The 429764-nt window shown below is 43.2% G+C and overlaps 4 protein-coding genes across 33 annotated transcripts in view; 2 read left to right on the top strand and 2 right to left on the bottom strand.

The window, feature by feature from the left end:
- Positions 1–29582: 29582 nt before the first annotated feature.
- Positions 29583–86846, bottom strand: IKBKE (inhibitor of nuclear factor kappa B kinase subunit epsilon). 26 transcript variants are annotated; one of them, XM_084853312.1, is made up of 22 exons: positions 86727–86846; positions 75631–75904; positions 72606–72746; positions 69567–69699; positions 65418–65599; positions 64989–65149; positions 64345–64455; positions 62379–62558; positions 61152–61348; positions 59595–59659; positions 56480–56571; positions 52447–52548; positions 49325–49390; positions 47628–47703; positions 45644–45756; positions 40543–40619; positions 38194–38233; positions 36949–37050; positions 34449–34545; positions 33165–33265; positions 30824–30895; positions 29583–30649 (listed from the first exon to the last, which is right to left on the bottom strand). In XM_084853312.1, the coding sequence occupies exons 2-22, from the start codon at positions 75715–75717 to the stop codon at positions 30622–30624; spliced, it is 2223 nt and encodes a 740-aa protein (XP_084709438.1). In that variant the 5' UTR covers positions 75718–75904; positions 86727–86846; the 3' UTR covers positions 29583–30621. The 26 variants fall into 26 exon arrangements, 24 of the variants coding, with proteins under 24 accessions (XP_084709438.1, XP_084709440.1, XP_084709439.1 ...); XM_084853314.1 differs by having other exon boundaries at positions 59595–59656; XM_084853313.1 differs by having other exon boundaries at positions 69567–69696.
- A 26658-nt stretch (positions 86847–113504) lies between these two features.
- Positions 113505–344235, bottom strand: SRGAP2 (SLIT-ROBO Rho GTPase activating protein 2). Of its 5 annotated transcripts, none has more exons than XM_084853307.1 (23): positions 344153–344235; positions 341039–341609; positions 267728–267920; positions 244750–244912; positions 211594–211656; positions 202028–202243; positions 200205–200333; positions 189620–189844; positions 183251–183352; positions 174646–174843; positions 163801–163885; positions 160848–160875; positions 157816–157843; positions 153855–153915; positions 147806–147883; positions 144766–144900; positions 141005–141110; positions 137251–137475; positions 131855–131934; positions 128126–128306; positions 127472–127618; positions 125236–125563; positions 113505–120334 (listed from the first exon to the last, which is right to left on the bottom strand). In XM_084853307.1, exons 2-23 carry the CDS (start codon positions 341103–341105, stop codon positions 119951–119953), a joined length of 3222 nt encoding a protein of 1073 aa, XP_084709433.1. In that variant the 5' UTR covers positions 341106–341609; positions 344153–344235; the 3' UTR covers positions 113505–119950. The 5 variants fall into 5 exon arrangements, with proteins under 5 accessions (XP_084709433.1, XP_084709435.1, XP_084709434.1 ...); XM_084853309.1 differs by having other exon boundaries at positions 157816–157840; XM_084853308.1 differs by having other exon boundaries at positions 189620–189841.
- A 409-nt stretch (positions 344236–344644) lies between these two features.
- On the top strand, positions 344645–359776 carry FAM72A (family with sequence similarity 72 member A). Its single transcript, XM_084853306.1, has 4 exons — positions 344645–345482; positions 351439–351516; positions 353627–353751; positions 356518–359776. The coding sequence occupies exons 1-4, from the start codon at positions 345298–345300 to the stop codon at positions 356610–356612; spliced, it is 483 nt and encodes a 160-aa protein (XP_084709432.1). The 5' UTR covers positions 344645–345297; the 3' UTR covers positions 356613–359776.
- A 63807-nt stretch (positions 359777–423583) lies between these two features.
- The window catches only part of AVPR1B (arginine vasopressin receptor 1B), a 7286-nt gene continuing 1105 nt past the window's right edge, over positions 423584–429764 (top strand). The window contains exon 1 of the mRNA XM_084848340.1: positions 423584–424535. Within this exon, the coding sequence (XP_084704466.1) occupies positions 423584–424535 (952 nt within the window). The remainder of the gene's footprint in view (positions 424536–429764) is intronic.

Raw genomic sequence — 429764 nt, 5'->3', positions numbered from 1 at the left:
ACCCACAAGCAGGGCCTGAGTGCAACAGTACCCTCCCACCCACGTTCCCCAGCAACTGGTGTACATAGGCTCACTGCCTCTGATCCTGGAGGTAGCATATAGCCATTGATGCTACCATTGATGCCAATGGCTTTTCTTCCAGGACTTTGTTTAACCCCCTTTTAAAGCCATCCAAACTGGTGTTCATCACCACCTGCTGTGGTAGTGAATTCCATAATTTAACAATGTGCCGTGTGAAGAACTACTTGCTGTTACTTGTCCTGAATCTCCCACCGGTCAGCTTCATGGGATGACCCCAGGTTCTAGTATTATTAGAGAGGGAGAAAAATCTCTGTCCACTTTGTTGTACACCTCTGTCATGTCTCCCCTTATTTGCCTTTTTTCTAAGCTATTGTATATTGTAACTTTTCCTCATAGGGGAGTTGCTCCAGCCCCTTCATCATTTTAGTTGCCCTTTTCTGCACTTTTTCCAGCTCTTTAATATCTTTTTTTAGGTGCCATGACCAGAACCGTTCACAGTGTTCTAAGTGTGGTCGCACCATAGATTTGTATAAGGGCAGCATAATATTGGCAGTTTTATTCTCAATTCCTTTCCTAATTAAGCCTAACATGGAATTTGCCTGTTTCATAGCAGCTACACACTGGGTTGACATTTTCATCAAGGTGTCCACCACAACCCCAAGATCTCTTTCTTGGTTGGTCACCACTAGCTCAGATCCCATATAGTTATACTTGAAGTTGGGATTTTTGGCCCCCACATGCATCACTTTACACTTGCTTACACTGAACCGCCATTTAGATGCCCATTCTCCCAGTTTGGAGAGATCCTTTAGGAGCTCCTTTTAATCCCTTTTTGTTTTATCCACCCTAAATAATTTGATATCATCAGCAAACCTGGCTACTTCACTGCTCATTCGTAATTATATTTGCCCTATGGCTCCCTTTAAAAGCATCTGGGTCCAGGAGCTGCCATTTTAAGTTTATCACAATGCCCTGGTGTGAGGCCACATCAGAGGCATTTCGGGAATTAAAACAGTGGCTTCTGGACTCAGCCACCCTGGAGATGACCCTGTTGGCACTTCTCCTTTGGATCGACTGAACTGTGTTTCTACTAGTTCTTATTTAAAAAAGAAGAACTAGTAGAAAAAAAGGGAAGATAAAGTCTCAAAAGCTTCTGCTTTTAGTTCTCATGATCTGAACTAAGCCATCTCAACATTTAAATGCTGCTTCTGCTCCTGCTCCCTGTCTCGGCTGCCTTCACCAACCTGGTACCCACCAGATGTTTTGGATTACAACTCCCAGTATTCCTGACCATTGGTCATGTGGCTGGGGCCGACGGGAACTGAACTTGTAGCCATAGCTCAGTGGTAGAACACCTGCTTTGCATGTGGAAGGTCCCTGGTTCAATCCCCAGCATCTCCAGGAAGGGCTAGGAAAGAACCCTGCCTCAAACCCTGGAAAGCCACTGCCAGTTAGTGTTGACAGTACTGGGCTAGATGGATCAATAGTTTGACTTTGTATAAAGCAACCTCCTCTGTTCCCGAGTCCAAAACATCTGGAGGGCACCAGGTAGACCAAGTCTGGCATAGGACATTCCAATCCACCACTGTGCACACATTCTAACCTGGGGGGTACGCAAGTTGGGGCCCTCCAGATGTTTGGGACTACAGCTCCCATAATCCCTGACTATTAGCTGGGGCTTATGGGAGTTGTGGCCCCAAACACCTGGAGGGCACCAGATTGCCTACCTGTGTTCCAGCCTTTTGCAGAAGGCACTCACCTGCAGCAGGCAAGCTACGAGCGTATCTATAGATCCCACAGTGCCATCCACCTTTGCTCATACACATTCAGAAAACCACCATTCACACATGCAACTCAAGAGCCAGTATGTCTGATGAGTGCTCAACACTTCTTGGGCAGGGAACTTGCTTAGCCAAACCGTGGTATCCATCCACCCTCCTCCATGATCTAGTTGAGCTGTCTTTGTAAATGTTCCCTGGATCTTATTGCTTACACTGCCCAGCCTATCCTGGGGATCTAGGAGAGCCATTTCGGGGGAATTCCAGGCTATGTGTAAACATGAAGATAAAGTCCCTGCCTTTTAGAGCCAACATTCCAGAACTGCCTTCCCATCCAAAAGTGAAACTTTGCAAAGAGCAAGTAGCCACCATGACCTGAGTATGAGCAAGAAACAGAATCCAGGGCAGGGCTTTGCGATTAGGAGCAGGCTTGATTATTGGGGGGGACGGGGACACCAAGAGCACTTTCCCCACCTAATGGTGTCCCTCAATTACCCTTTTATTTCTCTTTTACAAGTGTTTGACTGCCATTAATTCATAAGGAAAAAAAAGGATAGTGTTGCATTTTGAGACAGAGTAATGGGGAGCCTCACCTCCATTGCTGACACCGCCTGTAGGGACACCCTTCAGAAGAGAGACACTGAAGGCAGCTCCACTGTTATGGGGTGGGGGGACGCCCTACCCTCTGCCCTGTCTATCAAACTTGACAGGCCTTTAGCCGATTATACCCGTCAGATAAATATTGGACTTGGGCCTGCCCACAGGCAAATACATTTCTCTCAAGCTCACTTCCCCATCCATGAAATGGGTATAATAGTAACCTGCTTCACGGGATTGGGTTGTGAGAGCGGAACACTGCAGTCCTAAGCATGCTAACCTGAGCAGATACTTCCAGCAGTCAAGGGGGCTTGCCTCTTCCACAGAGTGTGACTGCATGCTACGAAGGAACACATGTGCATAACACATCCCTATGGCCACGATTGCTCATGCGGGTCTGTCCTGACTGGCATTTTCCTTCCCATTAGGGAAAAATACCAATAGTCCTGAAGGGCCACCCACCCTGTAATGTCCTGCTGCACAACAATGACTGACAATAATGCCACATATTATTATTATTATTATTATTATTATTATTATTATTATTATTGGCTACTGCTGTATCCACCCCCACCCCCATCAGCATGCTATATATAATAGCACAGTCATGGCTGCATAGTTTCCAAAGAAAGAGAAAGAAATGCAATGAACTAACAGGCCACTGCCAAAGCAGAAACTGAGGGGAGAAGAGAACCTGGTTCACGTGGTCCAGGTGCTGTATGTACGTATTCTGCCTTCAAAGAGCTCAAGGCAGCATACACGGATGTCCCCCCCTCCCCACGTTATCCTCACAACATCCCTGTGATATAGGTCAGGCTCAGAGTTAGTGACTAGCCAAAGATCACCCAAAGAGCTTCATGGCAGACTGGGGATTTGAACCTGGGTCTCCCAAGTCCAAGTCTAACACTCCACCCATTACAGTCACAACAGCTGTGCTGCATTAACTGGGTAGGTCAGGGGTCCCTAACACAGCATTTTGGGCATCTCTCCCCACCCAATCTCTAGCCTTTGCATTTTTCTCCACCTAACCCGTTTCTTTGCTGTTTCTCTCTCTTCCCCATCCCTGGTGGTCTTCTTTCTCTCCCTTTCTAGCCCCTAGCCTTGCTCTTTCTCTCCCCTCTACCCCTTTGCCTTGCTATTTCACTCTCCTCTCAGCCTCTAGCCTCACTTTCTCCCCACAACCACCTCTTTTGACTAGCCAGGCCCCCATGGCAGCCATTATGTGACTAGACATATCCTCCTTGGGAGCCATTTTGTGGTGATGGCCACAGCAGTTTCTCAAATTCCTAAAGGTGCCCACGGGTCCAAAAAGGTTGAGGATCCCTGGGGAAGGCGCACAGGCCTTTCCCAATCTGCGCTTGTACATACATCATAGGAAAAGCCAGGAAAACACAGCCTTAGTAAATTAACCCCTTCCTCCCAGGAAAAGTGTCAGTCATAGACCAAGCCACATCACTTCCCAGCAGTGATGTAGTGTAGACTTCATTAATTCTTTCAAGCAACTTGGCAGTCACAGAAGCATCACACTTTCGAGGTTATGCTAATCACGCTTGCACAGCAAGGCTCAACACGGCAGTAGTTAAAACAGGAAAATGTTCAGTTCTTTCAGCAGGTGACTGAAGGAGGTGAATCAGTCACTCCATGGGTAACAGGCCATCCAAAGCCTGCACGGGTAACCAACCCCAACATTGATCCATCTTGCTGTGACAAGTGGCTGCCTGTAACACCAACAGCACACCCATGTTTCCCTCTGTCTATGTGGATTACTAATGGTGCACTGATGCTCATCTTGACCTCACACACCTGAATCTAGCTGGAAGCCGCGAGATTTCAACATGTCAATGTGCGCAGAACTAGGATGTCAGCAGAGAAACAACCACCGCCACCCCTTGTGCACAATTAAAGTAGGATGTATCCAGATGCAAGGGGTTATTATCAGTGGCATAGTGGTAAATTTTGAACAGCAGGTGTAACCCACTGGTATACAGTGGTACACATATACTTATATATGCGACACAGGTACTTAGCCATTCCCCCAAAGAGAGTCTGAAAGTGTAGGCAGCAACGTTGATCTTTCTCTCTCTGTGTGTATTATATTATATACTTTGTGGGTCTTTTGTAAAGCTAACGAGTCTTAATTACCTGTTCAAGACCAAGCTACCCTGAAATACTTTGCATTACTGTAGGGTCCTAGGATAGCTCACAACAACATATTGTTTCTGGGAAAATCCATTTTTCCCAACTACTGTGATCTAAGCTAAGAAGGAACAGGGAAGCCAGATGATGTTTTTATCCCCACTAATCAAAGAGTCCCAGTGCCTCACCCATGTGAGTCCTGGCTCCACTACATCACTGCTTATTATAAAGCTTAGCAAAAGTAAGCAAAAAGTGATTGGGAATGGGAACCCCACAAAAGAGATCAGTAACAGCAACAAGACCCCATTCCAGAGCATACGGGCCAGCAGTGATGCCGTGCTCTCATGCCACTAGATGTGGAACAAACCATCAACATAATATCAGAGCCAGAGAGGATGTGTAGGGGAATCAGAGATGGGCTGTCCTAGCTCAGTGACCACCATCACCATGTGGAGAAGGTCAAATAAGGCAGGCCTTTTGCAGGTCTGTATCAGCTGAATAGTGGCATAGCCCCTGTATAACATGACAGGGATAAATGTGAGACTGTACACTGACCATGATCATCTATAAGGGAGGTTCACACCCACCACCCCTGCAACATGTTAAAGCAATGTGTAATGTGGGGTGTAGAAGCTTGACTTATCCTCTTTGCTGTTGCATGCCATAGCCACTGATGCTCATAAAGGAAATGATTCTCTACCATCCATGTGTTCAGCCGGCATGGGACTGGGAAAGGGCTGTATGTGCTAACTGATGTACAAGCATAGAGCTCCTCCATGCAAGGCAGGGGACCTGATTGATCCCCTCTTGTGTGAAGAACTTGTACACACATACATATGTACACATGCATGTGTCAGCAGTCAAGGTGAGGCTAGCCCGCATGGCCTCACAACCCCCTCTCACATTCTTTCAACATGTGTGCATGGGTTGAACCTCTCTTCTATATCACAGCACCACTGGTAGTGTCTATGCTCACTGGAACACAGTTGTGGCCTTGGAAGACACCCCTATAAGTGGGCTGTGTGGGACCTTGAGGGTCACGATTGAGCATAAGACAGGGTAGAAATTTGAATGGATGGATGGCCCCACAAACAGAAGTGTACCAGAATATCTGCCTGGTGACTGTGGCATTGTTATGATCATAGCGGAGCTAGAAGCATGGCCTGCAGAAAATTAGTGTAAATATAGTTATAGCATTTGGCAGTTGCTATGATGCCTGGAAATCATAATGGCACCAGGCGTTATTGGCTAGTGCTTGCAATTGGCCATTACCTATGCTCCCATGCAATTCGCTTCTCCTCAAATTGTTTTCACGTTCTCAGTAAGCCTTGTTATCAAAAGCACTGCTGCCAGTATTTCAGCATAGCGTGCCATGTTGCCTGCAGAGGAGCAGGTACCAATGCCACATTAGTCCTAGAGGAACACAGTTCTAAGTGCTTTAGCTTAACTGCTTGATGAATGGGGATGATAGGGAGCCCAATCAGCCACTACTTGTGTACATTGTTGTTGTTGTTATTATCATCACCACCATTATTGTTATGGTTATTTATAGCACCATCTATGTACATGGCTATACAGAGTACAAGCGAACAGGTCCCTGCCCTAAGAAGCTTACAATTTAAAATTCCACCCTGGAGAAACACCAGAGGAAGGAGAGTGGGGCAGGGGATAGGCAGGTAGGGAATATGCAAGTGTTTCAGTTACTGATGCTTAGGCTTAGTTACAGGCAAAGTTGCAGCTGGGCGTGGGAACTAGGGGGTTGTGCCAGAGGATTCACAGGAAAGGTGGATTTTGAGGGGGGATTTGAAGGAAGAAAAAGAGGTACCATCACACAGGTGTTCTGGAAGTCAGTTCCAAGCAGCAAGGAAGAAAAGGTAGATTCTTGAGGGACCAAGAGAGCTGCATATCATAGAGGTTATGAAGCTGGAGGAGCGACGACTCTGGGCAGGGATGTATCTGGGTATAAGGCAGAGTGCAGAACCTCTTTCAGTCCCAAGGCCAAATTCCATTTTGGAGAAGCTTGCAGAGGAAGGGAACATTCCAGTGGTGGGCAGGGCTGAAGACAAAAGGGGCAAAATGTCCAAAATACTAGCATTATTACCAGTGACTAAGCCTTAGGAAAGGCATTTCAACCTTTGAGGATGAGAAAAAAAACTGCACAAAAGCCAGGAAACCACCAAAGGATCAGTGTTGGGGCTGAGGGATGAGGACATGGTCTTCTGGGGAACGCCAGAGGGCTGGACTGGGAACTGAGGAAGGCTGGATTTGACCCACAGGCCTGAGGTTCTACACCCCTGCTATAAGGGCAGAGAGATAACAATGAGGGGAGGCAAGGCCATAGAGGCTTCTGAAGTTAAGGACAAAGAGCACCTTGGATAGCTCCTTTAGAGTTCTGACTGAAACCCAGATGATTTACTGCCCCACTGACATTGGAGCCACCAGACTCCACTGGTGTGTCACACAATCAGAGTGATAAGAGAGGTGAATGATGTTTGGGGCCAGGATGAGATGACAGAAGACTAGAGAAGAGAATCATAGAATCATAGAATCATAGAATAGTAGGGTTGGAAGGGGCCTACAAGGCCATCGAGTCCAACCCCCTGCTCAATGCAGGAATCCAAGTCAGAGCATCCCTGACAAATGGCTGTCCAGCCTCGTCTTGAAGGCCTCCAGTGTGGGAGAGCCCACCACCTCCCCAGGTAATTGGTTCCATTGCCGTATTGCTCTGACACTCAGGAAGTTTTTCCTGATGTTCAGTCGGAATCTGGCTTCCTGTAACTTGAGCCCATTATTCCGTGTCCTGCACTCTGGGATGATCAAGAAGAGATCCTGGCCTTCTTCTCTGTGACAACCTTTCAAGTACTTGAAGAGCGCTATCATATCTCCCCTCAGTCTTCTCTTCTCAAGGCTAAACATGCCCAGTTCTTTCAGTCTCTCTTCATAGGGCTTTGTTTCCAGTCCCCTGATCATCTTTGTTGCCCTCCTTTGAACCCTCTCCAGCTTGTCTGCATCCTTCTTAAAGTGTGGTGCCCAGAACTGGACACAGTACTCCAGATGAGGCCTAACCAGTGCTGAGTAGAGGGGAACTAGTACTTCCCGGGATTTGGAAGTGATGCTTCTATGAATGCAGCCCAAAATAGTATTTGCCTTTTTTGCAGCCACATCACATTGTTGGCTCATATTCAGCTTGTGATCGACGACAATTCCAAGATCCTTCTCGCTCGTAGTGTGGTTGAGCCACGTATCCCCCATCTTGTAACTGTGCATTTGGTTTCTTTTTCCTAGGTGCAGAACTTGGCATTTGTCCCTATTAAATGCCATTCTGTTGTTTTCTGCCCAGCACTCCAGTCTATCCAGATCACTTTGAATTTTGTTTCTGTCTTCCAAAGTATTAGCTATCCCTCCCAATTTTGTGTCATCTGCAAATTTGATCAGCATTCCCTGCACCTCCTCCTCCAAGTCATTAATAAAAATATTGAAGAGCACTGGGCCCAGGACTGAGCCCTGCGGTACCCCACTCGTTACCTCTCCCCAGCTTGAGAAGGTCCCATTGATAAGCACTCTTTGGGTCCGATTCTGTAGCCAACTGTGGATCCACATGATCGTTGTTTCATCTAGCCCACTTCGAGCTAGTTTGCTCATCAGGATATCATGGGGCACTCTGTCGAAAGCTTTGCTGAAGTCGAGGTATATGATGTCTACAGCATTCCCACGGTCTACAAGGGAGGTGACTTGATCAAAAAATGAGATCAGATTTGTCTGGCAGGACTTGTTTTTGACAAATCCATGTTGGCTTCGAGTAATCACTGCATTGTTGTCAAGGTGCTTCCAGATGGATTGCTTTATGATCTGCTCCAGAATTTTCCCAGGGATTGATGTCAGACTGACTGGTCTGTAGTTCCCAGGTTCCTCCTTTTTACCCTTTTTGAAGATAGGGACAACGTTAGCCCTCCTCCAGTCATCTGGCACTTCCCCGGTCCTCCATGATTTCTCAAAGAGAATAGACAGCGGTTCTGAGAGCTCTTCTGCCAGTTCCTTTATGACTCTAGGATGCAGTTCATCTGGCCCTGGAGATTTGAACTCATTCAAAGTAATGAGGTGTTCCTTGACCATATGCCTGTCGATCTCAAGCTGCAATCCTGCCCCTTCAGCCTGTACTTCGCCTTTGCCAGGGGGGTCATAGACCCTCTTTTGGGAGAAGACTGAGCCAAAGTAGGAATTGAGCACCTCTGCCTTTTCTTTGTCCTCTGTTATCATTTTGCCATCCTTATTTAATAGCTGAACAACCATTTCTTTCCTCTGCCTTTTACTATGCACGTAGCTGAAGAAAGCCTTTTTGTTGTTTTTAGCATCCCTCGCTAACCTCACCTCGTTCTCCGCTTTAGCCTTCCTGACGCCATCCCTGCAATTCTGTGCTACCTGCCTGTACTCTTCCTTTGTTACTTGGCCTTCTTTCCACTTCCTATATGTGTCCTTCTTTGTTTTCAGGTCATCCCTAAGCTTTTTGTGAAGCCACATTGGCTTCTTCTGTTGTCTTCCACCTTTTCTTCTTGTTGGAATTGTTTGTGATTGTGCCTTGAGAATTTCCTTTTTTAAAAGTTCCCACCCATCTTGGACTCCTTTTCTCGCTAGCATTGCTTGCCATGGGACCTTACTGATCATTGTTCTGAGTTTATTAAAATCAGCTTTCCTAAAATCCAGGGTACGCGTTTGAGTACACTCGGCTTTTGCTTCCCTTAGAACCAAGAACTCAAGTACAACATGGTCGCTTTCCCCCAGAGTTCCTGTAACTGCTACTTTATCCACTAAGTCATCTCTGTTGGTTAGGATCAAGTCAAGGATAGCCGATCCTCTAGTTCCTTCCTCTACTTTCTGTAGGAGGAAGTTATCCGCCACACAAGTCAGGAATTTCCTGGAGGGGCCATGTTTTGCAGAATTTGTCTCCCAACAAATATCGGGGAAATTGAAGTCCCCATTACTACTACATCATGCTTCCTTAGAACATTGGCTATTTGCTTTTCAAAAGTTTCATCCTTGTCTTCTCCTTGATTGGGTGGCCGGTAGTAGACTCCGACCACCAGGTTCCTTTTATTCTTTGCTCCATTTATTTCAACCCAGATGCTCTCGATGGGGCTACCAAGCTCCTCCTCCTGTATTTCTGTGCAGAGATATGTATTTTTCACATACAGTGCAACCCCGCCTCCCTTTCTGTTCCTCCTGTTCTTTTTGAACAAGTTATATCCTTCAACTGCTGTATTCCAGTCATGAGAGTCATCCCACCAAGTCTCAGTTATACCTATCAAGTCATAATTTCCCTCCTGTATTAAGAGTTCAAGTTCGTTCTGTTTGTTTCCCATACTCTGGGCATTAGTATATAGACATCGAAGACCATGTGCTTCATAGTCTGGCTTTCTTCCTACATGTGTCTGAAGATTGCAGTAGTCTAGGCAAGAGATGATCCGGATAGGGACAAATAGTCTTGTGATAGAGAGTATGTAGTACATAGCAAGTATTCACTCCGATAGCTAAGAATTTATCTATAGGGAGGCTACCAAGTGTATGAAATAATGTGAAAAGGAAGACTATACCCTTGCTTTCATCAATAGTGTCTCTCTCCTTCTTCTTGAAATAAGCGCTGCGCCATGCTTCTGTGTAGAGTTTGCCTGAGCATAGACGAGGAAGCATTGAAGCCATGCTGGAGGAGTTACCTTAAGTAAGACACCATTTGAACAGACAGCACATACTTTAATTACTTATGCCAGGCCCTAAAAACATATGGGTGTTTTTAAGGAAAGGTTAGACCATATATTTACCTCCCAGAAACTGCACTTTACATGGTGAACATGTTTTCAACCACCATGGGAGCTGAATGAAGAATGTGACTTCATTGCAATAGCTACAGGCTATAGCGGTTTACCAAACAGAAAGGAAAAACAAAAAGAAAATATAAGCATACATTAAAACAAACATAAAAATAAACTAGAATATCAATCTAAGATTCACAATGTCCATGTCCACATAGGAATAACAACAGGATAATGCCAATTACGTTAGTTAAAGAAATTTAAGAGACACAAAATAGATTAACACAAAAATTAGTCATACAAGATTTGGCTAAATAATAAAAACTAAATACACATACATCAGAGAGGTGAGAGCAATCATTTCCTTTTCTAACACATTACTTAATTTGTATCTGCAACCAGCTTATGTCTGATTTTTGCCATTGTCATTTCACAATTCTTATGCCTCAGCACACAAGACATCATATGTAAATGTTGAGAAGAAAATCAGCTCAAAATTAGATCTAACAACTTAGACCTGATTTCCACACAAATGGGGCAAAGTACAAAATAGTGAGGTAAATCCTCAATTGCACCTGCATCACAGGCACAATAGCACAATTCATAAATGATCTTAAGGGAATAACCTTCCAGAAACAATAAGAGAAAGGACTAAAACCTTTACATAAAGCTTCAGCTATGGGGTGGTATAGAAATGCAAATAATAATAATACACAGTAAGGGTGTAATCCTATGCATGCTTTGACAGAAAAAAGTCCTAGAGCTCCCAGTATTCCCCAGCCAGCATGGCTGACTGGGGAATGCTGGGAGTTGTAGGATGTTTTTCTGTCGAAAGATGCATAGGATTGCACTCTAAATGCCCATCTGAGAGAAGAAGCTAAGACAAATCAGGTGGATACCTTGTCAAGGCATGAATATCATTAAAATGCTTAAATCCATAAGGCAAGCTTGGAAGAATTAATATCTGCCAAATCTGACTGAGACACAATATGATACAATCTGGTTTTAATTAGCAATTTGCCCTTTAGATCTCAATTCTATAGGGAAAAGACCAACAGCTGAGAGAGTAGGTTATTAGTCCTGACAGCCGAATAAGAAAGTCTGATTTATTTGGCTGCTCTGAAAAACAGAGGAAGTGTAGTCCTGCCTTCCCCAACCTGGTACCCTCCAGATGTTTTGGACTACAACTCCCATAATAGTTTATAATTGGGTATGCTGGCTGGGGCTGATGGGCACTGTAGTCCAAATATTAGGAGGGCACCAGGTTGAGGAAGGCTGATGTAGTCTATTCAAATCCATGTGCAGGTGTTCAAATGCTTCAGAACCAATGGGAGAGTGGCAGCGTGCTTACTTTGATTCTCGCCTGAGTGTCATTTTACCCCTAACCACAAATTCACTGTTCCTAAATTAAGTACAGGAAACATTATAAAGAGGATGCCTTCAGCTGACTGTAGCAATTATGACAGAACTTATTCAGACTATGGTCCCTAAGATAAATTGATTTTTAATTACTAATTTTCATTTTCATTTATCAGTAAAAAGTAAAGATCACCAAACACCCATAGGTTCCAGTTCTTTCCATCAGGTCTGACCCTAAGAGAAGTGAGTTTCAGTTGTTCATATCCAGCCATACTTTGCTGCTCCAAGCCCTAACACTACAGATATTCAAAAGGACCACCTTTCCTTCTGGAATATAGGTAAAGCTTAATAAAATCTAGGGTACAAGGGTAATCCGCTGATTGGCTGGGTGCCCTTTCTAAATTTACCATCCCAGCATGCTGATTTCTGTCTTTTCATCTGTGACCTTGAAAAGATGTCTATTTCAAATTGAAAAGAAAACATCCCCTAATTCAATACTATTTTAATAACTTGATTTATTAAATATGATGTTTGAAGCCTTTGTTTCATGCCTGTCCATCTTGCACCTAGGAAGGGGCCCCTATCATTCCACTCTAATACTCCGAGCTTCTTTTGTGATGTAATAATGAGCAAAGAGGCCATTAAAAGCCACCAGATTAAAACAATAGCTTGTCTACAGAAACAGCTGATCTTGGTTTTTATTGATTCTTTATTCAATTTACATTCTTCTTTGATGCTTTTGAAAAAAACTTCCAAATGGTGTACAAGATGACCAACTAACGGAGTAATCCATGGTGGAACAACCACCACATCTGATGTCCTGCCATTTCAGCATGGCCAGGATGAACTGTGGAGGGCAGTTTTTTTCATTTCCCCTTTCCACTGACTGCAATGGGAGGGAATTTACTACACCAGCCACAGGGCTGAGGAACTGTCATGCCCGGGGTGGGTGTGGGTGGGTGTGGGTGGGATATTTCTCTCCCTTCCCCATCCCTGGTGGTCTTCTTTCAACAGACACACATTCTGCACCATTGGCAGAATCCCACAGAAAGACATCTCCATCTCCATGGAGCTTTTCCTCTAGTATACTGGGGAACTCCGGTAGTGTGAGTGTCACCCTGCTGGCAGAGCAGCACATACATTGTATCATAGGGATCAACAGGCTTTCAATTGGAAATAGGAATGCACCCCAAAACATAAAAATAACCAGTACGGAAAAGAAAATAGCAGCAAAATTGAGCAACCAGTCAGCTCAAAGCCGCCTTGGAAATGAAGCATGCCTGAAAAAACAACAGGAGTTAATATAGACCTCTCCCTACCTTGCATTGAAACATGCAACCTCCCACTCTACCTGTAGCCTACCCAGCCTAGGAACAGTTCTACAACATTAGCTGACATCTGTCATCTACTTTCTGAGCCACACTGAACCATGCTTTTCAGATTCAGCCCACAGCAATGAGGGCTGAGTCCTTGCTCTAACAACACCCATCATCATTATCATCAACAACAAATCAGTGCTGAAATTCTTACAATTATTCAATGATACCATGACAAAAAATGCCTCGTGACACATGCAGACTGGATTCTTGATCTACTGCAGTTAAAGCTCTCAGATGGAAAATACAGTGAAGTATAAATCATTAATAGAAATGATACTTCCAAAGATACTTTGGAAATATTGATGAAAGTGCTTTATAGTTTATGGGCTGGATCCACACTTAGTCATACTTAAGAGCAGACCCATTGAAATCAATGGGACTTAAGTTAGTCATGACTGAAGTCAAATCTTTGGAGGACTTTAGAGGACAGTCCAAGAGGCTGGCCAGTCCAAGTCCAGTTTAGAGTTAAAGAACTACAAGAAGGGAGTGGAGAAGGGCACTTGGATAGCAGACTCAGCAAAGTGGCCATCCTAGGTCTTTCCCAGCATACCTGAGTTCCTTTTAACTGAGATCTTTTTATCCCTCAGCATCTCCAGGTAGGCTTGCAAAAAAAAACCCTTCCTGAAACCCTGGAGAGCTGCTACCAGTCCATATTGACAATACTGGGCTAGATGGACCAATGGTTTGATTCAGTATAAGGCAGCTTCCTATGTTCCTATGAGATGCCGAGGATTGAACCTGGAACCTTCTACATGTAAAACTGGTGCTCTAGCATGGAAATACAGCCCCGCCTCATTCCTACAGAAAATTCATCCTAACTGTCTTCTGCGGCTGCTATGCTATGGAGAGCCTCTGGTGCAACCAGCTCAGTCCTATAGTAGATTTAAGCTGCAATAGAACAAGTACTAACTGGCACAGCTACGACTGAAATGGGATATTATTTCTGACCAATGGGCCAATGAAATGCTCAAACCTACTCTCAAGGGCCCTGAGCTACCAAAAGCTATATTCAGCACACGTTTGTGCTGGTTTTCACAGCTCCTATGGACAAAACAACAGGTGGAAGTGACTTTACTCGTGCTCCCCACCCCCCCAGAACTGCATAAGCCCCTTTCATGATGTAGTTGTAATACATGGGCGGGAGGGAGGACCAGTTCAGCTGTCCTGGCTCTTACAAGAGTGGCACAAGGTGCCTTATATTATTAGGACTTATACCATTTCCAGAATATCAGTAAATTTGGCTACTCAGATATCAAGTCAAGCAATGAGTTACAAAACATGGCTCATCCAAAGACAGCATCCTGTCCCTGGCTCTCTGAAAATGATAGATTGGGACTTTTAGCGGAAATACACCGGCAAACTTCAATCACCAGGAGAAATTCCATGAAAACCAATGTTTAGTGCTCTACAGAGCCTACGTATTATGCTATATGTGGGAGTGAGGCATTGTTCAGAGCTTGACTTTAATGTGTAGTGGTGATCTGACATTCAGTAGTAATCGTATCATGATTTGCACATAGAGGCAGCCCATGGGCTGAATTACATACCCAGAATGGAAACCTTTGATGAAGGAGACTACACAAGAGAAGCAACAGTAGTCACTTGGAGGATTTTCACATCAATCTGGCTGCAAAGGTTTAACTGTGTAGTCCTCTGATCTATACCTGCTGAAGTGAAAAACATGTGGGACAGCATCACTGTGCATTTAATAAAAGGACACTCCTCCTTGGGCCACCAAAGTTGCTTGAGCTAATTCAGGGGTGGGCAACTTCTGGCCATTCAGATGTCTTGGCCTACAATGCCCATCAGCCCTAGCAAGCATAGCCAATGGTAAGGGATCATGGGAGTTGTAAGCAAAACATCTAAAAGGCCACAAGTAGCCCATCCCTGTGCTAGTTGCACCTCCTCACTACACTGTTCTTGCCTTGTTCAGGAGAACTAAAATACGTCCATACATACATAAAGGATATTTTAGAATAGCCTTCCCCAAACTGACACTCTCCAGATATGTTGGACTACAACTCCCATCATCCCCAACCAGCATGGCCAAGTGCCAGGTGAGGAAATCTGGCCTAGAAACTTCACCGTGACCTGCTAGTTTTGTAAGTGTGTGGCATACTTTATATGAGGAGCCTCTAAATCAGGGATGGGAAATGTGTGGTCCTCCAGATGTTGGGACTGCAATTCCCATCAGCCCTGCCCAGCATAGCCAATGGGGAGGGCTGATAGGATTTGCAGTTCAACATCTAGAAGGCCACACATTCCCCAATTGTAATGAAAATAATTAAAAGCTCTCTCAGCTAGGAAGAATTTAACCAACAAAAGTAAATAAATAAATAAATACAGTGTTGAGCACCTCTGGGCTTCACTTAAGTCAAATGTGTGTTCTTTCTCCACGTACAATTGTTGCAGTTATGTGCCAGCAAGGAGGATCCAATAAGTAACAGCAGAAGACATTTTTGTTTAAAAATGTCGCTATAGCTGTGAGATCTGAGAATGGAGAAAGATAGAGAGGTCTTCAGGAGCAAAATGTACAAGCCCTGACTGAAGCTAGTAGCCAAACATAATCCTCCAGCTCAGCATTCCCAAGGGGGCAGAGTAGCTATACACAGATTCTAAACCAGGTGTTGAGGAACCTGCAGCTCTCCAGATGTTGCTGAACTTCAACTCCCATCAGCCAGCACCAGCACAACCAGTGGCCATGGAGTGATGGGAGCTGTAGTCCAACAAATTTTGGCAGATGACAGGTTCCCCACCCCATCCTAAATTGTCCTGAACTCTCAGCCAAAAGGATTCCAGGAAAAGAAAACACTACACAGTTGTGTCAGACTCAAGACTTGCAATTTTGAGTCTTTCAGGCTTGTGCCTGGGTGTACATCACCATCTCTAAAAAGTGTGCTCCTCTCTTTCAGTTGATTATTACTTATTCTGGCTGTGGAACTTTGGTTTTTCTGAACTTCTGTAATGTGAGCAGAATAGATGAGCTTTGGGCAAATGACTATGGGAAATAGTTTCATTTTCAAATTTTTCACTACTTCAAGTGAGATTCTAGGAAGTTCCCCAGTTGTGTTCCCCCAACCCCTCCCAAGATTTGTGTTATTGCTTACGCTACCCAGAGGAAGTCCCCTCTGTAGGAAAACCCTTTTCAGTGTTTGAAAGCAGAGTGTTGTACTGAGAAACGTGGGTGTAAGAAGGCTAACTCGGGAACTTTTTCAGACCCAGATTTTTCCACAAGATGCTGCGATACCAGGAAATCCTTTCTGCAACACAATCATGCTGGCTCCTTCTGTCTTTGAACACAGCATTTCAGACAGTTTCTCTGCTATAGTTCAAGCCTTGAACACAAGGTTCAGGAAGGCCAGTAGAAAGTGGGGAAACTAGCTGGTAGCGACACAAAAAGTAAAGCATATGAAAGCACAGGCATCAGGTAGAAATACCATATTGGATGTGGTGATTTCTAAACCAACTAAATTCCAATTTCAGAGGGTGTACTGGATAAACAAGATTTAATAAGAACCATAGACCCAGTTTAATGGAGTTTTCAGGACAATACATTTTTTTAGAGGTTGTCAGCATCAGTAATCCCCAGCATGGTGCCTTTCAGATGTGTTGGACTGCAAGGTGCCAGATTGGAGGAGGCTGGTCTACATAAACAAGAGGGTAGATGGAAACATATTTCTGTTTACACTGTATTATTTATTGTATTTATTACATTTATATCCCACCTTTCTTCCAACAAGTTCAAGGCAGCATAAATAGTTCTTCTTTCCATTGTATTTTATCACAACAACCCTGTGAAGTAGGTTAGGTTGAAAAATAGGGTTGGATACAGACTTAGACAGGGTAGACCAATTGAAATCAGTGGGACTTAAGTTAGTCATGACTAACTTCTCCCATTGATTTCAGTGGGTGTACTCTGGGTCCAAACTATGGCAACTAGCCCAAGGGCACCTAGTGTGTTTCATTGCTGCATAGTAACTTGAAACTGGGTCTCATCAGTCCTTGTCCAACACACTAACTGGTATACTATACTGGTTCTGCAGTTATTAATAAATGGATCAATATATTTGCGTCAGTTCACAATACAAAAAGCTATTTTAGGTGGATTAAGAAATCAATCAATCTTTTCACCTTCCTGTAAGCAATGTTTGAACAGGGGTAGGAGTCCCCCATTTCTATTGACAGTTAACTGTTTAGCTAAGATGTTCCTTCCTGGGACTTAATAGCTTTCTTTTACCTGTAAATAAGCAGTTAGTCTTGCTGTCTTGTTCTTGTTGCCCTAATGGAGCATTTCTGTATTGGGAGGGGGGCAGCCTTAGCCCAAAATATTGCAGTACTGCTGTATCTTGTTATTTTTGTTGTTCTCCTCATGCTGTTATGACTATAGTTAAAATGTGACATGAAGAACAAGATGCATTAACTGCAGGCCACCTTTCTCAAGTTTATGAATAAGAATGGCCTTATTCTTATAGTAACAACATCACTTGTTTTATTCACTAAACCAGGTGCCCAGTCATAGAAGGTAAAATAAGATCAGTTATTAAGGGCACAATCCCATGCATGTTTAGAGAGAAAAGGCCTACAACTCCCAGCATTCCCCAGCCAGCTTTGCACCCTTAGCAAACTAGTCAACTACTAGCAGCTCAGTTTTTCCTCTGGGTGATTGCAGTAAGGTTGCATAAAAAAATTTCAAGCAATTTCTCAGATATCAAAGCAACTTATCTATGGATCATCACCTGATCATTATCTCTCCCCCTCCCCCTCTTTATTTAGGAACTTATCTGCACCTGTGTGTGTGTGTGTGTGTGTATGTGTTTAAGATAATTGCTAAAGACCTAAGCCCTGCTCATTATTTATGTATTTATTTTTGGATCAGAAGACTTCTATATTTGGATTTGGTTTTAGTTTGCATAAAAAGTATGTTTTATTCAGTTAGAAAATGGTTCTATTTCCATGTGTCAGCATATTTGCCCATATGCCAAGAAAAATTGGTTGGAAACTCTGCTTAATTTACTCCAGCAAACCCAGCAGGACTACATGGCACAGTCATCAGATATTTAAAAATTAGGAAGAAGCTTGTGAAAACATCATTTGCAAAATGTGCACGCACGCACGTGCGCACACACACAAAATAGGAATACATAGGTTTTGAACAGACATTCCAACATTTATCTGAGTCAAAGGAGTAATAGATGTTATGAAAGGGTAAACATTAAGAGCAATGAGCCAAATATACTTGGCAAAGAAGACTCCTATTTCCTGGACTTTAAAGGAGTCCCCTCTGTAATTGCTGCTTTATGGCTGTTTAGTGAAGACAGCAGTGAAGTCAACAGAATGCTGAACTAGATAGGCCTTCGGTCTGATCCAGCATGGCTCTTATGTTCCTAAGTGCTTTAGAAAGTTTTTTCCAGGGAGGCCAAGAGAGATTCCAGGCCAGAGAGCTTGCTGGTATAAAGGTGATATTATTCTACTGAGTAACCAACCCACCAAACAGCACAGCTACACAGTCTGTTTCATTTCCATGGAGCAATCATTCAGGAGCAAAGAAGACTAGTATAAGGGGAGAGTTCCAGTCTTACAGGAGTGTCTAGATGCACAAGCATAACATTTAAGCACAACTTTTAAAAAAGGATAAATCTGACACAGATGTGGCCTCTTTTATTTATTTATTGCATTTATATCCCGCCTTTTTTCCTCTTGCAAGGAACCCAAGGCGGCTTACATGATCCTCCTCCTCTCCCTTTTATCCTCACAACAACAACCCTGTGAGGTAGGTTGGGCTGAGAGTCTGTGACTGGCCCAAAGTCACCCAGTGAGCTTCCATGGCTGAGTGGGGACTAGAACCCGGATCTCTGGGCTCCCAGTCCAACACTCTAACCACTACGCCACACTGGCTCTTTTGTTTCATTTTGCAGAAATGGCTTGTGGTGAATAGCCTTTTTGTTATGAAAACAAGCACCAGCCTCTCAGCCTACCTCTGCACCCTCTTGCCAATACAGCAGCTTTAATAACTAGCCAACCCAACAGAAACAGATGTCCAGTTCTGCTCAGTGAACCACCCCATGACAAACCCCTATATACTGATGTAGCTCAACACTACAAACCAGAGCATCTGGTCAATTGGCACCTTTCCAGGTAACCTGAATAGGCTTATCTCATTTACCCCGCTCAAAAGTGCAACCAAAACCTTAAGCTCTTTTAAAGAATAGGCAAACTGGTTCCAACCATCTTGGGCTTTTGAGATGTAAGTTTACAGATGTTAAGAAGGTGGGTCCAGGCACCAGGTAATTTTCAAATTTTCTGGCTAGATCACTGACAACAGAAATAGAGGTTGTCATATTACTAGACAAAGCAACGATCAGTATCTCCTAGGGGTCTGGCTTTTACCGAACTAAGATCCCCTTAAAAGAAGGGTTAACTCACTCCTTTTATATACTAACTGGAGGCCAATGAGCTCTCTTTCAGACCATCCTCTCTGCAATGACCTCTGCATGTGCTCTGGAACCAAAAACTCTACTCAAGTAGTTAACATGTTACTAGGTTAGATTGACTTTATCTGGAACTCTCTCTCTCTCTCTCTCTCTCTCTCTCTCTCAGACAGACAGAGCGAGACTGACGCCTTCCCTTTCTTTTCCCTGCTGTTCCCCTCAAATGAAGTCCTCTTTATATTTGGACATTTGGCTGTGTTGTTTTAAAAGACATTTTGCACTAAACTCTTTCCCATGTGAAAGATTGCATGGTTACATAGCCACTGCTCATGTTTTTAGGATTTTTGAAGAAGAGTTTTGTTAAATTGCTGTGTTTCTGGGCTTTGGGAAAGAAAGTCCAAAGCACCTTTCTTTTTATTTTCCCCTCGGGTTGGGCTGAAGGGAGGGGTCCTTGGCAATAGGTCTCAGAAACTCCCGAAGCAGATGGACGGGCTCAGTGTGTCATGGGGTTCATCTTGAGTGGTGGCACCTGTCAGAAATTATTTTTTCCCTGGGGACCCCTTGTGAAAAAAATAATCCATCAGGAGGAAAAGTCATCCTACCCCCACCTCCCACTCTCGTAACACACCCTTTTGAAGAACAGATAATCAGTCCTTCCAACTCTGAGCACCTTTTTGGGGTGTGTGGGGAAGAGAATGACTGGGCTGAGGAGGGAAGGCTCCACAGCCACCACACATAGAATCATAGAATCGTAGGGTTGGAAGGGGCCTACAAGACCATTGAGTCCAACCCCCTGCTCAATGCAGGAATCCAAGTCAGAGCATCCCAGTAGTATGCCAGGCACAATTGCTAATGTGTTCTTCTGTGCTAATAATGTGTTAATAAAAAACTTGGCCTTTGAACCACACACTATTTTTATTTTCCTGGGCAGGGCCAAATCAGCTGTAATTCAATCTTCTTTGTTCTCAGATGATTCTCAACATGCCTTGACATGTCAGAACTTCCTTCATTGGGGTTTGGTTTTGCTCTAGGACATCTACACATGAAATCCCATGCGCTAGATACAGAGGATTTTCCCGTCACGTTTCTGCAACAGCCTCTTGTGGTTTGGAAGATTTGCATACAGATTCCTTCCTCCAAACACAGCCTGTCTCTTGCCAGATAGGTACAATGAACGAGAGAGAGGAAATAACCAAGGAAGTCTACCACCAGAGTTCAGCATAACGTTAGGGTTTTGTTTTTTAAATAAAGGTTAGCACAGCTGCTGTGTCAGAAAGCGAAAGACCTGCTCGCTCATAGCTCAAGAGTCTGAATTCAAGAAGGGATCATTTAGTCTCTTTAGATCATGATGACAGATCAGCCTGTCAGGTTGCCTCAATGTGAAAAATTTGGTGATTCAGAGATGTAATGGGGTCAGTGTTTCATGCCAAGACTTAGTATTCTGAGGTGTACCATTTGAAAGCCTTGGGATGAGCTCCATTATTTATTAGAATTAAAAGGAGAAAATGGAGGAATCGGGCTACAACCACCACCAAAACCTAATATACATATAAAATTGTACTTACTCAAGAGTTTTAGAACACACATCTAACATATATGTCAATATACTAAGAAACACAATCGCAAACATATATGCCAATATACTATGGAGTACCAGTACAATTCCATTCTGATTGCACAAACTCTTTATGTGTGATGATTCTAAGTTGTTGGGAGAATTCTTTTTGTTAAGCTTTGAATGAGTTGTTGCTAAGCTGAAATCTTCCTGTTGATATGGTGAAAACAAGAACTCTTCCGATCACCAAAGCACCTCCGCTTGAGAAGACCTTTATTGTAGCTCAGATTTGGACCATGACAATCAGACACATGACGGGAGTTATGCCTTTTTTTTTTCAAGTTACTCACTGCATATCTGAGGCTTTCAAACATGGAGCCTCTTCCACTTGGCGAAATTAATCTCGACAGTGCTGGGGAGCATGCCTGGATGAAGCAGCCATGTACGGGGGTGGAATTCTATGGGTGGGTCTTTCTATAAAATCCCCCCCCCCAGAAGAAGGGTGCCAAGTGTGAGGAACAAATATTTACATTTGGCCCTGCTCATGTGGTTGCTTCTTTCATACACACTTCCCAGTGGTATGGGACCACATCACAGGGTAACAACTCCTATGCTACAGTGTAGCTGTAGACACACACACACACACACACACACACCGACACACATAAAGACTTAAATTATGTGAAGTGTTTCATGTACTTGAGTGACTGTCTCTCCATTTCAACTACTCTAGTGTTGGCTTGGTAGTGCAAGTCAACTGAGTAGGCCGCACACCAGTCAGCCAGGTTACAGCTGGGTGGCAGGTGCATGTTCTGAAGATCTATTCAGCCTAGAGGTAGCATCATTAGCACAGCAGGGGAATTAACAGCCCATGGACAGTGATTTATCTCTAAGGGGGGTTGGGGAGAGTAGGGCAGCCAAGGGAAAGCCTTTTCCTTTTAAACCATCACTTTCCCGATTGTAAAATATTTGTTCTCAGAAAGTGGAGCACAACCGTTCAGTTTCTCTGCAGGCTGCATTTATCACTGAAATGATTAGGTCCATCTGCAGCTTGGAGCCCTCGCCTTTTGCTTGCTCTCTTCCATTGGGGTTTGAGCCCATAAATCACCTCCTAAGCAGGCTGAATAGGGTGCAAAGCAGGGATGTTGCAGCTGCTTCTCCAATGGCAAATAGCTTCCTGATACCATCTTAATGCTTTGCACCCCAGAGACCCCTGGGCTTCCTATATCATCATTTGGCACATTGTGGCTGCTGGCACACAGGTGAGTCAGCAGACAAGGCCCAAAGTTAAAAATTGGTTAAAGGTATGGAGCTTGCTGGGGGAAAGGTAGTCATGACTGGGGAAGGCAATGGCAAACCACCCCGCTATAGTCTGCCATGAAAACGCCAGTGTAAGCAGCGTCCCTCTAGGGGTCAGTAATGACCCGGTGCTTGCACAGGAGGAACTTTTCCTTTCCATGGAGCATAACCAGTCCTAGCAGCCAACATGCCTCCCTCCCCAGCTCAAAATACAGTTTTCAGCAAAAACAACAACAAAACCCACCAGCTACTAAATACTCAGTTTGGCTTCCATCTACTTACAGCCTCAGTTATTCCCACAGCACCCCCCTGAGAAAATAGTACTCAACAGCAATTTTAAGAGGAAAAACACCTTCAGGAGGGAATAACTAAGTGCACAGAGGCAGTGGGAAGGGAGAGGGTGCTTAACTATTCTCCTGCCTAGCATTTCTCCACTGCCAATTACCCCCTTCTGAAGCAGCTTTTCCTATAAAAAGAAAATAGGGGGAATCATTTGGGTACCAGTACACATATTTGCATGCAACAGGGACACTTGGCTTTTAGGAATGTGTCTTTGCAGATGGCTAGAATGAGGCAGACACTAGGACCAGGATTTTTTAAAAAACAACAACCTCCTGTCACAACCTTTATTTAATATTTACAGTTACAACAAGCTTAACTGGGATCAGTCAGAATGTGAGGAGATGCTTCTTAGACATGAGGATCTGGGTTCAGGTAGGGCTGTAGCTTAGTGGCAGACCATATGCTTTTCATGCAGAAGGTCCTTGTTTCAATTCCTGACATCTCTAGATAAACTCCTGCCCAAAGCCCTGGAGAGCCGCTGCCAGCCAGTCAACAATACTGGGCTAGATGTAGTACGTGGCAGCTTCCTATGTTCCTATGGCTGTCCATGCCAAGATTGTTCCTTGGATGGTATGCTCATGCTTGAGCTTATACTGAACCCTCAAGCTTTGTCATACCGCTAGGCTGAGAGAGCGGGTCCTCCTATCTCCAGCAGCTGCCCAGGTCAGCTGGCCAGTCAACCAAGGTTGCAAAGTACCTTCCCTCTGTTAAGACTTTGGTGCAAGAGCATAACGTCAAATTTATAGGCCTTACCTGTCCCGCCAGGGCTGGCCCTACCATTAGGCATAGTGAGGTCACTGCCTCAGGTGGCAGAACCTGGGGGGTGAGAAGCAGCAGCAAGGTGTTGGGAGGACAGAGCTGTATGTGCCTTGCACCCTCTAAACTACCCTGCTTCCCTCAGGTGCAATAGAGGCAGCTAACACTGATGTCAGATTCAGCTGCCATCCTGGTCAGCTTCTGTACATGGAAACATAGAATCATAGCATTGGAAGGAAAGAGAGATGACACCAGAGGTACCATCTCATCCTTCACCTCAGGCAGAAAAACATCTTGGAGTGTCTTCTGCCACCCCTTACCGTCCCACCCGCCAAACTGTGATGTTATTAAAGCAAGGTACTATGTAAATTCTAATCTGTTATCAGAAACGTTACCCCCGCAGAATGCAAAAAAAAATGCCTGTCCATGGCCAACCTGGATGGCATGAAGAAATCCCTTCCTGGACTTCTATAGAGCAACCATCTGATGCCTGGGGTAAGTCTGATATGAAGGGCTGGAGGGTGGGATGTGTGGCATGCTGGGTCAAAAAGAGGCCAGGAAGAACGTGGCAAAGACTTCTGAAGCCTTGCCACAAGTCTCATTTCCAGAATCTCACAATAGGTCAAAATCCAGCCCTCATGGTATTTCCCACCCCCTCAGCCTTGCAATGGTCATGACTTCACTGCCCTTCTGAGGCAACCCCCACCCCAGAGAGGCTGGATAATGGTGTGACAGGGAGTTCTTCACCACACATACAGCTTTGATACATCATGATGTATATAAATAACATATGCAAAAGTAGCCACGTTGACCATACAGAAAAAAGGTTGTATCGTCATTCTTCTTCTTTAATTGCTTATGTGTCAGTAGACTGCACTATGGATGTTTTTTCCACAAGGATTATTTCAAATATTTGATGTAACCCACATAGTTGTATCCATTTGTCATAATTTGTTTGCAAGAGCAAAATTGCTAACTTGATCCACATGGCCACACAGCAAACTCTGTTGAACACAGAGGTCTTTCTGCCATCCCCAACAGCAGCCTGGGGGTGCCCCATGCCATATTTAAGGCCACCTCCACACACAAGCCAAGCCACATAAGACTACTTTCCCATGGTACTGTCATGTCATGTATGACTACTGTAACCATGTGGGCTCTGCCAATCGAATGGGAGAGAACCAGGAGTTCAGCTCTCCCCATGTGGTTGCAACATTTACATGCACACTGCATCGCTGCAGGAAAGCATAACAAAGAAGACACTCTCAGGTGGCTCAGTATGTGTATATATACAGTCAGGGCCAGAAATATTGGAACAAGGATAACTGTTTTGGCAGTTGGCCTCTGTACACCACCACATTGAACTTGAAAGGAAGCACACCCAGATGGGAGCGAAGTCAGGACTTTCAGCTGTAATTCAAGGGTGTGACAAAAGTGGGGCACTAACCATTCAGGAAGGACAGCCAGCTGCATACCCCCCCCCCATCATTGGTGGCTCATTAGTAATGAAACGAATGGCAGACAAGCAGCTGCATGGCCAGGTGTGGCCTGTTTCCTGGGTACCCCATGACCAATCAAGCAGATAAAAGGCCTGGAGGTGGTTCTGAGTGTTACATTTGCATTTGGTAGCTGTTCACTGGAACCCCCAACATGAGGTCCAAAGAGGTGTCCATGCGAGTGAAGGAGGCCATCATTAGGCTGAGGAAACAAAATAAACCCATCCAAGAGATAGCAAAAACAGTTGTTGTTGTTCAGTCGTGTCCGACTCTTCGTGACCCCATGGACCATAGCACGCCAGGCCTTCCTGTCCTCCGCTCTCTCCTGGAGCATGCTCAAGTTCATATTCATTGCATCAGTGATGCTATCTAGCCATCTCATCCTCTGCCGTCCCCTTCTCCTTTTGCCTTCAGTCTTTCCCAGCATCAGGGTCTTTTCCAGAGAGTTTTCTCTTCGCATTAGGTGGCCAAAATATTTGAGCTTCAGCTTCAGTATCTGTCCTTCCAATGAGCACTCAGGGTTGATTTCCTTTAGGATGGACTGATTTGACCTCCTTGAAGTCCAGGGGACTCGTAAGAGTCTTCTCCAGCACCACAGTTCGAAAGCATCAATTCTTCGGCGCTCAGCCTTCATTATAGTCCAGCTCTCACAGCCATACATTACTATTGGGAAAACCATAGCTTTGATTAGACGGACCTTTGTCAGCAAGGTGATGTCTCTGCTTCTTACTATGCTATCTAGGTTTGCCATAGCTTTGCTCCCAAGGAGCAAGCGTCTTTTAATTTCATGGCTACAGTCACCGTCTGCGGTGATCTTGGAGCCCAAGAAAATAAAATCTGTTACTGCTTCCATTTCTTCCCCTTCTCTATGCCAGGAAGTGATAGGGCCAGATGCCATGATCTTAGTTTTTTTAATGTTGAGTTTCAAACCAGCTTTTGCACTCTCCTCTTTCACCCTCAACAAGAGGCTCTTTAGATCCTCTTCACTTTCTGCCATTAGGGTGGTATCGTCTGCATATCGGAGGTTGTTGATAATTCTCCCAGCAGTCTTAATTCCGACCTCTGATTCATCCAACCCGGCATTTCTCGATGTACTCTGCATATAAGTTAAATAAGCAGGGTGACAATATGCAGCCTTGTTGTACTCCTTTCCCAATTTTGAACCAATCGGTTGTTCCATGTCTGGTTCTTACTGTTGCTTCTTGACCCTCGTACAGGTTTCTCAGGAGACAGGTAAGGTGGTCTGGTAGTCCCATCACTTTAAGAATTTGCCAGAGTTTGTTGTGATCCACACAATCAAAGGCTTTAGCGTAGTCAATGAAACAGTGGGAGTGGCCAATACAACAGTTGGGAACATCCTGAAAAAGAATTAACTGGCAAGCTCAGCAACAGCAAAAGGCCTGGCAAGCCATGGAAGACAACTAAAGTGGATGACTGCAGAATTCTGCTCATGGTGAAGAGGAACCCTTTCACAACATCTAGCCAGGTCAAGAACGCGCTTGAGGAGGTAGGCATGTCGTTGTCAACATCTACAGTCAAGAGATGGCTTTATGAATGTAAATACAGAGGCTTCACAACAAGGTGCAAACCACTGGTAACGCTCAAGGACAGGCCAGATTAGCCTTTGCCAGCAAACACCTAAAAAAGCCTGCCCAGTTCTGGAATAAGATTCTTTGGACTGATGAAACCAAGATTAACTTGTACCAGAATGATGGGAAAAGTATGGAGAAGGAAAGGCACAGCTCATGATCCAAAGCATACCACATCATCTGTTAAACATGGTGGAGGCAGTGTTATGGCATGGGCATGTATGGCTGCCAATGGAACCGGGTCACTGGTGCTTATTGGTGACCTGACTGCTGATAAAAGCAGCAGGATGAATTCTGAAGTGCATAGGGCTATACTTTCTGCTCAGATTCAGCCGAATGCTGCCAAACTGGTAGGATGCCACTTCATCTTGTAGATGGATAATGACCCAAAACATACAGCAAAAGCTAGCCAAGAGTTTCTCAAGGCAAAGAAGTGGGATGTTCTTCAATGGCCAAGTCAGTCTCCTGATCTCCACCCAATAGAGCATGCTTTTCACTTACTGAAGACGAGACTGAAGGCAGAAAGACCCACAAACAAGCAGCAGCTGAAGGCAGCTGCAGTAAAGGCCTGGCAAAGCATCTCGAGGGAGGAAACGCAGCATTTGGTCATGTCCATGGGTTCCAGACTTCAGGCAGTCATTGACTGCAAAGGATTTTCATCCAGGTATTAAAGGTGATCCTTGAGTTTGAAATGATGTTGGTGTGTTCCATTACTTATGAGCCACCAACGATGGGTGTGTGTGTATGCCACTGGCTGTCCATCCTGAATGGTTAGTGTCCCACTTTTGTCAAACCCCTTGAATTACAGCTGAAAGTCCTGACTTCGCTCCCATCTGGGTGTGTTTCCTTTCAACTTCAATGTGGTGGTGTACAGAGGCCAACTGCCAAAACAGTTATCCTTGTTTCAATATTTCTGGCCCTGAGTGTATATGTGTGAGTGTGTTTATGGGAGCTTGAAACTCAGTGAAAGTTCAAAGCAGTCCTGAGGCAGGTTGAGGAACTGTTGTTGGAGCGGGATGAAGCCCCAGAATGCAGCCACTTGCCCTCGTTGCGCATACCTAACGGGACTCTCCTGGATCGTGGCCCCAGGAAATCTATTTCAACCCTGGCTTCTCTATATTGACATTATACTATACTGCCCTGCTAAACCATCTTTGTGTGTTTTGTAATCAGAAGAAAGCAGAAAACTCTCTCTCTTTACTGAGCTCACTGCCTTGTGGGATGAATGAAAATGTTTATACACATACAAAAGGCCAAGCCTGCATGCTTAAGATAAATCAAAACTGAAAAAAGGAACTTGGAAATGACTGCTCTGCTTTGGGGAGAAAGTGAAACATTTCTAATTAAACATATATGCAGCAACAAGACACCCGCTGTCTCTCTCTCTCATCCACTTATCCCAATCAATCTTGGCTCACTTCCAAAAGCAAGGCTGAAATATATCCCAGCTATTTTCTGTTTCGAAGCAACTTCTAGGACCAGCTAAATTCAGTGAGATCTCTCCAGGCAGAATAAGTTACAGGATTGGAACCAATGTCATGGCTATGAGAAATTTCTAGAGTACTTCTCTAAAGCGTTCAATGCAGCATAGGTAAAAATACAATTAAAATTAAAACTAAACACACACACGACTATTAAAAACAGCCAGTAAAACAGCCAATAAACTCACTAAAGAAATCAGCCAAACATAAAAGCTGAAATAAAAATGGTTTGCAACCTTTGCAGAAAGAGGAAAAGAACTCAGTAGGGAGAGCTTTCCAGAACCTGGAAAGTACACTTCTAAAGGTAAAGGCTCCTGGCTGTTCCTATTCTAATTTGGCATAAAGAAGGTACGCTGAGCAGGACTAGGGTTGGCGGAGAATTTCTCCCCGAAACTTCGGGGGGCCGAGCGCCAACGTGTTCGGCCCCCCGAACAAGTTTCGGGGAGAAATCCTCCGAACCCCCCCGCCCCCCCCCCCCCGGGACGGGACTTATCTTCGCCGAATGTCCCTCCCGGCGGCGGGTCCGGCCGGCGGTTCGGCGGGTGTTCGAGCGGGGCGGGAGCGGCAGCTGGTCTTTTGACCGGCTGCCGCCGCCATTGCAATAAAAGAAAAAAAAAAAAAACGCCCCCTGATAGGCTACGTGACGATTAACGTAGCCTATCACGGCTAGATTTGCAAAGTCAGCCGTGATAGGCTACGTCAATCGTCACGTAGCCTATCACGGGTGACTTAAAAAAAAAAAAAAAGCGCGTACGGATAATGGCGGCCCCCATAGGGAGCCGCCATTCCCGTTCCTTATTTGGTCGCTGTAGTCTACGTAAAGATTTACGTAGACTACGGCGAAAATAAGGGCAACACAAATAGCGTTGCCCTTATTTTCGCCGTAGTCTACGTAAAGATTTACGTAGACTACAGCGACCAAATAAGGAACGCGAATGGCGGCTCCCTATGGGGGCCACCATTAGCGTACGCGCTTTTTTTTTTAAAGTCACCCGTGATAGGCTACGTGACGATTGACGTAGCCTATCACGGCTGACTTTGCAGATCTAGCCGTGATAGGCTACGTTAATCGTCACGTAGCCTATCAGGGGGCGTTTTTTTTTTTTTTTAAACTTTCGCGTTCGCGGCCAGGCGAGGCGGGAAGCCTCCTCCCCGGCCTGAATTTCAGCCGGGGCGAGGCGGGAAGCCTCCCCCCCCGGCCTGAATTTCGGCCGGGGCGAGGCGGGAAGCCTCCCCCCCCGGCCTGAACTTCGCGGGGGGAGCAGCGAAGCGCCTCCCCCCCACCGCGAACGTCCTTCGAGGACAGGTAAGGGACTTTCGTCCACCCCTAAGCAGGACCCAATTTCCTGACTGCAGCAGGTGCATGGGCTTGATAGAGGCCTGTAGTATGTGGATCCCAGGCCATGTAGGATTTTAAGGGTAAAAACCAGCCCATGCAATTACAGCACAATTCACTTAGCACTATGACAATTATGTAAGGGGTAAAGTCCTTGGGTTTTTGCATATCTGATGTTCTCCGTGATTTCATTTTGTATTTATAATGAACACATCAGCCATTTTTTCAGGTGAACAATATTCAATAAGGGATTATTGTACATGAGATCTGATTGTACTAGAACACTCAAGGCCACATCGCATCTTACATCTCCCAACAAGTATACCTGTATAATACACATTTACCTGCATGATGTACATGTTTGTTGCATTCACAATTGCGTATGTTCACACAGTGCTGCTTCATGCTCACACACACACACACACACACACACCGTTCTAAGAGTAAACCTATGTGTTAATTCCAACGGTGTTACTCTGCCAGTGCAAGAGAAAACACTGGAGGAACAGAAACAGTGAGGCCTTGTGGGTGCAGGATATGTTCGTTCCTTGGGGGATTCCAGTTGCCCCTGGCTACAGGGGGCCTCCTTTGGGATCCATATTGAGACCTATACCTGGCTTGCCTGCAGACTGCACTGGAGGTCCATAACATCCCACCCCCACAGTGAACTATCTGGCATGTCTTCTTTGTAGTGTGTGTTTTGCTCAGTGTTCAAAGCCTTTGGTTCTTCGAACATAGGATCCTTTTGAAATGTCTCAGCAATAAGCAAAGCTTGACCAAGGAACAAAACACTGTTGTTTATTATCTTTACCACCGTGATATGTACTTTTCAACAATGAACAGTGCAAGGAAATAAGCTTGCCCCTCCCCACCACCACTATGCCTTTTAAAAGCTGCATGGCAAGCAAAAACCCACGGATGAATCTTTTCCCAGCATACACCTGCTGAGATGCTCCAAAATGCCAAATCTCACAGAATCAAAGAAACAGAACCTCTGTCCCAACTACAGAAATCAACAGGAGTAAGAAAACAATACATATTAAAAAAAAATTCATTCCCTCTAATAACAAAATAAAAACATCAGACAGACTTGGCTATAGGTCAAGGTATGCTGATTGGTGACTGAAAGCCATGCCAAAGTGCTAGAGCAAGGAGGTAGAATTCATTAGCTTCTTTAAGTTTGAATGTTGAAGTTTTCTCAAATCTTAGATGACACCGATTTTCCCACATTATAATATTGTTTCAGGCTCCACAACCTCTCTCCCCTACAGGCCTGGTGCAACACCATTTAACCTACAGAAACAAAATAAAAAAGAGGATTGGATTAGAGGAGGAGAAGGGGTCACATTTCAACTTTTCAATGTGTATATTTTGCAAACTCTAGAGAGCAATATTTTCTGCCATGCTTAGTACTCTCTCTCTTAGGTATAGCTTTACATGGTGCTAAGATGTTTCAGAGTCTCTTACCGCTGGATGATACTGTTGTTGAGCTGGAGGTTGTGAGCTACTATTTTCATCTGGTCTTGAAGCTCTTGCATCCTGTTCAAGACACAAAAGAGCCTTTTACACCCCAATTCTTCTGCAGCTTTCTCCAGACAACAGGGGAAATGCTTCCATGGGTAATAATAAATACACTTCTGTAAGTACTGGCCCCTCTCACGAACTTGCCCACAGGCCATACTCTCATCGACCAAGCGCATCTCATTTGATCTCCAGACCACTGTCTCTTTCACATCTGAGCAACATTGCCCCGACATCACCCTGCTGCCAGTGCCCCATCTTCAGCTGCTGAGTACACAGCTGCTGGGACTGGAGTGGCAGCAGATGTCTCAAGTAGCCAATATCCATGCCGTACCAACGTTTGATTTAATCAACCCTGCACAATGAGCTGATTCTAAGACAGATGTTAAGGTACCTATTTTAGAATCTTTGAAGTTTACCATTTTTTGATCCAGTGTGAAAGATCAGCACCTTGTGTTGCATCATATGTTAATACAGAGCCAGTGTATGTAAGAGGAAGCGGGGGTAGTGTGTGCATGTAAAATAGTGAGTGGTCCATGTGGATTATGGGTAATTAGAGTATTTATATATGTTTTAGAACTATGAAAGCATGTCATCATTTTTTTGTTTGGTAAATAAAATATATTTGATTATACCTCCAACACTATTTCCTACATTTCTTGGCAATTTTATAGTGAACATCACTGCTACATAAAGTAAGGGTGCCACCTAAACAAATTTTCTCCCATTGACAAAGAGTGTTGCTTTTCTTGCAAGAGGAGGAGTGTGGAGAGTGCTGAATAAAAATGAACTGCACAACAACAAATCTTATCAGAGCACAGAACAGTTTTCTATTTTCTCAAGGGCATTCCTCTTTTCAGTTCTCATGGAGTGTTCTGTGCCCTAAGCCATTGATCACATGCTTGTTTCCTTCTTTCATTCACTTCTGTGCAAAATCAAAACAGGTAATACTGCCTTTTCTGTCCAAGGTTTCTCACAAAGATAAAAAATATTGATTGCGTGGCTGGGTAGCAGTGGTGACGAAGAGAGTAATTAATTTTCAAAACCACATTTGATTTTGTCATTTAAAAAAAATGTATATGGTCAGGGTTTGGTCATCAGAATATTCAGAAATCCAAGTTTTCAAATATGTTGTGAAGGACTTGGAAAAATTAAACACAGAGAAACAAAATCCTAGTATTAAATCTTGAAAAACATGGTATTAGATTAAAACCCAGCATGGGATTAGTTAAATGTGTAGATTCCCATGTCAACAAAGTAATCAGTATACAGCTTGTCATTTAACTGCTTAGTCTTTTCTGCCTGTGGCTCCCTTCCTCTGCTAATTCTTAACTGAGATCAGCATCCCTGCAGAGAGCTTTCTGACCTCCACCTGTAATACACATCACAGTGTGTTTTAGGGGCATCACTTAATGACATGAAGCAAAGGACAAGAAAACTCATTAAGCAATGCCCCCAAGTAACTCAGAAAGTGGTGCTTGGAAGTGGGGACTGGAGGCATCAATGCCTGTGGTGAACATAAACAACAGGTAGACTGGACTTACTTGCTGACCTGCTCCATCCACTCTGACAGGATGCTAAATCACTACCTAGGGATGTATGATAATTTGTTTATGTTCTCAAATCATCTGAAAATGTCATGTTCCCAATCCCAAACATGAGCGCAAGCTGTAGATTTTTTTTTTTGAGAAATGCTCACAAATTCATGAGAATTGCGACTATGTAAAAAAAAAAATGCAAATTTTTATGCTTTAAGCAATGTGGGGAGAATGTGCACTTTTGAAAAATACGCACAGAAATGTGTATTTTTCTCATTCAAATGAGCTGAAAAATAGATGAAAATTGGGAGTGAGGCAAAACCAGCCTGAAACTGCATTTTGGTGAATTTTGGCAAGCTTAAAAATTGCTGGTTCTTCCATCCCTATCACTATCAGAAAAGTTTGCCTTTGGAAAACTTTACAAACCTTCCATCACACTAACAAACTAAGTTCTAGAATTTTTTTTTTACACTGTACATTCTAAGACAGATATTAAGGTATAATTAGTATCTACTTTAGAATCTACGAAGTTTACTGTTTTTTCATCCAATGTGAAACACATGATAATACATACGTCAGCTTCCATGATATATGCAATCACCTGGTGGTGGGCATCACAAAATAGCGGTGGGTGTCACAAAATGCTCTACAGAACATTTGCTGCCCAACCTAAATTATTACATTGGTTCAAAGAGGAGAGCACCCTGGCAACATCCAGGCTCTGTATCCCTTGACAGTTGCACACATACCCAAACACCATATCTTGGTGTTTCTGATTTAAGTAAACTTGTTTCGGTGCAGAAGATGTCATTTTGCCTTGAAGGATTCTCTGAGGTAACTCATCCATAGCCTGCCAAGAAAATGAAAAGAACATATACATCACTACAGGCACAGTCTTCTACACTTAGTACTTGAAATTATTAAAAGTGACGTGCCTTCATTCAGGCTTAGTAATTGAAATTATTGAAAACAAAATGCCTTTAAAAATATATAGATGAAAGGCATGGCCACCACTGGCTCATTTTCAGGGAAATCACAATTAAAAAAAAAATGGAGCTAGGTATATAGATGTTATTTTCATATACCAGTCAAAGTGCATCCTACTTGGAATACATGGTCTTCAAAAAGTGCCACACTTATTATTCGTATTCTATTTATTAGGCTGGATGTAGGCAATTATGTTATTCATATAGTAACTACAATTATCCTTCCACTGTTTTGTCATTTTAAGCTTTCATCACATGATGACTATCCAATTGAGAGTATTTTCCTCATGTCATTGGTAGGAACCCCTTGCACACTGTGAGATCATCAAAACACATATAGTTTGCTAGTGAGCTGTCTGAATCCATACTTCAGTAATCTGCTCCTGCCAGTCAGAAAGGTCTCTGTGTTGGTCAAGAGTGCTCCACAGAAGTTAACACAGAAGACCCTGAAAGTTGCTCAGATCTGAGACAGTATCATGAAAAAGACCACTCTCTTCAAGAGCGGTCTACGGATGAGCAGGCTGAATTCAAGACTTAGACCCAGAAAGAACAATCCTCTAATCCCAGACTATGCCCCATGGCTTAGCCTTGTGCAATGTGTTTTACATTTTTGTCCTTATTTCTTACATTTCGAAACCGGCCCCACCAGCCAGCCCTCCAAAGACGGCAGCTCATCCAGAGGCTTGATTAGGCTGAATGTGTGTGAGGAAACCAAATGGTTTTTATAATAGAGTTATATGTGGGGGCTACACTGTCGATTCGAGCAATTGGGGTGTTTTAAATAACTGAGATACAGAACAGTGGAGGCTGGTGGCTTCAATGTGAGTGGGCAGTGAATCTGCTCCAGGTTTCAGTCAGAATCAGTCAGAACTCTAAAGGAGTTATCCAAGGTGGTTCTGACTAAACCTGGAGCAGATTCACTGCCCCGCCCTCAGAGCCACCAGTCTCTACTGGAGCAGAACCATAATGACTGGCAATGATCAAATGTAAGCTGAAGTCGTTGTTGCTTTATGCAATGGCTTGAGCAGGAAAAGAAAGTCAGTGTACTTTATAAAGGCAGTCCCGGCATCCTGACATCTCTGAACTACAGGTAGTTAAAGATCTGTTCAGCTTCTTCAAATTCTTCCTCATCTCAAATGTCTTCCTGAAGGGATAAGACAAGAACTGTAGTCAAATAGTCATCTATTTATTTTCTTCCGTGCAGCATTTTTCATTAAGGTTGTTCTAAAATGGAAATGCTTCAGTGCTCAGCCCCAGGGATTCATCAGGCACATGGGGTTTATAATGGGCAGAATAGCCAAGCTGTCCAACATTAATGGTACTCCACAGAAGTGATACTTTCCCCTTCTCTGGGATGGGGCTTAGATGGAAACATTTCCATATCATCACAGCAGACACATCCAAGTGGTCATTTTTCATCACAAAAAAGGAAAAAATAGGCAAGTTACTGTTCTTAATTTTAAAGATTTATAAACCGCTTTTTGGTGAAAGGCTTCAAAGCAGCATACAATTAAAAATTAAGTATAATAAAACAACAAAACACACAAAATGAAGGGAAAGGTGAATACATTTCATATGATTCTCCTCTGGATTTTGGGGATTGAGAAAGGAGCTAATTCGGAACTTGTTAACCAAAAGCAAGAGTGACAATTCAATAAACACACACACAAAGACTGAAGGTCAAAGCGCTGCCAGGCATCAAGGAATGGTTAATAAAATCATGCAATATGATGTACAGAAATTAGTTAACCATGTGTAAACACACTTGTGAGATCATATGTCTGCCTAGAACCTTTGTTATACCCTTGGATGCAAACTGTTAAAAATTGGAAACCAATATAAAACCTATACAAATGCCAAGAACAAGTGTTAATCACTGTGATAACTCTATAAACTGCAGGTTTATTATGAATTTAATAAAGGTGATAGTTTTAAAATTAAAAACAACAACACAGGGCATGATCTACGCTCTACTGGTTTCAACAGGAAGGTTATGCAAATGCTTAACTTCCATTGAAATCAGCCTGATTTAAAGGTCATATCTTTGGCACAATCACATTTGTACTTATCAGGCAGATCAGAATCTACCTGAATAGGCAGATGGATGCCAATCTTCCACTCGTGCTCTCTGCTAGAGTGCAACCAATCTATCTAGTGGCCATACGCAGCTTGACTATTTATTTATACATTTATATCCTACCTTTCCACTATAATTAGAGCTCAAGGTGGCTAACAAGAAAATACAAATAGAATAGCAATATTATAATTTAAACACTAAAACACATCAAATCAATTAATAAAAATAGATCAATAAGGGGGGGAACTGGACCCCCCCCCCAAGATTGAAACCCACTTCAGGTTAGACACCAAAAGCCTGTCTGAATCAAAATGTCTTTGTTTGATGGTGGAAGGACAACTGAGATGGAACTGTCCTGGCCTGTCTTGGAAAGGAGTTTCAGAGTCTGGGAGCAGCAACCAAGAAGGTCATCTTTTGTTTTCCTGCCAGATGTGCCTCTGGTGGGACAGAAAGAAGGGCCTCTCCTGAGGATCTTAAAACCCAGACAGGCTCATATGAAAACTGCAGTCTTTAAAATTCCTCACCATAACGTAGAAGGCCAGTTATGTTTTGCTTTGGCATTATCTGGAGAAGCAACTGATTCTTGCATCTACTTTCAGCGTCATAGTTTCTTATTTTGATTTTAAACTCCTGGATTTTGACTGAATTCATTCAGGCCTGACAGCATATGTCCCAGCATACAAAGATTAATCATGACGAGTATATCAGAAATCCTCAATGGAAAAAGCTGCTGTGCTTTAAAAGCATCTTGCAATTAAAAAAAAAAAAAAACAGTTGTGGCTGCAGTTACTTCCTTAAGTGACTGCACTTTTCTCCGCTGTAATAAGTCAATGCATGGCTCCCCATCACCACCGGGTAATTTGCTCTTTGCACTAATCCCCAAACACCATTTAACATAAAATCATTCTTTCTAAGTGCTGCTCTTCATCTTAATAATGGCTTCATTCCAATATGAGAAACTTGCTTGATGCTGAAAACGAAGAAGTCCATCAATATTCCAGCTCAGAAGTTTGGGAAGATTTGCAGTGTACAGCCCAGTGAAATTAGTTCCGATGTCAACTGAACAGTATGTCTTTATTTATAATGTCCCAACAAACCTGCTGTGCACCATATCATGAAAGGTAAAATAAACTCTCATGCCTAGCTAATTCCAAGATTTCAGAAATGCACTAGATACTAACGAGAAAAAGGTATGCTACTGAGTCTAATGACCAATCCCAAGTTAGATATGAAGCCTGAAAAGAAACAATGTCTCTACAATAAAAAGGCAATGTTGCCAATGAGCACCATTTCACCTCCATTTTGTCTCCATGCTATCAACTTGGCTCAGAAATCCCCATGTTGTCTAGAAATGTTAGCATGAACCTAATTTGATGACTGTAAATATAGCTTTATTACACCTTTGTAGGAGCATGAAGTACGATATAAACATTAATCACAAAAATTCCTACACAGAAGTCACATAGTTACCTCATTCTAGTTCCATGTCCTGAAAGAGCAGCCTGGTAATGGTGAAAACAGTTATCCTGGAAAACTGAAAGAACCTTTTTGGCTAAATGTCCTAAATTCACCCTAAAAATGAAACAACATAAAATGTGCTTTTGTTATTCTAAGGTAGTCCTCAGAATAAGACAGACAGAGGCTGGATGTTTATTAAAGTGATGACATTTTGTTCAACGCACACATTTTTGACTGAAAGTAATGCCTATTGGTTTTAACAAGATATGTATACCAACAACCAAAGCTTGATCTTGTGGTGCTAAAAATCAGAAGACTAGGGCCACCATGCTGAATATTGCCAAAGGACATGCTAAAGCATCTTCTCACATCTATACAGAAGCCATTCTCCAGTTACTAATGTTTGGAAGACATTTGCTTTCAGTGGACAGGTTTAGGTCACAACTGCATTTAGTATTTCTAACACTTTGTTCTTCCCCACAGGTACTTCCAATCTGCTATCTTTTGAATTACTTCCAATTCATATTACCCAGGTAACCTCACAGCCACCAAAAAACGGCTTCCATGCAGCTGGGCTGCAAATCACAGCAGTAATGCTTGCAGAGTAGTAGCTTGAAGGGTGTGGTTACTTCCTGTGCCAATGGCAGTTCCCCCAGTGGAGAAGTGGTACTAGCGTGGAAAGCACCCATGCAATCTGGGTTACCAGTTCACAGATACATATCTATCACTTGGTTACTGTACACTTGATGCTTGGCTACTGATTGCAAACTAATTGAAAAGCATTACCCTTTGGAAGATGCAAGGTGATATTTTATTTATGTCCATTTCTTATTTATTTATGATACTTAAGTATTATCCATTGTGTTATATCTGCAAAAACCTGTTTTAAACATGCAAGTCATCCCTTGATGTTACAGTCATTGCATCATGAACATTCGTCTGTGAACCGGCCCCAGGTAACTGGATCTTGCATACTTTACCACTGCAACTTGAAGACTTGGCCACACAAAAGTGGTTCCTCAGCAGCTATCAAATTACCACCATAATGTAAGAATCAGTTTAGATTTGAATCTTTAGAGCAATTATATATTTTTATCCTACTTCTCAGACAAAACTGTCTCTCAAAGTGGCTCACAACAATTAAAATTCAATACACAGACACTGTACATCAGCCTTGCCCAACCCAGTACTCTCCAGATGTGGCAGACTACAAATCCCATTAGGGGTGGCCTGTTGCACATGAACTCTTGTACTTACTTATCCAGCTTGTGGATCTGCTGTTCATTGTAGCCCAGGCCTAGAGAGAAAAGGCAACTTATTAGTAGGGTTTACCAGGAGATGATATTGGGACTTGTCATATTCACAAATTAATAATGTACAGAGGGATTCACATCATGTGTATTGTGAAAAGGCCCAAGAGGAAACATGGAGGTGCTGCATATCCAAGAAAAAACAATGGGATTTTCCCAGTTCTATGGGGGGAGGGAAAACTTCTAGAGGGGTAACCGTGCTTGTTGCTTTTGCTGCAACTCAGCAGCAAACACAACACACACCGTAAAGGCTAACAGATATAGGTATGCCACAAGCTTTGGTGGATTAGAATTCATTTAATGAGATGCCATAGAATCTCCTTTAAGAACCCAACCCTCACTTAATTTCCGTTTGGTAATACAAGGCTAACCACAGATTTTTCTGGTGGGTTCTTAGCAAAAGCCTTTCAGTGGGCTCCTAACAATATCCTATGGCATATCAGTGTCCTCCCCCCACAAGAGCTAATTAGAACGGCAAGACTGCTTAGGCTTCAGAGTCCAGCCATTCCTTCCCAAGTTCTTAACTGGTTAGGAATGGGGAACCTGTGACCCTCCAGATGTTGCTGGACAACATTACCATCACCACTAGCTATGCTGGCTGAGGCTGATGGGAGTTGGGAGTCCAACAACATTAGGAGAGCTACTGTTTCCCCAACCCATGTAATACAAGAGTGGAGAATGTGCAGCCCTGCAGATGTTGTTGGACTGCAACTCCCATCAGCCCTAGCCAACATAGCCAATGGGGAGGGATGATAGGAACTGCCAAACATACCCCATCCCTGCTGCAATAGGTAAACCATGCAAGAATGGGAAATGAGGGGAAACTCATGTGCAGTGGGCTTGGGCTCCTTGGAGAAATGGCGGGGGCGGGGAGTAGACAGAGTAGTGCTGTCTGGTTGCGTTTTGGGGTGGGAATGGAGGTTTTAAATTTTAGCCAGTACTTCCTCGAGGAAGTACTGGCTATACAACCCCTGGAAACCAGCCTTCTGGAAACAGAAGCATAGCTGAGAAAAGCATTATCTATACAAGTAATAATTCACTGTACAATTTCTCCCAGGCAGAAATATAATGTCCACCTTGTATCATATACAAAACATTGATCCAGAGCTGGCTCCAGATTTGAAGGCCCCCTCTTCTATCAAAGGAGCTTATCAGGTTGGAGCAATGGGAGGTAATGGGCAGCAGCAGCTACTGAACCAGATAGCTGGGGGCAGCCATTTTAATTTCCCACAATACCCTGGAGTGACAGTATCCTGGGGGTATTGTGGGAAAATTTAAATGGTGTGTCGACCAAGCCTCCTGGTGCTGTGAAAAACTTTTTAAAATGGGGCTTGGGCAAGCATCAGAGATAGGCCCTGCTGGGGCCCTAGCAGCTGCCCGAGCTCACCGGGCACTGATGCCAGCCCTGCATTGATCAAGAACGCAAGCAGTGGGTAAGGTTTGTTAATGCAGAGCATGAGCCAGTGCTCCATCAGCACTGATGGTTTTCCTATATAGGCCCTTTTACTTTGTTTCCAGCCAACATTTGACACATTCTAGGTGTTTACAGATATTTTACCAAGATAGAGACACCAAAAATATATTGGGTTGGGTCCAGACTTAGTCACGGCTCGAGTAGACCCATTGAAATCAATGGGACAAGTTAGTCAAGACTGACCTAAGTCCTATTTAAGGATTAAGTGTGGCACACACATAGACTAATTGTTTTAGTTGTTGATTTCAATGGGTTTACTCTAGGCATGAGTAAGCCTGGATCCAACCCATAATCTTTCTTTGGGTTCTGTCCCTAGTCATAAAGTCCTTCCTCAATTTTGCCCATTTTGGAAGGATCCCAGGTATGGAAACCCCCCCCCAAGGCATACAACTTTCATAGCAAAGTGTAAAAAGAAACATTGCTAGGACTTCTGTCAGAAACACTGCTTCTGTTGTGTCTACGGTAGCATTTAGCAAGTATCAGCCCATGTACACAAAGCAGCCACAAGTCCCCTGCTTTTCAGATTAGGGATAGCAGCCTTGAGATTGGTCATAGCTTTCATAAATTTTATCTTATCTATACAGGTGCTGCTAAATGGCTGGCTAGACTCCCAAAGTAAAGTAATGCTCATATAGCATTTTGCTTGTTTCAAGGTAGTGCTGCTAAGAAGCCTAGTTGGTATTCCTTTAGTATTTCAAGAGTTCCATCTAATCAGACCCTTTTAAGATGCAGCTGTCCTGGTAGCAGTTAACAGATTTCCGGTTTACAAGATACAGGCAGCCTTGATGCTTATAGGAGAGACCAACATCATCAGCAACTCACGCAGGCATTTCCGGACCTTCTTGAACTGGGTGTAGATGAGCTGCATCTTGTCAAGGCAGGCCTCCATCTTCTGGGTGCTGAGGAACCAGGTTAGAGATAGAAATGAACTAAACCATTTAAATCACATCATGGACTAGAGGCTGTGTCTGCTGTAACATGAAACTCCCAGTGAACCTGACTGTGGAATGATCCATCCATGCACATCCCGACATTACTCACATTTGCTGTGCAGGAAAGCAGGAGATTGGTAAAGGCTGTGCATGGTTGACAAAGACAGATACTGGGAATTGAGCGAATGGAATGAACACATCCAAGAACACACACACCATCCATGCTCCTATTCCCTCTCCCCCTGCCACCCCAGTGATGCTTGTCATAGAGATGTAATTGTTTATGAGCCTCACTTCTTTCTTATGCAGCTGTGCAACAAAGGCCTTCAGAATGCAAGCCCAGTTGCTCAGTAGCATCTTCCCCATAGCCTGACCGAAGGCTGAAGCCCAGCAGCCAGGGCTGGAAGATGGTCTTCCATGCAGGGCTTCTAATTTTTTTATATTTTATACCTGATATGATACCTGTCCGCATGATGCTTCCATAGATCAGTTAACCACCTAGCTAGGTCACATGACACTCCTTGTCAGTCAGCTACCCAGTGACTGCATCAGACTTCCAGGAACTCACTGTTAGCAGTCTAAATTATAAATCTGAGTTTGTTGACTGCCTACCAGCAATGCTTCCTTGTTGCAGCTGTGGGAAAGTATTTTAAAACTTATTTGAACCTGGCAGAAAACCCTTGGTAAACCACTGCTAAGCAATAAATGGCTGCCTGAAACATCATAGGATGTTATTTCTTCCCTGGGCTGCATGTATGACTGACACCTCACCTTATCTGCACTGGCCCTTACATCTTTCCATTAATCTGTCTTGCTTGAATGTATCTCCCACAGCAGTCCTACTGACCTTCTGACACTTCATCACAATACTTCTATGACTTAAGCAGTTGCTTTTTTTTTTTTTGCCTACCACTGCTCCATTCACTGAGAATAAATTACTCCTACTTCTCCACTTCAGCTCTTGTCTCTCTAAGTTTCCCTCCCTTACTATATTCTTAATGCTGGATGATACACGGCTTTGCAACACTGACTATGATGAACACACCATAAAAATAAGTGACATGGTAAACACAGCTTTGATTAAACTCCAGCCACTGGGGAAACAAACAGCAAGCTTCCAAATGTAATCTATTCTGGCTCTTCTGTGTGGAAAAGCTCAGTCAGTCCCTGCTTTGTTGATAACCCTAAAGCTGTCCCTAGAGACCCATAATCCAAGGAAATTGCATCTTCCGCTCAAGATGTAGGTAATAACAATCTCTAGACCAGGAGGGAAAGCATCCCTCTGTCTGATTACCCACCCTTCAGCAATAAGTAGCATATCCCTCCTTCAGGTTAAGAAAGAGTGGCAGTCTACACACAGAAAACTACTTCCACATGTATGTCAGCCAGCAACGCCTATTATGAGGAATACCACCTGAACTCATTGGTCTGATGTGGATGAAATAAGCCAGATTCAATAGAACAGGACCAAACAATAGATTTTGCTGTTATCTGCTGCTTATGTTTTGTTTTAAACTGATATTAGACTTTTGGGGCTCGTTATTGTAACAATTCTTTTTGTTGGCTGCTTTGAATACCATTGAATACCATTAGAAGGCAATATACAAATATTTTTAACTAATGAATGGACCCGGCTTCAGATGGGTCTGAATAGCCCTTGGTTTAATACAGCGAAGCCTTCAAGCAAAATTACGCAGCTGTCAGAATTGGACACACTGTGCCCACCCTGTCTGAGTGGAACTACCCCTGCTGGAAGCCCTAGGCATGGCCCCTGCCATGGTGCACCTCTGTAGCCCCCTGACAGATGGACGGATGGACGGACGGACACACATCCTCCTTTATTACTGTAGATTAAAAAAGTAAATCGAGCCAGTCAACCAGTATGCTTTGACTACTTCAAAAACAGCTCAGATGACCCATTTGCAAGTGCCTGGCTAGAAGGTTCCTGCTCATGAGAACCCAAGAAGAGACCTGCTGGGTCAGACCAAAGGCCCATCCAGTCCAGCATCCTGTTCTCAAATCAAAAGATTGTGTAAGCCAGTTCATAAGATTAGAAAGCCAATTTCTGTATTTTTTGCGATATACACAGCTGTAAGAAATGGCTATATTTTTCTTTCTCTGAATGCAAACTTTAAAAAAATAATCTGAAGCCTTTATTGGTATGCTGCTCCTTTTTCCCAGGGAGAAATTCTGGAGGCTGCAAGTCAGCCTGAGCATATCAAAACCATGAGAATAAACTAGCCAGGCCTTGGTACTCCACAATTGCTATCTCTCTCATTAATCTGTGGATTTACTGTAACGACTTATTTTAGAGAAATAAGGTGCTACTGAGATATCCTCCCACCACAACACATTTTCCCCAAACTCAGGCCATTAAATTTTTTCACTGGAAAAATGCTATTCCTCCTCTACTTAACATTTATATTGCAACTCTAAGTGTGGTATGGGAGGGGGTGATTCATGAATCAAAACCCCTACTGGAGAGTGCTCATGGTATCTCTTGAGATAAGCAATGTAACACATCACCCCACTCCTGGGAGGTTTCTCCATGACAACAAAAGGAGAAGCGAATGGAGGATTACCGGGGATTTTTTCAAGGGATCGGCTTTGGTGCACTTGTGTCTGCACAGGGCTCCATCAGTGAGTGCACTGCTCCAGTATAACTTACTTCACAGAAGATACTTCCAGGTGGCGTGGGTTGGGTTGGAGTGAAGGTCATCTGACTGGCAGGGGCTGCTCAACCAATAAGAGAGGCTTCCCCCCATCCAGGCTCCGCGCCACCTTTATCCTTCAATAAAATCCTGGGAGGTTTCCTCCTATGTCTGCACAAAAATCACTCTCCTTCTCCCTGCCCCCCACCCCCCCGTATTCCTTCCTTCCTTAAATGAATAATCATTACAGGACTACAGTGTTCCCCCTGCCCTGCTGCAATCAAGTGACGCTTCGAAGCTTTGACATTACGGCTCTCTAAATGCATTATTTCGATTCATGGCAATCTCAGTAACTTTGGGAGTGTGCATTTCGGGAACAAGTCTCACTGACCACAATGGGAGGTACTTCTGAGTAGACTCACATATGTTTGTTCTGGGAAAGACAGGGAGGGGAAACAAAGGGATGGGGAAGCAGCCCCTCTTCTAACCCAATGCTGTGCAGGAACAAAGGTGTGAATTAGTTACTTCTGAATGGCAATAAACCAAACAACAGAGAATCGCAGCTTTGGGAAAGCACTTTACAGGGATCTCTGTAAATGCTGGTGTGCGCACTCAGGGGACAACCCTCATTGACCACAATGGGAGTTACTTCTGAGTAGACAGTAATTGGTTTGTGCTGGGAAACACAGGGATAGGCAACATCCCTTGACTGGGGTCATGGTGAATGGCACACCCCTGGGCAGGGCTAGCATACCCAAGGTCAATGCGGGGGTTGGGGCACATAGCAACTATACCACAGAGAACCTGACTTAAGGAAAAGAATCGGAGTTTAAGCAGTCGCAGGAAATCTGGTATTTCTATGATAAGCTCCGGGGTGACTGCCGGATGGCCACAACGTCATCTAACCCTAACGACCTCAACACGTGTTGACCTCAACACGTTTGGCAGCCGGCCTGGAGCAAATTGCTGGTGGAGACACACACCCCGTTCTTGGTTCAGCATGTGTTGAGAGGCATCAAACTGGTGGGCTCAGTTCTGTACTGTGTAGAGCAGTGGTGTAGTGTTTTGAAAGGAGAGGCACTCATCATGACAGTCGCTATAGCCACGCCCGCAAGGAGAGTCCAAAAATGCAGGCAGCTGTGTTGATTCATTCATCCATCCCCCCCACTCTCGCGCGTGTGTGTTTAGTAACACAAATGGGTCTTAATTACCCATTCAAGAACTAGCCACCCCAAAACATTTTGAAGTACAACAGGGATAGCTCACAATATATTCTTGCAAGGGGGGATACATTTTCCCACCAGCTGCTGGGAGGATTGCAGCTAACCTCCGAGGGAACATGGATGCCTGAGATGGGTGGCAGGTTGTCCCTGCTAATCAAAATGTCCTGATGCTTTGACCCTGTGAGGTCTAGCTCCACTATATCACTGGTACAGAGCAGCTCAGAGATCCAGGGTTGCCGAGATGGCAACAAGCAGAAGTAGTAAAAGGATCTTCCCATTTCAGATGATTCTATGTCCTATTGTTTAATAGCAGTTCCTCTCCATGTTCTTTCCATGACTGTCACCTCCTCTGTTATATTAACAGCAGATAGTTTTGTAATATCAAAACCCTCTAGATTTTTAGAGTCTGCATATTTAGATCACCACTTTTTTACAGTGCAATCTTATGATGTCTACGAAGGAGTAAGCTCCACTGAGCTCCACTGGACTTTTTTTTATTGAGTTGACTTGATTTAATTGGATTTGTACCTCGCCTTTCTCCCATGAAAAATGGCACTCAAGGTGGCTTACAATCATAAATAAAACTTGATTAAAACAATAATAAAACAAATGCATTAAAACACAATAAAAACACAATAATAGAATAAAAACGGCATCCAACTCAACAGACTCGTTTACATGCCAAAGGCCTGCTTGCATGAAAAGTTCTTTGTCTGCCAACAGAAGGACAGCAGAGAAAGAGCAAATCTAGCCTCCCTCAGCAGGAAGTTCCACAGCCTGGGAGCAGCCACTGAGAAGACCTTCTTTTGCACTGTCACCAGACACACCTCTGAAGGCGGCAGTTTTGGAACAAAGGCCTCTCCCAAAGATCTTAAGACTAAGGCAGGCTCATATGGGAGAAGGCATTCTTTCAGGTAGCCTTGTGCCAAGCCATATAGGGCTTTATAGCTCAAAACTTGCACTGAAAATTCTGCCTGGAAACAAACCGTCGGCCAGTGAAGCTGTTGTAACAAGAGAGTCATGTGCTGCCTGTAACCAGCCCCGGTCAACAGTCTGGCCACAGCATTCTGGACAAGTGCGTTGCAGCCTTTAACACTGAACATTCCACTCTACGAACCTTCTGTCTTCTTTCATCTGGCTCCATTTTTTCCCCACTTCACTTAAAATACACCGTACCAGTGCTTGTTGTTCAGAGATACTGTGGGCATATCTGGAAATCTCTTCACTGACCTGGGCCAGGAAAGACAAAGATAAAGTGGGGGAGGGGTGAGTCCCAAGATTGGCCATCTATTAGTTTGCAGGAGTTTCCCCATTAAATATTTATATTTCAAAAAAGCACACACACACACACAGTCTGCTGAAAACATTTTGATGTCATTATTTAAAATATTTAAAATAAAGTCCATATTGTATATGTATTGTTTTTAAAATCTAATTCTGCAGTAAACAGTAGTTGAGAAGATTAACTTTAAAATGGATTAAAATTAAAATGGGTTAAAGATGGGTTAAAATCACCTAGTTGAAAATTCATTTTAGATTTTAACTCATTATAAAACAACAGGAGTGGGGGAAAAGAAAAAATGCAAATATGGTAGAAAGAAATCCCATCCCTATGTCTGTTTGCTTCAGAGAAGGAAAATTTTTGGCCTGTAGAAAGAAGGCTGTACTGCTGCAGCGAAACAGGTAAGGATCTGTTATAGGCCTGGCAATTATGGTTGCTCTCCTCAAGGACATGACCAGACTCTCCTTTCCATCTATGTTTTTATTGGCTTGCCTTCTGTGAGGCTGCCTCCTATGCAGAGGTAATGTGTGAAATAATCTTCAGCTCCTCTTGCACAGGTTTTTAAGTAGAGGACCTAATCAACATCTCTTGCTGCTCACACACGAACATTATTCCTACATTATAGATGCCTGTGTAAGGGAGTCTTTAGAGCTGGGGTGTTGAACTTCTTTCAGCCTGAGGGCTGAATTCCATTTCAGAGAAGCTATCGGGGGCCACATTCCAGTGGTGAGCAGGGCTGAAGGCAAAAGGGGTGCCCCCCCCAATACCAGCATATTGTAGCTTAAAGCTTTTACTGCCAGTAACAAAGTCTTAGGACAGGCATTTCAACATTTCAGAATGAGGGAAACCCTGTGGAAAAGCCAGGAAACCATCAAACAATTGGCTGTCGGGGGAAACAGTTATCTGGGGAACCCTGGAAGGCCAGATTGGGACCCCAGTGGGCTAAATTTGTCCTGAGCCTTGAGGTTTGACATCTCTACTTTAAGATAAAAGCAGTGTGGTGTACTGCCAGTGTGGTGTAGTGGTTAGAGTGTTGGACTGGGACTCGGGAGACCTGGGTTCTAGTCCCCACTCGGCCATAAAGCTCATTGGGTGACTTTGGACCAATCACCGGCTCTCAGCCTAACCTACTTGTTGTGAGGATAAAATGGAGACGAGAAGACTATATAAGCCACCTTGAGTTCCTTGTGAGAGGAAAAAAGGTGGGCTAGAAATGCAATAATAATAATACAAGTAAATAAAACCAACTTTATCATAAGGATTTAACTCTTATAACAATTCTGCGCATATATGTAAAAGCATCCATCAAAAAATGGCCCACCAGTGCTATTCCCTTACCAACCTTGTGTTAAGCAGTCATTATATGACCCCTCATTTTTCCAAACAGCTCCAGCTCAGATCAGATTCAGGGAGAGCAATCCTATGGCCCCAAGACAGTGTCTGGACAGCCATAGGATTTTTTGGTTTCTGGGAACCAAGCTTGGAGCCAGGGCGAAAAGAGGGCTTTCCTGGGGGTGGGGAGGAGGCCACAGAAGCATCATTATGATACTTCCTACATGCCGTGTGGCGTCCCCCCTGTCCCGCTTCAAAGTCCTCAGCTAGAGAGCCAAAACTGGCTGTCTGGCTGCAAATGCAGGGCGGCTGGAGCACAGAGAAGAGAATCCCCTCCGTGCTCTGCCCGCCTTGCACTGGATAGTTGGCTGCTGCCAATTTCGGCAGCAGCCAACTATCGCGATAGGATTGCGCCATAAGTTTATTTACTACATAGCATTCTCAGCTGTCCAGCTACTATCAACAGGTGCTCACAAGAATAACTCACAACTTGAAGCCTTGTTTTCAGTTCAGCTATATTTTTCATCTCCGGAACCTCACCATCTCCAGCCCCAGTCTCATACCTGTCATGGTAAATGGACAAAAAGGAGCAGCAGTTTTTAATCAAACTGTTTTCAGAGGGGATTCCCTATCTCTAGATGTGTAAAGTAACCTAAACAGAAAAAGTATTCAATTTACACAAGAACTGTTTAAAGAAGTATTCAAAATGGCATGGGAAAAGAGGAGCATTTCACCAATTATGTGATAGGCACAAGCCAATAAGTGCCTGTAACTCTTACCCAACAACAGTCCATACACAGCACTTTTGAGTGCCATGGATGTCTTAGCTGCTGCTTGTGTGTGGTGGTGGTGGTGGTGTGAAATCACTTTTACCCAGCAACAACAAATTGCTGCTTGCAAGCAAAGGGCAGGGCTGGCTCTACCATTAGACAGAATGAGGTCGCTGCCTTAGGTGATAGATTCTTAGGAGTATGGAGTGGTGGCAAGGTGTTTGAAGACAAAGCTGTGTGTGCCAGTCTGCCCTGCACACCCCTAAATTACCCTGCTGCTCTCAGATGAGGTGGAAGACACTGGCTGTGTTCAGACAACACAACAACCAACACTCAAGGGCTGAGTGTAGGTCGTTGTTGAAACATGGGTTATCATGTTGTCTGAATCCAGCTGCAATAACAAATCATGGTTTATTAACCAGAAACAACCCACAGTTCACAACACAACAAAAAACCATGGGTCCTCTCCATGGGTTGTTCGCAGTTAACAAACCATGGGTTCAGACAATATGATAACCCATGATTCAACAACAACTCACGGTTCAATGAGAACCCATACTCAACCCTTGAGTGTGGGTTATCATGTTGTCTGAACCCAATCACTGCCCTGACTCTGGTGTTGAAGTAGGATTGAATTCCTAGTCCGGTCAGCTTCTGTAGATGGAATGGAGATAGGTCCCATCTTGCCCACTGCTTCAGGAAGCAAAATGTCTTGGATTGGCCCTCGCAAACGGGAAAGAAATTTGGATCCACATACAACAGGGGTGTTGAACCGCAGGCCCTTGGGCCAAATCCAGCCCACCTGGATCCCAGTCCAGCCCTTCAGGGTTCCCCAGATGGCCATTTTCCCCAACCACTGATCATTTGGCAGTTTCTAGCTGTTGTGCAGGTTTTTCCCAGTCTAAAAGATTGAAAGGCCTCTCCTAAGGCTTTGTTACTGGCAGGAAGAGCTTTGAGCAAAACTGTGCTAGTACTTTTTGCATTTGGCCTTGTCCCTGTTGCCTTCAGCCTTGCACATCGCTGAAACGCAGCCCCTGAGAACATCTCCAAAACGGAATTCAGCCCTTGGGTTGAAAGAATTCTGACACCCCCAACGTACAAGCTGAGGGAAAGGAAAGCCAAGGCTGAGGAATGTGATATGGAGCACAGGCAAAACAGGGACACAAATGGGCAAAAACAAAGAAGCAGCTGAATTTGGGAAGCAGAACATTTGCAGAACAGTAACGGGAAAGGAAGGGAGAGTTGGGAAATGTGGAAGAGAGGCCAAGGTGTCAAGTGGGCATTTATTAGTCCATTTCCTGGCATATAATGGCATCGGGCAATTATGGTCTTATAAACATTTTCATCTTCCTACTTTGTTGCCTTTTAAAATTTAATAAGCAGTAAGTCCTCCCCCTCCCCCCGCCCGACTTGCCCAAAGCTCAAAATTGCAGTGTTGGTCTGTGACTTCATCTTTGTGGCTTCACTGTCTTGCTGTATCCTATAGTAGAGAACATAAAAAATCTCAGCCAGACACGGCAAATCCTCTAGGCTCTCCTGAAACCAGGGACAGAATATTCAGACGTGCAGCCCCTATGTTATCACCAATGCCCCCAAGAAAAGCAGGTCGCTTATTGCCCCCTTTCACCCAAACTATATCCTGGATCTCTCTGTTGGCATGACACAACTGTAAACAGCAGAGGGTCCTGATGCACTTAATAAGCACTAACAGCTTCCTGGAAAATCTCATCACAGGGCTCCTCCAGATGGCAGTTTTTCCACATAGCTGATTCAGTAATGTACTGTACCAGCGGACAAGTAGGAAGCATTCCAGAAAAGTGCAGGACAACCTCACGGTGAGTATGGGAAGGCCACCAGGTGGATTACAAGCAACACTTGACCTGAACTAGTCTACCTCAGCTGAATGCAGTGGACTGCTGGAGATCAGCATAACCTTTTACATCTGAAGTGTAAGGACTGGATTAATACCCTGAGATGAAAGCTGGCTGGAACAGCCCCCAGTGCAGCCTTCCCCAACATGGCGCTCACCAAATATGTGGACTACAATTCCCATCATTCCCAGCCACTAGTTGGGGTCATGGGAGTTGTAGTCCAACACATTTGGAGGGTGCCAGGTTGGGGAAGGATGAACTAGTGAACCAAAGGCTGCCTTGTGAAGAGGTCTGTTCCCAAAGCTGCCTTCCTTCATTTTTTGCAAAACAGAGGGGATGGTGAAAAGGTCTAGGAACCAGATTGGAGAAAGGGGGAGATGGAGATCTGGGCATTAGAAAGGAGAGGGGGGATCCTGTTCTTGTTGGAACATTCTGGTCTCTTACTGCCTCCATTGTCCTGCTCAGCTGCTTTCCATTCAGATGGTGCTCAACTGAGAGGTGACAGGTGTCAAAGCTACCTGCGAATGATATTCTTGGACTTATGAGCCCTTCTTCTAGCAGTGAGGAAAAGTAATCAGTTGAGGAACTAACTAAGGGCCAAACTAGGCATGACATTAATAGGTGCACATTTTTTGCTATGTAAATAGCAGCCACAGGAAAGACCAGTGGAGGCTGGTGGCTCTGATGTCAGTGGGGTGGTGAATCCGCTCCAGGTTTCAGTCAGAACTCTAAAGGCGCTACCCAAGGTGCAGAGCCTTGGATAGCTCCTTTAGAGTTCTGACTGCAACCTGGAGCAGATTCACCACCCCACTGACATTGGAGCCACCAGCCTCCGCTGGGATAGACCAAGCAGCTTCCGGACCATGGGGTGTATAACTCTTTCTCTCCTTGCCATTGTCCCAAGAAAAAGCACTTCTCTGAAGCTGCTATTTGCATTTCAACAGAAACTCCCCTTGGAACAATTAATGTCATGTCTAGTTTGGCCCTAAGCTGGGAAGCAACGAAGCAGGGGCTAAGCAGAAGAAAAAGAGGTTATCGCCTGGTCCTACAAATAGCAGCACATATGGGAGGAGAAACCTGATCCCTGCCCTCTCCAACAGCCCAGGTGCCAGTTAACAGGTGCATTTCTTTTGTTTTTTTCTAGGTATCAGAGGGTACTGGCGCCTGAATTTCTGCAGCTCTGTGGCAGACGATAAAAAAATATGAGTGACAGAGAGAATGAGTTTGATTGATGCAGAGCACCCCTTCCCAACCTGGTGTTCTCCAGACCTGGTGGACTACAATTCCTACATCCCAAGTCAGCATAACTAATGGCCATGGCTGGGGATGATTGGAGTTGGAGTTCAAAACATCTGGAGGGCACCAGGTTGGGGAAGGCTGAAATAGAGCATCTCACCCTCCTCAGAGGGCCAGGAAACACATTTTTTTAAAGTTAACTTGTGTTTCAGGCAACTGGCATATTTTGCTGACAACACCTTTGATTTACCTGCCCTTGTCAGGGACTTGTGCCAACTGAAACCCATAAGCTGAAGCACAGGAAAGCCAAATTCTGCAACAAACCTCACAGCATTACTAAACTATTTTTTCTTGTACAAATTAGCACATATATCTTATCCACTTATTGATGAAAAGCAATGTATTTTTCTTTAAAATGATCAAGGAATGGTTTGCAAGAATACGAAGTGGCTTGTTGCTTCCCATTCCCAAGATACTGTGTGTGTGTGTGTGCACTTTGGAGGGAGCAATCCTATGGCTACTAGAAGCGGCTAGACGGCCGTAGGATATCTGGTTTTCTGGGAACCGACCTCACAGCCCACTCTCCAAGGCTGGTTCCTGGACAACTGACCTGCCCCCACTTCTGCACTGCCTCAAAGGCAGCGCGGAACTGCCTGCACTCCATGCTCGCAAGAGGAGTGCAGAGCGGCCGAAAAGGGGTGTTCTGGGCGGCATTTCGGGGCGGGGAGGGCGGAAATGCCTGTATGACATATCCAATGTACAGCAGCCTCCTCCCTGCTCAGCCCACCCATGGCTAGACAGGCGCAATTGGCTGTCTAGCCGAAAATGCAGGGCAGGAGAAGCGTGGAGGGGACAATCCCCTCCATGCTTCTCCTGCCCTGCATTGGATAGGCGGTCACCTCTGAGTTCGAAGGCAGTCGCCTATCTCAATAGGATTGCGCCCTAAAAATCTAATCCAAATTGCAGTATGAGAGGGAAGGGATCTTTTCTTTGCAGCTTCCGCTTGGAAAAAGACAGCGCACACACACACAAAACAAAAACAAGTATGAAGCAGAAAGTCTATTGCACTCATGAAAAGAGATGTGGTAATCTAATCTTGGAGAAGACAGTTGCAACCCAAAAGCATTAGTTAGTAGCCTCATTATAATTCCGAGCCCTTCCCTGGATTCAGACATTGGTCATTAGTGTCGCCCTGTGAAAAAGCAGAACCTATCCGTATTGTGTAATGCAGGGCTGAGCATAAAGTAGATCTCTCAATGTTTTGGACTTCAACCCCCAGCATTCCTAACCACTGGCTAGGCTGGCAGGGCCTTTTGGGATTTAAAGTCCAAAACATCTACAGACCTACTTCTGCCCACCCCTGGTGTAATGCATATGGGTTTCTAGGCTGGTGGCAGGATCACATGCACCACTGAAGAGCTACACTTACAGCACCAGGATCTTCATCTGTTCTTGTTGCAAGCAGCCAAGTGTTGCCACCATGGCTTGCTTCTTCTCTAGAATCCGCAGGCACTCCCCTTTCACGGTCTCACTGCAAGAAGACAATACCACCACTTCTGATGTATCTGGCTCTCAGGGCACTTGCACAGTCCTGTGTTTCTGCTGTACAATAAGACGTTTCACATTCCCCCACATATTCCCCCTTAAAATGGAGACTCTCTTCTCTTGAAAATGGAGATGCCAACTGCCACCATCACCCCTCCAAAAAGTAGGGGGAAAGTACTTGGATGTTGTTCCTTTGCACAGTAAATGGTGGCTCGGGTGGAAGAATTAAAAAAAGAAAAGGAAATGGTGCACGGGAAAGGGTTAAGCAATCCTATCCCCTGCTGCTATCTGCCAAAGAATGGCAGCCCCCTTCAGTTGCATTTCAGTTGAAAACAAAGAACGTTGCTTGAGCCAATCACAGATCTCCAACATAATGTGTAGTGTCGCCCTTAGTAATGATAAAAAAGGAATGCAGCAGTCAGGAAGAGTACACAGAGAAAGGGGACAGCTTGGTCTAAGATCACAGATGTACCATTGCTCAGCTTGCCAAGGATGACTGGATGCTTATTTTCTCCCTTAATACCCTAAGGAAGGGATGACCCAACCGATGGCCCATGCATTTGTCCAGCCCTTACAGCTGGTTATCAGTTTCCTATTGGACTCAGAGGATGGCTGGAGAGTGGAAGCGCCGTCCTTGGCTTTCTCTGCTGCACCTGTACAAAAAATTCCGGGCTCAGGGAAGAGTTGGAGGGGGTGCTTCTGCCCTTGCTGAAGCTGGCTCCACGACAAAACCAATGCCCTTCCACCTTGGCAGTGTGCTGCTTTGCAGCTCTCACCTACAATCATGCCATGGCTGGGGACGGGCTGGCCCCCAGCGAACAACTCGGTCAGGAGGGTACAGTTCACACTCCACTTTGGAAAGCTGGCCATGGTGCCTGGAGGAGAGACACTGTGGTAACAGCAGCCTCATTAAGCAAGACCATTACATAATATGAACAGCGATTTTAAGTCTATTGGTCTAGAGTAGGGATGGGCAACTTGTGGCCCTCCAGATGTTTTAGCCTAATACTCCCATCAGCCCTAGCCAGCACAGCCGATGGTGAGGGATTAGGGGAGTTGTAGGCCAAAACACCTGCAGGGCCACAAGCTGCCCACCTCTGGTCTAATGGCCTTTCTGTAATGCAACCTGAGCCCTTTTCTGTACAAGATTAGAAGGGTGCTCCCAGGCAGAGGGCTCCTAGAACTGCCATTAAGAAGGCATGGTGCAGCGCTTCCATCTTTTCTCTCTTAATGGATTATCTGCAATAAGAAAAAAGACAGAAGGAGCAGTGGTAGAACACAAGAGGGTGACGACTTGAAGACAAACTTGTCTGGATCCCCTGTAATATCCCGTGAATAAGGCAGGGCAATGGCACCATAAAAGCCTCGTCCGGAAGCGCCCTTGGAATTTATCAACAGTTAGCTGGATTCTCCATAAAATGTACAAAACAGCCAGCAGCAGAAGTCTTTTCTGGCCTATAAACTGAGTGATGTTTCCTTTAACTCAGCGACTGCTTCCCACATTAGCCGCATGATGGTCTCTGTGCCTCATTTTGACATTCCATATTCAGAAAATAATTCCTGACATGCTGGAAAGCATGACAGTCCAAGCCACTATCCATCTCTGTTCACCCCCAGCCCTCCACCAATCTCCAAGAGTTATTTCGTACACAGCTAGAGGTTTCAAAGCAATATACATTTCTGCACAAACATAATTGTTGCTCCAGTTTCCAGGCTATCTGCCTGTTTATTTCTGTAATGTGAAGCAAATGCACAACATTAAATTGGCTAAACTAGAAACAAGTTATTTTTTAAAAAAGCAAACTTGGGGAAAAGTGAAAACTGATTATCATGTAACATTCATTTTACATAATGTTCTGGATTTTCAAAACTCTTGTCCAAAGCATTTTTATCTGGCAATACTGGTCTTTTGAATAAGTACCAAATGAATACATTCACTTATTGCCTAGTGAGATTATAAATTGGGTATTTACCATTTAAAGTAAAGTCGCAAAAGGGAGAAATAAAACATAAACATGAAATGTAAAGCAAAATAGAAACAGCAACAGAATAAAACCAGTGACAGCAATAAAACCAGCAACAGAATAAAACAATAGCGCCAAAGATCTAAAAAGCACTACACGTTTTGTAAACTAAAAAGCTTCGGAAAACAAAAGGTCTTGTCTAGAAATTGAAAAGACCAGAGTGTAGGCACCAAGTGAGCCTATCTGGGGAAGGGATTCCATAGCTGGGCATCACCACTGAAAAGGCCCTGTCTCTAGCAGCCACCTGCCTCACCTTATTCAGCAGGGGCACCCAGAGAAGGGTCTCTAAAGATTATCTGAGAGTCCAGGCAGAAATACATGGGAGGAAGCAATCCTTCAGGGAGCCTGCCCTGCCCAGCAAAAAATCCAATGGGAGGCATATTCATAAAAAAAAAGAAGCCTAATTTCAGTGCAGGGGGTGACTGGGGGTAAGGGCCAAACCTTCTGGTGTGCTCTGATCCTCTCTGCAGAATTAAGCTTGAAAAATGCTTCGTACTGGAATCAATAAGAGGCTTTTCTTCAGACTAATTATCATACAGGTGGGCGATTGGGGCGGGGGCTGAGGCTGGGGAAGGAAGGGTTCAACTTTTCCTCCCTGTACACGGTGACTCTCCTCCCATGTGGAAATTTGGCTTGAAAAAAATGTCAAGATTAATCAGGGGGGATTTGCTGCATGCAGAAAAAAGAGGGTTAACTTTTCCCAACTATGGCCTCCCCCACAAATCACAGCTTCACACATCAATTAGGCTTGAAAAAAGCCTCCATTGCTTCCAATGGGAGGCTTTTTTGAAGCGTAATTGCTGTATGGGGGTGTGTATCTTCATGTGTATGCATGCGATGTGTATGCACATGAATGCATGTGAATGGGGCGTGTATGGGATGTTGGCCCTGTCCACCAGTGCCACGTGGCCCCCGGAAGGTTACCCATGAGGGAATGCAGCCCTTGGGGTGAAAAAGGTTCAGCATCCCTCCTTTAGGAGGAGTACAACTCCTTCCAAAACAGGTTGAACACTACTCAACTGGGCAGATAAACCAGCTACTAACAGTACTTCCATCTTGTCAGGATTGAGTCTCAATTTATTGGCCCTCATCCAGTCCATTACTTTAAACAGAATGAGCAGCCCAGCTGAACACCTCCACTCTGGGCACTTCAACACTTGGATCGATTCCTCACTATAGCTTTGGGTGAGGTCATTATTAAGAAAGAAAGGCAGTACTTCTGTTCATTACTCTGTAAAAGCATAATGTAAGTCTTCAGGCTCTGGATTGCACAATTCCATCCTACCGTCATTGTTGCCCCCACACCTACATTTACATAAGGACCTCTACATGTAGAGCCCAAGGCATGTAGAACTGATCTGTGTGATCTATACTAAACTTTGATTCTGCAGTTTACATTATGCCATTGAGTCTACACACCCTGGATGTGCATTCAGCTGTACTTGTGTAGGCCCCAGCTCCCGTGCATGTAGAAAGCACTATATGTGGAGGGAAGAATGGGCAACCGCCATCCCTGGGGGTGGGGGGCAGGGAGCAGGGCAGGCCAGCACAATCCTGACCCTCTTCATGTGGGAAGTCTGAACACTGGCTTCAAGCTAGAAAAGCTAGAGATGAAAGGGGAAAAGCAAAGTCAAGACCATTGGGAAAATGTGTCCTGAACCCGGAAGCTATCGCCTAGATTAGGCAAGCAGTGTGAACATTCACCCACTCAGGGTAGAGTAGGCAACATGGCATACGACCTATGGACAGCCAGAGAAATGTATGTGCTGGAAGTTGTTTGGGGAGACAGCAGGAAATTAAAATGACCTGATTCAAGCCCAAGGCAACTTAACCAGCTGTAATTAAATCCTGCTCTCTTGTTTACTAAGCAGCAGCAGGAGACATTTTACTTACCTCACCCAATACAGGCCTCTGAGAATGAGCTCCTGACACTGCAGAAATGATCGAGATATCCTCAGTGTTTGGTGAGTTGCAGTCAGGACGTCCTGAAGCATAAAGAAATTGCAGATATGACGATCCTATATGCTGAGATATTAGTTCAAAAGCAGCCAGATTGCAGGATTGCCACCTTTGGCTGAAATAATATCAGCCATAAACACATACACATTCTCTGTCTCTCTCTCTCTTTATACACACACACAACACACACACAGCGCAAGAGGGAGGGAGGGAGGGACAAAGGTGGATGGAGGCATAATCCATAAAACTACACAGAGGGGAAAGTATGGAAGATGGGACACCAGGAACTAATGTGTGGTTGGGAATGAAAGGAGAATGCTGGAAAGGGATTGGCCAGCCAGCACAGGAAATACTCCTCCTACCTGTTTGAGGTCAGGCCTGCAGATCAATAGCAGAGAGAAGCTGTGTGAGCATGAGGTTTTGGAGGAGAGCTAGCACAGATGAGGAGGGTGGGGATTTCCCGCACCGGAAGAAGAGCTTTTCCGCTTTCACTCTCCACCCCTTTGATCCCAGATTGCTGTCCTCCACATCCATGAGTTCTGTGCCTTCCCCCTCTACATGAGGCAGGGAAGATCGGATCATGCCCCTCATTTTTAATACCCATGAATTATTTTAATAAATAATCATGCAGGTGTCCAATTTCGCACACTACATCCCACAAACATTTTATTTGAATTTAAACATTTATTTATATTTGATTGGTGAAGCTGCCTGAAGTAACTCTGGTTCCTAGCTTACATAGTTATGAAAGTCATCACAAGACATGTCAACATTTATTTTGCACGGATGCAAATGTATTGCTGCAACATGCAAACTATGTCTTTCGCTTCTCCAAATGCTGCCCTTTATGCAGCTATTACTAACGGGATCTGACATTAAAAAACAGCACATGGATATATTACTGGAAACTGTTTTCAAATATTCACCTTCACCTATCTCCACATGCATTTTCACTGGTGACTATGACAGACGTCACTTTAAAAACACACACAAAGAGAAGCTAATCCTCAATGCAATTGTTCCGCTTTCATGATAGCAAAGTGATGACTGGTGCTGTGGGATCAAGGCTTCAGAGTATGACATTCTGAAGTGGAGGCTTTCTTACACCGCAGATCAACTGCAGGGAGGAGGAGTTCTGGTGCTTTCTCTTTGGAGCAGGTGTAAGAAACCAGCTTAGATAGCTTTAAAAAGACTCAGATTCAAAGGTTGATCTATCAGTGGCTATCAGCCATGATAATTAAATTGAACCTACAAAACCAGAGGCAGTATACCTCTAAAAATTAGATGCTGGGAACAGATAACAAATGAAGGTTGCAGCATTCATACCCTGCTTGTTGTCTGACTGCCACTGTTGGAAGCTACTTCGCTAGATGTTATGTATTTATCTGAGATATTTGTATGATGCCTTTAAGGGGAAAACCCTTTCAAGGCAGCTTCCAAAACTTGATAAAAACACAATAGTGAAACAGTTACATGCACAATTAACCATTAATAAAAAACCAGTTAAAATTAAGACTTTTGATAAATCTTTAGATAAGACTTTTGACTTGATCCATCAGGGTACTTATTTTGGCCTTTAAAGCCCCAAATGGCTTGGGGCCTGAGTACCTGAAGCAGCCCTAGCCATCACAGCCAACAGTGAGGGATGATGGGAGTTGTAGGCCAAAACATTTGGAGGGCCATAAGCGGCCCACCTCAACCTAATGGAACATTTCCTCCCATATGTACCTGCCTAGACCCATAGGTCATCTTCAGGAGCTGTCCTCCAGGTGCCCCTGCCAAATAAAATTAGGTTGGTGGCTACAAAGGAGGGGCCGTCTTGGTTGTGGCACTGTGCTTATAGAATGTCTGCCAAGTTCCTTGGTCCTCTCCATTCGCAACCACATACTCCAAGGCACCAGGCTTCAGGCTCACTACTTTGTTAGCTACCAGGTTCCTTACAAATGCAAATCCTCAGAGACTCTCAGGCTACAAAGGAAAACAGCTACTCCACACAATTACGAATATTGATAGAAGAGCCAAGTGGGAATCAGAGGCGTTGCCAGCAGTTTGAACACGAACTTGCCAGCCAGAATAACTTAGGGGGGATGCCCCTCCCTTACAGTTGTGCCCCCCTACGTAGGCTATCACGCATAGCCAACCGGGTGGAATGTCTGAGCTCCACCTCTAACTTTTCCCGCTTTGCTCTGCGCCAGACTCTAGCATCCTTCAGGTCACACTCTCCTCCTCCTCTGAGGCCTAGGTTCTCATGGGGGAGGAAAGGGGGGACTTCAGGTCGAGCCATCTGTGAGCCATGTTCCTGAGAAGCCTCCCTGAGCTCACTAGGGAGTAAACCTCCCCCAGTTCTGGCTGTTCCCATTCTGAGTCTGAGCTGCTAACTATCTCCACACGCTGAGAATCATTCCTGACAATGCCTCTCCTCAAGGAGGCTCACCTGGCACCCATACTTCTATATTTCTGGTGCCAGGCAAAGACATTCCTAGACATTTTAGATTTGCCCATAGAGTGCTGGTATGGCTGCCTTAATATATTTTATATTGTATCCCCATGCCAATTATTGTTTTTATTGTGTACTATTTTTATTCTTTTATCATGTAATCTACCCAGAGAACCTGTTGTTATTGGGAGGAGTAAAAATATAATAAATTAATAAATACATACACAAACAAACAAATAAAATGCCATCAGCTCTGAGTCCTGGAGGAAAGACAGACATAACTGGGGAAGAAACTGGATTGGTTTGGCCAGTCTCTCCTCCTTCCACTCTGCTTTCTTCTCTTGTCTCTTGACTCCCTTGGGGCTCCTGCTACTGGCATGATTCCTCTTTCTCTCTCTGGCAACAGACTTATGCCCCCAAGCAGAGCGGCACGAGCCCAAGCCCTGGGTGAGCCAAGCAGCAGCAGAACTGGGGTGGGCTGAGCAATCAGTTCCCTTTTCCAGCCGCTCCTGGATTTTGAGAATCTGGACCTGGACACCAGCCATACAAAAGACAAGGAGCAACGCTTTCCAAAATGTCGCCCCGGTCTTACAAGCCTGAAGCAAGATATACCTTTGCTGTGCTGCAATCTGCTATGACATCAACTTTGGGAAGGAATTTTGGGAACTCCAGAGCTGCTGGAAAAAAAGAAAACAAAAGAAATTAAAGTACAAACGCAGGGTGATGCCTTTCTCCATCATTCCAAATCCAGGACAGGACAGGACTGCGAAGGAAGCCACAGTGCAGCCTTCCCCAGACTGGCCATGCTGACTGGGGATGATGGGGGTTGTAGTGCAACACATCTGGAGGGCACCAGGTTGGGGAAAGCTGCTATTTGCTCTTTCGGAGAAAGAAGTGATACCACTCTGCAGCTGTGGAGCTACAGTGACATCTAGTGCCCACAATATGCAATTCACAGATACTGCTGTCTATGTAACGGCACTTTCACTGTCGTATCTATCTCCTGGTCATGCCACCTGCTATAAGGTAAATACCATATATAGATATCTATACAATTATACATGTACAGCCATAAATGGCTGCATTTAGGTTAAACTAAGGGCTTTACGGCCGCCATTGGCGTCTACTACGCCATTTGCAGCTGTGTTCTTTCCTGCAATACGGTAATGGCGGCTGCCATTACCGTATCGCCAGCGCTGCAGAGCCGCTGTGTGGCTCAGCGGAATCCTCCTGGAGCACAGCCGCTCAGGAGGATTCTGGGGGGGAGGAACGGATCGCCTCCTCCCTCATCGGAAAACAGAATGGAATGGAAGGTAAGTGTTCCACCCATCCCTAGCTGCTGGCACTGAGGCACCAGCTCCATGGGTTGTAGAGCTCTTGGTGATGGGGGTGCTGGCCCAGTGCTGGAGCTAGGCTCAGGAGCTACCATTGCTGGTTCAGCCTCAAGCATCTTAGAGGTCTTTAGCATCTCAGCCTCGGGGTCTCTGGTTCCGTAGTCATGTTTGGGCCCAGTGCCTCCCCTGCCAGCACCACTGGCTCCTCAGCCCCCGAGCCAGCGCCCAGGTATTGCTGGACTCGGGGGTCATGACATCAGTATATTTAAACCTGTATATCTGCAGTGTACCTACCGTATTTACCCACAGTAATTGGCTCCATCCTCTGAGGCACCATTTTGCATCAGGTCCTGCCTGCCTCCCCCACACCCACCCTGCCATTATTTTGCTCCAGTTGGTGGACCTCAGTCTTCTAGTAAAAAAAACAAAATAGCTCCTGTGAGTCTGAAGTCTTCCCATGCCTGTTCTAAAGAAAAGGGAATGAGAAACTACAGAATAACTACGGATCCATCCCTTGTTGGTCATTCGTTCCCAACTGAGGAGGAAGCATAACATGGCCATCTGGGGCAAGAGTTGTGGGAAAATCTACTTTCCACTCCTGCAAAGATAAAATTGCACATAAAATCCACATGGATGATGACTAACTCCATTCAGCCTGTGGTGGAGCAGGGAACTTCCTGGTCCTATGTCTTGTGCCATCAACACAGGACTCTGTGCCAGACTTTTTCTGGAGCAATGCAAGTATGAATGCATAATTGTAAGCAACTACAACAGGTAGGGAGAAGTGGCAAGAAAGAAGGGTAGATGATGCATGCAACAAATGGACTGTACTCACGATCTCTGTATCTCAGCCCCACTAGGTTCTCTGGTTCAGTGCTCAGCATGATCAGAGGGCAGTTTTCTGTGGTCTTGGGGAAATTATGAGCTTGCAGGTTGGGCTCCAGGTCATACGAGTGTCCCTCAAAGAAGTACTCCTGGTGATGGGGGGCAATATTTGTTTGCCTGAAAACTTCTTCTAAAAATATGGTGGCTCTGCAGAAGACAAAGCAAAGGGATAACAGATCCGTGTTTTCATATACAAGCAATCAGTATCCCTTTTTTATTCAAGCTCAGGCAGGGCCCCCCTCTCTGGAATTCCATCCCCAGGGAAGCTCTCCAGGCCTCTTTGTTCTCACCTTTGGGAAACTAATGAAAATGTTCTGATTTCAGCAGGTATTCAGGGTATGCGGCTGACTGAGTTCTGTTTTTAACTGAGTTTGGTGGTATTCTATCTGCTGCCTTTGTAAAAATGTTTTTTAAGTTGTATTTGTAATTATGGGTTTTAATTCTTGATTTTGTTTAATTTTAAACTTTTGGAACTATTCAAAATGCCACTTTGTACCTTGAGAGCCTGGAGGGCTATATGGCAGGGTATAAATACAATACATTAAAAACATGCTCACCTGAGAGCTTCACAATCTAACTATAAAGTTACTACGTTTTCTCTGCGAAGTGGTAGCACTGGGTACAGAATTTTTCCCCTCACCTCTACAATGCAGACCGCTGTCATACAGTAATTCAGGGATGTTGCCCTCAGGCCTGTTGGCCACGTGTGGCCTGCCTGGGGTCCCAATCCATCCCTCCCAGTTTCCCGAAATTGCCATTCCCCCTTCTCTGGCCCCACCCCCTTTCCTCTGATCACAACTGCTTGGTAGTCTCCTGGCTTCTGTGCAGTTTTCCCCCCATTCTAAAAGGTTGAAATGCCTCTCTTCAGGCTTCGTTCCTGGCAGTATGAGTGTTAAGCTAAAATAAGCTGATTTTTTGGCCCTGCCCCTTTTGCCTTTGGCCCCACCCATCACTGGAATGCAGCCTCTGTGAGCTTCTCTGAAACTGAATTCAGTCCTCAGGCTGAAAATGGTGAGACAGCCCTGCACTAATTCTCAACTCTGGATGCTGTATGCACTTTACGCTTTTTCAACTACTTTAAAGGTACCTTGCCAACCTGTAGTAAAACTCTGGCCTGAGCATTAGAGGAGGACACCCAGATTCTACAGCCCTCTCTGTCCCAGGCAGCAACTCTTACGTGTTATAGGAATGGATGTAGGCCCGGTGCATGGTAGCTTGTGACAGAGAGAAGATGTGGATTATCGTCCTGTGCAAGATGTCATTGGTTTCAGCAAAAAACTGATCAAAGCCCCAGCACTCCTCTTGATCAGCCTCTAGGATGTTAGCAAGGATAGGGACAAGCTGTCTCTTCAGTCCACTGTAGGGAGCAGAGAAGAAAACCCAGATGTTATTCCTCCCTACTCAGCATCTGGAAAAAAGCCAGGTCTAAATCTTGGCTCATTTGCAACGTGTATTGCATGCGATGGCGTGTTGAGTCTCCTACTTTCCACCTCAGAAATCCACCTTAGGAATCCTGTGACGGCTTGGCACACTATCTTGCACACCTGGTGAGTGGAACATTTAGGTTTAACTCATACAGGATACAGTGTTTTGTCTGACAGAGCAGTTTATGAGGTGCCCAGAGCAGCTAATCTTGCGGAGACAATCTACCCCTCTTTTTCTCTATGGTTGTCTGTCCAAGTACTGGCATGAAGTCTGCGCAGGCAGAGTGGCCATATTAGTTAAGGGCAGACACTACAGAAACAGAAACCAAAACTTCTGTGCCTGATGGGTATGTTTCCACAGTAAAAAAGAAAAATCTTTGCAACTGACTAGTGGGGCGGGTGGGTGAAATGTTCTAGATTCATCTAGAGCACACAACACATGTGGCAACCTTACGGCTGGGTTCACCCAGCATGACAAGACAGAGTGTGGGTTGTCATTGAAACATGGATTGTTGCTGAATCATGGGCTGTGTTGTGTGAATGTGGCCGCAATAACAAACCATGGAGGAGGAGCAGATCTATTCGTGGCAATTAGCTAAATGGAATCTTAAGGTTCAGAGGCAAAACCAGCACTACTATCATCTAAATACCAGTTGCTAATGGGCAGTGGCAGGGGGAGCAAATAGTGAGGAAGGGCTAATGCAGCGGCCCCCAACTTGGTAACTTCCAGATGTGCTGGACTGAAATACTCATTGCTCTGAGCCAACATGGCCATGGCCTTCATGCTCTGCACTGCCCTTGCCAGCTGCTTTTGACTTGCCACTGTTGGGAACAGGATACTGGAACAGACTGACCTTTAGTGTCTCCCACCAAGACTAGTCCTATGTTCTTAAAGCCTGCTTCAGTTCCACTGTCTCCCAGATGCAAATAATGTGTGCGCACGCTCACATATGCAACTCCATAAAAAATCAGCAAGCCTTGCCTATGTGAATGTGTCGCCCCAGCCGTGGGCATTGAACTCTTAGGTTAGGAGTGCCAAGATAGTGATAAATCAGTATTGTAAGGTTTACTTACAAGGAGTACTTTATTGGTTAACTTACAGCACACAGGCATTCCCAATGGTTGGATCAGACAGCTTCTCTGAACCCCGAGCCATTGGGTACAATGGGTCTTATACTCTGCAAGTTGGCAATAAGGCAGTATAACAGCAGCAAGCACCCCGAGCGTTCATTCCCGGCATAGGCCAGCGGTGTTTGGTTCTCACCCACAGCCACCTGTAAACAAGCTTCACTTCTCAGGCAGAGCCTGATAAGGCTCTCCAGTCATTAGTAAGGAATGCGCTGAGAAGGCTGTTATCGGCCCTTTGAATCATCTTCACATGCTCAGAGGCTTACTGGCAAGGGAATTGCACTAATAATGAACTTAAGCAAGCATTATGGATCTCTAGGCCCCTCTGACACTAGGCCCGCTCTAATGACTTGGCTATGCTCCTGGGGCCAATACAGTGAGCCAGCCTTGAAAAGAGAAAGAGGTGCAGTGCCACAACCCTATGCATGTTTACTCAGAAGTAGGTCCCACTGTGTTCAGTGTTCTTGGCTGAATGAGTTTAGGATTGCAGTCTAAGTGGCTCAAAGGTGACAAAGAGACTGTGTTGCAGAACAAAGAATGGAACGTTTCAAGCCTTTGATCATTAGCTCATCCAAGTCCCTTTCTACTCACAGAGAAAGCCGGCATGCGATTGGTAGCTCATAGGTCCATGCAATGGGCCCATTCTCTTGCTCTTGGCTGCCTGCTATAGCTCCAGTAGGTTTTTCAGTTGTTATTTTGTACCTGCACAAAATAACACCCCATCTTTAGGACTCAGAAAACAAGAACAACAGGATTCCCACTCAGAATGTTAACTTGGAATGAAGCTAAGTCAGAGACTGGGTTTTGAAATCAGCTTTCTCCATGGTGGCTTCTTTTCCCTGCCCTGTGCCAGCCGCTTGTGTGCCCTCTATTTCCCTAATTACCCTCACTGCAGCGTGGGTTGCCATGCCATCTCAGCCCAGTGAGGTGCACAACTGGGGTGGCTTCCAAGACAGCCTGTAACCCCTACAATAAACCATGGATTGCAGGGTGGTTTGGAAGCCACTACCTGCTGTGCACCTCTCTGGATTCAGACAACACGGCAACCATGCCGAAGTGCAGGTAATTAGGAAAATGGAGGGCAAGTGGCATGTGGAGGGCAGGGAAAAGAAGCCACCGTGGCTTCTTTTCCCCACTGACTGTCTGAACTTGGCCAGAGTCCCTTTACTTTCTGGATGTGTGGGACTAGCAGGTGAAGCAGAGATAAACGTCAAGAAAACATACAATATACATACATGATTTCCTTGTTCCTGCGAGGTCCCCCAAAAGGGATAAATGGGAGGCTGCCTGTGGCTGCATGGTAAAAAGTTACCCCAATACTCCACAGATCTACAGTCACCCCATATGCCTTCTGCTGGGGCTTCTTCAGCACTGCTCGCTTATACATGTCTGGGTGCTGCAAGTAATAAAGTAAAGAAAACCCAAACATTTAATTTTGCTCTTTAGCCATGCCCAGCTTATGTATTAGGGCTAGCTAATAATCATTTTTTAAACTACAAAAATATGGAATAAAATTGTGCTAGAATTGGGCCTCCAACATTTAATCAAGCAGTCATATCCATTGATTAATCAAATGAACAGGAGACCACCGTTATTTGGACAGCAGAACTCTTTCGTGAAGTTATCTTTGTTAATAAAAAGGTCCAGCATTCCACTTTACTCACAAGATATTCTTCTGTTCCATAAACTGATTGAAATTTTTCATCATCATCCAGTTCTCGTGCAGCCCCAAAATCGGTCAGCTTGTAGATACTCTCTCCATCTTCTCCTGTTAGCCGCATGATGTTTCCTGGTTTGATATCTCTGTGGACAACCCCATTCTCACGAAGATGGTTCATGCCAGCCACTAGAAAGGGAGTGAAAGGGAAGAGTGTGTGATTATCCTTTTTCTTTCTTTTCTTTTTTTAAGGCACTAAGGTCAATGAGGCAGCTGGAGCCTCTCCATGGCTTTTTCACTTGATGAAAGCAACGCGAAGATAGTTTGGCTCAGTGACAAACCCCTTCACAGAAATAGAACCCTGAGCATTATCAGGGCCCAATATATTCATGATGAATGCACAATGCTTAGTCCGATACATTCCCTGGAGGGGCTACATAAGCTGGCTGGCTGAGGTGGCCTGGGAGAGCCAGGGCCTGCAGGAGAAGCCACCACCACCACCACTGGGGAAGAGGCGTGCTTGCTGCTGCTGGGCCTGCCGCCGCCGCCGCCACCAGGCCTTCCCTGTGGACTCCTGCCTCGCATTTTTAAGGGGATTTTAATTGTTTTGTTTGTTTGTTTTATTTTGTTGGGGGGGATTTTGTTGTGTTTTTAGGGATGGGTAGCCTGCCTGATAGGCGGGAGCGAGGGGGCATGTGTCCACCTGATGGAGGCAGTGGGGGGAGTGTTGGGGGCCAGAACATATCAAGGCTGGGCGGCAGGCGCTGGCGGAGCGCTAGGGGCAGGCCATGCCAGGTAAGGGGAACAAGGGAGAGATGTGTAGTATCTGTCCCCTGCTCCGGGCCTGTCCAGAGCCAAAGGATGACTGGGGGAGGCATGACCCCATCTTCTCGCCTTCGTTTGCTGCTCTGCAATGCCAGGTCTGTTACCCAGAAAACCTCCCTCATCCATGACATGATCCTGGATGAGGGTGCAGACCTGGCATGTATTACGGAGACCTGGCTGGCCGAGGCTGCTGCTCCAACCCTTGCAGCCATGTGTCCAGCTGGATTTTCGTATGCACAGCAGCCGAGGGCTGGGGATCGGGGAGGGGGAGTGGCTGTTATCTACCGAGAGTCCTTGGTCTTCACCAGCCCCCCTCTCCGGGAGCCCAAGGTTGCTGAGTGCATGTACTGGAGGTTGGGCCCGAAGGGCAGTCTGGGGATTCTGCTCGTGTACTGTCCACCCCGCTGCACGACTGACTCCCTGGCTGAGGTGCTTGAGGTGGTCTCTGATGTGCGTGTACAGTCCCCTAACTTACTGGTGTTGGGGGACTTCAACGTACATTCGGAGGCCATCCTCACAGGAGCACCTCGGGACTTCATGGAGACCATGGCCTCCTGGGAGCTGCAACATATTCTAACTGGGCCCACCCATGTAGCCGGTCATGCACTAGACCTTGTGTTTGTTTCTGGAGAAGCGGGGAGTGATCTGGAAGTCGGGGGTATATCCACCACCCCCTTGTCATGGTCAGATCACTATCTGGTGATGTTGGACTTCTCGGTTCCACAACCCCTCCGCAGGGGTGGAGGACCCATTAAAATGGTCCGCCCCAGGCATCTTATGGATCCAAATGGATTCCTGAACGCGCTTGGGGATTCTCTGGGGAATGCCAACGGCCACTCGGTCGAGACCCTGGTGGGTGGCTGGAATGCTGCAATCACTGGGGCATTAGATCGGGTGGCTCCGAAACGCCCTCTCCCCCTGAACAGGGCTCGGACTGCACCATGGTTCAATCCGCGGTTATGAGCTCTGAAACAGGAGGTGAGACGGCTAGAGCGCCGGTGGCAGAAGTCTCGCTCCAAAGACGATCAGACACGGGCTAGAGCTGTATCTTCAGCCTATCACGTGGCGGTGAAGGCAGCAAAAAAGGAATATTATGCTGCCTCCATCGCGTCTGCAGAGTGCTGTCCCAGGAGGCTGTTCCAAGTGGTCCGGAGCCTGGTCGGTCCTGTGGCTCCGGAACCACTGGAGCATTCTAAGGCCTCCTGTGAGGCTTTGGCAAGGCACTGCAGATAAAATTGATCAGATTAGGTGTGTTACTCTGCACACTGTGGATACAGTTAGTGAGCAAGAGGCGGCCTGTGGCAAACTGGTTTTGTGGGATCGGTTCCAGCTTCTTCCTCCTGATGAAGTGGACAAGGTGCTTTCATCTGTAAGGCCGACCACCTGCTTACTTGATCCTTGCCCATCTTGGCTCATTATGAGCTGCAGAGAGAGACTGGGTGAGGGGATCAAGGCGGTGGTGAACGCCTCCCTTGAGGAGGGAGTGATGCCATCAGCCCTCAAGGAGGCAGTGATAAGACCGCTCTTAAAGAAGCCCTCCTTGGATCCTCAAGTTCTGAACAACTTTCGCCCAGTCTCAAATCTGCCATTTTGGGGCAAGGTGATTGAGCGGGTGGTGGCGGTGCAGTTGAAGGCATACTTGGAAGAAACTGATTATCTAGACCCATTTCAGTCGGGCTTCAGGCCTGGGCATGGGACAGAAACGGCCTTGGTCACCTTGGTGGATGATATGAGGAGGGCTCTGGATAGGGGTGAATGCGCCTTCCTTGTTCTCCTCGACCTCTCAGCGGCTTTTGATACCGTTGACCACGGTATCCTCCTGGACCGCCTGGAGGGGTTGGGCATTGGAGACACTGTATTGCGGTGGTTCCGGTCCTTCCTCTCCGGCAGGTACCAGAGGGTAGCACTGGGAGAGGAGGTTTCGGACCCGTGGCCACTTACTTGTGGGGTGCCACAGGGTTCCATCCTCTCCCCGATGCTATTTAACATCTATGTGAAGCCACTGGGGGCCATCATCAGGAGGTTTGGGGTGCAGTGTCATCAATATGCGGATGACACACAGCTCTACCTCTCATTCAAATCTTCACCAAGGTTGGCCGTAGAATCCCTGTCCAAATGTCTGGAGACGGTGAGTGGCTGGATGGGGAGGAATAAGCTGAAGCTCAACCCTGACAAGACCGAGGTACTTTTGGTGGGAGACAAGAGGAGGCTGGGGGATGTTGACCTGGTGTTGAATGGGGTACGGCTACCCTTGAAAGACCAGGTCCGCAGCCTGGGGATCATTTTGGACTCCCAGCTGTCCATGGAGGCTCAGGTGTCAGCTGTGAGCCGGACAGCGCTGTATCAACTCCATCTGATACGGCGGCTGCGCCCCTTCCTTCCCGACCATCTGCTCCCATCGGTAGTACATGCCCTGGTCTCCTCTCGTTTAGACTACTGTAATGCGCTCTACGTGGGGTTACCCTTGAAGACGGTTCGGAAGCTGCAGCTGGTACAGAACGCGGCGGCTCGCCTGATTAAAGGCAGCCGCCGGCGAGATCACATCACTCCAGTGCTAAAGGAGTTGCACTGGTTACCAGTTGTTTTCCGGGCCAAATTCAAGGTGTTGGTTTTGACCTTTAAAACCCTATATGGTTCCGGCCCAGCCTATCTTAAGGAGCGCCTCCAGCAACACCAGACAGGCCACTTAACAAGATCAGCCTCAGATGGCCTTCTCTCTGTCCCATCAGCCAGGACAGCTAGACTGGTGGGGACGAGGGAGAGGGCCTTCTCTGTGGTGGCCCCCACTCTGTGGAACTCCCTCCCTAGGGAACTCCGTCATGCCCCCTCTTTAATGAGCTTCCGTCATGCATTAAAAACGTGGTTGTTCAGGCAGGCATTTGGGGTGGGTTAGGGTATTTAAAAAAAAAAATATATGGTAAAATTTTATTGTTTTAAATTGTTTTATGGTGGGTTGTACATCGCCCAGAGTGGCTGGGTGACCAGTCAGATGGGCGATTAATAAATTTAATAAATAAATACATAAATAATTCACGATGAATTGAACTTTTCGATTCCTCGCAACATCCCTTGAAATGTCCCACACGACAGCAGCTCCTCACAAGAGGCATCATGTTTGCAACCTGCTTGCCATGCGGAGGATCCCAATCATGGGATGTCAGCAGGACACCCCGAGCAGCCACAGCAATCTCCATGGAAAGCATTTTGTAAAAGACTCTGTGAAGCTGTTTGTGGGGTTCAACATTTGTCTTAGTCCACAGAGGAGCCACATTCTGTGCTTTTGCACAGCAGGCTCTTAGTCCCTACTACCAAGCACAGCTCTGACACTTACCTACACAGCGTAACACAACGAGGAACTCGGATTCTGATAAGCCAAAGGCATTTTCTGGTTCTTCTAAGAGGCTCAGCAGGCTTCCACCTGAGCAGAACTCCATCACCAGTACCTTCTGTTTGTTGCTTTCCTGCTTTTGGATTTGAGGGTGAAAATTAAATCCCATCTGTAGGAGATGAATTGCTTACCCGATGGTGATAACTCAGTTACGGAATGCGCTGTGGTTACAAACATCTCATTCTGCCACATCCCCAGCAAACCTAATCTGAATGTGGAAATGCATGTTTCATATAGGTTTTTTTAAAAAATCCAGTCAGGCCTTTGAAATGTAAGCTGATCTGCTGCTGAATGGGTTTTTAACTGGTCAGATGCTGTCTATTTCTTATTATTAATTAATTAATTACATTTCTATACCTCCCTATATCCAAAGCTCTCTGGGCGGTTTACAAAAGTTAAAACACTAAAATACAATATACAAGGTTTAAAAACCATTCACATAAAAGCATATGGACAATATATACAAACAACATATAATTAAAAACAACTTTGAACTAAAAACATTTCTTTAAAAAAATTCAACAATAAAACACAGCTTAAAACAACAATGCTTAAAACAGTATGCAAAAGTCAGAAGAAGGAGCAAGAGTTCTTAAAAGGGAAGGCCTGCTGGAATAACAGCGTCTTTAATGCCTGCTTAATGCCGCGTCTTCAACGAGGTCAGCAGGCGCATTTCAACCGGCAGGTCGGTCCACAACTGAGGAGCGGCAAAGGACAGGGTCCCCTTGTGTGTGGCTGCCAGTCTCACATCAGGTAGCCACAGCAGAGAGCCCTCAAAGGACCTTAGGTGGCGGACTGGGACGCAGGGGAGAAGGCACTCCCTAAGGTACCTTGGACCTGGACCATGTCAGGCTTTAAAGGTAAAAACCAGCACTTCATATTTTGCTCAGAAACAAATGGCAGCCAGTGTAAAGATTTTAAAACAGGTACAATATGGTCTCCAGGGATGTCCCAGAGACCATCCAGGCTGCCATATTTTGTACCAGTTGAAGTTTCTGAACTAAATATACAGGCAGCCCCAAGTACGGCGCATTACAGAAATCAAGACTAACGGTTACCAGCACGTGCACCACCATTACCAGGACCATTACCATGTTCCAGGAATGGGCGTAGCTGGTGTATCAGCCGAAGTTGATAACAGGCACTTCTCACCGTTGCCTCCACCTAAGGTGCCAGGAGCAGGGTTGGGTGAGGAGGCACCCCCAAGCTACGAAGTTTCTCCTTCAGGGGGAGTGCAGCCCCATCCAGAACTGGTTGACACACCTCAATATCTGAATTCGGACCCTTCACGATGACTACCTCTATCTTGCCTGGATTCAATTTCAGCTTCTTCTCCCTCACCCCGCCCATTACCAACTTCAGGCAGTCATTCAGAGGAGTCATACCTTCCTTGGATAAAGATGTTAAGGAGAAATAGATTTGGGTGTCATCAGCATACTGATAACACTCAGCCCCAAACCTCCTGATGATCTTTCGCAGTGGTTTCATGTAGATATTGAACAGCACTGGAGATAGAATGGAGCCCTGAGGGACTCCACATAATAGTTCCTTTTTCGAGGAACAACTATCCCGAAGCGACACCATCTGGACCTGTCCTCAGACAAAGGAGCGGAACCACTGCAGAGCAGTGCCCCGAACTCCCACCTCCCTCTGGTGATCCAGAAGGAAACCATGGTTGATGGTATCAAATGCCGCTGAGAGATCCAAAAGAATCAACAGGGATGCACTCCCCCTATCAATTCCTAGGTGAAGATCATCCACCAAGGCGACCATGGCAGTCTCAACTCCATATCCCGCTCTGAAGCCAGTTTGAAATGGGCTCAGATAATAGTTTTTAAAGCAGATGATCATCAGGGGGGGGGGAGTGTTCTTAACACTTCCCCCTTGTGCTGTTTTTCTGCTGAAAACTGCCCCCCAAAGCTGCTTTTGCCTTCACCAGGGAAAAGTTGTGGGTACTCTTTTTGCCCCATGTAAAAGCAGCTGGGAGAGTGAGATTTTCAGCAATATATAACATGTAATTCCTGGCTAATGAACTCTTCTACCCAGAAAAGAGCTAACTAAAGAGAAGAGAGCACAAGAAGAGAAATGATGGTCTGTAAGCAATGTTCAGAAACAGTCTAGACACCTTCCATCTGATATGGTTCAGATGGAATATAATATTTCCAAATTATAGGGTAGAAGGGCATGCAGAAGAAAGCGAAGAGAAGGCCATGCATGCATATGGACTCAATACACGCACACAACCCAATAAGAGGAAGTAACCTTTCTGTGGCTGTATGTGGGTGTGAGCCCTATGATCCTGTTGGGTTGATGTCTCAAATTGTATTCTCATCAGAGGGTAAAAAATGGGTCCTCTTGACCATAACAGTGTTCTCAAAACAGCAGAAACTAAGTATCAGTTCGCACAACTTGCACACATACTGATAAAAGAGTAAATGTGCACTGAAAACAGATCCATGACAAAGCAGACACACGGCTGCTTCACTGCCTAGGCTTGCTAATCACTGCACAGCAAGATTAAGGTTTTCCAGTCCCCTCATTGCTCGTTCTATGTGGGCTGGATGAGTGACACATGTTAGCAATCAAAATTATATCTTTGTCATTCATTCCTTATACTGGAGATCGAACCTGGGACCTTCTACATACAAAGCATGTGGTATACCACTGAGCAACTCAGCCCCGCCCACATAGTGGGCTAGTGGGACAGGAAGTATCTAAATGCTGTGCTGAAAAAGGCAATGCTGTGTGACATACTGGTGTGCCATTGCCAAAAGGTTTGTACTAACAAGTGACCAGATAAAGTGCAGTGCTGTTTAGGCAGGGCTAAAACAACTGTGTGCTATACTGGGTGGGAATGGCACATACACACCGTATAACAGTTTTGTATAAAGAGAATGTGGAAATAAGCAGGGTTGTAGATGGGGGAGGGTTTCATTATGCTGCAATTATCACACCTCATTTAAAAGAGAAAACCAGACTTACAATCTCCTCCACAGCAAAGAGTTTGACAATGTTCTGGTGGTTTAACTTCCTCAGCACCTCGAACTCTCTTATTTGTACTTCCTGTGGTCTCAGGTAACTGGCATTATTGAAGACTTTGACAGCAACCAGCTCTCCTGATTTCTGGTGGGGGAAGGGAGGAAGCAGAAATGAGCAGCGGCCCAGGAACTTTTTCACATTTTTACATGACATTGAAGATTGTAAATGTGAAGAAGGAGAGACACACATCTCCAAACATGCAATGGAGAATTCAGTATTTTATTTATTTCCTGCCTTTCTTGAACTAAAGGCAGCCAATAAAAAGAAGAAAAAGACCATAACATCTAAAACAATAAGATTTTTTAAATGAAGAGCAGATAATACCAATCAGCAATAAAACACCATCAGTGGCCACATTAAAATATGTTAAGAAAGCTGTAAACTTAAAATATTTATTGAGTTAGCTCAACAGGCCAAAGGTCTGTCTAAATTAAAAAAAAAAAAAGTATTGCCTAACCGCAGAAAGACATCACAAAGGAGACGAGGCAGGTTTCCCTGGGAAGTGAGTTCCAGAGTTTGAGAAGGCCCCGTCTCATGTTCCTGCCAACTCTGCCTTGGATATCAATGGGACTGAGAGAAGGACCTCTCCAGAAGATCTCAAGGTACAGATAGGCTTATAAAGGAGAAAGGGGTCCTTCAGGTGACCTGGTCCCATGCCATTTAACAGCTGTATTGGTAATAAGCAGCTCTTTAAATATACAAACCATTGGCACGATCTGTCTCCCCACACAGCTGCTGCACTTTCAGCAACATCAGTGCAAATTCCTCCAAAGGCAAAGCTGTGGTGGTACAGTCGAGATCTCTGGAGCAACATGGACAGCCACTTCACATAGGTGGCTTGCCATGCACAGCTGCATCCCTATGATTGTGCTCCAATTGCCACACTCATAGGTAGATGCATGAATGAACTGGGCCCACATCACATTTTTCTCCCAAGGCAACCTGGTCTTCAGGCAAGAACTTCATTGCCTCAGAGTGCAATCCTAAGGAACTGACGTTCAACAGACAGAGGGCTCTGATCTTGAAGACTTCTGTCTATCCAAAGCAGCCCAATACGTTTTGCTGTCTGAAGCAAAGAACAAGATTGCACCCCCTCCCATTCCATGTATGAAAGCCAACTGGCCTGCCAGATGAATCTGTCTTCAACACTGATGATGGTACAGCATCCTCAATTGCACCTGAAGGCAGCAGGCTAACTTACATGGCACAGAGCAGGCTGCACAGCACACAGGTTTTTCCTCCAACACCGTGCTGCCACATCCCGAGATCTGCTGCTTGAGGCGATTGCCTCACTCTGCCTAATGGTAGGGCTGGCCTTGATCCAAAGCCCTGCTGGCAAGAGCTGGGCGGGGCAGGAGAAAGGAGGCTTTTATTGCCTCTCCATCATCCTCTGTTTAAACTCCCCCCCCCCAGCTCAGCTAGATGGACCTCTCAGCCCATCTAGCTTGCTTACCAGGGAGTAGGTGGATGGAGAAGCTCTTGGACCGAGCAGATCCAGGCCTCTTCTCCTCCCTCCCCTCCCCTTTCTCCCTCTCCGATGTCTTTTCTGAGGTTGTAGTTGCCACCTCAGAAGAGAAGCCACTGTGGAGGTTTCCATCGCAGCTGGGGGGCGGGGGGAAGAATCACTATCAGATCTCCTCCCCCACCATCATAGCTCTGTCTATGGCATGGAGGAGGAGACCTCCACCATTTTATGGCTCCTCAGTAGCCTTCAGGGAGCCATAGAATTGCTCTACCCATTTCTCATGACAGCCAGTTATGCCTGAAATAGCTCCAACAATAAAATCATCAGACTTATCTGCTGATAAGAGAAAACCAACAATTTTATAAACAATCCCTCAGCTGCCAGTAGGAGAGAAGATTCTTCAGAAACATCACTGGCATAGGAGAAAGTGCCACACTGGCAACTCAAAGGAGCACCCACGTATATTCCAAAAACAAGTTGGGCTTTTTCTCCTGGGGCACTGAAGCTCCCACTTCCGAACCTGACTGCAGAGCCTGATCTAGCCTTGGCTTTTGGTTCAGAAGTCTGTCTCTCCTTAACTAGTAACCATATAGCCATTTCTGGATTCTTCATCTTAGGGCAGCTTTGGTAATACTCCAATTGCTTTTACACGGCTTGGGACCACAATACCTGACAGAGTGCCTCGCCGGACATGAACCTACCTGTATACTACGTTCATCATCTAAGGCCGTCCTCCAGCTGCCTACACTGGGGGAAACTCAGAAGTCGGCGACAAGAAAGAGGGCCTTTTTGGTGGTGGCCCCCAAATTATGGAATGACCTCCCCGAAGAGGCCTGCCTGGCACTAAGACCTTTCTCTTCTCCCAGGCATTCGGCAGCATGTGATAAGTTTTAATTGATCGTGGAATGTCTTATGGTTATGGAGTTGTTTTTAGATTGTTTGTTTGAAGTTGTTTTAGATATATAGAATCATGGAATCATGGGGTTGGAAGGGGCCTACAAGACCATCGAGTCCAACCCCCTGCTCAGTGCAGGAAGCCTGATTCCCAGGCAGTCTCCCATCCAAGTACTAACCAGGGCTGACCCTGCTTAGCTTCCGAGAACAGACAAGATCAGGCGCATCATGTTTCTTTGGTGTATATTGTCTGTTCATGTGTTTTTTATGTAAATAGTTTTTAGTCTCTGTATAATGTATTTTTAATGTTTTTAGTCTTTGTAAACTGCCCAGAGAGCTCCAGCTATTGGGCGGTATAGAAATGTTAATAATAATAATAATAATAATAATAATAATAATAATAATAATAATAGTAATAATAATTTAAATTCAATATTTCAGAAAATGTATTTATGCCCTTATGACAATCATTTTATACTTCAGCTGCAAAAAACTGCTTTCACCAGTATGCCCCATTTTTATTCTTTTGTAATTCTCTTGTAAATTGACTAACAAACTAAGCTGATCGATCCATTCACAGGGCACGCCAGTTAACACGCCCCTCCTCACCTTGTTGCGGGCTTTGTACACGCTGGCCGTGGCACCTTGACCTAGCACATCATCCATCTTCCAGAGATAGTTCAGTGTGCTTTGCATGGCCAGGAGGAAGACGGTCTGCTTACCAGATGCAAAATAAATGGAAGCAGGCAGCAAATGCCACTCGCAGGAATGAGCCAAGCTTGGTTAGATCTTTCATCAACTGAGATAATTCTCCTTTCACTTATGACTAATGCACACCAAAGCTATGGCAGTTAATCTCCTTATAGCTGAAATGCATCCACACCTGTGGAACAAATAAAGATGGATTTAGAATAGTGGCAATAGCTTTATCTCTCGTGGTTTGGGAGAGGTGCACTGAATAAAATGGTAGTTCTTCCACAAATATATTTTTCATTTCAAATACTCCCAGCTGAGATTTCTGAAAAGACCATTGCTAATGTTATTTGTTCATATTTATTGTAACTGTCCCTGGGTTCTAGTCCCTGCCTGGCCATGAAGCTCACTGGGTGACCTTGGGCCAGACACTGACTCTCAGGCTAATCTACCTCATAGGGTTGTTGTGAGGATAAAATGGAGAGGATCATGTACACGACACCTTGAGCTTCTTGGAGGAAAAGCAGGATATAAATGTATTAAATACATAAATATTTCGCTTTCCTCCCACACAAACACACAAGAACCTCAAAGTGACTTACAGCAAACAAAAAATACATACAATAACACCGAATGCACAGAATGGAATAAAATAACCACTAGAAAACATGAACATCATAAAACCCAAGAAAACAAAGTGAAGATACAAAGAATGCAAAACAGCCTTAACATATTTTTAACTGGCACAAACTGGTAAGTAATTTTATATGGAGAAATATTAAGAAGATTGGCCTTAAGACTCAGCAGGAAAGTGAAACCTGAGTGGGGATCCTGTAGTTCCAAATCTATTTACCACCAAGCAGCTTGGTTTTTGAAGGTATGTAGTAGATGCAAGTGGACAGGCAGAACAAGTATTTGTTGGAACAGACTAAAAGCATTTCACTTGAGCAGAGTAGAGAGATAGATGGTGTTTCCAGATGAGGTGCCATCATCCTGCCTCATTCATTTCTGAAAATGGAAGGTTCCTTATCCCCAGCAATTTCTCTACTTATGCAAAGATCTACGTTTGCAGTGTTGGATAAGAACTGCTGGATAATAGTGGATAAGTTTTACTCTTCATCTAGACTGACACATTTGGTTGTTGATGGATCCTTCTAATCAGTATTATTTTTAAGTGGCATACCAATCCAAGGCAGGAAATCATCTGAGCTCTACCATCTGTGCTCCGTCACTGAGCTACGGTCCCTCCCAGGTTTGGTACTGTATTTGTCAATTCTATTATTTTAGGAAAGGAAAGGAAAGGTTCCTCCTCTGCAAGCACTGAGTCATTGCTGACTCCTAGAGGGACGCCGCTTGCGCTGGCGTTTTCATGGCAGACTATAAAGGGTGGTTTGCCATTGCCTTCCCCAGTCGTGACTACCTTTCCCCCAGCAAGCTGGGTACTCATTTTACCGACCTCTGAAGGATGGAAGGCTGAGTTGACCTGAGCCGGCTACCTGAGACCCAGCTTCTCCTGGGATTGAACTTGGATTCCTGCACTCGATGGCCTTGTAGGCCCCTTCCAACCCTACTATTCTATGATATGATTCTATGATTCAGGTCGTGGGGAGAGTTTCGGTTGCAATACTACCGCCTACCACATCCCTTGTAGATGAAGGGGGGTTGATACATTTTAAAAATAATCAAACACATTTAAAAAAACATTAGATGGCACCAAAAGCATAATTGTCAAGCCTACCAATTCAAAGACACTACAAAATGCTTCCAGAGAGGTGGAAACACCAGAGGCGCCACCCTTTTGCAAATACAGAAAGCAGAAGGATTGCAAAACAGCAGGTTAAAGAGGAAACACTAGGCTTCCTGCATAAAGAAAAGTAAAATTCCCTGAATTGCAGCATCTGATGGCCATGATTAAGATTTCACCTCACCAATTCCTCTTTAGAGCCAGTAGCATCTCAGGACCTCTTTCTGCTTTTTATCTCTAAGTCGACAAGCATCTTAAGTTAACACCCATGCCTTAAAATATCTGCAAATAGTACTGAAGAGTCAATGAAATAATGTCAAATTAACGTTTTCTAAGGTAACTGATACCTGGAGAACTTTCTTGTGACAATGCAGATCTGGATTTAAAATTATACCTGGCACCTGAGGTCCGTCCCCCCCACTATACCAAACAAGCACCTGTTTCAGCCATTTGATACCGTACTGCTATTTGGTAGAATTCTTGAATGATTGGTGGTTTTCATATGTGGCCCTTTAGGGTAGGCTTCAGATGTTTTGGATTATTTTCCATCAGCCCCAGCCAGCCTAGCCAATGGTCAGGAGTTGTAATCCAAAATGTCTGGAGGGCACCAGCCTGTCTACCACTGCTCTAGGGGAAGGGCCATAGCTCAGTGGCAGAGCACATGCTTTGTATGCAGAAAGTCTCAGATTCCATCCCTGGTATCTCCAGGAAGGGCTGGGATTGGGAAAGACTTTTGTCAGAAAGTCTGGAGACCCATATGCATGTGCGCAGACACGCACATGTCTGAGTCCCTAGCCACTGGAATTGGCCTATTATGTTTGGCTGTTGAGACTACTGAGTTCTTAGGGCAAATGAGGACTAATCAGCATTTGGACCCACTTTAAGGTGAGCTCACGGAATGTTCTTTGCTTGAAGCCCAGAAAAAGGGTAGCATCAGGCCTGAGGGAAGTTTCCTATTACAAAGGAAGTTGCTTTGGAAAGCCCCACTCCTCTTAAATCTGTCAGCCTTTAGCACGCTCCTTGGCATGTTTAAGGATAATTAGCAAAAAGAGACAGAAGCAAGTAACCATTCCTGACAGTAGTTTTAGCAGTATGATCTACATGTCTGTTTATATAGTCTGTGGTGTATACTTCTGCTTGGAGTATTTTCATGTAAGTCATGCGATATTACTTTAGCCAGCCTCACTATGTATTCAATTTGCAGCTCAAAGGAGAACATTTCCTTAAACACATAAGGCCCAATATCAATGGTAAATATTTAAACAACTGACAGTAATGCTGTACCATTTCTGACTAATGGTCATAACTCTTGAACAGTTATAACCCTCTTCCCAAGCCTGGCACCTTCAGCTGTGTTGGACTACACGTTCCATAATCTCCAGTCAGCATGGCCTGGCTGGGGATTATGGAGGTTACTAGTCCAACACACCAGGAGGGTGCCAGGTTGGGGAAGGCTGAGTTATCCATGTGGGAACAAATGATATGGCCAAGCGGAGCTACGAAGAAATCACGTCAGACTTTGAAGCTTTGGGAAGGAAACTCAAGAACTCTGGGGCCCAGATAGCTTCTCATCCATCCTTCCAGTAGTTAGAAGAGGTATGGAAAGGGAAAGAAAAATACTCTGGGTGAATGACTGGCTATGAAGCTGGTGCCGATGCAAGAGATTTGGATTCTGGGACCACGGGCTATACTTCCTGGAAGATGGGCTGTTGGCTAGGGATGGGTTGCACCTCACAAAGGCTGGGAAGAATGTGTTTGGCCACAGCATGAAGAACTTCATCAGGAGGGCTTTAAACTGAATCCTACGGGGAAGGGAGATGTAATGTTGGGGGTAACAATGGACGTAGCAGCATGCATTGCAATGGAGAGAACAGCTCTGATAGCGCCCAATAATAGTCTTCAGACACATGTAGGAAGAAAGCCAGACCATGAAGCACATGGTCTTCGATGTCTATACACTAATGCCCAGAGTATGGGAAACAAACAGAACAAACTTGAACTCTTAATACAGGAGGGAAATTATGACTTGATAGGTGTAACTGAAACTTGGTAAGATGACTGTCATGATTGGAATACAGCAGTTGAAGGATATAACTTGTTCAAAAAGAACAGAAGGAACAGAAAGGGAGGTGGAGTTGCACTATATGTTAAAAATACATATATCTGCACAGAAATACAGGAGGATGAGCTTGGTAGCCCCATCGAGAGCATCTGAGTTAAAAGAAATGGAGCAAAGAATAAAAGGAACCTGGTGGTCGGAGTCTACCAATCAAGGAGAAGACGAGGATGAAACTTTTGAAAAGCAAATAGCCAATGTTTCAAGGAAGCATGATGTAGTAGTAATGGGGGACTTCAATTTCCCCAATACTTGTTGGGAGACAAATTCTGCAAAACATGGCCCCTCCAGGAAATTCCTGGCTTCTGTTGCTGATAATTTCCTCCTGTAGAAAGTAGAGGAAGGAACTAGAGGATTGGCTATCCTTGACTTGATCCTAACCGACAGAGATAACTTAGTGGATAAAGTAGCCGTTACAGGAACTCTGGGGGAAAGTGACCATGTTATACTTGAGTTCTTGGCTCTAAAGGAAGCAAAAGACGAGTGCAGCCAAACACGCACCCTGGATTTTAGGAAAGGCAATTTTAATAACTCAGAACAATGATAAGTAAGGTCCCATGGCAAGTGATTCTAATGAGAAAAGAAGTCCAAGATGGATGGGAGTTTTAAAAAAAGGAAATTCTAAAGGCACAATTACAAACCATTCCAATAAGACAAAAAGGTGGAAGACAACGGAAGAAGCCAATGTGGTTTCACAAAAAGCTTAGAGATGACCCGAAAACAAAAAAGGACACATATAGGAAGTGGAAGGAAAGCCACGCTACACAGGAAGAGTTCAGGCAGGTAGCACAGAATTGCAGGGATGGCGTCATGAAGGCTAAAGGTGAGAACGAGCTGAGGTTAGCGAGGGAGGCTAAAAGCCACAAAAAGACTTTCTTCAGATACCTGGTAAAAGACAGAGGAAAGAAATGGTGGTTCAACTATTAAATAAGGGTGGCAAAATGATAACAAAGGACAAAGAAAAGGCAGAAGTGTTCAATTCCTACTTTGGCTTAGTCTTCTCCCAAAAGAGGGTCTATGACCCCCCTGGCAAAGGCGAAGTACAGGCTGAAGGGGCAGGATTGCAGCTTGAGATCGATAGGCATATGGTCAAGGAACACCTAATTACTTTAAATGAGTTCAAATCTCCAGGGCCAGATGAACTGCATCCTAGAGTCATAAAGGAACTGGCAGAAGAACTCTCAGAACCACTGTCTATTCTCTTTGAGAAATCATGGAGGATGGGTGAAGTGCCAGATGACTGGAGGAGGATTAATGTTGTCCCTATCTTCAAAAAGGGCAAAAAGGAGGAACCTGGGAACTACAGATCAGTCAGTCTGACATCAATCCCTGAGAAAATTCTGGAGCAGGTTATCAAGCAATCCATCTATAAGCACCTTGAAAACAATGCAGTGATTACTCAAAGCCAACATGGATTTGTCAAGAACAAATCCTGCTGCCAGACTAATCTGATCTCATTTTTTGATCAGCTAACCTCCCTTGTGGACTGTGGAAATGCTGTGGGCATAATATATCTCGACTTCAGAAAAGCTTTCGACAAAGTGCCCCATGATATCCTGTTTAGCAAACTAGCTCAAAGTGGGCTAGATGAAACAACGATCAGATGGATCCACAGTTGGCTACAGAATCAGACTCAAAGAGTGCTTATCAATGGGACCTTCTCAAACTGGGAAGAGGTAATGAGTGGGGTACCGCAGGGCTCAGTCCTGGGCCCAGTGCTCTTCAACATGTTTATTAATGACTTGGAGGAGGAGGTGCAGGGAATGCAGATGACACAAAATTGGGCGGGATAGCTAATACCCTGCTAGACAGAAACAAAATTCAAAGTGATCTTGATAGACTGGAGCGCTGGGCAGAAAACAACAGAATGACATTTAATAGGGATAAATGCCAAGTTCTACATCTAGGAAAAAGAAACCAAATGCACAGTTAGAAGATGGGGGATATGTGGCTCAACAACACTGCAAGTGAGAAGGATCTTGGAATTGTTGTAGATCACAAGCTGAATATGAGCCAACAGTGTGATGTGGCTGCAAAAAAGGCAAATCCTGTTTTGGGCTGCATTAATAGACGTATCACTTCCAAATCCCTCAGCACTGATTAGGCCTCATCTGGAGTACTGAGTCCAGTTCTTGGCACCACACTTTAAGAAGGATGCAGACAAGCTGGAGAGGGTTCAGAGGAGGGCAACAAAGATGATCAGGGGACTGGAAACAAAGCCCTATGAAGAGAGACTGAAAGAACTGGGTATGTTTAGCCTTGAGAAGAGAAGACTGAGGGGAGATATGATAGTGCTCTTCCAGTTCTTGAAAGGTTGTCACAGACAGGAAGGCTAGAATCTCTTCCCGAGCATCCCAGAACGCAGGACACGGAATAATGGGCTCAAGTTACAGGAAGCCAGATTCCTGCTGAATATCAGGGAAAATGTCCTGACTGTTAGAGCAATACGACAATAGAACCAATTGCCTAGGGAGGTGGTGGGCTCTCCCACACTAGAGGCATTCCAGATGAAGCTGGAGGGCCATCTGTCAGGGATGCTTTGACTTGGATTCCTGCATTGAGCAGGGGGTTGGACTTGATGGCCTTGTAGGCCCCTTCCAACCCTACTATTCTATGATTCTATATCCACCCATGTTAGTAGCAATTACAACTATTTTATCAACCCAGATATGTACCTGCAGTGCTCACTCACTGTACCATTGGTGGCCTCTGGCTGTTTACAACCATTTTGTCTTAGCTCATACTGCTAGCCCAGTAAATGGTAGGAATGCAGACTCCAAAGAAAGTTTCGACTGATGTGAAGAAATCACAAACTTAATAGCCACCTCCACACTGCATGAATGGGCCGAAAGGCAGATTATGACCTGGTTTTTGTGTCGTAACAACCATTACATGTTGTCTCAATAACCATGGGTTTTTGAGAAGGCAAATGGGAGCAAGCGTGAATACTGGTTCCCGCCCACACACTCCCACTGAGCTAAACAACCCAGGGATGCTCCATTGCTGGGTTGTGTATCGTGACATCCAAACCTGGAATTCTGGGCTCTTGGTGGTAGGGTGGACTCACCCCAGTCCACACCGGCCACCCACCCCTACGGACCACACCGCATGAGCCACTGGACTGTCCACAAGTGCTGGCAAGCAGTGTGAGGCCACTCATTCCCTCAGTGAGCCACTTTGTGTAAAAATGGCAGCTCGTTCTTTTATATAAAAGGCCTTTTATACAAATGGCAGTTGTAAAGCAGCCATTTACTCACAATTACATGCCTTATGACTGCCATTTGTGTAAATGGCCCTTTACATAAAAGAACGAGCTGCTATTTTCATGCAAAATGGTGGCTTGGTGGAGTAATGGGGACCAAAATGCTTGCCCGAATTGCTGCTTTCTGAGTCCAGCAAATGTGGTGGCCTGTGCACTGGAGTCTGGGAGGCCAAGCAGGAGCAGTAATCCACCAGACTCAACCTCCCTCTCAGACTCCTGTAAAATCCCTAGTCGGGTTGTTTGGGAGACAACCCAAAGCGTTATATCGGATGATCTGCGTCCTAGAGTAATAAAGGAAATGGCAGAAGAACTCTCAGAACCGCTGTCTATTTTCTTTGAGAAATCATGGAGGACGGGGGAAATGCCAGATGACTGGAGGAGGGCTAACGTTGTTCGGACATTACAATAAATAATGTTTATGGAGCAAGTGGGCAGCCAGGAACTAGGATGCACACTCCTTTCCACTCAACTTTTTAAACCGAACATTTATTAACCGTGCGTTGTTACGATGTGAGAACTGAGTCACACACACAAACCAACATTTGCATTCTCACTACTCCAGGAAGGCAGAATATTCCCACACATGCTGCGTTTATCCAAGTGGTGAGACGTTCTAGGAGTGCAGTGCAATCCCAGGTTTGGTTTCTTTGGGAGGGAGGTTTTGGGGGCTAATTGGTGCTTTGCAATATTATTATTTACAAATTTACAGTTTTAGCATAGGTGGAGGAAAAGCTTTAAGAATTCTCCAACGGTTAGTCAAAATCCATTGCTCCCACATCCGATCTCTAGGGACACAGCCAGCACCCTAAGATGCTTACAGATTCCAAACGCAGCTCTTTGGATGCCTCCAGATGAGGCTTTTATTGTGCAATCACCTTGCTTCATTCACGGAGTTTTACAGGGGCTCCAGACATAGTCCTCTTCCACTTGTAACCCTCCTGTGTTTTCTTACCACAAAAATTCATGAAGGAGGGAAACAGTGGGTTCGTGCGTAACAAGAAGCCACCATGGCTGAGTTTTCCCATGGGGTTTCTCATTGCAGTGGCCACCACCATTTTGAATATTCAAGCTGAAGCAAGGATGTGCCATAGCTTGTTGTTACATGTGAACCTGGCAAGGATGGTGTGGAGATTCCACATGCACAATATGTAAATAGTAAAGGTTTGTATATATGTATGGTGGCTAGTATGTATCTGGAATGATTGACAGGTGAGCATGAGGTGGGGGTTTGGCAGAGTGTGAGCAAGAAGGACAGTTTGGCAAGTGGAAGAAAGGGGGTGAGTGAGAATGGTGAGAATGGTTGGATGAGAGCTTGGGCAGAAAAAGGTGGAGGGATTGCTTCTGAGAGTCAGATAAATCTGGGAGTAAGACAGAATGGGAACAGCTAGATAAGTCTGAGATTAGACTGCGAGATAAGAGTGAGAACATCTAGAGAGATAGTCCACAGGTGAGCGAGTGTGTCAGATAATGTGAGAGAGGGGAAGAGGTTTTGAACATAGAACTAAAAGCAAGAGTTATATTGTGTTGTTTACAGTGTTGCCTTATTTTAATCATCATTCCTGATATCCTTTCCTCATCCCAACCCAATTCTTATTTACAATCCTGTTGTACCAAATAAACCTTATTTGTTTTCGATTTTAAAAGGCAGTTTCCTTTTTAGTTATTAGGAAGGGTTTCATGGAATAACCCCCACATGCTGGCTGCTTGGTCTGTGCTACCAAGAAGAAAGAAAGCAGCTCAAAAAGGGTTATTGGTGGCAGCAATTGAGAGAATGGTGAAGCACCACAATACACCCACAGAGGGTTGTTGGTGAGAGCCTAGAAGTGGCAGTGTGAGGAGAGACACTGACCAAAGCACTTGACTTGGTGACTAGAAGTAGGATTGTGAGGTGGTCAAAAAGTTCTCAGGTCCTCACATATGGGTTGTTGGGGTGGTTGTGAAGTCACCCACAACCCTAAAAAAGGCCATAGTTTCTGGGTAGCTTGTTAACCATCCCAAAAACCTACCCTTGCTGGGTCTGCATGGAATGACAAGCTACAGCACCACCACCACCACCACCCTGCCGTGACTCAAACATTCAAAATGGTGATCCCTGCTGTGATGAAAAGCCCCGCAGGGAAATTCACCCATGGTGGCTTCTCTTTACGATGAACCAGGTCAAAGTCTGAATAATTACACAAAGTGTACTGACTGGTAGTCCTAGTAGTGCTCTGTTGGGAAGCACCTTCAGACTCTGAGCCGATTTGCATGACTGCAGCAAGGGAAATAAGCCACAGCGGTTTATTCCCTCTACTGAACGTGTCGGTCATGTGTTGGCCAGATTTCCCTAATTACTCTCTCTGGCATGGCTTGACGTGACATCTGAACCTGGGTGGAATGGCTTCTTTGGGAGAGGGGGCAGCAACCCTCAAATAATCCAACCCTCAAATAACCCAACAAATAACCCTCAAATGCCCCCTCAAACAAGCCACGCCGCCTGGGTTCAGATGACACAGCAAGCCACGCCAGCAAGGGTAAGTACGGAAATCCAGTAGGGAGCTGAGCCAGCAAGGGTAAGTAGGGAAAGCTGGCATGCAACTGGCACAGAGCCAGTGTGGTGTAGTGGCAAGAGTGTTGGACTGGGAGCTGGGAGATCCGGGTTTTAGTCCCCACTCAGCCATGGAAGCTCACTGGGTGACTTTGGGCCAGTCATACACTCTCAGCCCAACCTACCTCACAGGGTTGTTGTTGTGAGGATAAAATGGAGAAGAGGAGGATAATGTAAGCCGCCTTGGGTTCCTTGCAAGAGGAAAAAAGGCGGGATATAAATGCAATAATAATAATAATAATAATAATAATAATACATGTGGCTAGGTTAACAAGCCTTTCTTAGCCATATTAGGATTGTGTGCCCCAGGTCTTTGACTCAAAACTGGAGCCTTAGTCTATTTCCTTTCAAATACAGATGACCAAAGAAGGGGGGGGGGTCTGCCCTCAGAACATTCTCCAAAAGACCCTGTATCAGGAAGCAATTGCCTAACTATTTAGTTCTCATAGCAACATATAGGCTGTAATTTACCTAACAAAGAATGTGCCCAGCCATACCAAGCCAACTGGTTCCACCAACTTTAGCAGTAGGTCTGGTCCATTTAACCCTCTGTTGTCCATACATTCCCAGACTCACAATTTTACAGATCAACTGTAGGTCTCCTCTGTGGATTTATTCCCCAGACATACAGATTAGAGGAAGGAGGAAGTTCTCAGAACGTTTCCCCATTTCCAAAATAAAAACAGTTTCCAGAATGTATCGATCAAGCAGAACAGATGAATCAACCATCAGAATGATGATGAATGGTATGAATCAACCAGCAAGTATGAATCAACCAGCATTTTTGACACAACGGATATTTTATTCTAACGTGCACAGAAAACAGTGGATCCCAGGACCCATCACTTCAAAAGGGCCATTTCACCGGGGCCAGCCCTGCCATTAGACAAAGTGAGGCAACCGCCCCCGGCAGCCGATGGGGAGCGGCAACAAGGCGTCGGAGGACGGAGTTCTGTGTGCCACACAGCCTGCCCTGCACCCCCACGCTAGCCCTTTGCCCTCAGGGGCAGCGAAGGACGCCGTGCCGTGATCAGCGGCGGAACTGGCCGCGACTACTAAGAAGCGCCCCCCTTTGCAGCTCTGTAGTCCTTGCGCGCGCACGGGCGGACAGCCATGCGTTTCAGAAGCGGTTTGCAGGCAGGAACAGAAACGCCACAACAGGACACGATTTGCTCCCCAGACCCCGGAAGCGTACAAAACCACGCGCCATTCGCCTCGCACGAGTGCCCGGGGCATCCCCGCTGCGAGCCGGCACCCCAGCGGCAGCCCTTCGCGGGCGCGCGGTGCGAGCGAAGGAGCTCACCTGAGATCTGGCGCTTCTCTCAAGCGCCCGCCGCGGGCGCCAGGGGCCAAGCGCGCGGCCCGGCGGGCGCGCGAAGCAAGACAGGCGCCGCCCGCGCGCGCGACCGACCCCGCGAAGTGCGCGGCCGCTCCTCCCGCCGCGCCCGAGAGGCTTCCGGCTTTCTTTTTCCCTTAAAGAGGCATGTCCGCTTTCTCTGCCCGGCAGTTAAAACGGGCAGCCGCTTCGCTTCAGCTGCCTTCGCCTCCCCTCTTCCGCACGAAGTGCTTGCCGAAGCTTCGTCTGAACGTGCCTGTCCGCTTTCTTCAGTTTTTAAAGTTTGCGTTTAAAAGAACGACATGAAAACAACTCTCCGACCATTACGTTCTGTTCCCTGTAGGATCGCCAACTCTTGAAATTAAAAAAAAAATCAAAATTGGTGCCTGGGCGGCGCACAGAGGTGAGTCCCCGGGCAGGCTACATACAAAGGCTGCCCTTTCACCTTTGGCATCTCTCACTGAAAGGTGGTGGGGGGGGAGGCATCTGCAGTGTGGTGGTGATAGTGCCCGTCTTCCTGCCTCCTAGAATCATAGAATAGGAGGGTTGGGAGGGGCCTAAAAGGCCATCCAGTCCAACCCCCTGCTCAATGCAGGTATCCAAGTCAGAGCATCCCTGACAGATGGCTGTCCAGCCTCGTCTTGAAGGCCTCCAGTGTGGGAGAGCCCACCACCTCGCTAGGGAATTGGTTCCATTGTCGTATTGCTCTAACAGTCAGGAAGATTTTCCTGATGTTCAGCCAGAATCCAGCTTCCTGTAACTTCAGCCCATTATTCTGTGTCCTGCACTCTGGGATGACGGAGAAGAGATCCTGGCCTTCCTCTCTGTGACAACCTTTCAAGGACTTGAAGAGCGCTATCATATCTCCCCTCAGTCTTCTCTTCTCAAGGCTAAACATGCCCAGTTCTTTCAGTCTCTCTTCATAGGGCTTTGTTTCCAGTTCCCGGATCATCTTCGTTGCCCTCCTCTGAACCCTCTCCAGTTTGTCTGCATCCTTCTTAAAGTGTGGTGCCCAGAACTGGACACAGTACTCCAGAAGAGGCCTAACCAGTGCTGAGTAGAGGGGAACTAGTACTTCCCGGGATTTGGAAGCGATGCTTCTATTAATGCAGCCCAAAACAGGATTTGCCTTTTTTGCAGCCACATCACATTGTTGGCACATATTCAGCTTGAGATCGACAGCAGTTCCAAGATCCTTCTCGCTTGTAGTGTTGTTGAGCCACGTATCCCCCATCTTGTAACTGTGCATTTGGTTTCTTTTTCCTAGGTGCAGAACTTGGCATTTATCCCTATTAAATGTCATTCTGTTGTTTTCTGCCCAGCACTCCAGTCTATCCAGATCACTTTGAATTTTGTTTCTGTCTTCCAAAGTATTAGCTATCCTGCCCAGTTTTGTGTCATCTGCAAATTTGATCAGCATTCCCTGCACCTACTGGTTAACATCGAGTGTGTATACCTCAGCCTTGGGACTAGAGACAGATCTGTTAGTGTACCGGCCACCCTGCTACCTAACAGAGTCCCTAACCGAGCTCACAGAGTTGGTCTCAGAGCTGGTGTTGGAGTCACCCAGGCTTTTAGTCCTGGGCGACTTCAAGATCCCCCTTAGGTCCAGCTTGCCAGGTGCAGCTCAGGAGTTCATGGCAACCATAACAATCATGGGCCTGTCCCAGGTGGTCAAGAGGCCGACACATGAAACTGGTCACACACTCAGTTTGATCTTGTGCTCCAATCAGGAGAATGAGCAATGGGTGGAGGTTTTATCTGTCTCCACATTGGCATGGACAGATCACTATCTGGTCAGGGCTGGTATCATGGCTACTACCCACCTCCGCAGGGATGGAGAACCAATTAAGATGGTCCGCCCCCAAAGGCTGATGGATCCATTGTGATATTTATTTATTAAATTTCTTGGTCACCCAGCCACTCTGAGCGATATACAACAGTACAATTTAAAACAGTAGAATTACACATTAAAACATTATTTAAAAATACCCTAACCCACCCCAAATGCCTGCCTGAATAACCAAGTTTTCAGTGCGTGGTGGAAGCTCATTAAAGATGGGGCATGGCGGAGTTCCCTAGGGAGGGAGTTCCACAGAGTGGGGGCCACCACAGAGAAGGCCCTCTCCTTCACCAGCCTAGCTGCCCTTGCTGATGGGACAGAGAGAAGGCCATCCGAGGCTGATCTTGTTAAGTGGCCTGTCTGGTGTTGCTGGAGGCGCTTCCAAAATGATTGGTTCCAAAATGCCTGGTGGGTTTCTTGGCTGGTGCCGCCACTGACCTTGTCAAGTCCCTCGCCTCTGTGTGGAATGAAGATCTGACCAGGGTTATTGACACGGTCACTCCTAGATGTCCTCTCCTACCCACTTCCAAACAAGCTACATGGTTTACAGAAGAATTGAGAAAGCTGAAGTGGCAAGGATGACGACTAGAGTGCCAATGGCAGAAAACTCGACTTGAATCCGACAAGACACGTCATAAGGATAATTTGAAAACCTATGTGGTGGCGATACGTGCAGCAAAGAGAGCTTTCTACTCTACACATATCGCGTCTGCAAACTTGCGCTAAGCTGAGCTATTCATGGTGGTTAGGGAGCTGAGTTAGCCCCCCTCCCACACACACTGAACCCGATCTTAGAGCCTTCAGTAGCTCACTTTGAGTTAATGAGTTTTTCGTGGATAAAATTTCTTGGATACGAGTCAACTTGGATGCTGTCATGGGGACAGAAATCAATAGTGGGGTGTCCAGCAACTCTGCTTGCAGAATTAAACTGGATCATTTTCAGCTTGCAATTCCTTTTTAAAAAAAAAAATACTTTTAATTCTATTTTTTAACTTTCTAAATGAAATAAACAATACCAACAACCTAATCAATAACTATAATTTCCCAACAATACAGTATTCTTAAGAGGACACAGCAATAACGGAAAAGAAAGAGAAAACAGAAGAAAGAGGAAGAAAAAAAATATAAAGGATTATTTAAAGAAATTAAATTTAAACTCCATTACACAGAAACTTCAAATCCCATTCTGCTTAAAAATTATACCTATAACACTGGCAATATTACAATTCAGTACAGTATAAATAATCAACCTAACATTTCAATATCATATCATCAGTCTTATAGCAAGGAAGCAGGCCTACAATTCATTTCCAGTAACCATATATTGCCCTTCAGCTAACATATAGTAATAAAGCTTAACAATTTAACCAGCCAAAGATCTTACTAACCAGTAATAATGGTAATAATAATTAAAAAAGGAGATGTGAAAGGATACATAATAATAACAAATCACTAATACAGTCAGTAAAAACAAGACCTGGAGCTGACTGTGGCTCAGATCATGAGCTGCTTCTTGCAAAATTTCGGCTTAATTTGAAGAACGTAGAGAAAACCACGAAACCATTCAGGTATGACCTCAATCATATCCCTTATGAATATACAGTGGAGGTGAGGAATAGATTTAAGGGATTAGACCTGATAGACAGAGTGCCTGAGGAACTATGGACGGAGGTCCGTAACGTTGTTCAGGAGGCAGCAACGAAATCCATCCCAAAGAAAAAGAAATGCAAGAAAGCCAAGTGGCTGTCTGATGAGGCTTTACAAGTAGCTGAGGAAAGAAGGGAAGCGAAAAGCAAGGGAGAAAGGGGGAGATATATCCAACTGAATGCAGAGTTCCAGAGAATAGCAAGGAGAGACAAGAAGGCCTTCTTAAATGAACAATGCAAAGAAATCGAGGAAAACAACAGAATGGGAAAGACTAGAGATCTCTTCAAGAAAATTGGAGATCTCAAGGGAACGTTTTGTGCAAAGACGGGCATGATAAAGGACAAAGAAGGCAGGGACCTAACAGAAGCAGATGAGATTAAGAAGAGGTGGCAAGAATACACAGAAGAACTATACAGGAAAGATCTGAATGTCCCTGATAGCCATGATAGTGCGGTCACTGAACTTGAGCCGGACATCCTAGAGAGTGAAGTCAAGTGGGCCTTAGGAAGCATTAGTAACAACAAAGCTAGCGGAGATGACAGTATTCCAGCTGAGCTATTTAAAATCCTAAAAGATGATGCTGTTAAAGTGCTGCATTCAATATGCCAACACATTTGGAACACTCAACAATGGCCGCAAGTCTGGAAAAGGTCAGTTTACATTCCAATTCCAAAGAAGGGAAACGCCAAAGAGTGTTCAAACTACCGCACAATTGCGCTCATTCATGTGCCAGCAAGGTTATGCTCAAAATCCTACAAGCTAGGCTTCAGCAGCATGCGAACCGAGAACTACCGGAAGTACAAGCTGGGTTTCGAAGAGGCAGAGGAACTAGAGATCAAATCGCCAACATTCGCTGGATCATGGAGAAAGCAAGAGAATTCAGAAAAACGTCTATTTCTGCTTCATTGACTACGCTAAAGCGTTTGATTGTGTGGATCACAACAAACTGTGGCAAATTCTTAAAGTGATGGGACTACCAGACCACCTTACCTGTCTCCTGAGAAACCTGTACGAGGGTCAAGAAGCAACAGTAAGAACCAGACATGGAACAACCGAGTGGTTCAAAATTAGGAAAGGAGCACGACAAGGCTGCATATTGTCACCCTGCTTATTTAACTTATATGCAGAGTACATCATGAGAAACGCCGGGTTGGATGAATCACAGGTCGGAATTAAGATTGCCGAGAGAATTATCAACAACCTCAGATATGCAGACAATACCACCCTAATGGCAGAAAGCGAAGAGGATCTAAAGAGCCTCTTGTTGAAGGTGAAAGAGGAGAGTGCAAAAGCTGGTTTGAAACTCAACATTAAAAAAACGAAGATCATGGCATCTGGCCCCATCACTTCCTGGAATATAGAAGGGGAAGAAATGGAATGGAGTGACAGATTTTACTTTCTTGGGCTCCAAGATCACTGCAGACGGTGACGGAACCCATGAAATTAAAAGATGCATGCTCCTTGGGAGGAAAGCTATGGCAAACCTAGACAGCATAGTAAGAAGCAGAGACATCACCTTGTTGACAAAGGTCCGTCTAATCAAAGCTATGGTTTTCCCAGTAGTAATGTATGGCTGTGAGAGCTGGACTATAAGGAAGGCTGAGCGCCGAAGAATTGATGCTTTCGAACTGTGGTGCTGGAGAAGACTCTTACGAGTCCCCTGGACTGCAAGGAGGTCAAATCAGTGAATCCTACAGGAAATCAACCCTGAGTGCTCATTGGAAGGACAGATACTGAAGCTGAAGCTCAAATATTTTGGCCACCTAATGCGAAAACTCTCTGGAAAAGACCCTGATGCTGGGAAAGACTGAAGGCAAAAGGAGAAGGGGATGGCAGAGGATGAGATGGCTAGATAGCATCACCGATGCAATGAATATGAACTTGAGCACACTGCGGGAGAGAGCGGAGGACAGGAAGGCCTGGCGTGCTATGGTCCATGGGGTCACGAAGAGTCAGACGCGATTTAACGACTGAACAACAACAACAATACATTTTATAATGTTATATAATAATAAAGCTTAAACTAAACCTCACAACAATCACTAATATATTTTGTACTAGATATATAAATGAGTGTATACATTGTACAGTATATCATGAAGGATTTAAAGAAAAGAGAAAAAGAGAGAAAAAAATAAGGAAGGAAAAAACTCTGGCCTAGCCTGTATCTTCCAGACTTAACATAGTCAGTTAGCAAACCATGTTCGGAGATTCCAGTTCATGGTGCTGGAACAGAAATCTCATGCGATTTTCCATTTAGCCACACCTCCACCATTTCATGATTTAGAAACTTCTTCATCTGACCTTCAGAAAAAATGCAAAATGTAGCAGGATATTTTAAGTGATATCCTTGTTTGTTTTGCCTTATTTTTCGCCTTGGTAAATTGCCTTCTTTTATCAGCAATTTCTTTGATGTAATCTGGAAATATCATAACTTTATCTTGTTTCCAAAAAAGGTTTCCAGCCTCTCTTACCAAATGCAGGATATAATTTTTTGTGGAGATTCTTGCAAATTGGACTATAATTGTATAACCAGTCCTTTTGGCATTTGACACACGGAATACCTGCTCATTATCAAATGAATAATCAGATGGCACAGGGAGTATCTCATGCAGGAACATATCTATAAAAGTAGACAGATTTACATCAGTAGGTAAATATTTAATACCAATAATACATACATTTGCCCTGCGCGCTAACACCTCCAGTTAAGAAATTCTGCCAGAAAAATTGTTGAAATAAGCTTGTGATGTAGTTTCATTCCCTGCCAGCCAATCTTGCAACTCGTTAACCTTCGCCTCCATTTTTTGCCAAGAAGTGTTAATTAAATCCACAGTCCCTTGCAGGGCAGTGATGGAATTCTGGATGGTATCCAGTCTCTTAGCCTGTTCTGCAAATTGCAAGGACAAAGTTTTTATCAAAGCAAGTAACTCCTCTGTATTGCCACTGCTCGAAGCTTTTGCCAAGGAAGGGGTGGGGGTGGGGGTGGGGCGGAGATCCTTTTTTTGGCATTAGTGTAGTCATCCTTCTCTTCAAACAAATCTTGCAGGTCCTCAAATATTATTGATATTTCTCAATCCATTCCTCAGATGTTGTTGGCGTTTCTTAATCCAAAAACTACAATGGAGCACATCAGCCTAGTTTCTCCTAATTAATTAGGAGGTTCAAACAGCTTTGAGCAATGATTAAGCTCTGGCAGACTAGCCCCAGAGTACAGCCCCCCTTTTACCACGCCGAGAGAACTGTTCTTCCAAAACCTCATCCAGAGCTGCTCCCGCCTCCCCTTTTAATTCCAGGGGAGAGATAGAAAGGTTTTTCAGCCTTTTAAAAAGCCATTTGAGATAGCATCCCACGGAGACCCTGCAGGAAGCTGCAAGGGCGACATTGGCTCCCTCAGCTTGTGATTCCTGGTGATGTGGACAAAAAGACAACTTGCCCTCTTGATCTTTGCCCATCTGGGCTTGTGGTCCAGGGAGGGGAGATGATAAAGCAATTTTTGCTGAATATTATTAATGCTTCCCTAAGGGATAATATTAATAATATTAATGCTTACCCCTTCATGGATCACTGCCTTGTTGTGGCGAAGGGGCTTGCGTAACTCAGTGAAGCCATAAGCTATGCCGTGCAGGGCCACCCAAGACGGACAGGTCATGGTGGAGAGTTCTGACAAAATGTGATCCACTGGAGAAGGAAATGGCAACCCACTCCAGTATTCTTGCCAAGAAAACCCCATGTAGCGTATCACAAGGCTAAAAGATATGACGCCAGAAGATGAGCCCCTCAGGTCAGAAGGTGTCCAATATACTACTGGGGAAGAGCAGAGGGTATTTCCAAGTAGCGCCAGAAAGGGTGAAGCGGCTGGGTCAAAGCCGAAAGGACACTCAGCTGTGGATGTGTCTGGTGGTGAAAAGAAAGTCCGATGCTGTAAAGAACAATATTGTTTAGGAACCTGGAATGTCAGATCAATGAATCAAGGTAAGCTGGAGGTGGTCAAACATGAGATGGCAAGATTGAACATCGACATCTTGGGAATCAGCGAACTAAAATGGACAGGCATGGGCGAATTTAATTCAGGTGACCATCATATCTACTACTGTGGGCAAGAATCCCTTAGAAGAAATGGAGTAGCACTCATAGTCAACAAAAGGGTGGGAAAAGCAGTACTGGGATACAATCTTAAAAATGATAGAATGATCTCAGTACGAATCCAAGGCAAGCCATTCAACATCACAGTAATTCAAATCTATGCCCCAACCGCTGATGCCGAAGAAGCTGAGGTTGATTGGTTCTGTGAAGACCTACAACACCTTCTAGAACTAACACCAAAAAAAGATGTCCTCTTCATCATAGGGGATTGGAATGCTAAAGTAGGAAGTCAAGAAATCACCGGGATAACAGGCAGGCATGGCCTTGGTGCACAAAATGAAGCAGGACAAAAGCTAATAGAGTTTTGCCAAGAGAACACGCTGATCATAGCAAACACTCTTTTCCAACAGCACAAGAGATGACTCTACACATGGACATCACCAGATGGTCAATATTGAAATCAGATTGATTATGTCCTTTGCAGCCAAAGATGGAGAAGCTCTATACAGTCAGTAAAAACAAGACCTGGAGCTGACTGTGGCTCAGATCATGAGCTGCTTCTTGCAAAATTTTGGCTTAAATTGAAGAACGTAGGGAAAACCATGAAACCATTCAGGTATGACCTCAATCATATCCCTTATGAATATACAGTGGAGGTGAGGAATAGATTTAAGGGATTGGACCTGATAGGCAGAGTGCCTGAGGAACTATGGACGGAGGTCCGTAACATTGTTCAGGAGGCAGCAACGAAATCCATCCCAAAGAAAAAGAAATGCAAGAAAGCCAAGTGGCTGTCTGATGAGGCTTTACAAGTAGCTGAGGAAAGAAGGGAAGCGAAAAGCAAGGGAGAAAGGGGAAGATATATCCAACTGAATGCAGAGTTCCAGAGAATAGCAAGGAGAGACAAGAAGGCCTTCTTAAATGAACAATGCAAAGAAATCGAGGAAAACAACAGAATGGGAAAGACTAGAGATCTCTTCAAGAAAAGGTCTGGAAAAGGTCTGTTTACATTCCAATTCCAAAGAAGGGCAACGCCAAAGAGTGTTCAAACTACCGCACAATTGCGCTCATTCACCTGCCAGCAAGGTTATGCTCAAAATCCTACAAGCTAGGCTTCAGCAGCATGCGAACCGAGAACTACCGGAAGTACAAGCTGGGTTTCGAAGAGGCAGAGGAACTAGAGATCAAATCGCCAACATTCGCTGGATCATGGAGAAAGCAAGAGAATTCAGAAAAACGTCTATTTCTGCTTCATTGACTATGCTAAAGCCTTTGATTGTGTGGATCACAACAAACTGTGGCAAATTCTTAAAATGATGGGAGTACCAGACCACCTTACCTGTCTCCTGAGAAACCTGTACGAGGGTCAAGAAGCAACACGAAGAACCGGACATGGAACAACCGAGTGGTTCAAAATTGGGAAAGGAGTACGACAAGGCTGCATATTGTCACCCTGCTTATTTAACTTATATGCAGAGTACATCATGAGAAACGCCGGGTTGGATGAATCACAGGTCGGAATTAAGATTGCTGGGAGAATTATGTAGTAATGTATGGCTGTGAGAGCTGGACTATAAGGAAGGCTGAGCGCCGAAGAATGGATGCTTTCGAACTGTGGTGCTGGAGAAGACTCTTATGAGTCCCCTGGACTGCAAGGAGGTCAAATCAGTGAATCCTACAGGAAATCAACCCTGAGTGCTCATTGGAAGGACAGATACTGAAGCTGAAGCTCAAATATTTTGGCCACCTAATGCGAAAACTCTCTGGAAAAGACCCTGATGCTGGGAAAGACTGAAGGCAAAAGGAGAAGGGGATGGCAGAGGAAGAGATGGCTCGATAGCATCACCGATGCAATGAATATGAACTTGAGCACACTCTGGGAGAGAGCACAGGACAGGAAGGCCTGGCGTGCTATGGTCCATGGGGTCATGAAGAGTCGGGCACGACTGAACAACAACAACAACAAGGGAAGGTAATTTTCCATTGTGTCTGAAAGAAGCAGTTGTTAGATTGCTTCTGAAGAAGCACCCCCTAGACTTCAATAATTATAAGCCAGTAAGTAACTTACCATTTGGGGCAAGGTAATCGAGAAGGTGGTGTCCATTCAACTCCAAGCAGCCTTGGATGAAACTGATTACCTGGACCCATTTCAAACAGGCTCCAGAGCAGGATACGGAGTTGAGACTGCCATGGTCGCCTTGGTGGATGACCTTTGTCTGGGAATCAATAGGGAGAGTGCATCCCTGTTGATTCTTTTGGATCTCTCACTGGCATTTGATACCATTGACCATGGTATCCTTCTGGATCACCTGAGGGAGGTGGGAGGCTCTGCAGTGGTTCCACTCCTTTCTCTCAGATAGTGTCACTCGGGGATAGTTGTTCCTCGAAAAAGGAACTATTATGTGGAGTCCCTCAGGACTCCATTCTATCTCCAATGCTGTTCAATATCTACATGAAACCACTGTGAAAGAGCATCAGGAGGTTTGGGGCTGAGTGTTATCAGTATGCTGATGACACCCAAATCTGTTTCTCCTTAACATCTTTATCCAAGGAAGGTATCTCCTCTGAATGACTGCCTGAAGTTGGTAATGGGCGGGTGAGGGAGAAGAAGCTGAAGCTGAATCCAGGCAAGACAGAGGTGCTCATCATGAAAGGTTCAAATTCAGATATTGAGGTGTGTCAACCAATTCTGGATGGGGCTGCACTCCCCCTGAAGGAGCAAGTTCATAGCTTGGGGTGCTTCTTCACCCAACCCTGCTCCTGGCACCCCAGGTGGAGGCAACGGTGAGAAGTACCTGTTATCAACTTTTTGATACGCCAGTGATGCCCATTCCTGGAACATGAGGACCTGGTAATGGTGATGCACGTGCTGGTAGCCTCTAGGCTTGATTTCTGTAATGCGCTGTACTTGGGGCTGCCTGTATATTTAGTTCAGAAACATCAACTGGTACAAAATATGGCAGCCATGTTGGTTTCTGGGACATCCTGTGGAGACCATATTACACTAATTTTAAAATCTTTACACTGGCTGCCAATTTGTTTCTGAGCAAAATATAAAGGGCTGGTTCTTACCTTTAAAGCCTGACTTGGTCCAGGTCCAAGGTACCTTAGTGCCTTCTCCCCTACATCCCAGTCTGCCAGCTAAGGTTCTCTGAGGGCTCTCTGCTGCGGCTGCCTAATGTGAGACTGGCAGCCACATGCAAGAGGACCTTTTCCTCTGCCTTCCCTCAGTTGTGGAATGACCTGCCAGTTGAAATGCGCCTGCTGACATCTTTGAAGGTTTTTCAGCAGCATTAAAGAATTCTATTATTCCAGCAGGCCTTCTCTTTTTACAACTCTTGTTCCTTTTGCTGACTTTTGTATACTGCTTTTAAGCTGTGTTGTTTTAAGCTATGTTGTTTTATTATTGGATTTTTTTAAAAAAAATGTTTTTAGTTCAAAGTTTTTAGTTATATGTTGTTTATATATATTGTCCATATGCTTTTATGTGAATGGTTTTTAAACTTTGTATGTTGTATTTTAATGTTTTAACTTTTTTAAACTGCCCAGAGAGCTTCGGCTAACCCATGGTATGGGTTGTTGAATTCTGGATTGTTGTGATGCATGAATGTGGCTGCATTATTAACCATGAAGAACTCAGAAAGAGAACCCATAATTTGTTGTTGGGTTGTGAACTCTGGATTGTTTAAACCACAGGTTATTACATGTGAACCCAGAACCGTGGGTTGTTTCGCCAGGTTACAGAGACAGTGACCATGAGTGGTGTAAAAACAATAACAATTCAGCTACTCTACATACCAGTACTACAGTGATACAAAGGCATTTGGGATTCAAGGAGTGAACAGGCAAAGGAGGGGGGAAACAAACAACCCAGCTGTCAGGGATGAGTCCAAGCCCCTTGAGATGTCTGACAGCTCCGATTCTGAATCAGAGTTGGAACAGCTAGATCAGAGCCCAGGGGGAAGAACCTTCGCTAGAGCCCCAAGACACTGGAGAGATTCCTCTGAAGGCCTTGACAAACAGATGGCCCAGGCTGAGTCACCGCTGCCCCCTCCCTCCACCATAAGAACTCAAATTTCCAAGGAGGAGGAAGAAGAGGAGCATGACCTGAGAGATACTAGGGTGCATTGCAAAGCAAAGCAGGAAAAGTTAGGGACAGGGCTCATACACTCCACCAGGAAAGCCACTCTTAGAAGCCAATGTAGGACGGAGCCACCCTAAGGGAGGGGCAGCACTGCAAAGCAAGTTTGGCCATGAGGTTCATGGGTAAACTGTTGGCAACTTCACTACCCGCTGGTTTGTCTTCTCTGATTAGAGTTCGCAGATTAACTGCTTAGGGTCCGGGGCAGTCTGACAGCTTCCTTGAATCTGTATTTGTAGAAAGGTCTTTAGCAAAATAAAGTTGTAATAGTGTGAAGCTTTGACTCTCTGTGGTGTTGATTGCAAAGGGGGAGGATGATATATTCCCGACACCGGCGATTGAGAAAACAAACATGGTTTGTTCAATTGTCTGCCAGACAAATCCTGGGTAGGGCAACAAACCCTGGGTTAAATAAACTATGGGTTAGTGTTATATGTGAACCAGGTCTTCAACTTGTAGTTTTCCCATGTTTTCTCACCATTTTCCCATCTTTTTTCATACCCAAAAAATCTGTCAAGGGAAAAGACAGACTAGCTGCACAATGCCTTTTGATTAGTAGTGCTAGGAGTCATCCATCTGGAAGCATCCAAAGAGCATAAATTACTGGACTTATTTATTTATTAACTTTATACCCTACCTTCCCATTAAAATAACAATAAAATACAGGAAAAAATGGCAAAGTAATAATTAAAACATCAATACTCAACAATTAAAAACATCCAATAAAAACTTGAAATTGCAGTGCAAAATAAAGATGCCACAAGGTGGCAGCTTAGCTTCAAACATAAAGGCTGGAGGAGAGGAGACATTAGCCAAGCCCTAGCCAACAAAAGCCTGAGAAACTGACGGGGAGAAAAAGGGGTCTCTGGGTGTGGACCTTGATTCATAAACATAATATGATGTAAAACTGGGACTAGGAACAATACCGCAGAATCAACGAAGTGGATCAGCTACACCTACACCAAGAGAAGTTGATCCAATAAGATAGGCCTCCTTCCTTGTTTAGGATTGCACCACCAAGAGAGGCAATCGGCGCCGAACCAAGAAGGGTACCAAAGCCTAGCAACCGCTAATGTCATGCTTAAGCCCTCAGGACAGGTGGTGAGTTGCCCCTTCAACAGTGTGTATTGGAATTTTACTCAGACCGAAGAAACTGAAGTGATGAGAGAACTTAGATTTCAAATGGTCATAATAATCGCTATAGGTATCTAGGAGGCTGCCTTATAACGAGTCAAACCATTGGTCCATCCATCTTGCTCAGTACTGTCGACTGACTGGCAGTGTCTCCACAGGCTTTCAGACAGAGGCCTTTCCCGGCCTCACCTGGACATTCTGGGAATCGAAACTGGAAACGTTTGCATGCAAAGCAAAACTTGTGCTCCACCACTGAGGTTTGACCTTTCCCTAAGGGGAATGTACAGGTTGTATTTAAATTAACGAGGCCAACAGCAAGCCAAATTAATGGTAAATACACTGTTGGCTGATGGGCAACTACTTTGAGTTAGATGCCAGCTGTTAGCTTACTATTGTTTGTGTGGGCAAAGAGTCAATCCATAACTGGGTCAAGGTGCAAGAAATGTTGTTGGCTCACCCAGACCAGTCCTTGAAGCAAGCGAGAAATATGCCTTCTGTGTCATTTCACTGTTGTAGGAGTTAGACTGGACCCTCCCTCTGATGTCACACGATTCTTACGTTTTAGTGACTTAACAGCTCAGGCCATTCTCACAATTCACATGTGCGCATTCAATGCATCCTGGGCTTAATTTGTGCCAGAGCTTACATGTCCACTTTCAAAAGGAGAGAATTAATACTGGAATGTGTAAAGCAGGGGTGTTGAACCTCAGGCTCGAGGGCTAAATGTGGCCCACCTGGGTTTCCCAAGATGGCCATGCCCCCTTCCCCTTGGTGGTTTCCCAGCTTTTGCAGTTTTCCCTCCTTCTAAAAGGTTAAAAGGCCTCTCTTAAGACTTAGTTATGAGTAGTAAGAGCTTTAAGGTAAAATATGATGGCATCCTAGGTTTTTGTTTTGCCTTTTGCCTTCAGCCCTGCCTGTCACTGGAGAGAGGTTCTCCAAAATTGAATTTGGCTCTCAGGCTGAGAGAGGTGCAACACCCTGGTGCAAAACAATGAAGAAAAGGTCCCTCCTGCCCTACCATTGGAGAAGCATAGCCTATCCCTACATAGTTATGATAAAGTTCAAGGCTTCGAGATAGGCTTGAGTCTTGGCTCTTTAGAATTAAGCACCAAGTGCATCCAAAGCTTCCAAGCTGTTCCAAACCACTTGTACTCACTACATCCTGATTTCATCCTCATCAGCAGCATTGCAAATGTAGCATGGCAGATAGCATCCGGGCACTAGAAGCAGGAAATAATAGCTATGAGAGAATGACTAAAAAGTGTGAATGACAGTGAAATCTCCCTTTGGGTCCTGAAATTTCAGCATATGCGTTCAATGAAGGTTAGAGATATGTGCATGTCTTTTAATGAAAATTGAGAGCTGCTTCACAATTTATGCAATAATCATGTTTGCTGCAGCTCCGTTTGTGTTATATGCAGTTAATATATGAAGTAATGCTGTGACAAATCCTGCCCCCTGTTTTAGGGAATTATTTATCTCCCTGCAAGAGAGGCATTGTTTTTTCTGCCTCTTTCTCGGGGAGGGGGGAAAATTTTAAATACATATTGCCTTGGCGAGGGGGACTGGGTTTCTACATACCTTTTTAAGTTTAGTGGCTGAAGGATCTTCTTTCTATTTGGGGCAGGGATTACTTGAAAAATGCCCCCAGCATGAGACTCTTTACAGACAGGCTTCTCCAGCCTGGCAGCACTTCTTGAACTCCTATGAGACTATGCGACCATGCCCTCTCCAATAGGTACGAGGAAGAACTCCTGGCTTGCAGAAGCTTCTTTGCAAAGAGTCCCGTCAAACAAGAGCAAATGGGACTCTTGGAACTTTAGAAAGCCCCATTTACTCTTGCTTTGCCGAGAAGCTTCTCCAGCCTGGGACTGCTTCCTGAATGCCTTCAGGAGAGGGTGAAGTCACGTGGTCTCATGGGAGTTCAGAAAGAGCCACCCGGCTAGAGAAGCTTCTGGGCTGCTCAAAGAAGACTCTTCAGCCACCACCTACACTTAAAAAGGTAAGCAGAAATCCTCCCCTCCTCCCCAAGGAGAAAGTTGTTCAAAATTCTCACTTCCCCAGCCTCATTCATCAGAGTTTTCATTTCACATCCACCCCGAAATGCCAAAAATGGAAGAATCAAAATTTTCAGCACAGCACTAGTATAAAGCATGAAGGGCAGACATCTGTGCACAAGTTTATGCACCTCCCAAGGAGCACTGATTGGCTAGGGCTCCTCAACATGTCTCCACTGTATGGTTAGGGATGCATGTATACCTTTCACATATATATCGAAGAACTGGATGTGGAGATTCACAGGATATCATGGCTTGTACCAGCTCACCTGATTTCATCCTTGAAAAATATAAAGGTGTGTGCATGCACACAGACTTTCAAAGTCATACAAAAGATTTAGGAATCACTGGCTGTGAATCCTTCTGCTCCTAGAACCATCATAAAGAACTAGTCGACACTTATCCAAATACCGTTTTATTTTTCCTTTTACAGTCAAGCTACATACAGGCTGCAGTCCTGGACATACATTCTTGGGAATAAACTATACTGAACACAGTGGGATTTTCTTCTAAGTAAATGCATATAAGATTGCACTGACAATGTCCCCAGCTTTATTATTTCACTTATTCATTTTAGGCATTTATATGCCACCCTATAACCAAGTTTTCAGGGTGGCTTAGACAGCAGGGGGCAATTTGTGGCCCTCCAGAAAGTTTGACCTACAACTCTTGTTATCACAATTGGCTAATTGTAATCAGCAAGGCTGATGACAGCTGTAGGCCAAAACATCTGGAGGACCACAAGAAGGGATGTTGGAGAAATCTGGAACAGATCAGATGAGTTCAACTTTTTCCATGGACTTGCGGACCATTTTTTTTAATGGGGGGGGGATTTATGCAAATGCACATTTACAACTCCAGTTCCATCAATGAGTGGACAACAGAATGAAAGACTCCTGACATTCTGCAAAACACAGAAGGAATGGATTTAACAAAATCTGTACATCCCTAGCCACAAGTTGCTCACTCCTGGCTTAGAATAATTAAAATCTCATTAACAATGAATGCCTCTCTCAAGGAGGGAGTGATGCCATCAGCCCTCAAGGAGGCGATGATAAGACCACTGTTAAAGAAGCCCTCCCTGGATCCCCAAGACTTGAACAACTTTCTCATGATCTCGAATCTGCTGTTTTGGGGCAAGGTGATTGAGTGGGTGATGGCTTTGCAGTTGCAGGCATATTTGGAAGAAGCCAATTATCTGGATCCATTTCAGTCAGGCTTCAGGCCTGGGCATGGGAGAGAAATGGCCTTGGTTGCCTTGGTGGATGATATGAGGAGGGCTCTGGAATGCTCTTTCTTTGTTCTCCTCGATCTCTCAGCGGCTTTTGATACTGTTGACCAAAGTATCCTCCTGGACCACCTGGAGGGGTTGAGCATAGGGGACACCATATTATGATGGTTCCTTTCATTCCTCTCTGGCAGAAACCAGAGGGTAGCTCTGGGGGAGGATACTTCAGACCCTTGGCTGCTCACTTGCGGGGTGCCCCAGGGTTCTATTCTCTCATCAATGTTATTTAACGTCTATGTGAAGCCACTGGGGGCTATCATCAGGAGGTTTGGGGTGCAGTGTCACCAATATGCAGATGACACACAACTTTACCTCTCATTTAAATCCTCACCAAAGGTGGCTGTAGAAACCCTGTCCAAATCTCTGGAGTCGGTGAGTGGCTGGATGGGAAGGAATAACCTGAAACTGAACCCTGACAAAACCAAAGTACTTTTGGTGGGAGACAAGGGGAGGTTGGGGGATGTTGACCTGGTGTTGAATGGGGTGCTGCTGGCCCTGAAGGACCAGGTCTGCAGCCTGGGGGTCATTTTAGACTACCAGCTGTCCATGGAGGCTCAGGTGTCAGCCGTGAGCTGGGCAGCGCTGCACCAACTCCATCTGATATGGCTAAACATCTGCTCCCATCAGTAGTTCATGCCCTGGTCTCCTCTTGCCTAGACTACTGCAATGTGCTTTATGTCGGGTTATCCTTGAAGAAGGTTTGGAAGCTATAGCTGGTGCAGAACGTGGCGGCTCGCCTGATTAGAGGCAGCCGTCAGCAAGATCTCATCACTCCAGTGCTGAAGGAGTTGCACTGGTTACCAGTTGTTTTCTGGGCTCAATTCAAGGTGTTGGCATTGACCTTTAAAACCCTATACGGTTCCGGTGCAGTCTATCTTAAGGAGCATCTCCAGCAACACCAGGGATGCTGCTCAACGAGATCAGCCTCGGAAGGCCTTCTGTCTGTCCCATCAGCCAAGACAGCTAGGCTGGTGAGGACTAGGGAGAGGGCCTTTTCTGTGGTGGCCCCCACTCTGTGGAATTCCCTCCCTAGTGACTTCCGCCATGTCCCTTCTTTGATGAGCCTCTGCCGGGCTTTGAAAACCTGGCTGTTCAGGTGGGCATTTGGGGTGGGTTAGGGTTTTTTAGAGCAATGTTGTTTTGTTTAGTTGATCATGTAAATTTGTTGTATTTTGTATTGTAATTTGTATTGTATGCTGCCTAGAGTGGCCGGGTAGCCAGCCAGATGGGCAGCTAATAAATCTAATGAATAAATAATAAATAAAACAGTCAATACAATAAAGTAGCTTTGAATCACCGCTCCTATCCCAACCCCACTTTTGCCTTTTTAGAGAATTGCACTTTAGTAACTTCATAGGAGTAAGTAACTAAATAACTTCTTTTTGCTTTGTGTCCCCTCCCCATCCCCCAAATGCTTTTTGTTTTTTGTGTAGCAAAAATTTGGGAGATGAGGAGGTGGACTGATGCTGAGGTTCAAATAAATTATCTCATTAAAAGGATTTTAAGGCTTGCCTTACATCATATAAGGGAATGCCACCGCACAGCAACCACTAACAGAATGCTTTTATTAAAAATTGTTATTTGGGACATTGCTGTTAGTTTCCCACTTCCTCTACTGCTGGCTAGAAACAGACCTTGGCAGCCACCTGAGCCCACTGGAAATCAATGGAGGCTCACTGGAGATTCACAACAATAGATGCGGTGTCCTGTGGATGGATTGAAAATGACTTTAAGAAAAACAGCTTGGTTTGGAGCCTACAGATGCAGATTTTGTAGGAATGGTGCTGCTCCAGATGGTGTAGACTCACTGTTCTCAAGTAAGCAAAAGATTTAACATGCACTGGAGGATGGAGAACCATTTCCAAAAATTATCGTTTGCTGAACTAGCTTGCTGAATCAGTTTGGCCCCAAGAGGACTGAAATGCTGATACCTCTGGAAGCTCACAAGCAGGTTATGATGGGGATTGCTCAGGTCATCCAGAGTCTATCAGTGATATACTGCCTCTGGACTTAGAGGATCCATTCTTAGCAGTGGAGGCTGGTGGCTCTGATGTCAGTGGGGCGGTGAATCCACTTCAGGTTCCAGTCAGACCTCTAAAGGAGCTATCCAAGGCTCCACACCTTGGATAGCTCCTTTAGAGTTCTGACTAGAACCCGGAGGGGATTCACTACCCCACTGATCGGAGCTGGCAGCCTTCACTGATTCTTAGCTATTATGGCTCACAAGTGGAGACCTCCAAAAATAATTTGCAGCTTCTGTACTTCATACTATCTTTTTAAGAAATCCACACCCCCTTTTCCCTTTTAACTGTAAGTTAAATATAACATTTTCATTTTAAATACTATTAGTCTGGTGCAGGCTGTTCTTCAGGATACAGGTTGGTCATATTATTACAAATGGTAACCTGAATTCAAAAACAATATACTTCATGTCCAAGTGGAGTTTTAAAATTCAAGCACACATACACAAATGTGCAGTTATACTAGTGAATATTACATAGGAACAAGAGGGGATCCGTAACCAAATGTTGCCTGACTGGAATGTTCTTCTTCAGGGCTCCAAACAGCCTTGAACATGAGACTTGTAGTGGTGTTCAGTGCCCATGTTGTGGGGGGAAAGGGGGTTCAAGAGGGAGTGAAGGGAGAAAGGATACTTCTTTTTCCTTGCCTACCCACTATGTCCTTCCCTCAGTGTGCAAGAAATAGTCTGAGCTGGCTACCTGAGGGCGTTTTTATGTTCACACCCTTTGATACCAGTATGTGTGACTGGTATCAAACAGGGTGAAGCATCATGGGAGTGTGTAGAGAGGTAGAGAAAGGCAGGAATTAGTGAACAAATGGTGCAGCAAAATATTTAAAGGGTTGGCCATAGTGGAGGAAAAGGGGCACCACTTAGGATCTGCTTCATGCAACAAAATGTCTTGGGCCTGCACCGGTTACTGATGATATCATTTTACTACAAGATGGAACATGGATCAAAGTTAGCAAAGGGTAAAGACAACAGATGTAATATAAACAGAGCTTACAGTGAATTCTCAAGCTTCCCAAATGAAATGACAGACATGCTCCGCAGTCAGTCATGCTCCTCTCACATGCTTCAAATGGACTGTCCACTTCTTAATTTTATTTAAAGCACCGCATGGACTTCCACTTGACTATCCATTTAATTCACCATCTTTTAAGGGTTTTTTTTTTAAAGGAAAGTTTTAGTACAAAACTTCTCTGGGGATTGGGACATGTTTCTTGGTGACAACATGGGGAGAGGGAATCAGCACAGTGTTAGTTTAGAAGAAAGATTAATTTGAACTGAATGTGGTGAGGGGTCTTTAAGAGGGGCCTCACTGTTCTCTCCATCTTATGTGTGGCTTCACTCTAAGAGCGTTTTCATACCCCAGACTTTCAAATTAGCTTTGAGCCTCTCTCATGGTAAACACAAACTTGCCAGAGAAATTCTAGTCTTGCTAACCATATTTATTTATTTAAGAATATTTCTGTACCACTTTTCATTTAAATAAATAAATAAATCCCAAAGCGGTTCAGAAGATAAAATCATGATAAAATACCATAAAACAGTAATACAATGACATATCTTATTAAAACAACGAGCTGGTCAGGGAAACGCTGGAGCAAACAAATGTGCCTTAAATCGTTGGCAGAAACACTCCATACTGGGAGCCTGCCTGATCTCAGTGAGATCATTCCACATGGTGGGTGCTACAATAGAAAAGCCCCTGTCCTCCGCACCATGGACAAATGAACATCAGTAGGCCACAGTACGGTAAGCAAGGCCTCCCCCTCAGAACGTAGAGACTGGGGCAGCTTGGGGGAAGACGGTCTCTGATATATCCCACTTTTATACTGAAGTGCTCAAAGTGCTTTACAATATTGAAAAAATACAACAGATTCAGCAAGAAATACATGCCCACAAACTGAACAACACAACCAGCTCTACTTCAGGAGGACCCATCATTTGATGTTCCTTTCCACAGAGTAGTTGATGTCAGTTGGCCGGGGGGGGGGGGCGGTTGGGCAGTCCAACTGGAGCAGGCCCTGCTCTTCCCTTTGCCTGCTCCTGTCTTTCTGTGGGTGGTTGTTACATATATTATGCCTAGAGAGACCTCTGAATGATCTATACCAGCCTTCCCCAAGAGTGGGTGTCCTCCAGATGTGTTGGACTGCAACTCTAGTCATTCCATCTGGAGGACAACAGGTTGGGAAAGGCTGATCTATACAAACATTAGTCTGAGTGAGTTGAGGAAACACTTGCATTACATTGGGGAGGGGGATTCAATCTTCCCTCAGCACTGCCAGAATGAACTCTGGCATTGTTGGTTCCTGTGAAACCAGAGATGGAGAGAAGAACTTGTTGCAACCAGCTGAATTTCAACTCTGGACAGAAAACAGTTTGATTAAACATCAAAAGCCCTTCCTCCTCCCCAAACCAAACCTTACTGTAAATAATTAACTCCCTGGAACGTAAACACAGGGGGCTTTTAGAGTCATAATTGCAAAAATATGATGTGGTTTTCCCGTTGGAAAACAAAATAAGAGGTGAAGAAGAAAAAAGGAAAGGAGGCACCAGCTGAATGAGAACACACTCCCTTTGCTTGCCTCCCTCCAGCTGGGGGTGACTTGGAGGAATGCTAGCCCCCCCCCCTCCATCCCCAGGCTGCCTCTGCAACAGCATTAAGATGAATCCTTCTGTAATCAAGGCATTGCAGGAGGTGGTCATGCTCAGCCACATCCTGTTAGTAACGGGACAGGTGTGTTTAATCTAAAATGGATGAGAGCTGAGAAAGCATGGGAAGCATTAGATGCTTCGGTGTTCATTAGCAACTAACATTCCTTGGTTAGTCAAGGGTTAAGGCCAAAGGGAGGAAGCCCCTGGGGACAGAGGAGTGGAAAGACAGCCTGGATGGTTGGGTTAGCCGGATTTTTGCCTGGTCCTGCCGCCACATTTCCTTATAATACTGTACATGTGGTAGTCTCTGAAGTGCCCAAATTTGGTGAGGGGAAAATTGCATTAAGGCTTTGTCCAGAGGGCAGCCTTCCCCATGGCTGATTTTGTGCTGTAGCACTGAACTCTGTGTGGCATATATTGCAAGAAAGAGGTGCCCACAATATGTTGTGAAATTCTCACATACTGGACTGTGCTCCCTGTCTGGAGACACATACAGAGCCCTGTAGTTCTAGCCACTAATGGAAAGATAACACAGGATGATGACAAGTGGATAGGAGCTGCTCTCTGTGCGCACATGTGCGTGCGCGCGCGCACACACACACACAGGGCAAGTTCACGTTATGAAAGACCATGCTGGAAATAAGCCACGGTCGATTGGTTGTTCGCTCGCCAACTCACGTTACTCCCGACAGACGATCAGGTGCTCTGTGGTTGCCATGGCTTGTCTCCCCTTCAATCCTCCCTTGACATATTCCAGGGTTCTTTGCAGCACAACTCCTTGTATCCTCTTATTCCCAACGACTGACGGCTCCCCCCCCCCCACCGATCACTACATAGCTGTCAAATACACATGTTGCAAAGCACAAAACAAGGTCTCTGGTACAAACACTTTATTGGGTTACATAGCTGAGATCACAAAGATGATAACAAGAAAACCCCAATATGTATAGAAGTAGTCAGGCAAATCTGTGCACTTACCCAAGTCGATGGGAGAAAATGATGATGATGAGGATGATGACGACGAAAATTTGCAAAATTTCCCCTGTGGACTGAATCTGCCCCGCTTCAGTCTATGGAGGAAATGTGCATAACTTTTTAAAATCTGCTTGCTCAAACTTGTGCAAATTGGGCAGGGAAAATTTGCACAAATTTCACTTTCAGTCAAATATATAGAGAGTGGACAGGCAAATGTATGCATTTGCGCACTTGTGAAGGACTAATAATAATAATAATGGAGGAAATGTGCATAACTTTTTAAAATCTGCTTGCTCAAACTTGCGCAAATTGGGCAGGGAAAATTTGCACAAATTTCACTTTCAGTCAAATATATAGGGAGTGGACAGGCAAATGTATGCATTTGCGCACTTGTGAAGGACTAATAATAATAATAATAATAATAATAAAAACCCATTTGTGCACGTCAGAAGGACCAAAAGAAAAAAAGAGAGTTGTGAATACGTTTAGAACATTCCCCAATATTATTTCTGTATCACTGGAGGGTGGACAGCACTGATGACAGAGGAGGGCGGGAGGATGGTGGCACTAGTGAGAGCATGAGGAGTGGCCAGATTTTTCTCTGTTCTTGCCAGGCAGCTCCATAGCCCATTCCGACAACCCACTCACAAGCCACTCTGCCAGGTTCAGATGTCACGACAAGCCACCCTGAACTATCCAACAATAAGCCATGGATTCTCAGGGTGGCTTGTGTATGGTTAAGAAACTACGCCGAGGAAACTGCACCAGGTTCAAACCTTATGACAAACCAGCCTAAACTAAACAAGGGTGAGAACCCATCGTGGCTTATGATGTTGTGCGAACCAGATCATCATCTTTATGGTGCCTTGTCCCATCTTCCTGGCATTGGTTGCCCCATACTTGCTAGCCAGACTAAAGTGCTGAAATCCCACCGAGGTGAGAAGGCAATCCATCCCCAGGGAAGGCAAAAGAATTATGTAACCCTGAACATCCGAGCCTTCATTAAATGTTGTCCTTATTCGCAAGCAGTGATAAGAACTAGAAACATCAGTGTGAAAGCCAACATTCCTTTGACCCAGGTTGGTTCTGTCTATGATGCCCATAGCAGACAGGAGTGCTCTGTAAATGTCCTCCCACCTGCAGGGGACTCACTTATTATGGGTAGCTCTTGCATGGCTGGGAGTACATTTAAATGACTTATCACATGGGGTGTGGAGCTGATTGCATGGGTGTTTCCACTGGAATTGGCCCCTGTGGAAGAGGCCCACACAGTTAGGCTCTGCCCATGTCCTTGGATCATAACAATCCCCAAGAAATGTAGGAGCTCCTCATATAGAAGCAACTCCCACATCAGTGAGCTCCACGAACAATTTATGGATACAGGAGATGGAAGAACACTGACTAAGCTAGCCTTCCTCAAGCTGGCACCCTTCTCCAGATAGTTCCACTGGCCATGCTGGGTGTAGATGATGGGAGTTGTAGTCCAACACATCTGGAGGGCACCAGGTTGAGGAATGCTGGACTAAGCAACCCCTGAAGAATGGGCACAATATGAGTGGAATTTTGTTAATGTGTGTGATTAATTTGTATCTGTTCATGTGAATTCCCTGGTGGTTTCCCATTCAGGTGCAGGTCATGCCAACACCTGCTTAGCTTCAAACACGGAAGCACATCAGTTTCCTTCAGACCATTTCTAAACTCCTTCCTTCCTTCCTTCCTTCCTTCCTTCCTTCCTTCCTTCCTTCCTTCCTATAGCCATTCCACTCTGCTTCAGCATCTCACTGAATTCTTTCTATCCCATCTGTTTTTCCTTTAGGTGAATTATGCTGACAGCATTTCACTGTAGGCTTCTTGTACTGCTATTAACAACCACTCATCGCTCATTTCCCCCACCCCCTGCAAACAAGGCCAGTCGTTTTCTACTTATGGACAGCCTTGTTTCTGTGGCACATGTAGATTCACCCTTCCATTCTCAGAATGCTCATGGCTGACGGAAGCAGATCGCAGTGGGCATCCGCCACGAGGCAGGAGCCCAGCATGGTTGCAAGGCCCATTCCATATTGCTGCTTGCATTAATCTCCCTGTGAATCATCAAAATCTCAGCGGAAATAATAGTAGCAGATTCATGGCCAGTTATTGGAGCATCACCAAGGCTTGAGAAGGGCTATAATTACCCTTTGTAAAAAAGAAAGAAAAAAGATGACAACACGTTATATTTTTAGATATTTTAAAAATGCATATCCAGGATACAAAGGGAATCAAGCTACAGACTCGAATTTCTGAGTTATCTTCCATACAGCTACATGACTGGGCAACTGTTACACATTGGAGATATTGGTTTTCTCCTACACCTTTACAAAAGAGGTAGCTTTCCCTCCATCACCCCTTGACTCTCATCTAGATGTAAGCACATTGAGCAAAAGTAGGATCCAAAATACAGTACGTAGGTTCTTCATTGGGAGTCATGAACAGAAGTCTTGCTTGAGGTTGTAATTAGCATGTGCCCCCAATTCTTAATCTCTCTCCCTGCATCCCCAGAATGCTTCATATGAGCCGTGAGGAACTTGAAGAGCTAAATGTCCTTCCTCCCCCTGCCTTCTATTCTCCTCCAGCTGGCACCCAAACATTCCATGTCTCAACTGCAAAGCAGAGTAATCCTTGTAAGACATCCTTGCTTGGCTGGCACACCCTGGCCATATGAGACCCAGCAGGTGGCTGACCCTTTGTGTAGTAGACCCATTGACCATACATGTCTCAGCAGGAAGTGCCTATGCAGGTCAACTATTTTGCTTGCATTTCTCATCCCCCCCAAATGGTTCTTGTTCTTTGCCTTACTGTAGCTTCCGTAGTTACCACAGTTGCCACCTTCATGGAACATTTTCACATCATTTTGTCTGTGCATTTCTCATCCCCCCCCCCAAATCTTGTCTGTGCATTTCTCATCCCCCCCCCAATTGTTCTTGTTCTGTTTCTTACCAGTTTCCATAGTTACCACAGTTGCCACCTTCATGGAACATTTTCACATCATCTTGTCTGTTCAGGATACTCTGAATATATGTCATGAAACCTCTATGAACTTCAGAGGATTCGAAGGCATATTCTAGGGTGCGCACATCATCATATGGGGTACTGGGCAGGTTGGAAGGCACTTTGGTATTTATTTATTTAGCGTATGGCACACATTACCAGGGAGTCTATAATGTTTTTACATGGTAGATGTTCTGGCGCTGGTAGTTGCTCATCTTTGCTGCACTGATGCATCACAAGGGGGCGAGCTAGCTTTGCATCAGCTGGCCAGCAGCGTTCTTAGGGAAGTCAGCTCATCCGGGCTTTTTCTCCACCGCTCCTCCGCCAATCGCGTCCAGGCAGATCCAGCACTGGTTCCTGCTCCCTGCATAGAGTGCTGCCGGCGTTCCCCCCCACTGCAATGGGGGTACCTATTTATCTACTCGTAGATGGTATGCTTTCGAACTGCTAGGTGGGCAGGAGCTAGGGATGAAATGACGGGAGCTCACTTCCGTCACGCGGAGCTGGGCTCGAACTGCCGGAGTGTCGACCATTTCTGGCCGGCAGACTCCAGCGTCATTAAGCCACCGCGCCACTGCGTACCCAGGCACTTTGGTAATATGGCCCAATGAATTTCATTACAGTGACCAGTGTGTTCCTGCAGAAAATACTTGCAGCCCTAGAATATAACAACTGCAACCTGCAGATCATCAGGTACATTGATCAGGTATGCTTAGGACCTAGTAAGTGAACATTAGCCTGAAATTGTGGAGCAGAACTTCTCATCTGAGAGGGGAAGAGTGCTCAATCACACTTCTGTGCAACATTTTGATGTCTTCTGTTCTGTTACTGTATATCAGAGCAGAGGGACAAGAGTGATAACCTTTTGAATAATGTGGAGTTAGATATCCTGCTTTCAACAGTGCCACATATTTGTTCTGTAAAGGTACACACTTCCAAACAGCACGTGGCCAACTCCCACTTTTGGCATTTACAGCATCTAAGAGATTTGGGGAGGGGGGGGTGTCTGTGCATGTGGCTCACGCTATTGCCTACTTCTGAGTGGACAGGCACTGTATTCAGCTGACGTTCTTCAGTTACATCTGAGTAGGCAGGCATTGTAGTGAGATAACTGAGTGTGAGAGGCGGATGTGTTGGATTTTTAAACTCTTTCACAACGCTTCAGTTTGCTGACACTGTGCTCTGTGGCTGCACAGATTTTGGGAGTTCTTTTGGTGGGAAGGGTTGCCACTTTTGCCTTTGGTGCCATCCATCACTGGAATACAGCCCCTAAGAGCGTCTTCAAAATGGAATTCGGTCCTCAGGCTGAAAAAAGCTTAATTGGGCCCAGGGCCAACCTAAGATATTTTGCAAACAGCAAGAGGGCACCAATCCCCATTCCGCATATAGAAGCAAACTGGCCTGGCAGTTGAATCTTACTTTAGCACTGGCACTGGGAAAGAACCACACCTGAGGGCAGCAGGCTGGTTTACGGGGTGCAGAACAGGCTGTCTGGCACACACAGATCTGGCCTCCAAGAGACAGGAATGCCTAGAGGAGAGCACTCAGGGGGAATGGCTTTGGGAACTGCCACTGCTGCTTCCCAGTATTTACCACCTGAAGCAGTTGCTTCACTCTGCCAAATGGTAGGGCCGGCCCTCATCGGGCCTTCTTCTAGTGGCTTCCCAGTTTAAAGTACCAGAATAATTTATTGTGTTAAAATTCTCAGTTTCTTCTCCTTCGCAGACACTTCCTTCCTTGCATTTCTACTACAGTTTTCCACGCTGTCCAATCTTTCACACCCCTTAAAAAAAGACACATTCCATACAGAAAGTTACACAAACCAGCCATATTCCCATAACATGGACTCTGAATCAGGAATCTTCTGGGCTTACAAAATTTTACTTCCCTTGTTTTCGCAGGAGGTTTGCAGGAATCTGCTTATAATAGGGAGGCAGTTCTCAAAGAGACAAACAACTCACTCTCCATCTCTCCTGCACAGATTAGACATCACACAGTTTTTCTGTAGGTCAGCACTTCCACCATACCCAAACATTTATTTCTCCAAAACTATTGCTAATGACAACAGATATATTCGTTTCCCCTCAGTACGGATTTAACAATTCCAACACATTTACTCCTCTAATACTGTACAATACTGTACCAAAAAGAAAGAAGAGATGTACCTCCAATATTGTACATAGTAGTATATACAAAGTACAATTTTACAGTCTTTTGTTTGTTTTGCTTTGAAAGGAAAATATATACACCATATATATAGGTTGGTGTAGAAGATAAGAAACAATGGAAAATTGCTTTTAAAACAAGAACAATTCATTCCAAACCTATTAAAGCAGCCGCTGTTAATTAAAAAACAACAACCCAAATAATGCACTGAATGGACCCCAACCTGACTTTGCAGAATTAGATTTAAAACACAAAAATTGAAGCCTGCTAGCCTGTGCAATTGAACTGTGTTACATACAGTAGAATCAAGACACTGCTGCCATTCATTTTCTCTCTCTCTCACACACACACACACACACATATATATATATATGCATGCGCTTCAGCATTTCCTGTATTTTGGCTACATGGATTTCGGTCCTTTACATCATACTTCAAATATATTGCTCTAGCAGTTTGGCGCCCACAGAACTCAATCCATGAAGCTCCGTTTAGGCAGATTACAGCCTTCTACTTCCAGAGGGGGAGCGAGCAAGCAAGAGTGAGAAAAGCACACAGACGTCTTCTTAAAAATTATTATAGTGCTACTATAATTGAAGGCTTAATTTCCATCCCATGGAAATTTCACTTGTATGGAAACATGTCATAAAAGATACTGGCTTAAAGATATTGTACTCTGTTTTGTTTTTTAGAAAAATCAAATAAACCTATTTGCTATAGAAATTCTAAAGTTGTAAAAACAAAACAAAACCCCAGACATAATAATACTTCCCCACTCCCATGCTTGCAAGATCAACTAAGATGGAAACATCTTATTAAATTTTGTTTCCTTTGCTTTTAAGCATATGAATAGGAAGAGTTGTTAAAACATTTGAAAAGCAGCTACTGCACGTGCATAATGGTTTGTGCGCTACACAGCAGAGAGGCAAGACTGGGTTTTCCTAAGCTTTGTGCGGTCTGAGCATCATTTATAATTGTCTGAGATGCTGGGTGGGAATTCTGGGAGCTCTCTGCAAAGCTATAAGCAAGGTAGAATTCTCACCATGAATTAACTGTTTTAGGACTCAGCTACCTAGATATGGGAGATATTCAGCACCACATTCACATCAAATTTTTGTGTGTTTAAAAAAGGTTCCCCTTTGAGAAATTGCAGCCTAGGGACATCCATTAAGAGACTTTCTGGGTAACAATATACAACTTGGCAGAAACGGGCAGGCTTGTAACCAACCAGTCGGCTCCAACTAGACTTCAAAAGGGACTGGTTGCATTCATGATGCTCAAGGGCTTTCTTGCATCATGATCAAAGATCAGATGTTGGGAATTGGCACCTTAGGAGTGGAGTCCAGCCTACTGGAAGATGCTGCCCGTCCCCAACTACCACCCCTTTTCCTCTCCTCCTCTTGAAACAGATCAGAAAGTGGGAGAGATGAAGGCAAAGGAGACAGATATGCCAGGGGAAAAGAGGGGGCCTCATTCCTTAGTACACTCCAAAAAAAGGAGAATAATACAAGAGTGGAGGGTTTCTCCTCTCCCTGGTATGCTTCTGTTTTCCCCGCCCCTACTCCCCATTTCAGATAGTTAATTGGGAGTGAGAGGGAAGATATGGGGAGTGCGCTGGTACTTGGGGTGGCAGCTTGGCTTTCTATTCCCACATTCAGATTGGTCTGCAGATGACAACAGTAGTCAACTGAGGCTAGGAAGGTAGTTAAGACTTAGTTGTCCTGGTCTCAAATAAGTGCTCTATACAAGTGAAAATAGCATGAACAGAGTTACAGAGATGACATTTTGTGCTGCAATGAGCAGGCATCAATCTTGGCAAGACTAACACTTGTGGGCAGCAGAGGTGGTCGCAAGGAGAATCTGACCATCAGCCAGCCAGGAGTCTCAGTTTTGGTGAAGGCTCATTAAAAGCGGAGTCCCAAAGCCATTGCCACTGTTGAAGCAAAAGCTAAAACTGAAAGAGCTCCTGCATTCTTGCAGCATTATCTGAATGGATTATTATTCAAATAAACAATCATATAGTAGTATGAGAATTAGGTATTTTTTTTGCCCTACAAAAGCCTTCTAAGACTAAGTATGTAGAGCAGCCTTACCTAACCCGGTGCCCTCCAGATGTGTTAGACTACAACTCCCAGCACCCCCCAGCCAGCAGCATCCCCCAGCCACTGCATCAGAAGTGCTGATGCAGTGGACAGATTCCTTCATGGTCACAGTGTCATTTAATATTGTCCAGTGCTTCTCCAGTCATATTTCAAAGTACTGACATGAGAACTAAGCCTAGAGTTTCATAAGGGCCTTTAGGTTACCAGAAGATGTAAGAAAATGGGATGTTAAGCAATAACGGAAACTTGTTGTTCCAACTGCCGGTTGGAAGAAATGAGACGTTACAGCTGAGTCATAGCTCAGAAGCTCCAAATAATAACAACTAAAGTGCTCTTATTTCCCTCCAAAGTGTCTGCTTAGATCACCCCCATCTATTGGGATCATCTTGCCCAAGACACTGCCAAACAAAACTCCATGATTCCAGTTATCAGCATTTTGCTTTAAGCTTGCTTGACACAGGTCAAGCTGTATTTCTCAGGTCTAAGATAATATCCACCTTGAAAATCAAACATATAAAGAAGTCCCAGCTTTACAACTAGCATTTTGTGGATATATCTAACCTACAATCAAATAGCGCAATCCTACATGTTTACTTGGCAGTAACTCTCTCTGTGTTTAATGGGCCTTACTCCCAAGTAACTGTAAATGGGATTGCAGCTGGGCTTAGCAAACCTGACTGGGGCTGGTGAGTAGCGACGAGGCACATCTACCACCCCATTTCTAGCCCTACCAGCTTGCATGGTGGTGGTGAAGGGGGATTGTAGAAGTGTTTTTACCATTCTCCTCCCCATCCCCATCAAGAAGAATGGGGGAGAAATTAGCTACATCAGCTCCAGGGCAGGTGTAAGTGACAGGCCCAAATTGGGAAAACAGGGCAGCTTTGGATGTAGTGGATCCAAAGCTGGCTCCTCCCCCCCCCCCCCAGATGCCACGTTCTTGGGCTTTCCACTTATGACTTCTGGTGGGAGAACCACCAGTGGCAGCTTTCTGTTCAGGAGCAGTAGGGGCTTCCATCATGGCAGAGCGCCTCCCCCCACCCAGCATTTCTCTCTGCTGGTAGGGGCCAGCGAAGGAGCACAAACCCCATCCAGCCATCAACATCAAAGGTTCTTAATAAGTTTTAAAAACGTCATTCCTTCTTCCCAGAGAACTTGGATGTTTGCCGTGTGTAAGTAAGTGGGGGAGGGACTTCTAAGAGAATTTTCAGTGCCTCCCTAAAATAGAATGATGGGGACGATTTGTGAGAAAGCCATTGAAGTTAAGTGATGTAAATCAATACAGGTTTGTAGTGTAGATACGCTCTAAATGTTCTATTTCTCTCTCTTCAGTAATTTGCCCACCAGAGATGTGCAGAAAGCACTTCCCTTTCCAGTAATTCAGGGGCATGAAAATCTTGGAATAGAAACTGCTCCCAAGTCACCTAGCCTAAAGATTTAAAACTAGGCAATTTAAGTAATGCGTTCTTGCAAATGTGATGCATTTTTAAACTAAATTGCTTAGAGCTTGCCTGTGAAAGGATGTTTATCATATGTAGATTTGCAATATAGGTCACGGTGCACCTTTGAATTCCAGTTGGATAGCACGCAATATGTTGCATATACGCTCACGTTTCTATTTCCTTTGTCAGTAGGTTCTCCCCCCAGTGTTGAAGTTAGGGTGAAAAAAGCAGAGTTAAATATACAAAGATTGGTCATTTAAATCTCAAACTATTAAAAAAATTGTCAATTTTCACCCACATACCAAAAGATGTTGAAGACATGAAAGAACCTTTTTGTTGCAAAGTGCCTTGGGTAGCTGGGTTGCTCTTCACTGGTACAAGACATGGTATAAACCCTAGACAAAAAAAAGGCATTGCTAGTGTGTTTTGAGTATGTTTCCTATAAAGCAATTCTACTAGGGCTGCTAAAGCCTTGTGCTCAGGGTGCTTCATGTGCCTTTAATGATAGGGGTACATTTTAATGATAGGGGTACATTCAACAGGATTTGCCTGTCATAGTGCTGCAGCCCTGATCTGGCTTAGGAGTCAGCAACCCTAGCAGGACCTTACCAAAAAAATGCAGTAGCTTTGCCTGAGTGGAAAACTAATCATAAAAAGAAGAATGGATTAAGAATCCTGGAGAGGAAGTCTGTCCCATCCTGAGACTTAATGATAAAGTTGCAGTGCTCAGGCCTTTCAGCTTGAAAGGTCCAAGATGTAGAAGTAACACGCACACACATACAAGGGGTGGGGTGTCAGGGTCTAAAAAAGGCAACGTCCTGTTAAAACATCGCGGAACAATACTGTCCCCGCAAAATCTTCCACGTGGCTTCCTTTCTACCATAGCGTGTGAGATTGTCAAGTCTTATTTAGACATAATTTTTTTTAAAAAGTAAAAAAAAAAACACCCTTGTATGGAGATTAAAAGAAAATGTCTGCCCAAGTAACAAATTTATATTAATCTGAAATGACTATCGTCAAGTTTGTTCACAGAAGATTAAGTATTTTGCTTCTATTAAAATATCAGTAACTTATTCCATTCATAAAACCACAAGAAAAACAGACTGCAGCTCAGACCTATAGCATGAAAGAAAACACATTTCAGTTCCTTATCTTGCCCTCAGTTGACAATCAAAGAAGTGTGATAGAATCCATTTTAATTCAGAGTTCTTTCGGCTGGCAGTGATAAAAGCAGCAGAGAAATTCCCTGTTGCTTTTGAAGTGTGCATTTTCTTTTTCTTTTTAAAGATGGTTATCATCTTGAAAAATTAATTCCCATTCAATGCAAACAAAAGTCCACATAGTCTGTTGGAACGTGGAACACTTATAATCCATCATGGTAAATACCAGATACTAAGCTGATTCATTTGACTGTCTGTACAGTACTTGAAGACATTGTGATCTATCACAGAAATATGCTGCATACTGGACTACGTCCATGTCCTACAGCAGCTTTTAGTTTATTCGCCTTATGCCGCCATACCACAAGCTCACAGCAGACTGACCCATAAGGAAAAAAAGACACACACACACAGATAGGGTCAAGCTGCTAACTCAGACTATAAGATCTAGAGTTTAGGACTGTTCAGAACTAGAGGGATTGGCTTGAACCCATTTCATCTTACAAAGAAGATTATAGATGTACATATTTGGGAAAATGCCACTCCAGAGGGGAGTGCAGGTGGAGAGAGAGAATGAACAGTAGCTGGTTTTCAAAATGTAACTCATTTTTTTCCCCATCTTGTCTCCTGAATCCCCATTAAAGGACACAGAGACTGTTCTGGAGAAATGGTTTTAAAATCTCATTTCAAGGTATTATGTTACTTTTTGTTCTGGAAGCACCAAAGCAAAGTAGGGAGCGTTGAACCATGCAAGCTCTCACGCTTTTGATTTCCCGTGATAAGAACTGTTTAATTTTAAATGAACACATACTTGTGTGCATGTAGTATGCCTCAATTAAACTGCTCGTGTGGCACTATTCTTGATGTTTTTGAACTTAGGACAGAAAAGTGAGACCATGTATGCCTGAAAAGAGGCAGGCTGTAATGGAAAGTTAACAGACTTTGTGGCACCACTGGGCATTGTAGTAATGCGCAAAAATAGGCCCCAGGCATGCCCAAGTCCATCAAAACTAGCAGGATCAAAATGATCCATGGATGACCAATATTGTAGTGGTTGAAGCACAGAAGTCCTTTCTACCAACCTCCAAAACATGAGGGCACTGAAGGTTTCTCATGGTGACCAGACACTTCAATAAGGCATGGACTAGTTACCAGGAACAGACTATTTAGTTTTGTCCTTTCCTTACTGATTGCATGGTGACCTCCTACAAGACTTTCTATGTCTCAGATTACACAGAGTTGTGGTGCCCTAGTATCACTGATGGAGGTGCAAAGTGAGGTTTAATTAGCTGGAGCTTTCCTGCTGGGAATATCCCTGGCAACAGTAACTTGCAAACTAATCTTCAGCAGAAGTTTGATACTAATTAAACAGAAATGTTAATGTCTCCTTAACAGGATCCCCTCTTCTGAAACAAAAATGCTATATTCACAGTAGGATTTCAAGTTCAGACAGTACAGGACTTGTCAGTAGACTGTTGAGATGCTGAGGTGACTGCAGGGCTTGTGGTGTTTGTTTTGGGGAAAACTGCAGGCTTCGGCCTGGTTGCTGGAGGTTTGACCTGGGCAGCCATTTTGACAGACTTTGCTGGCCTGAAGGCGCAGGGAATGTCGCTTGCTGTGCTGGCACTCCGCTGGAAAGCTGGTTCAGAGTCCTTGAGGATCTGAGTATGCAAAGGGCTGGAAGGCTCTGAGGTGGGTGCCACAACAACAGGGGAGGTTTTCAATGGTTCCAAGGTGTCAAGAACAACGTCTGGCGTGTGTTTCACATTGCTTTGCCTTTCTAGCTCCCGCAGCTCATTCAGAGCAGAGTTCATAGTAGCTTCAATATCCTGCAAAAAGAGAAGTCAGAAGTGATTACAAGTAGCTAGAAACTAGCTCAGCTAATTCTCTGTGGTGACTGGAAAATATTAAGCAAAGGCGGAGAGTAGCTGACTCAAAGTCCAAAGTTGCTTCTGTCAGAGCAGGAATGATATTCTATTGAAGAACCCTGAACCAAAACTGTTCCTCTTGGCAAGACCAGTCCACTGGTCTTGCCAGTAACTCAGACAAGATGGGAAACTACATGGTGTAAGGACCAGCATGCTGCTAACTGAGTGAGGTTGGATACAGATCCAACCAACCAAAAAACCCCTGCCATTAGGGTTCAACTGGTAGAGATTTCAGCTGGATCAAGCATGATCTCATATAATTACATGGGTGGACTGGAGTTAGGTTTTCCTTACTTTATGAACATCGGCAACTGCATCCTCTCTTTTAACCCTTGAAATTAGAGCTCAGCAAATCAATGGCCTCTATGGTTGTATTTTGACGTGATGGGAAACTTTTGCTCAGTTTGGTAGGCTGTATGCTGTATGTGTGTGTATCTCACCTCACTTTTGTTTTTGGTGCCTCCCTTTGTTGGCAAAGTATATGTGTGGTGCAAAGTATATATTGAAGGTAGATTGCTGCAGAATTTCAGTCAGGAGTGAGTGCCAATCCATAACACTTTTCTCAAATCTCTCTCCGTTATCTGATAACTAGCAAAAAAAAAAGGCCATCATTTTCACAGATAATAATCTGTTCTTCTTATCCATCTCTTTGGGATATACTGATGATCCTTGAGGATGTTGTTACTCATCACAAGAATGGAAACATACATAAGCCACTAACTACATAGCTAATGGGCAACCCTAAACCAGGACGACGGCACATATCAGCACCTCTTCAATGAAGCTACTCAGTTATTTTATGGTATTTTAAAAATTCACAGACTCCTTGCAGATGTACGTAAAATTGTTGCTTCTATGACATATTTCTCTCACTTTATATGAATGATGCAGGAAATAGAGCAATATATGAAAAGGAACAAATATCAAGTCAGCATTTTGTTTTTAACCTTGGCTGGATCATGAGCTACAGGTTTACTTAGAATTTCAGCTATGGATGCGGCCTTGACTGGCGTAATCGGGTTCTTGGAGAGCTGAAATGACTTAGCGTTTCCATGACTCACAGTTTGGCTACAACATTTCACTTTCCTCACAGGCATTTTAAGGCACACAGGGAGGTAAATCAGTCAAGGAGGAGGACAAACCAAAGATAGTAACTCAGTGCCTCTTATTGCAGTCTGAAAAGATTTTAAAGCAAAATACAGATCTCAGAGAGATACTGGTGTCAAATGAAAGATGAGTATCTCACAGCATTTGAAACAATACCTGACAGGATGTGAGGGGGGAGCCCTAATTTAATACAACCCATTTTTCTTTTATTGATTGTATTCCCCCATGGAAACAGTGAATTACATTCTGGCAGGAAGAGGAGAGTGGATAAAAGCAGAATTTAATTGAAAAACAAAACAGATTGATAGATGCTATTCAAAGCATTGCAAAAAGATATCAGGAGTATGCGATCCATATGTAACCTTCTCATAAAGACAAGAAATTAAATATAACACCAGGGCAAAACACATCTCTGCAGACAGGGACCACAACAGGCATTACAGACTAAACTATGGAGCAAGAGGTATGGAAGTTGGGTCCTATCCAGGCTCCTCAGTATAGCCAAACACCAGCCCTGGTGCTAGCAGCAGCAGCTGACGTCTACTTACAATACCAAAATGCAATTACATGCCTTTGAAATTGGTAAGATGAGAACACAGGATGGGCATAGGATTGCAGACCAAATGTTATACGAGTATAAGTTTTGATGATATCAGTAACTCAACACAAAGATCTGGACAAGAATAGACACCTGTCAGAGCTTCATGTGTGTGTTTGTTTAGGTCCTGCCCCACTGGGGGTGGTGTAGTGCGGTGCACTTCAAGGGATGTAGAAAACGTGTGTGGGTAACATACGCACAGTTTTGCCTGCTTATTTCAAAGACAGACTTTTGGAAGCTTTGACCTGCCACTAGTTTGGTGCTTTAAAGAATGATCGGTTCGTATTTGGTGGGACTTGATTCTGTTTGATATATTCCCACCCCCACCCCACACAATTTAGAATTAGTAGTTTTTAAAATATATATACTGAAACGTGCCCCCAATCCCACAGGATAAGGCAGGATAAACAATGAAATGAAATAGCTGTACAGAGGATTAAAGGCTATCGCTTGGAAGGGCCTGGGCCAGATAGTAAATATAAACGTTCTTACTACCAGAATACCTTCCTCTCTCTGAGTCTCCACTTGGCATCAAGCAGCCTTGTGATTTCCCCCCTTCCAGTATAACTTGCTTCCTTGGAATGCCTAGCTTTGTAATAGGAGATTCAAGTGTGCCTGAGTTTTTGACAGACCCATCATGTACTAAAAGCAGAAGACCTGGCCAAGCATCCAAGTACAGCACATCTACAGTTGGAGAGGAAACCGATGGAAAAGTCTCCTCCAAGCACATAGTATAGTACTGACAGTCTTAGCTGTACTGCTGTCTCTGGAGAACAGAATGATATTTCAAGCCTCTAGCAATTTTAACAAATGATTTTCGATATGTTCCAGAATTGCTCAATTCTATAGGCTGTCTGAGATGCATTATTTTTGTTTGCCAACATAAAAGAAAACTGTATCAGCTCCTGTTGTTAAAGGATTAAAAGGTGAACAGAGATATGGAGCTGTATCTGAAAAGAGCTTGTCAAGCAAAATTGGGATGCAAGGCTTCCCTGCTGAAGTCAGTAGGATTCTTTAAACACATTTTTGTGGGCCTGCATCCCACTCTGGACCAAGATAATCAAGATGTTGCACTATCAACCTTTTGTGAAAACAGTACTCATGTCAAAAGGTGAAGGGGAGGAAGAGAATCACATGATCATGAACACTTTAAAGCTAGTTTCCTTGCTGAACTGGGGAAAAATATTCAGACAAGAGAGAAGGTTTCTTCACTATGTGGGCTTGGTCTAAAAGTCTCAGCACCCACATCTGGCCACAGCTGTGTATGCATGTGCACGCACACACACGCACACACCAGTGAAACTATCCAATACTCCTGCCAACAGAAACAAAGAGAGCTGCTTAGTTTGAAGGTAGCTCCTTATAACAGATTGAAACTTAGAAGCACAAAAAAGGGGGTTAGGAAAACCCCAGACAAACAAGACAAATTGCTTTTGTTTTGGTGGTGTTCTTTCATGATCCTTCAACCCCTAACCACAGTCAAATAAACTCATAGAACTGGCTGAAGGTTTAAAACATTGACACTGAACATCCTGCTTTTCAAACATCCTGGACTGAGGTACTAACACCATTGGAACAGTAATATTTTCTGTAACAGACACTCGCACTTTTGGAAAGCATACAATATCAATATTGTATGCAGCTTTCTTTCCACAAAATCTTCAAGTGTATTTCTCCCAGATGATTCAGGGGAAGTAAAATTACATGATCAAGCTTTATAAATGATGACAATTAGTGGAAAAGCCACACAACGAAGAAATAAAACAATATTTTAATTCAGATAATTATACTAGAAAAAGCAGGACTGCTGAGAGTAGTTATAATGGTACTATGGGTCCATTCCCTAGCTGTTAGTCTCCTCAAGGAGGTACATTATCAACTGTAGAAAGAGAAAAGGAGGGAAAGGATATAAACATTTAGAGCAAGTGTGTTTACATGCACTACTCACCAAGGTGGAACACCTGGGCAGTAAGAGATGAGTTATTATTATATAGCATGATAATATCCAACAGAAAAGATGTACACTATATAAACAAAGGAGTTCTAGACAGTCTGTGGTCTCTTTCAACTTCCACATTTAGATAACTAGAATTTCAAAGACCCTCAAAGCTCTGAGTGACTTCCTGCTTACCTGGTAGGATTTCTGTTGTTGGCAGCACAGGAATCTGGCCAGATCTCTCAAGTCTACACTGCCTACCATGACAACTGCTTATAAAACTAACAGGAAGCCTACTCTGGCATTTGTATTCTGCCATGACTGGAACTAAGAGCGCTAGGTCATCAGGGCTTTAACTCTTCTCACATAGGCACGCAAAGAGATGAAACAATGAACTTTCAAGGTTTAAAGGAGTAACACATGATCAAAATTTGGTCACGTATCCAAGGTTCTTAATAAAATACATCTGTCAGCATCTGACTGGGATGCTTTAAGACTTAAACAAGCTTGAAAACAAGCTAAATGTGTTCCTTTTAAGCCTCTGTTGCACCACTGAATTTCAGCAGTGTGGCAATGGTCGGATGGTTCTGGGGGTGGAAAACTGCCCCCAGCCCCCACCCCCACCCCATAGTTGCCCACCCCTGCTTTAAGTAGAAGATATGGATCATTTCCAACATCTATGAAACTATGGAAATTGGTCCCATGCTGTCTAAACACAGGAATTGTTTCATGCTTTTTGGATTGACTAGACATGCAGCAATCACAAACTGAGCTGGCATTTTAGAAATGAAAAACAGAAATTCAAAATTTTAAATTTAAAAAATTCAGATTTGAATTTGAAATTCAAAATCAAAGGTTACCTCAGAATTCAAAACTTGACTTGTTTTGATCACCTCTAAGGGGACGTTTCCTGATCTGAAGCAAATACTGAAGCAAAATATAAAATATTGACATCAAATAACATTTGTTGCCAAAATCACAATATTCAAAGAATATCTAGAATATATTTTGAGTATTAGATGAATGACAGTGAATATTCAACATCAAAATCCACAAAGAAGAATTTATAAAAGGTAGGCAGGCATGGGATTGAAAAGTTCATTTGCTACTGTGTGGAAGTTAAGCCCTGTCTTAACTTAGCCTGGCCTAGAATCTTATTACCTGTGCAATGACTTCAGGATCCATGGGTCTGTGGTTATTAAAGCTCTTTGACCTTCCTGCAGTCACATTTTTCCGGATATGGGGGCTATCTATCCTGTTCTTTAAAGAGGCATGTCGGCTGAGAGAATTGAGGCTCCCATGGCCGCTGATGGAACATGCATCTGGTACCTCCTTCGGGAGACTTTGGCTCATAATGGGTTGTGAGGAAGGACGAGAACTGGCCACAGCTCCTGGCAGGGTTGGTTCTCCCAGTGAGCTGGGCAGTCCATGGCTGTCACTTTGACGGAAACCTCTTCGTATACTGCCAGACTCGGGTCTCTTTCTTTGCCTGTCATCATAAAAGTAGCACAGGAGATACATTTTTAAAAAATGGCACAGAATTATTTTATTTATTTATTTATTTCTTCCTTTTTGCAATATATATATTTATTTATTTTATCTTTATAAATGAAATATACAATACCAAACATACCAACAATCTAATCAATACTAGAATTTCCCAACAATACAATATTCTGATGAGGACACCATAATAACAAAAAGAGAAGGAAAAAGAAAGAAAAAAAAGGAAAAAGGCAAAAGGAGGAGGAAAGGAAGTGAAGAAAAAGGAAGAAGATTGTTTCCCCTTCCCCGTCCCCCCTCTCCCTTAAAGAATTAAATTTAAACTCCAATACCGCCCAGCCTCCGATGCCATTCTATTTTACAAACTATATCTATAACCTTAACAATCTTACAGTTTAATAAACAACCTTACATTTCAATATCATATCATCAATCTTATTTATTAATTAAATTATGAATCGCCCATCTGGCTGGTCACCCGGCCACTCTGAGCAATGTACAACAGTACAATTTAAAACAGTAAAATTACACATTAAAACATCGTCTAAAAATACCCTAACCAACCCAAATGCCTGCCTGAACAACCAAGTTTTCAACTTGGAGGAAAGTGGCGGAAGCTCATTAAAAAGGGGGCATGGTGGAGTTCCCTAGGGAGGGAGTTCTACAGAGTGGGAGATGAAATTATCATTTCAATACAGGCAATTCCAAAAAGGAAAGGATACTGCAGTCACCAGTATCTTTATTTTCTGAAATAAAGCAATATTTTCACTCTGCTTGAAAACAACAACAAAACAACAAACCAATGTGGTATAGTGGTTAGAGTGCCAGACTAGGAATGGGAAGGCACAGGCTCAAATCCCCACTTGGCCATGAACCTCAATGGGGTTACCTTGGCTGGTCACCATCTCTCAGCCTAACCTATCTGACAGGATTGTTGTGAAGATGGGGGGCGGGGAGGGAAAGAATCATGTACCAAAAAGAGGGAACTAATCTCAAGATGGTGAAAAGAAAGTTTAATTCTTTAAGAGGACTAACATGTTTCAGCCCGATATGATATTTGTGGCCTTCCTCAAAGAAAATCTTCAAAAGCTTTCAGAGAACTCTGTCAGGACTGGCATACATTTGAAAATAGGCAGGTATATTTCTCCTGGGATAAAGGCTGAATTGGGATGCAATCAAGATCTGAGCTAGATGAACTACTGTCCCAACACATCAGGACAAGTCACGGATTCTTAAGCATTTTTTAAAAATGTTGTATGAATGAGACAGGCTTTCTGTTACAATGAACAGAGGCAGCAATTTAGGAATGGATTACATTGTAAGTAAGTACCTGTTTCTGACAGCAAACCATTATGAATTTAGACTAGATGCCATGTGGTTGGAAACAATGACCAGATAATTCAGTCCTTTTGAGGGTGTGAGTTAGATGGTCATGATTTTGTTATTTCAGGAAGAACGCAACACTATACTATGAAGTAAATTGTGCGGTGGGCTTGTCGTTCCTACTGAAGCCTTAATAGTCAAACGACAAGACTCTTACTTTTATGTATGTTAATGGGAAACATATATAAATAAAGCAAGCGACTGGAACTACTGGGAGTGTCATGATGTAGTAGATACTGAAAATGTGCACATTTGTGAATTCCTTCCATTGAGGCTGAGGGGAGACAATGTGGCTGGAAATCTATCAAGGAAGGTGGTGCATTCTCAGACACTCAAAAAAGATGCCATAATATACAAACTGACCAAGTGCAAAACTAATTGGGCTGATCAGTGAGTAAGTAAAGAACACATCCTGGTTGGATATAGCAATCATAATTATCCCTTACTATATTAATTTTTTAACAATGGACAGCTCTTCATACAAAATAGAAAAGATAATATTGACTCTTACTTATTGATATTTGCAAGATAAATGTCCGCAACGTGGCTTCCACTTGGGCAGTTGGAACCAGCTCTGGCTGTCACTTTTTCTTCAGGTGGCTCGGAATTTACCTCTATTTCAGATTTTGGGCTTGATCTTTCTGATATGCCATCCTCACTAGAAAAGAAGTCACAACCCCAAACCCTATGTTACGTCCTCAAGATGCGCCACAGGAGGTTGCAATAACTACTGCCATGTTATCATCACAATGTTTGCTTTACATTAGAACATCTAATGTTAATGTCTTACTTAAAGGGGCCGTTACAGCAGCCAAAAGGCAGTTTGCAGAACTAGAGTGCTCTATCCAGGGAGATTTTATGGACTACATTCAGAAATCTGATCACATGGAACAACTAAGGTTCACAATACCCTAAGGCAGGGGTGGAGAACCTGTAGCCCTCCAGGTGTTGTTGATCTACAACTCCCATCATCTCCTACTACTGGTCATGCTGGCTGTGGCTGATTGCAGTTGGAATCCAAACACATCTGGAGAGCCACAGGTTCCCCATCCCTGCTTTAATGTGTGGTACATATTTCAAGACATCCCCCCCCCCCGAAATAATATAAACCTGGACCCCGTTCTTCCAAGCACTGTGCCCCAATGGCCCTTAGAGGTTAACATACGTGTCCTGGACAACGATGTACTGATGCGGGATCAGGCCATCAATTCCATTGTGGCGGCCCTCCCACCAGTCGTCAGAGGCCCGGTGGTAAAGCAGGAGGGAGGCCCCTTTCTTAAAAGACAGCTCACGTGCTGTTCGGCCAGCGTAGTCAAATCTGGCTATTGCTTCAATGGGTTCGCATTCTGCAAGAAAAAGAAACGTTTTGATGGATGTTCCTGTTTATAAAAGGCTTGCAAGTTTAATCCACTGGCCTTTTTTATTCTTAAGTTCAAAGATTCATATATGCCTGTCAGTGAAGAAGCAGCAGGTCAAATGGACATTACAGGCCAGTCAAAACACATTATACGTATATCCATCTCCCCACCATCCAAATTTGTACATTTCTAGTGCAACTAACACAGAGATTTACAACTCTTCTTAATCTCACTTATGAAAACAGTCTCTGGGCAAATGAACTGTGAGAGGATGTCCCAGGCATAGATGTATGAAAAACACTTAAATGCCTAATTTATTAAGATGAGAATAAGTGTTGAGCCCACATGTTTCCCACTGATGTGCTGGCCTCAGCACTTTGATCCTTCTCCCTTTAAAACACAATATCCCATTAAGTCCGAAAACAGGGAACTGTGGTTTCATATTTACCGAACAGGTTCTGAAACTATGGTTTAATGCTGAAGATATCCATTTGAAACAGGTAAGAGTTATATGGGTAGATACCCAAAGGATTATCTTTATTGGACCGAGGTTGCTTGCATCTTGCTTAGCCATATCCAGTTGTTCTAGGTTTCCTGGTTCCTGTTGCCTATACAGTAGACAGTCTTCATGGCCATTGCTCACAAGGTCTTGTTCAGTTCTCCTTCCTGAACCAAACCTGCTTTCTTGCTCTCGCTCTTTCCATCTATTTGCAAATAAATGTTTTCCTCTCCCTCTGTAGTTTCAAAACTACACAGTGGTGCACCTCTGTCTCTGCTTAGATCATCTGCCTACAACAGCATTTGAGAATGCACCCTGCAAATTCTACTGGAAACTTGGTGTAACAGACAAATCTATAAGGACTATACAACCCTGGAGTGAATCCACTCCTAAAATGAAACACCCCCCCCCTCCAAAAGAGGTTAGTGGGAATATGGAAGACCAATCACATTTAACCCCAGCCTTAAGCATCCAAGGAGGTCATCACAAACCTTCGCACCTCTGGGATATGTCCCGCTTGTCAAGGTTGGACCTCAGTCGCTTTGTAATCCAGTCCATGGCTCTTACCTTTCATCCTATCATTCTAGGTCACTATTTTGCGATTTGTTATTACTCCACACTACCGTACCACCAATCAAAACCTCTGCCGCTGACAACCCCATATTCATCTTGAGTCCTGTTCTGTCTTCCCTTCCCTATCTTTGACAGCAAATTTTGTTTGGCTCAGATGAACATACTCATTTGAAGTATAGTATTTTCAATTCACGCTCAGTTTGGAAGGATTTTCTCTTGGCTGGCTAAGCCATGGCATTAAAGCTTAATAACAGCATGAATCAGGCTAAAGGAGAAAGTAATTCCTTGGGAACGGTCAACAGTGGTCTGGGCAGCCTCTGAATGTGCTTAGAAGCAAAGAGTCTTCAACACTGCTGCCTGACCCATCAGTCTCAGTCATCTCCTCTTGCCAATCAGTTGAGCTTAACCCCCGAGGCTGCAAAGCACAGGCTGACCAAAGGCTAAGCAAGTGCATCTGCTAGATTGAAAATTCAGTAATGGATTTTTCAGATTTGTCTAAACAATGCATTATAGAGTAGTTTGTAGATAGAAACTTCAATTAATCAGCTCATACAAGTTAATCAAGCTGCTTACCAGGGTGACAAACCTTTCACTTATACTTTTAGCTCAGATTGTGCTCCCCCCCCTGCCCCCAGTACATACACCTTGAGTTGTGTGGTTTAATATTCTGGCTCCTATTTTCCTCTAGGTTGTTTAGTTTCTTGGCACATTTGTTTTCTTTTTTTAGGCATGCCTTCTTTCTGCATTTTATTACAAGCAAAGGAACAGTATATTCATGTAGCAATTGTTTATTGTACCAAAAACAGCAGGACACTCAGGTTTCTTAACTTCCAATATTCCCTTTTGGAATTTAGCCTGGCAAAGGGCATTGACTTCCAATGCCCAGCAGGCCTGCCCTCCTCTCCTCTCTGAAGATGGGAGCAGCCAGTTAGCCTTTGTCCATTGATTACCACTCAATGAACCAAGGAAGGCTCCGACATCACTGCAATTATTGTCCTGGCTGAGTTGTCATTAGCACTTGACAAAGTAAGACACAATGGAATTGTACAGCTGGGGGAGAAAACCATTTAATCCAAGTCTCTGTCCTAAAACAGGACTGTTAAATAAATGTAAACCTCATGCCAGACCCTTCAAGATTACAGTTAGGATGGTTTAACTCCCACAGTACCAAGAACACAAAGCAGGAGCAAATGAAGTGCCCCATGCCAGAGGTGACTGCCTAATTAACGAAACAGTGCAGTTAGATGTCCAGATGGCTCCAGTATAAGTGAGCCACCGTGATGCTACAGGGGAAGTTCAGAGACCACAGCCCTTTTCATGTGGTACATCTCTATCTTTCTGTCTTGTGGGCACTTCACTGGAATCTTGTAGAGATCAGGAAAGTATTAAAAAAGGCATACCAATTTTGTGGTTCTAGGTAACAAATACAGTCAAAAAGCTCAAATCCATCTTGCCTTGCCACTTACTCCAATTCTTCCAGCAAGCTTATATGCAGATATCTTTTACATCTACAGGAATGCTATTAATTGATCTTCATAAATACATTTTGGCTCAAAGTTTTCAAACTAGGACACACTGTTACTCTGTAGAACCAGTTACTAAAGATGATGAGGGACAAAGGCTGCATTTGTTGCTGGTCACTCGCTGATGCCACAGCTAGAAATGGAAGGTTAGGTCACCCTTGCATGCATGCCAAATGGCCATTCTATCTTACCTCAGATACACAAATTCTGCAGTTTGTCAGGACTTAGCCCTGAACAGAAAAGCTCCATCTAGCCCGTGGTTTGATAGCAATATTTAGTTTGAAGATCCCTATTAGTACTTTTTACAGAGAGAGGAACAGATATTTCAGTCAAAGAGGGTTTACCCAATGCTAACACTAAAGCAGTTGGGGAATCAAAGGAACTACAGCAAGTTGAGATATATCTATCTCAATGTGTACCAATATCCAGTGGACATCGTATGTGCCATCAGACAGAATATTTGGAGTCCATGAATATATGCAAGTGACTAATTACCAAAGACCATTGAAATGGAAACATGCCTAGAAGTCCACTATCGCGAAATGGATAGAATAGCATTAGCCTCCAAAGGTTTTCCTTACTGGCTTCTTTCTAGGAATATCCCTTGGAAGCATCGCTTTGCGCTTTCCACCAAGGACATGCTGCATGAGTGTTGTGTGCAGCAAACTTTTGGGAAGTGACATTTCAATATCTCATGCCAAGTGTTGACAGAATGTGGTGGCTGTAGGTGACTGGTGTGCAGGTTGGCATCCAGGAAGGGGAATATCCCCACAGCTGACTGTGGAGTCACAGTGCTGCCAATGTGGAGTTCATGGCTCTTTTCCCAGGCAGCCCCTGCATCCATCCACAGCGTTGGCTGCCCTTTCCCCTTTCAGGGCATCGGTGGAGGTCAGCAATGACTAATTGAGGCAGCACTGAAGTAGCTATGAGACACGGCTTACCATCATCACTTGTATGGTGTTCAGTGGCCATATCCTGAGCTGTATCTTCTGTAGAAGCTGTCTCCCCATGAGGGCTTTCACTGTAATAAGAAGAAATAGAGAGAATTACACTGATGGGATTGTCCTCCTGTTTTCTAGAAGAGGAAAGATAATTGGTAAGTGGCATTGGTAAGTGGCATTTCAGGTATACCTGAAATTCAGTACGGAAATTGTAGCCTTCCCTAACCTGGTACCCTCCATATGTTTTGGACTACAGCTCCCAGGATTCCTGACCTTGCTGGCTGGGGCTGATTAGAGCTGAAGTCCAAAACATCTGGAAGGCACTAGGTTGGGGAAGGTCTAATTCTAGCTGATCTAATTCTTTCTGGAAAGGAATGATTGATGGGGACACGTTCAGACAGTAGTAACATATTGTGGTTTGGGTAAGTACAGTAACTTTTCTCCTTGATCTTACTTTGGCACAGGGGGGAGGGAAGCCCTACATCACACAGAGTGTTAGACATGGGGGCTTGGGAGTGAGTCAGAAGGTGGAAGGAGCATGCCCTACTGTAACAACTTCCATCTACCTTAGCGCTGGAGAACATGTGAAGTTGCCTTATAGTGCACCACAGCATTGGTCCATCTAGCTCAGTGAGGTCTGTTCTGATTGGCAATGGTTCTTCAGGGTTTCCAATAGAGGACTGCTACCTCTTACTTCTAAATGGAAATGCTGGGGATTGAACCAGAGACCAGAAGAGCTATGGCACTTTCCAAAATGTTTTTCTGGTGCAGAAAAATATATGGCAAAGGGTGTGTTGTGTTTGTGGCGTGAATGGCGGTTTCAGGCAAGTGACTTGCATACAATATCGCTTTAGCTGTTGCAACACAAAATGAGGCTTATGTTGCAAAAGCTACAACTGTGAATAGGATATGGCTGAAATGTATGTTGTAAACCACTCATACATAGGCAGGCAGAAAGAGTTCTAAACTAATAAAATACCCCTGTTTATCTCCCGATGGCTTCGCTACAAACACAGCTTTCTTTCTATATGCACTATATACACTATACCCAAAGGCTCTCAGAAAAAAACTGGCATAGGTAGTCAAGTAAATACTTAATTTACGTTGGTTTGAATTTGAAGCCCCTTTTCCAGAATAACACTGATCATCCAGAAAAATGGGGAGCCCCTCACCCCTGCCAGTGCAGAGTTTTCATTTCCTTTTTTTAAATTTCACCAAGCTCTCTTAGATAATTAGGCCCCAGAAGCACTCAGGAATATAGATGCTACTGGGCACAAGTTTTAAAAAGGTATTAGGCTATACAGTGATATGTGCTATGAGTTTCATCCAGTCCACTGCAGGCACAGTGTAGTGCTGCTGAAAGATCCCCACATTGCATAATAGAGCCCTGTTGCCCATGTTCATCAGACGAGGCCATTATGGGGACTGGGAGGCCTGTTGTGCATCTCCCATATTCTGATCCAGCCTTCCTCCTCTCCTTTTGGTCAAGGAAACATGATCTGAGCTCATGTTCCTTGACTCAGTGGTGTATTTGTGTGTAGGGTGGTGAAGTCTGGGCAGGAAGCACACCCAGTCTTCCCCACACACCCCTTTTAAGTACTTGGCCTACATAGTGCCCATACAGTGGGGTGGGAAGGAAAGACAGGGCTCTGATATGCTCAATGGGAAGAATTCTCTGCGTGGACAGTTGTACACACTTGCAGTAGATTGATTAAAGCCTTGAACTGAAAAGGGGGTGGGGAGGAATAGGTATGAGAACTCAGACACTTTCAAAGCTCAGTAATAATTAGGAAACACCATTTTGCCCTATTATGGTAGTACCAGGATCAAATAAAAAGTTGTTTGTGTCAGTCTTTCAACATAAAAACTTGTTTGTGTACAGTCTTTCAACTCGATGGCCTTGTAGGCCCCTTCCAACCCTACTATTCTATGTTTCTATGATACCTGGAGCTGCCAGAGAAACCAAAAAACACAAACAAATACAAAAAACACTGCACAGTGATGTGCTTCATATTCTGTCTCTTTTCTGGTAAAAAAAAACCCACTGTGGTTATATGCAATAAAACTGACTGACTGACTGGCTTCCTATTGTAGGAATAAACCAATAGCCATTTTTAATCAAAGTGGTTGTGTCTAGATGCATATGCATGTTCAACAAAATGGAGCATCTTGTTGCCGTTAATCCACATAAACCCATACCATTCTAGCTGCCCCCAGAATCTGTGCCTTAGTAGGTGTTGGGCAGTCTTTCTATATTTTCAAAGCAGGATAAAGGATTTAAAGCTAACAGCTAGTGTTTCATAAAGATTTTGAGATAATGGAGCATGCAACTAAAGTGTACTGACGAACAATGGGAAAGAGAGGACTACAAGTCATTCCTGCCCCTCTCCCAGCTTAATTCTCACTCATAATTCCTTTCCTTGGTCTAAATAGATATTTTCTTTGTAACTCTTATGGGGCCTCTTATATGCTGTAACAGGTCAATGAACAGGCAGAACTGAAGAATATAAATGCTTGCAATTTAAAAAAGAAAAAATCAAACTAGCTGAGCCACTAGGGGACCCCTGTGCCACATGCAAAGCTCTGAGGCCAAATCCTCCATGCAGTATTACATAATCCTATCATTGCTATGAATCATCACTGGTGATTACCAGTTACTGAAGGTGATGCTTTCCCTAGCTTAATTACTCTCCACACAAGGAAATAATCAGAACTCATTCGTCTTTAAAGGAAGAGAAATGGGACAAGTTCAGAGATTCAATTGTTTTTTCTACAAATATGGCAATTCCATCCCACTCCCGTCACCTTCTGCAGGAGAGCTCTATGCATCCTGGTCTTGTGGACACTACAACACCCATTCAGAGTACAGGCCAATTCATTTTCACATGTTTTCTAAAATCAAAACTTCTCATTACAGTTTGTCCTACAAAAGTTGGACCATGTATAAGACTGCAATGCAGATGGACATTTCTAGTTCTGAACTGACTAGAAAGTTGGCTCACAGTAGGAAAAAAAACCCCACGGCCATGCGAGTCCACCTATATTTGTGAGAAATGGATGTGCTAAAAAAAACAAACAAAACTGAATTGCAATGTATAAGAAGCTTTCCACATTTAGATCTGTCCCAGCAACCAAAGATAAATAAAAAAATGGTCAACTTGGCAAGGCCATGATTATTATTTAATTCAGCAGGCTAAGATCTGTTTGGGCAATACTTCCTCTGTCATCACTGCCGCACTCCTCACCCCCACCAATGGGAAAGATTAGGAACAAGTCTCAGCCTTCCACATTCTTCCTTACTCTCCTTACCACGAAAGGTCAACACTCAAAACAGGGAGATCCCTCCCTTATTTGAATCTGTGATTGCCTCTGAACTTGGAAGATTAAATGCTCTTTAAAGAGGGTTCATTGCTCCACCTCCACCTTGTAGCTTCAATATTTGGGGGGCAGCAATCACATTGTGACAAAAAAGGATGCAGTGAGACTTATTAAATGTTACTTGTTCCATGACTGAAGCATCAGTCTCATGATGTAGGTCAGGACTGTCAGGGGCTGCATGTCAGTAATGCATGGAGTCACAACACAAAGTGAGTGGAGTCAATGCTAGCATGTGCCTGTCCCATTTTCACTCACTCACTCATACACACACACACACACACGCCCCACCTCCTCAGCTGATCAATGCAGATCAATTGTGGGGTGGAGGGAATTTCCCTTCCCAGTACTGAGAGACGCTCCCTTTCTCACCACTGTGCAGGGGAAAGGGCTCACTTCTGATCAGATAAGCTCTTTACCATCTCTCATTGCTGGGGCAGATGAAAGGGACAGGACTTGTGGAAGAAAGCTTGATGAGCCAGATGGGGAACCCTTGTGGACTGTATTCAGAGGTTCCGCTTGTCTGATGTAGGTCATAAAACTGGTCTAAGCTATGGAGAATAATAGAACCAAATTGCTTCTGAAGCAGCCTTTTATAGTTTGCTTGCAAAGATGTACAAAGCCTACAGTATTACGTAGTTTATACTTTTCTCAGATTATATTTCCAAAAGTTTTATTTTATTTTTATATAACAATATTTATTTTCACAAAAAGAAAAAAAAATACAAATAATATCACTCAGGAAAGAAGATTACAACTAGAAAATCTATTATACAATACTTAGTATTTCTTCGCGAATTCCTTCATATGATTCAATTCTATTCCAGTACAACAAGAAGGGTCTTCAACTGTCCATGAGTACAGATAGTCTATTTTCCCAGAGTCTTTTATAACGAATAATTTTTATCACCACCAAAGTTTGCCAGGCACTTTAGAGCCAATTGTCCATAGTAGATAAGTTTGATTTCTTCCATTATTTTCCACAATTTTAGATGCTTCCTTAAAATTTCAGCAGCTGAAATAGCAAGTAACTCAAGTTTCTAGACCCCTTTCCCAGCTGAGAACACCACGGCATGTTGTCCTGCAGGCTCTAAGTAAAGGCACTAACAGAAGACCTTTATTAAGAATCTTGTGATCATGTTGTAACCAGCCTAGGGTCTTTCATCATTAAAAAATAGGAAGGGGCAAACAAAACAAAGATCAGCAGCAAATAAAAAGGCTTCACTTTTTGGAATACAAGAATATACTTTGCAGCCCAGGATTCCATGTCTGCATGGTAGTTCAGAGGGAAAGCAAAAGGATCATTTTGATGGTCTGTCCACTGGTACAACCGACTGGGTCATTTTGATGTTACTCCTTTCAGTAAATAGTGGGGAAGAGCAAACAGCTCCCTTCCCCCACTACAATTGCTGCCCACCCTCTGATGACAGGAGCTCCTGCTCCAGCTGAATTGTTTGCAGATGTTGGCTTCAGACTGAATGCGCAGCCAGGCCCCCTGGGTGCTGGGCTCGAGAGAAATGAAGGTTTCAAGTTTTCCCCCTTGTCGCTGCTACCCTGAAATTAAACCATGCTGCAGCTTTCTAGGTTCAGCTGCTATCGACCTTGTCTCTGAAGTAAGTCGCTCAAGACATGCAGAGAAATGAGAAGAATGTCAGTGATGAATTCAGGCAATGTGTCTGCTGTGCAGCTTTCAACAGCAGATTAAGGCAATTACCATAATATCCTTATAGACGGTTTCATGGACAGGTCTGATTGGATTAGTTTCCTTCAGTATAATGAAGCACCGCCATGGTAAAGACTCTCTAAATACTCAGTGGCTGTATGTTTAGGGTGGGAAAGGCAGTTGTATTTTGGACTCCGAATGGCAGCCATCTTGGCTTTGCAAAATATACAAACAGGATAAATTCTGGGACCAGCACTTGAAACTGGAAAACAGCAGCACTGCTGAAATACGCAATTTAGTAATTACATAATCTAGCATGCTGCCCCCTTCACTTGTTACCCATTACCTCCTACCGTACCAGTAATCCTCAGTGCTTCCACCCCTCGTGTACACAGGGCCCTCCAGCTCTCTTGGTCCTGGGAAGACATTCTCATGTTGTATGATTATAGTTTTGATGAGCTCATTGACATGAGCTTGGCAGGAGACCTGATCATGGCCTTCAGGCACTGACATCAGTGTGGGTCCAAAGCAGATGGCTAAATTGTAGGGGTCCATCATGTTCTCTTCACTGAACTGAGATAAACTGCAGGAGAAGAAATGGAAGAGGGTGAATAAGAGCAACAATACGGACAACTCCCAGTACAGAGCGAATTGTTAAAATGAAGGGAGGATTTAAACTTGATCTAATGTGGTAAGAATGTCTTGAGGCTACTTAAGAAAAATGATCACCACCCTAAGCACTGATGGTATTTACTGAGGGAACAGGGAACTTTCCTGGATATAACACCTTGGATCAAATTCGGTTTTGCTTGCATGGATGGTGTTTCTCTGACACAATTTGCACTGAATGCATATTCAGAGCACTTTCCTGCTGGCTGACACATTGATTTCTTTATTAAACAGCCGGCAGCTTTTCCATTTTCTGAACATCCCTTCAATTAACACATAGAGCATCTGTTAAAAGTGTGTGTGTGTGTGTGTGTGTGTGTGTGCTGGGAAGAGTCATGATCTAGTTCCCTTTTAAGGAGGTTTATTCTCTGTGCAGAATGAATGTTGCTGCCAGAGATTTATTTCTTGGCATTTTGTTCTGTGCACCCTGCCTGGATAGCAGCTGCAGCAGCAACACCTCATATCCAGCCAAGAAGCAGATGAAAGTGTGACTGAGCCTGGTGCCGCATGGTTCACAGCACAAGGCTGTAAAGAACCTAGCAACCAGCACATCCCTCTGACTTTTTTCATTTACACCCTTCCTCACAGACATTTCTCTCTCCTTCAGCTGCCCAAGAACTGCTGAGAACATTAAAACCTCATTGCCAACATTCAGCATGGAATGCCAGTCATGGCCATTTTGAACGTTCCTCGGCATGACGTGGTGAAAACATCTGAAGTTAAACAAGACTCAGAGTGACAACTCTGAAAGTCTGGCGGCCCTGGCCAACCCCACTTTACTACTGCCATTTGGGAAGTTCTGTCTGCAACTGCTATGAGCATAATTAAAAGTGCTATTGTTGAACTCAGAGATCTCCAAAGGGCAAAAGGAGAGTGCTCTATACTGATGCAGCTCTCTTTCCTCAAAGTCTCACCAGAGACTAAGCTCCATTTGGAAGCATTTCATTATTTTTAATGGGCTATTTTATCACATGCTTTACATTGCAACCCCCACCCACCCTACAAGTCCTACAGAGGGGGCAGGCTAGAATTCCAATACCTATGTATTATGTATGAGAAATGAACTTGGCTAGGTAGCAAAATTCAGTATCTAGAACCTATCCTTCATCTTCTTGCATTCGTACGCAGCATTCTCACAACCAAACTACCTCCCTCCACAGTTTGGATGCCCATTACTTTGAACATCTGCAGAATTATTTGTAGAAGGAATTACAGTATGCATTGGGGAAAATGCATTTCCTGCAGAGTAATGCTGTCTTCTTAACCTACAGGTTTGTGTGAATAAAACTTAAACCAAACCTGTCAATTTGGGCCTTTCAAAGCACCAGTTAACGGGTAAGCACAAAGCAGAGTTATTAGATGCCTGGACAATTTCTTTTGAAACATGCACAGTTTTCCAGTCCAGTTCTTTGAATAATGAGACACTATTAAGGGCGGAAGTAAACATTCACTCCAGTGATTTAAGAAGTGGCATCAGAAGAATGGGAATCCCAAGGCATGGAAGAATTTCTTAACGTTGTTATGGAACGTATATATTCCTGAACTGCAGGAAGTGTGGTCTTTCTTATTCAGAACTGTCCAGAGGGATGGCAGGACAATGGCAAACTTTGTGGGGGTATGTTTTTGAATTTCCCAGGCTGCAAACAAGACCCCATTGTTTTCCAATGCAATACCATAGGAAGTCTCAAGATACGACTTATTTTAACTGAGCAAAAATGATCTAGTACTCTTGAATTACAGACATCACAAAACGTAGCTGTTTTCACAATATTTTCATTTAAAAGCAGGTAACAGCAATAATGGTCCAGGTGATTTTTATGAATATAACTCTGCCTGAACAAGAAAAATACTGCATCTTGGCTTTTCATTATATACTACTTTCATACAGAAACAGTATACCAGGGTTGGGCAATACGCAGCCCCACATGTGGTCCCAGTTGCAGCTCCCTGAATTCAGTCCACAGGGGTGGTGGGGCAAAAAATGCCCCCTGGACCTCCTGCAGTTGCCCATCCTTGCAGTATAAGGTACACAGATCCCAACCATAAGGCAACTGCAAACATTTCACACATCAAAAATAAAAGTGATATTTGGAGATGGGCTCAAGCAGGAAACTGAGATAGCACATACCTCTAATAAAAGATATGAACGCTAAATTCTTAAGCAGGCAGGAACTCAGTTCTCTGCACAATTTGAATAACACAGAATCACACACAAATAAAATCCCTTTATCAATAAGAGATTGGCCCATAATCAGAAGTAACAATAACATGAACAGACATTAACACCTGCACACAATGCCTCCTGTCCTTTTCTGTTTCTGAGGTGGCTGATCAAGGAATAATCCAATGCTATAGTCTCACTAAACTACATCAGAGCACACTCTGTTCATGCCATAGAATTTCATAGGGACATTCCCTAATGTTCTTCCTTGTCTTCAGGCCAAGGAAATGATTGAGAAAAAGCCACTCCCCTAGCCCTAAAAACTCTCATTACAAGAAGCAGAGAATATACAACCAATACCAGCATAACCCTTTGCATCCTCATCTAAATCCACAGCACTCCCTTATCCTTTTCATCACTGATTTTACAAAATCAGAAATTTCATTTCTTCAAGTCAATGTCCAGTCAGATGGATATTGTCCCCCAAATTATGACAACATTAGACTGGGAAAAGTGAATGCCAAATCCTCGGTACTTATGAGCCAAACTCACATCAGGAATGATCTTGATGCAAGAGGGGAGAATGGAGAACTTTTTCTCCTCCTCTGTGAGCTTGGCATACTACCACTTCTGTGTTCTTCACACACCCACTGCAGTCTTGAAAGCAGACATTTGTGTAAAGCTATATTACATTACAGCTTTAGTCTCAAGAGTAACTTCTGGGAATGCTCCAGTACTTAAATAAGAAAAGTAAGATGAGAAGTGGCCTTCAGACACCTCTATAGTGCTCTCTCTAAGATTCATACTTTTCATTTCCTGAATCCAATTAAGATTTCTAAAGTTTGGGGTTGTTTTGGACCCAGCAAAGTAGAGAAAAAGGAGAATAAGACATCAAACATTTATTAGCATGCCAGACTGAGTTGCAATTAAGATCAGAAATGGCAAACTGAAAGCCGCACAATTCCAAGTGCCCCCATTTATGATAGTTAGCCAACAGACCCAGAAGAAAGCTCTAGATCTAACAGGCTGAAGTTACAGGAGGGTAGAGTTCAGCTGAAAAATCGGAGAAACTTCTTAATAGAAAAAGCAGCTTGACAATGGAACCAATTTCTGGGGGCAGGGTGCTAGAGATAGAGCCATCTGTGGGAGATGCTTTAGCTCAGCATATCCTGCATCAAACAAGGGTGGGACTAGATGGCCTATATGACCCCCTATGTCCCTACGATTCGTCCCTTGCAAACCAATGCTACTGATTTCTCAATGGCTTTCAAGGAATACTTACTGATTGAGGAAAGCAAAGAGGTATCTCATTACAATCAAAGTGGTTTTAGGCAAAGTCAGTAGGACTTTCCGGATGTGCAGAGCTCTCTCTTGAAGATTATCCATTGCTAAAGGGAAAAAGGAAAAAGAGCACCACAGACTTCTGCTGAAATCACACAGGAGACACTACAGCATCTATGTAATCTTTGCTTTACTACTCTAAGAGTAGCTTCATGCTTACATAGGCATAGGAAAAATCCGCTTTAGAGCTGTCACATGTGAAGGTTGTGCTAAAACCTATTTTATCATATGCACATGCATTAGGAACTCACCAACACTTGCAATATCCCGAGATGCGAGATGAAGTGAAACAGAAGTGTGTGCAATCTTCACATGATGGTATATATGGCTATTTTCTTGTATCTCTATAGTGTGACTATGTAATCTGTGTGAAAGTAGTGTAATCTGTGAACTGGCCTTAAGCCTAAAATGGGTTTGGGGTGAGGGTAGATGGCAGAATAAAATAAATCTGGAAGAGAAGAGGCTGACCAGTTCTTGAAACTTTTTTCTAGAATATAATTGAGGGAAGATTCACAACCTATTCTGAAAAAGGTCCTTCACACCAGAGAATGTGGGGCTGCCTTTAAAGATGGCTCAGAAACTTCAGCTGGTGCAGAATGTGGCCATCCAAGTATTGGTAATGGCTAGGTGGTCAGTTCATGAGACACTTATATGGCACATGATGTGCTGTTGCCTCTGTGTTTCTCAGCTCAGTTTAAAATGTTGGTTTTAACTTTTAAAGCCATAAAGAGAGGCAGTGTGGTGTAGTGGTTAGAATGCTGGACTGGGGCTTGGGAAATCTAGGTTCTAGTCCCCGCTTGGCCACAAAGCTCACTGCGTGACTTTGGGTCAGTCCCTGACTCTCAGCCCAACCTACCCCACAGGGTTGCCGAGAGGATAAAATGGATAGGAGGAGGATCATGTAAATCACTTTGGGTTCCTTGCAAGAGGAAAAAAAGCGGGATAAAAATGTAATAATAAATTGAAAAAAACATTTTAAAATGGCTTGGGACCAAGTTACTTGAATGACCGCCTGCACCCCTATCAGCCTGCCTGCACTTCAAGAACAGCAACAGAGGCCCTTCTGATGTGCCCACCTCTGAGAGCAATTAGACTGGTGGGTATGAGGAAGAGGGTCTTTTCAGCAGTGGCCCCACATCTTTGGAATGTATTGCCAGCTGGGGCACACCAACTCCTCTCCTTATAGGCTTTTAGGAAAGACTTAAAGACCCATTTGTTTGCACTTGATTTCTCTTGAGATAGGTTCTATTGGATTGCCTATTGTTTTAGCTGCAATTATTTATTGGTTTTAGTACTGGCGGGGGGCAGGGACTGGATATTTTTGGTTTTTATTATCATCACTGGTTTTATTAATATTTGAAGTTTACTGTTATTTGTATCTTATTTCTGGAAGCTATCTTGAGAGGATTTATACCTATACATGTTTTTAAACAATCAAAACAATCAAACAAACAAACTTGGTAGATCTACACAGTAGGTAGGATATGCACAAGAGCTTTGTGTAACTGCATGCAGCCCTTTTGTAGCCGCTCCTTTCCTCCCTTCATGCAAGCGGCAAAATAAATGAGGTAGCAGCACTTAACCAGTGTTTCCTGTTACGTCTGAACCAGCAGCTATGGTTAACAGCTTCCAAATAAACCAAGATTCGGAGGGCAACTAGCTGTGTGAGGTTGCATGCAGCCTGTGCATGTCTTGGCTTACAAAGCCAGGATTGGATTGACTAAACTAGGCAGCGTGGAAGGACGGAGTGTTGTCTGTTGCACCAGCCACAACAGAAAAGCCCATTAAAGTTAGCTCAGTAAGGTGGGTGTTTTAAGGGAAATCTTTGGCATGGTGCTCCACAGATAGATTAACATAACTGAAGAGTGAGGTAAAGAGCTCTGTCTATAGCAGCCTAATGGGAAAAAAGTGGGCAGCATAAATCCTTGGCCCTGGAAGTCCAGAATTCTTTGGCAACAGACTGCTCTTTTCATCTAACAGGAGTTAAACTGCATAGACTCATTTGCTGGGAGAATGAAACCACAGATCCTTTTAAAAGGAGCTCTCCTACATGCTACTTCAAAGGCTGCTTCCATCACGGACCTCCTTACGCCCGGACAATGGATTCACTGTTTGCTATTCGAGCGAGTCAGCACTAAAGAGTTCATTGTAAAACTAGAAGTCACAAGAGCAAAAAAATAGATAAAAAAGCATCCCTGAAATGATAAAGTTGTAAGTTCCCAGCTTAACTTGTTGAAAATCATTTTATATGTTCCACACAGAAACATGGGAAGGAATGTCTCTTATGGTTATGGAAGGTAGCCAGTAAAGAAAAAAAAAACACCCCACAGCTGCTGGCTTTCTAAAAATATATATACAGCCTAAGACATATTGTACCTATAGTATCTTCAAACAGTAAAGACAGTCAATCCAATAAAATAAAAAGGGCAACTTAAGTTAACTTAAAAAATAAGTTATTAGGAGGCTTCCTTTACAGTGTAACTTAATCCTGATCAGTTTGTCTTTAACATAGTATCTCCCTGATGTGTTATTAGTTGTTTTAATCTGTTAACCTTGATGGAATTCCCAGATTAACAGCGATAATTTAAAAAAAGAAAGAAAAATAATGAAATAAACAAACATTCAAATTGATGAACTCATTGCAATGGGTCAGGGCTTGTGAGAACCAAACACTGGCCCTTTTTCCTGCTCTGGTCTTGCATTTAATGATGCCATTTCAGAAGAAAACTGGTGCAATCAAATCCTAGGATCCAAGAAGGCCTTACATAATTCAGGTCTCTTGCTTGCTTTCCATGTGAAACTGTCAACGGATTAAGGAATGTTCTGAGAAGCTAGCGGCATGATTTTTAAGAGATAGCTTAAGTTCTACAAGTGCTGGGGGTGAAGAGGGAAGATTTTGTAGACACAGAGGATGGATAAAAAGCTGTAATATGTAAGATGTTCTCATAAACTGTATTTTGAGGGGGAGGTGAACAGGGAGAGAAAAATGTCTTCTACTTTGAAAGATGGAAAAAACTTTATCATAGATGACAGTTTATGCTGATGCAGTTTAAGCCAGAAATGTTCTTCTTGAGGTAGAACTTTTAATACATTATATTCTTATTGATTCATAAGTTGTTGTTGTTCAGTCGTGTCCAACTCTTCATGACCCCATGGACCATAGCACGCCAGGCCTTCCTGTCCTGCACTCTCTGATTCATAAGTACTTTGCATCAATTAATGGTTTTAACAATGGGCTGGATGCAGACGTAGTCATGCTTAGGGCACAATCCTATGCATGTTTAGACAAAGAAAAGGCCTACAAGTCCCAGCATTCCCCAGGTGGGAGTTGTAGGCCTTTTCTCTGTCTAAACATGCATAGGATTGTGCCCTTAGGCTAACTTAAGCCCCATTGATTTCAATGGGTCCGTTCTAAATATGACTAAGTCTGGATCCAACCTATTTTGTTTATTGCTTACATACAAGTTATAAATTGTTGTTTTCACATATTCCCTGAAGAACATTTCTGCTTCAAAACATACTGGGATAAAGTATCTTGTGTGTCATATTTAAGGTTTTTTTTTTTTTTTTTTTTGCACCTTTGTAGTTTGTGATTCATTTTTGCAAGTTGTATAAATGCAGCCGGGGGGAAGGGGGGGGAGGGGACTGCATTTCTTTGCAAGCCTTATTGCCAAACTAATTCATTTCATTCGTGCTACTTACTGACACAGGCAATCAGGTCATGAAAGATTTCCTTGGGGAAGAGGGGATGTTCCAGCCCGCGAAAGTAGAGCTTCAGAACTCCTGCTATTGAGTCCATATCGTGATCATTTTGGTCTCCAGCCAGCGGATCCTCCCCTGGTTACCACAAAACAAGAACAACAACAAGATAGCAAACAGAAAAAGTACATATTAAACAAACGAAATATGGACTGCTGCATTAGAAGAGCAAATCTCAGATGAGAGAATTCATAGGAGTGAAACCAAGTCGTTCACAATGTGTACCATATAATCGGTTGCATCCTCCCCACCAATACCACCAGCATCCAGCATAAGGTTAACATAACTATCCTGGCAGGGCTGGTTACAGAACATCTGGTGCAGGCATATGTGCAACTGAGGACAATCTAATTACCAGCCATGCACAGCCTTGAAGTTAGGTGGTGCTAGACTAGCAAATCTACTGTTGTGCATGGGCATGCAGGTCTCTGGCCTGATTGTTAATCTACTGGACTTTGTCTTTGGCCAAAACCAAACATAAAAATAGCCACTGAAGAAGACAGCCCCCATGAAAAACTTGCTATCAGCCATAATGGCCTGGTTCTCATGATCACCATGGCTTAAGCTGTGGCATATCGCGGGCACCATTTGCCTAATTACCTGCCCGGGTGCGGCTTGTTGTGTCATCCAAACCCGGGCAGCATGGCTTGAGAGGAGAATAACCGTCAAATAACTGAACAACAGCCCATGGATTTAAGCCGTGGTAATCGTTCAAACTGGGTCATTCAGAATTGATGATGGAGGAAGCTGCAAATTCAATTATATTTATCCATTTTATGATAGGTGTCATCAAGGCGTAACTATTATGTTAACACCACACATGATAACAAATGTGCCACTATTAATTAGAAGAGCCTTCAGTGTGGTGGTCCCTGTTCCTATGGAATTCCCTGCCTTTCCAGTTCAGGCAGGTATCAATGTTGTGTTGTTTCAGTGCCTCCCGAAAACACTGTTATTTCAGGAAGCCTTCCTTGAGTGACTGGCCACGGTTTTATCAGAACTCTGTTTCTTCTTTAAAATAGTAATTATTTTAACATGGTGTTTTTATTATTTTATCCTATCTGCTGTTCCCTGCTCCAAAATGTTTGGATGTGGAGCAGTATACAAATATTGTAAATAAATAAATAAGCATAAATAAACACATCGGAGCATTACCCCCAATATTTAATATTACCAAGGGTTCTTGATGAAGTAATAAATTCTCAGACAGTATTGTTAACAAACTTGCCTGGTCACGGAGGTCATCGGAGGGCTTGCTCCTGGTGGTCCCACATGGACCTATTCGAGTCCACCAGGAGAAGAGCCTTCAGTGTAGCGGCCCCCTTTCTTTAGAATTCCCTGCCCCTGGAGGTCAGGCAGGCACCAACACTGTGCTGTTTCTGGCGCCTCCTGAAAACAGCACTATTCCAGGAGGCATTCCTTAACTGAGCAGTCACAGTTTCTATGGGTATTCTGTTGTTTAAAATAGCATCATTTTAATCTGGTGTTTTAATCTTTTATCCTTTTACTGTTTTATCTCTTGTGTTCACCGCTCTGAAATCTGTTCTAGATATGGAGCTGTATATAAATATTGTAAATAAATACATAAACAAACAAACTTCACTGGTTTATTACTTCATCCACTTTGAGAAGGCCATGAGAAATGAAACTGGAAAAACCAATGATATTTATGTGATGTTGCCAGAACTGTTGGCTGTTCTCTCTAAGAAGCTTTTCAACACTCCTCTATAAAGCATGGCCTTTATGTCTGACTTGTTCCCCCTTATTTCTAGGCAAAGGACAAATGCACACTAATCTCAATAACCTCACAGCTAGGTAAAGTTACACATTTAGCCACAAACTAGAAAGGCCCTTCGACATGGAACTCTATTTATACTAGAGAAATACTTCAAATGTAAAGTATTGTATTTTGTTAAGACCAGCCCTGCAATCTGACTACAGAATGCAGTTTCCATGTTCTGACTTCAAAATAGCCTTCTGATTTAGTGGCAATGGATCTAGATTCAAGCATATAGGCGTGGATCCCATGATACATAAATTTAAGTTAATGGAAGGAAAGTTTCCAATTCCCTCCTCCACTGAGAAGCTACTCTGGAGGGTTGGGAACGTCATCCTAAATCAGGGGTGCAGAACTTCAGGCCCAGGGGCCAAATCCAGCCCTCCTGGAATCCCAATCTGGCCCTCTGGGTTCCTAAATGACCCCACCCACTTCCGCATGCCCCACTCCCTTTCTACCGATGACTGATTATTTGGTGGTTTCCCAGCTTTTGTGGAGTTTTTCCCCATTCTGAAAGGGTTTTTCCTAGGGCTTTGCTGCTGGCAGTAAGAGCTTTAAGCTAAAATATGCTGATTGTTTTGGCGCTGCCCCCTTTTGCCTTTGGCCCTGCCTACCACTGGAATGTGGCCCTGGGGAGCTTCTCCAAAATGGAATTTGGCTCTCAGGCTGAAAGACCTTTGTCTGACTTTGCATGACAACACCACCAGCAATTCCTCACACCCCATCTCACATTGTTTAGGATGACCCCTGACCCTGTGAAGAGGCTTTTTGGGGGGGCCAGGTGGCTGCAGTGGGGAGGACAGGATGGGAAACATTCCTTCTGTGAAATTCCTTACGTTCAGAAATTGGTCATAAGTATGTTGTAAATATGTATTTTATGAAAATGTCATAAATAAAATAATTTATGAAGCCTGCCTGGAAATGCAGGCTATTCTGGTACTATCTGGCAGGGCAGAAGCAAAGATCCAAATGAAGTTTATATGATGATGTGACAAGGAGCATAATCCTAAGTGTTTTTAAATACTGAAGGTTATTGAGCACTGGGGAAAAATACTTTGCCTGCAGCCACAATGTGAAAGTGGGAACTATTGAAGACAAATTGCTGTCTTTATTTGTGTCTTATTAAAGTCTCCCAAATACTAACCCTGAAGCATGAAGGCACACTGGCAGAGAGAACTGTGCAATACAAAACACAACTGCTCTTACCTCTCTCAAATGCATTTTTGATATCATTCACCTCAACCTGAGATCCTGACACCCTGAATATCCCTTCATGTTGCAGGCCTGTTAAGAAAATAGGAGAAATCCATGACAACAGAAAGAACTAAGCAAAGGTAATGTTTTACAACATTCCTTTTAAAGAAGAATTTATGATGGTACGTTCATTTAAGTTCAAAATAATGGCACAACTATACTATCATGAATTCCTACTGTCCTAAAGCAAAACAAGAGATTGTATGCAATCTAAGATAAATTTAGGGAACTGCTATGCAGATCTTTCAGAAGTATCTTTAGAGGACAATTGGTCCCCATATCCTAAGGATTTATCTGAGAAATCTGAAACACCAGACTTGTTACAGGTAAAAGATGACAGATTCGTAAGTTCAGCATAAGAGAATCTAATACATAGGAATGTGTATTGAAAATAATTTTCATTCAGTTCTAAACTCTGAAGGGCTCAGAAATACTTATTTGCATAAAGTGAGCAACCAGTGCCTTAACAAATAAAATGAACAAGTAAAGTGTTCTCCAAAATTGATAAAATTAAGTCATTGTTGCAGAAGTGCTGTCCACCACCAGTAACTACGTGTGCCATCACTGCCAGAATAATTTTGGTAGCATCTACCAAGTTTTCAAAAATGATTTACAAAGGAAACCAGATGAATTAGACAATGATGCTTCAGCTGGGGTTCACTCAAACCAGAATTAAGATAAGGATTTGTTGAGTCAATTTGTAGAACCAGGTCAAGATGAAGGGTGGCTAATTCACAAATTATGAGACACTGACCCATTCACATGTCATGACTACCCATGGGTTGTTTAAACCATGGGTAGCTGTGAACAAGTGGGAACAAGCAAGTGTGTTGCTTCTCGCTGCATGATCACTCCTACTGCAGCCAGGTGGAGCTAAACAAGCCTGGGCTGTTGGTTGTGACATCTGAACAGGATATTCTAGGTTTCTGGGGAAGAGAATACTCGAGTTGTAACCCATGATTTGTTCTTGACTTACAACTCTGGTCTCACTCCCAACAAACCACAATTCTGGGTTTAGGGGTCATGAAAAACAACCCAGGGACAGAGCATCCCTGGGTTGTTTAGCTCAGTGGAAACAGATGGATGGGAACCAGGATGCTTACTCCTACGTTTTCACAACTATCTGTGGTTTAAACAACCCATAGGTGGTCATGATGCGCAAACCAGATCATTGATACAATAACAGTAAAAGGAAGTAGGAATGTGGTGCTGAATCACAACCTGAGTTTGTCTATGCAGAGCCTTCCAAAAAGGCTAAGCATAGTATAAAAGGAAAGTATGTCACAGTGGTAGACCTACGGTGTTAGGGAAGGAGTTGGCAACTTGTGGCCCCCGAGATGTTTTGGCCTACAACTACCACGACCCCTCACCATTGGCTATAATGGTTAGGGATGATGGGAGTCGTAGGTTAAAACATCTGGAGGGCTATAAGTTGCCCACCCCTGTGTTAGGGCAAGGAGTCCTCTGCTTGGAAGGGTAAGTCTTCACCTCATATCAGTGAAGATGCCTCTTTGATTTTACGTAATAGTTTAGTATAAAACTAAGGCAATGATAACAGCAGCAAAGGAAATGCATATTATTGCAGATATAGCTGAATTTTATTTTCCTTTGAATACTAGAGGGGCAAAGCTTGGCAGTGGTAGAATTTGGACCCACTATGCCTAAACCACTGCTAAAAAGAGACAACATATGCGGCCAGTAGTTTATTTTCCTACATAGAGATTGTATAGACATATAAGTTCAATTTTACAGCCCAAGGTGTAACCAGCAGATAAATTATCCTAGCATATCAAAATACTGTATGGCATAATATAACCCTCCAAGGAAAAATTCATTTGGCAAGTAGAAAAGGGAAATGAGACCAAGCATACAATCACGTAGACATGGAAACGTGAATGGCTGATTAGAACCACCCAGTAAGGACAGTGTAAGACAGGCATATCTACTTTTCTGAAAGATTTTGGGTTGGATGAATAAAATTGCACTTAAGATTTTTTGCTATTATATTGTCCAGCACCTAATTATTGTTCTACACAAAATTTGATTACAAAAAGGAGAATTATTATAAATAGAGAAGTATTAATGTAAGCATAGACTAGGTTAAAGCATTACAAATGTTTGGGGATCCGATTTAGTTTTGGGGAAACACCTAGAAGCAACAACCAATGCCATTCTAAACCTTGCTCATTCAAAAGGGAGGCAACTTAGTCCCATCTACGTTAAAAACCATTGCAAAGGAAACTGCTCTGCAAATACCCAGTGGAGTCTGGAACATGGTGGGCATTCCTAGGTAAGGAGCTGTTCAAAACTACTTCAAGGTTCTTTTTTTAAACAAATTCCACACTGTATACTCACAGTGATGATAAGAATCAAGGTTACAATCCTATAATCACTTACCCAGGAGTAAGCCTCATTGAAATCAATGGGATTTACTTCTGAATTGACATGTATAGTATTATACTACAAGAAAGAATTTTACACTATAAAGGTCTGGGTTCATGTTGCCATACTCTCATATTGGCTGAAATTGAAACATAAGGAGGAGGCAGCATTATTAAAGATATGCCACTAGGAAAGGAAAGGTTCCTCCTATGCAAGCACCAAGTCACTGCTGACTCCTAGAGGGATGCTGCTCTTGCTGGCGTTTTCATGGCAGACTATAGCAGAATGGTTTGCCATTGCCTTCCCCAGTTGTGACTACTTTTCCCCCAGCAAGCTGGATACTCATTTTACCGACCTCAGAAGGATGGAAGGCTGAGTTGACCCGAGCTGGCTACCTGGGACCCAGCTTCTGCTGGGATCGAACTCAGGTCGTGGGGAGAATTTCGGTTGCAATACTGCCACCTACCACACTGCACCACACGAGGCTCATGTGCCACTAGAACAATGTGTAAAAAGCACTGAGAATAAGTGAAACAAGAAATATGAGATGAACTGAAGATGAAACTGTTACTACAGGAAGGAAGCAGGTCACAAATACAATAAAAACTGGATACTGGATATATTTCTAACTTGCAGATCACAGAACAGCAGAGCTTCTTATAATTAAATTATGTTGAAGCATCTCTTTTGTTTGGATTTAACAATTTATCCCCGATTAAGGCTTTCAGACTACATGCGAAAGGAAGCTATGTCAAGACTCCTATTAATAGTGGCTTGTGTATATGTGGCCAAAAATCTTTGGAGGTTGTGGTGCATTATATGTCACTCTGCCCACTATATATGGTTTGGATCCGAAGTCTTTGCTCTGTGAAAAGACCCTTTGATGAGGGATAGGAAACATCCGTTCACAGAGGGAAGACTTTGGATCCAACCCTATGTCTCCTACGGGTAGATTTCTGTCACAGATTCTTGTCAGAATTGTAGCTTATAGTGTATTTGAGAAAATCTGCTATTTGTTATCTGATAACAAAACTTCTGCTATACATAAAGTTGGTATGTTTGTGTTAGCTGCAAGAAGATTAGACAAAAATTTGTCCAACAAAATGTAGTACTTTGATCTATGGACCATTTATATTAACACTGTATTATCCCTGGATATATTAGATTTCTCTTTTCCTGTATCATTGTTTTTTTTTAAATTTATGCCAGAGGATACCTTATTTCCTGTGGATTAGCATTTGTTCCATGCATCTTTTAACTTGTGACAACCTATGGTTTTAAATAAACAGTCCTTTATTATGTAGATAAATGCATATGTTCCATTTTGGTTGAAGGGAAAGTTCAGCAATGTGCATACAGGGCGTGCTGAAATCTCAAAACTGAAGGGAACCGGGTGCACGTCATCTAGTGCTAAGTGGGCTTCTATGACACAGTAACTTCATATCTACCTCCTAATCACTAGAGAACACTTTACACCATGAGTAGGCAACCTTTTTGGGCTGTGGGCACATTTGCCAATTTGAGAAACTGTCCTGGGCACTACCACAGAATGGCTCCCATGAGACACATGGCAAAGGACAAAGACTAAGCACAAGGCAGAGGTGGGCTCTGAACCTCAACACACTAAGGGCACAATCCTATCTGGGTAGTTGGCAGCCTCCGAACTTGGAGGCTGCTGAATATCCAATGCAGGGCAGGAGGAGAGCAGAGGCGATTGTCGCCTCCGTGCTCCAGCCACCCTGCATTTCTGTGCTCCAGCCGACAGTGCCTCGGGGGGTGGGCAGGGAAGGAGGCTAGGGCAGCCTTAGGATATGTTGGATAGCTGCTGCCTTGGTCTCCTCCCCTTCTTGTCCCCGGGAATGCCCCATTTCCCCCACCTCCGTGCTCCATTTTCCGAGCGCAGAGTGGTAGCAGGCTCAGTTCTCCCCGCGATGGCTACGAGGGGGCGAGGGAGGGAGCACGGTTTTCTGGCTCTGAGGTTGGAGCCCTTTCTCTGACCTCGGAGCCAGGAAACTGAACTATCCTATACTGCCCCTGTAGGATCTCTCTCTAAACAACTCTTTCAAACACACAGTTTTCAGCAACTGTTTCACAGCAATCTCAGCTATTGGTAAAATATGTATTAATGTTAAAAAGTGGGATGGTAGCACACCTTGTTGGGTGCCCGAGGTTGCACTGGTGCCCATAGGTACCATGTTGCGTTCCCCTACTTTACAGTACCGATACAAGTATGATCTTAGTCTTCTTGGTGCAAAAGCGAAGTATTTTGGCAGAATACGTCTTACCACAGTATATTTCTTTTGTTTACTTGTTTATTTGTTTTATACCCTGACTTGCTATACTAGGTATTCAAGGTGGCTAAGAAAATAACAATATAAAAGCAACTATCAAACATCCATAAAAACACTGTATAACAACTAAAAACAGAATGGGTAAAAAAGCAAAGGAGGATAAGAAATGGAAACCAATTTATATGGTAAATAAATGATAAAGATCAGCAGCAACTCAAAAGCCTGCCGAAATGGGAAAGCCTTCACCTGCCAAGAAAAGGCCAGAGAGGGAACTGAGCAAACCACTCTAGGGAAGGAGTGCCAAAACCTAAGCACAGCCACGGAGCCAGTCCTTTCTTGCATTCCTGAACCTCAGATCTTGGTGGGACACAGAAAAGGGCCGTTCCCCAAGGCCTTAAAGCCGGGGCACGTTTGTATAGGAGAATGCAGTGCTTCAGGCATCCTGTCCCAAGGCTGTTTAGGGCTTCAAGGTCATACTGTGCCCGGAAATGCATCAGAAATGTATTTAGAATCTGGTCTATATATAAACTACGTAACAAAGCGATACGATAGACTATGAGCTAAAATCACCGGTTTGGCACCGAAATTTGGTGGCAAACCACTCCACAGTACTACTGAGCACCAACTTGTTTCTAAGCTAAATTTAATCCCTTGGATGTTCCATCTCAGAAAAAAAAAATGTGTCCGTAGCAGTTTCGGAGCGCCCAAAGAGCCAAATTTAGCTTGAAAATAAGCTAAACCTGGCTATCTGGCCAACCCATAACAACTATGGACACAACTTTTTTCCTGGAAAAAAATGTTGAAAAATTGAAGAGTGGGAAATGGAGGGGTGTAGAGGGGGGTGGTGTGGTGGGCTAACAGGGGGCACATGCAGCCCACGAGCCATGTGTTGTCCACTCTGATTTAAAACATTTCTACACTGCCCTTCATTTCAAAATTTCTAAGGTGCCTTACAATGCCAAATAACGCCACAATAAACATACAGAAGGGCGGTGCTAAAAACAATCACAAAACAGATGTACTCTAGTTATATACTTGTGGTCTGTCCTTCCTCAGAGTACCTTCTGAATCAAAGCCCCAGCTTTATTTATTTCACTCCCATCCCTCCTTTTTCCCCATGATGGAATTCAAGGTGATGTATTCGGGGTTCCCAGAAAGTCTCCCATCCAAGCACGGACTAGATCCAGACCTGCTTAGCTGCATTATGAGCCTCCAGACCGCAGCCCTGACTATACCTTAACAGGCTTCTTGAACACCAGCCCAACAAAATACTGTGCAGAACAAAACGTTCAAACACTACTCTTTTGCGTGCTTGTCTCCAAACTCACCATGTCTGCTAATGAATCGTATGCAGCTCTCTACCACCAGGGGAATAGCTTGGCTGGAATCCTGAACAACAAAAGGAGAAAAACGTGATTTGAAGAATAGTTAAATTACTTCACAGCTTTTTAAAATTGTGCAGTTATTAAATCCATACTCAGGCTAAAGAGGGCTGCTTCCCATCACAAGATCCTACACAGTAGGCACTGTGCAATATAAGTTTTTCTGTGTTTACTTGCACTGGGGAACCATAAATAGACAGAAGAATTACATACAATTGAAATGGACAGATCACACACACTAGCACAAACTGAAAAGATGCCTGGGTTAAACCTAAAGTTAGAATTTTAATCATTTTTATTGCGCAGCCTCCCCCAACCTGGTGACTTCCAGATGTACTGGACTACAACTCCCAGCATCTCCCAGCCAATCATGCTGGTTGGGGTGCTGGGAGTTGTAGTCCAAAACATCTGGAGGGCACCAGGTTGGGGAAGGCTGTTCTAGAGAATGGCATAAGGGAAGAAGGTGAGCAATTCTTCAAATCTCAGTGTGGATTAACGTTGGTCTTGGACTATTAATATCGAAAGAAAGAATAGCTTTTCTTTCACACGGTTTCCCCCAATTACAAAAACAAGAAAATCAAAATATCAATTACTAAGTGAAATCAAGACATAAACTATTGACTGCAGGAAACTTTCTGTAACGTTAAACTTTTTAGCTATACGGGATATTTAAATATGTTATTTTTATGTCAAGGTCTATTATGACGGACACAGGGAAGCTGCCACTTTTCATTAATTCTATCCTTGTTGTGCTACATCATTCATCTGTTACACAAGTACTCAAGATAATTAAGGTTTTTATAATTAATATGTAGACTAAAATGGATAACTGGATCAGCTGAAGAGAACTGAAGTGATTTGGAGAAGCTTTAGGCTTTTAAAAATTTATTGCAAGATATTAAGGGTTTAGCATTCATACTTAATGTATATATAAAAGCTAATTAATGGGTTCCATCTTTTTTCCCCCACACACACTAGCATCACATCAGCATGACCAAGAGCAGTCCTATGCCAATGCAGGAGCAAAGTTATGTGGATAGAGGTGGGCTTGATTCTCAATGGATCCCATTACGTTCCATGGGAGAAAGTAAATCGGATTCAGTCCGCAAGACTGCTGCCCCTAAGCAGCTGGTGTTACCAGGAGAGGAGAAGATTTTGCCCTTCCCTGATAGTTTATCTGTATGCTTGGATTTGTTTCCCATTAATTAAGAGGGACGTTATTCACTCTGATAAGGAAAGTTAAAGTGCTGCACTTGGAACAAAACATGTCCCCACCTTGGACATTGGTTGACTCAGCCACCACTCAGCCAAGGGAACTCACAAGAGGATGTGGTGCGTGCCTGAACTCAAAGTACGAACACTGTGCTCCTACAAATCCTTCCACTATATTGCCTTTGTCTCCCCCACTGTCCCTCTCACAAGGATAAGCATTTTTCTAGTTTATTACAAGTCATGCTTTCCTGTTTGAGAGAACCTCTTCTGAGATCACACACCGTTTAAGGATACAACTGCAAGTGATTTCATGAGGATCGGATGAAAGCATTGAACAACAGAATTGCCTGGACACACTTCATTATCTATTTGGTCACAAGGTGTATTTTAAGTCACAGTGTTGAAGTGACAGAAACCAAACGCAGGTGGTATATTATGGAGGGATCTTTGAGGTTCCACAAAGTCCTTTGCAAAAGCATAAGCTGTTTCAGCTCTACAAAGATTCATGTCTCCAAAAGAATACACAGATGGCAGGAAACACATATTCTCTATAAGGGCACTTAGAAAATAAAAGAGCATCTAATTTGTATAGCTTGGAAATGTGAGGCAAATCATAGCAAACCTTTCCGCCACCATTTCCCTAGTGTGTGCGCTGTGTATACAAAAATAAATAAAATCAAAGGCCCTAAAAAACCTTTCATTCCAATCCAAAAGAAAAGTTTCATAGCACACGAGGATTAAAGTAAACATATTTGGATGCAACAAAGAACTCAGTTTTCAAGAAAACAGCATATTGGATTTTCACATGTCTTATCTGAAACATGTTAAGCAAAATATTTTGTCTTCAATTTCATCAATGGGACACAAAGATGTAAAGCAAATTGCCAGCTCTATCATCAGTAACAGACACATGGAGCTGGTTATCCTGATATAGAACTGACTTCAAAATAGAAACAGACTACTTTCTGGCCAAATTAAATTAAGATTTCAGTATGCTTCAAGTTAATAATAAAAAACACACACACCAAAAACAAGTGATTGAAGTGAAGCCTCAAATCAAAACTGATCTTGAGAAAAATCTCAGTTTCTCCTGTCCCATGACAATATGATCTAGCTTCTAATTTACTGTGACAAAAATTACAATTCTGGAAGTCATTTATGCAGTACAAAAAGGATCTTGGAACTTCCTTTATTCCTAGAGCACATGGGCACACTTAGCAAAATCCTATCTAACCAAGTCAGAAAAGGATGTGAGAGGAGCAGCCAATAGTGCTAGAAAACAGAACTACAGGAGACTGAAGCAATAAGTTGAGGAACAGAAATGCTAATATAGGAGTATTAGGATGCATTGCTTATGCAGGTCATAGCCATTAGAGGGCAACAGCTTCCAACTCAGAAATTCCTGCCAGTATGAGAGAGAGAGAGAGCGTGTGAGAGCGCGAACACACACACACACACACACACAAATATGGAAAGGGGTGGATTAGAATTTTTCCATGCTACTGTGAAACTTTTTATACTGCTGTAAAATATCCTGAGTAGACAAATGCTAACACTTCAACAAAGTGCACTAAAACACAACTTTAAAGGAGAATCTATAGATGATCTTGCCCACGGTCCCTAGCCAGCCAAATTCCTCTCCTCCCTCTGTGTCCCTTTAGTTCCAATGTTATGCATAACAGCTAATGATCACAGGATAGCCCTGTTAACTTGCTGTGCACCCAAGCTATCTGAAGGTACCATCTCAAGCAGACCTCCCCACTCTACAACTTTCCCTGTTCAACTTAAAGGTTAACTGATCGTCATGTGTAAACCATATCTCGCCCATCCCTGGCAAACAAATTGATCTGAGCTGCGCCTCTCATTGAGATCTTCCTTGTCCTGGTACTAAGCCCCACAAATCTTAAGGCCACCAGCATGGTTTGGGGGAAAGGAAGGCACAGAGGAAAAGCAAGAGTGGAGACCGTAAGCTATTCTCCATCCAATACAGGCCTGAGATTTGGTGGCACTCCTGTGTGAGACTGAAGTAGCCTGCTATTATATATTAAGGACACGAACTGTTAGGTCAGAGGAGTCTCTAAATCAGGGGTGCTGAACCTCTTTTAGCCCAAGGGCCAAATTCCATTTTGGAGAAGCTCTCGGGATCACTCCAGTATTGGGCGGCAGCCAAAGGCAAAAGAGGCAGGGCAAAAAATACCAGCATATTTTAGCTCAAAGCACTTAGTGTCAGTAACTAAGCCTTAGGAGAGGCATTTCAATCAGTGGGGAGGGGGGACTGCACAAAAGCCAAGAAATCATAAAACCATCAGTGGTCAGGGCAAAGGGGGCATGGCCATCTTGAAAATCCCAGACGGCTGGATTGGGACCCTGGGCCTAAGGTTCTGCATTGCTGCTCTAAATATAAAAGCATTCAGTTGGTTCCTTTGTATCCCTAGTATATTACCGAACACAAAACTAATGTTGTTCAGTTTTGTTCCTGAACTAATACCTCATTATATAGCTTCTTTTGTCTGTCTCTAAAGTGAGTGTGTACCCCTTGCTAGCTGTCTTGATATGATCCAGGCATTTTGGGTTAGTCCCATTATTTTCCCCACTATGAAATACTGGGGGCTGTCAAGGTTTAAGCCCAACAACATCTGGCAATCGTACAAATAACCTCAATTAATTTTTTGTGACTGTATGATGTCTTTATTACCTGCTTCCTTATGGTAGAGCTGCGTCTGCTGTTGATCCAAAAGTCAAGATGAACCATCATTGATGGAGCAGTGAGAAGGAGTAGGAGAAAGCAAAGGCATATGTCAAGATAATCAATTACAATCAAAATACCAGTTTACTTGGTCTATAAATGGTTCTTCCTGGGGGTGAAGGTGGAGAGGAACCAGAGACAGAAAACATTTCCACTGATTTACTCCTGACTTTTAGAAACATTAAGTGATCTAAAATAAATGCACTCTAATGCCCAAATGGGCGGAGCAGAACTTATTGATAACATAAGGCTATACTTAACCTTTTACTTCCAGCTGTAGAGAAACCCATTATAAAGCTGCATCACTCTAGTGTCAGTTAGAGATAATTTACAAGCAGCACCATGTTAAGGTAGGTGTGTTCTGCTTGGTGATTTAGAACCACAAGGGGGGGAAAAAAACTCTCTCCGAGATGAATATGAACCTATTAATGGTCCTTTATTAAAATGTGTGCTCAACAAAAGGAAAGTGAAGGATAAATTAAACCAAACTGAAATAACAAGCTTTTAATTACAAATGGTCTCATGATTACTGTTTGTGTTCTTAGATGTTAGTGCATGACCCAAAGACAGTGGAATGGCTGTTTATGGTTTTGCCAAGCCTTCTCTGCTGGGGGTGGGGAGAGGATTTGATCCATTCATTGATACTAATTTTCTATAGACTAAACCAAAGCTGATGGCACTAAATTAAAGGGCAGATGCGCCTAGGTTCATTGTGAAGGCAAGAAGCTGTACTGTCAAATGGAGCTGGACACAAATGGACTATTAACTTTGCTATCAGTATTATAGGAACAGCCTCAGAAGAGAGTAAAGAAGATGTAGGACAGCCTTCCCCAATAAGGAGCCGTCCAGATGTGCTGGACTGCAGCTCCCATCATTCCCAGTCAAATGATGGGAGTTGCAGTCCAACACATCTAGAGGACACCACATTGGGAAAGGCTGTTGCAGAATATCCAAGCACTCATTCTAATCTGTCTGCCATGTACAAAGTTATGTTATTGTCATACAAAGCCCTAAACAACTTGGGACCAGGGTACCAAGCAGACCACCTTCCCTTATACATACCCAGGCAGCGTTTAAGATCATCAGAGGAGGCCTTGCTGGTAATTTCAAAACTAATGGAATGTCGCCATGCAATACCTCAACAGCGGGTGGAACATCTGAGGCATGATGGCAATAGTCTGATGAAACAGGCTTGACTTTAGACATCAACTCACCATGCAGTTGCCATTCTTGCTCAGTGTTTATTGATCTTATGTCAAATATCTGATTTCAACCACCCGTGTTCAGCTCATCTTAAGCAAAGTTCGCAAAGTGTGAAGTCCACCTGTGATGTGGGAGCACCCCTGTTCACCCTTGCATAGTGCTTCAAATCAGCTCTAATAGCCTTTGGACTGGTTCACCTTCTCTCCACTTTAGCTTCTGACTGAACCATTTCTATTCTGCAAAATGAATTGCAGGAGATAAAAGCGACTGAAGAGTCCCTGGATCATATAACCGAACTCCCTGCCAGGACAGATGGCTGCTGAATTAGACAGGCAATTTTGCTTGTGCTTAAGAATTACAATTACACTTTTAATTTTGTGCTGTTCTTAAAAATAAAAAGAATCAACAAAGAGTAAACTGCAGTGATGAGAAAAAGCAGATCCTGTCACAGGCAATGTAATATATTTAAAATGTTCAGCCTAAATGATACCGCAGTATTTAATGTTACCCCACAATAAATAATGTTTTATTATTATAGATGTCAGGCCCTAATTAGGACCTGTCAACTCTGCTTTACTATGAGGAATGTAAAATGAAGTAATGATTCCAGATATGGAATAATCACCCTGCCTTTGTCAGAAAGGTGTGTGTGCATGTGCGCACATGCATGCAACACCCTCCACCCCATACATGCATATGTCTTGACTTCTAGGCCTATACAGAATGGCAATTTGAGGGTTTGTAACATTTCACTGTAACATTCCAATCCAAAGTCATTTTTTTCTATTACTATCTCCACATATGCGATGACATTTATGATAGCATGATTGATGCCGGGCCCAGTTATAACAAAACGTTTATTCTCTCCAGTGCTGCGATCCAATTCCATGTCAGACCAGATGAGGTCAATGGGGCAAAGTGAAAGAAAACCCCTATCTGTCTGATCTCCCCCCTCCCCCATTAAACAATCAAAAGCAGTTCAAGTATTTGTTTCAGTGCTTTTTATCCCTCAAGACAGGGATAAATACAGCAGAGCACAGTGTGCTTGCCTGGCTTGGAAAAATGAGGAGACGTTACTACACATTAGCTAATTAGCACAGGCTCTATCTCCTAAATGAATTTATTAGGGTGACCCTAGATGTTAACTCCCCATATCATTTAGAGATTTGTACCCATGCCATTTCCCAGCTCCCACCAGCACCAGTCAAGGCTTTGGAGCAGGGCTGGGAAAGTGCATGTCATGATAACCTCACACTAAGTGTACATTGGCCTCAACTGTACGGGGCTGGGAGGATGACATGACATGGGCTTAAACTTTTTGTGGTATTATTTAAGTGTAATATCTAGCTCTACTCTTAGACCACAAGTTGGACAACAGAACCAATGAAATCTCAGTAATCCACAAATTGTGGCCATTTAAAATCCCGATCCATCCACATTCTACCATGTAGATCTGACTGAATCAACTCTGTGTAAACAACATATACCAAACAACGCTTCAGCTTTGCTGTATATAGAAGGCTGTTATATTTTAGTTTGCAAACTGTCATGTTCTTATGTTATGGCTGTGTTGTGGGTTGCTACTTGAAAGGCTTCCAAACGGAAGCTTACTTTCCAGGAGCTGCAACGTTTTAGAAAAGACACCAAACAACATGAAGCGCGCCATCAAAATGGGGAGAGTTGGGAGGTGTATTAGCTAATGCTTTGTTTGTAAGAAAAGGGCTGTTTTGGTTACTGGAAGATACTGAAACAACAATGCTGCTTGCAGCCACACCTACCTGGCAAGAGAGCAGTCAGTCCTTTGACCTGTTAAGAGAAAAACAAATGTTTGAAAAGGAGAGAGAGCGAGAGACTGACTTGCAGCAGGAAAAAGAATGGGGGTGGGGGGAAGAGAAATGGCTCCAACCTCAGTTTGGCAAAAGGGGCTGGGAGAGAGTTTTTTTTTGCGGGGAGAGGGTGAGATGTAACACAGCTGCTGCTTCCCTCCTGCATGACTGTTATTTTGATCAGGACAGCCCATCCCTGCTGGAAAGGCTCCTCAGTGGCTAACCACCAGGACAAGGAAATGCACAAAACAGGTCCTAGCTGCCCAAAGATTCTTTCTCTGGAAATATTTTTTTCTAAGAAATTTGTTTGCTATAGATGCACTAATGGTTGGCTTCTATTGGCAAAGGGAATTATGCCACTTCTCCCTCTGCCTTCTTCCCAGAGAAATCAGTAGGAAAGAGAGATTACAGTTTTATAAAGCCACCTACAGAGACCAGAAACCTTCACAGATTTGCTAGCTTACAGGCACAACTTGCCTGCATCCCATCTATTTCAGGAGTCATAGCTTTAATGACATTTTCTGCAATAATATTTACATTTTTTTAAAAAAATATTCCACTAACTTTCTTTCAGCTTGGAAAGAAAAGGGTTAAACCACTGTGCCTGGTGCCAACACAGGCAATATTTAAAAAGAGCACAGTTAGGAGTAAGAAAGAAGGCACAGAAATTATCTGGCATGTATCAATGCCAAGACCGATTTTAAGTTGGTTTCTCCACTGGAATGCAATTGATTTGTATCAACTAAGGATTTGACCTGAGAGCTCGAGATTAAAAATGAAGTTTGTTTATTTATTTATTTATTGCATTTATATCCCGCCTTTTTTCCTCTTGCAAGGAACCCAAGGCGGCTTACATTATCCTCCTCCTCTCCATTTTATCCTCACAACAACCACCCTGTGAGGTAGGTTGGGCTGAGAGTCTGTGACTGGCCCAAAGTCACCCAGTGAGCTTCCATGGCTGAGTGGGGACTAGAACCTGGATCTCCCGGCTTCCAGCCCAACACTCTAGCCACTACAATGAAGTGATGGGAATGGGGCTAATTGTTGATCATGGAAAATAAATAACACATTTTGAACAGTCACTTTCCCCCTCCCAAAATAAATGCCAGTTACTCAGAATGGTGCATCATTTATAGCAACATTATTCCAAACCAGTGTTTCGTGCCATCTGTCCCATTTCTATCACAGAATATTCATACGTATAAATTACATGGCCTCGGCAACATCAAAGGGCTTTAGCATTACAGGGGCAAATGCAGATGGAAGGTAGGGAAATAATTACTCAGAGGCAGAAAGAACTGCTGGTACTTTTTATTAATGGAACTTGTCACCTTCAGATTAAAATAATTTGCACGAGGAGTCAAATGTTACTTTAAAGGGAAGTGGTGGAGAGGGGGGAACACAAAGCAAATCCAAGTTCCTCTGAAGTTTGACAACCAGTCGTATTTTGCAGTCTGCCAAGCAATCTCTCTCAAGGAAACAGTGCCAAAATTGCAAAAGGATTTCAATCACTCACTCCTTAATTCAACAGCATTTATAAACTGGGGTTAGAATTAACATCTAACATTCCCTCACTTTATAGTGTTCTGACTTAGGGTCAGAGAAAAATACATTTTTCTATCTTCCTTGTCTTTGTAGATAACTGTATCTATGTTGTTTTTTAAATAGCTAAAACTCAGGGACTAAGATCCTTGCAACCCACCTCCAACCCACTCACAAAAGCATTACAAAGTAGGCACAAGGAAAAGGGGCATTCTGACTTTTGAAAGTCAGACAAGAAATACATTCACCTTTCCTCTTCCTCTCTCATCAGGGAATCAGTTAAGGGGGGCAAGCAGGTTAAGAGGAGCTATAAGCTGGAATGCAGAAGTCAGTTTTGACCCAGGAATGTGATTCGTCACAGGGGCAGCTTGCATATTAAATAGAGATACTCAGGAGTGAAATACTCCAAGGAAATGGCTTTTCTGACTTGTTTCACTTATATGATAGCTGAATAATTTCTTTTGTCAGAAAACCTGGAAAATAAGCCTACTGCCTCTTCTGCCTCCTACAGAATAGTCAATTTAAAAATAACCTACAGCTTCATCCAACCACATTTGTGGATCCAGAATACAAAGCACTTTCTAGATCATTCACATTAATGAAAGAATAATTAGAAAGAATCCTCTGATTTAGCTCTTCTCCCCACAGACCTGAATCCTGTAAATGGACAGCAGATCAATACAGAGGGCTACCTCGCAACTAGGAGCTGGTCTTCTCTGTCATATGAACAGAGAAATCCACTGTGCCTAGGCATTTCAGATTATCTAATCTTGCCTTTCCCCAGATGCTGGACAGATGGGTTTTTCCATGAATGCTCAGATACATAATTTCTGATGGCACCTTGGGTTCATCATTGGTGTTAGAGACAACTAATAATTTCAGCTGCAAGTGCTGGTGGTCCATCCAGTTCAGTGAAGTTCCAACATGCTGTGCATTCCAAACTGCAACCCAATTCTACCTGTAAACCCCGTTCTCCTGAAGTGCTCTAAAACACAGAGATAAAAAGCAAACCCAATGATAAAAGCACCCCCCTAAATGAAAGAATATTTGCATGCCAGGAAAAAAATAATTACAAAGATTACCCCAATTTGATTCTGTGGAAATGCTATGATGGGTGGGGGAAGTGGGGCAGAAGAAAATGGGCATATGCTTCACTTAAATAGATGATGCACATTATTGGCTCATTAAGCACTTCCCTTTCACCATTATTTAAGCAGCACTGTAGGGATAGAATAATAAATCCATAAAATATGACTTTGTCCACTTAGCATTGATAATCCAAGACTGTTATGTTCAGCCAGCTGTCTAATTCAGTAATTACAAGGGATGGGCTGACACAATGACAAGTGATCTCCAGACTTACTTTCTCCCAGAGTCTTCTGAAGGAGGTCATGCTTGGCCTGAAGCTTGGTGATGAGGTTCCTCCCTTCCAGATACTCCTTCAACTTCTGTTGGAATTTTAAAAAAACACACACCAAAGGTCAATATTTATTTCTCAAACAAGGGACCAGAATGGACCAAGACAGTCTACATATTCTTGTTTGTTGCCCTAATCCATTTGAAACTTCCTATGTGACAAGGAGTGTAGGGCAACTCAAACCACCATGTCTCCCATGCAATAACTAAAACCTGTATAATCAAGACTATCACACAGAGACACAAAGCTAACACAGGATGGCTTAGTTGTGTGAAGCAGCTTTCATAGATCGTATCAGACACAGAGGTTTTGCATCACAGGAACGCAGAATTGGCCAACAAAGGCAACCTTAATAGAACTCTGACCTCACTGAATAATATCACATCCTTGCTCTCCTCTTTGCCTCATTTTGTGGATTTTAAAATGGAGGTTAATGGCATATTCTGGCTGGCAATCAGGGAGTACTGCAAAGTATGCTGGTTAAGTCTCCATCGCTAAAGTAGTAGAAAAATTTGTACAGGCCTTGGACCACTGATGAGACGCTTTCAAAAAATGAAACAAAATAAAAACCAAGACACAAAAAATCACCAGTTCCCAACCCAATATGGATAAATGAGAGGTATTATGTGTTGATTGCAGAGCATAACTCATAATGCATATCTGAAGCTAAAAAACCCTTCTGGAACAATGAATAACCATCTAGCTTAACATTTTGTTTCCAACAGCAGCCACCAAGGTGCCTTCAGAAGTTCATAAGTAGGGCACAGGGGCCATCCAATACTCAAAGCTATGCTGCCTCTGAACATGGGAATTCTATTTAGCTATCATGGCTAACAGCCATTGGTAGACCTCCCCCCCCCCCCAGTTTGCCTAGTCTTTTTAAAAGTTCATTTTGCTACTATGTTCAGGAGTTGGGTATGTTTAGCTTGGAAAAGAGACAATTAAGAAGCAATGGGATAGTCGTCTTCAAGTATCTGAAGGGCCATCCCATAGACAATGGAGCACATTTGTTTGCTGTTGCTCTGGAGGTAGAGACCCAAACAACAAGTTCAACATTACAAGAAAAAGGGCTTCCACTAAACATTAGGAGCAACTTCTTTATGGTACAACCTGTTCAACAGTGGAACAGACTGCCTCAGAAGGTAGTAGACTTCATTAGAGGTCTTTAAGCAGAGGCCAGATGGCCACCTATCAGGAATGCTGTAATAGTGGTCGTCCTGCATTAGCGGAAGGTTGGACTATTTATTCATTATTTGATTTATACCCTGCCTTGTCACCCCAAAAATAAACAAATGGTGCTAAAGGAAGCTAAAAGTAATAAAAACCAAGATTTAAAATAAACTTAATTAAAACAATCATAAAAAACAGATTAAAAGAATTAAACAACACAATCAAAGAAATAAAAACAGCACCCAACCCAATGGAACTCACCTCTGCAACTGTTTACATGTCAAAGGCCTGCTAGATGACTGCTGAGGTCCCTTCCCATAAGGCTAAGACAATAGCCCAACTCAGCTTCCTCTTGCTCACTATGAATCCACATTAGCAGCAGAACATCTGGCACTTCTGGACATCAGAGTATCCCAAACATAAACACAACTGAATTTCCATGAGACACCAACAAGCTAAACGAATACTCTGTTTTTACCAAAACTGAAAGGCTTCTAATGAACGTTCTCTCCTTCTCCCTTTCTCTCTCTCACATACACTTACGGTGCAGTCCTATGCATGTTTAGACAGAAAAAAGTCCTACAACTCCCAGCGTTCCTCAGCCAGCCAGCTGGGAGTTGTAGGGCCTTTTTCTAAATATGCATACAATTGTGTTCTTAACCTCTTAAACTCCATTTTATTCATCATATCCTATGTCAGCCTCAGCTCTTAGTAACAGATAATAGGAAATGAAATACAGAGCTCATCCATGCTCAGTCACACTGATCCTTAAATGATTAAAGCTTAATCACCATACTGCTATATACAGGCATGTCTTGCATTCAACAGATTCTCCCAGCACAATAGGATTTTTCTACCAATTCTTGACATCACTACGTTCTTAATTTGCATACCACTGACCAATTTACAATGCCATAAAATGAAAAGCAGTCAATGTCTGACAATGTCCTCCCATGTACAGAATGCCTAGAATTTCGCAAGGATAAACATAACATACTGATGCAATTCATGTTCAAATAAAACTTCACATTTCTTACAAAAAGAAATCTGATGTAATTTTTAAAACCTCAACCATGTGCAAGCAATATTTTATATTAATGTCTTCCAAAACCTTGTCTTCATTTTATCCAAACTAGATTGACTCAAAGACATTTTCCCCATACTTCTAGACATCAGAAAAACACAGGTTGCTCACTTGCAAATGAAATTCTTTTGAATGGTTATATTTGTAGTGTCACACATACTGTTCCTGCTCTCCCAAAGAACCAGCAGTAGGAACATTTTAGAGTAGGGTGGCATGAGCGTTCCTCTGAGAGGGATGAGCTTTTGTGGGTCTTCCAACTAAATGCTCAAACTTTTTTTTTTGTCAAACGTTTGATCTGAATACTTGCAAAAAGCTTAAAGGGCACTTGCAAAATGCCTGCCACTCCTCAAACCCTAGCAGAATGTTTTTTCTTGCTGGGACTGGGACCAGAATCCCCACTGGGAAACTGACATTATGTATGTCATTCCTGGCAGGTAGAAGTCTCCCTCCGCCCCCTGTGGAAATGATACTGGAATATCCATTTTTTTCCATTGGGGATTCTGGGACTATTCATCCCAGTCCCACCCCCAGTGAGAAAAGATGCTTCACTAAGGATGGGGAGCAGCCACTGCTTCCCTTCCTGTGGTCCATGGTAGGTTTCTGGGCTTTGGGGCAGGAGGAAGCACTGGCTCACAGGATCAAAGCAAGCACAGCCCTGCACAAAGCACGATGCAGAGCACAGTTATGCTTAAGGTAAAGGTGTCCCCAGCCAGTCGTGTCTGACTCTAGGGGGTGGTGCTCATCTCCATTTCTAAGCCGAAGAGCCAGCGCTGTCCGAAGACGCTTCCGTGGTCATGTGGCCGGCATGACTGAACACCGAGGTGCACGGAACGCTGTTACCTTTCCCGCCGAGGCGGTACCTATTTATCTACTTGCAATTTCTTGCTTTCGAACTGTTAGATTGGCAGGAGCTGGGACTGAAGACGGGAGCTCACTCCGTCACGCGGCACTCAGGTCTCGAACTGCTGTCCTGCCAACCTTCCGGTCTGCAGTTCAGCGTCTTAACCACTAAGCCACCGTGGCCCCTTTATTATGCTTCGCTTGGTGCTATTCCAAGCTTTAAAGTAGGGGCGCTTGCTTCTGGGAATGTCTCTACGTGAATGCTGGTGGCACTCCTATTCTCAAGTTCTAGCCAAGGAAGTGCCACATGTACTCCCTCTGCTTGAGAGTTTTTTAATGTCTGCACATACCTTTCTTCTGCACACAGGGGCAGAGGAAACACCTTCCTCCTTAGTTCTTTTACAATTGCCACCACAATAGAATAATAGAAGAAAAGCATGAGTGGCTTCTGCAAAGGAGGGATGAGGTAATTTAGTAGGGGAGCAATCGTATGCAAGTTTAGGACCCCCCGCCCCCCGCAAAGGTCCTACAACTTCCAGCATTCCCCAGCCAGCCATGCTGGGGAATGCTGGGAGTTGAAGGACTTCTTTCTGTCTAAATATGCATAGGATGAAATGAATTGCGCAACATGCTAGGGTGAAGTCTTTCCCATTGACAGACCACTAAGACATAAAAACTTACAACATGAATGTGACATGTGCATCACATGATGGATATGAGGTTTTATGCCAATCAGGCCCAGCATCAGCACCCAGTATGGTTGGACAAATGCTGGAGCCTATGGGCTCTGCCAGCCTCCCTCTTTTTTTAAATTAAAAAAATGCCCCGATGTTGTGAAGAGAAGCTCAAAGTCAGGCGGCAGAAGCCATTGCCATCATCCCCCAATGCCTCCAAGCCCCACTGCCAACAAATACTACATCAGGGTGCAACCTAGAGGCATCGGGAATAATGAAGCGGGGGGCTGGCTGCCTCACTTGGTGCGTCCCTTCATAGCACCAGGCTGACAGAATACCAGGCAGCTGGAGCTGTATTGCTTTCAGTGTTGCAGCCTGTCCCCTCCATGCCCCGGGTAAGCTTTTGTGGGGTCCACCAAGGTGACAGTGTGTGTGTGTGTGTGTGTGTGTGCGCGCGCGCACCTGAGAGCACCTTGGGTAGGGCCCCCCCAACCCTGGCATAGGCACTGGCTTCTAGCAACAAAGCACGTCAGCTTCTGCCTCGTGGCTTAAAATTGTATCTCATTGAAATTGCACTACTGTATTTCACAGTTACAGCTCTTTGCTTCTTAGTGTACTGATAGAGAATACATGCAGATGTTGTTTGTAAGAAGGTTTAGGTTATATTCAAGCATTACTATTAGAACCTTGAAAACAGTTAACTGGAAATCTCTTAGTCATCCTTTAATCTTATTATTTGGCAAAGTTCATTAAATACCAACGTGTCTAGATTTCTTAGATCACTGACATTATTCCTCACTTAATATTAGCTTCCTATATTGTAGATTTTAGTGTGCCAGCTAATTGCAGCGTTACAGATTATGACTTTGTGCAGTTAAAATAAGCAGCATTAAACTCACCACTTTAAAGGGCAAACTGTCAGAAATCAGAGCAATAAGGGCAAAGGGAGGGAGAAGAGGAATTAATATCAAGTATTATCAATACTGTATTTAAAAAAAAAACACACAAAAAAGTTTATCCATAAGCTCTCAGGAGGCCTTCAAATTAACCACATTGTTTAATGCAAAATTAACACAACTGCCAAGAAATGTAAGATTTAAATGAGCACTGAAATCAACCCACACTACCCTGAGACATGCAGGAAACACAATGCCAAAGCACAGTGATTAGAGAAACCTTTCATCGCTGGCATGTTCACAGTTCAGTGGCTTACTCCCTGCTGTCAGTCAAGGCAGCATTAAAATAAATAACCATCTGATAATAAGACATGACTGCCTGCCTGGAGCCAATTTAAACCTGAAGGTGAGACTCTGAACCCTAAACTATTAGATAGCTATACAAGGATTTGTTTTAAAAAAAACTCTACAGTGTAGCCCAATGATTGGAACAAACAGTTCAATCCTATATAATACACGGGCTTGATGCTGGGTTGTGGGCAAACCATGACTTGAGAAGATCAGAGCTTGCCACTTTAGTTTGCCATTAACTAGAAGTGGAATCTTCTCATCCCCTCCCCTTGCGTGGAGAGGAAAAGGAAGAGGGAATGCGCAAGCCCCAAGCTTGCTGCTGCTCGTTCTCAATTCTCCAAACTGTGATTTTGAGATTGTCTGAATGCACCACCAATTGCAAGCTTGCAGATAAAGCTGTAACCTAGCTTGGGAATTGGTGGAATGAGCCACTTTTGCCCTCTTCAAGTGCCACTCCTACTTGTGAGTTCTTAATAAGTGAAACAGCATGGTCTGTTGCAGCAACTTCCCATTGATTGACCAGGATATGGCATAATGGACAGTAACTGGGGCCCTAAGTCATAGCACTACAGATAAGGATGCCCTTGATCCTAGGCATGGCTGTGCTGGCGCAGGAACTCAGAAACTGGGCTATAAAATCAATTGTTTTAAGTACATCACATACAAGCGCTGATCCCATTTTTTGGAGAATATTTCACTATCAATGACCGGTATTTCCATTTCATATCCTTTGTATGCCTGTGTATGCAAGCAAGTTAACATTTTGAAATACACCTTTTGAGCCCCAAGATTATAGCACTTCTAGTCCAGCTATAGCCCATTCGAAGTCATAAGGAGGCAAAGGCAGCCTGAAATCATAGCGCTGGTTCCCTGCTGCCAAGTTTTCTGATGGAAGAATGTGTTATTTTATACCAGGGGAATCTTATAATGGTCCCTCTCCACAACTGCACAGCTACAAATACCATCCCAAACTTTGGTATTTACCAGTAGAAGCTGCTGTTAGGAGAAACAGATAATAGGTTAGTGTGTAAACCAATGGAGATCTTCCTGCTTTGTTGACAAGGCACAGTGTTATGGTTTTGAGGCTGTATGGAAATACAACCTTCTGTCACATGTGCCATATCCTTGACTCCCACCCACCCCCACTCTGGAATCCAGATAGCTCAGTTCTTTTTTTAAAAAAAGCAACATCAAAGCTGAGGCAGGCATTCAGCTTGAGCAGAGAAATTCCCAGAATGCACTAGGGGGGAAAGCAGGGCATAAGAATGCTGCACTACTGTTGGTGATTAAAAAGGGAGAAAGAATAGCACATTGAAAAAAGGCAGCATGGCACTGATTACAGGCAAGGTTATAAATAATACTTTCAGAAATCTTATGGATCTTATGAAGCTTAACCAAATATTTGGTTAATACTTGAAAGGTTGTCACAGAGAAGAAGGCCAGGATCTCTTCTTGATCAACCCAGAGTGCAGGACACGGAATAATGGGCTCAAGTTACAGGAAGCCAGATTCCGGCTGAACATCAGGAAAAACTTCCTGACTGTAAGAGCAATACAACAATGGAACCAATTACCTAGGGAGGTGGTGGGCTCTCCCACACTGGAGGCCTTTAAGACGAGGCTGGACAGCCATTTGTCAGGGATGCTCTGACTTGGTTTCCTGCATTGAGCAGGGGGTTGGACTCGATGGCCTTGTGGGCCCCTTCCAGCCCTACTATTCTATGATTCTATGATTTCTGCGAAGTACTTTGAGAGGTGAAGGGCTCTGTATGATTAGTAACAACTGATAGCAATTAACTAGAAACTGCAATTATCCATCCTTTCTTCAGATGTCTATTTATTTTTGCTACACGTACACCTTACCCCCCTGCCAGCATCTCAGCGCTTCTATTTCAAGTATCTCAAAACACCACTGTGACGCATGAAATTGCTCTTATTCCTATTTTATAGAAGACACACTGAAGCACAGAAACAGGGCAATAGATTTGCTGTCAGAAGGACGGTTATAGCAGACCAAGGAACAGAACAGGAGATTATCTGGATCCCAATAATGTGAACTACCCACCAACATATCCTCTATCTCTCTTAAGTAATAGTAGTCACTCTCCTCCTAATTTCTGTTATATATGCTGAATCTCTCAGAAAGCTCCTATGTCCATGAAAAAAGTGCTAAAATTCTTTGCAAAAATGATAGCTTGGATCACAGGGTAAAGAAGCAAGTCATTCAGTGTTATTTTGCCTTCACATTTTATATTAGAAGTTAAAAAGAAAAAAAGTATGCATTGCAGGCATTCTATATTCCTTGTTCCGGCCTAAGGATACAACAACAACAGGATTGTCTTACATTGACTTTTTTTTAAGGAACTGATTGGTTAAGCTGGAATTGTTTAACCTATGAACAACCCCAAGTGCCTGGGTTGGGACATCATGGAAACAACCTATAAATGTTGAAGTCAAAGATTATTCCAGGCAACTGGAAGCGGTTTGTGCGCATCCCAACATTTCATGGGTTACTTAATCCATCGGATGCTGCCATTACATCCGAACAGCTTCACTAATTGTGTGAGTGAATCCATTTTCCCTTTTGCACCTTATTCTGTCATGCTCCTCTGAGATGGAGTAGTTTTGTGTGAGAGTACAGCAATAGGTATATAGTATTAGAGCGGTTCGTCCCTGAAGGGAAAAGGTTTTCAAGATATATCTGCAAGCCTAATGGCCCTCTTTCAACCGCACTTTTGCAACAAAGTATGCAATAAGTTAAAGTATGCAATATGCTAAAGCCTTTGATTGTGTGGATCTGGCAAATTCTTAAAGAGATGGGAGTACCAGACTACCTTACCTGTCTCCTGAGAAACCTGTACGAGGGTCAAGAAGCAACAGTAAGAACCAGACATGGAACAACCGACTGGTTCAAAATGGGGAAAGGAGTACGACAAGGCTGCATATTGTCGCCCTGCTTATTTAACTTATATGCAGAGTACATCATGAGAAACGCTGGGTTGGATGAATCACAGGTCGGAATTAAGATTGCTGGGAGAATTATCAACAACCTCAGATACACAGACAATACCACCCTAATGGCAGAAAGCGAAGAGGATCTAAAGAGCCTCTTGTTGAGGGTGAAAAAGGAGAGTGCAAAAGCTGGTTTGAAACTCAACATTAAAAAAACTAAGATCATGGCATCTGGCCCCATCACTTCCTGGCATAGAGAAGGGGAAGAAATGGAAGCAGTGACAGATTTTATTTTCTTGGGCTCCAAGATCACCGCAGACTGTGACTGTAGCCATGAAATTAAAAGACGCTTGCTCCTTGGGAGCAAAGCTATGGCAAACCTAGACAGCATAGTAAGAAGCAGAGACATCACCTTTCCAACAAAGGTCCGTATAATCAAAGCTATGGTTTTCCCAGTAGTAACGTATGGCTGTGAGAGCTGGACTATAAGGAAGGCTGAGCGCCGAAGAATTGATGCCTTCGAACTGTGGTGCTGGAGAAGACTCTTACAAGTCCCCTGGACTGCAAGGAGGTCAAATCAGTGAATCCTAAAGGAAATCAACCCTGACTGCTCATTGGAAGGACAGATACTGAAGCTGAAGCTCAAATATTTTGGCCACCTAATGCGAAGAGAAAAGTCACTGGAAAAGACCCTGATGCTGGGAAAGACTGAAGGCAAAAGGAGAAGGGGACGGCAGAGGAAAAGATGGCTAGATAGCATCACCGATGCAATGAATATGAACTTGAGCACACTCCGGGAGAGAGCGGAGGACAGGAAGGCCTGGTGTGCTATGGTCCATGGGGTCACGAAGAGTCGGACATGACTGAACGACTGAACAACAACAGCAACATGCAATAAGTTTGAAAAAAATAATAATAAAGTGTTTGCCATTTTGAAGACTTCCAGAACTGGAGGAACTCCACTCATAATCAACATTCAAGATGTGATACTGACTACAAGAGCTGGTTCAGGACACACACTGGAAAAAAAGCTATACTTTTACATGGATCCCAATCTCATACACCTCTAAGTAAGTCTCACTGACCTCTAGATAAACTTAAGCCCCACGTACATCTGTTTCGGAGTGCATCCCTAAATTTGGACTCGGCAATACAGACTCATTATAGAAAATGTTGATGCAATAAACAAATAAACATGATAGTAGAAAGAAAGCATCAAATAACACAGTGCCTTTCTAAAGTCAAGGTTCTAAGGTCTAATTCAGACCCACCCTGAAGTGGTGGCAAATGTGTTCAAAGCAGTCCATGTTTTACCTTCTTGCCAAACACATGTCATATTAAAATGCGAAGTTCTATAGATGGCTCATTTTCTTTGTTCCCTGCAATTCTTCCTTCACCACCACCAGTGCTCAGCCACTACCCATTTTTATGCTTAACAAGACATCTGATGTTTTTAAGCAAAAGCCTGAAATTCTTATTAAGGGTATTTATATGCCTCTCGTATGGAAGATCAATCAAGTGTTTGACTGGACTAATAAAAGGGGCTATTCATATAGCAGCCTCTTTCAGTCCCCACTTATTTATCCTGGGTGTATGTATGTGGCGTGATAAATGGCACATTTCTTTCCCAGAGGCAGAAGTCAAGTATTATTGGCACTGGTTGTGGGCAAGCATGGTATTTAAACCAGTGACAGAAAAGTACCCTGCATAGATAAAATTAATACTTGCTCATATGAAAATAGAAAGGTTTTTTCCTACGAAAAAAAACACCTGTAGGTTCAATTAAATAACCATTTACACAGGCAGGGGACATCAACTGCTTCTTAATTGAATCATTTTCCCCACCCACATATTTCTGATAAATTCACTTTCACTTTCCAAGTAGACCTTTTAATTTAATGCTACTTCTGAAGTGTTTTGAGATCCTGTCTAAGAGAATGATATGCTCTCCAATAAACCTATTACTAGACCAGACCCAAAATAAACTGCCTGTGCAAAGTAATGTATACAATATACAGCAATTTCCATAAGTAACATCTGCTTTTTTAAGAGAAGTAAAAATATTTAAATATCACAATATCCATTTTAGAAGGGTCAGTCACAGAGCAATGGGGGGGGAACCCCTTCTGCATACATGCTCTGCTCCAACAGAGTGCACCAATCAGCTGTTCAGGAAGGGAAAAGGAAGCACATCGCACTTATCCTCCTAAACAGCCAATCTGCAGGGTTTTCACTATAAGTATGGCACACCACATCCAACGGCATGTGTGGTTCTTCATCCCGCTAATACATTTGCTGAATACTGCTTCTATGTGTCTTCTGCTCTTAACTGGATTGGGATATTAGGTTTTAGCATTTCCTGTGTGTAATCCTGGAATGCATTGGGCAGCACATAATGTGTTTTTACTCAGGTCCTGGCTTGTCTACGGCTGATTGTTTAAAAATTGTTTTTAGATAGATGTTGTCTGTGTGCATGCTATATGTTTTTATGTAAATGGTTTTTGTACTTAGTAAAATGTATTTTAATGGTTTCTAATTTTTGTGAACCACCCAGACAGCTTTGGCTATGGGGCGGTATAGAAGAAATTAAATGGTGCCTTATACATGTTATTTATTTATTAATAAACAAACAAACAAACGAGAAAGACACAGATAATATAGGCTTTGAAAGGGGTGGGAGATAAAAATCAGACAGATATTGATCCTGTAGGAGGGCCATTCTCATTATTCGCTACAAGAATGATCCTGACAACTCATTAGCCCAGCTTTCTAGCTCCCACGTATTTCCGCTTTGCTGGAAGTGCATAAAAAGTCAGGTGTCTTACTGTGAAGTAGAATTGTTCTGTCTCCTGCTGATTGGCCCGTCTCTTGGCAATGCTCGGCTTGCTCATGAACGTTTCAGAGACTGTAGATTTTACAGACTCCATGGAATTGCTATACTGGAAGCAGTCAGAGACATCAAAATCTTCAATGGTGACAATATCCTGGATAGTCTGCAGTGTGGCTTCCATTGTTTTCTTAACCTGACAAGGAAAACATGAGAAGATAAAAAAAGAAAAAGAAAAAAAGTTCAGAATAAAAGGAGAAAGGCACTGCATCACTGGATTTGATAAATGATGCTGCTGCAACTGCATCTATGGTTTCTAAGCACAACAAGCTCAACTAATTAAGTCCACATAAACAGATGACTGGTGGGAGACAGAGGCTTCAACCCTCTGAACACTTATTTGAGAGTTACGTCCTACTGTATGCAGGGGCAAATTACATATTACACTGCAGCTGCTGCATATAACGAAGTCCTGACAGCCCTTTCTCCGATCCAATGCTTTCTTCAGAGGAGACAACTTGCACTGAATTAAAGGGGAGAGGGGAGTGCCTATATTTCTCTGGGCCAGCTGCTTTCCTCCTGAAACTGCTCTCCACTGTAGCTTTTAGCCCTGCCAGTATTCTGGACCCCTGTTTACCTCACCAATATGAATCCAGAACACTGCCGGGGCAAGGGTACAGGTAGCTGGGAAGGGGTGGGGATGCTAAGCACTCTTTTCTCTCCTATCCATTCTCCGATGCATATCACCCTGCCTGAGAGTGCTTTGCGATGGAGAAGGGGCCACTGGGACTCCCTTATGTGCAGCTGCAGCATAGCATGTGGCTTGCCCCTCAGTGGGACTTATTTCTGAGTGAACATACATATTATCCATGTTGTGCTGCTGAACAAACTCTACAGTAAGAAGGGAGAGCTACTCTGCTGCCCTGGGAGGAATGTAGGAACTAGTCACATGATTGGGGGGGGGGGGCGGGGAGAGAATGGCAACTGTCAGTCATTTTCCATCTCAACAAAATCTCATTTAAGATAGCAGTGGCTAGCCGGAGGGGAGCCACGTACAATTTGGAAGGTTCCTATTGGAAAGAGGAAGCCATACTGGCTCTGTCTTCCTCACACTAAGGCTGCACATACTGAACTGACCGTTTTAACCACAGTACCGTGCAATTAAGTGCACGCGGAAGCTGCTTCACACATTACGTTTTCTTCATTGAAGATCATCTCTAACTAGGAAAAGTCATGTATACCACATACTGTTTCACCACAGAGTAGAACAAATATGATTGTTACTACTTTGCTATTATTATATAACATTTTAAAATCATTTTGACTGTAAGATTTGTATCCCACGTTCCAATTTCATAACAAAGTGCTCAAGTCGATGGAAGCCATTCATTAGTCTATGACAGATCTTGATCCACATATTGCATAGCAGATGCTCATTAATCCAATTTGATACAACAATCAAATTTCCCCTTCTCCTTTCCAAAAGGCACACAAGATGCAGGGTCATGAAAAATCAATCTACGTGTCTTATTAACAAGCGTAGCATGAACCAAGTTGTCAGCAAAGGCTGGGATTGTACCTACATTTTCAAGTATTCTTCAGTCTGTCAAATGAGAAAATATGGCTGCTCAAAAGCCATTGGCCATACACTGTATAATCACTTTATACATGTGTATAGGCCACTTAATGGCCACACAGCAGGACTTTTAAATATCACTCCTGGATTATAGTCCCTATTATGCTACACTGAAAGCAGACTTTTAAACTGAAAGGGAGGGGGCAGCAGTTAAGCCCAGGATCAAGCACTAGGCCCCCAGACCCAGTACAAAGACATCTTGCACTGATGCTGGAAATGAACCCACCCTCTAACTGCACTTCCCAGGTGCCGTGAAAGTGATCCCATCCTCCTGGTACTAGTGCAAGTTTGCTCAAGCATATCACTATAGGAACAGCTGCAAGCTCTGCCCACTTGCTTGGCACAGGATGACAATTCAGCCATTGCAGCGTGAGACTCTGCTTGAGCTGGAGCATCTGATATAGTGGAATCCTGATGTTCATTGACAGAGGAAAATAGTCTATCGTTTTTCTCTCTGAAAAGCTCCCCACAGTATTTTGGACCACTGGAGTTATTTTAGGAAGTGTAACATGTAATATTGTTAATGTAATGTATGGTCAGGCTGCTTACCGATAGCTGTAGTTCTTCAAGCGGTCATCTGTGCATTCACACATATGGGCTCTGCGCCTGCGCAGAGACGTGTTCAGGAAACTTCCAAGCTGAACAGTTTTTGGCGGGAACCCCTCCCCCACTGTCTCTGGTATATATAGCGTGAGTTCCCGCCTTCCCCTCAGTTCCTTGAGACCGCAAAGCAGTCTGGAACCGAGGAGAAAGAACACCTCGGTACCAACAAATCATGTTGACACTGAAGTTGGGATGGTGGGAGGGTTGTGTGAATGCACAGGTGACCACTCGAAGAACTACAGCTACAGGTAAGCAACCTGACCTTTTTCTTCGTGGTCTCTGTGCATCACACATATGGGCGAATAACAAGCTCACTTACTGGAGGTGGGTCGGTGTCTCACTGTAGTACCGAAGAAAGCACAGCCCTGCTAAAGGCATAGTCCGCTCGGGCCTGAACATCTGTAGTGCTTTATAAAAGTAGAAGGCTTAGACCAGGTAGCCGCCTTACACAAGTCCACTAGAGGCACACCTCTTGTAAAAGCCATGGAAGTCGACATTCCCCTTGTCGAATGTGCTCGGATTCGAGGCGGTAAGTCTTTCCCCAAGAGGTGGTATGCCAAGCGAATAGCCTGTACTATCCAGGAGCCTAGTTTTTGAGAGGAGGCTGGAGAGCCTTTATTATGTCCCCCATAGCACAGGAACAATCACTGCGACTTACGGAAAGACTCGGTCTGTGATTTATAAAAAGCCATGGCTCTCCGGACATCTGAAGCGTGCAGTCTCTTCTCCAAATCGGAAGTCGGAGATGGAAAGAAAGCAGGGAGGACAACCGGCTGATTCACATGGAAGTCCATCACCACTTTAGGGAGGAAAGCTAGGTCCGGCCTGAGTACCACCTTTTCCTTGTGAAAAATGGTGTAAGGCGAGTCTATTTGTAAAGCGGAGAGCTCGCTTTCTCTTCCCAAGGTCATAATCGCTACCAAGAAGGTGACATTCCAAGAAAGCAGCCTCAAGTCCACTGTAGCAAGAGGTTCAAATGGCGCAGATGTCAGGCTGTTGAGCACTAGCGACAAGTCCCATTGAGGGATGAGGTCTCTCATGGGGAGAGCCAAATTTCTCAGTCCTCGCAAGAATTGTTTGCATAAGGGGTGGCTAGGGATGTCAGAGAATTCTGCCACAGATCTCGGTGAGGCCGAATGCGAGTGCATTTGGCCCCCCGAAATCTGTGGCGGAACGAAGCCCCCGCCCCCCCACCCCACAAAAGGTGCACAAAATGGAGCACCTACTTGCTGCCGTCGGCACTGACTTGCGAATTCACTTCCTCATCATAGCCGTGATAGGCTATGTAAATAACTACATAGCCTATCATGGCTAACGCAGGGACGCCATTTGCATCCCTGCGGAGGCCGTGATAGGCTACGTAAATATTTACGTGGCCTATCATGGCAAGCAAAACAAAAAACAAAACAGCGGACGCAAATGGCGGTGGCTACAGCGGCCGCCATTTGCGTTCCTTTTTTTCCCACCATAATAGCCTACATAAATATTTACGTAGGCTAAAACGGCAGGGGAAAAAAGGAACACAAATGGCGCCCACTACGCCATTTGCGTTCCCCTTTTTTTCTGCTGTAATAGCCTACGTAAATATTTACGTAGGCTAAAAAGGCGAAAAAAAGGGAACGCAAATGGCGACCGCTGTAGCCGCCGCCATTTGCGTCCCTGCAGGCTGCCCAGCAACCGGATGTCCGGCTGCAGGTGGCCGTGGGCAGCCCTGGCTGGTGGCGCCACAGAATCTCCGCGGAGCAGAGCTGGCCAGATAGAATTTCGGGTGGAGGGACGGAGCGCCTCCCCCCCACCGTGAATATCACCCTTCAAAAAGGTAAGTGACTTTCGTACATCCCTAGCGGTGGCTGAAGATAGAGCACCTGTCTATGTTACCCCTCATCACAGAAATTGCCGAGGCATATACTGTGATGGAGGAATATTTCAGTCCTTTACTGTATAAGTGTTGGAGAAAGCATAAAATATCCGTAAGAGGATAGTCGTTAGGGTTATAGTTGCTGTCAGTCACAAACTTCACAAATGAAGCCCATTTAGCTGAGTACAAGTGGTGCACAGATGGCTTTCTTGCTGCATCGAGTATAGCCTGTACTGTTGCCGGGATCGGAGGGGAGCAATGTCCAGGGGCTGGACCCTCCATGCTGTGAGCTTCAGGGTGTGGAGATCAGGGTGGAGAATTCAACCTCGGTCCTGAGAAATTAAGTTGTCTATTCACAGGAATGGTAGGCAATGTCCCTGCGACAGGTCTCTCAGCGTTTTGAACCAAGGTTGCCTGGGCCACCAAGGGGTGACTAGGATGCAGTTCATGGCTTCCTGTCTGATTTTTGAGATCACCCTTGTGAGGAGTGGGAATGGAGGAAAGAGGTAGAATAGGCGATCCTTCCATTCCAGGAAAAAGGCATCGCCTAGTGATGCTTGACCGACTCTGGAGCAAAATTGTCTGCAGGCCGTGTTTGCTGGAGTCGTGAAGAGATCGATCTCGGGTCGACCCCATTGCCTGAAAATCAGCTGCAGAGTTGTCCTGGTCAGCTGCCATTCATGAGCGCACCGGAGCAGGCAACTGAGAGAGTCTGCCAAGAGACTGTCTTCTCCCACGATATGGAGAGTGGTCAGGCGAATGTCCCTTGTAACTACTCAGTGGTAAATGTCCAGAGTGAGAGAAAGGAGGTGGGGGGAGTGTGTTCCCCCTTGCTTGTTTAGGTACCAAAGAACTGTGGTGTGGTCTGTGAGGATCTGGATGTGCTGATGTCGGAGGCATGGTTCAAAGGCACGGAGGGCTTTCCAAACTGCCATCAACTCCGGGAAATTTATGTGGTACAGTGTTTCTGTGGATGACTAGAGACCCTATGCTCGTAAAGTTCCGCAATGTGCTCCCCAACCTAGTAAGGAAGCGTCTATGGTCAGTACTCTGGATGGAGAAGTGGGGAGAAATGGCATCCCTTGGGTCAGATGTTTGGGGTCCATCCACCACTTCAGACTGAGAGTAGCCTCCTCTGGTGCTGCAAGTGTGATGAGGAGGGGGTTGCCAGTGAAGTCAAAGGTTCAGAAGAACCAGTTTTGCAGGGGTCTCATCCGCAGCCGGGCCCATTCCACAACTGATACTGTCACTGCCATATGACCGAGTAGGCACTGAATGTCGCATGCCTTGGCACAGCGATCGCAGAATATCGAAGTGGCATGTGCAACAAGGTTTTTGACACAATTTGCAGGAAGGTACGCCCGGACAGTTCTGGAGTCGAGGATGGCCCCTATGAATTGAACTGTTTGTGTGGGGGTATGATGGGATTTCTCCCTGTTGATCCTTAGTCCCAGCACCCAAAGAAGGTTCGGAACAACCATAATAGCGCGCGATAGGGCTTCCCGAGAGGAGTCCACTAGCAGCCAATCGTCGAAATATGGGTTGATCTCTATTCCCTTGAGGCAGAGGTAAGCACAAACCACAGCCATACACTTCATGAATACACGTGGAGCTGTTGAGAGACCGAATGGCAGAACGTTGAACTGGAAGGTTCCACTTCGATTGCAAAGTGGAGAAATTTTCTGTGTGAGTGTTCTATTGCTATGTGCAAATACGCATCCTTGAGATCGACCATGGTGAACCATGAACCCTTTCGGAGGAGTGGGAGAATTGTGGCTGTGGTTGTCATTCTGCATCTCTTGGGAGCGACAAATTTGTTTAGGTCCCGAAGGTCTAGAATGGGTCGGAGGCCTCTGTCCCGTTTTGGTACGGTGAAGTACCTGAAGAAAACCCCTCCATACTGAGCTTTGGATGAATGCGCTGGATGGCACTGAGGAATTGGAGGAGGAGTTGGATTGATAGTCCTCACCGGATTCCTGGGAGGGGGCAGGTCGCTGTGCCACATCAGTCGCACCGTGAGGTGGAATTGGAGGCGGAGGGGCTTGACGGTCCCGGCTGGATTGGTGTAGCATTAGAGACGTAGAACGTCTCGGTACCAGAGGAGGAGGACAGAAAGTGTCATGTATTTCGAACCGCAGTCGTTGTCCGGGTTAAAATGGAGTATGTAACGGAGAAGTAGCTCCTCAGTAACGAGAGCGATCCAGGAAAAGGTCGCTATACCTCCTGAGTCTCCAATCTGCATCACGTTGCTGTCCATGAGGAGGACATGACGAGACTGAGAAACGATCCCAATCATGGGATGGAGAGCAGGAGCGATCACAGTTGTATTGTTCCTGCCAATGATCCGTCCAGTATCGATCCGGAGATCGGTATCGAGGAGGCTGCTGGAAAGAGAGTGTCGGCCGATACCGAGGTAATTGAATATTGTAACGGCGTGGTGTTGGAGACCTGGATTTCGGTTCCGGAGCTGTCTGAGCTGGACAGGGTGGTGGGGTTGGCGTGTCCCTCAACTCACCCTCCGAGGCTGTGGAGGCCAGATCCAAAGTCACAACCTGTGTTGGGGGAACCACAACACAGATGGGAGAATCAAGTAGAGGAGGGGGAGGCAGGGCGTCCTGCTCCTTCTCCTGCTGTTTAGAGGTTTTCTTTCTCCTCTTTTTCTCTCGTGTGTCCGCTGCTGGTTTAGGGCGTTTTGCCTTTTTTGAAAGTTTTTTAGCTACCGGGATAGTCAGGTTTCTTCCCAGAGTAGGTGGGTCTACTCAAACCGGCTCTGTGGTTAACAGAGGGGAAGATTGAGCCGCAGGAGCCACTCCCCTTGCACTTGTGGAAGGAGCAATGGCGGGCTGTTCTCGAGGTGTTTGAGCCTTAGGCATATCAACCGCTTGAAGGGCCTGTTGCCAAAGGATCGCCTTTAGTGGATCTGCTCTATTCTTGCGAGCCTGCTTCGATAGAGACTGGCAGTGGCGGCGAGATTAAACTTTATGGGATTCTCCCAAGCAGATTAGGCATAAACAGTAACCATCTGAAGAAGGTACCTTACTGCCACAAGCCGTGCACTTTCTGAACAGAGACTTTTGGGCCATAAGCCAGAGGAGAAAAAACGCGTCGCTGCTGAAACAAACGACGCTCTCCAAACGCTCTCCTTCTCTCTCTCTCTCTCTCTCTCTGTTTTTAGGTAAAGAAGAAAAAGATAAAGGAAGAAAAGAGGCAAGGAAGATAAGATAAAGATAGAAAACACAGCTTGACAGAATGTCGAAGAAGTTCCCCACGAAGTAACGTTAAGGTGGTCGAAAAGGAACTGAGGGGAAGGCGGGAACCCATGCTATATATACCAGAGACAGTGGGGGAGGGGTTCCCGCCAAAAACTGTTCAGCTTGGAAGTTTCCCGGACGAGTCTGCGGGTGCAGAGCCCATATGTGTGACGCACAGAGACCATGAAGAAGAAGCAACACATTACATATTCTGACCTAGTTTGCACATAATAGCTAACTCTGGGTTGCTTAAACCCTAAACAACCCAGAGTTTCCAGGTTCAGATGTAATGATAACAACCCTGGAACAGGGTGTTCCTGGGTTGTTTAGGAAAGCGGAACCAGGCAGCCACCAGCATGCTCATTTGCTCCTGCATGCTTACAAACAACCCATGGTTTGTTAACCCTGGGTTGTCTGATCATGCAAACTGGATCATAGTAATAAAACTGTCAGTAAAATAACTAAAACGCTCCCTACAAATTTTGTCACTGTAGAGTACCATTTAAAAAAGCACCTTCTTCAGATTGTAATCTTGATTCTAATCCACAATTTCTGAAACTTTAGAATGTATCCCAACATTTGAGAATCAAACATACCCCCCGCCCCACACCCCTATTTTTTGAAACACATTACAATAGCTTCTACTTAGGTAGGAAAGAATTAGGACTTGTGTCGTATAATAGAGAATAGTACCACATTTCTGCTATGCAAGAGTCCCAGTATCTGGGGGCTGTTTTACAAGTCAACTTTCATTCCAAATACAAAATATTTCACATTAAGACCATGGCAGTTCTGAAGAACATAGCTTTAGCATATCTTTCAAATCCTCTGCACACAACAAAACTGAACTCAGTTACATCACGTAGAGACTACACAGTTTCAATTAATATTAAAGTCTGAAGTTCAATTAATATTAAAGTCTAAAGTTCTACAAATTCTAGAAATTTAACAATAAGGCTAAATATGTAGACAATGTGATAGCTCATCTAAAAACTTTTGTTATTTGGGTGTAGCTGTCCAAAAGTGTTTGACATCAGGAAACATATAGGATTTCGTTTGCTTCAGAAATTTCTGCCTGAAATGAAGCTTATAGATATAGATTATTATGCTCATGCTCTCAACTGCCCTTCCTTTTCCCAACTTATAGACCAGACCATGGAAAACAGGATCATGGAGAAAGCACAAAGAGGGAGTGAAAGAGGGAGATATTCTCACAAAACTTGCTGTGAGAGGTGTGGAGTTTGCGTTAGCTTACCTCTTCATTTTCAATCTTCAGTGTAGATAGCCTAGACTGCAGCTGCTGACATCTCTGCACCAACTCACTCTGAACTGGCTGTTGGGCACACAGCTGGGAGACCTGGAAAAGAAATGGCACTTCTGAAACATTCTGGACACTTGGCCCCAGCTGTTCAACTTCATATTAAAACTCCAGACCAGGGTGTATGCAGAGCCTGGACCGGGCCACAGAACAATGGCTCAGTGACCAGGTTGGGATACACAATAGCTAAAAAAATATATGAATTTTGCAAACACTTCACAAATTCATAAAACACATTTTATAGCCACAAAATTTAAAAGCAAACAGCTTGACACATCTCTAGGATAAATCCATAAAGATGAAGGGTGAAAACTTGCTCTTCATTTAAACTTGTATGCACAGTATGGTTAACAAAGGCTAGAACTGAAAGGAATGGATTCTTTTTAGGCTTGATGTTTGTTTTTACAAAATGCAGTTGCTGAGGATGCAGCTGGAAGGAGAAGACTAATGTAGGGACAGAGATTTTCTCTTGGACTGTTTTCCCAGTGAAAATTGCTGCTTCTACCCTCATTTGCATACTTGTATCTCTGCACACCCCTCCACAAAGGGAAAAAGCAGCTAGCCAAGGGTGATTTTCAGCAGAAAAACAGCCCAGGGGAAAGGGAAACAAAGCCCCTCTCTCCTTACATCAGTCTCTCCTGTCAAAAAGCAGCCTTAGCAGCTAGATTTTGTAAAAATAAAACCTGACCCTGAAAAGAATCATGGAACTACACAGAACATGTATGTCTGCCCAAAGTCTATGCTGTTTGTTTGAAAGAAGGCTTCTATCCACATTAACAGAGGTGATAAGCTATTTAATATTCTTTAACACATTTTAAGGAAATACATGGGACAAGGACTTCTTCATTCAGACATAACGGCAGAGGGTATGACAAAGTCAATTTCCTTACCAATACATTGGCTGGGTTTGGATGATTGTAGGGACAGATACGAATGAGTTCGCCCATGCACACAGCCCCTTTGTGAGAACCATGCTTAAGCCAGGAAGTCTTTAATTAACCACAGTTTCCCATTTCATCTGAACTGGGAAACTACAGTGACCAGCTGTGGAACAAACCAGAATCTTAAGCCAACTTCAAGTTGTGTCTTAAAATCCTGGCTTGTTCCAAAGCAAGTAACCATAATTTCCTGGTATGGATGAGTAACCATTTGGATGAGTTGCTACTGGAGTAACTAAGCACAGTAGCAGCAACATGCTACTACTACTGCCACAACCACAGCCATGGGTTTTTAGCATCAGCCAAGATTCAAGAAATAATATTACTAATATTCTGATACGACAGGGGACAGTAGCTGTTCTGGCAGAAAGTAAAGCACGCTGTAACTAAAATTGGTTTACGGTGGGATTAGATTCTCAAATAGATACATGGGTATGAAAGAACACATTTAGAAATATTTGGATGTACTTAAGACAAGAACACTTCCACATAACCTAGCTGAGGCTGATTTATATTTAGCGATTTCCTTATACTGATATCACTTTCACAGCACATGACACACATAGATCAGGCATGAAACAGCTCTAAGTTGCGTTGCTTGCAGTGAAACGACGTCACACATAGGTATGATGGATTAACTCGCTGTGAGGATCAGTTTTTACTTAGAGATGTAGAATGTCTGGAAATTTTGAGGCCATGGAAAAAAACTGGTTTTTGTTTTTTTCAGAAAAATTGGAAATTTTGGAAAAATTGAAAAATAAGCAATACCTTTTTTTAGCACTCTTTATAGATCTAACATCACTTTGTTGCTTTAATGCAGGCTTCCCCAACCTGGGACCCTCCAGATACTTGGGACTTCAGCTCCCATCAGCCTCAGGCAGCATGGCCAATGGTCAGGAATGCTGGGCGCTGTAGTCCAAAACATCTGGAGGGCACCAGGTTGTGGAGGGCTGCTTTAGGAACATAAAGCAGCATTTCTGTTCCTAAGGTTATTTTATGTATAACTTAGTTTGCTCATAAAATTATCATTTTATTTTAAAGCTTTTAAAAGTAAACTCAGTAAACTTGCAATTATTGTCTGAATAGATTAGAACTACATTAAATGACTGCTATAGCATCAGAAACACAGGACTCTATAGAACAAAACCCAAGCTGTCAAGAATGCACATTTACTGTCAAGAATGGTGACTTTACTCACATGTTGGAAACTGAGCATAAATGTCTATCAGTAAAATATGCTTTTTAGATCAATAATTTTAATAAGGAATGGAAGAAGTAACTATTCTGGGAATCTTACAGAAAAGATTTTAAAAATTCTCCATAGTTTCATTATTTCCAGACATTTTACATCTCTAGTCTTCCTATAAAAGTGTTCTTATAACGTAGATTTCAGAAATCATTGGGGGGGGGGGAATTAAAGGCTGGGTAACAACATATAAGTGAAAAGGTGAAAGGTGTCCCCAACCAGTCATGTCCGACTCTAGGGTGCGGTGCTCATCCCCGTTTCTAAGCCGAAGAGCCAGCACTGTCCGAAGACGCTTCCGTGGTCATGTGGCCGGCATGATTGAACACCGAGGTGCACGGAACGCTGCTACCGTTCCCGCCGAGGCGATACCTATTTATCTACTCACAATTTCTTGCTTTCGAACTGCTAGGTTGGCAGAAGCTGGGACTGAAGACGGGAGCTCACTCCGTCACACAGCACTCGGGTCTCGAACTGCTGTCCTGCCGACCTTCCAGTCTGCAGTTCAGCGTCTTAACCACTAAGCCGCCATGTCCCTTTAACATATAAGTACTTTATCTTAAATTCTAAAAGAAAATATTCCATAATCTAAAGCTGTTCAATTTTTCCAATATTTTAGAAAAAAACAAAAATGGTCCTTGGGGTTTTCCTGAATTCTTCTAGGTTTTTTTCATGCCTTTACATCTTTATGCTTACTGTTTTTCTTTGGCCTGACTACCTCACAATTTTAACACATAATTACAATGGTAGGGGTATACTATTAACCCTGAGAATACATAAACCACTGAAACACACACTCATTAGTGTGACCTGTCCAAAATGTGAAGGCTGTTGACAATCCCTCACATACTGGGTGAATAGAGATGGAGAAACTGACTGCCTAATAGTCTTTGTCAGAATTCACTAGCACAATTCCATAATTTTGGACATTTATCAGATGTGCTTTGGATTATCCATTATGTTATAACACATCCATTATGTTACCAGAGCTGATAAGGGATAAGAAGGCTTCTATGGTGTAGCACTTTTGAATGGGCCTGTACCACTGAGACATTTTCGTTTCTTCATGCATATACACTGATTGCTAACTACAACAATTTAACTATATATCATGAACAGTGTTCTTTCTGTGAACAGACAGGAAAGAAGCCTAGAAACTGAATTAAGTAATAAAATATTCAAATACTTCCATTCTGAAAACAATTACATTTAATAGTCACACGAATCGAGAGAGAAATCAAGTCCCTTTAAAGAAAGTAATACCAGTCTGCATGGGATCTAATGGCACTTGCTTCTTCAATGACATGAACTCTAATATATAACAGCTGTGTGCAAAAGCAGAGAAAATTCCATGTATAAGAATACTGCAAACAGAACTAATGCAAAGCATCTGTGATACTGTCTATTGGGACTAGATACACTAGACGAAGGAAACATGCAATAAATACCAGAGAATATGCAATAAAATACTAGGCTTCAGGGTTTTTTTGGCTCGCCGTCCAGCAAGCACAATTGTCAGCCTTTACAAGGTATCTTGTTTTATCGGAAGGGTTCATAGTTGAGGGTGGAAAAGCAAGACAAAAAGTGATGAATTCACTATTCCATGTTGGCATCTTAACTCCAGTGATTGGTTATACAGATGGTGCCATTACCTATGGCATGCTCTGGAAAGGCCTTTCAATATCATTAGAGATAGACAGCCAACAGTAGCAGTCTGATATGCAGATATAAGAAAAAAAAAAGTCTTGAGAAACAGAAGACCAATTGAACAGGCTGGGATGTCGCATGCTACTAATCCACGTTTGAACTGGAGAGCTCATGTCTTAGTTCTGATTCACATTTTCCAGCATTTTATGAACAGCAACAACCATGAGTGGACAGAACCACATGATCACCAAAATTGGCCATGCAAATCATGTCTTAGAACATCAAGAAGAGAGTATTCTGTTAAGTAACTGCGTGTGCAAGGAAGGAGACCAACCTACACCATTCCCTTCACCCTGGTATTCTACCTCCAAAGTGTCCATAGCAAATGTTTGGGAGTATCCAGAGCAACCTCTTCTTCTGACTAAATCAACCTATTGGAAACCAGAGAGTATAGCCAGAAAAGCCAACACATGAGACCAACCCCCCCCCCCAAATAAAATAATGCCATATAGGAGAAGAGTTTATAATATTGAGCTTTCCTAAGATAGCAGCCACACAGCCAGATGGACTGCGAGCAATTCCTGTACATTTTGCATAACAGCCAAATTCTTTTAGTTCTGTTTATTTGTCAAGATGTCTGGATAATTCTCTACATATAATAGGTTATTTCCAAAATTTACTTTATCCTCTTTTTTCCTACAGATAAAGCAAATATGTCACTTCTTTTCTAAGAGGTAGCCAAATTTACCATGTGAAGATGGTATAAAACAAATACTTTGACATATGGAGGTTGCTTTCTTCCCAAACTCACCCACTGAGAAATGTAATACTCACACTATAGAGCTGTGATATTCTTCCATACTTGAGATCTGGCCTGAAGGCCAAAAGCATAAGGGGAATACATGCCACTCAGTCCATGCACTGAGTCAATGCTTGGAGGGGGTCACACGGGGTAACCCCACCGTCTTTGCTACACACCACTGCTACATTTCCCCAATGAACATCTGTTTGACATTCATCATATGCATGGAGCGCTCCTCCACAAGCAGGGACCTGGATTGGCCAGGGTCCCTCCTCCTAAGTAGGAGCTCTCTGCAAGTATATCTGTATGCACGGAGCACTCTTTCCAACAAACATCAAATGGACACTGTCAGGTTACTAAATGTTCAAGGGGCTGGAGCATCTTCCCTATGAGAGAAGGTTACAACAGTTGGGATTGTTTTGCTGGACAAAAGGAGGGTAGGAGGAGACATAATAAATGTCTACAAAATTATGATTGGTGTGGAGAATGTGGATACGGCGACATTTTTCTCCCTCTCTCAAAATACTGGAACCTGGGATCATCCCATGAAGCTGATTGGTGGGAGATTCAGGACAGATAAAAGGAAGTACTTCTTCACACAGCACATAGTTAAACTATGGAATTCACTACCACAGGATGTAGTGATGGCCTCCAATTTGGATGCCTTTGAAAGGGGGCTGGACACATTCCTGGAGGAAAAGGTTATCAATGGATACTAGTCTTGATGGCTATTTGCTAACTCCAGTACCAGAGGCAGTGAGCTTATGTACACCAGTTGCTGAGGAACATGGGTGGGAGGGTGCTGTTGTGCTCAAGCCCTGCTTGTGGGTTCCTGGTCGACAGCTGGTTGGCCACTGTGTGTCAGGGTTGGATCGGAGCCCAGAGAGCCCCAAAGCGGTTCTGATTCTGAGGAAGAGATAGAAACCGCGGGAGAGGAACCCGTGCGCTGTTCAGAGGAGCAGCCAGGGGGAGAGCCCCTCCCGGTACACATGCCTGAGAGTGATAGTGACCCTGGCAGGGAGAGGGAGGCGAAACAGCAGTTTCTGGATGCTAGACATCGGTGCAGTGTCAAGTGGGAGATGGCAGGTGCTGAGAGGAGACGCTCAGCCCGCTTGGTGCAACGGCAACAGCGGCGCCCCGATGCCCCACAGGAAGTGAGTGGACTCTCTACTCCTAGCTCATAAGTACAGAGGTTTCCCCCCTTCCCCTCCAAATGGAGATCAACTGATTCCTAAGGTTAGAACCCCCGAGTAGACAGCTTCCTTAAGTCTCACTCGTAGGATCAAGCAATTAGCATCTGTAAGTGTCATCAAGTTGAAAGGGAATAAAGCCTTGGAAAAGAGCCCTATTGTCTGCATGTTGATTCTGGCTACCTGAGGATTTCAGAAGGCGGCAGGGGCAACCTCCTGACACTATGTGAACAGAAATGCTGGACTGGATGGACCCTTGGTCTGATCCAGCATGGCTCTTCTTATGTCCTTAGGCAACAGCTAGGGCTACTCTGCTCACCCTTTCAATCCCTACCACCTGTTCATTCAGTACATAAAAGGGTTGTGTGTACTCCCCTCTAGTCATTGACCAATCAAGACAACAATTTATTTTATTTCCAATACAGTCTTTCTAAATGGAGTGGAAATTCCCATGTATGCATATTCACAGAGAAGAATAAAACTAACCATGTCACCCATGTGAGGCTGAAACTCAAACTTCATAGGCGGGCAGAAGACATTGTTGCACATCTCCATGAGGCGCTGCTTGTCACTATTGGCATCCAGATTCTCCACTGCATTCTCAATGGCATCCAGGCCCTCATGCTTTGATTGTTCTAGGTTCAGCTCTGCTGAGAGGAATGTCCTGAGTGCCCTACCAAGGCTGGCATGATATCCTAGGTCACAGCACTGCTGAAAAAAATAAGCAAAGGAAAATCACCTGAAATTCAAGAAACCCTGTAGAAACAGAAGTTACTACAGATACAGTATATCATTAGTTTTACATTAATTATTTTGCATACATTGATCTTGGCCTCAAAAGGTCTAATACCCTATTGGGCAAGGAACAAGAAACTGATTTCTGGAGTTCAGTTATGTTTATATTATGAACTTAAATTTGGTTAGAAGTCATGACTTTCCAAAGGGGGTTTGTTTGATTTTTTAGACACACCACTTAGCCACTTTGGGATTGCTGTCAAATTGCTCACACAGTTGAGCAAGTCTTGAAATGGCACCATGGGTTTCAGTGGCTGCTTTCAGGAGGAACCACTGAAACACTGTTCAGTTAGAACAACATAATCCTCTGCTTAATATTGATCTGTCCTACCAACCCCAGCACACTCAAAAGTCTTATTCTTGGAGTTGTACACAATATATTTCTGGATTGGTACCATTCTGTGTCCTTCTGCTCTGCTCCTCATCTCTCAGACTCACTCTCTGATGGTCAATCCTGATTCCTACAGAGGGCTCTACTTCTTGATGTCAATCCCAAGAAGACTTGGCTCAGTAGCCCCAGTCTTCACAAGTTGCCCTCCGTGCATAAAGTTAAATGTGTGGATGGAGAACTTGCTTCCTGGCCCAGCATCAACATTGTGCACCCTGCCCATTGGTGGTCCATGTGTTGAGTGTAACTTCTGCAGGTTTCCCAATGATGTGGAAGCTGTGGGTTGTATCCAGTGTTACAGAAGACATACTGAAATGAATGGGACTTAAGTTGGACTAGCATTGGATACAACTCTGTATGTGCGTGGGCTCCCTTTTGCAGACATCACACCATGCAATTCAGGGGGCAAGAGCAAGTGCAGGGCCAGTGGAGTACATAGCCTGCAGGCACAATCGTGTTACCTTCTCTACATGTAGTCTAAACATGTGGAGACTGCATCTCTTGATGGCTTGTCTGTATCTGACAACTGGTTTGTGTAAAAAATTAAACAGGGTTGATGTTGTGGGGTGGAGAGACACACACAGTTGTTTGAAAATAAGCTTTAAATTACTTGGTAATTGCATGCTAAACAGAGACTTTAATAATCTCAGATAAGTTAATTTCCACCACTCAAGGAAGAGATACTTTTCTCAACTACATCATGGTTGTATGGTCCATTTTAAGTTATTACAGCCTAGGGCTGTGGACAGGGTATTGGAAGAAGTTAGGCTTACTACCTGTCACCGTGACCCTTGCCCTTATTGGCTGATTACACCTAGCTGAGAGGGAGTTTCTGGCTGGGTTTGGGAGGCGATAAATGCATCTCTGAAAGAGGGGCTCTTTCAGCTGCCTTAAAGGAGGAGATTATGAAGCCCCTCTTGAAGAAACCATGCTTGGACCCCAACAATTTCCCCACTCATGGGACATGCCAGAGGAGAATGCCAAAAGCACTTGATGAGTGAGGTGGCTGCAGTGTTTCAGGCATTCCTGAATGTTATTAATTTTCTAGACCCATTTCAATCTAGCTTCCAATCTAGGTTTGGGACATAAATGGCTTTGATCAGACTTATGGATAATTATACTGTGAGAGTGATGGAGGGGGTGCACATTGTTGATTCTCCTAAACTTTTTAGTGACTTTCAATATCTTCAGTGGCATTGTTCTTCAGCAGCATTATTCTTCAGGCACTCCCAGTTGAATCCAGGTATATTCCAGAAGATTGTGGAACACCAAGGCACTTAGGCAATGGTGTGCCACAAGGTTCTCTTCTGTCCCACATGCTGTTTAACATCTATGTGAAACTGCTGGGAGGTCAGTCATCTGGGTCTTGAAGTTGGGTGTCATCAGTATGCAGACGACATCCAGCACTTTCTTCTTTTCAACTAATCCAGATGTAGCCACACATGTCCCACATCAGTGCTTAGAGTAAGTAATGGTTGGATGATGGTGAATAAACTGAAGCTCAAGATACAGGTGTTGCAGATTAATGACTTATCAAACCAAGGAAGTGGTATTCAGCCTACTCTGAACAGGACTGGACTCCTCCTTAAGGAGTAAGTACACAGCTTTGAAGCATATTTAGGTATCATTACTAATAGATGAGCAAGTGGCATCAGCAGCATGTAGTGCTTTTTCCCAACTTCAGTTGGTGCATCCTCTACTGTCCTTCTTGGAGAAAGGTAGTCTGGCCACAGTTATCCATGCTCTAGTAATAGCCAGGATTATTGTAATGCATTGTACGTGGGACTGCCTGAAAAGCATCTGGAAGCTTCAGCTAATGCATTAGCCAGACTTAACTGGGACTGACTATCTCAGTCACATTACACTAGTATTAAAAGAGCTTCACTGTTTGCCAGTGCTTCCATGATCAATTCAGAGCTTTTGTTTTTGACCTTTAGAGCCCTAAATGGTCTAAAGCTGGGTAACTAAAGGACTTCTTTCTCCCACATGAACCTGCATGCCAATTAAGATCCTTTTCAAAGGCCTTTCTTCTGGTGCCCCCAACATCTTATGCTATGTAGGTGACTACAAGTGAAGGAATCCTATCAGTGGTGACACGCGTTATTTTGCAACTTCCTTCCCAAACATGTTTGCCTGGCATCATCTTTGTTAACTTAGGTTCCAGATGGAGTCCATCCCGTTTTCCTATGCCTTTAATCTGACTTTTACAGTATATGGAGTTTTATTTATTTATCTTCTCTTGGTTTAAACTGCTGGTTTTAGTGGCTTATTTTTATTGTTTTATCTGCTGCGTTTATATTTTATTTTCCTTCTGTACTTTTTGTTTGTTTGTACATTGCCTTGGGGTCATTGTATGAAAGGCGGGGTAGAAATGCCCTAAATAGAATAAATAAATAATAAAATATTTGGACAAATAACTTTGCTGATAGAGGAAAATAAAATGAAGAAAATATTCACATAGAAATATCACAGTCAAACATTTGTTGAACTTACTGATCTTAGCATATTGTTAGTGAAAGCAAATCTGCTATCCAAGCCAAATCTTTTTACTTAAGGGAAAGAAGCTCCTGTTATTACTACATCAGAAATAGCCCTGGCTTTTTTACTTTAAAAAATAGTAGACCAAAATAAGAGATTGCTTTCACTCCAAAAAAATTAGAGCAAAAACTAAACAAGCTAGGAAACAATCCAAAAGGAAGAAGAGTCCATCTGCTTGATGGATGCCCTACTCCATAAGCTGACATCACTGGAATTTCCTCCTTCTGCACAATCATTTGGGGGCATGATACACAGACAGATGATAGATAGATAGATAGATAGATAGATAGATAGATAGATGAAAAAGTAAAAAGAAAGGAAGTGAAAAGGAAAAGAGATGGAAAGCAGCATAAAACTGGCCACTTTCCTTGCTTTTGAAGAGAGTCCTGCCACTGCCTGCTAAAACATGCCTGGGTACTGTGCCAAAAGGCTGTGGCAGGTGTGGAGTTCTTGTAAAGCAGCAGCAGTTGTTGGCTTCATTGGGAGCAGGCAATGAAAGAACATTAAATTCAATCAAGAATCACAGAGACTAGCGCAAAAAAACAAAAGCTGCTTGATTGAGAATTTGCACATGCAGAGGATATTTCCATTGGTAAACAGCCATTCAAGCAGTTGCAGCTTTGCCACCACATTAAAATTCCATGTTCTACACCGTGGAGTTGGAAGGAAACCAGCTTCAGTGAGAATTATCACCCAATTATGAGGCAGATCAACCGAAACTTAAGGAAAACTAATATCCATCTGTGTTAACACACGGTTTATTCCACTGAAGTCCTAGCCTTATGGATGGCTCCCTCTTGGATGCAGTTGCCTCTTTGACAAAATATGTTCTAAGCATTTGGATTCATCTTCATAAAGGCAGGCCGAGGAAGGAGTGGGAGAGACAGTGCATGTGTTTGCGTGCGAGTGTTGTTTGTCTCCATTCATGGAATTAGAGAGTGAAATGGTCATTAATATTTTATCAGCTACCTCCATAAGAAATCAGGAGGATTAAATTAAGACAGCAGTATTTTCCATCTTTATAGTAACTGTTGGCAGAAAAAAAAATCAGCATTCCTTCTCTGTCCCTAACATTTTAAAATGTCCAAAATATCACATTTATAAGTCAGCCTCACCGGCCTTTTTCTGGGTTATATAAATGTTTGATGGAAATGTTCTCTAAGGAAATCAATTTTTTATAAGAATTTAATGATAGCTCATCCAAATTCACTTCTCAGCATGACAGCTGATTAACCCTTCACCAGCTAAGCGATGTTAAACACAAACCTGGAAGGGCAAGAAAATACTCTGCATTTCAAAATTCATTGCAAATGAATACTCCCCAGCTGGCCACTTTAAGAAATAATTTCAAGGGCAGAAGGCATAAGAAGCCTGTTTGCAGGTCACAGTAGCACACTGTGGCTTTACCTGAGGGAGCTATCGTATCATGCTGGGTACCCACGGGTGCCATTTTTGCATGGCGCCTGGGTTGTCTTGGCTTGTTGTATCTTGTGAACCCAGGCAGCAGGAGCTGCTTGACGGTTAGACAACCCTCAACCCTAAAACAAGCCATGGGTTATTTGAGGGCTGCCTAACCCTTCACCTGGCTTCGCACGACACAACAAGCCATGCAAGCTTGGCACCATGCAAAAATGGCACCCGTGGGAGCCTGGCACAATGCCACACTCCCTCCCCCATGGGCAAATTAAGCCACAGTGGGCTGTCGCATCATGCGAACCAAGTCAATGTGTATATATGTAGCAGTTCAAGACATTATGAATAGCTAAAAAAATAAGTAGTAGGAAGAGCTGGGTAAGTGAACTTTATTGTCTATCAGTGGTTCTCAAGCACTGTTGGTTTCTTCTGGTTTGCTTGCTCTTTGCAGGGCTTTTTTCCCTTTCCTTCTTCACACCCAAAAGGAAAATGCTTTAAAAAGATAAACATTGTAACCAAAGGTCTGTACCAATTGGTGCCTGGACCCCACTAATTCAGCAGGGCATAATCTGGATCTGTGTGGGGTGGGTGGGTGGGGGGCTGGTAGAGCATGAGATAACAATGATCTGGGTGTGGAAAAACTTGCTATAGTTCCACTGCCATAGACAAATCACTACCTGTTGGGGTTTAGACTTACTCGGACTCGGAGCCTCTGCAGAGATGGGGAAACAATTAAGAAAGGAGACGCTGTAGCTCAATGGTAGAGCACATGGCTTAAATACAGAAGGTCCCCAATTTAATCCCCTGCACCTCCAGGTAGGGTTAGGTAAGATAATAACCAGTTAGTGTCGACAGTACTGGACTAGATGGACCAATGATCTAACTCGGTATAAGGCAGCTTCCTACGTTCCTAAGAATGCCCACCCACGGAGACAGATGGATCCAAGTGGTTTCCTGAAAGCTCTTGGGGATTTTCCTGCTACATTTGAACGCTTACTCTGTGGTGGTAATGGAGGTGAAGAAATTATATTTCACCACTATGTTTGCACCTGCATAGAGTTATCCAATGGAGCATTTTCAGATAATCAAAGGCCTATTACATTCTAGCTAATGAGAAGAAAATTTAGATTACACAATAGCCTGTTGTGATGAATTTGTGTCACACTTTGCAAATTAAAACGCTCGTATCTGTGCCGACATGGATGCAACTCTTAGTATGGGTACAGTTGTTGTAGCTTTGGCCCCTGCTTCTCCAGTTATAACAGATATTTTTCAATTTGTACAACCTGAGGGCAGGACCCTTGGAGAAGTCGTATCTATCGTGTGTGCTTGACCCTCTGCCCTTCCTGGCTTACAAAAAATGCCGGTGGGGGACTGGCTGAATGGGTAACGGTAGCCGTGATATAGGCTGTGCCTCCATCATGCCTACAGGAGATGGTGGCCTGTGTTTTAAAAAACCCTAAAATCACACCAGAGGTCACTGGTACTCCCTGAACCCAGGCTTAAAAGCCACTGTTGAATATATTTCAAAATGTGATTACAGCTTTACTCCCAATGCAGGGGATATAAACTCCTTTTCGCTTGAGATATTCAACTTGCTATAGAAATCTCTTTACTCCTGAGGTTACATACGTAGCTCAAAAACAGATTGAAGAATACTATATAGAAGTCCCTTTTCCTGTTGTGGGTTTGTCTAGATAGAGCAACCAAAATTAACTACCTCAGTATCCATCTTAGCAGTTCCCCACTGTAGTCTTCACCTACCTTGATAAAGGTTTGTGATGCCAACTTATTAGCTATTTGGCAGCTGAGCTCTACAGCTGAGCCACTACCACCCCTCCCCTGAACACACGCACTCTTTACCCAGCTAGTCAAACCCATTTTTCCAATACTGCAATATTTATTTAACATAAGGGATTAGCATTGGTCCAAAGAGTTTCAGCAAATTCAAAACCATCGGGGAATGTTTCAGTTGAATGATTGCATTAATACCTCCAGTTGTTCCTATTAACAATGAATCCAACATGCAGTGCTAGAAAAACCCAGTGTCTTTCACTGGTGTGGGTGGGCTTTTGCAATTTATGCCTTTTTAATTCTGAGTGGATGGCTTCTGCAGCAAGAATAACAGCATGGAGTAGTGAGGTCAAGCGAGTCAACTTTTGGTTTTTCACACATTTCAAACACTGCTTGAATACTGGCACCTCTTGGTATTTGGATTTACTTTTCCAAAACATTAGCCCTGAACTCTATATTTACTCTTACAACAGTTTTAAAGTGGGATCCGAATTCAAGGGCTCTAGCTTAGTAGTATAGCACATACCTTGCACCCAGAAGGTCCCAGGTTCAATTCCTGGCATCTCTAAGTAGAGCTGGGGGAAACCCCTGTCTGAAACCCTAGAGAGCACCTGTCAGTGAATGTAGATAATACTGAGCTACATGGACCAATGGTCTATCTATGTTCCTATGACTGGCATTCTTGTCATGGCTTGATTCACCTCAGTTAAATCTCACAACTTCCTCATGCTTCAGGGGCTACTCTTCACATTTAGCGACCACGGGATGATCAAACATTATGACATTAGGGATAATCTTCCGTGACCTTACCTATGAAAAGGTGTCAATACTTTTTGCAAACCCTTCCAAAAAACAGCACAATCCTAAGCATGTTTTTTCAGAAGTCAGTCCCTTGGAGTTCAGTGTGATTTAGCAGAGAGTAAGTCTGTGTAGGATTGAAGCCTAAAAGTGCAAAGTTACAAGCAAGCACAGTGAACCCTTTACATAATTAACTAGGTTCCTTGATTGTGACAATCTAGGAACTTAGAAGGAGGAGGTCTACTCATGTGAGCTTGCACTCTTAGGAACAAGTTATGCACTGCTTAAAAACTAAAGCTTTTGGCCTGGCATCTTTACATCGCAAGACAGCAGTGCCAGCAAAGCAGCCTTAGGACTCATAGGGAGAAGAGTTTTTCTGTAATCTGAATAAATCATGGTGCTTATCTCAGCTCCTTCAGATTACCTTTCTGTGTTTGAAAAAGAGCTAAGGATTTATTAAGGAAATCCAAATGGTCTCCAACAAGATTCCTCACAACATGTGCCTCAGGGAAGCATATTAATGCCAAATGGCACTAAAATGAAGAAGGAGAATAAACATTGGTAGCGATAGCTAGGATTTTTAAAGCACCCATATTTCATGGCATTTTATTATGAACACATCACACTTCTCCTTTGGCTTCCTGGTTTTAATACCCTAGTCCTTTTTTTTTAAACTGTCTGATCAAAAGGAGATATGGGAGGAGATATAAACTCCTCACTCCCTTCTGCACCAAATGTATCTACTGTTGGTTACCTTTGGCTCTATTCCCATTTCCATCTCTGTGCCTTTCGTCATGACTAGAAATAGCCTTCTATTTATTAATCAAGATCCTTCTCTCTCTGCATTCAAGTCCTTCCTCCATATACAGTTGCCTAATCAAGCCTCGCCTAAATAACCCAAGTCACACCTTATTCCTCCTGATGTATAAGTGACTTCAGTCCAGATTCTGGGCTACCAAACCCACTCTTCCCACGTTACTAGTCAAACTAACTGCTCCCTCATCCGTCATACATTTGGTTACTATGAGATCTAAGCCAGGGGTAGGCCTCTTGGTGCTCCCCAGATGTTTGGGACTACACCCCCATCACCCATGACTACTGGCCATGCTGGCTGGGACTGATGGGAGTTGTAGTCCAAAACATATGGAGGGCACCAGGTTGCCTACCCCTGCTCTAAGCCCTACAGATACAGATGTCACTTCTATATTTTGTACAGTGTCTACTATGTTGTGGGCATCATATAAATGTTAAACAGATAAGAATAGCAATAGCAGTACCAGTACCATATACAAGCTGAAAGGTGATTTTTCATAAGCAATCAACTTTGCACTTCCCAGACTAATATGTGGATTGGAACACAGTCCCTCTGGATTACACACTTCTCCAAATTTTGTGATGCAGTTCTCAGCTCAAACACTGGATACAAAGTTGTGTACTAGGGAAAGTTGTGTACAAAAATGCACAACTTTGCATTTAAGGAAAGTTACGTATTAAAATAAATGTGTGTCTGTGATTTGTGACTGAATACATGTGGAACTGACACAATATGTAAATAGACTGATTCATCCATCCCTAATGCTAGCTTTCTATGGACAGGGAGTTTTTCATAGGGTAGCAGTAAAACAGGACATTGCTAATTTGTAAGAGTCCCAGGAAAATTATATCACTTGCTCTCTCTTAACATGTAGACCTATTAGTTACCCAAATAATTACAGTGCAGATCTAATGCATCCCCCTGTAACTTTAAGAAAACTCATTATTCATTATTATTCACCTTATCATGCAACTGTTTGGGATGCCCTCTAGATGATTTAGATAAATGAGGCTATTAGAATCTTACGGACATTTAAGGCAAATTACAGACCAGATTTTTTGTTTAAATGTCATTTGCAACACCTTTGAAATCAATCAGATGCTAAGCCAACACATAAAAGCAAAAGAGCAGCAGAAAATACAAGGTATCAATGCAGCATCACTTTATACTATAATAGCAAAGCCACCTCCAAGACAAAACAGTTTTTCTAGTATTAATAGGCTTGCAGTTTAGAGCAAAACGAACAGTAAAGGCCTCAAATAAATACTAGAACTGTACAGACGTGAGCGTGACCTGTTTGATTTTATGACTGGCTGAATAACAAACAGTGTAGCACAAGCAACGAGGAGGAATGCATTTGCTTGTTTGGAGGCCCCTCTTTTCCCTCTCCCTCAACCAATTGCCCTCAGGGCTCCCCAGTGACTATTTTTAATCTCGATTACAGGATGCTATTACAGCTGCCATGAAGAAACGGAGAACAGCAGTGTCCAGCGGCAATCCCTGACTATGCCCAAGGAAGCAGCTCAATACAGTCAATGCATCAGTCCTGTTGGATGGAGTAGGGAACCCACACAACAGAGGACAACATTTTAGTTAACCGAGCTCTAAAAACGTAGATCTTTTCAGCATTCCAAAATGTAGTTATTTGGTTATTCGAGCATATAAAACAGTTCAATTTGTCCTGATAGGGTTTACGCAGTCACTGAGGTCCACAAGTGTGCTCACCACTTTTGCCATGGCAAGTGTTCTACCTCCACAAGGGCTGAGAAGCCCCATCGCTCCCTCTAGGTTGGAGTTGGGGAGAGGGCAGGAACCGTCCCTGAGATGTGGGCAGTCCAAGGCAACTACATGAAAGATCCCAGTAGGCGCCTTCTCCAGTTCCAAGCTGGAGAGGAAGGTTGAAACTTGCTATTTTGGTACTCAAAGCACTCAGCGCATCTCTGCTACTTCATGCCAAAAAAAAAGCCAAGCCCTTTTTCTGGCTCAGACGGAAAGACTGGAGATGGCATTTCTGGCACTTGCAGAGGCACTTCAAACGGTTCGGTTGCCCAGCACCAAAACAAGCCCTAATAGCTGGAAGACAGCACTGTCCCCGATTTTGCACAGAGGTGCAACATGAGGACCAAAAGTCCAATCCTAGGTGTGTCACCTTTGAAATAAGTCCCAATGAGCACAATGGGACTGACTCCCGGGGAAGTGTGCATGGGATTGCCCCCAACACATGCACGTGATGCTGAGGTGTAGACATGCCCTGGTTGCGCTGAAGAAAGGACAGCGTCCTGGGAACCACACATTTTGGCTCTGTCAGGAAGGCCAGCCCAAATGTTTGGGCCTCTGCTGAATCCGTTCAGTGCTCATACACAACTGTCAGTCTCATATAATTGAGTGAAACACACACTGAACATAGGTAGGAGAGAAACCTGAATTTACATGGATTTATGTCACTATGAAGGGCTAATGGAGGAGAAAGACATAATGGGGTTTGCAGAAGCAACATTCAATACAGGCAGCCCAAAAAACAGTACACTTACATCAATGAGATCAGACAGGTCATGGATATAATACTTGAACACAGATGCATTGGTGGCCTCCAGAGCCAGCAGATATTCATTTCTTGCCTTAATAGCTTTCAGTTTATTTTCTGTGTATTTTGCTTGGCGCTGAAAACAAAACAAAAGGGGTTTATTAAAAAGAGAGAGAAAGCAAGCAAGCAAGCAAGCAAGCAAGCAAGCAAAAGTATGGGTCTAGAAGAAAGAACACATGGCACAGTCAGGGTAATTATTCTACCACTCACAACATTCCTCACCCTTCAACCTGAGCTCTGTGAGACCTTTAATACTTTTAGGCAAATTAAATGCATCATATAGTATGTGAATCATAGAACTATTGGGTCATGGAGGCCCATGAAGATAATCTAGCCCAGAGATAGCAAATGGCAGCCCATCAGAATATCCAGCATATAAAATTAATCTGTCTAGTTGCACAAACCCATTTGCGTGTTGAAAATCCCTGCAGAGTGCTACTTGGCTCAGGTGCTGGCACCAAGGATTGACATAAGCAGCAGGCACCAAGGAGCCACGTGAGAGTCCCTGTTTGGTAGAGAAGGCCTGAGAGGACCAAACCAGCCAGATTCCCTGGAAAGATGTCAACTGGTCTTCCCCAAGAGAAAAAACCTCCCTAATTCAAACACATCACTTTTTAATCAACTGACTAAAGGCCAACTACCACATACATAACCTAATAAAGGGTTGTATCTGTCAGGATTCCCATTTTGCCCAGCTGAGAACTCCAATAGCCAAATCAACACTCAGACCAGTGGCTGCATTTTCAAGGCTTCAATTCCATTTACCCTAATGAGGCATACAGATGCAAATTGCTAGAGACTCACAGACTACAAAAGAAACAGCCTTCAGGGAGTTCAAAGGGAAACTATGAAAGTTGGTCTCCGTTTGGGAAAAAGGTGGCAAGCTCTCTTAACTTAAGGGGTGGGAGGGGAAGATCCCCCCCTCTCCTGTGACACCTCTGGGCGCAGCTGTTGATGCCGAACCAATCAGGCAGAGTGCCGAAGCTCAGCCCCTGTGATTTCCCGCTCGTGCCTGCGTCTGCGTCTTGCGCCTAAGAGTTCAGGTTGTTCTTCCCTCGCCTCCCCGTTTGCTATCCCTCCCAGGGATGGGGGGGGGGGCTCTCCATGCAGCTGTGCCTCTGAAGCCTGGGAAAGTTCCTCCCCCACATGTTGCAGCTCTTCCTCAGAATCTGAGCTACTCTGACACTCTATATGCTCAGAGGCAACCCTGACAGTATCTGATTGGTTGCATCCAGTGTTAGTCTAACTTTAATCCCATTCATTTCAATGCGTGTAACCTAAGTAAGACTAACACTGGATACAACCCAGTGCATCCTACTCTTGCGGTAATGGGAAGTGACTTCCCATCTCCTATCCAGCTTATTAACAGAGAACTTGGAGCTGTATCCATCTGTTCTTGAACCCATGGTTTTCTTTTACTTATACAAGTTGTGTAGATCTGAATATAAAGTGTCAAATCCTCAGCTAATATATAACAACTTTGCTAGAGCCAGAGTTTCAGCACAAAGCCACTATTCTACTGGTTTCCCAGGGGTAAGAAAAAGTGAATGAAATGCCAGTAGCAACTCCGGGAATAGCAAAAGGTAGGTCAAAATTCCAGATCCTGAGCCACTTAATCAGGTCAGTATTTCCACCATTTCCCCACTACTTAACAGCCTCCATAGATACTGCATTGCATGTTAGATCCATGGAGAAAAACTCAGCAGCTGCTGGGAAGGAAGAGAGCTTTGCTATTACCCAGCAATTAATCCCACCAAGCTGCTCACACACCTTCTCTTTCATTTTCTCAATCTTCTTGACTGAGCTCCGTCGGACATGTTTTTCTTCAAACTTGACACTAGAGGCTGAATCAGGGGAGCGTGGGGTTTGCTTATCCTCTTGCTTCACAGACTTGCCAATCTGCTTTTCTTCCTGCTTCTCTGCCTCTTTCAGCTTGCTCTGAGCACTGATACTGTCAGCATTGTACATGTGGTAGGTCTTCATCACCTGCAAAAGACAATCATCAGCAGTCAAGTGCTACCTCATTACTTGCCCAGATGGGAAGGACAGAATTTTACTCACATCTGTAAACATACAAGCTAGACAACCAATGCTCTTACTTTTTAATTGTGACTACAGAAATAGTTCTGCTAATCCATCAACATACTATTTTATCTGATTTGTGGAACTGCACAGACCTCAAAGGATCAGCACTTAGGCAGGTTTCAGAACACGTGAAACAGGTTTAACTTGTATAAAATGAAACAGCCTGCTGCTCAAAGTTAAAAAAAGGCCAAAAGAAAATAGCAAGGTGGGACCAGAAGCAAGAAATATACATATTTCTGTTTCCAGCTGGAATCTAAGAATGCAGTTAACAGTGGAACTAAGAAAATCAAAAGTGTCTATTTGGAAAAAAGTTATTTAAATATTATTCATTTTCCCCAATCCAACAGGAGGTATGCTGCTGCTGCTGCTGCTGAAGAAGTAGAAGAAGAATCTTCTTCTTCTTGAAAGGTGAATAGTTGTCAGGGGAAACACCCATTCTTCCTTGACCAAGTGCTAAATCCATCTGATCTGGGCAGTACAAGTGGCTGTATGTCCCTTGCAGGCTGACTCTGTGTGCAGATAAGAGGGGCAACCTTCCATATTTTTTGTTTTTTAAAGAAAGATTTTTGTTTCCTTGGGTTCCCTCCCACAGGGATGTTCCCTACAGTGCAGGTCCTCCAGCGTTCTGCAGCAACACCAACTGCTTCCTTTTTTCTTTGCAATCTGCTTGGCCACATGTTAAGACAAGTCAACTATAGCAGTTGAACCATCTGCTTTGCTTTCTCTTCATATTTACATTTGGTCGTTCTTTTGATTTTGGAGAGGCCAAGTATAGAATCATAGAATAGTAGGATTGGAAGGGGCCTACAAGGCCATCGAGTCCAACCCCCTGCTCAATGCAGGAATCCAAGTCAGAGCATCCCTGACAAATAGCTGTCCAGCCTTGTCTTGAATGCCTCCAGTGTGGGAGAGCCCACCACCTCCCTAGGGAATTGGGTCCATTGTCGTATTGCTCTAACAGTCAGGAAGTTTCTCCTGATGTTCAGCCGGAATCTGGCTTCCTGTAACTTGAGCCCATTATTCTGTGTCCTGCACTCTGGGATGATCAAGAAGAGATCCTGGCCTTCCTCTCTGTGACAGCCTTTATAGTACTTGAAGAGTGCTATCATATCTCTCCTCTTCTCAAAGCTAAACATGCCCTAAACAAGTATGACAGAGGTTGATAATCTCTAACCAGGGTATCAATCTACTCTGGACCTCTGCCATTGATATGCACATGCACTTCTTAGCCCCTCCTTACATTAACCCCTCCCTTGTATTGAATGTAACTTATGTCCTTGAATGGAGGGAAAGGATTACACCGATGACATATACATTAAGGTTTATTTATTGAAAATCGTTTTTGCCTTGCCTTTCCAAAGATTGTGCTCAAGATAGCTTACACACCAACATTTAAAATGGTAAAAAAAAAAAAAAAGAATGAAGAAGAAGAAGGTTGTGAGGTTCTCAAATATTCTTGTTATGGGCCCCCAAGAAGTACCTTAGATATTCAATACTAACTGGCTTGTAAACACACTCAGCAGAGAGCAGATCTCTGTTCCAGTCTTGAAATTCTGACACAAGCCAAACTCCTGCCTCCAGTCCTTTCAGTTTTCAGGCACAATGCCACTGAGTCTTGTTTCACCTCAGTTTGAACTTGACTATAATTTTTGTTAAGTGGGATATGTGCTCTCTTTCCTCCTCTAGCGATTAAGTAATGCTTCTTGGTTACAGAAAGAAGTGGCAGTTAAAAATGCAAGCCCAGTCAGTATTAAAGTGAGAGTTTCTGAATAATTTACATCCCAACTTGGAGCTATCATGTATGAATAGATTAAAAGGAGGCATTTAGAATAATAGCTTTAAGGAGGGCAGAGGAGTATTCTCTTCTTCAACCCCCACCTCTTGATGGAAGGAGACCTGGCACAAAACAAGGAAAATGATACGATCCTAGTTTTAAATGGCTTTAGACAGTTGAGGACGGTGTACCACAGGTGATTCCTAACTGTCTGCCAGTTTTGGTATCGTGGTCAAGGATAGTTTGAATCACATGAGGACCTGGAAGAGAAACATGGATACTATGAACACCACAAATGGATCCTGTCAGATGAGTGTGCTAATGTCAACATTTTCTTCTCCACTCACAATGCCACCTGGAGCAAGAGGAACACCACCTTGACAGTGGAAACTGATGAAGGACTCCAAGGGCAGAATCCAATGGGGTGCTTATGCCTCTGCCGATTCTCTTACATCCCGCTAATTCCCATCCGTAAGCGGCGCCCACCATTTGTGGAATGAAGATTTAGCACTTCTGGGACAACTGGAGATGAGTGAAAGTGCTCATTTCTGGAATAGGGCAGGTTGGTAGAACTTGCATAAGGGAGCTCTCCAAACCTGTCCCAATTGAGAAGCGAGAGTTTCCACTTGTTTCAGGGCAACGCTAAATCTCTGTTGGGCAAGTGGTGGGTCCCACCTGTGCAACGGAATTGGTGGGACCCACCACTTGCACAACAGAATCTGTGGGGCGCAAGACAATTGGTGGGGGAATAAGCGCCCCACTGAATTCCACCCCAAGAAGTGTGCCTTATTGTTGTAAAACCGAGCACAGGCAGATTAGACTCATGATCCACTTTCTCACACTGGCAATTGTCGAGTTCTCAGTCTGCAGACGCTGCTGCACCATCATCTTTCCGATAACTCCGTATGTTTGTTTTTAATTATTTGCTGCTAAACTATAGTTAAATGAAGAAAGGTAGTGTTCTGTTGGAAATGCCCCCTAAATCCATCGAGTAGGTGATGCACCCCTGCTTGTATATGGGTCCTTGAGCACATGGATGGTGGTGACAACAGCCTGACTGCAGAATCTGGGGATTATGCTGCATCTTTACAGGGAAGTGTCACTAAGCATGAGATAAACAGAGAAAAACCCCTGCCCCTCCAAAGGATGCCTGGGGCACCTTAACAAGGAAGACTGTGATAGAAGCTTTTGCGGGCTAGAACCAACTTTTGTTAGATGGACTCTGAATTTAGAAGGATAGTTAAATGATAAAGCACTTTAAGATACAACCCAGGAACTACTGTAATTGTAGAACCTCATTTCAAAGGGGCTTGCATAGGATGTGAACTATCAGGGGTTAGGTCACGAGTGCACAAACTGTGCCCCCCCTGGATCCCCCCCCCCGCTGCTGAATTTCTCCCCTGCCTGTACGCTCCCTCCTGCAGAGATCCTCATGCAGATTGCTCTTTTCCTGCTGCTGCTGCTAGCAGCAATGAAACAGCAGCACGTATCAGGGTCTCTGGGGTGTGTGTGTGTGTGTGTGTGTGTGTAAGAGAGTGTGCATGTGTGTGCATACATCTGTGCATGTACTCGCAGATCCGTTAGTGTGTACAGCCCCAATCCCCAGGGTAGCATCACATGTGGCCCTCAGTACCAAAAAGGCTGTGCACCCCTGGATTAAGTCGACTGCTCTAGCATACCATCACTGAAACAATATTTAACACAAGAATTCCCGAAAGAAAACAGTCCTGAAGCAGACTGCAAAAAAATACATTCTTCCTATCAGTAACAGAGGATCATTCAGCAGAGAGTTTAAATTTAAATACAAATCACCCCTCTCTCATTCTCTCTCTCTGCCAAGTATCTATATTCAAATTTCCATTGGGTTAAAGCTATTCTTTTATCCACGGAAGTGTGAAATGTGTTCCTTCCCTCCCAACCAAGCTCCCCCACAACCATGCCCCTCCTCAAATTGATTCACTTCCTTTTGAGATCATCTCTTTTCCAAAACAGCAACAGCTGACTAAACCTTTCCATATTGCCAGGGCACATTGCTCTTTCATAGGTAGATGTTTAGATTTCCTGTAACAATGTTAAAAGCTCAAAATTTCATGGGGCGGGGGGAGGAAGACTAGCAGCAAGTGCTTAAAAAAATGAACAATCACAAGATAAAGGGGCATCACTCTTCAAATGGCTGGGTCATGATCCACAAGTGGGTCACAAACTGCTACGATGAGGTACAACAGAGGTGCCCCCACTGTTCCCTTAAGTATTTTCTTCTTCTTTGCTATTGATCACCACAGAAGAAGCTGTATTGCAAAGGGGAAAGACATGCACCATGAGGGTTTAGAAACGTGAAGTGGTTGCCCTTCAGCACATGTATATACATCAACAGCTGATGCAAAAACAGCTGGACTCCATGATGTGATGTGGCTGTGCTGAATGAGGAGGGAACCAGCAGAAAGTCAAAGTGGGGGGGGGGAGAGGGAGAGAGAGAGGGTGGGGAAGGAAGGAAGGTAGGTAGGTAAGCTGGTCCCATGATGAAGGCTGTGGTTAAAGCTAAGTATCTGGCTTGGAAAGATCGTATACTACTGCCCTGGACCGAAAGGAGGTCAGATCAGTCCATCCTAAAGGAAATCAACCCTGACTGCTCATTGGAAGGACAGATACTGAAGCTGAAGCTCAAATATTTTGGCCCCCTAATGCGAAGAGAAAACTCCCTGGAAAAGACCCTGATGCTGGGAAAGATTGAAGGCAAAAGGAGAAGGGGACGGCAGAGGATGAGATGGCTAGATAGCATCACCGATGCAATGAAGATGAACTTCAGCACACTCTGGGAGAGAGCGGAGGACAGGAAGGCCTGGCGTGCTACGGTCCATGGGGTCACGAAGAGTCAGACACGACTTAGCAACAACAAAATATCCCTATTTTGGACTGGTCCAGGCCCAGGTCACAGAACCTTTTCTTAACTTCTAAAAGGTACACTGACATCTCATCACTTTGCTACTAGCGACAGGTCTGTACTATTCCTTTGCTGTTAGATGTTTACAGGGTAAAGGCAGTAAAGCCTCTTTCATCCCCTTGAACTATGAAGCGATTATGTCATAGATTTTAAAGAATGGAATTAAGGTCAACAATTATTTAATCCCTGCCTTGACTTTACGGAATACATACCCTATTTGCAATATGTCTGAAGGCTCAACAATGGAAATAGCAGTTTGTGAACAAATGCAATGGTTTTAAAACAGTTACAATAAAACAACCTTGGATGAACAAAGTCATGTTACAAGACATATGTAGTCAGCTGCAATGTGATATTCCAGTTTACACAAGCTGCCGTTGGCATGATTTTCAGATTCTAGAAAAGCTGCCCAACTTTAAATTTTTGTGAAACTGATTATCTTTAATGTATATTAATATGGCTAGGATTGCAGAGCAATTACAACTAAGACAAGATTCACCCCGGAAAAAGATGCAAGGCACTGCAAAGGATGCAAAGAATGCAGGTAAAAGGCATAAAATCAGCACGCCCACAAAATAGCACAATGTTTTATTATATTTTCTTCTACCATTTGTCAGAACCTGGTATTTAGATGTTGGCCATGGGCAAGAGAAGTGCACACACAACATAAGCACAATGGGCTATTCTCTCTCAGGAGGTGATGAAAACAACACAGTCTTGGTGCCTGCCTGACCTCCAGAGGCAGGGAGTTCCACAGAAAGGGGGCCACCACACTGAAGGCTCTTCTCCAAGTGGGTTCCAATCAGGCCATAGGTCCATGTGGAATCATCAGGAGCATGCAACCGAATAACCTCAGTGACTGGGCAGGTTAATAAGGGAGAAGGCGCTATGTCAAGTATCCTTGTCCCAAGTTGTTTAGGGCTTTATACACTAGTTGTTGGACTACAACTCCCATCAGCCCTAGCCAGCACAGTTAATAGTAAAGGATGATGGGAGGAGCTACAGTACAACAACAGTTGGAGGACCACACATTCCCCATCCCTTATGTACAGAAAACTCCTGTGTCAGAAAAGAATACATCCTGACCATATGTATATAATTCTTGTAGGTAAAAAATCATTGCCTCTTCGGGTAATGGCATACGGTATTCTTTTAAGGCAGGAGTGGGAAACACAAGGCCTGTGGAATACATGGGCCCCTGTGGTCATTTTTGTGCCCCCTGCCCCTGAATTTTCTGTGATGGTGGCCGCAGCAAAAAATGCACACCGTGATCTTGGAAGAAAACAAGGTGTGTGAGGAGCACGTGCTTTGTCTGGAAGCAGGATCGTGCTCCCAGAAGCTTCCCAGGAGCGCAATTCTGCTTGTAAACAAGGCATGCATTCCCAAGTGGCTCCCATGTGCTGCTTATAAACAAAACACGCACCAAATGTTGCTACAGCAAATGCAGCATTGTCAATTCTGTCAGCAGGAAGACAATGCCCCCACCCACCCACAGCAGTTGCTCACCCCTGTTTTAAGAGGACCCTATGTACATTTTCTGGTAAGTAAAATCCCCAAAATATTACCTTATCTAAATTAAGATATTTTATTAGTACTCAATAGAGATAAAATGCAATTCAGCAGGTTTCAACGTGACTGAAAGGACAGCCACTATTTCACTGCGATGGATGCCTTCACCCACATTAATGAGGAGGGAGAATAAAAGGATGCAGCCAGGAGGCATTCCTGCAAGAGACCTAAGGTCAGGTGATACAACCCAATTTCAGGCTATTTTCAATTGTCAATGTAGCTCTATCTAGGAAGTTCATAATTCCCAGTCATTCATACTCAAAATAATGCAAAATATTATATTTAGCAGATACTTGAGATACTCAGCAGCCACTACCCACATTTGAAAACAATCAGTTCTCCTAAACTCCTCACAATCACCCCACGGCTGCTTGGTATTAAAATGACCCAATGGCTTTGCTAAAAACCAGTGTAAGCTCTCTTTCCTACAGGAACATGCTTGTGGATTTAGTAAGGCTAAATATTCCCTTTTTCCAGGAAGCAAGATAAAAACCACAAGCGGGACGCGCCCTCCAGTCTCCTGCAGAGCACTGCTGCTATGTTGCCACACCAGCCTGGTGTTTAAAATGCTAAACATCTGCAGCTGGAATTTAGTTAAGTACTAAAAATTCCACTGCACCACACCAAGCAGTAAAGACTCTACAAGATGCTGCCATTTTAAAAGCCAGTTCCAAACATTTGGCTATAATAAGACATAACCTCTATCCCTGTACAACTTGCTGATTCATATCTGTTCAGCAAAATCACTTTGTACCTAGACGGCAGTGATTAATAACCTCCACTCCATGCCAGGGTCAATATACTTTGGTCCCAAGAGCATTCTTGAAGCATCTTTTCACAGGGGATGTAGAGAAAAGCCTCAGACAGTGCAACAGCCCTTGATGACCAGGCAAAATCCAAGAGCAGCCTGGCATTTTGAGCTGTAGCCCCCAAAGAAAACATTTGCAGGGCTCCATTTCTAAAATAGAAGCAATTTGGTCAGAGCCTCTGAGCAGGCAGATTTAATCAACCCCAAACACAGCCCATTCAGGTGTGCAAAGATAAGTGTCCCAGAGCTCCATGAGAACTTTTCTGAACACATGTTGTCTTCCTTGGTGCTCATGCTAGCTAAATTGCTGAGAAAGAAGACATAATGTAAGAACTGAAAGCTGGTAGCATAACGACTAAGAGTATGAACTGTGAGCCAGAAAACCCTGGCTCCAATCTCATTTTAGCCATAAGCTCACTTAAACCACCTGAGAGAGAGGAGGGTTGCCTAAGTAACCAACAGAAGTTGCTGAAAGATGACAGCGTGAGTTACACTGATTGATGTGCAGATGAATGAAACGTTGATAATATGGCTGATGTTATTTGACCTAGTAACCATGTTGCAGAGTAAATGAAGAGACAGAGCAAGCACTGATGTTTGCTGCAGGCTTCCATTCCTTGATGTGCCTCTCTGCTAGCAAATCTGCAGCTGCTGATGAGCAGTGGTTTCAAGTTAAGGCTCTGTCTGTGAGCAAGAACAAGGTGTCCCTGCATATGTGAAACAGACAACTGCATTGGGAAAGCCGCAGAAGCCACCAGAACCTGCCAAATTTTAATTAGACTTGCCATCAAAACTGAGACCATCTTGAAAGTACCTTAGCACATGTCTGGATAGAAAATCTGACTCTGCCAGAAAAAAAAAACCCTGTCAAAGCAGAATTGAGCGGCCCAGCCTTTCTCTAGAAAATAAGATCCTATGTTGCAGTGTAGACACACAAACACATCCTTGTATATATTGGGCAGGTGTGGGGAGACACCGTCAAGCCTTTCAGACACCGTCTCTTAGTATCTTCCCTCTTGAGCTATGGTTTGGCCTCCAAAGCTCAATTCTGATAACTTTGAAAACAGAACTGAAAGATGCTCTATCTTTGTAAACATCCATTTAGCCAAAGTAGAAAGATGGAGGGGAAGAATCAGTGACAGAATGCACAGAGTACACCCAAGCTGGGAAACATACTTATGGTATCAGACAAATTCTCTTCATATGAAAGTCTCACTATTATGATGGAGAAGGGGAGAACTTTTTTGAACTATGAATCTGTGGAGACAGCTCTAGGTAAAAAATGGTTCAATATTTCCAAGAAATTATATAAATAAAAGCTTACAAAGTACATGTCCAAAATAAATAAAGATCAAAACAGGTGAACCCACAAGCAAGAAGCTGCTTTAGGAAACAAACTAATACCAAAAAAAAAAAAGAGCTCTGCAAACTATAGCACACACTACGGTACAGAATAACACATTTCATATAGTGGCAATATGTTCTATGAGGTATGTACTAGCACGTGTGTGTGTGTGTGTGTGTGTGTATATACACGCACACAGTGTTCGCATTAAACTGATAGCAGACTGCATCTCAGCAGACTCTCTAATTTTCCACCCTGGAGGCCAGGTACAGATTTGTAACTGATGCAGCATGTTAGGATGTTACAAACAGTAGTAATACTGTGATATAATTAGACATCTCAACCTGCTGCCACCCAGCTTTCTAAAAAGTCAAATCTAAAAAATAAGTGATATACAAGCACCTACTCTAAATCATAATTTAGAGGAAATTTATTGCATCATAAAGTTTGTGCAGAGTGCATTCTTTACACGTGGAATGAATGGGACCAATCATGTATAGTCTGCCTGCAACCAAAGTTGATCTCAGAGTTGCTGTTATTGCACAGTGCAGTCCCAATGATGCACCCCAAGACTATCCAGAGCTAATGTGGAAGGTAATCTGATGACAGGAGGAAAGATGCAACTGGAGAATTAAAATGGAGGAAAAATGAAATTTACAGTATATAACAGACTAGCAACTACATACTGCTTCAATACAGACTGTCGCCATTCTTCATTTCCAAAGCTTGATTGCTGCTGCTGTAGCAGTCAGGGGAAAGTCAAACATTTCTTTCCTCCTTTCTGAAAAAGAGCCAAGAAGGCGACTTAATTTACCGTGTAGAGCTCATTCAGAACCTTCATCAAGTCTTCCTGGAGCTGTTGCCCAACCTCTTTGCTCTGCAATACAAAAGAAATGAACAAACAAAAAGGTTAACTGGAAGAAAAGGGAGAAGGGGGGGGTGTTTGATGTAGGCATGCTGCAAGGCTCACAAATATTTAGACACAATTGGCTATTATTCAAACTGGCAAATCCAATCAACAGTCAGCTTACCCCAATCACATTCAAATTAAACAAACAGTTTTAGTAAAATGAAATGGGCTGTGCAAGTAGCCAGCCAAATGCTTGTAGTGTCTGGTCAAAGTAAGCACTCATCTCTGGAGAAAAAACTCTCATCCCTGTCAGAAGCAGTTCATGGCTATACTAGCTTCCACAGCTGTTTCTGAATGCTGAGTCAAAGTTAAGTGAACATTAAAAAAAAATGAAAGAAAGGAATGATGGGAACAATTCAACCAGAAAATGTGGGAACCTTTGCAATCAACAAACTTCAGACCTCAACTCAAATAATCTCAAGTCTCAAGTACTCCAAAAGTATCACTCGTGTTGCTGTAATGCAAAGGCAACATTTCAGCAAATGGCAGCCTCACGTGCTCCTAGCTGAGTGCTGCAGTGCACTACTGGGAGCACAAGAAACGAGTCAGCTCATGCTGGTCTGGTGCTGGTTTTGCTCAGCCACACAGACAACTGAATGGGAGAACACAGAACTGGTCACATAAAGATATCCTCCTGCGCACTGCTCACGTTCATATTCAAGTGAGCAAACAGTTAAGAGAGGAGTCTACATACCTCCTCCTTTCACACTTTAAATCCTCTCATCACTAACATATTTATCACTGCAGAACTGAAGCACCGAGTGATAACTACATGCATGAGTAATCCATAACATAACACCAAAGTTAGAACTTTCATATCCCTTCACACAACTTCAAAAGGAATACTTTGCAATACTGTCAGGTCACACACCCAGCTACCAGTCATCTTGTGTCCACCAAACAAGTTGTGTGTATGTACCTATGAACAATTTACTTTAGGGTGAACAGTACAAGAGTGGAGTGCATTTTTTTTTCTGTTGAGGCCCTCATTACCTTGGTTGAACCATTGTCAGGCTCCACATTCCAGCAGTGGGTGGGGATGGAACCAAAAGTGAGCAGAATTTGCAAAGTGGGGGAGGTCTGCATGAAACTAGGTTGAGGTCTGCACGTGGCCCTTGGGCTGCAGGTTCTCCACCCCTGGTCTGCATGGTTCTACTTATTACTATGGGGACTGGAAGGAAGAGAAGAGAATTTCATTACATGTATGTATTGGGGGGGCGGGAGATAAGAAAATGTTTTCCTTGTTTTTATGTAAATCAATTATTGTCATCCGAAAAATCAACAATCCACCTAGTGGTACATTATTGTTTTTCTATAGACCACCACATACCCATGAATATGTGCTTAGTTATATGTTTCATTGAATATGGCCACCATATCCAATAAAATAAGTTTGTTCTCTCACAATTTTTACAGAGCTGCATACTCTTATTTTAGAATCTAACTTCGGCGCCAAGACAAAACACAAAAGAAACCCCACCCATTGTACTTCATATTCATACAGTCAAGTCTCAGCATGCCTCCCAGGACCCAGATGTGAGACTGTCCGCAGTTGACAATACTGAATTCTATTTTTAACAGCAAAGAACCACAATACAGTTATGCCTGTAATGACACACAGCACTCCAGAGCAAGGGACACTTGGATAACTGAGCTGCCCAGTTAAATCCAATGCAATGTAGCTCATGAATTTGCTCGCTTCAGTAGAATGATAAGCAATAAATAAATAAACAAAGAAAGAAAAGTTACACACAAATGTAATGAGCTGTCAAACTGGGCTGAAGCTGGATCTGCCTGCTATGTATTTTAAAGTGTCTATTTTTTTTTACTTATCTCAGGACGCACTCCTATGTATGTTTAGACAGGAAAAAGTCCTACATCCCCCAGCATTCCCCAGCCAGCAAGTTTCAGTCTAAAGATGCATAGGATTGCACCCTTAATCTAGCACATGGCAACTAAATGCTATTTTTGGTCTTAAGTGGTAAGGTACCAACATTTAAAAAGATGTGCCACCTTGTCAAATGGGTTATAATAGCTAAGCAAAAGAGCTTTCATGGACAGTACTAATGCCTCTTAGCTGTATATCCTCTGTGTTCACTATCCACAACCTACCCAACACAGAACTGAAATCTGTTTTTCACTCCTGAGTTAGTACAAAGATAGCAAATTATGTTGTCCAAATTCTGTGTCAGTTCCCTTCCTCCATCTTTTCACTCTTGGGGGCCCATCTGCAGTCTCATTAGGGTAGGTATCTACAATTGTACTGTTTTAGGCATGTTGGATACATATATTTTAAGCACACTTGAGCATGTTTAAATCCTAAAACAAATTATATTTATATTGTTCTGTTGATTTCCTTGAAGAAGGACTTACAGGAGGTCCAAAACTTGTAGGGACAATAAATGTCTTTGGAACAGAATACATACCCCTTTGCTTTTTGGTGATTTATTTATATAATTTATTAAATGCCTCATAAAATCAATTTCTCTAGCCACTTAATATTGTATTATTTCAGCAATAAAGCCCACTAAAATCCTATTTGGGAAGGGCTAAACATCTGGAGAGGGAAGGGGGCTGCACCCCCTTCCACAAGTTAAGCACAGATGTCTACAAAGGGGCATCTATTCACATTCAGCTGAATATGTTTAGATACGGGACTTCTGTGTGACCAGGGATCTTGACTGTATGGAGTGCGCCTACGTGCATTCAGCTGAAAATGAGTAGGTGCTTCTTTAGAAATGTCTGTGCATGCAAGCTGGGGCTGGGGCCAGGAAGTGTAGTCTCATTCCTCCTCCACATGTTAAGCCCTACAAGGGAGGATAGTTTCTGAATAAAGCTTAGGTGTGTAGCATATTCACTTTATCCCTTGGTGTGTGCTCTGCTGTCTATCATTAGAAGCCTTGGCAACCTGAAAATGACTGGGATCAATTTGTTCACCTTCTGTTGCAGTGGTGTGTGTGTGTATATATATATATACACATAAAGCACACACACACACACACACACACACTTTGCTCAGTACTTCTACTGCTGGACAACGTATTGTCCTTTTCTTTCCTTTTTCTTGCACAGTTGTTTATCCTTCTGAAATAGCATTTTCACTTTCTAACAAAAATACTAGTGGTGTCAGGAGCCAAGAGAAAACTCTTTACGTTCATTGCCCAACAGCATGTAATACTTGCACACTTATGCAATCGCGTGGCCTAAAGCATGATACTGTGAAGACAATGCAACCAATAAAACGACAATTAAACTCAGGCAGATGTTTCCTTTCTTCCCCAACAACAGTTCTGAGAAGGGATGTATCAAACAGTATCGCTGTTTATTTGAACAGGCTGCTGAAAGGATTGTGACTTACTGCTTTAGCCCTGGCTCCCTACGGAGACTGTATTGTGCTTTATAAGCAATGTGAAACGCTACGCTATTTAAAATGAAAGGGGCCTTTGGAAATCTAAAGCATTTCTGACACAGAGGCACAGTTAACAATCATAGTCTTGTAATAGTCATCCAAGATTACTATGCTATGTAAAAGGAGCTGGAACAGTGGCTCTCTGATCTACCGAGTGCCCTACATTACACCCTTTAAAAAATGTAATTAGCTGCCTTAAAGCATGACAGAGAAGGAAACTGGGCATGTCAGGGAGAAATTCCCTGACTGAAAACCTGACTACGAGGACAAAGGGACAATTATTTACCATATGAAACCTGGTAGGACTCTCACCCCTCTTTTCCCTCCCCCAAACAGAAGCTGACTCTTCCCTACAATACCGTAATGGAAAAGAAATTTGGGGCAAGGGGAGGCAAGAGGAGCACTCTATGCAAGAACACTATATGCAAACACAGTGCGTTTCTATGCTTTACACAACAACTTACTAGGAAGCTGATTAATTAATTAATTAATTAATTAATTGCATTTATACCCCGCCTTTCTCCCTCTCGCAAGGAACTCAAGGCGGCTTACATTATCCTCCTCCTCACCGTTGTATCCTCACAACAACAACCCTGTGAGGTAGGTTGGGCTGAGAGTCTGTGACTGGCCCAAAGTCACCCAGTGAGCTTCCATGGCCAAGTGGGGACTAGAACCCGGATCTCCCAGCTCCCAGTCCGTCACTCTCACCACTACACTGATTAACCAAAAAAGAGATCTTGGATCTGTGGTGGGTAGCTCAATGAAAATGTCAACTCAGTGTACGGTGGCTGCTAAAAGGCAAATTCGATGAAAGGGATTATTAGAAAAAGAGACTAAAACATAGTATAATTACTTCATATAAATCTATGGTGCAGCCACATTTGGAATACTGCAGAGAGGTCCCAACTCAAGTAGGATATAATATAGCTGGAAAAGGTGCAGAAATGAACAACCATCATGATCAAGGGGCTGGAGCACCTTCACTATAAGGAAAGGTTAAAGCATTTGGGACTTCTTTGTTTAGAACAAAAAAAAATTAGGGGGAGAGGGAAATGATAGAGGTTTCTAAAATATGTAAAATTATGCACGGTACAAAGACAGAGAGAGTGTGAGAGAGAGATTTCTCCTGATCTCCTAATTCTCAAGCTCATCTAATGAAATTGGAAACAGATTCAGGACAGACAAAATAAATTACTTCTTCACACAATGCAGTTGATTTATGGAATTCACTGTCATAAGATGTACTGATAGTCACTGGCTTAGAATCCCCCCCCCTTTAAAAGGGGGGGATTAGACAAATTGATACAGGTCTATCAACAGCCATGATGGCTACATGGAAGCTTTGTATTCAAAGTCAATAAATGCTGAGAGGCAACAGTGTCGGAGGGCTATTGCCTCCGTGCCCTGATTGTGGGCGTCCCACAGGCATTTGGTTGGCCAGTGTGAACAACAGGATACCGGACCCAGATGAACCTTTAGTCTGACTGAAGACTCTCCATAGTTTTCTGGGTGGGAAATGTATTGCTATGAGCAAAGATTTTGCGCGCACGGGCACACCCCCCTTGTCTTTTTCAGCCTAGAAGAGGTAGAATCAGAGCTTAGTGTCCATGACCCTTGTTAAACAGGAATACACCGAGGAGAAGAGTACAAAATTTTAACCTTGCTTGAGCATTGGTTTTTGTCTTAAGGTAGTATCCAATGTTAGTCCTACTTGGAGTAGACCCATTGAAATGAATGAGACTTGGGTTAGTTAAGATTTAAGACTTAAGTTCCATTCATTTTATTGGGTCTACTCTACCAGGGACTAAGATTGGATACTACCTTTAGGGCACAATTCTATGCATGTTTAGACAGAAATAAGTCCTACAAGCTATGCTGGCTGGGGGATGGTGGGAGTTCTAGGACTTATTTCTGTCTAAACATGCATAGGAATGCACCCTTAGTTGTTAATGTTATTGATTTACTGTCGTTGGTGTGTTGGGCATGATTTGTGGAATGGCAAAATATACATATTTATAGTAATATACATCAAGGTGTGCACACATGAGCACACACACTTTTTGCAACAGAATGCTGATCTATCATTACACCAAGCATTTCATTACACTGAACAAAATCTTCTAGCAATAAAAGAATCCCTCTCATACTATATATATTTATGTCTAAGAGTTGTTGTTGTTCAGTCGTTAAGTCGTGTCCGACTCTTCGTGACCCCATGGACCATAGCACGCCAGGCCTTCCTGTCCTCCGCTCTCTCCTGGACAGTGCGGAGTTTAAGAGTTAGTTTCTTGCAAAGCTAACTTCCCTTAAGTCCACCGCAAACTTTGAACCAAAATATTTCCGCCGATTAGAATTAACATTTTCATGACCATTTTAACTGGAAATTCCAAATTTAGATCGGCCTAGAGACAGTCCATCCTGAACAGCACTGATTGCCTAATTATATCTATACACGCACACCATGCCAAACGATACCAATAAAATATTACCCAGTAGACAACCTCTCAAATATGCAGCTTTACCACTTGAGTCACTTAACATTTTAATTCCTCCAGCTGTAGTTTTATAGCTGAGTTTACTCAGATGCAAATACAAGAGCAAAGCCAAACTGAAACATGCTACTATTATGGGTATAAAAGTTAAGATTAAACAAATAGTTAGGAATATAAAACAGGAGTTGGGAGCAGTTAACCTCCCGAAGTATATATACACATGCATACATGCACGCACACACACTTAACTTTTTAAATTAGTAACTATGAATCAATTTACAAACAAGGGATGTTGGTATTCTTTATTTATAAAGATAAAAAGTAGAATAAAAATTAAGTAAAAAAAATTTTTTTACAAGCAAGGGGATTTTAGCCAGTTTATATATTAAATTCATTTTAATAATGGGAATGGAGTTTTCCATTGTTTTCTATGGGCACCGCTCACTTCTTCCTCAAGGGAGGAAACAGAATGGGAGAGGGGGGATCTAAAGGAAGCAGAAGTTGGGAACATTGTGCAAGTCTATAAAATAAGTCTATGGTTGAGATTAGTTGGTAGAAAAGGGGAGGGGATGGAGGACAGGGGAAGAGGAGGCATTGATCTAGTCATGCCTCTCACAGCCTATCTTAAATATCCTGGGGATACACTGCAACATTTTGTTTTAGCTCCCATTTATCTACAATAGAAAGTTTCCAGAATCCAACATAAAGAAACAACTTATGGCCAGAATGAAAGCCACATATCGGTTTTGCAGCCTTCTAAAAGCAGGCAGTTACGGCAGCCAACAGAGACTCATGGCAGTAGGTTTGTCAGCTGATTGCTCATTTTCAAAGATGCTTCTGATGCATCTTTCAACAAAGATGAAGAGGACTGGAAAAATAAAACTGCACTTATAAACTGATGGGGAGAAACACACAGGTGTATATTTCCATGTATAAAGATGGGAATTAGCAATGTAGGCCATGTTGGAACTTGAGGTCCACTGTACCTGCAAAATCCAGATGGATGTCACTGGAAGTGGGAAGAAGTACTGAGATACGTGCATGGCAGAGGATACCATCTACTTTAATTGTCATTAATGCTGCATTGATTATGGATCCAATGGAGGCTGGGTTCGCTCCCTCTCTGCTGTCCTTCCTCCAGGAGGCAGATTGCTTTATTCAAGAAAGCCTTTGGCCTGTAATTGTGTCTGTTGGGTTGGGTGTTTTTACTTTTTATTCTGTAATTGTTATATTTTTATTGTATTTTTATTTATTTATTTATTTATTTGCTGCAGTTATGCCTGTAAGCCGCCTTGAGTGCCATTTTTTGGAAGAAAGGTGGGATACAAATCAAATCAATCAATGGAGGTGGGCATACAACAAACAGCTTTGTGAAAGTGCAGAAATAGCTTTAACCATGGTCCTTTTTTGCTTTTCCTCCACTGAAACAAGGCTGGTTGGTCTGTCCACCATCAAGGTACATAAATCTGAATCGCTTCAACAGTATGATTCATCTACTTTATATGACCGTTATACAGAGAGTATGAGAAACAAAGCAGAAATGGCAACAAAAAACCAAATCTGGTCTACATTCAAGTCATTTATGCTGACTCCTAACGGAGGACTGCACATAACTGGACTGTGATTGGCAAGTTCACCAAGCCTGCTGTAATGTGCTATTTGATACAACCTGGTTTGCATGTAATGACCAACTATGGGTTAAACAACCAGCAACATACAAGCACGCTGCCTCCCACCCACTCGCCACTTCTGCTTTCTTTCCGGATTGCAAACCAACTCAGAAACACCCCGTTCCTGGATTATTGTTGTGATGTGCAAACCCAGCATTCTCGACTGTTGAGGGAGAAACAATCCAGAGATTTAATCCAACAATAACCCCTGGAAAGAAAGCAGAAGTGGAGAGCAGCTAGGAGGCAGTGCACTCACTTGTTCCAGCATCGCCATGGCTAACTATGGGCTGTTTAACCCATAGATAACAGTTTAATGACAAACAGGTCAGAGTTTGACTGCAACCTATTTCTTGAGAAGGCACATCATCTGCATCTGCGAAATACAGTAGGATTACTGCTCTGTGCATAGCACTGCTTTATAAGTCATACAGTGACACTGACAGACACGTGTAAAAAATGATAGTATAAACATTTGCTATATGGGCATTGGGCTTGTGCTTCTTCTTTAAGTAGAAACACAATAGAGAGAAAGCTATAGGGGCATTGGGCTTGTGCTTCTTCTTTAAGTAGAAACACAATACGGAGAAAGATATTTATTATGCTTTCAGGAATTATAATTAATGGGTGTCACACTTCCTGCAACTTAAAGGCAGGGCCGGGGCAAGACATTGCACTGCTCAGAGAGGGAAGATTTCCTGTCACTTCCTCCTCCTCCATCCCCTCAGTGTTTTCTTTTTTTGCTGCTGCATTTGCAGCAGCAGCAACATTGGTGATCACACCTGCCCCATACCTCACACTGAGGGGGTCCTTCCTCAGAGACATGAAGACCACCTGTGTGGCTGCCACATGGCAAAGTTACTTTAAATAGCATTTGCTGCTGTTGTGGCAAAGTGACAGTGGGCAGTGGCACAGAGGGTCTTTGGGCCACCTTGCCCACAATGCACGCTCTGAGAAAAGACACCTCAGAATGAGCCTGGGGCGGGCACTCCAGAGAGCCCTGTTGACCGCTTTCCTGCTGCAGTGGTGCTCTGAAGTGGGCGGGCAGGTAGCTGAGGAAACACTGTTGCAGTGGTGGTGGTGGACACAATCTGGTGCCCCTCCCAAACCACTGTCTGAGCCATGTGGCTCAGCATGGCTCACAAGAAGGCTAGTCCTGCTTACTGGAAATAGTTCCTTGAAACATACATTTTCTAATACTTAAGTACATGTTGAGTTGAGTTCTTAATAAATAACAAATTACAAAATGTCCTGGAACATCAGGTTTAGCTAACACACACTAGAAACTGCATTACAGTAGTACAGAATTTCTGCAATATATTTACAACTATAGTCATCTACCCAACAATCTCATTCAAATTATATTTGAATTATTTCATTTCATAATAAATGAAACTACACCAATTATTTACAAAACAATAAGCACAACCTATCTATGGCCCTCTGGCCTATAACACATTCCTAGTGTGGCTTACAAGTTCACCATTCCTGCTTATCAAAATGCAAACAGTGCAAACAGAAGTGAAGAAGGATATCTGAATCTGTATATATACTGGCTGGAATCCAATGAGGCGTTTCAGGGTCACTCAAAGGCTGGGGGCATATCTGGAGGGATTTTTTACTATTCTTCCTTGGACAGCAGACCCCTGTGCCATATCAAAAACAACCTTTAAAAGTCTCCTCAGTTTCAGAAGTGTGGCATGGGAAACTGCTATTTGAGAAAAACAAGCCCAAAGCCCTTTTGGGTATGATGAATCAACTGTGCAGATCTTTTGATCCCAGACACTATAACCATCTGCTAATTTTAGCTTCTCAGTGAACCATAGCGATTGCCAAACCATTCTGAAAACTTGGAATTAATTCTTATACAATTCAGAAATTTCAGAATTATGCCTCTGGTGCTATGGCAAAGTTTAACTGGCCTTTTAAGTATTGTAGCTATTTGACTGTAAAACTTCTGAGGATGGATGTTCCATGCCAATTCTGGTGCTGGAGAACACCTAGACTCAGAACCCTGCTGCTCAAATCATTCACTTCTCATAATTCTGACCATGTGACACCCCACTCAAATCCCTGTTCTGACTTCACCTACCTCTTAAAGCAAACCATTGCTTTGTCCTCCCTGCCCTTATATAGTCCTGTACCATCACTGCTCCAACTCTACCTCCCACAAATGCTTGCAACTTTCCTACTCCCTTAAACAGTTTAATCCTTCCTTCCTTGCTGCATCCTAAATGTCTGAAGTCCCCTTGCAGAGCTCCTGTATCAGTGGAAAAGTGATTTGGTGCCCTTCAGATGTTTTGAACTACAGCTCCTATAATCTCTAATTGGCAATGCTGGCTGGGGCTTATTGGAGCTGTTGTCCAAAACATCTGGAGGGCACCAGGTTGCCTATCTCTGCCCTATATGGTGCCACTATGCTTGCACACTGAGATTTGGCATTAACCCGATGGAAAAATTAACAGTGCAGACATAATGTTAATCATGGTTAGTTCCAAAATTGAAAGGAAGAATGGAATGCCCATATAAGAAGAGGGAGGAGGAGAGCCCACAAGGCTTTCCCTGATTGCTAACCATGGTTTGGAGATCAGACAGCATTACATCTGCATCAAGTCATTGAACAGGCTTACATGATCCAACCCCTTGCTCTGGAATCAAAGCATCCCAATTATGAAAAAACACAGGCAGTTGGCTCAGGATTTCCTAAGAACACAATTTAGCTCAGATTACAAAAGACAAAAACATTAACAAGGAACAGCGGGGGAACAAAACACAATCTAATTGTAAATGCTTTTCTGATTGATCACCTCTCTGCAGTACAGGCAGGAGAAAAAGTCTTTGAAATTAGCTATATTCTTTGTTTCAGAAGAATTCCCACAACAGATGAAAGTAGTAATCCATACTGTTCATTAATCTGCATTAAGCCAGTACTTGTTAGACAAAGGAACAAGAAATTTATCAGTGGTCAGTTCTTTAACTTCCATATATGGAATACTACTACTATTATTATTGTCATTATTATTTTGCTTTCATACTGGATGGATGAAGCACCCATCCTGTGTAAAGTTCTTTTATCAACTAGACAATATAGACTAATAATTAACACAAGCACTTGGACACTTGGCTATTTCTTAGTAAATGAACAAAGAATAAATACCCTGGAGAGAAATGAATATTGGAAACAGAAGATGGACATTCACTACATCATATTTGCCTCACTGAATAAGCCTATTAATTATTATGTTGTTCTATGTCTTCAGTTTGACATGTGCAACCTTTTAAAAAGCATACTTAATTTAACATGGGTCCTTTTCTGTGTCTTCATATGATCTTACAGGTTTATTAAATAGCTGAAATTATTCACTGGTGACCCCCAAAACTATTCTTCAGAAAATAAAACATAAAAGTAAGCAACCATGTCAGAATGTTCAAATGGTTAGAATTTTCAAGCTGTAGTTCAACACATGCCCTCAACTCCCACACCAACATCCTTGGGTGGCCAGATGCATTGCTAAGTAAATAAATCGAGGCTGGAAGCCTGACAAAGAAAAGCTTTTATGACTGCTAGGTGGTTGTTGTTTTTTTTTAAAAAAAAGAACCAACAGTCTCCCAGTAACAGGGATTTTGCAGCAATATTCTCCAATTATCTTTCAGCACAAAAAACTTAAGAAAGCTGGAGGTATTTGTTCACTGTCTGAATTGTGAAAATCATCAAGGAGTTTATAACAGTCCTCTTCCTAATAGGGATTAAACAAATGGCACTCAAGGTTCCCCAAGGCCTCAACTTTTCTGACCAAAATTTTCACTGTTGTAATTCTTGGCCAAGTTGTCATCTACTGGCTTTTCAGAATGTGGTTGGTTCCATACCATTTGTTTCTTGCAGAGAACTGTTTGTATGTCATGCAAAAGTACTGAGACAGCAAATGTTTAAGGAACTGTGGAAAGTCATCACACTTCTGGGCTGAAAGTGCAGGGTGAAGAGGAAGGACAAGCAAAAAAGGAAGTCAGGCAAAATGACAGACTATGCTAAGGTGAAATTAGAATAAGCAGAGCGGAAACTCAGGCAGGAGACATCATGGTCACAAAAGCAAAGATCATTTCAGGAACTCCAGATCATTGCAATTACCAAGACAATTAGTGGATGAGGCTCACAGAAAGGGGTTCAAAGGGCTAACTGAAAACTTGTTTGAATTTAGGGAGATATAAAACAACAACCAATAGAAGGGCAAAAAGAAAATGGCCAATGATGTTGGCAGAAATCATTTATTGAGTAAAGCTGAGAGGCCTGGAAAAAAAAGTGCTAGCAGGAGTCTGAGGGTAGTATCAATTGGTGTCATTCCACAAACTCAAACAGCACCACCAGAGCTTTGCCTAATCTTTCAATTGCGCAAATGCTTGCACATTGCACCAGCAGAGCATGCACTAGCAGATCACATGCCCATTCCTGAAAGTAGTTGTGCAGCCTCTTGTGCAAGAGGAACTTTAGTTGGATTCTCCCCTTGAGCATAGTTCGTAATTATGTTGTGCATAGCAACGTAATTTGTGCTAGCTGAATGGCATAGTTGGATACTGCCCTGAATCTGGACTGCTTCAAGTGCTATGGAATCAGAAGCAGCTGATCCCAATCCAAATAAACAACTGGTGAAGGACACCAGCTGAGATGGCTAGAGGGGAGGCTCCTCCAGAGCATCTGCTGAATATGAAGGAATGCTGAGAAAATGACAGGACCCAACATTCTTCCCTTTTAATTACATATTTAAGTTCTACAGGTAACACCTGAAACATATACAATGATTGGTTTCACAAGGGACTACAAGTCTGGCAGACAAATCAAGACCTTTCTTACTGAAGGAGTAATATGCAGTGGCAATTTCAGCTGTATAAATAGATATGCATTACAGATAAGCACTGCTTGGAGATCAAGGAAAAATTACATGCTGGAACAGAAGGAACCATCCTCACTTCTTTTAGCAATGGACTAGCATCATATGCACAGCATTAAAAAAACAGCTGACTGAAGGGCAATTTATTACATGGCATTCTTGACTCAAGATCAGTATCATGCTTTCTTGCTGCCTTAGTGAAATATCCTTTTTTCCTCAGCAAGGCAAAAGGAGCCACAAGCATATGTGTGTAGTACACACACACACGCAAGCACACATACACACACACGTGCGTGCACACACACTCCTCTCTCCATGTATATACTCTCTCTGCCCCCCGCCCCTTGGTCTGAGAATGAATCACACGCAGAGCTGTAGGTCACTGCCACAGTTGACTGGAACATTAACTCTCAAAATACCACACCAGCAACTCAAGGCTCTCTTTGTTTCCCCCCAACTCAGCCTCTATCTAATTTAATCAAGATTTTTGGGATCTGTGGCAATGCTTACTTGGCTGTTCCGCATTCCACTGAAAATTACAGCCGCAGCTTCAAAATATTTAGGGCAATAATAAAAAGGCAAGTTAGATATGCTGTCAACATTTTATGGCCTAAATGTAACACTCTTGAAACATGGTTAGAATCTGGGGGAGAAATAGCAGCTTGTTGATTCAAAATAACCAGTTTAAAAACCAATACAGTCTACCCTGTTGCTAAAGCGGAAATCAAAAGGATATTTTCTCTCCACAGTATTCTTTGGCTGTTAAGGGGGCAATTAGGTAGCCCTTTAGCTATTTTGTCCATGCAGTCAGTAAAGTTAAAGCTCTGACTTTTTCCAGTTTCTAGGCTTTAAAAGCAAGATATTCCAAGCCACCAACTGCAGTAAGTATCTGTGGATTAAATAGAAGGCCAAAATTAGATTTCGATGGTCCATGTAAAACCTGTCATGCATACTTAAACAAGGAGTAAAAATTAAAACAAAATCAATAAATAACCTGGATATGTATTGTCATCCATCATTCAAAATTCCAAGTGTCCTTTTTTTTAGCATTTTCTAATTCAACAAAAGATAAAATGTACGTAAAGTGCTGCTTTGCATGCAATGGTGTTAATGTGCTCAGACAAAACCTGACATTTTATGTGTAAAAACCTAACATATGTGCATGGTCTGAAGGCTTCTTCCTGAATCTAAGTAGGTCTCTGTCTGGTCAATGCCTGGATGGAAAACAGCTTGGAGAACCAATGTATATTGCCTTGAGCTTCATCATGGAAGAAGTGCATGATATCAAATAAATTATCAAAGCATGCATCGTACACATACAGGCCCCCATTAGCCTACTATTGGCGGAGGCTTCCTACCACTTGCACATACGGTGTTAAACATGCGTTTACTATCACACATAGACTGTGATCTGGGAATGATCGTAGCCTCCCCAAGGGCAAGGGGTTCAGAAGCTTCTGTTTCTGATTTCAATTAACCATTGTCAGGGTTCCCCTGTTGCCTACTGAATACTCCACTAGCCAAATCAACACTCAGACAAAAGGGCTGATTTCCAAGGCTTTAATTCCATTTACCCTAATGAGGCATACGGATGCTAATTGCTGGGGACTCAGAGAACTACAAAGCAACAGCCATCTAGGGTTTCAAGGGGAAAGTATGTCAGTTGATCTCCGTTTGGGAAAAGGGCAGCAATTCTCTGAACTTAAGGGGTGGGAGGAGAAGATCTCCCCCTCTCCCATGTTGCTTCTGGGTGCAGCTGTTGACGTCAAGCCAATCGGGCAGAGCGCCAAAGCTTGGCCCCTATGATCTCTCGCTTGTGCCTGAGTCTGCGCCTCGCATCTAAAAGTTCAGGTTGACCTTCCCTTTCCACGCTTTGTCTGCTGTCACTCCCAGGGATGTGAGAAGGGGGGGCTCCCCCTCCAGCTGTGCCTCTGAAGTCTGAGAAAGTTCCTCCCCATGAGTTGCCTCTCTTCCTCAGAATCAGAGCTGCTTTGGGACTCTATGGGCTCAGATACAACCCTGACAACCACTGTTCAGTGTTATGTCAGAATGCTAATCAGTGGTTAAACTTAAGTCTGGTTTCTTAAAAGCAAACCAGCTTTGTAAACCACAGTTTGAAGCTGGCTTGTTTCAACAAACCATAGTTAAGGTTAATGACAGCTTGTCAAGTTCAGATGACATGACAAGCAGACAAGCACATCTCCCTGTACTGTGAGATCCTGTCTCTACTGGCCTCACCTTTTCAGATGCCAACTGGATTGCTTTACCCCCTTGGGGGTAGCAGAGCCGCCCCTGTAGACTAAGTGTCCAGGCTAGAACAGGAACTTGCCAGAGGGCTAAGAACACTTACCTGTGGAGGCCTGTTTATGAAAAACAACCACAACACCATTATGCATGTGCAGGTTATTCTAACTGATGTCATGCTTCACTCTGATATATAAACCCAAGTGCCATTTCTAGCAGCAAGTTCGTTGCAGCCTAAATTTTAATGTTGCACAATAGGAAGGATGACTTATCTTCAATTGTGATAAATTAGTTCACTTCGATGATTGCTCAAACCAACATTAGATCATATTAGCGTTTCTATATAGTTCTTTGGCTCATAAATTCGGCTTACAAATAGCTCCCTTTCTTGCTGTCGTCAATGCTGTGAAATCAGATATCAGATTTTTCTCTGAATGAAATGAAACATGAAGATGGCTTCAAGCAGTGGCAAGCTCCACCACCCCACTGAAAGGCCTGTGAAATATTAGATGTCCTGTAATCCAGCTTGCACAATTTCAGTGCCACTTACAACAGGTTCAAGCACTCTACCTTCACTCGTGCCCTTTTTCAAACTGCTAGGAGGAATCTATCTTGACCTGATTGGCTAGAAGCATCATAGCTGGATGACTGATCTGGCACCCACAGGGTGCTCTGGCCCATCCCTTAGCTGACCTGGATCCAAACCACCGCGGAACAGCCTGGCAAAAGCCAAGCAAAATGCTATAAAAAGGGTCAACATTGACTCTGTGAATAAATATAGGGAAAGTAAATGGATGTGCAGCATGATTATAATGGACAGTTCATTTTCCATGTCAAAAAGAGCTGATTCCAGCAACTCACTCAAACCACAGACAGGAATAATCTTTCCAAACTTATGCCAGAGCTAATGTAGGTTGTTTAACCATATCCTAAAGCTAAAATCTTATCAAAACTGTTATGGAGCATTGTATACTATGTTATAGTCCTGCTTTAATAACTGAACACATACAGAAATGTCTCTTCCCCAGAGAGCATGGGTGGATTCAGACAAGTGGGAGGTATGCTTTAATGCTTGCTGCTGGTTATCTATAACTGCACAGAGGGGAAATTATCACTTATAGCTTTGAACCATACAATTTAGTGTTGCTAGCCTCTGCCTACCTGTAAGTTGCTTGGAATACTGGGGATTGGAGGAATGCAACAATGAGCTTACTTAACCCCATGACCAAGAGGGCTACAGGTTACCACATCCTCATATAGTCATAGGCACCATGATGCAAACTTCAAAATAGCTCAGTGTGACTCTAGGACCTGAGTATCTTTCCATCCCCCAGTTAATTTCCAGACTGCAACAGTCTCTTGTTGGAATAGCAGTCACATGGCTGCTAACCATCAGAATTCTCATTTACTTAGATTAGGGGAATGCTTTTTTTTTTTTTTAAAGCCCAACAACAGAACCAATTAGGTGGGTAATCAGATACAGGGCCATTGCGCACAATCATGATGGTTTAAACTATGGCTTGCTTAAGCCACGGCGCATGCTGGGCACCATTTGCCAATTACCTACCGGGGCATGGCTTGTCATGTCATCCAAACCCAGGCAGCATGGCTTGTTGGAAGGGGAAACAACCCTCAAATAACCCAATAACAGCCCATAGGCTATTTGAGAATAGTTTCCCCTCCAAGCCATGGTGTTAATGCAAACCAGGTCATAGAGTCCATTACCATGATTGTAGATTCTTCAAAACACAGATGTCAGTCAGAAAATTGCTGAATGCCAAAGGTTATGTGACTTGTGTAGAATTGCACCACTTAAGATTCTAAAGGCTCTGAAAGTTTAGAATTCATCTTCCTTCCCTTCAGTTCATGCACTATCTTCCCTTCTGATACGCTAGATTAACGTATTGCCACTTTAGTTGCAATTATTATTTGCATACACAAGGTCTGAAACCAACATTATTTTATGAGAATTTTACCTTTCAGCAAACAAGAATGGCACTTCTTTGATTGCTAGAAAATGCCTCCTTTTTATGGATTTTACTTTACATCAAATACAGCAGAAAACATGATGCGGACCCAGACCCTTTCATGACTAATCCCCTAAGGCTCTACATAGGAAAACTAGGCCAAGGACTCAGTTATGGGATAATGTTTTTTCTACATAGTTCAAATATTTGAACAGAGCTGACGAGAAAGTAAACTTCTTTAAAATTGACAGTAAACTTCAAAAAGAGAATAATAGGCTTAGTAAAAGAGAGTAAGATTTTAAAAATATATTGGCTAAGTCATTTTCAACAGATCAGTTTACAGATTTGCATATTGCAAAAGCTAGATGAAAAAATTCGTAAGGTATTTCCTAGTCTTTATTATGAAATAATGTCAAGAATGTCCTGAAGGTTATTAAGGGGTGCATGTGTGTGGAGGCACAATGTTAGACTAGATATTAGTGGACAAAAGTCCTTATTTGCAAGAACATTTGACCAGTGTTCTCTGGAAGTAACATAAAAGTTACTTCCTTGCCACCAGGAAATCCCTTATCACTACCACTAGCCCCACACACCACTACCAGGGTAAATGAAGGCACGCCCTGTCTGTTACCCTTTGGGATAAAACTAGGAAAAGCAGTAAGTGAAGTATCACGTGACACAAAGGTAGCTTGTGATGTGCTGGTCACGTGCCATCTCATTACCCTTGCCAGGCGCAGCTTCTTGTGTCATCTGAACCCAGCGAGAGTTAACAAACCACCCAGAACTGATGGCCTGTTGTAGCCACCCTCGCTGGGTTCAGATGACATGAGAAGCCATGGTAGGAGGAGCTTGAATTGGCAACCTGGCACCCACGGGTGCTGCAACTTACTGTGGCTGAAATAAGCCACGGTGGGCTGCAGTTATCGTGCAAACCAGGTCTCAGTGTTGGAAATAAGAAATGGCTTGGAACTACAGGGGTTGTTACACGGAGCAGTAAAAGGGAACTGAGAAGTGCCAGTGAAAGCATCCACCCTGTTGTGAACAGAGACCAGTTCATGTTTGTTGCTTGCATAGCAACAGTCCTGCAGAAAGTCCTTGAAGTGTTTCCTTGCTAACACAGACTTGATTATGGAACAGCTGAAGTGGGTGCACGCACTCTAAGGAAACATGCCCTGCATAAGCTGACATGAAAAGGGTCTTGCTCTATTTCTGCCTCTTTCTTTATTCGTTTATTGGATGAAGCAGAGCAGGAAAGGGAGGATCAAGTGGTTCTCCAATGGGAAAGCAGAAAGTGATATCAATCAACGGGCCCAAGAAGATTAATGGCACTCTGAACTACAACTCCAGAACTGTACACAATTCCTTGGCGGCATGGGGGGTTCAGGCAGATGTCTAGGGACAAGACTGTAACAGCCTCCAACTGCAGGAAGAAAAGATGCTTCCAGAACTGCCTTCTCATAATGAAGTCTTATAACACAATTTGAACTTAGCCACTGGATGAGCATATGGAGGAAATGGTGTCATGGGAAGTAAGATTCTTGTGCCCTAGAGGACTCCAGTGAAGGAAATGGATGCAGAGGCAAGCACACTGAAGAGATTAGCTCAGCTTCCTTATAGATAGAGATATTCTTGGCATTCCCTTAACATTTACCTTTCACCTCAGATGATAATGTGCCTTAGGAGTCCATTTGTATGCAAAAATACATCATGACGTAGATCTCAGATTTCTTTTGTTATTGTATGCTGCAATAAAACAGCCAAAGAAACTAGAGAAAATCTGTCTGCTCAGAAACAAGCTAGAGCAGCTCAAAAATAAGAAAAAAGACCTTGCATAGTTAGGTAATATAGATTTGTTGACATCCAGAGACCTTCATTTTTGTTTGGAGGCAGCCAGCCTGTATTTCATACATAATACAAAATTCAATAACGAGCTAAAAAACAATTCTGTAGCTTGTCTCTTTATGCCAAAATCGGGTACCTATGTAAGAGATTCATGAAATGTATTAAAATCTATTTGATTCAAGGGCATCCCTCCCTGATTAAGGGAGATGAAGGGTGCAATTCTATGTATGTTTGGACAGAAAAAAATCCTACAACTCTCAGCATTCCCCAGCCAGCCATGCGTAACCCATATGCATAAACAACATCAGCAGGAGAATATAATAAAATCTTGCTAAAAATATAATGGTGGCACTATGCAAAAAAAAAAAAAATCACAGGTACACATAGAGATGTGAAGGCCAGGGGAGAAACCCCCCCAAAGCGGGACAGCATTAAAAAACAAACAAAAAAAAGTTTTTTTCTGAGGTTTTCCAGGGATTTTTTTGAAAACTTGGGGGAAAATGTTTTTTCTCCATTTGTTCTGGTCCCCCCGGCCCCCATTGGTTCTGTTTTTTCCCCAAGCCTTCACATCTCTAGACTCACATAAAAGCTTAGAGGTAAAAGGAAGGTAGGAAAGTTGGAATGGGAAGGTGGCATAGGGGTGGGGGAAATCCAAGGAGTATGCTGCTCTTTTCTGTAATTCTGTTCTATTTGAAGGTAATAAATTTAATACAGCACAGAGTTAAAAAGGAGCACACAAGAAAGCTGAACTATAGACAAATCAAAGATATACTCTACAAAGGTAAAAGTGAGAAATCAAAAGAAACTTGAAAAAGAAGAATGGAAGCAATATCAAAGGAATATATTCTCTGGAGATCTGCAGGGAGATGATCAGAACCCAACCTGAGCCAACATGTATGGTTCACACCTGAACTTCACTGTACCTCATACAGGGCTCTATAATTAATTAAAAGCAAGACAAAAACAATTTACTTTTTTCCCCAGAGGCACCAACTTGCGTAATATTTAGACCATCTAAGGCTTTGAATCCCTTCGCCTCAGATTAACATTTTCACTTCAGCAGCAGAACGCTCATTATTTTTCTTAAAATAAACTGCATGCTGAATACTTCGAGCCTGATCCTGAAGTATTTTTTTAAAAAATTATGATAAGTCACACTTTATTTCACATTTAAAAGAAAGGTGGAGAGAGGAAACGAGGCTAGGTTTGTGCTGTTGAGAAATAGCCCTCTCTAAATATTTCAGTAATTGTGTGTGGACATTAAAATACTTTGTACTTTCAGTTGTGTTTGTGTTCACTAAAAATGAATCTCAACTTTAAAAAAAAGGGGGTTCTGCAATGCTAAAAGAGCTTCCCTCCCCATCCTCATGTTTCCAACTGATGTGTGAGGGAAAGAGTGCAATGATGGCAGACAACTAAAGAGAACTAGCAGCTCAATGCAGATGTTATATAGTCAGAATGCCGCAGATCTGAGAGCTTCACAGAATTTGGCTACTGTCATGGAATTGAGCAGTTTCCACAGATTTCTGTAGAATCCCATTAAAAGCAAATGTTTGAAACACAAGAAGACTTTGAGCCAGGCTACATGCTTAAGCAAATGGCACTGCCCTCCTAGGTCTTTACCACATCAGAAAGCAAGTGGGTGAATATTTGAATGATCCCCCCACCAAAACCCCTTCCCTTGAACAGCTATGTTGACAGGAAGAGTTGAAGGCTAGCCTTCTCCTTCCAGACATGCTAGTGTTTCTAGGTTTCTTTCTTTCCTTCTTTCAGATTTAGGAACATGCAGTCCCTCTCAGACATTCAGAAATGGTACAGTCCCCAGAAGGCTGTAGTATGTAATACTTCTGAATGTACAGTTCTTAGCAGAGCCACCCAATAATGTCCGTTTCTTTTCGCATGTGTCCCCCATTTAAGTTGAAATATGCATGAGCCTTCTGCCTGCACATGCAGCACCGCCACTCCTCCCTTTGCCAGGAGCAGTGATTAAACCAGGAAGTTTCTAAATAACCATATAGTTTCCTGTTTCAGCCAAACCAGGAAACTATGGTTAATTAGAAGCTTCCTTGTCTAAATATGGCTCGCAGCATAGGGAGGAACAAAAGAGCTCCAGGTATGGTGAAAAGGCTCATATATATCAAGGGTTGTGAGCCTTGTTTGTGTCAGCATGGCTTATTGTGATGTCTGAAGCGGGTATGCAGCTTCAGCATGGTTTGTTAACCATGCACAAGCAACCCGGAGAACCCATAGCTTGTTGTTGGGTTGTTGAGGGTGACTTGTTCTCAAGGTGGCTTGCTGTGACATCCAAAGCCGGCAGTGTGGCTTATCAGTGGCTTCTCAGCACAGGCAAGAGCTGCCTGGAAAAAGCAGCAAAAGCTGGTGCTGCCTCCAGCCTCCCTCATCAGTGATGTCCATCCCTCCACCAATAAAGAAATGACACTTGGAACTGTCCTGAACACATTTGCCAACTTCAAAAAAAAAGAAGTCCAGTACTTTGGAGGTATACAAATGTGTTTGGAATTTTTTTCAATTATCATTATTTTTCCCAGTCTTTTGTGCAAGTGCACAAGTGCGCAGATTCACCTGTCCCCTATGTACAGTCTGCAGTAGTACATTTACTTTGTCAATTTCCTTGTAAATTACCTACTCCACTTCCTGGCTTCCACTGACAGTGAACTTGGAAGGAAACTTCCAAGCCAAGAAGGTAATTTACGAAGAAATTCACAAGGCAAATGTACTACTGCAGATTAAACATAACCGACAGACAAATCTGTGCATTTGCACACTTGCAAAGGAGCAAGGGGTGAAATAATAAAAAGAAAATTATGAACACATTTGCACACTTAGGACACAATCCTATGGGGATAGGCGACCGCCTAACCAATGCAGGCAGGAGAAGCATGGAGGGCATCATTCCCTCCATGCTTCTCCTGCCCTGCGTTTGTGGCTAGACAGCCAATTTCTAGCCACGGGAAGACGGAGCAGGGGAGGAGGCTGCTGGATGACACATAGGAAGTGTCGTACCGGCATTTCTGCCTTCCCCACCCTGGAATGCCCCCCAGAACACTTTGTTTTGGCTGCTCCATGCTCCTCTGCCAAGCACGGAGCACGGGGCCATTCCGCACTGTCTGCACAGCAGTATGGAAGTGGGGGGAAGGTCGGTTCTCTGGGAACCGACCTCGGAGCGCGGGCTCTGAGGTCGGTTCCTGGAAAACCACATATCCTATGGCTGTCTAGCTGCTGACTAGTGGCCATAGGATTGCTTCCTTAAGAAGCACCCAAAAAGAAAAGAAGAAGCTTGCAAACAAAGTAATTGTTTGAAATGTGGCTGTGACTGGGGGCAGGGGAGGTGAGCCAATAAACTCCCACTTGTCAATTGCATCCTCTTATATTATGTCTTGAACTTGACACTTTTCAGCCCCCCCCCCCCCCACACACACACATTTCAGTACTTTCCTTGACTTTGAACTCCAAAAGTGGAGGCTGAACAGGATGGAGCTATTGGGGCAGGCAGGTATGACTACTATGGGAGTATGGGTGTACTTACTTTGGGAATATGGGTGTGTGTACTTACTGTGAAAATGGATTGGATTTTGTTTATTTGTTTGTTCTGTTTGCAAGCGCACAAGTGCACACTTGTGAATGCCAGAAAAATAAAAGAGAAAGAAATCCAACGCATTTTTGCAGTAAGTACATGCACCCATATTCCTGCAGTAATTACACCCCAATAGCTCTGGCCCCTTCAGCTGCCATATTTGGAGTTCAGGGTCAAGGAAAGTGCTGAAGTGGGAAGTGTCAGATACCTTAATTCTCTCCATTGGCAATCACACACTCCAAGGAACCGGGCTTCAGGTTCACTACTTTATTAGTTAGCTACCAGGTTCCTTACAAATGCAAATCCGCAGTTTGAGCAAGAACATTGCTGGCCAGAATAACTTAGGGGGGGATGCCCCTCCCTTACAGTTGTGCCCTCTTACATAAGCTATCACGCATAGCCAACCGGGTAGAACGTCTGAGCTCCGCCTCTAACTTTTCCCGTTTCGCTCTGCGCTGGACTCTAGCATCCCTCAGGTCACACCCCACACTCTCCTCCCCCTCCCCCAAGACCTGGGTTCTCATGGGGAACGAAAGGGGAGGGCCTTCAGGTCGAGCCATCTGCAAGCCAAGTTCTTGAGAAGAACGCCTATCCATATCTGAGCTCACTAGGGAGGAAACCTCCCCCAGTTCTGGCTGTTCCCAATCTGAGCTGCTAACTATCTCCACATGCTCAGAATCATTCCTGACAGGAAGAGAGGCAGTGGAAACTGACAACTGTCAGTTCATGGCATAATACAGTGAAAGGATGACATTGACGTGGGATTTCAACATATACAGAGATGTGGATCTGTACTGCTGAAGAAAGTAAATAGCAGACAGGCAGATGTGTGCAACTGCACACCTGTGAACAGCAGAAAAATAAAAATAAAAATAAACTAAAGCTCATTTCCATGTTTCTGAAGCTCCGAAAAATAAAAATAAAAAAGATTGCGAATGGAAAAATTGGGCTGAAATGGGGTCGCTATTGGAGCGGAAAACCAGATACATGTCCCTCCACAGGGATGAGGATACGAGACAGGTTGTGCCACAAAGGACACTGGGATACATGCAGGTAGCAGGCTGGAGGGAACAAACTACAGCAAGCCTCAGAACACCCAGTCATCTGTCAGGAGTAATGTGGGGAAGCAAGCAACAACCAATTCATTGTGGCTTATTTTCAGGGTGGCTTATCATGATGTACGAACTGGCCCAATATGTCCACAAAACAATTCAAATTCCATTATGAGCAAAGGCAATTTTTGTCAGTAGAATTAAACAAAATTAAGTAGATAGATTTGCATAGAAATCTTAGGACTGCCATCTAACATTCCCAAACCATTTTTTAACTTTGAATCCCTCAAGTTAGATAACATTCTGATTACAGCATTTATATGGGCTTGTATACAACCAGTACACAGTGAGAAACTTCTCCCACCAACCCAAAATAAATGAAAATAAATCTCGCCATTTAAAATCCTCCCCATTTTGTTCTTCACGGGATGTATTTCTCCCTCAAGAGTTTCCAGGACCACCCCCGTCCTTAATAGCCCCCATATTGGTAATTCCTGGTGGTTAAACAAAAATTCTAGGGAGAGGGCAGTAAACACCTCTGAGAGCCAGTGAGAAATGTTAACAACACATTCTGCTTCAGACACCACTGAAATGTTGGCTTTGGCAGTAAACCTGACTTCCTTATCGCCAAAGATACCTTTGAAGTGGTTGGCAGCCTTCCATCTATTGCTCAAACAAATGAGACCCTTCCTCGTATCACAGCCCTGAAAAGGATCTCTTCATCATGCGATATGAAGAGAAAAACTTAATTACATTAGGTCAGACCATATTGCAGGCTACTTGCAACAGCAGCAAAACTTGACAGAGCAGGCTGGGAAACAACAGACATCTGAAAAGCTTCATGAGACCCAAACATAAATCGCTTCTGGAAGTTTGGAAGTTAATCATATTAAAAGAAAAACATGCCAGAGCCTGACGGGCGGCATGCCTGCACCATCCTTGTAACACCTTCCCTTCAAAACAAGAAAAATCTTGCAGTGAGAGTCTAGAGAATTTGTTGCGGCCTGCACATTTCTCACTGGAGGGCTAGGCTACTTACTTACACACACATATGCACACGCTTCCAGAAAATTAACTCTGCTTTTTCCTACTAATTGCAAAAGACTGGATCTTTCCTTGCGGGACCTACTGCTATGCCAGGATTCATGGATAACAATTGTGACAGGATGCATCTTTCCTCTTCTGTGATAAGGGCCAGAGGCTGGTGTGACTGTGTCTCATGCAGACCTTATCACGGTCACACAGGCCTACATCACCACAAGGCTAGATTATAGCAGCAGGCTTGTCTTCGAACTATCCTTAAAAAGGGCTTTGCTCCATCTGGTCAGAATGTAGCAGCTCATCCCTCAAATGATATGAGTCCCTTATAGTTTATCATGACCAAGCTCCAAATCCAGCACTTCCTATCTGGAAATGATCCACGGCGATTTGAATCAGAATGAGCCTTTGGAACCTGGTAAGCCAAACAGAGCAACCAATTTTCTCCCTCCCAGGTTCTGCCATTTCTGTACCTGCCCAGAAACAGAAGCATGCATGTTTATTTGCACATGGATATGAATTTATATGAATGCACATTAAGTAGCCCTTTGTCCAATTCTACAACTCAGCTAGAAGTATAGCTTGCAGTCTGATCCCATAAGTTACTGCACAGAGGGAGTCAGTCAGTTACAAATACAGGTCCCAACAATGGCACAAGGGGAATAGTTATTGACCCGTTTCACACACAACAACCATTTGTTGGGCCTGCATGTGTGCAAGCACACTGCCTCCTGCTGCTTGCCACTTCTGCTTTGCATCTGGTTTAGCAACCTCCCGCTCCTGGGTGGTTCAGCATGACGTCTGAACCTGGCACTCTAGTTTATTGAGGGAGAAACAACCCAGAGATTTAACCCAACTACAAACCATGGGTTAAAACTCTGGGTTGTTTCTCCCTCAACAATCCAGAGTTCCAGGTTCAGACATCATGCCGAACAACCCAGGAAAAGGTATTGTTCAGCAAACAACCCAGCATTCCTGGGTTGTTTGCTAAACCGGATGTGAAACAGAAGCAAGTGGGCAGGAGGCAGCCCATAGATTGTCATTATGTGCGAACTGGGTCATTGTCTTAACTCCAGGTCTAACGTGTGGTGCAGCAACAGCCATAGGCACTCTTATTATGCCCCTTTGAAGTACAGGTGTACAGCTTGTTCAGGACAAAACATGGGTGGTGAGAAAGGATGGGCTGGCAACTATCCCACAAACTTCATTCTGAAAGCCATTCATCAACCTCAGGGACAGGAGCAGAGGCACAACTCTACACAACTGTTTCCTAATAGTAAGGGGTTTGCCATGAAAGACAGGCAGATGATGGTACCGCTAACCCATATGCAAGAGGATAATATGTAGGTTTAGCTTTTACAGCATGAATTCTTATACTACTGTAGTTAAAGTCACTGTTCATAGAACAGGACTGCCCTTCACAAAAAGAAACTGCATTCAGGTACTGTTACAAACAGCATCTCTTCATATAAACCAGATACACACATTCATACCATTGGAACCTCTTCTCCAGTGCATCATGACAACATGATCAGTTCCACAATTCATCCATCAAAGCTGGACATCACAGATTGCCCAGTTGCACACAGTACAACTACTAGTTTAGTTACTGTAGCAGAGTTGCCCATAGAGGAGGAGAAAGGTAGCCAGCAGTGTTTGTCCTCCTTCAAATGCAAGAAGCTAAGCAGGGCAAGGCAAAGTGTGGAGCTGATGGAAGATTGTCTCTGACTGGGATCTACATGTCAACGTTCTGTAGGCTCTTCCCTTTTGTACAAAGTCTGAGACCGCCTGTGCTACAATAATGCACAATTATGTTTTTTTCTGTTAAGCAGGTGTGGGGAACTTGTGGCCCTCCAGATGTTGTTTGACTGCAACTTCTATCATTCTTGACCATTAGGGCAAACTGGTTGGGGCTGATGGAAGTTGGAGTCCAACAGCTGGAGGGCCACAGATTCCCAGAAAACACTGCAGCTAGCTTTAAGGCATATGTGGCAAGGTTTCAATCACACAACACATTCAGGGCTGAAAAAGCAGCCCCACATCTGCACAGATACAGAGTTGCTCTGCCAAGCCTGAATAGGTCAAGTGAATAAGTCCCCAACATATATTTCTGTATGTAACATTTGGACATATTTCCCTAGCTAGGGCACCGATATTTGTGATGTTGAAAGTTGTGATCAACTGATCGGCAGGTGATGTAGCAACCTCCGCAAGCAGGTAAACAACTAAAAGATTTTATTTGAAAAAACTCAGTGGCAATCTCATTGCATCTTCATTGCAGCAGCACGGAACTCTTTTTTAATAGAATTCCACTGGCAGCATTGCTTTCACTCTGCACTTTAAAAACACAAATATTTTTTTAAAATGAAGTTAGAACTATTTGCAATTTTTTAATTCCTAGTCCATTTGTGAAAGAGCTGGAGATCAAATACCCTATTCCACTTGAATAATCACTGGCGAGGTGATTCAAAAATGAGGCAGCTGCTTTAAGACATCCAGGGAGATGTGCTGTGGTAAATACAAGTATATATGCAAAATGCAGCACATAAAAATGGCACGCTATCTACAGTGCTGTACGCTTCATAATTCTGTAGTTCAACAGGCTAGTTATTTGCCAGTTAACAAATCTGCTCCTTAAGCACGCTGATATTTGGCTTTTATCTGTAGTCTTCTGCTAGTTCACACTTGTCAGGTTGATTGCGATGCAGGAAATTGAGGGAGCTTTCCAGCAAACAGGACAATCACCAGTGGCTCTGGGTTCAGTCACATACTATTTCCATTTTGCAGATCACATGTCACTCTAAGAAACATTCCCCAGGAGGGACTGATAAAAAGAATTACGCGCTAGTGACACATAACAAGCATAAAGAGAGTTAACAAAAAAAACCTGCCTTGGCATTTGACCAACTTGGCAAACCTGTTATCTAGATACTAAATCCATGCTGTTTGTTTCCTGACAAGTAACCGCTCCTGTCTATACAAACTTGTGAGGAAAAAAATCACCCTGCTGGTGAAAAACAAGCCAGAAGATATTTATATCTACCATTTTAAATCACATTATCCATATTAAATTTCTATTTCCATGTTAGACTACTCCACTGTTGTACCTTTCCCTAGCAATTTAACTATTCGTTCCCTTCTAGTCTGCTACCGTCTTCTTTTTAAGAGAGGGAATTATCCCATTTTCTCCTGCTGCCAGAACTAAATTGGTGCTTGGAGAAGCCCTAGCCCAGCCTTCCCCAACCTGCTGCCCTCCAGATGATTTGGACTTCAACTCCCATCAGCCCCAGCCAACATGGCCAATGGTCAGGAATGCTCGGAGTTGTAGTCCAAAATATGTGGTGGACACCAGGTTGAGTAAGGTTTCCCTAGACGGTGCACTGCAGGTGCTGCCATGTTGCGCCTATACAAAACAAGCATAAACTGGTATCACTGTTACTTTCTGAAGACCAGCTCTGTTCCCCCCCCCCCCAACCTCCTAATACTCTGGCTGTCCTACTTGGAGGCAGCAGAGCACTGAAGAGAACACTGGAACACAGTCTGCTACCTTCCAGGAGGATTCATAGATCCTCATGAAGATTTTAAACAGAGAGGATAAAAAAAGCACACACCTCCAGTTGGTTACTGCATATTTCCTTACAAGTACTCCCCACTGATTTCAAGGGCACTTACTCCCAAGTAAACATGCATAGGATTGCAGCCCCAGTCAGACTCATTTCTCAACACAATACACATAAGAATGCAGCCAAAGTGGGAGAATTTAGAATGAGAGTTACAGAAACTAAAGGGTCCCTGTCACTCAATAATCCTTTCTAAGTACTTAATCAACTGCTAGTGTAAGGAAAAGTTTTAAAAGCAAAAGTTTTAAAAGGTCAAATAAAAGGTTTTACTTTCACATTACTTGGAAACAAATGGTGATGCCATCTCTGCTTCAGACGCACCATATAAAACATGGGCATCTTTGAAAGGTCAGTTAGAATGTAAGCCTGAAGGATGTCAGTCATATCCATCAATATTCTGGAAAGGATTGCACAGCCCACAGTTCAGAGCACGGCAGTGCCATTAATGAACTTCCACTGCTTGTTTCTTTTTAATAGTTTAATGCATTTTAAATACAGTTGTAACTTTTTTTTGTATTTTTCCTTTTTTGTTAGCCCCTTCAACTTTTTAGGAAGGTGGCACATACCTGTTTTTTTATTAATTAATTAATTAGGTTATGCACCCAGAGATATTCAGTGACATAGTAAACACTCACTGCTACTTTAAGCATATCCACAGAGTATCAGAATGAGCTGCAAGAACCTAGTAAGATGGAGCTCACTGGGACTGCATGAAGCTTGGCAAACTGACATGAGGGAGACACTGATCTAGCCCTGATGTCAGGCTGTAAATAAAATTCAGACCTATTGGATTATTTTTCTAATATTTGCTGGGCACCTTGAAAGCCAAAGTTATTGCAACCCAGAACAGAACAGTGGAGTTTGTTTGTTGTTTGTTTATTTACTTACAATATTTATATACCGCTCCACATCAAAAGATTTTGGAGCGGTGAACAGCAAGATAAAATAATAAAACATCAGGTTTAAAACAGTTAAAACATTAAAAAAAAACAAATTCCAATAAGACGAATTTAATAAACCCATAGCAAAACAACAAGAAATGAGAAAGAATCCTAAAAGGGAAAAAAGGTCTTTGCTTATATTTCTGAAGGCATTTAGCCCTGAACAATACTTAAAATTTGTTGACTGATCACTTAGAAAACACTTCTACCGAAGGCTGCATTATTTAGTAGACTAACTGATTTGTTTAATCAATTACAAATCATTTGGTCATATACAGGGGGGAATGTCTCCTCTGCACTGCAGTGACATCTGCTAAGATACATCTTGTATCTTAGCAGACAAGAAATGTTTTTTTCCCTCAGAGCTATAGGCAGACTCATATGATTCAGATCTCTTTAAATCATGTGACAGAACTATTTCTAACTGAGAAAATACTCAACATTTTCTATAAAGCTCCAATACAACCTGTGCAACAGAGATTTTTCAGTTTCCAGAGGAGTAGTCATGTTAGCCCACTGCAGCAAAAACAACAAAGAGTCTTGTACCACCTTAAAGATCAAAAAGTTATTATGCAGTAAGCCTTTGTGGATGGCTGTCCACTTCATCAGACATTTAGTAGCCATCTTGATGTCAAAATAGCTACCTGGGATGTGAAACTGATGTAAGTCAAAACATTGCCTCTTTCAAAGTAAGGGCCTCTTACTTTGAAATGTGCGCATGTAACATTGGATTTAGCCTATAAGAACCTTTTTTTGCCTAGGTATAAAGAAAGAGTTAGATAATAGCAGCTGCTACAAATTTGGCATCAGTGCAGAATCTGATTTTCTGTATTTATTTATTCATTATTTATCCACCATTTTTATCATACAATAGTCAGATTGGCTAACAATAGAAAATAAATTAATTATCTCATACAAACTCAAATTGTTAAAACGAAAGTCACAAAACTCAAATAGACAAAGACCATTAAGAGTCTCAGAACAATGTTTAGCACCTCAGCCATCTCAGGAACAACCAAAACCTATCCCCCAAAGCTTCTTAGAACAAATGTGTCTTCACCGCACGCTGAAAGCTGAACAAAGACAGAGACGGATGGACCTTCCTTAGGAGGTCATTCTGCAATCTTGGTGTCACCACAGAAAAGGCTCTGTCCCTTGTGTCCACCAACTGCACCTCTTACAGCAAGGGGAGAAAAGGACAGAGCAGGGTCTCTGATGGGAGGCAGCAGCTCTTAAATATCTCAGCCCTAGGCCATTTAAGACTTCTGAAAGGTCAAAACTACAACTTGGAATTGTGCCCAGAAGCAAACTGGCAGCAAAAGGAAGATAACGTAATATCAGAGCGACGTGTTCCAACCAGTATGCTCCAGTCAACAACCTGGAAGCTGCCTTTTGAACCTTTAGATGCAGCTCTACATATAACATGTTGTTGTTGTTCAGTCGTTAAGTCATGTCCGACTCTTCGTGACCCCATGGACCATAGCACGCCAGGCCTTTCTGTCCTCTGCTCTCTCCCGGAGTGTGCTCAAGTTCATATTCATTGCATCGGTGATGCTATCTAGCCATCTCATCCTCTGCTGTCTCCTCCTCCTTTTGCCTTCAATCTTTATCAGGGTCTTTTCCAGTGACTTTTCCCTTTGCATTAGGTGGCCAAAATATTTGAGCTTCACCTTCAGTATCTGTCCTTCCAATGAGCAGTCAGAGTTGATTTCCTTTAGGATGGACTGATTTGACCTCCTTGCAGTCCAGGGGACTCGTAAGAGTCTTCTCCAGCACCACAGTTCGAAAGCATCAATTCTTCGGCGCTCAGCCTTCCTTATAGTCCAGCTCTCACAGCCATACATTGCTACTGGGAAAACCATAGCTTTGATGATACGGACATTTGTTGGCAAGGTGTTGTCTCTGCTTCTTACTATGCTGTCTAGGTTTGCCATAGCTTTCCTCCCAAGGAGCAAGCATCTTTTAATTTCATGGCTACAGTCACCGTCTGCGGTGATCTTGGAGCCCAAGAAAATAAAATCTGTCACTGCTTCCATTTCTTCCCCTTCTATATGCCAGGAAGCAATGGGGTCAGATGCCATGATCTTACTTTTTTTAATGTTGAGTTTCAAACCAGCTTTTGCACTCTCCACTTTCACCCTCAACAAGAGGCTCTTGAGATCCTCTTCGCTTTCTGCCATTAGGGTGGTATTGTCTGCGTATCTGAGGTTGCTGATAATTCTCCCGGCAATCTTAATTCCGACCTGTGATTCATCCAACCCAGCATTTCTCATGATGTACTCTGCATATAAATTAAATAAGCAGGGCGACAATATGCAGCCTTGTCATACTCCTTTCCCAATTTTGAACCAATCAATTGTTCCATGTCTGGTTCTTACTGTTGCTTCTTGACCCTCGTACAGGTTTCTCAGGGAACAGGTAAGGTGGTCTGGTACTCCCATCACTTTAAGAATTTGCCACAGTTTGTTGTGATCTACACGATCAAAGGCTTTAGTGTAGTCAATGAAGCAGAAATAGACGTTTTTCTGGAATTCTCTTGCTTTCTCCATGATCCAGCAAATGTTGGCGATTTGATCTCTAGTTCCTCTGCCTCTTCGAAACCCAGCTTGTACTTCTGGTAGTTCTCGGTTCACATATTGCTGAAGCCTAGCTTGTAGGATTTTGAGCATCACCTTGCTGGCATGTGAAATGAGCGCAACTGTACAATAGTTTGAACACTCTTTGGCGTTGCCCTTCTTTGGAACTGGAATGTAAACTGACCTGTTCCAGTCTTGTGGCCACTGTTGAGTGTCCCAAATTTGTTGGCATATTGAGTGCAGCACTTTAACAGCATCATCTTTTAGGATTTTAAACAGCTCAGCTGGAAGACTGTCATCTCCACTAGCTTTGTTGTTAGTAATGCTTCCTAAGGCCCACTTGACTTCACTCTCTAGGATGTCCGGCTCAAGTTCAGTGACTGCACTATCATGGCTATCAAGGACATTCAGATATTTCCTGTATAGTTCTTCTGTGTATTCTTTCCACCTCTTCTTAATGTCATCTGCTTCTGTTAGGTTCCTGCCTTCTTTGTCATTTATCATGCCCGTCTTTGCACAAAATGTTCCCTTCATATCTCCGATTTTCTTGAAAAGATCTCTAGTCTTTCCCATTCTATTGTTTTCTTCGATTTCTTTGCATTGTTCATTTAAAAAGGCCTTCTTGTCTCTCCTTGCTCTTCTCTGGAACTCTGCATTTAGTTGGATATATCTTCCCCTTTCTCCCTTGCTTTTTGCTTCCCTTCTTTCCTCAGCTACTTGTAAAGCCTCATCAGACAGCCACTTTGCTTTCTTGCATTTCTTTTTCTTTGGAATGGATTCAGTTGCTGCCTCCTGAACAACGTTACGGACCTCCGTCCATAGTTCCTCAGGCACTCTTGTCTATCAGGTCTAATCCCTTAAATCTATTCCTCACCTCCACTGTATGTTCATAAGGGATATGATTGAGGTCATACCTGAATGGTTGAGTGGTTTTCCCTACATTCTTCAATTTAAGCCGAAATTTTGCAAGAAGCAGCTCATGATCTGAGCCACAGTCAGCTCCAGGTCTTGTTTTTACTGACTCTGTAGAGCTTCTCCATCTTTGGTTGCAAAGGACATAATCAATCTGATTTCGATATTGACCATCTGGTGATGTCCATGTGTAGAGTCGCCTCTTGTGCTGTTGGAAAAGAGGGTTTGCTATGATCAGCGTGTTCTCTTGGCAAAACTCTATTAGCCTTTGTCCTGCTTCATTTTGTACACGAAGGCCACGCGTGCCTGTTATCCTGGTGATTTTTTGACTTCCTACTTTAGCATTCCAGTCCCCTATGATGAAGAGGACATCTTTTTTTGGTGTTAGTTCTAGAAGGTGTTGTAGGTCTTCATAGAACCGATCAACCTCAGCTTCTTCAGCAACAGTGGTTGGGGCATAGACTTGAATTACTGTGATGTTGAATGGTTTGCCTCACTACTGATCATACTGAGATCATTCTGTCGTTTTTGAGATTGTACCCCAGTACTGCTTTTCCCACCCTTTTATTGACTATGAGTGCTACTCCATTTCTTCTAAGGGATTCTTGCCCACAGTAGTAGATATGATGGTCACCTGAATTAAATTCACCCATGCTTGTCCATTTTAATTCGCTGATACAGAAAACTAATTCAAATGTGTCTAGGGGACAAATGGCAGTGGCCAGCTCCCCATTCTCTTGTGTGTTACATCACCAAAGATGTAGGTTGCCTACAGCAGTCTCTGGAGCTACACAAAGGTGCATGCTGCAATAAAATCATTACCTTTTTGAAAAGTCGTCCAGAGTCTTCACTGACTTGAACAAACCGAGGGATGATGTTGTTCAGGTAGATGTCACTCAAGGTGGTGTGGTCCCTGCTTTCCCGCTTCACCTGATTTAAGAGGAGATTCCAGCAATTGACAGGTGAAAGAACGTTCTGATCCTTCCTGCAGGGAAAGCAGAGTCACAATATGATTTTTCTCCTCACATTAGATGTTACATGAGTGGATTTCTACTGCCTTTTAGTCCCCCAACCCTCTGGAGCAAATTCTATGGATGTGGGTGAGTGGAATCACCCCTTCCACATTCCACTGACAAAAGGCATTCTGTTGACCGGAAGGGCTAAGTGGATACAACCCATAGTTTTGATAATATAAGCAAAGGAGACATAGTACCTTCAATAATATATTGTTTTGCAACACTGAATTTTTCAAAGACAAAAATTAAGGCAGGTATCAGATGAGGCAGAGGAAAACCAGGTAACATGTTCTCTGTAAGTATCACAGTACTAATACTCTAACAACCTACAAGACTTTTTAAAAGTCAATCATCTTTTCATATTCATACATTGTCTTTCACTAAAAATCTTCCAACATAAAGGATAACAAAATTAATGTGTTTTTTTTTTTTAATGTAGGCCCCTCAGCTTTGGAAAATAAAGGAGTAAAAATATAGTGCAATAAATAAAACATATTATTATTGGTAGCTATTGCAGAATAATAATCTCCAGAAAGAGGTATCATTGGAGCTCTTGCTGCTTTTGCCAATAATTGTGGCATTACGATGACCTTGAAAAGCTCCACTAGGGCAGCAGATATTCAACAGAGGCAGCAAGATGTTGTTTCTTTGCCACCCGCACTGCCCTTGAACATACATGACCATAGGCACTCACCAGTGTTCGACTGTATCCACTAGGAGTTTTTCTCCATATGCGCTCAAGCTGTCTCCTATTTTGCTCCGTTGCTCTCAGCTCTGGAGCATACCATGGAGCAGTATGAGCTCTACTCTGGAGAGAGCATTCAGGAGCAATTGTGTCAACCACCTGGGTCATTTCTGCATTCCACAGATCAACCAGGGTTTCAACAGGAGAACCAGCTGTATTAGACAGAAACCTCCCCAGAGCCATCTGGATCCATAAGTCTCTGGGGTGGACCATCTAAATAGGTTCCCCACCCTTGCAGAGGGGAAAAGCTGCCTTAAGTCTAAACCTTAGCAGGCGATGATCTGACCATGATAAAGGGACTGATTCAAAGTCCCCCACCTTCAGATCACCATCTCCATGTCCAGTTGAGAAAAACAAGTCTAGTGTATGCCCTGCAACATGTGTTGGGCTGATGACATGTTAGGACAGTACCATGGTTATCATGGAGACCATGAAATCCTAAGCCACCCTGGACAAGGTGCCCTCAGCATGAACGTTGACATCCCCCAGAACCAACAATCTGGGGGACCTCAACAGCATACCTGAAACCACCACTGTCAGCTCAGGTAGGCAGTGCTGGGCAGCACGGTGGGTGGTACACCAACAGAATCCCTAATCTGTCCCACTGGCCCAACACAAGGTGCAAACACTCCAGACCAGTAGTCAGATGGATAAGGATCCTGCAGAGGGAGATGGAATTCCTATACACCACAGTAACACCCCCTCCCTGGCCTTCATGTGTACCCTGATGCTGAACCAAGTACCCCGGTGGGCACAGCTGAGAGAGACTCACTCCTCCCTGTTCACCCACCCAGGTCTTGGTTATACATGCCAGATTGGCCACCTCATCCACTATTATGTCATGAATGAGGGAGGTCTTGCTTTGAACTGAACTGGCATTTAAGAGCTGTATCTGGAGACCCAAGGGCAGGCTGATAGAGCAACCACCAAATTTTTTTGGGGGGGAATGGGATAGCCAGTAACTGTCTGGGCCATGTTCCACTAACCTGGCTAGCCCTACTCCCAATGCATATCTCCCTCTACCCATAACCATACTAACTAGATCCCCCTCAGCCCCTTCCCCACTTGGCCCCATATCCTCTCCCAAGCACATAATCAGATTTTAAGAGAAAACCCAGCCCCCACACGCACAAGAACAGCAAACGCCAATTAACCCAATGTTAGGGGTGTAGCCCTTGCCCTTGCATCCCTCCTGAAGCGGTTCCCCCCAAAGGTGTGACCCCTTTTGATGTCTCCCCCTTTGGCGTTACCACCACCACCCCACATCGGGTTCTGGCAGATAACAGCTGTCACAGGAGACAGATACAGCTGGCTCAGGTTGACAATAAGCCTGGGGGAGTTTTTTTCTTCTTTCTTTCATTGGCTCTGCTATCGATCGTGATGCAAGCTGTTTTATCTCGGATGTAAATATGGTCATGATATAAATAGGACAAAGAAAATAATTGCAAGACAGTGATTTTGACAGACATTAATTTACTTGCTTTTTGAGAACATTCTTCATGCAATTATATTGTAGACCTGATGGTACGTCTGCCTTAGCAAAGCAGAAGTTTAGAAATAGCCAATGACTTTATAAATCATTTGCTTTATATTCTTTTTTGGTACCTTTAGCTCTGTATTATATCTTGGAACCTAACACTCCACTGTGGTTTAGGGACTTGAAGGATTTTATGCTTTCTCTTTCCCCTTGCCCCTTCCTTGCACACATACCACCAATGAGGAAAAAAGCTCTTCTCCTCCCTCCACCCTCTGGTTCAGCACTGTAACTGTTGCTAAAGCTGGTAAATTCCTGTAGAGAATCTTGGAAAATCCTGCAGTCCACCCCCAATTCCTCAACCACGGTTAAAGTCAGGGGTCTACAATTTTTGGCTGGCCTTGCTAAAAACTGTAGCCCCACCCCCTCATCCCAGGTCAGGTCCCCCTGGCCTTTCCCAATGGAAAGAGTGTGCTGTTGGATGCTGCAAGCCAATTTGGCCCTGCATGGCCAAGGCTCTTCAGGCACCTTGACCATGCAGCTGCCAAACAACTCCCGGACTGCCCCCCAACTTTGGTGTTGGAGATTGGCAACAGATGATCTCTGCCAACCTCTGAAGCTTCAAAGTCGGGATGAAAGGTGGCCACTTGTCACACTTGCTGGAGGAGAGCACCAGACTCACTAGGGCAAACAGATTTGTTGAGGCCTGGTTAAAGACCAGTTTCTCCTCGATAAGGTGCTGTGACCTTATCTGCTATAGTCACCATCTTTGTTATTTGGGGTGTGTGTGTTAAATCTGTGCTAAGAGAGGATATACACAGGGGGGGGGGTGTTCAGGGCTGCTCCCAGCTGCAGAACTCCTTGGTTCCATATAGTAGCCTTAGGCTGAGCATTTTGTGTAAATCTTTACAGGGCTTGGTGGCCTTGGTCAAACTGGCATGGTATCACTTTAATTTGGTCTGGTATTTTTAAGTGGATATATTACTCTGTTGGTTTAACTGTTGCTGCTTTTACCGTAACCTGCCCTGAGCCTTCAGTACTGGTTTGGTTAAAAGTCTGAAAACCCCCAAACAAACCAAAACGAATATACGAGGTGTAAGGGTGCTAGAAAGATATGCCATATGCTGCCCAACTTACCTCAAGGGCAGCAATTTTGACAGCAGCAGAGGGACCATACTAGTAGAATGTGGTATTCCTAAACCCTTAGGATTAAAACCCAATGATGCACTAGTGGAAGCCCGCTAGCGTGATGGGACTTTCTCCCTCTCTATTCCCCCCTGCAGCCATGTGCGCTGTCCGAAAATCTACTTCAAAGGGTTCTTCAGCCCTGCAGAGTATATTTTGATGGTGCACAGGGGACTGCCCAGGGTATAAGGGGGATCACCTCCATCCTGGTTCTACTGATGGAACTGCTTCAGTCAGTGGAATAAAACTACTGGATTCAAACTTTAACGCACAATCCATTGGCAAGGTCACCTGTAAGCTCCAATGAACTGAATGGAATAGTGCAATAGTAGAGTTCTTCTACAGCTCCCATTAATTTAAAAGAGGCTTTCACCAGAAACCTTCCCCAGGGGATTGTGCCTCTGATTTATTAACTTGGCTGGATTACTTTGTTTCCTTTTATCATTTGTTTACATGTGCTCTTTTTTTTCCACTGTATTGTATAATACTTGGAAGGCACAATAATAAAAATATTTTTAAAGCCAGGCTATGGCAGGAATGTATCCAACAGCTGTAGAATTCACTTTAAAGCTCATCTGGAATTAAACAAAGGACGTCTCTCTCTCTCTCTCTCTCTCTTTTTCTTCCCTAAAGAAAGCCACATGAAATCGTTCCTTTAAAAGTGCAGGGGCAGGAAGAGTTGAGCATCAACACTGGAAGATGTGATTATTTATTTATTGTTACATTTCTATACCACCCCTTAGCCGAAGCTCTCTGGGCAGTTTACAAAAGTTAAAATATTAAAATACAATATATAAAGTTTAAAAGATTATCAAGTAGACTGATTCATGCTAAAGAGCCATGCTGATAGTTGACAAAACACACTATCCCTGGCTTACTGCCGTGTTCCTTCTGGAAATCTGAAGTTTGAAACTCATTTGTCAGGTTGCCTCCTGACATGGAGAAGTCTCTGTCTCAAGAGAAAAATCCTTCCAGTTTTGTATTCCAAAACTCCAGAAAGAAAGAACACCCTAGTGACTCCTCTCCTGACAGGGAGCTGGCTACTGCCAATACAACACTAAGTATAACTTTCTTGATTTGGGATCACACGTGCACCAATTACCTCTTGGTCTTCTAATTTAGCAGTTTGATATGGTGCAGCCTTCCCCAACCTGATGCCCTCAAGACGTTTTGCGCCACAACTCTCTACATTCTGACCATTGGCCATGCTGGCTAAGGCTGATGGGAATCAAAGTCCAGAACATCTGGAAGGCCCCAGGTTGGGGAAGGTTGTTTATGATGGGTCTGAACTCATCTGGAACACATGGGAACCTAGAAGGTAGACATCAGTGAGTGGAGAAGGCCTGCACATGTTATATTTCCAGGCCAATCACAGGCAGGACAGCCACTGCCAGTCAGTGTCAACAGCAGTGGGCTTAGATGGACCAAGGGTATGACTCTGTATAAGGCAGCATCCTATTATCCTATACGCTAGTAATACACACAATAGGAGAGCAGGAGCAAATCTCAAGCCTGCAGTATCTCCAGGTGAACTAGAACTGGCATGGCATAGGAGTTACAGTGTTGGACTAAGACCTGGAAGTCCTGGGTCAAGTCCCCACTTAGGCAGTTCACTAGGTGACCTTGGGTCAGTCACTGTCTTTCAACCTCACCTACCTTGCAGGGCTTTTGTGAAGATAAAATGAGGAAGGGGGAAGAGAACTATATATATTCCCCGGAACCTTTTGAAAGGTGGGGCAAGAATGTGAATGTCAAAGTGAATGAACAACTACAAGCTTGAACCCCTGCCCTTCCCAAACCAGCACTAACTGTTTACATACATACAAACACACACCCTGAGTCACCAGTCCTTCTTCTACCTCCACAGAATAACCAGCAGTTGAGACAAGAAGTATTATTAACCTGAATATTTTACTTCACATTTCAGTTTCTATAATAGATATTTTCCACTGTGGTGCAGATGCAACTCCATCCTCCTGAGCAAGGAGGATGCAGTCCCAATAAATAAATGCTTTGTTCTGTTGTCAGTAGATAACAGAAGTTTCCTACCACAAATGCTGCTAACCTTCCTAGAAATGTTAGGAATACAGATTACTGTTGACTTTTATTGTTCTTCTCATAGCAGGGAGAGAGAGAGAGAGAGAGAGAGAGAGAGAGAGAGAGAGAGAAAGACTAGATCTGTAGTAAGAAGCAGATTAGCTTAAGTTAAACAAAAGAGCTGAACTCAAGAATGCCACTTTCAAAGCAGCTGATCTGGCAGAGTTTCTTGCCCTATGAAAAATACCACAGGAAATGACTGATGTTTGCAGTCTGGATTGTTTCAGGTCTTCATGTGTAAAGGGAAGTGAGAGAGCTGGGGTGATTCAAAGCTACTACTAGCTTTGATTGCCAAAAATAAGCAGCACGTACAAGAGGGAAGGGGGGGGCATTCTTATTCCCTGGACTACTACAGAAAAAAAGCCAACAAAAAGATCAAAAGGCAACATGGTCTGAACTTGACAATAAGCTGGCCAGGCTGGGGAACAAACATACTCTCTCCCTTACGTACATGTATAAAAATAGCAAAGGGGCTGCCAGACTGTATTTGTGCTCTTCTATAACATGTACAGGCCACCTGGCTGTGGGTTTTCAAATGACACTATGCTAGTGGCAAAAGGACTTGTGGGGGTCCTTTTACAGCACATGGCTGATCTGCTGCAATACAAGCAATGGTCAGGATCTATTTTAGCTGTTCCAACATCACAGGTTTAGGCAGCCTAGGGCTACACAACCAAGTATTAAGGAACACCATGGAGACCTCAGAAACTGCTGATACTATGGGCTGTCAGTACTATCCCTCCTTAGTGCAAATTAGAAGGAAGGGCTGTTGGCCTCAGACAGGCATCTGCTTGCTCTTTGTGTACACATTTTATTTATATATTTTAATTTTTGTTTAGGCTGCTCAGAAGGGTGGAACCCCCCACTCCAACCAAGCAGTGCACATAATTTAAAAAAACACACACACAAAACCGTAAAATTCAATGGAAACAAATAAAACCAGCAGCCCAAAACTTAAGAAAAGGTCAGCAAAACAAGTGGGTCTTCAGAGCTTTTCTGAAGACCTGCAAAGAAGGGGCTTGACAAACCCCAATGGAAGCTTATTCCAGAGGTGCAGGGCCAATGCTAAAAAGGCCCTCTTCCTTGTACTCACCAACCTAACCGCCCTTGATTGTGAACAAATGAGAAGAGCCTCTGTTGATGACCTTAGAGTGCAGGCAGGCTGGTATGGGTGAAGGCAGTTGTTCAAGTAAGCCGGGCCCAAACTGTTTAAGTCTTTAAAGTTTAACAGTTAATATTTTCAACAGCCCAAATATCATAATTAAAATGGTACAGAGAGAGTGAACAGAGATCCTAAGGTAAGTTAAAGAAGTTCACGGAAGGAGAGTGGTGCAGAGGGAAAGAGAGCAGGGGAAACTTTCCTTTGGCAAACATCCTTAGGTTATCTTGGTATCCAAGCCTATAAAATTAACGTCTGGAAATCATTTCTATAGAACAATATTATTATAACATTATTATGGGCACTAACATAAGTAACTTTTTAAAGATTAAAATATATTCATGGACAATGGGGCTAGGCCAGGGTTCCTTAAATTGGTGACCTCCAGATATTTTGGACTTGAACTTCCATCAGCAGCCCCAGCCAGCATGGCCAACGTTGGGGAAGGCTGGGCTAGGCTATCTGGCCACTGAAGCCAATACAGTAATAAATAAATAGTTGGACTTAGAAACAACAGTCCTGAATTCAAATCACCAGTTCAGCCCTGGCACAGTTCATTAACACTCTGCCAAATCTAACAGGGATATTAATCTAACAGGAATGAAATGGGATACTGTATAACTAGTACAGCAGCAGCAAGAAAGGTTGGGAAAGGCTTTTACATTCATGTCACCCATCCCTCTAACTTACATCTGTTGCTGAGGGAGGAGATGCCAACAAAGCACTGCCAAACCTAGGAACTGGAAAAACTAAGCGTCTGTTGCTGCATGGTTAGGAACCAGTGCAGCGCTTCCCAGGGACGTATTTCCCTCCTGGCTGGTCATATCTGAAAGGGCACAGCCAAAGAGGCTCCTTTTGGGTTTGCATCTTCACGGGTTGGGACAAAGGCAGTATACAAATAGAAGAGACTATGATTGTTGTCAGGGCATGTATGCTGCCACCCTGAGTGCCTGGGAGAAGTAATGGGATACAAACACAATAAATTAAATGAATACTACCCATGATAGCCTGAAATGCAACCTGTGTGCTCAGAGATGGTATATTTCTGACTATCAGATGTCAACGGACAAAGGATGGATGCGATGCACTGATCAGGCTTCCGAACTTCTCAGGAGCACCTGACAGAGAGGATGCTGAGCTACTACATGGTCTACTCAACCTTCCCCCCCCCGATGTGCTGGACTGCAACTCCCATAATTCTCAGCCAGCATAGCCAATTATGGGAATTGTAGTCCAACTCCCATCATTGCACTCCAACATCTGGAGGATGCCAGGTTGGAGAAGGCTGGTCTACTGAGTCAGCATGGTAATTTTTTCTTCTTATGTTCTTTAAACTTTCTTTGGCAGATTCATTAATATCCCCAAAGTTACCGGACAGCAGAATGTTTTTGTCCATAAAAAGAGTTTAACTCATCTAGTATTTACAGAGCGGCAACCTTTCCTTCTGAAACATATAAAGAGCAGTTCTGTATCCCCACTGCGCCCTCAGATAAGATTTTTTTTCTTCGTAAAACAAGCTTCACATTTTCATAGCTTTAAAAAACCATACACTGCAGCTGAGAGAACACAATATATCCCCAACCAAGAATGCGGACAGCAGACGTTTCATTCAGATTTCACAAAGCAAGAGATACAACATCGGAGTGATTTTTATAGCTCTTCTCCCATTTGGGAAACAAAACAAGGAGGAGATTGTTTGGAAAAAAATCTCCAAGAACCCACGCAGCACTCACTGGCTCTTTTTTGGCCAGAGGTTTTAGGACAGCGTACTGGGGCACTCAGAGCTGATCTCATTCGGAACATCTTACCTCATGTACCTTAAGGGACTTAAAACTGTAAGTTTTTTGATGATCTAATCAAAGAAAGGGTTAGCACAAACAATTTTAACACTAGCCTCAGTACCAGATGTTCTGTGAATACAATCTGTTAATAAAATCACGATAGTTTTGCATATAGCCAAACAGCACTATGAAGATTTGGAATGTCAGCATTACAGATAAGGGAAACTGTGTCGTTTCTTTGAGTCAAGGACATTACAGGCGAAATCCAATGCCTGCTTTCTACGCAGTAAATCCCACTGAACCTTATGGAACTCATTTCAGAGGAAACATGCATAGATCATGCAGTGTGTGTGTGTGTCTCTCTCTCTCTCTCTCTCTCTCTCTCCGAGTGTATGTGTGTGCACATGCAAGCATGTATAAAAGAAAAACGCTTAAAACATGATTCTGCCTTAAAGATGCCAAAACAGAAACAATTTTTTTTCAGCCTGTAGCAAAAGCCGCATACAACATTTTTCTGCTCCACTTGTAGTATAGTACATGGGGTTGTTTACCTGTGGGCTATTTTAGCCCCCCACACACACTTCCCCATTCAGTCAGTAACTCTAGCTTTACTCTTCTGAAAAGATGGTTGCCACCGAGTTTCCCACCCCTCCTCTTCCTCATCCTAGTTCCCATCTTCAATATACAGCCTGGTTCTCCCACCTTGCAATTGTCACCATGTGCCCATTTCCTTCTTAGGTATGGGTGGGACAGGAAGAAGCATGGAGTGAGAAGCATTGCCAGCAGGATAACCGGACTGGAGAGCAAAGGCGCCTCACTGTTGTATGGTTGGTACCTCCCACTGTTCCAGCTGTTCCTCAGGCCATGGAATATGAACATATGTGTAGATAGTATGCGTGCACTACGTCAGGGTTCAGGAAAAGCAGCATATGTGGCTAGTGGCAGGGCACATGCTTTGCACACAGAAGGACCCGAGCTCAATCCTTGAAGTCTCTGGTTTGAGAGAAAGAGAGAGATTTCAATGGTAAGGCTGGGAAAGACCTCTGGCTTGAGATCCTGATAAGCTGCTGTTAGTCAGAGCAGGCAGTACCTAGCTAGATGGACCAACTGTGTCACTTCGCATAAAAGACAGCATGTGCTCTGTGTGCTTGGAATGTCTTCACAAGAACTGTCATCCCAGAAGAAATTCCAGGGATATTATTTGTTTACAAGGAAACCAAACCTTCCAAACACTCATCTGTGAATGTTCCCAAAACCAAAGGACCTGCATGCTCCAATTAGGGCTGGAGACAGATGACTACAGATTCTAGATGCTGTATGTCATGACCCAGGGTTAAGGTTCCTCCTCCACAAGAGGAGAAACCGCTAAGACAGACCTCTCAGATGCCAAAGAGAACGTGTCCCTGGAAGCGCTCATCACCTCTCACCTCAGGGCCCTCAGCCTTGGAAGAGCCCCTGGGACCAGCCCGCCTGCTTCCGGAGGAGGTCTCATTGCCATCCTCAGATTCTGGTTCTGAAGCCACCACTACACCCAGTTGCCTCCATGCTGTCACAGCCTCAGTCTAATTTAAGGCTCACTCTGAGTTTGCCTCAATTGGAACAACATACAAGCTGAGCTTGTCTCGCTTCCAGCCGAGGACCACTTGGAGGTCTCCACTCCTTGATTTCTCTAACTGGTATCTTGAGTCTGGGGTCTCCCCTGTGTTGACCATCCTGAAATGTGACCCTTGCTGTGCCCGATCTTGCTTATTGGAGCAGAACCCTATTTGTTGATTGTATCCCTGAGGAACTGGGTGCAGCAGTACCCTCAACTGGGGTAACTCCCATAGTCAGGAGGACCTACAGCCTGGAATGGTACACTGTTATTTTATTTGTTTTAATTGGGAATCAGCCACTTTTGTTTCTGTGCCCTAACAGCCCTCATTGTAACCTGAGAAACTGTTAAGTGCCTAATCAAGCACCTTGAAAACAATGCAGTGATTACTCAAAGCCAACATGGATTTGTCAAGAACAAATCCTGCTGCCAGACGAATCTGATCTCATTTTTTGATCAGGTAACTTCCCTTGTGGACTGTGGGAATGCTGTGGACATAATATACCTCGACTTCAGCAAAGCTTTCGACAAAGTGCTCCATGATATCCTGATGAGCAAACTAGCTAAAAGTGGGCTAGATGAAACACAGTGGATCCACAGTCCGGTGGATCCACAGTTGGCTACAGAATCGAACTCAAAGAGTGCTTATCAGTGGGATCTTCTCAAACTGGGGAGAGGTAACGAGTGGGGTACCGCAGGGCTCAGTCCTGGGCCCAGGGCTCTTCAACATTTGTATTAATGACTTGGCTGAGGAGGTGCAGGGAATGCTGATCAAATTTGCAGATGACACAAAATTGAATGGGATAGCTAATACCCTGGAAGACAGAAACAAAATTCAAAGTGATCTTGATAGACTGGAGCGCTGGGCAGAAAATAACAGAATGAAATGTAATAGGGATAAATGCCAAGTTCTGCACCTAGGAAAAAGAAACCAAATGCACAGTTACAAGATGGGGGATTCGTGGCTCAACAACACTACAAGTGAGAAGGATCTTGGAATTGTTGTTGATCACAAGCTGAATATGGGCCAACAATGTGATGTGGCTGCAGAAAAGGCCAATGCTCTTTTGGGCTCCATTCATAGAAGCATAGCTTCCAAATCCCGGGAAGTACTAGTTCCCCTCTACTCAGCATTGAATAGGCCTCATCTGGGGTACTGTGTCCAGTTCTGGGCACCACACTTTAAGAAGGATGCAGACAAACTGGAGAGGGTTCAGAGGAAGGCCACAAAGATGATCAGAGGACTGGAAACAAAACCCTATGAAGAGAGACTGAAAGAACTGGACATGTTTAGCCTTGAGAAGGGAAGACTTAGGGGAGATCTGACAGTGCTCTTCAAATACTTGAAAAGTTGTCACAGAGAGGAAGGCCAGGATCTCTTCTCAATCATCCCAGAGTGCAGGACATAGAATAATGGGCTCAAGTTACAGGAAGCCAGATTCCGGCTGAACATCAGGAAAAACATCCTGACTGTTAGAGCAATACAACAATGGAACCAATTACCCAGGGAGGTGCTTGGCTCTCCCACACTGGAGGCATTCAAGACGAGGCCGGACAGCCACTTGTCAGCAATGCTTTGACTTGGATTCCTGGACTCGATGGTCTATAGGCCCCTTCCAACCCTAGTATTCTATGATTCTATGATTCTAATCTAAGCCTGTGATCCTATTCATACTTACCTGGGAATACGTTTCACTGAAAACAGTGAGTCCTCCTTCTATGTAGGCATGTATAGGATTGCACTGTCAGTCTGCACAAATCCTAGAATATTAAGACTGTTCCAATCTGCAGCTGTCATGGCTTTATCATAGCAGCTATTTCTCCTGCCTCCATTTTGCTTAACATCCAGCCTAATGAAGATGTCTAGAGAACATGAAAATTTGTTCACTATTGTGACATTTTGCTTGGTCCTTATAAAGCTATTGTCCTACTGCGGATTTTGGATCTTTTTCTCCAATGGATCAAAATCTATGTTTTTCCCCAAACATTAGGAAGGGAACGACTACTTCAGTAGACACTCCCACAGATTCCTGTAGAAAAGTAATGTTTTGCCCAAGAATGAGTTACCCACTCGGAACTAGCCTTCATTTATCTGAGCTGAAAATACAGTAGAAAAACAAGTAGAGGAGTTTATTCATGGTCAGCAGCAACTTGCCATCATGGAAAGCTGCTAAGGCAAGATGCTTTTACTTAAACATGCACGCGCGCGTGCACACACACACACACACACACACACCTTAGTAGCAAAAACTACCTACACACTGCAGTTGTTGTTTATTTAAAAAATGTTTACCCTGCCTTTCTACTTACAACACCTATGTTGTTTCAGAAACATAACAATATTAAAACAAAGTAAAACAAGACAAAACAAATAAAAACAGTTACAGCAAAGAATGTAAGCGCTACTAAAAGCTCAGGCAAATGTCTTAGCTTAGTGCCTAAAAGTTAACACATCTAGGAAGACTTGCCCAGTGACAACCTTTTTATGGAGGTTAAAGGTTTCTTTTCACAGAGATATCTTATTTTTAATTAGTTCCCCTTTTGCTTCTTCTAAACATTTGCCAGAAAGCAGGAGATGCTTCCTAGTCCAACTGAAATGTCATACCAAGGCTTTACTTACATACATGCTCTTTAAAGAAAAAACAAACAAAACTAAAATCTTGTTTTCTGCTTCCATATTTGCCATAATCCCAGCTTCCCATATTCCACTACTGAATTCATAAAACCACCAAGAATTAATATGCTAAAAGTCAAACAGTAAACCAGATCCTAGACATGCCACCACCAATATCTAAAAGTGTCAAACACCAAAGCAGAAGGACTGAGATTCCCAGTCTCTTCTTCTTCAAGACTGGCTACTTAAATCCCATGCCATCTCTGTTTAGACTGGGCATCCTGGTATGGACTGAGAGCCTCCTCACAAAATATGGAAACAGCCCCCCACCCCCCTAAAAGCGCTACAGCAGCACAGCATGAAAATGCGTTTTCTCCCTTCGTATATAACTAAAGCAAAAAGGTATAGACATTAAAGAGTTAAAGAAACAATTCTCAGCTGTCCAAATGACTGCACCACAATTCATGAAGCTATTCCAAGGCGGTGCATAGCAGAAATACCAAGGGCCCACAGAAATATGGCAAATAGAACCGCTGGTGTCTAATGGCGCCGGTTTGCGTGTTGACACACTACATGCGGCTACACATGAAAGGCCGGGGTGGGAGAGGGGCGGGGAGAGAGATGATCAAGCACAACAGGATTCTGATTTCTATCTCGGCCTGCTACCTCCATCAGTCCACACCCAAATCTCAGCCTCATGCAGCCAGGATAAAAGTCTTGGTAACCCACTTTAGTTTTTACATTATACCATGGGGGCTCTACTCAACTTCTATACAATTTGGTTACATTAAGCTACCCTCTTATGTTTTTACACTTTTCGTCCCAAAGAGATTTACAAAATACACTGGTTATTTACATAATATCTATTTAGCACAGACAGGTGAGCACTGAGAAATATTTGCAGATATACGGGCTACTCCTGTGGTAGTGATCACAGTCTAAAAAAGGTAGACAGGAAAGACAGGAACTGCTGGAAAAAACAGAGGTGGAGGCAAAAGGGATTTTGCTTAAAAACATTTAAGAATGCGCTCATAATAATATCCATACATATACCAGAACTGTCAGTCTTAACTGGAGGATAACTACCTCTGATGGAAATGTCATATGGGGGTGGGGGTGGGGGGAGAGCTAACAGCATTTCCAGCTGAAACTACAAAAGAGTTTAAGCACCACTAAATACAACTACTGTACCATGCAAGCTAACTTTTGCTGTAAAAAATGGTAAACTTTCTGTTTTAGATTTAAGACCACCCAAGGAGAAAGTTTAAAAAATGCAGTGCTCAAAAGGGATCCCTCCTTTGATGTAGATCAAAGATCAGCTCCAATTCATTACTTCTGGTTGGAAAGTATTGCTCCAATAACTTAGCCTTTAAGGAATTAACAGATGAGATTTCCTCAAAACCTGGAATTGGTTCAACTACACTGCAGTCTTTGCACTGAAACACAAATGCAAAAGTCTGCATGTGCTCATGAAACTTGGGACTGGAGCCCATTTGTACTGGTTTTAAAATATTGCTGATAGCTGTTGATTAATGGTGCTGATTAAGATCTGTTTCCCAAGCAACTATATCACTGAAGCAAAAACGGAGGTACCCCCCCCAAAAGGCTCTAGATATCACCTCCTTTTTGACCTACCATTTCTCGTTTGCACAATAGTTGCTGTATTCATGTTAGATAGCTTACTAGTTGAAGTCTCAATAAGAGTAATGGGAAGACCTACAATGTAGACAAAGTTGCCTGTCAAGATTTAGGCATGTTATTAGAACACAAAAGTCTTGGATGTCTTATTACTAACTGAATCATTTCAAAGTCAGTCAGTTCTCAGACCTAGCTTTGATTATTAAAAACCCAAGTACGAGCTGAAGTGAGAGCTTCTGTTAGTTTTCCACTAAACAACTGTATAAATATGCCTTCCCCAACCTGGTGTCCTCCAGATGTGTTGGACGACAACTCACATTATCCCCAGCTATCATGGCCAACAGGCTGGCATAAAGGTTACAAACAGGGAGAACAAAGGAAGTTACCACAACAAATAATAAGCAGGATTGGTCATGCTAGCTGGGGTTACAACACCTGGAGGGCAGCTGGTTGGGGACGACTGACCTAGAAAATGCGACAACCCAGCCAACACAAATGCTTGATGAACTATACAGGTTTGAAGTTATGAGGTAGAACTTCAGAAATATAGGCACACAGAATCACCCTTGTGAACTTTCCACCGCATGTCCACATCAGGACTTGCCTCGTCCTATAAAGGCTTTTCAAACTTGTGTTGAAATGAGATGTATCAGGGTTTTCATAAAGCCAACCAATTCAATAAGGCAAAAGCAAACTATACACACAATTTGTAGGTTACTGGTTTTTTTAAGAAGTGAACCTGCCTTAGAACATAGCTCTGACTGGTATAATAAGCCTATCACATACAAAGATCTGAAAATACTGTCATTTCATTTTACAAAACAGGTTCAGTGAGCCATTGTTGATTACTTGGGGAACTCAAGCATAGGTATCAAGCAATTCTCACAGCTACCTATGCTAAATTCACTCCTGGGAACATCATAAAAAAAGATTTCAGAAGGATACTTTAACAAGCCCAATTACTGTATTTATGCTGTTCTGCTAAGATAGCTCCTGAAGACTGGATGTATGTCAGAACCTGACAATGTGGTTTTTGAAATCCAGACTGGGCTTTAGAGGTTTAGCTCTCAGCAATTTTCAGTGAGGTTTAGATGCCAAAACACAGTGGCCGTGTTGGGATGTCACAATAACCCATGATGGGTTAATAAGCTACGCACAGCAGCTTATTTTTAAAATAGTCCATGATCCCCGACCACACCAATGGGCTAAAGGCTACTGTGAGTAGCTTATTAAACTACTGTGTGTAATTTCACTCACTCCCCACCCCCGTCCTGCTGCAGTCCTCCCACCCGAGCAGTGGTGCTGTTTCACCTCTAAAGCGCGGGAAGCGCTGGAGGCACCCAATCCAACATCAAACCCCCACACGACTACTTACCAAGGAGCAAAAATCCTGAGTGCACCAAAAAGGGGATGGTGGTAATGAAACTGTGGGAGGTTGCAAGATCGGGACAAAACTTATTTATTTATTTATTGCATTTATATCCTGCCTTTTTTCCTCTTGCAAAGGAACCCAAGGCAGCTTATATTATCCTCCTCCTCTCCATTTTATCCTCATAACAACAACCCTGTGAAGTAGGTTGGGCTGAGAGTCTGTGACTGGCCCAAAGTCACCCAGTGAGCTTCCATGGCTGAGTGGGGACTAGAACCCAGAGCTCCCAGTTCCCAGTCCAACACTCTAGCCACTACACCACACTGGTGAAAACTTCATACACAGCCTCCCCTAGTCAGGAGGCACCCGATGCACCATCAAAAACCTGCATGCAAACTGTGAAAGGAGCAAAAATCCTGGGTGCACAAAATAGACATTGGTGCCTTAGTTGTTTTAACTTGTTCCCAATAGAGAAGTGGCTCATCCCTCCCCCACTTTGACACTGTGGGCATGGTCACTTTAATTCGCTCCTAATACCAGTAAAGTGCTATAGCGCATTTCCGCAAAAGCGAAAATGCACATTTCCCCCATTGTCACTGCTGGCAAAGTTGGTTTTACTTGTTCCCCGTGCTGGTATACCACTATTATTGCTTTTGTGCAAAAGTGGAAATAGGCATTTGCCCCCATTGCTAGCTTACTTGCTTTAACTTGCTCCAATAGGGAAATTGTGCATTTCCCCCCGCCCCCTTGACACTGTGGGCTTGGTCACTATAAAGCACTAAAGCTGGAAAGGAGTAGAGCAGCAGCAGTTTTGAACACTCTTGCTGCACAACTCTGTAGGCGACCAAAATAACCCACAGTGACCACCAGATGACACAATAACCAATGATGGTTTAAATAAACCCTACTGTAGACCGTGGGTTATCTGCATGGGTTATTTTGGCCAAATAAGTCATCATAGGTTAAAAAATCCTCGATGATGTGATAACCCATGATGGGTTAAATAAGCCATCGTGGCTTATTTAACCCATCGTGGGTTATCGCAACATCCAAACCCAGTCAAATAAATCAGGTTTTCCATTTCCTGTTTCTATAACCTGAGCATAAAAACCAACACTGGTTACTATGTCCCTTTTTTTAACATAGCTTTCTTTCTAACATCCAAAAGCAATGCACACCATAGTTCAAGGTGCTCTTAGATCATGTGTGAAAATGCCCAAAGTGTGATAGATTTTAAAGGTTTAATATTGTTTTAATACATACAGCGTTTACTTTTTCAAAACACTTGAATGTCCTAACACACTGTTTATTCTGATGATATATTTTAAGAAATTCAAGCAGTGATGATATTCGGGTTCCTGCCCCGTCCCCCAAGTCCTTCAAAGTTATGAACAGCTGTTGTTTACAAGTGCTCAGCCTGATGACTGCCAGGCTTTTTCTGCATCCTCTTACTTCACACAGGCAGCCAAATAGCTGCCTGAATTTCATGCTGGGATGTCCTGGCTATTCTGCTATTCCAAAATTTACAATTGTTGCTTAGCATCTTACTTCCAAAGATTATCCTTGTTTTCTAAAGCCATTTTATAATCCTGTCTTAAAATATGCGAGAGTATTACATTTGTTTAGCCGTTTTGTGAGATATGGCAGAGACCATGTTTGCATGTAGATGATCCAAAGTTCAATCCCTGGCAGCTCCATTTAAAGGAACTAGGATTGAAAGGCTTAGAAAAGCCTCTTGCCAAGAGTATGGAGAACTGCTACCCATCAAAGTAGATAAGATGGTCCATTGGTCTGGGCAAATGGTCCATTGGCCTGTTGCTATATAAGGCAGCTAGCTACTTACACTCATGTACAAGAGAATGGTCTGAAGGTACATGATGCAGTTCTGTTATTGAAGGTACGCGAGTCTGACCATGGACAGTGCGAGAAAAAGTTTGTGAACCCTAATGATAATTATGGAAATTCCATAGTTTTACCACAGTAGCCTTTGTGAATCAAAACCAGTCCTTTTCTAAATATCCAGTAGAGTTTACATAATCAATTCCGTGTTATGTGAAAGAAAACAATGTATACATTAAGCAAACAATTAGTACTTAAGAGTCAGGGTATGTGCAAAAGTAAGTGAATTCCTGCTTGCATCAGCTCAATTAAAGGAAATGATTAGAATCTAGTGTTGAAGTAATTAGGTAGATCTTTAAAGGTGAGTTTGGGAAGCCCCCCCCCCCATAAAAGGATAAGAAACTTTGTGAGTTTGGCCTTCACCATGCGGTCATGTGGAAACACGTCATGCCATGATCAAAACACATCTTTGAGGACCTCAGAAAAGCAGTTATCGCTGCTCGTCAGTCTAGAAAGGGTTACAAAACAATTTCTAAGGATTTGAGGCTCCACCTATCCACTGTCAAACAGATAGCCTACAAATGGAGAAGGTTCAAGACCACAGTCACTCTACCTAGGAGCGGTTGTCCTACCAAAATCTCTCCAAGAACAAACTGGCGTATCATCCAGGAAGTCAAAAAGAACCCCAGAGTAACATCCAAGGATCTGCAAGGCACTCTCGCCTTGGCTAATGTGAGTATTCATGACTCAACAATCAGAAAAAGACTGAAGAAGAATGCTGTTCATGGGAAGATAGCCAGGAGGAAACCATTTCTCTCTAAAAATAATATTGCTTTCTGTCTGAAGTTCGCTAAAGATCACATAGATGATCCCCAAGACTTCTGGAACAATGTTCTCTGGACAGACAAGTCAAAGGTAAAACTTTTTGGCCTCAATCAGAAATGTTATGTTTGGTGAAAAACAAACACTGAGTTCGAACAGAAGAACCTCACCCCAACCATCAAGTATGGTGGTGGGAATGTGATGGTTTGGGCCTCCTTTGCTGCCTCAGGACCTGGAAGCTTGCCATCATTGACACAACCATTAATTCTGCAGTGTATCAGAAGATTCTAGAAAATGTCAGACCATCCATCCATGAGCTGAATCTGAATTGAAAGTGGGTCATGCAATAAGACAATGATCCTAAACATACAAGCAGATCTACAAAAGAATGGCTGTGGAAGAAATTCTGTGTTTTAGAATGGACTAGTCAAAGTCTGGACCTAAACCCCATCAAAATGTTGTGGCAGAACCTGAAGTAAGCTGTTCATGCAAGGAAGTCCTCAAATGTCACTGAGTTGAAGCAGTTCTGTAATGGGCCAAAATTCCTCAAAACCAATGTGAGAGATGAACCAACGGTTACAGGAAACACTTCCTTGAAATTGTTGCTGCTCAAGGAGGTGCCACCACATACTGAATGTAAAGGTTCACATAGTTTTTCACACATGGATATTGAATACTGAATCAGTTGTAGACAAAATGTTGAAAAAGCATCACGTCTGTGTGTCATTTGTTTAATCAGGTTATCTATTGTTCTTTATCTAGGACTATGGGGTCAGATTAAGATCTAATAACATTTGAGGATAGAAATATGTGACAATCCTAAAGGGTTTACAAACTTTTTCTCGACACTGTACATTGCCAGGATAGGAGACCACATGGGAGCCAAAGGGAAGCCGCTAAGCATTTTGTAAGAAGAGCGGGGTACAACTGTAAAAGAAAAAGAATCTTAAAAGGAAATGACTGAAATTTTCCAAAATAACATACAGGTAGAGTTCATGTCATGTGGCAGTTATGAATGACAGAATACATAAAGCTGGTTCACACATCATGATAAGCTACCCTGAAAATAAGCTATGATGAATTGGTTGTTCGCTCTTTAACCCATGTTAACCTGCTAGATGATTTCGTGCTCAGTGGCTTGCCATGGTTTGTTTCCCCCTTAGTCCTCCCAACAACTTCCAACACATATCCCATGGGGCTTTGTGGCACAACTCAGTACCCTACTCTGCTAATAAGCGCAAATGCACTCATTAGTGGGGTAGAGTTTATTTTGTAGAATTTCTTTTTCACCTTTGGGGAGTTTTCCCCATATTTAACTTTTAAAAAAAAACACCTATCAGGGAGATTTGCACAAATTCACTAAGTGCAATGCGTATTTCCGCAAATCTCCCCAAAAGTTTTTTGAACTGTTAAATTTGCACAAATCTCTGCAAGGGTGGGGAAAGTACTGTTAAATACGTGCAAATCTCCCCAAAGGTGAAAAAAAATGATGTTATATATATGCAAATCCCACCTAAGGGGGCAGGGGGAGAAAAGTATCGTTGTCTAGAGAGGTGACAAAGTGGAGGAGTAAATTGGCAGGTGTCATTTCAAGATGTAACAGAGAGGGGATATCGTTAGCAAAATTGCGAAGAGCAAAATGTTTTTCACCAGGCAGCTCTGTAGCCTTTTCCAACAAGTCACACAAAAACCATCATGCTGTATTCTCATGTCACAACAAGCCACTCTGAAAACAAGCCACCCTGAAGAACCCAACACCACGCCACAGGTTCTCAGGGTGGCTTGTGCATGGTTAACAAACCATGCTGAGGAAACCGTGCTGGGTTCGGATGTCATGACAAGCCATCCTGAAATAGAAGAAGGGTGAATTCTGGGTTGTCTCTCACCCAACAAGCCAAAGTTCCTGATGCGTGCACACAGTGACGGAGCATCCGCGATTTGTTTACACATTCCTGCATGCAACAGGAGTGAGCAGACAGCATGCACTAGCATGTTTACTCACAAGATCCCAGTGTTTGGGGGGGGGGAATTTCGAGGTGCAGGCGCTCGTCATGACATTCCTCATAGCCACTCCCTCAAGGAGAGTCCAAAAATGCAGGTAGCTGCTGATCTGTATCAACAAACCAGTTCTAGCAGTTTTATCTCCACCAGGAGCAAGTCTTTTGTAAAGCTAATGGATCTTAGTTGCTCTTTCAAGACAAAGCCAATGTAAAATACTTTGCACTACAACTGTTAATAATATACTGTTGTTGGGACAATTCATTTCCTCCCAGCTACTATGAAAATTGCTGCTAAGCTAGGAGAAAAGAGGAAATTCTGAGTGGGGTGGCAGATGACATCAGTGTCTGGGCTAATAAAAACTGTTGGCCTGCGAGCCCAGGCTCCACTACACCACTGGAGTTGTCGTGACATGTGAACCAGCCATAGTGCCTGCTTTAGTGATAAGAGAGAAAGCAGTAGTATTAGATACTTCCTGTGCAAATAAGGCCTTTCAGTGTATACACCATCCTTGTTTTTAATCCACTGAGGAGCTTTCGGGACTTGGAGGCAGAAGTCATATGTTATAGTATAAGTTATATACCATGGAATAGTCCTGGTACACAGCAATTTATATCACGGCTTCCAAGTATCCAATTCTAAGCTTCAGTTTGAGACATCACATTGCATTTGTTCTCCTGTATCCTTAGCAGCACCATGACTAATACAAGATTTTTCTCCCTACAATGACCAGGAAAAGAAGCTAGGACACAAAGACCAAAGCTCTTGCTTTCTGCAGTTCTTGCATCTCATTACATATTTGGCTATATCGTGGCTATGTGTGTTGTATGGCTAATCTATTCTAATGGCATAGTGGACTTGTGTGATGGATGGAGGGTAATGTTTCTGGATGCCATTGCTACGGAAGCTCAGCAGACTGGGGAACTTGAGTTCCTGAAGCAACTTTAGGCAATTCTTACATGGCTTAGTTCACCCAGACACCATGGGGCTTTCTTGTTTCAAACTGATTTAGCAATGTTAGAGACTTTTTATGGAAAACGACTAGCAACAGACAGATGGCAGGTGACACAAACAGCTGAGACTGAAAGGAGAGACTTTTGAAAGGTGATAGACTTCTCTTAAGATGAAAGAGTGATGCCTGAGTATGGTACAAGAAAAGATGAGGTCATTCTTTATATATTAGGTTTGATATAAGGGATGCCCTATTGAGACAAATAAAAAAAGGCAGAGCTGGTATGTTTGGTCCATACTGCAATTTTGAAGCAGTTCCCTTTAAACGGACCATCTTTGAGTACATAGGCAGCTCCTGAAATAAATGCAGCTGACAGGACACACAAAATGAATCATGTTCCGAGGATCTCTTTTGGCTAAAAGTCAAAAATATATTTTCTCTGTACTTTAAACAGACTGATGATCAGACTGTTGTTCTAATACAGGGGTGTACAACTTTTTTTGCCCCGAAGGGCAACAAGTGCACAGCCATGCACAGGCACAAACACACACATGCACACACACATCCAATGATCCTGATCCAAATCACCCTTTTCTTGCTGCTAGCAGCAGATATCCTGTGCATGAGGATCTCTGGAGGAGGGAGTAGAGAGTAAGACAGGGGGAATTTAGTGGCAGGGTCAGTGCACCCATGGGGGACCACAGCTTGTGCACCCTGTTCTAATACACAGAGGCCAGAACTGTGCAATACTGAGTACCCTCCACTCAGCATTGACGCTACCCAGCCTTCCATTCATTTTTCAGAGGATTCACAATACATAACCATTCTCATAACCACCATAGGCAGCACTAATTTCCACTTCTTTTGCAACAAAGGAAACCCAAGCACATCCCATCACTGATGCCAGTGCATATCATAACAGAGGGAGGAAGGAGCCCCTGTGAGCAACCCATGATGTTGTTGGTGTGAAATCTCTCTCAGGCATCAAAGCTGAAATGCATCAAACAAACATACAGCTCCTTACAACTCCTAATGATCAGCAGCAAGCTATAGTTGCACAGCTTTAGGAAGACTATTTCACCACATTTTATATAGGATGATATAAGAGCTATGCATGGGGACTTTCTCTACACTTAAGTCACCTCCTTTAATGCACAAACAGGAGTGTGGGAAGCAGTCCCAGATTACATTCAAGTACCAAATTTCGCAGGAGTTCATGTACCTTTCCACTGTGCAAGCCACCAGGCGACAAACACAAGTCCTATGTGATTACAGAGAGCACATATGGTGACTCAACACGTATGAGTTCTGCCACCAGCTATCACGGGGGGGCGGGGGGCAGAATGGGACTACGCTATATTTGCACTGATGATAAAAGCCAGAAAACACACACACACAAATCCCAAGTACTTCGTTATGTCATTCGTAATGCAAAGGGTTTGCATGTCATTAGCCCAGCACCATCCCATTTTTTACTGCTAGCCTCCCCTTCCCTTGCCCAAGGAAGAACACTTTACTTGAATTGCTGATCTTTGGTGCTCCTTGTTTTCGCCAGAAATCGTTCAGCCAGCTTCTCCAAGTTCCTGGAGTAATCCATCTCAATCTCAGCCTTTTTGCGGAAAAAATCTTGCAGGTCCTGGAGCAGCTGGACTCTAAGCTCACATTGCTGATCAAGACATTTCAGTTGTTCAATAAGCTGGGCTCGAATCTCTGCAAACCAAGGGCAAAAAGAAAAGCCACACATACACACGGTTAAAACAGAGGGAAAAATATATGAATTGCCTAATTGTACATGGTGCTAGTAAATTGTTAAAGCTAAATAGGCCTCAGCACCTGGATAAGCAGCTGCCTGGGAGGCTCATGTCGACCACTCTGAAGGATGCACAGAATTTTGTAAAAAGTGAACAGTATAGTGGACAGTGTGATGGACTTAACACTGGAAGACTTGGGTTTAAAATCCATTCAGTCACAGCACACACTGGATGCCCCCCCCCGGGGGGGGCCCAGCAGCATTCTCTGACCTGGTTTGCACATCACAGCAGGAATTCCTGGGTCATTTAATCCAGGAACTGCTGGGGACAAGTGATTGACAATTTCCAATTTCAGTTAACAACCCAGGAATGCCCATTCCTGGGTTGTTTCATGACGTCCAAAACTGCAAAGTCTGTGTTGTTTATGAGTTAGCCCAGTAACAAACTCTGGGCAATTGTTTTCGTTAACTCTGGCTTCATTACCCATAAACAACCCAGACTTTCCAGGTTCAGACATAAACAACAAAAATACCAAGGAATGGGAAATTACTGGATTGTTAATTGAAACTGGAAATGGCTCACTCGCTTGTCCCTGGCAACTCCTGGGTTAAATAACCCAGGAACTGCTGCTGTGACATGCGGACCAGGTTTCTCTAACCTACTTCACAAGGCTATTGAGGATAAAACGGGATGACCCCATGGATGCTGCCCTCAGCAATTTGGAAGAAGAGCAGGATACAAATGCTATTATGTAAATAGCAGTTAGTAAAATCAAGGTCAGAATTGCTCCCCATGCCTCTCCCTTCCCCTCTGGCCTCTAGCCAAGCACAATAGCAGCCAAACCTCTCCACGATTAACTGGGCCCACAGATATCAAAATAACTATGACTGTGCTTTGGACACAGCGGCCAAGGGATAAGAAAAGCAACCTGGAGTCCAATACAATTCACTTACAAGGAAGGCTTTTACTGCTGAAGATTCTATCAGTCAGCAGTGTCAAGGGCACATTTGGCATCCCGACGAAGTGGTCATTGTCCAAAAATGTACTGAATCTCTGCCTAGATAAGGGCCGCAGAGCTGGCGAACACTGCAATTCCCTGTTGTTAGCTCAAGTTCCCTCCAGAGACTCTCCATCAAATTCCTTTGCAGGCTATTCCTAGGGCAAAACCAAAGCACTGATCATGCTGGGCATTCCCAGAAGACACCAATTTGGGATTATTCAATTAGTTGCTGGGTCTCCAGCTGCGCCACTGCAATTAAATGCAGTGCATCAAATTGAGATACTTGGCCCCTGGAAGGTCCAACAGACTTGCATTTCCAACTGGGAAAGGTCACAGGAAAGACAGTTTCATTTTTCTTAAAAAGAATGCCTTTGAGCAAAATTTGCAAGCAGATTCCTTTTGTCTGCACAGAGGGTGTTTTTAGCACTGATGCAGCTGCTGTTAATATAGCATTTTTTATTTTGTATTGACAAATGTGTTAAGACCACCCAATGCTTGAGTATACAGTTATGTATTCTTGACTCATGGAAGAGCTCAACTAGCTGACTGAGTGGTATCAGATCTGGCAACTGATGGCACCATTCCTGGTTGCTACAGTCAAAACCCACCGTCTTATCATGTTTGGCTACCAAGTTGCTAAATAAATTGGTTCCAGATTCAATAATAATGCCCCCACCTCAAAAGTGCAACAAAATGATCTAAGCATTTTCCTCAATAACTGCCTGGACACTCAAAATGCTAACTGGAGCGGTCTGTATTGCTGGAATTTTGGTGCAGCCTCCTCAAGCTTGTTTATAAAATAACCTTGTTCCAAGACTGAATTTATATTAAACAATTTAAATAAGCAAATACAACACTTAGCATTCAGTGCACTCCTGTCTTTGTTTACGGCTGTGGATTATCTGCATACAAAAGTCAATGGAAACTGTTCCATTTAAGGCAAGGGGATTTTTTTCTGTGTATTTTATTGCTAAAATGGCGCATTTGAAAAACATACACACAGGTGTAAAACTATGTCTAAATGAGGAAAAAAAAACACTGAGTGAAAGAGAGCCTACTGGACAGTGTCAGCCAGCTTAGGCTCAGTTACAGAACTCATGTAGTGCACAAATGTCTAAATTACAACTTCGCTTGGAAGGACAAACTGAAAGGATTAAGTTGTCTTAACTTTCAAACAGCACAGAGAACTGGGCCAACAATCAGGCAATAAAGGAAGATGGCTATTAGAGAAAAACACACACTCCATAAATTGCTTGCTTTTAAGATCCATCAGAGCAGATACATTTAGCTTCTTAAAAGTTTCCATGTTGTAGATGCAACTTCACAGCTACATTATCCAAAACCGTTCAGGAGCCACAAAGCGATCAGTATACAACTACATGAAATCTTCATGTGTCCTACCCATAATGTATATTTGCAGACCTAAGACCCATAAGTTAAACCCAAACTTTAAGATGGTACCCATTCTATGTATTTATTTCTTACATTTCTATACCGCCCAATAGCCAAAGTTCTTGGGTGGTTCACAACAATTATCTAAACATTTTACCATATATATATCCTCCTTCTCCCCCTCTTCTTTTTAATATTGTTTTTAAAATGTCAAAATTCCAGTAGGGCAACTTAAATCTGTATGTGACACAGTTTAGGGTCACATCACAACCCATTAGTTCAAGACCAATGATACACACAATCCAATTAGTTCTTAGTGCTCCAATTAATCCCAGTGGAGTTTTTAGATCCAGTAACAGCTCCTCTAGTAAGTGTAGAGTAACACTTGGGGCTTGAAAACTTTTAATATAAAAGTTGGCAGAAAAGGGTAAAAAGTAGTATACATGAGTGCAGTTGTACATAAGAATACAACTCTATCAGGAGTGAGAAAGAAGTATTGGGGGGGGTGAAGACATCTGGAAAGATAAGGACATTACATGCCTTTTGCTCAACACAGCTTCCCATTCTTACTTGCTTTTCATTGATTCCTTAGGAAAGTGGGGAGTACATAAAGCTCAATAATTTCTACAACAATAATGACATTTACACCTGCTGAGGAAGTCCCATTTGTAGCTTTGGGGGCAGGTAGTAATGCTGGCATACAGACCTAGTTCTGAGACAGCTTAATCCCATGGAGGACGATAAGGTGCTGAAATAGTTCAGTTTTACTGCCAGCATTAGAAGAAAAATCAGAATATTGGTCTTCTGGGGCCTGTGCGAAGAAGCAAGGCCTTAAAAAGCCCAAGAAACAAATTGCTTAATATTTGCCTCCAAATTCATTTTGCCTAGAATTATTTTTCTCTGTTAAAAATAATAAACTAGCTTAGTCATTTCAGTTGCTATTTGTAGGAAGAATTCACTATGACCCAATTCTCGAGGACCATCCCCTGAACACCCCTCTACCCCCCCCCATAGTGGATTGCTTCTTGAGATGACAAACACCTCAAAACAAAATTATATCATATTCTGTGCTTCTACTTCAATTATCTTGTGATACAAATCACCAATCAGGAATAGGTGAAACATAGGAGGGGGGGAATCAAGGGGTGTGTGTGTGTGTGTGTGTGTGTGTGTTAAACCTCTCAAAACAGCATGCTTTGAAAATGTCACTCCAGAACAGTAAGCAGCAGCAAAAGGGCCATTTCAAAACTCCACTCCCTAGCACCCCCACCCCACAAAAAAAACACTTACCCCAAATTATTAAAAAGTCATTAGGCTGAACCAATATGCTCACGTAAAAGTCTGAATATGCAAACAATCTAACTCCATAGGCTCACATGCTGCATGCCAGATAAAACTGCTAAATCAAGTTGGCAACCCCTTTTCCTTCTCCAGATATCTGCTACATCAGGACTAGTACTTTGCAGTAAATCAAACAATGTGCTTCTATAAGAGGGAAAGTAACAGCTGATTGGGTTGCCAGCAGTGGGGAACAATAGTTCATTGAAGACCCAAGTACCCCATCTGGAAGGTTGAGCTATGGAAGAGCAGTGTTACCCACAGATAATTTTTGCAGTGTTGTGTTCTGGTTGCAAATAAAATAAAGCCAAGAATGCTGGAATTTCCTGAAGCTCAGAGAGTATTCTATGGGTATACAATGTCTTCTTGTTATCCCAAAGCTTGTACAAGCAGGAAGGGTTTTCAGCCTACTATCAGAACATACTACTGCACAGTGGGTGACTGTATTACAGTACAACTCACAGAAGAATTAAAAAATGTAGATACAATACGTAAACTCATGGGATTGGTAACTCGTAAACTACACACCCTGAATTAGAGGTCATGATTGGAGGACACACCCACATAGTTCTCAGAAGGTAACCATGTTAGTCTATTACAGCAAAAATAACAAGTAGTCTTGGCACCTTAAAGACTAATCCCTGTAATCCAAGCCACCAAAAAACGAACCTATTTTTGTTTTAAGGTCTTGCATTGCTTCCAGAGTTGCCCAAGGCTTTGGGATATGGTTAGGGATGGTGGAGAATTTCTCCACGAATCTTCGGGAGGCCGAGCGCCGAGGCATTCGGCCCCCCGAAAGTGTTGGGGAAATTCTCCGCCAGCCCCCCGCTCCCCCCGGGATGGGACTTACCGTGGCCGAATGTCCCTCTCGGCGGCGAGTCCCGGCGGCGGTTCAGCGGGGGCGGGGCCCGGTCTCCCGACCGGCTGCTGCCGCCATTACAAAATTAAAAAGTAAAAAAAAACAAAAACACACACCCGTGATAGGCTACGTGACAATTTACGTAGCCTATCACAGCTAGATTTCCAAAGTCAGCCGTGATAGGCTACGTAAATCGTCACGTAGCCTATCACGGGTGACTTTGGGGGGAAAAAAAAGCGCGTCTGCAAATGGCGGCGGCCCATGGGCGCCGCCATTTGCGTTCCTTATTTTGGCACGTCTAGTCTACATAAAGATTTACGTAGACTACGGCAAAAATAAGGGCAACGCAAAAAGCGTTCCCTTATTTTCGCCGTAGTCTACGTAAATAAAAAATAAATAAATAAATAAAATTAAATAAAAGGGCACACACATCATACCACATTAACAAAGGGTCCAGATTATTAAGGTAAAATGATGGTTGAACATTCCAAACCTAAGATGAATGCAGTTTCAGTAAAAATTTAAAAAGTTGGTCTTAGCCTCTGGGGAAACTTCCAGTACTTTTACCCATAGTTAGGCTTTTTCTTCCTATTCCTTCTTACTGAGCTGGATCTTGCTTTTCCCCTGCCAGTGGGAGCACTGCCTGAGCAGAATTCTTCTCAGAACACTCCAGCTGATGGGAACAGGAGGAGATCTTCACTGATTCCTCCTCTCTCTGCAGTACCACCTTCCACACTGTTCCAGAGGGTCCCCCAATCCTCTAGAACAGATGTTTGGGTGGAACGGGAAGGGGAGAATCAAAGATTGCCACGTCATCCATTCTGCCAGCAGAAAAGTTCCACTGGATCAAAAGCTTTCCGTGGACAAAAGGAGCCCATGGAAGGACAACTCTGGATCCAAGTCATTGTGTATATTTTCTACCCCAGGTTTTCTACTTTTCAATTTAATTTTAATTTGTGTATATATTTTTTTAAAGAAAGACATACATTTAGCTTTTTTAAGTTCCCTTCAAATGAAGACACATCTCATACTAGCTAAAAAGAATAAGAGGTCATTGTCTGTGGCTGAAGTCAGCTGTCATGATAAACTATGGTTCATCGTGATAGGAGTGAGCCTAGGGGAGCCTCAGGCCCACTCTCGTTTTCTTCTCTGTACAGCTGCAAGGAGATCACAAGCTTTTGCTTCAGATTTCAATTCACCATAGCTGACTGAGAGTTACATCGGAACTGTAAACTGTGGTTAACCTAAAGTATGGTTTGTTAACTCATGATTTGAAGATGTCTTGTTTCAAACAAACCATGGTAAAATTTAATACAATTTGTTGTGTCCAAACACAACCAGCTGTGATTACCAACAATCAGAAGGAAAGGCTTCCAAACTCCTCCTTGTAGCTCCACCAGAAGAGGATTGCGGAAGGATAGCGGACAACCCCAAAGCTCGCCTAGGTGCATTTCCACCAAGATATACCATGGTTTATCATGACATCTAAAAGCAGCCTGCTGTCACACCCAGCAAAAGGTAGATTCAAGAAGGTGTTTTACTTCACACTCATGGAAAAGGAAGAGACAAAACAGATGTTGTAAAAATACTTGTCAATAATTACTAAACAACTGAATAATAAACAGATGTTATCTTGTTAAGCAATAATCCTTATAATTCATAGTAAATTCTGAGATTATAAACTGAAACATCTCTTTGTCTATATTCTCTCTCTCCCTTTCGTCACAGGCTGACTTTCCTTCACACTAACTGATGCTACATCCCACCCTAAATGGGATTCCTAAATGGATTGGGATGCTCCTGTCAATCACAAGCAGCTCTGCTTTAATGTTCTAAGAGAGCTAAGGTTTTACAGTTGTGTAAGTAAAGTCACAAAACCCTAATTCTTTAATCCAATACTTAGTTCAGAATGGATTCGACTAGGACTTGTTATCTGGGGAGGCAGGGGGAAGAGAGACACACCCTTTCAAGCAGAGTTGAAACAGCGGCATCAAATTACTAACCTGGTACCTGCACAAATTTAAGCAGACATAACGCCAAGTCCTAGATATACTAGTGCTTTGGTACTGCTAATTATAATTCAGTAACTCCAACTGGCATGCAGTACAAAAGAAGAGAACATTAATTCTGAACAGCAATTCCAAGACTAGATCAAACACACACTACATTTCCCTTTGTGCTACAATTCATAAAAATACTGGCTTGCCTACAATTTATATCCTTAGCAATACTGATGCAGACAGCAGGGAAGAAAGCCTGAAATCCCTCTGAACAGTCCTTAATTTGCAACATGTACATGGAAGGTTAAGCTCTGTTGTTCATATGTATAAAAGCCCCCATGCAGGCACCTGACAGAATGCATGAGGCTGCTGGTAGACTCATGGGCCAGTGGGAACCTGGATGAGGCTTCAAACATGTGAACTGTCATCTCTATATGAGGGCTCTCAATGCAGGCTGTACCACTGATCCAATCATGACTGCTCAAAGGAGAGATGCACTGAAGTGGGCAGCAGGGGCTACATGGGGAACCCCCATGTGGTGGCACCAGTTCATACAGCTGATGCCTCCACCTGATTCTCAATAGGCTACTAGCCTACCAGACTGCTGCGGCTTTTGAACAAAGGAAGTAGGGCAAGGATACGCTGTCTCAGGAGTGTATTTTAAAAGGGCTGTTACTCACTTGTCAGGTGAGTAACATCCTGCCCATAACAGCCACTAACAAACATTTGAAAATAGCAAGACCACGTGTAATATTCATGTTTTAGCATGACTGATACCATTTCTCCTTAGTACACCTCTTTTCTGAATTAGATTCCCCCCCTCCCTTTCTTACTGAATTTTAATTAACACATGAATCTTCTTGGAAGCTCTACTGTTTAAACAATTTACATATTTTATCAGAGTTTAATTTACATCAAGGAAACTTGTGAGAAGGAGATACACAAATAACACTTTCATGCCAAATACAGTGTTGGTATCTAGTGGTTGCAAAACCCTAAAATCCTTGCTGAGGCTATATCAAGTAGGAGTTACCAACTAGCAATTTTACATAAGCTTCAACAAAAGCAGGCCAGTTGTATTTTCATATGTATGCATTACATATGTATTAATTGTTATGGATATATACAAATGCATGTATGTATATAAAAAAAGAAAGAAAAGGAGGACTTACTAAACGCTGCTTCACTAACATGACAGAAAATGGTGCAGCATCTTAATGACTATGAAACCTTATGCGTCAGTAAACCAACAACCTACTTCCATCTGATAAACAACCTTTAACTAGAAGCGACTACAGAAACATTTAAACTGACCTGTGGACTAGACCTTGATCATCACACACAAACTACTGTTTTATCCTACAAACATCTCATACATCCAGACATTTAACTCTTGAACTTTCTCCCTCAGCTATTTAAATATAAAGACCCCCTGCTACCAGCCAGCTGTACTTATTCCTTTGCCTTTAAAGAAAAAGGCTGCCACTATGTTTTTACCCAGCCATGAGAATGCTAACAATAATCTCAGGAATCCAAGGGGAAATGAAATACCTTTGCACTGTCTGTTGTAGAGGAATACAATTGCCTGAGTCCTCATGAGTTGACTTTTCATCTCTTCTTTTTCATACCTCTTATCTCCAGTTTAATCTGCTTAACTCTGCTCAAACAACTTGGCATCTGGTTTAATCATTCTTATAAAGAGACAGGATGTTGTACTACTTCACATTTAGGTTTCTATTTTACATGGATTTAGATCATCTGCTTCCCCATTGCTGCATTCACTGGAAACCAATTGGACAGAAGTTTAAAAAGATGTATTATTAGTATGCACTTTTATTTACAGAATGGGAAGTTAACTGAATTTGCTTTCACATGCTTATCAAGAGTGCAAAATTCCCCAACAGATCAGCTGATTTGAGGAACTTTGCTGCCGCAAAAGAAATTCTCATAAAATTCTACAGTGGCATTTCAAAAAGTGACAAACTTCACGGGGAATTCAGCTGTTGAGAAAGCATGAACAGAGCACAGCTCTGAAAAGAAGAGGACAACAAGAATTTGCTTGCTTTAAAAAAAAAATGACATTAGGGATTCAAATCTGTTACACACCCTAGCCCCATGAGTCCCCCCACCACCGCCACTCTTTATCTGGCTGCTACATCAGGGACACACACACACTTTCCTTAGCACTTCTGACACTGCAGTAGCAGCATCTCAACCATCGAAAGTGCATCCAGGGTCCTTGATGCAGTGCCATATCAGTGTTCCATGCACCAGGGACAAGAGAAAGACTTCCTTCTCTACTGAAACAGCCATGTAAGGAAAAGGGAGTTCCTCCCCAGCTCAGACTGCAGTCTGAGCCAGAGAAGAACTACTGGGAGGGGGACCTATTTCAAAATACAAGAGTGTAGCAATCCATATTTCAAACCAAGTAAATTACAAAATTCAATGATATCACCAGAGCATAGCAAGTATGTACTCCTGTGTGGCGATGCCACTACTATTTAACATGTGCAAGAGCCAATCCTATACTGTATTTTTGTTAGTTTGGCAAATTACAAATACATATTGCATTTTATTATGAGCAACCAAAAGGGAGCCCTAGCCTATATTGTCCTAAATGGAAAGTGTTTAAACAAAGTTCTGGGAGGAAAGCCAAGATTTCCTTGGCACCCATCTACCTTATCACAGCACAGGACCTCTAAGATGTTTTTATCCTAATCCCAAACACCAAGCAATGAAAAATTATAAGAGACTGAGGGAAGAAATAAAAATCTAGGTTCTCCTCTCAATACCAAAAAAGAAATACAGCTGTTTCTCCTACCCACATGTATGAAGTTAATCAGCAAAGATACAACATTGGATTCTGACAAATGGTGGCAAGGATAAACAAGATTCAGGATGACCTAACACAAGAAATGATCTCAGCTTTCATCCTGGTAACTTAGAGATCCAAACCACTTTTCCAGAGACACTCCTCAAAGCATACAATACCAGCTCCCACAGGTGATACTGGCTCTTTTTCAATGGCCGCCTGCTATTTTACCTCAGCCGAAGACATCCCATGACACACACAAGTCAAAACACTAGGAAAAGGCAGACAAGGTCAAGGGCAGACAGAAAGTAGATCAGGATCTTCTGGTAGATCTCCAGGTGATTTTCAGTAGATAGCAAGAGTTTTCATCTCCCAACCTTTTAAGAAGGAGCAACAAAGAACCTTTTTTCTTCCTAAATTAGGCTGCTGAAATCAAGAAATTGAGAGGGGGGAGGTGGAATAGGAATAGATTTGTGGGCCTGTTTGCATGATCACAGAGGGGAAAATAAGCTGCAGGGGCTTATTTCCCTTGCCATGTGTGCCGGTCACGTGTTGGGGGGATTTGCATACCTACCCTCACTGATGTGGTTTGCCATGCTGTGCGAATCCAGTGAGGGTGCTTCTTGCTGTATTTAGCAAGCCATCCCAGAACCCTAAAACAGCCCATGGATTCTGGGTGGCTTGTTAACCATGGCAACAAGCCACCCTTGTCAGGTTCCCATGATACAGCAAGCCGTGCTGGCGAGAGTAATTATGCTAATCGCCTCAGCATGTGCAGCAGGGGAAATAAGCCAAATAATAACATTTTCCCCTCTATGATCATGCGAACCTGGTCAATGTGTGTGCAAGCATCACTTATTTTTGAAAACAAATTCCTCAGCTGGCCATGTGCTCAGAGGCACTTTGCTTTGCAATTCTATGTCCACCTTCTGAAGCCACTATTTTGCATCTGGCTCCGGTTGGCGTACCTTGGGGCTCTAGTAAAAAAAACAAAGCAATCCTATAAGCTTGAAGTCTGCCCCTACTGGGCTGGCTGTGGAAGGACGGAAGGTCACCAGACTTCAAATTTCAGTTGTCACTAAATTGTCATCAAATTTTAAAGCCCTCAAGGGAATTCATGCAAAGATAACTATATGAAGCTACCTAAACAAAACAGAAACCCAATCTTTAATCAGTGGTGTGACTGCACTAGTATCTTTTCTTTTTCAAGTGACTCAACAGGTCAAAAACAAAATGCTCCAGAATGAACACAGGGCCACATTTATACAGTTGGTTGAAGCAGTAATTTTAGATCCTAGACCTCATCTGCAATCAGCCTCTAAACTAAACCAGAAACTCCTGTCTTATAAAGCTATAATTAACTTCTGCTTGGAATGTTATTCAAGTAGAGCATACAATAATGCAACATTTCGCTGGCTACTTCCTGAAACTGGCTAAAGGATGTCATGCTTTAAAATGAATCTCAACATCAAGTTATGAACAAACTCAAACAAAAAAATACCAATATTAAATTAAAGAAGTAAAACAGTAGCTCTGGAAAAGATGGTTTGGATTTCCAAGTTCGCAGGATAAAAGTTCAGACCACATCGCATCTCACAGTACTCAGCCTTTGATCATAACAGAGGATGGAGAACACAGCACTACTCCTAACAGTAAATTGAAGCTGGTGAGTGCAGATATGTCTGTAGCCCAAAATGGGGCCACTGAGAAGCAAGAGGGTTTGCAGCAGTACAAAACAATATTTAGGGAGGAGAAACTAAGGGGGCAGTCCCCTCCAAAAATAACAACCCAATGACTAGCCACAGAACATTGAGTGTCTATTGCAGAAAAAACAGAAAACTAGAGAATGGAGGGAGAATGGAATCAAGTGTCCTGACTAGCACACAAACAGAAGCACTCCACACTGCAAGATCTTGTTCGAAGTCCCACTACAAAATCTGAACCACCTTTCAGGAATTGAGCTTGTTATTTCAAATGCAAATGACCCATTTAGGAGTCATTGTCAATTCAGACAATCAAACTGATGTGTCAAGATGTGCTTGTTGGGGGCCGTGTTTGCGTGCATTTCCCTCAACACTCAACAGATGACTGCCTCCACTGAAAGCATTCTTGTTGTGTTGGCATGTGGTACTATGCAAGCTTTATTTGCGGTGGTTCATTAACACATGAAAGTCATCACTTGATGCAACAGTTAAGATGAGTAAACCAGCCATGGATTTCCAGTACAACTATCCAAGGACCCCAGTGTCTACATTACAGAGAAATCAGAAGCAACCCCCGCCCTTCCCTCTTTTAGCACTCAACATGAGCAGACTGAATACCAACATAAGACTAGTGATGGGACTACTTCCATCGTAATTTAATACTGAAGAGCAGGAAAACTTACATTGAATATCAAACTACAGCTGGTTTCTGTAATGGTGCTTTCCAATATTAAATATACAAAACCTAATTATTTTCTACAGACAATACAGAATTGTAAACACAAATCCTGAGCACAAAAGGAGTTTGTACATTACTATTTTCTATTGCATGAAATGATACTAGCAGTGCAACCAAACAGATTTATAAATCTCTCTCCTCACTGTTTCAATAGTTTAGACAGTTATATTGCACAATTCTCCTGGATCTTTTAGCAATGATGGAAGTATGGGGGTAAACATTAACTACCCATATTTGGTTCTATACAGTAGACACATTTTTGAGGTCATAATATGGCAGACTAATGCTTAAAGACTAAAGCAAAATTAATGAAGGCTTCTGGCATATTATGCACACACACCTTCTCACAGAAGCAGCAATGCCAAAGGGAAATGAGTTGGTCACCAGCTCACAGCAGAGGGAAACATACATCTTGTCTGGACAGCGTATCGCAGATTGCACTTCTAAAACAACTGAGCTCTCTAAAAGGCAGTGTATTGCATATATTATGCTCTTTAATGTTGCTGTCTGTAGTTTAGTGTTTTGTTCCAAGCACAACTTTTAAACACCTACTTGAACTGCTGCCTAGCTATCAGCCAATGTCATTGAGCAAATTGCTAATACTGAGCAGCAAAGGAGCACCACATTTTAGATGTAGAAAAATCCTTTTGCTGCTATGCTGGAATTGTAAATATTAGCCTGATTCCCACATAACACTAACCTATGGTTTATGATGATCAAACAAACCATGATTTCTTTTCTCAATCCTTGTTTGTTTCCCTCCTCCTTTGCCCGCTCCCTCCCTGAATCCCAAATGTGTTTGTGGTACTGTAGTAATGTTATGAAGAGCAGCTGGGGGTTTTTGTTTTTGTTTTTTAACTGTTCTTGCTGCCTCTGTAGTCTGGCGAAACAACCCATGAACAACCTATGGTTGTGGGTTTGCATCTAATGACAACCCATGGTTTAAACAACCCAATGTTCACAACTAAACAAACCATGGGTTCCCGTTCTGGGTTGTCCATGGTTAACAAACAATGGTTTGTTAATGTGGCTCCGTTCACACATCACAGCAACTCAGACTTCAACAACCCATACCATGGGTTACCATCATGTACCATCATCATGTTACCACCACTGGTTCAATGCTCAATGAAGCAAACACAGGATTACTTTTTATTCCATTATATATCCATCCATCTCACCCCTTTCCCTACCTCTAAGAGCTGATAAGTATGTTACCAATAGGGCTAGCAGTGAGATTAGCTTACATTTTGAGAGACCATGTTTCCCTAAGAACTACCATGTCAAATTTAAATCACACCCAAATAAATACCACATCCATGCTCTTTGAGGATCACATCCCTATTGGCTTGCTTTTGCACTATGCTGAATTACACTTCCATTCTATAACATCCTACGTGAATACCAGGGACCTTGCCTGTTAGAAAAACATCATCCATACTTAATATAACTTCCATTTTTAATTAGTTGTGCCAGTCAGGTAAGACTCTATAGGGCAATAGACAAATCTACAATACACAGAAATGCAGTTGATTCCAAGTATAGCCTGCATATTTCCCCCTTCACATTAAGTGATGAAGTGGTGACTGCAGAAACAATCCATCAAGAGCTCTTGCTGGATCACCTTCATTCACTTCAATGGGGATTCCCCAGGGCTCCCATGCAAGACACTGTGGTGAATACAGGTAGAATAGCATCAGCTTAATGAACAGTTCTCTATATAAAGTATGTATGTGCATGCATGGGTGCTCAAAATGTCCTGTTCCAAGGCCCTGCTTGATCAGCCCAAATGGCTGCCATATTTTTCATTTGTATCTTAAAATTATTGCAGTTACCTGATTATGCCAGCTCATTTAGGTGAAACTAAATATAAGTATGCATCTTTAAGATCCAGCACTGTGTTATACAATTGTTTCTGAAGGCATATTATTACTGTATTTACACAAGGCATCAGTAAAAGGACAAGAATTCGCATATGGCTAGGGATGTACTGTTGTGTAAAATCCGTTACGTCTGTTACGTTTTGCCAATTGTCAGGCGCCTTTCATTCTGTCGTCTGCCCATCACCAGAACCAGATTATTTTTTGTTTCCAAATTTGAACACACACACCCCCATGCACATTTTCACACTTTAGCCTATGGGGGAAATGCGCATTTTGGGTCACCTTTTTTTTAATTTTGTGAATTTTTCTATGATGAAATTTGCACAAAATTCAGGAAAGTTAGAATCCAGTCCACAAGTCCATGGAATCCACCCTACAGGGGTCCACTGCAGAATCTGCGGGTCAGATTCATGAAAATCCGAACTCATTTGTTTCCATTGCTGATTTCTCCAACATCCCTATATACGGCTTTGTAACCTACCACTTATGCATCAACATTCTACTAACATGCTTTCTGAGCACTGATTTAATATCTTTACTTTGCAAACTACGCACACTGGGAAGTTCCCCCAGAAAAATCCATGCTCAGCAACAATCTTGTGAACGCCCTGGAGGATTTGGTTCTCAAATTTCATCACAATAAACTTCCTTAACTTAAGAAAACAAAATGCAGAACAAAGCTTGTGGAATCAGTTGAAGACTAATTGGATCTGTTCAAAGAGGAAAATGAATGGTTTCAACCTTGCATCTGTTTCAATTCACACTGAAAATGAAGGGTGTTCTGCTTGTTTACTAATGAAGAATTCTTCAGCATGAACATCTTTATACTCACTATTTTAGTTTAAGAACAAAGCTATTTCTGAGAAATATATCAACATACACACACAGTTGGGTGTGCTTTTTAAAAACTGATACAGTATTTGTATCAATACAAGACAAAAGAGACCAGCTAAGTAGGCTTTTTTGCCGTTTCCAGACCAGTATTTCAGATGTATTTCTGAATCAAATGCATCCTTCGTAGTGAATGGCATTATACAAGAAGATTCCATCCTGCGATGTCAACTGCTCTTGTCATCCTTCCTGGCAGAATTCCATAAAAGAAAGAATGGAGTGACACGAGGAATGAACTTTCCCCTCGCCATTCTAATATAGGGTTAAGGACACAATGGCAGGGAAGGTTGCACTCCTGCCAGCTGAACTATATCTTTTTTCTTTGATAAAAGGCTTCACTGTTAAAAAATGTCTATCTGGCATCCTTCACTTGGATTCTTGTCCCTTAAAAGGCATATAAATAAAAGGTTACACAGGGATTGATGTCAGGTGTAAGAGGCAGAAAGAAATTCTCACTGAGACAGCTCCCACAGTTTACGTTTCATTGATTAAGCAACAAAGGATTCTTGAATATTTGATCCTCTCTCTTTAGTTGTCTTGCTGTAGTCTGCTCAGATAACACACACAGTTCCACTAAGATTCTATTAAGTGGCAAAAGATTTCTTTCTATGGGTGTCTGATTAATAAACTGCATGGGGGGAAAGGAGAGAAGACTTTGTGCCAAAAATAATACTTCTCTCTCTCTCTCTCTCTCTCTCTCTCTCTCTCTCTCTCTCTCACACACACACACACACACACACACACACACACTTTTTCATTCTCCTACCCTAATATTCAAGTTTTAATTAAACGCTGCAAGACAGACAGGCAGACAGACAGAGGGAGGAGTCCACAAATTTTGGGTTGAGAGTAACAAGTAGTCCAGCTTAGGTCCCATTCATTTCAATGGGTCTATTCTAAGAAGGACTAAGCTTGGATACAACCCTTTGTAGCCAGCCAAAATTTGAGGGTCTTGTCTCTGACATCAGTCTGAACTTCAGCGAGCCTCAAAATCTGAATGCAACTGCAGGGATAAACCTTGTCCTTTTCCCAAGTTCTATTTATTTATTTACTTACTTTCTGTAGTTATATAGCCACCCCAAAACACAAGTTCTCTGTGTGATTTACAAAACAAACACAACATTAAAATACAACATAAAACAATAAAAGGTATTAAAACTAAAACACAATTAAAACACATATTTTAAGCCGAGATCCACAGACTATAATTCGTAAAATATTTTAAAGGCCTGGATTAATTTTTAAAAGTCTTCATCTGATGCCGGAAAACCCATAAAGATGGTAACAAGTGAGCTTCTCTGGGGAAGCTGTTCCATAACTGAGATGCCACTACAAAAAACGCCATTTTCCTAATGGTTACCTTCCTCTCTCCATTTTGCTGAGGCATTCAGAGCAGGGCCTCTGTAGAAGATCTTAATGTTCAGGTAGGTACAACATGGGAGGTGATGGTCTCTCAGGTAACCTGATCCCAAGCCACTTTGGATTTTAAAGATTAAAATTAGCACTTTAAATTGGGCCTGGAAATGGTCTAGAAGCCGGTGCGGCTGATAAAGCACAATTATAATGCAGTCAAAACTCCCAGTCCCAGTTAATAGTCTTGCAGCCCTATTCTGGACCAACTGCAGTTTCCAAATTGATTTTAAAGGTAGCCCCAGATACAATGTATTGCAGTAGTCTAAATGGGTGGTTACCGCAGCATTGGTTATTCTGGCCAAGGTATCTCCATCCAGGTAAGGTCACAGCTGGAATATCAGCTGAAGCTGATAAAAGGCACTTCAAGCAACAAAGATTGCTTGAGATGGTAATGATAACAGAGGATCAGTAGGTGCTATCAGACTGCAAATCTGATGGCGGGGGGCAGCATTGACCTCATCTAGAACAGACTGAACACCATTCATCTGGGTGCATGAAACACTTACCAACAGCACTCCATCTTGTTTGGACAGAGTCAGTTTGTTCTCATCCAATCCATTGCCATACTGAAGGAGTATGCTCCTGCTCACATGAGGGCTAAAAGTGTGTAAACCATCCCTGTGCACTTGGTTCCTCTAAAGATCTTCACACACTTACAAACACCCTTCAGATCTCATCCCCAGATGCACAAAGGTCTTTAAAGGAGCCTGTATGCCTGGAGATGTTGAGTGGGGCTTGCATGTGCTCTCCTACAGTTTTAGTCTTTGTATGTGCAGGCAAACACCTGCATAGGGCTACCATCTCATCTGCATCAGATGAAAGAGAGAGAGAGAGAGAGAGCGCTGGGTGTCATCAGTCCCTCAGACCAAATCTTTAGGACAGCCTTTCTCAACCTGGTGTTTTCCAGATGTGTTAGACTACAACTCCCATCATTTCCCATCCAGCTTGGCCATGCTCTCTAGGGATGTTGGGACTTGCATACCAATACATCTAGAGTGCACCAGGTTAGGGAAGGCTACTCTAGGATCGGGAGACAGACAGCGAGTCTTCCAAAATGCTCTGAGCATTGGAAGCGCTCTGAAGCTCATCCTAAAGTCACAGACAAGGCCCTGGCCTTCACCCAGGTTCCAAGCTTGGAAGAAAGGCAGGGGCTTTTCTCTGTAGTCATGCTGAGCTTTGAAGGCACTTGCAAGTAGTGAGACAGAATGCTGTTTCCATGGGCTTCCAAAGCCCAGCCTGCTAATCAGTGGCAATTTAGGTCACTGTTAACATATTGCTGGACCCAGGAGCCAATACCTCCCCACTGTGCCCAAATGTTCAGGTTCTATAGATTATCCTCATCTCATTTGTTCTGTATGAACTAATACACTGATGTTCATGTTCTTGGCCATAGCCTAGAAACTGCTATGCTCATTTCTCAGCTTGAACAGAAATTATTCCAAAGTCAATTCCCAACATGAGAACTGTAAGCTTTTCCTGCCTTTTCCCAGCACAGCCTGTGCTGTATGCAGAATCATATGCAAAATGCTCAGTATGCACAGAGAGCAGTCTGCAGCCATTTGGTCACTTCTGTAGTTGCAAAAAGTTTTTTTTCCCTTAAAAAACACTGTAAAGTATGTGGGGAATTACAGGTACTAGGATATTCCATGTTCCTGATCTGCCGCTAATGTTTTGGGCAAGCTTGATAAGCACTTTTTAATCTAACTCCCCCTTCCTGAGTAATATAATGGGCTGGGCATAAAGGTATTATGAATCTATTTAGGGCAAACTTTGTATTAGAAGTAGCAGAGAAATGGTTACCACATTTTCATTGCAGTGCCATTGCTCAACTTGCTGCAGAAACGTTTGTGTTTTTTTTACACCAAGGCTGGGTGCTGCAGTAAGTTGATTCCTTTACATGAAAACAGGATAACATGAGAAACCCCACCCTACTCAGTAGGAGCCCATACTGTGGCTTTTCTCCACACCACTGTCAGCCCTCAAAAACCCTCTATTATCCTTTCTTCACTCCAAACATGTATTGCTTAGCTAGCACAGTATTTTTTCTTTCCTTTTAGGGACTACTCAAAAGTTTGGCATGTTTAGTTGAGTACTGTCTTTTATTGATTGTTTTATTGGCAGTAACTGATGTATCTACCATAAAAAAACAGCATGTAGTTTTGTTGAGGAGTTACATCTGGAAACCACTAATCATGATGTTTACTGCCTATTTGGTACCAATTTGTTTTTTGGCCATGGTTTGTCTCATTAAGATTTAAATAAATAAATATTAATTAATCAATTCGTTAATAAATTAAAATGTGGGCAAGTAGTGACCTTCCCGCTGCCGCCCCCCCCCCCACACAAATAAATCGTGCCAGAAAGCCAGCATTTCACCAAAAACTCTATTAATTCATACCAGAATGACTGGCGTTTAAAACTGCTCTAAAGGTCTTTGGAATAAATTCTGCTCTTCTCTCATTCTCTAGCCAGCCCTTGGAGAAATCATTCTTCTTTATCTGAAGGAAAGATAATCCCCCTGCCTCAGGAATCTTCAGCAAAATCAAGGTTCAAATTGTCTTGGGAAATGATAAACACGCTGCATTATTGCGTATTGAACTATTTTGTCTGCTAGTCAGAAATTCAATATCTTGACTCTCTACATGAAAGCCTGTCTTTTATAATGGTGAAAATGGCCTTTGCATTTGAGGGTGGGGGGAGAGGAAAGAATCTCCGTAGTATTATGGAGAATCTCCATAATACACCTAGGCAAATCACCCTAGGCAGTACATAAAGTGGCAAAAGTCACTTCATAAACCAATCCAGTAGTCAGTAGCAAGAAAGGTCTTCTGTCCGTATCACTTATTACTATCAAGTTAGGTAAACAACATCCAAGGGGTAAAATGCACTCTTTATGAATTGTTGATGTTCAGCTTCCGCTCTCCCTTCCTACCCACTTGTGTGATTACACTTTTGAACAGCAAATCAAGATTACAAGCAGCTTAAACCTATTTCACTTCTTGTTCCAATCTAGCCCCTCAAAGTGTGCATGCTGAAGGGCTGCTCCTTACACATTTTTAAGACTGCATCCTTCATCACTACTAGGAAAACACATTACACCCGATATTTACTATACCTTTAAGCAAAAGACAAAAAATAATTTTGAGCCCACTCCACCAGCAAAGTGAATGGGATTAACATACTCAAAAGGGGACTTGCCGCTGGTGGATTGTACTTTCACATAGCAATCAATGATAATAGAACAGCGGTCCCTAACTTGGTGCTCTCCAGATGTGTTGGACTACAACTGCCATCATCCTTAGGCAGCATGGCCACTGCCACATCTGGAGGGCACTAAGTTGGGAGAGGCTGAAGAAGTTTCAGGGATGGGTTTAACCGGGTTTGAAAGTCTTTAGTCTGAAGTCAAACCATTCTTTAGATTCAAATCTCTAAAGCTATTGGAAAAGATCAATAAGCTCAAGGATTCTCCACCCATGCACTATTACTAAATAAACAAATGGCAGTTTTCTAGCTTTCAATCAAATCCAGAAAAGAGCACAGTCTAATATTTTGCTTCCCAGCCCTGCAACTTCCTCTCTCAAGAGATTTGCTAAATAAAGGTCATGGAAGACTTTTAAAATAAACATAAGACTTCTAATATTTTAACAGAGTTTTAGTAGCAGTAGAGAGATCCAAGTGTTTTGGTCGCATGTTTTTATCTGTATTTCTTAGTCAGAGCCATTTTTATCTATAAGTTCTATTTTTTAGTTTGTATAACAAGACAGAGGTTTAGGAACATATGAAATAATTACACATTCTTTCCCTGCTTACATGCCTGCATTTCCCCCTTTCTCTCTTGTTTCCCTGTGTCTATTTTACATTGTAAGCATCTTGGGGTACAGACCTGTCATACTTGTTCTTTGTAAAGAACTACATGTAGGTAGTTGACAGTGTTTTAATTTGTATAGAAACCCTAATATCTAAAACATGGGTGTTAGACCTCTTTCAGCTTGAAGTTGAATTCCATTTCAGAGAAGATCTCATGGGGCTACATTTCAGTGGTAGGCGTGGCCAAAGGCAAAGGGGGAGGGGTCAAAACACCAGCATATTTTAACTTAAAGCTCTTACTCCCAGTAAATAAGCTTTAGGAGAGGCATGTCAACCTTTTAGAATGGGGCAAAAACTGCACAAAATCTGGGAAACCATCAAAATGATCGGCAGTTGCGGGAAAGGAGGTGGGGCCAGACTGGGACCCCAGCAAACATGGTTTCTTCTGGGGAGCCCATCATCCAAGCCTATATACAACAAGCAGTCCAATGTGGCTACAGGCAACAGGTTGGAGAAGAATATCCTCTGCTTGCTCCCTCTTCCTTTCTATCTCATCTCAGATTCTCTATGCCCAGCACTGTGCAATAAAATGCCAACTCCTTCCCCCATACAAGCCTAGCATAGGCACAGGTCATTACAGGACCTCTCAATTGAAAACCGTACTTATTTAAATGTAAGGGGTTTTCCATGACTTGGAAAAACTATATTACATAATGAATATATCTTTAAATTTTATTCTATTTTAAAACCGTGCAATAACAAAGGTTCTCTGGGCAGAGTACAACGCTAAAAGAATAAAAACACAATACACACACAAACCAAACAATAAACAGCATTAAACAAGCAATGTAAAATATATAAAAGCAGCCATTAAATCTAAGATTTTAGATTTTAAATCTAAACTGAAGTTAAACTGAACAATAAGCAACATTGATCTAGGCAGGAAGTATATCTCCAAATGTTTGGACTTTAACTCCCAGAAGCCCCTGTCAGAATGGCCAATGGTCAGGAATGCTGGGAGTTGTAGTCCCAAAATCTGGAGATCTACTTTCTGTCTACCCCTGATCTAAGTAGGCTTCATCCTTTTTAGCTGTTATTAAAGCACAGGAAAGTTTTCAAATTTGTAATCTGGCAACTCCACCAGTACAATGGCCACTATGTGATTCTAAATAAGTCACTTACTCTCAGCTTCAGTTCCCCTTTACTGTGTGTTAAATTCTAGAACACTGGTGAATCTTTCGAAACTTTTTCTATTCATATTCAGAGAGTGCTTTTAAAAAATCCAAAGATCCTTCATGCTGCATTCTATCTCATCATATTAGAAAGCAACCACCAGTCAAAATATGACAGGTAATCACAGCAAGACAACAGAAAGCTCATTATTTAGGGAGGGGCCCAGCTCATGGTAGATTACATGTTTTGCATTCAGAAAGCCCCAGGTTCAGTGCCCAGCATCTCAGAGTTGGAAAACCTCCTGTCTGAAACTCTGGTGAGCCACTGCCATTTAGTGTCGACAATAATGGGCTAGATGGACCCACGGTCAGACTAAGTATAAGGCAGCTTTTTATGTTCCTATTGTACTCCATTCCACTTCAATGACTAGGCCAATCCAGCAGCATGGTTCTTATGATCTCAACTGGGCACAGAAAATTGCCAGCATCTTCAAGAGAAAAAAAAAGTGCATACAAACCTAATATAAAATAGCAAGAACTACACTGAATAACATTACTGGAATGGCTCATTTTTCAGAATATTCTAGTGAAGTTTATGTCATAATTCCTCAATGAAAGGAAAATCCCTTGGTATCATGCCACTGAGATACAAATGCCATGATGATTTTTAGTTTGTGATCTAATATCACCTCAGGATCTCTCTTTTTTTGGTAACTACCACATTAAACATGCATAAATTATTTTTTTTAAGTGCATGAACTGAGGTAGAACGCTGAAATTTTAAAAGCTTCTACTGAAAAGCATGACATGAAGGGACATTAACAATCAATTCTAATAAGACTCCCAAGTACTTTGGTTACCGGGGGTGGGTGGGCGGGCGGGGGAGTGTACTGAGCATATTGCCTCTCACCCCATCAGCAATTTTTAAAGTTTGCCCCTTATTTGGAACATTTTTTAGTCAATGTGAACATAGCATTTCCTTTGATATTCCCAACAGAGACAAAAATAGTAATAGGCTTCTTTTAGCAGGGTAGCTGCACATGTCTATGGAAATATAACCTCAAGCCACTACTATTCCTCTGTATGTGTTCTTGCTGCCATGGCAACCAACACTTTTCACTGATTCTGAAAATGTTTCCTTGCTTCTCCACAAATTCTTCTTTGATTTAATACCGCTGTTAGAAACCATTCAAAGGTGTCATAAAACCAGATCCCCTCTTAAATCTCACGAGTAGAAGGCTACATTTTATTTTGCCCCAATATCCCTTCAAAAATGTTAAAGAGATATTCTTAAAATAGAAAAGAAAAGCTCCAGGCAAATTAGTGGTCACACTGAAGGTTTGGAACCTCATTCCCTCAAAGGCATCTACAGGATTATTCCTGATTCAACAATATTTGTAGGCTGGATGCAAGTTTCAATGAAATCAAAGAAAGAGCAAGAAAAGAAGGAAGAACTTGAGAGTGTCTGCAAAACATCAGACATTTCCCATTTAGAACCTGGTCTAATAAAGTGAGCATTGCTTTCCATTAATTTATTTTCTGGTCAGTAATGCAAATCCTCTGCAGTTTCTCGAAGTAAGTGCTAACAAATTAGTTCCTGCGATACCACCCTAGAGGGATATTGTTAGTTCCTGCTTACAAAATAATTCGAACGTTTGCTTTACCCAAATCGTATGTTGCAAATCTGTGAGAGGGCCAATTCCCTTCCCTAGTATGCTTTTATTTTTACCTTAAAACAATACCCAAGGCAGGCATTAATTACAATCAACTGTATTAATCAGCTGAAATTAGTCTTTATAGAATCCCCAATCCTATTAAAGCTTTATAATACTTACATAAGATATCAAAAATGAAAGCTGCTTTTAACGCAAATGAAGGATTTTCATTTCACAAAATATTTATTCTAACATGAAATTTATTCTAACATGTTATTTTAACAACATAAAGATAAGGTCAGTATCCCACTAAGCAAAGTGCCAAATCTATATCTAAGTTATAAAGTACATCTGAGACATACTCCAATATTATAGAATCCAGTTCAAAACTTCATTGCATAGGAGAGTTGCTGAATATCCCAAAGTAAGGACAAGCTTCTATTTCTACCTATGGTTATGCATATATTCACATACACTAAAACTTCAATTTATTCTGTTGTAAGGTGCCGATTCAGCACACACTTAATATCCCATCCATGTCATTTTTTCCTACAAAAGCTTTGAACTCTTGAGTTTGCTAGTACAGAAACCAATTATGACAGACCTCAGTAAAATTGCCTTGGCATTGCACACTGCCCAATGTGACACTACTGCTAACATGAATTACGTTGCACTAGTGTAAATGACCTCTACTGCAATGCCGATAGCGTTTTCTGGTGCAATAAGTATTGGTGTTGCACTAGAGGTCGCTTAAGCTAGCGCAACCTAATTTACATTAGCAGTAGCATGGCACTGGATACTTTCTATTGTGCCTGCAATGGGAATAGTGTATTATATAAAAATTTAAAAACTGAGTAAATAAATTCCTCTCCAGCAAAGGAGATCGTTACCTTGTCATGGTGCTGGAGCTTGAGCACCTCAATGACGTCGTGAGCTAAACCATGAAGGGACACCCAAGACGGGAAGGTCATGGCAGAGAGGTCAGACTAAATACGATCCCTGGGGAAGGAAACGGCAACCCACCCCAGTATTCTTGCCATGAAAACTAAATGGATCAGTACAACCAGAGATATGTCGGTATACCATCGGGAGTTGGGACTCCCAGGTCGGAAGATGGTCAAAAAGCTACTGGGGAAGAACAGAGGATAAGTTCAACTAGCCCCAGATGTGATGACGCAGCTAGCTCAAAGCCGAAAGGATGGCTAGCAGCCAATGGTGCTGGTGGTGAACGACGAATCCGATGTTCTAAAGATCAACACACCATAGGAACCTGCAATGTAAGATCTATGAGCCAGGGCAAATTGGATATGGTTATTGGGGAGATGTCAAGATTAAATATAGACATTTTGGGTGTCAGTGAACTGAAATGGACTGGAATGGGCCACTTCACATCAAATGACCACCAGATCTACTACTGTGGACAAGAGGACCACAGAAGAAATGGAGTAGCCTTCATAATTAATAATAAAGTGGCTAAAGCAGTGCTTGGATACAATCCAAAAAATGACAGAATGATCTCAATTCAAATTCAGGGTAAGCCATTTAACATCACAGTGATCCAAATATACGCCCCAACCACAGATGCTGAAGAAGCAGAAGTAGATCAGTTCTATGAGGATCTGCAGCACCTACTGGATAGTACACCAAAAAAATGTTTTTTTGGTGTACTATTTTCATTACAGGAGACTGGAATACTAAGGTGGGTAGTCAAACGACACCTGGAATTACAGGCAAGCATGGTCTGGGAGAACAAAATGAAGCAGGACATAGGCTGATAGAATTTTGCCAAGACATCTCACTGTGCATAACAAACACTCTCTTCCAACAACCTAAGAGACGACTTTATACATGGACTTCACCAGACGGTCGACACCGAAATCAGATTGACTACATCCTTTGTAGCCAAAGGTGGCGGACATCTATGCAGTCGGTAAAAACAAGACCTGGAGCTGATTGTAGTTCAGATCACAAACTTCTTATTGCACAATTTAGAATCAGACTAAAGAGAATAGGGAAGACCCACAGATCAGTTAGGTATGAGCTCACGAATATTCCTCATGAATATGCAGTGGAGGTGAAGAATAGATTTAAGGGACTAGATTTAGTAGATAGGGTCCTGGAAGAACTATGGACAGAAGCTCGCAACATTGTTCAGGAGGTGGCAACAAAAAACATCCCAAAGAAAAAGAAAACCATGAAGGCAAGATGGTTGTCTGCTGAGACGCTGGAAGCAGCCCAAGAAAGAAGGAAAGCAAAAGGCAACAGTGATAGGGGGGGATATGCCCAATTAAATGCAAAATTCCAGAGGTTAGCCAGAAGAGATAAGGAATTATTTTTAAACAAGCAATGCGCTGAAGCGGAAGAAGATAATAAAATAGGAAGGACAAGAGACCTCTTCCAGAAAATTAGAAACATCAGAGGTAAATTCCAGGCAAAAATGGGTATGATCAAAAACAAAGATGGCAAGGACCTAACAGAAGCAGAAGAGGTCAAGGAAAGGTGGCAAGAATATACGGAAGATCTGTATAGGAAGGATAATAATATTGGGGATAGATTTGACAGTGTGGTCAGTGAGCTAGAGCCAGACATCCTGAAGAGTGAGGTTGAATGGGCCTTAAGAAGCATTGCTAATGACAAGGCAGCAGGAGATGACGGTATCCCAGCTGAACTATTTAAAATCTTGCAAGATGATGCTGTCAAGGTGATGCATGCCATATGCCAGCAAATTTGGAAAACACAAGAATGGCCAACAGATTGGAAAAAATCAACTTATATCCCCATACCAAAAAAGGGAAGCACCAAAGAATGTTCAAACTATCTAACAGTGGCACTTCTTTCACATGCCAGTAAGGTAATGCTCAAGATCTTGCAAGGCAGACTCCAGCAATTCATGGAATGAGAATTGCCAGATGTACAAGCTGGGTTTAGAAAAGGCAGAGGAACTAGAGACCAAATTGCCAATATCTGCTGGATAATGGAGAAAGCCAGGGAGTTTCAGAAAAACACCTATTTCTGTTTTATTGACTATTCTAAAGCCTTTGACTGTGTGGATCATAACAAATTGTGGCACATTCTTGGTGGTATGGGGATACCAAGTCATCTTGTCTGCCTCCTGAGGAATCTGCATAACGACCAAGTAGCAACGGTAAGAACAGACCACGGAACAACGGACTGGTTTAAGATTGGGAAAGGAGTATGGGCAGGGTTGCACACTCTCACCCTACCTATTCAACCTGTTCGCAGAACACATCATGTGATGTGCTGGGCCTGATGAAGCCAAGGTTGGAGTTAAAATCGCTGGAAGAAACATTAACAATCTCAGATATGCAGATGATACCACTTTGATGGCTGAAAGCGAGGAGGAGCTGAGGAACCTCATGATGAAGGTGAAAGAAGAAAGTGCAAAAGCTGGGTTGCAGTTAAACCTCAAAAAAACCAAGATTATGGCAACCAGCTTGATTGGTAACTGGCAAATAGAGGGAGAAACGTGGAGGCAGTGACAGACTTTGTCTTTCTAGGGGCAAAGATTACTGCAGACGCTGACTGCAGCCAGGAAATCAGAAGACGTTTACTTCTTGGGAGGACAGCAATGACAAATCTTGATAAAATAGTGAAGAGCAGAAACATCACACTGGCAACAAAGGTCCACATAGTTAAAGCAATGGTATTCCCCGTAGTAACCTATGGCTGCGAGAGCTGGACCATAAGGAAGGCTGAGCGAAGGAAGATAGATGCTTTTGAACTGTGGTGCTGGAGGAAAATTCTGAGAGTGCCTTGGACTGCAAGAAGATCAAACCAGTCCATACTCCAGGAAATAAAGCCAGACTGTTCACTTGAGGGAATGATATTAAAGGCAAAACTGAAGTACTTTGGCCACATAATGAGAAGACAAGATACCCTGGAGAAGATGCTGATGCTAGGGAAAGTGGAAGGCAAAAGGAAGAGGGGCCAACCAAGGGCAAGGTGGATGGATGATATTCTGGAGGTGATGGGCTCGACCTTGGGGGAGCTGGGGGTGGCGACGGCCGACAGGAAGCTCTGGCGTGGGCTGGTCCATGAAGTCACAAAGAGTCGGAAGTGACTGACCAAATAAACAACAAAAATAAATTCCTAACTATGAGCAACTCATTGAGCTTTCAAATAATGAGCAGTACTGACATGTTCACTGCAGTATGTTTTGAGACATGCCTTCACCTAGACTACACCCAGAGCAGGATGCTGTTGTCTGGAGGCAAAGTAGTAGCCAAAGCCCCACTGGGTCATAACCCTATAAGGAAGCAAAATACTCAACTACAGGTGCTCTTCTACACCCAAACAAGAATCTTCTCACAAGCTCTTTCCAAGACATCCTACTTCGACTACAAACCAATGCAGATATTAAGCCACCTACTCAAATAGCTGCCTGTGTCCAATCTCTGCTACAAGAATTAACTTCGTGAAACTTCAAAATGGCAAATATTGTGCTCTAAACTGCTTCAAAGACACTCTTCACATCTCTAGCACCATTGCACAAGTTCAAAGGAAGAGTACTATATTTGCTCAAAAGCATCCATCTTCCTGAGCCAGAAGAATGGTTCACCCAACTCCCATCATGCAGTGAAAGCATGTGTGATGGGGTTGTGCCAGCTAGCCCCACCCTTCTGCCAATACATGTGCCAAGCAGCACATTCAGCAGCTGTGCAAAGGTGTCCTACAAGTATACATATGTGCTCTCTATGCATATAGGTTGCCCAAACCCTCCTAAAAAGTTTCTTTGCATCAAATCCATAATTAACTATTGATTCAGCAAACAACCATCTCCTTTCCACATGAAGATACCGTCTGTAAATCACTCAACCACCAACATCTTTCTGAACAGAACAGAGCATTAAATCCAACATCATGCTAGCAGAAGTCCACTACTGCAATGTGACTTTCTCCCTACCCGCTCACCACTCAAAAATGTGCTCCAAGGGGTTTCCCAGCCCTCTGCAGTGGATTTTGAGGGCATGTGGGGGAGGAGGGAGAATCAGCCCCCTCCCAGTTCTGTTGAAGGAAGCATTCTGTCAGCAGAATGACAGCACAGGATCCAACCCACAGTCATTCATTCAGCTTGGTAATTCACCAGCTGCAAGTAGCAACTGCCCTTGCCCCAGCAATATAAACCCATAAGCACAGCTCTCCAACTAATATTCAGAGGCTGAAGGGTGTGCATGACACACACTAAATAAATATTTGTATTGCTATGAAGAAAACACACAATTCCCCCCATAAACTTCATGGCAGTCCTATCTCAGAATAAATCTAGTAATAGCAATGCACTATAAGTCTGCTACAGTACAGTGCTATAGCAGGCTTTATTGCTCAGCAGTTAAGCAAAAATGTTAAGACTGCAGTTGAACCACAAATCTAACCCAAGAGGAAGTTGCAATCCAAGATACAAGCAATTACTAGCTCTATAATCATCCACATAAAGTAGCATGAATCAAGAAATTTAAAAGTCTTGGCTTAGGAAATAGGATCACTGCTGCCTGTTTGAGACATCCTGAGACTGTAGCTTTTCACCAAGGTCTACCTCACAAAGTAGTCTGCTACACTCCCTCAGTTGGGGCAATTCTTCACCGGAGGGGGGACACACACACACCAGACTTTCCCACTCCTCTCCCAGATTGCTATCATCAGTTGCTCCTTCTACTACAGATATCTGCCTGCCCACAAGCCATGGACTTGTGTATGCAGGCAGATATCATTGAGTTATTTCTTTCTATGATAAAGTTCTTCCTTGTATGTGTACATGTATGTTAATCTTATGCAGGTACCATACAAGATTTCGTACTGTATAACTTTTTTTCCTATAAACATCCTGAAGTTCCCACCATAACGTGCTTAGACCCTTCCCACAGCTCTGCTGGAGTTCTTCCATTTCTTTGCAGCTGCACTTCCAGAGAGAGCCAGCCCAAGATCTTAACTAGTTAAGACTATGCCACCAGGCGTCTTTCCAGGGAGTATTTATATGAATTATTTTTGAAGCAATAAGGGGTATAACAACTAATAACACATTCTGTTTAGCGGGAGATTGTTCATTATGTTCAATGGCAGGTGGACTGCACCCTAGTTCATTAACTACAAAATTAAAATGCGGATGTTAATTGAAATTCCGCTGGAGCTTCCTCCCACAGGGGTGTTTCAATACTGACAAACTTTGCTGTGAACTTAAAGCATTTCCTTATCCAGGCAGTGTGTCCAGAGGGGCATTTCTAGTGAATAAGTGGATCGGCCTTTGTTTAATCAAGAGAACAGTCCTGTCTTAATTTCATGGCTGCATTCACACGCAACAATAAGCCATGGTTTATGTTAATAATGGTTTGTTGCTTTAGCCATGAATTGTCTTGCAGACAAGCAACCAAGCCGCAGCTTGTTTTCTTTATTTCTGGTTTGTTTCTCTCCTACCCATTTTGACAGCCTTCAGAGAAGTTTCATTTCCAGGCTGCTCTTGCTGGACACCTCTGTTTCAGGGCAGACAGCAGCACAAACAAGCCAGGCAACAGCCACAATTCTGGGTTCACAAAAAAAACAAGCCATGGTTTAAACAAACCAGACTTCATAAGCCAACAACAAACCATGGCTTTTATTCATGGTCTATAGCTGGTTAACAAATCATGGTTTGTTTGCAGGGATGGGTTCAGACACAACGTCAACCCAGATTTCAACAAACCGCACCATGGTGTAGCGCTATGTGTGAATCAGGTCAATATCTTAATGATCTCACCTACACTGAAGACTACTTCACAAGCTAAGGTTTTCTGTGTACACTTTTAAAAGTAACAACATCTGCACAGAACATGTTTTCCACTACATGCGTATTACAGATGCAAGCACAAGACTTGGCTGCAGCTCCCTACCACAGAGCAGCCCTGCGATTATATAATATTTAAACCAGTTATTAAAATCAACAATTGAATAAAAAATACAAAGCAGCAAATACTGCTTACCACTTGCAGTAATATTTTTATCTAGAAATTTGAGGCAAAGAAGCCAAGTTAGCATGCACTGCTCTGTTCTTAGAAATACTCACTAGACAGTTGTTTCCTCCTATGCAGATTTACTTCCGAATTAGTTAAAAGATAACTAACTGTTCATGGGCTTTTATGTAGACCAGCCATAATATTAAAAAGCCACAATCCAGCAGCATCTATTTATGATTCACGCCCTGATTAGGATGCAGAAGACTTGAGCACTTCTGCCACAAACACACACTGACAAAAAAATTAATGCAAATGCTGCTTAAAGAAGAACGAAAAAGTGACAGCTAATATTCTTAAAGGCATACTTTGAATTCTAAGCCAAATCTCCTTATCTGCACTAGAAACTCTTCAGTTTTTTTTAAAAAAAAGCTTTTAAATGCTATTTCATATTTTCAATAGCCTTTAATTCCTTCCTTCCCCTTTCATCATCACTTTGAGAAAGCTAGAGATGAAACCAGTTTTTAAAAAGAAAAGAGAAGTGTATGCCACTAGTTATCTAACTGTGTTCTTGGCAACAGACAAAATTCAGAGATTTCCTTTAGGCATGCCCAAGGCCTTGGACTTGCCAGAATCTTTGAACTTAAACAAATAAATAAATAAAAACCCCTCACATCTTGCATTACAAACTGCTTTTGAAAAACCATCCCTGAGTAACAAAAGCTGCTTGCCCTAAGGCATTTGGCAGTGGGGCTGCTGTTAAGAGAAATAATAATAATCAAACATCCCACTGTGCACACATTAGTAGTACAGTTCTTGGTGGGGGGCAACATTTCTGCAACTTCCCTCTAGTGCAGAGAAAAGTGCACTATCAAGCCCTTAATGCTGCAGAGGATGTTTTGTTTTGCTTCAGTCCCCACACACACAAAAGGGAAGGGCTGATGCAAGAGAGTGCTGTGTGCTAATGGGAGAGAAGATAGAAAAGAAGTAGTTTGGTGGACCAAAAGACACACAAACAGAGAGGGCACCTAGTGCTCACTGAAGGCTAGAAGCATCTCGGAATTCAGTGTCCCTCTCTCTGCAGACTTGATGAGAGAGGTAAGGATCTGCTACTTGGCAGGAAGTGGGGAGCACATAACGCATCCCCATGCAGCCATGAAGCTCTCTATGTGACTTTGGGCAAGTCACTATCTCTCAGCCTTACCTACCTCACAGGGTTGTTGTAGGGATCAAATTAGGAGGGTGGACCATGCATGCCAATTTGAGCTCCTGGAAGGAAAGGTGGGATATCCCCTGAATGGCTGTTGTAAAGTTATTTGAGGGTTGCTTCCCCCTTAAATTAGTCATGCCACCTGGGTTCAGACATGCCCAGGTAGGTAATTAGGGAAATGGCACCGGGCATGCATCAGGGATTAAAATAAGCCTTGTGTTATCATGTGAACCAGCCCAATGTTTCTCTGCTTAGGTTCTGGACTGGGAATAATAGGTGAGACACAATGGTTGTTGCCAATATTAGTCTTAATTTAGACTAACATTGGATACGGCCCAAATTGAACATGACCTTATGTGCATATATCCACTTCGCTGGGTGAATCAGAGAGCTAGCCATTTAGCAGAGGTCAATTTCAAAGAAAAAAACACCAGCCAGAAAAATGTAATTTTTGCAGCTGACCATATAGCAAAACAGATTCCAAGCCTCCAGACTATGGATGTGACAGAAAAAAGGTCCCAATATCAATTGTCTGATTAATTAACAATATATTTCAAAAGTCTAAAGCCACAATGGAAGAATACACTACAGATTTAAACAACAACGAAAGGCTTTCAGCTGGGATTTAGGCGTGGTTTTGCTACAGAAACTGCTTTACCCACCTTATGGGATAACCTCTAAACGGAAAGAGACGGGGAAGCACAACCCTGTTAATTCCCTGAATATCTCAGCAGCTTTTGATGCCAGTGACCACGATAACCTTCTGGAGAGAACCGGAGACTGCTTTCCAGTGGTTCCACTCAAACATGGATGGCCATGTCCAGATTTCTGATTGACTTGGTAGCATTTATGCTTCAGGGTCCTACAGGGTTCTATCTTATCCCCCATGCATTTTAACATATACATGAAACCACTGAGTGAGGTCATCTGGGGATTTATTGTGAGGTGACATCGATATGCAGATGACACCCAACTCTACTTTCTCCTTTTCATTAAACCCAGAAACAGATGGAAGTGCTAAATCAGTGCCTGAATGAAGTAATGACTGGATGAGGGTCAACAAAGTGAAGCTCAATCCAGACAAAAGGTAGTTCATCTGCCCAGATGAGTGGTGTTCACTAATCCATCTTTGTCACCAGAGGCAGAAGTGACCTCTGTGGCACAGAGCACCTTTTATCAAGCTTAGGCAGGTATACCAGCTACAACTCTACTGAGGCAGAGTTTTATCAGCTTGGGAACAATTCTGCCAAGTAACAAATGTTAAAATAAAAATTCCACTCATGAGAAACAATGTGGTGCCTACCACAGACACATTCAGGCACCGAGTCTAGACAGGGTATGTAAACAGAGGGGGCTGCTCTAGTTGTCCCTGTCCCCACAGTCTCCAGACCCATGCTCTCTATTCCCAACCTTGCCAGGTTAAGCAGCAAAGTTTAAATGGGGGTTCTACTCACATTCATTTGAATGTGAGTAGAACTCTTCTGTGCAAGAGGGAACCCTGCTTATCTGGGGTTCCTCTTCAGACCTCCCTGATAACGCGTGAACAGGTCTATTGATTCCTCATTAAGTAGCACCTGAGAAATAATAAGAATGAAGAGTCTGTAAGGGCCTATTACAAGATACTTACAGCGTGTGTTTCTTTAAAATCATAATCTGCAGTCATCATCAATTGATGTAATCATCAATACTGCTAATGTGCATTTCTCATTGTCATAGCTAGCAGCTATTACTCATTTGTATGTGAGAACTTGTAATTATAGTGTTTGGCTTTTGTTTCGGGGGGGGGGTTAATATTGTGTCAGGGGTCACCATTTTTTAATTATTCTGTATTAGCTGTATCAATTGCAGTTTTTTTGTTTGTTTGTTTTGGTTACATTTATTGACAGACAATAGTGTATGTTGGGAGCATTTTGACACCAACATATTTACAACTGCTGCCTTGATTGGTTTGTGTTGTGACCAGCTGGGAAAACTCCACCATAAAAGTAACAATTTCCCAGCAACACAAAGAAAGCGGAGTGCCCCTCTTTCAAAATGGTGCCAGGATGCATCGTGCGCTTGGACACAGTGTCAGTGTGATGCTATATGTTGATACTTGATATTTATTATGAGCATCTTCAGGCACCATGGAAAAAGCAGCACAAAAAAACCTCGATGCCATGAGGGCAGAGCTTGCTCCAAACACTTACACATGGACTCCCCACAGCTTGCCCTCCCCTGTTAGCAAAACAGGGGAAGAAAGAAACACACAAGCTTGCCCTATGTGGCACAGCAAAAAGGAAAACAGGCCCTCATACACTGGCTACCACAAGCAATGCTTGACTACCAAGCCCAGCCAAAATGTGTGGATCGCTGATGAGTAAGAATCTCCTCCAGATAAAGTAAGCACAGAATCAACCTCAAGAGAGTTGGTGTTTCTTTACTTTTAACCCATCCATACATCACAACTAACAGCGGTACATGTGGGCAGGCAAACTAGTAACTTTTATGGATTTCTTTGAAAACCGATGAGATATCATAATATAATGCAGGCAGGAAGTGGGAGAGGGAGAATTCCTCCTTCCATCTGACAAAATCCAAGATGTTCAATTTATCCTCATTAAAAGCTATTTTTCTTTTTGACAGCAGGTTCTGACAGAGCTTCTACTTTTCTGATCTTCCAACTGAAATTTTAAAAAGGGTTTTCTTAAGGCAACATTGGCTTAGAACTTTTGCACCCTTTGAAGTGTTTTCACATATTTTTCCTGCTGTTCCCAACCTAGCAAGATAATCTCATCCCAGAACCTCACTGTGAGGTTTGCATAGAAACGTATTAACCTTTACCATTCACAACATAGAACAAAATCTTCTTTAAAAAAAACCCCATCATCTTGTATGGTGAACAGAAAGCTATAACAAAATAAACTAGAGGAGTGGGAGTTTGATGTGGTGGGGGCAGGAGATAAAAGGGACCTGACTTTGCCATTACAGAATGAGAGGTAGAAAATGGAGCAAGAGTAGGTCCTCAGCACTGCAAAAGATATCAATCATCAACTTCCTCTGTTCTGTACAAGAGAAAGCACGATCCCTCTTAAAAATAAAACACTGGTATCTTACAATCTGACTCATACTGTTACCATCTGGAGGAGACATTGAGGCCTAAGAGCTTTAAAAGTATTTTAAAGGCTTTAAAGACACTTGCTTCTAGACAGGCTCAAATTAAAAAAGGGGGGTAGGAATGACCCATCTAACTTGTGGGAGATTGCCAGAAAATCTTTGAAAGCAGACAAAGTACAGGAATTGTGTGTCCCTTAGGATACACTACTAACCAATTTTTTGAAGTTTCAGCATTTTCAGACACATAGCCCATAGAAAAATAATGGCTATGGAGTTACACAAAGCACATATGGCACTCGTCTCTCAGGTTGGATGGACTATTAAGTCAAAGGGTCAAGATCAGTTTATATGGAAGCATACAACTAAAAAAGCTCAGACCGATGCTGCTTTGAGTCTATGGCCTGGTTTGCATGTAACGAAAAGCCACCGTGGGTGAGTTTCCCCGTGGAGTTTCTTATTGCAACGACAAACATCATTTTCAATATTCGGAGCTTGGCAGGGGTGTTCCCTAGTTTCTCATTCCTTGCAAACCCAGAAAGGATGAGTTGTTGGGGTGGCTGACAAGCCACCTGCAACCCTAAAATAGCCTATGGGTTCTGAGTAGCTTGTCAACCACCCCAACAATCCATCCTTGCCGGGTTCACACCTAATGAGAAGCTGAGGCAGTGGAGGCTTGAATCACCAACCTGGCACCCACAAGTTCCACAACCCACTGAGGCTAATAAGCCACAGTGGGCTGCTGTGATCACACAAACCAGGTCTATTTGTGCCCCCAAGTCAGTTGTTCACTGAAATTGCGCCAGGTCATATATTGCCTACGAAGTTCCAAAGAAGCTACTTTTCTTATAGCAAGTAAATTTACAGCTGTAAATTAATCATCTTCCTCCATAACAAGTAGCTGCATATTCATCTGCATTTATTTGATCGCAGTTCCATGGGAAGTCTGGGCAGGCTTGCTCTTGCCCTTGCTGGGTGTTTTGGAAACGGGATTTAACTGATAGAAATTTAATACCACCAAAACCTGCCATAAATTTTCACCTTCAAGTCCCCATGCTTCATAGATGTTACTCTTATAATAGTAATGGTGTAACTAGTTAACTCGCAAACTACCCCTTGGTCAAAAATCAGAAATCACTCCATCTCCTCTTCTTCAAAGACAGGCATGCTTTACCACTCAAATCACTTAAGACATTCATACCATTCCAACTGAATGAATCATTTCTTTAAACCAATGAAGCAGTCGTCAGACTAAACTAGTAGGCGGTGCTCCTTGAAATCAGTTTGGTCAGGGCAGAAATGATGACTTCATTATAGTTGACTCAGTGGTAGACTTCCTAGGACTCCCCAGCTTCAGTTTTTAAAAACTACTTCTGAATGCATTATGTGGAGGCATTTTCACACTGCTGTAACGTATTGTCCTTAATACATTAGTCACTGTAATCACTCCTTGGATGGCAGCCTGTTCATTTTTCCTTGCAGGGGCATAAAGCAAGGGACTAAGATGGCCACTGTCCCCCATATTTTACAGGAGATTTAACTTAAGGCATGCATGACTGGAGTAAGGAAAGAATTACTTTGCTCAGAAGAGATTTGCACAAATGTTACAACCCCCCTGCCCAACCCCCTCCCTGCAAAACAGGCAATGGCAGAAAGATCTTTGCCCTTTAAGGAGGCTATGCCACAACAGTGGGCTTCTCTGTACTGGGAACACAGGCAGCTCACACAATGTGGACAAGGCTAACAAAAAGGCCAGCATTCTAATTTAGAAATAAATGTTTTTACTATGTGTTTTCTTACATGCACTTTCAGATATCTCAACTTCAGGGTGGCAACAAACAACAGGTCCTCTGCCAGCTTTACTAGATATAATTTTACTTCTGCGCCACTGTGAACTCTTATGGCACATACATCTAAATAGTTTGCAGTCACACATCCTACATCATAAAGCGATGGTCTCCAATCAGAGACCATAGGAAGGCTCGGTCTATTCAGTAACCGGTTGCGTTACTACACAAAGACTACTTCATATGGTACCATACCATACCCCAAAGCATTTTGTTTTATTTTTGTCTTACACACAAAAGGGAATGCAAGAAAAGTATATACATTGCCTCCTTCATGCCACAAGACGTAATACTGGTCTGGTCTGAATACTTCTGCATTCCTCTTCTGTTGGAGTGATGAACAAACAAATATACTCTGTTTTCTAACACTGATAAAACAAGAAATACTCTGAGTACGTGCTGAGTATGTACTGAAATCGTATTGCTGTCATAACTGTAGGAATAAAATGGAGTTTGCTTCTGCTGCTAAAACACATTGACTTGAAAATAAGCACCATTTTGTTGCAGAAATAATATTTTTTTAAAAGTAAAAACAGTAAAAATGAGCATCTGTAACCATGTACACGCCAGGCTGACTATAAAACAGAGGAAGGATGCTGCAGCAACAACCCCACTGGGGCATGCTCATGTTGGCTGAAGTGTTGACACCAGACCTGTTTGACGCTGCCCCATCACCTGCCACTCTCTGGGTAGTCATTTGGGCAACCCCTGGCTTGCGGGGTCCTGGACTTGGGTCCCGAGGTGCAACGCTACCACCACTGTTTTTCACCTAGCCTACCAGAAATGGATCCTCCATGTAGGGATGCTGGAGAAATTTGGGACAGACTAAAATGAGCTTGGATTTCTAAGAATCTGACCTGCGGAATCCGCTGCGGATTGACGTCCTCAGGCCTCGTGGAGTCCGTGGACTTCCGGATCTTTTTCTTCTTTGCCATCCTGCCTCTCAGGAAGAACATAATGGCAAGGGAAGACTGGACTGGCCCCATCCACCAGTCAGAGAAGGAGCAGGTTTAAAGATATTCCCTCCTACCTGACAGAAAGAACACGCAGGAACTAGTGCCCGAGTTTGCATTTTTCCTCCTCCCTCCAAATTCCTCCTCCTTTTGTGTCATGAGTTTTAGAATGTAAGCCTGAGGGCAGGGAGTGTCTTATTACTGATATTTGTAAGCAGCTCTGGGTGCCTTTTTCAGCAGATGAGTGGGAGTAAAAATGTTTTAAATAAACAAATAAAATAGTAAGAACCACCACCACCAGAAGCATTATGGCCAAGATTCAAAGAAGTCTGTGAGCTTGCACAAATGCTTCTACCTGCACAAAAGGCTATAGCCTTTTGCAACCACAACTCCTTGTATTGCAGTGCCAGCTGCTCCAAAAGTTACTGCCAGATATGGAGAGAGTCCATTAAGGCACAGGGGAAAGGGGGGTGCTGCTATACGTGGGAAAAATTCAGACATCTACAATATAAATAACCTATTTCAGTCTGGGAAATATGGAAGTGGTATATCACACATTAGAAATTTAAAACAAACACCTTCATTTTTTACCATTGCTCTTAAGTCACCACACAGTAAATGAAATTATCAGAAGAGAATGACATGCCAATTGCCACAAAATAGTAAAAGCCAGTACATCTGGACTAGTTCATGGGGGACACCTAAAAAGCATGAGAATAATAGGTTAGAACCTACATGAGAGAGGAGCTCAGCTAGAGGAATTAGCTTATCAGCTAAAGCAGTGACACCAACAGCCTGGCTAGTTTACCAAGTAGTTAATAGAAGATGACATTTTTAAATAAATGGACAATGTGGTTTTAACTCTAGTCATACGAACAGAAATGTCTGCATTTTCACTTTTAGCCAATGCTATCTGCACTATTATTTTGAAACAATACCTTGGAGGGTTTAAACACCATTTCTGGACCTAACACCATGCAACCTTCATTCTTTAACTTCCAGAGTTAAACATTTAACTCCGTCAAACCAGGAGGATAAGGAACAGAGAGAAGAGTAGAATGGTTGTTAGTATATACTACCACTTTCCATTTCACATACTTTCTTTGTATCTAGATTCCAAATATAGATTTGGCTGTTTGTTCCTCACACATGCCCTCCCCACCATCCATATGCTCAGATTTCCTTCCCTTGTTTCCTTGTTCGCACAAGCTTTAGTTTTCCAATTTGGATGCAATGACAAACCATGGTTTGTGTGAACAAAGCAGTGAGGAAGGAAATCTGAGCACGAAAGGACCAGAGGAAGGGTCAAGTGCTCAAGACTCAGAACCACAGTGTTTTCAAACCTGGACAGGAACAATCTGAGAAAAAGCAATAAACGAGGAGAGAGGGACAGAACTCAGGTCAGAAACAGAAGAGAGTTAGATCTAAGGGAGTTCAGGCACCTGGGTATTTAACTGTGCTAGATTTAGCCAGCAAAGTAACACTTCATAGTAAAAGGAGATATCTGTAGCAAGATTCCAATAGACTAGTAACGCAAGTCTGTTGAAAAACTGTATCAGGAAGATATCTGGGTATATAGCCTATATCCAATGAAAGCCAAAAACAGACCATTTTAAGTTTAGATTTGTTCTTTATTGACTCCTCTAAAAATTAATTATATTTATTTAAAAATCCATTTTCAGCATTGCCGCAACAGCCAGCAACTTTCTTAGATGAGAAGCTAGGGATTTTATGCTGAACAGCAGTCTCCTTGCTTTCTACAAAGTCTATTTAAAAAGCTCATGGAAGAACAGCTTTTTTCCAAATATGCTGTAGCTACATCTTTAGCATACCTAACAGCCAATATACTACTCCACTTTTGGATATGTATCTTCTCATCTGATAAAAAGATGCCGTCGTTGCATCTGTTTGATAGCAGGACCTCAAGGCAGCTTGTTTGCTTACCAGAAACAATACTGTACTCTCCTTCTCTGTGCAGTTTTAAACAACTAAACCCCATCATTTATCCTCACAGTCCACTGTTATAAAGGGCTAAGTACGATTTAAGCAGTAGGAGGCACTTGACCCCAGAGCATGATAAATCAGTCTGGCCATTTTAACAGGAGATCAAGAGGATTTAGTCTTCCCTAGACTTCCACATTACATTCCTATTTTAACTCTAGGAATGTATCATTTGCCCATGTGTACCACCCACCCAAGTCTGCCTGTCAGGATTTGGAGGGGAAAGGACAAAGATGTGGACAAACATGCAGCAGATAATACTTTCAGCCCCACACCCTACCCTGGCTTCTCTTCTCCCCCCACCACCCCAACCTGTTTTTTATCATATCTTGCCTAATGGAGATATGGTGATTGAACACTTGCCCACAATTCTGTGTATATTTGGTTGGTCTGAATAAAAGTAATGCCTGGCCATGGATTTTGAAACAAAATCAAGTATTTTACCTAGCTACTTCCATTAAACTGTTAAACATTTCACAGCCTTAGCAGTGATGTGGGGTTTCAGAAGGTACCATTTTGAACTGAAACTAACTGAAAGGATTTGACATACTGAGTTTGTCAGTACTAATATTATGCTTTCAAATGCGTTATAAAAGCCCTGTCATATCCAAAAAGAGAGACAAGCCAAGGTATTAAATGCACTCCATCATTAATATGCCACAGTGATGAACTGGAGAGCCACAGTATTTTGAATGCATCTCCATTTTTAAAAGGCAAGATTTTAAGGCTGCTTTAGAACAATAGCCATTCTGCAGCTTTGGCCCTTTGAAAACTTTTGCTGACCTTTAGCGAAGAAAAACAAGACTAGACTTCAAATAACTAGTAGGACAGAGTAGGAGCCTGAAAGGCTTCTGAGTACCAGAAGTAAAACATATCACATCCATTCAGTGGTTCTAGTGTGCAATGCAGTAGCTACAGAGTTTCATTCCCGTTATTGTGATCTAATAATAGAACTGCAGAGCCAACATAATCATGCAGTCTCCACAGTATTGTGTTTTCTCACTATCCGCATTGCCATCTGAGGGCTATTTAAAGTGCGAGACCAGCACGTTTGTCTTTCCGCGTCGGCTTTTGCACAGAAAGCTAGCCTAAATAATATCACTGAATTGCCAGATTTCAGAAAGATTCTGCCAGTTTTGAAGTCGACAGAAAGTGCAATGGCACTTGAAAGTAGCTGGTTTCTCAGAGTAAGAGCTTTCATATCCCACAGTTCTGACATTCAAACCTCTTCTTAAAACTCACCTCTTTACAGAGGCTTTCCCTGAAGTGTGACCCAGCCAGCTATGGATTGCAGCACACAACAGCATATGTGGTTTTATTGCTGATTCATTGTATCATGTTGTTTTTATTTTTATATTTATGGTTCTTTTTATGCAATTGTATTTTATGTTCACCACTCTGATATTTTTGTGAAAAGCAATATATAAATCTGAATAATAAAAAATTAGGCAGTAATCTACTTTAGAATGCATAAAGGCCATCCGATGCATAGTTTTTGATCCAATAGGTTAGATCCAGATTTAGTTGTACTTAGAGGAAACCCACTGAAATCAATGGGACTTATTTCCCCACTTAATTCAATGTGTCTTTTCCAGGGGCAGGCAACTTAATTGGGTGGGAGTCAGATGATCCCCGAAGATGTCCGGGGAGCGAGGCCATGGCCCAACATCATACAGTCCCTGCCTGAAAGTCCCACTGGGAGGATGCAGGGCAGGTGAAGCACTTGGCATGCCACACCTCCTCCCAATTACAACAGGATAACATTGTAATTAACAAAAGGAATCACAGATTAGAGATAACAGTGGAGATTCCTTTGCTCACTAGCCTTCAGGGGAAGGGCTTGGGAGAGGAGCTCACTCAAGGCCTGTTGGACCAGATGAGTTTTCCCATCCCTGTCTATTCTAAGTTAGCCATGACTACAATATTGCCATAACACAGATTAAATTCTACAGATTTCAATGGGCTTACTCAAAGTATAACCATGGCTGGATACAATCCAATGTTTCAAATATTGAGAGATGCAGTTTAAAACATTTCAGTACCACATATACATTGCCATGAAAAGACAGAGAAAGGGAGAGAGATTTTAGCTCAGCTCATAATGCATAAGTACTATGCACTTTGTAAATAGAAACAACAGAAGACACCACAAATCAGTCATGTCAATATAAAAAAAGAATCATATAAAGAGATCTAAAGTCTGTCTTGCTGTAGTCGTGACACAGCTTGGAAAATATAACGTAACTCAGAATGTGTTGGCTGCCACTGAAACCAGAATTTTTCAATTAAAAATATGCTATTCTTGACCTCACCATCTCGCATTTCCAGTAGGCTTCTGAAATTTGCCCAGGCATGACTCACACTTTCAACCCTCTCTCTAAGGGCCACAAGCAGGATTTAAAAATAAATAAATTACAGGGTCTCAGGATGCTGACTTCTGCATCCTGTATCCAGTCCCACACTTCTCGCATACCACTTGCATAGAATATACACAGCCCTATGTGATATTGTTGGTGGATCCTAAGCCTCAAGAATAACTGATGTCCAGCAGTGGTAGCAGAAAGGCTGGAATACCAAGCTCTGGCCAAACAAGGGAGTACATGGTAACTAGCCAGGTCATCAAAGAAAGCCACTGAACAGAAATGGGCCACAGCAAGTCACATGGTAAAACTCAACACCTATCAAAGCTTTTTGCTCAGGTTTGCTCTCTACTCTGGGCAGCAAGGAGATTCTGCTGCACCTGGTTGCAGACCTGCCCCAGATCACTCCCAGGAGTTTACTGTCCTTCCTCCCAAACAAACATGGTAGGAGCCACATCGGACTCACAATTTTAAGAACTAGGACATTTGTGATAAACAACCCTCTTACCTCATGGCTATTTTAAAGATTTATATCCCACCTTTCAATCAAATTATCTCCAAGGTGATTTATAAGAGATTAAAACAATACAAGAATAAAACACAATTACTCATGTCTGGGTGGAGGGACATAGTGTGTGTGCGCGCGAGAGAGAGAGAGAGAGAGAGAGAGAGAGAGAGAGAGAGAGAGATTAAAGTCTCTCTTCAGCTCTCCAGTGTTCCTGTTGTCCTTACAGGGCCTGCAGTGAGCCTTAATGAATAGGCAATGTGTGTGCGCGTGCGCACATGTGTGCGTGCGTGTTGTTTTATTGAAAGGAAAAAGTCAATAGTAATTCTTCGATCCTATCTTGCCTAAACCAAATTCATCTGGACCTCTGACCTCACAGGGAATAATTCCATCAGTACTCGAGTACTTACACAGATTCAGTATACAGTAATACAGACACATTCACCTTTTTGCTAAAAACAGCAGCTATTAAAGAGTTTACAAGTCAAATAGTGTTACATAGTCAAGTTTAACCTGAAGGTTGCAGCCTCAGTCACATTGCTGAAATCCGCATTCCCCTTCTCAGCTGGCTTTCCCGATAAGTAAGATCTGAGAAAAGCCAATATTCACTACAGAACTCTGTATGATTCCACTCAAACAACATAAAATAAATCCAATGTGAAGGTGACTGAGGCAATGTTTTTGTTTGGAGCCTAATCTCTCAAGGTTGTCATCTGATTCTTTTGAAATGCCTTTTTGAAGAAAGGGGGGGAAACCTGGATGGAAGTTGTTTATTTTCAGGGACTCAAACCTCTCAGGAGCTCTTTCAAAAACAATTAGTGTAGTAAAACTGGTTGGACACAGTGCAGCTTTGCAGCACCTTTGAACACAGTGTGAAAAGCTTCTCCCATCATCAGAGCTGGGCATACTCTGCACCAAAACAATTCCAGTTCATGGAAAGAAACCAGTCTGCACACAATTAAGGTTGCAGTTCTATGAACACTTACAAGGAAACAAGTCCCATGGAATGTGGGGAAAAGGACTTCTGAGCAAACTTAAAAGCAAGATTGGGCTGTCAACTAAATTATGATTTACAAATGTGAATTACTTATTTTGAATGCAGTATCCAGGGTTTTGCAGAAGGGTTTGTCAGTCAATAAAACATGACTAGTGGGAACAGTATTGTCCAAGGGAGAAATAGAATGGTGTAACTTTGATTTGGAAGCTTCCAGGGGCAGACCCGGTTATACCCCTCTCCCCAACAAAATAGGGCAGGAGAATACCTTCAGAATGTTTACATCTCTCCATCAAATGTCATGAAAGCGGGGAGAAGGCAGTGCAAAGAAGATCCTTCCCCAAATGCCTTCCCACCATCCAGAATATACCCTTCCATATTACTGGAGGACAGGGAAGCTGCAAACATGAAAGTGCAACCTTCCTTTCCCACTACCAGCCAAAGGTCAGGAGATGTTCTCAAAGCAGTCAGCCATCCCCCGACCATCATGAGATAGATATGCTTCCTCCTTACTAGCTCCCCCAACCATCACAGAAAACAGATCAGGGTTACCAGGAGACTAGGATAGGAAATCCCTTGAGCCTTTGCCCCCATGATTGTTACTAAATTTATATCTCACTTCTTACAAATGTAACTAACGTGGCATGCACATGTAAAACATACAACAATATATTTGTAACAGCAAAAATATAAACAAATGCCAATTAAGAAACAGCAGAAATCATCTACCAAATGCCTGTTGGGATAGGCAAGATTTCCACGTCTGTCTAAAAGTGAAAAGTGAGGCAGCCTATCAGATCATCCCAGAGAAGGAATACCAGCACCATTGCCAAGAAGGCCCTGTTGCTAGCACCCGCCAACTGAATGTCTAATAAAGATGGGCAAGAGAGCAGGGCCTCTGCAGCCCATCATAGGGCTCATGCAAGTTCACACAGGTAAAGACAGTTCTCAGAAAATTAAACAGATTGCCTATCTGCTTTGCCTAATGCTGAGAATGGAAACTTTGGAAGTGGTTTGACTTCCCTCTTCAGGGATGTTTTAAACCATTGCTTTCACAACAGCTTACAATTATTTTAAGGAACACAGAAGTAACATGGTACAATTATATTACCCTGCTAGGGGTACAATGTGTTGGATTTGTTAAAAGTATTTGCAACAATTCAGCATCTTTTTAGCTTAGTGTCAGGACACAGACCTCTCCTCCTAACCCTCCATAATTTATATCTTATTCTAATTCTGGAACATGGGGCTACCCTGAGATTGGGGGCACATCTGTCTTGAATTAAGGACTTGATGGTTATCCACCACAGGTGACCAAGTAGCTCCAAACATAACTGACTACAATTCTCATTTACAACCTACTACTTCATTTAGGATTTCTGACATAATGGTAGAGTAGACATCTCAAGAATCACTAAAAAAATATACCACTGGTGTTTGGGCAGCTACTAATGCACAACTCATAGTAACTGAGATCCTTTCTTGATAGAAAAGAACAGTTATTGCTTAACTGTAAACAAGCACCCATAAAAAGCTCCACTGTCCTCAACAGGGCAATTTCTCCCACCAATTTCATGGACAAAATGTTTTTTTAAAAAAAATAAAACAACAGGAAATAGCCATTTGTGGGGATTATTTCAAGGTAGGTGATGTAATTTTCAAGTAGATGTATTTGAGGACTGATTGCAAGCTTTCCAGAGCAGCTGTAGGGCTAATCTACCCTTAAAAAATAAATACTGCCAGGCAAAACTTTAATCTGTGGTTGTGGTTTATGAAGGCTAAGCCATTCCAAATACCTTCAGATGGGTTTTCTATTCTAGTATATCCTGGGCAGATTTAGAAGTGAGACATCTCACTGATTTTTTATCGGTTCTGTAATGTTCAATGCTTGTGGCACATTTGGACGTCTCTCTATTTAAACCCAGGCCTTATACCAGCCTTTCCCAACCTGGTGCCCTCCAGCTGTGCGAGACAGTAACTCCTATAAATTCCAGCCAGCATGGCCAACTGGCTAGAAATTATGGGAGCTGCAGTCTAACACATCTGGAGGGCACCAGGTTGGGGAAGGCTGCAAGGGCTTGATTGGATTTGTACAGTATCCAAAGCCAGGTCCAAGTTTGAAAGCAGGGCCCCTGATAAAGAACCCTCTAGTGGGCCACTCCCTATGCCAGTCACCTTCTGGCAGAGCCACCACTTTAATTTTCCACATGCAAGTGGCATTTGGGAACATGGAAGGTTTGGGCAAGCCAATCTTTGAAAAGCAGCTCAGCACAAAATGTTGGGTTACCCTGTTCTGAGCTATACGTGTAGAACAAAGAAACATTCCAAGTAAATAATGGTGGGCTCCAGCCAACCACTAGATTGCTCATACTACATGATCAAAAGCAAGCGTCCTGTTAGAAGTAGTCCTACAGGACAGCTACACCAGTGCCCATCCGTGTGCTTAGACAGTCCGCTGGCAAGGCCCAGCCTTGCAATTGACACAACATTCAGAAAAAGTCTGTGAAAAAAAACAAGGAAGAGTGCTCAGTCGCTGAGTTAATGGACCCAAGCCAGCATGTACAATTAGTACTCTGCAGAGCTCAAGTCAGAGGCATATATCTAAAAATAATCCAAGTGTTTAGATTTTGCTAGCCACTTAAAATACTTATCTATCTTGGAGTTTAATAGCTATCACCTATTTGCATGAATCTTTAATGTTAAGTTTATTCCTTTTGACTCTCTGGGCTCCCTCCACCCCTCCCAATCCATCCCTTCTTAGAACATGTGCAATTGCCTTTGGGTCAGTCCCTTCTTTGAAAAGGAAAAGGAAAGAGGAATGTAAGTGCTGTTTCATGGGTTAGTAGTGTTAGGTTGCTGTGGCTGCTTGCAAACAAAGCTTCTTATAATCTGCATTTGTCAAGAATGGGCACAAAACCAAGCCTCCCCGTTCCCCACCCTCTGATCAACAGATTTCCAATACAAATGTGTGCCAGAAAAAGGGGAAGGGGGGCTGAATAGCCCCAGCAATATACCTAGCAAGCAAGATGAGAATCAAGATTTTCTATTAAGATGCCTTGAGAAAAGGAGCCCACTCTTCTGTTTGTTCTGGCATCAGTATAACCCTTGTCCACACTCACATCTAAAGCAAGCCATCAAGCCTGGTTTAACAAGTGCACTCAAACAAATAAAGAGCACTTTAAATAAAAAGGACACAGTATAAAGCCTCAAAAAGTTTGCTCTTGTTGACATTTGTTGCTTATTCTGCCATCAGCAAGGAGTGTGAGTTCCACAAAAAAAATTTCCCTATTTTGAGTGAAAAGCTCCACAAGGAAGTCTCACACCTCTATAACAAGCCCAAAGTAAACATCCTTTTCCAGGCAACAAGACACTTGCTATCTTCGTCCCATTAATCCATATTTGCAAGAAGGTTTTGGGGGAACACACAGTACTACCTATATGCCAATGACAACCCAGTTGTACCTGAGACTTATCCCTCTCCATCCAGTCCCTGTCTCCACCTATCTTTCTGATATAGGACATGGTTACACAAACCGATAAATCAGAACTCCTATCATTCACAAGCAGGCATGCTGGTGCAGTCTACCCAATCACTGCCGCTTGGCTGCTTCTGCAAGTGAGAGCAGCTAAACTAACCAGGAACTCACCAAGGTAGAAAAGCTTATTGGGCAGTATCCAGTGCTTGCAATCTGCCAGCTCTAAACTTGTTGCACTAACAGGAACAAAGATGCAACAACAGCAAAGCAAAAAATGCTCCTTAACAATATATATAGTTAACAAAAACCTAAGTTAAAAGACATGAATATACACAGTATGTGTCACAATATACATATGTATCACAATATACAAAGAAAAAGCTGAATGTGTAAAACCTAAATGCTATAATGCTAAAACGTTGTAACAATGTAAAGAGACACATATGACAATGTATACAAATTTATGTATAAAAAAGGTATACTCTAGGTTTCACTTCTTTTAATAAATTATCATGTGTGTCTTTTTACACTGTTACAACATTGTAAAATTATAGCATTTAGGTTTTATACATTAAAGTTTTTATTTGTATATTGTGACACATGTGTCTTTGTTACAATGTTTTTAACATTTGCACTTTCGAATATTAAACTATTTCAGTTGTGTATATTCATGTCCCTTAGGGCACAATCCTATAGCCGCTACACAGTGGCTAGACGGCCACAGGATTGGCCGGTTGCCAGAGAACCCACCCCCTCCCCTGCTGCCTCATAGGCAGTGCGGATCATCTCTGCACTCGTAAGAGTAGAGCAGAGCATGGGGAGAGCAGGCGTTCCCTGGGGCAGGGCGTTCGTAAGTGCCAGCACGACACTTCCTATGTGTTGTGTGGCCTCCCCACCCCACACTCTGACATCAGCTGTCTAGCCTCAAATGCAGGGAGGAGACAATCCCCTCTGCACTCCTCCCACTGTGCATTGGATAGGCGGTCGCCTCCCAAGTTCAAAGGCTGCCAACTAGCAAGAACGACTGCTAGCGCAATGGGAAACTAGCGTTTGCTAGCGCAACTCAGGAAAGTAGCTCAAACGACGACTTCTGGAACAGGACAGATCAGTAGAGCTCCTTTCTGTGAGCTCCGCTGACTTGTCCCACTCTGGAAGCAGTAGTTTTGACTAGTTTCTGGTTGCACTAATCAGTGCTAGCTTACTACTGCACTAGTGGTTTTCCCTGGTAGCACAGCATCAGCACTGGATGCTGCCCTTTGTTACATCAGAACTGGAACTCTTGCCTTCTCGCTCCTCTTATAAGCCAGAGTTTGAAGCCAGGATTGAAGTTGGCTCCTAGATCCAGGTTTGTTAGAGGAGTGACAAACCAGCTGTCCCAGTTCACATGTAACACTAAGATAATTTGACCTGCTAAGCTGTAGCAGGCCAGGTACACTGACGGTGTGGTATGTATCCATGTACATATGCATAAATAAAACATGGAGCAGAATTGCCATTAATCTGTTATCTCAAATTTGTCATTTCAACCTACTTAAGAACAGAAGAAGAGCCATGCCAATTTAGATTAAAAGCCTATCTAGTCCAATGCTCTGTTCATACAGTGGCCAACCTGCATCAATTATTATTATTATTTGGACTTTGCAGGAAAATCAAGGGTGCTTCCAGATTGAGGGCACCTAGCGCTAACAATCAACTCTTACGAGTCCCCTGGACTGGAAGGAGGTCAAATCAGTCAATCCTAAAGGAAATCAACCCTGACTGCTCATTGGAAGGACAGATACTGAAGCTGAAGCTGAAATATTTTGGCCACCTAATGCGAAGAGAAAACTCTCTGGAAAAGACCCTGATGCTGGGAAAGACTGAAGGCAAAAGGAGAAGCGGACGGCAAAGGATGAGATGGCTAGATAGCATCACCGATGCAATGAATATGAACTTGAGCACGCTCCGGGAGAGAGCGCAGGACAGGAAGGCCTGGCATGCTATGGTCCATGGGGTCACGAAGAGTCTGACATGACTGAATGACTGAACGACAACAAAGCGTTAACAATCAGAAGGCATTGTGCAGCTATTCCGTATTTTCTTTGACAGATTACCTGTGTTAGAAGAAAAGATGGAAGAAGCTGTGGGAAAACATGGGTGGGGTACAAGCTGAAGACGACATCTGGACCCCATATAAAATTCCTTGAACGAGGCAGAGCAATACCACCATAAAAGCCTCATTTGGAAGCACCCAAAGTCAAAGGGAGCATTAATTCAATCACTGAACCTGAATGACTTAAGGTTGAACCTGAACCTGACCATGAATTCATGAAGTGTAAATCAGAAAGAATTACCAAAACCCACATAACACTTTCCAAATATGAGATTTCTAACCATTCAGGCTGGAAGTGCTTAAACAATGTGGGCATCTCCATTCACATAGCCATCTTTGCCATGTTCCCATCCTTAGCCTACATAGACTATGATTCACTAAGCTTCAGTAGGGTTTTTTTTAACCATAGGGTACTGACTGTACAACAAGCTATACAGAATTAACCACCTTTGTCTGTACAAACATATAAAAATGATGAACTTTTATCTGTACAAAACATACGTTTGGGCCCCAAAAAGGAAAAAAAAATTATAATTTTAAAAACTATAAAAGCCCTTTTAGTATTTGTACAGAGACTTGAAAGTGCAAAAGTGTTCTATTAAAACAGGAGGTGTTTTATTAAGCATGTGCAACAACTGATAAACAGCTAGTAGGATTTCTTCTGCTTCTAATTCCCTAGGATTTGATAAAGTCTAATCCATTCAATGAACAAAAGCCAGTAAAATGAACATATCACCATTTAATAGTCTCGGCAGATATATTTTCTTGGCAGACTGTTACTAACTTTAAATCACACATCTGATGTCTAGGGCTTTCAATCAGTCATCTTTTGCTAGCATTAAAATTCACTTAAACTTTTATCTTCTTAGAATAAACCTTTCAGGGGAAAACTCTTTATAGCTTTGTTCTCACAGGTGTAATAGCAGTGTCTATACAGGAAAGCTATTTTTAAATGTTTGCATACTGCTGACATGCTGAATAAAGAGGTTTATTATTAATTGAACACATTTGCGGACACAGGCACATGAGGTTAAAAAAAGAATTTTTAAAATGTATTTGGCTCTGTCTAAAGTAAAGTTTAGTCTGTGTTCAAAAGCCAAACCGAGGTTCTACTTAAGGCCTCATTTCTCTTACACTTTGCCCCCTAGTATAGTACCCTAAATTTGGATGCAATCCCGACATCACTGATATACGAAACCCATTTTTAAAAGAAGGGGTGCGCACCAACAATCCAAGCCATGCACTGAGAAATTCTATCTCAGAAAGTGTCCCCACAAAAGCGTTACACTGTTCTTTAAATCCCCCACCACCCTATTTCAAAAGCACAGATGTGGTACAAGAATTTTTAAAAGAAGAAATCTTGTCAGCATGTATGTATCGTTCTCCTAAGATCTCTCCTTTAAAAAGCTATGGTGCCTAATCCTCAAGCCACTTTTTGAATGTGGGTGAAGGGAATTTAAAGAGCAGGTTTGTGGGTCTTTTGGAGGCACCTTTGATGAAAGAAACTCTAACATATTTGACTCAGTGACTGGGTTCACACTAACCCACAATGGTTTATTTTCCAGAGTTAAGCGTGTTGTCTGTGAACTGTTTTTCCCACCCACGGTGGGTTATTTCTCCCAAATAAGCCACCATGAGAATCCACAGTCTGCAGTAAGGGTTATTTTACCTGTGGTAGGTTAGTGTGCTGTCTGTCACACCAGAGTGGGTTAGGAGATCACCTACAGAGCTGCTCGGCAAGAGTGGGTATAAAGGCTATAGGCTTTTAGTAATGGTACCCATCATTCCCAGCTCTAAACATATTGTATTACTGAAGAATGAGAAGATCTCAAAGGCTGCCTTTTCCTGGGACTATCTTAAATGTTAGGATGTACATTTTTACATTTTCTGTCAGTTCTATTAAACAAACAAAAAACATGTGCATGTTTTCTTGTTCATATATATATTTCATTATATAAATATATATATATCACGCATATATTTATAAATTTATAAATATCACGCACATATATGGTGCTTGGCTACAAAAAATTCACCAGATATCACATGTCACTATGCCATGCGTACAGCTTGCAAAACTAAGTTTGACCTAATGGAGACCAACAGAAAAACAAGTTTAACCACAAACACAATTCACGGAGAAAAATAAAATCTAACTAATGTTTTAACTTAACTGAGTTTACTGAAACTTGCAAAGCGTTACATCTTTTATCTTTACAAAAGATCCTTAAATTCAACATTCTTGGTATAAACTCCAGAGCCGCCACCGCAATGTCCTTGTTCTGGTCCATTGACTACTTGAATCTCGAGATTTGCCAGTGAGCACACATGACTCATGGCAGCGTAGATCCCGCCATGATTTGTTTGTAGACCGTACGTTACTGGCATATCATTGTATTTTGGCCTGCACCTGTGTTTATAAAGAGACCTTTTTTGTGTTCATATTTTATTTTGCTGCAATTTGCAATTAATTATGTTTGTTTAATTATACTTGGCATTTTTTGATATTTGGAGTACATAGGCTATCTTCTATAACAAATTCTTTTTTCTTCTTTTTTAACCCTTTATGGACATAAATAAACTCCCACTTTTCAATTATAGTGAAAACCGTTGACATGCAGATTCCACAAATAACAACAGCTTTCCAATGAAGTGTGTTTCATGTGAATCAGTCAATGGGAAGGCAGTAAAAAAGGGATGGCCAATTAACTCCTGACTTTGAATTACATATATAAGATAAAAGAAATGAGAGCTTAGTCAGATGAGGCATCAGATAACTAACTTGCTATTACCAGCATGCCCTAGAGGGAAAATTTGTTAATAGGGAAACAAACAACTGAATTAGCTTTAAGTGCCTGATTGCAAACCAAAGTTTGAACAAGATATAATTTATTCAAGGGAGTTTACCTAACAGATGCTCATCTCACAGCACTTTACCTAGTACAGAAGTTAAGCTTCACATTGCCTTCTTTTCCTATTCAATCTGAACAGAGCTGTATGGATCTTCAAATGCCATACCAAAGGAGAAATGCTTCATTATTGGCCTTCTAGGATTGCCAGGGAGCTATTATAAGGAACAACTCTTGTCTTGAAACCCTTATCTAAAGAACACAAATACAGTTGGTATCACTGTACTAAATACTGTCACCCAGCATCAGTGTAGTCCGGTGGCAGACTTCTGAGAAAACACAGGAAGCTACATTACAAATCAGACCACTGGTCAGCGCATAACACTAACCTATGGTTTATTTAACCCATGGTTTATTGCCCTGTCCAGGGTTTGTCTGGCAGATGATTGAACAAATCGTTGCTTATTTTCTCAATCCCTGGATCATTTGCTTCCCTTCTCTTTCACCCGCTCCCTCCCTGTATCCCAGCGTCTTTGCGACGCTGTAGTACTGGCATGTACACCAGCTGATTTATTTACCACTCTTGCCTGCCACCTCTGTAGCCTGCCGAAACAATCCATGAAAGCGTAACAAGCCATGGTTTAAATAAGCAGGGGGTTGGAGTCGATGGTCTTAAAAGCCCCTTCCAACCCTACTATTCTATGATTCTATGAACCCAGAGTTCACAACCCAATGACAAACTATGGGTTCTCTTTCTGGGTTGTTCATACTTAACAAACCATGCTTTGTTGGTGCGGCTGGGTTTGCACATCATGACAACCCAAAATTCAACAACCCATGGGTTAAATAAACCATTGGTTACTATTATGTATAAACCAGGTCCTTCTCTAGAATGCTGACCGGTAGGGGCTCAGAGAAGGGACTTTCCCAGCCCTGCTTGGGAGTGTCAGGGATTGAACATGGGATCTTCTGGAGCCAACGCATGTGCTCTAGCACTGAACTGCAGCCCTTCCCATGGCTCACATCCAAAGCTGCAGCACTGTTAAGAGTTCTTTTTGGAAAAGGCTACTCTATTTGAAATACAGGACTCAAATTCTGCCATTCAATACGTTGCAACATCTTCACCTTCTAAGCACCAGCTAACTCCAGGCAAATACTAGTGGTGCACTGAATTTTGAGGATGAAAGTTTTTCCTCAAAACTTGGAAAGAAAAATGTACTCACATCTTTTCTTCAAAGCTGAATAAAATTGACAAAGAAAACAGAATATTCTAAGTACAATAAGAGGAAATAATTTTTACACAACTTCCTTGATCTGACACAGGAGGTTCTTGGGATGATTAATGTAAATGTATAACAGAGATATGCAATAAATACACTTTTACTGTAGTTGCAAATCACAGCTTGCTTTGTACGCAAAAAGAGTTAACAGGGATACACTTTTAAATGTTGTGATCAATATGTGTTTCTCATACATGACTACATATCATGATCTTCCACCCATTCAAAGACCTCGGAAGGCAGCACTGACACTCTTCATCTCAGATTTCCTTCACTCCAATATAGACAAAGAAATCTCTCACTTCCACCGCAAACCTTTTCTAACTGCTGGGTTTGGGTCCTACTGGCAGCAATGGCTTCAGAGTAATCCCTTCGCAGAGAAGGAGAACTGGAAGCCAAGAGAATGTGCAATCATACCTAATATTTGTCATGCATCGAGACCATAGCTCAGTTGCACAGCACATGCTTTACATCCCAAAGGTCCTAAGTTTGATCGCTGACATCTCCATTAAAAAAAAAAAAAAGGATTAGGACCCTACAGAGAGTCACAGAGAGTCAGAGCAGACAGTACTGGAGAAATAGACTGACCTGATAAAAAGCAGCTTCCTCTTCTCCTTTGAGTCACCCAGCTACAACATTCAATCCAATGAAAGAGGAATGTGCAATACCCACAGAATAAAGCCCATAATTAAAATGTGTCCTTTAAAAGTTATTTCAAAGATTGGTGCTAATTTGAGTACTAATAAAATTTACCATTCTCCCACTTCTGGTTTGTTATTTAAATTTCCACAGAAGCACTCCTGTTACTGTAGAAATTGAGACTGCATTGAAAACATAGCTATTTTTTAGTTACAAGAATTTATGCTGGTGTTTGTGTAGCTTTCATTTACGTAAACTGCTAGGTTTAAAAAAAAGAGAGAGAGAGAGATCCACTGAAGTAGAAACAAGAGGAAAAGAGACAGCCATATCCTCATATAGCAGAAAGATCTTTTGTCTATTCACAGAGATAGCTTTATTTTCCCCCTGCGACAGAGTCCAAGTCATTCTTAAAGTACCATTTAACCTTCTCAGAACACCACACATCAAGTTGGTTATATGCCAAACAGTTAAGAGATCAGCCAACTCTTCCTACAGACACATCTAACATCCCCCAGTGGATTTTATATAGGGAACACCTTTTGCATAATGAAAGATGGAAACATTCACTTTTGCCTTAAAATAGGTGATATCTTTCTTCCTTCTACTTTCATTTGACAAAAAGAAAATACTAAATATTTCAGTAAGAGGGGAAAAATATAACTCAACAGAACTATGAGTAAAACTTGAAAGAGTGCAGATAGTTCGGATATGTTTCTGAACTTCATTTTAGCTAGGCATTGTGGGAGAGACCTCTGTCTGGTGCTTTCTGAAGACTGTGGAAGTGAATCTCAATTCCGTTGAGTGACCAGTTCTACCACTATTGAAGGGAGGGTAAAACACTCAGAGACAAAGCATATACTCTACATGCAGAGAGTGCCAGATTCAATCCTCAGCATCTCCTAGTTAAAGATCTTTACTTGAAAGAAAGTAAAGACCTCAACCCAAAAGCCTGGAAAACCTGATGCCAGAAAACACAATACCGGCCCAGATGGATGTGGAGTGACCCTGTATAAGCAGATGCATAGACTGTGCAAGATACTTTCCTCCAACAACTCTGTGTGAAGAATGCATAGACACACGTTCATTTTTGCATGAAAAACATATGAGAATGTTTCCTTAGAGTAATCCAGGGTCACATCTCTGCAATCATCCTGTCATAGATATTTTGAATGATAGTTATCATGGCTGAAACCCCACCATATTATCTCAATCATGCAGGGCAATCTAGTACATCTGGATTTAGAGTACACACCAAAGTTCACTGACGTAATCTTAGAGGAGTGAGCTAGGATGCAAAACAATGCAGGACTTGATAAGAGCTTCAAAATATGTTAGAGTGTGCGTATTCATTTGCCCACATGTGTGTGGATGGGTGGACACACATGTGCGCACGCACACACACACACAGCAGTGTGTACATACTCGGCTTGTTTTAGCCCTTTGGATTTTGTTTTTGTTTACAGGGATGTGACTGGAAAGGGTCCCGAATGGATGCTAGCAACTGGGACAAAATCCAGATAAGACTATATAGCTGAGCTGCTCTTTCTGTGTAGGCTATGCAGCCATCTTACATAAAATAATTTCAAGAGTACTGGCTGTAACAAGGTACCCTAAAAAGGGGGGCCCCAAATATGTCAGCTCAAGAGCAGGCTGCAATGAATTTACTAATTAAGTGGAAACTTTTCAAATGTCAGCCTCAAAACACAAAGCACTAAGCAGGATTGCTGGCTGCTAGCTAGTAAACCCAAGCACACAAACACACACACACACACTCCGCCATTTGTTTCAGATTAAGGCTTGAGAGGCTTTCTAAAACCTAAAAATTATTAACTATTTCTAATACCTTCAGGAAAATCACTTTCCTTCCTCCTGCCATGGAACAGCAGGGCTAGTCATTTGTGCAATGTTAGGACCAGAGCCCTCCCCTTCATAGATCACTGCTTTGTTGTGGTGAAGGGGCTTGTGTAACTCAGTGAAGCCATAAGCTATGCCGTGCAGGGCCAACCAAGACGGACAGGTCATGGCAGAGAGTTCTGACAAAATGTGGTCCACTGGAGAAGGAAATGGCAACTCACTCCAGTATTCTTGCCAAAAAAAACCCATGGAACTTATCACAAGGATAAAATATATGACGCCAGAAGATGAGCCCCTCAGGTCGGAAGGTGTCCAATATACTACTAGGGAAGAGCAGAGAGAATTTCCAAGTAGCGCCAGAAAGAGTGAAGCGGCTGGGCCAAAGTCGAAAGGACACTCAGCGTCTGGTGTCTGGTGGTGAAAAGAAAGTCCAATGCTGTAAAGAACAATATTGTTTAGGAACCTGGAATATAAGATCAATGAATCAAGGTAAGCTGGAGGTGGTCAAACATGAGATGGCAAGATTGAACATAGACATCTTGGGAATCAGCAAACTAAAATGGACAAGCATGGGCGAATTTAATTCAGGTGACCATTATATCTACTACTGTGGGCAAGAATCCCTGAGAAGAAATGGAGTAGCACTCATAGTCAATAAAAGGGTGGGAAAAGCAGTACTGGGGTACAATCTCAAAAACGACAGAATGATCTCAGTACGAACCCAAGGCAAACCATTCAACATCACAGTAATTCAAGTCTATGCCCCAACCACTGAGGCCGAAGAAGCTGAGGTGGATCGGTTCTATGAAGACCTACAACACCTTCTAGAACTAACATCAAAAAAAGATGTCCTCTTCATCATAGGGGATTGGAATGCTAAAGTAGGAAGTCAAGAGATAACCAGGATAACAGGCAAGCATGGCCTTGGTGTACAAAATGAAGCAGGACAAAGGCTAATAGAATTTTGCCAAGAGAACACGCTGATCATAGCAAACACTCTTTTCCAACAGCACAAGAGGTGACTCTACACATGGACATCACCAGATGGTCAATATCGAAATCAGATTGATTATGTCCTTTGCAGCCAAAGATGGAGAAGCTCTATACAGTCAGTAAAAACAAGACCTGGAGCTGACTGTGGCTCAGATCATGAGCTTCTTGTTGCAAAATTTCGGCTTAAATTGAAGAACGTAGGGAAAACCACTAAACCATTCAGGTATGACCTAAATCATATCCCTTATGAATATACAGTGGAGGTGAGGAATAGATTTAAGGGATTAGACCTGATAGACAGGTCATTTAACATGCCAGCAAGGTGATGCTCAAAATCCTACAAGCTAGGTTTCAGCAGTATGTGAACCGAGAACTACCAGAAGTACAAGCTGGGTTTCAAAGAGGCAGAGGAACTAGAGATCAAATCGCCAACTTTCACTGGATCATGGAGAAAGCAAGAGAATTCCATATTTTCTTGGGCTCCAAGATCACCACAGGCAAAAGGAGAAGGGGACAGCAGAGGATGAGATGGCTAGATAGCATCACAGATGCAATGAAGATGAACTTGAGCACACCCTGGGAGAGAGCGGAGGACAGGAAGGCCTGGCGTGCTATGGACCATGGGGTCACGAAGAGTCGGTCACGACTTAACGACTGAACAACAACAAAGACCTGAGCCCTGCTCAACCCTCAAATATAACTGCAATGTCTGAGGGAGACCTGTGAAGAGGGTTTATATCTCATCAGGATTCTGAGGCAGAGTTCTATAGAAAACTGGGCAGGGGGAATCTCATAGCAGTTTCTGACTGAAATAGGTTATTACAGGACTCTGTTGAGGCCCTCCAATATTCCAGGCTGTCAGGGCTACCTAAAGGCCTATAGGTCCTCAGACACACCAGTGATTTCAATGGGCAGACATCTATAGTGACTTGCACTAGGACCAATTCAGAGGTAATGACAAATCATGGGCTGATTAACCCATGATTTGCTGGGCATGAGTGGGAGCTCTGCCTCTGGCGCGCTCCTCATTTCTGCTTGCATTTTACAACCTACCATCGCCCTGATCGGAGGTTACTCTCGTGACCCCTAAACAATCCAAAGTACCCGAGTTTGGACATCATGAGAGCAACCTGCGAGCAGAGTGATGCAACCTGAGAACAGGGTGATTATAAGTTGTAAAATGCAAGCAGAAATAAGGAGCACACCAAAGGCAGCAGGCTTACTCACTCCCACTTGGCAAATCGTGGATTAATACCTCATAGTTTTGCATGTGTGAACCACAGGCAGGATCCCTGGACATTCCCATATTGCAGTTTGCACAATGCTGCACTGCCCTGAGTGCAGCACAAATGTATAGAGCCTCAAGGTGAACTGCAATCATCAGTTGACTCAGGCACTTTCTGGCCTCTATCCCAGATGTCTCTACAGAGATAGCAGAGAGTCTAGTCTTACTATGCAGACAGCCAAGGAGGACATAATTAAATGCCACTGATCACTCCATGATGATCATCTTCTCCACCACTACAGACTGCCCAACACACTTATCTCCCTACTCCCAGCAGGTCAGGCACTCCATTCTGGGAAATCTAGTGCACAGGAACACATTTAATGCATATACTTTACCATCAAAACCAACATGAACAGCTAACTCAGGCCATAGACAAAAGCTCTAACAGGATTGATTCACAGATCTGGCATTTAGCCTGCCTTCCACAGCTATAAGAAGTACACTGGAGGCACTTGAGAGATCAAGCCCACAAGTGTTAAAAAAAGGTATGAAAACAAGTATTCATGCCCTTTAGAAATTCAACTCCACTGGGAAATGTGAGTGCACATTTTCATTCACAGCAGAGTTAAGTTTCCATCCAAACATCATTCCTACATCCTGTGGCCTTTGTAATGCTTTAATTGTCCTTTCCGTCATACAGTCAAAGAGCTTTTCCCCACCCACTCCAGATGTACAGTCACTGGCTTTTAAAAAAAGTCTTTTGTTCATATTATAGCTTCTTCCTGCAGTCCTCTGGAGTCAGTCCTATTGAGACATAACATGGATAATAGCAGGCTGATTGCACAAAAGCAGACCCCCCCAAAATTACAGGAAGCACACTGAATTTGAAGGCTGATTGGAGAAATAGGCCCCCTTTTCTGCCAACTTAATTTTTTAAAGAATAATAATGACAATAATAATGACGCTTTTTAAAGTGAACATTTTTATAAAAATGAACATGGAGGGGGAGAAAAAACCTGCACTTAAAAACCATTTGGAATTCAAAAGGAACAAGGACTTACTGAATGCACCAGAAGGGGGTGGAGGGGAGAGAGAAGAGGAGGAATCATTCTGCTTAGAAGCACAAGATGTCTAACTTACAGGAATAACCACCCTTAGCAATATACCACTGATAATTCTGCTGAGCACATGAACGGAGGGGTGGGGGGACCAAACGAACAATAGAAAATACATTTTACAACTGAATAAGAGGGCAACTCATTGCTGCTCAGTCAAAGTATTACAGTTAATAATGGCTTAACTGTGAACCTCCCGTAAGAAAAACTAAGCAGGGCAGCCAGAGGAGAAAATGAATCACTAGATATGGACATAGGACTGAAACTGTCACAAGAGATAAACAACCTCCTCCCATCCCTAACTACACAAAACATAACAGGGCCTCTATTAGCCAAGACGTTGTTGTTGTTCAATCGTTAAGTCATGTCCAACTCTTCGTGACCCCATGGACCATAGCACGCCAGGCCTTCCTGTCCTCCGCTCTCTCCCGGAGTGTGCTCAAGTTCATCTTCATTGCATTGGTGATGCTATCTAGCCATCTCATCCTCTGTAGTCCCCTTCTCCTTTTGCCTTCAATCTTTCCCAGCATCAGGTTCTTTTCCAGGGAGTTTTCTCCTTGCATTAGGTGGCCAAAATATTTGAGCTTCAGCTTCAGTATCTGTCCTTCCAATGAGCAATCAGGGTTGATTTCCTTTAGGATGGACTGATATAACCTCCTTGCAGTCCAGGGGACTCGTAAGAGTCTTCACCAGCACCACAGTTCGAAAGCATCAATTCTTCGGCGTTCAGCCTTCCTTATAGTCCAGCTCTCACAGCCATACGTTACTACTGGGAAAACCATAGCTTTGATTAGATGGACCTTTGTCAGCAAGGTGATGTCTCTGCTTCTTACTATGCTGTCTAGGTTGGCCATAGCTTTCCTCCCAAGGAGCAAGCGTCTTTTAATTTCATGGCTACAGTCACCATCTGCGGTGATCTTGGAGCCCAAGAAAATAAAGTGTGTCACTGCTTCCATTTCTTCCCCTTCTATATGCCAGGAAGTGATGGAGCCAGATGCCATGATCTTAGTTTTTTTAATGTTGAGTTTCAAACCAGCTTTTGCACTCTCCACTTTCACCCTCAACAAGAGGCTCTTTAGATCCTCTTCGCTTTCTGCCATTAGGGTGGTATTGTCTGCATATCTGAGGTTGTTGATAATTCTCCCGGCAATCTTACTTCTGACCTGTGATTCATCCAACCCGGTGTTTCTCATGATGTACTCTGCATATAAGTTAAATAAGCAGGGTGACAATATGCAGCCTTGTCGTACTCCTTTCCCAGTTTTGAACCAATCGGTTGTTCCATGTCTGGTTCTTACTGTTGCTTCTTGACCCTCGTACAGGTTTCTCAGGAGATAGGTAAGGTGGTCTGGTACTCCCATCTCTTTAAGAATTTGCCAGAGTTGGTTGTGATCCACACAATCAAAGGCTTTAGCGTAGTCAATGAAGCAGAAATAGACGTTTTTCTGGAATTCTCTTGCTTTCTCCATGATCCAGCGAATGTTGGCGATTTGATCTCTAGTTCTTGGAGCCTATTCTGTCATGTTTGCAGTTTACAACTTGGCGCTGGTTTAACAGACGAAGATTAGCCTTAGGTAATCGGCCTATAAAACTAATGTCTTTACAGCATCTTCCAATTCAGTCCACATCAGTCCTCCCAATGACTTCATACCTCTCCTTCCAATATTTTGACTTCATACCTCTCCTTCCAATATGACTCCATACCTCTCCTTCCAATATTTTAAAGTCAAAACCACTTGTTTAAAGGACAGAGTAGGTCACAGGCTGTTATGATCCACCACTTTACAACATGCCAAACTGAAAAATATCCTTAGGAAGCACTGATATAATCTGGTCAAAACTCATGAGCAGGATTGGAGTAAGAAATGTGGTCAGGAGACCATAACTTTTTAAACAATTCAACTACATCACTAAGCCTTGCTCACATACAAAATGAAAAGGCTCTAGTCACCAAGGGTCATAACAGTCACCCTATTTCTAGGAGATGAGAACAAACTAGTTTTTCTAGCAGCTTTCACTTTTATCTTTCGATTACAGCTACCCTCAAGGTATCAACATCTACAGGAGACAGAAGTACATCATAGCAGCTGTGGTTTCCCCGAACACTTTTAAAAGATGATACAACTTTATAGCAGAGAAGCCAACCAAAGATTTGTGGTTACTAGTGCCATGCAGCTAAAGATGTTCCCAGCAATTTTCTAAATGATTCCTGTCTTTGATTTAAGCCTCTATAGCAATTCACTCCGTCCAGTGCTGTTACATTTAAAATGTTTCACTCCGGGGTAGTAACAAAAGGCAATTATTTATGCTGAATAAAACAAAGGCAATTGATCCAAATCAAATGTCACAAATACATGTGTGCAAATACGTCCTGTGCATTATAATACCAATCCATACTTGGCTATAGATCACTGATAAATTTACAGCAGAATCCTATGCTTGTCTACTCATAAACAAACATAAAATTGCAGCCATAATCCTTTTAAGAAGGATTTTTAATCTCTGTTTTAGTGGTAAAGAGTTATCAGACTATCTTGGACCAAAACACAAAGAGTGGGCTCACACATCATGCTAAACCACCCTGCGAATAAGCCACAGAAGATTGTTTGTTTGTGGAACAGTCCATGGTGTGCCTGATAGAGGCACTGAAAAATGAAAAATAAGAAGCCAGGGAATGAGTGATGGTCCTTCCGAAGTGTCATTTTGGCATCAATGGAAAGGCAGTCACTGCGGAGATTGCAAAGAGCAAGCAGCATGGGTTTGCCATTCTTGCCAAGTGGTTCTGTAGCCAATCCCCACAACCCACGATAAAATCAGTCTCCCAGGTTTGGACAACACAACAACCTACCATGGGCACGAACAAGCCTACAACAAGCCATGCGTTCTCGGCCTGGCTTGTTTGTAAAAAATAAGCCACCACGTGGAAAATGCTCCAGGTTCAGACAACACAATAACCTACCATAGCTGGCTGCCCATGATGGGTCATGTCATGCAAACCCAGTCAATGCGAGTTGATAATTTCTGAATGAGTGTCAATCACCAAAGCTGCTAATTCCCATTATTAAAAACTAGCAAACTAAAGTATGGAATGTCCTGTTGGTATTTTAACACACACACTTTATAGGAATAACACACCAAGAGGGCTGGATTTATAAGATCCTTTTTAGAAGTATCACAGAGTCTTCGAATTAAATGAAAGAAAACAAAAAGTCATTTTCCAAGTGAAGCAACTTTTCCTTCAATGATAGTTGGATTGACTGGGCTACTTTTAAACTCCTGGATAGCAAAAACAGGAGTATTCTCAAAGCCTTCAGAAACATCAGTCTCCACCACCAGGATAAAGTCCCACTACAATATAATATTAGCCTCTATAGCAAGATTGGCAACATACATTTGAGACAGCTCATGCTGAAAAGATGACATTCATTAATAATTTAAGGCTTACCACCCCAGTTATACAGGCCACTTGATTGACAAAGAAGGAACAGACTTAAATCAGCAACTCTACTGATGTCCATGTTGGCAAATGCCAAGACACTGCAGAGATTTAGTGAAACAAGAGCAGTGGCAAAGAACGAAATAGCTTGCTAGATAAGCTTTGCGACTTATCCACACCCAAGAATAGAAAAGAATGAGAACTGGGTGTAGAACTACCTTTTGGAGGAGACACTGCACTTTAGGGAGATGCTCCTTTCATGCCTTCTCCTTCATACATTCACTCTACGCAAAGGACAGGAAGAGGGACTACACCACTGCCCCTGCCTGCAGTGTTGCTGCAAATCCATGCACGGAGTTCCCACTTGAACAGAGCACCTACACACATACTCCTATACACATGAAGGTGCCCCTTTTCAGACCTTTGGCTCTAAATAGAGAGATTGGGATGGAACTATCAGGGAAAGGGCCAGTGATCTGATCCGACACCCTCACCCATGTGTACACTGAACCAATGGAGAAGCTATGAAAGAAGCTTAAATGAGAAAGGGAACACTGGAGGAGCCCATGCTGCACACTTCTGTGTGCATATATGGACTGTGCAGTACTTCAAAAGGGCGGACAGGCCATAATTACTAGTTGCTCACTATCTGCACACATATTGAAAAGGATAAGCCAGTGACATGGTACACAGCACGTTGTTTTGGAACACATCCTTACATCAATTGTCGTTATGATTTTCAATTGTCAAACTACAAATCTAGGGAGGGATAGCATATGTGTTCCATGACCACACTGTTGTCTACAATGAACCCACATGGAAGAAATCTCTTTCAAACAGGACAGCCCAATCTCAAAGAATTATCGTGTTTGTAGCGCACAGTATGTGTCACAGCATATGAAGTACTGACATCCCGTACACAGAAAGTGAGACAGAAGGATCTTGCCCTGCCCAGCCATACATCCCAGGACCAGTAAAGAGCCCACAGGATGATGTGAGCAGGACACATATGGAAATAACATTGCTGCACCAGTGCATGAACTGAGAACCTACAGCAGCCTTCCTCAACCTGGTGCCCTCCATTTGTTTTGGACTACAACTCCCAGGATTCCTGACCATTAGCCTTGGTAGCTGGGGCTGATGGGGACTGAAGTCCACAACATCTGGAGGGAACCAGGTTGGGGAAGGCTGACCAACAGTCATATGAATTTTCATGCATAATTGTACTGCAAGATTGTACTATTCAGAGGTAAATACTGAAGCAGAACACACACAAAATTATATTGCAGGTGCTGATCTAGGCAATGAGTGCAATTCTTGCTTTGGGAACAACCAATAAATAGAATAATCATACAATTAAAGAAATACTGTTCAGCTTAAACGGCACAACTTTAAGGGATAGGGAAGGGACACTAGGATGCAAAAACAGTGTTAAATGAACATGACAATGCTAGTTCTATCATTTTCATTTTTCATTATAAAAATGTGTCAGTGCTAAAGAAATATTTTGCTTTATTGAGCATTAATGGTTTGGACAGAAAGGACATTGATTCACATACTTGGGGACAAACTGTTCAGAGACTGAGGCTCATACAGGTGTGTCTTTATGTTTATTTAGATGGACAGAATAAGATGGTTTCAGAAAAATTAGTATATCTTGTTCTCTGATAAGAACCCTAATTTTTATACTAGAATTACTAGCATTTACTCTTAAATTCAGACATCTGTAGTTAAGTTCCTCTGTTTATAATCTTCATGAAAATACATGCCCAAACAGGTATAGGAAAATATCACTTTTGAATAAATAAGACAATGGAATCCTCCGAATATGAAAAAATGAGTCTTAAAATTAATAGCACACACTAAATTTCATGAAAGTTAAATCTACATCTACTTATCCAATTACTAAGATCTTCTTACAATTTCTACAGTGAAATGCAAGTTGGTTCAAGTGAGCAGACTCACCCTTGTCTGTTTCCATTTATTTGACAAGAGTAACTGGGATCAGTTACAATTAACCTGCCCGTCAACAGTTATCTCAGCTCTGCAAATCAAGTGCAACACCACCCCAATGGCATCTAAAGAAAATCAGAGCAGATAGCACAAAGGCAACCTAAGTAGTAACAGGGTTGATCCTAATTTTCAGGGAGCAATTAAACCAGACACATAAGGGGAGGAAGGAGTGCCAAAGTTCATAGCTTGTTCCCACCCAAATCAAACCATGGTTTGTTGGAGCAGAAATACATCATCTGACCTGGACCAGTGGGACCCTGTAGTTCTGCTGCCTAGCTGGCAGTGAGTGTGGAACAGGTAGTGTTTCTCAAGATATGGCAATGTGGAGATCCTGGACTTCAACATCTTGCTTAGCAACCCGAATTTCAGGGACTCATGACATTTTCCCCAATGTCACAAGTGTAGATGCTTAACACGACCACTGACACACCATCATTCTACTTAAAGAGTGCATGATGTCTGCAGCCTTTACATCAAGGCACACAAGTCACGGTGAGGACAAAGCAAGCCATCACTGAAATTCTTAATGATCAGTTCTCCGATTATGAGAATTCCACCACCCACCCACAGAAATATATTCTTGATGTGAGAGATTATGTTATACACACACATCATTAAAGAGATGGATCCTTCCTAAGGGATTGTTTCTCACTTCCCCAGTAAGATCACAAGACCGTGTTCTACAGAACAGCTGAGGAACTATCATCATAGGAGCTGGACCCCTTTACAGTGTCTTCGAAGGTAAATGTGGTAGAATAACAAAACAAAACAAAACAAAAAGTAACATGGACCAGATCATAGATAAGTGCTCTCATTGTCACCACTTTAAGGAAATCTGCCCATCTCCAATCCATTTTTTTATATATATATATATATATATATATATATATATATATATATGCTTTCCCATTTTAACACTTTGCTTAAGAAGTGACAAGTTGTAGGCTTATTTTACCCAGTGGTAACATCTTACCAAGTAATTCTCTTCTTATTCTTATCTAGACATACCACAGGCTACATACTAGTGTTGTAACATCAGCTCGAGAATTTCACTCCCAAATAATTCTAATTCTTGTAAACAAAAGATTATTTTACATTTAGCCTTTCAAAAGAATCCTGTGCTTTGCTCCCACCCATGGCCAATTTTCTGCATCTCATACAAAGAATTATTCACTCTCCTATGACTCAATTCAGAGGCAGGATTTCAGGGTCACAAACTTAGCAATTATTAAAAGAAATGAAGCACACAACTCTCTAATTTTGTGAAGTGGCTTTACTTAGCTCAACCCTTTAGGTGTGTGGGATTTCCTTTTGAATGAGATTTCAAACCACAAAACTGCCTACACTCCATAATGCATAAAGTTGCCAACAATGTACCTTTCCCCGCAGAATCACAAAATGTGAAACTTGAACAAGGCTTATAGTACAGTCTGAGAATCACTTGCACTAGAAAAATCCTGTGGACTTTAGTGAGACTACTTGCAAGTCAACTGCTTTGCAATCATGGTTTTGCTGGAAAGCATAGACTCAAAGATATCATGTTGCAAATTACTAAAAATAGTAACCATTAATTAGCTTGAGCATATTATTGGCATTAAATTAATGTGCACCTAATTACATAAGGCTTGTTGAAAAATATTTTTCTTCACCGAAGAAAATCCAGAGATGCTTTTCTTTTACCAGGCATGAAAGAAAACTACTGGGTGTATCGAAGTTGAACATCTGGAAGAGGTCTTTAAATACATAAAAAAATAAAAACTGATCTTTATACTTCATTTCCAACCAAGAAGGCCTCTTTTCAAACTCGGGTCTGCCTAATGCTTTGAAATTTTGGATGAAAATTATAATTAAAACATTTCCCTAAACTTCTTGATATTTGTGTTCTTGGAGAAAGCATCTGGAAAGCTGGATCTTCCAAAATATTAAAGTTATTCGGGTATTACTGAAGTGAAAAGCCAACATGTATAGAGCAGGGCTTCATATTTAGCCCTGGCCCCAAGGTCATGTGGCTCCTCCAAGCCACTCACATGTTGAGGTATAACTTTTACAGTGGGCACCCACTACCCACGGAAGCTCACTACACAATTTAGAACTCTAATCTTCCAGGGTTCTAAACTGGATATGTCCAGTGTTGCCTCTTCACCCCAGTAATGCCTGAATGCAGCTGTTGTGTGTGTGTTCCATCTGTAAAAGCTAAAACCTAGATCTCGCCTGTCTCCTCCTAAATCTTACTGCAGCAGGTACGTTCTATCAGAGCTGATACTGAAGATAACCATAGCTAGCCCAAACCAAAGTCTGCAACCTCTTTCTGACCGTGGTTGCAAAATGTAGGTTGGTGAGAACTATGGTTAGCGTTAACACTGATGCAAACATGACGCAAACCATGATAGCACTGTTATTGAAAGTGAGGAGAGAATGCCGGTGCAAGAGCAGAAAAGAGGTGTGAAAGCTCATACAGGGTGCATTCACGCACTAGGCAATCAGGCAGTATTAGACTTGCACCAGACTGTCCCAACATAAAAGTTTCAAGTAGCAATTTCTTCAACAGGTTGAATGGGTGAGAAGGTTTATCATGCACACATGCAGGCATTACTGGAGTGAAGAGGCAACATGGATCCCAGGTTACCCAAAGGATAGCCTCCTCTCATATATAGCTACCCAGACCCTAAGGTAATCTTCAGAGGCCCATCTCCAGGTATCCCCGCCAAATGTGGTAAGGTAGATGGCTACTAAGAGGACGTTTTCAGTGGTAGTGCCCTTGTTGTTGAATGTCTTCCCCAGAGAAGCTCATCTGGCACCTTTTCAGCATCACATAAATACCCTTTTTTCTCCCAGGCTTTTAGTCCTTCAGTTTTAAAAACTGTTAGTGCATTTTAGATCTTTGCACTGTTACTAGCCTTTACTTTGGTTTTATTCTGTTGTTTTAAATTTTTTGTTTTTATATTATGCTTTATTATGCTTTTATATTTAATGCTTTTAATGTTTTGTTTTGTGAACTGCCTAAAGTGCTTCAGCTACTGGAGCATATAAAGTAATACAATAAATAAATACTCCCCTTTGTTGTGGATTATTTTTATCTGCCCTTTTCCATATCAACTTGGCCAAAATGTTTGGGAGGTTTTCAATGTAGGAAATCAATCTCCCCCACCTCCAATTGGCTAGAAAGAAAACCTCATTTAAGTTATCCCTGTAGTAAAATATACCAGCACACTTACTGGTATTTAGACTTTTATGCAAATCAATTAAATACTGGGATGGGAGGTGGAAGAAAAGATGAAAAGATAATATCCTGGTCCTTTGTCCTTAATATAGTCTAGATGCACTGGATCTAACACATTTAAACCCCAAACAAGGGTGGTGATCTTAAGCTAGTTCAAGAAGCACAAGTCAAAGCCATCCACAGAAAGCCTGCTGTTCAGCATAAATTAGCTCAGTGGTATGTAAGTAACACAGAGAGGTCTATTCAGGGAAAATGAGGAATTTGTACTGTCGGAGGCTCCATATGGAAGTGATGGCCTCTCTCTTTCTAGATCTAAAGATCCCTTAATCTTCACAGAACACATGGTAACGTAACAAGACAGCCTTCTCTCCCTTTGCCCTCCCCTCCAAGAGTTTTCAGGAGAATTTCAGCTATTCAACATATTCCTTCCTCCAATACACCATGCATTTTTAATTACAGACTTTCAAGACAACTGTACTGAAGATGTTTTCTCTAAGGATGGACTGGCGAAGAGGGAGCTTCAAAGCAATCAAGTTTCACCAGACTTACAGTGATAGGTTGGTCACACTTCAGTGAAATATCAGTGGCAAAAATAATCTTGATTATCAATATATATCCAGAGAAAACTGGTGGTTCCTCTAGAATTTTCTCACACCCCTGATATTCCTTACATTTACAGCTATTCAGCAGACAAACCTCTGATTTTCTGTAATTTGAATACTAATAGTAAGTGGTTAGATATACCAGATAGCAGATTCCGACACAATAGTGCTCAGTTTCAAGTTTTTACAAAAAAGGGGGAAAAAGGCTGTTTCACAGAAACCATTAAAAGTCGAGGACTCATTCAAAGTGTCTGTGGTTAGGTCTCACTTGAGATATCTGCATCTATAACATATTATATAACACTTGGTATCTAAATACTTATCTGAAGTATTTACACATCACTGAGAACAGTGGTTTTCCCCAACTAATTAACCATTAAAAAATCCAGGGCTGACAAATGTAGACTATGAACTTTACACGTATACTGTATTTCCAACATGCTTTTCTGCAATGACAAACAAACTCGGGGGGCGGGGACTCTTCTCAGTAGTCAGGTCAACCACATGGTCAAGCTCTGTGCCACCAAAGGAGCAAGCAGGCAGCAATAAAGAGAATGGCTATGAGCATAAGCAGAGTACTTTGCTCTTACTACCGAGTAATTGCAAGCAGCCACTCATCGGAGAAACAGCATCCAAGTAGGCTTGAGCTTCCAATGGCCCAGTTCGCACCATCTTAGGGTGATTAACCAGCCACTGTGATTCATTAACTGCCCTGTACATGCCAGCTGATTTACATAATTATCCTCACCAGGCACAGCTTCTCTTGTTGTCCAAACTCAGTGAAAGTGGCTTGCTGGGGTGGTTAACAAACTACCCACAACCTATGGCCTGTTGTAGGGTTGTGGGGTGTTTTGTTAACAATTCCAATAAGCCATCCGCACTGGGTTCAGCCAACATGAGAAGCTGTCATGGTAGGGGCTTGATTTGGCAACCTGGTGCCTACAGGAGCCACAACTCACCATGGCTAATAAGCCACAGTGGGCTGTGGTTATCATGCGAACTACATCACTGAAAGCATTATCTGGAAGGAAAACAGTAAGGAAAAGATTCCTCCTCTCTCGAGCACTTAGTTCTGTGTCTTTCTCCCCACCCTTCCAAGATGGCGCCTAGAAAGTATGTCCAGCTGCCAAGTTTTACACACATACAAATTGTGACCCTTGCAACCAGCTATAAGAAAATTAGAGTTGTTGGATTTTAGCAATCACAGCACTCCAATGGGGAAGCAAGGTACTGCATCTGAACACACATTATGACCTAGTTAATGCAACACGATAAGCCAGAGTACAGTATGAACGTGGGTTGTTGTTGATGAACCATGGGTTGCTGTTGTGTGGCATGATCCCAGCTGCACTAACAAACCATGATTTGTTAACCACGAACAACCCACAGTTCACAACCCAACAACAAACCATGGGTTCTCTTCATGGGTTTTTCATAATTAACAAACCATGGTTTGTTAGTGTGGCTGGGCTCACACCACACAACAACCGATGATTCAACAACAACCCACCGTTCAATGACAACCCACACTCAACCTGTACTCTGGCTTGCCGTGTTATGTGAACCCAGACTTTGACATGTTCTCGTCTCTAAAGAGAAGATAAATGTCTCCAAATAAAGAAATCTAATCCTAAAGAAAAAGAAAATAATTGGAAACCTGAATCCCTTCTCAAGTGACGAACTGTCATCGATAAATATATTTATCTCCATGGATTAAAACATCCTTACCCAAGCTGGTGCCTTCCAGATGTTTTGGTCTACCACTCCCAGCATTCCTTGGCCTTGCTGCCTGGGGCTGATGGGAGTTGAAGCTCAAAAAACCTGGAGGGAACCAGGTTGAGGAAGGCTGGACTAACATATAGAACTAGAGGAAAGTGAAGGTTTGACAGTTAGGGAGGACAAGCTTCCACTACGCCTATACTCCTATGCACAATTACTAGGGAAGAAGTCTCACTGAACTCAGTGAAACTTATGTCAAAGTAAATAGACTAAGGATTACACTCATTCCAAGAAATGTTCTTAAAGAAGTCCAGTTCATTTACTGACTCAGAACATGAAGCTCTGAGTAATTAGGACCTGGTTAATTAAGAACATCCTTGCCCTTTTTCATAATACTTCAGAAATTGAACCCAAATTTCCCTCCCACCCCAAACCAAGCTACAAGATAATTATATAAATTATCTGCTCTTCTCTAGCAGAATTAAGGAGCTTGATCATCCATTCAGCAAGATCATATTGTCTACGACCAATGAAGTAAAGTCTCGAAATAAAGCTCTGTTAGATCCCAGTGCAGAATATGCTGCTAAAAATAAGCTGAATGTGTTAAAGCTGGGAAGTCTTAACAGGAGACCTGTTTCATCTACCACTGATTCCACTTCTTTGAGGAGGAAGAACATAAACAGTGTTGTGCCTAAATACCAAGGAAGAAGAGAAAAAAAACCCATCATCTAACTGCAGTAAATGGACACAAAACTAGTGGCAGAGTTGCTATTTTATACAGAAGGCCCAACAGCAGAGTTGAATTCAAGGGCCAACTCATCTTTAAAGTGAGATTTACTAGGCAAGGTTTTTAAAAGTGCAATCCTATGCAGTGCCACACATCAGTGGCTAACCACAAGCTGTTTCCAGCACCAAGTGGTACCTTGGCTCCTTGCTCTCATAGTATGTCATGGACAAAGCCACAACGGGTTTACAGCTGCCACAGGTACTGTAACGGTGTCCTGCTTGTGGGCTGCCCATAGGCATCTGGTTAGCCACCATGGAAACAGAATGCTGGATTAGATAGGCCTTCGGTCTAATCCAGCACAGATCTTCTTATGCAACAGGGAGCAATGTGAGATAGGAAAGGGCTGAGGAAGCTATTTACTACTCTTCCAGTGAAAGGAGCTCATTTCCCTCAAGCTCCAGATAAAAAGGGAGAAGATGGAACAGAATAGACAAGTATGAAACAAATAGGGGGCACAGCTGAACAGCACACTCCTCTTGCCTTGCAAAGGATGCCAATTTAGAAGTTGCTGCTCTGATCCAGGCACATGCTGCAACAGATACAGCCATGTTTATAATAGCACTACCCATCAGTTTTCCAACAGGATATCATCCCTTCTCAGTAAGAGAGAGTGACGGTGTGAATATTCCATGTATTTGTACCCAGTATTCAAGCATATGGAACTTTGCAGAACTCAGTACCGCCATTGAAAAGTAATCCAGTTTCCAGGCTCATGTTCAGTTCTAATGATTTATCATCTCCTTGGCCATATGTCATAACAGAAGCCCAACGTCATATAAAAATAATGGAAATACATGGTCAGTGCCTTGTAGACTCACAACAGAGAGAAGCTGCGAAGTAGTTGCAATGACTGAACCAGGTTTTGGTGTCCGTCTTTCACCAGCCTACTGTTCACCAATAAATTCCATATCTTTACAATAGCCCAGCCTTATACTTCAGAATTTGCCTGGTAGTCATAGGTGACCAGGAATTCCATGCAGGTGAGCAAGTGGGTTGGTGGAGGAGGAACAGATCACCTGTTCCTCCTCCACCAGCAAACCTGATTTCTGGGCTAGCTGTGAAGGAAGAATATCTCTTCCTTGGTAGAAGGCACTTTTTACTGAGCCTACTAAAAGGCTAGTAGCTGGGTGTGAAGGAGGGAATTTCCCATCCTCTGTGGCCAACACAGAAGCACAGACTACTAGCCTCTTAGCAGGCAAGAACAAAAAAAACCCTGCAGGCTATTAACTTTTGTGATGTTATTTGCAAGGTTGCAATAATCCCTTCAAAGTGAGAGAGTGCATACATATGTGGAGAGGCTTTTAACTTCCATGATTTAGTCCTAAGTACAAATTGTGTATTATTCTCCAAAAATAATTTGAATATTTTTGCTGTATGGGACAGAGCTGTGCTATGCTGAAACGACAGGGACTCCAAATAAAGCAACTGTAACGGAACACAGCTTTCTTACCAGAGTTGCCCTCCAAATACCAAACTGTATTTAACATAAGATCACAACTAAAAACAGTATGGCTGCAGGCTAAAACAAACCATAATGTTTTCTTTTTCCTGCTCACCTTAATTCCCTTCCCCAAGTACAGATCTCCATACAGAATGGAGGCCACAACACTTGAGCAGTCACTGTGAAGAGAACAAATGCTGTTTGCATTGTTTCAACAAGCTGGAGGAGGGAACCCTCCCTGCTGTATCCTGAAACAAAGGAAATTCAAGTCTCATACGCATATATTTTGAACACTGCATTTTAAGACCATCTACCCTTCCAACACTGCATTTTAAGACCATCTTAAAAAAAACACTGCATTTTAAGACCATCTACCCAGAGAGCAATCTGTTTCTTGATGGGGACCATGCTTTCTGAATCAGTGACTCCTGTTGGCCATAGGAATGCCAAAAACCCTAGTTGTTCACTTGCCAAGCAAAAGATTACATTAACGTTAGAAGAAAAAGGAAGAGTGGAGAACAAAAATGCTTTAACTGGCTACTGCCTCCAACCCAGGAATCCCCAAACACTTTTTTAAAAGCCATTTATGATCTAAGCTTCATAGCCTTCTTTTAAAAGAAAGTGAGAGACAGACTGACTTACTTCTCCTGTGTAATACAGAGGGTCAGAACATGGTGAAGACAGTGATCTGCACAGACATACCAAGAGGCCCACATATCCACATTTACTTAAATGGGAGCAGACCAAGCAATAGAGCACATATAGTTCACAGCTAGAACCCAGCTGATTTCCCACAAGCTCAAAGCCATTCTCTTATGTCTTCTTACACACACACACACACACACATATATATATATATACACACACACCCACACAGAGCAGAAGATTGAGTACTTCTCATTCAAATGACTGCTTCAAAGTTCCCCCATCAAGAAGCATTTTGTCAGGCTAAACACGTGCAAGTACGAGGTCCCATTGCACACACACGTATGAAGTAATGCTGAAAACTCTGCAGACACAAAAGGGTTAGGCAAGTGTCTCTTTACTGTGTCATACAGGGCATGTGATGGTGTGAAACCAAGCCCACTTGCCTAATGTCACCAAGATACTGTTGCATGGAGCATGCCTATCAAGTTGTCCATTAAAAGCTGTGCTCTGTTTGCATCTTGCAAAAAAGAGCACAGAATCATTCAAACAGTTCATCATTACATCTATGCAGTGTAAACTGAAGGGCGTTGCAGCCAGTTGCCAGGGGTGTGTGAAACACACACACACACGGCATTTGTGAAGAGTGAGAGCCTTTTGGTGCACACAGCTGTAAAAAGCTCCTATAAGCAGAAATCCACAATACCGCCAAGCGACAAAGCTTCTTAAGCTAATACATACATTTCCCGGGGGGGGGGGTGCATTTACAATCAAAATATAATTAATTTCATGCTACATTTATATATATATATACACACACACACACACACACACAAATCTATCTTGTATGTATATTTTACAGAAAACCATAGAGGTGCCATAAAATAAAAGATATATAAAAGGATAGTGGTACTCCAAGAGCCCACCCCATAAAACAGCAATCACTGTCAATCCCTTCTAACACTGCACTACTGAAAAACACTGCAAATTCCTGACGATCTGTAAATGCTTTCCCCTTCCACACCCAAACATGTAGCATGAGCGCCTGCATTTGCAAGTTGAAACTGAAACGCATAGAGAAACACACTATGTTCATGGGTTTTTTTAAAAAAATCCTTACCTTTGACTTGTGTGTCATATTCAGCGATGATCTCCTTATCCTTTTTGAATTTAGCCGGCGACGTCATGTTTTCCTTCCCCCCCAAAAAAGATTATCCTTAGAACAAATCTTCCAGAATACAACAAATAAATGCAATATGTGCTCCTCCCAAAAAAACCCACGCACACAGGATCACTTGGTCAGGCTTGTCTTCCCTCAACAGCAATCAGTCCATGGAGAGAGGGTGTGAGATGGTGTGTGTGCAAGCAGCAGACACATGCAGATGTGAAGAGCTCAGCGGACAGAAAAGGCAGCAGTTTGGATTCCCTGCACCAAAACCCTTAGCAGCAGTGATGGCAGCAGCATCAGACTAGAGAGAATCTGCAGCCCCCAAAGGCTTTTCCTGATTGCTAACATTAATAGCACAGCCAGGGAGTGGAAGTCCTTCTGCGCAACAACATGTTGTGTGTGGGCTTGACTCGCTGCTGCTGCTTTTTTTTTCTTCCAAGATAAGAGTCAGAGATGATGCGAATTAAATCCCAAATGGTAGAAGAGATAAAAGCTCCAAAGTCACTTTCTTCCGTTCAACTGCCTGCAAATTCAAATATATATTTGATTGTCAACCAGTTACAGACACATACAAAGAAACAAATGCGGTTTAAAGATAGGAATTCAAAGTACCAATTATTTTTATTTATTTATTTATTTATTTATTTATTACATTTATATCCCGCCTTTTTTCCTCCAAGGAACTCAAGGTGGCGTACATAATCCTCCTCCTCCTCCATTTTATCCTCACAACAACAACCCTGTGAGGTAGGTTGGGCTGAGAGTACCAATACAAGATACTCAAACTGCAGTATAATAATAAAGAGTGCATCAAATTGGTGGGGGGGGGGAGAGAGTAAGACATCTACATTCTAAGTAGACTGGGAAGAGGTGACAATAACATACCAAGCCCAAGAAAATGAGGAGATGGGGGCACAAAGGAAAGCACAGCTTGCACCCCCCAAAAAACAGGGGGGGGAGCAGTTTATTTAAACTAACCAAGAGGGAAAAACAACCAGAGAGTAATAGGATATGCTAAAAAGAGAAGTCAGACCCAAATCCTCAAATTACTTGAACTACAGGGGCTCACAAATGAATCCACAAGCCATTGTATAAACAAGATTAATCCCCTTTGGTGTTGCTAAAGCTGCAGCCCTTGGTCCAGCCAACAGAACAGATTTAGGTATTTTTTTATTATGTATCACTGTTAATTTTACAGAGGTTTGGACTCCACAATAGTAAAAAAAAGCAAAGGGGGAAAATAAATGTATCTGCTGTAGACATCAAAGCCGATTGGGAGCCAGGGGGAAGGCAGCTCAGTGTGTGCAAGACAGATGCAAGTCTCTCAGTAGGGGGAAAGTCAGGGCACAACTGGAGGGGGGGTGTTACAAGCTACGGTTGGCAACAAATGTTAAGAGGAGGGGAAATCTGGATCCACATCCAAAGAGAAGAACAATGTGGCCAACAGAGACAGGAAAATGGAAAAGGCTAACAGAGGAAGGGCTAAAGCATTTGATGAAAACACAGAGAAAGTGTGGCTGGCTCCAAAGGAGTGAAACATTTTTGGCCAATGCTAGCACATCCAATCCACCAGCTGTGAATCACCTCTGCAAACATATTTAAAGCCCTCCAGAAAATGTGCAGATGAAACACACAACCAGAAACCCTGTGCCACCTACCACAGACCCTTGCAAGCTCAAGACTTTGCTCCTTCCTTTCTAAGTATCTAGCCATTCAATCCAGAAGTCAAATGCAGTGAGATTCTATTGGTTTTGATGTATATTTGTACATATACATCAAAACCTCATATTTCCATCCCTATATACATTCTATGTTTCAGCCTTCCTCAACCTGGTTTCCTCCAGGCGTTTTGGACTTCAGCTCCCATCAGCCTCAGCTAGCATAGCCAATGGTCAGGAATGCTGGGAGTTGTCATCCAAACCATCTGGAGGGCACCACGTTGGGGAAGGCAGATATATCAGGCCTCCACAACTTGTGAGCTACCAAGCAGAATATATTCCACTAGCAGGGGGGTTTTTTGTAGCCAGCCAGGTGTTTCATAATCTGTTTTCTGCAGTCCCAAGCAAAACCAGGAACCTTATTGAGACCCTAGTAAGCTATAATACATTGCTGTGGATTGCAAAATTGTACAGATCTGATCTACAGCAAATCAGAAGCCCACTCTTGTCTTTCCTTCTTGTTGTTAAATGTATCAGGAAGACGATGTAAAAAACAAAAGTATCAGACTAGGAACAGGGTGTATATGGCTTGGGCAAGGAAGGGAGGTGGATGCATTGTTGTCTGTCAAGTAACACTAGGGAGCCGACGTTTTGTTGGCCGTGCACAATGGGAGAGGGAAATCACTCCACAGGAAACAAAGTATGTAGATGCTCATCAAGAAGTATTATGTACTCAAAAATACAGTTTAGAAAAAAGGAATATAATGGGCTGGGGCCATCTTCCAGGAAGAGGAGCGTTATGGGCTGGTGGCATTCTGCTTTGCAAAGAAAAAGTTACTCTTATGGGCTATACTGTGGCAAGCAAACTAAAGGGCTCGTTAGAGCATAGAAAGGTACGCTAGGAATATAGTTTTGAAGATGCCCTTTCGAAGATCCGGCTTTGACGGGCTGTGACAAATGAAGGCGGTTTTGTGGGGGAATATTCTTTCCTCCATGGGTGAATACAGGATACATACAGAGATCGGTCTTCCCTGCTTGCCGCAATGGGAAATATTATGGGATGGAGCATTAATCCTGTCCCAGTAGACTAGAACAGGACTCCAACACGATTGTGCTGGCTGTGGGCTACTAAGAGAAGATCTGTCCGCATAAAGTGGGTGGTGCCGGCGGAATATTATAGGCATGCTGTAGTCTTCTAGAAGAAGCGCTGTTTCGGAGCGGGCTTCCTGTCCTGGCGGGAGGCTAGTATTACACTACTTACAGTCGAGATCGAGAAAGCAGTCAGGAATATTATGGGATAGGCGGGCGGATCCCCCTGAGGAATATTATGGGATAGGGAAATTGCGGCGTCTCTGCCCGCGGTAGGAGACAGAGCCTCGGACACCTCCATCCTAGACGCAACTATTACCTGCAGTGCTGCACAGACGGAGCCCTCTCCCCACGAGTCGCGTTCCTCGGGCTGCTCCCGTGGTCCGTTCCCTCCGCAACCCCACTCCAGCAACTCCTCCCATTCTACGAAGGAACGCCAATCGGGAGCGAATATTGTGAAGACGGGCAACCGCTTTAGCCAATAGTCGCACCTCACCATCCGCCCTCCACAGCCTCGGTCCCGCCACTTTTCCGTACTAGCACCGCCCATCGAAAACTAAGGCGGACCATTCAGAAAGCGCCGAGGGCCAGAAGCTCAGCCCAGTGGGCTGCGTCCATGAAAGGGCGGGGCATGTAAATATGTGTCCTGAGCAGACCAATCGAAAGCAAGGGGTATGTCCTTATTTCCCCCGTACGTAGGGCGAGAGGAGAAAGAACGGCCTCTTTTCTCCAATGGTTGACGTCGAGACATTTTTACCAATCAGGCTCCAGGGGCGGCTCAGGTTTCCACCAATGGGATGCAAAGTTACAGATTCAAACTGACAGGAGCCGGGGAGACGACGCAAGGCCTTACCGTGAGCGGTTCAGGCGCACGTACGAGACAAGCCTCCGCCGTGGGGGGGCCGCTGGCGGAGGCAGCTGGATCCGGATCAGTCAGTGAGTGGCTGAGCAGCAAAGAAGGGAGCTGGGGCTCCTGCGGTTGGGAATAATTGAGGGGAGTCCGAGGTATTGGTATTGCCTGCAGGACACGGCTATACCAGGGGGTTGCACGGTAGAAAGGAAGTGCGGGACATTGGCCAGGGGAAATAGTCTATTGGTACTGGGCGGACTGAAAACAGAATTAAGAAATAAAAAGTCTTGAGAGACTGGAGGAAACATCCTATGGAAATCTCCATAGGCTTCCATTTAGGATCACTTCAATGCAGATACTCGTCAAAATGTTGTGTTCCCACCCACTTGGGCTGTTAAAAAGCAGTCACCACCTCTTTTCTCCATTATATTTTTATGGGTTCTAATCCGTGTTAGCGATTGCAAATAAAGAAACGAAGAGTGGACTTTACTGCAGAGTCACTAGGAGGGCAGGAGCACTTAAGTCTTGGGGTTGGGGGGGCCTTCCCCATTCCCCCTTCTCCACCCCCCCTCCCCACGAATTATTTACCCTACTGAGAGCAGTAAAGGGACACGATGGAGTCCTTTCTGGCACAGACTGCGCTTGCCACGTCCACCAGCAATTGCAGTTTTGAAGACAGATGTGTGTCTGTGCTGTGTTGCAAGTTCTGCCAACAAGTGCTAAGTTCAAGGGGCATGAAAGCTGTGCTCCTGGCTGACACAGAGACAGATCTCTACTCCACAGACATCCCTCCCACCAGGTGAGTCAACAACACAGGGCCTCAGAGAATCAAGTAGTTGCAATTTTGCATCAAGCAGTTCCTATTTTGCTTGACATCTTGTGCATCTATTAAGAGACTCAAAGGATTCTTTCCGTTACCTCTGCTCTGAACGACAGTGGCTTGTCTTTATTTGGTCTAAGGATCTATTTTTGGTGCTATCCTAGTTTTTAATTCTTGTATAGAAATTAAAATAAAATGCAGTGGTCATTGTGATATTGGTGGAATGCATGAAACATTCAGGTTTGAATTCTGCTTCATTGTCACCTAACCTGTCAGGTTGAGGATTCAGACAAATGTGGCTGCTATCCAAAAAGCTCATTTCTGTGCATGGCCCTTAAACACTTCTCCTACTGGGCCTTGCCTATGCTGGCATGTTATAAAGCCCTTATAATATGCCATAACTGTAGGAATACGTTCTATTTGTAATGATTCAGAACCCAAGAAAGGAGAGTAAACCTATCTGTCTAAACATTTGGGACTTTCTGAACAGGTCAGCACAACTTCTGATCCACCAGCCTGAATGCAACCCACCAGCCATGTGTACTGGGTAAGTTACAACACCACTGTGTTTGCAGTCCCAGACAGACAGCAAAACCCCCTAGTGAGTCACCATGTGAGGCTGGTGGGTTTTTTTCAGGCTGGCAAGGCACAAATTAGGAAGACCTGTTCTAAAACATCCAGCAGCTTAAATTATGAAAGGGAAACAAATGACTCTAATATTAGGATGGCACCACCAACACAGCAGTAATATGTGAATGTAACTGGCATTATGCTGGAACAGTCACTTTCACTTCCCTTAATAGTCAGTTTCTGGTCTATTTGTTGTGGTAACAGTAAAAAGCACAAAGGGGGGTGTTGCATAAACCACAGAAAGACTCTGCCTTACAACAGTTTCAGTGGTTGTGAATCGAAAAGTATAACTGCAAAAGCGTAGGGGAGAGGGTGCGAGAAGTGCTGGAAGGCAAACTTCACTGATGTACAATATTTTAGCTAAGGTAAAGAATTTATGTAAGAATGTAAGAATTTACAATCTTCTTAAGGTTGACTAGTGTCATTAAAATATTTGCCCCAGGCCAGCTGCAGAAATCAAAATAAAACTTGCTAATCAAACCTGCCCCAGACTGATGGTACTCTAGGCACAGAACACTAGTGCTATCAACATCCATATCCAAAGTTCAACAATATGATTGCATCCGCAGTAATTTATATCATGGATAGAATAATTGCTATGGCTTCACTCCTGATATTGCATATACAAGATTTGTTATTTTCTGTAATAGAGGTGGGCAGATTCAGGCTTACACGATCTACTTAGTTTTTATTAGAACCCAATGATCAACCAAATGAACCTGGTACAAAAGAATTCTAAGCCCAGAAATTTGTTTTGAGTACCAGAACCAAATGGAGCACAAGTCCTTCCACACACAAACCACTCCTGATAACACCAAGCTTTCTTCATTTCAGCTGTAGAATGGGGGGGGGGGTGTCTTGTTTTGCTGCGTTGCCAAACAATCGTGACTCAGAATTTCTTCCCACGCAACCAGAGATCTACCAGTAAATCCATATCTACCTTCTGCTCACCCCTGTTCTAGAAAAAAATCATTTTAGGGCACCAAAGCAGCTTTTTTTTTAGGTTGGGAGGCTTGCTGCTTCTGACAAATCAACTTCCCCTACATCAGAAATTCTATAAATGCAATTTAAAAAAGAATCAAAGTCTGCCATTGACATAAGTGAATTTGCTGCCTTTTTCTGTGAGGTTATCTATATTCCTAACAGCTGCAGGAGCAATATTTTAAAGCCCATGGGTCAGGTGTTATAAGTATCCTGTAGTAATGTGTATATGTATTCCCTACTCTTGTGAGGGAGATCACAGGTGTTGTTATTCTCAGAGGGTGCATGTACAGTTCCTACCTCCACAGCTGATTACTTCCCACATGTTTCCCTTTTAGAATGTGCTCCTAGAATCCCCAAATAACTTTTGAACTCTCCTGAGTTTGAAAAGTAATGTGGGCTCTTAGGTATGGGAGTTTTTTTAAAGGAAGGTGCTACCTCATGGACACCTGTTCTTTCTTTAATTTCCGCTTTCCATATATAGCTTCAAAAACAGCTGTTTGAACAGTGGGATTTAAAGACTAGCCCGAGGATTTAGGTGGACATCATCTGAAAGTGAATCCTTGAATGGGGAGGATTGGATTTCTGGACAGAATATGCACAACCTTCTCAATCCTAACCATAAATGGAGAACTGAAGCACAGCAATTTTTGGAACTGCCATGCTGCTATTTCTGACTAATCTCACTAGATCAATGTGGCTCTTCAGAAATAAGAGGTGAAGAATCCACTAATTCCAACTTGTTTAATGCCTCAATTTATCCCCAAATTACACTACTATCATTAATATAGTTCCCAAAAAGTAATATGGTCAACAAGTACTCAACCTGGCATCCATGTGAGCAGTACTAGAAATTAATTATATATCATTAAATGTATATAGAAACATAGGAAGCTGTCTTTTACTGACTCAGACGGTTGGTCCATGTAGTTCAATATTGTCCACACTGACTGGCAGTAGATTTCCAGGGTTTCAGTCTTTCCCAACCTAACCTGGATAGATTGAGGATTAAACCTGGGACCTTTTGCATGCAAGGCATATGCCCTACCACTTGGCTACAGCCTCTCCCCATCCCCATATATATTCTGACTGCGTATGTTTATGCCACTTACTCCATCAGTGCTCTAGGCAGCTTTCAGATTTCAAAAGAGCAAACACAAAACCATGGAATTAAATAACTTTGAACTCTACAGAATAAAACATTTATCTAAAAACAACACAGAACAGCTCAAATAAAAAGTACCTCTATCATCACCATCTTCTAAAAGCCAACATTAATTCATCATGAGTAAAGATATTTTTAAGTAGATGATGGAGCTGTTTCTTAAATTCTTCCTTAACATCTTTCATGGTGTACATTTTAGGTAACTGTCAAACATAATTGAAATTGAACCAAAAATGGTGCTTCTGTAATCTTGTTAAACAACAAAACAATTAACTATTGCTACCCTAGAAATGCTGTAATGAAATTCAGCAAACCTCATACTTCCAACTGAGATGTTTAAAAGGAAAGCAATGTTTTAGTGCCTCAGGAAATTGTTTACCACTGTTGGCGTCTTTATACTGTAATAATCGATCAACATGGCAGCTGGGGGTGTTCTGTTAGATCTGAACAGTTAAACTTGAAGGGAAAGCTAAAGTGCTGAAAAACTTCTACATTATGAGACTATGAATCAAGAATGGCAACACCATAGCTGAGCACTGGTAGCTATCTACCACCTGAATCCTATCTACCATGACAACTCCCAATGGCAGAAAATTAGTAATCATCAAACAAAGCTCAGTTCAGGGAAAAGGTGTGCTTGCTGAGAGTTATACAGGAAAACTGTTGCATCCTGTCAGGAATGCAATAGTGATTGCACTGCTTCATTTGTAAGCAAAAGAAGACACATCTAGGCATGAACACAGATTAACAGATGTTGGAAACTGTTTGGTTGCAGATGGAATGACCGGTTGTCATTTCAGCGATTGTACAGGATGCTGTCAGCACTTTAAATCAGTCTTCTATGCCTGTTCATCTCATTCTTTTGCTATGATTCATGTCTAGCAATAGGAAAACTGGCTCAGGGATGCCAGGCTCATGGAATGGTCACAGTTGGCAGGAGAACGCATACTCCTCTGCTTCATAATGAGAACCAGAAACTTAATTGCTCCATTGAATAACATAAACAGACCAGTTCTTGGACAGAAGCTCTACGGTACAATGTTACAATGTCTGATGCTGTTTCAATCGGTTGATTAGATCAGGGACACATCCACACAGCTTGGAGGTGTTGTGGGCAATAAAGCAGCCTACGCTATTGTCTCACACAATGGCAATAAATTCTGGTCTGAAACAATGTTGTAAATGTAGGATGTTCTTTATCTTGGAGTTAAGCACTGCACATATGGAACACGTCCCTTCAATAACTGAAGAGTTGATTTCCATGAAAGCTGGATATATGAAACTGTACACTGAAAGGCCAGTCAACTGTTGCTAATCTGTAATTTCAGGCTTTTGTTTGACTGTGTTTCTTTGCTAACTATGTTCTCCTCCGCAATCAAAACATGATAAGTAATGCAAGTGTACAAATACTTGATCTTATTGACCATCAGAGAGATTGGCAGGTAAGCATTTTCTAGGATATTCCTTTACCCTCAATTTAGCAGGGCCCACCCAACCTGCTAGTCCATGGAGGAACAGCAAGAAAAGTGGGCAAATTTAAAAGAGGTGATTCTGCTCATCTTTCCAAAGAAACAGCTGGAATCCTATGGATTTATCTCCAAGTGGATAAACTCAAAATGCAAATATATTCAGCTGTGGCCAAAGAAATGATAGTCCTGAAAAAGCAGCTACTGAGATACTTCAAAGTTTGGTAGCACTGATGACTAATCCAGAGTATAAAATCATGTGCACTTATGTCATCTTGAGGTTCTCATGGTTAAAGTTCTGTGCGATACCTTACCTGACCTCATTACCATCCATCGTGGGTGCCACTCCTACATTTTGTTCAGAGTCTTCAGTAAATAATCTTTCTTATGGTGATAATTGGGGAAATGATGACATGCTATGATGAACATGTCACTAATGAGCATTAGTGATGTTCCTCAGCTGTTGAAGTGTGAGCATAATGATTTGAATGATGGTGTTCTTCAAGCTTTACCTGTGGGGAAGGTAGGGGTGCTTCAAGCACTTGTGAATTCCAATGCAAACTGAGCTAATCTATATCTCCCAGACTAGTGTAAGATCAGAACATAATTCTCCTTCAAATTTCACACTTCAAGTTTTTTGATGCAGTTCTAAGCTCACAAAACATAGCAAAATGCATTTAAAATATTTTAGGATAAAATACACGTAGAAAGTAAATATTTAGATAAAATAGGTTTAGAAATACGTATTGAAATACATATTCATATATGAATTTCCATGCATTTTTATCACACTTTAATGTGGAAACAGGAACGAATAGGTTGAATCCAATGTGAATCCTACTCAGAGTAGACATTAATGGGACTTAAATCCGATTCATTTGAATGGGTCTGTTCTGAGTAGGACTCACATTGGATTCAACCCAGTGGACTTAAGAACACATGAAGCCAACACAGACCAGAACTAGACAGATCTGTCCATCTCTGCTTGTAGGCAGCTTCACGTTCTCATCCCATGTTTGATTTGGCAACGTAGGCAACACTTCTGGAATGTCTCAGTGTCATGTGAAGAAATCCCTTAAGCTAATGGGACTGTTTCAGAGAAATACAAAACACAAGCACTAATAAAACAATACTATTAAAACCCTAAAAAATTCAAACAGCAGCTAGGTAATAAATACAATAGACTGTTCAAACAAAACAGAAGACTCCAAGGCCTCCTCAAAAACATGTACGTTTACTTGGAAGTAAATATCACTGAGTTCACTGGGATTTGCTCTCCAATACATATGAATAGGGTTAGAGCCTTATAGCCCAATCCAGTGCATGAACAAAGTAGGACTTACTCCACCCACAGTCCTGGGCATCAGAACTTTGCTAAAAGCAAAGTCTCCAGCTTGGTCTGATAATTTTTGGAGAGAAAATACAAGAAAAAGGCTCCCAGTCAAAGCTCTTTAAACCAAAGGCTAAAACCATTCACCAGTTATAGAATTGTTTTACTATATTGCCTTGCCAGTGGAGAGACTTACGATGGCTATTAGCAGAAAGAGATTTGTAAATGGGAAATAAACAAAGGGAATAAGCGCTCTGTTGGAACTTTAATTACTGGAATACTTCATTCACAGCTAACATCGTAAAACCATGATCAGGTTCATTTTAACTATCTACAGTATATTTCTTCTCCAATCCCTGTCAGTACTGTTGACTTCATTGGAAAGTGCTATTTCACAGAAATCTGCAAATGTAAACTGAAGAATGTTGCCTGTTTGAAATGGTAAGTAATATTATAATTTAACTTAGCATAATGTTAACAACAGCTGTATAGTCTCTACCTCTTTGTTCATTTGTGTGCCAAAGCCTGAAGTTAACTTGATTATTTAAGGTTCATGTATCTGAAAATATATAGAATAAATTTCAGCAATAAAATGCTTGGCATAAGATGATCTAACACCTGTTTGGGATGCCCATATCAATATAAAATCCTCAGGATTCCCAAAGACTGACAGGTTGAATCCTCACTTGTAGGGTTACCTTTTTTGTTTTTGCTGCCTTTGCTCCTGTGCCCTTAACAGCATCCTGACATGCAGAAACGTGGCAGGGGAGGTTTTTCCTGGCATGGAGATGGGAAAAGTTTAACCTTTTAAATTTCTGCATGTCAAGATGCTGTTTATGGCACAGGAACAGTGTCATTTTTAAAAAGTTGGCACCCTTCATATTCAGTAGCAGCTAAAAGATGTGGGCCCAAAGGGTTTTTACTACAATTCTGCATGCAGTGAGGCTGCTTCATTCCCAGTGGTGCACAAGATCTCCGTCTTTGTGGCTAATTTTATTTCATCTAATATATTTACCATTGTTTTTGTCAAATTCATATCCTAGAGCACAATCCTAGCCCCCAGTGAGAGGGTTAGGATAGTGTATTGGCATCTCTCCACCGGCGGAGAGGAGTGCCACCAGTGAGAGCGCTCCACGGCAGTGGGCAGTAAGCTACCACCCTGTTTTGTGAGCAGGGAGGAGGCTGTACGGGGAGGGGGGGGGAGCCGGCTTTAGATCTGCTGGATCCAAAGCCAAACTGTTCCTTGGTCTCCCGCTCCCCTCCCAATTTAGGCCAGTCACCTATGCCAGCCTGGAACTGACATAGTGATTTTAAAACAACAACAACAACAGCACAGAACTGCCACCCTGCACCTTCTGCCGTTGCCAGCCCAAGATGGCAGGGCTTGGAATGTGGCAGTGGATCTGCATCTCTACTCTTCCCCAGCCTCACTTTGGATTGCTCTGCCCTTTATTTTAAGCTGATTGTTTTATTAGAGTAGAACTGAGAGCTTCAGCTCTAGGGCAACTCATAAATTCAATAAATAAAAATAAATAAATAAATTACACAGTGACCTGGTTCACACATCACAACCAGCTACGGGTTAAACAACCCATTGTTTGTCAGGGCTGCACAAGAGCAAGCAAGCAGCCACCTGCCCACTTACCACTTCCACTTCATTTCCATTTTTGTATACAACCCATCATGATGTGCAAACCTGGAATTCTGGGTTTTTGAGCGGGGGGGGGGGAATCCCAGAGTTTTAACGCAACAACAAACCATGGGTTAAAACACTGGGTTGTTTCCTCCTCAGTGACAGAGTTTTTACATCATGGTGAACAACTGAGGAATGGGGCGTTCCTGGGCTCTGTACAAAAGCAGAAATGAAGCGGCACACTTGCAGGAAGCAGCACGCCCGCTCACTCCCAGCAATTGGTTGTCATTACGTGCGAACCAGATCATCAAACAAATCAAATAGAACACAGAGAAAACTTACCTTTCATAGAAGCTCAGTACAGGTAGATATTATTATTTATTTATTCAACATTTTCCCAGTTTAATACTTCTTCCTCTAAAAATGTAACAGCCAGGCCCCATCCTTTTTTTCTTTTTTGTCTTCTCTGCTGGGTATGAATTTGTCATTATATTAATCATTATTAGATCCCATACCTTCCGGATCCATTCAGACATGGAAGGGGGAACAGTCTTCCTCCATTTTTGTGCTATGGTAAGGCAAGCTGATGGTTCTTGTTGTTCTTAAATACAAAACCTATAAAAAACAAGCAACGTCTGTTATTATTATAGACCATTAAATTAATGTAGAAGTGCTTTCAGGGGTTAAAAACAAAATTGCAGGCTATATACATAGGGTATTTCTAAATTGTTTTCCAGTGGCATTTTGCTCAGTATTTAATCAAACATTCATTCGTTTTATTAGATAGGGAGAAAACCCGCTTTATTAACTTGCTATTTGCAGAGAGTACATTCATATACCTGTTGATTTTACAGCTTATCTTGTGTCTACTTGTTCATCTAAGAATGTGTATGTCAGACACTCTGTTTGCTCTTCTAGCGGTAATGTTGTAGGTTACCATGTGATTGCTCCATGCAAACCTTGCTTGCTCTCCTGCAACAATGGACACTTCTGGATGTTTCACAGCCAGGCCGTCTTTGGAATCAACAGGCTGGATTCCTCTGGTATGGGACGTTACATTCTGCACACAGCATTCATTGTTTTATCCTCCTGCCGTGTTCTCTCTCAATGCTTTTATTACCGAAAATGTATACCAGGAGATGTAGAACTGGCAGGCCTGACATCTGTCCACTTTACTTTTTTTACTAGAACCTCATGATCCACCAACCAAAGCCAGGTACAAAATAGTGGCTCAAGAAGGTGGTCATACCTGTAGAATTAAGGAAGTGGATGCCTCTGAACACATGCTCAGCCCAGTTTGTGGGGCGGCCATGTGTCGTCTTTTACTGAGGACTGTGCTCTGTTTTGAAGGTGACCTCTATTTGAAGAGCTGTCCAGTCCAAGTCCAGGATAAAGATAAAGGACCATGAGAAGGAAGAGCTGGGCCTTAATTAAAGTTGCCCATCAACAGCACCCAGACAGCAAACTGAGCAGAGCACACAGGTCACCTGGTCACAGTGTTCCACGCTAGTGAGATGTACTATATTTCTTTTTTAAGTTCTAAACTTGCAAATATACATATACACCAATGCAAGTTTTATGCAAACCAGTGCCCTTTTTTTTGGTGATGCGTGTCCTTTTTTTTTTTTGTCGATTCACAAGTGGCCACCCTAGTATTAGAACTAAGCTGAACTGATCTCACAATCCTTCCACACAAAAATCCACACTGTCCCCTCCCAGCTTCCTTAATGTCAGCTGCCTAATTTAGAAACAAAGAGGGAAGCAGCCTTTTTGTTGTTACAGTTGGGGATCACAAATCCTTGCCAATCTACTGCTAATCAGCCAGTGATCTTACGAGTAGATCCCAATCTACCTTCTGCCCATGTCTGAGCTATACTTCTGTCTCAGGAGTTCCACTGTGCTCAACTTGCTAGCAAAAAATAATCCTGGTGAGCAAATGCTGCAGGTGAAACTGTTCAGCTTTAATTTCCTTAATCTCTCTTAAGTCACTGGGCAGACTAATTGATAACTGAATTTACTATAAGTCGATGGTGATGAGAGCTGGATTTTCAGCAGTACTTAATTCATACAAATACCAAACAGCATATATACAACGTGCTAGTTATGGAACAGCATGCTATGTTCCATGTTTTTAAGCAACTTGTTCCAATCAGAACTGCCTAGTCTAGTGACCTTCACTATTTTTCAAGCAGGAACAACTTTGGCTCTAGGCACCATCACCAAGGCCACGTGTGGGCCTCCGCAGTACACCACTGCAGATAGGAAATCCTGTTGCTCTTTGCCTCTTGCTCTCCTCCCCCACCGTAGCTAATTTGCTGATTGCGTCTGCGTTCTCTTCTTTTGCCCTCTCTACAAACCATCTTACAGCTGATGAGCAGCAGGTCTCCTGACACTCTGCCCCAAAGCTTCCTCTGGTAGTCCAGATCACAGCAGCCAGCCCACCACTAAAGCATACAACAAGGGAAACCTAGAGGCCCTGCTGAGAGTGAACGGCTACTACAAAGAGAGAATGAGAGAGAACCACACAGAGGTTTCAAGCCTTACAGTGAAGAACACTGGCCTAGTCCCATAACGCTGCAATGAGGGCAGTGGTGGTCTTTGCTGTTGCAGCTACGACATCTTATACAGTACATGGGCCTCCTCTCTTCCCTACCCCTGCCTCTCTATTAACAGCGAGTGGTACAAGGTTGTGTCATCCTCACCCCACAAGTTTGTTCATGTCAGGTCCACAACCCCAGCCTATGGCAAATACAAAGTTGATGATGATCTTGCATTGTGTTGCTCTATTTGCCAAATGCTTAAGACCTGCAGCCAGACTTGCTTTATGCGAGTGCATGTGGTGTTGTGGCTAGAGTGCCAGGCTTGGACACTGGAAATCTAGATTCAACTCCCACCTAGCTAAGAAGCTCCCTGGATGCCCTTGGGCTGTTCTCTCAGCCTAACCTACATTCCAAGACCGCAAGGATAAACTGCTGCAGGATGCAAAATGTTCAAATACACTGACATTCAAACAAACTCGCTTCCTCTTCATCCTCACGGTCTTCCTTGACTCCCCAGGCCGCAGGGTGGTTTTTTGGGTTGTCAGCACTATTCCAACAGGCTCCTGCTTCTGTTACTGCTCACAAGTTTCCTGCCAGGAAAAGCTGGCAACCGTGCTGCCGCACCATCTCTTTTCCAGTTCTACCTCTAGCAGACACCCACCAACCTGTATATGCACCCCACCTCACTACACCTTGTATGTTGTTTTTCCCAGCAGTCATGCCTACCCCTCCTCAATTTGATCCGCCTGTCAGATCCTGCCTATCCCATCCACCATGTTGCCTTGACCCCCTGCCAGAGTTCCTCTGTGCCCCCAAAGCTACATCTACCTTTATCAACATCACACACTACTCATCCTTCATTTCCCTAAGGCCTGTTTCAGTCCCCACCCACCCACTTCTGTCTATTCAGGCCATTTCCCCTCACAGCTGTATTCCCCTCAAGCCAGAATGCTTATGAATACCATGTGACATTGCAACAGCTCCAGAAACAGGATGGGAGAAATAAAGCAGCCAGTTTTTAAACTTACAGTAATACACTGCCTCTGTTATTGTCAGAGGCTATATCTTATCAAGTTCCTAAAATTCGCTAGCGCTGCACAAAGATTATATATATATATAGAGAGAGAGAGAGAGTGAGAGAGAGAAAGAGAGAGAGATTCATCAATATATAAATTTAAGGGTCATAGCTTTCTTTGGCAACATGTTTTATTTATTTATTTACCTGGTCAGAGAGCATACAAATGAAATCATTTTCATTTTCTTTTCAAGGTACAAACTTTCTGCTTTGGGGCAACTTGCCAGATCTAGAAGAAAGTACAGATGAAGACATGTCCAGCATTTCTGAAGAAGAATACATCAGATAAATGTTATCAGGAGCATGCTCCACGGTGTTTCTCTTGCACTCACAAGCAACATAACGTGCAAATCCCAGCAGTGCAAAGGGAAAAAGCACTTCAAAGGGTAATACCTGTTGACCTTAGACTGTCTGATCTAGTAAGCATCCTGCCGTGTGACATGACTAGTATATGAAGGTTAAAATGCAGTCCTTTTTTGTTCACTTTCTGGAGAGACAGCCGCCATGAGTATGCATATCTGGCTTCTGCAATCACTTGCTATGGTCCCTTTCCTAAAGGACAGTGCTTTTATAGACAAGATCAAGGAGCAAGCACTGCATCACCATCACGTATGGTTGTGCTAAGAAAAGTCTGGTAGCAACATAGAGAAAAGTCCTGTGGCTTTTGATGTTTGGTGTATTATCTTTTGGCCTGTATGACCTCCTTTTTCCTGAACAGTTGGCTGGGCCAGAGGCTACATACAGCCTCCCTTCAGGGGCCACAGTTAATGCAGCTGCATAGGGAGCTGGTGGCAAAAACTGACTCTGTACTATTGGCAGTCTTCCAGAACCCTGTGTTCATATAACATAAGAGAGGAGTATTGGGAAGCTCTTAAACCTAGGTCTTTCTGCGTAGGTCGTGCAAGTAAAGCACAGTGTTTTGAGTGCGGCTAAAAGGCTCGCTTTCGAGGAAACCTACTGAATAGCTTTTTGCTGCCAGAGCACATGTGGCCAGCAAGTGTGAGGCCAAAGCCTGGGAACTGGCACACATCCCCACTCCTAATAGAAAGAGAAGATGCAAAGAAAATCATAGCAAAAGAACTAGAATCCCCTGATTCTGGATCTGTAGATATTTTCTTGAATGCAGATGTTCAAGAAACAAAGAGGCAAACAAAGAATAGTATCCAAGAGGTAGCATTTGTAACTATGTGTGCCTCTTTCTCCAGCCGTTGATGAGAAGAGATGAGCAGCGAGTGCAGCGCTGGAAGAGAATGTAGTAAATGCCGGGCCAGGTTCAATAAAAAATTTCCTTCTGGCTTCTCTGCTGCTGGCGTAAGAGCATTCCCTATGGAGCTGGTGGCACAGTGCCTTTTGGAAAGAAGGCAGTCAGGCATGGCTTGAACTCAAATCGCGCCTGTAGCACACTGAAGTCTAAAGCAGCGGCTAGGTGGCTGCAAATAGAACAGTTTGCATTTTCAAAATTGATGAAGTGTCATCTGGAATAAAAAAATTTTAAAGAGTACTAATGTACTCTTTGGAAGAAAAAATTACGGCAAGAATATTCAAGTGGTTTTGGCACTTCTAATGTTCTAGTTTATAGGGCACTTTACAGGCCTGGTACGGATCCAGTGCCTTTGCTGTGGTGAGCCGACAATTGCTTGAGTGAGCTCTTGTGCATGCATCAACTTTAATTCACTTGAATGGGACTAGCCGTAAGTACAGAGATCCGCTTATGCCAGGGGAATAAGCTCTTGCTGTTTGTTTGCAAGGTATCTTTGGAAAGATTGTATTGAATGAACTTTCAGAAGTTAATTTACTTTTTACATTTTCCTTGCACTTAGTTATTATTTATAAACCCTCAAAAAGTCATATGCAAACTCCGCCATTGGTAGCACTGGAAATCTCTGCCCGACTGCAGCCTGCTCAACTGCCTGTCAACTGTACTAACTGTATATAGCAGCCTTCCCCATGGTGCCCTCCAGATGACCTGGACTGCAACTCCCATCATTCCCAGCCAACAGGGCCAGGTTTCCAAGCAAAGTCACACTCCTGGAAGCCTCCAAGGAGCACAGTTGGTGCACTCTCTGTGCACCTTGTTTTAAAGGAAAATAGCCTCCTGTTTGATGCCATCCTGCCCCTAAATTGCCCATTGTGTTAGCAAGCGCTGTTGACATTATGTAAGTGTTGGTGTACGCAAGGTCAACATGAATAGCGCTAGTGTTACCATTGGATCCTTCCCAATACCTGGAGAATCTTGGCCTTTATTTTTAAAGTGGGTTTCTCACGGTTAAGACTTCCAATCCAGGCTTAAGAGGGTGAGCAAAGCTTGGTGAAATCTCAGGTGCCAATAGGTTGGCCACTTATGAATTGCCAAAAAAGAGGAAATGCATCACCAATCGAGAGGCCAAAATAGGACACCGATTTGCATCAAGTTTGTATCTCCTAATGTATATGTATAGATGCAAATTTAGAAACTATTATTTAACTAGGAATACAGAACAACTTACCATAGTGTGACCTGTGTGCCTTGCTCAGTCTGCTGTCCAGGTGCTGTTGCTAGGCAACTTCTTTCTGATGATCTTTAAACTGGACTTGGACTGGGCAGCCCTTCAGACAGAGGACATCGTCAAAAAAGAGGACAGTCCTCTGGCTGCCCTTCAAATAGAGGACTTTTCTCTGTACAAGAGGACATGCAGCTGCCCTAGACCCCAAACGGGAGGCTAAGCAAGGTTACCAGAGGCAAGTTAATGGGACGTAAGACCCCAAAAGTGATCTTGTCCTCCTAGCTAGGAAAAACAATATAAATTGAGCAAGCTTACATAATTTATACTGATCACAGAATTAAACTTCTCTCAGAACCGAATTCAGTTTACCTTGATACACATTTATTGAAAGCACAAAGCATGTGCAGCTTTGTTAAGAGCACTCTTCATAAGCAACATGCACCAAACAACATCTCTCCTATTAAGGCTAGGTTGGCTCCCTCCCTCTCATTCGCCAGCAAGCAAAGACATTTTTATTCAAGTAGGCCTTTCGCATGTAAGGTGGTCTGTTGGGTTGGGTGCTGTTTTTATCCTTTTATTGTTGTATTTTGTAATTGTGTTTGTAATATATTTGTTCTTTGATTGTTTTAATTATGTTTTTATTTTAAATGTTGTCTTTTATTGTTGTTAGCTGCCTTGAGTGCCATTTACTGGTAGAAAGGCAAGGTAAGAATTAAACAAATAAATAAATATAAAGTACAGGATTCACTTTGGTAATATATTTTAGATTGAAAAATGAGCTACACCTCTGCTGAATAATAAACAAGGAACCCAGTTGTTGTGCCTTCCTTTCTTTACGTGTTGGAAGGAAATTCCCATTAAATTAGTTTTGTAGCAAGTTCCTTACCAGGTTTAGTCAGAAGCAAGGCTTTCTGAGTTCAAAGGACGTTACTCTCTACTAGTACGTAAGTTTTGGATTGCAGCCTTAGTTTGTATCATGAGCTGGACTATTGGTTTATATCTGATATGTCTTAGGGCAGGGGTGTTGAATTGCTTTCTTGCCCAAGGGCCAAATTCCATTTTGGAGAAGCTGTTGGGGGCTGCATTCCAGTGATGGATGGGGCCAGCCAAAGGCAAAAGGGGCAGGATCAAAATACCAAAAACATCAGCATATTTTAGCTTCAAGCTCTGACTGCTGGTAAGGAAGCCTTAAGAGTGGCATTTCAACTTTTTAGAATGGGGAAAAAGCGGCACACAAGCTGGGAAACCAGCAAATTATTGGTGGTTGTGGGAAAGGAGGTGGGGCCAGGAGAGGAGGGCATGGCCACTGGAGGAATGCTGAAGGCCCAGACTGGGATCCCAGGTGAGTTGGATTTACCAGAGTTCAACACCCCTGTCTTAGGGCCAAATCAAGATGTTATGCCAAACACATGGCTGCCATTTAAACAGCAGACATAGGTATAGCTCCCTCCTCATGTTACAGAACTCTGTGTTTCCCTGCCCCTAGCAGGCAGCAGACAACTATATGGAGTGGGGGTAGGTAAAAACAGTACAGGGGGCAGGTCAGTGCACTGCTGCTGTTTTTAGTGGCAGTGAAGCTTATGGTAGAACATCTAGTCTAGCCTTTAGAATGGTCCAGCTCAGCAGCAGAGGCAGGCTTATTTGGCATTACTGCTGTATTAGTTAATCCCACAGGTAGATCAGCTGTGGAATATGGCTATATGTCAATATGCATGAAAGAAAGGTTTAGATTGATTATCTTGGTATTTTAGGGAAGCCAATAGTGCATAGCATCTGAACAATGGCATTCTTCATTTGTTAAGTTACACACACACCCCTCTGTGATGCAGCAGCACCACATGCTCCTTTGATAAGCTCAGAGATTAATAATCTTGTGAGTTTTGTAGCTACCCAAAGACATAGAGATTATAAGCACCTGTTACCTTGTTTGACGTTTGTACTCAGCATCTCCTGAAAAGAAGCCCCAAATAAGCAAGCAGTGCCACAATGGGAGGCCTTAGGAACAGCACATTCTATTCTATGGATTGGGAAGTAGAGGTACAAATGTAAGTAATTAGTGCTCCTAAATTAATGTTCTGGCCATACAATAGAGTTTTAAAGCAATCATATAAGTGTCTCCTCAACATGGAAATGTTACGTAGGGATCAGCCACGTATGCCAGTGGTACTGGGAAGGGCCCATAGCACAGTGGTAGAACACATGCTTTGCATGCCCAAGGTCCTAAATTCAGTCCCTGGCATTTCCATCAAAGGATCTTGGATAACAGGCCTGGGAAAGATGGACAATACTGGGTTAAACGGACCTTCTACTTGACTCACTTTATATGTGTGTTAGCATACAATAAGAAGCAATTTTGCAAAACTACCTGAATTGTGTAAACAAGATTTTCCATACGCTGCAGAGGGAGATAACTAACCAATCTGGTCGGTGCAGTGATTCTCCTTCCAAATCTCACATATAACCAGCTGGATGCTGTATGGGAAGAAAAATCCAAAGAGAAAATAAGGCTTCAATCCTATACCCATTTATGGGGTGTAAAATCTATTGAATTCAGTGGGACTTACTTTGGAATAAACATGCTTTGAATTGCACTATTAGAGTTGCTCCAAATTCTTAAAAAAAATATTCAAGTGAAATCAATGGAACAAAGGTGCTTAGTTCAACAGAATTGTATCCCTAATCTTTCACTATTCCTAACCTGTCCTCTGAGAAGCCACCACTGATTTGATCGAAGACACATAAGACAAAGTTTTGGGAAGTCATAATAAAGTGTAATGTGGACACATAAAGACTTAACAATAATCGGGGTGGAGGGTTGTCTTCATACTGAAAGACGATTTTCTTAAATTTCCCGGTGTATCATTGATTGATTTTTTTTACTATGAATGCAACTGATTGTGTACTTTGTGTTTGTAAAACTGCATGTGGAAGAAACCATGTGAGTGCGAATAAGCCAAAACAATGTTGTTTGTTAAAATAAGATGATAATTCTTGACATTTATTCCCATTTTTGGCACCTCAAAGGCTTGAATACTTAAACAGATTTCAAAAATGTATGTGTGCGCATATGCGCGCGCACACACATGTGTGTGTATGCCACAGAAACCACAAGGTATGCATGTATGTATAGACACGCATACACTTTGTGGTTGCAGTGGAAAAGATGAAATATCTTCACAATGCTATAAAGGGGTGAGAGCTATCCTGATTGTACCCTTGATGTCTGAATTAGTGCTACAGGGGTCTCTCACACACATGCACGCACACATGCTATTTGGGTTTCATATGTGAGGTAATGTAAAATACAGAGGTTCACAGTACCCAGTTTGAATGGAGTGAGAGAGGAGCCATCTAAAATCTGCATTCCAACAAAGCAAGTGCATGAGATTTCTTCAGCTCTGTTTTAAGATGCCGCATGGTTCTGTATAACAATACCTCTGTTAGTGGTGATGCATTCTCTTTTCCATAATGCATTATTCAACATTGATTGTGGCTAGCAGAAAGGGTTGAACAGAAGGGGGGGTGTAAAAAGACACAGCAAGACAATGATCTATTCTTTTAGCTCCTTTCCAAAAGGAACTGTGTTGGAAAGGGCGTGTGTGTGAGACAGATCATTTAAATATTTTTCCTTATTGCAGTGTATAGCACCTTAATGCAGAGCATCTAATGAGCATAAGCTAAGCACATGTAGGAATTCTGTTTCCACTGAAACACAGTCACTGCTGTGAGCGAGGACAGCTGAAAAATAGTACACTGCAAAGACACCAGAACAAAAGACTGCTTGAAATTAGTGATGGCTTTTCTAGGAGGCAAACTTCATGTGATGCAATTAAAACCTACAGCAATTGGAAGAGGACTCAGTTTAGCCCATTAAGCTAGCACCTAGCCATATATTTGAGCAAGAGGATGACATCTAGCAGCACTGTCTGGGCTCCATGATGCAGTGCAGCTATGCATTCAGCGGTACATCTATATCACATTTTAGGCTAACAGTTTGCTCACAAATGCAGTTCCTGTTTGAAAGAAAAGAACAGGGTGGTGTGTGGGGTAGAAAGTGTACTTGCATGCATGTTTTGTCTGCTCTAACCATAACCACCTTGCCAAAAGCAACAACCACATCTCACTGATATCTTGTTTGCAGACAGTTGCAATGCTTTCATCAGCCCCCCTTGTCAAAATGTATGCTTTAACTAAAAGTGGTTGGACTCCTAATTGATTTTCTACTCAAATGAGGCTAATTTTGGACAGCGGTAAAAGAGAACAAGTTGCCCAGGTCGGAACTCTTCCAAAAAAAAAAGTCACACTTCATGTGGTTTTGGCTGCAGTTTGCCCATCTGCAGTTCTTCAAAATACTGACAATTTGATGTCTCTGGGTAATATCAGACACCAGGATGTTTTAGCTCAAAACATCTCTTACTGACTTCCATCTGTATGTTGGTGTACACAGGAACTTGTACACAAGCTTGAGAAGCCACACTAATAAGAAGGGATCATGCTGCTGCTCTCCAACAGCAGAGATTTTTTAAACTGCATATTCAAATCCCAAAGAATGTTTCAATCCGCTAAAATTGCATCCGTATAAATATTCCTGCTATATTTCATCTAGACACACTGGCTATGTATTACATCTGAAAAGTAGTATTTACAGAGATGTTTAATGTCATTAACTGAATTATGTTTTCTTCGTTCTTTATTCATATTCCAATATCAGATACAACCCCCCGCCCCCGAAAAACTATATATCATTCATCTATGCAAGACATCAGGAAGCACAAGATTCACACAAGTGCAACCACATGTTTTTCCATAGAGCAATTGCAGATATTGGGGGGCGGCGGTCAGAGAAACATAGAAGATTAAAAGAAAAATCAGACTCTTTTAGTTAAAAGCATCTGGGCTGTCAACATTCTGGACACTCTGAGATAAGATTCAATCCACATTTGAAAACAGGTCACTGATGTCACTGTCTATTGTACTCAGTAGAATTGGCTGCAGTAGCGGAAAGTATTTGTTCTAGATACTCTTATGTAAAAAGATTCACACTTCTGATAGTCATTCAGTCACCTTTGACTGAACAGCTTTGTTGGTGCTGGTAGGAAAGGTACCTGAGGAAAGTATTAATCAGACTGGGTTATATCCAATCATGTCATTCTGAAAAATCCCATTTTCATCATTGCACAAGTGCCAAATCCATCATGTTGATCCCATTTGTGCAAGCTGATGTGCAACTCATTGCAGCTTCATTGGGCTAGGTTTTGCTTGCACTAGTTGTTCCGCTAACAGTTGTGCGCACACTAGCTGAACACCACTACCTCTTGCACTTTTTCCACCAGCATAACACTGGATACAACCCACGGTGTTTGGAGAACATGAACATAGCAACCCAAAATACCCTTTTCCCAAGCAACTGCATGGGGCAGCCTTACTCAACCTGGTGTCCTCCAGATGTTTTGGGCTACAGCATCCTGCATTCCTGGCCATTGGCCATGCTGGCTGGGGTTGATGGGAGCTGGTCCAAAACATCTGGTGGGAACCAGGTTGAGGAAGGCTGGCAAGGGGAATATCACTGCTTTTCCCTACTATAGGGAGTCATGGGGCAAGGGCCAATTGAAAGAAATGGATCGAGAATTAGTCTTAATTTTTGCCAAGACTCAATCCCAGCATCTATTTTCAGCATGACATCCTATCTCTGAACCATGAAAAAAGGAATCCCCCCCCCTTTTCCCCATTAACAGGTTCAGAGCATGATTCCCTCAACACTGAAGCTTTATTCAGATGTATCCGTAGCAGGGCCACGCACACTCCCCTTGCCCCCTCAGCCTTTGACCTTCCCACATTGAGTGGGAAAAACTGAAGGGAAGTTGTAACTACATTGAGCAGAAAGCAGCTACAGCAGTTCCCCATGATCGGGAACAACACACTTAGTACATGTTTCCAGTATTGGTGGATATTTTGCTAGGAAAGCCGTAGTTCTGGGCCTTTGGCCTGCAGTGTCTGAAGCAAGCCAGTTGATTGCATGGTGGAGATTTCTGGAGAAAAGGTGAACAGGGAGACACTAAGGTGGTGTATTTTTATTTTGCAGAGGGAGGACTTCTCAAGGCTGTTTTGTTCTGTCAAGAGAAACAGCTCGAGACATAGGCACACCTTCAAAAGTCAGCCTGATGTGCTTGAGGAAAGGGTGAATCTTGAGGCAAAAATATCTGGGCTCTCTCCTCTTCTCCCACAGAAGGTGGGAGAGGCTCTTGTGTGCAGAGTAAAGTCGGGGCATGTCAGTCTGCCAGATGTACTTACTCAGGCACACAGACCAAAGCAGTTGCTTTTTATCTCTGCAGACAACTGCTCCACCTAGTTCAGGCAATTCTTCCTGTCATGAGGAGTTGCCCACAAATACCTGCACCAGCCAGATGGCAGTTTCCCAAAAATCCTTTTTCACATTCTGCATGTTATCAGGAGGAGATTTGACACTTTCTGACATGTTTGCATTTAAAAGCATGGAACAAGAGGTTGAAACAAGGTCGTTCTGGGCCAGTTTGACGCCTTATTTGCCTAGGCACTTCATAGCACTTCTGAACACCTGAGACAAGGTCACACACAGCACACTGCCAGTGGGAGAGCACACACGCACCACCACCGCTTCCCGCCATTGCTGCCACAGCACCCCCCCAGGGCTGCCATGTCTGTCTCCCATCCCCCCCTTACTCCTTTGCCATTGTGCCTGCCTCCCTGCCCCTGCCCACTGTGACTGCCTCCCCACCACTACTTTGGAGCCGTGTCCCCCACCCCCTCCCTATCCCATTATTGCCACCACTTGCTTGTGGATCCCCTCAGAGCAAGCAGAGAGCAGGCAAGCTCTCTGAAGAGCTGCATTGGCCAGAAAAGCAGCCAGGGCAGCTCTTCAGAGAGCCAGCCAGGCCCAAATGCCTGGCTCCGAGGAGTCCTTCCACAGAGCCAGGAATCATGACGAGCGGGGTTCCCTGGAGATCACCTGGTAAAGAGCCAGGCATTTAAGCCTGGCCGGCTCTCTGAAGAGCTGTGCTGGCTGCTTTTCCAGACAATGCAGCTCTTCAGAGAGCTCGCTCTGAGAGGGTGCACACAGCGAGCGGTGGGGCAGGTGGGCAGCACATGGGGGCAGGTCCTCCTGGCAGAGGGGTGGAAAGTACAAGTCACCACTCCTCCTACTCTTCTGCTTGAGGTGAGGGATTCATCCTGAGATAGCATGGGGGTCTAGCTTCGGGTGGAGAACAATATATTGCCCCTACCAGGCTCTGAGGTCCAAATGATGTCAGTGGGTGTGGTCACGCCCACTGATGGCATTGCCCCACCCATTTTAATCTTTCTGTGTGCTGAGAGAGACACCGAGTTCCATGCCGCTCTCAGCACAGAGAATAGGACTTGGCCGGCACTGGGAGGATGGGGTCATGCTGCCCTATGTCTCTGTGGGGGTGCTGCATGAAGCAGCTTGGCTAGTGCTGGGAAGAACAGCTGCTTTTCCCAGCACCGGCCAAGTCCCCTGCTGACCTGCATCCCCGTTGTTATCTCCAATCTGAGACTGGAGATGACGATGGAGATTCCACCAGAGGGTGGGGCTTGGAGCATGGTTGGCTGGATTAAGCCTAGTCTAGCTCATAGCAACCCTCAACACTGCTCAAAGGAAACTGAGGAATCCCTGCTGAGGTAAAGTTAAAGGCTAAGCTTACATGATACTAGTAAACTTCAGCCATTCACATGAAAATCAATAATAATTAACCAATAGATCAACTACATGGATAGAACATCTGTTTTAGATGTACATCTCCCACACTGATTGCAGCCATGGGAGTATCCCATATCTGGTTTCTCACTTTAGCTGTACAGGTCAGTGTATTCCAAAGAGGAGTGCGCCATGATGCCTTTGCACCATCTACATTGACCTGTAAACTTCTCCTTTCTTTGCTACTAGGGGGTCAGCCTGGGCAGTTCCTGTTTGTCATGTAGCCTGCGGGAGTTGCTGGGTCAGTGTATCAGAGCTCCCCAAACCCCACATGGACACATCCTATGTGATCTCAAGGAACCAAAGGTGCTGGCATTTTCACGTTGATTCGCTGAAGATGTGACAGGAAAAGACTAGTAAAAGCCAGTTAAATTGGAAGAACAAGACACTCTGCATCAAAAGATGGGGGGGGTGTTATTATCTAGACGCTGCATGAAAGAAAGATTATGGAAGGGAAATGGAAGGGAAAAAGATAAATACCCATGGAGAAGAGGAGAGACACCGATATTTTGAAGCATTCACATTTAGATTAGGAAAAGCATATTGTAGAATGGAACATACACGGTATCCTTGGGAACCAAGAAGCAGATAATAAATCAGCAGTGTCAGTGTTTATCAGAAATCTCTGCTAACCAAAAATGCAGTTACTGTAGGGACGAAGAAACTACCTCCTAGGATCAAGGGCTAAGTCCTGGTGGAGCCCCTACAATAGTAGGTATCCCAATAGAAAGCGTTTTTGTTTAAACAATATTATCTATTTGATTTTTTCTTTCTTTCAACATAACATCAAAATACAGTCCACAGTCCTGATGGAACAAATCCAGCAATCCCCAACATCATATAGGCTGCAAGTCTATAGCCACGTTCCTGGGAGTAAGTCCCATCCAACTCAGTGGGACTTACTTTTGAGCAGACATAGAATAGTAGGGTTGGAAGGGGCCTATAAGACCATTGGGTCCAACCCATTGCTGAATGTAGGAGTCCAAGTCAAAGCATCCCTGACAAGTGGATGTCCAGCTTCATCTTGAATGCCTCCGGTGTGGGAGAGCCCACTACCTCCCTAGGTAATTGGTTCCATTGTCGTACTGCTATAACAATCAGGAAGTTTTTCCTGATGTTCAGCCAGAATCTGGCTTCCTGTAACTTGAGCCCATTCTTCCGTGTCCTGCACTCTGGGACGATCGAGAAGAGATCCTGGACTTCCTCTCTGACAACCTTTCAAGGACTTGAAGAGTGCTATCATATCTCCCCTCAGTCTTCTCTTCTCAAGGCTAAACGTGCCCAGTTCTTTCAGTCTCTTCTCATAGGGCTTTGTTTCCAGTCCCCTGATCATCTTTGTGGGCCTCCTCTGAACCCTCTCCAGTTTGTCTGCATCCTTCTTAAAGTGTGGTGCCCAGAACTGGACACAGTACTCTAGATGAGGCCTAACCAGTGCTGAGTAGAGGGGAACTAGTACTTCCTGGGATTTGGAAGCTATGCTTCTATGAATGCAGCCCAAAATAGCATTTGCCTTTTCTGCAGCCACATCACATTGTTGGCTCATATTCAGCTTGTCATCTACCACAATTCCAAGATCCTTCTCACTTGTAGTATTGTTGAGCCAAGTATCCCCCCATCTTGTAACTGTGCATTTGGTTTCTTTTTCCTAGGTGCAGAACTTGGCATTTATCCCTATTAAATGTCATGCTGTTGTTTTCTGCCCAGCGCTCCAGCCTATCAAGATCACTTTGAATGTTGTTTCTGTCTTCCAAAGTATTAGCTATCCTGCCCAATTTTGTGTCATCTGCAGATTTGATCAGCATTCCCTGCACCTCCTCCTTCAAGTCATTAATACAAATGTTGAAGAGCACTGTTGAAGAGCACTGGGCCCAGGACTGGGCCCTGCTCATTACCTCTCCCCAGTTTGAGAAGATCCCATTGATAAGCACTCTTTGGGTAAGATTCTGTTGTTTCATCTAGCCCACTTTTAGCTAGTTTGCTCATCAGGATATCATGGGGCACTTTGCTGAAGTTGAGGTGTATTATGTCTACAGCATTCCCACAGTCCACAAGGGAGGTTACCTGATCAAAAAATGAGATCAGATTCATCTGGCAGCAGGATTTGTTCCCGACAAATCCATGTTGGCTTTAAGTAATCACTGCATTGTTTTCAAGGTGCTTATAGATTGGTTGCTTTATAATCTGTTCCAGAATTTTCCCAGAGATTGATGTCAGACTGATTGGTCTGTAGATTCCCAGGTTCCCCTTCCCCTTTTGAAGATAGGAAAATTAGTCCTCCATGATTGCTCAAAGAGAATAGACAGGGGTTCTGAGAGTTCTTCTGCCAGTTCCTTTATTACTCTAGGATGCAATTCATCTGGCCCTGGTGATTTGAACTCATTCAAAGTAATTAGATGTTCCTTGACCATATGCCTATCGATCTCAAGCTGCAGTCCTGCCCCTTCAGCATGTACTTTGCCTTTGCCGGGGTTTGTGTGTCACAGACCCTCTTTTGGGAGGAGACTGAGCCAAAGTAGGAATTGAGCACTTCTGCCTTTTCTTTGTCATTATCATTTTGCCATCCTTATTTAATAGCTGAACCACCATTTCTTTCCTCTGTCTTTTAGTATGCACGTATCTGAAAAAAGCCTTTTTGTTGCTTTCCTTCACTAACCTCAGTTCATTCTCAGCTTTAGCCTTCCTGATGCCATCCCTGCAATTCTGTGCTACTTGCCTGTACTCTTCCTTTGTTGCTTGGCCTTCCTTCCACTTTCTATGTGTGTCTTTTTTGTTTTTGTTTTCAGGTAATCTCTAAGCTTTTTATAAAGCCACATTGGCTTCTTCCATTGTCTTCCGCCTTTTTTTCTTGTTGTAATGGTTTGTAATTGTGCTTTTAGAATTTCCTTTTTTAAAAAACTCCCATCCATCTTGGACTCCTTTTCTTGTTAGTCACTTGACATGGGACCTTACTTATTATTGTTCTGACTTTATTAAAATTGGTTTTCCTAAAACCCAGGGTGCCCGTTTGGCTGCACTCGGCTTTTTGCTTCCTTTTAGAACCAAGAACTCAAGTATAACATGGTCGCTTTCCCCCAGAGTTCCTATAACTGCTACTTTATCCACTAAGTCAGCTCTGTTGGGTAGGTTCAAGTCAAGGATAGCCGATCCTCTAGTTCCTTCCTCTACTTTCCATAGAAGAAAGTTTTCAGCAACACAAGTCAGAAATTTCTTGGAGGAGCCATGCTTTGCAGAATTTGTCTCCCAACAAATATCGGGGAAATTGAAGTCCCCCATTACTACAACATCATGCTTCCTTGAAACACTGGCTATTTGCTTTTCAATGCCTCATCTTCTCTTTGATTGGGTGGCCGGTAGTAGACTACGACCACCGCATTCCTTTTATTCTTTGCTCCATTTATTTTAACCCAGATGCTCTCGATGGGGCTACCAAGCTCATCCTCCTGTATTTCTGTGCAGAGATATGTATTTTTAACATATAGTGCAACTCCACCTCCCTTTCTGTTCCTCCTGTTCTTTTTGATTGCTGTATTCCAGTCATGGGAGTCATCCCACCAAGTCTCAGTTACACCTATCAAGTCATAATCTCCCTCCTGTATTAAGAGTTCAAGTTCATTCTGTTTGTTTCCCATACTCCGGCATTAGTGTATAGACATCAAAGAGCATGTGCTTTATAGTCTGGCTTTCTTCCTACCTGTTTCTGAAGACTATTATTGTACATATACAGGATTGTGCTGTTATTTGTCAGACACCAATCCTAAGGTGAAACAAAGCTGTCCTATCTCCATCGTCCTACAGCAGCTTGCAATTTTATGGACCATACCAGCCTTCCCCAATGTGGTACCCTCCATATGTGTTGGACTACAACTCATCTGGAGGAGACCAGGTCGCAGTAGACTCAGTGGAGGCTGGTGGCTCCAGTGTCAGTGAATCTGCTTCGGGTTTCAGTCAGAACTCTAAAGGAGCTATCCAAGGCTCAGAAACACTTTGGATAGCTCCTTTAGAGTTCTGACTGAAACTCGGAGTGGATTCACCACTCTACTGACATTGGAGCCCCCAGTCTCCACTGAGTAGCCTGTTCTGTACAGGTAAACCATCAGCACAACAAGCAAACAATGAAGTAAACATTGTAGTGACATCACTTCAGAATGAAAATGTACAGTTCAAAACCAGGCCACCTGTATCTTTCAGAGAGCAAAAGGGATATGTTTTCGATATTTTCACACACAATACATCAGTATTCTAGCTGATGGACACTTCCTAACACATCTGCTAATGTGAGGAACTCATTGTGGAGGTGAGCCTTGATTCCAGGTAGGCAATTTCCAATGAAACCCTAGTTCAGGACAAGACCCTGGTAAATACTTGCTTCATCAGGTATTAACTATCTGCTACTAATACTTTATTGCTAAAGCAAACAAGTGAAAAATCATACTTTGAAAACAGTATCAGAGTCATATGGTTTGTTTAATATGTTGGCCAAACTCCAGGAGCTAAAATATTCAAGAAAAATGTCAGCTGAGGAAGGGGGGGGAGGCGCCTTTGTAAAGGAGTAGTTGCTTAGCAACCTCCCTCCTCAACTTTCAGCCATATTTTCTCACGTTTAAATTAGAAGAACTTCCTTTCCCAAAATAAATATTCTGTGCTGCAGAAAACTGCATGGCCAAGTGAACATGAACTGGTAATCTGCAACTCTGCACAATTCTGCTTGCATAATGGTACATGCTTCCACAAATATATGCTTTGTTACAAATATATGTCAATCTCACTAACTGGCATAGAACATCTGTGTGGCTTTACACACATCTATTATAGTTCTATACCTGACTGTAGACAATCATATCCCTGCAAAAATGCTAACTAGCTTCAACGGTAGTGCAGGCCTGGGCAACTCCAGAAAATAAATTAGTTTGGTAGAGCAAAGGTTTGGCAAATATAATTATTAAGTAAATGAGAATATAATCCATGCTACAGAGAATTGGTGGAGGCCCTGGGGCCCTCCAGATGTTGGACTACAGCTACCACTATCCTTGGTCATTGCCCATTTGGCTGGGGCTGATGGCAGTTGGAGTTGAACAATATACAGAGGGCCACAGTTTTCCCACACCCAAGAATATAAGAACAGCCATACTGGATTAGACCAAAGGCCTATTTAGTCCAGCATTCTGTTCCCACAGTGGCCAACCAGCTGCCCAAGGGAAGCCCACAAGTAGGACATGAGCGAAACAGCACCCCTCCCCCACACACACTCATATTCCCTAGCAACTAGTATTCATATGCATCGTGCCTAGAAGCCACTAATAGACTTATCATCCATAAACTTGTCTAATCCCATTTAGAGGATCCTAATGTAAAACTGAAAGCTGGAGGAGTGAAAAAGGTAGTGGTAAATATTGCGGGGGAGTGCCTGCTATCCCTTGGAGTCATTCCTGGTGAGGACCACTTTGCACAAACACATAAGCAGCTATCAGTTCTTCCTATAGGATGTTTTTGGCAATGTTGTTCATCATTGTGATACAGGGCTTTCAAGAATCTAGTATCTTGCAGATCTTTCCTGAAAAATCCATGCATTTTTTTAGGTCTGATGTAACATTTTCCACATGTATGCCTTCATAGGAAAAATTCCAGAGCAAAGCAAAAGCAAACCTGTGGAGAAAAACATTGTACTGTAGAAAGGCCAACAAGGGAAAGAAGGAAGGTGCAAAAGAAGGTTTTAGCCTACAAATCTTTCATATAGTCAGAGGAACGGTTACAAACTCTAAAATCAAAACCAAAGCAAGGTGAGAAAGCTGGATTATATTAGGTGGCCTTTACTTTTGAAGCCATACAAATGTATTTTATGGTGACTACTAGGGACAGTGATTAGTATTAGGAGAAATGTACCACTATGTATTTTTTTTATCTTCAGCAGTATATAAATATGTACAAATAGAATATGTAAATACGTTATGAATTTCTATTACATCCAGCTCAAACCACATATGTTCCCTGGCCAGAACAGGGAAGACCACTCAAAAGCAGTCAGACCCAAGCTATTTTTTAAGTCTGATGTACTTGCAAAGCCACAGGGTCACTCTTTTAACATACACATAAAAACCTTATGCATACATACATATATCAAATGTGTTTCTTCACCGCTGTTACCTTCTCCAGGAACTGGGATTGGCTGTAGTCCTCTGCTGCTTGAACGTATGTGCCATCAATGTGCATGGTGCTTTACAGAGTAACAAAAAGAAAGGGATAGTTCCCTGCCTCAAGCAGCTGACATAAAGGAGGCAACCATAGGAAGGGAAGAAAATGGAGTGAGGGGAAGAATGTCTGTTTGAGTCCATTTGGCATAGGCTGAGTTTCAGCAGGAGAAGAGGAGTAAGGAAGGGCACCAAAAACTTCATGGTAAAAAGTATTTTGAGGAGGGATTTAAATCAAGACTGAGATGCCATCTCAAAGGTGTTCTGGGAGATAGCTTCAAGCATAAGTGGCAACAAGGAAAAAAAAGGACAGAATTGTTTACGGTATCAGAACATCTTTGGATGGCTGAGAGTGGTGGAGCCAGTGGAGTAACGGCTGCAGGATGGCATATGAAGGTGGAGCAATGGGTAGGACAAGGTCACTGAGATGGCCTTGTGCTCCTGTACACTTGCACAAGAGCCCTTAAAAAAAAAAGTTAATGAACACATTACTTTATGCATAACGGCTCAGAAAAATTACATGCATTTGGTGATCTGAGGCAGGAAGTGTGGCCGGGGGGAGTTTCCCTTATAAGCCAGCAACCCCAGCAGACCAATTGCAGAAATGGTGTTGATGTAGGAAATTAGGATTTCTGCTGCAAAGGTGCCTGGGATATGTGCTGGGGTGGGTGGGAGGACTAAGAGGGAAACAATGCACAGCAAGCCACAGTGTGCCTCATTGTCTGTCAAGAGTAATGTAGTTTATCAAGCAAACAACAGTAGCTTATCTTCAAGGTGGCTTAGCATAATATGTGAACTTACCCAAACAGTCCAATACAAGCACAATGCAAGGAACAGGGTCTTCTCAGAAATCCAGGGGTCAGCAACATGAGAGAACAGTCCAAAGAAGCAAGATCAGGAAAGCTAGGGTAGAAGGTACTGGGAGCTGAAATAAAAGTGTTGCTTCAGCAACCCTCCCTGCCTAGGACTGAAGCTTATAAACTGGAACTTCCAAAGCCCCACTCAGGACTCAGCTGCAGCACATCAGAGGCTTCTAGAAGTCCTGCTCATGAGTAGGGCCCTAATCACAAGGAGTCCTTTACTCATGAGAAGCCATCCTTTGCAAACAGGCACTCCTTCCCAAAGGGGGTTGTTCTCGCCTGCCTCTTGAGATGCTGACATTCTCGGGAGCTAGGTGGCCCTCAGCCTCTGTGGCAGAAATGGCTCCCCCAGCCATCTCCCCCAAGAGACCAGGCTCCTCCTGGTCTTCTGGTATGGGCCACTCTTTGATGCTCTTTGTTTCTGGGAGCTCTAGCTCCTCCTATACAGAGGATTCCTCCACTGGAGGCATGACAAAGGACATCTTCCAGTGTACTGGTGTCGTCAGTGATGTCCACTGTAAAATGATGAGTTTCCTGAGCTGGAAAAGACCTTTGGCTTCTACATTGTCCTAAAGGCCAAGCTCTGACTTTACAAAGTCCATTCAGGAAAGCTGTTACTGATGAATAATGAGAAATCCTGTTTTATCATGAAGGGAACATCTGGTGGCTCTGGACTTACATGGGTTACTCTCCACCGTGCAGAACAACAAACACGGTGGGTGTGCTTACAGCCCTTGTAAACTGGCACTGTGTTAATACTTTCAGTGATACTTGCTGTTAAGTATAGGACAAAGATGGGTATCTGGCTGGCATATGCACTGGTGGGCAGATCATCGAGGTTATAATTGAATGCCCTTATCAGGTGCCAGTCATTGTGCCAAATGGGAGACACCCTGAAAATACAATCACACAAGAATCATGAGATTAATTCCATACACAGGAGGGTTGGGAACAAAACTAAATGTTCAAAGCTTATTCTAGAATGTGATCAATTATATGGGTGTGTGTCAAAACTGGAATGTACGAAACTTACAGATTACGACATTTCCATACAAATACGTAACAACAACAACAAACTCTCCAGGAGTTAAAACAAAAAGTAGTAGGTTCTTTTTTTTCAAGTTAGACACACTTAGGCTGAATTTCAGTTAGTTGGGACATATATTATCTGAGACAGGCCATCCAATGTTGATATGGTGGCCATGAAATCCTGAGCTGCTCCTGACAAGGCAGCCCTGGTGTAAATATTAAAGGTGCCTAAGACCACCAGCCTTGGAGCCCTCAGTGCCATGATCAAGACTACTTCCATAAGTTCAGGTAGGGAGATACTCTTAGGCAGTGGGATGGCTAGTACACCAACAGAAGCCCAGTCTTGTGTCTCTCCAAATAGCTGCTTGTAGGTGGAGCTGAAAGACAGAGGCTTCTCGGAAGTCATGCTGGGAACTGTCATATGCTTTGCTGCTGCTGCTGCTGCTGCTGCTAATAATAATAATAATAATAATGATAATGATAATACCATCAGCTGACTTTGGGCATTGTCTCTCCTGCAGGGTTGTCATACTCCTATTTGACCCAATAGCAACGGATGATTCATCTTCAAAGAAAAATGATATGGCGTAGGCCTGCACCTAGGGATGGGCAGATTCCCTACCTTCCGGTCCTTCGGGAATCCACCTGCAGGGGGAGGTGATCCGTTCCTCCCCCCGGAATCCTCAGGAGCCAGCTCCTCTCCATGGCGATTCCGCGGAGTGGCCATTATTACTGTATCTCCAGCGATACGGAGCCGGCGTGTGGCTCTGCAGAATCGTTGCAGAGAGGAGCCAGCTCCTGAGGATTCCGCAGGGCAGTGGAGGTAAGTGCTCTGTTCCGCTGCAGACTCCAGAGGCCAGATTCTTTTGAATCTGGCCTCGTTTGGGTCTGCAGAGGAATTCTCTGCCAACCCTACCTGCACCTGACTGCCTCTGCCTGCTCCTTACTTTCAGTGCTGGCTCTAGGTTCTAAGAGCTCCTCAGGCAAGTTGCTTGCCTGCTTGTTGCTTGCTTTTATATCCCGCCTTTCCATCAAAAATGGTGCCTAGGGCAGCTAACAAAATACAGATTAAAAACAAAATCTTAATTAAAATAAGACATACAAACAAATACATTAAAAACACAACTAAGAATACACCATAAAACAGTCTTACCCAACCTGGTGGCCTCCAGATGTTTTGGACTGCCCCTCTCATCAGCTCCAGACAGCATGACCTATGGTTAATGGTGATGGGAACTGTAGTCCAAAGCATCTGGAAGGTACCAGGTTGGAGAAGGCTGCCATAAAAGAAATAAACACCACTCAACTGATTCAAAGCCCCTTCAGCAACTCACCAGCATATAGGCCAAAGGCCTACAAATGGGCCTTTTCCCTGACTGGTTCTGCTACCTTCTGCACATTTCTATCCCACTGCCTCTTCAGCATGCTCTCCCTCTGGGTCCAATCTGTACAACCACTCAGTGGGAGAACTCAAGGTTAGCGAAGGAGATGCTGCTCTACCTCCTCATCCTGGAGTTACTGCTTGCATGCTCAGGGAAGGCAGGTGAGCAGGGGCCTCCAGAGGTTGACAATGGGCCTCTTCAGTGGACAGAGTAGACCAATGGTCTTTTCCAGTGAGCAAGATGTCAGGGATGGCCAACATTGTAGTAGCCCTCCAGATGTTGTTGGACTGCAAATCCCATCATCCCTCACCATTCGCTATGCAGACAAGGGCTGAGGGGGGTTGTAATCCACCAACATCTGAAGGGTCACAGTTCCCCACCCCTGAAATATTCGGTTTTTAATCCTCATATGCCTAAGATCACATTAAACACCTTTCAGGTGTATACCAAGAGATGTTTTAAGGATACATTTGAAAATGTAAAATACAAATGTGACAAACACAAGTTTGCAAACACGGGGTTAAATCAAACCTCATGCTAGCAGAAGTCCTCCAACAGCACAAGAGGCGACTCTACACATGGACATCACCAGATGGTCAATATTGAAATCAGATTGATTATGTCCTTTGCAGCCAAAGATGGAGAAGCTCCATACAGTCAGTAAAAACAAGACCTGGAGCTGACTGTGGCTCAGATCATGAGCTGCTTCTTGCAAAATTGAAGAACGTAGGGAAAACCACTACACCATTCAGGTATGACCTAAATCATATCCCTTATGAATATACAGTGGAGGTGAGGAATAGATTTAAGGGATTGGACCTGATAGGCAGAGTGCCTGAGGAACTATGGACGGAGGTCCGTAACATTGTTCAGGAGGCAGCAATGAAATCCATCCCAAAGAAAAAGAAATGCAAGAAAGCCAAGTGGCTGTCTGATGAGGCTTTACAAGTAGCTGAGGAAAGAAGGGAAGCGAAAAGCAAGGGAGAAAGGGGAAGATATATCCAACTGAATGCAGAGTTTCAGAGAAGAGCAAGGAGAGACAAGAAGGTCTTCTTAAATGAACAATGCAAAGATATCGAGGAAAACAACAGAATGGGAAAGACTAGAGATCTCTTCAAGAAAATCGGAGATATGAAGGGAACGTTTTGTGCAAAGACGGTCATGATAAAGGACAAAGAAGGCAGGGACCTAACAGAAGCAGATGAGATTAAGAAGAGGTGGCAAGAATACACAGAAGAACTATACAGGAAAGATCTTAATGTCCCTGATAGCCATGATAGCGTGGTCACTGAACTTGAGCCCGACATCCTAGAGAGTGAAGTCAAGTGGGCCTTAGGAAGCATTAGTAACAACAAAGCTAGCGGAGATGACAGTCTTCCAGCTGAGCTATTTAAAATCCTAAAAGATGATGCTGTTAAAGTGCTGCACTCAATATGCCAACAAATGTGGAACACTCAACTAGGGATGTACGAAAATCACTTACCTTTCGGGGATTATGCTGATGGGGGGGGGGAGGCGCTCCGTCCCTCCCCCCGGAATCCTGGCACTCTGTTCCTCCCCCCCTGGATTCCTGGCCAGCTGGCTGTGCTCCGCAGCGATTCTGCGGAGCCGCAGGCCGGCTCCGCCAGCAGCCGGACGTCCGGCCGCTGACTAGCAGGGACGCAAGGGGCGGCGGCCATAGCCGCCACCGTTTGCGTCCCTGCAGTCAGCCGTGATAGGCTACGTAAATATTTACGTAGCCTATCACATTTTTTTTTTTAAACCTAGCCGTGATAGGCTACGTAAATCTTTACGTAGCCTACCACATTTTTTTTTTAACTGGGAATGGCGGCAGCAGCAGCCGGTCAGAAGACCGGCTGCCAAACCGCAGCTGAACCGCCGCCGAACCGCCGCCACCAGGAAGATCCGCCCAAGGTAAGACTCGTCCCGGGGAGGCGGGGGGGCAGGCCGTTCTGCCACCAATTTCAGGGGGCCGAATGCGCTGGCATTCGGCCTCCCCGAGATCCATGGTGGAACTTTTGTACATCCCTACACTCAACAGTGGCCACAAGACTGGAAAAGGTCAGTTTACATTCCAATTCCAAAGAAGGGCAACGCCAAAGAGTGTTCAAACTACCGTACAATTGTGCTCATTTCACATACCAGCAAGGTTATGCTCAAAATCCTACAAGCTAGGCTTCAGCAGTATGCGAACCGAGAACTACCGGAAGTACAAGCTGGGTTTCGAAGAGGCAGAGCAACTAGAGATCAAATCGCCAACATTCGCTGGATCATGGAGAAAGCAAGAGAATTCCAGAAAAACGTCTCTTTCTGCTTCATTGACTATGCTAAAGCCTTTGATTGTGTGGATCACAACAAACTCTGGCAAATTGTGAAAGAGATGGGGGTACCAGACCACCTTACCTGTCTCCTGAGAAACCTGTACGAGGGTCAAGAAGCAAAAGTAAGAACCAGACATGGAACAACCGACTGGTTCAAAATGGGGAAAGGAGTACGACAAGGCTGCATATTGTTGCCCTGCTTATTTAACTTATATGCAGAGTACATCATGAGAAATGCCGGATTGGATGAATCACAGGTCGGAATTAAGATTGCCGGGAGAATTATCAACAACCTCAGATATGCAGATGATATCACCCTAGTGGCAGAAAGCGAAGGGGATCTAAAGAGCCTCTTGTTGAGGGTGAAAGAGGAGAGTGCAAAAGCTGGTTTGAAACTCAACATTAAAAAAACTAAGATCATGGCATCTGGCCCCATCACTTCCTGGCATATGGAAGGGGAAGAAATGGAAGCAGTGACAGATTTTATTTTCTTGAGCTCCAAGATCACCGCAGACGGTGACTGTAGCCATGAAATTAAAAGACGCTTGCTCCTTGGGAGGAAGGCTATGGCAAACCTAGACAGCATAGTAAGAAGCAGAGACATCACCTTGCCGACAAAGGTCCGTCTAATCAAAGCTATGGTTTTCCCAGTAGTAATGTATGGCTGTGAGAGCTGGACTATAAGGAAGGCTGAGCGCCGAAGAATTGATGCCTTCGAACTGTGGTGCTGGAGAAGACTCTTACGAGTCCCCTGGACTGCAAGGAGGTCAAATCAGTCCATCCTAAAGGAAATCAACCCTGAGTGCTCATTGGAAGGACAGATACTGAAGCTGAAGGTCAAATATTTTGGCCACCTAATGCGAAGAGAAAACTCCCTGGAAAAGACCCTGATGCTGGGAAAGACTGAAGGCAAAAGGAGAAGGGGACGGCAGAGGATGAGATGGCTAGATAGCATCACTGATGCAATGAATATGGACTTGAGCACGCTCCGGGAGAGAGCGCAGGACAGGAAGGCCTGGCGTGCTATGGTCCATGGGGTCACGAAGAGTCGGACACGACTGAACGACTGAACAACAACAACAACAACAACAGAAGTCCACTAGTGTGAGGGGATTTTCTCCCTCCTTCCTCTCCAGTGCAGCTCTCTGTGCTTCCTAAGAATCTGTTCCAGAGGGTTTCCCGGCCTTCTGGAGCAGTTTGTGAAGGTGTGCGGGAGCCTGCAAGGGGGGGGGGGGACTTAGGCCTGCTGACACAATGGCCTCTGCTGGCACAATGACAGCATTGGATACAACTCATGGATATAATACAGGTACTCTTGTCAGGGAGGCCCAGTTAGCTGCATTTCCAGTCAAGTGTACAGCTGAGGACAAAAAATGGGTTTGCTGCCAAGTCTGCAATGTGAAATGGCCCCTTGTAGAATCCTGTTTGTGTTTAAGTCCTCAAGTCCTTGCTAAGTTGAGAGGGGCTTATTCTTCAGTAAGGCTGAATCTACACATAGCAGTTATACCGTTATCATACTGTTATCATAACTATTGGTACGCGTGACACCAATGGGCACCAATAGGTATGATAATGGTATGCTAACAGTATAACTGCAATGTATAGATTCAACCTAAGGGAGACAAGGAGATGAGGTGGAAACTTATACAAGGTGTTTCATCGTACGGTACCTGACTGATTCTATACTTTGTACAGATTTAACATTTTTAGAAATCAAAGCTAGTTAACTACAAAAATCCCCTTTGCTCTACTTTCCCCCCCTCTACTCCCACATATTCTATAGAAAAGTTACACGAACTTTGCATTTGCTCTCAGTGGTTCAGCAGCCTGGAAAAGACATTTTCAACCATCAACACCATGTTTGGCATGGAGGGAACAGCCAGTCAAAGGGAATTCCCTTGTCACCTGCGGTGGAAACTGGAGACACGGTGGATCTGGAATGTCTCTTCTTGGTGAAAACACCAAGATCAAGCTACCTCACCTTGACTTAATCACTCACCTGTCTTTATTATCTGTCATTTACCTAGCTCAATGAATAATGTTTAACTCCCCAACCAGATGTTAATACTGTGAACCAGCCTCAGGCCACCACTGTGCCCTGAACACTAAATCCACCTTTCTCTTGTTTGTTTGTTTGTTTCTTTGTTTTAGATTGTATTACTGCGCATCATTTTCATCCCTTCCTACTACACTGACCTGGAAATTGACACTGTATCGCCACCTGCTGCTGCACAATAAGAATACACCTCAGGAACAGGGAAATGCACTAAAAGCAGATTTCGGATATTGCCACAAATGACTCTAGTATGTGTGTGTTTGCATAAGGATTGGGAACAACAACAACAACAACAGATTTATGTACCACTGAACATATTTTAAAATATTTCTAAGCGGTTCACAAGAAAATCCCTAGTAAAGTATAATATACATTAAAATTAGGGCTGTGCACCGCTTTGGCCTGAGGCCCAAACCCCGAGTTGAAGTGGGCTGCTTTGGGTCACTTTGAGCCCCTTTCAAGGTGAAGCAGAGGGGCACGAAGCAACCCAGAACGGGTCGGGGGCTCTCCAAAGCGCTCGGTGTGCTTCAGAGCTTCGACACCCCTGGCCCAGCTGCACCGGAGCCTCCAGGTCCTTTCCTGAGCTGCCCACCACCTCCTCCTCCGCCTCCACTGCCATCCGCCTTCTCCTCCACCACCACCACCGCCATCTCTGCCATCATCGCAGCCACCAGGTCCTGAGTCCCGGACATGTGCCGATTCTTATTGCATGGAGTCGCCATTTTTAAAATGGCAGCTTCCAGGAACTTCCAGGAGGTTGCCATTTTAAAAATGGCAACTCCCTGCAATAAGAGTCAGCACGTGTCCAGGCCTCAGGATCTGGCAGCGGCAATGATGGTGGCAGCAGTAAAGGTGGAGAAGGTGGCGGCGAGGAGAAGGCGGCAGCGAAAGTGGTGGCGAAAGCAAAGAAGGAGGAGAAGGTGGCGGAGAAGGCAGTGAAGGCAGAGGCAGAGGCAGAGAAGGCGGTGGTGAGGAGAAGGTAGCAGCGGAGGTGGCAGAGGTGGTGGTGGAGGAGGAGGAGGAGGCGACAGAGGAGGAGAAGGCGGTGATGGAAGAGGAGGAGGTGGTGGCAGGGTAAGGAGCTGGGGGGTTGCGCGTGGGTGTCAGGGTGGACCTGAAGTGGGGTTCGGCATCAGAATCCCACTTTGGATTCAGGGCTGAGTCAGGTTGCCCCCCCCCCCCCCGAATCAGCCTGAGCCGAATCAGGCCTGCCTCCAAAGCCACGAAGCAGCTTCCAAGTCAGACCGGGTGTGGGTGTGTGTCCCTGCACAGCCCTAATTAAAATACAATTGAAATACATAAAATTGCTAATATATTTATATAAAACATTAATAAAAACATTGAAATAATTAAAAACCAATACAACAATAATTACAAACAGACTGGGCAGCACATTCACTGAGGGAAGGCCTGGGGAAAGAATTGGGTCTTTAATTGCTGCCTAAAGAATGATACAGTTGGTCCCTGCCCCCTGAATACCAAAGCAGGGAGGGGGGAGAGACCATTCCACAAATTGGGCACCACCATGGAGAAGGCCCACTTCCTGCTTGCTGTGAGATGGCAACCTGCAATTTGCAGTACAAGTCAACCAGCAAGGCCTCCTCCGATGATCTTAATGCTGACACAGGTCTGTATTGGGAAGACGATCTGCCAGGTAACCTGGTCCTGAGCTGTTCAGGGCTTCACATGCCAACAGCCAGACCTTGTACCTGGTTCTGACCTGGTTCAGTAGCCAATAGGTAGCCAGTGCAGTTGCTTCAACCCTGACATAGTATGTGCATGGCCAGGCACTCCTCTCAGCATCCTGGCTGCTGCGTTCTGCATAGTTGCAGCTTCCGGACCAAGCACAAGGACAGCCCCACATAACGCCCATTATAATAATCTAAACATGACCACATTATCCACATAATTACTACATGAAGGTCTGAAACTTTCCTCATATATTGACTAATCAGGTATAATATTTTTATCCCCTGAGAATATTTGCTGTCATTGGTAAGAAAGCTCTAATATGACAAGGTTATTATCACCTCATGAATGGGTTGTTAAAGGGTTTTCTGTGTCCAAATCATAGAACATTAAAAAAAAAACCAAAAACATGCTAGCTCTACATTTCATGGCAGGTTACAACAAAATTTAGAGCACGTACAAAAATAAAGCCCGCTCAACAGCAAACAGACAAACAAAAAGAAAAGCAGTACAACCAGTAATAGCAGCAGCAACAAGCACAAAAAGCTTGAGATGTAGCCAAACTAATAAAAAACACCACAAAGATCCTAGACTCCATTAAAAGCTAATGTAAACAGCAGCAATTTAAGCTGGTGCCTAAAAGCTACCAGGGAGGATGCAGAGCGAATGGATAAGGGGAGAATGTTCTACAGTCAAGGGGCCCACAACTGTGAAGAACTGTTTTGTTGTTGCCTCTGACAATCTGCAGGCTTTGGGGATATCATGCCCAGTTTCTCCCGCCACCCCTGCTTTTTTTTTTGCTTAACATCCAGCCTGATGAAATGTTCTGGAGAATCAAAAGCTTGCAAAACTATTTTGTATTACCCTGCTATGAATTTTGGATTTCTCTCCCTAATGGATCAACATGGCTACCTATGTATTTTGAAGGTGGGCCTCTGATGGAGTCTTAATAGCTGGACAAGTTCAAGTGGGAATAGGCACTTTACTGGTATACACATCCCACAAGGAAATGTTTACTTAATTTGGAGCCCCCTTCCTTTATGCAACTATTATTTCTTTACAGTGAGCTCCTTCCACTAGAGGGTGATGTTGTCCTATAAGGAGCTGTCCTCCATCAATGCTAAGGGCTAAGGCGTACCTTCCAAACACAACAGAACCTGCTTTTGTGCAACCAAAATTTGGGCTCATCTTTTATAACATTGTTTCAAGAAATCATGGCCTTTCCAATCATTACTAATAAAACAGATCTGACAGAAAACAATGAGTAAAGAAGCAACTCTTCCAGAGCATATACTGGGCTGAGACGCATAACAGACACCTAATGAGGTATGGTAATGGCGGAAAGCGAAGAGGATCTAAAGAGCCTCTTGTTGAGGGTGAAAGAGGAGAGTGCAAAAGCTGGTTTGAAACTCAACATTAAAAAAACTAAGATCATGGCATCTGGCCCCATCACTTCCAGGCATATAGAAGGGGAAGAAATGGCAGCAGTGACAGATTTTACTTTCTTGGGCTCCAAGATCACCACAGACTGTGACTGTAGCCATGAAATTAAAAGATGCCTGCTCCTTGGGAGGAAAGCTATGGCAAACCTAGACAGCATAGTAAGAAGCAGAGACATCACCTTGCCGACAAAGGTCCGTATAATCAAAGCTATGGTTTTCCCAGTAGCAACGTATGGCTGTGAGAGCTGGACTATAAGGAAGGCTGAGCGCCGAAGAATTGATGCGTTTGAACTGTGGTGCTGGAGAAGACTCTTACGAGTCCCCTGGACTGCAAAGAGGTCAAATCAGTCCATACTAAAGGAAATCAACCCTGAGTGCTCATTGGAAGGACAGATACTGAAGCTGAAGCTCAAATATTTTGGCCACCTAATGCGAAGAGAAAACTCCCTGGAAAAGACCCTGATGCTGGGAAAGATTGAAGGCAAAAGGAGAAGGGGACGGCAGAGGAAGAGATGGCTAGATAGCATCACCGATGCAATGAATATGAACTTGAGCACACTCCGGGAGAGAGCGGAGGACAGGAAGGCCTGGCGTGCTGTGGTCCAAGGGGTCACGAAGAGTCGGACACGACTGAACGACTGAACAACAATGAGGTATGGATTGGAGAAATTTGTTTGTTTGTTTGTTTGTTGCATTTATACCCCACCTTTTTTCCTCTTTCAAGGAACCCAAGGCAGCTTACATTTTCCTCCTCCTCTCCATTTTATCCTCACAACAACAACCCTGTAAGGTAGGCTGGGCTGAGAGTCTGTGACTGGCCCAAGGTCACCCAGTGGCTGAGTGGGGACCAGGACCTGGATCTCCCGGCTCCCAGTCCAACACTCTGACCACTACACCACATTGGCTCTCTTATTATGAAGCCTTACTCCCTGGCCACTGGGAATACAATTGGGGCTGTGTCCTTCTGGCTCCTGGATGTCACTAAGTCCATCAAGTCCATTTTGGCAGCCATAAGGCAAAGAAAAAAATGAAAATAAAAAGAGGAGATCCTCTGGTTACCCAGTACCATAAGAATGTAAGAAAAGCTTTGTTGGATCAGACCAAAGGCCTCTCTAGTCCAGCATTCTCTTCCCACAGTGGCCAACCAGGTGCCCCAATGGGAAGCCCACAGGCAGGGCATGAGCTCAACAGCACCCTCCTGCCCATGTTCCCCAGCAACCAGTATTGAATTCCGTCCTTACACAGAATTGCAGAATAATTGCAGCACTGTTTAAGGATTGCAATAGTAACCAGTTTTTACAAAAGACAGATTGAAGAAATGCATCTGAACTTCCTTCCATTGCATGTTACTGAGCTGTACTGTCAAATGTGAGTAAGGTGGTGTAGGTGGGGGTGGACTCTTCACAGGAATACCATTGGTTGTCCAATTTTTTTAAGGTTAAGCCATCCAGTTTACTAAGAACATAATGGTATCCAAATCCTCACCCAAACACGAATAAGCTGGTTTCCTCGTACTTTAGAAGGAAGAGAGTTTAGGAACAGATCAACGACATTATCCTGCTTGACCATAAGCCTTTGGATCTGCAATACCAAGGGCAGCTACTGCCTGTAAGAAGATACCACTTTAAGCAACAAATAACACAGCAGTGCCATGCCAACACTGACATCCATCAATCATGGTATTGCATACCAGCAATGTCCGCACATTGGCCAACTACAGAAGGAACCAATCAATGCACAGCAATGGCAGAAGGAGCCCATGACAGCACCACTTGCAGTTTGTAGGGTCCAATCCTATTGCTTCACTGGTAGAGCTTCACTGGCTTTTGTGTTGGTGACATTACACCAGCATGGATCCCCAACACCAGTCTGTCTTTAGACTCTGCTGGCACAGAGGGTCTTAGAGAGCAATCCTATGGGCTAGAGGCCCAAATAATGGAGGGTTCTGACGCCGGAACCCTCAGTCCATCCTAAGCCCTGCCAGGCCATTGCCGGCAGGGTAGGAGGAGTGGTGGAGGATATTTTGGACTCTCTGCCCTCCTTTGCAGCAGTTTTCGTTAGACAGGCCTCTGAGTTTGTCTGACTTGTCCACTCTGCTGGGGTGGGGGAGGGGGCCGAGAGGCTTTTGGATCCAGCAGATCCATGGCCTCTCCCCTCCCTACCTGCTGGTCTGCCCCCAAGACACCCATTTCCTCCATTCCCATGTTTGGAGTCTTGACCTCGGGAGAGGAAGCCATCACAGAGTTTTCCGTGGTGGCTGGGCGAAGCTGGGGGCTGGGTTGTGGGGGGACATGCGCAGTCAAATCTCCACCTCCAAGGTCTGAACTCTTCTCCATCCTTGGGGAGATCCACTGCATCCTATGGCTCTTCAGATGCTGTCTAGAGTCAGCATCCTATCCTCATCGATCTGACATAAGTTGAGAATACTGTCAAAGATTGAAAGGTTGATTGGGCTTGCTAGGATGGCTGTTGAGAAACTGTTAACTTGCCTCTTTCAAAACATTATAGGATGTCTTGTTATAAAATGCCGAGTGAAGAGCAACTGGAAATGCTTAATGATACTTAACAATTTGAAAATGTAAATAAGTAAAAAGTAGTAAAAGGGAAGACACACAAAGACACAAGCTGGTTCACAATGAATTCTGGGTGACTTATGAAAACTTACTGGCAAGATGACCTGGATGGTATCCAAAGAGAGGACGCTGAGTTAAAGCCCTATCACTTCGGTCAAAGAGTTATTTGAGTAACGAAAAGATGTAAGAATACATTACTCAAGGTCAAAAATGTACTTAAAGTTTTCATTTATCAACTAATCAGCAAAAACTATTGTATAAGGTATACATACACATCAAAAGTTTGATATATAGATGCCTAGAATTTATACAAGCTATGGTTTTCCCAGTAGTAATATATGGCTGTGAGAGCTGGACTATAAGGAAGGCTGAGCGCCGAAGAATTGATGCCTTCGACCTGTGGTGCTGGAGAAGACTCTTATGAGTCCCCTGGGCTGCAAGGAGGTCAAATCAGTCCATCCTAAAGGAAATCAACCCTGAGTGCTCATTGGAAGGACAGATACTGAAGCTGAAGCTCAAATATTTTGGCCACCTAATGCGAAGAGAAAACTCTCTGGAAAAGACCCTGATGCTGGGAAAGACTGAAGGCAAAAGGAGAAGGGGACGGCAGAGGATGAGATGGCTAGATAGCATCACTGATGCAATGAATATGGACTTGAGCACACTCTGGGAGAGAGCGCAGGACAGGAAGGCCTGGTGTGCTATGGTCCATGGGGTCATGAAGAGTAGGACACGACCGAACGACTGAACAACAACAAGAATTTATATACTTACGTTTAATCAGCAAATTTTGAAAGAGATGTCTTCTCAAAGATATAATTCAGAATTTATCTTATCTAGCCTGAACAAGTATATGTTTAAGCCTTTTTTGTATGTTTTAATTTTTTTTAGTAATCTTTAATAACAATGAGATAATTAAAACTGTGAGCCCTAATTTATGGGACAGTAAATATTAGGTAGGATGTAATCTCTTCACAGAAACTGTATACATATGCTCTAACTTTGGAATGAGGTAGTTTCTTCATATCTAGAACACCCTTCCCCAACCTAGTGTCCTCCAGATGTGTTGGATTACAAACCCTATCATCCACAGCCAATTATGGGAGATAATGAGAGATGCAGTCCAACACATCTGGGGAAGGCTGATCTAGAAGCTCAGCAGGATGGCGTACCTGTCAGCTCAGCAGCCTATTCAGAGCTGAATAGGCCACTTGGTACTTAGATAAAAGCTATCCTTTTCAACTTGGATTCCTGCATTGAGCAGGGGGTTGCACTCGATGGTCTTATAGGCCCCTTCCAACCCTACTATTCTATGATTCTATGACTATTAGGACTAGAAGTCATTGCTAACAAGAAATGTTTACGAGAAACTGTTTCCAGTTAATCTGTTAAGGGCAGAGTCCTATGGGTTGTGCTCCTGACAGACAGAGGAATCTGAGTTTGGAGCCCTCCACCTATCCTGTGCCCTGTGTGGGAAGAGCCAGGCACGGTGAGAGGAAGACCGAGGCAATTCCACCTTGAGAGGAGAGGCCATGGGATACTGGATGTCCCGGCCTCTCTTCTCCTCTCCAATCCCCTCCCCGCCCACCAGCACACACCCTTTTCACCCTTTCTGACTTCTCTTGTGAGATCCAAGATTGGGATCCTTCTCTACACTCATAGATCTGACTACGGGCACGGAGGAGAAGATCTGCGGCATCCTATGGCACCCAAGATGCTGTCTAGGGGCCATAGGATAGCTTTTTTAGAGCTAAGAACCTTTAGCAATGCTCTCCTGTACAGTATGAATATTTAGGGCACAATACTATCGATTGCACCCTCGCTGCTCGATAGCCTCCAAATGCAGAGGCTTCTGAGTTTCCTATGCCCTGTTGGACTAAAGCCAACAGGGAGGATGGAACAGCAGAGGGGAGCTTTACCCCCCTGTCCTCCAGTCTCTTGTATTTTAGTTAGATGGGCTTTTCAGCTTAAGAGGGGGAGGGAAGGGGGCTGGAGGAGGCTCAGGATAACTCATATCCCAGCCTCTCAGGTCTTCTTACGTTCCTTCATCCTCCCCCTTCGCAATCAATACACTCCAGGAAACAAGGCTTTAGGCGCATTAATTTATTAGTTAATGACTAGCTTCTTTACAAATACAGATTTTAGGAAACTGAGAGACAGACTGCAATAAAACAGCTAATCCACACATCTATGAATATCAATAGAGGAGCTGAAATGGAAGTTAAAGAAGTTGCCAGCAGTCTGGGAAAGAACTTCTTGGCCAGACTAGCTTTGCAGGGATGCAAAGGGTGGCTCCCTCCTACATAGGCTTTTGTGATTGGCCAACCTGGTGGAGCCTCTGGGCCCCAACTCTAACTTTTCCTGCTTAGCTCTGCAGTGGACCCTAGCATCTCTCAAGTCATGCCCCACGTTCTCTCCTCCTCTTCCGAACTCTGGGTTCTCATGGTAGAGGAAGGGGGGGGCATTCAGGCTGAGCCATCTGTGTGTCAAGGTCTTGGGAAGACAGCCTTGCCGTATCTGAGCTCACTAGAGATTGTGCCTCCCCTTGTTCTGGCTGTTCCCAATCTGAATCTGAGCTGCCAGACATCTCCACATGCTCAGATTCATTCTGGACAGTCCACTCCCTGCCCACCAGAATGCCCCCCTTCCTGAAGCTCCAAGGTCACCAGTGCACTTCTCTCCATGCCAGCTGTGAGGGGGAGGAGTCTGGGGTCAAACCTCTGACTCGGATGGTCATCCAATATGACTTGGATGAGGAGGTGTAGGGAATGCTTATCAAATTTGCAGATGATACAAAAGTGGGCAGATAGCCAATACCATGGAAGACAGAAACAGAATTCAAATCAAATCCTGCTGCCAGATGAATCTGACCTCATTTTTTGATCAGGTAACCTCCCTTGTGGACTGTGGGAATGCTGTAGACATAATACACCTCAACTTCAGCAAAGTGCCCCATGATATCCTGATGAGCAAACTAGCTCAAAGTGGGCTAGATGAAACAACAGAATCTTACTCAAAGAGTGCTTATCAATGGGATCTTCTTTAACTGGGGAGAGGAAACGAGCGGGGTACCTCAGGGTTCAATCCTGGGCCCAGTGCTCTTCAACATTTGTATTAATGACTTGGAGGAGGAAGTGCAGGGAATGCTGATCAAATCTGCAGATGACACAAAATTGGGTGGGATAGCTAATACTTTGGAAGACAGAAACAAAATTCAAAGTGATCTGGATAGACTGGAGTGCTGGGCAGAAAACAACAGAATGAAATGTAATAGGGATAAATGCCAAGTTCTGCACCTAGGAAAAAGAAACCAAATGCACAGTTACAAGATGGGGGATACTTGGCTCAACAATACTACAAGTGAGAAGGATCTTGGAATTGTGGTAGATGACAAGCTGAATATGAGCCAACAATGTGATGTGGCTGCAGAAAAGGCAAATGCTCTTTTGGGCTGCATTCATAGAAGTATAGCTTCCAAATCCCGGGAAGTACTAGTTCCCCTCTACTCAGCACTGGTTAGGCCTCATCTAGAGTACTGTGTCCAGTTCTGGGCACCACACTTTAAGAAGGATGCAGACAAACTGGAGAGGGTTCAGAGGAGGCCCACAAAGATGATCAGGGGACTGGAAACAAAGCCCTATGAGAAGAGACTGAAAGAACTGGGCATGTTTAGCCTTGAAAAGAGAAGACTGAGGGGAGATATGATAGCACTCTTCAAGTACTTGAAAGTTTGCCACAGAGAAGAAGGCCAGGATCTCTTCTCGATCATCCCAGAGTGCAGGACAAGGAAGAATGGGCTCAAGTTACAGGAAGCCAGATTCTGGCTGAACATTAGGACAAACGTCCTGACTGTTCGAGCAATACGACAATGAAACCAATTACCTAGGGAGGTAGCAGGCTCTCCCACATTGGAGGCATTCAAGATGAAGCTGGACAGCCATCTGTCAGGGATGCTTTGACTTGGACTCCTGCATTCAGCAGTGGGTTGGACTCGATGGTCTTGTAGGCCCCTTCCAACCCTTCTATTCTATTCTATTCTATTCTATTCTATTCTATTCTATTCTATTCTATTCCTCCCCCTTCTGAGGTTGGAGCGCTGTCTCTGACCTCGGAGGGGTTTTATCAGGGACCATAGGATTGCTCTCTTAACCTTACTCAATATGTTATATTGCTAACCATTACACAACATGTCTGGACCCCCAGTAAAATTCTGTGAATGAGGAAGTGTGGCTGCACAATAAAAGCCTCATCTGGAAACATCATATGGCTGAATCTACACATAGCACTTTTACCATTATCATACTGCGATGATAACTATTGGTGCACATGACACCCAGTGCGCACCAATAGTTACCACTGAAGTATGATAATGGTAAAACTGCTATGTGTAGATTCTCTCTGAGTCACCTTTCCGCTAGAGACCGTGCTCATGGGAACTTACAACATAAAGTTAAAAACCCTGAACAGTCAGTAGGATGTCATAAACTCTTCCTCGGTGCCTCGTTTCAAGCAGAAATGTTTTCTGGCTTGGACACAGTTCTTCTCTTTTACCTGTTTTGTTATTCCAATTAATTCTGAATGCTGCTGCCACCAGCACTGAAATAAAATGAATACCCAGAAGACAATGGGAATCGTTGTACCTGTTCCCACCCCCACATTTGGCTGGCTTGGCAGTGATGGGCAGTGACATCAGGAGAGAATGAAAGCAAAACTGCCAAGGGAGAAGCCTACTGGATAGCAGACTGATGAGACCCGTGCTTTAAATTGAGCTTGGAGAGCACTGAAATGCTGGGTTTGGTTTAGTCCCTTTCCTAAATTGCAAATAAAATGAACACAATCCAGTAGCTTTTATACTACTTAGACATGTGAAGAACTAAGTTCAAATCCTAGCTATGCCTCTAGTTCCATTGCTGCATAAGATTTTGGGCCCCAGCTATATGGCACCGCTTTGACTCCCCACCCTGTCGCAACTGCACAGCAATGCGGCTTCGAGTTAACATGCCCTGCGATACACTCGTGATGTACTGTGCGCTTCCCTAACAGACTCGCCATGCCTTTTTTTTTGCCATTTTACTGAAATGCGCAGCTGTGCAGGCCTGTGAGTGTGGGGGTGTGACACTTCAGTGGCTGTTTTGTATTTGAGGGGCTGTGCTGTGTCTTTCCATCCCTTTTTAGGTAAAAAGTGCTCCTTCATTTCCACACCATCAGTTTGTCAGTTCCCCAGCCTGAGACTCTCGCGATGGTTCGCGCTTACAAGTGTGAGCGCTACGTGCTTAGCCATTGCTTTGAAAAGGTGACTGGAGAGATGTTGGTTCTTCCCCAAGACGCCTCCCTGGCCTTTGGGTACTGAGCCCATAACCGTTGAGAAGATACGAAGCTGCAAAACTGTGCAAAAGTGTGATTAAATAGACGAAAACGCCCCTCTGTGGCTCTGTAAACTGCGCAGCTGTGAAGGGATGGGGGGAGCAAAGGGGTGTCACAGAGTGACGCAGGCACTACACATGCCTACAACACACCCACTGCAAAATGTGAAGTCAGTTCAGGGAAGGAAGTCCCGCAACTGAGGGGAAACCCGCAGCAAACCCCCCAAATCACAGTAAAACGACTCCTTGGAACTCTACATTTTCTGGGTGAAAACCACAGATGGCTGCAAAGTTGTAATTACATCATCTATCACAAGGGACTTCAACTCGCACCCACCCTGGAGTAAAAGCTCAGTGTAGATGGGGCACTGAAGTGCGTAAGTGTTTAATTATTTAAGAACCTTATTTTACACTGTAGACTCAATGTAGAAGAATATAAAACAAAACAACCATTCCCTGGTGGAGGGACCCAGGTGGTGGAAGGGTGCCTTTGGATGCAACTCAAAACCCAGCAGCAAAATGGTACAACTTAGATAAAAGCCGGCTGTTCCAAGACAGAGGACATGGTACACTTTCTAATGGAATGTCCTCTGCATGCAGAGCTGAGGAAGCAATACCTTGAGCCCTTAATAGCTTGGTTCAATCAAAAATCTTCTCTAAGCACAACCTTATTTCTACTGGCTGGTACAGATTACTATACATCCTATAGGACTGCCAAGTTTGTCCAACAGACTTGGGAGAAACAAACATTATTGCCTGACATAGAAGATTAAGCTTGCTAACATATTTTAATAAGTCAATAAATAATAGTCAATAATCAATAATCAATAATAGTCAATAATAAGTCAATAAATTTTGCCAAACTTTGCAAAATGTTTTAATAGACTCTGGGGAATGTTTTAATTAGCTTTTTTTATAATTACCATCCTTAATGCTTTTTGTTTTGGTATCATTTTCTGTACAAGAGTGTTTTTTTATTATCTGTTTGTATGTGTATGGCCTGATTGGTTAATAAGCAATAAACTGAACTGAACTGATAAAAGCCAGCAACAAAATCACTCGAAGTCCTGGCAAAACAAAAAGCCTTTAGGGCCCACTTAAAACTCTGCAGTGAGCAGAGAACAAGAATGATGTTCTTGGCAGAGGAAGTTCCAAAAATGTGTGGCCACCACTGAGAAGGTCCTGGTCCTGGTACCCACCCACTGACCTTATCATTCTTAAAGGTGAGCCAGAAAGCAGAGCCTCTGAATGTGATCCTAAGGCCCAGATAGCCTCATAAGCACAAACCTTTAATGATGAACAAGTACTCTGGAACTTCCACCCAAACATGTGTGTGATGCTACACCTCTTACTTCCTTCAAATCCCTCCTCAACCCCCCCCTTTCCAGAAAGTCTTTGGCACAACCCCCTAATTCCCATCTGTATTCTAAATGAGCTTGTAACTAAGCCTAAGTATGTGCAACTGCAACCAATGTATGCATCATCTTTCTCTGTTTAGCCCTCCCCCTATCTCCTTCCTCTTTTGTTTCACCTATGTCAAATTTTAGATTGCAAACTTCTTGGGGCAGGGACGTGTCCTCTTGTACTCTCTAAAATGCATGCACATGGATGCCGCTATATAAACATTAAATAAATACTAATATAACAAGTAGAGGAGACATAGAGGAGACAAACAAACAAAACCACTTTTACCAATAGCTGTTAAAAAGGAATTTGGACTGTGCACACTTTTAGTAGTTAATTACAAATTCAGCCACTTCTCTAAATTGTTGCATTTGTCTTAGAATTTCTCAAAGAGGATTTAATGGATCTGTGATGCATAACATAGTATTATCAGCTTATACTGCTAATTTATACTCTGAATACCTCTTCCCTTTGCATTACCTTCAGTGACCTGGTTTGCACATCATGGCAGCAAATCGTGGATTAATTAATTAAACCCATGATCGTGGGTTAATTAATTAACCCATGATTTGCTGTAGTTAATTAACCCAACACATGCTGCTTCCACTTTGCCTAGTAAACCTCTGATCAGCCTGATCAGAGGTTTAGTTGTGACATGCAAACCTAAACACTATGGCCTGGTTTGCACATAACAATAACCCAGAGTATGGGTTGTATCTGGGTTGTTATTGAATGTTGGGTTATTGTTACATGGTTAACAACCCATAGTTAAACCATAGTGCAGGGTTTGCATGTAATGACAACCCATGATTCAACAACAACCCATCACTCAGTGACAACCTGTACTCTGGGTTGTTGTTATACCGATAATGCAATGTGGAAGCAGCATGCGCTGTGGTAAATTGTAGGTTAATTAACCCATGATCTGATGCTGCTACATGTGAATGTGGCCAAGGACTCTAGCCTAAGGTTTCCAAATAATGATGGGGAAAGGGGACATTCCTGGTATATTCCTCTTATCAGAGGTCACAAACCAGATGTTGTGTGATACAGTGTAAGGCAAGCCTTCACTTACAGACACCAGATGGTAGTGTTGCTTCTTCTACAAATATCTCACTAATTTAAATGATTCAGTCCCAAACTAAAATAATATTTCTCCATATATAATAATGATTTATCTTCTAATGTTTGTCCCAGCATCTATTTTTCTTCTCAGATATCAATTTATGATACCAACATTGGGATGTGATTATCAGTTTTCAGTTGCTCTAATGGTTCTTAATTGCTCCCATCTCTTACTTTCCCTCTCCTTAACTTATAAAGTGTCCATCGATATTAAGCACTAAGTTTCTTAGTGGACATGATTATATTTCTTCTAACCAAGTCCTCATTAACTAATTACATTTCTGACAATCATGTTAGGCAAGATGAACTGGCAAGATTCAGAGAGCCTAATTATGACCTGCTGTACCTTAATACTGAAAAGACTGAAGACTCATGTTTCTTCTGGGTTAGACATCACTCCAGTGACTCATTCACAGGGATCAGCCTTGCACAATTTGTGTCTGTGTTAATCAGTCAAGTCAAGAGCGCTTGTGAGCAAGGAGAAAGCATCCCACTGAGTAACCCAAGTGGCCTCTTCTGGTCTCTTGGGTCACTGGGATTGCTACTATGGCACACAGTAAAAAATTGCTCACCAGCTGGCCGCTCCCTGCTTAGCATGAAGTCTACTTTTCATTGTGGCAATCATCAGAGGTACTTAATATCACTGGCAAGGGGCCTCTGGAGGGGACAGGCATTTGGGCTTTTAAAAAAGGGCAAGCATGAAAAGAAGCTTTTCATCCTGGCCTAGACCAGCCAGCCATCATTTTAAGGTGAGTGCCTTTAAAGAGAGAGAGGGAGAAAGAAAGAAACATTCATGTTCAGCTTGACATTTTAATCTGAGCTGAATATCAGTGTTCAGTTCTATAGCACTGCTGCTCCTTTGAGTCTAAACGTTTGCATTGAAGCAACTTTGTACTTCTAATGTGATTGTTTTTGACAATGTATCAGCAAGGCAATGGATAAATCCCACCCTAGGCATTTACATGGTAGCACAATATGGTTTAGGACTGTGCTGTTCTAGTGCACAGAGTTCTTTGCAATCATTCTTTCACACATTCCCACAATGGCCCTTAATGAGTGACCACCATTATGGTTCCTAGCCTTCAAATGGCGAGCTGAGATAGAAAGCTTGCAGTTTGCCCAAAGCCATTCAGTAAGTGAGATGACTGCTTTCCAGTCAAGGCATTTGCTTAACACCTCTCCGAGGTTCTGCAACAAGTCAAGCTTTTCCTGCGTCAGTGCTACAGCATGGAGTAGTCTGATTCACCTGTCACATCACAGCAAGCTGGGGACTTTCTCCCCAGTGGCTGAGAGGAATCCAGGCCTGTCAAACATTCCTTTGTTTGCCTCAGAGCTCTTGGGGGAATCTATCTGGTTCTGGCAGACAGAAACTATGAACCCATGACAAATCATGGATCCGAGTCCAGATAACCAGTTCCATAGGCTGTCTCCTCCTAGACTAAAGTGATAGCCCTCGTTCTGGCAACAGAGAAAGGGACTTATATTGTGCCCTCAACCAAAAGATTCTTAGAAGAACCCAAGCCTTGTTATGGTAATCAGAATTCCCCTACAAGACATTCTAAAGGAATTTCACCCATGGTTGGACCACGTGTGTGTTTTCTTACACACAGATGACCTCTGTGGAAGGAAGAAGCCAGTGCTGGCTCCAGGCTTTTGGCAGCCCTTGGGCAAAACACACTCAATAGGCCACCTCCCACAGTGAGTTGGCCTTCTCACTATCATTGTCACTAGCTGCTACAATTTGCTCCTCATCCTCTTTCTCAGCATTGCTACCACTTGCCTGTTTGACAAGCAGAGAGCCAGTGAGCAAGCAGGCAGTGACATCTGCTCCTCCTCCTTCTCACCTCCACCATTGTCTGGGCCAAAGCAAGAGGCAAGCAAACAAGTAGCTTTCAGTGGTGTACAGGAGATATTTCAGGGGGCTCTTGTCAGTGGGCCCCTGCTGGGCTGTGAGCTTGGTAGAAGCAATATTCCAGACCTCTGCAGATCTGCCAACCCAGAGGAGGAATGCTTTGGCTGTAGATATCAAGTCTCTAGCTTCCCTGTAGATAACTAAGAACTGCAGCATCTGGACAGGAGAAAATATTGTTTGGTTCTTTTCCTGTAACAAATCCAGTCTAAGGGGCTGAAACTTCCTGGGAGTGAAGACTCAAAATTAAATCTATTTGCACAGACTCAGCAAAGGACGATCTCTATCATACAAACCAGCCAACTGTTGAAAAGGGTGTGGAGGTGCTAGGGATGTGATGAAATGCACCTCTCCCTTGCTCCACAAACCTCTTTGTGCTCAACCACTCCTTACTACAAGGCAGCTATGCATGATGTATACTGCTCATAAAGAAAAGCCACTTCATTACCCAAGAAAGTTTCAGCATGCTCACTAGGGGAAGTTCAGTACACATGTTGGTCTGGGACCGGTTGAGCATAGCGTTTAGTACATTCATTTTAGATGCCATTATGTTAGCATAGGTAACAGAAACCTAGTCAGTTACATGTCTTGGTGCATGTTCTATTGTACATTTCAATCTATGCAATCAGGGTGCTCTCAAAATGGCCACTAAAAGGAAAGCTTGCCCATTCACAAAATGGCTGCTATGGTGGGTTGGCCAGTCACAACATACTAACTTCCCAAGGCAAACTGGAGAGGCTAAAAAAAAGTAACATGCCCAAGAACCTAACTACAGGATATAGTCTAAGTTCCAAAACATAAAACCACTCTTCTGAACCCACAGTTTACTGTTTCAACAGCCGTCTCACAGACATCAAACTGAGGAGGCTCAGGGACAAGTAACTTGGTCAAGAAACGGAGTACAAATCAAAGTTGGAGTCTGAGTCCCCCCAAATGGCAAATTGCATATTGCCCCCACAAAGCACAACAAAAGACCATTTCACAGGAGACAACTGGTGATGCTCAGAGAAACACAGGCCTCAAAGGCAGGCAAAACACACACACATAGCATGGGCAGAACAGCCCCCTCCACTCCCTGCCATCCCTCTTGTTCCCAAGTCACTGGCCTTAGCTCCTAGTCTACCAGGTTGCTCCCCGTTACCTTCAGCCTACCTTTTTCATTTTTCTGGTCAGATGTGCACGCTTCAAAATGAAGTGCTGGGCTCCACCCACCTACCATTTTTATTTTCTAAAATGCCTCTGGGACACACAAGGGGGCACCAGAGACATTTTTCAAAATAAAGATGGCACCCAAGGCCAGTGTGTTACTTTGCACCATGCAAGCCAGCCTCTCAGTTAAAATCTTTTTTAAAAAATTGAAAACATCTATTTAAAAATAAAGAATCATGAGGGGCAGAGAGCCTGGAGGGCACCATTGCATGTGTCTGTGGGCACACTGGTACCCATGGGCACCTCAAGGGGGTGGCCCAAAGGTATATTCTGACTCACTTTGAATGTAACCTCTGAATCTCTTTGGTCTTGCAGCATCCTGTGCCTTGTTGGAAGCCTCTGAGCTGTTGCTTGTTGGAAGCCTCTGAGATGTTGCTTTTGCCTGTGTACATTTAATCGTTGGTTCATCAGATCAGTGCTTCCTCTCTCCATTGTAGTTTTGAAGGATGATCATAATTTGCTGCCATCTGGAGACTTTCTGAAAGATAAACTAGGGCTGCAACTCCATTGATATTGCACTGTTAATTAATTTTGCAGTGGGAAGCAGAATGTTGTTCTCATGCCAACTTATATCCTGATGTGCAAGCCTGGCCATTTGAGCCCCACCACCTTCTCTCTACTGCCTCTCACTCAGATCTCTGTTTCTCCTGCATCTCTTATCCTTGTTTATTTTGGAGGACTCTTTGCAGCTTGCTAGTGGTGCCCTTTAAGCAAAACTCAGGCTTAAGGGAGTTAAGGGAAAGTGCATATGTTCAATGGGGCTTATGCTTTCTCCAAAGTGAGTGTATACAGGATTGCAGCCTTAGTTAAGCCACTGAGCCTAACATCAGCCTCTTTTGTGATCTCAAGTTGGATTTAGATATGGAATCAATGTAATATGGTTTTTTCCTCTCCCTTCTCTAGGAAGTAGGAAATGCAGGACAGCCTTTTACAGGGGAAGTTGCTCAAGAGATACTATTGCGGGACTTAATGTCACTCAAAATATTATTCACTTGTTCATCTTCCAATGTGATATAGGCCATCTCTTCCGTCAGCAATGCCCCTCTGCATTCAACATAGGACAAACAGGCCAGTCTCTATGCAAAAGAATAAATGGGCACAAATCTGACATCAGAAATGGCAACATTCAAAAACCAGTGAAGGAACATTTTAGTCTCCCAGGACACTCTGCCACTGACCTTGAAGTGGCCATTGTGGAGCAAAGGACAAAAGAGGTTGAAAGAGTGCAGAGTTAGAATTCACCAGCTGGTTTAGTTTTATTGCCAGGGGCTTGAATCAGGATAAAGGGTTTTATGATACCACATGCATGAATTGGCTTACCTAGTGCCAGGATGTTTGTGTTTTCAGCAACAACTGCACTGTGAATGACCACTGTTACTAAAGTGATTGCCACTTTATGTGATTGTCACTTAATGTGATTGCATTTAATTTCCTTCTGACCTCACTGTTTACAATTCTTCCCTCCCCCAACCCAACCCCATTGTACTGTATAAACCTGAAACTCTCCCTAATATTCCATGCATCTGATGAAGCAGGGTATATTCTATGCATCTGATGAAGCAGGCTATATTCCACAAAAGCTTATGCCAGAATAAATTTGTTAGTCTTTAAAGTACCACAAGACTCTTTGTTGGAAATTTATAGCATTTTTAGAACAATCTGTTTATACAGGTTAGTCATAGACAGTATGTGTCACCTGCATCCATTTCATCAAACTGATCACAGATAGTGAATTCTACTGAAGACAGGATTTTGATTGTATTGCGGGGGGTTAATCCCCACTGTGGGATTCAAGGAAGCTCAATGGCTTCCATCTGTTCCAAAAATGCTCCATCCGTGCCTAGAGGCCTCACCAAACCTCTGTACGTCCTGTTGAAGCCACTGGGAATATTCAGGCAGCCCCTGTGCAGGCTGAATCCTGCACTGAAGATCAAGGACTGTTGCTCCCATGCAAAATTGGCCTCAACCTCAGTCCTCACAACTGAGTGTAACACAAAGTGCATTCTGGATGTTGGGCAAATGCTTTCTTAATTGTCCACTGTCCCCCATCCACAATCATATCCAGGCTGAAAAGTAGAGTGCTGTGCAGAACAGGGAAGACTACACTACATCCAGCAGTTTTGAAATCTAACCAGCCTTTGTGTCTCAAACCATAACGTTAAGTTGTTCAGGGCAAAATCCGGTCAGATATACAGAATCCTAAAAATATCAACTTTATTTACAAAACAGGCATACTGTTCTTGATTCTTATTTCAAATGTCCCACTTTTCTTTAAGGTGTTCAAGGAGGCATACATGGTTCTCTACCCCATCCCCATTTTATCTTCCCAACAACCCTGTAAGGTAGGTTAGACTGAGAAAGTGACTGGCTCAAGCTCTTCTATTTACAGGACCTTGGACTTGGAGAGGGTCTAGGCTACTGACTGAGGGCTGCGGTGGCTTAGTGGTTAAGACGCTGAACTGCAGACTGGAAGGTCGGCAGGTCAGCAGTTCGAGACTCAAGTGCCGCGTGACGGAGTGAGCTCCCGTCTTCAGTCCCAGCTCCTGCCAACCTAGCAGTTCGAAAGCAAGAAATTGCAAGTAGATAAATAGGTACCGCCCCAGCGGGAAAGGTAACAGCGTTCCGTGCACCTCAGTGTTCAGTCATGCTGGCCACATTACCACGGAAGCGTCTTCGGACAGCGCTGGCTCTTCGGCTTAGAAACGGGGATGAGCACCGCACCCTAGAGTCAGACACGACTGGTTGGGGACACCTTTACCTTTACCTTTAGGCTACTGACTAATGGTCCAAAGTTGAAACCCCCAAAGCCTTCAAAGTCTAGTACAGTTAAGGAGCAGGCAAATAGTAAGGTCATGGCAGTAACAGTACAAGGATTCAACAAGAGTATGTGGCCCAAGAGTATGTGGTTTGGAGTTTGTGAAATCCATCCGATGTGTGTTTCGTGGATTGTGTGGTGTCATTCATTCCAGCGTCCATTCACAGACAGATTGGATTTTTTTTCGTTATGTGGAAAAATACACAAATCATTCCAAAAGAGTGTTCACAACAATTTACATAACATTAGTACGTAACATTTCATGTATTGTCCCACATTCCATTCAACTTTTCCCCATGTATATTTACCAGTTTTGGGAGAAACTTGCATATTTCCCTACAAATATATTTGCGTAAATTTTGGGAAAGTAAAAAATAAGATCCAAAAGTCCATGGACTCTGTGTGGCCGGGGCGGGGGAGGGGGGCTGATTTGCAGCGGATTCCGCAGGCCAGATTCTTAGAAATCTGAGCAATTTTTGTCCGTCTCGACTTTCTCCGGCATCCCTAGCCCAAGGTGACTTACAGGAGTTCCATCAGAGGAAGTGCTAGGGGGAGAAGGTACACTGGGTCTAGAGCTGGTGAAGATATGTTATTCTAGAGTTCTCCCAGCCTGGAACTGAGGCTTTTAAGCAGGAGCTGCCAGAATCTCACCCAAGGTTCAAAAGTAGCTATTCTGAGGCTCTTGGTAGAAGCTCTCCCTGTGAAGACAGCCCCTGCACATGACAAACCCTTTCCTCACGAGGAGTTCTTTGCTGCAATTGTGCACTGCTTCTTTGCATGAGGAATCTGGCCTGTCTCTTCAGGCATCATCACTCCCGGGAGCTCAGTAGTTGTTCCGTCTCTGCCTCTGAAGCAGAGCTCCCTTCCCTTCTTCCTGGGGGATGGACCCTTGGCAGTCTTCCCTGAGGGCCCAGGATCTTCCTGGACCACTGGCATGGGTGGTTCCTGGACATTGCCAGTTACTGGGTGCTCCTCTGAGGAGGGATCCCCTAACAGGAACATGACAGGGTCGGGATTTGAACCTGGGTCTCCCCAGTGCTAGTCTGAAACCACTATAACTGCTTCAAGGTATTGGGTTGGGTTAATACAAGTATAACAAATATGTGCAATGAATGTGAAGTGTTTGGAAAAGGGATGGATGGAACTGAGCCTTACAGTAGTCAGGAAAAGAAGTTGTACAGTCTGCCCACTTGCTATAACCAAATTGCCCCTCTGCAGCATCACCTAAGGCAGTCTTCTCCAACCTAAGGCCCTCCAGATGTATTTGATTACAAAGCCCATCAAAAATGGTCATGCAGCATGACCATTGGCATGTTGGGTGGGGATTATGTAAATTGTAGTCCAACACATCTGGAGGGTGCCATCCTAAGGACTCCAGGTATGAAGGAATCCACCAAGACAAACAGAATCTACAGCAGAATTCTACTTGGCCTGAACTCCATATTCTAGTCAAAATTCTGACCTCGGAAGAATTCACCAGCAACAGGACCTGTGGTCTGTTCGTATAAAATGGATGCAGGTGACAGACATAGCCCAAGGGAAGTGAGCACACATGCGTATAGTTACATATAATGGAGATGGACATACTGACGCTTCCCTTCTCATTGTCATCTCCCTGCACTCTGCTGCATCAGATCATGTTCCTAAATGTGAAAAAGAAATGACAGGAAATTTGGTGGCAATCAATGGATACTAAATATCAGACCCTCCCTCCGCATCTTGGAATTTGACCTGCTCAGTTTGCACTCAAAGCAAATAAGAAAACCTGTAACAAACATTAACAATAAACAAAGCCCAAGTGCCTTTTCATATGCAACTCAGCTGGTAAATGTGACTCCATCAAGTCATGGTTATTTCCCCAGTCGCCAAGAGCAAGAGGTAACTTCACAGGCTTTTTCACACGGAGCTTTTATCCTGCTATTGAGATAGGTTACTCATGGAAGATTGTGGGTCCTTTAGATGACATTGTCAACCTCCAGGATAAATGACCTTTATTCCAGTTTTTAAAAGATCGGAGATAATGAGCAGCGCTCATTATTACAGCGCTTGAGTTCCCTCATTAAAAGAGGAAAACCGGCAATAACAGGAGCTAGTCCACAGCCCCATCTAGTGGCAGTATAATGAAACATATGGAAGACTCAGATAAGGGGGGAAAGGAGGGGGAAAGGGGGGAAGGAGGTGCATGTAAAGGGAGTCCGTTGTGATCCTACATTTAAAACAGAAGCAGAAAGCCCCGTTTAAAATGCAGCATTTTAGGTTGGTATAAAGCTGCTCCACAACTTGTGGAGTATTTTCACACACTAGCTTTTCTTACATAATAAAAAGGTAAAGGTGTCCCCAACCAGTCGTATCCGACTCTAGGGTGCGGTGCTCATCCCCGTTTCTAAGCTGAAGAGCCAGCGCTGTCCGAAGACGCTTCCGTGGTCATGTGGCCGGCATGACTGAACACCGAGGTGCACCGAGTGCTGTTACCTTTCCCGCCGAGGCGGTACCTATTTATCTACTTGCAATTTCTTGCTTTCGAACTGCTAGGTTGGCAGAAGCTGGGACTGAAGACGGGAGCTCACTCCGTCACACAGCACTCGGGTCTCGAACTGCTGACCTGCCGACCTTCCAGTCTGCAGTTCAGCGTCTTAACCACTAAGCCACCACCCCCTTCTTACATAATAGCAAACTGCTAATAATTAGAGAATGTGGAAGGGAGGCCACTGTAATGCAAATGAACATTTTGGCCAGTACAGATTGTCCAGTTGCATTACAAATCTGACCAACACATCAAAGCCTGAAAAGTCCAAAACAGTTTACATATATTGGAACTGAAAGTATTTTCTTCCAGAATGAGGTTAGTTATGTACATGATTAATTATGAATTTTTGTTATCTCTCTCAGGGAATATCCAAGTCTCCCTAATCTTCCATTACTGTCATTATTATCAATAACATCATTATTGTTGATAATGATCATTTTTTACTTTGGTTTTTACTTCTCATTTCTTTGCCTTACCTTTTAATTCTCTATTCTGAATTATCATCATGCATGTTGTGACTCCTTTGTCTGTATGAGTTCATTGTGAAGAAATTGTTAAACTTTAAAACTAAAAAAAAAAAAACTGACTGAAGTAAGAACTGCTTTCGGTCTCATGGGTATAAAAACATACTTCCACCAAACTTTAAAAAACAAACAAAGATAGATGTGTTGGTCCATGAGAAAAAAGATCCAAAATCCAGAGTTGGGCAATGCCTTTATTAGGACCAACCAAAATTCCACAAAACTGTGCAAAACTGTGGAGATAGCTTGCACATTTTTATGTGTGAAATTTTGCTTGGTCCTAATAAAGATGTTGCCAGCAGTGAATTTTGGATTTATTTATTTTTGCACTGAACAGTTAATTCATCCACTGTTCAGCTGTAAACAAACTTGCACCTCATAAATCCTGGTGCATTCCTCAAATCTTAATTTAAGATATTTAATTATGATATCTCATGCAAATTAATACTGAGCCGTGCGTGATCCATCCTTGTGGCTAACGAGATTATATTTTATCTGATTTCTCCAAATTAGTCAGAAGAAAGATAAACCAGCACATGGCTTGCCAAATGCAGTCCTGCTCATAGTTTATATCATTCCTAAACCTGTATCACCTGTTACTTACAGGCATAACTCCTGCAGGATTACATTCATCTTACATTACCTGAAAATAGTTGTAAATTGCATCAGGAGAGCGAATGAACTCAAAATACCTAGGGGCACAGCTGGTAGAAGAGGTGGTTTTCTATCCTCCTGGCTTTGTTGGGCTGAAGGTGAAAGTGAGCTTTAGTGCTGCTTATTTGTATATCTGTCTCACCTAGCAGGTAGCTGTAAATCTCCCCTTTGCTGTCTTCCTCTCCTTGTGCCAGGTCATGGGATGTTCCAGCAAGGGAATCTGATATTCAACACAGGCAGAGAAGAATGGCTGCCTGAGCCTGGACAAGATGTGTCTCACAAAAGAGGGCACAACCTGAAACAGCACCTGTATTCCATAACGAATCCCCACTGATACAGGGCAAGACCTTTAAGCACAACAAAAAGATTGCCCAACCAGGTGAGGACAGATGGTACATAGAACAAAAACAGCTTGTACAAACAGGGGATTTGGACTTACAGGACTTACAGAGGACCGCTTCATAACTTGGGCACTAAAAGAGAGACAGAAAGTTGTAAGATTTTCAACTTAAGACTCTCTGAGTTTTCTTGTATAGCAAGAGAACATATCACAATCCAACATGGAGCTTACGGCCAATGCATTAATTTGCTTACAATTCTTATGGTGAAAGATTTGGAAATGTGACATTTTAAACTTGACATCACTACTGCAGTCAAGTCCTTTTCTAAATATTAGAATGTATAGGGCAGAGCAATCCTAAGCAAGATGGGAGGCAGCAAAGTGATGGACAGTCCACCACTTCCCAAACTCGGCCAGCTCATGTTGGCAAAGGTGGGAGGGGAAAGGGGCTTTAGGGCGCAATCCTATGCATGTTTAGACAGAAAAACGTCCTACAACTCCCAGCCTTCCCCAGCCAGCAGTGGGGAATGGGGAATGCTGGGAGTTGTAGGGCTTTGTTCTGTCTAAACATGCATAGGATTGAATTTTACTGAGCTTTTCTACCCACAAGGTCTTTATCTTTTTGGAATTTGCCCCACTGAAACCAGTGGGGGGGGGAGTTCGCTACATTAGCTCCAGGCCGAAGTAGCTGAAGGGCCTGATCTTGGGCCTCTTGGGGGAATGGAGGGGTCTTGGATTCAGTGGGTCTGGTTGGGGGACCTGGTAGATTTATGCGCACAAAGCTTTCCGTGGGTGTAAAGGAGCCACTAGGGCAGATGTGCTTTCCCCTGCCAGCGGAGTTTCTCTCTGCTGGTGGAGAACTACTTCTGGTGCATCCTAACCCTTCACCCTTGGAACTGTCCAAGGGTGTTAGGGCCATGCTGTGATACCGAATCTACAAATGTATATATGACAAAACATTAAATATTACATTATAGATAAACAGAAAGAAATCAAATACTAAAACAAGGGAGAGTCGATGCAGCAAGACAAACTAATCTGTTAGGACAAAGGAAATGTCTGTATTTATCTAGTATCTGTATTTATCTGTAACTAGATTGTATCTATCTTACAAGTCCTTCTTCTCAGCAGATGAAAACACTCAGTTTTTCCATGTCATGAAAACAGCCTCTTTAAGACTCTCTCCTTCCTGCGAGTCACAGATGAGAAGAAAAGGTAAAACGTCAGTGGGAAAGCCTGTCTCCAGCCATGACTGTGCCAGTCAGGGCAACAAGTATTACTCCTCCAGTGCTGTTCATTGTTAAATTCATTGCTAAAAGCAAAGGTTCAGAGGCAGCAGTCAGAGAGCCATAAACAAGAGTCCAGAGCAGACATCCTCAGACAAGGCTCCTCTAAAACACCTTCTCCCCCACCCCCCACACACATCTGTCTTTGACTCTCCTGATCAGGCTGTCAGGTTCAATGACTGAGAGTGGCCATTAGGAACTAGGCCAAAACCAGCCTCATTAGCATTATGGAATGATCTCAGTAATACCTAACACCCGTTGCAAAGCTCATGTGTTCTGGGCTGTGTCGAGTCTGTGCACTTTTCCTAGTTCATCCAAACCTACTGGAGTTGATGCTGGGCCTTGCTCTCTTATGTACCTAGTGGCAGTGCCAATGGCTGGAATAAAGTTAGGGGCATGCAGCAGTGTAGTGGAGGGGGCGCACAGGGAAGCACAGCTCCATTGTTTGCAGAGTAGGGGCTGATCTAAATTGCGCCTGCCATCGCAACAAATTAGGTGTCCTGTCGGGTTAAACGCTCTCGCATTAAAATGTGATTATCTACACTCAGCCATTTTCCCCATTGCGGTGCTTCATCGAATGCACGAGCTCGGTTCACACTTGAGTGCTGTGCTGTTTTCCTGTTCTTAAAGATGGCAGCTCTCATTGGAGGATCAGAAACTCTTCCTGTTTCTGCTGATTCCACGCCCACCGCGCAGCAGAGGTGCGGGAGAGGCTTGTAGTTTTCCACATGGTTTCCTGGCCTTGGGGAAAATGACCAGCTTGTCCCTTGCCACCGCCACTGTAGCAGGTGGGAGTGGAGGGAAGAAGGAAGCACCTACCCTCTTCTCCCACCCCACCTGCTGGAGGCCAGGGCGAGTGGCTGGGGGGCATCTGCCAATGCTCTTTTCCCCACACCAGCCCTTGACAGCTGGTGCAAGGAAGAGGGGCAGTGGCGGCGGCACCCAGCACTTGCGCTTGGGGGGGGGCTGCTGGCATCTTCGAAGATTCGAAGCTTCACATCAGCCCAGTCAGTAGTTGGATGGGCAATCGCCTGGGAATCAGGCTTCCTGCATTGAGAAGGAGGTTGCTCTATCCCTTCAAATGAGACTAAGTTTTACCCCTTCTATCCCTCGCTTCAGCTTTAAAAAAAAAAAAAAAAGTTGTTATCTTCAAAGAATCGTGGCTTCCCTGTGATTTTTTTTTCTAATTCAGGCATGATCTTTGAAGATTCGAAGATGCAAAGTTTCACATCTTCGAATCTTTGAATCTTCAAAGTTCATGCCTGAATTAGAAAAAATAAATAAATCGCGGAGAAGCCACGATTCTTCGAAGATAACGCCTTAATTTCATGAAGAACATGAGCAAGCAGAACCCAGATACTTCTTTCCTTTTCTTACTTTACACTGGCAATTTAAATGGCAACACTTCTTTGAAAGATTGTTTGCATTTTGAATTAAAAGCCAAAGTGTGCATTTCAGTGGGCTAAAGACCTTTTGTTAAAGTTCAGTGTATTTTACAAGTTGAACCCATGCAGTCAGAAGTAAGCACCACTGAGTTCAATCGTGCTTACTCCCAGATAAGTATGCACAGGGTTGCAGTCACGCTCTGTAAACTGTATTGTGAGATTTTATTAGCCGTTTGTTGGTTTGTGTGTCTGTCTGTTTCCAATGCTTGTGTTTATGATGGCATTTTAATCAGAATGTTAGCTCTTTTGAGTATAAATAATAGAAAAGCAGGATATAAATATGTATATCCTGGGGGCAGGCTGTGGGTTCTCTTTGGGGCTGTGGCTGTCAGGACAAGCCTCTGCATATCAAAATTCACCACTACACCACTGGTGCTTTCATTTAATCACAAATGAAAAGTCAAACATTTATAAAACCGCAGACAGCAAAACACCATTTGAACGTAGCTCTTTCCCAATGAAGCAGGAACTTCATTTAGTCATATCAATTCACCCTAGTTTTGATGTACAGATATGGTAGGTGGTACTATTTGTCAATCCACTCATTTCTTGGCTGGTGAGGAGAAGAAGGCTCTATGTCCTTCTGGATCCTATCATTCCCTGGGACTTTTCACCCCCTTCCAGGTATTTTGCACTGCCAAGTGGGGGGTTGCCCCATAGTTTGAGAACAACTGCTGTAATGCTTGCCACACCTGGAAGAAGGAACATTGTAAAACCATCTCATTATTAGTGGGTTCAGCTAATATAAGGAGCTCCTATTGCAGCTTATCTGGGAAAGATGTTGCTCTTCAATATGTATGACTGATAAAAGGAAAAATGCTACAGTGGGTGGTAATTGCCAGATTCTAACAGTCATGCTTTGTGTTTCTTGAACTTTGAGGGCCTGCCACTAGTGCTTTCCATCTAATTAGGTAATCGCAGGAGGATGGTTTTTGTGCCCAGCTATCTTCCTTGTTGCCAAGATCTGTAATGGAAGGAGGGGGTGGGACATCAGACCATCATATTGCTGGAGATTTTTGCACTTTCAGAAGTGAGATGAATTCTGCGAGTTCAAAGAGTGAGATAATTTAGCATCTTTGATCTGGTGGTGTTTTTTTTTTTAACTTGCCTTGAGCTTTTAGGAGGACCAGCATAACCTACACAAATTAAATACATTTCTTCCATTGCCCATACGAAGAGTACAGGAAATGGGGCATAGCAAGATAAATTGCTATCTGAAGAGCTTTAAAAAGTCTGAGGTAACATTTTAGCAATAGCATCTACTATGGATGAAAGGCGTCTTACCTTCTAGCAGTCTGAATTTCCTTTCAACAAAAGAACCCTGATGTTTTGTTCTCAAGTAGCTGTGAGAAGTTCAGAATTACATCATGAAACAAGGGTGGAAAGGGGAAAGAAGCAGAATGCAAGCCAAGCATTAAGAACATCACTGCAGACTTAGACTGCAAATTCTTTACGATGGCAACCTGTAGACACAAATCATTATAAATAAACCCACAGTGCTGCAATATGTTCTGTGCATATAATATAATATAATAAAATATAAACTGGCTTAGATCTTGCTTCATGTGGAAAATGCTGGTGCAAATAAATCCAAAGCCAGACTTTCTCCTGGGCCCCATCTATATGGCCCCGCTTTGACCCCACCCCTACCCTGTCGCAACTGCGCAGCAATGCAGCTTCGAGTTGGCATGCCCTGCAATACACTTGCAATGTACTGCGCGCTTCCCTAAGATACTTGCCATGCCCTTTTTTTTTGCCATTATACTGAAATGTGCAGCTGTGTAGCCCCATAAATGTGGGGGTGCGACACTTCAGTGGCTCTTTCATATTTGAGGGGCTTAGCTGTGCCTTTCTGACCCTGTTTTAGGTAAAAATTGAGTGTTTTGTGCTCCTTCATATCTGCACCATCAGTTTGTCAGTTCCCCAGCCTGAGACTCTCATGATGGTTTGCACTCACAAGCATGAGCACTACGTGCCTAGCCGTTACTCCGAAATGGTGCCCGGAGCAATGTTGTTCCTCCCCAAGACCCTCCCCAGCCCTTTGGTACCAAGTCCAAAAGCAACCATTGCGAAGTTACAAAGCTGCAAAAATGTGCAAAAGTGTGATTAAATAAATGATAACGTCTCTCTGTGCATCTGTAACCGTGCAGCTGCGAAGGGATGGGGGAGCAAAGGGGCGTCACACAGGCACTACATACACCTGCAACACGCCCACTGAAAGATGTGAAGTGAGGTCAGGGAAGGAACAGATGGCCTACAACTGTGGGGGATCCCGCAGCAACCCCCCAAAATTGCAGTAAAACAACTCCTTGGAACTCCGCTTTTTCCAGGCGAAAACCAGAGATGGCTGCGAAGTCACGATTGCGTCATCTATTATGAGGGACCTCGCCTCGCACCCGCCCCAGAGTAAAAGCCCGGTTTAAATGGGGCCCTGGGCTGATTGAACATTTGCCATTAGTGGTGGACCTAAGGTGACACACAGCAGAGGTGGAATACAGGGATGACAGCCAAGTTAAAATAACATGTCAGGGTGTGCATGTGTGTGTGTGGGGGGGGCAAGAATACAGCATGAATTTAGATGTGGCTTTAAAACTAAGTGTTGTAGATCTATTCTGCTCATTGAGAAGTCTTTTAGTCTCATTGTTAGTGTTATCTGTTTAAGGCAGGGATGTTGAACCTCAGGACAAATCTGGCCCGCTGGAAGTCTCAGTCTGGCTTTCTGCGGTTCCCAGAGGGCTGTGCTCCTTCTCTTGGCCCCACTGTTCAGCAGTTTGGTGACTTTTGCATGTGTGTTTTTCCAGTTCTAAAAGGTTGAAATGCTTCTAGACTGGGGCTAAATCTACAGTGCTGCTCTATAGCAGTACTGAAGTGCACTGATAACTGTTGCGACACATGACACATTCAATATACCGCTTTTGTAGTGTTATTTCCTGCTTTTTATTCCACATTATGCAAAATACTGTAACAAATGTCATTGTGTGTCCTACGAGGTATAAACGCACAAGAGGGATACAGCGTTACCATGACAGGATTGTAATGATATGACACAAGGTGTAGATCTAGCCTTAGTTACTGGCAGTTGGAGCTTTATGTTCAAATAGCCGGGGGGGAGGGGAGTGATATTGAGGCCTCAACCCTTTTGCGTTTGGCTCTGCCACCTTTTGCCCTCAGCCCCACCAACCACTGGAATGTGGCCCCTGAGAGCGTCACCAAAATTGAATTTTGCCCTCGGGCTAAAAGAGGTTCAACACCCCTGATGTAAGGGTATTGTTATGACTGATCAACAGTAGCTCCCTGACTTCATCTGCTTTCTGTCCAAAAGAAAATGTAAGCCTTCAGGACAGAGACCTGGCTGAGAATCTTCTCACTCGGGATCTGGGTATGCTGTCTAGCATGATGTCAGCACCTTCTCGTCCCTTTTATTGTTTGGACAAGGATGGCTCATCCGTGAGATCATGCAGCTCCCTGACACACACAGTTTTGGCAACTCCCTTAAAATTAATACACCAGTGCATAACCAGCTGGTTAAAAAAGAAAGACAAATGTTTAAAAATCTACTGTTTTTAGGCTCTGCTCCAAGCTGGCACTGGCACTGAATGCAAAAGAACTGATTTTTATTGTATTATTATTATTTTTAAAATCCTGTTTGTAAGCTGCTTGAGAGCTGCTTTCAGGGGAAAGTGTAATATAAATGCTGGAATAAATGAATGAATTCACAGGGTTCAGCCCAATGGGCACTGGCCTTGTTAGGGCAGCATTCCAAGGCAGTCTGTCTTTCAGGGTCCCTGTTGGTGGTTCTGGGCTGCTTGTTGGATAGCAGGCTTAGCAGCCTCCCTTTGTGCACACACACAGTGGAGGTTGGTTGCTCCGATGTCTGTGGGGCTGTGAATCCGCTTTAGGTTTCAGTTGGAACCAGCCAGAACCCTAAAGAGCTATCCAAGATGCTTACCCCATTTTGCGGATTGGGTTCAGCACCTTGGATAGCTCCTTTAGAGTTCTGACTGCTTCTGACAGAAACCCAGAGTGGATTCACAGCTCCACGGACCTTGGAGCCACCAGCCTCCACTGTACGCAGTTTTTCTGAGGTACAGCTCTTCATGTGAGAGTGGGAAGGGAGAATAGTATCAGGCATCACTGGCTGAGCATGAGGCCAGAGGAAAAATGTGTTGTTGTTTTTCTGGGGATGGGATGGAGAGAATTCGTGTTTGCCAGTTAATTGAATAGGAATTGATTTGGAGACAATCTGGCTGGGTAAGCAGGTGGAACCCAAGGAGGCTTACATGATCCTCCTCCTCCTTTTCATTTTATCCTCACAATAATCCTGTGAGGTAAGTTAGGGTTTGAGTCAGTGAGTGGCCCAACGTGAGCTTCATGGCTGACTAGAACCTGGTTCTCCTGAGTCCAGTCCAACACTCTAACCACTACACCACATTGGCTCTCTACACCACTTAAAGGACATTGATTAATTTGGGGGTGGAAGGGAATTAACTCATTTGCCTTCTGTGAAATGTGTGTTGCATTACTACAATAAGCGTGTGTGGGGGTGTCAAAGGAGTGGTTTGGTGTTTGTGGGCTCAGATCCCACCTTTACCATGTATTCAGTTTCTGGCCTTCAGCAAGTCACTTTTCACCATCTCATCTAGTACTCTGTTTGCAACACTAGCCAGCCAAATGGGAAGGCTGGGCATAGTGGCATTCCCCTTTGTTAGTCCCGAGCTTCTGGTATCCAGGGAGCAACACAATCTTTCTCTGACAAAGAAAGACAGGTGTGTGTGCGTTGTCATCTTTTTTGGCTTGGAAGTCATGCTGCCCTTCTCTCAAATTCGTAGAGATTTTTTAACATGCTAAATTTCTTGATCATATAATCCACATGATGAATTTGACCAGGCCTGTAGTTTGTGGCTGGGCTCACCTTCTTGAGGAATCTCTTCTTCTTCTCCTTCTCCTTCTCCTCCTTCTTCTTCTTCTTGCCTTTTTCCCAATGCTGGGACTCAAGGCGGCTTTATAACATGAAAAACCTGTACAGTTAAAACATAATAGAAATATACAAAAGTTAAAAATATAATTAAATCATCAATAATATTAAAATTGTATAAAATATAAAAAAATTAAAAGACGTCAACAACATAAACAATAGTATGACTCCATCATATTCTCACAGGTCCAGACTATCTATCCCCAAAGGCTTGCTGGAACAAAAAAGATTTTGCCTCCCTCCGGAAACATACCCTGGAGGGTGCCACTCTCGTCTCCCTGGGATGGGAGTTCCAGAGCCTTGGGGCAGCCACTGAGAAGGCCCTCTCCCATGTTCCCACCAGGTGAGCCTGTGATGGTGGTGGGATTGCGAGAATATTGCTGTTTTAGCAGGGGAGATTGCTGTTTTAGCAGGGGAGTTGTCTGCTCCCTGCAGCCAGCCCCAGTCAACAGTCTGGCAGCAGCTCTTTGAACCAGCTGAAGTTTCCGAACACTCTTCAAAAGCAGCCCTACGTAGAGCATGTTACAGTAATCCAAACGGGATGTGACTAAGGCTTGTGTCACTATGTCAGATATCTCAAGGAATGGGTACAGCTGGCGCACTAGCTTTAACTGTGCAAACGCATTCCTGGCCACCACTGAAACCTGGGCATCCAGGCTCAGGGTTGAATCCAGTACGCCCAAGCTGCAAACCTGTGTCTTCAGGGGGAGTGTAACCGCATCCAGTACAAGCTGAATGTAATCGCATCCCTGTTCCCTGATCTATCTTTTGACTGACCAGGAGCACCTCTGTCTTGTCTGTATTAAGCTTCAATTTGTTTGCCCTCATCCAGTCCATTACTGCTGACAGACTCCGGTTTAGCACCACAACAGCTTCCTTGGAATTAGATGGAAAGGAAAAGTAGAGTTGGGTGTCATCAGCATACTGGTGACACCGAACCCCAAAACTCCGGACAACCTCTCCCAGTGGTTTCATATATATGTTAAATAACATGAGGGACAAAACAGAACCCTGAGGAACTCCACAGGCCAATGGCCAGGGAGTCAAACAGAACTCCCCCAGCACCGCCTTCTACATCCGCCCCTCCAAGAAGGAATGAAGCCACTGTAAAACAGTGCCTCCAAGTCCCATCCTGGCACGGCAGCCCAGAAGAATGGTATTGAAAGCCGCTGAGAGGTCCAGCAGAACCAACAGGGACACACTCCCCCTGTCTAGTTCCCGGCATACATCAACTCTGTATGTAGGTTATTTCCAGCTTTCTGACTGTGGCATAATTGTTGTTGTCTAGTTCTGTGGCCCCGATATCATGTGTGGGTAGTATTGCTTAATAGCAGGGGACTTGTGAGCATTGTAATAGTTCATCACAATGTTCTTAGCCCTCAGTTTTGCAACAACAGGTTAATGCTGGAGATACGTTTTCACACATTTCCCAACTGCCATATATTCATGATTTCCAGTGATGTCAAAAAGAAGTAGAGAAGCCTACAGGGCCAAGCATAAGTGGGAGAAAAATGTTTGCAACAGTTTTTGGTTAAATACAACTGAGCAACAAGCCAGGAGTATTTTCAGCATTTGTTTTCTTTATGTGAGCAGAACCTTGCTGTGCATTTGAGTCCTTTTCTGACATTATAACGGACAATGAATAAAGTTGTGTGCCAGTTCTTTCACATTGAACCTGTACTTTGTTACTAGAGTCAGAGAGAAAACAAACCCTTTGTTCCCTGGTTTGCAGAGTAGTTGTATGAAGTATGTGTGTATATGTGTTTGTGTAAGCTGTGTGTGTATCTGGGAGTAAGTTGAATTGAACTCAGTGGGACTTACTTCTGGGTAGACATGCATAGGAGCGCATTGTGTCAGCACAATCCTATACATGTGCACCCAGAAGTAATTCTCATTGATGCAATGGGGCTTACTTCTAGGTAAGTGGGTATAGGATTGCAACCTTAATGTGGTACTTGGTTTAACCAAGTAATACATTGTAAATTCTCTATCCCCGCCAGGTTTTTATTACGAACAATTGTAACAAAGCAGAAACAGGAAGGCAGAGTTGTTCTGTGGATACTAAAAGTTTCTGAGTCCAGGGAATGCAGTAAAAACAACATAATAGGAAATTACCTTGTACAACCCTACTAACTAATTACCATCCCAGCAATTTCTCACATAGGTGCATACTGTTAAGCATTCCAGTAAGATCTCAAGTGCTGAGTGAAGCAAAATAGAGGCAGTAAGTCCTTCATTAGATTTATACAGCCAGTGTAAAAAAAATTTTAAAAATCCCTTTTGCCAATGTCCATGGAAGCCCGTGTGCTCTCTCATTATTGGTTATCAGAAAACGGGCTTAAGGTAAGCCACAGGGGTGTTTTATGATCCCAGGCAACATTTTGTCTTCTGTGTTTTTATCACCCAGCTCAAAGTCTAGCACACAGACTTTCAACTGTTTTTGCTTTCCCATAGTCAGGCTATCAATAAATCACGCTATGCTTTTCTTTATACGGTAGCAGAAGCTCATCCTTTCCCAGTGCATCAGACCATACCAAAGAGGGAGAGGAATAGGCAGAGTAGATCTTTACAGCAGATAATTAGGGAAACAAAGCCTACAGGAGCTGGAGGTCTTACGCCCAGATTTCCTGTATCGCATCCGCTTTGAAAATGCCTGCCGTAGATGCCAGCCCTAAATACATGCTTTATTTTCCTTGGCCCAGCAAGTTCACTCAGGAGTATACGCACCCTGCTAAAATCAACAGTATGTTGCAAAGCAAGCCAGCAAAATGCACCCCTTTTTATCTAATTTGGCACCAGACTTAATTAGGCCCCATAGTAAGGGCAGTCCAAGCCTATAGGGAGATTAAGAAGCAAGCGCTATAGCTGCGCTGGCATCATTCAGTCCATCTACTTTCCTGGAGCTATAACAGATACTGTACAGCTGGCTGGTAAATAAATAGATCAATCTGAATGCACAATTGGGATCTGGGCTGATTTCATTATATTTATTTTCTCCCAGGCATGTCTCCCAATGCTTTGTAAGTAATAATAAAAAAAGCACTTGCAAGTGGCAGGTGGAAAGCAAACAGGGAAACAAATTGCCCACCATGCAAACAGATATGGTTGTATCAGCAGAATAATAGCTTCTTAATGGGGTAGTGAATCATTATACCAGGTCAATATTGCCTCTGGGAGAAGATGGGTAGGATACAAATCAACATCGTTCACTTAGCCAGAGGAATTATTTCATTAGCAAATGCCAATAAATACTCCTTCAAACCCCTTGATAAAACGTTACATACTTGGATTTTCAGAGACCCATTAAACAGGATCCAAGTTAACAAGGATAGATGCCTATTGAAATGTACATTGTTGTTTTTTAGAATCAAGGGCAAGAACTCAGATTCCAAATTCTCAGATTCTATATCCTGTGTAATAATTCCCAGGCACCCTGGGCCACTGGAGGCCCTGGTTCGAATCCCCTCTCACCTAGCGTCCTACACCAGTTTACCCAATTGTAAATAGCCACACTTATCTCTTGGGATGAGAAAGACAACTATGCCACACCACTTTCTTAGATGTCATAGGATATAGCAAGTGATGGGTTAAACACACTAGTTTATGGCTCAAGAAAGACGGTGAGATCTACGGTCTAAGGACATTACATGTCAGGCTCATGCGCATAACAGTGGATATTCTAATTAGGATCCCAAGAGGAAACTTTGCCAACAGACACATGGCTCAAACAAGTGGATGGCTGGCCACATGCTATTTCACCCTAGCTGGCCAGGTGCCAGGACTGAGCAGGCTTGAGACAGAAAGCAGTAATGGTGATTGCTAATAGCTTGAATTTGAGAGCCAGGCTCACCGTTCATTAAAAAAACCCAAATAATTTGATAGCTTAATTAAATGGAAAAGAATAATGTGATGGATTTAATTAAACAGAAAGAAATAATTGCAGGCAAACTCTAAGAAGAGGCAGTGACATGATTGTAATTGAGTCTAATTATACATCAAACACGACTGGTTGTCACTGTTGGTAGAAGTTATTGTCATTGATGATGATGGCCACTTGTCATCGTTGCTGTAGATTAAGGGAAAGAGTTGGTATCTTTTACAGAACAATGGTAGGCCACCCTTTTCCCTGTCATCCAGTTTTCTATGAGCGTGGAAACGTTTTGTATGGAAGTTCATTCAATCATGTCAGCCCCTGACAGGACTACTGCTTAAAGTATTCCAGCCCTGACACATACTACCATCTCAGTGAGAGAACTAACCGTTAGTCACAGCACTGATAACAGTGGTGAGCAAGGAGGTGCTTCCATAATATAATTCAGCACTGCACTTCCAGTTCTGGTGGCACAGGAGAATGCAATCCCAGACAGCCATTTGCAGTGTGCCCTGTATAAGACCTGCTCCGGATTTGAGGAAGACCTTGGCAAAGGGCCCTCTGGTGGACCCTCTCCTGTGTTGGTGGGCCCAGGCAGGCTTCCCTGTTGGTAGAAGCAGTAGTGGGCAGCAACTAGGGTGTTCAGGTGTTCTCTTTTATACAGGACCATCCTCTGTTTGAAGGGTTGTCCAGTCCAAGTTAGATAATGAACCATAAGAACTGTTGCCCATCCAGTTAGCATCTGGACAGCAGGCTGAGGAGGCACATAGGTCACCTGGTCACAGTCTTCCACAGTGTGGTGAGATGTAACTGTATTTCTACTTAAATTATAATAGTTGTTTCTAAATTTGCATCTGTACATATAAATTAGCATATGATCATTTCATGCAAATTGCCATCCTCCTTTTTGGTGATGCATTTCCTCTTTGGGGGGCCATGAGTGACCATCCTAGCAACCTCAGCGATGTGATCAGCTGTGGGTGTTTTGGACCTGCTATTTAAATGTCTCACAAGGCCCTGGAGCAGTGCTATGTCAGGATCATGGTGGGAAATTTAGACAGCAACTTCAGACTGCCCGGCACTGGAGGGTGACTGGTAGAGTCAGCACAGTGGTGAGTGACCAAGAATGCTGCTTTTGCCAGGTCTGACCCTGGAACCTGAGGCAATGTGGAACAACTCATGCCCAGTGGAGGCAGGTGGCTCCAGTGACAGTGGGGTGGTGAATCCATTCCAGGTTTCAGTCAGAACTCTAAAGGGGCTATCCAAGGTGTAGAAGCACCTTGAATAGCTCCTTTAGAGTTCTGACTGGTTCTGACTGAAACCCAGAGCAGATTCACCACCCCATTGACATCAGAGCCACCAGCCTCCACTGCTCGTGCCTGTTCTGCCTTGAGTGTTCTGTCTCTTGTTCTTCAGATACCTCCTCTCTATGGGTGCTTCCAGACAGAGGGCTCCTATGGTACCAGTCAAAAGATATTGTGCAGCTCTTTCATCTTTTCCTCCTTAATGGATTTTTTTCCTGGTAAGAGAAAAGATGGAAGAAGTCATAGAGAAACATAAAAAGAATTTCAATGAAGCAGCTCCATCTGCTCAATAAAGAATTGTGTCTGTGTGCACATGCACCCTGAACATGCCTGGTGACATCATGTTGGGACTGTTTCAGCATTTCAGATGCTTGGAATGGTTGTCCCCATCTCTAAAGTGGGGTTCAGAAAGTCCTGGTTAGTGCCAGGTGTATCTGGCTTGTACAGCTTGCAAAGATCTCGTATATAGCATGGATGATGAGCTAAATGGCTCATCCCTGGCCTTGCATTCGGTAGATTAAAGCACTTGCTGTGAAAATATGTGGGCATAGCCTATAAGAATGGAATGGCACCATTTTGATTCATAAAAACCACAGAAATCCAATTGGTTCAAGTAAATGGAGCATAAGCATTCATACCCTACTGGCGAAGCAAACTGAATCAGCTGTTGCACCTGCTACACTGAAATGGAGGCTCAGATGCCAATCTCAGCATTTTGCTGGGAGTATGAAAAGAATATAAATGTGTAATTAAATTTTTCTTTTAGAAATAGCAGACTGCATGCTTTATTAAAAAAAAAATCAGGCTACTACAACAAAGCAAGCACTTAGCAATTCTATGATGTAGATGTTTCAGTGTCACACCTTTAAAGAATGGGGATTGGAGGTGATCCATCAAGTGTGGTTCTTCCTTGTCATGCTCACTCATTTCAGCAGAGCTGTTGAGTGGCTTGGTCCCATCATCCCTGCAGTGGAACAACATGTAGTGCATTAACTGTTTTGAAACAGACAGCAGTTTATGAGCATGACCATAATATTGCAAATAATCTCTCTACCAGAGAAATGCTGAGTAGTGGCAAGGGCATGGCCCTCAACTTGCATCATTGGCCTCCATAGTCCACGGGTGGCCAATCTGCACCACATATGCCGACAAACACTAGAGAATTGTGGCACTCTTGGACAGGGGCAGGAGGCCCATAGGCAAGCTTGAGTAAAGCATAGAGTTGGGACCGGACTCCTGTTCTGCCTGCATCTTCTCTGCTCTGCTCACTAGACCACTAGGCCAAAACACACCAAGGCCTCAGAGGCACTGTATTCAATTTATCATAGAATCATAGAATAGTAGGGTTGGAAGGGGCCTACAAGGCCATCGAGTCCAACCCCCTGCTCAATGCAGGAATCCAAGTCAGCGCATCCCTGACAGATGGCTGTCCAGCCTCGTCTTGAATGCCTCCAGCGTGGGAGAGCCCACCACCTCCCTGGGTAATTGGTTCCATTGTCGTATTGCTCGAACAGTCAGGAAGTTTGTCCTGATGTTCAGCCAGAATCTGGCTTCCTGTAACTTGAGCCCATTATTCCGTGTCCTGCGCTCTGGGATGATCAAGAAGAGATCCTGGCCTTCTTCTCTGTGACAACCTTTCAAGTACTTGAAGAGTGCTATCATATCTCCCCTCAGTCTTCTCTTCTCAAGGCTAAACATGCCCAGTTCTTTCAGTCTCTCTTCATAGGGCTTTGTTTCCAGTCCCCTGATCATCTCTGTTGCCCTCCTCTGAACCCTCTCCAGTTTGTCTGCATCCTTCTTAAAGTGTGGTGCCCAGAACTGGACACAGTACTCCAGATGAGGCCTAACCAGTGCTGAGTAGAAGGGAACTAGTACTTCTCGGGATTTGGAAGCTATGCTTCTATTAATGCAGCCCAAAAGAGCATTGGCCTTTTTTGCAGCCACATCACATTGTTGGCTCATCTTCAGCTTGTGATCGACAACAATTCCAAGATCCTTCTCGCTTGTAGTGTTGTTGAGCCATGTATCCCCCATCTTCTAACTGTGCATTTGGTTTCTTTTTCCTAAGTGCAGAACTTGGCATTTATCCCTGTTAAATGTCATTCTGTTGTTTTCTGCCCATCGCTCCAGCCTATCAAGATCACTTCGAATTTTGTTTCTGTCTTCCAGGGTATTAGCTATCCTGCCCAATTTTGTGTCATCTGCAGATTTGATCAGCATTCCCTGCACCTCCTCCTCCAAGTCATTAATACAAATGTTGAAGAAGCACTGGGCCCAGGACTGAGCCCTGCTATACCTCATTCGTTACCTCTCCCCAGTTTGAGAAGGTCCCATTGATAAGCACTCTTTGAGTCCGATTCTGTAGCCAACTGTGGATCCACTGGATCGTTGTTTCATCTAGCCCACTTTGAGCTAGTTTGCTCATCAGGATATCATGGGGCACTTTGTCGAAAGCTTTGCTGAAGTCGAGGTATATGATGGCTACAGCATTCCCACAGTTTACAAGGGAGGTTACTTGATCAAAAAATGAGATCAGATTTGTCTGGCGGGACTTGTTTTTGACAAATCCATGTTGGCTTCGAGTAATCATGGCATTGTTTTCAAGGTGCTTCCAGATGGATTGCTTTATCATCTGCTCCAGAATTTTCCCAGGGAAATCATACGTTTATCCCTTGAAGGAGCTCAAAGAGGCATGTGTGGTTTCATCTTGACACCTCTGAGCTAGGTAAGAGATTACCCAAGGTCATCCCGTGACCTTCATGGCTGATCAGGAACATGCAGATCCAAGGCAAACACACTCTGCCAACTGGCAGAGCACCATTTGATATTGTGGACTTGACTTGACTTGAGGTACACGTGCCAGGAAGGCTGGCTGATTCATTAAGGCTGCAATCTTATGCACACTTACCTGGGAATAGGCCCTATTGAACTTAATGGGACTAACTTCCAAGCAGTTGTGTAGTGGAGCCAGGGCCCACAGGGTCCAAACGATGGGACTTTTTGATTAGCAGGGACAATAAGTCCCCCTATTCCTTCTGAGTTCAGCTGCAATCCTTCAGCTGGGGTGGGGGAGGATATGATAGTTCTCCAGAGAGTGGAGGGCACAGGAGGCAGGGAAATCTGGAGAAGGAATTTGGTGGCATGGTGGGCAGGACACCCTTGGGAGCTGCGGTAAAGGCCTTGGGGGCTGCATACATCCCTGGGCCACAGGTTGTGTGCCCCCTGCTTTAATGGCTCTGGTTGTTTCCCTTAGTGGGCCATTCACCTGCAGAGCAAGGATCTGAGGCCAATGCACGGATGATTGTGAAACAACAAACTGGCAGTTTAAGAAAGAAGCAGAGATAGAATGAGAGGGGGCTGTGAATTGGCTGAAGGATGCAGGGTCTCTCTCTCTCTGAGTAGTAGATCTGCTGGATGCTAGGAGTGCCTGCCATTTGCCTCCGTGTATGCTCTGCTTCAATGTTAGTAAATGAAGCAAATATTTCAGAAATTCAATCTCCCCTTGGAACGTCTTACTGCTTTGGGAAGTAGGGAGGTTGTAGCAGTATTATTAAATTGTCTGTACTTAGTTGCAGAAGAGGCTGATCTGGAAGAGGTGGTTAATATATTGATTGTGGCAAACATTCCAATAGCCTAGTATAGGAAGAAATACTTTCCACCTCCTTTCCTTATCAAAAAGGTTGTACAGAATATGAGAGATTGCTATTACATAAAAAATAAAGCATAATATGTATGCCCAGGAAGGACATACTACCAGGAAACTGATTATTAAATTCTCATTCGATCCATTTCTACATTTGGCTGGATTTCATTTCTGTCTTTATTTCATTGCACATTTTAGTAATTTGCTAGGAAATCAGACAGTCTGACTCTAAACTGAAAAGAAATATATTATCCTCTGTAATGCTTCTCTCCCCCCACCCCCACCTCCAGAACAAGTCCATGCTTACACAGACATTTCTACAGGATGGTGTAACCTTATATTCACAAGACTATTCAAGCCAGCTTCTGGTTGACTTGTATGATCAGTTCACATGTTTGCATGGCAAACTAACTGCCAGTGCCTACTAATAAAGACCAGCAAAACACATTGGAAAGTCAGTTCAAACACTGCAAAGAGCCCATGTTGTAGCAGCTTTGCCATCTGCAGAAAACAAATCCTGCTAAAAGAAAAGCAATGTTATACAGGAAGCAGCTCCCCCCCCCCCCAAGGAATAGCAACCAAGTTGGCTATTGATGGCAATACATAATCTTAATTTGAACAAAACCAGAATGATCACATCTTGGAAACAAAAGACTCTTCACTATTGCAATCCCCATTCCAAAAAAATACCCATGATAAAGATATTCTGTCTGGAAAATCCATCATTATAATGGTGTATGCTGCACCACTGTGTGCTTTGGGAAGAGCTTCGGAAAGTGAAAAATTATTTGCAGCTGCTTTTCCCCATGTGCAATGGAAATGATTCTGTTCAGCAGTCTGTGTACAAAGCTCTACACATATCTTGTGAAGTGTCAAGTGGTCTGATCCCAGAGAGCAACTTTTTTTGCTAAATTTATATTTACAGTAACACTTAACAAAAGGCATTCAGCTCATAATATTCATAAGCTCTTGGGAATGGTCACAGAATTATGCCTATCTATTTACCTGTCACAGCCTACAGGTTCTATTCTATTCTGTTCTGTTCTGTTCTGTTCTATTCTATTCTATTCTATTCTATTCTATTCTATTCTATTCTATTCCTAAGCATTCCAAAATTGTCTGTCACTGAAAACTTGTAAATTGGGGTGGGTAACTTCGGAAATCCAGGGACCATTTTTGCCTCCCCATTTTCTCCCCGCACAAGCCACACTCCTGCTGCCACTTCCAGCACCCCATGGAATTTCACAGGACAGCAAAAATACCCCTATGGTTTGCTTCCAAACTTTAGCAGCAAACAGGTATGGAGTGGTAAGTAGGTCAAATGTGGTTTGTTCTCAGCCTAACGTTGACCTTTTAACCATGACGGAGTGAAAAATAGCCAGTTTTTTGCCACTGTGGGGAACTTTGGCAGCACAGTGATGAGGGGTGGCAGGGGGCACATTGTTATTATTATTTATTATTACATTTATACTCGCCTTTTCCTCCCTTGGAAAGAATCCAAGGTGGCTTACACGGTCCTCCTCCTCTCCGTTTTATCCTCACAACAACCCTGTGGGGTAAGTCAGGCTGAGAGTCAGTGACTGGCCCAAAGTCACCCAGTGAGCTTCATGGCTGAGTGGGGACTAGAACCTGAGTCTCCTGAACTCTAGTCCAACACTCTAGCCACTACACTACACTGACTCTCGCTACACCACATGCAGCCCACCGCACTACACCACATGTGGCCAACGTGCTATCTACTCCGGTTGTAGATAGTTACTATGCCTCTAGGGAGAATGGAAAGAAAGGGACTAATAGGATTTCACTGAAATAAACAGGTGGACTTTAAACAAGTCATGTTTTCATTGTCTTAGTTAAAATGTTGGGAGTTTTCTATTCTGTTCTGTCATTTATAATCACATAACTTGAACCTCGTGAAGAGAGAGAGAGAGAGAGAGAGAGAGAGATGGGAAATACATCTTTTCTGAATATGAAATTATTCAAGGCCAAGACGCAGAAAATTGGACAGAGGTATTGTCTTCGAAAAATGGGAGCGGTATTGTCAATTTCATATGCCTGCATAATAAACTAACAGTCACAGCAAAACTAGTGAAGCTTTAAAAAGCCATCTAGACAGAAAGAGATGAAGATATTCATCTGGAGTAATTAATGCAAAGTTGGGATTTTTTGTATGTATATGCATATATTACTTTGCTCAAGACAGAAGGGGATGCCCACGTGTGTGTCTGTGCGTGTGTTGTATAAGCAGAAGACTGCTCAGATCCAGCTCAGCAACAGGGATGACAATGGAGCCAGACAGCAGGAACCAACCAGAGGGGGCAGCTCCCCGTCTATAAAACCCAGACCCAAGCAGCAGACACAATTCACACAGCCTGGGGAATCAGCTGTATTCAGATTTAGCACCTATCACAGGCACCCCAAAAGGAGATTAAGTTCCTTGGACTTTGGATTTATTTGTTAATGCTCATTTTAATTCAGTTTGTTCTCTAGATAAAAACTATGCCTGAATGTAGGATTTTTTTTTGTTTTTGTATGTACCGATACATCCTTAAGCAGCTCTGAAAGTTAATAGTAGTACTATCAAGGCTGATCGGTTCAGAGAACAGAGAAGAATTTTGAATCAATCCAGACAGGGTAAGGAGCTAGCAAAGAAGTGAGGGGAATGGGAGAGGAGAGATCGTCTCATCCCAAGAGCTAGCCTATCCTCAGAAGAAAGCAATGGATGTTAAGATGGGGGCAGAAAAGAGAAGTGCCAACTGACAAGATATATGGCATGTACTGCATATTTACAAAAGATTTGCAGCTTTCCAGGCAAACTGGAAAAACAGATTAAGACTTGATTATATTGCTAGCTGAATCTGACTCACTTGATAACAGAGAGAAATAACGGGGCCAAATATTAAGGGGCTGAACAGTTAAAGAAGGACCAGCTCCAGAATGGAGAAAGGACTTCTGCAGATTCAGTCAGAACGGTGTTATTATTCTAACAATCTGATATGAAATAATTTTGAGAGAGGGAAGGAGCTTCTCAACTACCTAAAGCCTCATATTGCAGTATCTACTTCTGGGAAATCATCAGGTGCCTTGGAACCCTGGCCAATGGAGAAGAATAGCACTTACCTCAGCAGCCTCATGGACGACTCTCGGCTGGAGAACCCCACACCACAGGATGGGGGTCCCAACCAGACTATTCTCCACACCCGAGATGAAGAACTTGCCAAGGCTGAGATGGGCGTTCTGGCTGCGATCCTGCTGGTGACCGTGGTGGGAAACCTGGGTGTCCTCCTGGCCATGTATCGGCTAAGGAAGAAGATGAGTCGCATGCACCTTTTCATCCTGCACCTGGGCCTGACTGACCTCGTGGTGGCCCTCTTTCAGGTGCTTCCCCAGATGATTTGGGAAGTGACCTATCGTTTCCAGGGGCCTGATCTACTTTGCCGGGTCGTCAAGTACCTGCAGGTGCTGAGTATGTTTGCCTCCACTTACATGCTCATTGCCATGACGCTGGACCGCTATATGGCGGTGTGCCACCCGCTGCGCACCCTCCAGCAGCCCAGCTGCCAGGCTTACCTGATGATCGGGGTCACTTGGTTGCTCAGCTGCTTGCTCAGTCTGCCCCAGCTCTTCATCTTCTCGGTGAGAGAGGTACGCCAAGGCTCTGGGGTGCTGGACTGCTGGGCAGAATTCAAGTACCCTTGGGGGGCTAAGGCCTACGTCACGTGGATGACGTTGTCTGTCTTCGTGCTGCCGGTGGCCATCCTCACCATTTGCTACAGCCTCATCTGCCACGAGATCTGCGAGAACCTCCGAGGGAAGACGCAGAGTGGTGGTCCCTGCACCGCAGCTGCCATTTCCTACACGGCCACAGCCCAGAAGGGAGCAGCAGAGTGCCATCCCGGCTCCCGGGTGAGCAGCGTGCGCACCATCTCCCGTGCAAAGATCCGCACCGTGAAGATGACCTTCGTCATCGTGCTGGCCTACGTCGCCTGCTGGGCACCCTTCTTCAGTGTGCAGATGTGGTCGGTGTGGGACAAGAATGCACCTGATGAAGGTGAGTAGGAGAGGTACAGAGCCTGTTTCAAAGGCTCATCTGGCTTCATGGGACCGCAGCCCGGTCTCCACATGAACCAAGTATAGAGCTTCCCGTCAAGTCAAGCTGAGTTTATTATAATATAGCCATCAGCCATTCTACATACTACTAAGGGAATGTACATACAAAGCACTCCTCCCTCAGTGCTGCCTCTGGCGGCCCTGCCCTAAAGATCTGTGAGGAAGTAGCAAACGATGGTATCAGGCTTGAGTAGCATGTTGAGAGTCCAACAGGACAAACTCCACAGAGCTCCCTCCCCCCCAAGACTTTTCTGTTCTCCCAGGCATTTTAGCATCATCTTAATATTTTTAACAACCTTTAAATATTGGTATTGGTACTTCAGCCTCTGGTTTTGTGGCAGTTTGGATGTGTTTTGTTTTTTTAGATGGTTTTAGCTCTCATCAGGTTATTTTCTCTATTCTGGGTTTGGCTTTTATATTTGATTAGTGTATATTATGATTGTGTATTATGGATTTCAGACTTATCCATCCCAGCAAAGACAGCACTCTTTGACATACACAAATAAAAGCATCAAGGAGACGACAGATTTAACACAAAACACACGAACAGGTATTCAGCTACACACTTCAGTGCCCCCCCCTCACATAAATGCACACTAGCTCTTCTTTTACACATCCAGCCATACAGAGAGAAATCTATCACTCGCTCATTCATCTGCTCACAACAGGCAAGAAAGAAAGAAAAAAGACGGATCTTCCAAGACATACCTGCCTCTCTTGTACCATCATTGTAAAACGCAATACCTAGGCTGACCTCTGTTGCAAATACACACAATATGTATTGCATTTTAGTAGTAACTGCATTGCTCTGTATCTCCATCTAGCTTTTATCAAGACCAAACAGAAATTACTTTGTATGTGAAGAGATTTGGGGGGAAGTTGTTTTTGACCCTTAATAATTATTTGCTTTAGAAATAACTATACATTTTTAACAGATTTTGTTTCAAGATACAAATGTGCCTAGATTATGGTTTTGAAGTAAAATTGAAAATCACATGCTACAGAAAAACTGGTTGCTAAAACCAGATTCATTACATAGATCAAATGCAAACATGTGTGAATTAATATGCTGTAACAATTGTACAATATGCTTTCATGGTCTTAATTTCCTTATTTTGAATTCTTTACAGCACCTTGAATCCACTTAGTCTTAGATGTATTACCTAGAGAAGGATTCTTTATGTGGATATTTGAATCCAAAAATAGCAACTTTTTTAGAGAGAGATTATAATTAAAAGTATTTAGCACCTTAGAGAAGGCATTTTCCCTACCTAGCTTGATGGATTTAAGTTGAAACCAAAATACTGTGGTCAGCAGAAGATAAAAGATCAGAAACAGTACTTAAAATGCCTGGTGAATAAAAGCTTTTTGCCTGGTGCCTAAAAGATAACGACATTGGTGCCTGATGAGTTTCTTTGGAAAGGAAATTCCGTAACCGGGATGCCACAGCTTCTCCCTAATTGACAACAGGGTCATTGCTAATGGGCGAGAAACTTGGAGAAGGGTGATAGGAAATATAGGAGCAAGTACTTGGGTCCAAAGCTGCTTGGGGGTTTGAAACTACTGCATCCCTATATGACCGGCATGTGTAAGTACAAATCTACATCTGAGTTACTACAGATCAGGGATTCTAACAGCCTGATTTCTGTGGTGTGTGTATGTGTGTGTTGCTGCTATTGTTAAACAGTTGGATGGTAGAAACCCAAGTTGACCAGCAGCAAATCATCCCGCAGTCTTCCAGTATATCCCAATCTACCTTTTGCACCCCACTCCACCACCGGCACAGAACACATCCAACACTTGTCAGCATTTGCACATTGCAAGTGGATGATCCGTCATAAGAAGACAAATTGCCTTTCTAGGAAGCTTGACTAGTATTACTGGTCTTCTCATTGAGGCTCCCCATAAGCTTCCAAGAAGTTCCAGATAGTACCTTGAAGGCAGCACAGGTTGAAAACCACTGAGCTAATGTATTTAATATGTTTACACTTTTTAAACTGGCCCATTACTTAACTTGGAGGTTGCAGGCAGCAAACACATCTAGATCGCTTTAAAATTAAAACTGGACAGATGATGACAAATCTATGCATTTATTTATTAAACATATTAAACATGTCACTCTAGGCATTGTACAGATTAAAACATAAGAAACTACAATAAAGTCCCCAAACAATGAAAACTCAGCACAGATAAAAAAGTTAAACAGACACATGCCAGCATAATACTGCATGATCACCATAAATTAGAAAAGCTAAAACAACCAACAGGAAAAGGATTTAAAAATCAAACCACATGGAACTAAAATGCAGATCTTTAAAAGCCTCAGACAACAGAAGGGTCTTAGCCTGACACTGAAAAGAGAGCACTGTAAGCACCAGGTAGGCTTTCCTAGGGAGAGTTTTGCAAAGCCAGGGGGTCACCACTGAGAAAGTCCTGTTTCTCATGGCACCCTCCGAACTTCTGATTGAGGGGGCACATGAAGAAAGGCTTCTGAAGATGATCTAAGGGCATGGGTAGGTACATATAGAAGGTGGTGTACCGTCAGATACTGCAGTCCCAACCTATGTTGTACTTTATAGACAGTGGTGTAGCTGGGCCAGGGCTCACAGGGACACAGCACTGGCACTTTTTTATTAGCAGGTATGTTGACTTCATCTCCCCCCCCCCCCGTGCGTGCACGTGCGCGCACACACACACACAACTTCCCTGTTCCCTCTGAGCTTAGCTGCAGTCCTCACAGTAGCTGGGGAGAAATGAATTTTCCCAGCCACAATATATTGTTCCCTGTTGTGACGCGAAGTATTGGGGGGTGGGGGGGCTTGGTCTTGAATGACAATTAAGACCCATTAGCTTTCCAGCCCCTGGTGGAGAGGAAAACTGCTAGAACTGGTTTGTTGATATGGATCAACACAGCTGTCTAATGGTTTGGGTCCTCCTTGGGGGCGTAGCTATGGGGACCGTCGTGATGAGCACCTGCCCTTCCAAATTTACCACTACACCACTGCGTAAAGATCAAAACCAGCATTTTGAATTGGGCCTAGACATGAATTGGAAGCCAGTGAAGGCAAGAGAGGACCCATACAATATGCTCATAATAATGTCTGATCCCAGTTAAAACCCTTGCAGCCATATTTTGCACTAGCTGAAGTTTTTGGATTGTCTTCAAATGGACTATCTTTAGATATGAGTGATACTGTTAATAGGATTTGCATTGCTGCAAACTTCAGCCCTCTTATCCAGATCAAGTATTCCTATGGGTGTCCTTAGTCCTTACTTTGGATTGCATGAATTGAAACCCCACTCATTCCCTTTGTATTTTAATGCTCAGAAGAGCATCCTTAACAGCAGCTTTACTGCAAAGCACCCTCACCCCATCAGTCTAGTAGTAACTGGATGTACACAATTCACACAAGTGCACTTGACTTTAGCCCTCATTAAAAGCAATGGAGGTAAGGTGTAAAATTAAACATGAAGTCCCATTAATCTCAATGGGACTTAAGCAACTTTAATGTTCCCTGGATTATATTCTTAGGAACAATGCTGTTCTTACTGAAACTGATAGCAAAACTTCTATTGATTATCACGGAGGAGATTACAGCCCTTAGAATTGAAACTGCAGATGTGTGCAGGAAAACGTGCCTATGGTTCCATCCCACAAGATGCACAGGGTGCTGATTTAAAAACTAAACCACTAAGAAAGTGCAAAAGAGTGTTCCACTGTGCCATATATTTCAGTTTTTAATGTTTCCCTTGCATATAAATACTCTCAGACTTTGTATAAGCCTTTGAAACATGTCCCTATAGTGATCAAAGAAAGCCATTTATTTATGAAGTTCTAATACAGGGGTGCAGAATCTCAGCTCCATGGGCCAAATCTGGCCCACCTGGGATCCTGATTCAGCCCTCTGGGCTGAAAGAGGTTCAAGACCCCTGCTCTAAAATATAGGACTAATGGCTAGAAAGCAGATTCTGATCTTGCCTGTAATAGGACTGGCAGCTGACAAAAGAAATCATGGATGATTAACTGAACAAAGTTTAGTCCACTGATCAATTACATTTGCATATGAAGAAAACAATACTTGGGGGGGGGGTGTTAAATGATGTCACGACAGGTCCCATCTTAGAAGAGACATTCCATTATGTGTGTGGGAGAACTGGGGGCAGGGGGAAGAATACCTCTTCTAAGATGGTGCCTGGCAGACAGGTATGTTTTTGAATTTTAAAAGGATGGATTTTTAAAAAATTTGCTGCCTGATTAATGAGGCCACATCAGAAGTGTTAAGGGTGCAATCCTATGCATTTTTTGATAGAAAAGAAGTCCTGCAACTCCCAGCATGCTGGAAGTTGTAGGACTTTTTCTGTCTAAACATGCATAGGATTGCACCCTAAATGTTCCAGCCCTTTTCTGTAATAGTATAAATCTAGTGACATGCTAGACACCACTAGTTCAGATTTAGAAAATGGTGAAAATGAAGCTACAAACTATAGCAGGCATGGGGAACCTGTGGCCCTCCAGATGCTGTTGGACTACAACTCCCATCATTCTTGAACATTGGCCATGCCGACTTGGGATGATGAGAGTAAGAGTCCAATAACATCTGGGGGATCACAGTTTCCCCATCCCTGGATCATAGGAAGTGAAATCCAATGATTCTGAAACAACGGTCTGGAATTAAGTGAGTTACAAGCCCTTTCATCAAAGAATATAGCTCTATGCTAAACAAAATTCCTACATTTTATTTCAACCATTCTCATTCTATTTCACAGAAAGGAAAATGCTTTTGAAAAGAAATTCAAAGGAGAAGAAAAATTCAGAGAAATTCTAATGGGTTGGGTTCAGTGTTCTTGCATTTACCTTAATTATGAGGTGGCTGAGGAGTGTGTGTGTGTGTGTGTGTCCGTCCGTGTCTTGTCTTTCATTGTACAATCATATCTCTGGAAATCTGTAGCCTTCTTGGCTTCTTGCACTTCCATTAAAGCCCAGGGGAAGAAATCATGAGTAATTCCTCTCATAGGGCTATTTCAGATCAGAAATTGCAGGCAGACTGGGAGGCTACAGGGCAATGGAGAGCACATAAGAACATAAGAAGAACCATGCTGGATCAGACTAAAGGTCCATCTAGTCCAGCGTTCTTTTCACACAGTGGCCAACCAGCTGCCCATGGGAAAC

Source organism: Heloderma suspectum, chromosome 4 (assembly GCF_057233095.1).
Source record: "Heloderma suspectum isolate Gila_16-S chromosome 4, 16-S_ref, whole genome shotgun sequence".
Taxonomy (NCBI): Eukaryota; Metazoa; Chordata; class Lepidosauria; order Squamata; family Helodermatidae; genus Heloderma; species Heloderma suspectum.
This window is presented reverse-complemented; position numbering and strand designations above follow the sequence as displayed.

Coding starts and splice junctions, on each gene's coding strand:
- FAM72A (XM_084853306.1), top strand. CDS start 345,298: ATGGAGTCCTTTCTGGCACAGACTGCGCTTGCCACGTCCACCAGCAAT. Junction 345,483..351,438: donor ACAGACATCCCTCCCACCAG/GTGAGTCAACAA, acceptor AATCCCTGTCAG/TACTGTTGACTTCATTGGAA. Junction 353,752..356,517: donor CAACAGGCTGGATTCCTCTG/GTATGGGACGTT, acceptor TTTCTTTTCAAG/GTACAAACTTTCTGCTTTGG.
- SRGAP2 (XM_084853307.1), bottom strand. CDS start 341,105: ATGACGTCGCCGGCTAAATTCAAAAAGGATAAGGAGATCATCGCTGAA. Junction 183,353..189,619: donor AGCCTCACATGGGTGACATG/GTTAGTTTTATT, acceptor TTTCTTTTCCAG/GTCTCCCAGCTGTGTGCCCA. Junction 120,335..125,235: donor ATCCTGAAGTCATTGCACAG/GTAATAAGATTC, acceptor CTCTTTTTGCAG/GATATTGAAGCTACTATGAA.
- IKBKE (XM_084853312.1), bottom strand. CDS start 75,717: ATGCAAAGCACACTGAACTATCTCTGGAAGATGGATGATGTGCTAGGT. Junction 38,234..40,542: donor GAAGGTCCGGAAATGCCTGC/GTGAGTTGCTGA, acceptor TTTTCTCTCTAG/GCCTGGGCTACAATGAACAG. Junction 34,546..36,948: donor GGACATGGAACTAGAATGAG/GTAACTATGTGA, acceptor TTATCCCTTCAG/GAAGACATTTGAGATGAGGA.